The sequence below is a fragment of the Bos mutus genome, chromosome 20 (genome assembly GCF_027580195.1).
Source record: "Bos mutus isolate GX-2022 chromosome 20, NWIPB_WYAK_1.1, whole genome shotgun sequence".
In the NCBI taxonomy this organism is placed as follows: Eukaryota; Metazoa; Chordata; class Mammalia; order Artiodactyla; family Bovidae; genus Bos; species Bos mutus.
In genome coordinates this window covers 30,165,251-30,741,966 of record NC_091636.1, presented here as the reverse complement: position 1 = coordinate 30,741,966, position 576,716 = coordinate 30,165,251, and the positions used below count along the sequence as shown (strand labels likewise).

Here is a 576,716-nt window from a genome sequence, read left to right as displayed (position 1 = left end):
TGTGCACGTGTAACCCTGTGAATTTTTATTCTCCAAGACTTCCCTTGATGGTGTTCATGTTGATGCTTGCTACTAGACTATAAAGCTGATACTAGGTGGAGTTGGGAGGGCAGGTAGTGAGTGGGGGAGAGGTAACAGCCATTAACTCCCTTAGCGATTTCCTTAAAAGAACATATGGATATTGAACAACAACTAGGTTTTCCTCATAAAGCGCACGTTAAGACTGCCTCGTGTCCTTTGTACGTAAAGGTAAGGTAGACAAGTCATCGGGCTTGAGAGCGAACTCATTACCGGGAAACAGACTCTTCAGTTGGAGCGGAAGGTTGTTGGCTCAGTTTTGCATATAGCTGACCCAACTCTTACGTTATTTCAAACGGTGGGAAATTTCCACGTGCTTGTATGTTGAATAACATCAATATGCAAAAATGATGGATTTTTTCCTAGAGGGAACATTATCTCCCAAAATGGTTCATTTATGGTCCTGACTCAAATTTTTTTTTTTTTTAAATCAAGAAATTTGGATAAACTTGGTGATTCGGGAAGCTTGATTACTACACATGACCCAGTTATGCTTAACTAGTTCTTGAACCATGAATGCCTGAACTTGGACTTGTTAGTCGCTCCCTCCATAGTTAATCATGGTGAGGGATGGTATGAGGTCTGAGTAAAGTCCCAGGGCCCCATGCTAATGAGGAGGAAAGGCTTTTACAAGAAGTACTAATTTGTAAGTTAGCCACTGCAGAGCTTTCCACCATTTAGTCTGGGAGATCCACGTGCATCGCACCGTCTGCGCCTTCGAGCTGCACTGTTCCACAGATGCATGTGGGTATTGAGTGCAGAAGTGGAACTCATGCTACCAAAACCTGGAAATTTTAATTTGATTTGACCTTAATAAGTTTAAATTCAAATACCACATGTGGCTAGTGGCTACCATATTGCACAGTGCAAATATAAGAACATTTCCACTCAGCTCTCCAAAGTGGCATTAAAGCCTGCAACTAATCCTTGATGATCTAAAAGTCAAAAATTGCAAATAATTATAACATTCCTGCTGCAAAATCTTTATCAGATTTCTAAAATAGGCAATGAGCTTATCAATCAAGATATTCAGCCTTCAGCCTCTTCAAAACCACAAAAATATTGGGGAAAGAGATAAGCTTAGAGAATTTTTCCTCTATTTTCAAGTGCCTACAATGCTCAGATGTTAGACTGACTTCTTCCAATGACTGGTTTTTAGATCAAAGTGTCTGAAAATGAATATGCAAATACACTGTCAGTGATTTCAATTCCGGATGAAGCTGCGGCAGAATCTCATTACTCTGAATGACACTGAAGAGTCCTTTACACATTGGCCATCACATATCTCCCTCTTTTAGGCTATAAGCGCTGTGAATCCTATTAACAGATTTTCCTTCAGTCGCCCGAATAATCTGTGAGTGACTCACAGTTTGGAACATTTTGCTACTGAACTATTTTGAAGGCGGAAGATGAGACTGTGGCAAGAATGGGCTGAAAATGGGAGGGATAGCTATAACGTGTCTTGTTGCAACTTTTCATTTCAGTAGTTTAAAAAGCAATTAAGGAAAGGAATGAGGGTCCTGACTAGACAGAATTCAATTCACCCCTTTTAATGGATTCAGGGCATGAGGAAGCATAAGGGTAATCCATCATCACATTACTGCTATCACCAGAGTTGTCTGCATTTCAGAGAGCCTTCATTTCCTTCACCAAGAGGACAGACCTCTGTGCGCTGATTTGGGCGTCAAGAACTACCCAAAAAAAGACCAAAAAAAAAAAAAGAATTGGAAACAACTTAACTCTCAGATCAGCATTGAAAAATGTCTGCTCTGGGTCTTTGCTTCTTGTGGGCAGAGACACCTGTCAGGACTGGGAGGCTGCGGGTGGCCCTATTTGCAGGGTTTCCAATCTCATCTGACTCTAGACAAACCCTGGTTCTTTTCAAGGAAGGGCTAGTTCAGGCGTAGGACCGAATAGTGAAAAATTGTTTTCTGACTAATTAATGAGCCAGGGTCCTTTGATGTTATAAGAGTGTAATTGGAACTTAGCATGGCTGTTGTGTGAGGAATGCTGCATCATCAATGGATGTGGCCAACCACTCGGGAACTGCTTACAAAGAGTCGAACCACCCATAATGAGATGGTTTTGTAGTTAAGGTTATGAGCCATTGATGTGGGTGCCAGGTAGAGGCCAATGCTGGGCCTCAGTGACAGAGATACAAAGCGGATGTTTCTGAGCATGGATTTGGGGATAATTCCACAAAATCACAGCAACCATTTATTGAGCACGGGGTGTGCTTTCCCCACATTATCTCTAATCCTCAGCATGACCACTTTTGATGGGACCCATCATTTCCCCCTTTTTCTCAGATGAAGGAATCTAGGCCTAGAGAGAATAAGAACCTCACCCAGGATGACCCAGATAAAAAGTGATGAAGCCAAAATTAGGACTGTGGTCTTTCTGGCCCCAGAGGCTGTGCTTTTTCTGATTACCTAAGGCAGATTTCAGATGGCTGCCTGGCTCAGTTTTGCTTCCCAGTATGATACCTCTAAGGATGAGAGGAAGAGCGTCAAGGGTACATCAGCATTCTTACTTTACAACTGGTACAGAAAGGAAAGGCTACACAAGGCCAAAGCCCGGGCATCTTTGGCTGCAGTGAGTGGCCTGGGTGCCCACCCAATACTTGATTCTTGGAAGGAACTCAGCTGGGGTCTGAGTTACCTGGGTGTGTCCTTGTTGAAACCATGGCATCAAGTACTTAGTGTCTCACTTTGGTCTCATCAAAGTTTCTGCTGAGTATCCACAAAAAATTACAAAGACATCCATTTTTCCTCAGCAATTCTACTTTTAGCAATTTAACCAACAGGTGCAGTTATATGCATGCTAAAGGATGAATGTACAATTTATTCTTATAGCATTTTCTAATATGAAAAATAAGGAATAACCTAAATAGTCAAAGCTATGGTCTTTCTAGGAGCCATGTACAGATGTAAGAATTGGACCATAAAGAAGGCTGAGCACCGAAGAATTGATGCTTTTCAAACTATGGTGCTGGAGAAGACTCTTAAGAGTCCCTTGGACAGCAAGGAGATCAAACCAGTCCATCCTAAAGGAAGTACCCTGAATATTCATTGGAAGGACTGAGGCTGAAGTTGAAGCTCCAATAATTTGGCCACCTGATGCAAAGAGCTAACTCTTTGGAAAAGACACTGAGGCTGGGAAAGATTGAGGGCAGAAGGAGAAGGGAAAGACAGAGGAAGAGATGGTTGATGGCATCACCGACTCAGTGGACGTGAGTTCAAGCAAACATGAGAAGATAATGAAGGGCAGCGGAGCCTGGTGTGCTGCAGTCCACTGCAGTCCAAGAGTCAGGTTTGACTTTGGGACTGAATAACAACAAATTTCCATCAGTAGGGCACTGATTCCATAAATTACAGGACATTTGTATACTGGAAAACAATATAACTGTAAAAGAGGTTGAGGAAGCGCCCTGTAAAATGATACAGAAAGATCTCTAGGACACAGAGTTACTGAAAAAAAGGATTGAACACCATTTTTAATATGCTAACTTTTGTGTTAAAGCAAAAAAGAAAGAAAGAAAATAATGTCATATTTCTCTTAGGACTTAAGGAGACCCTGGCAGAATGTCCTAAAAACTATCACAAACAGAGCTGGGAGGGAAGAACTTGACAGATGAGGGACAGGATGGTAGGGAGAGGTTTATCCCTTTTGGATTTTCATACATATGAAAATGTTAATAGTAATAAAGAAATAAATCAAAAGAAAAAAATGGCATGTCCTAGGCTATAAGATGCACTCTCTCTCAGAACATATAAATGGCAGAGCTGTGCTCTTTTCTCTAATAAAGAGAAATACCAGACTCAGACCAGGCAGATAGCCAGGGCCCAAATGCTGACTTTCTTACTTCCTAGCTGGGTTAAGTTTTTTGAACCTCCATTTTCTCTCTTAAAATTAAAAAAGGAGGAAATAATATCACTGTGTTGAGAGCTGACCAAGATAATGTGTAAAAGTGCAAAGTTCACCCTAAAATGGTCTCAGCACATCGTAGTTTCTGGCCAACCCAAGAATAGCTGTTAACCATTCTAACCCAGTGCACCCTGAGGACCTGAGGCCGGGGCCTTGGTGAGTGTCATGAACCCAAGCTCCAGAGTGCTCCCTTCTCTCCTCTTTGGCTTTGAATTCCACCTTCTCTAAGTTTCACTGGGGCTTCCCTGGAGGCTCAGTTGTAAAGAATCCACCTGCCAATGCAGGAGATATAGGTTCAAACCCTGTTCTGGAAAGATCCCCTGGAGATGGAAATGGCAACCCACTCAAGTATTCTTGCCTGGAGAATCCCACGGACAGAGAAGTCTGATGGGCTACAGTCCATAGGGTCACACATGAGTCGGACATGACTGAGCGACTGAACAAGAAAGAAGTTTCACTAGAATGGACTTGAGACGCTCAGCAGTCCATCTTCTGTACCTCTTATGCTAATGCTGCAGCCAGCCTCATCATCTTACCGCCAGCTTGAACCCAATGTTCCTTGGTGGATGGGTGATGCTGGTAGTAAAGCAAATCCATATCTGATGGAAAGTCCTAGGAGGCCACGTTTTTACCTAACATGGGTTCTTGAACTTATCTTCTGTAAAGATGTTGGTGACAATGGCACATCTTCCAGGACAAACAGCCAGTGGTTGGCAGTTAATGTAATGGATGTAGGTCTTGGCTTTCCTAACCCTGAGATGGTAAATAGAAAAGAACTTCTTCAAGACTGCATTTGATCTAGGAAGCTGTAATTCCCAGGCTCAGTGGCCCACTTTGACTGTCACTTCCAGCCCTCAGGGCCACCTAAGAGCTGTGCCACAGCATCGCTAGGGGGCTATACTCCTGCAGCACAGCCCCCGGGCCCTTCACAGTGCCTTTTCTCCACACATTCCAGGAGGGACTACTGCCTGCCTTTCTAGAGAATTCCTTTCCCTCTCCTGCAGTGCAAGAACAGCCACCACCTCCTGGCAGCTAAAGCTCCCTTCTTTCCTCCCCTTTTTCCTTGCCCTTTCCCTCTTTACTACCAATACTGAGAGGAGATTCCTCTGCTCTGATGATTTGAACAAAATAATACATCAGGCCTGGTCACCACCCCACTGCCCCCCAAATAAAACTGCACCCCAGATTCAAACCTATCCCCTGTCCCTCAAGAAATGAGTGTGAACTGGACCATTTCTCCTTTCCAGCCACCGCTGCTTTGCCTCTTCTATGACTTCTATGTTTCCTCCTCTCCTGTTACATCCCTTCTCTGACCTGAGGCCTGGGACACCCATGTCTCCACCACTCATCCCTTACGGAACTCCTTGATGGTGCTTGTTCACCTTCAAGTCTTCAGTGACACCCCTGAGAACTCTAGCATTGCCTTTTTTAGGCACGTAAGTGCAGCCACTAAAAGAAATGTAGTTTAAAACAATTGATTGTGGAAGAACCTATTTTTCAGCTCTGACAACAAATTTGCACCCCACTTAATTCTTAACAATTGTCTTCCCCAGTTCATACACCTGACAGAGAGCAAATATTTGCTCAATCATTGCTAAAAATTTATTGAATGTCTATTAAGTGTGAAGCACTCTTTGAAGTACAGGCCTCAGGTCAAGTTCCCTAGTGGAGCCTGAGATGGGGATTCCTGGGCCCAACAGGAAGAAGGGTAAGTCTACCCACTCCAGTATTCTGGCCTGGAGAATTCCATGGACTGTATAGCCCGTGGGGGTCACAAAGAGTCAGACACAACTGAGCGACTTTCACTTTCACACTGAATCATGATTTCAACCAAGGTGGTCTGCCCTCGACCCCTGTGCCCAGCCTCCATACAGATCTACTCCTTACATGGGAGGCTGTAAAGCAGCATAAACCGGTAAATCCTTGTCCTTCCACAGTCATTGAGTCACTTAGGTTAGCAGTGTCACCCACTCAGGCAAAAATGGCTACAACATTTCACAAAGAGGTAATAAATAATTTTCATTACTGCAACACATAAAGATTGACTAAGACCAACACTTGGGAAAATAAAAGAAGAAAGAGTTGTTAGCAAGGCTATTGCACCAAAAACACACATCTCCCATGCAATGATATATGTTTTACTCCATTTCTAATTTTAAAGCACGACTCATAATTTAATACCTTCATTTCTCATAATTTTCATCAATATCTTACTCTTAAAGGCCTAAACAAAAACTATAGACAGTAGGAAACAAACTCACATACGAGTTATAACAAAGTTTTAAAAATATGGCTTCAAGCAAAAATTCATATCCCACTTGCAGTGCTTATAATCATATTCAGCTATTTTCTTTCTCCTTACAACTTAAACATGAACAATGAGACCGAGTTACAATTTCCAGTGCTAGGGTTGTGTAAATGGTATGAAACAGAACTGGATGTTCAAGAAAATGTTTGAAGAACAGAGATTAATGTATTTCTCTGAAGGGGTGCAGAACCGGGCTCTGTCACTCAAGCTAATGACACACCCCTAAAAAAATTAGCATGTGGAACAAGGCCAAGGTGAGGATGCCACGCCCTCCAGACAAACAAAAGCGGAACACACTTTTGATAATATCATTTCGCCCAACAGCTCCTGGCTTGTCTCATATAATAATAAAGCCATGATATTAACTGAAAATTATACAAACTCTGAGAAACAGACACAATTCATCTATTTTCTTCTACTAGTAGTTAGAAGTAATTCTCTCCCATAAAATTTTTTAGGAAAAAAAGAGAGCTTTTTAAAATAAAACCTTAAAGCCTTCTAGTGCAGACGGCTTTGTATGCTGTCTGTTGAGTGTTACTCTTCAAGACCTAGACAATCTCTCTGGGAACTCTGGCCCACGTGTTTCCTGCAGCGTCTTGGCTGAGCTCAGCAAAGCCTAGGATTTCACTAGGTGTTAGGTAGTAAGATCTACCGTGACACTGTGGACTTCCCCTCTGGGGATCTATTAGGAGGTCAGAATACCTAGCGAGCCTGCCTAAAAATGGTCCCGGAGGGGCCGAAGAGGTTAACCCAGAGTCAACGTGGCTGAGGGACCAGCTGAAATAAATCAGCTGAAAGCTCCCGGGGGGCCCTTAGTTTAGATAAGCAAAAGCTAGGAAGGGGAGAAGAGAAATGAGGCCTCTGTTCTGACTCTCGGAGGGGAAGGAGGAAGTTGGCTAATTAAATTTAGGAGCCCAGGTGAGGAAAAGGAGTCCATGATTTGGCTAACCCAGGGAGGAAATAAATTTGTTGGAAAATTAGAATACTGAAACTCTCATTTAACCTTTGGTCCTTTCTGAATGCTTGAAAGAGGCGAGGTTAGTCTTGGGAAAAAGCAGACACCTCTGGATTTGAGATTCCCAGGGCTGCGATGGTGTCGCCATGCTGCTTGTTTTAGTAAAAGGAGACTCTTGCCTGGAGCCCATCCAAGGCGGTGTCATTGCCAGAAAACCCAGAGGGCCTTGTTATAAAGTGGTCCTTTGTCCCAGGACTTTCCCTCCCACCTTCTCTTCTCCTCCCAGACCCTGCGGCATCAATCATCTCCTCTTTTCTTACCTCTTTAATCTTTTCCTTTCCACTGTCTCCTTCCACGTGGCCGACACAATTGCTCTGGTTGTCCAGATCCTAAAACTACAACAAAACCTGCCCATGAACCTGTTTCCCTCAAAGTTACTGTCCCATTTTCATCCTGTCACCACTCCACTCCCGCTTGCTCTACTTCCTCACCTTCTGTTTATTCCTCGACTCTCTGCAGCCCAGATCCTACCCCACCTTGGACAGCGCACTCATGACGGTCCCAACCAACTCATCCAAACTCTTCCTCTTGGCTTCACTAGCAGTTAACACCATAAGCCATGCCCTTCTTAAATCTTCTTCACTGTCTTTCAGTGCTTTCATTGACAGCATTCAACCACCTCCCCAATGCCTCCCAGACCAGAATTTGAGTCTTTGCTAGCTCTTCTTCGCCAACCACTTTAGACACGTACGAAGATTCTGTTGCTTACGCCCTTCTCTTCATGTGTTCTCCCTTTATGAGGATCTGCTCTCCCAGTTTCCACAATCTTCTATATGTGATGTCCTCAGATATAAATGTTCAGACCCAGTGTTTCTACTGAACCAGGCTTGCATTGCAAACTCCTGGACAGCTTGCAGGCACTTCACATTCAAAAGTCATTATCTTCCTTGTTAAATGTTTCTTCTTCCTAAAACCTCTGTCTTCTGCTGGCTTTGGTACTCAGGCTCCATTCCTTAGGAGCATCTTTGACTTGTTTGTCTCCCTCATCAGCCACATGCAATTTAATTTGATAGTCCTGATGATATCTCCTCCAATTTGCCTTTCATGGTCAAATCTTTCTATTCCTAGTTTAGGCTTCTAGACGACCTCCTATCACTTACAGAATTTTAACAAGTCAGCCAAGGCCTTCCCTGGTGGCTCAGTGGTGATGAGTCCACCTGCCAATGCAGGAGCCATGGGTTGGATCCCTGATCAGGGAAGATCCCACATGCTTTGGAGCAATGAAGCTTGTGCATCACAACTATTGAGCCTGTGCCCTAGAGCCCAGGTGCCGCAACTACTGAAGCCCACGCCCCCTAGAGCTGGTGCTGCACAAGAGAAGCCACTGCAATGAGAAACCCACACTTTGCAGGGAAGAGTGGTCCCTGCTCCCAGCAACTAGAGAAAGCCCACACAGCAATAAAGAATCTAGCACAGCCAAAAATAAAATAAATAAATAAAATTATTTTTAAAAATCAGTCAGCCAACTGACTTTTCCCATTTCTCATCACTTCCTCTCTTCTCTCACACAGATGGAAAGCATCAGGTCGTTGAGTCGATGACATCATTCCCGTCCTCAAAAACATTTGGCAGCCCCTCTGTTATTCACAGAAGTCCAACCTCCTCAGCCTGAGCACCCAGGTCTTTGAAATCAATGTTCAACATTCTCTCCTATCACCCTTCCCTCCTCAGCACATATACCCTGCTGTTTTCTCAGTGTGTTGAAGGTACTCTGCCTTTCCTCTGGTTTTCTAGTATTTTTTTCTCCATGGAAACACTTCGTCTTCTAGTTGCAGCTTACTGAAGATCTATCCATACCTCTAGGCTTTGCTTCAGTACTACTTCCTCCATGAAGTCATCCCAGATAGCACACCACCCCACCCCACCCCACCCCCAATAACTCATCACTCTTTTCTTCACTATAAACTACTCTGTAACTTTTGACTTCTACTATCACAGTCTCCACAAAGTATCCATGTCACTGGGGACTTGGTTAGAAATGTAAATTCATTGGCCTGATCTACTGAATTAGAATCAGTGGGGTGGAATCCAGGACTTGTTTTAACAAGCTTGCCTGATAATTGTGAGACAGGCTAGTTCAAGTATAACTGTGTTAGAACCTGTGCCCTAGGGCCAATATTATGTGTCTGCACATGTCCCCATATCAACTACGACCTTCCTGAGGACAGAGCTTGTCATAACGCTTGGCCCATCTTATAAGCATAGGAGTTTAATAATGCAAGCTTGTTGAGTAACCACTGGTTGTGTGTGGCCTGGAGTACTGCTTAAGTACAGTGATTTTGTAAAGAATTTTACTGCACTTCAGTAGAAGAATCAACTGTCAAGTTATACTGTGTATATTGTATTTGTCTTTGTTTGCTGGATTTGGTACTGGTGGTGGGAAAAGATGAAACTGTGTCATTTAATATAAATGTTCCAAAAGTGTTTCTTGCCCAACCATCGACTTCACCTTGGCTTCCTACTGAATGTTGAAGAAGAGAGTGCTATCAGACATTTATTTTCTACCAGGCACTATGCTAGTTTGTTTAATCTTCACAACAATCTATGTAATACATACTACAATGATCTCTATTAGGATGACAGCAAATGACGGCTTAGGCAGGTCGTGATCACACAGCTAGGAGGTCTGAGTGAATCCCTGCCTTGGCTTCATGCCTGCTAACTAGGCCTGGGCTTTTCATGGAAGCCACAGGATTCTCTACTGGGTCTCCTGAGATCATTTGATTTCTCAACTCAGTTGTGAAGCCAAGTTTTACTCTGTCTCCCTGTGCCCTGGCTTTGCTTCCACTCTCCTCAAGCACTGAAAACCCCAAGGCTACCACAGCATTTTTCTTGCCAGTTTTTACTAGACTCAAGGTCAAGGCAATTATCACCTGGGCAGAACCTCCCTTCCATCTGCAGATAGCAGTGAGAAGAGATGCTCATGAAACCCATTAAAACCTGCCTGGGAGCACTCTGAGTCACCAGCCCTGTGAGTCACGAAACCTTTTGAGTTGGAGGAGGCAGCAGGGCCGTTGGCTTTTATGGCAATGGACTCGGTACTCCCAGGGTATTTGTAATTAGCTTTTAAGGCTCTGGAAATCTCCAGTTTTGGCATGGGGATGGTTATTCACAATTATCCCCCGGATGGAGAAAAGCTGATTTTGGACAAATCCTGCGGTCTGGAAGGCTCTGCTTGCGGCAGGATATGCCCCAAACACCCAGGACACACCCCTGTCTAGATCTCTGGGTCTGGTTTTATAGACTTGGGACTTGAGAGCTGAGTAAAAAGAAAGGTCAAACTCACAGACCCCCACCTCCCTCCCCCGGGCTTTTCTCAGGCACAGGTTTAAGAATGGGCCAGGGAAAAGATGTGTTTGGAGCTTGGAGCTCAGAATGCTGCCTTGGACCCTGCTCTGAGTTCCTGGGTTACCTTTTATTTCAGGGGAACGGTGGGCAGGGGGATTGACTTGACTTCCACACATACTCCCATTCAGCATCCAAAAAGAAAAGCTTATCTACCTGCTTGGCAAGCCAGCTTGTGAGCACTTTTACCACAGAGTTTGAAGAGAAAGGTGACCAAAAACACCACTGTCTTCATTCTTTATTCATTCATTCACTCAAAAACTATCCCTTTAACACCTCCATTTACATCAGGTCTTATAAGTCAGCTGGGGCTGGAAGAAGACACCACAGCCCCTTCCCTCAGGCAAGTTCCAACCTAACAGGCTACCTGTATTGTGTTTCTAGTGACTCCCTAGTCTCTTGGGGTCATCTCCTGCAGGCAACCCCTTCACTGATAAATCCTGGAAGAAGAAGGAAAGAAAATGCTTCTTAGCCTCAAACTCCACACCCTTCTCCACTTCTCATCCCCCCACCCTCCACCCCTCCTTCCCTCTCCCAAAGAAGGGGGCTAAGTCTCAGACTCACCACCTGGCCCCTCTTGCTCCTTCCCGTGAGCCCTTCGGGCATCCTCTTCCAGGAGCCACAGTGTCACTCAGCTGCTCAGCTCCTCCTGAAGACCTCAGCCAGGAGAATTCTGTGTTTTTCCCTGCCCTCCTGAGCAGCCTGCTCTAAATGCATCAGAACTCCCCTTGTTCTTCCAGATAGCTGTAGGGAAAGATATCCCAAGAAATACAGTTGCCCACTCCAGCTTCCAGCCTCACCCACCAGTTAGAAACTAGAAAGTTCAAAAGTGATAGGGGTCAGCCACGTTCTGACCCTGAAACGCTCTGCAGAAGTACGTCAAGAACCAGAGAGACAAGGAAATCCCATCCACCTATCCCTTACACTGTCATCTCCCAACTGCGGAAAAACCCCAGTGAGAGACCCAAAGAAGAAACGGTGGGTGGGCAGCCAGGGTTGGGGGAGCAGTGGGCCTGGGGCCAAAGAAGGCCTCTGGCACATCCTCTGAGAATGTGCTCCTCTCCCTGCCTCTGGCGACTCCCTGAGGCAGCAGAGGTCAGTGAGAGCATGGTGAGGCGCCCCCCGCTGGCCCCCTCCAGCACTGCAGGCCCCGTGGACCCAGAGGGAACACCCCCTCCAGCCCACCTGCCTTTGCAGACACAACCTGCAGTTTTCTTTCTGTCCCTTTTCAAGATGGGTGTGAGGTTTCAGGCCAAGGAAGGGACCAGTGGATGCCAATGTTATAGACCCTGAGGTCATTAGCAGTGCGTGGCCGCAGAGAGCTAAGCGGTAAGCTCTTCCAAGTCTTCACACTGAAAAGGAGACGCTCTTAGAAATACCTGAGGTGACACCGGAGGTGGTAAGGGAAAGAATGGGGTACCAACAGCTCTGGGGCCAGAGGAGCAAATAAGACTACAGTAGAAACAAGAGTGATGACCTCTCAGCGACAGGGGCCGGTCCCTGGCAGGTGGAGTGGAAATTCCTGCACGCTGCTGCTTTTCTTTCCTCGAATAGAGCAGCTGGTTATGCAGAGTCAGTTTTTCTATCTGCCCTTTCTTTAAGCTAGTTATAAATAGCCTACAGTTTGGTAAGTTTTTCACATCAAATAAGTACAGCATAACTACTTTAAACTACATCGAATTATTACAGATAAAGACGATATCCAGTTATCCCCTCCTCCCGCCCCCACCCCTCCCCTGCCGCAACCCCGGGAATATGACATCATCCAATCTGTTGTGTGGATTTTTCTGTTTAACCTTCCCTCCCCAGATTCATCTCCACCTTTATCCCCCGACTTTGAGCTGGGTTCAGGGGAGCGATCATTGTGTACAGCATCCCTGGGGCCCCACTGCCTCTGGTTTCCAGTAGGAGGGTCAGTGGGAGACTGAGGGCAGGAGAAAGACCAAAGTCTTCCTTCCTGTATTCCTGTTTTCCTCAGCATCATCCTTCTGGTGGTGCTTCCACAATTCCAGAACTAGTGTGCCTGTAGCCCCTCTTCTGGGCTCCAACCCTCCACATGGTTGAGGAGCATGCTTCCTAAGACTTGAAGAATAGGGTTCCTAGGGGCCTCAATTTCCAGTAGCAGCTCCCTTCATTCTGCACATGCTTCTATTAACAGTCCTTACCTCAGTTATCTAAATTTGAAAATCTCAGCTGGGAGTGCCTCCTGGTTCTTGCCACAGTCCTTGCACAGAGTTCCCATATTCTGTGCAAAGGCCCTTCTGCTCCAACACCAGTACCATCCAGTAGTCTGGTTTTTTATTAAGTGTTGGCTAGGGGGTGTAAGAGCTTACATTTGTAAACAAGGAGAATCTGACTAGATCTCTAGTGCAGTATCTTTATTGGCTAATTAGAAAAGAGGCCAGAAAATACAATGGGGAGGGACCAAAAGGTCTTCCATGTAAAAGTAATATGCAGGCTTCCCTTCATACATTTTCTATGAAGGGAAGAAGGCTTCCCTTGTTTCTATGAAGGCTTCATGTGCTCGGCACTGTGCTATGTCCTGGGATGCAAAGATGCCCAAGACACAATCTCTGCCCTCAAGTTGCTCACAGTTTAGTGAGAGAGAAAGAAGCATAAAGAAATAATTATAATGGCATGTGTGAGGCCTGCATCAGAACCGTGCACAGGTCTGAGACAAATACAGAACAGAGCACCTAACCAGTGGATTAGGGAAGGGTTCCAGAGGAGGTGACCTTGGCTCTGAGCCTTTCTAGTGAGTGGAAGTTAGTTAGGAGAGGAATGCATGGAGGGGAAACTTCTAAACAAGGATGTTCCAAGCAGAGCTGGCCAGATTACCACGTGCTTCCACACTCATCCTCACCTTAGGGTTCGGACTCTTACGCTGGAATTGTGCATGATGGAGTCACTTGGGACACATTTACAATTTAATGATGCCTGGGAACCCTTGGATTTACTCGGAAGCAGCAGAGTTAACCTTCAAGGACACTCACTTGCACAGACCACTCTGGAGGTCCCCGGAGTAAAGGGATCCTGCAACGTGTTCACAAGGTCACATTTTTGTAAAATTTGCAAAAGTAAGATACTATTTTGTTCTTCCTCTTGATGGGGACCCTCAAACTATGTGCTGTTCTGGACCCACCAATCTGGACCCGCCCTGTACCGAAGCTCCACCCAACCCAGTTCGATCAGAATCTCTGGCGATGTGACCTGGGCACCTGCATGCTTTAAAGCTCCCCGAGTGAATATAACATTGGGCTAGAATTGAAAGCATTGTATATTTTCAGAACTGGAAGAGATCTTAGAATTCTTGGTAAAATTCCTTTACTTTAAGGCTGAAGTAACCCTAACCCAGGAGAGATTGAAAGTCCTATAGCTGCTCATCACTGAAGAGCAGAATTCAAACCTAATTCCTGAACCCCAGACCCATGCCCTCCTGCTCAGATATCTGGTTATTTCTGGAAACAAGCACCAGGTACCCAAACACATGAGCTGGTCCTCCCTTCCATCAATATCTGGAACCCCGGCTCTGGGTTGGTTGGCATCTCACAGCGCCTGCTGATTCAAGGAGGCCCAGCACCACTGCAGTGGTGGAAGCAGAGAGGGTGGGGGGAGCAGGCCTAGGGGTAGGGAGGTCCCTCAAAGGCTGGGATCCACAGGAAACATCTTTGTCTAATCTGGTTCAAAGTCAGAGTGAAGAGGCTTAAACTGTAGCTGTTCGAGCCAGAATATCTTGCAAGAGGCCTTTCTGGAGCCAGTTTTTATCTAACTCACAGCCTATGCAATGATCACCTGGGCAGAGCCTCCCCTTCTCAAACAATTCCGTATCGTGAAAAATGCAGGAAACCCACTGACGTGTTGCCCAGGGGCCCCACTGAGTCAGGTAGAAGGTTCCCCCTCGGGTCTCTAAGACTATTCATTTCCTACCCAGTGCACGTCCCAAGGTATCCATACTTGGTCTTTAAATAAGACTTCAAGGCATCACTGACTCGATGGACATGGGTTTGAGCGAGCTCCAGGAGTTGGTGATGGACAGGGAAGCTTGGTGTGCTGCAGTCCATGAGGTCACAAAGAGTCGGATGTGCCTGAGCGACTAGACTGAAGATTTCAAAATGTGTCTTCAAAGTACTCTTGTATATTCACAAACGGCCAGGGATATGGGAGAGAGGAAACAATTTGGAGAAACTGGGACAACTGCGTTTTGCTGGGAAGTGTGAGTCCCCCGGGGCATCTTCAACCTGGGGACAAAAGGTGAGATGGAACTCTAGGTCTGTGTGGTGGCACAGGTGGCAAGAGGCTTGACCTTCACAAGGGGGCTGCGCTACAAAAGCCTGTCTATTGAGGCAGGAGGTGAAGCTTCGAGTTGTGACAAAAGAGGCAGAATCTCGTCAGGAGAAAGGAGGAGGAGAAATACACACACCAATACGCACACGATGAAAAACCTTTCCCACCATCCAACCGACATCAGGAAAGCTGCAGGATGTCGGATAGTGTCTCTTGGATGTTAATTTACTCTTTACAAGATTTAGTGGGTATTATTACTATCATGTTAATGAGGCATGGATGTCTAGTAATTACACTCGTAGTGCATGGGACTTCTGCTTCGTCTAACCCACTACTTTTGTGGGCACCCCCTTCCTACCCGTAGCTGATGTATGTAGTGCCCAAGTGCCTGGGTCCAGGCATGGGCAGCTGGTCAGGGCTCCAACCCTGATCTATCAGTTCCCAAAGCTTCAGACCCATAGTCAGTGGGGAGAGATGCTTGCTTGTGTACATGGGGATAGAGAAGAGAAGCTGCCTCCTTGAAGAGACATTTAGAGGGATCTGCTAGGGATCCCTTCCCAGGTGGTGCTAGTGGTAAAGAACCTGCCTGCCAATGCAGGAGACAAGAGATGCAGGCTCAATACCTGGGTCAGAAAGATGCCCTGGAGAAGGAAATGGCAACCCACTCCAGTACTCCTGCCTGGCAAATCCCATGGACAGAGGAGCCTGGTTGGCTACCTGACTGAAGCGGCTTGGCAAGCACACATGCGATCCAGTGAAAAGTTGATTTAAATTTTTAAGAAGAAAGGATCTTGGAGTGCTAGCTGGCCTTCCACCACAGGGGGCTGACTTGGAGGCGTCTGTTTACAGAATTTGCCCATTAGCTGAACACTGGAATTTAAATAGGATGAATCTGAGGGAAAATATTGAGTACCTTAGCCTTAGAAAGTTATGGTCATCAGCGCTCCTTTGGTATGGGATTAAGTCAGTCCCTGATACATCTAAGTCACATTTCCACTGAATCGATTGCTGTATCTTAACTGACGAAATGTCCGGGTACACTTCCATAAGATGATGACGAGTTTCAGGCCATAATAAACATCTGATATAGGCAGGGAGAGAGAGCTTCATGGGGAATAACTTCACGCCAAGAGAATCATGCAGGCAGCGTGCCCCTGAACAAGCCTCCAGGAAGCAGATGAGTTCAGAGAAGAGGAGATTGGTGCTCTTCTTTTCAGGAATTGAAAAAGGAAGAGAATGAGATGAATTTAGGGAAAGCTTGGGATTGCCTTTTCACTTTAAAATTTGTCATTCTGACTTTCTATTTAAGAAAGGCATTTACAAATGCATACATTAACTTCTAGCATATTTCCAAAATTAATCAAGTCATCTTTTATTTCTCTTCCTGCTGTTGTAACATAAGTCAATCAATGTAAACTGTGTCAAGTGGAATTAATATTTATGTTTTTTATTCCATAAGAAGAAAACACAATGTGTCATAACATGTTTTGGGTATACAGTCTCAGCCATTCAATGTAGAACATTCAGATTTTCAAAGCATATGATGTCTTGAATAATGAGTAATGTTTATTAAAAAACTTATTATGTGCCAGGCACTTTAATGAGTATTATCTAAGCTTCAGCATAACTCCACTTTGCTATTGTTGTTCAGCCACTCAGCCATGTCCAACTCTTTGCAACCCCATGGACTGTATGTAGCCTGCCAGGCTCCGTGGGCTCCTCTGCCCATGGAATTCTCCAGGCAAGAATACTGGAGTGGGTTGACAGTCCCTTCTCCAGGGGATCTTCCAGACCCAGGGATCAAACCTGGGTCTCCTGCACTGAGGACAAATTCTTTACTGTCTGAATCACCAAGGAAGCCCATAACTCTGCTAGCTAGGTACTATTATTAGCCTTTACCACAGACACACATATATTACAGAAGAGGAAACTGATTCAGCGAGGCTTAGAAAGCTATCACTGTCAGAGCCAGGTTTTGAACCAAGGCTCTCAGTTCCCAAAGGTGGTAAGATGAACTTTTAAGCCCCTGGTACTTGCAGAGAATCTCTATTCAAGGAGAAACGTGTTGCCCAGCTGGGAGAGTGTAGCCCAGCTGTAGCAAGTCCAGGGGCTGCCTCAATTGCCCTGACTCTCCCCCTCTCCCCTGAGGTCATGTCCTTCCTCGGAAGGCGTATAGACCAGCATTTTGAGCCAATACTGGATGGCCCTGATGGTCACTACTTACCCCAAACTGACCAAGAATTTGTCCGTTCCAATCCCAGAGTGCCCTTTCCCTCTTTCCAGTCCTGCACCCTCCAATTTCCCCCCATCCCACCCACATGTGTTGATCCCTAAAAACATCTGGCTAACACCATGGTAATGTTTGCTCCTGAAGAACTTGCCCTGGGGCAATGCCATTCCCTCCCAAGACTTCCATGTGTGAACAAATACACACACACTCCACAGGCATACATGATGTCCTGCTTCTCAGGTCATAGCTTCCTCACCAATTTCTCCTGAGATTTGAAGCTTTGGGTTCAATTTCTCTGGCTGCTTAGGGGAGGCAGTGGAGCTTAATGGTTAAGAGCATTAATTTGAGGGTTAAACTTGCCTTGAAATCACACCCTCTCCTCAGCTATGAGTGTCAAGTGTGACGACGTACATGAAAGATCTTAACATGGTGCCTTCAACAAATGGCAGCTAATGGGATTTCCCTGGTGGTCTGGTGGTTAAGACACTATGCTTCCAATGCAGGGGGCGAGGGTTCAATCCCTGGTCAGCTAAGATCCCACATGCTGTGATGCTCAGCAAAAAAAAAGGGGCAACCACTTCCTCTCACATTGACGGGATCTCTACTCCCAACTTCTCACTCTCTTCTGATCTACGAGGATTAATTCAACTTCACCCCTCACAAGAAGAAACACAAAGCAACGAAAGAACAACCCTTAGTTCAAACTTGCACGATCATTCCCTTGAACTGTTGCAATAGCTTCCAAATTGGTTCCCCGCCTCTTACTCTATTCTCCTGTTTCCAATCCATTCTCCACTTTGCCCATAGTGATGTTTCTAAAGTGTTGATAATGATCTGCATGAAATTCCTGAATAATTTCCATTTCCTGTGCAGAAAAATATGTAAAATATGTGAGCTACTGAACACAATCCCAGCCTTCCCTCTGACTGCTCTATTGTATTAAGATTCATCAACAACAAAACAACTTGTAGTTTCTTAAACTGGCCTTGCTGAAGATGCTGTTTTAGGGTTCCTTGTCTTTTAATAGTAATCCCTCTGTCTTCACTTTCCACCCTACATTCTCAGACCTCCTGGGAAAATCCCATTTACTCTTCAAATTTTTTTTTTTACAGGCTGAATGTTTGTGCCTCTCCAAAATGTATGTGCTGAGGCCCTAATTTTGAATGTAATGGTATTTGAAGGTGAGGCCTTTGGGAGGTAATTAGGTTTCGATGAGGTCATAAGCATTGATTCTCCTGATGGGATTAGTGCCCTCACATGAAAAGACAAGAGGGAAATTTTGATCTCTAAGTCACGTAAGGATACAGCAAGAAGACAGCCATCTGCAAACCAGAAAGAGGGTCCTTAGCAGAAACCAAATCTGCTGGCACCTTGATCTCAGACTTCCAACCTCCAGAACTGAGAGAAATACATGTTTGTGGTTTAAACCATCCCGTCTATGGTATTTTGTTACAGCAACTTGAACTAAGATACTCATTCAACAAATATCTTCTCAGCGCCCTTCATCCTTCCTTCCTTCATTCATTATACCTCTGCTGAGTAACAAACAAGCAGCAGAGTTTTGCTACATCCTAAGGACACAAAATGGAGAAGGAAATGGCAACCCACTCCAGTATCCTTGCCTGGAGAATCCCATGGACGGAGGAGCCTGGTAGGCTATAGTCCACGGGGGTCGCAAAGAGTCAGACACGACTGAGCTACTTCGCTTTAAGGACACAAAAACCATTTCTACCATCAAGATATATTTAGTCTAGATGGTGAGAGACAAGTGAGTGGAAAATTCCAATAAAACTGCACTGTGCTGTCAGCTCACAGGTGAGGGCCCAGACTAGGGGTTTAGAGAAGGCTCCTCATTGGAGTGACGCTTGAATTCTCTCACTGAAAGACGTATATGACCTTGTACCTGATCTTATTGACACTTTCTTTCTGATTGCACTGTAATTTAATTATATATTTGCCTTCCTCTTAGAACAAAAAGTTAATGACAGTATTCCCAAGGAGTTTAAGTGTCTAATACATGAAAGGTACTCAATTACTGTTTGAGGAATAAATGGACAGGTGGATAGATGAATGGATGCATGGATGAATGCTCAGTGACCAGTTTTAAATATTCAATGTTTGTATTCCTTGAGCTAGAGATAGAATCCTTTAGGTAAATTCACTTGAAATATAAATGACAAAGAAAAACTTAACTTGAATTTCATGTTAAAAATAAAATCTAAATTATTGAAATAAGTCCTTTTATTAAAAACTTCAGAATATATTTAAGTAGGCATTATTTTTTTTAAATAGTATTGGGGATGAAATTTGTCAAAAAACTGATAGCATCTATGAGGACATTGTAATCTCAGGCTGGACTGCTGTACCTTAAGTAAAAAAGTAAAATATTTTTGAGAAACATAATCAATATTTTATCATTTTTCATTAAGGTCTCTCTTACACTTTAATATGTAACTGTTGTTCATTTTCCTTCTTTAGTTGATAATTACTCATACTCTCTCCATTTGCCAATGGCTATGCGTATGTTGGGCCTTCCCAAGTGACTCAGTGGTAAAGAATCCACCTGCCAATGCAGAAGATGTGGGTTCGACCCCTGGGTTGGGAAGATAACTTGGAGAAGGAAATGGCAACCCACTCTAGTATTCTTGCCATGGACGGAGGAGTCTGGCAGGCTACAGTCCATAGCGTTGCAGAAGAGTCAAACACAGCTTAGTGACTAAACAACAACAAATTGTATGCCATGGATATTAGCACAGCACCACTTTCAACAACGTCATCAAATCTAACATCCTTTGTAGGATATTGAGTTTCATGCTGCCTTTTATTTACATTGAATTTTTATTTTGAACAATAGGCAACAAATGACTCAGCAATGATATTGATTCAAAGGCCATGAATGAATTCAATGATTTGTTGGTAAATCTTGAACAACCAGTTCTCAGAAAAACAAAGAGATCTGGTTTATAGTGTTTCCCCGTTGCCTCGTATAGATTCTCCACTGTGGTCTATTCCAAGTGACCAAATGTGATGTCACTGAATGTGGAGTTGGAAAGGCACATGTGCACCATTTCTGAGAGCCTGTATGAGCCGGCTCCAGGAGCGAACTCCTAGAGATCCTGCAAGACAGGGAAGGCTGGTGTGCTGCCATCCCTGGGGTTGCAAAGAGTTGGACATGACTTGAAGACTGAACAACAATAATTAAGTAGAAAGTGAGCCTTGAGTGTTCACTAATGTTTCAGCTGGTTAGTTTTTAGTGGGTATTTCTAGGTTATAATAACTTGTCTTCCTAGTAAACCTTGTATAACCTATAGGATTCAATAATTAAGATTCTCATGTATATCATATAAAGTTCCCTACAGCTGCCCTAAGAAAGTAAATAAAAATCTTAGCAATATTTCATATCATTTCTAGAGCAGACCCTGATTGATTCCCTGGTAGCTCAGCTGGTAAAGAATCCTCCTGTAATGCAGGAGACTCCAGTTCAATTCCTGGGTCAGGAAGATCCACTGGAGAAGGGATAGGCTACCCACTCCAGGATTCTTGGGCTTCCCTGGTGACTCAGCTGGTAAAGAATCTGACTGTAATGCAGGAGACCCCAGTTCGATCCCTGGGTTGGGAAGAACCCCTGGAGAAGCAAACAGTTACCCACTCCAGTATTCTGGCCTGGAGAATTCCATGGACTGTATAGTCCATGGGGTCGCAAATGAGGCCTAAATTCCTCTGTATTTCTTTTACCTCCCCCAAAGCACAGGAACTGAATTTTTGTACCCCTCCCCTACCCAGTCCAATTCATATGTTGAAGTCCCTTCACCCAATGGGACTTTGTTTTGAGATAAGACTTTTATTTTTTTAATATAAATTTATTTATTTTAATTGGAGGCTAATTACTTTAAAATATTGTATTGGTTTTGCCATACATCAACATGAATCCACCATGGGTGTACACGTGTTCCCCATCTTGAACCCCTCCCACCTCCCTCCCCATCCCCTGCTTCTGAGTCATCCCAGTGCACCAGCCCTGAGCACCCTATATCATGCATCGAGCCTGGTCTGGTGATTCGTTTCACATATGATATTACATGTTTCAGTGCCATTCTCCCAAATCATCCCACCCTTGCTCTCTCTCACAGAGTCCAAAAGACTGTTCTATACATCTGTGTCTCTTTTGCTCTCTCACATACAGGGTTATTGTTACCATCTTTCTAAATTCCATATATATACATTAGTATACTGTATTGGTGTTTTTCTTTCTGGCTTACTTCACTCTGTATAATATGCTCCAGTTTCATCCACCTCATTAGAACTGATTCAAATGTATTCTTTTTAATGGCTGAGTAATGCTCCATTGTGTATATGTACCACAGCTTTCTTATCCATTCATCTGCTGATGGACATCTAGGTTGCCTCCATGTCCTGGCTATTATAACAGTGCTGCGATGAACACTGGGGTACACGAGTCTCTTTTAATTCTGGTTTCCTCGGTGCATATGCGCAGCAGTGGGATTGCTGGGTCATATGGCAGTTCTATTTCCAGTTTTTTAAGGAATGAGATAGGGCTTTTAAAGAGGTAATTTTGGTTAAGTGAGGTTGTAAATTTGGGGTCTTAATCCAATATGACTGATGTTCTCTTTAGAAGAGGAAATGACACCAGAGAGGCACACACACAGAGAAGAGGCTATGCAAGGACACAGCAAGAAGGCGGCCATCTGCAAGCTAGGATGAGAGGTCTCTCTAGAAACCCATCCTGCCAGCACCTTCATCTTGCTTGACTTTTAGACTCCAGAATAGTAAGAAAATAAATGTTGTTTGTTTAAGCCACTCAATATGTGGTATCTTGTTATTGCAGCCCTAGCAGTCTAATACACAAATGAATCATTAGAATGACCTTGAACATCATCTAGTTCTTCATGGTAAATGCATATGACCCTGGGATATGTGCAAACATGTTTGTATGCATAAATTGATGTATTACTCTTTTTAATTTGGTACACAGTTTACTGTCATTTAAAGGTGGTTGAGAAGGTTGATCTTGGACAGTCTGTAGGTAATTGAAACTTGATCTACCAGATGACATGTAAATATTTGATTCCAAAAAATTCACTCACTTGGGGAATTACTGTAATTAAAATAAAACGTTCTTGCATATACTTGCTTTAGACCAGTGGAATCAAAGACATGTAGGCTATTAAAAATAACTTTCAAAGTTTGCTGAGCTAAACCTGGAGTTTCAGAAAATCCTTTCTCCCTTAACTTTGTTCTACCTGCTGCCAGAGAAAGATGATAGGCATATCAACCCAACTATGCACTGTTCTTTTCATGAAATGGGCCAAAGAGAAGCAAAACTTTATTGTAAATAGAGAGTTTTATTTAGCTTACATAGATACTACAAACCAGGGGCTAACTAATCACAGCCCATGACCAGCAGAGTTCTATTTGCCAACTCTCAAAGCCCCGCCTCTGCCCCAGCCCCAAGTCATTTCTGCAAGGTTGCCAATAAACCCAGATCTCTAGCTGTCATCTGCAAACACGAAGGAACTGTGAACAGACTATGGATCTTGGAGTTTAATTACACCTCTGCTGCTAATGAAGATCTAGTTAATGTTCTGGGTTAGGTAATGGGCTCTCTCTGGCTTGCAAAGCACCCTGGCCCAGCTTCTCCATCTATTCCACCCCTTCTCTTGTTCCACAGTCTCTCTGTACACAGGGCAACTTTCTGGAACAGGAATCTCAAATGTTTTGTCTCTCTGCCCCTGGTGTTGACTCAGATCCTGTGAGTGGTCCTTGCAACTAATAAAAATAATATAAAGACTAAAGACCATGCCTAGTCAGAGCTTCCTGGGTGGCTCAAGTGCAAAGAATCTGCCTGCCAATGCAGAAAACACAAGAGACGTGGGTTTGATCCCTGGGCCAGGAAGATCCCCTGAAGGAGGAAATGGCAACTCACTCCAGTATTCTTGCCTGGAAAGTCCCATGGACAGAGGAGCCTGGCGGGCTACAGTCCATGGAGTCACAAAGAGTAGGACACGACTGAGCACACATACTCACTCACATGCATAGTCAAACCCACTGGAGAGGAAATGCAAATGACTAATAAAGAAAGAACATTATATTTCAACGGTGATTAAAAGAAGAGCGTGTGACAGCATAATATCTGCCTCTTACCAGCTGACACTGTTTGAATAAAAGGATGGCCATCAAAGATAAATAAACTTGGTTCAACTGTTTTGCCACTTATTGTCTGATGTTACTGGAAAGCAATTTGGCAATATGTATGAAAAACAATCTAAAAATGACCAAAACTAATCTGTAAATGTTAATCTACCTTCTGTTTCCACCAAGATGAAATAAAAGGTACCAGATTTACTCTCCTGCATGAAATTACCAAAGAGAATTAGAAAAATCCAGACAAAATATACTAAACAATGGTTTTCAAGATACTCCCTGAAAGACAGAAAGCAAATGCGATGAGCCCTATAAAATTGCTTCATCTTACTCCCTGGTGAGTTCTAAGACCATGGAGCAGGGAGAACATTCCCTACTGGATCTCAGAATGTTCCCTGAGTTGACGAGAGGGGGCTGAAAATCTGGGAGGACCAAGGCAACCAGAGTTCTCAGAACAAAGGACTGAGGAGGAAAGGGCTGCACAGAGAGTTCTGCCAAGTCTCCCTTGCAGAACCCAGCACGTGCACATGAGGAAATTCCCCATGGATGGGCAAAGACCAGTGAACAGGATTAGAGGCAACAGTGCCCAGCTTTCACACAGGGCTGGATACCGGGCATGTTCCTACAGGCTGACTGGGAAGCTTCACAATTAACTAGGCAGATACACAGAGGGGTCTTGCCTCAGTGGTGGGGAATGAGCTCTAGACTAAGCATGACTCCAGTCTTGCCTAAAAATCTTAAAAACAAGACTAACACTGTTACTAAAAAGGACAAAATTATTTCTGATCAGCTTAACTGCAACCGAGGACAAAGTTCACAAGTGTAAGGATTAAAAAAAATATATACAACAAGATTCGCAATGTCTGAAATACAATAAAAAATTAGCTGTCATGCAAATAAGCAGGAAATCATGACCCATAATGAGGTGAGTAATCAATCAAAGGGCTTCCCTGATGGCTCAGTCAGTAAAAGAATCCACCTGCAATATAGGAGCCCTGGGTTCGATCCCCGGGTTGGGAAGATCCCCTGAAGAATAAAATGGCAACCCATTCCAGTATTCTTGCCTGGAAAATCCCATGGACAGAGGAGTCTGGTGGGCTATAGTCCATCAGGTCACAAGAGTTGGACACGACTTACTGATGAAACCACCACCACCAATCAATCCAAACTGAATGAGAATTGACAGAGATGTTCGCATTATCAGGCAAAGACAAGAAACTTATCACAACTATATTTTATGTGTTCAAAAATTAAGACACTAAAAAAAAATTAAGGCACTAGAGATTTTTTCTTTTTTTCAGCTTTATTCAGGTATTGAAACGTTTTTAAAAGACTTAAACTTTCAAAAACCTGCAGTATGTGAAGTGAAAAATACACTTAATGGTATTAACGACAGATTAGACTTCGCAAAAGAAAAAATAAGTGAATCTGAAGATATAGCAACAGAAACTATTAATACTAAAAGAAAAGGACTTTAAAAAATGAACAAAGCATCAATGAGCTCTAGGACTTCAAGTAACCTGTTAGAAGTATAATCAGAGTCCCTCAAAGGTACAGAGACGGGGGAGTGGAAAAAAAGATTTGAAGAAAGAATGGCCAAAATGTTACCAAAGAATACTATAAACCCTAAATTCCAAGAAGCTTGACAAACAAGCCCAAGAGTTAAAGAAGCACAAGTAATCAAAACTAGTGATAAAGAGAAAAATCTTCAAAGCAGCAAGAGAAAAAGGACAGCAAAAATAACGATGATGTCAGATTTCTCATAGTGAAATAGAACAGTAGGGCAACATCTTTTAAATACTAAAAGAAATAAAACTGTCATCCTTAAATTTTATATTTAAGGATGGAAATATAACTTTGAAAATAACTGGGAAAATAATTTTGAAAAGCCAAATCAAGATACATGGTTTTTCAGACAAATAAGAACTGAAAGAATTCAACACCATCAAATCCCCATTGAAACAAATATTAAAGGATGCCAACCAGAGAAAAGGTAAATGATAAAAGATATGGCACTACACAAAGGAAACAAAAGAACCAGAAGTGGTAAACGCATGGGTAAAAATACAAGATCGTTTTCTTATTGATAAAATATCTTTAAACGATAATTTACAGTTTAGACAGAAATAATAATGAAATGATGAAGTGTGGGGTTGAGGAAGATGTACAAGTAAGTTGTGTGACAGTAACACCAAATAGTTATGAGAAGAGAAATGAGAGTCTTTTGTTGTATGGTTCTCACGCTACATGTGAAGTCACATATTAGCTGAAGTCACATAATGACTTATACTACATATGAAGTCACATAATACCACTACGTTGTCCAGTTGTTAAGTCATGTACAACTCTTTGGGACCCCATGAATTGCAGCACGCCAGGCTTCCCTGTCCTTCACGGTCTCCCAGAGTTTGCTCAAACTCATGTCCATTAAGTCAATGATGCCACCCAACCATCACAACCCTCTGTTGCCCACTTTTCCTCTTGTCTTCAATCTTTCCCAGCATCAGAGTCTTTTCCAATGAGTCAGCAATTCACATCAGGTAGCCAAAGTAATGGAGCTTCACCTTCAGCACCAGTCCTTCCAGTGAATATTTAGGGTTGATTTCCTTTAGGGATTGACTGGTTTGATCTCCTTGCTGTCCAAGGGACTCTCAAGAGTCTTCTCCAGCACCACAGTTCGAAAGCGCGTGACCTTCGATTCTTTGGCCTTCAGCTTTCTTTATAGCCCAAGTCTCACATCCTTACATGACTACTGGAAAAACCACAGCTTTGACTATATGGTCCTTTGTCAGCAAAGTGATATCTCTGCTTTTTAATACACTGTATAGGTTTGTCATAGCTTTTCTTCCAAGGAGCAAGTGTCTTTTATTTCATGGCTGTAGTCACCCATCGCAGTGATTTTGGAGCCCAAGAAAATGAAGTCTGACACTGTTCCCACATTTTCCCCATCTATTTGCCATAAACTGATAGGACTGGATGCCATGATCTTAGTTCTTTGAATGTTGAGTTTTAACCCAGCTTTTTCACTCTCTTCTTTCAACTTCATCAAGAGGCTCTTTAGTTCCTCTTCACTTTCTGCCATTAAAGTTGTATCATCTGCATATCTGAGGTTGTTGATATTTCTTCTGGCAATCTTGAGTTCAGCTTGTTGCTTCATCCAGCCCAGCATTTTGCATGATATACTCTGCATATAAATTAAATAAGCAGGGTAACGATATACAGCCTTGATGTACTCCTTTCCCAATTTTGAACCAGTCCATTGTTCCATGTCCAATTCTGTTGCTTCTTGTCCTGCATACAGGTTTCTCAGGAGGCAGGTAACATAGTCTAGTATTCCCATCTCGATAAGAATATTCCACAGTTTGTTGTGATCTACACAGTCAAAGGCTTTAGCACAGTCAATGAAACAGATGTTTTTTTTTTTTTCAGAATTCCCTTGCTTTTTCTATGATCCAGTCTATGTTGGCAATTTGAACTCTGGTTCCTCTGCCTTTTCTGAATTGACCTTGTACATCTGGAAGTTCTCAGGTCACATACTACTGAAGCCTAGCTTGAAGGATTTTGAGTATTACCTTGCTGGCATGCAAAATGAGTGCAATTGTACAATAATTTGAACATTTCTTGGCATTGCCTTTCTTTGGGATCAGAATGAAAACTGACCTTTTCCAGTCCTGTGGCCATTGCTGAGTTTTCCAAATTTGCTGGCATATTGACTGCAGCACTTTAACAGCATCATCTTTTAGGATTTTAAATAATTCAGCTGAAAATTCCATCACCTCCACTAGCTTTGTTCGTAGTAATGCTTCCTAAGGCCCACTTGACTTCACACTTCAGGATGTCTGGCTCTAGGTGAGTGACCATACTATCATGGTTATCTGGGTCATTAAGAGCTTTTTTGTACAGTTCTTCTGTGTATTCGTGCCACTTTTTCTTAATCTCTTCTGCTTCTGTTAGGTCTACTATATACTATCACCTAGAGTGTGGTTAGTTAAAGAAGACGTGGTACATATAAACAATGGAATATTAGCCATGAAAAAGAATGAAATTGGGTCATGTGTAGTGCTGTGGATGGACTGTGAGTCTGTTATACAGAGTGAAGCAAGTCAGAAAGAGAAAAACAAGTATCATATATTAATGCATATATGTGGAATCTAGGAAAATGGTACAGATGAACCTATTTGTAGGGCAGGAGTGGAGACATACACATGGAGCACAGACATGTGGATGCAGGCTGGGAGGGGGAGCACGGGATGAATGGAGGGGGTGGCGCTGATATATGTGCACTGTGTGTAGAGTGATGGCTGGTGGGAGGCTGCTGTGCAGCACAGGGAGCTCAGCTTGGTGCGCTATGATGACCCAGAGTGGTAGGATAGGGGATGGGAGGGAGGCTCTTGAGGGAGGGAAAGCATGTGTGCATGTGGCTGATTCACTTTGTCACGCAGCAGCAGAGGCTAGTACAGCATGTGGAGCAATGATACTCCAATTTTTTTTTTTTAAAGATGTATCCTATATGCCTTAAAGCAACCACTTAAATAACAAAAGATTTTGCTATTTGGTTAAGCAACCATTTAATAATAAAAAAATTGATAATATAATAAAATTATATTATAAATATAATAAAAGATTACTATTAAATAATAAAACATTTTGTTATTTTGTTAAGCTAGAGGAGCTAAAATACAATCATTAAAAATGTTTGATTCATCCAAAATAAGAAGAAAATGGTAGTAAAAAAGAGGAAAAGGGGAACTTAGAATAGGTGAGACTAATACAAAATATTGCTGAGATAAAGTAAAGATCTAAATAAACAGAGAAAGACATCATGTTCATGAGTCATAAGATTTAATATTAGCCTGCCGATACTCCCCAAATTGATCTTTAGATTCAACACCATCCCAGTCAAAATCCGGACACTATTTTTGAAAAAATTAACAAATTGATTCTTACATTCACAAAGAAACATAAAGGACCTAGAATAGTTTAAACAACCTTGAAAAAGAATCACAAAGTTAGAGGACTACTACTACCCATTTCAAGACTTACTATAAGGTTATACTGATCATGGCAGCGTGGGGTCTGGAGGACATGTGATCAAGGGGGCAGAACAGAGTTGAGAAACAACACCCACGTGATAGATAAGTGATCCTTGACAAAGGTACAAAGGCAGCTCAGTAGAGAAAGGATAGTATTTTCAATAAGTATGATGGAACAATAAGATACCCGTATGCAAAAAGAAACAAATTTTCATGCCTCATACCACATCAATAAATTTGTTCAAAACATCCAAAATTCCACCCAAGTAGATCACAAGGGGAGCTAAAGCCAGCAGGTCTTTAGTCATTCGTTTGCCAGAGCTGGTTTGCACTAACACCGGAGTTGCTGGGGGAAGTGAGTTTTAAGAATACTGGCCTTTCCCAAAGAGATAGGAATGTAGAACCTAAAAAGCCTATGTTGACAGGGAGGGTTTGCACTCCCTTTTGAACAGACCACGTAGAGGCCCAAGGAGGCTACAGCTTCTCTGGACACCATGAACATTTATTCAGGTTCAAGGTCCCAGGAGACACCACACTGGACAAGGAAGCAAGTCTCCACTCACAGAGGCTCCCGAGAGTGACCACGTGTCTCCCTCAAGGCTCTGTGATGAGGGGACATCACGGAGCACAATAGGAGAGGGTGAGTATGTGGGACTCTGAGTTGCCCCAGAAATGAGCAGGAGAGAGATTGGGGCAGCACTGGAGACCCCACAGGCTTAGGCTGGTAAGGAAGAGCAGTAAACGTGCTAACTTTTCAGAGTCTTCATATGAACCCCTGAGTTGGTGAGACATAGAGGTATTTAGGTGAAAATGGTACCATAGAAAAGACTCTAGGAGAAAACAAGTTAATATTATCAGTTATTATCTTTGAATTCTAGAGGTCCTGGTGATTTTCATTTTCTTCTTTATAATTTCTATATAAAGTTGCCTGAAAGTTTTACAGTAAAAATGTATTACTTTTATAGTTATAAAAAAAGCAATAAAGCTATTTATTAAAAATCTCCAAAGAAAAATCCTACTTAAAAAAGGATAGGATGGTATGGGGAGGGAGGAGGGAGGAGGGTTCGGGATGGGAACACATGTATACCTGTGGCGGATTCATTTTGATATTTGGCAAAACTAATACAATTATGTAAAGTTTAAAAATAAAATAAAATTAGAAAAAAAAAATAAAGGCCACTAATTCTGCTTAAAAAAAAAAAAAAAAGGATAGGATGATCCAATTTTAGTAGAATGAAAATTCAATAAAAACATAAAGAAGGATGGATGGCAATATACCAAAATATTAATGGAACAATAATTTGAGTGGTAGAATTGTGAGTATTTTTCTCACTTTGTTCTAACAAGTGTTTGTCGCTTGTAGGATCAGAAAGATTATAAAATGATGATTTTTTTTTTTTATTTAGTGAATAGAAATGAAGACTAACTGGACATGCAACTGTTTATAAGTCTATTCAGCTCTCTGGACTCTCTTTCATCTTATAAAATGAGGAGAGGTTAGACTAGATGGATTTTAAAGCCCTTTTTACTGTAAGAATTAATCTATTTTAAATTTTTAGAGGTTGCATGTGAAGAACTTTGGTACACATGTTGAATCTTAAAAATAAATATAACTAATGGAGGGGTTTTTAGTTTCTCCAAAAGCTTTCCACTCTTCAGATGGTCTCCTGAGCTGGGCATTCTGCCCTAGATTTCTTTCTTTGAAACAGAGTCCCTTATTGCTTCAGATGAGATTAATTCTCATCTGAAGAGTTGAAGTTCAAGATTGCGAAGACTTCATGTTTATTTATAAGCTCCTTATTGAGGCACATAACTCGTACTTGCTCAAAACTGATGTAGCCTTTTCCATGCCATACTCCCCATAAATTACCCAAATACCAAGTTCCCAGACTGACTTTTTTCCTTCCCTCCCCCATTAAATCATCTTATTAATCACTCCAACATTTTCCTTCATTGAGGATGTTGATGAATGGGAAGTAAATTATCTGTCAATTGCATAGTCACCAAAGTATGTAAGATTATTCCAGACTTCTTAAAAAGTAGCTATTCAACACTGCCCACTAGAAATATCAGGAGTCTGATTTCTATTGAGTTACAGCAGCAGATGCACTGGGCTCTCCCTGGAAAGGCTAACACTCAAGGAATCACATTGGTACACATGAATTTGATTTTATTAGTTGCCATTATTATTTATGGTTTGCTGAGGAGCAGTGATGCGTAGCTTATTGTGGGCTCATGTCTTAGATCACTTACCATGGTAACACTGGGCCCGGGGTATATTGTTCCTTTACTAACATCTCTTCCTTAAAGGCATTGCTTCACAAACTCAAGACTGAAGTGAAAACCTAGAGCAACTGAAGTGTAAGATCTGATGTGTCTCCATTCCTCTTACCGCAGATGACCTCCTTCGGAGGGACCTTTATTTATTACCTTTCCAATACTTGTACCCTAGAGACTAGTGGCATGTACCACTCATTGGTGTGGGCAGCACCATGGTTCTAAATGTGAGCTTCAGAGTCACATAGACCTGGATTAAATCCTGTCTCTGTCACTTGTTAGCGATCATCAGCAGAAACTTACTTAAACTCTCAGGGCTTCTCTTCGCTCAGCTATAAAATGGAAGGAATAATAATACCTACCGTGTTGGGTTATTAATGAGGATTAAAAGAGATAAGACGCTATAGACTGCTGCGGAGAGTACATAGCACACAGATAATAGCCAGTGAACTTCAGCAGATATGATTAAAAGATGAAGACCATGGCTGCTACATAGTTTTACACTGAATTGCAATTTTCTTTTATCTCTTCCAGAGAGGTGATCTGACTTTCCCAGGCAGCCACTCCAGTATTTTGTGCCTATTTAGATTCTTTTTTCCCCAAGCAGACTTTTTGTTACCTGCTGTGTTTTCTGCTATTGTTGGGACAAAGATCTCACGTGTTCCTTTGTGTTGTATTCTTACTGCCTGCTTGGTGCTTCTCTGTGTTGGGACCTTCCTGGACACAGGCTGTGGTGGTGAGTGAAAGACAGACTGGTCAGGCTTAACATAATAAACCCTAAAGGCAACTCTCTCACTTCCAAATTTTGTAAGACTACTGTTTAAAAAGGACAGTAAAAGAAAGGAAAAAAATAATCCATTTCACTTGTGTTGAGGGAAAAAAATGTGAGCACCTTCATGGCTAAAAAGAAAACCACAGTGATGACTGCTTGCATTTTTTCTTGCCAAAGTACTTTGCGAAATGTATTTTATTTTTGTGGAAAACCAAGGAGATGGGCAGAGGTACAGTACTTTAAACTTGTTTTATCAACTAGGAGATTAAGGCAAAAAAGGAGGTTGAGCAATATGTTTTCTGCCGCAGCTGGTCAGTAATTTCTAAAGCAGTAGTTCATGGCATCATGAGTCACCTTCTCATTTAATATTCCCCTCTCCTTCGGGGAGACCAGCAGCTTCCATTTGCAGTTTACTAGAGCCACTCAACATCACAGCAACAATAATAATAGTAACGATGGCCAATATTATTGAGTCCTTATTACATAAACACATGGTGTTGAATTTTTTATATGTATTAACTCATTGAATCCTTCAACAGCTCTATGGGATAGGGACAATAATTACTCCCATACTATCATGAGAAAAATGGGGTACTTGTCAGAAGCCACACAACTGGTACGTAGTTAAGCACTGTAGTCAAGCGCCTGGGATTGGCGGAGTTGACCTTGATGAGCAACACTCTGGGCTATTTGCTTCTCTCTTCACACATCCATTTTCCACCCATGTTTCTCTCTGCAATGTGAAATACAAGCATGGCGCTCTTCCAAAGGCAGCCAAGTCTGGGTCCATGAGTTGAGTCTTTCTTAAGTGAGAGATATAAAGAAAGGAAAGTTAGAGGCACTGGCCCAAGCCTCAGTTTCCATTTTTGAACTTCTACTGTTTCTTAGTAAAGTAATGGTCAAAATTCTCCAAGCCAGGCCTCAGCAATACGTGAACTGTGAACTTCCTGATGTTCAGGCTGGTTTTAGAAAAGGCAGAGGAACCAGAGATCAAATTGCCAACATCCACTGGATCATGGAAAAAGCAAGAGAGTTCCAGAAAAACATCTATTTCTGCTTTATTGACTATGCAAAAGCCTTTGACTGTGTGGATCACAAGAAACTGTGGAAAATTCTGAAAGAGATAGGAATACCAGACCACCTGACCTGCCTCTTGAGAAACCTGTATGTAGGTCAGGAAGCAACAGTTAGAACTGGACATGGAACAACAGACTGGTTCCAAATAGGAAAAGGAGTTCGTCAAGGCTGTATATTGTCACCCTGCTTATTTAACTTCTATGCAGAGTGCATCATGAGAAACACTGGGCTGGAAGAAGCACAAGCTGGAATCAAGATTGCCGGGAGAAATATCAATAACCTCAGATATGCAGATGACACCACCCTTATGGCAGAAAGCGAACAGGAACTAAAAAGCCTCTTGATGAGAGTGAAAGAGAAGAGTGAAAAAGTTGGCTTAAAGCTCAACATTCAGAAAACAAAGATCATGGCATCCGGTTCACTTCAAGGGAAATAGATGGGGAAACAGTGGAAACAGTGTCAGACTTTATTTTTTTGGGCTCCAAAATCACTGCAGATGGTGACTGCAGCCATGAAATTAAAAGATGCTTACTCCTTGGAAGGAAAGTTATGACCAACCTAGACAGCATATTCAAAAGCAGAGACATTACTTTGCCAACAAAAATCCATCTAGTCAAGGCTATAGTTTTTCCTGTGGTCATGTATGTATGTGAGAGTTGGACTGTGAAGAAGGCTGAGCGCCGAAGAATTGATGCTTTTGAACTGTGGTGTTGGAGAAGACTCTTGAGAGTCCCTTGGACTGCAAGGAGATCCAACCAGTCCATTCTGAAGGAGATCAGCCCTGGGATTTCTTTGGAAGGAATGGTGCTAACGATGAAACTCCAGTACTTTGGCCACCTCATGCGAAGAGTTGACTCATTGGAAAAGACCCTGATGCTGGGAGGGATTGGGGGCAGGAGGAGAAGGGGACGACAGAGGATGAGATGGCTGGATGGCATCACTGACTTGATGGACATGAGTCTGAGTGAACTCTGGGAATTGGTGAGGGACAGGGAGGCCTGGCGTGCTGCGATTCATGGGGTTGCAAAGAGTCAGACACGACTGAGCGACTGAACTGAACTGACTGTTTCTTATCCTTAGTCATGGGTGATAAGAAACAGCAGCAGTGTGAATAACGCTATGGTTGACCTGAATAATGAAGAAAACAACCTCTGGGTGATTGTCTAGTCAACACCAAACAAACTGCACTTTGAACACCATTCCTCACAAGCTGGACTCTCCTAACTTTTCCAGCCTTAGAATGTCCTCAGTCATCAAACAGACGTGTTGAATGTCTTACAGATGCAGAGAAATCACCTTAAGTCTATGTCCATGCCGTCACTAAGAGGAGGTTGTGATGGCCTATGACCTAAGAGGAGGTCGTGCATGAGTGCATGCTCAGTGGCTCAGTCATGCCCAACTCATTGCCTCCCTGCGGACTGTAGCCCACCAGGCTATGGGATTCTCCAGGCAAGCATACTGGAGTAGGTTGCTATGCCCTCCTCCAGCCTTCAACAAATCCATGCCAAGGTGAAAGCCAGGAGAGACACTGGCTCTTCATTGATAGTCACAGGCTGGAGTGATTAAAATCATGAGTCATCATCAAACCCCACAGCCTGGCATGCATTTATGAAATAAGGCCCCTCTGAGAAGGCCTCCCTTAAACCTCTTGAGGTAGAAAGCATCACGTTCTAACTTGCAAAAATGAAATCTGTAGGTTAAAGATTTGCCTTGGAACAAGTCCTCAACCGAATGATGAATTCACTGGTTCATGCTGGGAGTAGGGAGAGAAAGAAATTGGGAGGCCCCTTTGTCTTCAAGCCAAGAAAAGGGCTCACTGCAACCTCAACTCTTTTTTTTTTTTTTTTTTAAGAAGGAGAAAAATAGATTGATGGCAGGAGGTCCAAGTACATGAGAAGAGCATCACCATTAGGGAGTTGACTGTCCATCCAAATGCCCTGGCCCGAACCACAGACAGCCTCCACCTGAGCCTGTTGCTGTGTAAGCCTCGTGACCCCACACTGGGGTCTGTCTCATGGGGGACATAGAGGTTATGAAAAGAATAAAATGAGGCAAAGAGACTGGCTTCCAAGTTTGCTGAGGATTCGGGGAAGTCATTCAAGCATGTATGCTGGTCTGTCAGAACGGACTGTTTACGCTGCTCCTCTCCCATAAGGATTCTAAATTCATGTTAGGACATGAGGAAGAGAAAACAAATAAAGGGGAAACAATTGGAATACCTAATAAAGTTGTTGGGTATTAGGGTTATCCTACCTCTGCAGAAACAAAATATTTTTCCCTGCAAGAGTCCAGTGCTCCCATCCAGCCCAGAAGACTGATCACTCTGAGAGGTCATGAGGGGGTCAGAGAGGCAGAGCAGCAACCAGCGTCAGGTGGTCACAGCTAGCTCACAGCCAGGCAGAGAGAAGACCCAGGTGTGTGCCTGGCGTCTGGTGGGTCCTCAGTGTCATTCACACATCCCGTATCATCGGCACCACAGTTGTAACATAGCTCCTATGCTCATGGATCATTAGGTATTCTCCTGGCATCTGTTCCTTCCACACATACTAAGATCCTAATGTATATGTGGAAAATTTGTAAAAGAGAAATCACAATTAAATTTTAAAAACTGTAAAATGTCAAGAATCAGAAATTCAAATTAAAACCACAGTGTTTTTCACTTCTAAAATTAGTGAAGATTTTTAAATGGTAATACCCAATTTCAGCAGGAGTGTTACAAAAATAAGCCTCTGCTGCTGCTGATGATCCTGCTAATGGTCAAGCCTGGTAGCTCGCTGGTGCTGAATAAAGAGTTGTTGAATGAATGAGAAGTTCAAAAAATGATGCCTTCCAGTTCATCTTGGGCTGGGCCTGGCCCACCCATGCTTGTAATGGTTTTCGCCTGCAGAACATCAAAGTCACTGCAAAGCCTCCAGCAGACAGCTATTTTATGAGGTCCTATCTGCCCAGAATAGTTTCTTTATCATTCTGACAAACAGCCCCAGGGGTAAACGACCATATCTTCCCTCCCCTCTGAAAATTCTCCTGGGCCCTGGTGGAAAATGTGATGAGTTTTGCAATGGACTCAAGTGTGATTCATGCTCTTTGCAAGTAATTTGTCAAGAGGGCATTCAACAGTATAAACTGTTCTTTCCAAGAAGGCTTGGCTAGTGGTGTGTGTTGGCTTAATGCAAATCTACTTGGTTTTATCCATGCCTAGGTGAGCCACAGAAGTGGTAGTGAGCTACCACAGTTTGTTCATCTTGGGAGGTCTTCAACTGGTGGTGAGCTAACTCTCTCTTAACAGAATCCTCAGAGTATATTTGGGTCAAAAAAAGATAAAGGAAGCACAGGATTCTAGAACCAAACTTGCTTTTATTGTAGATGAGGCTCAGCGAGGTGAAATAAATGCCCAAAGTTAGACAGCCACAACTAGAACCCAAAAAAACTAATTCCCAATCTTGGGCTTTTCCACTTGAACAGTGTGGGTCACAGAATCTTTCACGGAGCTCCAGTTCTAAAAAATTTTCTAGGAGAGAAAGGCAGAAGGAGGTTTTATGATGAGATAAGTTTTTGAAAAAAGCATATGCACTGTACTGTTTCCATCCCCACTGTTGCCTGGAGATTTACAGTACACCTCAGAATTTAAAAGGCTTCGAGAAGCCATGCAGCAAGGAAAGCTTTTAAAGCTGTTTAAAATCATATTTTCCAAGTTTGTATGACCACAGAATTGCCATTACATTCAATGACACTCTGGCAGGAAAGCTTTTAAGATTGTTTAAATCGGTGTTTACAAGTTTGTGTGATCACAGCATCTCTGTTACACTCAATGACAATTCTATAGAACATGTATTTCTCAGAGCAGACTTTCAGAAATGTTCCAGTCTAACTCCCACGAGTCTTGCCTCACCTGAAACTGGCCTCAAAGGGGTGATGAAAATGACTATTGGGCCAAAGACAAGACTCAGAAATAAATATCTGTTGCTCGCCCAGGAAATCTTCTGGTCTAAAACACTGGAAGAGACTAACAGATTTTCCCCTCTGTCTTCATTCCTAAACCCTATTCCTATAGCAATGCTGTGAACTGGCCCATTTCTTGCCCATATGGAATCTAAACTATACCAGCACTGTAGTTACGCCATCTCTAAAGCACCTGATGTGCCTTGCACCCAGCCTGGGTAGAGAGTTTACTCCACAAGTCCAGTCCAGTAGACCCTCTTGCTGCTGCGGCTGCTAAGTCGCTTCAGTCGTGTCCGACTCTGTGTAGACCCTCTTAGTCAAATACAATTTGGTTTTTGTTTTTGTTTTAACCAATGCATCCTCTGCAAATAGAGCAAGACTTTGCATTTTCTGCTTTATGGAACTTTTCCTTAGGTTTAATTATAATCTCTTGTTCATTAAGTCACTTCAGTCATGTCCCACTCTTTGCGACCTCATGGACTGTAAGCCTACCAGACTCCTCTGTCCATGGGATTTTCCTGGCAAGAATACTGGAGTGGGTTGCCTTGCCTCACTCCATAGGATCTTCCCAACCCAGGGATCGAACTCGCGTCTCTTGTCTCCTGCAATTGCAGTCCCATTCTTTACCATTACTGTGACCTGGGAAGCCCTTAACTACGACAGGAATAATGAAATAACTTTCTGAGGTCACGTTATTGGCATTAACTATTGTGGGGGGAGAAAAGTTTAAACTCCCATAACGCTGTCTTCCAATAGCAGAGAATCAGAGAATTTGCAATGGTGACCCATTGCAGAGTTCCAAATGACCTCTCTGAAGTATTGGCCTCTCCTAGACCTTCTCAATTCATTGTTGAGATTCTAGAAAGTGTTTAGCTCTCTGTTTTGTAAAGAAGCACCAGACCAGGTAAGGTTCATTCATTCTTTTGGGCATAATCACTTCCCACGCTGGGAAATGGCCTGATGGGTCTTTCTCAAGCTAGCTTGGAGGTTCTTGCAGCCTGTTACTGCCTCTGCTGTTTGACCACCTTGAACAATTCTGAAAAGGATACCTATTCAGAGCTAAGCATGACCATAAACTAAGCAGCTGAGTTTGTTTAAGAACCTTGTTCCTGCCTCAGAAACACAACCAGGGCAGGGCTGAAACACCTGCAAAGAGAGATGGGATGGCAGCTGGGGCGGGCACAGCTTGCATGTCTGAAAGGGCCCAGAGTGTCTTCTCAGGGAGGCTGAGCAAGACACATGAGCTGAAGCTTAGCTTAGGGACGGGGAGGGGAGGCAGGGGCAGAGAAGGAGTGGGTGGCTTCTGTTCCAAGCACATTTTCCAAAAGTGATTCTCTCTGCCACATATTTTAAGGTAAGGTATAGACACACAGTTCATAAGATGTGAACCTTTGTGAAGTGTATGATTAAATCACCCATGGAGAGGTCTGGGAACAGAGAAATGGAAAAACGTTGGTCCCCTGTCGTGTGTTCTCTCCCCCATCGACCATAGGCACAAAGCCCCACAGACCCCTGCTGCTTCGGGCAGGTTCCTCTGATGTCAAAACCAGAGAAGGCCTTGTGTGGAAAAGCCTAAAGTGTTTTTATGATTTTTGCTTGAGCCCTTGGGCTGGAAATGTCTCTTCTGAGTTCAGTGGGCACCTGAGTCCCATTAGTAGAAGAAAGGCTTAAAACTCCTGAAGCTTTCAGGCCTGCTTCTGATATGGACTAAACTCTGTGGGACCCTGACATAATCTGGGAGTGGATCTAGACGATTCTGTCTCCATTCTGGGCACCTGAGAAACAAGGAAGAGATGATTGATTAGAATGGAAAAGGAAGAGACATCGAGTGATTTATGAGGAAAGATTCAAGCAGTTAAAAAAGATAGTTTGGCCAAGACATGTCCAAGATTAGAGAGCAAGGTTAAAAAGTCCATAAACATTCATATCATAAAAAATTTTCTGTCACACAGGTACACACACACACATACACCCCAACCTCCCACAGATGGAGTTAAATGTCTTTTTCTTAGAGTGTTAAATTAGGCTGGTGTAAAATTTATTGAATACCTGAAAGGGTCAAGGGTTTTCTCTCAAGGAAACTGAGCCAGAAGTTTAGCTTGGGGGAAGCAGAGGGGAGTTAGGGGAGTGATTTCTGTCCAAGCACATTCTCTGAAAGTGGTTTTCTCTTTTGTGGGCAGGTGTAATGGCTAAGGGGCTTCCCAGGTAGTACTAGTGGTAAAGAACCTGCCTACTAATGCAGGAGACATAAGAGATGCGGGTTCAACCCCTGGGTCGAGAAGATCCCCTGGAAGAGGGCAAGCAACTCACTCCAGTATTCTTGCCTGGAGAATCCCATGAATAGAGGAACCTGGCGGGCTACAGTCCATGGGGTCACAAAGAGTTGGACATGACTCAAGTGACTAAACATGCACGCACACACACAAGCACACACACAACGGCTGGGGGCAATCTAGGTGAACTTTATATTGTCCCTCATTCCTGCAATTGGATGCTTTAGGTGCAATAATTCATGACAGAAGAAAAACTTGAGATAATAAATTGTTGTCATTGCTGTGAGCAATGACTGGCTGCCATTTTTGCCGGCCAAGATGAAGCTGGAAGATTTGATTTGCACTTCGTTGTTTCATTTGAGACTTGCCTAAAAGTACAAAAGGGCTTCTTGTAACTTTGTTGTGTGCTTGCAATATGAGACTCATGAACTTCCTGATGTTCAACCTGGTTTTAGAAAAGGCAGAGGAACCAGAGATCAAATTGCAACATCCGCTGGATCATTCAAAAAGCAAGAGAGTTTCAGAAAAACATCTATTTCTGCTTTATTAAGTATGCCAAAGCCTTTGACTGTGTAGATCACAATAAACTGTGGAAAATTCTGGAATGGGAATACCATGGATGGGAATACCTGACCTGCCTCTTGAGAAACCTGTATGCAGGTCAGGAAGCAACAGTTAGAACTGGACATGGAACAACAGACTGGTTCCAAATAGGAAAAGAAGAACGTCAAGGCTGAATATTGTCACCCTGCTTATTTAATTTATATGCAAAGTACATCATGAGAAACACTGAGCTGGATGAAGCACAAGCTGGAATCAAGATTGCTGAGAGACATATCAATAGTCTCAGATGTGCAGATGATACCACCCTTATGGCAGAAAGTGAAGAAGACCTAAAGAGCCTCTTGATGAAAGTGAAAGAGGAGAGTGAAAAAGTTGGCTTAAAGCTCAACATTCAGAAAACTAAGATCATCACATCTGGTCCCATCACTTCCTGGCAAATATACGGGGAAATAGTGGAAACAGTGTCAGACTTTATTTTTTGGGGGCCAAAATCACTGCAGATGGTGACTGCAGCCATGAAATTAAAAGATGCTTACTCCTTAGAAAGGAAGTTATAACCAACCTAGACAGCATATTCAAAAGCAGAGACATTACTTTGTCAACCAAGGTCTGTCTAGTCAAGGCTATGGTTTTTCCAGTGGTCATGTATGGATGTGAGAGTTGGTCTATAAAGAAAGCTGAGTGCTGAAGAATTGATGCTTTTGAACTGTAGTGTTGGAGAAGACTCTTGAGAGTCCCTTGGACTGCAAGGAGATCCAACCAATCCATCCTAAAGGAGATCAGTCCTGGGTGTTCATTGGAAAGACTGGTGTTGAAGCTGAAACTCCAATCCTTTGGCCACCTGATAGAGAAGAGCTGACTCTTTTGAAAAGACCCTGATGCTGGGAAAGATTGAAGGTGGGAGGAGAAGGGGACGACAGAGGATGAGATGGTTGGATGGCATCACCAATTCAATAGATGTGAGTTTGGAAAACTCCGGGAGTTGGTGATGGACAGGGATGCCTGGCGTGCTGCGGTTCACGGGTCACAAAGAGTCTGACATGACTGAGTGACTGAACTGAACTGCCTTAGAATACAGTGACTGGCTGCCATTTTTTCTCACAGTTTTATATTGCTCATAAAATCATGTAGCATTCCAAGTTATTCTCCCAAGGTACATGAACTCTCTAAACACAGAATATTCATAAAAAGACATGAGGCCTGTAAGGTTGTCCAAACAGAAGACATGTTATTCCAACAAAGACTTTGTTGGAAACCTTGACTGGCAGGATGAAACCAGAGATGATCCGCAAAGCCAACAGATTGCAGCTGAGTCAGAGGAAGCACTAAACAAAGCACTGAGACTCCCAGCTCCTTGCTTTGCCACTCATCTTTCTGCAGTGTTGCCCATTAAAAAATAAGGCATTTATTTTACAAGTAATATACATTCACAGCGGAGGAAATTAGAAAACCCATTTCAGTTGTAATAGACGGCATTATAGCTACCACATTTCACCATCGCCTGTACCCATGTTCTTTGCAAAGACTTTGCGGATCCTTCCACTAGAAACAGTCTATTTCCTTCCCCGACTGGCGTAGGCTTGGCCCTGCAGGCAAAACAGACAGAGCACCAACTCCAGACCAAAGGTGAAGAGAGAGTGCGTGTTTCCACTCGCTCCCTTGCCCTTCTGCTCTAGTTGGCCTGCAGTCCAAGGAAGATGAAACACGTAGAGTAGGCCTGGACCCAGGCTGCAGCTTGAAGCAACATCCAACTGAGATGAGCTCCAGGCAGCAGTGAGCGAGGAAAGAGTGATTGTTATCCTAGGCATTGAATTTTGGGGTGATTTGTTACGCAGCAATACTGTGGCTAAGTGCTGCAAGTATAAAAATGACATTTTTTAAAGTACAATTAATCCCACTAACTAGAGGGTCGACTGAGCGACTTTACTTTCGCTTTTCACTTTCATGCATTGGAGCAAGAAATGGCAACCCACTCCAGTGTTCGTGCCTGGAGAATCCCAGGGACGGGGGAGCCTCGTGGGCTGCCGTCTATGGGGTCGCACAGAGTCGGACACAACTGAAGCGACTTAGCAGCAGCAGAAGAGATAATCAATATTTGGTACTTCCCCCCAGTGTTTATTCATGTATATGTATGTTTGTGCTACATGTATGCTAACTTTTATAAAGCTATATATATATATATAAGATTTACTGTTTGAAACTTTACCTCCCACTTAACTGGGAAATTTTTCCAAATCAGCAACTATATTTTACATATTTTGTAACATATTTTAGCATATTTTAATGACCCTATAGTGTTCTGCAATATTGATGTAGTGTATATATTTTCAAATTTTAGTTCCTGAATTTGGGTAGTAGCTGGATATGTTTTCTTTGAAAACAATAATATGTAGACTCAAATGTAAAACTGCCTTTAACACATAACACTTTCCAATAGATATCCCAACACTCTCCAATAGATATCCCTTCACTCCCCAGAAATAATCTGTTAAAATATTGATTTGTCTTCATTTAGATCTTTTGTCCATACATTTAGTGCATGTACCAATATACCCATACACATATAGAATCTTAAAAGTGAATGGCATTATAGTGCTTTTATCATCTGCAGATTTTCTCTTTTACTAAACAGTTTCCTTTAGAGATTATTGCATATCGGTCATATAAGTTTACCTCATGATGTTTAGTTGCTGAAAGTGCATGCAAGCTCAGATGTGTCCAACTCTTTGTGACCCATGGACCGTACATACCCTGCCAGGCTCCTCTGTCCATGGGATTCTCCGGCAAGAATACTGGAGTGGGTTGCCATTTCCTCCTCCAGGGATCTTCCTAACCCAGGGATCAAATTCATGTCTAATGCTTTACAGGCAGATTCTTTACCTGCTGAGCCATCTGGAAGTCACCTTAATTGCTGAATAATGTACCACAATAAGGACATGCCACAATTTACCCCGTCATTAGTAGACACGTGAGTTATATCCAAGTTTTTGGACTGTCCAGTGAACATCCCTCTTCCTGCCTCTTTGAATACATACACAAGTGTTTCTCCAGAATCAGTACCTTGAGGGGAATTCACAGTTTGAACAGTCCCTGCTGAAGTGCTCTCCAAACGGCTGCCTAATTCACTTTCCACCAAGAGTGTGCCAGAGGACCCGTGAGCCCCAACAGCAACCACGACATCTGTACTTATGTTCAACTAACTGTGCAGCTGGCCTCCGAATCTCCACTTCCTAAGCTTCCAAATGGTCATAATCCTTTCCTGGCCGTTGCTAAAGAGAATTATTGAAGGGAAGAACTTCCCACGGTGGACTCTGGCATTGGGCACACCGTACCGTCGCCTGCTGGCCTTTCTCCATGCAGACCTTGACTTCATCAGCCAAGCCCACTCTCTTTCCTGCACTCACTCATTTCCCCTCAGCCTCCCCGTCCTTCATCCCTTTCAAAACCCAAAGTCTTGCTGTCTTTCCAGGTGGATTGCAGGACCCTCCTTCATCACGCGGTTTACTGGCCACTGAACAACCACACGTGTCCTTGCTGTGCCACTTTGCTTTCCTTTTCTTCAAATTACCAGCCACTTCATAATGGTGTTAAAGTGGATGCTATTGGTTCTTAACTCTGTATGAACCATTGTGCCAAATGCTTTTGTAGACGTTATCTCATTTATCATCACTATGCTATTATTATTTTAATCTTACAAAAGACATTCCAGGGGCTCCAAGTGTCTAAACGACTTACTCAAGGCCACTCATAAGTGGTGGAGCCGAGATTCAAGGCCACATCTGCAGGCTGCAAATCCTGCCATCAACCATTGTAAGGTGGTCCCTACCCCTTCATTCTGAAGGCAGGGGCAGAACCTGCCTTTCTTTGCACTGTTTTCACAACATAACACAATGCCCTGCGCTACTCATAAATCGGGTTGATGGGCTGAAGTTTCTCCCCTTCCAGGCCACATTCCAGGCATGAACAATCACTCATTCCTACTGCAGCATATCCCATCACAGAAGTCCTAGGGAGAGAATTAGGATTATGTTAAGTACACGATACACACCCAGCCCTTATGCAAGAGCTGTCTGGGCTACATAAGAAATAGATTACACAGTTCTTTGGCTTGAGGAAATTCTACTCCATCTTGGAAGGATAAGATGCGAACAATTGGAGCAAATTATTAGGAATCAAAATGTCCCAAAACACCTACCTAGGAAAAAAAAAAAAACCTGAGTTAAATCAAGAGTCATATGGCATTGCAGCAAGCCACTGGGAAGAGAAAAATCTCCATCAGGGTTGAGGTCACTTGAACTGGCCTTTGAGAAATGGGTGGAATGAGGTGGGTGGGAGGACATTGCCAAGGTGAGGAACAGTCAGAATGAGGTCGTGGGTCCAGATGTTCAAGTCCTCCTCCTCCTTTCCCATGCCCTGAGCTTCCCTGCTCCCCCATTTCCCTCCCTACAAAGTGTGGGTAATGATATACTACATCACTTGTACTTAAAAAAATAATAAAAATGATCCAATTAAGACCATGCCCATAAAGCACTTTGAACTCTCTTACAGAAGGGAAGTGACTATAAAAATGAAAGTTATTATTAGTATGATTGTAGGATAACCCCTTCTGTAAAAGCCAGAGCAATTCTCCTTTTATAATTAATTTCAGTCCTAGAAAGCAGTGGCATTACAGATTCCTGCACTGAGAAATTTCTCTATCTCCAGGTTTCAGACAAAGCAATTGAAAAGCAATTCCACCTAGAAAATGGAAATAGTCAAAAATGATCAGGCCCCACTGATATCTGACTGGGTCCAAGATTTTATATACAGGGAAAAATTGGAACAAGCCAAGTGATAAAGGGGATTTTGAACTAGGGATTCCATCGGAAGACTGAAACGTGGCCAGTCTAGCCCTGGGCCGAAATGACCAAATCTCATACTTAAGCCCATTAGAACATGTTTGCACAAAACTGTTAAGCAATGCTGGTTGGTTGTGTCCCAAAAAACAGTCCACACAGTAAGTGTATTGTTCCCAGCATAATTCTAAGATCTGACTTCCAAGACTGGAGCATGTTCCCCCAGAAAACAAACTTTGAAAAAGGCCAGAACTGGCAACTACATAAACTATAGGTTCAGGGGGTGCCTCCATCTTGCGGAAAAGGATGTGGGGTGCTCCATGTTGCCAAGATGGTGAGACGGCCATCAATTTGTCAATGTGGTTGGAGGCAGGCAGATTGCAGACTAATCCAGAAAGGACTGTGTAACATTTGGAGCTTGTGAAGAGTGAGTAATACTGACTTCACCTTGAGGTGGTGAGCATCCCAACCATGGAGGTATTCAAATGCCAAGAGAGAGACACTAGACAAGGGATTCCTAAAACAGAGAAAATTGAACTAGAGGACTTCCAGCTGCCTAGTTAAACCTATGATCAGCATGTTTCCTCACAATCCCAGGTGGCTCTGAGTAAAATAAACCTGAGCCCGGGAACGGAGTGGGGGCCAACTGAGAGCCCCTGTGCAAAATGTTCTCCAGCTGCCAATAGTTCAGAATCACCTGTGAGTGCTGAACACAGCCCTAGCTTCAATATTTCTTGAATGAGGAATAGCAGAGGGTTTGGGGACCTTTTTTTCTTTTTTAAAAAAATTTTTAAGAAAATAAATATACCATGATGTGAGGAAAAAAACATAGTGTCCTCTGCTCTGGGTGGCTTTTTCTCCCAGGAGTTTGTTAATCCTGGTGTTATCATGGCCCAAGGAGCTCAAGGTATGAGATCAAAGACTTAAGGAAGCAATAATAATAATACAGCAATAACAACAGTAAAGATAATAATAGCAACACAATGACTACCACTGAGGTCTGAATTCCATCTGAACTAGAATAACTCATTTAATCCCATTTTACAGATAAGCGGAGCCAAGATTTGGAAGTAGACAGTTTGGATCCATGTCCAGGCATGTAACCATTATACTACACTCTTGGCATTTAAGAATTTTTCTTTATCTAAATGTCATCTGTTTTATGTGCTGTGTTTCCAGAACCTTCTCTCCACCCTTTTGGGGGTGTGTGCTCTTGGAGTCATAGCAGTAGGTCTGGAATCAGCAGATCAAGCCCTCCTTGATCCACCTCTCCTCTCTGTCACTTACCAGCTGGGTGACCTACTCCATCTCACCAAGCCTGCTCTCTCATCTCCCTCTCAGATTTCTTATGAGGCTGAAGACTGGACATGTCTGTGCTGCCCAGCATGGTGACTAGCACAGATGGGGCACTCAACACATGGGCTGTATCACAAGGAAACACTCTGCAACTCCTGTCAGGTGCTTCCGGATGTGGCATTTTCCAGAGCATCATGCTGACAATGAAGGTGAATATTCCGGTCTGTAACTACAGGTCACTCGCCAATGTCTGGGCCTTCATGAAACCAGCCCAGGCTGGGCAGGCAGGGCCCACCAGAAACCCGTGGTTTGATTGATTCACCGCTTGAGACATGTCAGAGCAGAGACTAGTCTCCATGGTGTTTACTGAGAAAGCTGCCAAACACGCTCAGTGAGCAGGAATGACAGCCTCCCTCTCCCCACGGCAGGATCCCTGGAGCCCGTGGGAAGTCAGCAACACACAAGATTCCATGAAGCCCAGTCAGGATGCTTGCAGGGGGTGGAGTGCTGCTGAGAGTTATACATTAATTTAGGTAAATTCAGATTTATCTCACATTGCTCACAACTTGATGGGAATCAGAATTACAGGATGCTTCAAAGAACCCTGATAATTTTCAGGTGTCGGGAATTTTTTAATAAAAGCAACAGAAAAAAATATAGGGCCATCAGCGTGTCTTTTCTCATACAACAGGGCCATGGAATACATCCACAGAGCCGGATGGAAGCTTTAGGGACAGTAATGTACCGCGGTGCAAAGCCAAAGGACCACGGAGTGTGAAACCAGGGACATACATTCGTTTTGCTAGAATTCAAATGGAATGGGGTTGTGTGTTTCCATGTAAGAGCCATGTGGTTTTAAAGGGTTGTGTAAAGAGAAGTTTTGCAAACAGATCCCTTTCCCATGGACAGAGATTGTCATTTGAGAACCTTTGTCATTGCTTAATGCTTGTGGTATGTAGGGTGACCAGCAATCTCAGTTTGCCTGGGATGGAGGCATTTCCAGGACATAGGACTTTGTTTTCAAACCAGGACAGTCCGTGGTAAACTGGGAAGAGTGGATCGCTGCTCCACGCCTCCTAACCCTTTAGAGTCTGGCCCTCTCCTCCCTACTCCTGTCCTTTCTCCACCAGTACAGCTCAGTCGTTTCAGTTTGGCTGCACATCAGAGTCAGCTGGGAGCTTTGGAGACTCAGTGCCTGGGCCACACCTCCCATCCATCACAGCACAAGCTCTGGCAGTAGGACCCAGGCTTCAAGCATCAGGGTTTAGAGTCACTGCTCTAAGTGGCACCAAGGGAACAACTAGTGGGGGGAAGATGGGGCTGCTAATGGCCACGCCCATTTAAAGGAAATCCTTCTGTAAATCAGGACTCACATGGTAAGAATAAGTCCATGTTAACTGGGTTGATGAATTTGTACTTCTCTCCCAGCATCTTCTAAAAACAAAGCCCACCAGGAGATGCTTATGTGCAGTGACTCAGTGGTAAAGAATCCACTTGCAATGCAGGAGACTTGGAGATGCGGGTTCAATCTCAGGGTCCAGAAAATACCCTGGAGGAAGACATAGCAACCCACTCTAGTAATCTTGCCCAGAAAATCCTATGGACAAAAGGCCTAGTGGGCTACCATTCATGGGGTTGCAAGAGTCGAACATGACTGAAGGACTAAACAGCAACAACTCAACATTTTCTAAAAACTAAACCCACCAGGAGATGTTTATGTGCAGTGACGTATCTCTAAGTCTTTTGGAAAATAATTGACATTGATAGTTTCTACAACCAAATATGCTCGAAAAATAATTAATTGGACTTGGATATTTACTAAAAGGCTCTCATCACTGAGCATGCTAGCGATCTTCACAGCTCACACAATAATTATCTTAACCCGACCCCTGACTTGTGCTTTAAGACCTGAAGGACCAAGGAAATAAGGGCCCTGAAGACAGACTGACCAGGGTTGGATCTTTCTTCTGCCACTTACTCCCTATGGAAGGGCAAATTATTTTGCCTCCCTGAACCTCAGTGTGCTGATCCATGAAATGGGGATGATAATGGTGTAATGATGACTTTTTCAAAAAATTGCTGGAAGGTAAAATAAGGGAATGAATGTGTTGAGTTTTACCCAGGGCCTGTCACCTGACAGTCACTCAACAAGTAGGAATGTCTTCACCTTCTACAGGGATAATCAAGAAAGTGTGCGTCGACCTGAGAGATGGTTGCTGGGTGTGTGCAAAAATCACTATCTGCAGCTTTGGAGCTGCAGGTTCCCCTCCTGAGCCAACGGAATCCTTCATCCAGAACAACAGGCAGTTGAATTCCTTCCCAGCCTATTTACACAGCATTCCTACCAGCTCTCTGGAAGACAGGGGATTGACATTTGAGCCACAGGCTTTGGTTAGTGCCTCCCTGAGCTGCTGCTTTTGATGTGGGCTTAGGTCACTGGGAATAACGCCCCTTTCATCAGCAGAGGCGAGAAGGAAAGGTGTGCTCAGAACTGAACTCAGTCTGCTCCAGAGAGACAGAGAGGGGAGGGCGAAGGGCATGGGTTGCAGATGAAAGCTCCTAACTGGGTGAGAGGAGCTGCCTGTACTGGGTACAGGGAGCAGCCTGGGGCGGGGCTTCTCTACCTGCTTTAAGGTGGAGCCTCTGATCCAGCTCTGTTCACTCCCAAGTCCTCCCTCACCCCCTCTCCAGTGCGCAGGGAATCCTTCCTGCTCATGATTCTTGGTTTTACAGTATGTAAGGTTCTTTGCCCCAGTAAACAAATGGGGCACGATAGGCTGGCATCCTCCTATAAAAGGAAAATGGGTTTTCTCCAGTCTTCGGGTGTCGTCACCTTGCTGGATGGTGTGTACACACCACTGGTTCCTTTATGTTCGTCTCCTTCATCCCAGGGAACCCTGAGGGGGTCAGATGTTCTGGATGAAGGTGGTGTGCAGCAGTTCACTGTTTACAGGATTAATCTTCATTTATTTAGGTCCTGGGAGAAACAGGGATTTTATTATAGACTAGAGGCCCCCTAATCTGGATGATGATCAGAATCAACCAAGAAGAGTCCAAAAATCCAGATTTCCTGGCTTTACCCAGATCTAACAACTCTGAATCGCTGGGGTATGCGGGAGAGGAACCTCCAGATAGGGCAGGTAAGAGCTTAATTGAGTTTCAGAACACCCAGCTGGTATCTAGGGGAATTGCTTGGTGTGGGGGGAAAATCCCATACATTTGGTGACCGGGAGAGTCCGAGGTGAAGTTTTCCATGTGGGTCATCTGGAGAGACACACAGGAGATGTACGTTTCTACAGTTGCTCTCAGTTGAAAGCTTGGGAAGACTATCTCTGTTTTTCTCCCCCAGTGATATGCCCTTAATGTGAAGGCAATGCTACATGTCCAGCACGCTCTCCTTTAGACTTATGTCTAGCCATTAGAGCACCTGCCTTTCTGCTTGTCCTTCTGACCCCTGCGAAACCTGGCCTTTTGCAAAGTGCCAACTCTTCAGATTTAGCCCACTTTGTGCCCAAATGCTTTTCCCAAGCAGATGAAATCAACTGATTTCTCTAGCACACGCCTAACAGTTTCTTTTGAAATTCCCTTTTGAACTTTGCTTTCTGCTCTATGTAGCATTTAGAACTTTTGAGAGGCTGCAGGAATCTGAAACTAACAATTTTCAGCTCTGGTGGAAGTACTTAACATCCTGTGCGTCTCAGTTGATCATGTGGGATATGTTTTCCTAATAATAGCATGGTCTTTAAGGACCACTGACTAAATTTCCCCCAAAGTCATTCAGAGTCCCTTCTACTGCCTAAAGACAGAAGATGTGCACACCTTAGAAGTCCCTTTTCTGGACACGCCTCTACAACAACATGTGTTCTAATAATGACATGGACAGAGGTACAGGGAACAGAACATGAAGGGAATTCTTAGTTCTGAGATGGGCAGGAGGGGCAGGAACACCCTTGAGGTGGAATCCCAGAGCTGGGCACAAAATCCACATTTCAGTTCAGTTGCTCAGTCATGTCCTACTCTTTGCAACCCCATGAACCGCAGCATGCCAGGCATCCCTGTCCATCACCAACTCTTGGAGTTTACTCAGACTTCATGATGTCCATTGAGTCAATGATGCCATCCAACCATCTCATCCTCTCTGTTGTCCCCCTCTCCTTCTGCCCTCAATCTTTCCCAGCATCAGGATCTTTTCAAAAGAGTCAGCTCTTCACAGCAGGTGGCCAAAGGATTGGAATTTCAGCTTCAACATCAGTCCTTCCAGTGAACACCCAGGACTGATCTCCTTTAGGATGGACTGGTTGGATCTCCTTTCTTCTTCAACACCACACTTCAAAAGCATCAATTCTTCTGTGCTCAGCTTTCTTTATAGTCCAATTCTCACATCCATACATGACCACTGGAAAAACCATAGCCTTGACCTTTGTTGACAAAGTAATGTCTCTGCTTTTTAATATGCTGTCTAGTTTGGTCATAATTTTCCTTCCAAGAAGTAAGCTTCTTTTAATTCCATGGCTGCAATCACCAACTGCAGTGATTTTGGAGCCCCCAAAAATAAAGTCAGCCTCTGTTTCCCCATCTATTTGCCATGAAGTGATGGGACCAGATGCCATGATCTTCGTTTTCTGAGTGTTGAGCTTTAAGCCAACTTTTTCACTCTCCTCTTTCAGTTTCATCAAGAGGCTTTTGAGTTCCTCTTCACTTTCTGCCATAAGGGTGTCATCTGCATATCTGAGGTTATTGATATTTCTCCCAGCAATCTTGATTCCAGCTTGTGCTTCTTCCAGCCCAGTGTTTCACATGATGTACTCTGCATAGAAGTTAAATAAGCAGGGTAACAATATACAGCCTTGACGTACTCCTTTTCCTATTTGGAACCAGTCTGTTGTTCCATGTCCAGTTCTAACTGTTGCTTCCTGACCTGCATACAGGTTTCTCAAGAGGCAGGTCAGGTGGTCTGGTGTTCCCATCTCTTTCAGAATTTTCCACAGTTTATTGTGATCCACACAGTCAAAGACTTTGGCATAATCAGACAAATAAAAAATTAGAAGCCAGTAAATATGGCCTCTAATTTTTTATTTGTCTGATTGTTTTGGTTTTGCTGAATCTCAGTTTCCCTGGAACTGTAGGGGGAGGTAATAACTGTAGGTGAAAATAGGAGCTTATCATGTACTTAGCCCTGCTAGGGCTTTTGGATGGATGCTGTCTCGTTTCATCACTACACAGCCTGTGTAGTCAGCACTATTATACTCCTTCTTCTCCATGTTATAGATGAGAAGGGTGAGGCCAAGAGAAGCAAAATGAACTGTCTGAGGCCGTAGATACCAAAACTGCCTCCAGAGTCTGTGTCCTTTACCCCTCAGTAACACTGTCAACAACTTCCTTAGGCCTGTAGATGTTATGGGGAAGGACCACCTTCATTCGCTAACCCATTCCCAGGTGTCGCTGGCACCTCCACCACATCTGAGAGATGGCACATGGGCTCTAAGGCCAGCACCCAATTATTCCTGAAACTCACCACTGTCTTTCCACACTACCCTGTCCCCAGCAGCAGACATACAGGTGGACTTGACGTCTGGGATCTCCATCTGCTTCCACTGCTCCTCCTCTCCCACGTACCGGAATCCAAAGGTGGGACTCAAATCAGAACTTTCCTTAAAAAGTACTTACACTGAAGCAACCATGTTTTCTCCAGGTTTTGTCCTTATTTTCACAGTTTTGATACAGCAGGAGCACCAGGCACCACTAGTGAGCACTTCACGTGAGTCCTGCACTGAGCTAATGGAATCATTACCTCATTTAATTATTGCAAATACCTTGCAAGGTTGCTGTTCCTATCTATGTCTTAAAAATGAGAAAACAGAATTAAACTACCCCACTCAATAACTAAGCGACGGAGCTGGGAATGGAACCAGGTGCATGCGATTCCGAATTCATTCTGTCAGTTTCTGCCCTTTGAAACTTGTGATGTCAAGATGTCTGTTTCCTCCTCTATGTATTTAATAGGCATCTGCTTTGTATTTGTTCACTTAATGTCTATCTTCTAAAGGCAACCTGGAAAGTAGTTGAAATAGCGTTCTGGAGTGACCTCTGGGCTCCAGGATTAAATTTTATTCTTATCCAAAGGGTCATAATGATAAATCACAAACAAGGTTCGCTACTCATCAACACTGTTTCACTCTGCCCGCAGCTCATCTCTTTTTCCATCTCTCTCTCCTACTCTCTGCCTCCACACTTTGAGAGTCTGTTTCTATGAGAAAAGTGTTATAGCATCTACCGCTGTGAGCTTAAATTATCTCACTTTGTCTTTCAAACAAGGTCAGTTTGATTTGAAAAAGTGAGGAACTGATGCAGAAGCCATCTGAGTGATTTGCTCTGAGTTACAGCAGTGGTCCGTGGCAGAATTTGGTGTGTGTGTGTGAGTCGCTCAGTCGTGTCCCACTCTTTGTGACCTCGTGGTCTGCAGCCCGCCAGGCTCCTCTGTCCATTGAATTTTCCAGGCAAGAATACTGGTGTGGATTGCCATTTCCTTCTCAGGGGATCTTTCTTACCCAGGGATTGAACCTACGTCTCCTGCTTTATCAGGAGGATTCTTTACCGCTGAGCCACCTGGGAAGCCCACCTGGCAGAATTAGGAATCTGCGAAGTCCTTTGATGGCAAATCCATCAGAACAGCAGCCAAGTTAGTCAAAGCCAGTGGGCTCCTCTGCCTGCCCAGGGCCTCTCCCTCTTTTCCCCTCTTCTGGCTTCACCCCTAAGTCAACAGTGTGTGGTGGAAACACTGCAGACTTGGGGACTGAAAGATTTGGGATTTGATTCTTGGTTCAGCTTCTCACTGGCAACTTTTAAGCCTCAATTTCTTTAGCTGCCAGAGAAAGGCAGCACCAGCCTCTGCAGCGTGTCCTGAGGAGTCAGGGACAGAATGGTGAGTGAGGAATGTTGCACATGTGTGATTCGAGGTGCTCACCCGAATGTGTATCTTCCAAGTTCTTTGTCTCCTTCTACACAATGCCCATCTCTAAACAGGAACCCACGGCGCCTGTCTCCTTTTGCACCACTTACGTTGGTATTTCTTGGCTGTCATATCACAGAATGTATGTTGAGAGCTAAGTTGCCAGCAATAAAAGGGGCAAACAGCATAGGAGAGATACTAAGATTGAGGGCTCTGGAGTCCAGATGCTCGAGCTCCATCCTATGGCGAGCTTTGCTCCCAGTCAGCTAAGCAAATAACTCCTAAGCCCCACGCTCTTCCTCTGTAAAAAGGGGTAATAGTACCTTCCTCAGAGGGGTGATGCTGTCATCATACTTGGTAGACTTCCTGGCATATAGTAAATGCACAACACATTTCAGCATCATAATCATTTTTATTAATACTCATTACAAAGGATGAAATTTAGGGATCATTTCAATTTTTAAAAATCAGTTCTGATTCAAACTTACCACTATAATGTCACTTTTTCTTGCATTCTAAGTGGAAGAGAAAGGCGCAGGGCCATAGCCAAGAAATGCTAAGTCCTAAGAATGTCCACAGAGTGTCAGGCACGTGAGTGGCATGTGACATCTGGGATCCAAGCTCAAATAATAACACATGCATAGTGTTTATGATATGCCAGGCATTCTTCTAGGTGCTTTATACTTATTAATTCATTTCCTTCTCACCAGCATTCCATAAAGTACTGTCACCATTTCATAAAAGAAGAACACTGGCAGAAGGGCTAAATGATGTGCCTAAGACCACATAGTATCAGAGTCAGAACTTGAACCCAGGTAGTCCTGCTACAAAGCTTACCCTCTATGCTATACTGTCAAACAAACAAATGTAGAAAACCACTAATTTTAATATCATGTTCTTGATTAAAGAACTTAACATTCCAACAGTTGATTGCCTAATTGAGCTTTCAAACACAACTGGTCTGTAAAATAGGACTCAGTTACACTTTCTGCATTCCATTTGGAGTGCCAGTTGCATATTTATTTAATCAGATACATTTCAAATAAGGCAGAAGCCATTGGGTTTCAGCGCCCTGCCATCTGGGCCTTGGGGAGGAGCAAGAGCAGAAGAGCTTCTTCCCAACCCCACTGTGGTAGGTCAGTCTCAGACGACCGCCAGTGAGCCACACATTCATACAACCCCCGCTCCTTGCGCACAGGTGGTACCTATGACTGGCTTCAGGCCAGTAGAGAATGGCGAAGGTAATGGATGGATGTCACCCTGGAGTTATAGTACAGAGGGAGAGAAGCTGCCATGTTTTGAGAGGGGACCACCACATACAAGGACCCCAGCGACGGCCAGCAAGAAAGTGGGCTCTGCAGCTACTAGGAGCTGAATTGTGCTGACAGCCCAGTGAGCTTGGAAAGGGTCCAGAAAGTACCACATCCCACTGACACCTCAGCCTTGTGAGACCCTGAGAAAAGGACCCAGGCAAATTGCACCCTGAGCCCTGACCCACGGAAACCATGGGATAATAAATACACATTGGCCTAAGCCTCTAAGTTTGTGATCATTTGTTATGTGGCAATAGAAAATGAAGATGCCCTGCTTTTGTCATCATGCAGGTGGAGAAGTTGGACTCAACTAGGTAGTTCCAGAAGGATTAGAAAACAAACCTGCCAACTAATCTAACTTCTTAACTTAGCCCCAAAGGGTGTCTTTCGGGCATCAAGTTAAAAATGAGAAGAAATTCAGACAGATTCTCTACCTAGGATCATCAGTAAACCAACAGAGAGATGTTTCTTCCTTCTGAGTTCATTTTTCCCCAACTGGGAATTTTTCTTGTTCTGCAAGGCTGTAGACTTGAAGAGCAAAGCTCCTCAGGAGTCTATCCCGTTCATCCTCCTGGCTCCAGGAAGGGCCCCATCTAAATCCCATCTAATGAAAGGGTGTCTACTCTTTACTTAAATGTCTCCCTTGACATTCCAGTGACTTACAACCTCCAACCTCAGAAAGTTCTTTCTGTCCACTGGAAGGTCTCCTTCCTAAGCCTGCTTTCCTTTGGCCCCTTCTCAGAGGGGTGGAAGATGGGCTGTCTGCATCGAATGAACAGTTACACTTCATATATTTGAAGGCAGATAAATCCCTCTTAATGCCTGTCTTCCTGAGGCTGAAATCCCCTCACTCCCCCTGCATCTCTGTAGCTCCCTGGCGTCTCTTGCATTGACTTCCTGCTACCTGAATCTCTTACTAGAGTGTGTGGAGACTCAGCCACGTGAAGTCACAATTCTATCAGCTTGGGAGGAATCAGAGCTTCTCTTTGACCACAATGTAACTGAAGAGAGCCCACAGGTTATTTAGAGGTAAAAAGATTAGGAACTAGAAACAGGGAACTATTAAGGAAACGGGAGCTTGTGAAACTTCTTAGGGAATTAAGGAGGTGCTGGCAGATGCAAGTAGGAATTAGTCCAGAAAAAAATGTATCACTGATGTTATAAAGAGAAACAGGAGTTGAAGGAGATGGTTTAATTTTGATCGTGCATGTGTGCGTGCTTAGTTGCTTCAGTCGTGTCCGACTCTTTCTGTCCCCATGGACTGTAGCCCGACAGGCTCCTCTTGTCCATGGGATTTTCCAGGCAAGAATACTGGAGTGGGTTGCCATGCCCTCCTCCAGGGGATCTTCCTAAACTAGGGGTCAAACCCACATCTCCTGTGGCTCCCACATTGCCCGCAAATTCTTTACCACTGAGCGACCAGGGAAGCCAATAGTTTTGATCAGTGGTTCTCAAAGAGTGATTTGGGATGTCTTCGGATTTTCTAGGTCTGCTGAAGTGGATTATCACAAACTGGTGACTTAAAACAACAGAAATTCCTTATCTCATGGTTCCAGAGGCTAGAGGATCAAGATCAAGGTGTAGGCAGGACCATGCTCTTTCTGAAGGCCCTGAGGAAAGACCTGTCCCACACCTCTCTAAGTCTGCGGTGTTGCTCCCAGTCACTGGCCGTCCTTGGCTTGCAGACACATCACTCCAGTCTCTGCCTCTCTTGTCACATGGCCTTCTCCCCTGTGTCTCTGTCTCTCTTCTCCTTTTCTTATAAGGACACCAGTCACATTGGGCTCATGATCCACCCTGTTACAGTACAACCTCATTTTAACTACTTACGTTTGAAATGACCCTATTTCCAAATAAGGTCCTATTCAGAGGTTCTGGAAAGGGCGTGGATTCGGGGTAGAAGGGGAGTCGGTTGGGAACCCTAACTCATTAGTCCTAGAAATCAGTTATAGATGGAAACTGCTGGGCCCCACCCAGTCAGTCAGTTCAGTCCCTCAGTCGTGTCTGACTCTTTGCAACCCCATGAATCACAGCACACCAGGCCTCCCTGTCCATCACCAGCTCCTGGAGTTCACTCAGACTCACGGCCATCGAGTCAGTGATGCCATCCAGCCATCTCATCCTCTGTCGTCCCCTTCTCCTCCTGCCCCAATCCCTCCCAGCATCAGAGTCTTTTCCAATGAGTCAACTCTTCGCATGAGGTGGCCAAAGGACTGGAGTTTCAGCTTTAGCATCAGTCCTTCCAAAGAAATCCCAGGGCTGATCTCCTTCAGAATGGACTGGTTGGATCTCCTTGTAGTCCAAGGGACTCTCAAGAGTCTTCTCCAGAGGAGGAGCCAAGATGGCGGAGGAGTAGGACGGGGAGAACACTTTCTCCCCCACAAATTCATCAAAAGAGCATTTAAATGTCGAGTAAATTCCACAAAACAACTTCTGAATGACGGCAGAGGACATCAGGCACCCAGAAAAGCAACCCAACTCTTCGAAAGGAGGTAGGAAAAAATATTAAAGACAAAAAAAGAGACAAAAGAGGGAGGGACGGAGTTCTGTCCCGGGAAGGGAGTCTTAAAAAGAGAGAAGTTTCCAAACACCAGGAAACCTTCTCACTGCCAAATCTGTGCCGAGCTTTGGAAGCACAGAGGGCAACATAACAGGGAGGAAAAATAAATAAACAATTAAAACTCGCAGATTGCGAGCCCTATGGTAACTCCCCCAGCGGAGAAGCAGTGCAGAGGCCTGCACACGCCATTAGCAAGCGGGGGCTGGGCAGGGAGGCGCGGTGCAGGCTGCATCGCTCAGAGTAAGAATCTGGCCTGAATACCCTGAGCGCTCTCTGAGCAAAATAATTTGGGCTAGCAAACCAGACTGTGGGATATCTACCACGCGAAAAGCCAGCCCTAACCTAAGACACCGCCAGGCCGGCGCACGGAACAAAGGACTGAACAGAGATAGCCGGTGGCAGACCATCCCCCTCCGGTGACAGGCAGCCAGAGCCGGAAGGGGGCAATCGCAGCCCCAGAGAGACATTATCTATAAAACTGTAAGCAGGCTTCTTTGCTAACTAAGACTTCTTGGGGGTCTGGACGGTCAACATCTGCCTGAGAAGGTGCGCCGGTTTTACACCCAGATAACCGAGTGGTGGGGAGGCGATAAGTCGCAGCATTGGCGTTCGCCAAACACCTCATCACCTGAGCTGCTCGGACCTGGGAAGAGCACAAAACGCAGGCCCAACTGAGTCTGCGCCTCTGAGGACTACCCGAGTGCCTGAACCTGAGCGGCTTGGACCTGGGAGGTGCATGCAACCCAGAGCCGGCCTCAGATTGTTCCCGGCGGAACAACCTAGAGCCCGAGCAGTGTGGGCAGGGAGGCTACACGCGCCGTGAGCGGGGGCAGACCCAGGGTGGCTGAGGCATTGCGAGCTCACTCCAGTGTTATTTGTTTGCAGCATCACTCCCTCCTTCCCCACAGCGCGACTGAACAAGTAAGCCTAAAAAAAAAAAAAAAAAAGTGTCCTCTACCGTCCCCTTTGTGTCAGGGCGGAAACCAGGTACTGAAGAGACTAGCAAACGGAAGAAGATATAACAGAGGGAAACGCCTTGGAAGCTACAGGCAATAGATCAAAACCCTGTGGTTACTACGGACTACATAGGAAGGGGCCTATAGATCTTGATAAATATAAGTCAGACCAAGGAACTAGCCAAAAATGAACTGAACCCACAATACCCACAACAAAACCAAGAAAGTCCTAGATATATTTTTATTATTTTTACGATCTTTTTTTTTTTTTTTTTTTAAATTTTAAGTCCTCTATTGTTCCTTTAATTTTCACTTTTATAACCTATTACTTTGCAAAAAAAAAAAAAAAAAGACCCTATTTTTTTTTTTCTTCAGCAAACCTCATATATATGTATTTTATAATTTTTTGACCTTGTTTTTTTTTTTTTTTCTTCTTTTTTTAACATTGTATTTTTGAAATTCCAAACTCTACTCTAGATTTTTAATTTTAGCTTTTTGGTATATGTTATCAATTTTGTACCTATAGTTTTTTTATAATTTCTGTGACTTTTTTTTTTCTTGTTCTCTGTTTCTTTATCTTCTTCTTTTATATAACATTGTATATCTGAAATTCCAAACTCTACTCTAGATTTTTAATTTATGCTTTTTGGTATTTGATATCAATTTTGTACCTGTATTTTCTTTATAACTTTTGCGACATTGTTTGTTTTTGTTTGTTTTCTCTCTTTATTTTTCTTCCTCTTTTTTTTAACATTGTATTTTTGAAATTCCAAACTCTACTCTAGATTTTTAATTTTTGCTTTTTGGTATTAGTTATCAATTTTGTACCTGTACTTACTTTATAATTTTTGCAACCTTGTTTGTTTTTGTTTGTTCGTTTTTTCTCTCTTTCTTTTCCTTCTTTTCTTTAACATCGTATTTTTGAAATTCCAAACTCTACTCTAGATTTATAATTTTTGCTTTTATGTATTTGTTACCAATTTTGTACCTTTAAGAACCCAATCTTCAGGACCCATTTTTCACTAGGGAGCGAGATTACTGGCTTGACTGCTCTCTCTCCCTTTGGACTCTCCTTTTTCTCCATCAGGTCGCCTATGTCTCCTCCCTAACCCCTCTCTACTCTACCCAACTCTGTGAATTTCTGTGTGTTCCAGACAGTGGAGAACACTTAGGGAACTGATTACTGGCTGGATCTGTCTCCCTCCTTTTCATTCCCCCCTTTTATCCTTCTGGCCACCTCTGTCACCTTCCTCCTTCTTCTCTTCTCTGTATAACTCCGTGAACATCTCTGAGTGGTCCAGTTGTGGAGTGCACATAAGGAAGTGACTACCGGCTAGCCCACTCTCTCCACTATTGATTCCACCTCATCTCATTTGGGTCACCTCTAACTCCCTCCTCCCTCTTCTCTTCTCCATGTAACCCTGTGAACCTCTCCGAGTGACCCTCACAGTAGAGAAACTTTTCATCTTTAATGTAGATGTTTTATCAATGGTGCTGTATAGAAGGAGAAGTTTTGAAACTACTGTAAAAATAAGACTGATAACCGGAAGCAGGAGACTTAAGTCCAAACCCTGACTCCAGGGAACTCCTGACTCCAAGGAACATTAATTGACAGGAGCTCATCAAATGCCTCCATACCGACACTGAAACCAAGCACCACACAAGGGCCAATAAGTTCCAGGGCAAGACATACCAAGCAAATTCTCCAGCAACAAAGGAACACAGCCCTGAGCTTCAAGATACAGGCTGCCCAAAGTCACCCCAAAACTATAGACATCTCATAACTCATTACTGGACATTTCATTGCACTCCAGAGAGAAGAAATACAGCTCCACCCACCAGAACACCGACACAAGCTTCCCTAACCAGGAAACCTTGACAAACCACCTGTACAAACCCACACACAGTGAGGAAATGCCACAATAAAGAGAACTCCACAAACTGCCAGAATACAGAAAGGACACCCTAAACTCAGCAATTTAAACAAGATGAAGAGACAGAGGAATACCCAGCAGATAAAGGAACAGGATAAATGCCCACCAAACCAAACAAAAGAGGAAGAGATAGGAATCTACCTGATAAAGAATTCCAAAAAATGATAGTGAAATTGATCCAAAATCTTGAAATTAAAATGGAATCACAGATAAATAGCCTGGAGACAAGGATTGAGAGGATGCAAGAAAGGTTTAACAAGGACCTAGAAGAAATAAAAAAGAGTCAATATATAATGAATAATGCAATAAATGAAATTAAAAACACTCTGGAGGCAACAAATAGTAGAATAACAGAGGCAGAAGATAGGATTAGTGAATTAGAAGATAGAATGGTAGAAATAAATGAATCAGAGAGGATAAAAGAAAAACAAATTAAAAGAAATGAGGACAATCTCAGACCTCCAGGACAATATTAAACGCTACAACATTCGAATCATAGGGGTTCCAGGAGAAGAAGACAAAAAGAAAGACCATGAGAAAATACTTGAGGAGATAATAGTTGAAAACTTCCCTAAAATGGGGAAGGAAATAATCACCCAAGTCCAAGAAATCCAGAGAGTCCCAAACAGGATAAACCCAAGGTGAAACACGCCAAGATACATATTAATCAAATTAACAAAGATCAAACACAAAGAACAAATATTAAAAGCAGCAAGGGAAAAACAACAAATAACACACAAGGGGATTCTCATAAGGATAACAGCTGATCTTTCAATAGAAACTCTTCAAGCCAGGAGGGAATGGCAAGACATACTTAAAGGGATGAAAGAAAATAACTTACAGCCCAGATTATTGTACCCAGCAAGGATCTCATTCAAGTATGAAGGAGAAATCAAAAGCTTTTCAGACAAGCAAAAGCTGAGAGAATTCTGCACCACCAAACCAGCTCTCCAACAAATTCTAAAGGATATTCTCTAGACAGGAAACACAAAAATGGTGTATAAACTCGAACCCAAAACAATAAAGTAAATGGCAACGGGATCATACTTATCAGTAATTACCTTAAATGTAAATGGGTTGAATGCCCGAACCAAAAGACCAAGACTGGCTGAATGGATACAAAAACAAGACCCCTACATATGTTGTCTGAAAGAGACCCACCTCAAAACAGGGGACACATACAGACTGAAAGTGAAGGGCTGGAAAAAGATTTTCCATGCAAATAGGGACCAAAAGAAAGCAGGAGTAGCAATACTCATATCAGATAAAATAGACTTTAAAACAAAGGCTGTGAAAAGAGACAAAGAAGGTCACTACATAATGATCAAAGGATCAATCCAAGAAGAAGATATAACAATTATAAATATATATGCACCCAACACGGGAGCACCACAGTACGTAAGACAAATGCTAACAAGTATGAAAGGAGAAATTAACAATAACACAATAATAGTGGGAGACTTTAATACCCCACTCACACCTATGGATAGATCAACTAAACAGAAAATTAACAAGGAAACACAAACTTTAAACGATACAATAGACCAGTTAGACCTAATTGATATCTATAGGACATTTCATCCCAAAACAATGAATTTCACCTTTTTCTCAAGCGCACATGGAACCTTCTCCAGGATAGATCACATGCTGGGCCATAAAGCTAGCCTTGGTAAATTCAAAAAAATAGAAATCATTCCAAGCATCTTTTCTGACCACGATGCAGTAAGATTAGATCTCAATTACAGGAGAAAAACTATTAAAAATTCCAACATATGGAGGCTGAACATCACGCTGCTGAATAACCAACAAATCACAGAAGAAATCAAAAAAGAAATCAAAAGTTGCATAGAAATGAATGAAAATGAAAACACAACAACCCAAAACCTGTGGGACACGGTAAAAGCAGTCCTAAGGGGAAAGTTCATAGCAATACAGGCACACCTCAAGAAACAAGAAAAAAGTCAAATAAATAACCTAACTGTACACCTAAAGCAACTAGAAAAGGAAGAAATGAAGAACCCCAGGGTTAGTAGAAGGAAAGAAATCTTAAAAATTAGAGCAGAAATAAATGCAAAAGAAACAAAAGAGACCATAGCAAAAATCAACAAAACCAAAAAGCTTGTTCTTTGAAAGGATAAATAAAATTGACAAACCATTAGCCAGACTCGTCAAGAAACAAAGGGAGAAAAATCAAATCAATAAAATTAGAAACAAAAAAGGAGAGATCACAACAGACAACACAGAAATACAAAGGATCATAAGAGACTACTATCAACAATTATATGCCAATAAAATGGACAACGTGGAAGAAATGGACAAATTCTTAGAAAAGTACAACTTTCCAAAACTCGACCAGGAAGAAATAGAAAATCTTAACAGACCCATCACAAGCATGGAAATTGAAACTGTAATCAAAAATCTTCCAGCAAACAAAAGCCCCGGTCCAGATGGCTTCACAGCTGAATTCTACCAAAAATTTAGAGAAGAGCTAACACCTATCCTGCTCAAACTCTTCCAAAATTGCAGAGGAAGGTAAACTTCAAACTCATTCTATGAGGCCACCATCACCCTAATACCAAAACCTGAAAAAGATCCCACAAAAAAAAGAAAACTACAGGCCAATATCACTGATGAACATAGATGCAAAAATCCTTAACAAAATTCTAGCAATCAGAATCCAACAACACATTAAAAGAGATCATACACCATGACCAAGTGGGCTTTATCCCAGGGATGCAAGGATTCTTCAATATCCGCAAATCAATCAATGTAATACACCAATTAACAAATTGAAAATAAAAACCATATGATTATATCAATAGATGCAGAGAAAGCCTTTGACAAAATTCAACATCCATTTATGATAAAAAAACTCTCCAGAAAGCAGGAATAGAAGGAACATACTTCAACATAATAAAAGCTATATATGACAAACCCACAGCAAACATTATCCTCAATGGTGAAAATTGAAAGCATTTCCTCTAAAGTCAGGAACAAGACAAGGGTGCCCACTTTCACCATTACTATTCAACATAGTTTTGGAAGTTTTGGCCACAGCAATCAGAGCAGAAAAAGAAATAAAAGGAATCAAAATTGGAAAAGAAGAAGTAAAACTCTCTATTTGCAGATGACATGATCCTCTACATAGAAAACCCTAAAGACTCCACCAGAAAATTACTAGAAATAATCAATGACTATAGTAAAGTTGCAGGATATAAAATCAACACACAGAAATCCCTTGCATTCCTATACACTAATAATGAGAAAACAGAAGAGAAATTAAGGAAACAATTCCATTCACCATTGCAACGGAAAGAATAAAATACTTAGGAATATATCTACCTAAAGAAACTAAAGACCTATATATAGAAAACTATAAAACACTGGTGAAAGAAATCAAAGAGGACACTAATGGAGAAATATACCATGTTCATGGATTGGAAGAATCAATATAGTGAAAATGAGTATACTACCCAAAGCAATTTATAGATTCAATGCAATCCCTATCAAACTACCAACAGTATTCTTCACAGAGCTAGAACAAATAATTTCACAATTTGTATGGAAATACAAAAAACCTTGAATAGCCAAAGCAATCTTGAGAAAGAAGAATGGAACTGGAGGAATCAACCTACCTGACTTCAGGCTCTACTACAAAGCCACAGTTATCAAGACAGTATGGTACTGGCACAAAGACAGAAATATAGATCAATGAAACAAAATAGAAAGCCCAGAGATAAATCCACACACATATGGACACCTTATCTTTGACAAAGGAGGCAAGAATATACAATGGATTAAAGACAATCTCTTTAACAAGTGGTGCTGGGAAATCTGGTCAACCACGTGTAAAAGAATGAAACTAGACCACTTTCTAACACCATACACAAAAATAAACTCAAAATGGATTAAAGATCTAAACATAAGACCAGAAACTATAAAACTCCTAGAGGAGAACATAGGCAAAACACTCTCTGACATACATCACAGCAGGATCCTCTATGACCCACCTCCCAGAATATTGGAAATAAAAGCAAAAATAAACAAATGGGACCTAATTAACCTTAAAAGCTTCTGCACATCAAAGGAAACTATTAGCAAGGTGAAAAGACAGCCTTCAGAATGGGAGAAAATAATAGCAAATGAAGCAACGGACAAACAACTAATCTCAAAAATATACAAGCAACTCCTACAGCTCAACTCCAGAAAAATAAATGACCCAATCAAAAAATGGGCCAAAGAACTAAATAGACATTTCTCCAAAGAAGACATACAGATGGCTAACAAACACATGAAAAGATGCTCAACATCACTCATTATCAGAGAAATGCACATCAAAACCACTATGAGGTACCATTTCACGCCAGTCAGAATGGCTGCGATCCAAAAGTCTACAAGCAATAAATGCTGGAGAGGGTGTGGAGAAAAGGGAACCCTCTTACACTGTTGGTGGAATGCAAACTAGTACAGCCACTATGGAGAACAGTGTGAGATTCCTTAAAAAACTGGAAATAGAACTGCCTTATGATCCAGCAATCCCACTGCTAGGCATACACACTGAGGAAACCAGAAGGGAAAGAGACACGTGTACCCCAATGTTCATCACAGCACTGTTTATAATAGCCAGGACATGGAAGCAACCTAGATGCCCATCAGCAGATGAATGGATAAGCAAGCTGTGGTACATATACACAATGGAGTATTACTCAGCCATTAAAAAGAATACATTTGAATCAGTTCTAATGAGGTGGATGAAACTGGAGCCTATTATAGAGAGTGAAGTAAGCCAGAAGGAAAAACATCAATACAGTATACTAACGATATATATGGAATTTAGAAAGATGGTAACATAAAAAAGAATATGGTATGACATAGTTCTGTCTTACATATTATGCAAGTGGATGAATACTGAAAATAACTAAAGTACAGAAAAAAAAAAAAAAAAAAAAAAAGATGGTAAATAATAACCCGGTGAGACAGCAAAAGAGACACTGATGTATAGAACAGTCTTATGGACTCTGTGGGAGAGGGAGAGGGTGGGAAGATTTGGGAGAATGACATTGAAACATGTAAAATATCATGTAAGAAAGGAGTTGCCAGTCCAGGTTCGATGCATGATACTGGATGCTTGGGGCTAGTGCACTGGGACGACCCAGAGGGATGGTATGGGGAGGGAGGAGGGAGGAGGGTTCAGGATGGGGAGCACATGTATACCTGTGGCGGATTCATTTCGATATTTGGCAAAACTAATACAATTATGTAAAGTTTAAAAATAAAATTAAAAAAAAAAAAAAAGAGTCTTCTCCAACACCACAGTTCAAAAGCATCAATTCTTCGGCGCTCAGCCTTCTTCACAGTCCAACTCTCACATCCATACATGACCACTGGAAAAACCATAGCCTTGACTAGACGGACCTTTGTTGGCAATGTCTCTGCTTTTGAATATGCTATCTAGGTTGGTCATAACTTTCCTTCCATGGAGAAAGCGTCTTTTAATTTCATGGCTGCAGTCACCATCTGCAGTGATTTTGGAGCCAAAAAAATATAGTCTGACACTGTTTCCACTGTTTCCCCATCTATTTCCCATGAAGTGATGGGACTGGATGCCATGATCTTTGTTTTCTGAATGTTGAACTTTAAGCCAACTTTTTCACTCTCTACCTCCATTTTCATCAAGAAGCTTTTGAGTTCCTCTTCACTTTCTGCCATAAGGGTGGTGTCATCTGCATATCTGAGGTTATTGATATTTCTCCTGGCAATCTTGATTCCAGCTTGTGTTTCTTCCAGTCCAGCGTTTCTCATAATGTACTCTGCATATAAGTTAAATAAGCAGGGTGACAATATACAGCCTTGACGTACTCCTTTTCCTATTTGGAACCAGTCTGTTGTTCCATGTCCAGTTCTAACTGTTGCTTCCTGACCTGCATACAGATTTCTCAAGAGGCGATCAGGTGGTCTGGTATTCCCATCTCCAAGACCTCCTCAATCAGAAGCTCTAGGGGAGGGCTCCACTGAGCTATTTTAACAAGGCCTCCAGGTGAATCTGATGCTTGGACTTTCTGAAAAGCTGATTGTGATACAACTAAAGGCATTTTCCCTGGAAAATCCCATGGATGGAGGAGCCTGGTAGGCTGCGGTCCATGGGGTCGCACAGAGTCAGACACGACTGACCGACTTCACTTTAACTTTTCACTTTCATGCATTGGAGAAGGAAATAGCACCCACTCCAGTGTTCTTGTCTGGAGAATCCCAGGGACGGGGGAACCTGATGGGCTGCCGTCTCTGGGATCGCACAGAGTCAGACACAACTGAAGCAACTTAGCAGCAGCAGCAGAGGCTTTTTCCCAGCTTCCCTGGTGGCTCAGCCATAAAGAATCTGCCTCCAACGCAGGAGACAGGGGTTCAGTCCCTGGGTCAGGAAGATACCCTGGAGGAGGGCATGGCAACCCACTCTAGTATTCTTGCCCGGAGAATCCCATGGACAGAAGAGCCTGGCAGGCTACAGCCCATGGGATTGCAAAGAGTTGGACATGACTGAAGCAACTTAGCAGGCAGCAGGCAGAGGCATTTTTCAAAATACACACCCAAAGTGACCTTGCTTGACTCAGAGTTCAGAATTTACAGACATAGGAGAGAAACCTCAGTGACATGCAAAGTGGGCCATTTCATCTGCAATCATGTCTATGAGTTTGTCTATTTGGTGGGGAAATATTATTTTCTATGAGTACTTTTAGAGGATGCCTTGCATTTACATACCAGGAACCAATACGTGACTGGTTTCTGTCATCATGCACTCAAAGACAGCCCAAGGAAAGCCCTGAGAGGAAAAAGACACTGATCTTAGATCACAGTTCATAAAGAGCCCTTGGCCCCTGCTGAAAGGACTCAGCCTCACTAGTAATAGTACAAAGGATTCTGAAGGAAGTAACCTCCAGGATCCAAACAAAGCTCCAGGAACCAGTCTGAGACCCCAAGTGGCAAAGTCCAGGCTCAAAGCAGCACAGGAGGAAAGCTCAAGGCAGGAAGAGGAGGAAGCATCCCCAAAGGAAGCATTTCCAGCTCCCCCTTTGCTGAATAAACACACCTGCCTGGGATGCTAGAGGCAGGTCCTGAATTTTAGTGCTGTCAGCAGAACTCCCCTGCAGGCTGCAAAGCTTCATGCCGTATCCTTCCAACTTGCTGAGTTTTTATTGCTGAGTGTGGCCTGGAGACTTTGACTGCCTCTCGGGATGAAGTAAATGAAGGGACATGAAAAGAAAGTGAGAAAGCTTCGGGAACGCCCCTCCTGCTGTGTGTAATGGAGAATAATCCCCGCAAAAAGAAATGGTAACACATGCTTTGGGGACTCTGCGTTGCTACTTTGGGCCTGGGTTTCTGTTCTTCTGGAAGGAATTACGTGGTGATGTCGGCTCCTGCACAGGCAGCTGGGCTCAGGTTTCCCAGACAATATCCTGACTTCGGACGCATGTGTCTCGGCAAGATATATGTCCATCGGCGTGGGAGAAGGCAATGGCTGCTTGGTGGCTTGTTAGAAGAGTGAATATAATAAGAGAGGCAGCAGTTTTTACTTTTTAAAATTCAAGGTCTTTTTGACTCAAACATGCCTGAAGGAATAATACTGCTTGTTACCTCAATTTTATGCAGACTTAGTCCTCTTAAAAGCTTCTTAAGAGAGAAATCAGGCTATTTAGAACCCTAAGTTTTGCTCAGACACTGCATCTTTTCTGTAGGTGCTTTGAGATTTGGAGAGTGCTATATCTAAAGAATGTGGATGCCACTGGTTAGCTGCCACATCTGCAAGCATGTTTGGGGTGGGATGGGGCTTGAATGGTACCCACCCTAAGAGGATAGAAGGAGATGAGACAGGAGACCTTATATAGACAGGACCCGTCACACTCTGTGTGTGTCATTTCCCTTGCTGGCCTCCTTCCACACCCCCATTCCATCCCACCCCACCCCATTCATCCACCGCTTTCCCGACCCTTGAACACTTAACCAACCTCCCTCCCCCGCCTCCCACCAGTCTCCAGGAAGGAGTCAGCCAGGGGCCACCATGGCCTTTACACCCCTCCTGCCCTGCCACCACCACTCACAGGCACCACTGGGTGATGCCAGCAGAATCCCTGGTCTCATCTCCAGCAGGTGGGCACCCAAAGGGGCAGAAGGAGAGGCTTGTCTCCCCAGCCCACCCTTAACCCTCACTCCTCACAGGAGGGAAAGGGCACCTAGCGCCCCTGGAACCCAGAAGGAAACCAAGCTCAAGGGGAGTGTTTCTTAAGAAGCAATAAGCCCTTCCAACAAAACTCTGGCTTTACTGCAGCTACACATTCCAGGTGATTACACCCAGCCCAGCCCTTTCCCCAAGTAGCTGTGGGTTAAGATACAGGAAGAGCTTATCCTGTGAGAAACGCTCTCTATCCATGGGTTCTGAAATGCCTGGAGGATCTAGCCATCAATTAAAAAAAGAATGAAATTATGCCGTTTCCAACAACATGGTTGGACCCAGGGACTGTCTGAAGTCAAAGAGAAAAACAAACATATCACTTATATGTGGAATCTAAAAAAACAGTACCCATGGACTTATTTACAAAACAGAAATGGAGTCACAGATGTAGAAGACAGTTACCAAGGGGGAGGCAGGAGGAGGGATAAACTGGGACATTGGGATTGACATATACCACACTGGTATATATAAAACTAGAGAACTACTAAGGACCTACTGTACAGCACAGAGAACTCTACTCAATACTCTGCAATGGCCTATATGAGAAAAAGAATCTGAAAAAGAGTGGATGTATGTATAACCGATTCACTTTGCTGTACAGAAACTAACACAGCATAGTGAATCAACTATACTCCAATTAAAAGAATTATTTTTGAAACAAAAAACCAACGTCAAAACCAAACAAAAAAAAAAGAAAGAAAAAAGTTTCCCCAAATAGAGCTCAGCAGGGGACACACTTCCTCTTCCTTTCAGTGACACCAGCCATGGGAGTATTCAGCAGAATTCGGGGCTGAAGGAGTGGGGGGCAGTGGGTAGTGAGTCTGGAAATGTAGCTGTGTTATGTTGTGCCTGTTTTTTAATCAGCCTCAATAATGAGCAGATTTATTTAGATGCTGCTAAATTATGGTATAACGCAAGTGTTATGCAATCAAAATATGAAGCACCTGAAACCTTTTGGGAAGCATTGACAAAGACTCTCATATAATACTGTCAACAGCATAGCATACAGCATCAGATAGGTCTATGCTATGCTAAGTCACTTCAGTCGTATCCGACTCTGTGTGACCCCATAGACGGCAGCCCACCAGGCTCCCCTGTCCCTGGGATTCTCCAGGCAAGAACACTGGAGTGGGTTGCCATTTCCTTCTCCAATGCATGAAAGTGAAAAGAGAAAGTGAAGTCGCTCAGTCGTGTCCGACTCTTAGCAACACCAAGGACTGCAGCTTACCAGGCTCCTCCGTCCATGGGATTTTCCAGACAAGAGTACTGGAGTGGGGTGCCACTGCCTTCTCCTCAGATAGGTCTAGTAAGGTATAAAAGTAAAGATAAGTGACTCCCCCCAGCCATTATACACAGCCTGATGAATCATTTTAATTAGAAAATGTGAAAAGTAATGTATAACATCCCAAAGAAGTTCCCTCCTGGGACAAATATTATATGTAGACTTTTTAAAGTTCTTTTTCAGTCCGCTGCTGTTTTTTGTTGCTTTGGCACACAATTATTTAACATCTTTTTCATTCCAGTCCTTTTGCAAACTTTTCTTTTTTTAACGGCCTTGTCTCTCTCTCGCATTTCCTGTCATGGAGTAGGAGCTTACATTTTTATTCTGTAATAAGGTTGCTTAAATCACTTCCTCAATCTCTCTCTGGAGAACAGGGTTTCAATAAAAACACTTCAGGGGCTCTCAGAATGTCTTTCCTTTGTTGCTAGCTGCTTAGGAAATGGGGGAAAATGGAAACTCTTGCCATGGATCCGGGCCTGGCACGGAAAGCACAGGTGAGTCTCCAGAGATTAAGTACAAATTGGGAGGGTGGGGGCGGTGCCCACACTTGCAGCAGCAGCCACCCACCCTCCCCTGGGCCAACAGGAAAGGTGAGTGTTCGGTTGCTTCCTACCCTCCCTGCTAGCAGCCCTGCTCCCTCCCCAGGCTCCCGTGTGTGCAGGCAGGCAGCGATGGGATAGCTGCTCTCACCCCCTTGGAAATATTCACGGCTGAACATTGCAAATTGCTCTGGGAAGTCGTCCTATAAATTTCCTTGTGACCTCCACCTCCACGCCTTCCCCCCTGTCTTGAAACTCAAGAGGAATTAATCCTAGAATGAAAAAAGGGAGGGAGAGCTGAAATTTGATATTTCCTTATCTTCCTGGCAACTCAGTCTGCGTGAGCCTCTTGGTTGGCAGGTGATGACCCACTGCCTGGGGAGAAACAATTCCTGGAGGGGGTTTCCATGCCGGAGCTGGAGATGGTTCAGAGGGACTCGGCCCGTTTTGGAGAGATGGACACCTCAATGTGTGGGCCGCTGGCGTGTAAGTCTGTCCGGAAAGAAGGGGTTGCCTTCTCCTCATCTCTGGGGCAAGAAGTGAATGTTTGAAGCTGAAGAGGCCCACAGGGGCTTGGTTGGGATTCAGTGGTGAGACCTCCTTTTATGAGTTTCAGGAGACCCCCTCCCTTCTGACCCATGCTGGGGTATTAAGCTGGGTGAAACATCACGTGGGGCCAAGAAACAAGGGTGGCACTCAGACAGGACTTACCATAAGAGCATCAAGGTCTGAGGGTGCTTGATGAAATGTGCAGGGCTGGCTGAGGGGCCACACGCACCTGCATTTGTCCTCTGGCTCTGCATCACATCAGTTATGTGATTTGGGTTCCCTTCACTTCCTCTGTAAACTAGAAATATTTCTATCAACTTCAGAAGGTAATCATGAGAATGAAACACGACAAGGTCTATCACCTCTTGCGTGACATCAAGCCCCAAGTGAGCCCTAATGCGAAGCCAGTTGTCACTGCCATTGATGTGATGGTGACATTGTGATGGCTTCCCAGGGACTCTGGGCTGGTGGTATCCTCAGTCTCTTCATGGCTGAGGGTCCTTGCTCGCTGCACAGCCTCTTCTGGTGCCTGTCCAGCCCCAAGCATGGGCCGAAAGAAATCCAGACCAACCCAGTGTGTGAAGCACTAAGGTCTCCCTACCAACGCTCTCTCAGAAGTATTGACATCACAGACAAACATCCCTGACATACAAGTAGCACACTGAGCACATAAATATAAGCCTTTTGCCTGGAATCGAGTGACACTTGGTAGTGCTCCGGGATCAGTTGCTACGTGCGGCCTCGTCACGCAGCCAAAGGACGAGTGGCTCACATGCGTGACTGCACTTGGCCTGCCTTGCACACAGCACAGCTGCAGCTTTCATTTCATCTTCTCCTTCTCCTAGTTCTCCCGCACATTGCATCAGTGTTTGTGGCAACAGCGTTCCTGATTCTGGAGAAATTTCAAGAGATGATGAAAGTCAATGCTTTCAGATTTCTGAGACTTATAATCACTCCCCACTATCTCCAAGGCCAATTTGATGGGGTTTCCCAGGTTCAATTCCACACATCTTCTTAGATAGCAAGCGAAATTTCTTCTTTAAAGGCTTCCCTTCAAGTTCATTTTCGAATGACTGCCTACAAAATCTTCCATGAAATAAGAGGGGAGGCTCAACAGAGAGGGGAGATATGTGTGTATATATATATTTAATTATGACTGATCTACATTTATGTATGGCAGAGACCACCAAAACATTGTAAAGCAATTATCCTCCAATTTAAAAAAAGGAGAAATATTAAAAAAAAAAAAAAAAAGCTTTCATATGTGCTGCCAGAAGGGGCCTGCATCCCCCAAGCAGGATCCTGAACATATGTACTCTCCTTCCCTTTGTAATCACCCAGGCCATCCTACCTCACCAGAAAGAACCATGCCTCACTTTTTCCCATGCAACTCAGGGATCTAGAGCATTCTCCAGGGCCAATTGCCTTGACCACCAGGCACCATGGCCAGGATTGCAACATGCTCTGCAGAGCAGCCTTGACCTGTCTTACTTCGCTCCTTCCCCTGATCACGTCTTCGCTCCCTCCGCAGTGGGGAGAGTGTCCTCCACCTCCCTGCTGTCCTAGTGAGTGAACAGACAGGAAAGTCATTAGTTCAGTAACAGAAATACTGGCTCTGCCTGCCACACAAGAACAGAAGTGTATTGGGTACTGTAGGGATCCCATAGGGAAAAGAGAATGGAAACTAGCATCTCAGTCCTTTTGTTCAACTTAAACCCTCAGCCTGCAGGACGCTTGCTTGTTGTAAATAAGTTTAAGTCAATAAATTTCAAGAGTTTTTTTCCCTCAGTTTCCATCACCGCCCATGACGGAAATGAATCTCTTTCTGGGACTCGGTCCTATTTTGAATGGCGTGTGGTCTCTAACACTCTTTCAATGGAACACTGAAAGGCCCTCCTTTCTATTCAAAGCGTCTTGGGCCTGAAGTGAAATTGCTTCTGATCAGAGAACACTACTCATATCATCACTGAAATATGCAATATCTATGTTCCTAGAGAGAGCAATCATCAACTATTGGAAAAGTAATGCTCTTAAGAAGTTGGAACAATCGTTTCCTTTAGCTCAAATAAAATCCCTACCCAGGCTGCACATTGTACTGGGAAACATTCTAACCCATGGATTTCTGTACAACACTGGGATTCTATTAGGAAGAAATAGGTCATAGGATGGATGTTGGGTAGGCAACCAACAGTGTCGACCTTTCATGGGCACCAGAGCACTGATGCTGTCCTTACTTAATCTTCATCACATCCTCATGGAGTGGAAGAAAATAGGGATGGCTGACTCATTCCAAATGGAAAAATATTACATGGAAATGACTTACTATAAATCTCAGGGTAAATTCATAACATAGGACCAGGACACTGCCTTCAACTCCTCACTTCCTACTTTTCCTGAATAAAGCTCCCACTGGATATAAAACTTCACACTGTCCCACTGTCTTTCATAACCTTCCAGTTCTTCTACCTTCTGTCTCACTTTAGAAGGGACTTCATTTCACTGTATCTTTGTCATGCAATTGTTCCTTTACAGAACAGCTTTAGAGATGGAGTTTAAAAGATTGCAAGTAAAAAGGAAAAGCAAGTTGTGTAATGGAAACAGTCTTGTCTCAGCATTACAAGGCTTATTGGCCGAAGAGCCAGAGAACTCAGGTATAAAGGGTCACAACCATTTCTGACTTCTCTGCCACTCATGCCAGTTGCAAAGTGATTATCCTGTCTTATCTCTCTCCACTTAAGAATGACTGAACTGTGATTGGGAATAAGAACTCAACTCAGTTGCCTTATCGGAGACAGCAATAGCACCCCACTCCAGTACTTTTGCCTAGAAAATCCCATGGATGGAGGAGTCTGGTGGGCTGCAGTCCATGGGGTCGCTAAGAGTCGGACACGATTGAGCGACTTCACTTTCACTTTTCACTTTCATGCATTGGAGAAGGAAATGGCAACCCACTCCAGTGTTCTTGCCTGGAGAATCCCAGGGACAGGGGAGCCTGGTGGGCTGCCGTCTATGGGGTCGCACAGAGTCGGACACGACTGAAGCGACTTAGCAGCAGCAGCAGTGCCTCACACTAAAAAAAAAGCTTGATTCACTGATCTAAGTGAAAATGTATGGAGATCAGGGATCAGGTGTGGTTTTTATAATATCTTGGCTTTACACATTGGGTTCTCTTGGCTACAGATAGGCACAGGTAGTCCATAAATTGTTTTAATTTTTGAACTCTTATCAATAGAGCTACCGAAGTTCTGGACCTTATGTTTGTACATGACCACCTCCATCCTAACTTTCCAGGCAAGAGCCTTAGGATTCATCTTGAGTGGATCACTTTGGTCACATGCCTTCATTCTGAATAGATGACAATGAGCAGAAAATGGGATGTGCTTATTGTCTTAATTAATTTAACTAAAAATGACCCCTGGACCATGGACTATTAGGTTGAATAATCTGAAACTGCCAATCATCAATTCATCATTTTGACTTGCAGAAACTGATTTCCTCTGGGTCAAGCTAACAAATGGGATGTATGTGGAGCAGGATGGAAGCCAAAGGAAACCCCACATGATTAAGAAAGTGGGTAGGAAACTGACAAGCCCCAGGTGTGACCATGGCAGGGGTGCTGGCAACATCTCTGACTAGCTTCACTGCGTGTTAGCTACATTGTCAGTTTTTCTATTTCTCTGAGCCTCAGTCTCCACATTCACAAAACGGAGAGCACAACAGAACCATACTTTGAAGGTTGTGTAAGGATTCAGTGAGTTAATACACAAACATTTTAGAATAGTACCTAGCTCTCAGAGACTTTTGTTTAGTCACTCAGTCGTGTCTGACTCTTTGCAACCCCATGGACTGCAGCAAACCAGGCTTCCCTGTCCTTCACCATCTCCCAGAGCTTGCTCAAGCTCATGTCCATTGAGTTGGTGATGCCATCCAACCATCTCATCCTCTGTCACCCACTTCTCCTCCTGCCCTCAATTCTTCCAAACATCAAGATATTTTCGAGTGAGTCAGCTCTTCACATCAAGGGCCCAACTAAGAGATTATAAGCCGTTATTATCTGCTAGGTGAACCGACATGGGTTGTGAAAGAATTCACAGAAGAATGAACAAGGGAAGAAATGAGAGTTTTTAATCACTTTCCAAGGGAGGAAAGGGGCCAAATGCATAGAGTAGTGTTGATCCTGAAGGGTGAGGGTTTGAGTCTTTTACTGAGTTTTAAAGGGCAAGGTAGGGATTCCCTGGTAACTCAGCTGGTAAAGAATCTGCCTGCAATGCAGGAAACCCCAGTTCAATTCCTGAGTCAGGAAGATCCACTGGAAAAGGGATATGCTACCCACTCCAGTATTTGTGGGCTTCCCTGGTGGCTCAGCTGGTAAAGAATATGCCTGCAATGTGAGAGACCTGGGTTCAGAAGATTCCCTGGAGAAGGGAACAGCTACCCACTCAGTATTCTGGCCTGGAGAATTCTATGGACTGTATAGTCCATGAGGTCACAAAGAACTGGGCAGGACTGAGCAGCTTTCACTTTCAAAGGGCAAGGTACAGGAAAGAAGGCATGGGTTCCTACATACTTTGATCCGCAGTTGTATCTGGACTGACTGTGCTTCTACAGGATGTGGGTTTTTTGAGAATAGACCTTCTGTCATCAGTGATTTTCCAGTTGGTTATCTAAAGGAGACTTGATAGTGGTCATTGACAGGAATTGCTCCATTTTGAACCATGTTAGGTGTATTTATATTATCATTGTTTTTGTTATTTCTGGACAAATGCAAAGGGCTTCATTTGCCATCACTATGGTGCCTCTTGATTCATACTTGGGTGATGTGCTATCTTGAATCAGTAACTGCACTCCCAGACCATTAACATTCTGGAGTTTACCAAAAATTAGAGCAATCAGTCAATCACATTTCATCACACTGAGAAAAGCTTGCTTTCATTTCTGCTCTGTCCACAGTGGATCTGGTATCTCTACGCTTTCAAAGCCAGTGGAGTCAGTGAGTTGCCCAGATGACCTAAAGTTAGTGAAATCTTCTGCCCGAATCATCTTCCAGAAAGCACAGAGTGGCTCCATAGGCGAAACTCAATTCCCAGGGAAAGGTCAGGGTTCCCACTCTCCTGACCCTCTTAAAGGAGGTCTGCTTCGTTGTTTGTAAATCCTGGGTCTCAGTATTATCAGCAGCATCCTAGGAAAATCATCTTAGTTCATCCCTGTATCTCTCACCAGAATTTTATTAAAACCATTCCAGACTGAAGTGGGCTTCCACATTACCCCGAGGGAACCACCCGGCCTCTGCAAGAAGCGCCCGCGCTCCCGTGCCCTCTGCTCTGTCCTCAGAGGGAACTTGGGCTGCAGCGAAGGAGGCAGCAGCAGGGGGAATGTTGATGGTGAAGTTTGGGGTGGAGTCTTAGCAGAGGAAGAACTGTTCTGAAAGTTGACAACACAAGCTGATCACTCCTCAGGCTGCTGCCCCTGCCAGCGATCTCTCCTGTGAGTGTTGGAGTGTGAGTGAAGGGGAGCAGATATCCTTTGTAAAGAAAGGTGTTCAGGCTGCACAAGCTTTATAATCACACTCAGCTAACAAGCTTCTAGGACTCAGGGGTTTGGGGCACCTAGTGACACCCCTCCTGATCAGGTCCATTCTAAATTCCCAGGGACACCATCTATTCACACACTTTACTGCAGGACAAACCCTGTGCTGGGCTCCAAAAATACCCAACCACATCACTGCCGGCTTCATACCCACCAAATGGAGTCTTCATCGGAAATGCCTTCACAACACAATCCAGGGAACCATCTAGGCCAAATATGATTTTTAGCTGCCTGAATAATAAGGCCATTGTATCGGAACCAGCTTTAATTCTTTTTTTATTTGTATAATACAGATTAATTGTAATAGTCACAAAGATAATAGCCAGCTTTTAGCATGGCTAAATCTCCATAATAGCAAGGAGATTCTGTATCAGGCAACTAAGCCCTTTGCCTGCTTTGTCTACTTGACCCCTGGCAAACAACCCCTCTAAGGTATGATGTACTAGCCCCATACCACATATGAGGACACAGAGGTCAGGTTCAAAAGACATTAAGTAACATGCCCAAGGTCATCCAGCTGATATATGGCATGAGAAAGGCAGAATTTGAAGTAGGTGTCTGCTTCCATAGTTAATCTCCTTTCTTTTTAAAGTGCTTGTGTTGCAGCCTCCTCACGGACAAATACAGATCACTGTGGGCCTCCATCTCAGCTTCCAGCTCAGAACTTTGCACCTACTAGAACCTCACAGACCTCTTCTGATTCACCTTCCCCCTGCTGAGGTTCACTGATCTTCCGACACCTGCCCTGTCCACCTCTGACTCCACCCCATCTCTCTCTGTTCTTGTCATCATATCATCCATGACTACTGAATACCAAACAAAAGCCAGAACTATTAGTTTTGGAAGCCCTCACAGGTATGAAATGAATTCAGAATATTTGGCTGCCAGCCTGCTGAAACTTGAGGCATCAAGCAAGCACATGTTGTTCAAATTTGGGGATTTTTCTAGAGCTGCATGGCTCCCTTAGCTTTCGTTCCACATTCTTTGGGTGCTTGGCTGGACATTCAACGTACAGCTTTAAATTTAACTTCCCAGCCCTGATAACAACCCAACGCTGTTAAATGGACCAGTGTACCTGGTAATTCATCTTACTTGAAACGTTCACAGCTGGGCGAGCATGCCTTCATTATCATAGAAATCACTTGAATGTTTAACAAACATATCTGACGTATTCTCAGCATTCATGGTTCCCATTTTCACGTAACCTGTCATGATGCGTGCTATATGTACATAACTCAACAATTCTTGCAGAGATGGTTTTTCACTTTGTCTGAGAAAAGACATCCAGGTTTCAGATTCTTTTAGGAGAGAGGCTTCTCATTCTTCAACAGCCTCTGTGTTTTGACTCTGAGTAGCTATTCACCCAGGGTGACAGGTCCTCCTCCTATTCAAAATCTGATTTAAGATTCAAACCCTGCTTGAAGGTTTCCCTGAGTAACAACACATGTGTGCGGTGGTGTAACACTCCCTTTCCAGAGTTGATAGTGTGTGGTTGCTATTTCTCCTGGGTTCCTAGGTCACATGAGCATGGGCCCTTCCTTTAGATTCCCGGGGTTTGCCAGTTCCTATTTCTTTTGTGCGCTTCCCACACACTTTTCTGTTTCTCATAGTGCTGTGCCCTCTGTGAACGCTCTACAGATGGAAGACAATGTAGGGCGACAGGATATTATGTTTCTTTGAAAATATCGCAAAGACCCACCAGAAGCCACAGATCAAGTATCCTTAAACAAGAAAAAAATATATAGCCTGTTCCTTTTTTTTGCAGATGGCCGGCAATTGAGTTGGAGAGAAAAGATTTTACGGATGGCATGATAAACCATGCTAAGTTGGTGTGGTAGATCCTTGGTGTTCTCCAATGTGCAAGTTTAATGAGCTTCCTCATGACAGAAGAGGAATCAGACCAACTGTCCAGGCATACACGTAGAGCTTACCCTACATATTGTTGGCTCAGAGAGTGTTTAAAAATTTAGAAATTAGCTGCCAAGAAATTTATAAAAATAGAACATATCACAAATATATTTCCAGCTTCTCTTTAAAAAGTCAAACAAGTTTCTTTTTTTGGAAAACAGGCAATGCTGAATCCATATTCCCATTCCAAGATCTCTTTGGATGCGGTGTGAGTCCTTTATTTTTCTACACCACTCATCATTTCCTACTTTTGCTTCCAGCAATAAGTCAGAGTTCATCTAACACTTATTTTTTCACTTTTTTAAAATTTTAGTATTTTTCTTTTCAAAAAGCAAGAGAAGTAGACTGAGAGGGCTGCATTTTTTATGTTGTTTTTTTTTTTTTTCCAAAAAGTGTGTTAGAGGTACATTTCTAATGGAGAGGAAAACTATGACAATGTGTTTAACAGGAAAATTTTGTATGAGTGAAATAACACAGTTTAATGTTCCATTATGATGAGAACTATGATCTGGTCAAGAATATATCCAGCTTCAAGTAACAGAATATTCAAACATATTGGCTGAAGTATGAGGGCTAGCAGCTCCATGAAGCTGTCAGAGACACAGGCTCCTGTTTTTGTTTTCCATCTTTTGTGCGGTTTTCATGTCCGTGGTTGAAAAGCACTTTGCATATTTCAGGGAGTGAGAAGGAAAAGAGATATGAGGCAACCTTCCCCAGGCCCTCTGCCTGCGCCCTCTCGCCAGGATTCTGTCACATGTCTATTCCTCATAGCAAGGAAACTGGGTAATCAAGTTTCAGCCCCTAGAAGTGAGACAGAAAAAGAGAAGGGGGCTGAGTGAGCCCTTCAATGCTATCACCACCATCAGCATGTGAAAAGCTGTGTTTGGAACAGGCGGAAATGGAAATACCCTCAGAGTGCATTGATGAACCTGGCTCTCTTCATCCCTGTGCCTGGTCCTGGAGGCTTCTGAGCTTGCGGTCCTTGGTCCCCGATCTCTTGTTATTGTTGCACACGCTAACTTGAATCATTCAAGGTAAGAGCATGGTGTATCCAGGAAATCGTTTTGCCGGATGTCAGAGCCCAGTATAACCCACAGCATCCACCCACCCTGCCACCCCCACCCCCGCTCCCACCCCCTCAGATCTGGGCTCTGCTTCCCTCTGTCAGGGCCCACACAGTAATGTTGGTGCAATAATAAAATTTTATTTCTTTGTAAGAAATGGCCCCAAAATGAAAGTCAACCAGCTTTATAAGTAACTTAAGTCCTGTATTTATAGAGTCATTAAGGGTCTAAAGGAACACTTAAATTTTTCTACCATATTTTATTACATTGTGTGAGGGATATTATTATGTTATAATAATATTTGCAATTCTAGAGATTTGCTAAAGCTTTAGACTGCGTCTCCTGTGAATTCCACCAGGGGTCTATTGTGTGTAATAAATTACTAGCTGTGTGGTAGAGATCAAAGCAAGGCCCTCAGGGAATCAGGAGAGGGATTAGCATGGGTTGGACTGATCAGGAAGACTTGCATCTTCATGGCTGGAGCAAATGGACACACAGACTAAAGTCAAGTAATTGATTCCTTTTCTCCAAGATTATAGCAGCATCTCAATTACCTAGAATTCAGACATCTCGTAATTTCTCCTATCTGGAACACTTCAGAAAAACACTAAAAGAAGCACAAAAGTTTACTAGAATAGCCAAAAGAGAACTCACTAAGTCTATATACTGAAATGTAAATGTTTTATTTCTAAGGAAACCTCACTCAGACTATGAAGCCTTTGGTTTACTTACGAGTTCACTAAGACCAGTTTATCTGGTTTCAGTGTAAAGTAGGAACGGCTGGTCTAAAGGGACCTCATACAGGGCAGGAATAGAGACCCAGACCTCGGGAACAGGCCCGAGGGCACGGCAGGAATGGGGCGGGAAGGGTGGGGTTAGCTGAGAGGGCAGCCCTGGAACACACACACTGCCCTGTGCAAAACAGAGAGCTGACGGGCAGGCGCTGCAGGGAGCTCAACCCAGTGCTCCGTAATGAGGGCCAGGGTGGGAGGAGCGGGAGGGAGGCTCCAGACGGAGCGGTAAATGTATATCTATGGCTGATTCACATTGTTGTACAGCAGAAATCAACACAGCATGTAAAGCAATTGTCTCCCAATCAAAAATAAATTTTTAAAGAGAGAGACATCACAGAAGTAAACTTACTGATAGAGGCAAGATGTTATAGCAGCAGAACAAAAGCAAGGAAGGATACAAGAACTATTCTAAAAATCAGAAATCCAAAGACATTGCTGCCCAGAACCATCTAAAAGAAACCATCTGATGAAGGCCAGTTTTGAACCACTATAAGAAAGGTGGTTTTTAACCCTCATTCTGAGTTATCAAAATGGTTAATTTATATTGAGAGTCACCATTTAGTTAGAGAACTGTGTTTTCTATTTCAAAAAAAAGATTTTCACTTAAATGATTACAATAAATAGGTTTTCGATCTTAAAGGGAATAAGTTTCAGTTGTCTTGAAAATTCCTATTGGGGAGGACTTAATTCACTAATAATGCTAGACAGATGTGACTATATGTGTTATATCTATAGAGTGAAGTTATGTGTATATGTTCAATTTGTAAAAAACATGAGAAAACAATCCATGTTCAAGAGATGACCATCCTTTTCTAATTAGAATCCACTTTGAGTCAAGCTGTAAATATTGCCATACTTGAACACAGAATGAAATAAACATGCTCCAGGATATTTACTGACCCATACTAACTCCTTAAGTCAATGTGACTCCAATACAAATTGCTTCCAAAGCATTCTAACCCCCCGCCTCTCACATACAACACAGGCAGGACTGGACATTACAAGACAGAAAACAGAACAACCAAAGTCGAATGCTTATTAACCACAAGCATATGGAACACTCAAGCATGGTTTAATGACTATGTTCCAACTGAACCACAGTACTGAGACGCATCACTTCCAGTAAATGGACACTAAATATTTTCCATTAAAGAAGTATCAAGTAACAGTCTCAAAACTCAGGTCTTTCTCAATGACTCTTCTGTTCAATAACCCTACTGCCTAAAAGGATATATGTTATATAGTGTTTGACACTTCAACAGGAAGCAATATAGAACTACTTGGCAGTTGGCTCTTTTCATATCTCTTTGATAGAGTGTGCTTTCTTCTCCTACTCAAATGGAAGAAGGGTTGGACTTTATCAAGCACCTCCTCTCGCGTATTCCTAACCTGGTTTGGCAGCACCATTTGCCCCAGAAGTGGGGTAGACAGCAAGAGCAAGAACAGTACTCTGAAGGCCATGTGAAGAAGTAATGAGCATCTTGCCTGCATCGGTGAGTCTAATACAAGGCCCAGCATCTGCAGGAAAACCAAGGATTTAGAGAGCATCCAGAGACTGAAAGGTTAAATAGAGATAAGTAAAGAAGGTTTCTAAGGTTAAAAACTAAAGCATCAGTTTTTGCTATCAACCTTGATTCTCAGGCTAGGAGTCAGCACCACTGTTATCCTCATCATTATGCTTATTATATCAGTATGAATAAAGTTCTATGCCAAACATTTTATATATGCAAACTCTTATTTAATCCTATGAGGTAGCTGTTGCTTTCCCATTTTTATTGCTAAGGGTGTGAAAGAGTAAAGAAAGAGATTTAAGTGGTAGAAAATGGTAGCACTGGGGTTTGAACCCAGGCATCTGACTCCAAAGCTCACACCTTAAATCCTGATCAATGTTCTTATGCTCACTAAAGTAACCGCATCACCTTCCAACCGCTTCCACAGAGTCAGGCTCAAGGAAACTGCCTCAGTTCTGCTTGGAGGAAGTGGCAGCATCAGGATAGGACTGGAGTTCCAACCCTTTGTGGCTCAGATTCTGGTCTTTGTTTCTCTCTGGCCTCCTGTACTTCTAATTACTCTCCTAGCTCATGTTAACCCCTAACATCTTCTTTCACTGTCCTGCCCAAGCTCTACGATTACAATCCACCCATGCAGCTATGTGTCACAGAAGGCAAAAATGATTAAACTGTAGGGAAAGGGCTTCCCTTGTTGAATTTGTCTTTAAACATGTAGAAGATCAATTGCCTAGTTCTATAGCTGCCAGGTATTGAAAACCCCAAGGTAAGTTGACTCAACAGTTTGTGGGTTTCCTATTAGCCACCTCCCCAATCACCTCAAATATATCTACTGAGATCCTTTTTACTTTCCCATAAAGCTGATTGCTTTCTCTCTGCTAGATACTTGTTCCCAAATCTTTAAAAATGTTTATCCCTTTAATTAATTGGCCCATAGAGATGAAGCCAAATGCCTGGGCTGCCCAGGAGGAGGAAATGTTCCATAAGGAAGAGGGGAAAACTGTTGACCTCCCCTTCTATACACCATTCTGTCCCACCCACAGTTGTTGCTTTAGCTTAGAGGAAAGGGAAGATCTAATACATCTTCCTTCTTAGTTAAAACTGTGGGAATCAACTTCCTCCTCCTGCCACCTCTCTTCTTAGGGGCATCACCTGCTTGTTTTCTTTTGCCTGGGTGGTGGCTTTCTCTGAGGACTGTTTTGAAGTAATTTGCATGCTTGGGTAGCCAAAAGAACCTAATTCCTGTCTTCTTCACCCCCCTTCACCATCATACCATTTACCATTGTTTTCTTTTCCCTGGAACTATAGCCACCAGCTTCTCATGGTCTTCGCTAGAGTTTCTCCCTCTCTGCAGAGCTCCTTCCTACTCATGAGAACCAAACAGAGCCAGCTGGCTTTCCCACCTCCTCCACACTTATCACCAACACCTTCAAAGTCTGGCCTGCCCCAGCCCATGTGTTGGGTTGGGGGAAAAGGGAGTTTCAGATCAGCTGAAAGAGAAAAGTGGCTGGTATGGAAAACTGGGAATTAAGGGAACATCAAGGTGAGCCCCAGGGTGAAGAGCTGCCCAGGCTGGGCTGGGCCCAGGAGCCAGAGCCAGAAGCCCCAGAGGGCTCAACTGAGAACAGCAGCACACAGACCCAGAGTGAGTGAGAGGTGGGAACCAGGCAAGGGGATGAGTCACACAGAGCAGCCCAACGCCCAGGGCCAATCCAGAAGAGGGGCCAGGTCAAAGCAAGTCATGACAGGAGAAGCTCAGGATAGAGGTGAATCCAAGGACAGGAATCGAGAGGCAAAAACAGAGCAGAGTTGAAGGGAGGCAGAAGAAATCAAGTGTCAAACAACAAGAAGACAGGGGGTAAGGAGTGTGGTATGCTATCCAAGGGCTGAGTTTAAATTCCACCACCTAAACAACACCCCAACCATATTTGTGTCTGTTCATTCTAGAAGCATATGTAGGTTCATGCACTATAAAGCCACAAGGGGCTTCTAATGGTTTCTTACTCCCTGATCTGAGGCATCGTTTCTAAGAGATGCCAAGGACAGTTAAGTCTGGCTTCCCCCCACAGGCTATTACTCCTTTGCTCATTAGTTGGGTGCAGACCTGGACTCAAGTCCCAGTTTTGCTGGTTAAAGTTGCCCTACCATTTGGTTGGTTTTGGCCACAAAATGACAATGCCGTATGGTTCAACCTAGTATCACAAGAGCTTAGACAGCTTACTTTTCTAAGCCTCAGTTGTCTTTTCTGTAAAATGGGGAGAACACCTCTCATGCTATAGTGATTAAAGTCACAGATTTTAAGGTGTTTGGTATAATGTCTCACACCTGGTAAATGCTTAATGAACACTTATTATCCCTAGATTTTAAGAATAAACATTTGGAATTAAATTTGATAGTAAAACACTAAAAACATACACTGGGCAGGTAGTCCTGAACATACATATAACACTTTTGATACCTGCTAAAGCTGAAACTCCAATACTTTGGCCACCTCATGTGAAGAGTTGACTCATTGGAAAAGACCCTGATGCTGGGAGAGATTGGGGGCAGGAGGAGAAGGGGACGACAGAGGATGAGATGGCTGGATGGCATCACTGACTCCATGGACATGAGTTTGAGTGAACTCTGGGAGTTGGTTATGGACAGGGAGGCCTGGGGTGCTGCAATTCATGGGGTCGCAAAGAGTCAGACACAACTGAGCAACTGAACTGAACTGAAGGGAACTTTTCATGCAAAGATGGACACAATAAAGGACAGAAATGGTATGGACCTAACAGAAGCAGAAGATATTAAGAAGAGGTGGCAAGAATACATAGAACTATACAAAAAAGATCTTCATGACCCAGATAATCACAATGGTGTGATCACTCACCTAGAGCCAGCCATCCTGGAATGTGAAGTCAAGTGGGCCTTAGGAAGCATCACTATGAACAAAGCTGGTGGAGGTGATGGAATTCCAGCTGAACTATTTCAAATCCTAAAAGATGATGCTGTGAAAGTGCTGCACTCAATATGCCAGCAAATTTGGAAAACTCAGCAGTGGCCACAGGACTGGAAAAGGTCAGTTTTCATTCCAATCCCAAAGAAAGGCAATGCCAAAGAATGCTCAAACTACTGCACAATTGCACTCATCTCACACGCTAGCAAACTAATGCTCAAAATTCTTCAAGCCAGGCTTCAACAGTACATGAACCATGAACTTCCAGATGTTCAACCTGGATTTAGAAAAGGCAGAGGAACCAGAGATTAAATTGCCAACATCCACTAGATCATCTGAAAAAGCGGGAGAGTTCCAGAAAAACATCTACTTCTGCTTTATTGACTATGCAAAAGCCTTTGATTGTGTGGATCACAACAAACTGTAGAAAGTTCTTCAACAGATGGGAATACCAGACCACCTGACCTGCCTCCTGAGAAATCTGTATGCAGGTCAAGAAGCAACAGTCAGAACTGACATGGAACAACAGACTGGCTCCAAATCGGGAAAGGAGTACGTCAAGGTTATATATTGTCACCCTGCTTATTTAACTTATATGCAGAGTACATCATGAGAAACGCTGGGCTGGATGAAGCACAAGCTGAAATCAAGATTGCCAGGAGAAATATCAATAACCTTGGATATGCAGATGACACTACCCTCTGGCAGAAAGCAAAGAACTAAAGAGCCTCTTGATGAGAGTGAAAGAGAAGAGTGAAAGAGTTGGCTTCAAACTCAACATTCAGAAAACTAATATCATGGCATCTAGTCCCATCACTTCATGGGAAATAGATGGAGAAACAGTGGAAACAATGGCTGACTTTATTTGGGGGAGCTCCAAAATCACTGCAGATGGTGACTGCAGCCATGAAATTAAAAGACGCTTGCTCCTTGGAAAAAAAGTGATGACCAACCTAGACAGCATATTCAAAAGCAGAGACATTACTTTGCCAACAAAGGTCCATCTAGTCAAAGCTGTGGTTTTTCCAGTAGTTATGTATGGATGTGAGAGTTGGGCTATAAAGAAAGCTGAGTATTGAAGAATTGATGTTTTTGAACTGTTGTGTTGGAGAAGAATCAAGAGTCTCTTGGACAGCAAGGAGATCCAACCAGTCCATCCTAAAGGAAATCAACCCTGAATATTCATTGGAAGAACTGATGCTGAAGCTGAAACTCCAGTACTTTGGCCACCTGATTCAAAAAACTGACTCATTTGAAAAGACCCTGATGCTGGGGAAAATTGAAGCCAGGAGGAGAAGGGGATGACAGAGGATGAGATGGTTGGATGGCATCACCGACTTGATGGACATGAGTTTAGGTAAACTCCAGGAGTTGGTGATGGACAGGGAGGCTTGGCATGCTGCAGTCCATGGGGTCACAAAGAGTTGGACACAACTGAGCGACTGAAATGAAATGAGTATGCAGCCCTGAGGGATCTGTTTTATCTCCATCTAACTCAAGCAGGAGTAGGGCAGCACAGTGTTAATCACTCAGTCCTGTCTGACTTGTGGTGACCCCATGGACTGTAGCCTGCCAGGCTCTTCTGCCCATGGGCATGCTCCAGGCAAGAATACTGGAGTGGGTTGCCATGCCCTCCCTCCAGGGGATCTTCCCAACCCAGGGGTTGAACCCAGGTCTCCTGCATGACAGGCAGATCCTTTACCGTCTGAGCCACCAGGGAAGCCAAGGAGTGGAGATATGTTTAAAACCATAGCAGGCTTTGAAGTCAGCTGGATAGTGGTTGAATGAATCTATCGTTACCACTGGATGACCTTGAACAAATCACTCCACCTTTCTGAATGTCAGCCTACTTACTGGTTCTCTGAGAATAGCAATAGTACCTGCAGAAATACTGCCCATGACATATTAGCACAACACATGACAAATCGTGAAGGATTGATATAGTAGTCCTCACGTGTTGATCAGATCTCAACACTGACTCAGGTCTGCTTACATATTCCAGCTCCCAGCACGAAGCCACAGCAGCTCTTGCATAGGAGGAAAACAATAGATAAGCGCACCTGCCTATCTTCCATCCATTGCCCCATCTCCCACCTAGATTCTAGGACTTGTCTTGCCTGGAGGTCCTGGACTTACTGTGCTGCCGGTCATCAGCTATTTGTTCACGGCAGGTTAATGGCTTGGTCTAGGAACTCTTACTTCGCCTGTGGTTTGGGGATTTCAGAGGTTGAAGGAGAATTTTTGGCAGGTGGAGAATTTCCCATTCAAAATAAAACAGCTTATTTTAATGTAAAAGATCTGTTAGGTTTCTTGGACATCAAATGGCTCTTATGAAGGAGAATATTAATTGGTTTCAGCAAAATGGTCACACTTCTGTGACCAAGCAAAGAGAGAACGTTTCCTTCTACATGCAGATGGATTTCAAAACTCGGTGCAGAGAGCCAGCAAGGATCCATTGATGTACAGCTGAGGCTGAAATGTCTGCAGGCACTGGGCTGAGCCTAGTCCATCTGCTGTTTTTCCCAGTGGAAAGTTGAGCTATACCAACCTCACTGCAGCCAGATTACATGTTGCTACTGGGAGTCATGTTAAGTCATCTTGCACAAAAATCTGCACAAACAAGCCAAGTTTCTTCAGTAAAAATCAAAGGCCCACTCCTCTCTTTCATCTTACTGGCTATATACCTCGCAGGCTCCCACGTTGCCACCTGCTGCTTACTCTTTGCACTAAAATCAGCAGAGTTTATCTACTCAATTTGTGCAGGGTAACCCATGCTGCACAAACAGACCATGGCAGTGAAACAGAAGTAGCTAAGGGAGCTAAGAACACACTACTGAGACATGGGCATGGTGGGCAGAAGTAACAGGGACCATGGGACAATTTCACTTTGGTTAAAAAGAAGGAAACTGGTGGACCCTATAACATCAGGGAATGGTTCTATTGAAATTACTGACTCAAGAAAAAGTATTTGGCTCAGTTAAAGAGTCAATAAAATTTCTGTTGTTGTTGTTTTTTTTTTATAGTATATAACTTACAGATCCTGTAAAGATTGTCTTCTTTACAGAGTGTGTGCATGCTAAGTTGCTTCAGGCATGTCTGACTCATTGTGACCCCCTGAACTGTAGCCCATCAGGCTCCTCTGCCCAGGGGGATGCTCCAGGCAAGAACACTGGAGTGGGTTTCCATGCCCTCCTCCAGGAGATCTTCCTGACCCAGGCATCGAACCCATGTCTCCTAGGTCTCCTGCTTTGGCAGGCAGGTTCTCTACCACTAGCACCACCTGGGAAGCCCTCTTTATAGAGTATGTGGGAACAAATTCAAGTCCAAGATGAACATTGAAATTAGACCCAGTTGGCCTCCAATGCAGCTGAAGAGGTTCAGGGGGTTTTATGTCTTATTCAGCAACACATCATATTGGGCCCAACAAATTGTACCTGAGAATCAACTGGGCCAAGAGACAGAAACAATAGGAATTTCTATGATACCTAAATGTGAGACATCCAGAAACCTCTATCTCTGGAAAATGGCTCATTTCTCTCCATATCTATTCTGAGGTATATTAATCTCAGTTAAGAGAAATGAACTGAAAACAAATTAGTCTTGGGCAAGTGTGTTTAACCACCAGAGTCCCTTCCCTGTTGATTACATGTAATATGCTGAAAGGTCATATTTCTATGGAAATTAGTATCTTGCCTGAGAGGTAGTTTTTACCAAAGCCATGGCACATGCCATTCCCTTTTGCTCTGTGGGTTTTTGTGGCAACTTTGGCAGGAGTTTCTGGGTGGAAACCCAAAAGGTATCAGACTTAAGTATCTCACATGACAGTAGCTTGAGGTCTCGCCATCCCTCTTCCTTTTTATCCTCCCTTCTTGGGAGTGGTAAATGACCATCAGCACTTTCCAGGGGAAATCATGAGCTTGTTCATGAGCCTGATGCCAGAGTGAAAAGAGAGGGATTGTGAAAATCCAGAGAACCAGCCAGTTCATGACCACTTAGGCACATACAGCATCAGTTCCCCATCTTTGACAAAGATGCTATTCGAGGAAACTCTACTCTTTTCCACTGTGGCAAAGTGGCCTATACTTGTTCTCTTCTTGATGATGTTGTGAGAATTAATGAGGAATGCCATCCACTTTTAACTTTTCAAAGAACCTCTATGAATAAAGTCATTTCAAGGGAGTAATGGGGATGGTGAATGCCATGATACAAATGAAGTATTTGAAAGCAAGTTCCAATAAAGGCTATTAATATACTCATTGGACTCTACTAGGGGTTTCCTATGTACAAGGCACTGTTCTAAGAACTGTTTATATAACTGTATATATACTTCAAAATAACCTGATGAGGAACTTCCCCGGTGGTCCAGTGGTTAAGATTCCATCTTCCAATGTAGGGGGCATGGGTTTGATCTCTGGTCAGGGAACTAAGCTCCTAATTGTTGCAGAGTGTGGCCACATATTAAAAAAACAATAATAATAATGTTATGAGGTAGCATGGTTACCCAAACAGACAAATGAAAAACTGAGCCACAGAAAGATTAAGCAATAACTCATTTAAGGTTATACAAGTACTCAGCAGTAGCCCCAGGCTTTGCATTGAGGTAGTCTGACTCTAGAACCCAGGCTTTCTTGCTACTTCGTACTGTGTTTTGTATTCATTTTAGATTTGTTAAGGCCTACTAGTTCTACTGTATTCTATTCAAACTCTCTCTCTGAAATGGATAAAATGATGGGGCTAAATTTCTTTCTGCAAGTCTAGGATTCTCTTTGCCACGTTCCAGCTGATGAATTATCCTCTAATTAGTTTGGAATGCTGTGCTGTGCTCAGTTGTTCTGTGTGTTGGACTCTCCGTAGTCCATGTGCGAGGCTCCTCTGTCCATGGAATTTTCCAGGTAAGAACACTGGAGTGGGTTGCTATTTCCTACTCCAGAGGATCTTCCTGACTCAGGGATCAAATCCATGCCTCTTGCATCTCCTGCGTTGGCAGGAGTGTTCTTTACCACTAGTGTCACCTGGGAAACCTCTAGTTTGGGATGAATTAATTTTTTTTTTCAAATTTATTTAATTGGAGGCTATTTACAATATTGTATTGGTTTTGCCATACATCAACATGAATCCTCCACGGGTGTACACGTGTTCCCCATTCTGAACCCCCCTCCCACCTCCTTCCCCGTACCATCCCTCTGGGTCATCCCAGTGCACCAGCCCCGAGCATCCTGTATCATGCATCAAACTTGGACTGGTGATTCATTTCACATATGATATTATACATGTTTCAATGCCATTCTTCCAAATCATCCCACCCTCTCCCTCTCCCACAGAGTCCAAAAGACTGATCTATACATCAGTGTCTCTTTTGCTGTCTCGCATACAGTGTTATCGTTACCATCATTCTAAATTCCATATATATACGTTAGTATACTGTATTGGTGTTTTTCTTTCTGGCTTACTTCACTCTGTATAATAGGCTCCAGTTTCATCCACCTCATTAGACCTGATTCAAATATATTCTTTTTAATGGCTGAGTAATGCTCCATTGTGTATATGTACCACAGCTTTCTTATCTATTCATCTGCTGATGGACATCTAGGTTGCTTCCATGTCCTGGCTATAATAAGCAGTGCTGCAAGGAACATTGGGGTACACGTGTCTCTTTCAATTCTGGTTTCCTCGGTGTGTATGCCCAGCAGTGGGATTGCTGGGTCATATGGCAGTTCTATTTCCAGTTTTTTAAGGAATCTCCACACTGTTCTCCATAGTGATTGTACTAGTTTGCATTCCCACCAACAGTGTAAGAGGGTTCCCTTTTCTCCACACCCTCTCCAGCACTTATTGCTTGTAGACTTTTGAATTGCAACCATTCTGACTGGCATGAAATGGTACTGCACTGTGGTTTTGATTTGCATTTCTCTGATAATGAGTGATGTTGAGCATCTTTTCATGTGTTTGTTAGCCATCTGTATGTCTTCTTTGGAGAAATGTCTGTTTAGTTCTTTGGCCCATTTTTTTGATTGGGTCATTATTTTTCTGGAATTGAGCTGCAGGAGTTGCTTGTATATTTTTGAGATTAATTGTCAGTTGCTTCATTTGCTATTATTTTTTCCCATTCTGAAGGCTATCTTTTCACCTTGCTTATAGTTTCCTTTGTTGTGCAGAAGCTTTTTAATTTTAATTAGGTCCCATTTGTTTATTTTTGCTTTTATTTCCAATATTCTGGGAGGTGGGTCATAGAGGATTCTGCTGTGATGTATGTCGGAGAGTGTTTTGCCTATGTTCTCCTCTAGGAGTTTTATAGTTTCTGGTCTTATGTTTAGATCTTTAATCCATTTTAAGTTTATTTTTGTGTATGGTGTTAGAAAGTTTTCTAGTTTCATTCTTTTACAAGTGATTGACCAGTTTTCCCAGCACCACTTGTTAAAGAGACTGTCTTTTCTCCATCGTATATTCTTGTGTCCTTTGTCAAAGATAAGGTGTCCATATGTGCGTGGATTTATCTCTGGGCTTTCTATTTTGTTCCATTGATCTATATTTCTGTCTTTGTGCCAGTACCATACCATCTTGATGACTGTGGCTTTGTAGTAGAGCCTGAAGTCAGGCAGGTTGATTCCTCCAGTTCCATTCTTCTTTCTCAAGACTGCTTTCACTATTCAAGGTTTTTTGTATTTCCATACAAATTGTGAAATTATTTGTTCTAGCACTGTGAAAAATAACTGTTGGTAGCTTGATAGGGGTTGCATTGAATCTATAGATTGCTTTGGGTAGTATACTCATTTTCATTATATTGATTCTTCCGATCCATGAACACAGTATATTTCTCCATCTATTAGTGTCCTCTTTGATTTCTTTCACCAGTGTTTTATACTTTTGTATATATAGGTCTTTTGTTTCTTTAGGTAGACATATTCCTACCACACAACCGAGGCCAGGGGCGGTGGCCGGGAGGACCAACCCCACGTCCAAGGAGCCATGGCTGCGCAGGCGCAGGAGGGCCTAGAGGAGCTATCCCACATTGAAGGTCAGGAAGGGCGGCGGTGAGGAGATACCCCTCGTCCAAGGTAGGAGCAATGGCTGCGCTTTGCTGGAGCAGCCATGAAGAGATACCCCACACCCAAGGTAAGAGAAACCCAAGTAAGACGGTAGGTGTTGCAAGAGGGCAGCAGAGGGCAAACACACTGAAACCATACTCACAGAAAACTAGAAATCTAATCACACTAGGACCACAGCCTTGTCTAACTCAATGAAACTAAGCCATGCCCGTGGGGCAACCCAAGATGGGCAGGTCATGGTGGAGAGATTTGACAGAATGTGGTCCACTGGAGAAGGGAATGGCAAACCACTTCAGTATTCTTGCCTTGAGAACCCCATGAACAGTATGAAAAGGCAAAATGATAGGATACTGAAAGAGGAACTCCCCAGGTCAGTAGGTGCCCAATATGCTACTGGAGATCAGTGGAGAAATAACTCCAGAAAGAATGAAGGGATGGAGCCAAAGCAAAAAGAATACCCAGCTGTGGATGTGACTGGTGATAGAAGCAAGGTCCGATGCTGTAAAGAGCAATATTGCATAGGAACCTGGAATGTCAGGTCCATGAATCAAGGCAAATTGGAAGTGGTCAAACAGGAGATGGCAAGAGTGAATGTCAACATTCTAGGAATCAGCGAACTGAAATGGACTGGAATGGGTGAATTTAACTAAGATGACCATTATATCTACTACTGTGGGCAGGAATCCCTCAGAAGAAATGGAGTGGCCATCATGGTCAACAAAAGAATCCAAAATGCAGTACTTGTATGCAAGCTCAAAAATGACAGAATGATCTCTGTTCATTTCCAAGGCAAACCATTCAATATCACAGTAATCCAAGTCTATGCTCTAACCAGTAATGCTGAAGAAGCTGAAATTGAAAGGTTCTATGAAAACCTACAAGACCTTTTAGAACTAACACCAAAAAAAGATCTCCTTTTCATTATAGGGGACTGGAATGCAAAAGTAGGAAGTCAAGAAACACCTAGAGTAACAGGCAAATTTGGCCTTGGAATAAGGAATGAAGCAGGGCAAAGACTAATAGAGTTTTGCCAAGAAAATGCACTGGTCATAACAAACACCCTCTTCCAACAACACAAGAGAAGACTCTATACATGGACATCACCAGATGGTCAACACCGAAATCAGATTGATTATATTCTTTGCAGCCAAAGATGGAGAAGCTCTATACAGTCAGCAAAAACAAGACCAGGAACTGACTGTGGCTCAGACCATGAACTCCTTATTGCCAAATTCAGACTGAAATTGAAGAAAGTAGGGAAAACCACTAGACCATTCAGGTATGACCTAGATCAAATCCCTCATGATTATACAGTGGAAGTAAGAAATAGATTTAAGGGCCTAGATCTGATAGATAGAGTGCCTGATGAACTATGGAATGAGGTTTGTGACATTGTACAGGAGACAGGGATCAAGACTATCCCCATGGAAAAGAAATGCAAAAAAGCAAAATGGCTGTCTGGGGAGGCCTTACAAATAGCTGTGAAAAGAAGAGAAGTGAAAAGCAAAGGAGAAAAGGAAAGATATAAACATCTGAATGCAGAGTTCCAAAGAATAGCAAGAAGAGATAAGAAAGCCTTCTTCAGTGATCAATGCAAAGAAATAGAGGAAAACAACAGAATGGGAAAGACTAGGGATCTCTTCAAGAAAATCAGAGATACCAAAGGAACATTTCATGCAAAGATGAGCTTGATAAAGGACAGAAATGGTATGGACCTAACAGAAGCAGAAGATATTAAGAAGAGATGGCAAGAATACACAGAAGAACTGTACAAAAAAGATCTTCACGACCCAGATAATCACAATGGTGTGATCACTCACCTAGAGCCAGACATCCTGGAATGTGAAGTCAAGTGGGCCTTAGAAAGCATCACTATGAACAAAGCTAGTGGAGGTGATGGAATTCCAGTTGAGCTATTCCAAATCCTGAAAGATGATGCTGTGAAAGTGCTGCACTCAATATGCCAGCAAATTTGGAAAACTCAGCAGTGGCCACAGGACTGGAAAAGGTCAGTTTTCATTCCAATCCCAAAGAAAGGCAATGCCAAAGAATGCTCAAACTACTGCACAATGGCAATCATCTCACACGCTAGTAAAGTAATGCTCAAAATTCTCCAAGCCAGGCTTCAGCAATACGTGAACCATGAACTTCCTGATGTTCAAGCTGGTTTTAGAAAAGGCAGAGGAACCAGAGATCACATTGCCAACATCCACTGGATCATCAAAAAGGCAAGAGAGTTCCAGTAAAACATCTATTTCTGCTTTATTGACTATGCCAAAGCCCTTGATTGTGTGGATCACAATAAACTGTGGAAAATTCTTCAAGAGATGGGAATACCAGACCACCTGACCTGCCTCTTGAGAAATCTGTATGCAGGTCAGGAAGCAACAGTTAGAACTGGACATGGAACAACAGACTGGTTCCAAATAGGAAAAGGAGTACGTCAAGGCTGTATATTGTTACCCTGCTGATTTTTTTCCTGCTCTGATTGCTGTGGCCAAAACTTCCAAAACTGTGTTGAATAGTAGTGGTGAAAGTGGGCACCCTTGTCTTGTTCCTGACTTTAGGGGAAATGCTTTCCATTTTTCACCATTGAGGATAATGTTCTCTGTGGGTTTGTCATATATAGCTTGTATTATATTGAAGTATGTTCCTTCTATTCCTGCTTTCTGGAGAGTTTTTATCATAAATGGGTGTTGAGTTTTGTCAAAAGCTTTCTCTGCATCCATTGAGATAATCATATGGCTTTTATTTTTCAATTTGTTAATGTGGTGTATTATATTGATTGATTTGCAGATATTGAAGAATCCTTGCATCCCTGGGATAAAGCCCACTTGGTCATGGTGTATGATCTTTTTAATGTGTTGTTGGATTCTGATTGCTAGAATTTTGTTAAGGATTTTTGCATCTATGTTCATCAGTGACATTGGCCTATAGTTTTCTTATTTTGCAGCATCTTTGTCAGGTTTTGGTATTAGGGTGATGGTGGCCTCATAGAATGAGTTTGGAAGTTTACCTTCCTCTGCAATTTTCTGGAAGAGTTTGAGTAGGATAGGTGTTAGCTCTTCTCTAAATTTTTGGTAGAATTGAGCTGTGAAGCTGTCTGGACCTGGGCTTTTGTTTGCTGGAAGATTTCTGATTACTGTTTCAATTTCCGTGCTTGTGATAGGTCTGTTAAGATTTTCTATTTCTTCCTGCTTCAGTTTTGGAAAGTTGTACTTCTCTAAGAATTTATCCATTTCTTCCAAGGTGTCCATTTTATTAGCATAGAATTGCTGATAGTAGTCTCTTAAGATCCTTTGTATTTCTGTGTTGTCTGTTGTGATGTCTCCATTTTCATTTCTAACTTTATTGATTTGATTTTTCTCCCTTTGTTTCTTGATGAGTCTGGCTAATGGTTTGTCAATTTTATTTATCCTCTCAAAGAACCAGCTTTTGGCTTTGTTGATTTTTGCTATGGTTTCGTTTCTTTTGCATTTATTTCTGCCCTAATTTTTAAGATTTCTTCCCTTCTACTAACCCTGGGGTTCTTGATTTCTTCCTTTTCTAGTTGCTTTAGGTGTAGAGTTAGGTTATTTGACTTTTTTCTTGTTTCTTGAGGTATGCCTGTATTGCTATGAACCTTCCCCTTAGCACTGCTTTTACAGTGTCCCACAGGTTTTGGGTTGTTATGTTTTCATTTTCATTCGTTTCTATGCATATTTTGATTTCTTTTTTGATTTCTTCTGTGATTTGTTGGTTATTCAGCAGTGTGTTGTTCAGCCTCCATATGTTGGAATTTTTAATAGTTTTTCTCCTGTAATTGAAATCTAATCTTACTGCATTGTGGTCAGAAAAGATGCTTGGAATGATTTCAATTTTTGAATTTATCAAGGCTAGATTTATGGCCCAGGATGTGATCTATCCTGGAGAAGGTTCCGTGTGCGCTTGAGAAAAAGATGAAATTCATTGTTTTGGGGTGAAATGTCCTATAGATATCAGTTAGGGCTAACTGGTCTATTGTATCATTTAAAGTGTGTGTTTCCTTGTTAATTTTGTTTAGTTGATCTATCCATAGGTGTGAGTGGGGTATTAAAGTCTCCCACTATTATTGTGTTATTGTTAATTTCCCCTTTCATACTTGTTAGCATTTGTCTTACATATTGTGGTGCTCCTATGTTGGGTGCATATATATTTATAATTGTTATATCTTCTTGGATTGATCCTTTGATCATTATGTAGCGTCCTTCTTTGGTCTCTTTTCACAGCCTTTGTTTTAAAGTCCATTTTATCTGATATGAGTATTGCTACTCCTGCTTTCTTTTGATCTCTATTTGTGTGGAATATCTTTTTCCAGCCCTTCACTTTCAGTCTGTATGTGTCTCTTGTTTTGAGGTGGGTTTCTTGTAGACAACATATATAGGGGTCTTGTTTTTGTATCCATTCAGCCAGTCTTTGTCTTTTAGTTGGGGCATTCAACCCATTTATGTTTAAAGTAATTATTGATGAGTATGATCCCATTGCTGTTTACTTTATTGTTTCGGGTTCAAGTTTATACACCCTTTTTGTGTTTCCTGTCTAGAGAAGATCCTTTAGCATTTGTTGGAGAGCTGGTTTGGTGGTGCTGAATTCTCTCAGCTTTTGCTTGTCTGAAAAGCTTTTGATTTCTCCTTCATATTTGAATGAGATCCTTGCTAGGTACAGTAATCTGGGCTGTAGGTTATTTTCTTTCATGACTAAGTATGTCCTGCCATTCCCTCCTGGACTGAAGAGTTTCTATTGAAAGATCAGCTGTTATCCTTATGAGAATCCCCTTGTGTGTTATTTGTTGATTTTCTCTTGCTGCTTTTAATATTTTCTTTGTGTTTGATTCTTGTTAATTTGATTAATATGTGTCTTGGGGTGTTTCACCTTGGGTTCATCCTGTTTGGGACTCTCTGGGTTTCTTGGACTTGGGTGATTATTTCCTTCCCCATTTTAGGGAAGTTTTCAACTATTATCAACTCAAGTATTTTCTCATGGTCTTTTTGTCTTCTTCTTCTGGGACTCCTATGATTCGAATGTTGGGGCATTTAACATTGTCCCAGAGGTCTCTGAGATTGTCCTCATTTCTTTTAATTCATTTTTCTTTTTTCCTCTCTGATTCATTTATTTCTACCATTCTATCTTCTACCTCACTAATCCTATCTTCTGCCTCCATTATTCTACACTATTTGTTCCCTCCAGAGTGTTTGTTTTTTGTTTTTTTTTTTTAAGGATTCCCTGGTGGCTCAGAGGTTAAAGCATCTGCCTGCAACGCGGGAGACCTGGGTTAGATCTCTGGGTCGGGATGGTCCCCTGGAGAAGGGAATGGCTACCCACTCCAGTATTCTTGCCTGGAGAATCCCATGGACGGAGGAGCCTGGTGGGCTACAGTCCACAGGGTCGCAAAGAGTCGGACATGAATGAGCGACTTAGCTTTTAGCATGTTTTTGATCTCATTTATTGCATTATTCATTATATATTGACTCTTTTTTACTTCTTCTAGGTCCTTCCTTGATAAACTTTTCTTGCATCTTCTCAATTCTTGTCTCCAGGCTATTTATCTGTGATTCCATTTTGTTTTCAAGATTTTGGATCATTTTCACTATCATTATTTGGAATTCTTTATCAGGTAGATTCCCTATATCTTCCTCTTTTGTTTGGTTTGGTGGGCATTTATCCTGTTCCTTTACCTGTTTGGGTATTGCTCTGTCTCTTCATCTTGTTTATATTGCTGTGTTTGGGGTGGCCTTTCTATATTCTGGCAATTTGTGGAGTTCTCTTTATTGTGGAGTTTCCTCACTGTAGGTGGGGTTGTATGGGTGGCTTGTCAAGGTTTCCTGGTTAGGGAAGCTTGTGTTGGTGTTCTGGTGGGTAGAGCTGGATTTCTTCTCTCTGGAATGCAATGAAGTGTCCAGTAATGAGTTATGAGATGTTAATGGATTTGGAGTGACTTTGGGCAGCCTGTATATTGAAGCTCAGGGCTATGTTCCTGTGTTGCTGGAGAAGTTGCGCGGTATGTCTTGCTCTGGAACTTGTTGGCCCTCGGGTGGTGCTTGGTTTCAGTGTACATATGGAGGCATTTGATGAGCTCCTGTCGATTAATGTTCCCTGGAGTCAGGAGTTCTCTGGTGTCCTCAGGATTTGGACTTAAGCCTCCTGCTTCTGGTTTTCAGTCTTATTTTTACAGTAGCCTCAAGACTTCTCCATCTATACGGCACCATTGATAAAACATCTAAGTTAAGGATGAAAAGTTTCTCCACAGTGAGGGATACCCAGAGAGGTTCACAGAGTTACATGGAGAAGAGAAAAGGGAGGAGGGAGATAGAGGTGACCAGGATGAGATGAGGCGGAATCAAAAGGGGAGAGAGCAAGCTAGCCAGTATTCACTTCCTTATGTGCACTCCACAGTCTGGACCACTCAGATATGTTCATGGAGTCATATAGAGAAGAGAAGAGGGAGGAAGGAGACAGAGGTGGCCAGGAGGATAAAGGGGGGAATAAAAAGGAGTGAGACAGATCCAGCCAGTAATCAGTTCCCTAAGTGTTCTCCACTGTCCAGAACACACACAGAGATTCACAGAGTTGGGTAAAGAAGAGAAGGGGGAGGGAGGAGATAGAGGTGACCTGGTGGAGAAAAAGAGTCCAAAGGAGGAGAGAGCAGTCAAGCCAGTAATCTCGCTCCCAAGTAAAAATGGTACTGAAGATTGGGTTCTCAAAGGTACAAAATTGATAACAAATACCAAAAATCAAAGATTAAAAATCTAGAGTAGAGGTTGGATTTTCAAAAATATTTAAAAAAATTTTTTTAAGTCACAAAAATTATAAAATACATATATATGAAGTTTGCTTTCATTTTTGGATAGTTCCTTGATCCGGCTTATATTTCTCAAGTTCTATAGGCCCCTTCCTGTATAGTCGGTGCTAACTACAGGGTTTTAATCTATTGCACCTGTCACTTTCAAGGCGGTTCCCTGTTTTAGCTTCTTCTGTTTGCTGGTCTCTTCAGTGTCTAATTTCTGCCCTGGCACAAGGGGGCGGTGGTGGACACTTTTTTAGGCTCACTTGTTCAGTCATGCTGTGGGGAGGGAGGAACACTGCAAACAAATAACACTGGTGTGTGTTTGCAGTGTCTGGGCCGCACTGGGTTTGCCCCCCGCTCACAGCATGTGTGCTTTCCCTGTCTACACTGCTTAGGCTCTAGGTTGCTCTGCCAGGAACTGTCTGAGGCCGGCCCTGGGTTGTATGCACTTCCCACACCTAAGCCGCTCAGGTTCAGGTATACGAGTAGTCCTCAGAGGCACAGACTCAGTTGGGCCTGCGTTTTGTGCCCTTTCCAGGTCCGAGCAGCTCAGGTGATGAGGTGTTTGGCGAACATGGTTGCTGCTACTTATCACCTCCCCCATCCCTGCCGATTGGTTTTCTGGGCATACAACTGGCACATCTTCTCAGGCAGATGTTGACCGTCCAGAATCCCAAGAAGTCTTAGTTAGCAACAAAGCCTGCTTGCAGTTTGATAGATGATGCCTCTCTGGGGCTGCGATTGCCCCCTTCCAGCTCTGGCTACCTGTCACTAGAGGGGGATGGTCTACAGCCAGCTAGCTCTGCTCAGTCCTTTGTTATGTGAGCAGGCCTGGCAGTATCTTAGGTTAGGACTTTTAGCATGGTAGCTATCCCACAGTCTGGTTTGCTAGCCCAAGTTAGTTCCCTCAGCATTCAGGCCCACTCCTTACTGTAAGCAACGCAGCCCGCACCTCCCTGCCCAGCCCCCGCTTGCTAGTGGCGGATGCAGGCGACTGCGCTGCTTCTCTGCTGGGGGAGTTACGTTGGGCACGTAATCTGTGGGTTTTAATTATTTATTTATTTGTCCTCCCGATTATGTTGTCCTCTGTGGTTCCAAGGCTCGCCACAGACTTGGCAGTGAGAGTGTTTCCTGGTGTTTGGAAACGTCTCTCTTTTTTAAGACTCCCTTCCCAGCATGGAGCTCCATCCCTACCTCTTTTGTCTCTCTTTTTGTCTTTTATATTTTTTCCTACCTCCTTTCAAAGACAATGGGCTGCTTTTCTGGGTGCCTGATGTCCTCTGCCGGCATTCAGAAGTTGTTTTGTGGAATTTACTCAGCGTTCAAATGTTCTTTTGATGAATTTGTGGGGGAGAAAGTGGTCTCCCCATCCTATTCCTCCGCCATCTTAGGACCGCCTCTCGTGATGAATTAATCTTACTTTGCCTCTGCCCCCCAAAATGTTTCTGTGGCGCTTTCAGACTGCTCCCCCTAGAGGAGTACTTTGGAATTTCAATGTAACAGTTGAATGAATGTATTAGAGGCAAAATGTCTACACCAGCAATGCAACCCTAACAAATGAACAACAACAACAACGAAACTTACTCACTGGATTTATGCCAGCCATTCCCATATGCCCATCTGTAATCTGAGGTTGCCCAGATGAGTCCATCAGCAGGCTTTTCAGTGGAAGTTGTTAGAATTCCATGGTCCTCCAAAGACTTTCTTTCTCTGTAGGGAAGGTTGGAGCAAAGAGTGGAAGACTTGTGACCCTGTGGGCTGCACAAGGCTGCCAGCCAGCATGCAGAGCCTCAAAATTAGCACACAGTTCCTACAGTTCCTTAGCAACGTTGATGGGCTCTTGTCTTTCATTAAGCATCCTGAAAGTCAATCTCTTGATGGATCCCCCAAAAGGAAAAATCAAGGAGGAAAGAGTTTGTTTTCAGATGCAGTTTAATGGCAACCAACTTACAAAGCACATAAAAAATAATTTGCTCCTTGGAGAAATATTTAATTAAGATAAATACCCCAAAAGTTATTTCACATAGATCTGTTTAGAAAATGCCCAATTAGGGTAATATAGACCACATTTCAAGGACCACAGGAGACTGTTTTGCTTCACTTTTTGTCATTGTTGATACTCTAGGTTTCTAAGGGAAATATATATATATATATTTTCATGTTCAGGAGCAGAATATCCTATCTGAGGAAGGACTAGGAGCCATAGTTGGTGGCACAATATCACCCCAATTTGGGGAGCCAATGGCTTAAGAGTCAGAACTAAAGATGATTTAGAGCTATGAATAGGATCTGAGTAAAAGGACAAATCTCATCATCAATCAACTTCTGTGTCTGTTGACATGATTTGTGCGGTATTTTTCTGGGCTCCAAAATCACTACAGATGGTGACTACAGCCATGAAATTAAAAGACGCTTACTTCTTGGAAGGAAAGTTATGACCAACCTAGATAGCATATTCAAAAGCAGAGACATTGCCAACAAAGGTTTGTCTAGTCAAGGCTATGGTTTTTCCTGTGGTCATGTATGGATGTGAGAGTTGGACTGTGAAGAAGGCTGAGTGCCCAAGAATTGATGCTTTTGAACTGTGGTGTTGGAGAAGACTCTTGAGAGTCCCTTGGACTGCAAGGAGATCCAACCAGTCCATTCTGAAGGAGATCAGCCCTGGGATTTCTTTGGAAGGAATGATGCTAAAGCTGAAACTCCAGTCCTTTGGCCACCTCATGTGAAGAGTTGACTCACTGGAAAAGACACTGATGCTGGGAGGGATTGGGGGCAGGAGGAGAAGGGGACGACAGAGGATGAGATGGCTGGATGACATCACTGACTCGATGGACGTGAGTCTGAGTGAACTCCGGGAGTTGGTGAGGGACAGGGAGGCCTGGCGTGCTGCGATTCATGGGGTCACAAAAAGTCAGACACGACTGAGTGACTGATCTGATCTGATCTCTAGTTAGCAAAATGAAATGAGCACCTACTTTTTCTGAATGAAAACTATGGATTCTCTTCTCTTATTAATGTGAATGAGTGGTTTGTGAATAATTTTAATTTATTTTTGGCTGTGCCAGGTCTTCCTGGCTGCCTGGGCTTTTCTCTGGTTGTGGCGAGCGGGGGCTGCTCCAGCTGTGGCGTGCCAGCTCCTCACGGTAGTGGCTTCTCCTGCTGTGGAGCACAGGCTCCAGGCACATGGGCTTCAGTAATTTCAGCACGAGGGCTTTGTTGCTCTGTGGTTTCAGGATCTTCCCAGACCAGGAATCAATCTCATGTCTCCTACACTGGCAAGCAGATTTTTAACCCCTGAAGCAGCAGGGGAAATGTCTTCTCCTGTTAATTTTTACTGGGCTTCCTGTAGGCCTTGGTCAATCTGGCTTCCTGATAAATGTCCCCTAGTGTGGTTTCGTTTCAAAAGGATTTAAAAGTATCTTGGATTGATCCTGAGTTAAAGTCCTTTATGAGTCTCACTCCGTTCATCTTCCGAGAGACAGAAAGCTTTATTAGACCATTTTATGGATGGAGAAAACTGAAGCACGAGAGTTTGGAGGCAACCCAGGGGTGCCTGAGGCCTGCCCGCTACCCCTGCCTCTTCCCCCTCAGCCCTCTGATCATACTACACCTCGGAGCAGCGCGAGGCAGCCCTCTGCCCAAAGCAGAAGACAAGTTTCCAAACACGGGTTGGTTGGTTTAGCTTTCTGACCTGAGCTTTTCAAACCTCCCACATGTGGCGTCGGGTCAAAGCAGGACCAACCCACATACAGTATTAATTTTCACCTGTCTACCTATAAGGCTGGTGTGTCCGGAGCACACTGGAAAATTTTAGATAGAAACCACTAGTGTCTTTGACGCAAGAAATGCCTACCAGGGTCTTTTTCCTGTTTGTTATCAAGATTCATAAGAGAATATGCTCTACTGAGCAGAAGAAAAGCAGTATTTGTATGACTTTTAGTCTCAATGCAATGCAAATTCCTGCAGTGCAAATGCAGAAAGTGCCTCCTCTCCTTTGCTTTTGGCCAGGAATAGATCATTTATTACCCCTCACCATGAGAAGCATGGCAGAGCTCTCATTATCTCATATCCAGTGCTTTCTGAATCCATCAGCTCCCTGCTATACTGCTGGGCTTTTTCATTTAAATGTCAGCTAAAGTGAGAGTGTGTTTTATAAAAATGTCAGAGCTCCGTTAACTTCGGTTCTGGGTTGGTCTTGTCTCTCACTTCGGGGTTGACAACATTAAGGAGATGACTTCTCTAAGGATGCTTGTCCTAAGGTCCCTCTTTGAATCTGCATGATGTGAGCCTTAAAAATCTGAACTCTGGTTGAAACAATCAAGGTGCTCAGAAACCAGTATCTATAAATAGTCACCTTCTCAGCATGTATGAAAGATTTCTAAATGCTTCCCCACTTTGAATTCACATTGTGAATTAGAATATATTCTCAAAAGCTGGCATTCAATCGGTGCTTCTCAGAGGGATTTTGGAGGCAGCTGCTATCCTTACAGACCCATCCCACCTACTGCAGCATCTGAGTGTCCCTGATCCTCCTCTTTGCTAAATGTTAATAACTCTTCCCAGTTATGGTGACAATCAAAAAAACCTTCCACTCATTTCCAAACACCTCCCAAGCTGTGGTTTGCTCTGGTTGAGATGAGACTACATGGAAAATTTCAAACCTCTGACATCAGACAAAAACCAACCAAAATACTCACCAGCCCACGAAGTCTCTCCTCCCACATCCCATCTCAGAACTCTCCCCACTTAACTCCTAGAACTGGGTGCTTGGGCTGTTCATTTATTGCTCTGTGCTGCTGCTTGAACCATATTGTTCTTTTGCTGTAGACAGAGGTCTCTCTGGCTTCATAAATGGTGCCTTCTGGTGGACACATACCTTAGAATAGGCATCTTGTGCCCCTATATCAAGCAGAGTCCTAGGCATGACAGATGTTCACTGACTTTGTTAGATGAATAGTTGGTGGATGGATGACAGAGAGGATTGAAATCCTGGACCGCTGGCCACTGGCCTAGGAACAAATAGAGTTATACACTGCATGCTTCCTGTCTTTCAGGCTTGCCAGGGTTGGGATTGTGTCTGCAGCACGGTGGCAACTGGGTTCTTTTGCCCTCATACTTTTAATTATGTTGGGCTTCCCAGATGGTGCTAGGGGTCAAGAACCCACCTGCCAATGCAGGAGATATGAGACTCCAGTTTGATCCCTGGGTCAGGAAGATCCCCAGGAGGAGGGCATGTCAACCCACTGTAGTACTCTTGCCTGGAGAATCTCCATGGACAGAGGAGCCTGGCCAGCTACAGTCCATAGCGTCACAGAGTCATACACGACTAAGTAACTGAGCACCCATTAATAACACAGGGCAGGAAATGATAGAAGGAAAATAGTTTGTTGCTGGAGCAGCAGGTATATTGAAGTGACACAAATAATGTGTGAGTGCATACACACACTTGCACACATACAGAAAGAATACATATTAACATGTAACAAGAATCAAAAACGTTCTCAAAATTTGACGAGTTAGGGGAAAGGGAGATTTTCCTCAAATTCACTCCCTATAACTGGCTCTATTTTCTTTTGTTTCAAGGTTTTTATTGTTGCTCTTATACTAAAGCACTTAACAGATGTCCCTCCAAAGGCATCAAAATGGTATTGCTTTTTTCTTCTTATCTCTAAGGATAAAATTACCCAGAATATATTTTTCCCTTTACATATATTGGGGAGAAGAAAAAGACAATTATATTTTTAAAGGTCTTTTTTCTCATTAATGACCAGAGATGAAAACAAACCACAGTTGATTCAAAAGGCAAATCCTAATCCATTCTATTTATGTAGCCTCAGTCATGCTTTTTCCCATGACATAAATGGAGATAATCCTCAAATAAGAGGAAAAGTGAGAAAATCACAATAAATTGAACTCTCAAGTTTAAGGGTGAATGAACTATAGGTCACATCTGGAGAGGACAATACAGAGAGGAAGACGGGCACTTATATTTTCCCCTCAGATGGTGATAAATTCACACTGATCCAATTTGTCCCTCTTTTCCTATCTCCATAGCTCCCAACAGCACACAATTGTAAGATGTCTGATTTTCACTTAGATTGAGTGCCACCAGCAGCCTTCACCTCATTAAAAAAAAAAAAAAGAAAGAAAAGAAAGAGAAAGAAGCTCCCCATTTGTAGATTGAACCAGGCAGTCATCAGTGGCATAACAAAATTGGGCAAAGGGTACCACGGGGGTGGAGCATGGGAGCCTGCCTCTTGAGGGGCATACCTCTGTGATCAGACACCTGCCTCACCTTGTCATTCTCTCTCCCTCCCCTCGTTCTCCCTCCCCTCCCTCCCACTCTACCCATCCCTACAGTGCAATTCCCTAGTACATCACCCCATTCTGACTCAACCCCATGGTCTGGGAATGGGAAGAAGTTGAGTTTGGCCACAGACGCTAGGACACTGTCCCCCAGGAAACAAAGTACCTCTGTGTGTGATGCTCCAATTCCCCATTTTCAGACAACACTGCTCCCACAGCTTTGAGATGAAGGAAAAATTATCTTGCTTCAAAAGCTACCAATTCTAGTCAAACTGCTTCCAGTCCAGCAGGAAAATCTTAGGATGAATTTCAACCCATTAACTGCTTCCTGCTGACCAGGAGGAGGCAACATGGGGACACTTCTGGGGCCAGGAAGCAGGATTCTCAAGAAACCTAATTTGCTGAACTTGGATCTCAACCTATGTATCATTCAAGTGAAAATACAAACACAGGGTGGTTTTTTTTTTTTTAAATCAACATTCAGTTCAAACTGAAAAAATCAAATATCCCCAAATTAAACCTGAACTAGATTGATGTTTCATTTACTTTCTCATCTTGAAGGCATTCCCAGGACAATTTCTCCATGGCAGTGGGCAGCCAATCTCTTTCTTGGCTGCCAAGTCACTGATGACAGCACCCCCGGCAGGTTGGACAATTAATATAGCTCCAATCCACACGCTTGGCCTCCCTGCTAGGTAGTTTAAAAACCATTTACATGGTCCAGTTTGATTTTTGAGTGTTCAGACAGATGGGCTGTTTGAACCCACTGATCCAAGAATACAGTTTTGTATATTCCTATGCCTCTTATAAATCAGACCAAAGAAAGGAAGGATGAATGGGCCACTTGTCCATTTCAAGCAATTATTCTGTCTGGCACGGGTGGAGGACATAATAGAGTCAGCGGAGTGATCAGTGGTTAGTTTTACCAGAGGAAATGTTACGTGTCCAGTGCCAAGCACATCTATCTGACCGCTTTGTCTCTATTTTTTTCTCCTTGCTCACGTACACACGTACCCTCTTTAATTACTAGCAGAAAACAGTGCATTCTGCACACTTCACAACATCTGTTCAGGCCTTAATTAATCCAACCCTCATGGTCTCCATAGCAACGATGCTTCCCAGGCTCGGTCCCTGCATGCAGAAATCTTCCTCTGAGTAACGCAAAATACGACCATTACTGAAATGTGTTTACATTAATTCAAGTGTCAGATATGGGAATTTTGCACGGAGGCTGTTTGCATGGAAAGACAAAGTTATGAAATTGTATTCAGCATCACCTTACTAAAATCAACTGCCTCAAATAGGGAGCACAAGTTAATACTAATTTTTCAAGGTATTGCAAAAAAAAAAAAATCCCATTACTGTCTTTATGTTACAAGAAATTTTTGTGCTACAGAAGATTAATGGCCACAGTTACCTTGATGGAGCTTACAGTTATTGTTTGTTGGGCAGTAAGAAGAAACACAAGGGTTATAAAGAAATTCTTGGGGAGGGGGGGGCTTCCTGAGCTTCTGGACCATAATTAAAAGCCTATTGTTCTTTGCGGGCACCTGCCAAACTTCCCCCCCAGTTAGAGCTTGCCAGAAGCAGAGAGGTGCCTTAAGCCTTTCCAAGGAGGCCGTGAAAGCAGCCAAGGGAAACGTCAAGCACATTTCTGAAAAGCCTGTTTCAAGCGCCATGGCCTCTTCAGATGCTCTCCTTGATGCTGGCTGTGTTTGCGTTTCTGTTTGAAGCTATTATGTTAGAGACAGGAAAAAGAAACACTGACAACTACCCAGAAAACCTGCTCAGAGGTCATATGCTGTTGGGGGTGGGTGGTGGTAAGAGAGCACGGACAAAGGAAGACAGGCATTTGCCCCCAAGTGGCATTTCTGTCCATACCAGCTTCTGTCAATAAATATTTAACTTGAGTAACTTAGATGCTCACAAGAGTAAACCATTAGGAGTTGTAACGCCTTTCCCTTCCTGGCTTCCTTCTTTGAATAGGGAAACAACACAAAACCCACTAAGGAGGGAGAAGAAAAGAATTCAGACATACTCCCGGGTAAGTAAAAATGCATTTCAGTAGGCAAATCAGACCCTTTTTATGATATACATTAGGATTCCCAGATGAGCCTCTGAGTATGGAGGGGAACTTCCCAAACCATTCCAAATGACTGGAACTCTATAAGCCTAGAGACATTGGCCCTGGGGATAATGTATCTCCAAATTGAATGAAAGAGGAGTCATTGAGGAAGTGGGGTTCGGGGCTCCCCACAGGCATAAGGGCCAGTTCTCTAATGGAACTGTGATATCTAATGAAATTAGCAAATAAAAGTGTAGTCCTATCTTCTAAATTCATTCTTTGCTGGCAGACAATTGTCTCTGAGTTTTTTGGCTGTTGTAACTAAAACTTCTGCCTTTCCTCTCTTCAAGAGTTTTGTTGGTAGGAGACAACTAGGAGTCAGTTAACGGCATGCAGAAGTTTCTGAGCCATGACGCTTCTACAAAACTACTGAACCATTGTCCCCCATCAAGTTATTTCACCCAAAACAATATTCAATCATCAACTTGAAAGAACTGCTTTGAACTCATGAGCCAGAGGCAAAGAAACGGAATGGAAACAGGATCAAGGTTCTAGCTCCTCTTTGAGCTCAGATTTCCAAAGATTTTCCATTCAGTCAGTAAGTCTCATAACAATCTCAGTCTGGGTGTAGCATCATGGCAGGCTTTGATCATGGACATCTCCCAGGGCAAAGGAGAATGGGCTGTGAAAAACTGAAGCAATGATGCCCCAACTACATCAGATCTTGCACGAGCCCAAGCTTGCCGTCTCTCCATCCCTATCACCAGCCATGGAACCCCTGCTGTCGTTTTCAGAGTGGTTACTGTGCAGCATTTACTGTGCTCGGCTTAACTCAGCTTTCACAACAGCCCTGCAAGATATGGCTATTATTATCCCCATTTCATCTGTAAGCAAACTTAGCTCAGAAGCAAGGTTGCAGGATTATGCAACTCCAAGAGATTCCACTCACCTTGAATTTCCATGAGCAAATTCATACAATGTAAGTGGCGTTGTGCAACCCTGTGGCCCAAGGGAATTGCAGTAAGCAGAGCCCAGGTCTGACTTTTCCCTGTCTTTTTGCTGCTTCTATCACACTTCGGAGTGGGAGATCTGTGCCTGAGAGGCAGTCGGGAAAGAACGTGCTGGGCTCTTGGTGGGAATCACAAGGTCATCACGGAATCTTTATTTCATGTGTCCCCTCTACCCTTGTTTCTTTTCCATTTTCCACGAAGCTCTAAGTGGAAATGAAGATGGAGTGAGGGACAGCATCAGCGTTGATACAGAAAAAAAGCACGAGGTGGTTAAGACAGTGATGTAGGGAGATCCCACCTCCTCTGAACACACTAAATCTATACCTGTGTGTGTAACAATTGTCTCTGAAAAAGATCTAAAAACTAGCTAAACAGTTCCAATACATTGGAAAACAAGATTAAGGGCCACATGGAGGTGAGATGCAGAGGTTGAGATGCGTCTTGCCCTAAGCCCCCAGCGTGGTGACCCACTATCTAAGATGGAACTCACAAACACCTCCCTTAGGAAAAGGTTTATCTCTCACATTAGGCACTCTAAATTTTAATATCAGCTCTTTAGTCCCCGAAACATCTGACTTGAAAACCAATGGAACTTAGATCCCCAAGAGCCACAGGACAAACCAGGGTCTTCTGTCCATGAAATTCTCCAGGCAATAATACTGGAGTGGGTAGCCATTCCCTTCTGCAGGGGATCTTCCCAACCCAGGGATTAAGAACTCTAGTCTACCTGCATTGCAGGCAGATTCTTTACTGTCTCCGCCACCAAGGAAGCCCCAGAAGACTGGCTTTTAAAAGCCTTACCCACAGCCTCCCTCTCCCCAGGGCCTGTTACAGAAGTAGCCCTTTGAAAAGCCCACAGACTTTCTGTGAAAGAGATTCATTTGCTGACCTAAAAGCCTCAGCCTACAGAGCTGAGTCGCATTCTCTTTCTGGATGGGGATGGAGATGCTGACAGGTGTCTCTTACTTGCCCTTCCTCTTCTCCCTCATTATAGTTGCTGCTGCTGCTGCTAAATCGCTTCAGTCATGTCCGACTCTGTGCGACCCCATAGACGGCAGCCCACCAGGCTCCCCCGGCCCTAGGATTCTCTAGGCAAGAACACTGGAGTGGGTTGCCATTTCCTTCTCCAAGGCATGAAAGTGAAAAGTGAAAGTGAAGTCACTCAGTCGTGTCCGACTCTTCGCGACCCCATGGACTGCAGCCTACCAGGCTTCTCCGTCCATGGGATTTTCCAGGCAAGAGTACTGGAGTGGGGTGCCATTGCCTTCTCACTAAAGTTGGTGGGGTGCAATTGCTTTTCTCCCTCCTCCCACCCTCGGCCCCCCTAAACCCACTCCCCCACACCGCGTTCCCCACTGGGTTGCCCCTGGTCTTTGCGGCTGCAGCCCAGGGGAGCAGAGGCAGGAATGCCACGTTTGTGTCCTCCCTCTGCCTGGCTCCAGCTCGCCAGCATCCCCCAGAAAGGAGTTTATACCTTCGTCTGCTGTCCTGGTTTTTACACTGTCGTCCAGCAGACACCTCCAGATCGCCTGGCTCTCTTGGCAAGCTGGGCTTGTGCTTGCATTCCCACAGCACTGTATACATTTCACTGTGAAGTACTGACACACTTTAAAGCTGCTGACTGAGGGTCTGGGTTCCTACCAGCTGAAATCTAGGTGCTGACTAAGGTTCCCTGCCACCCTGGAAGACACTGATAGGTTTCAGCACAATCTCCACCACTGGGAACCACTAAAAACAAACAAGGCTGCTTGGACAATCCCAAAGGTTTGGGAAACAACCCAAAGCTAGGGCAGGTTTGAACAAGAAGGTTCAATCTCCTATGCAAGACCAATGTTTCAAGATCAGGAGAGATGGCTGTTTCATATATTATGCAGAAACCCCACACTCAGGTAAAAGGAAAAAAAAAAAGGAATGTGTTCCAAAGGAAAGAAAAAGATAAAACCTCAAGAAAACCTTACTGAAATGGAGATAAGAAAATAAAGCAGACAAGCAAAGTGAGTCTTTTCCCCTCCCCCAGCTCCTTTTTTTCCTCCACTTAAAACTCTTCGACTCATCTGAGTCTTCAGTTCATCCCACAGAAGAAATTGACATATTTTCTGGGTCCCTCTATTCCTATAAGCATCTTCAGGTAGCCCCCAGTAACCCCTTTACTTTCAGCTTCTTGTGGTTTAGGATCTGTAGGTAGACACCCAAGTAGCCTTTTGACCAGAACCCAGTTGCTCTATGGTGGAGGTGGGTGTGGAAGGGCGAGGTGACAGGGTGCCCTCCTTTTGTCTAGCACTTAGCAAACAAAATCGCTGAGACTCCCAACGTGTGCAGCAGAGAGAGCTTGTTCTTAAGGCAGCCGAGCGAGAAGACTGAGGAGTACATCTCAAGTATGCCTCCCAGAAAAGTGAACTGCTGGGGAGTTGGGGTATTTATGGGATAACAAATAAACATGGGGAGCGTGGGGAAAGGATGGGAAAAGGTGCGGTAATCCTGGTTTTGCTCAGGTGTAACTGAGCTCCAGGGCTCTGCACGTTCTAAAATGGAGGCACTTAACACAAACTGAGGGTGGAGTTTTCAGCCCTTGGCCGACGAAAGGTCACAGAGCAGACACTCACGCATGCCCAGTTGGAGGGTTGTGGGCCTATCCAGTCTTAACCAGCTCAGCTTCAACTAGACACAGCTGACTCCAACTCCTGGAAAACAACTTGTTTGGGCAAATCTCTTCTTGTTTAGGCTCCGTGCCTCTTGGAGGACATGCAGGTTTTTTGTAGATGACCTGGATTAGTGAAGGCAGGTGAAATGGATTTGAATAACGATTTCCCCAGGATTTCAGCAGCCCTCCATCAAGTGGCTTTCTATGGCACCTGATCAAGTACCAAGTTCAGAGAGACATGTCCATGTTTCCCCACAACTTGTACTAGAGTGCTTGAAAGAGGCCAAAATAGATGGATTTTTTTCCTGACTATTTTGATCGCGAGGGGAGGAATTCCTTCTGCAGTGCCTCCAAATATATGTTAGATTTATGTTCTACATGGTCCATGCTAAGTCACTTCAGTCATGCTAGGACTTCTTGTGATCCTATGGCCTGTGGCCTGCCAGGTTCCTCTGTCCATGGGGATTCTCTAAGCAAGAATACTGGGGTGAGTTGCCATGCCCTCCTCCAGGGGATCTTCCCGACCCAGGGATCAAACCTGTGTCTCCTGCAGCTCCTGCTCTGCAGGCAAATTCTTTACCACTGCGCCACCAGGGAAGCCCCTTTCTAAATATTACTGGCCCCCAACATGCCCTTTCTCTGAGCTCCCATAGCAATCTGTGTATCTCTTTTCATGTGTTTGTCTTCAACAGTTTTCAGGCTTGTTCATCTTTGTCTGCTTCTAACAGATTGTTTAGTCTTTAGCAGACAGTCAATAAATGTTTATTGAGCAAGCTGAATGGAAGTTTAGAGATGCAAATAAGTTAAAAGCTAACCTTATGAAGTCTTAGTCCACTCTTATACTGGAAATTTTCAGACTCCTGACCCTTCAGTGTTTCTGGCTACGCAGGTACAATCTGCCTAAGGACTGACCAATTATTAAAGGAGCTTGTGATATGATAATAATAGCCAGAATATGTTGTGATTATTATGCCCCAGGCCTCTGTTACAAACACATTGCATAATCACTTAATTCTCACAATTCCATAAGGTAATCATCCTAGTTTTTTTTTTAATGAGGAAGCTTAAGACCTAGAGAGTTGAAGAGATAGGCCAAGGACACAGCCAGGAAATGGATCGTCCAACTCCAGAATTGATATTCCTCTCTCATTAAGACAGAGATGGTTGAACCTTAATAATTTTAGTTTGATTCCAAGTTTGAACAGTGAGCCCTACCTCGGTCACAGAAAGGAATACCTCCTTTTCATTTTTTTGTAATCCCATGATTTCACCTTGTTCACCTTCTTCATTTCTTATTTTCCTATATACACCACCTCCTCTGCAGCAAGTATTTTTAGTCTTTTCTGAATTGTGAGTGGGCTAGAAAGTGTTACAGGACTCCAACAATTATGCAGTCCTGATGAAGTACAGAGAAGCTTGGACTGCAAATGAGATGCACATGAATTTATGAAGCTTGGAAGGGACAGGGCAGAAATGCTGCTTTCATTCTACAACAAATCTTTAAAGGGATGAATGTTTCCTTTAAGATCTTCAGTTGGTGGGGAATGTTCTTTGAGGGCAACTTATTTATGATGCTGAGAAACAGTGTGGTCTTCTCCTAAGATGAGTGAAACTGTATTGGAGTCACAGGGTGAATTCCACTGTGAACTGAGCTCATTACATAGTGAGGATAAAGTGAAAAGGAAAAACTTATCAAGAAAGCATTGAGAGTTAGAGTCAGTTGACAAGTCATAATATTAAATTTAAAAATTACCAAGAGGAACCAATGAATAGAGATATATCAAATGATGCCAAAGCTTTCCCTGTGTGACTACCCAAAGTCCCATAGTTTGCAGGGCTTGAAAATCAACTGAGCACATGTATTTTTAAAGAACTCTATGGGGATTTGAACATCTTTACCTATTTTCACATATGGTTATTTCCATATCCTCTGTCAGGAAAAAAGGAAAGATATTTATAGTTATTGGAGCAAGGATTTAGACTGAAATATCTATAAGATTTTTATTCAAAGGATAGGAAATTCTGGAATAGACATTATTGGAGAGAGAGGGAAGATAGATTTTTTTCTCTCTAGATGCCTGAGGAATAGAACATGCATCTTGTCATTTAGAAGTTCATCTTGGAGATGAAGTGACTGATTAAAATTTTAATAAGACATATCCATCTGTGAAAATTAGTCTCTGAATGTAATATAATTGTGGCTAAAATGGCCAGAAGCAGTATTGAATGTCTGGGTGAATTTAGTATTTCTCTTTTATTTTCATTTTTAATAAGGGGAGGTTGTGTTTGAGGGTGATGTATATATTTTACAATGGCTCTACACAACTTAAAAATTTCAAAGTGAAAGGCTGAGGTAAAAGATATTTATTGACACTGACAAAAATATATACAAATACTTGTGAAGAACAAACTGAAAACATTTCTTGGTTTATTTTCTCACAAAAGACTCCTATTACCCTGAAGGCAAGATGTGCCAATGTTCCTCTGTGGAAAAGCACATTCCGGCAGCAAGTTTCACCAAGAGGGCAGCTTTTATCTTTGAATCTCTGCAGGGCAGAGGTCCTTCTGGTGAGTGGTTGTCCTTGGTGTTTCCGAAGCTGGTGGAGACAGGGCCAGGTGACGGAAGCAAGGTCATTACTAAAGCCTCGCTGCAGTAATAAAATTTCATTACTGAAGTTTTACATCAAACTGACTTGGGGCTCTGCCTCTGGGCTGTGTTCAAAGAGGATGCTGAACTGTGACTTGAAAGACCACAAGCATTAGGACCTAGAAATTGCACCTGAAAAGGCTCCGGCCCACGTCCTAAGTGTCCAGATTGTGTCCGTAGCAGAGCGGCCAGCTGTTTAGGACAGGTGCCCAGACAGGGACTCCTTGGTTGCATGGTGACTGTTGCAACTCACCACCATGACTGGCTCCTTTGATGTCCCAAGACTAGCCAAGAAAAGATTGTTCCTACATCTTTCTCTGCCTTTGAGGCCCCTGAGGCCACTCTCCCTAACCAGCTTCCATGATTGTGAAAGTCTGCCCATTATATTACTCTTTCCATCCAAAGGGCTTCATCTCGATCTTAAGAGGCATTCCAAAAACCAGATGACCCAGTACAGAACACTCTGCGGGGTTCTACTCTAGGGTTCCAATAACTTTGAAATTTTTCCTGCTTATCTAAAGTCAATTTCTCCTCCAAAAATCAGAAATTAGGTGTGATAAGTTAATGATGATACACAGTTGTTTCAATAATTTAATTATTAGACTCATGCCCCTCAAATAAACCTGCACAAAATATTAAACATTACTCCTAAAGTACTTTGGACAGTCACACACATCAAGAGAGGAAAAAAAAAAGAAATCTCCCCAAAATGCCAGTATGTTGTCTCATTTGGAAAAATAACAACACAATTAGAGGTAAACAATATTTTCTTCTGCTCCATTTCCAGTTTCCCCGTCTTGTCTGGTCACTCTCTGTAGATTTAGCTTTTCTTCTGCTATAAACGTCTGCAGCCGAGAGCCATGTGGATTTGAGTCACGGAGGGGTGGGTATGCAGTCTGAGAGATGTTCACATCTGCAACAGACAGACAGCACAGGTCACAGGAGAGTCAGGTTGAGACCCACAAGGCAGGTGACACTATGAATCAGAGACAGAGCCCTCAAAGGCTGGGCAATACCATGCCCACAGAGCCAGCCATGGAGAGAATGGTGGAGTCCCCCGAGAAAGGAACAAAACAGGTATCTTGTGATTTAATCAAAATCATTAAAATCTTTGGTTGGGTGTACAAACGTCTCCTGAGGCTAAAAAACAACCTTTACAAAATACTCCCAGTAAAATGTGAAACAAATAAAGACTTGTCACCATTTGTAAGCTGATCAAACACCACACCTGCTGAGACAGGGGTCCCAGGTATTTTTGAAAAGGTGTTCAATGTCCTAGAAATACAGTATCTATCTGGCTATGTGCAATAAGCCATATCTGCCTCTGCAAGGATCTTCCCTCACAGTATCTCAAAGTCAAGAACTGACTGGAAGACTCAAATAATGTACCTGGGATTTTCCTGATGTGGGTGAGAGGCAGGGAGAAAGGACAGAGACCCTGCAGCCTCACCAGTATGCAAATCTGTTAACACCCCACGAATCACTTAGCAAGAGCAGCCAGGTTCCTGGGGAAAATCATTTCAATATCAACTCTAACTGGGTTTGTTATTTTCTGGTTACCTAGCAACAGCAGGGCATAATCTATTTTCCCCTTTTCTGATTAAACTCTCTCATACATGGTTTAAAGGGAAGGCAAAGCGGGGGACGGTGGAGGGGGTGATTTGAAAAAAATAAAAGCACAGCTCTTGCTACAAACCATGCTCTGTGGACTGCTCCACTGACCACCCTCCCTGAAGCTTGACTATGTGGCAAAATTACAAATAACCAGTTTCAAGAGGAGCAAAAAGCAGAGTATATATGGAAACCCAGGTGGAGAAAATGCAGAGCCCTGAGGCCCACCTGTTCTTTTTTCAGCCACTAACAAGAGGTCATTATAATCCTTGCCACATTTTACTGAAAGCCTCTATTATTTACATGGATACACATAACTGCCACTATTCTGATGATAAAAATGCTTGTAATTTTTACCCTCCTGACAAGAATCTTTGGTTATTAGAGAAGGCAGGAAGCAAGGCCTGGCTGGAATGAAGAGCTAAAGGTCCTCACAAGGCACCATCTTCAGGGAGGCGGCTTCCTTTGCTACACCTCCTTTTCTCACTTCTAACAGGAGGCAGAGCCAACGGAGAGCGGAAGCCAGGGCCACAGGAAGTAGACACAGGTCACTGGAGCAGCTGACCTTTGCCTCCAGGCCAGCTGAGGAGGATCCTGGGCGGAGGCGGAAGGAGAAGAGGGGAAGGGGAAGGGAAGGGAGGAGGAAGGAAGGAGGGGCAGGGAGGGGTTGGAGAAAGGAGGGGAGACTGTACTCCATAGCTCTGCCCAAAGGTTCAGACCATTCCTGACTCTAGGTATCAATGGGGCACTAAGAAAACGATCCATTACATTGAGGTGACTCGATTCTCCTGACCTTGATTCCAAATCCTGTACCTCAAATACAGGGTATTCATTCACTACTAAAAACATAACTACTGAAAATACCTCTAAATCCACCCTGTGTACAGGGCCTTCTCCAGGTAGGGGAGCTGTTCCAAGCTGTTTACAGTCATTTTCCCCTTAAGCCTCCAAATGTCATCACCCACAATTTACAGATTGGGAAGCTGAGGCTCAGACTAGTTAACTTCTTGTCCACCATGCAGCTAAGGGAAGTAATCCAGAATGGAACTCAGAAGTCCATTGCCACATGTTCATCTGCTCAAGACCCTCAAGGTCCTCATTCCTCGTTGTGCTGGAAATGACCTGACAATTTTGCTGAATTAAGACACCCTGGATGTTTAATGTGTAATCTCCCTAAGGACCACATTTTGAAGAGTCACTTACCAAAAAAAAAAAAAAGAAAGAAAAACACATTCTGAGCTCCTCAAAACTGACATAGTAATTATTATAAAATTAGGGACCTCTCTCATTTAATCAGGTAAACCCCAGGCAATGAATTCACTATCAGGGCAATATAAATCAACCTAGAATGTTTTTCCTCCTATGCCTGTCTGAGGTCATCACACATTTTCACAATTTCAGCTCCTGGTCCCAGCCCTTAAAACCATTTCACCTCTAAAAATAAATATTCCAGTTAAACTACTGATGTTGTACATCATGTGCAACCTAAAAAACAAAAACACACCTCAAAACTTGCACCTAGCAGACGCTGACGGATTGCAGAGCAGTTCACTTAGGCCACAGGCCACAGCAGTGTCTCCTGGCCCACAGAAGGTGCAGCCAGGGCACAAGAGTCACTACGTGGAGGATGAACAAACATCCACTGAACGAGGCTGTTGGGAAGTGATGGCTGACAAATGTGACACAGCAGGGCACAACGGAAGCCCCTAATCCACATACGTTTCCCTCTTGGGTACGAAACATGCAGCAAAGAATCCAAAATACTGGTGAGTCTAGGTATCTGGGAAGTCCCCGTCATGGTTTCAAGAGAAGACTTGTTCAAAAAGAGCCAAAGAACCAAATACATATCAGAAAGAATTCTTTTATCTTAAATTGTAGGCTCCAGTTCAGGAAGACAGAGAACAAAGAATAAACATGGGTGGTGGGAGGGAGATTTTTTTATTTGTGAGTAAAGGGGGTATAGAGGTATTTTTCATCAGAACTTTTTCAAGTAAGAATAAAAATACAGGAAAAAACATCTTCTGGACCCTAAAGTGAATGAATGGCCCACGTTGAAATCCCAGATGTATTAAGGTTATGCTGTATATCACCTGGAGGGGAACTCAATTTCCTTCTTCATGTTCCTTCTTGGTTTCTACCTGAACTATTTAGGCAAGGTCAGACAGTCTGTCTTTGAAATTAGAAACCATGCCATGATTTCTGATTTTATTACTCCATTTCAACCCTGAAAGAATCCTAGCCCAGCAATTGTATATTTCTCAAGGTCAGCCACCTTTTTCCACACGTTCCACCCTAGAGAGTATGATCACCATATAGAACCCTAAACTGAAAAAACATTTGTTAAAGTAAAACCACTCTGATTTAGAAAGCAGGATTCTTGGGGAGTAGAATTAATCATCCAGTTTTATTTGTGATCAAAATGCCTGTAAATTACTGGAAATAGAAATATTACTTCATTTTTTTAAATAAGCAGAGAAATATTAATACAATCATAATTTGGTCAACTAAAAACCAAATGCTATTATGATTAAATAAAATGTCAAACTCTAAAGAACATTTTAATCTATACAACTGTCTCTCTTCGATGACATAAAAGAAATAATTTGATCCTTATCATACCTCTGGAAACTCAACAGAGTGAACATACAGTCAGTTCAGTTCACTCAGTCGTGTACGACTCTTTGCGACCCCATGGGTTGCAGCACGCCAGGCCTCCCTGTCCATCACCAACTCCCGGAGTTTACCCAAACTCATGTCCATTGAGTCGGTGATATCCATCTCATCCTCTGTTGTCCCCTTCTCCCCCTGCTTTCAATCTTGCCCAGCATCAGGGTCTTTTCTAATGAGTCAGTTCTTCTCATCAGGTAGCCAAAGTATTGGAGTTTCAGCTTCAACATCAGTCCTTCCAATGAATATTCAGGACTGATTTTCTTTAAGATGGACTGGCTGGATCTCCTTGCAGTCCAAGGGTCTCTCAAGAGTCTTCTGCAACACCACAATTCAAAAACATCAATTCTTCAGCAATCAGCTTTCTTTATAATCCAACTCTCACATCCATACATGACTACTGGAAAAACCATAGCTTTGACTAGATGGACCTTTGTTGGCAAAGTAATGACTCCGCTTTTTAATATGCTAAGTTGGTCATAGCTTTTCTTCCAAGGAGCAAGTGTCTTTTAATTTCATGGCTGCAGTCACCATCTGCAGTGATTTTGGAGCCCCCAAAATAAAGTCTGTTTCCATTGTTTCCCCATCTATTTGCCATGAAGTGATGGGACCGGATGCCATGATCTTCGTTTTCTGAATGCTGAGTTTTAAGCCAACTTTTTCACTCTCCTCTTTCACTTTCAACAAGAGGCTCTTTAGTTCTTCGCTTTCTGCCATAACGGTGGTGTCTTCTATGTATCTGAGGTTACTGATATTTCTCCCGGCAATCTTGATTCCAGGTTGTGCTTCATCCAGCCTGGCATGTTTGCATGATGTATTCTGCATATAAGTTAAATAAGCAGAGTGACAATATACACCCTTGATGTACTCCTTTCCCAATTTGGAACCAATTCTAACTGTTGCTTCTTGACCTGCCTACAGATTTCTCAAGAGGCAGGAAAGGTGGTCTGGTATTCCCATCTCTTTCAGAATTTTCCACAGTTTGTGGTGATCCACACAAAGTCTTTGGTATAGTCAATAAAGCAGAAGTAGATGTTTTTCTGGAACTCTCTTGCTTTCTTGATGATCCAACTGATGTTGGCAATTTGATCTCTGGTTCCTCTGCCTTTTCTAAATCCAGCTTGAACATCTGGAAGTTCACAGTTCACGTACTGCTGAAGCCTGGCTTGAAGAATTTTGAGCATTACTTTGCTAGCGTGTGAGATGAGTGTAATTGTGCAGTACTTTGAACATTCTTTGGCATTGCCTTTCTTTAAGATTGGAATGAAAACTGACCTTTTCCAGTCCTGTGGCTACTGCTGAGTTTTCCAAACAATGAGTGAACATTATTAACCTTAAAATAAGAACAAATAACCTGAAACACATCAAAGCCTAAACTAAGTGAAGGAGTACAATCTTGGTGTATGGGCTTCCCTGGTAGATCAGCTGGTAAAGAATCTGCCTGCAATGAAGGATACCTGGGTTTGATCCCTGGGTTGGGAAGATCCCCTGGAGGAGGACATGGCAATCCACTCCAGTATTCTTGCCTGGAGAATCCCATGGACAAAGGAGCCTGGTGGGCTACAGTCCATGGGGTTACAAAGAGTCGAAAACGACTCAGCGACTAAGCACACATATGGTTTTTTCCTATGTAGCTGAAATTTTCTTCATAGCCTAAAACTTCATCCTTCACAAGAAATTTCCTTAGACTTCTTGTAGGGTCTATGTCAGTCTTCTCATGAAGTTTCTAAAAATTATAAATGCCCACATTTTGGCAGGTGCTATCCCCTTTGTCTTATGGGTGGGAAGCAGAAAATGCCCAGGCCATTGGGCTGCAAGATGCACTGATACTCAGAGACAGTTCTTCAAATGCCCCCATTTTTAGCCCTTTGTTGCAACCTGTTGGTTGACATTTGAAGTAATCATTTCACTCTGCTCACCTACTATTGGAATTTCAAACTATTAAGGAAGAGAACATGGGGTCTGGGACAACATACAACCTTAGGGATCAGCTCCTGAAAAGCTGACACAAGCCAGAAGGAAAATCAGCCTTCCCTCCAACAGTCCCTCATTATCATTATTCTTTTGAGCCCACAGGATAATCAGTTATTTTTAAGACCAAACAGTAATGTCAAGGTGTAAAATGCAACCATGTCTCACACTGGAAATGAATGAAGTGCTTCCCAAGCTGAGACATGACCTTTTACAGCACAAGGTAAAATGTCACTTCTGCTCTCTGGACTTCAGTTCATGAACGACGCAACCAAAATCATTCAGCCCTCTTAGACTTCTTATATTGTGGGAGAATTTTTTCATCTGTGTTTTGGCTCAGTAATGCACCAAATACTATTCTAGAACTGCAACAAATGGATGCATTTCTCAACTGCTTTTTGCTCAAGGAATACAAATTTATTACCTTAAGTTGCATTTAAAAGAATCTTTTTAGGGTAATTTCCAGACCTATGTCCCATCCTTCTACTTTTAATCTTCCTAACAACATGTATTTGAATTGAGCACAAATAGCCCTCAGAGTACAGTATTAGTGGAAGATAAGGTCCACGGTCAAACTCTACACTTGATCTTCCCTTCTATGAACAGCAAACCTAAGAGTAATTCGTCATAAAGTACAGAGTTGTTTATTGTTGTAAAATATTTAATTCAAGTAGTCTTTGCCTTTTTCTGGATTTTCTGAACAGAAGCGCATTTAAAATCCTGATAATTTTTAAAGACAAGCTTTGTTTCAATTTAAAAGCTCCAGTATAACTTCTGTCATAAACATTAACTCTCTAGGTCTGAATTTAGCTCCCCATTACCTGTCGGCCAGGCAGCCAGCAGCCCAGTGCTACAAAAGCACGTTGAATCGATACTGGGATCATTGGTGATGCCATGTCAGGTTTCTCGTGTCTTATCCCATTCCATTCTCCAACAAGCCTCACAAAACAGAGTTTCATGTCCTCTGGGTCTTGGCTCCATTCTTATTTATTTTAATGAACTGTTCTGACTTATGCTCCTTATTACCGTATCCCTTGTGTGTGTTCCTAAAATCAAAATTCACACTTTTCTAGAATAACACCACTTCAAAAAGAATTGTGATTCATGTTCTAAGTCTGTGAATAAGCTGTATTCCCCATTTAATGACCGATTCATGCTTGTTCTGCAAAACATTTTAAAAATTGTTTCCTGATGGCATTACTGGCAATCACTATTTTTTTCTCATGAGCACTAATGCATAGCATTTTCCTTCTAATGGAAAACACTTATTGTACAAAACTCAAGGTGTCCTCAGAGTGGAAGAAAATTGGTCTCTCTCACTAATTGTGCTCAACTGCATTTCCCATAGCGAGCCACAAACAACATGTAGGCATCTGGCATAAAAACCAATCTGGAGCTGATATCTGAAGGCAAAGACCCAGTGAGTACTATGATTCCCTTTATTACTCCTCAAATACCAATACTGCACCGGAAATAAAATAGCTGAAGTGTGCTCTGGGAAGGGAGTGTGTGCACATGAATGCGTGTGGTGTACACGTGTAAATTTGTAATGTAAGAAAGCAAACGGAAAAAATTTTAAGTTGTGACTGTTAGAGTTGGGCTTTATTTTCTTACCAGTAATTAACATATTAGGAATTCTAAGTTGGTTACGTAGATAACACTGACAAGAAGCACAGAAACTGAAGCAGTCCATGTAATGAAGATAAAACCGTATTAACACAAGACGCATTATGGTATGTCAGTTCTCTGTGTGAACTGTGGCTTGCTCTTAGCCTAGAAGGGTGCCCATGTTACCAAGTCTTGACCTTAACATCAGAAAGCCTCACAGGAGGATGGGACAAGCACCTCCACCTTCCCCTCTTCTTTGAGATGCATTTCAAGGTGTGTTTCTCTAATCAGGACACTAATAGGTATTACTGATAAAAGAATACAGTGATCAAGCAAGTTGATGAAACTCTGGGTTAATCAAGTTTCTTTACTGACAGACTCCTCAGAACTTCAGTAGGCTCACCTGTATTATAAATTTCTAAGAGGGAAAAACTGTATGTGGCAGGCCACAAACTCAGGGAGATTTTGCTCACAGTGTACTTCACAGTGCTGTGTTCTGTGTAGTACACTTGGGGGAATGGTGTACTACAGAGTAATAAGTCTATTATAGACCAAGAAAGGAAAAGACAATAAATGACCAACATGCAAGATAAATCAGGGGTGGGAAGCTGGAAATAGGTGAGATTTTCCAAATTCAGAAACTCTGAACCCTGTACGTAATGTCTGTTTGAGGACTCAATCATCATCAACAGTTCCTAAAAGCATTTGGAAAAGAGCTGATGGGGGATGTTTTAATGGATGGATCAAGCTGGCAGCACCTGAACCCATGCATCAATCTTAATCAGAAAAACAGATATAGCAAGCCTCCTAATAGGATGCAAGAGGAAATAATTCAACATATACAATATAGGAAGTAGACAACTCCAGTTGGGAGAATGGCATTGAAATATGTATAATATCATATATGAAACGAGTCGCCAGTCCAGGTTCGATGCACGATACCGGATGCTTGGGGCTGGTGCACTGGGACGACCCAGAGGGATGGTATGGGGAGGGAGGAGGGAGGAGGGCTCAGGATGGGGAACACGTGTATGCCTGTGGTGGATTCATTTCGATATATGGCAGAACCAATACAATATTGTGAAGTTTAAAAATAAAATAAAATTTAAAAAAATAAATAAATAAAGATTGTATCTAGTCAAGTATCCAATATCTACCCCCAACTACCAGTTTACATACAGGAAATACAGGGACAGAAGATTATGTTAAGTGATATCACAGGGATGCAGTCAGCAAAACCCAGAATGTAACAAGTTCTTCAGAAAATACAACTTTTTCAGAAAAAAAGTCTTTTCAGCAAATATACAACCCAGTCTTTTCAATAAATTCTAAGATTATTTTTTTTTAAGGTGAGGGAACTTTAGATTAAGAGAGACTTGAAAGATATACAAACCAGATGCAATATACGCAATTATTTGGATTCCAAACAAAGAGAAAAATTGAGACAATCAGAGAAATTCAAGTACTCAGAGTATGATTTTAAGTTTTTACTTAAATTACTTTTTTAATGTTAAATTTTTTAAGGTGTAATAATGATACTGCAGTGACATTTAAAAAGAGAAAGAAAGAGCATATATCTTCTGGAGAAAGATACTGAAGTATTTTTAGATGAAATGATAGGAAGTCCTGGATTTGCTTAAGATAACCTAATATGAGAGGACAGAGAAAAGTTCATCAATGAACCAGACTGGCTATTGGTAATTATTAATTCATTAAATGATTCTCTCTACTTTTGTATTTGTTTCATGATCAATTTTTTAAAAGTCCATAGTCTTTCATGAAAATGTTAGTTGCTCAGTCATGTCTGAGTCTTTGCCACCGCATGGACTGTAGCCCACCAGGCTCCTCTGTCCATGGAATTCTCTAGGCAAGAATATTGGAGTGGGTATCCATTCCCTTCTCCAGGAGATCTTCCTGACTCAGCCATCAAACCAGGGTCTCCTGTATTGCAGGCAGATTCTTTACTGGCTAAGCCACCAGGGAAGCCCATATACTTGGATTTTAAAGGGGCTCTGTTATTCTAATAGCATAGCTTCATATATCTGATATAAACAGAATACTATGATAATAAATTAGATGCCTCTTTCTGGATGTGAAATATGTCTAGATCAATTTTATTACAACTGTATGACAAGTCATTGGCAAGTGCTGTGTAGGGGTTTATATCTATTTAGAAAGATAAACAATTTCTATGTACATGTTCCATAAAATAGATGAGGTTCATTTGTGTTTAACAGCTCGCTATAAAAAATAATACAGATTCAGATACGGTCTTCACTCCTGTCTAGAAAATCTAACATCTCCTAGTGAAATATAATTCAGAAAAGATTTCATTTTATATCCTTGGTCCATTTGTCCATGGCAATAATTGATAAGGTTCATTTGGAATTTGGATTTCTATTCTTTAGCCTTCTAAAAATTAAAAAGCTTGATTAAAAAAAATTTTTTAATTTAAGAGTTAAAAATTAAAAAGCAATATTTTTTTAAGAAATAGGAACTAAAAGTTATACATCCAGTCCAACAATATCAAAGTTAATTGCAGTTCCTAATGATAGTAGATGTCAATATATATTGTCAAATGAATAAATGAATTAGTGAATACCTTATTCAAAAATTCTGTCTACTCTAATTAGATTTGTGGGAATCACCAATTTGGAATTCTTATATTTAGAAAATACCTTACAATTTCATTTATTCTAATCCTCATCTTCTCAGCAGAAATCAAGTTGAAAATGGAATCAAGATAGAACTGCATAATAGAACTTCTCTCTTTAAGCCACTAACATTATTTGACTTTGAGTCAAACATTCAATGCAATTCAAAACTTCACACCAATCCAAAATGGTAGGTATGCTATGGAATATGGAAAAGAGAGCCTAAAACAGAGGCAAACCTAACTTGAAAACAAAACACAACTCAGGAACACAAGAAGCTGAACACAAGAAAGCATCCAAGCACCACAATAAACAATCTTTAAAAATGTATTTTAAAAATATTTCAGCCACCAAGTAAGTTTCCATAAAATAGGAACTATAACAGAACAAGAAAAAACTATCCTAGAAATTAAAAATTTGCTAGCTGAATTTTTTTTTTTTAATCAATGAAATATTAGAAGGTTAAAGGCAAGAAAATCTCCCAGGAAGTAGAACAAGAACATGAAGAAATGGAAATGAATAGAAAAAAACAAAACAGAAAAATCAGAGGCTCTAAGAGATTTAATTTATAACCAGAAAGAGTTCCAGTAAGCTGAAGACTAGCCCAGTTTTTTAAGGAAGAAAATGTCACAGATTCAAAGGAAATAACAGTATATTTCTCAACGGAAAGAACCTAATGAGTAACTAGTAAAAATGATTTTAATAAAAGACTATACTAAGGCATATTATAAAATTCCCCAGGAATGAATAAAGTGATCATTCTAGAGACTCCCAAAGCACAAGCGGGTTACAAATAAAGGATTAGGAATCAGAAAGGCATTAGACTTTTCAACAGCACTGCTGAGAAGTGGAAGAATCAAATCCTTCAGAATTCTGAAGGAAAATGATTTCGATCTAGAATTCTAAGCCCAGATATATTATAAAAACCAAGTGTAAAAGTAGCAAAAATAAATAAATGAAATGAAAGATACATTTTATGCTTTTATTTAGTTGGTTCATTTCATGCGATGGTAAGTGAATTATCACTTAGTAACAGATATCAGCAAAAGAATAGGAAACATACACCCATTTGAATGCAGAGTTCCAAAAAATAGCGAGGAGAGATAAGAAAGCCTTCCTCAGGGATCAGTGCAAAGAAATAGAGGAAAACAATAGAATGGGAAAGACTAGAGATCTCTTCAAGAAAATTAGAGATACCAAAGGAACATTTCATGCAAACATGGGCTCAATAAAGGACAGAAATGGTATGGACCTAACAAAAGCAGAAGATATTAAGAAGAGGTGGCAAGAATACACAGATGAACTATATAAAAAAGATCTTTACGACCCAGGTAATCCCGATGGTATGATCACTCACCTAGAGCCAGACATCCTGGAATGTGAAGTCAAGTGGGCCTTAGGAAGCATCACTATGAGCAAAGCTAGTGGAGGTGATGGAATTCCAGTTGAGCTATTTCAAATCCTAAAAGATGATGCTGTGAAAGTGCTGTACTCAATATGCCAGCAAATTTGGAAAACTCAGCAGTGGCCACAGGACTGGAAAAGGGCAGTTTTCATTCTAATCCCTAAGAAAGGCAATACCAAAGAATGCTCAAACTACCGCACAATTGCATTCATCTCACATGCTAGTAAAGTAATGCTCAAAATTCTCCAAGCCAGGCTTCAGCAATATGTGAACCATGAACTTTCCGATGTTCAAGCTGGTTTTAGAAAAGGCAGAGGAACCAGAGATCAAACTGCCAACATCCGCTGGATCATTGAAAAAGCAAGAGAGTTCCAGAAAAACATCTACTTCTGCTTTATTGACTATGCCAAAGCCTTTGACTGTGTGGATCACCACAAACTGTGGAAAATTCTTCAAAGAGATGGGAATACCAGACCACCTTCCCTGCCTCTTGAGAAATCTGTATGCAGGTCAGGAAGCAAAGGTTAGAACTGGATGTGGAACAACAGACTGGAAAAGGAGTAGGTCAAGGCTGTATAACATCACCCTGCTTATTTAACTTATATGCAGAGTACAACATGAGAAATGCTGGGCTGGAAGAAACACAAGCTGGAATCAAGATTGCTGGGAGAAGTATCAATAACCTCAGATATGCAGATGACACTACCCTTATGGCAGAAAGTGAAGAAGAACTGAAGAGCCTCTTGATGAAAGTGAGAGAGAGTGAAAAAGTTCGCTTAAAGCTCAACATTTGCCAAGGTCCAGCCCCGGTGGATCCAGGGAATTCGAAGCGGGGACGGCGTCGGTGAGGGTCAGGAAATAACTGCTTAATTAAACGTTAATTAAGGATATAAAGAGTGGTGAAATAAGGATAGCTCAGTGAGGAAATTCAGTGGAGAAAAGAGGCTGAAATAAGGATAGCTCAGTGAGGAAATTCAGTGGAGAAAAGAGGCTGAATAATTCAGCCAGAAGGTGAGAGAAAGAACGACATGGGGAGACCAAGTTTCGGTGAACAAGGCCCACACTTTATTTTCCAAAGTAGTTTTTGTACCTTAAGTTATGCATAGAGGATAATGGGGGAAGGGGTAGAGTCATGCAGTAAGCCAGGCTTTCTTCCTGCAAACTTATCATATGCAAAAGCTTAGGTGATTTCCATCATCTTCTGGCCCAGAGGCCTGTTAACATTTTAAGAAACTTATTTTTCTCTAAAGGTGATTATTCTAAAGTTAGGTGCCACCCTCCAAAAGCATTAGATAAAGTTGCATTCCTACAGGGCAAAGGTGTGGTGGGCTATAACAAGAAAAAGAATTAACTCAAGGGTCCAAGATTACAAACATTAAAGCTACTACTTACACCAATAATATTAATCAATACACTGCCAGGGACACAGCAGGTAAGGGATATGGAGACTTAGCAGCAAACATTGGCCCAACAAGTGAAAAACCCTTCACCAATACAATTTCTAATTAATCTTTTAACTGCTCAGAGGAATCTGTATTTAGACAGTTTAGAACATCTCATGCCTCTCACAGTTGGGAGGCTCTGAGCAATCACATGTGGCCGGAAAAAACTATTTAGGCAGGCTAGAGGACTTCCAAAGGAGTTTGTAAGTTGAAACACTATCACACCCAGGAACTTTATTAACTGGAGCTGTAAGTTAATTCTTTTTTTTCAGAGAGAGGTAGTGGGGGACAGCCCCCCGTAAAGTCAGAGATGTAGCTGAGAGCACAAAGCAGAAAGTAGGCAGACTCTGGTTTTGGGGGTAGATGCTCGAGAATTTCCAGGGGGACTCCTGAGGCTCGATCCCGCCTTTGCGTATGCCCAGCCTCCTTCCTCATGACCTTTGCCAGGGGCGGAGCTCCTGCTCCCGGCAAACATTCAGAAAACTAAGATCATGGCATCCGGTCCCATCACTTCATGGCAAATAGATGGGGAAACAGTGGAAACAGTGGCAGACTTTATTTTGGGGGGGCTCCAAAATCACTGCAGATGGTGACTGCAGCCATGAGATTATAAGACATTTACTCCTTGGAAGAAAAGCTATGACCAACCTAGACAGCATATTAAAAAGCAGAGACATTACTTTGCCAACAAAGGTCCATCTAGAGAAGGCTATGATTTTTCCAGTAGTCATGTATTGATGTGTGATTTGGACTATAAAGAAAGCTGAGTGGTGAAGAATTCATGCTTTTGAACTGTGGTGTTGCAGAAGACTCTTGAGAGTCCCTTGGACTGCAAGGAGATCCAACCAGTCCATCCTAAAGGAAATCAGTCCTGAATCTTCATTGGAAGGACTGTTGTTGAAGCTGAAACTCCAATACTTTGGCCACCTGATGTGAAGAGCTGACTCATTTAAAAAGACCCCGATGCTGGGAAAGACTGAAAGTGGGAGGAGAAGGGATGATAGGGGATGAGATGGATGGCATCATCAACTTAATGGACGAGTTTGAGTAAATGCTGGGAGTTGGTGATGGACAGGGAGGCCTGGCGTGCTGCAGTCCGTGGGGTTGCAAAGAGTCAGACATGACTGAGCGACTGAACTGAAGTTTATGATAATCCATTTCAGCAGACCTAGAAAATACTAAGACGCTCCAAATCACACTTTGTGAACCATTGATCAAAATTACCAGCTTCCTGGGTGGCTCAGCAGTGAAGAATCCCCCTGCAATGCAGGAACCGCAGGAGATGCGGGTTTGACCCCTAGGTCAGGACGATCCCCTGGAGGAGGGCACAACAACTTTCTAGTATTCTTTCAACCTACTTCTCCTGGATCTCCTGCACTGGCAGGAGGGTTACCATTTACCACCAGGGCTACCTGGGAAACCCAAGAAAGGGGATACCTATTCTATACTCATGACATCAGCCAATATTTAGAAACCTACCAATACTAAGTGTTGGGGAAAATCTGGAGAAACTGGACCTCTCCTATTTTGCTGCTACATACAACTTTAGAGAGAAATCAGTAACACCCAGCAAAATCAAAGACATCCCTACCACTTACAGGTGTTCATAATCTAAATAAACTCTCACTCGTGTGCACAAGGAGACATGCATATAAGGATGTTTGCTGCTGCTACTGCTGCTAAGTCACTTCAGTCGTGTCCAACTCTGTGCGACCCCATAGACAGCAGCCCACCAGGCTCTGCCGTCCCTGGGATTCTCCAGGCAAGAACACAGGAGTGGGTTGCCATTTCCTTCTCCAATGCATGAAAGTGAAAAGTGAAAGTGAAGTCACTCAGTTGTGCCTGACTCTTATTGACCCCATGGACTGGAGCCTACCAGGCTCCTCCGTCCATGGGATTTTCCAGGCAAGAGTACTGGAGTGGGGTGTCATTGCCTTCTCCGATAAGCATGTTTACTGAGAATCATTTGTAATTTAGAAAAATTGGAAATATCCTAATGGCTCATTAGCTGGGTAATGAATAGGGCTTCCCAGAAGATCCTCTGGAGTAGGAAATGGCAACCCACTCCAGTATTCTAGCCTGGAAAATTCCATGGACAGAGGAGCTTCAGCCCATGGGGAGCAGAGTCAGATACAACTGAGCAACTGAACACAAAAGCACAGGGTAATGAATATGTGGGTGTTTATCCACATAACAGAATAGCATACAATATTTTAACATTAACTCTTTGTGCTACCTGTATGAAGATGCACTGAAAGAAAAAAGTAAGTTGTAAATAGACATACATACACATACACATGAGGGGAGAGGGTGAAGATGGAGAACAGGCTCTTTTTATACCATCACTACATATATATGTATCCATAAACAAGATATATATTTTTATTTTCTAAGCTGAAACTCCAATACTTTGGTCACCTGATACGAAGAGCTGACTCATTTGAAAAGACCCTGATGCTGGGAGGGATTGGGGGCAGGAGGACAAAGGGATGACAGAGGATGAGATGGCTGGATGGCATCACCGACTCAATGGATGTGAGTTTGAGTGAACTCCGGGAGTTGGTGATGGACAGGGAGGCCTGGTGTGCTGCAGTTCATGGGGTCGCAAAGAGTCGGACACGACTGAGCAACTGAACTGAACTGAACATATATATGTATCCATAGACAATAAACAATATATCATATTTTTTCTTTGTTAAAACAAAATAAAAATACATGTTTATAAATATATATACACAATAAATATCATTTTTTGTTTTATTTTAACAAAAATATGACATGTTTATGGATACCTACATATAGAATAAACAATATATTTTTTGTTAAAACAAAACAAAGGATATATAATTATGGATACATATACATGTTTCTGGCATAAAAATATACTATGTAAATGATATACACCAATTGCAGGATATTAGTCAATGCTGAAGAGAAAAAAAATAAGGGGAAGGGATTTCATATCTAATATTTCTTTCAAAAATGGGGGGCAGGGCAAAGAGATGTCTGAAGCAAATATAGTGTAAGGTTAACATTTGTTAAATGCATGCCTGATACATATTTTCTATACTTTAAGTTTGAAGTTTTCAAAATTAAAACTTTTAGGTTAAAAAGTGCATTAAAATACACAGCAACCAATTGTAACACGTGGTCTTTATTTGCATACTGAGTCCAAAAAATAAGCGGGAAAAAGGACACACGCACTACATTTATAAAACAATTGGAAATTTAAACAGACTGTATGTTGATATTATGGAATTTGGGATAATTTTTCCCAGGTGTGATAACAGTTTAAAAAAAGAGAGCCTTATCTTTTAGAGATATATACTGAAATGTTATGTATCAGTAAATGTTTACAGATGATGTTTAGAATTTGCTTCAAAATAGTACAAGGTGTGTGTGGTTGGAGGGTGGGGTTGGTGGGCAGGAATCTAGATAAAACACGACTGGCCCATATGTTTCTAATTTTTTGAAGTCAGGTGATGGTACATGAGTATCTCTGCTTAATTTTGTACACGTTTGAAATCATCCATATGTTCAGGTGGACAAGAAATATGTCAAGCTCAAATTTTAAATCAAAACAAATTAAGTTGTCCCAACCTCAGAGTCCATGTTAAGAAGCAGGGACAGCTTTTTAAGACTGTGCTAAATTAAACATGTAGGTCTCTAGCTACCCGGACAGGGCAGTATTTTCATGGCACTGAATTCCTCTTAAGGATGTAGAGACCAGGGACTCCTAAGTACCATGGCAATAAAACTGGAAACTGCTTCAGGACCCTACTCACACTGAAAGACTTATGCCTCTCATTTTGCTGAAAGAAGACTGAATTCATTTCTCTGCCAGGTGAATAATGCAGGAAATCAACCTAGGAATTTTAAAGCTGCATTTACTTCTTACTGGTTCAGTAGAGGGAAAAGCAGCTGTTAAAATGCTTAAGCAAACAAGATCCAGTGTTCTTCTTTAAACCAGAAGGCAAGCAGGTAGAGCAAACACACCCAAGCTAATTAGTTCTACTTAGTTCTTAATAATTATGTTATTACCAGACTTTTAAAAAATGGCACCCAATTCTTTAAAGATATACAAACGAGTGTATTTTTCTCTTGATCAACCACAAAATTATGCGATGTCAAAGAACTTACATGCCTTTTCGTGTTCTAAGAAATTGGTATTTACAGTTTTCAGAGCAACATAAAATTTTTTTCTTTTTAAAATTGAAAAACACTTCATAATTCTTATCTGTTTGAAACATTTGCTGAGAAACCAAACCCTGAAATATCTTTTCCAACTGCAGCCTTGAATTAATGTCACTCAAAATGATTATAATTTTAAAAGTATTACATAATATATAGGAAATGTTTTGTTCAATGTAAATTTTCACATTAGCATTCTTTTCATATTTAATGTTTGCAATCTGAGCAAAGACTGCTATATTACATTTCTGGAAATTAAATACTTTTAGAAATTGTACCATTAGTGAAGTAGATGATAGTCTGAAGGCAAAGGCAGGCAAAAAAAAGAGGCAAAATCAGGACTTTACTAAAACAGGAATCAAATGAGAAGATACATCACTAGATAAAACCACTTTACCCCCTGGAGCCATCTCTTCCTAGAGGAGACGATCTTATATATTATCTTATGATACAATATCACGTGGAGCTATTCTAGATGTTAATACTTGCGCTTCCCGAAACATGACCTGTGACTCACACTGGAGCCTAGAAACTCATTTCCTTTTATACTGAAGTGGCTTGCCATTTCCTACTCCAAGGTATCTTCCGGACCCAGGGATAGAACCCATGTCTGTCTCCTGCACTGGCAGGCGGGTTCTGTACCACTAGTGCCACCTGGAAAGCCCTGATCATCTACCAGGTGACACAAATTCCCAAGTTTGCACTCTATCCTCTCCTTTTAGACAGAGCTCTTTCTTCTGTAAACAACTCTTTCAAAGGAGGAGTCACAGAATTAACATGTCATTTAATGTCTCTTCAGTAGAATCAGCCACCAACAGCAAAGAGCAAGCAGCCTCAGTGATGCCATGGCCAATGGCCCCAGCTCCTTCCAGACCAGTAAGGGTCACTGGGCACACTGCCCTCAGAAAGCCTATTACTTCACAGAGAACTACGAAAGAGGCTAATGAACACTCTCCACAGGCAAACACCACTTCAGAGACCTTCCCAAGAGAGCACTTTCAGGTGGGTGGCCAGGACAGGCATTGGAGCAAAGACAGAACTGGAACTGAGCCTCGCTGCTGAGAATGTCAAGAGGAAGGGGTGGCCTCAGGTGGAGGTATTCCAGGTAGAGCTCTCTCCTATTGCAAAGGAAATGCTGGATGCTATTAAAAAAAGAGAGAGAGGGCTGTTTGGTCTGGTGGTATTGTGAGTTTGTGCAGGTAAATCAAAGAGGTGGGCTGGGCTGGAAGAGTAGGTTGTGAAAGGTTTTGAATGGGAGTGCTGGGAGTTTTAACTTTGGGAGGTAATTTGGCAGCTGCTGGTGATGAGCATCCTTCTATGGTCCCGTGTCCATATGTGGCCTCACCTGCACATGTAGGTCTACGGCAGGGTCAAAGAGAGCTGTTATTCCCCATTTTTTGTCTGCTTGGAATAAGCCCACAGTTAGCCAGTTTCCGTCTCTCTGATGGACAAAGCATTAATTTTCTTTTCCCGTTAGTAGAGGGTGTGCCAGGCAGCAAACTGTTTTGAGCTTCTTGTCCACTCACCCTTCAATCAACACCGAGCGCCTAATCTGTGCCCTGCACTGGGTCCAACAGCAGCGAAACCAAGTTGAACACGACTTTGTCTCAGCACCCGAGAAGTTTATAGTCCATTCAGTCACTTTGAAAACTGTTTCAGTTTCTTAAGAGCTAAAGAGGCACTATTCTAGGAGGAATTCTACTCATTCCAAGAGAAATGAAAACATAATTCACAAAAAGCCTTGTACAAGACTATTTACCGCAGCTTTATTCATAAGTGCCAAAAACTAGAAATAAGCCAGGTATCCATCCACAGAAGACTGGATAAGTAATTGTGATACAATCATCTAAGCAAGATTCCTCAGTAATACAAAGGAACCAACTATGGACTCAGGCAACGGCACGGATGCATCTCAAAAACAGTATGTTGAGTAAAAAAAAAACTAGACACATAAAGGTACATAGTATTTGATTCCATTTCATTCTAGAATAAGCAAAGTTAACCTGCATTTGATGGAAAGCAGATGAGTAGCTGCTTCTGGGAGGGAGGGTTGGTTGGTAAGAAGAATAAGGGAGCTTTCTAGAATGATGGCAGTATTCTGTGCCTTGACATTCTTTCCACAAAAATGAATAATAGAGTTAATGCCAGAGCATTTGATGTAAGTAAATGTCTCAAACAAACAACATACAGCAACTTAGGGAACTTTCCAAAGGGAAAACACGTGACACAATGTGGTGGAAAGTAATACAAGGATCTACTGGACACTACAGAATCGCAAGGTGCACTCCTAACCCAGAAGGGGAAGGTCTGGGTAGACATTTGGAAAAAGTGCCCCTGGAGCTGGGTGTTGAAAGATGAACAAGAGTTTACCAGGTTGGGAATAAAGGGTGGAGGAGAGGATATTCCTGACAGAGGAAAGATATACAAAAGCAGGGGGGTCTTTCACATAAGTGGAGGAACTTCCTACGGCTGGACCACAGAGAGGAGGGACAGAGCAGCATGCGATGAGACAGAGAGTTCAGAGTCAGAGCAGGCCTTCAGGCCCAAACACGTAACCTCCTGGGCTTCATCAGCGATGACTAATTTCAGCACATGGTATATTTGAATAAGTCCAAGAAATGTGACCCAAAAAAGACCTAAGTACTGGACACAAGCCCTTATTCGCAGGCCCAAATGCTTGCCTCGGGGCTAAACAAAGCTACATCTTATATTCATTGTGCTGAATTGGGTATTCAAAAGACAGCCCACGTGGTAAATCATGTCGGGATATGTTGTTTGGATTTCAATTGTTCCTAAGGGGGGAAAAAAATGAAGGGTGTGCTATGTACATTGAATTTATTTCAACACCCACTTACATCACTGTTATTTTTTTTTTCCCCCTAGTGTATTTTAAGAAATAGTAGCCCTGCAAGATTCTGGGCTGGAGAAGAGGATGTTGTGGTTAAATAGGTTTGGGAAGTGCCACTTTTGGAGATTCACAGTACATATAAGCACAATGAAAGTTTTGAAGAAGTTGTTTAGTCTCCAAACCACCACTTCCCAGTATCATCTGATTATGGGAACTTTCTATGGAACATTTTTTGAGAAGTGTCTGTTTAGATAAGACTCAAACGAGACATAATATGTCCTTCCGGTCCCCAGAGCAGCTATTTTGGAAGTAACCTAGTGGCTGAAATGACTGATCGCTCTTCCTAATGATTTATTCTTCCTTTAAGCTAAAAGATAACAGTGACAATAACTATGTCTACTGAAAATACCTTTTCTCTACTGAGAACTTCCAAAGTGCTCAGAATTCTACATGTTTGGTCTTATAAAATCCTCCTACAAAGCAGATAGTATCAAAAGTCCAATTTAATAGATGAGGACACTGAAACAGACCAAGTTTAAACACTTGCTTAGGTTTTCACAGGTGGTAAATGACAGAGCTGGAATCTAACCCAGGCCTGCTATCTTCACTCTGCCACTCAGCTCCATTGTTCAATATTAATCAAGTTTATTCCTTCATGCATTCACTTGTTAATCATTCATTTATTCATTCATTCAAACCCCTCATTTAACAGTGAAGTACCAGAAACCGTACCTTAAGTTCATTACATTGGAAGAGTATCATTTTAGTCTAGTTTTTGCTGAAACTCGGTTTAGGAAGTGGGAGAAGGAAGATTCTTTATCTTTTCATCTCTGATGATAGACAACTACACATCACCTACTCTCCTGATATGAATGTATGTCTCGTCTTGATCGTTGTGGTCAAAAATGATATTGCTAGACAGGTTTCCACCCTAGTATTTTTTTTCTGGGTCTAGGTTACATCAGTCATTTAATTAAGCCCTTCATGAAATACATTTTCTGAAATTTTCCTGAACACATTCTCAAAGTTAGCCAATAATCTAAAACAATCATCATCATCATCTCTAAAAACTATCCACTATTTCTATGTATTAATATCTCTATCTCTTATCTGAAGAGGAAATATTTTAATCTGAAGATGAAATAGTTTATCTCACTGGCAGTAGTATGTGCAAAAACTCCTCCATAGTCTTATTAGGAGCAACGCTAACTTCTTTGAGTAGGATCATTTTAACATGATTTTTCCCAGTACTTCACTTACACAGTTCAGATTTAAGCTTTTCTCCCATGTCCATACCCAGCTCAGAGCACAGGGAGCTCATTAAAGACAAATGCAGTATCTGATCTTTCACAATGCTTTACCTCGGGCTGCTTGTTCAGCATAAAATAACTAAATTAAAAAAAAAATCTTTGCAGGTAGTTGAGTGGAGCACCCTAAAAGGCAGCCAGACACGCCTTCTCCCTTGCAGTCCTGCTGCGTTCTCCTTTCAAGAGGGATGGGGTTCAGTTCACAATCCTCGGGGACACACCAGTGTGTGACCGTACTTCCTCACACTGGAGCCCAGATGCAGGACAGGGCCTCATGACTACACACTGACTAACAGACCATCACATTTTGGCCCAAACGATCCTTATGCTTTCTCCTTCCAATTTATGTGCCAGTGAAAAGTAGTCTGCACATGCAAAACTTTGTGGGTATATTTTAGAGCTCATGCTAAACAGAAGCATCAAGCACCTAAAAATACAATATGAGCTCTGCTTTGTGTATAATCTATCACGCCAATCTGGATACATTTACAAGTAATCAAAAATAGGATGACTTTTTTTGGTAGGAATAAATTCACCAAGAGTCAGAAGTTGAATGTACTCACTGGAAGTGATATAGCTCTAAAAGGCTTTAGCTTCTTAAAAGAAGGTCCCATTTTAATCAGATGGAATATACATTAAGAATTACACAATTCCATATTCTTGTTATAAGAACATCCCCAAAACAAAGCCATATGGAAACAAGTCAAGAAAACACAACCTATATCTATCCAAGAGTTTAGGCTTATATAATTTTAAGAATATTTAATGGCTCCATATTTACTATGCTAAAATAAGAAAAAAGATTCAGCATAGCCCAACTTCACGGGTGCGTCTGAAATGACAAGAATACAAGCCTAAGATACTAAACACCCAGATTCCAGAAGTTTTTGGCAAAGCCAAGTATGTAAAGTCTCTTTCTCCGTGACTTCTAATATCTCACCATCCCATCTTCTGCCATCTGCCTCTAGCAAATGTCAGTGTATCCCCAGGATGAAAACATGCTTCCTTTCTGAATCATCCCCTATAATACTCTGAAAAATACAACCTATTACAATTGAGCACGATTGCCCAGAATTCAGGGAAAATAACCAAACCCATAGTTTTTTCCAGCAATCCAGAAGAACTAATATTGTAGAGCAATTGTCCTGCAATAATTGTGTTTTTTCTATTAAAAAAAAAAGAATCCCACCCATCTAAATGACTGGTCTAAACTGAACCCTTACAGACTCCTAAACCGACACCCCAAACCGTCTTTGAGAGACAGCAATCAAAATTCAGAACCTACAAGGGAGTACTGAGGCTTCTGAGGACATGTTAGAAAACAGAGCATTAAAATCACCTCCTGATTTGGAGTTTCGCGTGGAGAGGGCTTTGAGCATAGAGTTCCTCTTTTTGTTGCTGGCGGATTTATGAGACTCTTACAGCGCAAGGCCCTTACTGCAGTGTTACAACATCCTGTGTGATTAATTGATTGCAAATCACTGCACAGGGTGCCAAGATCACTGGTAGGAAGCAGGTCATTAAATAAAATTAAAGCTCTGCCAATGTTTTGCTTGTAAATGCTTCTTCCAATGCCTTACAGCAACAGTCCTTACAAAAGGACCTCAATACACCTGAGCAGTAGAGTCTCCTGTATTTTTTGGCAGATGATTCAAATATTCTATAATTAATCCCAACATTCAGCATGTTATGTTTTAGGAAGAAAAAGCTGTAGTGTATAATGGAATTTGCACAAAGAGAACTATGGAAAAGACAGCGATGGAAGAGTCACCATGAAAATAATTAAATTTGCACAGTCTCACTGTGAAAGTATTTAGCAAAAAGGCTCAGAGTCCTATCCTACAGAACTGGGAACCTCTGCAAGACCACAGTTTTCCTTAGGTAAGCCTTCAAACCAAGCATTAACATTTCAAACTAAATTGAATTAATATCTCGCTTAGGATGAGAACGGGTACCCCGGCCCCTTCTCTAAACAAACTCTACAGTGATTTACCATGGCAAATCAGCATCGCCACAGATTAAAACCCAGCCTTGGCTTATTTATCATCTGGCTCAAAGTCTGAGCAGAACAACAGGACAAGACTTCACCCCCTCAGCCAGCTGTTTCTGGAAACTGACTATCTGAGAACACATAGGTGCCTTTCTATGTGTTCTCAGTCTGTCTGGGGCACAGCAAATGGATATATTTCTTAAGATGTGATCATATTTAATTTTAAGATTACTACAACATTCAGAAAATGAAGATCATGGCATCTGGTCCCACCACTTCATGGGAAATAGATGGGGAAACAGTGGAAACAGTGTCAGACTTTATTTTTCTGGGCTCCAAAATCATTACAGATGGTGACTGCAGCCATGAAATTAAAAGACGCTTACTCCTTGGAAGGAAAGTTATGACCAACCTAGATAGCATATTCAAAAGCAGAGACATTACTTTGCCAACAAAGGTTCATCTAGTCAAGGCTATGGTTTTTCCTGTGGTCATGTATGGATGTGAGAGTTGGACTGTGAAGAAGGCTGAGCGCCGAAGAATTGATGCTTTTGAACTGTGGTGTTGGAGAAGACTCTTGAAAGTCCCTTGGACTGCAAGGAGATCCAACCAGTCCATTCTGAAGGAGATCAGCCCTGGGATATCTTTGGAAGAAATGATGCTGAAGCTTAAACTCCAGTCCTTTGGCCACCTCATGCGAAGAGTTGACTCATTGGAAAAGACTCTGATGCTGGGAGGGATGGGGAGCAAGAGGAGAAGGGGACGACAGAGGATGAGATGGCTGGATGGTATCACCGACTCAATGGACGTGAGTTTGAGTGAACTCCAGGAGTTGGTGATGGACAGGGAGGCCTGGCGTGCTGCAATTCATGGGGTTGCAAAGAGTCGGACACGACTGAGCGACTGTCCTGATCTGATAATAAATATGTGATCTTTCAGGCAATATTTTAAAGCTGATGAGCAGAAGGTGGTGGTAGGGAAACTGGTTCACATTCTAGGAGTGTACTTAATGAAATAAACACTAATGGCTTTGCCTGGGGAGATACACTGGACTGTTAAACAGGATTTAGCAGAAGGAAAAAGGTTTAAGAAAGTGTTTCACTGATGCTGAGCTAGCTGCCCATGTTTAATTTACTGGTGTTCGAGCTACTTTATGGTTAAAAAGAAATACCCCAGTGAACAGATAGGCTGACTAATTGTTACTGACATAACAATTCAATGCAAAATTGTTTACATGCCGTCTTTCTAAAATGACAGGGATGAATTCAGTTCCACTTGTTTAGAATAAATTAAGGCATTTATGGAGAAGATGTTTTAACTTTTTGAGCTTTCATTTGCTACACATATTCATCTGGGGCTATACGTACAATATTCTAAAAGGAAAAAGGAAAAGATGTTCTCCAGAGTTGAACAAAGAGTACCTATATCAAACTCAAAAGTGAGACTATACATTCGAAGACAAATTTATTTCAACATTAATGAAGGAAAAAAGTTGTTCAGTAGCTCAGTTGTGTCCAAATCTTTGCAACTCCATGGACTGCACCTAGCCAGGCTTCGCTGTCCTTCACCATGTCCCAGACTTGGTATTAGTTCAAGTGTGCTACTTAGCATCCAGAAAAGTATTTAAGGCAAGCAATCATATAGTTATCCTGACATTTTAAAAATGCCATCTTACATACACCCACCTGACAAAAGTTTTCAAACTCACTCAATCCAGGCAGCTATCCTGAAGCACTTGTCTAGTCCGTCTGTATTAACTACCATCACACCTCACACGTCTGCTGTCTTTCCTCAACATCTCTCAATGCCTCAGTCAAGCCAAACGTTGCTTTCATTTCTGCTAAAGAGTGTGGATCTTGACTCCTTCATTCACGTCATGCCAAACAGTGTGCTTGGTGCCTGTGATGGAGCAATTAACAAAGAAGGTACATGGAGTTCCCCGCGCCCTTGAAGCTTCTACAGTGAGGCAGGCAGTCCTTACATAAATGATTACTGCTGCTGCTGCTAAGTCGACTCTGTGCGACCCCATAGTCGGCAGCCCACCAGGCTCCCCCGTCCCTGGGATTCTCCAGGCAAGAACACTGGAGTGGGCTGCCGTCTCCTTCTCCAATGCATGAAAGTGAAAAGAGAAAGTGAAGTCGCTCAGTCGTGTCCAACTCTTAGAGACCCCGTGGACTGCAGCCCACCAGGCTCCTCCGTCCATGGGATTCTCCAGACAAGAGTACTGCAGTGGGGTGCCATTGCCTTTCTCTAATAAATGATTACACATGTCTTTGATTCAAATTATGAGAAGTGCTAATAAGGGGTGCTTCCTGGTGATTATGAGCCTTGATTTTTCTCAGTTTATCCAGGACTAACAACAACAAATCAATTCAGGATAACTGAACTCAAAAAGAAATTAAGGTCATAAACCAGAACACAATTTTTAAATTTAAAAGGGAAAATGATTTAAACCATAATATTCCTATTGGGCATTCTTAACATTTTCTTTCTGGGCGGAAAGCCTATTCAGGGAACTCAATTATTACTATAAGTTCTCCTGGGGATATATTGATGTAATGCAACCATTTATATAATGCAGCCAGTGAGGGTTGGGTGTTCTGTAGATATGGAAGCTCTGCATCCCAAATTGAGATGTTCAGTCTTGTTGCCAAATGTCTCTTACATTTGGTTTTGAAAACATGGCTGACTGATGTAACTTCTTTCTCTACAGAGAGGAACAAAGGGAAACAAAATGCTGTGACTTTTCCCTAAGATAGTTCTGGTAATAAACTAACAAACACTTCTTCTTAGGCCAATATGGAAGAGGAGCTAACCCTTTATAGCCTATTATATTTCCATTCTGAGTAAAAACTTCCCCAATTTACATTTTAAAAAATTGTATTTGAAACTACTGGCTTCCTACTGTCATTCAGGAAAGTAAAGTGTTAGTTGCTCAGCTGTGTCCAACTCTTTGTGACCGCATGGACTGTAGCCTGCCAGGCTCCTCTGTCCATGGAGTTCTGCAGGCAAGAATACTGGAGTTGGTAGCCATTCCCTCCTTCCAGGGATCTTCCTGATCCAAGGATTGAACCCAGGTCTCCTGTATTGCAAGCAGATCCTTTACATCTGAGCCACCAAGAGACATTTTCATTTCTATCAGCAGCCACCTCTGAACCACAATTACAATGAATTATTTCTGCCAGGTGGGGATAAAGCTGAAGTTCAGTGGACCCAGAACATGCTTGGCACTTTTTTTTAAGTTCTGCTAACACTTCTCTTTTGTACAAATGAGGAATTAAGGCTTAGGAATCACCCCAGCAGGCATAGGAGCCTGAGTTAACATTTGAACTGGGGTTCTTTAACATCAAGCCCAGCACTGAGGTTGGCAGTTCAGGGAAAGCTAACAGGATGGCTGCTTCGGAACCACCTAAGAAGAACATTAGAAATACAGATTTGCAGGCCCATTCAAGTCCGACCAAATCAGAATGTCTGAGCAGAGGAATGGATTCCTCTGTTTTATTGCTCTCTTGCAGAAACTGTTAGAACCATGGTTCTAGCAGCCAACCCCACCCATGGCATCTCATTTCTCATAAGCCTCATAGTTAGAGGGGGCTCTCCTCAACACCATCACAGGATTTAAGTAGTTGGAGTTGGGGGAAAAGTCTCCCTGGGTTTCAATCCATTGGCCTTAATTCCATCCAGTACACTTAACCCCATTTTTCCAAATTCATCTGCTCACAGGGACTGAATGAATAGAAAGTGAAAAGGAAAAGTTGTCTTTGAAAAACAGAGACAGCAACCACCAACACACAAGGTTTTTGTAAAGGACATATGAGATCATGAATTCAACTGCGTTTTAAATGCCATGAAGTGCCATGTAAGATTATACTACTAATTTCAACGGACTAATTTCAAGCCAGGAGGAATATAACCTCCTCAATTTAAGTGAAAACGATAAAACAAGTTAGACTATCTATTTTTTACAAATAAAATTTTACTAGAACACAGTTTATCTCATTCTTAATGTATTTTCTATGACTGATTTTGAGCTACAGAGGCAGAGTTGACTATATGCAACAAAAACCAATGGCCTGAAAAAGACCCAAGCATTCACTATGTGGTCCTGTAAGGCAAAGTCCGCCACCCACACTGAACCAGATGGTCACATTTTTCTTGGGTAAACACGAAACATCAGTCCTTAGTGGAACACCCAACATCTTAAGTAAGCCCTAAAAATGAAATTTTCATGGTTGGATGGATAGGGATGAGGGAGTAGACAGTCCCCAGATTGGGATTTGTGAAAAGTGTGATGCTTTTCTTTGCCCAGTTTGGATCACTGTCCCAGGAGTCACAGAGACAGACAGGAGCAGGCCTTATCCTACAGGCCAGTTTGGTACAAAATTGATTACAAACTTTCCTTCCAAACCCAACCCTTAATCACTTTGAGAATAAAGCCACACTGTACTACAGAGGTCAAATATGCAAGCCATAGACCACAAACTTGTGTCTGCACATAAATGTATGTACGTAGATGCATGTGGGGTGTTCTTTTATTTCAGCTAAGGATGACCCAAGGTCAGGCCTAACCCCTGGAATCCTTCACACAGAGTAGGCTCCCACTTCAGCAGCTTGTTCAAACCAGCCTGGAACCTCAGCGGGGAAGAACAGACAGCCCCACGGCTGGCTGGCTGCCTGGGAACCCACCCACCTGCTGGTTTCGATCTCCTGCTGTGTGCTGGGCTCTGCTCACTGCAGCGGGATGGCCCTGGCCCAGATGGCTCACGCAGCCAACTTGCCCCCAGAGAACTATGCAATCAGGAAGCTGGCAGCCAGCACCCACGGCTCACCAGGCTCTACAAGCAAATGGCATGTTTCCCATTCCTGGTACAAAATCCGCAGAAGGCGAAAGTCAATCACCTCCACCCATCAGTGAGGAAGATTAAAATTAAGCCTTTGAGCCCAGCTGTTTATACTCTTGTCATGACACGGATGACCGAGAGCAAGCAGTATTATGGTTTCCCTTAAAATGTTAACCAAAGTGATAGCCAAGATTCTAGAAAAAAAGATAAAGAGTTGATCAATAATTTCCCAGTTTTGACCTCTACGAACTCTCATAGATATAGATATAATAATTTCATGCCATACGAATATTCTCAACCCTTCAGATTTGGTTTTATTTAAGCAATTCAAAATAAAGGCATCTGATTCTCTCCCAATCATAGAGAGAGTTCAAAATTCCCAAAGCTATTTAATTAAGGTCTAGGTTTGGAAAAATATCCTAATGAATTTATAGACATCTTTTGCCCTAATTTCTGTGTTGAAGGAAATGGCAACCCACTCCAGTACTCTTGCCTGGAGAATCCCATGGACAGAGGAGTCTGGTGGGCTACAGTCCATGGGGTTGCAAAGAGTGAGACAGGACTGAGCAACACTTTCACCTTCACTGTGTTGACAGAGGCTTGATAGCACATACCTATATCTATAAAGAATATAGATATTTATCACAATTTTATTATTTTGCATTTTTAAAAATTTCTCTTTTTTTTAAGTTCATACTGTAGTTAAATTACAATCCAACTTTGGTTTTTTTTTTTTTTTAATTAAAGCTTCATGGCGCCTAAAAATAGCAAAGAGAAAATAATAATTTATCCTGTGTTAAGGGCAGAATTGTAACCCCCTCCACAAATTCAGATATTGAAGTCCTAACCCCCAATGCCTCAAAATGCATTTGAAGATAGAGCCTTCAAAGAAGTAAATGAGTCAGGTCACTAACGTATGCCCTGATCCAACATGGCTGATGTCCTTTAAGATGAAATTTGAACACAGATTTGTACAGAGGGAAGACTATGTGAAGGCAGGGAGAAGACAACCCTCTTATAAGCCAAGAGAGGCCTTGGAAAAACAAATCCTGCCAACATCTTGATCTTGGACTTCCAGCCTCCAGAAGTGCAAGCAAAGAAACTTCTCTTTGAGCTACCCAATCTGTGGTGCTTTATTCTGTCAGCTGCTGCTGCTGCTGCTGCTGCTAAGTCGCTTCAGTCGTGTCCGACTCTGTGCGATCCCCATAGACGGCAGCCCACCAGGCTCCCCCGTCCCTGGGATTCTCCAGGCAAGAACACTGGAGTGGGTTGCCATTTCCTTCTCCAGTGCAGGAAAGTGAAAAGTGAAAGTGAAGTCGCTCAGTCGTGTCCGACTCTTCGCGACCCCACGGACTGCAGCCCATCAGGCTCCTCCATCCATGGGATTTTCCAGGCAAGAATACTGGAGTGGGGTGCCATCGCCTTCTCCATTATTCTGTCAGCTCTAGCGAACTAATACACCCACCTTTTCAAATACCTCTTTGTCACTGAAGTTTATACTATCTAGTGCCAGGTTCAGGCTGATGGGAAATCGCCTGTAGGTCTTTGGCAAAAGCTTCTTTTCACACAGAATACACAAATAAGGTACCCATTTCTGAATTACAGAATATTTTTTAAATGTTAGAAATTATCACCTACTCACTTCTTAAAGACTATTAAATACTAACTACAGCATAGCTTTTATTTGGAAATTTTCTATTATATTTCCATATGTCAGAAAAAAAAAGTCACTGAAAGCTTAACACAGCTGTGTTTAAAAAATATGACAACACTGCCAAGACGAAATATTCTGAATACAATGCTTTGAATCTGAAAATATTTTGATGGGCACTAAATTCTAACATGTAGTAAAGGGAAACACTCTTCTGGAATTCAAACTTAATAAAGTTATTCTTTTTCCAAAGTCAACTATGTGACTAATGCCTGAAATCTGGTTCTCAATTTAAGTTTTATCATATACATTATAGAAAAATTATGATTTGCTGAAAAGGAATTTTTCGGTAACCTGCAAATATTGAGGTACAGATAAAAATATAACTGAAAGGGGAGACTAAGAATATTTCAGATTAATTATCATACCATATTTTCTCTGTTGATTAATGGAAAAGGCAAATATAAACTATGGGCTTTCCAGGTGGCTCAATGGTAAAGAATCTGCCTGCCAATGCAGGTGCAGCAGGAGACGTGGGTTTGATCCCTGGGTCAGGAAGAGCCCCTGGAGGAGGAAATGGCAACCCACTCCAGTATTCTTGCTTGGGAAATCTCATGGAGAGAGGAGCCTGGTGGCTACAGTCCACTGGGTTGCAAAGAGTGGGAACAACTTAGTGACTAAACAACAACTATAAACTAACAGAGACGCTGAGTAAATAGTTTTGGAATTCTAAAACTGGAAAAAAAACGGCACAGAAAGAAGGTGGGTTTTGCTGATTTTTGCCTTTAAGAAGAGTAATACAGTTAAGCATTTCATGGGGCCATTTATATAGCAATTGCCCTATAGGGACTACACTGTTTAAAGAAATTCAAATTTTCTGGAGTCTTGCCTAGTGTCCCTCAGAAGAGTGCGGATTACGTTCATAAGCCAAGCATCTCTTCGACTATAAATAAAATCAAATACCAATTTGAATTTAATGTTAAAACATCAAGAATTTTGTTCATGAGACAACTTCCAAAACTGAAAAGTAACACTCTTTATAAAGTATTACCTTAAAAAATGTTTACCAGTAACACAGGGCTATTGTTAGGGAACACTGGAGACACAAACGATCCTTAAGAAAATGTGTCCGATAGGGAACAATGTGAAGCTAAAGGGTATTCATGAAATCTGAAAATCCGCAGAACTCATGCAAGCATTGACCACCACAATCCAAATGATTTAGAAATATTTTCCAAATGGTAATATTAAAAAAAAGAAGGAAGGAACAAAAGCAATGACAACCACAAAGAACTAGGCCTTCAGCATTAATATCCTGCCAAGACATTACAACAGGATTTATTCTAGTTCTACTCCAGCTTCTTTTAAAAGGAGAATTTAAAACAGCACTCCAGACATTAACAACATACAATGTAGCAGCTCAGTGCGTGCGCTCTAGAACCCGTCTTCCCAGTGCATCTCCAACTCTGCTATTTACCAGCTACTGGCCTTGGACAGATCACTGAGCCTCTCTTGCCTCCATTTCCCCCTCAAATGGAGACAATAACAGAGTCATCTCAGGGGGTGGTTGCTAGTACTAAGTGGATTTCTCCACACAAAACCTTAGCACAGGGCTTCAGATTGGGTTAAGTGTCCTGTAACTGTCACCGGTGGAAGTAATGATGAAGACACCGAAAAATCAGTGGCAAGCAGAACACAAAGAGCACAGGAAAACGTCTGATGAGGTCGGCTTGAGCGACCAAAATGAAAATTCCAATCTGGGCCACAGCTAAACGTGTTCAGGAGTTTTATTTACACCCATTGTTCTTCCACTACGTTTACTGTTCCCCAAATTCACAAATTCGCGTTTCCACTGACCTGAGCTGCTCTCAGGCACCCAACACAAGATCAGACAAAAGAGCAAATGATTCTTTAGGGAGTTGCCTGAAAATAGCCCACTGATGACATCAAACCACAGTTAAATGCACGTTTAACACAAACACCAGCCAAGAACATGAGAGGCAAATTCCGTCAGTGAGAGCAGTGGTCCCTGATGGCCACTCACCCCACGATAGAGCAGCAAGTGTGAAAGCGGGGGACGCCGACACAGCACTGTCCTGGATCCCAGCATGTGGACTGGCCCCTCTCCACCAGCACAGCCTGGACTGATTTCTTCCAGCTTCCCCCCGCCCCGCTTCCCCCTTCCTGCCCCCTCCAAAGGCATGCAAGGAAAGCCCAGAAAAAGTCCAGTGAAGACCACCATCAGCGGCTTATTTTGAGCTACTTTCGATTCTGAGAACCGTGAAAGCTCTGGAATGGCTCGAACAATTTTATCTGGCCCTGACAACCCTCTTAAGAGTATCTATCCAATTTTCATTCCACTTGCCTATCACCTCCTCCTAATCTCTGACTTTATTCTCTATCCTCCAGAAACTGCTTATCATGCTTAAGTAAACCAACATAAATAGAGTTTTTTGACTAGTTGCAAAACTCCAATGCTTAACAGCCCACACTGCATTTCTGATCTAATCCTTCCTGCACACACCAGGATGCTCCCGAGAGAGGAAGGCCAGAGTTGATTTTGCTCTATCAATGTTCTGACTGTCCTTGGCCTATACTGGACACAATATCTGAAGCAGAAGCGCATTTTCTCAGCATTTTCCTTGGCTATATTTAATTCCTTACATGTGGAGACACTGGGTTTTGTATATAATCACTGTTTATTTCCTTAGTACATGTTCTATCTCCTGCAAGCAGGCAGCCAAATGTTTAAAAGCTTTCTACTTTAAAGCACAACTCAACAGAAAAAGATGGGAGATACAGAAAAAGTAGGAATACATATTTCAAACAAAAGCAGAATGTGGTTTAACTCAAACTGAGTTTCTGAATTATCCCAAAGCTGGCATGCAAAACCACACTGACAACACAGAAAGCGCTGCAGATAGCAACTTAATGAATGCACACAGCAAAGCAACCGCACCAGGAGAAGGCATTCTGCAGCATGGTCTCTACAACATTAGAGCTGCAAGATAGTATATTCGAGGGGTTATATTTTCTACATTTGGCCCCTGTTTTAGATCTCAATTCACTATTCCATTTTTTTCCCTTTTGTTTAAAGAATATTTGAAATGATAAAAAAACTACTTCATTCTCTTATATGTTGACAAGAAACGTTACAGCAGTGACCGAATAATGTAAAGAATTATCCACTGCGAAGAATTAATACAATTTGGGTTAGTAATAGACATACCTCCGGACAGTGTCAGAATTATTACTCCCTAATTCCAAGAAGCTGGACACATTCAAACCTTTTTGCTGCTGACAAATTACTCTCCAGACAAGCTGAGCACATCTATGAAGCATGGAAACCGATCTCTATCCAATTCTGAGGGTCCCTGTACCACTGCTTGTTCCACGTTTCTGAAACATTTTGCTGTCGGTGATTTATTTCCCATCCATGTGGCCAGCCATTTGTTTATTCTATTGCATGCCATCTGTTTTTCGGTAGAGAGGTTTCAAGTTCTTCTCATTCCCTACCTCATATCCCACGGAAAACAATTTATAATAGACATAGATTTAAATCATTTGGATTCACATGGAGCTGGTAACTCGAGCTGCCTTTCATTTATATGTGACAAATGTTTCAATGGGATTAGCAAATTGTGTTATTATGAAGTACTTAAGGAGACACAACACCTTTAAAAAAAAAATGACAGATGATGTGAACGGTTTCATTTGGGGTGTTTAACAGCAGTACAGAAGACTTTACTAAAGTTGTAGGAAATTGCCCCAAGAGACAATAAAGCCCTACCACAAACCCTGTCCCTGTCTTTTATTTCTGAGAGTCAACAAGGATATGTATCAGGATGTGGTCAGGTCTACAGTGAAGAATAAATATCACGTTGCTTCACTTTTCAGGGGAAAGTTATCATTTAACCCACAGATATGATAACCCTGTCTGCTTCTCACATTTCGGTGACATCCTCTAAGCCCTCCACCCATGCTCTAGCTTGTCTCGATTCTCACAAGCGATGGAAGCCAGACTTCCCCAAAGAAAAGTGTATGCCGCAAACTCCCGCTCAGCAGCACCAATGTATTTCCATTCCAGGGCCCACTTCGATCTGCTCTAAAGAAGAGCCAACCACTCAGAGAAACAGCTTCCTGTGGAAACTACACAGATGACATGTAAAGTATTAATTACCATTTTTACAAGAATCCTTGCTGCTTTGGTGGAGAGGGGGTATCTGATGACAGGCCCCAGCCGCTATCCACAGTTCATGGTTGATATCTGAGGGTTGAGAAACGTCCGTCTTGAGGTCTACTTGATTTTCAGTAGTCCTTACCAAATCAGAATGAGGTATGCCTGGGGGGTAAGCGGCATCCTGATGGATACCTGGTGGCGGCGGTTTGTTCAAAGGGTTGAGTGACATTTGCACTAAAGCTTCATTGATGAAGAATGAATTTTCATGACGTAAAGTCTCAGATCGATTAAGTTCCATTACCTGTGCAAGAAAAAACACAATAATTTCTTCAGCAATTTGCACCAGTTTTATAAAGTATTTGTTCCTAACAGAATTTAGCAATCAAGACTTTAATGAGTATGGTAGAGGATATTACCCTTGACTCCCTCCTCCCATCCTCTTTTAATAAGCCAGTACCAAAAACTTCAATTAACAAAACATAGCATATCTTAAAAGAAATACAAATCAAATGAAAAAACACGTGCAGTAGTGTTCACTGTCATTAAAATGTTTCTACTTTGAGGGAATAGCATTCTCACTTTTGCTAAATAAAAGTCGAAAACATTCATGTATAGTAAGGTATTTGCAACAAATATAATTTAGCCAACTAGAAAGGAAAATAACACAGATCATTCTTATAAGCTGATCAACTTCTACAACTTTATATCCTATCATTAAAAAGTATCTATGGGCACACAGTACAGAAAAGTAAACTCCTGGGACAAATGAAATTGTCAGGAGTGGCTCAAGAGGGTGCAAAATGAAACACGGAACTTTTCCAAAGGTTTTATTCTGACTAAACGTTAAACTACTCATGTTAACGGCCACTGGTGAAAAATGGATTTTGAATTTACTAGGTCCTTGTGGCTCAACTGGTAAAGAATCCACCTGCAATGCAGGAGACCTGGGTTTGATCCCTGGGTTGGGAAGATTCCCTGGAGAAGGGAAAGGCTACCCCCTCCAGTATTCTGGCCTGGAGAATTTCCAAGGATTACAGTCCAAGGAGTCGGACACAACTGAGAGGCTTTCACTTTCATTTTAGGTCAAAGTTACAAAAAAGAGAATAAGCTTGGAATAATAGGTAGTATACTTGTTAAATTCAGTACCTGTGCACGTTCTTAGCTAATGATCCACCGAAAGGTAAATCTCTACAGAACTCTGAAGACCAGAGCACATCCGTCTTCAGACGTGAAACACACTCGCTCAGGGAGACTCCAGGACAAAACTCGCCTAACTGGGACAACGCAATTCTGTATTGCTTCCCTTGGTATCGAGGGCATCTATCATGAGTACCATGAACCCATGATCCAGAAGTACCCAGACTTTTCAAATGTGCATATGTCAAGATGCATGGGTATTGTCTCTGGAAGTTCCCAGCTCTTGCTCCCTACACATCGAGTAACTCTTGCGAGCTCTTACATGAGCAGCAAAAAGACAGATGTGTGTTCAAAGGCTCCAAAACCACCATGACTGAAGCCGTCTTACTCTCTGCTTCTGCGAGCACAAGAGTCCCGTACCTCCAGGGCTCCTGGAGAAAACGCGGCGGGAAGGCTGCTCTGCCGCCCGTGCTTCCAGTGGCGCAGCAGGCTCTGCTGGGCCTGCATCCTCTCCCGCTCCCTCTCCACCAGGCGCTGGCCCTCGCGCAGCCGCTCCAGGCTCTGCTGGTAGTCTTGGAGCTGCTGGTCCAGCTCGCCCCGGCTCCTGAGCAGCAGCTCCTCCTGCGCCCGGCACTCCCTCTCGCGCTCCTGCAGCCGGCTGGCCCGGGCCTCCTGCTCGCGCTGCTGCTGGTCGCACCTGCGGAGCCAGCGGTGCTGGTCTTGCTGGAACTGGAGCTGCAGCTTGTGGGTGTCGGCCAGCTCCTCCCGCTGCTTCTCCAGGCTGCGGGACTTCTCCTGGTCCTGAAAGGGGCTGCCTCGGAACGCGGGGCCCGGGGCCAGGCTCTCCCGCTGTTGGAGAACCAGCCTGTGGATCTCAATGTGGCTATCCTGAATGGTCAAAGCGGCCTGTCAAAGCAGAGGGCAAGAAAGCAAAGGCGTCCGTATTGTCCACACAGTGAGCTAGCAGCACCTCTACACATGAAAGTATGATCGAATGATTCTCTCTGAACACTGCCCCTTGCTCTAAGTTACCTCCCGAGACTGGCCTTGGCACTTCAGACAGGCTTGTCTGCATTTCCTTACTGGTACAGTCTGAGATGTATACACAAAAGAAATAAAGCCCAAAAGGAATATTCTCTCCCTCCTTTGGAAATGTGGTTTGTTGATGCTGTTGGATAATATTTAAGCAAGTGTTCTGAGTAAGAATTCAGTCCATAAATTCACAAGACTGCCTTTCTGTGCTGTGCCACATTATCCTTCTGAGGTCTTGATAGTCAATAATTCAGGAGAACTTAAGAATCTATATAAATCTGGTAGTACCTTTTGAGTCTCCAACCAGAAATTACTTAAGCTATATGACATATGTGAAGATACAAAAGTCAACCATTTGGAAGCTTTGCTAAGTAATCTTTTTTATCATAGCAGTTAATATCATATTTAGGAGTCTCATTACTGTTGTTTCTTTGTATTATAGCAGGAAGGTCACGCACAAAACACTAAGCTGAAATTCATCTGTTCGACAGAATGGTAAAAGGAGGCTGGAATGATTACAGAGACATAGATACTCTAAAACTCAGAGGAAATTACCAACCAAATTAAAAAAAAAAATTGTCTTTGAGTTATGGTATCTACCTATTAAAAGTTTGGCAGTATCACAGGAAGTAACTGCCAACTTTTAGAAGGATTCCACAAAATAAAACAAAACAAAAAAATGTGAGTGCCCTTGGAAGCTTTTATTTTCACAAGTTCCCATTGAAAGCACAAAGAAACAGAGAAGGAACAAATTGAAAATAGCCACAGACTGGGTATGTGTGTGTCCTGTGACTTGTTATGAGAAATTATTACCATCCAAGGGATAAATTCTCATTTTCCTTTCCTAAAAATTTAAAAAGCTATCCATGTAACAGGTGCTGAGAAGGTGGGGATTTGACCATCAGTTCTTTAAGTCAGCAGTTTCCTATACTCTTGCAGATTAAAGAATTAAAGTATACTTTAAATTAGTATTTGTTTTGGAACAAGACTCAAAAATGTATCCATCTTTTGAAATGAAATGTTTCTAAATGTGAAAATCAATTAAAAATTGAAATTCACATGAGTATTTGATTAATGTCTTTCAGTGGTTATTATAAAGAAAACAGTGATACCATTGAAAATAGGTCCTAATAACTTGGGTCTTTAAATATGAAATAATAAGCCATTCAGGACTCTGCTGACCTGGCTAAAGCAAACTGTAGACTGTATATCACCAGCTAATTCTAACAATTCCTAAGGGCATCAGCAGAGTAAAACAAACCAACCAACAAATCCAATATTCTATATGCCAAAACTTCCGGCAATGGTAACTCTCAGGTAACGATTACAATTAGACTAATTAAACACTAACATGAAGTATTTTTCATCTACTTAACATTTGGGATAAAACAACTCTCTTCTGTAGCATAGGGGTGAAATCTGAAGATTGGATATTCATCTGCATATTTAAAGTTTATGTCTACATGTAAGACAGAGAACAGCACTTACTTTTCAAGCTTAGGAAAATTCCCAGTTCACTCTCTTTCTCTTTTTTTAAATTATACTGAACTATAGTTGTTTTACAATGTTGTATTAGTTTCTGCTGTACAGCAGAGTAATTTAGTTGTACACATATACTGTCTCTCTCAACTTTTCTCTGCTGAAGTGTGTCTTTTCCTTTGTCTTGCCTGTACCTCATCTCTAACTCTATTCTTCTAACATAGGGATCAAATTTCATTTTCATCTGATTCAAAAATGCTATGTAAAAAACTTTAATCATGCAGAAGAGATTCAGCTTCAAAGGAGATGACTGTGCCATGAACAGAAATCTTTCAGAGCACATACCCTTAAGCCAGCTCAAAAGCTTTGGTTAAGAGGACACACTATAGAGTTTGCTATTTGCTTCAACCTAATGTTGCAAAAACTAGGTCATTTAGGTCACCCAGCTTTTCTGAACCTTGAATCCACAGAGGGCTGCACTTAGACAGACAGAACCTTGTGAGTTGTTTCCACCGGGCAAACCAGCTGGGACACTCAGGGTTTTCATCTCCCAAAAGTTAACGAACTGCACTCACGCTGTGTTCCTTCTCAGTTAAAATGTACAAGAAAGAATGTTTGTTTTATATGAGAAATTAATCTCTAAGAACATCTACCCGAGACCAACATATCTAATGTAAGACATTAAAGGTAGTCCCACTAAATCTTGAATAAGACAAGGGTGGCCACTATTATTTACTATTTAATATTACTATGGCCACTATTAAGACATTTCAGAATTTCTAACCAGAGGAGGAAGTCAAGAAAATAAAATTAATTTAATTATTTAAGAGTAGCCGTAATACCATTACTTTCAATTTTTTACTTTCTACTTTGAATACTCCAAAGAGTCAAAAAAAAAAAAACCCTGCTAAAATAAAAATTCAATGAGTTGGCCTATTAAAAAAAAAAAAATTCAATACTTGTATTTATACCAGCAACCGATATTGGGGAAACATAATGAAAAAAAGAATATTCTGTTCACAATAGGAACAGAGACAAATATCCAGGAATAAATTTAGCAGAAAAAAAGTACCTACATCAAGACAATTACAGAGATTTCCAACAGAACATAAAATAACATATTCTCAGTCAAGAGAACCAATTATTGCCAAAGTGCCAATTTTCCCCAACTTAATTCATAAATATAGTAATATTTTAATTAAACTCTCTCAGTATAAGTTTAAGAAATTTGCCAGAGTGATTTAAAAGCTTTTATGAAAGAACATTCAGATATTTGAAAGAGTGGTACTTATCTTAATAATCTTAATAGATAAGATAATGGTACTAGATCAAGAATAGGCAGATGATCAATAGAACATCAAAGACATCTTGATGCAGCCAAAGTATTGACTCAATAACAAAACAGCAATGTAGGATGACTATCTTTTCTGATGAAAACTTAGTATCAGACTTAATTTTCTTTTAATAGTCAACAGATTTAAGATATGAAATCTGAATGACAATAAACCAGTGTGGGGGGGAGTTTAATTTCAGTAGTAACCAAAAAATGCAAATTAAGGTCATGAGCTACCTTGACTTATTTTAAATTGAGGAGAAGTAGAGAGGGGTGCTAATTATTTTGACAATGTCTTTCAAAAACCTCAAAAACTGATTTCAGTAATTCATCCTAAGGACACACTCAGATATGTTCAAAGAGGTCAGTGCACAAAGACGTGCTCTCTGGTATTATTAACAGGAAAGTATAAACTGTGTGTGTGTGTTAGTCACTCAGTGGCATCTGACTCTGTGACCCCTTGAACTGTAGCTTGCCAGGCTCCTCTGTCCATGGGATTCTTCAGGCAAGAATACTAGAGTGGGTCGCCATTCCCTTCTCCAGGGGATCTTCCTGGCCCAGGGATCGAACATGGATCTCCTGCATCGCAGGCAGATTCTTTGCCATCTGAGCCACCAGGGAAGCCATAAACTATGAGAAATGGATTAATCCCATAGACCTGAATATTATACAACCATTAACAATTGTGCTATAGAGACAACTGATGACAGAGAGAGGTACAGGCTCCGAGGGTACACATAAAATGATTTTTAAAAACCGGAGGGATACATACCCCCAGACAACAGTAATTCTCTCCACAGAATCACAAGTCATTTTATTTACATGTATCAAGATCTTTCTATAAATTTGTCTATAAACATTGCTTTCACATCATTTTAAAATATTTTTCAACTCACAAATTAAGCAGTTGGATGTATTCGCCTCTCTTATGCAGGACTCAGGGGATCATCCAGCCCCCGAGCCCTCATTTTTAGGATGCCTGTCTTTCCTGGACAGACAGGGAGCCATCTGATGGTAGACTCTGTGGACCACTTGCCCTTTTGTGCTCAGTCTTCATCACAGTGCCTGGCTCGGGGAGGGTACTCAATAAATGTGAGGTGGATGAGCCAAGCAAACACTGGAGGAGCATGTGAATTACTGACTGCCCCAAAGGCCTAAGGCCACATGTGGGAGTGAAAAGAGTTTAGGTGTGAATTTAAGTTTTCACCAGAAAATGTGAAGTCATACTACACTCACTTAAGAGTTTCATTGCAAACTTCCAGCCAGATCATATTCATCAATATTTTTTAAAGATATGAACTGTTTTATGGTTTCAGAGAAGAATGGTATATAAACTACAGTAATGGTGATGCCTCGTGATTACAAAACCAGGTGAAGCTCAAACCATCAGCAGAGTTACACTTGGGGTAGAGGTGGAGGGTTGGTGTTCTTTTAAGATCATTCATTACCTCTCAAATGTTCTAAATTTTAAAGTCTGGGACTCATCAAATAAAGTGAATTGCATGAGGGAAAACATTCACAGGGTCAGAGCATAGTTACCTGAAGGCTATATAAGAGACGAGTTAAATTCTGTATTGCTTGTATAATCTGAAAAATAAGATTGTGAGTGTCAAATTTTTGAAAAAGCATTCATTATGCACAAACAAAGAAAGGATGATGACATATTTAAGGTATGCAGAGCTCACCTCTGACTGCAAAGAACCTGGGAAACTTCTATATTCCACCTAAAATACATAAAAACATAAAGAAAATGAACACTCACTCCACTCTTAAAAGGCTGCACTGCATTGTTCCACAGTCTATGACCTCAGGGAAATCACTGCTCTCGCTCTAAAACTCTTCCATAGTGACTGTTTCCTCCCAGAAAGCCAAGTGTATAGAATTCAACCACCACCAGATGAGAGAGAGTCCCCCCTGGACAGCCTTGGTATCTGAGCTGCACGGCCACTTCCTTCCAGATGCACTCAGCCCTCCCTTAAGACAGACACCCAGGGAAGATGCTCGGGGAGCGCTGCAGGCTCAAAGTGACCACATGTACCTCATGCACACCATGTTGTAAATGGTGCTCTCTGCACCCAGGCTAGTCTCTCGGGCCAGGCTTGTATCCTGGAGGCCAGGCTTGGAAACTACAGGTCATCAATGCCCAGTCTCTAACTCACTTCGAGATTTGGGAAGTCATAACTGCCGCTGGCTGGGAGGAGAAACCAGACCCAGAGGCAGTGCAAAGAACAGCACTCAGCCGGCTGGCATCCTCCCGCTGAGCGCGCCTGGGGCCCAGGTATGGGCACCTAGGAGAAGCCCTGGCAGCAGAGGCTGTGAACAAGGCCACAGGAGACCATGTGCTCCTTGGGGGGGTGGAGGGTGGATCTCTACCTGACTCCCTGCGTCTCCACTGCACACATTGAGAGCACATGTGCACAGTGAGGGCTTCCAGTTTTCAGAATGCAACATCTGTCTGTTTGTTCACTGTCTCTTTTCTCTCGTTAGGATGCAAGCCAAGGAGTAGCAAGATTTCATCTGTGTATTCAGTGCTGTGTCTGCAAACCTAAGAGGGCTGCTTGGAGTGTAATGGACACGCACATGCCATACTATAGATAAAGAGTGAGCAGCCACTGTGTCCTCCACACATCACACTGCGGGGATCCTCAGAGTTGCTGCCTCCCAAGGGCCTGCAGCCGCCTACACACCACCTGTGGTCTTGTCTGAGCAGCTTTAAATCAAACCTCAAGGAACAGTTCTCAGGTAACATGAAACTTGTTACATTCAATTAGTTCAGGCTGATGAGGCCACTGTGATGAGCTAGCCCGCCTTTTCTCCCTACCCCCTCACTCCTCACCCCACACTGCCCATGAAAGCTTTCACTACCAAGCAGCATCTTGAACAGGGGAAGGACAAATGATGGGAAAGGAGATGCAGCTTATTCATTAGAGCTGTGCCCCACCCTCGGGAAGGTAACAAGAGCCGAGAACTCCCCGTTCCATAGTGAATTCTGGAGTTCTCTCCACTCTTCTGGTTTTGTCCCTGCTCTACACTCCACTGCGTTTGTAAGAAGATTGTATGGGACATAATTTTTATACTCTATAAAAATTAGAAACACAGAAATTAGTTGGATTATGCCACATGAAGTCACCTATTCCCAAGACCCACTAAGCTTGATAGGAGACAGGAATTTTGAATTGTCATCTTTTTAATGGAGTTGGCCCGCCACCTTGTGGGCAATGTGCCTAGCTGCATTTAGGTGCTTTACACATGGGATATTTTGACATTTGGGTTACAAATCTGAAATTTTGAAAAATTTTTTCAGAAATGCTTCTTTTAAAACCTTACCATATTAAGAAAGATAATTACAAAACAGCCATCATATACTTCTTTAAAGTGTGATTTCAAATGATTCTGCTCTATAGGTCAATTCATTTCTCAAAATGTCTTATTAATGGCAAAATTTTCCAGGTAGGTTCATCCAGAGAGGAACCTGGACACCTCCTCTCTTACCTGGGACTGAATCATGGAAGGGGAGGACTTTAGGGGTGGAAGCCACCTCAGCTTTCCATTCAAAACTAATCAGCCCTTCCCCTACTTCCCTCCTCTAATAACAAAAAAAGCAGCTGGAAACTAGACTTGAAAGTCAAGTTTGCCCTGAAAACAGCAGAAGAGCAGGAATGTTTTAAGATGAAAGAACTTAGAGAGCTTACAGTCAGAACAAGTGGAGTGAAATCTAATGACTATATTCATTTTGAAGTTTGAAAAAACACTAAATCACAGCCATCTTTTCTATGGCTCTTACAATATCTTTGATTTCTCAGTCATATGTAATATACACAAAAATATCTATGAAATACAAAATGTTACATAATTTACATAAAGATCTGACAGATGTCATTTTCCCACATTAACACACTGTGGTATCTGTAATGTACCTAATTCAATTTTAGATACAGTAACTCTTGGGCCCAGATAACCCTGGGAAGGCCCACTAGCCACCTCCCAGAATCATGTTCTTATTCCCCATCTCTCTCCGACATCTCAGTTTCATTTGATGTTAATAGGAAATTTCATTTTAAAAGACTGTGTTGTAACCTATGTGTATAGTACGTACTAAGGAAAGGTGATGTCACGAAGCAAAAACTGATTAGGGTAACTACAAGACTATCCAAAAGGCAGGCGACAGTAAGAGTGGTGAGAGGAAAACAATCAGAAAGGAGAGGAAGGCAAAAGGAAGTGAAGACGCCAGGACGTTTCAAAGTCAAAATTATTTCTGCCACTTTGGCGTCACCCGGTTGCATAAGGGCCTGCAAGCCCAGGACCACCTCTCAGCCAAGAGGTACTCAATGTCTTGGGTGAAAAGCTGGAGGTTTGCAGGGCGGAAAGTGAGACCAGAAGCAAGAGCGCAGACACACAAATAAACATTTGAGTTTTCAATCTTTTTAATAACTTTTCATTTGTTTCTTGGTTTACACCTACACGATATCGGAAAAGCAAGAACATTTTAAGAAAAAAGGTAGGAAGTTTAAGTACGAATACTGAAATGGAGAACAATGCAGAAAACACTTGCAGACTATTCACTGCCGAGGACAGACCAGGAGCTGAGGTTGTTTTATTACACAAAGTTACCGGTGCCATTTACTAACAAGTCAGTTCACAATACCTTCTCCCCCGCATCAGAAACCGCCAGGTCGGTTCCCACACCCTGGGTCCCGGCATCCACATCCCAACAGCCTCTTCCTCCTGTCCCTTCTGTGACTAGTGCTGGAAGCACATCGTTGAGACAGAAACAAAAAGGACATCATCAAACATCAGCCAGAGGAGCGGGTCCTTGGCACACAGCTGACACATATTCCAAGGTAAGAAACATCACAACATCACATGTATCGAACATTCTTCTACGAGGTGCTAAAACAGAGCAGAGTAAAGTGCAGAGTCCCTGCCCCCAGGGAGCTTACACACTAGCAGGTGCCAATCTGACCCATGGCATCCAGCGTTTTTACTTTTCTTTCTTTCTGGCAGAGAGATGTCTGTGTGATGTCTGTGGTACCAAGACGGTAGGATTCTGCATCTCACATTCACTTAATGGGAAAAGAGGCCTGGGGAGGGTCAAATAAAAACAGGCACAGCAGAAGAAAAGCCAGGGCTGGCAGACCAGCTCTAAGGAGACAGGTCTGGGAAGCCTCCTTCAGGGCTGGTACAAGAGCAGCAGGCCATAAACAAGGGAGGGAGGCGTCCAACAGGAGGAATGAAATGTCTTTCTAAGCAGGTAAAGATGGCGAAAACTGCATGAGCTCAGAGTCATGAAACTGAGAAGCTGTCCTTATCTGCAAATAACTTACTAGTAATATTTTCAATACTTTCCAAGTGTGTTTTTTCCCTTACAATTCTTGCTTATGCTCTAAATTCACAAACACTGTAATTACTATATACTTAATGTATGAAAACGCAGAAATATTTTTAGCCCAGAAATATGTTTAAGTACCAAAGAGATTTCACTCCATCCATTAAATCTCCAATGGTAGGATTTTATTTATTTATCCACCCATGTGAATTCAGTTAAAATTTATACCATGTTCATCTTGCACAGATTAAAACTAGACTTTCCAGAGCCCTTTCCCACATAGAATTTCACTGGAACTCTGCCCAATCAGGACCTCATGAAATAAATATTCATTTGTGACACTATTTATAATTTTTTTCCTTGGTACTATCTTGGAACTTTATTTCTGAAGAAGGAAATACTTTTTTATTTAAATTAATTAAAAAATACTTGGATCTCTGGAAAATGAGAGCCCTCTCTGATTCCCAAGGCCTCTTTTATTATGAAAAAGCTTTTGTTTATGCAGAAACTGCTTCAAATTATATCAGCTAAAATTTAAGTTCATTTTGCCCAAGCTGGTCAATGCTTCCTCTATAGTGAAGGGACACATTGTAGAGCTTTTTCTGGCACTCAAAAATGGTTCAACCCTTGGATACTATTCCTAACTCTCAGAGAGATGCCCAAAGAATTAGCCATTCTCTCTCTTGTCCCCCTCATAGACATGAGGACCACCAGATAGGGAAAGAAGCTGACGGTGAGCCAGATGAAGGCAAGAAGAGTGGAACGGATCAGGTCCTTCTGCTCCTGTATTCTCTTTCAGAACAGACAAGAGGGTCTTCATAATTTCACAGGAAGTAGATTTACCTGTCTACCTGATTAGGTATATTGAGAACTGAAAACAGAGGGTCTTTCTTGGTCTGTAATCTCAGACTGACATGGGCCTGACTTAGAAGGACCCAGTCCTTGAAGCCTGTCATGGGACTAACCCATCCAGTTACAGACTTTTTGTTTAGGAAAGTGTTTTTCACCCTTATCAACCCTATAAGGAGCATCAAACTCCGGTAGCATTGTGTTCCAGTCCAGCCCCAGCACTGAACACCAACCTGCCCCTCCTCTACAGGAACCCTGACATCAGGCCGCTGGGAACGGGCTCTGGATGGTTCTAGTAGATGTCAGGGGAGATGACGGCCCGGTCTGATGGAGGTGGGTGCGGCCTGTGCTCGAGCAGCTGCCGGAGCTGAGCGGAGCCTCTCCAGCTGTCCCTGGGCTGAGGCTGAGAGCGGCAGATCCCTACTCGTATTTTTAGCTAGAACTTCCTCAATGGCATACTGAGGTTCTTCTTTAAAAAGGAAATCACCCGGGGCAGTACAACTCCCCGGACGAATCTGGGCTGTGTTGAAATGAAAAACATATGTGCACATTCTGAAAATAGAAACCCAGGATTAGATAAAGTAGAACCCAAGAGAGGAAAGTAATTATTGGTGCTAGTTTTAAAAAATGTATAAAATTTTAAAACTGGACTGCTTCCATTCATCTCTTAATTAACCAAAGGATGCTGTTAAAGAAATTCTAAGGCAATTTAATCCGCCAATCTCTAGCTACTAAAAGACATCTTATCTTGAGCATAGAAGACCTGGTGGAAGTAAGGTTTTTAGTCACCAGGATATAATGAAAACCATGTGCTTCTATCTCAAAAACCTCTGGAGACCTAAATATTTCGCTTACAACTACACATATGATTAGGTTTTGAGAAATTACTGAAATCAACTTACTACATTCTATTTTTCTGTATTTAAAGTCTTCTGAAACACTGTTTAATAAATGAATCCCGACCTCAAAATGTATAGCAACATTGATCAAGAATCTTTTGGCGCTTCTACATTTCATGTGTGTGTATATGTGGGTGTGTGTGTACGTGTGTCTTGCATGTGTGCATGCACGCATTAGATTCTAGTTTTCTGAGTTTGGTTTTCTCAGTTGGCCACATGAGATGAAGGTAAAGGACTTACTTTTTAATGAACTGCAGGGACCCTTTTCCAAAAAAAACCCAAAACTGCAAAAGCTCTTGCAAGACTGCATTCAGTTAAGTCACAGCCAACACAAGGCAGGGCAGGGTCTGGGGAAGGTCACTGCCTGCCTGAGTAACCTACAGCTAGGCAGCACCACCTACAGCCACTCTCTAAGTCCTGGTCCTCGGAACACCAGCGTCGTTATTTTAGGTAAAGCAGGCCTGCGTATTTATTCTCAGATTTTTTCCTAAAGAATACACTCAGAACCCTCCAAATCAGGGCACAGTTGCTGCCTTCATCTTATGTGCCCACTCTGTGCTCCAGGTCTGTGCCCAGGCTCACCGCGAAGGCCACACGCTCACTTACAAGCAGTAGACGATCCTGGTGCGTCCTGAGAATGGAGCACGTCCAGCAAAGCAGGTTCTCCACAACCTTCCTCGGGGGACTGGCATGCATCGCTCATCTGGGAAGCCTTCACTGCCACCTGCAGACTCTCAGCTAAGGAGGAGGAGGAAAACAAAAGCCAATTTAAAAGACACACACACACACTTTTTATTTAGTTCAGGGCTTAGCAAACTGTATTTTATCTGTGTCTGTTTTTATATGGCCCAGGAGCTAAAAATGACTTTTACCTTTTTTACAGTTGTATTAAAATATACATCCATGCACAAAGAAGATTGTGTTCCCAAAAACCTGTACATGGCCTGCAGAGCCTAAAATATTTACTATCTGGCCCTTTACAGAAAAAGTTTACCCACCTGAAATTTAGACCAATACTTTCTGTATCATTTTATGATATAGGATTAATTCAATTTTTTTTTTTAAACTCACAGTATAAAAATAATTCAAATGTAACTTTCAGTAAAATAGTATGCTTTAAAAAAACTTCCTGAAACTCAGTTAATTTAAATATAATATCAGGCATTAGGATTTTCAAACTGACTACTCAGAAATACTAGTTATTCTTCAAAAGAGAATTTCCCCAAACATGCCTTAAATAAAATACAGGTTCCCAATCCTTACCCTCGACCTACTGGATCAGATTATCCAGAGAAGAAAACAGAGGAGTTAAATTTTAAAGAGCACCAAAGGCTCCTCTTGAGATCTGGTAAGACTGGGAAACACCACACTGAGAAAGGCAAGTTTTTAATGACAAGGAAAAGTCTGCAATTAGCATGGAGAATAGTATAATTCTGAGGATTCTACAAATATTTCTAAAACACTCTGTCCAGTGATTCAATTTAGTAACTAGTCATTGAGCACCTACTCTGGGGGCCACTGGGCATCTGCTAACTAATAAGGTGAGTTTGCAGAGGAGGAAAGAGACATATACAACTAAGTCTACTGCAGGGCAATGCACATCAGCGCCAAGTTCTGCCAGCCAGGTATCAGAGCACTACAGAACGCCCAGCAGCACAGGCTAAAATTGCGAGCATGTAACTTATGTGATAAAGACATCATCAAGGATAATGAGAGGGCCCCTGGCTCATGTCAATCCAGCCTTTGGGCTTTATTTCTAAAAACTCTCTCGTCTCTACCCTCTTCTCCCTACTTGCATTGCCAACAGTCCTGGTCTAGACCAAGGCCCCAGCCTCTCTCATTGTAACCGCTTCTTAACAGTCTCCAGGCAAACTATTCTCCTTCTGATCTTGTTTTCCGTTCATCAACCCTCATTCTTTTCAAGACATAAATAAGATCATGCTACACCCATGATTAAAAGCTTCCAACAACTAACTTTCCATTGGTTTTGGAATAAAATCTCTCTCTCCCTCTCTCTTTAACCACAGTCTAGAAATATCTGGTCCCTGCCCACCCATAGCACAGTCTCCTCTGCCTCCTGCCACCTGGCCTTCCTTCTTTCATTGAACATGCCAAGCTCATTCCCGATGCAGGGGCTACAAACTCACATTCTCTCAGCCCAGGAATTGTCTTCCCCTAGGTCTCCAGACAGTTGGCTTCTCATCAGTCAATTCTCACCTCAAAACATAACCTCAGAGCGTCTTCCCTGACCTCTCTACAGTAAAGCCTTCCCCTCATCCAATCCCATTATCTTATTGGCTTTCTGAAATTACCTTGTTTCTTTGTGTATTGTTTCCTAGAGATTTTTATGAAAGCATTACTCTTTCCTTAGTTGGCACCAACAATAGTGCACATGGTTCAGTTCAGTTCAGCTGCTCAGTCGAGTCTGACTCTCTGCAATCCCATGGACTGCAGCACGCCAGACTTCCCTGTCCATCACCAACTCCCAGAGCTTGTTCAAACTCATGTCCATCGAGTCGGTGATGCCATCCAACCATCTCATCCTCTATCTTCCCCTCTCCTCCTGCCTTCAATCTTTCCCAGCATCAGGGTCTTTTCAAATGAGTCAGCTCTTTGCATCAGGGGGCCAAAGTATTGGAGTTTCAGCTTCAGCATCAGTCCTTCCAACGAATATTCAAGACTGATTTCCTTTAGGACTGACTGGTTTGATCTCCCTACAGTCCGAGGGACTCTCAAGAGTCTTCTCCAACACGACAGTTCAAAAGCATCAATTCTTTGGTGCTTAGCTCTCTTTATAGTCCAACCCTAACATCCATACATGATTACTGGAAAAACCATAACTTTGACTAGACAGACCTTTGTTGGAAAAGTAATGTCTCTGCTTTTTAATATGCTGTCTAGGTTGGTCGTAACTCTTCTTCCAAGGAGCAAGTGTCTTTTAATTTCATGGCTGCAGTCACTATCTGCAGTGATTTTGGAGCCAAAAAAAAAAATAGTCTGTTACTGTTTCCATTGTTTTCCCATCTATTTGCCATGAAGTGATGGGACCAGATGCCATGATCTTAGTTTTCTGAATGCTGAGTTTTAAGCCAGCTTTTCACTCTCCTCTTTCACTTTCATCAAGAGGCTCTTTAGCTCTTCACTTTCTGCCATAAGGGTGATGTCATCTGCATGTCTGAGGTTATTGATATTTCTCCTGGCAATCTTGATTCCAGCTTGTGCTTCATACAGCCCAGCATATCGCATGATGTATTCTGCATATAAGTTACACAAGCAGGGTGACAATATACAGCCTTGATGTACTCCTTTCCCAATTGGGAACCAGTCTGTTGTTCCATGTCCAGTTCTAACTGTTGCTTCTTGACCTGCATATAGATTTCTCAGGAGCCAGGTAAGGTGATCTGGTATGCACATGGTAGGTAGATGCTTAAAGCATATCTGATGAATAAATGAGTGAGAGATTCTCCATCAGTGGACTCAGCCATGAAATTAAAAGACGCTTACTCCTTGGAAGAAAAGTTATGACCAACCTAGATAGCATATTGAAAAGCAGAGACATTACTTTGCCAACAAAGGTCCATCTAGTCAAGGCTATGGTTTTTCCAGTGGTCATGTATGGATGCGAGAGTTGGACTATGAAGAAAGCTGAGTGCCAGAGAATTGATGCTTTTGAACTGTGGTGTTGGAGAAGACTCTTGAGAGTCCCTTGGACTGCAAGGAGATCCAACCAGTCCATTCTGAAGGAGATCAGCCCTGGGATTTCTTTGGAAGGAATGATGCTAAAGCTGAAACTCCAGTACTTTGGCCACCTCATGCGAAGAGTTGACTCAATGGAAAAGACTCTGATGTTGGGAGGGATTGGGGGCAGGAAGAAAAGGGGATGACAGGGGATGAGATGGCTGGATGGCATCACCGATTCAATGGACGCGAGTTTGAGTGAACTCCGGGAGATGAAGATGGACAGGGAGGCCTGGCATGCTGCGATTCATGGGGTCGCAAAGAGTCGGACACAACTGAGTGACTGAACTGAACTGAACTGATGCCCTCCTCAGGCTTTCCAGGTAGCTCAGCTGGTAAAGAATCCATCTGCAATGCAGGAGATCCTAGTTTGATTCCTCAGTCGGGAAGTTCCCCTGGAGAATGGATAGGCTACCCACTGCAATATTCTTGGGCTTTCCTGGTGGTTCAGACACTACAGAATCCACCTGCAATGCAGGAGACCTGGGTTCAATCCCTGGGTTGGGAAGACACCCTGGAAAAGGGCATGGCTAGCCACTCCAGTATTCCTTTTTTTTTCTCCCACTCCAGCATTCTTGCCTAGAGAATCCCCATAGACAGAGGAGCCTGGTGGGCTACAGTTCATGGGGTTGTAAAGAGTCAGAGATGACCGAGCGACTGAGCACACATGCCCTCCTTAAGAGCTCAGTTTCCTCAACTGTGAAACAGATGCAACAGATTCCATGATTTCTAAATCCTCTTCCAGAGGTAGTGTGCTGAGATTTCTAAGACAGAACTTACCAAATGTTTTCCGCAAACAACCAGAGAGTAAATATTTTAGGCTTTGTGGGCCTACTGCAACTATTCAGTTGCCTGTTGCAACTATTCATCTTTGCCATTGTAGCCAGAGAGCAGCCATAGACGAGAGGAAACACATGGGTGTGCCTGTGATCCAACAGAACTATCGCTATAAGAACACGTGGTGGGAGGTGGGACGCATTTAGTCCACGGTCTGTAATTTATCAACCCGTGTGCTGAATGACCGCATCCCCTGCCACTCTCAGGGGGTGGCTTTTTTATCTCCCAAGCCCTCCATCCCTACTGTCACTTCCAGTCTATTAGCCCTATTTCCTCCCTAACCCTGTTTTTCCTTTGAATTTTATGCCACCAGATTTATACCACTTACTGGCCCTCCTGGTTGTCATTCATCTACAGACTCTCAAACAACACGGCACCTGGCATAAGTCCTCTCCCCTCCCCCAGTGCTACTCTTGTCAAAATTCTCTGTCATCGCAACTCTATGAACACGGTCCTCCAACACCCTGGCCTCTCATCTCCCTAACTTTTTCCCCTTCACTGACCTCGTCCTCCACCTACCTCAGCCAGCAACTCCCGCGGTTATGCCCTAGACTCTGTTATTCTCCCACACTGTGCTCATAGGGCTCCTTTAAAAACACAAACCAAGACATTCCTCTACTCAAAACTGTACTGCTTCCCATGTCACTCACAATGAAATTCAAAGTACTTATCTTGGTCTCATCTATGTACCCACGGCCTAGGCGCTGTAACTCCTCCCGCCACTCTCCCCCTATTTCCCTCCACCTGCACTGTCCCCTGTGCTGTTCCTCAAACGAGCTGGGTGCTCGCCTGCCTCAGGGCCTTTGCACCTGCACTTCTCCAATCTGGAACATTCTTTCTCCAGTTGTCTACTCTGCTTTCTCACTTCCTTCTTGTCTGCTCACATATCACCATATCAAAGAGCACTTCCCTGGTCATCCTAACAAAATTAGAACCTCCCCAACCCCATCTGGAGAAGGCGATGGCACCCCACTCCAGTACTCTTGCCTGGAAAATCCCATGGACGGAGGAGCCTGGTAGGCTGCAGTCCATGGGGTCGCTAAGAGTCAGACACGACTGAGCGACTTCACTTTCACGCATTGGAGAAGGAAATGGCAACCCACTCCAGTGTTCTTGCCTGGAGAATCCCAGGGACGGGGGAGCCTGGTGGGCTGCTGTCGATGGGGTCGCACAGAGTCGGACACGACTGAAGTGACTTAGCAGCAGCAGCAGCCAACCCCATCACTCTCTATTCCCCTTATCCTTATTTTCCTTCATAGCACTTGAACCAAACTGACATTTTTTTAAAAAATATATTTTGCTGTTTCTGGAATCAGTAAGGACTCTGTCTCTGAATAATAAGGATTTATTCTGCTGTATCTTCAGCTCCAAGACCACAACACATGGCACATAGTAGCTGCTTAATAAACATTTTGGGAGTCTGTTGAGAAAAATCCTTTTGGAAGCAACTTACCCTCTTTCAGTGCTGCGGCCAGTAATGAGGCTGCCTGGGGAGGCTCTCCGGGGTCTGGTTGAATGAGGAGGTGGGGCTCTAGATGGACATCCTGAAATCCACTTAGTTCTCCAAGTTTCGTAGAGATATGCAGTTTCTCTTCCAAATATGTGCAAATTTGTTGATCTTGGTTACTGAGTATTTCTAAGAAATAGTATTTATCATTGAAAATTGTCACATGAATATAACAAATGAAAACCCAGGCTCTAAGACAAAAATGTTGCTAATTAGCAAGCAGGACGGTTGAACAGGTCAAGTACAAGTCAGTGGGTGGGACAAACAGATTCAAATCCTAACTTTCTATTTGGTGACTGTAGCTTCCAGCAGATGATTAAACATCTTCCACTGTCTCTTCTATAAATTTGTTGTACTCAATAAACGTTCGTTTCCCTTCCAATTCCCTAATTCCAGAAAACCTTGCAAAGCCAATCTTTGTTTATTCAGGCTGTTTTCTATTAAGACTAAACATGAAGCTCAGGAATGAAAATTGAGGCGGCGCTGTCCCTGATGAGCGCTTCCCGCAAGGGAAAACAACGCCAGGGCTGGAACGCTCGGCCTTCAGCCAGTCCTGGTCAAAACCAAACATACCGGTTTACGTTTTTGGTTTCTCAACATCCAATTTCTTTAACCATCTTTGCATGCATCGTCTTCCTCTAATTTCAGCATGTCACAGAATTCTTAGAGCTTAAAGGGACCCCAACCAGCAGCGAATCCAGGGCTTCTCAGTCTGCCTCAGAATCATCAGAGGGGAGTTTAAAATACTGGCGTGTACAGCCCATCGCCCTCAAATTCTGGGTGAGTTGGCTGAGGGTGAAATCCAGGCATCAGAATTTTTAAAGACCTCTGCAAGTGATTCTAATGCCCAGTGAGAGGTGAGAATCACTGAGCTCATTTAATTTCCTTATTTCACAGATTTGGAAACCAAGGACCAGAGTTCCGATGATCCTTGTCCAAAGTCAGTCACCTGTGGCCTAATAGTGCTGGGATCTAAAATCAAAACACTAGACAACGGGGTTTCCCTCGTGGCTCAGTGGTGAAGAATCCACCTACCAACGCAGGAGACAAGGGTTCGATCCCTGGTCCAGGAAGAGCCCACGTGCCATGGAGCAACTAAATCCACGTGCCACAACCCCTGAGCTTGCACTCGAGAGCCCGTGCTCTGCAACCAGAGAAGCCCCTGCAACGGCTTCTCTCCACCCAGGAATCTGTACGTGAGATTAAAACCCAAACACCACAACCAGAGAGCAGCCGCCACTCACCACAGCTAGAGAAAAGCCTGTGCGGCAACACAGGCCCAGCGCAGCCAAGAATAAATTAATCTTTAAAAACGCTAGACAGCCGCTCCCGTGCCTACCTGCGCCACACTGCCGTAATTACTGTCATGTTATACGCAGGATTTTAAACATGTGTATTTTAATCACTAAGGAGGAAGAGGTAGGGAGTCATTTTATTTGAGCACTTCTAGTGTCAATATATATTAATATATATACATTTTTTGAGAGCAGCCAGGGTGGGCCGTGGGTGCATGCACAAAATTAATTATTCAGTCCTGAACTCCTATTCACGCCACCTGGGCCTTCCCAGTCTCCCAGGAGAACCGCGTGAGCGGGACGCAGGGGCGTCTGCTCTGTACCTTGGCATTGCTGAATCTTCGCCACTCTGGCTTCAGCTTTCCTCCTCTCTTCATCAGACTCACTTGTCCTTCCCCCTTCTTCTTCTGGGCAACTTTAAAAGACAACAGCCAAGAGAGACAACTGAAACCAAACCCAGGTCTCTTTAGGTTCATTAGAAAGACATGGGAACTTGGCAGAAGAATTATTCAGAAAAGAAAAATTTAGCATAAAGAGAATTCATCATGCCCCCTGGCCAAGAGATTTGGTTTTCTTGAGTATATAATGGAGCTTGCATAATGTAAGAGAGCTTTCAAAGTGAGCAGTTTAGGATGACTCAAATATTCCAACAAACACACACATACACAAACATATACACACACAATACCAATGCCAGGAGTAGGTACAATTAAAAGAATACTTTTTGCTTTCTACTGCATTTGGGTATTTCCATTCTCAATGAGGGTAAGAGTAGAGAGACTAGAGGCGGATGGAGGTAGGGTGCCAGGCTGGGTGGAGTGCAGTGGAAGTGGAGGAGTTTTATACATCTTTCAAGATCTAATCAAATTACCATTAAGAACGATCACCCTCACACCCCCATTTATAAAAACTGTCATGGCACCAGCAATGAGGGGTCAGCTGATACAGATCCACTGGTCTAAAACTGTTTATTGAATGATTCTTCCGAATTATGGACACAGAAAAACAGAAGGCATGGTCCCTGCCCTCGAGGAGCTTCCAATCTAACAACCAAACATATATACATAAATAAAATAATAGCTACAAGGTGGTAGCAGATATCAAGCATCAAATAAATGCTTTGGGAGCAGGTATTAAGGGATTTCAGGTTAGGAAGAGACCAGTGGAACTGCGGAGGTCTTCATGAAGATGCTGGGTCACAGATGTACCAAGACGGGCGGGAGTCACACAGGCAGAAGGAGACGGGGCGTTACATGCAGGGAGGCGTGGAGAACAAAGATGCAGATGAGGGGTTATGGCAGGCGGGAGCAGGGGGCAGGGAGCAGACCCTTCTAGCTGAGGCTGAGCTTTCATGCAGGGGAGACATGGTTAGATTATTTTCCCCAACAGAACAAGTCCATTCCCGCAATAGTGGACAGAAGGAAGTGCTACCTTTCTACTGCCTGTTGGATCCGTCTCATCCAGGTATTTCTTTCCTCCTTGGAGTTGGTATGGATTTCATACATCTCGGGACCAGCAGATGAAGCGCTGATCAAAAACATTCCTCTCTCCTCATTCGCAACTTCCCTAGCAATGAGCTTCTGAAGGGAAATAACTGATGGCTTCTGATCCTACATAAAACAGGATGAGCTGCAGATGAAACAGTGTCCTACTTAAAGGAAGGGTCTCTCAAAACACAATAGCTAAGGAAAGCAACGTATTAGGCAAATATCCCACTGCAACCTTTCCGGAAGGGCTGTGGAAGTGGGTAAGATCTCCAATGAAAAGGATATGGTGAAGCGCGGATGGAAAAAGAGGATGCAAGAGAATGTCCTTAGGAATTGATGATTTAAAAAGATATCATTTAAAAAGAACAATCAGAGCAATAGGAAAAAATATCCAAAAAGGCAGTAGTGAGGGATAGAGAGACTTCTCTCAAAGGGCATGGAAACAGAGTATCAAATATTATGAATAGATTAAGAGGGTTGGAAGACCTAAAGTGACCCTTGGATTTGGCACTTAACAGCAACAGTGTTTTCACAAGGTGATGTGTACAGAACCCCAAGCAACAAAGAGAAATCTATTAAAATGAAAGGTAAGCAAAGAGAGGCAAGACCCCAGATTCTCCAGGACCAGTGTCTCCTGCTACCACAGTACCAAGCACAGAGGCTCACTCCCACGTGCAAATGCCTCTTGTTCTCACCAACTGATAGGTGAGCTCTTGGTGAGCAGAAGTGGGTCTAATTCATCTTCATATACCTAACACATTGTTTTGAATAAAGTAGGGAACTCAGTAAATGTTCACAGAACTCTATTTGGCATAATCCCATCAGACGGAAATAGGAACAAAGTCTAAAATTTGGCTGATTAAATCACTTTTCCTATCAACATTTATTGTGATCCTTCAGGGCCTCCTTCTAAGCATTGGGGATTCAAAGATGAATAAAAAAACATGGATAATGCTAATTTTGGTAGGTAGCGATAGTTGAACAAATGGCCAAAAGAATGCCTACATAATGAATACTCTGGGGGCTAAATATGAAGAATCTTCTTTGGTTTGTGGCTTCTACCACTGTTTACAGAGCTGGCTGCAGCACGCAGCTTTGCTTCTGCCCCAGGAACCAAGAGATGCCTTTATCCAGAACATGCCGCTCCAGCCCTCCCTGCTGACTCCTTAGTGCTGGCCTATTTTCCCAGCATCACCCAGCTTCACCACATCTGAAGTTGTGTGCAAGGGTATGACCAGAGGATCACTTCACTCTATCTTCATCCAATTCTTCAGGGAAGCAAACACAAAAAACCAACCCACCATGGGACAAACCATTGGTCTACTCAGTCTTGGGTGCTGCCTCTGCTCGTGGAAGTCAAAGCTGCTTTGTGCCAAAGCTTTTGGAATGCTGTGCTTTCTAATTAGGCAGCACCTGTGAGCACATTTAATATACCTTACTCGATTATGGGTTTACTATATAAGACCTTATCTACCTTCCTTCTTGCAATGCTGTTTCACCTTCAGCTTACAAGGTCAGCAGCCTCTGTACATAAAGAGGCAGAGGCAGAATAGGTTTGAATATATATAAACACACAGACACATAATTTGAACTAGTAGTTTAGTGTTGCAGGAGAGGAGGTGGTGGGGTCAGATATTTTAAAAATGAAAAACAGGTCAGTGGATAGAAAGTAGCTTACATTTAACCACCATAGACCAGGAGGCATCAGGGGCAGGACCATGATTACGCGTATGAACCACACAGGGACCCTAGGGACGATCAAAGAATTCAAGTTGAACCTCTAGGAATGGAGGAAACCTGGCTGCTTTGGAGACAGATGTCAAAAACCAGTGATGCAAAGGCCTAGGTCAGCTTGCAGAGAGCTTTTTAGAAATAATTTTCCAGTCTCTAAAAACCGAGCATTTCACTGTTTTAAAATAAAAACACTAGATTTCTGGGTTTTGAGGGAAAGCAGAAGATTAGCAACCCTGGGCCCATGCCCTCATTTAAAACACAGGCAATGGCTGAGTCATCCTGCCCTCTGCAGGAAAGGGCATGGATTCACCGGTTCACTGCAGTCTCTACCACTACCAGTTCCTTGACAGCAAGAGTCCAGGCTGGTTTACTCATTTATTAATATATTTCCTGCCCAATCCCTGAAGACACTGGAGTTGACAACCCCTGCCCAAGGGAAAGAGGTAAAGCAACTTCTACGTTCAGCCTCATTGTTACATCACATCCACTGGTGATTCCATAAAGTGGCCGATTCTGTTTAGTAATTCATTCCATATCAATCAATGGATGACAAATACCAACATTGCAGACAGCTTCCATTATGCTGCTCACATTGGTACCGCATCTTAGATTCTTCCCTATAACAGGGCCTGATGCTCCACAATGCTGATAAGGGGTTAACTGACAGCATCTTCCATCTTTAACTGAGTCACTGTGGGCCACAAGATGCTGCATAAGACATGCTATAAAATATTGGTTTTACTGCTATTCTATGCCTCACTCTGTGCTGGCAATGAGATTAAATAACACAGTACAAAGATAAGTATTACATGAACAGCCTTATTATCTAATAGCCACTATGGGAGAATGAAGAAAGAAGCCTCTTTACACTTCAGATACCAGGATGGTATTCTCATGTTTGGCAGAAGGGACAGCACGAATGGAGTTAGCAACTGGTACAGCAGGCACTGCCCAGCAGGGATAAAGAGCGTGAGGTACCAGAAAGAAAGAAAGAAAGTGAAGTCGCTCAGTTGTGTCTGACTCTTTGCAACCCCGTGGACTGTAGCCTACCAGGCTTCTCCGTCCATGGGATTCTCCAGGCAAGAATACTGGAGTGGGTTACCATTTCTTTCTCCAGGGGATCTTCCTGACCCAGGAATCGAACCCGGGTCTCCCACATTGGAGGCAGACACTTTAACCTCTGAGCCACCAGGGAAGCAGCATTAATATCTCAGTTGCTGGGAAGTCAGGAATGGGAGGGGAGGGGGTTTCTGAAGGGAAGACCAAGATAGTCAAGCAGCAGAGGGTCCCCTGGTGGCTCAGTCGGTAAAGAATCTGCCTGCAATGCAGGAGACCTGGGTTCGATGCCTGGGTTGGGAAGATCCCCTGAAGGAGGGCATGGCAGCCCACTCCAGTATTCTTGCCCAGAGAATCCCCATGGATAGAGGAGCCTGGCGGGCTGCAGTCCATGAGGTTGCAAAGAGTTGGAGACTACTGAGCGACTAAGCACACATTCACCAACTAGTATCAAAATACTTCAGTATTTTCACAATTGATCAAATTGCTGCATCAACTGACTACCAGTCCTGGTTATGATAAATCAACTCACATCATGCTTGGAAAACCAACTGGATGCTTGTTACTGAACACTGTAATCACTGATAATGGGAATATACCACAGGCATGATCTTGTCGATGATCTTGTTAATTTCACTATGCATTTCAGGCATTTTCCAAGAAGATGTGGGATTAAAGTAATTGAAATACTCATCACATGGCTGAATACTTACAACAGCTGCAAAGATGTATTTCTGGTCTTTTTCTTGTAAAAAGAGCAGCACATCAGTTAGAAGTAGAGCTAGGATATCTTCAAAGGAAAAAAATTACTAGTATTAATGAAGCAAACCACAATTCAAATGCCCTTATTAAAATTATCATTTCCTGTTTAATTTAAACAAACTAAATATTAAAAAGCTAAGATTTAGTCTAATTATAAAACTTTTATTAAAATGCCTATATTATGATAGCTAAAGGCTTACTTTAGAGATAACATAGTAAGTAAGTGGCATTTAAGTGCATGCTTGTGCCTGTCATTGTCGGTACAGCTAAATCTCCAGCAAAATTTAATGTTGTAGTTTTCAAAAATGGAAGGAAAATATTCAGTGAAAACCAAGGTCCTATTAAGTCCAGTGGCCAGTGTTGACAAAGCCTCAGGCAAGGTGCTAGCTATAGAATCATTCCTTAAGGATCAGAATAAACTGTCTTAAACTCTGACCAGATTAACAGATGTCTGCTCAGTAGCGAACACCCCCAATGTCAACATGTATATTCATGCATTATGTCACTCCATACCAAAGATGTTTAGAGTTTATTTCTCTCCTCAGTGGTCTGAGTCCTGGGCTGGCTTGGTACACAATAGACTCTGGGTGTGTAGGCATATTTTCCAGAATAATATTTCCATGCCACCAATTAGGATTCTCAGTGCCTTTGATTCAGACTTGATCGCAAACTTGAAAACCCATGCAACACTTAGGAAGCCTTTTGCTTGGGGGCAGCAAACTCTCCCCAAAGGTGTGCAGGGTGGGCCACCTCTGTCTGTTGAGGTTTCCAACTCAACCCTGCAGCAGTCTTTCCACTGACCCACAGTTTGTGTGTGTGCCTGCATTGCTGAACCATTTTTCCTTGGAAAATCTGTCCTCTATTAAATGAATAATGCGCATTAGAAACAGAAACTGGCCTGTTAGAGCCGCAGTACCTTTGAAACGACCTGTAGCAGTTTTCCAATAGACAAGGCCATCGTATAACAGGGTCCTCTCTTTACTCATCAGTGCCTGTTTCCTAAACACATGGCCATTTTTGAGCTTGGTGTATGTTTTGTTTTCGATCTTATTTAGGATCTCAAGCCATTTTTGTTTTTTCTCGTATTCGCTGACTTTTAAATCCACAGCTGCAATCATGTCTTTAATTAAGCAAAGAGCTTTGCATAAGTCTCTCTGTTCTTCAGTGCTCTCTGCATGGGAAAAAGAAAGAACAGACACCAAGCAATAAGCCGGAGTGCTCAGGGAGACACTTTTTCTTTAATGTTAAAAAAAAGTTAAATACATCATCTAAAGAGCAGAAATCCCATAGCAAAAATGTTGGACTAACTTCAAATATTAGGGAGTTTGGGACTGACATATACACACTGGTATATTTAAAACGGACAACCAACAAGAACCTACTGTACAGTACATGCAACTCTGCTGGATATTATGTAACAATCTAGACAGGAACATGTGTAACTGAACCACTTTATTGTATACCTGAAACTACCACAACATTGTTAATCAACTAAACGCCAATATTTAAAAAAGAGGGAAAAAATATTCTATCATCACTCCTGCATCCCTCCTGCCCAAAAGGATGGTTAAAATGTGTCCTTACGAAGATTTCCTTATCAGATACTTCAGCAGAACACTGTGACTGCATGATGTCTGAGTTCTAGAGACTGGTCTGACCTTCTTCCCAGAGCCGTGAGACTGGTCTGACCTTCTTCCCAGAGCCGTGACTATCATATCCCAAGTTCAGCCTTCCTTCCACCTGCCCAGATATGAGTAATCAAGCAGTCCCCATACCAAGCTCCTCAGAACTTCATTGAGCTACAAGCCCAACCTGGAATCCTTTCCCAAAAGGAGGCTGCAGTGTGACTTGAATGGACACCAGACTCATTTGCCTTCCTGGATCCCTTGCTCCATAAAAAGTAACATTCAAAATTATAGTTTACAACTGCATTAGCATAAAGATAAATATACTAATAATATGTATTAAAACATCTTTTCAGCCTCAAAAATTGGGACCAAGGCACTGTGCTGCGTGGCTACATCAGCTATGCCAACAGAGTAGATAATCATCAGCCCAACTACGATTCTTTGAAATTCAGGCCAAATCTCTTATCTCTAGACTCTCTGAAGAAAAACTTCTAGAGGAGTTTCTGCAACAGCTTCCTGGAGCTTCTGATGAAATAAATTTAACTATTTTCTAAATTTGGTGTTTAAAAAACTAACTGATGTTTATTGAGGTGAATGGAACTGAAAGGGAAAGTTTCAGGAAGTCAGAAACCGCTAGAAGGAGAGAAGAAAAGAAAGTCAACAGAGAAAATAAAAGATTCTCTAGAGCCTAGAGCACCAGAAGTAAATACACAGAAAGAGCAGTGAAATGGAATAAGGACTTGTCCTCCAAAGGATCTAAATGTTCCAGGCTCTAAATGCCTTAAACGGGTACATGAAGGCTTAGTCAGTCAACCAAGGAACAGATCAGACACGGTGGTTAACAAGGGAGATTTTCTCGTTGCCCACGATAGAGCCTACTGCCTTTACTTTGCAACCTTACTACCCGTCACTCACCTAAGCTGCAGTCCCCACCACCAAAAATAAAGATTCTTCTTTATAAAGAGTGTATTTCAAATATAAGAAAGCTGAGTAGAGAAAATCAAAGTTGAATTACAAAGTGACTTAAAATAAGGCAAGAAAAGGCTCCAAGTCTTCGGATCTTCAGGGATAAGTCACTGTCTTTTAACAGCCTGCAACTCAAAAGTGCAGGAATGTGCGTGCCACCCAGAAGTCTCGTCAGGAATGCTTGCCTTGGGTTCCACCTCAGTCCTATTGAAGCAGACTCTGCTTGTAAACAAGATCTCCAGGTGAAGGGTATTCTAATCACAGTCCAAAAGCACAGCCCTAGTAGAGTCACAGGATCTCGTGTGCCCAGAAGCCAGAGAAAGAACTGGGGGAGAGGTCTGACTTAACTAAGGAGGCAGTGTTCACTCAGTCACTATGACAGCTGCACCTGAGGAGCCAGAATTCACACTTCTCATTTCTGACACACCAAGTTGCAATCACTGTCTCCCATTCTACCTGGAATTTGACATGGACGATTCTTGGAGCAGCAGTAGCTGACCTCACACAATCTGATAGCTCTTAGACGTACATTAAAATTAAGAAAGAAAATATAACCATGATACAAACTGAAAGTCTTGATTTCGTTTTCATTCTTTCACCAAGAACAAAATTATGAAGCATGTCTCTTTGTATTGTGCTTATATTTTCTTGTATATTAATTATAGGAAGCTATAAAAAATGGGACATAAGGAATGGGTGCTACCATTCCTGACTGAACTCACATTCTGCTGCTGCTGCTAAGTCACTTCAGTCGTGTCCAACTCTGTGACCCCACAGACAGCCTCCTACCAGGCTCCCCCATCCCTGGGATTCTCCAGGCAAGAATACTGGAGTGGGTTGCCATTTCTTCCTCCAATGCGTGAAAGTGAAGCCGCTCAGTCGTGTCCGACTCTTAGCGACCCCATGGACTGCAGCCTACCAGGCTCCTCTGTCCATGGGATTCTCCAGGCAAGAGTACTGGAGTGGGGTGCCATTGCCTTCTCTGGAACTCACATTCTAATGTGACTAAAAAAATGGAAAGACTAAATCATGTGTTTCTACTCACCGAGACCCCTACCAATGAAAGGATGTTAAAAGCTGACTTTTTAGAGTGGGCATTATCATTTTCATGGTCTTCAAGATAACTGATCATAATACAAATAATAAAAATAGCTCCCACTCATCAAGCACCTTATTTATATTAGGCTGTATACTGAGCACTTTCTGAGACCATCTTATTTAAGCCTCACACCAATTCCATAAGATAAGGACTAGTATTCTCATTTGGTAGTGGAGAACACTGAGGCTCATTTCATTAACTTGCCCAACTAATGAGTGGCACAGCCAAGTATCTGCAGTGGCCACGCAAATTTACACAAGGTCAAACCAAAGCCCTTGTTAACATAATACACTACCATCCTAATAATTCACTCATGATCAATAAGCCTGATCCTTGAGGAACAGGCACTTTTACCTATCCATTCACTGCACTGTTCTATTATTGATAACCTATTTGTACCAACCACAGGACTACCTATTGAACTAATAACTCCTCAAGGAGCTTACAGAACAGCCATGTGGATTAACAGTGTCTCAGAGGATTCCCAGATATTAGTCTTTGATGAGTTGACAGGGTCAAAAATAGCTCCTTCATAAATCATCCTCAATCTAACAAATCACTGCTGGGAGGGTAATAGGAAGATGAAGAAGAAGAAGTATTAAGGTTCGGATATGGGGGAAATAGAGATGGGAAAGGCAGGGTCAGAGTATGAGGAAGCCTACTTGCTTTGGGCTGCTTGGAGGCATTCAGACTATTGGCCAAGTCACATTACGAAAGAGAACTTTTCAAACTGGATCCAAATCCTAAGGCTTTACAGTTTTTCTATAATGAACACTCTTTATGAATCAGATGCCACAAACATTCGTAGCTGTTTACAACACCTCGGCTATGTTTAAACCTAACGCAAGAGGCAAATGTTGACCCCAGGAGTCATCACTCACCCTTTGTGTACTGCAATATCCTTTCCACCAAGACAGGGTATTTTGTGATGCGCTGAGTGACCAGCAGGATGCATTCTGGAATTCCTCGGCGTCGAGCCAGAAGGTTACTATTTCGGAGCTTAAAATATATATGCGTACATATTTTAATATACACAAACACTACCTGTATTTTCTTTTTAGGTAGGAATTTAACAATACAAAGAATCTGCAATGGTATCATTCTATTCAGACATAACGTGCATGATCATTAATTAAAAACATTATTTTCATTAAACTGTATACTTTGAAATTAATATCAACAACCCAAATCTCCAAGATTAATAAGTTTCAAGTTACTCTGATACAGTTAATTCCAAAATGAGCAAGTTTTAATACATATAAGTGCTAAGATTCATGAATAGCAAAAGTTTTGAAAAGCAGTCAGAAATCAGTTATATTTTGAACAGGAGTTTGCAATTAACTATTTGTTTTCCCAACAGGTTTTCCTCTACGTATGTTGTTCTTTAGAATAGTCCTTAAAGTTTCCTCTAATCAGGGCAACTTTTTTTCTAAAAACCTCAGTCAAGTTCTTAATACCCATGTATTTTTTTAAAAGAGAGAATCTGGAAGCATTCCTAAAAAGGTAGATAAAAAATTAGAGTCTGTGAAACTCTAAGGGACAAATTCCTTCAATAAGTTGGACACCAAAAAATGGGATGGGGCACATTCAATTTAAAGGTGATTTAAAAGACATAAGCCCTGCATACAATATCTAAACCTTGGTCAGATCCTAATTTAAGCAATCCAATTTTATGAGATAATCAGGGAACTTTGAACACTGGCCAACTCTTTAAAGATATTAAAGAATTATTGTTTATTTAAGTGCAATAACGCCACTGTAATTTTTAAAATATATATTGTTCAGAGATACAAGTTATATATGAAATGAGGTGCGTCACAGATTTGGTTGCAATTAATCCAGTGGGGCTGAAGTGGATTCTTTATCTTTACTGTGACTCTTCTGACTTATTACTTGTCACAGCATGAAGTAGCTTCATAAGATACGACAAAGGTGCTCAGAAGTATGGAGAACATGTCTTCACAAATATAAATACAAAAGTAAATGATTTGGGAGAAATATTTTACTAACACAGAAAAAGCAGTCTTCTATCTTTGCCACACACATATCACTTCCTTCTTCCCTGAAAAACAGTATCTAGATGTGAACCTTGCTTAGATCATGTAAAAAACAAGCATGAACTTTACATTGGCTTACCATTTTGTAAGAGTTTTAAAATACTTGCCTTAATAAAATTCTGAAACTTTTTATTCTGCTGGAGTTCTTTAAAGAGGCTAACAGCCTCTTTGTGATGGCTACAGAATTCCCCATATATTTTCTTCATTTTATTTGCATTTTCTTCTGAAAACTGAGAAAAATAACATTTCAATGATGGTTTGAAAATTTAGTCAGTTCTAAGTGGCTCAGAGGGTAAAGTGTCTGCCTGCAATGCGGGAGACCTGGGTTCAATCCCTGGGTCGGGAAGATCCTCTGGAGAAGGAAGTGGCAACCCACTCCAGTACTCTTGCCTGGAAAATCCCATGGACGGAGGATCCTGGTAGGCTACAGTCCATGGGGAGTTGGACACAACTGAGCAACTTCACTTTCACCTTTTAAACACTAAAAAGAACATGCAATTTTCATATAGTTCAATGCATTCTTTGCAAATAAAGAATAAATTCCTGGGATTTCTGACCATAATCAGTTCTCTTCCACAGATACCTTTTAAAGAAAGAGTAAGTAATCAATAGGTAAGAGGAAGACATCAACATAATGTGATTATATTATATTGAACTAACTCAATTATCAATAGCCAAATGAAAAACATTTGCTATCTTCTATGTTCTGGGTGTTTACACAACTTTATAATTTCGATTTGCAGTTTTAATACTTTTATAGATTGAAGGAAGGGTATGGGGCATATTCAGGGATCCTCAGGAAAACTGACATTCACATTGGCTAACTGACCATGTCCACAAACTCAGTGCTCAGGTAGGAGCTTGATTTGTCATCACAAATGGATCAAGAGGCAGGTTATTATTAACCAAGATGACAGAGAAAGATGAGTAACCAGAAGGCCAATTCATTAACTGATGGTCACAAGTAGAATCAGGGACTGAGGATTTCAAAAACCTATATATTGTCACTCTGCTTATTTAACTTATATGCAGAGTACATCATGAGAAACGCTGGGCTGGAAGAAGCACAAGCTGGAATCAAGATTGCCAGGAGAAATATCCATAACCTCAGATATGCAGATGACACCACCCTGATGGCAGAAAGTGAAGAGGAACTAAAAAGCCTCTTGATGAATGTGAAAGAGGAGAGTGAAAAAGTTGGCCTAAAGCTCAACATTCAGAAAATGAAGATCATGGCATCTGGTCCCATCACTTCATGGCAAATAGATGGGGAAACAGTGGAAACAGTGTCAGATTTTATTTTGGGGGGCTCCAAAATCACTGCAGATGATGACTGCAGCCATGAAATTAAAAGACGCTTACTCCTTGGAAGGAAAGTTATGACCAACCTAGATAGCATGTTGAAAAGCAGAGACATTACTTTGCAAACAAAGGTCTGTCTAGTCAAGGCTATGGTTTTTCCAGTGGTCATGTATGGCTGTGAGAGTTGGACTGTGAAGAAAGCTGAGCACCGAAGAATTGATGCTTTTGAACTGTGGTGTTGGAGAAGATTCTTGAGAGTCCCTTGGACTGCAAGGAGATCCAACCAGTCCATTCTAAAGGAGATCAATCCTGTGTGTTCATTGGAGGGACTGATGCTAAAGCTGAAACTCCAATAATTTGGCCACCTCATGTGAAGAGTTGACTCACTGGAAAAGAACCTGATGCTGGGAGGAACTGGGGGCAGGAAGAGAAGGGGACGACAAGGAAGTCCCCTTCTCAAGGAAGTTCTCAAGGAAGGAAGAGAAGGATAAGATGGCTGGATGGCATCACCGACTCAATGTACATGAGTTTAAGTAAACTCCAGGAATTGGTGATGGACAGGGAGGCCTGGCATGCTGCGATTCATGGGGTTGCAAAGAGTCAGACACGACTGAGCGACTGAACTGAACTGAACCTGTAGAAAAATCTCTGTTGAAAAATCTACAAAGAAACCCACTTAGAATCATAAGCTGGTATGCAGAGAATCTGCTGAGCAATGTGAATGCCAGTCTTTCAGACTCTGATGACCCCACACATACACATCCATGTTGAAGATCACTGCAACAGAAACCAAAATACACCTACACCCCCTTAGAAAGTTTATCACTATTTCTGGACTTTTCAACTTTGCTCACAGTTTTATCTGTTTGGGGCAAATACATCTCAGGAAATGATTCTTAAACCACCAACAAGAATACACAGGTACAAATCTAACAAAACATACAGAGACCTTGTGTGCTAAAAACTACACAATGCTGACAAAAGAAATCAAAGAAGATTTAAATAAACACCACGTTCATAGATTAGAAGATTCAATACACTAAAAATGTCACTTCTCCTCAAAAGGTTTAATGCAATTCTTAATAAACCTAGTAAGTTTTTAGAGATCTAGACAAGATTATTCTAGAATTTATACCAAAGATAAAGGAACCAAAATAGCTTAAAAAATCTTGAAAAATAATAAAGTGAAAGAGCTGTCTACTCAATATCAAGATTTATTATAGAACTTACTATTAGATCTATTATTACGTAACAAGATTTACCATATACGGTCATAACTATCACTATGGAATGATACACACACATCAACGGAACAAAATAGGAACCCAAAACACCCAACAGATTTGGACAGAGAGCAAAGCAATTTATTGGAAGATGGACAGCCCCGTTCAACAGACAATATTACAGCAGATGAACATCCACAGATGAAAATAAAAAAGATTCTTGACCAAAGTCTCGTATTTTATACAAAAATTAACTCCAAATGGATCACAGCCTTACATGTAAAACATAAACCTATAAAACTTAAAAATGTAAAACTAGAAAAAGACACATAGGAGAAAATCTTTGGAATCTCATGCTAGATAAAGAGTTCTTAGACTTGAAACCAAGAGCCTGAAACCTGACATATTGAACTTTACCAAAATTACAGAAGTTACAGATTTAGAGAAAATATTCACAAACTACCCATCTGCCTGAAGGTTAGTCTCTGGAATAGATAAAAAATAACAATATTCAACAGTAAGAAAACAACCCAAGTAGAAAATGGGCAAAAGACAAGGACAGACATTTCACCGGAGAGGACATGCACATACACGCCAGTAAGCACGTGACAGACGTCCAGTATCATAAGCCACTGGGGACATGTGATTTAAACCGCAACGAGACACTACTACACACCGCTCAGAATAGTTAAATAAAATACAGTGACGATTCCAAATGCTGGTGAGGGCGTGGTGAAACTGGCTTACCAGTACACTGTTGATAGGAATGTAAAATGTTACATCCACTCTGAGAAACAGTTGGCAGTTTCTTATAAAATTAAACATGCAACTACCAACCATACAACCCACAAACTGTACTCCCAGGCACTGATCCCAGAGAAATGATACTTTAAATATGCATACAAATCTGCATGTGACTGCTCATGTGCTCACGTGTGCATGGATTCCCAGAAGGTTCAGTTGTAAAGAATCTGCTGGCCAATGCAGGAGACGTGGGTTCAATCTCTGGATCAAGAAGATCCTCTGGAGGAGGAAATGGCAAGCCACTCCAGTATTCTTGCCTGGGAAATCCCATGGACAGAGGAGCCTGGTGGGCTACAGTCCCCAGGGTCACAAACAGTTGGACGCGACTGAGCAACTGAGCACACCAGCAATAACCAGGTGCTCTTGAATAAGTGAACGATTAAAGAAACTGTGGCATATCCACACCACAGCATACAACTGACACACACAGCCATCTGAATGATGGAGAGAATTGTGCTGAGTGAAAAGCAGTCAATCCAAAAGGGACATACAGTGTATATAATCTGTACAACGTATATATGACACATATGTCATGATTGAAATGACAGAGAACAGATTAGTGATGGCCAGCAGTTGGAGACAGGAGAGAAGGAAGTGCGGCTATAAAGTGGCCAGAGGAGGAATCTTCATGATGACAGCAACGTTCTGTAATTTTGTTGTATCTCTATCAGCACCTCAGCCGATACATAATGAGATTATTATTGGTGGGAAATAATTTTAAAATGCCAAACCCCAGACCCAGTGCTATCAAACAACACTCTAGGTAGGGAGTGGGTACATAGGATATCTCATTCTTAAGCTTTAAGAGACGTCTATGTACCTGAAATTGGAAAACCATTGCTATATACCCACCATGCTCCACATGTTCAGAATTCCTCACCAACACAAGTTCCCACTGACTAAATTACCATCACATTCCAGTCAGCCTCCTGAGGTCTGGAGCCTAAGACTGGAATGTGGGATTTCCCCAGACCCGCTCACACGCCCTTCAGCAGCTTGCTGGCCCTCTGTTCCCACAGAGCCACTCCCACAGCCGCTGGCTGAGGACTTTGCTTCTATATTGTTCAGGAGACAATTTTATTTACACAGAACTGGAAGGAAGCCCGCCACACCGACTAAGCGTGTCCGCGAACAGGAACACAAAAGCAGACTTAATCCTTTCTCTGAATACCAAGGATTTCCCCCCAGTTGGAGAAGTGTGTGCTTTATCCCAAAGACTGCCAGGCTTTACCCTGTGCTAACAGTCAGCTTCCCAAACCTTGTCCTCAATTTCCACACAAATTAAATTAAAAACTGGTAGAAATGTGAAACTTCTGTCAACTATGAAAGCGATGAAAGAACAAAAAACTATTTTAAGTGATTAGAATTAAAAGTCATGATTGTATCAAAGGAAGAAAGATAGATGGAAATACTTTCAAATGATAAAATAATTTTGCACTTCATTTTTGGAAGCCCTCAGATTCAAGTTCACAAAGACACAATTAGACATTTTAATTCAAACTGTCTTGCAAAGTACTTTATTGTCTCTTAATCTGGCACTGTATATGTTTGGGGTGAATTATGACGACAGAACAGGTCAAGGACTTTAAAGATAAGATGCAAAACATTAAGCACTTTGATTAGGAACTTAACACTAGTGTGGATTTTTACACAGTGAGACATGAGGGAAAAGATCTGGGGCAATTGTCAGGATTTTTTTTTTTTTTGTGTATTACAAATATTTGTATTCAAGTATATTTAAATGTTTAGTCTATAGACCAACAACTAAACTCCTTTGGTGTCTGTGACAGGGCGAAACTGATATAAAATTAAATTCTGAACGTGACATTTTGGCATCTACTTAGAGAAAGCCAAACTAAAGTAACTAGTGAGAGATATCCATGCCCTTCCTCAAAAAGCTTTAAGCAACTACAAAATATAGCCCTGGAGTGAATACCTGGTGTGTTTGCGGTGGTGGTTTCGTTGCTAAATTGTATCCGACTCTTGCAACCCCATGGGCCGTAGCCTGCCAGGCTCCTCTGTCCATGGGATTGTCCAGGCAAGAATACTGGAGTGGGCTGCCATTTCCTTCTCCAGGGGATCTTCCCGACCCAGGAATTGAACCCGGGTCTCCTGCACTGCAGGCCCATTCATTCTATAAATATTTATAGTACCCAGCACTGTTCTAGGTATTGAAATAGAGTAGTAACCAAACAGATGAGACTCCCTACCTTACTGGGACTTAAAAGACTAGTGATGGTAGCAAGCTTGCCCAGCATGTTCCCATGGTATCTCAAAATAACATATTCTTAACTCAAACCCCAACTATGCCATTTAACAAGATGTGTGAACTTGGGAAAGTCATTACTTCTCCATACTTCAGTTTTAGGGAAAATAATATTTACCTCACTGTATAGTGAAGATTTGGAGAAGGCAATGGCGACCCACTCCAGTACTCTTGCCTGGAAAACCCCATGGACGGAGGAGCCTGGTAGGCTGCAGTCCATGGGGTGAGGTAATATAAGTACCTTAAAAGTCCCAGCCATTTTAAGGCTGCTGGATGCATGTTATTTAATTTCTGCATTAGCATGTTCTGGGGCTTCCCCAGTGGCTCAGCAGTAAAGAATCTACCTGCAATGCAGGAGGCAGAGGAGATGCAGGTTTGATCCCTGGGTGGAAAAGGTTCCCTGGAAGAGGAAATGGCAACCCACTGCAGTATTCTTGCCTGGAAAATTCCACGGACAGAGGAGCCTGGCGGGCTACAGTCCATAGGGTCACAAAGAGTTATATACGACTGAGAACGCATGCACGCATTAGCATGTTTTAAATGGACAGCTTCTTTCAGAGAGATGGGGCCAATACAAATTGTCAACAATACATTATTTTTTTACAGATGAGTGGCACAGCCTATTCTCATTGATGCCTCAAACATCCCAAGCACCTAAAAAGTGCCTCCTTCTAATGAAACTTGCTTATCTCTCAGGCATGAACTCCAGGGCTCTCGTGATAAGATCTGCCTCACTCCTAAAATTAGGCAGTGCTTATTTTGCAACTACTGATGAGACCATCAAGGGCCAATGGGGGAGGCATGTTTTTAGACAGCTCATCACATCAAGAAAAGGGAACCCTCTTACACTGTTGGTAGGAATGCAAACTAGTACAACCACTATGGAGAACAGTGTGGAGATTCCTTAAAAAACTGGAAATAGAACTGCCTTATGACCCAGCAATCCCACTGCTGGGCATACACACCGAGAAAACCAGAATTGAAAGAGACACGTGTACCCCAATGTTCATCGCAGCACTGTTTATAATAGCCAGGACATGGAAGCAACCTAGATGTCCATCAGCAGATAAATGGATAAGAAAGCTGTGGTACATATACACAATGGAGTATTACTCAGCCATTAAAAAGAATACATTTGATGGATTAAAGACAATCTCTTTAACAAGTGGTGCTGGGAAAACTGGTCAACCACTTGTAAAAGAATGAAACTAGAACACTTTCAAACACCATACACAAAAATAAACTCAAAATGGATTAAAGATCTAAATGTAAGACCAGAAACTATAGACCTCCTAGAGGAGAACATAGGCAAAACACTCTCCGACATACATCACAGCAGGATCCTCTATGACCCACCTCCCAGAATATTGGAAATAAAAGCAAAAATAAACAAATGGGACCTTATTAAACTTAAAAGATTCTGCACAACAAAGGAAACCATTAGCAAGGTGAAAAGGCATCCTTCAGAATGGGAGAAAATAATAGCAAATGAAGCAACGGACAAACAACTAATCTCAAAAATATACAAGCAACTCCTACAGCTCAACTCCAGAAAAATAAATGACCCAATCAAAAAATGGGCCAAAGAACTAAATAGACATTTCTCCAAAGAAGACATACAGATGGCTAACAAACACATGAAAAGATGCTCAACATCACTCATTATCAGAGAAATGCACATCAAAACCACTATGAGGTACCATTTCACGCCAGTCAGAATGGCTGCGATCCAAAAGTCTACAAGCAATAAATGCTGGAGAGGGTGTGGAGAAAAGGGAACCCTCTTACACTGTTGGTGGGAATGCAAACTAGTACAGCCACTATGGAGAACAGTGTGGAGATTCCTTAAAAAACTGGAAATAGAACTGCCTTATGATCCAGCAATCCCACTGCTGGGCATACACACTGAGGAAACCAGAAGGGAAAGAGATACATGTACCCCAATGTTCATCACAGCACTGTTTATAATAGCCAGGACATGGAAGCAACCTAGATGCCCATCAGCAGAGGAATGGATAAGAAAGCTGTGGTACATATACACAATGGAGTATTACTCAGCCATTAAAAAGAATACATTTGAATCAGTTCTAATGAGGTGGATGAAACTGGAACCTATTATACAGAGTGAAGTAAGCCAGAAAGAAAAACACCAATACAGTATACTAACGCATATATATGAAATTTAGAAAGATGGTAACAATAACCCTGTGTATGAGACAGCAAAAGAGACACTGATGTATAGATCAGTCTTATGGACTCTGTGGGAGAGGGAGAGGGTGGGGAGATTTGGGAGAATGGCATTGAAACATGTATAATATCATGTATGAAACGAGTCACCAGTCCAGGTTCAATGCATGATACTGGAAGCTTGGGGCTGGTGCACTGGGACGACCCAGAGGGAGGATATGGGGAGGGAGGAGGGAGGAGGGTTCAGGATGGGGAACACAGGTATACCTGTGGCGGATTCATTTCGATATTTGGCAAAACTAATACAATATTGTAAAGCTTAAAAATAAAATAAAATTAAAAAAAAAAAAAAAAATACATTTGAATCAGTTCTAATGAGGTGGATGAAACTGGAGCCTATTATACAGAGTGAAGTAAGCCAGAAAGAAAAACACCAATACAATATACTAATGCATATATATGGAATTTCGAAAGATGGTAACGATAACCCTATATGCAAGACAGCAAAAGAGACACAGATATATAGAACAGTCTTTTGGACTCTGTGGGAGAGGGAGAGGGTGGGATGATTTGGGAGAATGGCACTGAAACATGTATAATATCATATATGAAATGAATCGCCAGTCCAGGTTTGATGCATGAGACAGGATGCTCGGGGCTGGTACACTGAGACAACCCAAAGGGATGGTACGGGGAGGGAGGAGGGAGGGGGTTCAGGATGGGGAACACATGTACACCCGTGGTAGATTCATGTTGATGTATGGCAAAACCAATACAATATTGTAACCTCCAATTAAAATAAATAAATACAACACAATAAATAAACAAAATAAATAAATACAATACAAATAAACCAATACAATAGTAACCTCCAATTAAAATAAATAAATTTATATTAAAAAAAAGAAGTGAATTTTCATAAGGAATTCATCTGTGGCTGCGCCTCCTTCTGGAGACAGTGATAGACAGATGGATGAGCCAGGCATCCTGCAACACAGAAGAGCCATTCACTGGCTGTTAAAAGCTTTCAGATATCGGTCTCACATACCAGCATCAAACAAAAGAAAACCAACTGTCAATAATCGTAATGAAATCAATTTCAGTTCCCTGCAGGCTTTGAACACTAGAGAGCCTGTACCTTTAAGCTTTGAGATTTTAAGACTTTCAAACCTTTCTCACCTGTTGTACTAGAATGTCTCCAATTCGGCCGATGATGAAATTCCTGTCATTGCCAACACAGGATTCCTGCCTTCGCTCCTTCATACTACAGAAGAAATGCTTGTGGATTTCAAGTAACTCGTCCAGACAGGGGAAGATTTTGTCCACAGTGCTGTGGTCCAGCTGCAGCTCCTCTTTCATCCCTTTCCTGAAGATCTCAGACATGATGAACAGGGTCTGGATGTGATGCAGTTCTGTCTGCATTAGCTCTGGAACAGGTGAGCAGAAACAAGCTTTAAAACAAGTATCCCTGAAGGTTAACTAGATTTACTGTGCTGATCGTTTTGCAATATATATACAAATACCATTAAGTTATCATGAAACTAACATAATGTCATTTGTCGGTCAGACCTCAGTTTTTTTCAAAAGTATCCCTATCGACCTAAATTTATAGCTAAACACTATATGTTATATAAATAAAAGAGGAAAGGTTTAAGAATAACAATACTCTTCTACTATTAAATCAGCACTGACTAAATCTTTAATGTAAGCTCAAAATTATTCTCTTCTTCCCAGATATTATAAGAGGATATGTAAAAGTTAAGTCCAATATATACAGAATCCAATGTATCAAACTTTCATAATATAACCAGCTAACATCTTTAGGTACCTTCAGTTGGGAACCAGGTTTTATTTTGTCCTGAATACTCCATAAAATATAACTTAGTTTACCTCTTTTCTTTTTTTTTTGCATTGAGTAGGAGCAAAATTTGAAAAGATCCTGATGCTGGGAAAGATTGAAGGCGGGAGGAGAAGGGGACGACAGGATGAGATGGTTGGATGGCATCACTGACTCAATGGACATAAGTTTGAGTAAATTCCAAGAGCTGGTGATGGACAGGGAGGCCTGGCATGCTGCAGTCCATGAGGTCGCAAAGAGTCGGACACAACTGAGTGACTGAACTGAACTGAACTGAGGAGCACAATTAGCTTGGTGAATTACATTGAATTAAATACAATAAAGTTCCTCAATGCATACAACAGTAGGTCCTTTCCATTACTGGATCTGTCTCCAAAGTTCTACTTTCTCCAAGAGAAACCAATGTGTTATGATCAAGGGACATCATCAAGAAAGTGAAAACAACAATCCACGTAACAGGAGAAAATATTTGCAAATCATGTATTTGATAAGGGACCCGAGTCCAGAATTTATAAAGAACTCTTATAACTCAACAACAAAAAACACAACAGTTCAAAATAGGCAAAAGATTTGAATAGATATTTCTCTAAAGAGATATACTAACAGCCAATGAGCAAATGAAAAGACAAGCAACAACATTAGCCATCAAGGAAACATAAAATCAAAACTACCATGAGACCCCACATTATATATACTACAATAATTGTGATTTAAAGGATGAACAATAAAGAAGCCTTGGTAAGGACATGGAGAAATCAAAACCCTCATACATCACTGGTGTGAATGTAAAATGTTATCGATGCTTTGGAAAACAGTTCTTCAAAAGGCTCAACATAAAGTTACCATGTGACCCCCAAACTGGAAACAACCCAAAACAACCCTCAAGTCATGACTGGAAGAACAAAGTGTGGTATATCTGTACAATGAACTATCACTCAACCACAAAAAGGAGCAGAGTGCTGAATTATATCATAGCATGGATGGACCTTGAAAACAGTATGCTAAGTGAAAGCTGCCAGGCCCCAAACCTAAATATTGCATAATACACACCATATGTCCAGAATAGACAAATTCATAGGGACAGAAAATAATGAGTGGTTTCCAGGTGCTGTGGGAGGGGGCCCAGGGGAATGCCTGCTACTGGGCACAGCGTTTCTCTCTGGAGTATGGAACTGCTCTGGAATTAGACAGTGGTGGATGGTTGCACAACTTTATAAATATACTAAAACATTACAAATATACTATAATATAGATTTGTACACTGTAAAGGGGTGAACTTTAGATCTCAATTTTTGTGATATATCAATTTTAAAAATACACCATGAGAGAAAACAATAATTCACCATTACCAAGAGCATCAGAAGTGTCGGTTCTAGACTAACGAGTATTTCCAAACCCACATACAGGTTTTAAAAAAGAATACAAAATATCAGCCATGGAGGGGAAACAAATCAAAATGTGGCTTTGTTTATTATTTTATCATAAACAAAACTCTCTACCCACTAATTTATTGTTATTATTGTATCCTACCACATTTTTAACACCTACTCTGTACTAAGTATCTACCATGTCACTTCATTTAATCCATTAATCCATTATGATCCCAAATATACGAATGATTTTCTTATCTTTAAAAGCCAATGAAGAAAAGAGGGTAAACGATTTTCCCTGAAACATAAGACCTTCTGGCCCAAAGGCCCATGCTCTGAACCACACTACATTATAATTCACCCCAAATGGGTTAGACTATTTTTAATAATATATGAAATCAAGAAATAAAAGAAGAAAATTACAATATAACAAACTGCATGGGAAATACTAAAGGGGACAGAACCACCCTTTCCAAAGAAATTCCCTCCTACACAGCTTTAGACTGATTTCACAGCATGCACACACATCGGCTCATCTGACCTGCATAACCATCTCACACAGGGGAGAAGGGGCCCTAGTCACCACCGGACTTTGTAGTGCTTTGCACACACAGGATTAGTGAAAACTAAGGGCTAGGCTCATATTTAAAGTTAAGGTGCCTTCTTGGAACCACTTTCCAACATCTACTTTATACTTGAAAAATTTTTAAGCTTCATTTTTTCCTAACAACTCTATCATCTAACCTTCCCTAATTCAGACTGCCTTCACCCCAGGTAGCATGAAATCGTAAAACCTCCCACAACTGAACCCCATCCTCAACACTGCCACCCACAATCACACGTGATACCAGTCCAGGTGCTGTCGGTCCCACTGCATCTCGTGAGTGACCGTCCCTGGTGTGTGCAGGCAAACTACAAGGCCGTAAATGCAGCAGCCTTGACTACCCACCTTAAAAATGCGAACATTCTCTGTGATTCTTACAACAGAAGAGGCAAACGAGTAGAGATCAGGCCTAATTCAACTTGAAAAGGGTAGAAGAAATCAAATCTGCTTTGTACCAAGCATGTACAAGGCCTCCTTCAAGCCTCACAACATTTTGATCCTGAGCCTCATTATCCCCATTTTACAAAAGGAAAAACTGAGTTTCAGGTGAGTTATTATTATATCTGAGACTAAGTGACCAGGAAATGGTAGAACCAGAATTTGAACTCCAGCTTGAATCCATGGTCTTGCCTCTGCACCACACCGCTGCAACCCAGAGACCATGATTGTAATGCTTACCAAAAATGACATCCTGTCTTTGGATGACATCCTTCTCCTGCAGACTACAAAATGAAGGGTCCACCACCAGACTCCAAGATTCCGCTTCAAACTCCTGGGCATCGCCGCTGAGGTCACTCCACAGAGAAGAATCCACGACATCTAACATCCATTAAGAAAAGAAAAGCTAAAGTGGGTGAACACGTGTAACACAAACAGACCTTCTCAAGTGCCTACGTTTATAGATTCATCACCCTAAAGAAACCCGCTATGAACATAGAAACAACGAAGCCAAAATACTGCGATACAGAATTGAAACAACTGAAACCAAACTAGTGAAATGGTCCAGATTACGCATGAAAAGCAAAGCAGAATCAGGTATTAACAGCTTCTGTGTGTATACGCAAAAAAAAAAAAAAAAAGATTCTTTCATTTGTTTGGCTTGTTCTATTTGAGTTTTATTTTTGGTCATCCGCAGAGTCCACACGTGCTCACACAGCCTTGAACTCACTGATTTTTCGCCCCACGTTACTCTGCACTGTTCGCTCAACACTGAATCTTGTACGTGTCCACTTGGTTTGCTCTTCACTTGCCTTGCTATCCTCAATATAAACATGAAGCAGGGTACGAGGCTGTGAGTCACATGTGAGTACAGATTTTTCTGAGAGAATCTGACAACACACACATACCCCCTTCAGGAAAACTAAATTCTACTTGTCCGAACAGCACCCCTCAGAGAGAATCCAGCTCAGAGAAGTACAAACGTGATGACAATGGACTTAGAATAAGCAGATGTATGGGGAAGAGTCTACCCCTTTCTCTCACCACTCCTCTCCTTTCATTGGGTTTTCCTCTGCCTATTAATACAGCTTGGATACAGCAAGCAATTCCCCAGATTGTCCTCTCCACAAACATGTTTTTAAAAAATGCTTTTATTCCCCCAGAAGTAGGAGGCAACACAAGGGGATAAATATCTTAGAGATCCAGACAAGTCCAGTCTTAAGTAACTGAAATATATATATAAAGTATGATCCTATTCCAATTCATCAACAGCTGTAAAAAAATTTTAAAGAACATCTTTCTCTTCATGATGTTTATGACATTCTTTGGAGAGTATGTCCCTTTAAAAAATACATCATGTTCCCTTGGCTACTATCTGGGAGTCTCTTCTGGGGCTCAGTGTTCATTGTTTTTATCAGAAGAACCTGCACCAAAGAGACACCATGAAACAGAACTCTCTTAAACAGAATAAAAGAAAAATGCTTCCATCTTATGTCCTTCGGAAAACATCCCTTTCAGCAAATGCTCACAGAAACCCATGTCAGCACAAAGGCATCTTCTCCTCACCTTCCGTTAAGAAGGAGTCCGTGGAGGGGGACGAGCCCATGGGCTGGAACAGCTCGTCAGAGTGAGACCTGCTTCTCCAGGTGCTGCCATCATTCTCGGACTCCAAGGATGCCCCCGGCCTCCTGAAGCTGGAGGGGCAGGGAGGACAGTCAGCCCAGGCTGCCACGCTGAGAACGCAAGGCGTCACACCACAGCAAGCCTTACCTTTCCAAGGTGGTGCCTGGGACACTTCTGGACAAGGGATGCACTTGCCCTGCCATCTCCTTCCTCCCGGTTGGCAACCCGATAGGCATGGAGGAGGAAGGGTGCAGAGAGAGCCCAGGCGATGGGACGTCTCGAAACGAAGAATCTGGAAATCAGAACGGACACTTCATGATGTTTCCAAAGAGGGCAACGAGTAAAGGTCGTCACTTAAAAGCCAGAAAGCTGAACACTCCAACGGCGGCTTCTAACGTGTTGCAAGCCCAGCCTTGAAACCAGTTTCCTGGCCACATCCCAACACCTGCTGGAAACGTCCCTTCCAGCTCACACCCTCCTGGAACCAGGCTTCAGGCCTGCTTCAGCATACCCACGTGGAGAAACTGGGGGCAGCTGGGATTCCACAAACAAACCAGAAGATGGAATGGGGAAACACGGGGGCAGCTTGCCCATAAAATCCTGCTGCACTCCTCAGAGCCAGCTGTAAACAGATACAAGGTGCTATTAGCACTGTCACGAGAATGCGCACTGCGTATATAAACAAGCACACACACACACAGAGCACATCAGTGGCTTGGAATGATGCTGGGGAGTCTGTTCTTTACGCTGTAAGAATGGCAGGCAGATGAAACCTGCAAGCCAAGCGGGGCTCTTCTCTCTCACTTATCAAAAAATGAAACGATGCTTCAGTACCTTTCTGGTCAGTTTAAAATGGGATGGGCATCTAAACATTTGCATTTGATGTGTATTAAAAGTGACTCTCCGAAAATATTTCAATCCTGTATGATCGCTTAGCACATGCCTTTCTCAAGTAAAGGGGGAAAAAGACTTATATGGAAACCTAAGACATTACAAAGGATTCTACACGTGTATGATTTAATTTTATTCTCACGACTCCTAAGTCAAGAGAAGGAACAGATGGTATTCTATCAAGTCTAAAATGCTTTTTAGTTATTTTCATGTTTCACCTTACGAATTTGAGGAGTGTCTTCCAGCTGAGGTCAAAGGGACTTCTGGTGAAGAAGCAGGGGTGTGACCAATGTCACACTTGCCTGCACTAATTTTCCCTTGGGTAACATCACATGCAGTCACACGTTGCCATCAATTTGCATACTCCCCTAACAACCCTGATTCAAATGGCTTCTAAAACACGGATCACACTGTTGCAGCACTGAAGTGAAAAGTGACCACAAACGTAAAGTGCCCGCCACAGGGCAAGCTATGTAATATGTGAAGCAGAAGAAACTGTGAGATCTCTCACGTCAAATCAAAGGATTTTCAAACGCAGGACAATGGTCTGTCTGGTTCTTGCATGCAATGTAAAGACTGTCAAAGGCTGACAATTACTTCAATTTCAACCATGTATAATTCAAGAAAAAACAGAATCACTGAGTTTAACCACATGCAAACAAAACACAGGTCTACCCTGAAATTTCAACTGTCATTCTAATGGAGCTGATGCAATCACAGCCTCAGGCTGGCTACTAAAAGGTACCAGGTTGCTCTGATAATGAATAACAGAGACTGATAAGAATCTATAGATTCTCAATTTGAGGACTTTATCCTAATCTTGTGATTCTTAAGAAGCATATCTTCTGTATTGGTCAAGATAAATATGTGCTGTTGCTAGGAAAACATAAAATTATGTACATTTAATGTAGTGATCGGGCTTCCCTGGTAGCTCAGCTGGGAAAGAATCCACCTGCAAGGCAGGAGGCCCTGGTTCAGTTTCTGGGTTAGGAAGATCCACTGGAAAAGAGACAGGCTACCTACTCCAGTTTTCTTGGGCTTCCCTGGTGGCTCAGCTGATAGAGAATCTGCCTGCAATGTGGGAGACCTGGGTTCAGTCCCTGGGTTGGGAAGATCCCCTGGAGAAGGGAACGGCTACCCACTCCAATATTCTGGCTTGGAGAATTCCATGGACGTGGGGTTGCAAAGAGTCAGATGCAACTGAGCAACTTTCACTTCACTTCAATATGGTGTTTATCTTTCCCCCAAGAGGCTGTTATCAATAGTGCCTATTACACTAATGTGCATCTTAAAATTGAGGCAACATCATAATACGACCTCCATTCAGCCTTCCCTAATCTAAAGGATCATAAAGCACATGTAGCACAAAGGCTACTACGTTGCCAGAGCTTCTGCCATTCTTGCTTTCTTTGTCAAGAAAAATGATGCCAATTTTGCCCAGCATGAGGCTTCCCTGGTGGCTCAGAATAAAGAACCTACCTGCCAGGGCAGGAGACTCAAGTTCAATCCCTGGGTTGGGAAGATGCCCTGGAGAAGGAAATGGCAACCTACTCCAGTATTGTTGCCTGGAAAATCCCATGGACAGAGGATCCTAGCAGGCTACAGTCCATGGGGTCACAAGAGAGTCGAACACAACTTAGTGACTAAACAAGAAAACATGCCCAGCATATGCCATGAAAGGAGGAATTACTGGGCCAATCGGAGAACTGAAAGAGACGGGGAACGTGTGGTATGTATGAAATGGAGAAAAGTTCTTGTCGTTTTTCATATTACTTACTTCCAAGGATGGTCTGTGGTTTGTTCTTATTATATTTCTCTTGGAATTTCTGTAAAGAACATGAGAAACACAAAAAGAAAGATCAAAGCACCACTCGACTACAAGAACGTCCACAGTTAAACAGAACAGGCTTCTTATCTTTGCCATTTTCATGTTCTTTTATTTCACACAAAGAGGAATTCAAAGCAAAAGACATAAAACGCAACCAAGAGAAAAGTGTTATGACAATGAGATGTACTTGTTGTAAGGGAGGTGTGCCTCCAGAACAGGTCTCAGCAAGAGCCCGGCTTTGGTAAAAGCCTGAGGGGACCGCAAATCTCCAGCTCCTATTCCAACCCAGGCTCAGAGAGGAGTCACGGCAGCGCTATCTCCTTCCTACTTGTTCTTTCTGTTCCAGGCTATTCCTCCCAGCTACAGGACACGGCGACCTTGAGCACTGAAATGTTACCCTCGACTTTGTGACCCGACAAAACATGTGTTTCAAATAACACAGGGTTGGAGACCGCACACTTCCCTCTGAAGGGGCCTCGTGCTCACTCACATGCACTCCTGGCCTGGGTTTCCAGTGGGAGACAAAGGACCGTGACGATAAACCCCTCCATCTGCTCAAGCCCACCCCCAGATACTGCGAACGCTCCTCAGTGTTTGGTCCGGCACACCTCACAGCGTGGTCTGAGGACCAGTAGCGTCACCTGGGGACACGTCAGAGAGGCACATTCTCAGAACCCCCCCAGACCTCCTGCATCAGGAATTCTGGGAGAGGGGCCCAGAAATCTGTGTTTTAACAAGCCCTCCAGGCAACTCTGATGTGGGCTGGTATTTGAGAGTTAGTGCTCTAAACTTCATTTCCATACTCACAAGGTTTGCAATGGTAAACCAAGTAGGTCCTGACAGAAAGTCTAACCCACCCATATCATGTAATAAAAACAGAACGTTCCCTCTATTTCTACAAGTGCATAGTTAAGTGAATAAGTATACACTTTGAGCATGTGTTATCATTACAATGACCATTTTAAAAATAAATTGAGACAGTAATAGTAGATCTAAAAATATAAACAGATAACATTGAAGCAGCGAGCTACACACAAGCATGTAGTATCCACACGGGCTGACACGTTACCTTGGTACACGGAGGGGCAGCATCTTTACAGACTTTATGTACGTTTCCATTACAGTCTGGAGAAGAGAGAAAAGTGTCCATCTTACTTAAATTAATCTGCAAAGTGAAATGCATAAGGCTACATCATGCCTTTAAGGATCATTATAAAAGTAACAATCCTTGGAGATCAAGGAGATCAAACCAGTCAATCCTAAAGAAAATCAACCCTGAATATTCACTGGAAGGACTGATACTGAAGGTGAAGCTCCAATACTTTGGCCACCTGATATAAAGAGCCAACTCACTGGAAAAGACCCTGATGCTGGGAAAGACTGAGAGCAGGAGGAGAAGGGGGCGACAGAGGATGAGATGGTTGGATGGCATCACCGACTCAATGGACATGAGTTTGAGCGAGCTCCAGGAGATGGCAAAGGACAGGGAAGCCTGGTGTGCTGTAGTCCATGGGATCACAAAGAGTCAGACATGACTTAGTGACTGAACAACAACAATAAAGATAACACGTAAACATTAAAACTACTTAGAAAATTTAAAAAGGAAAGAAAACATGTTTAAACCACATTCTTGTCCCACCACTGGAGCAGAACACACTGTTAATATTTTAATTTCCTTGGAGATATTTTCCCCCTTCTGCACAGGGTCTTACTGATTACGTCAGCTGAAACTACGCGTGACACACACTTCCGTTTCTGCCTGAGAACTCATGCAGTTCTCCACACCCTTTACTCATCAGGGACCTCTTACATCTGGCAACTGCCCACTCACACACTGAGGGAAATGCCTATCAGGACGGAAAGAAAGGAAAACGCACTACAATCCTAGAAAAAAAAATGCACTGTCGGGCTCTGAGAGAATTCCTACTAATCAGAGGAAACCAAATTAAAGAGAACAGTTAGCAGCTTGCCTACGTTTTATTTCATGAAACAATGTGGCCTCACCTCACTGAAAGGCGGAAGGGAACACTTCTCCTGCCCACAGGCTAGGCTCAGAGACCTCCCTGCATGGGGACAGCTTGCTGCCAGACTGATGTCTTCCTGCCCTCTCCCCCCTCCCACTCCACCTGGCCCACCGAGACGCCCTCATCCCATCCACCCCCACCCCTACACGCTGTGTACAGACGGAGGAGCCTGTGGTTTATCAGAAACTCCACGAGACAAATCCTTCTGGAAGGGGAGACGTTCTCACTGAATTCCGTCTAAGCCACACTGGACAGCAGCTGCGGCCCCTTGAGAACTGAGCAGGACACTCAGCCCACACTCTTCCTCCCCCTGCAGGTCTTCCGAGGCATCTAGTCAACACCTCAGTGGCCAATGAGCAGAAGCCAAGCTGTCCACGAACTGGCCCTGCAGGCAATCACTGAAATGGGATACTTCCTCCTCACCCCAGAACAAGAGAATGAGACAGGAAAAACGAGAAGCTAGGAGAGACCACCAAACCAAGTTATACTGAAAATTCACAGCAAGAGGGAGCCACTGAATATTCCAAAATCCAGAAAAAAGAAGAAAAATGCAGATATGTGCCCTCCCTGAGATACACAAAACAGACCAAAGGTCATGTAGGGAATACAGGATTTGACCACAGGCCAACAGGATGAGAGGCAAACGGAACTTTGTGGGACAAGAAAGCTCTTCAAGGAAGAAAAAGAGCAAGAGTGGAACTTAAGCTAAATTGAGAAGAATCGATGTGACAAAGCATCAAAGCAGTACTATGAAATTAAACTTGAAAGATTCTCTCCAGAACGTGGAGAAAATGCAGCATATAATTATCAAACAAAAGATTTCATACAAAGATGCCAGATAACAGATCACATTTCTCCAAGGAAGAAATCAAAAAGATGAGACCAGAAGTGACAACTGACAGCTACAACTGACAAAAACTTTTATAAGGCTTAAAAAGAACCCAAAAAAGGCAAATAAAAAAGTCTTACTGTTTTCTAGGAAAAAACCATTAAATGGCACCTATTCTAATAGACACATTCTAACAATATCTGTATGATTAAAAAATTAAAAGTCCTCTTAAAGAAGTTAAAAGTTCTCAGTATAATACTAACTGCCTAGGTATAAGGGACCAGTATTGGTAAATCTGCAGAGGAAAAGGTTTGGTTGAAGAATTTATCTAGCCAGATAAAACTGGCTACTGTGTGAAACAAAGATATCACCTTAGATACACAAGATTTCAGAAAACAGGTTATTCCAATAAACTTCTTGGGAAAAAAATTATCTGAAATCCTACTGCCTATTAAAAATAGAATCGAAATTAGGAGTTTTTACTGAAGGAAAAATACAGCAAAAGTGAGCACTGACACCAAACCAGAGTACCGCATCTTCAAAGTTACCATAAGTAGAGACACAGAACTGAATACAAATAGCTAATTATTACTGAAACATAAAATTATTCCTAAAAGATGAAACACATTATAAAAATGACAATAATTAATTCAGTATACTCATAGAGGCTGGGGTGGGGAAAGAGTAACTATAAGAGAAATAAGAGTATTAAGTTATAAGCCTTCCACAGCTCCTTATTAATACTTATTATCAGTAAATATTAAAAAAGTCTACCTTGCCAAATACCTGGAGAAGATAAAAGCCAACACTATATGGTCTAAACCAGACATCAAGGAAAACAGCAAAGAACCATGAAAGATAGTGGACGTTGTAAAATTAAATGTAAATAAGGAAAAAATGCTTAATATAAAGCAAGTTCTCTCAGTTACATTATAATTACCTATAGCTAAATTAAAGACACACACCTCAAATTAACAACACAGAAATAGTTAAGAGGAATACAAACAAAAAGAAAGTCAAGAGAATATCAATTTTAGACAATGTAAAATTCTTATAAAAGGCATTTAACTGCCTTAGGGTAATTTTAAGTTTATGAAAGCTAAATTTGCAGTGAAGCTGTGATTAGTAAACTTCTGTGCATCAAATCATGTAACATCAAAATGTAAGTAGTGAAGTCTATTTATAAACAAGGAGAATTTTATAGAAATATTTGTGGAAAACTAGCAACTCAGGCTTTAATAAAGAAGAATACAGACACCACAAGATTTTGAATATTTATATTATTTGTTTTATATCATATTGTGTTTTCAAGATTAGATATAGTAATATTCACAGGCAGAACCGAATACACATCTGAAGAACCTCAGCTTAGTCCAATCAAACAGAAAAACACAGAAGTCCTCAAGTGCACATGAGTGGATGGAAGCAGCACTTCATTAAGACGAAGGTGGCGAGAGTGCCCACGATAAACCGCGAAAGCAACTGGAGAGAGGGGAAGCGAGCACAGTTTGCTCTCAAGAGCCCAGAAGCGCTGATGAGAAGCCACCAGAGCAGGAACCATGAGAAAGGAAATGGAAGAGGGACCGCATGGACTAGGAGGACAGAAAGAGGAGGAGCTAAGACTAACATGCCCAAGTTTCTAGCTGGCATCACAAACCCAGCAGGAAGAACAGCCTTCTGCAGGTGGACTGTGAGGTCGGTTTCAGACACCTTGGTCTGGGAGACAAGAAAATCTCTAGACGAAGCCCACAGATGGGATGCAATGGGGACAGTATTGTTTTATACGGTAGCTCTGCCATAATTCTCAAGCAGGGCCACAAGTTACATGGGGGCTCAGCCTCCCTAGGCAACTGGAAATATGGAAGTAGCAAGTGAGGTATAACGATGTTCATCTGGGAAGAACAGGTCTAAATACCATATTTTAGAATAAAATATGGGTGACTATACTTAGAAACAATAAAGAGAAAAGAACGAGTGCCTGAGAACCAAGTTTGGAGGGCACACAAAGTTAGGGCAAAGGAGACCATCCAGGGGATGGACAGAAGAGCAGTGTGCTCTGGAAAAGGGGACATCCTTCTGCATGGAGGGACAATAGACACGGAAACAGGAGAGAGAGCAGGGAGTCTGAGAACAGTAGCGAGGCAAGATGCTCAGAACTGACTAGAAAGTGACTCCGTGTTTCCATCCAGAAGAGGACTTCTGTTAAGCAGTAGGGACAGAGGTCAAAATCCGATCATTGAGGAAGACGTGGCAGGAACGGACACCAGAGCAGTGGGTGGAGGCAGCCCAACTTGAGGAGTTCATCTAAAAATGAGGAGAAGGCTTCCCTGGTGGTCCAGTGGTTAAGAATCACCTGCCGATGCAGGGGACGTGGGTTCGATTCCCGGTTGGGGAAGATCCCACATGCTGTGGAGCAACTAAGTCTCTGAGTCACAACCACTGAACCAGCACTCTGGAGCCCGCAAGGCGCAACTGCTGAAGCCTGCTCACCCTAGAGCCTGTGCTCAGCAACAAGAGAAGTCACCACAAAAAGCAGCCTGTGCACCACAGGGAAGGGTGGCTCCCACTCATCGCAACGGGAGAAAGCCCACACCAGCAATGAAGACCCAGTGCAGCCAAATACAAATAGATCAATCAATTTTAATTTTCTTAATTAGTAAAAAAAAATAAAAATGAGAGGACAAAAAGGTCAGAGATGTGGCTGGGGGTCAGATGAAGGGATCTGACCCTGTGAAGAAGAAAGGAGTCGCAACTGATGAAGCATGTGCCATCACGCCAGTAAACTGGCTGCTGACACGCAAGTGTGGTGAAGCGAAGTCGCTCGGTCGTGTCTGACTCTTTGCGACCCCATGGACTGTAGCCTGCCAGGCTCCTCCATCCAAGGGATTTTCCAAGCAAGAATACTGCAGTGGGTTGCTGTTTCCTTCTCCAGGAGATCTTCCCAACCCAGGGATTGAACCCGGGTCTCCTGCATTGTAGGCAGACGCTTTACCATCTAAGCCACCAGGGAAGTCATGGAGGCAAGCCATTAACAATCCACAAACAATCCTTTCCACAAACTTCTAAAAATTTAGCAAAGTAAATCACAGCTAGACTGCTTGGTGCTATTTTTTAAATGAACACACTTTATTTTTCAGAGTAGTTTTATTCTTTTTGCTTGATGCTACATCAGGTCCCATAAAAGAAAGAAATCAAGTCCCCAAGGAAAGCAACATTCAAACATGCAATGAAACTGGCATGTTAAAGACAATGTGAATGGCTACATTCACATTTTTAATCATTTTCTGGGAATTTATTGAAGAACTTTACATATAATCTTCCCCTGCTCTTCGCCTCCCTGTGTACTCCCATGCCACTTCCAAAATGTCTCCTGAATTCTGGCCACCAACAAGTACCACAAAATGTATTTCATCTGCCTGGGCCTGAATTCTCTTGCACTGAGTTATTCTTTCATTCCACAAATATTTACTAAGCCCCTACTATGCAAGGGAAATAGATGGGGAAACAATGGAAACAGTGTCAGACTTTATTTTTTTGAGCTCCAAAATCACTGCAGATGGTGACTGCACCCATGAAATTAAAAGACGCTTACTCCTTGGAAGGAAAGTGATGACCAACCTAGATAGCATATTCAAAAGCAGAGACATTACTTTGCCAACAAAGGTCCGGCTAGTCAAGGCTATGGTTTTTCCAGTGGTCATGTATGGATGTGAGAGTTGGACTGTGAAGAAGGCTGAGCGCCGAAGAATTGATGCTTTTGAACTGTGGTGTTGGAGAAGACTCTTGAGAGTCCCTTGGACTACAAGGAGATCCAACCAGTCCATTCTAAAGGAGATCAGCCCTGGGTGTTCTTTGGAAGGAATGATGCTAAAGCTGAAACTCCAGTACTTTGGCCACCTCATACGAAGAGTTGACTCACTGAAAAGACTCTGATGCTGGGAGGGATTGGGGGCAGGAGGAGAAGGGGACGACAGAGGATGAGATGGCTGGATGGCATCACTGACTCGATGGACGTGAGTCTGAGTGAACTCTGGGAGTTGGTGATGGACAGGGAGGCCTGGCGTGCTGCGATTCATGGGGTCGCAAAGAGTCAGACACGACTGAGCGACTGAACTGAACTGAACTGAACTATGCAAGCATTATTCCAGGCACTACAGACATAGCAGAGGACAAAATCAACAGACAAAAACCCATCCCTTGTAGAATTTATAATCTGGTGAAGGAGACAGATAATAAAATTGATACAGAGAACAGACAGCAAGTTAGATGATGTGAAATGCTATAGTGGGATAAGAAAGAGGAAAGGGGGACAGGAAGTAAGCCAAGCAAAGGGTGGTCAGGAAAGGCCTAACTAAGGGGTGCCATCTGAGCAGACCTGAAGGAGGTGAGGGGGCAAACCATCGGCTGACTGTGGCAAGACTTCTGCAGGCAGGGGGATATGCAGGAGAGCCCACAGGCAGGAGTGCGCCTGGAGCCTGGCATGCTGGAAGAACAGCAAAGATGCCAGAGGGACTGAACCGGAGGAGTCGGGGAGGGGCCGGGAGGAGAGAGACCATGGGGGCCTGGGAGCCATTGTCAGGGCTCTGGCTGTCCCAGGGGATGACAGGAAGTGTCAAGAGAATCTGGAACATGGGGATAATGCCTTGACAAACGCACTCAGACTGATGTTTTGAGAACTATACTTTCTGCAGTAAATGCACAAGGGAACCAGTTGCAAAGCCATTGAGATGGCAGATTTAGACCAAGCTGCTAACAGTGGCAGGTGTGAGAAGTGGTTGGCTCTAAATATTAATATATTTTGAAGCTAGAGCCAAGAGTAACGTTCAAGGCTTGGATGTAGGAATAATTTTGGCACAAGCATTTGGCTGGAAGGATGGGACTGCCATTAACTGAGAGGGTCAGCTTGTAGGTGGGCACAGAGGGAAGTGAGAGGAGCCCCAGGGGGACACGTAACATTTGTGACACTGCTCAGACTTCCAAGTGGAGACATCAGTAGGCAGTGAGGTATGCAAGCCTGTTTGGGGAGAGACTATCACATGTGGATGAAAAGTATGGAGTCAGCCATTACAGGTCGCTGCTTGCTAATGAAACCACATGGAGGCACAGAAACAGACGTCTGTGTGAGCGCACTGAGTGATGGCACTACCCTCAGGATGCTTATTCTCGCGGGAGGCGAAGCGGGAAGACAGCCCACGTGGGGCCCAAGAACTTACTGGAGCACTGGAATGACTCTTTCCCCAGGAGCGTTTTATCACAAACCAAACACTGCAGAACCCCAGAGAAAGTTCCAGGGACAAACTGATGTCGAGTCAGTTTCTCTTTGTCTTTGGCATCCTTGCCTTTTGTCTTCAGGTATGGCAGCAGCAGCAACGTGGAGAAAAAAAAAAGAAGAGAAAAATGCTCAGAGCCAGCCAACGTACAGAAATCATACAAAGTCTTTATGTGTCCTATCAGGAGAGGAGGGCTGCACACCAAGGGATACGATAACGCCAAAATGAAACCTCTACCAGGATGACGTGGTCTCTGTACTTCCAATGACTTGGAAAATGCCCCACATGAAATACAGAGATGTTTAAACGTGTGTGTATAAAATCTGTGGTAAGTGAATTTAAAGGGAAAGTGCAAACTATACTAATTGCTCAGAAACTGAGCCATTCATGCTTTATGGACAGTAGGCATAAAACCTTAATTACCTTTGATTTATTCCGAGGGCTGGTCATCCTATTCATGAGGAAGCTAAAAGTTCGGCTCACTTTGTATTTTTCAGATTCTGATTTGGCAGGTATGATGTATTTATCCCATTCTTCTTCCTGAATTCTACAAAAAAGAACCTGTTATCACAGCTTATAAAACTTATCAGAGGGAGCAAAAAAACCAGGAGTCATACATACATATGTGTGTGTATAGACAAATACACAGATGTATTTTACACATATATTTTTGTGTATATATATTACACATATATTTAAACATATATATTTTTTCAGCCTTTAATGGTTATTCTAAAGATAAGAATAGAAACTTTCAAAAATACATCTTATATTTACTTGAACAGGTATGTGATAAAGCAACTACCTCACAATGAATGCTAACAATTACAGAATCTAGGTGGTGGAAATAGGTATTCTAGTATATAATTCTTTCAGCTTTTCTGAATACTTTAAAAAGAATATATTAAAATATTGGAGAAATAAAGGAAATCCTAGAATCACAACTTTATTCTGAAAACATTCATCTCCCTGTTTACCATGCTAATAGAATTTTTCTAGTACCCAGAAGCCAAATAACTAATGACATGAAACTGGGACTTTATTTATTTTTGGAACAGAGATAATACTCAGAAGACACACATTTCTTTGTCCGTATAGCCTGAGAAACAGATCATCTGCCTCAGGGTTCCGTCTCTCCCACTCAGTCACGTTTTCTGCAACCTGAGATTCTCTCTGTTGGAAAGGAGAGAAGACTACAGAAACTCCCTCAAAATAAGAGGTAAGCTAAAGGTAACTGTACCCAATCTTTGAACACACCGAATATCATTTATTTTCCACTAGTCCATGGACTCACTCTTTAGGAGGAAAAAAATGGTCCCAGCTATGAAAATAAAATTTCCCTGGAACTTTATTTTCCCAGAACTGTGTCTGATCTTCTGATATTTCTAATCTTATCACAGAGAGAGAAAGCATGAATATATTAAAGATCAAGCAGATAACATTTCTGCAGACTATTTCCATAATAAACATTTCATAACCAATGTCTCTCTATCCCCCTCAGACTTCCCATTTGTCAGTGTTGGTGGCTAATACATTCATCTCTGGGAAATACTTCTCAAAAGCAAGCATGCTATAGATATGCATGAAATGTAAAATGACAACTTTCTAGGACTTTAACTTTTCCTATCTAATCAAAGACTAAATTATTTCTAAGGTTCTTTCTCACACTTAAATATAACATGTAATTACCTGGTACACATTAAAGAAAACTAAGTTATTTGACCTTTCTATTAGACTTGAGAATTCATATCTATGAATGCATTTAAAATAAATAAGGAATACTTCAGAGCTACCTCTCGGTCCTGCAGGACAGTGTATGTCCTGCCATCGAAATCCTGCAGTTAGTGAAACTGGGTTTGCTACTTACAGAAAATAGTTTAAAAGATAAACAGAAATGAAAGTGTCTTACAACTACTCAGAATAACACGAGGAACCCAGGCCCTCTTTTTTTCCTTCTACTTTCACAGCCACCCTCTCAGATAACCCACTGCTTAATATATCCATAAATTTCTATACCCCTTGTGTTTTAAGCATTCTGCTTTGCAAAACTCTTGGAATAACATGGAATGGAGAAAAAAGTACATTTGAAAGCTGAAAAGAAATCCTCTCTGGAACACCTTTTGGGACACCATCAAGAGCCATCCAGTATCTAAGAGAAGAACAATATGGGAGGAGATCTAACTCTTGGAACTAAAGAATGATAGGTCAGCTCAGTTCAGTTGCTCAGTCGTCTCCAACTCTTTGCGACCCCATGAATCGCAGCACGCCAGCCTCCCTGTCCATCACCAACTCCTGGAGTTCACTCAGACTCACGTCCATCGAGTCAGTGATGCCATCCAGCCATCTCATCCTCTGTCGTCCCCTTCTCCTCCTGCCCCCAATCCCTCCCAGCATCAGAGTCTTTTCCAATGAATCAACTCTTCGCATGAGGTGGCCAAAGTATTAGAGTTCCAGCTTTAGCATCATTCCTTCCAAAGAACACCCAGAGCTGATCTCCTTTAGAATGGACTGGTTGGATCTCCTTGCAGTCCAAGGGACTCTCAAGAGTCTTCTCCAACACTACAGTTCAAAAGCATCAATTCTTTGGCACTCAGCTTTCTTCACAGTCCAACTCTCACATCCATACATGACCACAGGAAAAACCATAGCCTTGACTAGACGGACCTTTGTTGGCAAAGTAATGTCTCTGCTTTTAAATATGCTATCTAGGTTGGTCATAACTTTCCTTCCAAGGAGTAAGTGTCTTTTAATTTCATGGCTGCAGTCACCATCTGCAGTGATTTTGGAGCCTAGAAAAATAAAGTCTGACACTGTTTCCACTGTTTCCCCATCTATTTCCCATGAAGTGATGGGACCAGATGCTATGATCTTCGTTTTCTGAATGTTGAGCTTTAAGCCAACTTTTTCACTCTCCTCTTTCACTTTCATCAAGAGGCTTTTTAATTCCTCTTCACTTTCTGCCATAAGGGTGGTGTCATCTGCATATCTGAGGTTATTGATATTTCTCCCAGCAGTCTTGATTCCAGCTTGTGCTTCATCCAGCCCAGCATTTCTCATGATGTACTCTGCATATAAGTTAAATATGCAGGGTGACAATATACAGCCTTGACGTACTCCTTTTCCTATTTGGAACCAGTCTGTTGTTCCATGTCCAGTTCTAACTGTTGCTTCCTGACCTGCATACAGATTTCTCAAGAGGCAGGTCAGGTGGTCTGGTATTCCCATCTCTTTCAGAATTTTCCACAGTTTATTGTGATCCACACAGTCAAAGGCTTTGGCGTAGTCAATATGCTAACCTATTTGTTTTTTTCAGAACCTGGCATCTAAGTGTTTAAAAAGCTCCAGTTTTCCAAATTGAAAATTGACAGAGTTGAGACTTCAACTTTGAACACTCAGATCAGTTTTTTTTTTTAAATAAAAGGTAGTAGATCCATCAGATTTAAGATGGATGGTGGCAATAAAATAACTGAGTCATACCACATAATCCTAAGGACTTGGGATAGATGAAGTGTCTGCTCCTACAGGAATGAGCCTGCAAGGTCCAAAATGAGCCCCCGCCCCGGCTCCTTTTACCTGGCTGAACTCTTTTCCAGAAACTAAGTGATCAAAATAAATAAGGCAAATAAATAAGGCAAACCCTCAAGTAAATATCTATAACATGACCAAAGCAAAGCATTAGGGTCTAGGCAGGTATCATACTGGCGTAACCAACAAGCTATCAGGAATACAGTGGGTGAGGTGAAAGATTGACTCTACTGGATACACCAGGGGATAGGGCTAAGAAAGGTGGATGCTTTCGGGATGTAGACCAGAGACAGACCAAAGAATGGGGGGCGGGGACCAGGAATGAGGAATATGAGAGAAAGAGATGATCCCTATACATTCCATCCAAGCTAACACTTTTTGTTGTTGTTCAAGCCCTTTTACTTTTTATTTTTAAATTCTAAATTCATTTATTTTTTAATTGGAGGATAATTGCCTTACAGAATTGTGTTGGTCTCTGCCAAATATCAACATGAATCAGCCATAGGTATACATGTGTCCCCTCTGTCTTGAACCTCCCTCCCCATCCCACCCCTCTAGGTTGTTAACAGAACTCTGATTTGAGTTCCCTGAGTCATACAGCAAATTCCCATTGGCAATCTATTTTACATACGATTATGTAAGTTTCCATGTTACTCTCTCCATACATCCCACCTTCTCCTTCCTCCCTACTGCCCCATGTCCATGAGTCTGTTCTCTGCCTGTGTCTCCATTCAAGCTAACACATTTTATAAGTCAGTACTTAACTGATTCTGACATTGGCTCACTCAGTCTTAAATTCCTCTCCTGATGGAAAATATTTTTGATTTAAAAATAAATCTTTACAATCAGTCAAATAACCCCAGCCTACTTCTTCAATTGTTAAAAAGATGGCAAGGAGAAGACTGCTAATCAAAATGATGACCAGGATGATGAACAAATTCCAGAAGTAGTCAGTAAATAATTTAAGTAAGTCATAAATGTAAAGCATCTAAAATGGTGCCAGGCACATGAAAACACCCAACAACAGTCATTGCTCTCTACTGTCATCACTGTCATTGTCCTGATGCCATCCTCGTTGGCCTATGCTTAAGTGGCATTCTAAGTCTGTCTCTGTTTCAAAATTTCTATTCTGGTTTCCAAAAAATAGAAAGGAACAAAAGGAGATTTCTTTTTCTTCTTCATACTTACAGTCCAAGATGTAAAGCAAAATAGTCCATTCTGATCTATATAGTAAAAGATCTCAGAGTTTGAGCATTAATAGCACCCAAATTAAAACGATTTTCTTCCTTCTCATATGGTCTCTCAAAGTCAAACATTTGTGCCATGTCTGACATAACCCCAAGGCTGTTTCACAGTGTGACTCCTAACAGTTAGTTTCTCAAGACCCACAGAACACAGTGGTCCAGTTTGCTGGCTCATTGGCTGCCCAAGGTTAACTCCAAGGACAGTTTTACCTTCTAGAGGAAAGAGCAGCTTAGGGCGTACAGCTTTCAAATCTGCATATTAATCACAAAGTTGATAATGTTCAAAGCGTTTTCTGTATCATTTATTCTTTGTTTCAAACATAACACTTCTAAACAAGACTCCATGATGACAGCAGCAGGGATGTTAGACCCTTTCTGTAGCTGGCACCAGGGCCTGTTATCACGCAGCAGTCTTCCTGTTGTGGAGGACAGACCTTGTGAGAACCTGATGCCTTTCTAAAGCAGGTGGTCTCACACTGCTCCCCACTGTCCTGTGCTTGGAAGTGTTTGGCTTTGAAAATAACCCCAGCCTACTCTGTCCCCAGTCCTGAGCCCTGCTCATCCAGGGACTGAACGGAGCAGCGGGCACACGTACACCCACGCAGATCACAAAGGGAGCAAAGCCTCAAGCATGCTCTTTATGCAAAACCTCTCACAAACTACTGAACAGGTACCGAAAACAATGGCTAAACATTTCCAAAGATGGATCAAACAGTGCCTCAGGAATCTGAAAGAGTTAAAATACCTTTGTTCTCTCGGTGGCTCCGGAAAGCTGTAAGCTCTTTGCTCTACAAGACACAGAACAATAAAATGAAAACGAAGGCAGACGAATGAGCAGTCATGTGTTAGTCTGAAGTGCACACAATGTACTCAACTCTACGTTATCATTATACATACCACCAGTTAACAAATAACAAGAAAACAAGTTATTCTGTGTAACTAGGGCACTGCTCCAGATATCTTTATCACTTTCCCTAATTTGGAGAAAATGGAGAGGAGGCCAAAACATGGCAACATTTAATGATTTTATGAACTAAGTTAAGGCACTGGCACCCCACTCCAGTACTCTTGCCTGGAAAATCCCATGGATGGAGGAGCCTGGTGGGCTGCAGCCCTTGGGGTCGCTCAGAGTCGGACACAACTGAGCGACTTCACTTTCACTTTTCACTTTCATGCATTGGAGAAGGAAATGGCAACCCACTCCAGTGTTCTTGCCTGGAGAATCCCAGGGATGGGGGAGCCTGGTGGGCTGCCGTCTATGGGGTCGCACAGAGTCGGACACGACTGAAGTGACTTAGCAGCAGCAGCAGCAGCAAGGGGCAGCAGACATTTTCAGAAGGGTGGAAAACCAGTTCGACCTTTCTCAGTATCTCTCACTAGGGCTTCATCTCCTATTCTTTTTTTTAACTTTTTATTTTATATTGGAACACACCAATTAACAATGTTGTGATAGTTCAGGTAGACAGCCATGGGACTCAGCCATACACATACATATCCATTCTCCCCCAGATTTCCCTCCTATCCCTTCATTCCTTATTCTTACCACTCGTTTCCCAACATAATACAGAATCAATAAATATCTTAGTGGCTTTTTTGCAAAGCTTAGAAGAGTCTTGCAAGCTAGCCTAGGGAGAGTCCGTTTTAATACACCTGTAATGCCTTCACAGAGCAGTCAGTTTGGAGATGTGCTTTGCAGCTTATGGCAAGGGGAGAGTCCCTCCCCCACTGGGCTTGGGGGTGGGAGAGTAGAAAGGGGGGATTCCTGCAAGCAGCTTAGCACCAGCTTGTTTGCCCAGCTGGAGTATCTACTACAGGGATGGAGCAGAGACACGGACATATACAGAGAGAGAGACTGAAGGAGGGGCAGCCGCTGTGGAGCGCAACATTCACACAGCAGGGACAGGCCCTTTACTGTCACAGTCCAGGAGAGTGAAGAGGCACAGCGAGGTTGCAAAGGGAAATGGACCAGATGGACATGGAGGAAAACTAAGAAAAACATGTCCTCTGAAATGTGGAATTTCAATGCTGAACCCAAGACTATCTTGTAGGTAGTAGAAAACCCACTATGAAGAATCTGAAGACTTTTTTATTTTCTTCCCATTAAATATTCTGCAAATTATGTCATGGGCAGAAAGCATTATTATTATTGTACACAGACTGAGATGTCAGGAGAATAAGCCATTTAGCCAAAATAATCAAGCTAATAAAGTAACAGAATCAGACCCAGGCAACTGGACAAAGTCTAACAGGATTCCATCCATCAGAGCACAACAATGTTCAAAAGTACATTCACTTCACTCCACAGATTCTTAAATGTAGAGCGCTGGGATGCTGTAATCGTCATTTCAACATGGAGAACATTCCTTTTGACCTAAACCCATGAACTACCAAAGGGAATTATAGTGAATTTTCTTTCATGTATAAAGCATTACATAGTAAAGTTGCCACCATTGCACTCTGGGCTCAAAAAAACAGAACCAAAAAAAAGCACGAGAAATTATCATAAGTAACCCTTTGGAAATGATAAGGAAGACAGAACATTACAAATAAGTATAAAAAAGACTGAAAGACCATCCTATCTTTGTGTATCTATATTACAGCTCATGTACAGGAGTTTTCCACTGAGGAAAAAGAAACTTGGACTCTGCTCAAATAGAAAAAAATTCAGAGGGACTCAGAACTCATTGACGGAGGATGTATAAGAACACACATGTCAATTTACCCCTGATTAAGCAGGCAACAGCACCCCACTCCAGTGCTCTCGCCTGGAAAATCCCATGGACGGGGGCGAGAGTCAGACACGACTGAGCGACTTCACTTTCTCTTTTCACTTTCATACATTGGAGAAGGAAATGGCAACCCACTCCAGTGTTCTTGCCTGGAGAATCCCAGGGATGGGGGAGCCTGGTGGGCTGCCGTCTATGGGGTCACACAGAGTCAGACACGACTGAAGCGACTTAGCAGCAGCAGCAAGCAGACTGAACAATGAAACATTAGAACACATCTTTGAAGCAGTCAAGCTTTCACACATGTGCTGTGATCATACACACACACACACACACACACGTTAAAATTATTTCTTTTTCCTTAAGAGTTAATTTACTCTTCGCAGTCCTATGATTTTGACTGACCTAAATGTTATCAACCCAAATGTTTGCTACCATAGAAGAATATTCATTGGAATCTTTGTACATTTAGTGTGTAACCTCAACCTAAATTGCCTGTTTGTAATTCTTACCTCTGGAGAGTATCAAACTTCATTCAACTGCCCTATTTTTAAATATACTGTCTAAAGACAAGCTTTTATTCACAGAAAAAAAACAGGGAATTAATTTCAGTTTCTTATTCTTTCTAATTCAAATGCAAAGATTTACGGAATGTATGTAAAGCAAAAATACCCTTCCTTATTCATTAAAGAACTCATAAATCAGGGCTCTTTCCCTTACAAACTTCAATTTTTCCCTCAGTCATCTGAGATTTCAAACATCATAACTGTCAGAATTTAACAATCAGAGATACTAGAGACAAAAAGCCAAAGGTACCATTTTGCACACTGCACAGAAAACTTAAGTGTTTTCCAAATAGTTATAGCACAAAGTTAATTCGCCATCTCTAAGACTATTAGTGAAAAGGTATCCAAGCTGCCATTAAAAGGAATCCCAACCTAAGCTAAGGTCAGGGGGACCTGGAGATCCTAGACAGACTTATGGTATTAAAAAAAAAAAAATCCAGGGCAAATTCAATCCATCGTCTACTCCTGTCCCCTCAAGGTAGTTGTATCCTTGTTTTTCTTAGTCCTTTCTCTCCATCTTTCATTCTAAAAATCAAAACTGACATTTGTATCAGTGTTGTTTTCTCTTCTTCCAAAAAGACATCCCAGGAGGAAAAAGGGAAAAAATGCCTTGCAGAACTTGTTTTGTGATTTATGCATTTTGTCCAGTATATTCATTCAGCAAATACTGACTGAAGCCATTCATGAGTCACTGTTTTAGAATGGCAAGTCCAAGCACAAGGATTATGCTTTCAACATTGCTCCACACAGCATAAAAATGCAAAATAATGGCAATATAACAAAGCAAGAATAAGAAAAAAGGAAAGAAAAAAGGAGTAAAATATGTTCTATTTTAAATATTCCAAATATTGAGAATACTTAAGTACATCTCTTGCTTTCTGAGTCCTCTAAGACTCTTAAGGATAGATAATAGACCAAAAAAAGGCATTATCTGATACACTGACAAAAAATTTGTAATAATACTATATACTACAGACTGACATTAATACTTCCCAATAACACCTTTAAATGTAATTATTACGTAATACACTATGAACAGAAAGTATTAAATAATCACACTCCAGAATTCAGCTAACAATTGGGATAGTAGCTAAGAGAGACTATAAGGGCAGCTCTGAGTTGCCCACAACTATTCTACTTATTTATCTGAATTCACTTTTGAAAATTCATCAAACTACATGCTTATAATATGTACTTCTTTCTGTAGGTATCAGTTCAGTTCAGTTCAGTTCAGTCACTCAGTCATGGCTGACTTTTTGCAACCCCATGGACTGCAGCACGCCAGGCCTCCCTGTCTATCACCAGCTCCCAGAGTTTGATCAAACTCATGTCCATCAAGTCGGTGATGCCATCCAACCATCTCATCCTCTGTCATCCCCTTCTCCTCCCACCTTCAATCTTTCCCAGCATCAGGGTCTTTTCCAGTGACTCAGTTCTTCACATCAGGTGGCCAAAGTATTGGAGTTTCAGCTTCAGGATCAGTCCTTCCAATTGAATATTAAGGACTGATTTCCTTTAGGATTGACTGGTTTGATCTCCTTTCAGTCCAAGGGACTCTCAAGAGTCTTCTCCAACACCACAGTTCAAAAGCATCAATTCTCTGTGCTGCTAAGTCACTTCAGTCGTGTCCGACTCTGTGTGACCCCATAGACGGCAGCCCACCAGGATGCCCCGTCCCTGGGATTCTCCAGGCAAGAACACTGAAGTGGATTGCCATTTCCTTCTCCAAGGCATGAAAGTGAAAAGTGAAAGGGAAGTCATTCAGTTGTGTCCGACTCTTCGAGACCCCATGGACTGCAGCCCACCAGGCTCCTCCGTCCATGGGATTTGCCAGGCAAGAGTACTGGAGTGGGGTGCCATTGCCTTCTCCAACAATTCTCTGTAGGTATGCTGTATTCTAATTAAAATTTGATTGTATAAAAGTTTATCTATTATTGTTTACATGGGTCACAAAAAATACTGTTTGAGATATACCTATTTGTGTTTCAAGTATGTTCTTTTAACTTGCTAAAGTTCCTTATTAAATAAAGAAATGAAGATAATCTATTTTGCAATGCTTTGCCTCTGGGGAGTTGGGTTATTTCATCACTAATTTACTTAAATAAAATTCTCTAAAGTTCTCACAATAAGGAACCTAGAATAAATTCTAGTTTACACTGCCCTTGAGGAAAACATTTTATTAAAAAAAATAAGGCAGCAGAGAGGTGTGTACATATTTGTGATTTCATCAAAATAAAATTTATGCTTTATGTGATATCCAGTGAGCTGAGGGTTTTGCTAAGAGTAGAAAACTCAATAGTGAAAATGAAATTTAGAATACTTGCCTGCTCCTCTTATATGTTTTATGTACTTTTACTAACTGAAAATCCACTCTGGAAAAGAATGCTTTCACAGCCAAATGGTAAATAATGCTTACCTTCAATTGAATTACACACTGTAAAATCACGCATCAATCGAGTTTTTCCTAAAGAAATTTTGGGTGATGAGCAGGAATACGAACGTGAACGGATTCCAGAAAACAATGATTCCTAAAAGAAATCATAACAAAGCTTTTAAAAAATTTCACAGAAGATTTGAAAGTATGCACTCATTATCAACGTTACTAAATCAGGACCTTTACAAAAACGATTCAACTTGAATATTTCTGATGTAATCTTATTAATGATTTGTTTCTGTTTGTCTCTCACTCACAACTCTAAAACATGCTATTGTTTTTTGAATGCTCAAATAAACTTGAGCTCCGGGAATAGTTCCTATATACTTTATACAAGTATATAGGATATACTTAGGATACAAGTATAACATTCTAACCATGTTGGTTAAAAGTGAAAAATTAAGTCACATAATTTTCTCTGCATATTCAACAAGTCTGACTTTTTTTGACCTGAGTTGTCATTTATTTTTATAATTTTAAACTGTAGCCTTTAAGCAAAATTCCGTATGAACTAAGATCTATATACATAACAATTATTAGAAGGTAAAGAAACAGTCACCTAAAATTATGTTCTTAAAAGTTCCTAATGGCTATTTCCTGAGGGTGTCCCTGGTAGCTCATATGGCAAAGAATCTGCCTACAATTCAGGAAACCAGGGTTTGATCCCTGGGTTGGGAAGATCCCCTGGAGAAGAGAATGGCTGCCCACTCCAGTATTCTTGCCTGGAGAATTCCACAGACAGAGGAGCCTGGTGGGCTACAGTCCATGAGATCACAGAGTCGGGCATGACTGAGTGACTGACACACAAAGGCTATTTGTAATATTAGCTGCAGCCTCCAAAAAAGAATGCATCAGAGCATTATACAAATCCTTCTAGTCTTTGCTCATCTTTCAACAGATCTTCCATCCAGTACTTCCTGGGATTTTGTTTGAATTATCACTGGTTTATATAGTTTAACTTTATCCCTTTAAGTGACCTGCTGTTTTCTTCCTGTGTGCCCAACCACCTATTATTTCTATCATTATATCGGCAACATATGTGAAAGTGTAAGAAGGCAAGATAATAAAAACATGTTTTTCTTACATGTTCTAGAAATCTTACATGAATGTGCAACAGAATGTCACTAAAGCCATTTACGGCACCCAAACCCATCCAACAGAGGCCATGTAGACTTAGGACTGATGCCCACCTCCCATTAAGATACCACTTAAGGTCAGAGGTAAAAGAAAGTGCTGCAAAATGTGTTACTAAAACAAGGCATCAGCAACAGCCCTTTAGAAGCACTATTTTCTTTTGTTCTCCATAAGTAAAAGCACATGGTTGCCTTAGGCTTGTGCTTTAGTTGAAGAGCCTGGAGGAAAGTTGAAAATAGAAGCCTGACCTTGCTTTGAATGGCCTTGAGCCATGGCAACCATGACTTTCTTATTGGGAAAGACCCAGTGGGCCTGGCAGTCCAAAAGGCCAACCTAAGTTATACCCTAACAGTGAGTTGGTCACAAAGGGCCCTAGCCAAGTGCCATCCTCTGCATTGAAGTCATGCATGGTAATCATTTTTCCTAACAATAGCAATTTGAAAATTATCCAGAATTCCTTGGCAAAAAATTATACAGGGTAATTACAAAGGCAAGGCAAGCCATAATTTATAGGATAGATTCTTCTTAAAAGTGAACAGTACAGAACTATTTCATAGAGCATTACTTTTCCTTCTAAGTAATGATGAGTTTTTCATGCTGCTGCTGCTGCTAAGTCACAGCAGTCGTGTCCAACTCTGTGCGACCCCATAGACGGCAGCCCAACAGGCTCCCCCGTCCCTGGGATTCTCCAGGCAAGAACACTGGAGTGGGTTGCCATTTCCTTCTCCAATGCATGACAGTGAAAAGTGAAAGTGAAGTCGCTCAGTCGTGTCCAACTCTTAGCGACCCCATGGACTATAGCCAACCAGGCTCCTCCATCCATGGGATTTTCCAGGCAAGAGTACTGGAGTGGGGTGCCATTGCCTTCTCTGGAGTTTTTCATAGTTCCATTCAAATTACAAGTCTGAGAACTAGCTACATGAATAACCATATCTAATTTTTATTATCCAAAAATATCACATGATCTTTAGTTTCAGAAGATGATGACAGCTGTACAGACCTCAGAGCTGAGGGTAGAGGATTCAGGTTCTAGGGTCAGAAGGCCTAGATCTGAGTTCTGACTCTATCACCAAGCTTTGGGCAATGTGGACGTCTAATCTTTGCAGAACTTTAACAGATCAAAAATTAAAATAAAAATACCACTTTATATCCTAGGTGAGTTATGAGAAAAGTATGTGTTTTGTACATACATGAAGCATGTTTTGCATATTGTAGAGCATACTATAAAAATAAAACATAATCATAACCACCATGTTTGAGATAAGAGATGTTAAAGCACAGTACGTATCATTTTATAGTGTTTTACTCAAACACGTTGCATTTACAGTAGTAAACTCAATTTAAAAAGAAAACAAGTGGACAATAGAAATAAAACAGAAAACATAGGTCCAAACAGAAAAGGGCTTCCCTGTAAGACTGGAAAAGTTTAGTCATTTCAAGAAACCACAATGAAATGAAACTCCAATGTGAAAAAAGACACAAAAGCTGTCTCCTGTGGAAAAACTAACAGAGTCTATGGTATTCCAGATGAGTTCATGCAGCTCAACAAATGTTACCTCTGCCTTGGCAATATTATTTACCTCATCACCAGCACCAAGTAAAATTTTATGTGTGCAAAACAAGCTTGATCCTTTAAACTCACTTCATACTACCAGCCTTTCTCCCATTGCTTAAGGGATGATGGCAGAAAACACTACAAAATGGTAGCATTTTCCAAAAACATATAAGATGATTTTCATTGGTGGGGAATCATGAAAACAAATCAGCCATTCTACGTAGGGACTATACACATTAGAATGTGAGAGTGTGAAAAGACAGACTCGTGAAGTTCATGGGTCTTCAATTAAAAAAACATTCACAGGTGTTACCATAAACATAATTTGTCTTTCAGAGATGAGCAGATTTAGACAACATACTTTCCAGGCTTTTAATAAACCAAATGAATACTAATAAGAATACCTTCAGCTGCAGGCTACTTGATAAAGAAAATGATTCCGTCCTGGAGATATTAAAATCTGGTTCAGTGTTGGTCTCAAAAGAGTCCAATTCATCCCCGCTAGCAATGCCAGTTCTCGAGGAACTCTGACACACGGGAGTGTAGCAATTGTGCGACTGCTCCGAATGGCCCTCTCCTTCACTGTCAGCATCCAAGGCATCAAGGCTGGAACTGCAGCAAAAAGCAAACAAACAGCTAAGTCATCAACTAAGACAGCCATGGCTCTCTACCTCCCTGAATTCAGAGTCTCTATTGGTGTCAGCTACAAGGGGCTCTCATTCACTACCTAACAAAATTCATACTTAAGTGATTTCTATCATTTTTTCCTCTCCCCTCATCCTGAATAGATCTTCTTAAACAAGATTTTATGGTTCCCCTGAATCAACATTTCAACCTAGCAAAAGTCATTTCAAATTACTACTATCTTCATTATTTCTGTTTTGTAAATATAATTATTGGCTTTCCCTGGTGGCTCAGCTGGTAAAGAATCTGCCTGCACTGCAGGAGATCTGGGTTTGAATTTTACAAGGCCCAAATAGTTACCTTTCAAATATTAAAAACACAGACAAAACAGAGCCACTGAGCTGTTTAGTGGAGAGGGGGCAGGCTCTGGAGCAATTTACATGTGAAAAATGCAGCATGGCTTTCTTTCCTTTGCCCCTGGACAAGTCAGGAGGGCAGAAGCACACTAAGACAAGGAGAGGTGTGAAGATCTCATTCCAGAGCTGGTGACAAGAAATGGGTCAGGCATGAGTCAAGTGAGGTTCCAAACATGTCCTGTTCAATTATCAATTTTAGAGATTTAAAAAAATGATTCCTATGACAACTCCACTTCAGAAGCAGGTGGTGATGCTGCTAACCTACTGCTTTTCTTTCCTCATTTAACTTTGATAACCATAAAATTAAAAGGCAAGAATTTGACCTTGCACCGTTCCAGCTCCTTCCATTTCCATCTACATTTTAAACCACTCAAGTTTTGAGGCTGAGAACTTCCACAGGCATGTTAATATATAATGTACTTTTTAAATGTAGTTTTTCTTTGAGTGTTATACTTCTGGAGCTAAAATTTTAATAACAACACAATAAATCATCTTGATTTTGAAATACAGAGAACCAGAAACAGACTTCAAATTTGGTTATTTTCCTTGTCTCTTATATCAAAGCAGAGCCCAAAATGTCCCATCAGTTTAATTTGCAGCCATGACCACACAAGCATCTTTAAAACTATAACTCACACAATAAAAATCTAGAGAAGATCTTTTATTATCTATCCACTAGACATCACTCTTGGTACCGTTACCTGTTAAAGGTTTCTAACCTCCAGCTGTTGTTTATCAGTGCAACCCAGGGATCAGCACCCAGTGACTTATGCTTACCCTTCCTTTTACTCCTTTCTGATTAAGTTTCTGTCGAATATTCATTCAGGTACATATTTATATATACTCATATGTGTGTTCATTTTATTGTTATTTTGATTCATAATCTTATGTGTAAAACAGGACATATAATCAGAGGTCCAAGGCTCACAAACATTGCCCACACCACTGTTTTATTCGTTCCCTACAATGCCCACTCAATGTAACAATTATCTTAAATTTGGGCATTTTTCTCTTCTTCATTCTCATTTGTCACTCTCATGAAGAATCCTCTTTGTTCTCACTACCTAAGGAAAGTCAATGCGTGCTTAGTCGCTCAGTTGTGTCCAACTCTGCAACCCTATGGATTGTAGCCCGCCAGGCTCCTCTCCAGGGGATCTTCCCAACCCAGGGCTCGAAACCAGGTCTCCCACATTGCAGGCAGATTCTTTACCATCTGAGCCACCCGGGAAGCCCTAGGATAAAATGAAATCAGTAAAAATGGGCCTATTCCCTAAAGAAAATAGACTAAAGGATGAATGGATAAGAAGTGAAGACAAAGACACAGGGTCTCACACATATGCACACACACATAGAAATATGTACAATCATACACAATAAAATGATTGTTCTAAGGACATTTTTACATATACAAGAAATTATATGGAAGGTAACTATAAGTTACAGAGGATAAAAATAAAACAAACACCTCAATTTGCTGCTCTTTGATGACCTAGATGGGTAGGATGGTGGGGAAGTGGAGGGAGGTCCAAGAGGGAGGGGATATGTGTACACATAACTGATTCACGTTGTGGTACAGCAGAAACTAACAACATTGCAGAAACAATTATACACCAATAAAAAATTTAAAATAGAATAAACACCCATCAACCCACTCAACTTGAAACAAACATTGGCCACACTGTTGTTTTATCCTTTCCCTACAATGCCCACTCAATGTAACAAGTATCTTAAATTTGGGGATTTTTATCCTCTTCATTCTCATTTGTTTTTCCTTATTGCTTAAGCACATTATACATGCCCTACAGTAACAGATTGTTTTTGCATTTTATAAATGTGAGATCTAACTGAAGTATTTTGTGGCTCCTTTTTTTGTTCTACTTCATGTTTCTAAGTTGCACGTGATTATGCAAGTAGACATAGTCATAGTTAATTCACTTTTACTACCGCACAGTATCCCATTATGTAACTAGAGTGTAATTTATCTTTTCATCCCCTACCATTTGGGTTATTTCCTACTGCAATAAATAGTCTTATGCATGTCTTTTAGGACACAGAAGAAACACTGCTGGGTCATAATATATATGCACATCCAACTTTACAAGAAAATGCCAAAATATTTTCCAAAGTTATTATACAACTTTCACTCATATCAACTGTATATAGGAGTTTCTATCATATGCATTTTCACCAAAATATGGTATTATTACACTTTATAAAATTTTTGCATATCTAGTAAGTATTAAATGGTATCTCATTGTGGTTTTCTTTTATTATATTTTTGTCAGCTTTCTTATGTATCTTACTTTCAAGTCATGAAATATAAGAACCTAAATGGAGGCAAATTTTGATGTAGAAATAAAAATGGTGGGGGCAATAACAATAAGAAAATAGAATTTTCCAAGTCCAGCTACAAAGTTCTTTGATTTTCTACATTTTCTCTCTAGAATGTAGTACTTTACCTTCTTTTCTTTAGACGACTTTGCTCCTTTTCAAATCCACGAAGACCAAAAGAAAGACTCAAATTGGAAGCATATGAACTAGATGATATGAAAGATGATTGGGCTTCCGTGTGTGACGTCACTTCTGGGCTCTTATTTGGTGGGTATGTGCCAGCACTGGCTTCAGTAGGAAGGCTGGATTTGCTGCTCTCAGGCCCCAGAGAAGAATCCATAGATTCAAGACAGGTATTTGCAGGGATTTCCTCTATATTAATATAGTTAATGTCCAAATCACCAACCTGGTAGTTGAAAGAAAAATATTTGCTGAGCAAAACCAGGAAAGATTGGCAGAACAAAGAATACAGTTTTCACAATTTAAAGACCCTCCAACTTATTTATCTTTTCTGGTTTTTGTTGTTGTTGTTCTTGTTTTTCTTTATGTAAGCAAAGGAATTCTTACATGATATATTTTTGTTTACTTCCTGCTCTCCCATAATACACAAAAGGAAGACGACCAAGTGTTTTATAAACTGTATTACAAAACCAGAAACTGACTATGATTTCAACATTTTATGAACCACTGACTCAAAATGAGGAGAAATGTTTTCAATACTTGAGACAAAAACTAAAGAGTAGGCATTTTAGCTTACAAAATAGTTTATAGGAACCTGGGAAACAAGTCATTGGCAGTCACATAAATCTGAGTCTCCCAAACAAAAGATCAAATAAAGCTACATAAGATGTATGGGTTTAGCATAACTAGAAGACAGAAAATACCCCAAACTTTAAATTACCTGTAAATTCTAAACAAGAGAGTACCAGAAAAACATCAATTTCTGCTTTATTGACTATGCCAAAGCCTTTGACTGTGTGGATCACAATAAACGGTGGAAAATTCTGAAAGAGATGGGAATACCAGACCACCTGACCTGCCTCTTGAGAAACCTGTATACAGGTCAGGAAGCAACTGTTAGAACTGGACAGGGAACAACTGACTGGTTCCAAATAGGAAAAGGAGTATGTCAATGCTGTATATTGTCACCCTGATTATTTAACTTCGATGCAGAGTACATCATGAGAAACACTGGGCTGGAGGAAGCACAAGTTGGAATCAAGATTGCCAGGAGAAATATCAATAACCTCAGATATGCAGATGACACCACCCTTATGGCAGAAAGTGAAGAGGAGCTAAAGAGCCTCTTGATGAAAGTGAAAAAAGAGAGTGAAAAAGTTGGCTTAAAGCTCAACATTCAGAAAATGAAGATTATGGCATCTGGTCCCATCACTTCATGGCAAATAGGTGGGGAGACAGTGGAAACAATGGCTGACTTTATTTTTCTGGGCTCCAAAATCACTGAGGATGGTGATTGCAGTCATGAAATTTAAAAGATGCTTGCTCCTTGGAAGAAAAGTTATGACCAACCTAGACAGCATATTAAAAAGAAGAGACATTACTTTGCCAACAAAGGTCCGGCTAGTCAAGGCTATGGTTTTTCCAGTGGTCATGTATGGATGTGAGAGTTGGACTGTGAAGAAAGCTGAGCACCGAAGAATTGATGCTTTTGAACTGTGGTGCTGGAGAAGACTCTTGAGAGTCCCTTGGACTGCAAGGAGATCCAACCAGTCCATCCTAAAGGAGATCAGTCCTGGATGTTCATTGGAGGGACTGATGCTGAAGCTGAAACTCCAATACTTTGGCCACCTGATGCAGAGAGCTGACTCATTTGAAAAGACCCTGATGCTGGGAAAGATTGAGGGCAGGAGAGGAAGGGGACAACCGAGGATGAGATGCTTGGATGGCATCACTGACACAATGGACATGGTTTTGGGTGGACTCGGGGAGTTGGTGATGGACAGGGAGACGTGGCATACTGTGGTTTATGGGGTACAAAGAGTCAGACATGACTGAGCGACTGAACTGAACTGAAATACTAAACATGAAATCTCAGCCAGCAACCTGTCATACTCTTGCCATGAGACTTTGCAGTAGGGTAAGGGCAGTCTGGAAAAATCTGCATGGGAGGGAGTCAGCAAAGGGCCAAAGACTGATCTAAAATCTGCATCAGGAAGAGAAAGTACCACCTCCACTGGATGGTGTGAAAAAACAGTCCCACTTGGGGACCTCCCTGGTGATTCAGCGGTTATGACTCCAATGCAGGGGAACACAGGTTTGATCCCCGGTCAGGAAGCTAAGATCCCACATGCTGCTGAGCAACTGAGCCCATGCCCTGCAACTACAGTAGCCCACGTCACAACTAGAGACTCTGTGCGCCACAATGGGAGATCTCACTTGATCCAACTAAGACCCAAGGCAGACAAATAAATAATCTTTTTTTTTTAAGTCCCAGTGGATCAAAACACTTGCCCTAAGGAAGTGCTCAAAATTCTCCAAGCCAGGCTTCAGCAATACGTGAACCGTGAACTTCCAGAGGTTCAAGCTGGTTTTAGAAAAGGCAGAGGAACCAGAGATCAAATTGCCAACATCCGCTGGATCATCAAAAAAGCAAGACAGTTCCAGAAAAACATCTATTTCTGCTTTATTGACTATGCCAAAGCCTTTGACTGTGTGGATCACAATAAACGGTGGAAAATTCTAAAAGAGATGGGAATACCAGACCACCTGACCTGCCTCTTGAGAAACCTGTATGCAGGTCAGGAAGCAACAGTTAGAACTGGACAGGGAACAACAGACTGGTTCCAAATAGGAAAAGGAGTATGTCAAGGCTGTATATTGTCACCCTGATTATTTAACTTCTATGCAGAGTACATCATGAGAAACGTCGGGCTGGAAGAAGCACAAGCTGGAATCAAGATTGCCGGGAGAAATATCAATAACCTCAGATATGCAGATGACACCACCCTTATGGCAGAAAGTGAAGAGGAACTAAAAAGCCTCTTGATGAAAGTGAAAGTGGAGAGTGAAAAAGTTGGCTTAAAGTTCAACATTCAGAAAACGAAGACCATGGCATCTGGTCCCATCACTTCATGGGAAATAGATGGAGAAACAGTGGAAACAGTGTCAGACTTTATTTTTTTGGGCCCCAAAATCACTACAGATGGTGACTGCAGCCATGAAATTAAAAGATGCTTACTCCTTGAAAGAAAAGTTATGACCAACCTAGATAGCATATTCAAAAGCAGAGATATTACTTTGCCAGCAAAGGTCCATCTAGTCAAGGCTATGGTTTTTCCAGTGGTCATGTATGGATGAGAGAATTGGACTGTGAAGAAGGCTGAGCGCCAAAGAATTGATGCTTTTGAACTGTGGTGTTGGAGAAGACTCTTGAGAGTCCCTTGGACTGCAAGGAGATCCAACCAGTCCGTTCTAAAGGAGATCAGCCCTGGGATTTCTTTGGAAGGAATGACGCTAAAGCTGAAACTCCAGTACTTTGGCTACCTCATGCGAAGTGTTGACTCATTGGAAAAGACTCTGATGCTGGGAGGGATTGGGGGCAGGAGGAGAAGGGGACGACAGAGGATGAGATGGCTGGATGGCATCACTGACTCGAAGGACGTGAGTCTGAATGAACTCCGGGAGTTGGTGATGGACAGGGAGGCCTGGTGTGCTGCGATTCATGGGGTCACAAAGAGTCGGACACGACTGAGCGACTGAACTGAACTGAACTGAACTGAAGGAAGTACTGGTGATCTGAAGTGGTGGTCATCAAAAGGCATCACTTTTGAGCAAGAAAACAGTAAAAACAAAGAGAGCAGCTCCAAAAACAACCTGGAATATATTCTTCAAAATTATTGTAAAAGACAAACACTAAGTAACTGTCCCAGATTAAAGAAGACTAAAAGAGAGACAACTAAATGCAAGACATGCTATTTAATTTTCTTTTGCTACAAAGAACATTACTGGAACAATTGGCTAAAATTGAATAATGTCTATAAACGGCTAATAGTGTGTGGATGATGATTTCCTGATTTTGGTAACTATATGGCTTAAGTAAGAGAATATCTATGCTTTTAGGAAAATACACTATGAAAGATTGAGGAGTAAAAGGGCATCATATTTTCAATTTACTCTCAAACAAGTTAATATTTGTATACATATCTTAAGCATTTACAAGTACACATATACAAATACATACTCAGAATAATGAAGTAAAATATGGTAAAATTTGGAGATTTTTTTATTAAGAGTATACAAGAATTCTTTGTACTGAATTATACAGGCTTGAAATAATGTCCAAATAAATTTTTTTCAAAGTAGTTTATATGATAATTTTCAAAGTAGTTTATATCACATGAGCTTCCTCATCAGGTAGCTTGATAACCTTGAAAACTCATAGGAAACAGTATGTAAATAAGCTAGCCGTTTTTTCAGGTTTCCATGCCAGATTGAGAGAGATGAAGAAAATTAGATTCTTTCCAGATATTGCTAGAAACTATTTTCAGTATGCAGAATCTGGACTCCTTATGTTGTCCTTGCTATTCAAATGGACATAGGAACAGTAAAACAAATGATGTAATTATACTACAAACGACACCACACCGATATAAGAAACTCTGTGACTTGTAGCCAGATTTTGATTTTTGTTTCACTGCACAAATTCAGCAATCTTCTACTTCATTTCAGTTTACCAATCAGGCTGTTTGAGTTCTCTTTGGATGTATGTTTCACATTATTAAAGCAAAACTTCTCTCAAAGTACTTCCAAACAGAAGTTATTTTCCTATCCTTAATTTGGCTTCCAAAGTTTTCCATTTTTAATGTATCTTACAACATACAAAGACACAGTTTGCCCCCACAAATGTTGGGTCAAGTACAATTTTAGCTTCTGGGGGTAAATGGAAGTACTGCAATATTCACTGGGGAACAGAATGAAAAAATAATGACAAATGTATTTAAACACTGAGAAAATGTGGCAACAGAATAAAGCCATTAAAATCGGAATGTTGCTAGAGCACAGTAAGTCCAATCACCTTGCATCTTAAAAGAATGTCCCCAGAACTCCCACTTTGTCCTAAACTCTGTGTCTCATCCTAGATTTCTATAACTAGGGCTGACATTCAGTGCTTCACACCTAAAGAAATGCACTCGTTCTTGAGAGCTGATGTCCATTCTGATTTTTTGGTTTTTCTGTCATTTTGAATATCACTCCAATCTATCCCATTTATACTATGCACTTAATGTAACAATTTCTCATAACCAAAGGAAAGAGACATTCAACCAATGGGCAGAAATTAGCATTCACTAGACAGAAAAAAAAAAAGTTTACATCATAAAAAATATCTATAAGTAACAGATACAATAGGGTAAAATATATGTATACTAACAATATAGTATACAATATACGTATACTAACAACAACAACCCAAAAAGAACAAAATAGATCACTGTTCAATGAGCATATACAAAATAACTCTTATGTGGAGATCAGGTTTTAAAACCAGGAAATAAGGCAGAAATTATGTGCTATCAAAATTACTCTTGAGAATCCCTTAAACCTCCCATAAATTAGGGCATGCAGAAATTTTCAGATCTATAACTATAATTTTAAAAATATTAACATGTGAGGATCACCAAGCTACAGGAAAGAACAAAGAATAAATCCCTACGTAGATACACATCCAAGCCATCTGTCTCTCTGAGTTTTAACTCACAAATCTCTATCAGGGAATGGGTGGAGAATTCTAAAAGGTTCCAGCCTCCCTGCAACATCTCACCATTCTGTTTTAATACTAAAGCTCTATATCCTAATCACACACTAATAGGTGTGTTGTGAGGATTAAGCAAGTAATTTATGTGACAGTCTCACATGGGGCTGGCATTAAGCTCTCGCTCATTAGTGTCTGCTGGATTTGAATACAAATATTACATAATCAGGTCAGAGAAGAAACTGGCCTCCCAAATGTCATTTCCTATTTTGGCCCCATGGATAAGTTCCCATATTATTCTTGCCGGTGTCCTAAGACCCCTCCCATGGTGCTTCTCGGTGGAAGTTAAGGTGTGCTGGGTTCCCAAGAAAGGACCTACGTCAAGAGATCGTATGATGAGATTCCACAGCAACATCACCTGGCTGCTCTTAGGCTGGAATTTTCCGAGGATACAACAATGCACAATGGAATTCTGAGATGCGCACATTTTTAAAAGAGGACAGATCCCCCTAGCGACGGCACTCATACCTCACCTGATCTATCACCATGCAGTTAGCGTAGACGTCATCACCACCATTCAGCATGTCAGAGAGCTGGCCAGCAGCAAGCAATGTTGAGGGGTGCTTGGATTTTTTGAGGGCATCAAAGGAACGATCTAGAGGAAAAATGAAAACAGGGCAAATAAATAGAAGGAATTTATTTTACAGTCGAGCTTTACTGTCTTAACCAAACCACAAGAAAAAAATCAAGATGGCATTTCGCTGTCTTCACATAACAAGATCAACAATGCAAGCATTTTCTCTTCTACATCCAAACCCTCTGTTAGCTAAAACATTTGTAAAGAATGTATCATTTCAGATAAAGAAATATGTGCCCATTTCAAGTACTATTTTTCCAACCATGAAAGATTTTTGTAAGAATCAACTGGGTTTTTGGTCTTCAATTCTTAACACTAAACTAAAACTCATTTCACTTTATATAGCACAGAAGCATTAGTGACCATACTCGAAGCCTCGGATTCCACTGAAGTAGTCAGGCTCCAGACCTTTTCCGAAAGGACCCTGGATAGGACGCAGTCTGGCCATTCATTGCCTGCTGAATATGTATAATCTCATACAGAGAGAGTTTTGTTTCTATGTTTACTACAGAAATGTTTTCGCTTGCTTTCCATGTTCTCAGGTTTGTTCCAGGCAGGCAAAGTTGCTCAAAGTTGAGTCCCAGAGAGTTGAGATGTTACTGTATTTGTGAGGAATATAAAAAGAATGAAAGTTGCTCAGTCGTGTCCAACTGTTTGTGACCCCATGGACTATATAGTCCATGGAATTCTCCAGGCCAGAATACTGGAGTGGGTAGCCTTTCTGTTCTCCAGGGAAGGAGACCCAGGGATCAAACTGGTGTTTCCTGCATTTCAGGTGGATTCTTTACCAACTGAGCTATGAGGGGAGCCCTATATGAGGAAGATAAAGTTGAGGATAATAAAACATTGTCAAGTCAGAATGCCTCATTTTTTGTGACTCTGGTTAACTTACTTGATCTCCAAAAACATTTATAAAGTATCCTCATCCATAAAGAAGCAGATAATTATGGTGCTTTCTTCATAGTGTGGTTATAAGGATTAAATGAGTTCAGACATGAGAAGCACTTAACACATGCCTGGCACTTAGCAATTGCTCAATAAATATTGTCACTGTTATATTTGATGTTTTGTTATTATTAATGGTGATTTTACCATGTTCAGTGTGAGGTACAAGGTTATTAATATTAATCATACTGTATTATCCTAACAGTAGATTCTTAATACCTGTAAATTACTTTAATAAGTTACAGCCACAGCAAATGCCATCCTCACTGACATCCCAGTAACGTTTCTTGAGTGGGTGCAAAAGGGTTAGTGCTGCCTCTGCTCCATCAGAAGTGGCCCTAATCCTACCACCTGTCTTATTTATGTCATGACTTAAAATCCAGGTAAGCCCATGGGAGTGAGTTGAGAAATGAAAAAACATTAATAACTGTTGCACTAATGTACCAGAAGTTAAAAAAAAAAAACAACTCTATTCTTCATGGAAAATCCTGGACAACAATATAAAATTCAAATATAAATATGTATGAGCCAAATGGCCCTGGGCTCAGATTCTACATCTAAGTATACCTCTTCCCTACAGAACAGTGAAGTGAAATTTAATTAAGCTTCTTGAGGAAATATACAATGTAAAAGCAAAACTTCATGTCTACAGTGTCTTGTTTTATCAAATTATTTAAATAGATGGAATATAACATACAAAACCCATAAATACTTCTTAAGTATAATTTTTATGATCAATTACTATACATTTTTATGCTAATTACAAAAAAAAATAAAAGCATGTTCTAAAGGGTATAAATCAAGAATCTGACAAATCTCAATGTGTTCTGAAGAAAATACTTGCTCATTTATCATTTTCCAGAATGTTTGAAAAACAATCATAAATAACATGACCCTCTGAGCTGTAATTAATCCAGCTTAACTGCTCTACAATGTCTTAAGTTCACAGACTATAAAATAGCTGGCTGGGGAGTCTGGTCATGCCCCTTTTTAAATATTTTGATCATGGCTAAATTAAGACTTCATTGATAACTAGACTATCTAAGAACTAACATTACACTCAACTAAACAGTTGCAAACAATTGATGGATTTTCTATCTTAAAGACACAGAACCAAATGAAATATTCCCCCAAATTGTCTGGCGCCAGTGAATGCATTGCCATTTAGCCAATATCCAAGTTCATAATTACCAAGAGAGCAAGTCCTATGTTCAAAACTGACCCTCACATCTCAAGGCTGAGCAGGACCAAGAACTACTTCCATGTTCATATACACAGGTATAAAGTCACTTGGATTCAGTGTTTCTTCCACAAACACATCTACCTGGCCCAATATAGCAGATCAGAATGTATACAGAGGTGATACACAGCAGTAAAATAAACTTTAAGATAGCAGAGCTACTTGGACCAAGTTGGTGTATAATTTGTTTTCCACATGATTAATTTAATCAGTATTTTAGAAAATGATGTAATTTGTTTACAAAGACAGATCTATAATCTCTTATCTGTGATTCTGAAATCTAGAAATCTCTGAAAATCAAAACTTTTTTTCTTATATTTGGTTCAAAAACATATTTCGTGACCTGAGCTGAACCACATGGGGTCATGTATTTATCTTTATTTATCCCACTGTACATTCATATATTTTCTTGCAGAAATACTGCAGTACTTGATGATGGCACTGCCTCAGTATCTCCTATGCAAGTCATATCATATATAACAGCTCTCTGCCAATAAGACCTGAACATTTTGAATTCCAAAACAAATACAGAAGAGACCGTAGATCTTTATACAATTAACCATAGCAAAGGTTGTTTTTCTTTAGTCACCAAGTCCTGTCTGTCTCTTTTGCGACCCCATGGACTATAGCCCGCCAAGCTCCTCTGTCCATGGTATTTCCCAGGCAAGAATGCTAGAGTGGGTTGCCACTTCCTTTTCCAGGAGATCTTCCCAACCCAGAAATCAAACCCACATCTCCTGCATTGGCAGGTGGATTCTTTACCACTGAGCCACCAGGGAAGCCCTTAGCAGATATCAGACCAATATTTCCCATAATTTTGCCATTCCTCTATGAAATTCACTGTTTTGCCATGTCTACATATCACCTACATTATTATATACTCTAGTTCTTGTTTTTAGATTAACTCATCATTTTCCTTTGATTAAAACTAATTTTCATAGAAAAACCTTATCCTCACTATAAACAGAAAACCAGTATTTCCTGTTGAAAGTAGAACAGAATTACACATACTAAAACAAGGAAACACAGAACAATGAAACTACATTCTGACCAAACACAGTTGCCTATCAAAGTTGGGGATCTTCAGAGCCTGCTCTCTGTCATAAAGGGAGATCCTGATAGATTTCAGTTCAGTTGCTCAGTCGCTCAGTCATGTCCAACTCTTTGTGACCCCATGAATCGCAGCACGCCAGGCCTCCCTGTCCATCACCAACTCCCGGAGTTCATTCAGACTCACGTCCATCGAGTCAGTGACGCCATCCAGCCACCTCATCCTTTCTTGTCCCCTTCTCCTCCTGCCCTGAATCCCTCCCAGCATCAGAGTCTTTTCCAATGAGTCAACTCTTCGCATGAGGTGGCCAAAGGACTGGAGTTTCAGCTTTAGCATCATTTCTTCCAAAGAAATCCCAGGGCTGATCTCCTTCAGAATGGACTGGTTGGATCTCCTTGCAGTCCAAGGGACTCTCAAGAGTCTTCTCCAACACCACAGTTCAAAAGCATCAATTCTTTGGCACTCAGCTTTCTTCACAGTCCAACTCTCACATCCATACATGACCACTGGAAAAACCATAGCCTTGACTAGACAGACATTTGTTGGCAAAGTAATGTCTCTGCTTTTCAATATGCTATCTAGGTTGGTCATGACTTTTCTTCCAAGCAGTAAGCGTCTTTTAATTTCATGGCTGCAGTCACCATCTGCAGTGATTTTGGGGCCCCAAAAAATAAAGTCTGACACTGTTTCCACTGTTTCCCCATCTATTTCCCATGAAGTGATGGGACCGGATACCATGATCTTCGTTTTCTGAATGTTGAGCTTTAAGCCAACTTTTTCACTCTCTTCTTTCACCTTCATCAAGAAGCTTTTTAGTTCCTCTTCACTTTCTGCCATAAGGGTGGTGTCATCTGCATATATGAGGTTATTGGTATTTCTCCCGGCAAACTTGATTCCAGCTTGTGCTTCTTCCAGTCCAGTGTTTCTCATGATGTACTCTGCATATAAGTTAAATAAGCAGGGTGACAATATACAGCCTTGACATACTCCTTTTCCTATTTGGAACCAGTCTGTTGTTCCCTGTCCAGTTCTAACTGTTGCTTCCGGACCTGCATACAGATTTCTCAAGAGGCAGGTCAGGTGGTCTGGTATTCCCATCTCTTGAAGAATTTTCTACCGTTTATTGTGATCCACACAGTCAAAGGCTTTGGCATAGTCAATAAAGCAGAAATAGATGTTTTTCTGGAACCCTCTTGCTTTTTCGATGATCCAGTGGATGTTGGCAATGTGATCTCTGGTTCCTCTGCCTTTTCTAAAACCAGCTTGAACATCAGGAAGTTCACGGTTCACGTATTGCTGAAGCCTGGCTTGGAGAATTTTGAGCATTACTTTACTAGCGTGTGAGATGAGTGCAATTGTGCAGTAGTTTGAGCATTCTTTGGCATTGCCTTTCTTTGGGATTGGAATGAAAACTGACCTTTTCCAGTCCTGTGGCCACTGCTGAGTTTTCCAAATTTGCTGGCATATTGAGTGCAGCACTTTCACGGCATCATCTTTCAGGATTTGAAAGAGCTCAACTGGAATTCCATCACCTCCACTAGCTTTGTTCGTAGTGATGCTTTCTAAGGCCCACTTGACTTCATATTCCAGGATGTCTGGCTCTAGGTCAGTGATCACATCATTGTGATTATCTGGGTCATGAAGATCTTTTTTGTACAATTCTTCTGTGTATTCTTGCCATCTCTTCTTAATATCTTCTGCTTCGTTAGGTCCATACCATTTCTGTCCTTTATCGAGCCCATCTTTGCATGAAATGTTCCCTTGGTATCTCTAATTTTCTTGAAGAGATCTCTAGTCTTTCCCATTCTGTTGTTTTCCTCTATTTCTTTGCACTGATCGCTGAGGAAGGCTTTCTTATCTCTCCTTGCTATTCTTTGGAACTCTGCATTCAGTTGTTTATATCTTTCCTTTTCTCCTTTGCTTTTCGCTTCTCTTCTTTTCACAGCTATTTGTAAGGCCTCCTCAGACAGCCATTTTGCTTTTTTGCATTTCTTTTCCATGGGGATGGTCTTGATCCCTGTCTCCTGTACAATGTCATGAACCTCTGTCCATAGTTCATCAGGCACTCTATCAGATCTAGGCCCTTAAATCTATTTCTCACTTCCACTGTATAATCATAAGGGATTTGATTTAGGTCATACCTGAATGGTCTAGTGGTTTTCCCTACTTTCTTCAATTTCAGTCTGAATTTGGCAATAAGGAGTTCATGATCTGAGCCACAGTCAGCTCCTGGTCTTGTTTTTTGTTGACTGTATAGAGCTTCTCCATCTTTGGCTGCAAAGAACATAATCAATCTGATTTCGGTGTTGACCATCTGGTGATGTCCATGTGTAGAGTCTTCTCTTGTGTTGTTGGAAGAGGGTGTTTGCTATGAACAGTGCATTTTCTTGGCAAAACTCTATCAGTATTTGCCCTGTTTCATTCCGTATTCCAAGGCCAAATTTGCCTGTTACTCCAGGTGTTTCTTGACTTCCTACTTTTGCATCCAGTCCCCTATAATGAAAAGGGCATCTTTTTTGGGTGTTAGTTCTAAAAGGTCTTGTAGGTCTTCATAGAACCGTTCAACTTCATCTTCTTCAGTGTTACTGGTTGGGGCATAGACTTGGATTACTGTGATATTGAATGGTTTGCCTTGGAAACAAATAGAGATCATTCTGTCGTTTTTGAGATTGTATCCAAGTACTGCATTCTGGACTCTTTTGTTGACCATGATGGCTACTCCATTTCTTCTGAGGGACTCCTGTCCGCAGTAGTAGATATAATGGTCATCTGAGTTAAATTCACCCATTCCAGTCCATTTCAGTTTGCTGATTCCTAGAAAGTCGACGTTCACTCTTGCCATCTCCTGTTTGACCACTTCCAATTTGCCTTGATTCATGGACCTGACATTCCAGGTTCCTATGCAATATTGCTCTTTACAGCATCGGACCTTGCTTCTATCTCCAGTCGCATCCACAGCTGGGTATTGTTTTTGCTTTGGCTCCATCCCTTCATTCTTTCTGGAGTTATTTCTCCACTGCTCTCCAGTAGCATACTGGGCACCTACTGACCTGGGGAGTTCCTCTTTAGTATCCTATCACTTTGCCTTTTCACACTGTTCATGGGAACAGTATGAAAGGTCTGGGAGATGTTACAAGGGCAATGGTGCCAACTGACTTCCTCCTTGAATCAGAGTTAGAAGAAAACAGAAAAGGAAATACCTGCCTTACTAGGTGACTCAGAGTCATCTCGTGTTAGGCTGGGACACCATATCAAAGATCAACAGTGGCCAGAGGACTTACCCTACACTTTGGACAACTGGCCTAGACCATGTCTTCATCCTGTCCCTTAGGAAATGATAGTAAGCCTTGTTGATGGAGGGCATGGCTATACAAAATCTTAAAAGAGTAGCAAGAAAGGAAAATCCCCTCTCTCCATCTGTCATCCAAAACCTGCCATGTAGATTTTTCTGGGTCACACACTGCAACTGTTTATAAAACTGGCCCCCAAATCCTTTGCAGTGTAACTCCCTGAAGCATCCATAGCCTCCACTTGCCAGGATATATCAAAAGATAACAGGACCTAGAAGTGAATACAGACTAATAACCCAAAAGAGGACACAGACTTACTAGACTTCCACTCTTTTACTAACTTCAATACCAGTTACTACAAATAAGGAGCTGCAGACCAGCAGAAATAAGATTTATTGTGGAAAGAAAAGAGTCGTATACAGTATCTTCAAATAAACATCAGTTACATACATTCATATTAAAGTGATTAATGCTCTATTGCTAGTTTCAGTTCAAAGAAAAACCTACAAGTTTCATAAAAAAAATCTTATCAAGATTTTCAAGATATATGATTTAATTACTTCCATATGTAACCACTTTAGTAGTGAATTAAGGGAAAAATTATTGCTCCCCCTGCAAAAAAAAATATATCCTTCAGGTCTTTCTTCAATGAACATACAGAAATAATTTACAATAAAAAAAAATCAACTCTTTGTCCTAAATGAATGCTGATTTGTAAACAGTTTTTCTTAGCAAAAAAATTAATTGTAGAGTTTTGCTGATAGTATTAATTTTTAGTATTTGGTAAACTCATATTTCAGAGATGGTTTAAAAGTAACAAAAACTCAATTCCCATCCAATAGCTGCCCATTTTAAATGAGTAAAGAGCAGTGCTCTGCAGTCATTAAGAACAAGGGTCTTGGAATGCTTGGATTCAAAGTTCTACTCCACCATCTATTAGCTGTGTGACGCTGGGCAAGTTACTTAACCTCTTCATATCTCCACTACCTGATCTATAAAATAGGGATGATAATACATCTCTCTCATCGAATTGCTGTATGTATTAAATAGTTCAAACTTTAAGTGATTAGAACACAATCTGAAACAAAGGATTTTAACCTGACACAAACTAATGCTTGCTATTATTAGAAAAGTAAACGAGGTTATATAATTTTAATTCTCTCATGGAGTTTTGAGAGTCCCTTGGACTGCAAGGAGATCCAACCAGTCCATTCTGAAGGAGATCAGTCCTGGGTGTTCTTTGGAAGGAACGATGCTAAAGCTGAAACTCCAGTCCTTTGGCCACCTGATGCAAAGAGGTGACTCGTTGGAAAAGAGTCTGATGCTGGGAGGGATTGGGGGCAGGAGGAGAAGGGGACGACAGAGGATGAGATGGCTGGATGGCATCACCAACTCGATGGACATGAGTCTGAGTGAACTCCCGGAGTTGGTGATGGACAGGGAGGCCTGGCATGCTGCGATTCATGGGGTCGCAAAGAGTCGGACACGACTGAGCGACTGAACTGAACTGAACTGAACTGATGTAGTTTTGCTTCTTAAAAAAAACAATTTCAACTTTGGTTATAACTTGACACATATAAAACCAATCCAAGGCAACTGGAATTGCACAAAACATTCTGTTTACTACATGAAGAGCTCCTAAACTGTTTTAACTCTTATTTCCAGATTCAGTTCACATTAAAAAACTTTGCCAAGTTCATCCTGAACACAGTAACCAAAACAACAAACCCAACCTGCCGGTAAAATTTACCTCCAGCAATTTAAGGATGAGATCTTACGCAATGGGAGAGATTATAAGAGCAGGACGAACAAAGCATCCAGTCAGACAATCAGAGACAGCGTTTCTCAAGAACAAAGGGAAGATTTCAGAAACTACGATGTTCTAACATGATGAAGTGGACTCGGGCCAGGTTCTCCCTGCAGAATGCCTGGAGGATAAACAGTAACTCCAAGGGGATCTCCAGCTCTCTCTGCCCCGCACCCGCCTGCCCTTTATTCTCCCTGCTCTGTAATGTGATCTGTGGGACGTCTCCCTGCAGCAGCAGTTTTCAGCAGCACTCCTCGCTATACTAGACACGCTAGTGAGGTGACGCACAAGAGACATTCACCTGGAGCGGGAAGGGGAATCCAGCGGATAGTGAGGCCGGAAAGGTGGGGGCATGCCTGTTCTCTGACACCAAATCTGTCCCCGCCCTGGCAGGAAACAGTTAAGAGCATTGACCGCTCTACAGCCTCTGCAACCTGACTTCTAATGAAATCCAATTCTGCCTCAAGAAGCCAAGGGCCTAGTAGGCAGTAAGGGAAAGCGTGGCCTATTTGCCTGGTTACATAAGAGACCCACACCCAGACATAAACAAACCTGACTACGGCAGCTTCTGCAAACCTGCTGCTGACCTGGGTTGACTCACTCTGGGTACCAAGCTCTCGCTGCTAAAGGCAGAACAGGGCCTCTGAGTTCACCTCTCCTGTGTGCGTGTGTGTTTCTCTCTTTCACTCATTCATTCATTCAGTTTTTTTTAGACCTAGAAGCTTATGAACACAGCAAAAGAGTTTATTGAGAATGACTAACCATCACAAAAAAAAGCAGGTAAAGCTGACTTTTAAGGTCAGTGCCCAGCACTGCACCTAACCCATGCCCTTCCAGTTACAGAATCTGGAGGTCAGCTCTCCTGTGACCTACAGCAGCCTCTGGTGCAGATGACTGCCTTTTTGCCCCCTTCTCTCTCTCTCCCCCAGGCCTTTCCTTCTCAGTCTCCCTCATCTTCTAGATTTGGCAAGTTGCAGTGCTGCAGGGCCAATCCTCAAACCTCTTTTCTTTCTCTCTGCACTCATTCTCCAGGTCCTCTGACAGTACGGCATTACGTACCACGATAAGATGACAACTCCCAAATTTTCACCCCCATCCCAGCTCTCTCCCCTGAATACAACTGTCTCCTTGGTATTGCCACTGAGTTGTACAGCAGCCATGTCAAACACAACAGGTGTGAAACACAACTCACCATTTTCCCTCCTACACCGACTCCTCCCAGGAGATAGCAACCCTTGCACTGTTCTCTTTCACAACCTATAGACCCAGAACCTGACCTTTCCTCATCACTCCACTACTACCCACGGCACCACCGCCACCTTCTTGTCAAGACTACCACAAGGTATCATCTCCGCACTGGCCACCTTCCATCCGCTTCTCTGTCCTTCACAGCAGAGGCAGTGCACTTCTTTCACAGACGAAATCAAATCATGCTCTGCCTCCGCAGAATTTTCCAGTGGCTTCCGACCTCATTCTGAGTTAGAGCCAAACTTTACCACAACCTACAGAGTCTCACCAAACTGGCCTGGGGCCCCATTCCCATGCTGAGGGTGGAGAGGCTCCCACACACTCAAGCGATTCTTGGACACAAGCTGACTGTCCTACAGCTCAACTCAACTCTGACACTGCCTACCAGAAGACAGCGTCAGATTCCAAAGGCTGAGCGTTCAATCCTACAAACTGCCACCCCGATAAATTTCAGACGCCAAGTGCAAGCTCAGGTTGTTACCTGTACTTATGATCAACTGGCTATAAATCCAAAGTTCCCAGAATTTCTTCCCGGGGCTTGATCAACTTGCTAGAGTGACTCATGGTCCTCAAATACACATTTTACTTACCAGATCACCAGCTTATCATAAAAGGATATAACGCAGGAGTAGCCAGAGGGAAGGGATATACAGGGCAAGATATAGGGAAGGGGTATGGTGCTTTTGCGTCCTCTCCTATCAGACCAGTCACCTGATACTTCCATGTGTTCACCAACTGAAGCTTCCCAAACCCTTCTGGGGTTTTGTGGAGGCTTCACTAAACAGACATGATTGATTAAATCTCTGGCCATTGTTGATTACTCAATCTTCAGCCCCCATACTTAGATCCAAAGTCATCTCATCAAACACAACAAAAGCACCTGTATCATTCTCAGCACTTGGAACCTTCCAAGGGTTTTAGCTGCTCTGTGACCCCCCCCCCAAAAAAAAGCAGCTAAAGACCAAATATTATTTCTTATTATAAACAAAATATCACAATTACATAATCTCCCCCTCCTCCACCCTAAACCAAACTCTCTGAAGTCTGCCCCTTGGTCTACCATCCATGCTGGCCCTGCTGTTCTGTGCCCCAGGCCATTTTCACCTGCTGTTCTATCAGAAGTTCTTTTCTCCTGGATACACAGAAGACTTGCTCCTTCCCTTACTTTCTTCCACTCTCTACGCAAACGTTATCACAGAAGCTGACCCTTACATGTATCAAATAGCAACCCCCTACGCTCTTGTCTTATTTTCTCCTACACCACGTAACATCACCTAGCATATCATGTATTTATCATGTATTGTCTGTTTCCTTCTACTAGAATGTAAGCTCCAGAGAAGGGCGACTTTGAATGCTTTGTTCACTCCCCCAGTGCCCAGAACCACATCAGATACATAGTACATTCTCGGTAATATATTCTCCAAAGGAGTGAATACTTTCTTATTGAGAAAAGGACAGAACCCCTGCACCCAGTACAACAAAACACCACTCTCTTATGGTCTGGCAAGGTTTTCTCTGATTCTGAGGGGTTTCCTGTTGCCTAGCTGTTCTTGTACTACTCCAGGTGGTGATGGGAGTGTCACTTTCGTATTCCTCTCATTCATCCACCCATTTACTCATTCATTCTTTTTCAGCACTTACTGAGTGTCTACTGACTACTGGTCCCCACGCTCCCTGGCCTCCGGCCTCCAGCCTCCGCCTCTGATGTCCCCAAAGCACAGTCACTATGGACGACCCCCAGGAGGTCCCCGCACAAGACTCAAGAGTCACGAGGCTGTCCTCCTCCTCGGGGCACTTCCTGCCTGCTTCCTCTGTGTTTTGTTCTGTGTCGTCTACCACACTGCAGTGATGACAGTCTCATTTTGCCCCTCCTGTTAGGATAAGTAACTGTTCTGGTTGGTGTCTGAGCTGAAAACAGACACCCCATTGTGCAGACCATCACAGATGTTAAGGGTTTCCTGTGTGACTCTATCGATGTGCCCTCTCTAGCAATAGCCCAGAAATATTACTCTTTAATCTCTCATTTAAAATATCAGGTAGGTTATTTTTAAAGGAATAATGGGACTTCCCAGGTGGCACTAGTGGTAAAAAAAAAAAAAAAAAAACCCACCTGCCAATGCAGGTGATATAAGAGATGTTGAGTTCAATCCCTGGGTCAGGAAGATCCCCTGGAGGAGGGCATGGCAACCCACTCCAGTATTCTTGCCTGGAGAATCCCATGGACAGAGGAGCCTGGTGGGCTACAGTCCATGGGGTTGCAAAGAATTGAACTGGACTGAAGTGACTGAGCATGCATACACAGGTAGGTTTGCAAAGTAAAGGTACTTGAAGAAGATGATCGGGGCTGGGGGAGGGGGGAACATTAAAAGGGAGACAGTAGAAGCCAACAATTAGATACTTGAGGAGTAAGCATCTACTGGACACCTGTGCCATACTGGATACTTACACGGGTTAATGTCACTATTTTAGCTATCACAGATAGAGCTCTGAACCAAGCACCATACAATTTTTATATATTAACTTGTTTGATTCCCAAAGCCACCCATTAAAAGCCACGCTATTTGTTATTTTTGCAGATTAGGAAACTGTGGTGCTATTTAATGACCTTACCAAGGTCCCACAACCAGGAAACAGCAACTCTAGAGAGGCAGGTATTCTCCCAGGTAGGTCAAAGTACTTTATCTAATAATTGGAATTACTCAGTGTCCTACTTTACAAAACCAAAGACATTGGTATTTGAGCAATGTCTGGTATTTTCCATTAGGAAGTTTCATTAATAGGTTACAGTATGACTTGTACCCCAGTGATTTCTTCACTTCCTGCCCCTGGAGACCTACTGCCAGAATACAATGTGATCTGTGCTGAGAAAACACTCATGCAATAGTAAAGACATGATTTCATTTGGTTTACCCACAGAATCACATGCAAGGTAACCAGGAGAAAAAACTGAGACGATACACGGATGCTAATTTCTATTTCTAGGTGACGGACGAAGCACAGGTGGTTTTCCACTTTCAACACTTTCCTGTCTGTAATTTCTAGATTTCTGATAACCATTTTTACAACTAAAATAAGGGGGGAAAACTAAGTCATGGTTTAAAAACTTGCCTCCTGTTATGAAAGGACAGCTGTGGGATCTCATGCAAAATAGATTATCAGTAAATCAAGTGTATCGGGTAATAGGCATGTAAATGTGTTCACTGGAAAAGTTGTACCCAAGCATCCACAGTATTGTTTTAAATACCTGCTAACCCCACTCTCCCTAACCACAGGAGGTATTACCACGTTCATTTTGGAGACAAGGAGGTCTACAAAGGACAGCGGTCACCTCGAGACATTAAACGGTAGACGCAAATGCAAACACAGTGCTGACAGAAACGTCCTTTCTCACTGCAGTTCACTACCTCCCAAGTTCAAAGGGAGCTCTGCCAAATCCTAAAGCATACAGATAGTCTTTTCTACCCATGGTCCTAGTGTGTTGCAGAGGAAAGAACAAAGCTGCCCTCACAAATGCGCATGAATATTGTTGAGGTACATTCAACCTTTCTCTTCTTGCCTAGTCTTTCTCTAATCCCTCTTGGGATTTTCCTGATATTGGGTTGGCTGAAAAGTTCGTTCAAGTTTTTCTGTATGACTTCATGGAAAAATCCAAACGAACCTGTTGGCTAACCCAACTTTAGTCCTGACCTGGAACATCTCTTGGCCTCACTCTTCTGAGTTGGACTTTAGGTTACAAAGGGAAACCATCCAAACTCCAAGATGAGCCTCAGCCCAGGAATTTCCTGTGGGTCACAGACAAGCTAACATTACTCAGAAGACTAGTTCACACCAAGATGAGTCTGGGAGAACCCAGGGAACGTTTATCTACCAAACTGATGCTAAGTCACTTCAGTCGTGTCTGACTCTGCGACCCCATAGACGGCAGCCCACCAGGCTCCCCCGTCCCTGGGATTCTCCAGGCAAGAACACTGGAGTGGGTTGCCATTTCCTTCTCCAATGCATGAAAGTGAAAAGTAAAAGTGAAGTCACTCAGTCATGTCCGACTCTTAGCGACCCCATGGACTGCAGCCTACCAGGCTCCTCTGTCCCTGGGATTTTCCAGGCAAGAGTACTGGAGTGGGTTGCCATTGCCTTCTCCCAGTCTACCAAACTACAGTGGCTCAAACATGGTTCCAAATGTCCAATTCACCCTCAGAACTCACCTCATACTCCTGGGATCCTGTGAAAAAAGAAACGTGAGCCCTGACATGAGATCAGGCCTCTCAACCAGCCCTATCTGCAGCTATAACAGCTGATAACCGAAGTGAACAGATCTAGAGGTACTGGGGGTGAACCTTGTTTCTCCAGCCCTGGGCCTTGGAACCACTGCTGAAAACTCCTTCACAACAACAAGTTACAACTTGGCGCTCTAAAATCAGATCCTGAAAGCAGCCCTTTCTGCTGCTTTGAGAGGCCTAATTATCAAAATTATTGAGGAATAAAACTAACCTTTTCCCTCATAATACACTGGAGGCACCAAGGGAGGTAGGGAAAAAGAAGGAAGAGAGGAAAAGAAAACAGAGGCTCAGAGACGCTACAGCTTTTTCCCCACCCTTTCCAGGTCTTCATTCCTAATTGTAGTAGTGCAAAGTAGCCCTCAAGAGAACACATGTTTATGTTTGAAAAAGGACGACTCAAAGATGAAAATAACTTCCCCCAAGCTATCAAGGAGATGTTCAGTCATGTGTGGTGTGCAGGCTTTGGTGTGATTAGATTTAATCAGCAATTCCTGTCCTTCTTGAGGCAGTTCTCCAAAGCCTGCAGCCAATTTGTCAAAAGACAGAAAAAACAGGCAAGCTGAGAGGAAAGAAACTAACAGGTTATACAAACTACAGGACAGAAGTGAAAGACCTCACAGAAAGTGGCAGAACATGGACAGGACCCCTTCAGGTGACTGTCGATTAAAACATACGGACAAACTGATAAGGCAGATGCTCCTGTATGTTATCATCACAAGAAACCCGATGAATGGTTCAAATCTTGCATAATCTTATGGAAAGATACAGGCATGTGAATATGATTGTGCCTACTTCAAAAGTCACCAGGAGCTCCAATTCTCCAGGACCTAGCCCTAGAACCATGGGTTTTTGCTCTACTTATTCCCCAAAGTAACTGAGCTCTACTACAGACAAGGAACTCCATTAGCAAAATAAAGACTTCACTGAAATGCAAATTAGTTCCGTTTTTATTTTTTGAGGTATGATTTACATATAACATTAGTTTCAGGTGTTCAACATAATGGTTTCTTATTTGTATATGTTGCAAAGTGATCGCAGTAAGCCTGGTTTAACATCCATCGCCACATGCAGCTACAAAAATTTTCTTACGATGAGAATTTCTAAAATCTGCTCTCTCAGCAACTTGCAAACACTTTTGTTTATTTGGGGTCTTTAGCAAGCACCTTTTGAATTAGTGAACACATAAATAATGGAAGCCAAGCGCTGCCTGGCATGCCTCCAACCTGTTCTACGTGTCTCCTGGTTGGGAAACTACTTGCTTCCTGAATCCTGTTCCATTATCCTGAGCAACTTCGGGCAGGTTAGCCTGAATGACCACTGGATAGGAGATTTATTGCAATTCATAACGAGGGCTTTCCACTGGCATGGGCAACAGAGATCTAAGGCAGAAGACCCACCGGTTCTCTGCCTGCAGAGAACAATGTGAATTGGGCTGGGGGCTGCTCTGAGGGTGGGTGGGTGTTTCTCCACTCCAACAGGGGTTCTGCATGTGATTGCCTTGCAGGCTGCCCCACCCCATCAGAGGACCACCACCACCAAGCCCCCTCGCAGTCAAGCAGGAGGGTCAGGGCCGGCTTTCCTGGGCTGTTCCCAGGTGCCCGAGGCTGAGCAAGGCTCCTCAAGACCCCACAGGTATCTGAGAGACGCAGGAAGTGGCTGCAGTGAGTTCTCATGGCCTGCCACAGGCCCATCATGGGGCAAAGGAAGGGCCCCTGTGCCAGATCTTTTTAGGGATACATGTGAGCCAGCAGCCAGGGGCAGAGATTCCCAGGTCTCTATAGTATAAAGAGCCAGGGCAAGGACAAGACAGGAAGGAGAGCCACAGGGTCCTGATCAATACCATGGAGAAGATCCAGCTGAAGGACTGTGGTCACAGATGCCAGAACACCTAATACAACAAGCGTGCCTCAGAGAAGAGCCTAAGACAGGAAATCCATAGCAGAAATCCATAGCAGAGCCCAGGAGGACCCAGAGAGCAGTCAAAGATGGAGCCTCTTCCTCCCCCATATTACCATACTCCCCACACCCTCACCAGGAAATCAGAGTCAACATCAGCTTGGCAAGAAAGGGAGAAGAGAAGGAAGAAATCTGAGAGACTAGATATTTTACTTAAAGAGACCGAGCAGTTATCAAAAATGACTATTTTCATTATTGCATCAGACCAAGTTTTCTGTTAGACTAAAATATATCCTTTCCCCTCCCCACTGCCTAGGGTAGGACTTCATCAGATCAGATCTCTTGTGGACAAAATAAAGAAATAAAGGCAAGAGGGGAAGCATGGTAGGAAGGGATAGTTAGGGAGTTTGGTACGGACATTTACACACTGCTATATTTAAAATGGAGAACCAACGAGGACCTGCTGTAGGCACAGGAAACACGGCTCAGTGTTATGTGGCAGCCTGGATGGGACAGGGGCCTGGGGGAGAACGTGCGTGCTGTGTCTTGGTCGCTCAGTCATGTCTGACTCTTTGCGACCTCTTGGACTGTAGCCCACCAAGGCTCCTCTGTTAATGGGATTCTCCAGGCAAGAATACTGGAGTGGGTTGCCATTCCCTTCTCCAGGGGATCTTCCCAACCCTGGGATCGAACCCAGGTCTCCTGCATTGCAGGCAGATTCTTTCCTGTCTGAGCCACCAGGGAAGCCCTACCTGGGGGAGAACGGAGACATGTATATGTATGCCTGAGTCGGTTCGATCACAATATTGTTAATTGGCTATACTTCAATATAAAATAAGAAGTTTAAAGGCAAAATTAAACCTGAGTGTAGTGTAGTAAAACCATACACAATACTCTTTCATATTTACTGCTGACTTTCTGTGATCCAGCCACCGGAAATGTGAAAATACGTCAGCCAGGCTCCACCTTCAAGGAATTCAGTGTCTTCTGGGTTAAGGGACAGTAATGATAGCTGTAATACAGCAATGTGATGCCTGTTATACAACTGTACACAAGTCACAGTGGCACAAAGGACAGAACAATGAAACTGAGGGAATTCAGGGGCGGCTTCCAGAATAAAGGACCCTCAGGCAGCATCTTGAAGGACAAGTTAGAGACTTCAAGTTGGAAGTGGGATAAACAGTGACCTGAATTTGCTAAACAAAAAGTAAAAGGGGGAGGGGAGAGATGTACTGAAGCATGTGAGGGAAGCTCCAGAAACGAAGGAATCTAATACGCAAGCTTTGGCGGGGTGGGGGGCGAGAATCATGGCAGCAACAGACCCCCAGAGACTAGAATGCACGTCTGGACTTCAGCGGGACCCACCTCAAGACTGCTTATCCTTACGTGTGTGCAGTATTTCCTCCTACTACAGACTGGTTTCTCCCAGCTGACAGCTTTCATTTCCACCCTTCCAGCACTGCTACCCAAGAAGGAAGACAAGGCCTTCCAAATTCCAGTTTGAAGAACACCAAGGAAACACTCTGATTGGCCAACTTGGGGTCATGTGCCCACCCTGGGCCAACAGTTGTGACCAGACAGGAGGAGGGTTGTGACTGGCCCACCTGAATGGGATGCCTATCTCACTGCATCCCAGAAGACAAGGCCACATAAGAAGGTGGCAGCATCATCTGGACCCATGCCCAGAGCAGTGGAGGGGCCCCCTATTAAAGAATGAGAGTGCTGTGCAGTGAAGGGCAGGAGAATACTAGAACCAGCCGTCCAGGCCAGTTTAACACTTGGCATCTCTCTCTGTTTTGTGCTCCATAAATAAACAGCACACAAAGATGGGCCACTGTCCATCACTTTGATACACTCTGTATATATCTGACTCTGTCCACTTGCTTGGAAGGACAGTCTGTTAAAATTTCATTTCAGACTTCTCTGGTAGTCCACTGGCTAAGAATCCACCTACCAATCCAAGGGCCATGGGTTTGATCCCTAGTCCAGGAGATTCCACAATCAAGCCCACATGCCTAGAGAAGCCACCTCAATGAGAAACCGATGCACCGCAATGAAGACCCAGAGCAGTCATAAAAAACAAACACAAAGAAAACAACCCCACCACCTGACCACAGGCTACTGAATCGCCATCCCTTTCATGATACCCTCAACTTGAACTAGTCTCTTCACCTTGAACTTCAACAGTAATTTGTCCTGAACTCTCCTATAGGACTTATCACATTTTCCCTTAGTTCTCCCTTAATTAATGCCTCTGAATAAACAACCCATTGGTCCTTCCCCAAAACTGGAATGATTGGGACGAAGCTCTTGAACATGGGGTAATAAATTAAAATAATGTCTCCTTTCCACTGACGGGGATTAACGCAGACATGTACCTTGCCTAAGAATTTGAACTAACTCAAAATAAAGGAAACAAATCAGTTTCAAATAGTTGGCAAAGTATTTGTTTAACTAAAGGGAGCCATGAGGGGTATGTAGCTATGTGGTTTGGCAACGGCCTTCTTCTCTCGGGCTGACAAAGGCAGGCCTCTGGGCAGCGTCTGAAATTGAAACTGCTCTGCATGAGGTTCAATACTATCTTCATTGTGAGCCAACAAAATCTTAGCAGGTTATGTCACCTTTAGGAAAATGTTTCTCTTCCTTAATAAGAGTTTCTGTAGTGACTTTTTCCTCCTATGGTATTCAGGCATCCTTTAGGGAATTTCTAGATGAAATACACATATGCCCATGAAAGTGTGTGTATTCAATAAAACTTCTTGAAAGAAAGGAAGGAAGGGAGGGCAGGAAAGAGGAAGAAGGCAAGTAAGCCCCTGAGACAAGAGTACCTCATGTCTCAAAATTATCATTAAATCTTCTGAAATACCATCATACCTTTCATATGCACTGGGTCAGGGATTAATTTTCACACTGAGTACCTGCTCTCCAAACACTAAATGAGCTCATGAGACACGCCAAGACAGTGGTCTCCTGATTCTTATCTCCATTCCCAGCATCCTCACTCTCTCTGACTTCAGCTTTCTCTGAGACAAACCTAGGAGTCTTCCAAGACGCACTGGAAGCTCTCCTCTCCCATCCTTTTCTCAGCTCCTCCTGCCTGTCCTGTTCCTCACCCGACTGTCCAGTGGGGCGGTCATCTACCAGCTCTTCTCTCAAACGAGGGGTGTGTGTCAGCACTAGATACACGTGTGTGAAGATGTGTCAAGACAGTGGAAACTGTGCTCCCCGAGTGTTCCCCAGAGTTTCTACTGCCACCTCTACTTCTCGTCCAAGATACATAAGACAGGGAGAAGCTAGGATTGTGAGACACAGTGGCACCCAATGAATATAAGAAAGCTACTCACTGAATTCACCATCTTTTATCTCTACTGAGAGCTGGTAAAATATACTAGGAAGAACAAAACCTCTGAAATCAAGGGCTATGATCTGTCATAGGTCTGGTTCTGCATTTATTAGTCTAATCTTGGGCAACTCATTTTATCTCTCTGAGCCTCAGCAGGCATGCATGCTAAGTTGCTTCAGTTGTGCCCGACTCTGCAACCCTATGGACTGTAGCCCCGCCCAGGATCCTCTGTCCATGGGATTCTCCAGGCAAGAACGCTGGAGTGGGTAGCCATTCCCTTCTCTGGGGGATCTTCCCAATCTAGGGATTGAACCTGGGTCTCCTGCACTGCAGGCAGAATCTTTACCATCTGAGACACCGGGGAAGCCCCTGAGCCTCAGAGCCCCCAACTAATAAATGAAGATGATGACCATATCTGACATACAGGTCTTTTACAAGATAACACATGTGCAAACCACCTTATAAACACAATGAATGAATGCCATTCATTCTTTCCTTTCCTTATTTTTACCATGTAACTGTTATCTGCATTTCTCGGTATGGAAATAACTTTAAAAACTCTTTAAGCCTCAGTTTCCTCAAATGTTAAACAGATACAATATCTCTCAGAGAATTATTTTGAGAATCAGATGTTTAAGTGTCAAGTACCCATCACAGCTTAGTAAACAGTGGTTATTATGATTAATAAAGTAGTACAATGTATGAAACGAGATGCCAGTCCAGGTTCAATGCACGACGCTGGATGCTTGGGGCTGGTGCACTGGGACGACCCAGAGGGATGGTATGGGGAGGGAGGAGGGAGGAGGGAGGAGGGTTCAGGATGGGGAACACATGAGAAATAAAGGAATAAAAATTTAAAAACAAAACAAAAAAAAATAAATAAAGTAGTACACACATACTAGTTATTTTGACTATGACTACAGAAAGTCTGGTGCTATCTAAGCTCTCCAAGGTCATTCAGTTTTCATACAGGCATTGCCTCTTGCACCAGCAAAAAAAGGGAAAAAAAAAGAGCAGTCGTTCACACTTTGTGCCACTGTACGTGTGTGCCTAGTCGCTCAGTCATGCCCGACTCTTGCGACCCCACAGACTGTAGCCCGCCAGACTCCTCTATCTATGGGACTCTCCAGGCAAGGATACTAGAGTGGGTTGCCATTTCCTGCTCCAGAGGATCTTCCCGATCAAGGCATCAAACCCGGGTCTCCTGCATTGCAGGCAGTCTATGAAGGACAGGAGCTGGAAAAGGAGCGAGCGAGACACAGGGCATGAGCGAATGAAAGGCAGAAAGAGAAGAGCAGCTCACTGGAAAGACTGAAGAATCACCGGGAACAGGCAAAAGCCAATCCTTACAGTTTCAAATTTCTCATGAATAAATATTGTTTATTGGTTGAATCTCCTACTGAAATCAACAAAATAAAAATCCAGGCATTCCTGGACTCTTGAAGCAAACAATCATGGATTCTGACCCACTCCAACTATTAACCAGTAGGTCCCCAGGACGGCCTGTCCTGGGCTGCCCACAATATGCCAAAGGCAACTTTGAGAACCCCAGGAATAGCTGTGGGGCAGTTGGTTTCCACTGCTTTCGCCCCCTGCTTACATCCCATCACCATCTAGACATCAGTCCCTTCCAGAGGCCCTACTTCCAAGTTAGACCCTCTTCTCTCTCCTTATGAGGACATGAAGACAAGTACTAGTTGCAGTTTTAAGTTAATACATAAGCATTGATGGATTTCTGCCAATCCAACTTTCCTCTTATTACTACACCCTCTAAACTTTCACATCTCTCTAAACAGGCCAGTAATGTGTGCACGTATCTATCAGAGAACAGTGATAAGGGCAGCAGGGGACATTAAAAGACAGAGAATACTAACAAGGAGGATCAGCACAGAAAAAGGAGAGGGAATAAAAAATATTTCTAACCAAATATGAAAGGTTTGCTTATAAGCCAGAAATTCTAAGCTCTCAATACCTTCCTCATGATTTCCTAGGAGACCAGAACCTACATCCGGAGAATGATGTTGGTGATGATTAGAAGGAAGGAAAGAATAAGGAAGAAACTCAAGACATCTTAAAGCCTGGAGAAATAATTAGATCATTTTCTAAGGGATAAAAGACCATAGATCATCACAATCTAGCCACGGGGCTGAAAAAATCAGGTTTCTCAGTGTTTCTTCTACTGCCAGGAGAGATGATCCATTCCCAATGCTAAGATCCTTGTAAGCAGAGACAGGATCTATCTGGTTCACTACTTCATCCACCCTCTAGGAAGTGTCTGGCACTCTGGACGTGCTTGTTGAGCACTCAAACAATTCCCTAACACTTCACTTCGTTGGATCTCATCATTCTCATCTATAAAATGAGGTGGTTGGGCCCGGGGATCTCTAAGGCCCTTTTGGTTCTGGGATTCCACTCAGCTGACAATAGAAACAGTGTGACCAAAGCCATCCCTCGCAACCAGCTCATCATCGTTTAATGAAGAAGGAAGCCTGGGATACTGACAGCCCTGCTCTCTGCTACCCACCTGAGCTTCACTTGTCCTTTGTTTACTAGCAGCAAATAGTTAATCATTTTCATATCTCAGGTACCTGCTTTCACTTGAATCGAGTTTAATTTATACATAACTATGTTATGACTTTCTGCTGGAGTTCAAACTGGCTGTGCTCCAACTTTGGATTTCAAAGGAGAATGTGATTAATGCATTCCCTACAACTCCACTGGACTCTGAGGGTTCTCCATCGGCCTCCTAATCATTAATCTCACAACTCTTCAGGTTGTTAGACTACCCAGGCCCCCCACAACATTGGCATCCTGCCCGCCAGCCAGGCAATACATTTAAATACAAAACTACATAAAACAGATTATTCCCCAAATTTGAGTGAGAATTAGCACAAAGATTAAGGAGTCTTACAGAACTGCTACCTGCCCTCAAGAAGTTCTCCATGCACCAGAACTAGTAATATTCATTCTAAAGAATTAAGGACTTGGTGTAGCTCCTGTCCCAGAAGTCATTTAAAAGTTTTAAACAAATTATTTGGAAATAATTTCAAACTTACAGAAAAGCTGAATGAATAACATAAAGAACACTAATACTTGCCCTTTCCCCAGACCTACTTATCGCTAACATTTTACTCCATTTTCCATTGGCATCTGAGCTTGCTTTCACATGCACATGCTTTTGTTCTTCATAGATTCTTCCCCCTACCCCCGAACTATTTAATAGTAAGTCACATTTGAATCATGGCTCTTTACCCCAAAAGCAGCAGCAATTAAATTTTAAAACAGGAGAACAGAATGTTGTACAAATGGTTTAAGTCCCCAGCGACGGAATTTCAAGGATGGCAACGAACAGTGTGGGAGGTCTGTTGAGGGTGAGGCTTTCTAGGACTCCTATAGAGTCAGCTCATCTTATTCCTGGGGTTGGGAGCCTTGATTTCAGCCCAAGAGCACATACACACACACACACACCTCTTTTTATTTTAGAAGGAAAAATCCTTGAAGAAAATCAGGTACGTGGACAACTGCCAGCCCCCATTTTTCTCCAGGAGAAGCAGAGGGCAATGTAGCAGGTCATTCTGTTCTCAGATGATTCTGCCCTCCCCGCCCCCACCCCCGCCACCCAGGATAAAGCCACAACAGCAGCCCACTTTCAGAAACACCTTTTCTGCTTGCAAGCTCACAAAAGTGTTTCTTTCTCTTTGAATTAAAAACATAACCACACAAAATTCGTCCACAAGACAAGAAAGGGTTGCTCACTACCTTTGTAGCTTTGATCAGCCTGAGAAGGCAACAGTCCTCACCTGCCAGGGGTGGTGTACCAGATACTCAGGCCACCTCCGCTATTCCCTAAGACCATCTTATCTCCTGGTTTCCAGGACCTGCACCATGAGAGTGGGTTGCAGGTGAAGGGGAATAAGCAGTGTGAAGCCACGCCATCATTAATCATACTGCAAATAATAGCTCTTCTTCCTTAGGCAGTAAAGCATTTTGCATACTGGTAATTATTATTAATAAACTTCTTAATATATGACTGCATCCCCTGGAGAAATTTCTTAAAATCCTCCTTAGAGCATCTACAAAATCAAGAAAGTAGTACAGAAAAGAGAGAACTTTCTCAGGTATTAACGAAAAAAAAACTTTTTTTAATTGGCACACACTTGAAAACTAAAACACAAACACAGCAGAAACTGGGTACTGAATGCACACACAGTTCTCTGTAAATCCCACAAAGACCAGACACTTTTAAATCAACAAGACTCCTTACTGGCAAGGTAACGCCAAGGTAACTCTGAGCAAATGATTCCAAAACATTTACCTTGTACTAAGCTCCCTGTTTATTTATTTTTTTAAAGGGAGTAGCATATGCACGATACAGCACAAAGGTAAATTTAAAGTGAAAGGAACACAAGAAGGGTGAGTAGGTTTACTTCAGAGGTCTACTGTAAAACACATATTGTGAGAGTTTTACAAAGACACGTATAAACACGCACTTCATCAGAAGGAGTTCTGCAAAGCAATGAGGAAAAGAAAGGTAAGAAGAGGAAGAAGCCTGCCTCGGCTCCAGGAGAAGTAAAAGATCCCATGAGCTACCTTGTTTGGACGCCCTCCGTCGAATCTTCATTTTGGGGAAGGAAGGCCACGAGTAGTTAAAAGGTGAGTCCGAGTCAGAATCCATCTTTTTGTCTTGATGAAATCAAACAGGCTCGACAGCAGAGACTCGGGAAGAACTGGGGCGTCCCCAGCCAGGAGGCGAGTCTCCCGTGTGATGTAAAAGGAAGGGATGGGGCTGGGTGAAAGCTGCGAACACCGAACACTGGGGCGGGAGAGGCAATAAATGTTTTGCTTCCTTCAGGCGTTCAGGCATGTAGACCAAGGAGGAGGCTGTAAATATTCAAGCCAAACTGAGAAAGTACAAGGAGGTAAGCACGGCCCCTCAGAGTGGCACGGGTACACCGCAGTCCAGTTATTCAAAAGGTCACTGGGAGCAAATGAATCATTAACTCTTCTCCTTGCTGGAAATGGAAGTAAAGAAAAAAGGTAACTGGGAACTTAGAGCCGCCTGGAACTCAAGAAAAGCTTCCCAAGGCAGGCGCCTGTTTTGGTGGGGAGCTAGGGGATGCTTTCTCAGAAAAGCCATCCTGTGCAGCATGAGATAAAGGTTGAGGTTTATGTGTGTGGACAACCAGAAAGCTCCGGTACATAGGCAAATAAAGGCCGTCATACACAGGGCAGGGGTTTTTCCGGAGCGGTCTATTCTTTCTTACGATTGGCAGGTTTGGCAGCTTTTCAGATCTAAGAGCCAAAACAGCTCTGATAATTCATTTAACAATCCAGTCTCCCCATCCTTTTAATCCTCAAGGGGTTGGAAGCTTTAACTTCCATCCAGAATTGTAGTTATCTCATTAAATTCATGCAGAGTCACCTACTTTACGCTTTAACGCAACTGGGGCATTTTTTTCCCTCAAATTGTCACCGGGTTTGGTCGTCAGTCATAAGGCGTTGGGTGCCTTTGGGACTCTGATGCACACTTTCATTCCATCTCAATAGAGCTAGTGACTAATTTACACAGCCTCCCTGAAAAACTCTTTGGTAATTAGCATTCAGTAGAAGCCCGTTACTGCCTCCCCATAAATCGTGACACTGCTCAAACTTACTTCTCTAAATCCCAACCAGCAGGCACACAGATATACTGGCCTCGAATAAGCTCAAGTACAGCAGCCAAGGTCAGGGGCAGGAAAAAAGTGCACCCTAAGTCTCATCCAGGAGTCTCTTTCAAGCATAGAAGTATTGTGCTCCATTTTGAGGTCATCTGACAGCCAAATAAACTTTAAAGGCAAGTGGAAACAAGATGGGGATCTTTTCAGCTCTGCAGATCTGGAAATGCCACGATGTGTCTTAATGAACACCCATCTCTTTATTTCAATTAGTTCCTAAACTGTTGACACTCTCATGCCATGCAGTGTGAGAAAGTAAGATGCATAACCTGCTCTCTAATAGTTAATCCTGTCTGATTGGGTAGCATTTGGGTGAGGGGTACAGCTAGATGTAAAAAAAGGGGAGAAATCCCTTACTTTCAAATTCAAATCAGAGTTACATAAGCCACCTCTGTGTTTTCATATTGTTTGCTTTGTAAACATAGCATACAAGTAGATAAAAATACAACTAGAAGGTAATTGCTAGCATTACAACTAAGTGAAAACACACAATATATTCTCTACTTCGTGTCCTTTTATTTGAAAAGTATATATTTTTCTTACTCAGCTGGGTGCAACTGTATGGAAAAAGTACTCTCAACTCTAATACTAGATAAGGTTTTAGTACACATGCATCTTTCTATAAGAAAATAGACAAAATTTTGTGAATGGATTTCCATTTCTTCTATTTTAGAACTGAGAACATCGTAGGCAGCTGTGAAATGACTGAATGATGTGCACAGTTAAGTCCTAACCTGTAGATAAAGAATCTTTATATGAGAGCTGCAATATTTTTAGTATCTGATGGGTGACTAAATGTGTGCATCTGGACCAAAAAAGCTATGTGAACTCCAGTAAAATGTTTAAACATATATTTGCATTTTATTCATCATGGCAAGAACAACAGTATTGGGTAGAAAAGACCCTTTGTTCTCTAAGGCTCCAGACAATACTTGGGGTGTGCACAGGACTCCTGGCTGCCTGAGAGATGTCCAGAGACCCAGGAAAGCGAACCTCCTCCAGTGGAGATAATCACCATTTGAAAGTACTAGGTCAGGAGATACTGTTGTCTTTCTCATTATCACAGTTTTAGAACCACTTAACCAGGATAAATCCCAGGTCAACAAACTACTGCAACAGGCTGCTCCTCTACTGACCATCAGAGACAGGTCAGAAGACCTTCAGGTCAATGCAAAGACATAAAGGAACTTTGCAAAATGCAGATCTGGGAGCTGTCAGGTAGAGCCGTCTAAATCTAATTTTCCCCAAAGTACAGTCCTGGTTGACCAATTCCATGTTGACTTATTGTTGATATCAAAATTATTCCAGCAATAAAACTACTAGTACTACCCAACTGGTACATGTGAGAAGCCCAGAAAGAGACTTTCCATCCTCATTTGCTTTATTATTTATCAACCTTGTTTAAAGAATGAATTAAGTGTGCTGACCGGCAGCGCATAGTTAACATAAAAAGTGGAGTATTGTGTTGACACAGTCCTTTTTTTAGGCCAGCTCATTTTCCTACCAAAGAATTTCTCCTAAATATGGGTCATTTATCCTCCTTACTATCTATGGTAATTGAGTTCTACCCCCCCACCACCATTGGGTCAATGTGATTGCATTTAAATTAATTCAAGATGTTATTTACATCTCATTCATATTCAACAGCTTAATTTCTTTGCTTTCTCTGACTGGCTGATTACAATTGCAGCTGGCAGAATTCAACGATATATCCCCAAGGCCACTTTCTCACTAGTTATCATACAACCACGACAACATAAGAATGTAAATGATTTCATCAGCCTTACTGTGCCTCCTTTAATTAAAAATCCTTTACTTAAAAAATAAAGTCACAATTATCCAGGACACATACTGTCACCTACTTTTCAATCTTGATAAAACTGAACCTCCCTGGAACAGTATTCATACTTTGATTTAAATTACAGCATTTGTACGGTTTTCTCATCCTCCAGTGGGATCCAAAATTCCTTGAGGGCAAGAACTGTGTTTTATATTCATATTTTTAAAGAACCACACGCTGAAAAGAAAAAGCATGGGGTTTTGGAGACAAATACAGATGGTCCCCAGCTTATGATGGTTCAACTTTACCAATGGAGCAGAAGCATTCAGTAGAAACCAGATTTGAAAATTCGAATTTTGATCTTCCAGACTAGTGATATGCCCTATAATAGTCTGTCATGATGCTGGGCAGTGGCAGTGAGTGCAGCTCCCCGTCAGCCACGTGATCGTGAGGTTAAACAACCTGTACGCTTACAGCCATTCTGCACCTGTACAACCATTCGTTTTTTTCACCAGCTTCCCCTGTGGCCAAGCAGTAGAGAATTCACCTGCAATGCAGGAGCCATAGGAGACACAGGTTCAATCCTGGATCCAAAAGATGCCCTGGAGGAGGGCATGGCAACCCATTCCACTATTCTTGCCTGGAGAATCCCATGACAGAGGAGCCTGGTGGCTACAGTCCATGATTTGCAAAGAGTTGGACATGACTGAAGCAACTTAGCACACATTTAATAAATTATATGATATTTAACACTTTATTTTATTTTTTGAAAGCATTTATTTTTTACTGTGATTTATTTTATTTTATTTATTTTAAAATAGGCTTTGTGTTAGATGATATTGCCCAACTCTAGGCTAATGTACATGTTCTGAGCACACTGAAGACAGGGACAGGCTAGGCTAAGCTAGGATCTTCAGCAGGTTAGACTTATTAAATGCATTTTGACTGATGATATTTTCAACTTACAATGATTTTATTGGGGCATGACCTCATGAGAAGTCAAGGAAGATCTGTATATCTGGGCTCTGCCACTTATTTACTTAGTGGCCCTAACCAAGTCACTCACACTTTCTGATCCTCAGTTGTCTCCTATAAAATGATATAACATCTATACTTCAAAGAGTTGTGAAGATCAAATGAGATTATGACAGTAGAGAACATAAGCTGTTGCTAAATTTCAGCTTACGTGTTAAATGTTAGTAAAGTTTTCCCTTTGATTATATTTCTCTTCTAAATTGTAGACACTGAAGGATGCTTATCTTCACCTCAAGAGTAATAGCTTGATTTTCAAAACAGAGATATGGCAACGTAGAAAGAAGTTCTAAGGACGTCATACCCAAACAGAAAAAGGAGGAGGATTTGTTTTGCTTCTCTGCTCCATTGTTTGACCACCAGAGACAACAGTTTTTAACACCGTTAAACACATTCTTGGGGAAAAGTAAAAAAAAAAAAAAATACAGACAAGAGGCAGCAGGAGCCAAGATGCAAGGACAAGCCTATCTTGGATAACTTAGCCACACACAGTGGTAATTTCAAGCCTCAAGTTCCAGCATTAGGTGAAAGTTTCAGAGATGATCAAAGTCTTCCTCCAAAACCTCTAGAAGGCACCATGGCATCGCTCCAAGTGCAACAGAAGCAGTTCTTTGCTGGAGAACACCGTTACCTTGCTTGGGTACCAGGTGCAATGGTTGGCTTTCCCTGAGAGGCCATGTTTTACAGAAAACAAGGATCTTTACAACCACAGCTGGGGACTTCCCTGGTGGTCCAGAGGTTAGAACTTTGCCTTCCAATGTGGGGGTGGTGGTGGTACAGGTTTGAACCCTAGTTGGGGAGCTAAGATCCGACAAACCCTGGGGCCAAAATACCAAAATATAAAACAGAAACAATACCGTAACAAAATATTAAAGACTTTAAAAATAGTCCACATCCAAAAAATCTTTTTAAAAAGCAGGGCTCACGTCCACATGTAAGATGTGCTCACTGTGAGCCGGGGCAGGAAGCACACATTCACATCCCCAGGGTCATGCTCTCTCAGGGCCATTAAACTCACTTGAGTCTAGAACCACCCGAGGTTCACATTATTTTCTCCCTATCTCCTCTCCCTATTTAATTTTTAAAATAGAGCCTAGAAAGTTAAATTCACATAAAGCAGACACGAAGTAGGAGCGTGGTAGAGATGCGAGTTTGATCCCTGGGTCAGGAAGATCCCCTGGTAAAGGAAATGACAATCCAATCCAGTATTCTTGCTTGGGAAAATTCCATGGACAAAGGAGCCTGGTGGGTGACCGTCCTGGGGTCACAAAGACTTGGACACGACTGAGCGCGCACACACGTGTGCACACACACACACACAAAGGAGTATGATACAATGGTGGTCATAAATTGGATGATGCCATTCATAATACCACCTTACTTTAAAAATAATTTTTTTTAAATTTCTTACCCACCATAACTACCTTAATTTACCTGAACAAAAACTCCGCATGCCCCTTCACAAGTTCTGTATGTCCCCTTATGTCATCCTACTATCTAAGGGGGAAAAATGGACACAACCTAGAAAGCCAACAAATGAAATTAGTTGTATTATGATAAATGCACGTGTAATATAAGAGAAGAAAATACTCAAAAACACTTTAAGATAGAAAAATAATGGATTTTCTGACCAAAGTAACATATTAATGAATTATTTTGTCAAAGCTTCCACGAGCGTTTAGTATTGCCAGCAGGTGGAGGTTCTACTTAGATGATTCTCTAAGAAAAGAGAGATCCTTAGTGGACCTCTTTTGTTCTCAGGCATAACTTGAAAGAATTAGGATAAATTTATTAAATATTCCTGAATGATACATTATGAAGAATTTTTAATTTGCCCTGAAGAGGCAGCTGTGGATAATAGATGTGAGGGACCTTTGGGGCAGAAGAAGCAAGAATATGGGCCATGAGTCTGCAGAGAGAAAGGAGGGCAAGGAGGAAAGTATTAACATCTTGTTACAATCTAAGAAGAAAAAAAAATTCTACATAGTAGGAAGAGCCAAGGTATTTAGGGAAGCAACATTTATGATTACATCTGAATTTATTCTCATCAGTTCAGTCACTCAGTCATCTCCACCCCTTTGTGAACCCACGGACTGCAACATGCCAGGCTTCCCTGGCCATCACCAATTCCAGAAGCTTGCTCAAACTCATGTCCATCCAACCATCTCATCCTCTGTCATCCCCTTCTCCTCCTGCCTTCAATTTTGCCCAGCATCAGGGTCTTTTCTAATGAGCCAGTCCTTCACATCAGGTGGCCAAGGTATTGGAGTTTCAGCTTCCTCATTAGTCCTTCCAATGAATATTCAGGACTGATTTCCTTTACAATGGACTAGTTGGATCTCCTTGCAGTCCAAGGGACTCTCAAGAGTCTTCTCCAACACCACAGTTCAAAAACATCAGTTCTTTGGCACTCAGCTTTCTTTATAGTCGAACTCTCATACCCATACATGACTACTGGAAAAACCATAGCTTTGACCAGATGGACCTTTGTTGGCAAGGTAATGTCTCTGCTTTTTAACAAGCTGTCTAAGTTGGTCATAACTTTTCTTCCAAGGAGCAAGCGTCTTTTAATTTCATGGCTTCAGTCACCAACTGCAGTGATTCTGGAGCCCCCAAAATAAAGTTTCTCACTATTTCCACCATTTCCCCATCTATTTGCCATGAAGTTATGGGACCAGATGCTATGATCTTAGTTTTCTGAATGTTGAGCTTTAAGCCAACTTTTTCACTCTCCTCTTTCATTTTCATCAAGAGGCTCTTTAGTTCTCCTTCAATTTCTGCCTTAAGTATGGTGTCATCTGCATATCTGAGGTTATTGATATTTCTCCCGGCAATCTTGATTCTACCTTGTGCTTCATCCAGTCCAGCATTTCACATGATGTTTTCTGTATATAAGTTAAATAAGCACAGTGACAATAAACAACCTTGATATATTCCTTTTCCAATTTGGAACCAGTCCATTGTTCCATGTCTGTTTATAATTGTTGCTTCTTGACCTGCATACAGATCTCTCAGGATGCAGGTAAAGTGGTCTGGTATTCCCATCTCTTGAAGAATTTTCCACAGATTGTTGTGATCCACACAGTCAAAGGCTTTGGTGTAGTCAATAAAGCAGAAGTAGATGTTTTTTTGGAACTCTCTTACTTTTTCTATGATTTAATGGATGTTGGCAATTTGATCTCTGGTTCCTCTGCCTTTTCTAAATCCAGCTTGAACATCTGCAGGTTCATGGTTCACATACTGTTGAAGCCTGGCTTGGAGAATTTTGAGCATTACTTTACTAGCGTGTGAGATGAGTGCAATTGTGTGGTAGTTTGAACATTCTTTGGCATTGCCCTCTCTGGGATTGAAATGAAAACTGACCTTTTCCAGTCCTGTGGCCACTGCTGAGTTTTGCAGATTTGCTGGCATATTGAGTGCAGCACTTTCACAGCATCATCTCTTAGGATTGGAAAAAGCTCAACTGGAATTCCATCACCTCCACTAGCTTTGTTTATAGTAATATTTCCTAAGGCCTACTTCACTTCACATTCCAGGATATCTGGTTCTAGGTGAGTGATCATATCTTTGTGGTTATCTGGGTCATGAAGATCTTTTTTGTATAGTTCTTCTGTGTATTCTTGCCACCTCTTAATATATTCTGCTTCTGTTAGGTCCATACCACTTCTGTCCTTTATTGTGCCCATCTTTGCATGAAATGTCCCCTTGCTATCTCTAATTTTCTTAAAGAGATCTCTAGTCTTTCCCATTCCATTGTCTTCCTCTATTTCTTTGCACTGATCACTGAGGAAGGCTTTCTTATCTCTCCTTGCTATTCTTTGGAAATCTGATTTCAAATAGGTATATCTTTCCTTTTCTCCTTTGTCTTTAGCTTCTCTTCTTTTCTCAGCTATTTGGAAGGCCTCCTCAGACAACCATTTGGCTTTTTGCATTTCTTTTTCTTGGGGATGGTCTTGATCACTGCCTCCTATACAATGTCATGAACCTCCATCCATAATTCTCCAGGCACTCTATCAAATCTAATCCCTTGAATCTATTTCTCACTTGCACTGAAATCGTAAGTGATTTGATTTAGGTCATACCTGAATGGCCTAGTGGTTTTCCCTACTTTCTTCAATTTAAGTCTGAATTTGGCAATAAGGAGTTCATGATCTGAGCCACAGTCAGCTCCTGGTCTTGTTTGCTGACTGTATACAGCTTCTCCATTTCTGGCTGCAAAGAATATAATCAATCTGATTTCAGTGTTGAGCATCTGGTGATGTCAATGTGTAGAGTCTTCTCCTGTGTTGTTGGAAGGTGTCTGTCATGACCAGTGTGTTCTCTTGGCAAAACTCTGTTAGCCTTTGCCCTGCTTCATTTTGTACTCCGAGGCCAAATTTGCCTGTTACTCCAAGTATCTCTTGACTTCCTACTTTTGCATTCCAGTCCCCTATGAGGAAAAGGACATCTTTTTTGGGTGTTAGTTCTAGAAGGTCTTGTAGGCCTTCAGAGAACTAATCAACTTCAGCTTCTTCAGCATTTCTGGTTGGGGCACAGACTTGGATTACTGTGATATTGAATGGTTTGCCTTCTAAACAAAGAGATCATTCTGTCATTTTTGAGATTGTACCCAAGTACTGCATTTCGGAGTCTTTTGTTGACTACGAGGGCTACTCTATTTCTTCTAAGGGATTCTTGCCAACAGTAGTAGATATAATGGCCATCTGAATTAAATTCACCCATTCCAGTCCATTTTAGTTCACTGATTCCTAAAATATCAATGTTCACTCTTGCCATCTGCTGCTTGACCACTTCTAATTTACCACTTGATTCATGGACCTAACATTCCAGGTTCTTAAGAATATTGCTCTTTACAGCATCAGACTTTACTTCCATCACCAGTCATATCCACAACTGGGCATTCTTTTCACTTTGGCTCCATCTCTTCATTCTTTCTGCAGTTATTTCTCCACTCTTCTCCAGTAGCATATTGGGCACCTATCGACCTGGGGAGTTTATCTTTCAGTGTCATATCTTTTTGCCTTTTCATACTGTTCATGGGGTTCCCAAGGCAAGAATACTAAAGTGGTTTGCCATTCCCTTTTCCAGTGGACCATGTTCGTTATTCTCATAATGTTCCAATTTTAATTTTCAATTTCCCCAAACTTTTTGAAAAAGTTTCTTGCATGACATAGACTTGTTCAGAAACTTTTTTTAGAATCAATTTTAACATCAATTGTTTATAGACTTTTATATGGTCATTCATATGTAAACAAGTTAAAAGAGAAAGAATGTAAATAGTTTTAATATAAACATTATCAATAAAGTTTTGAAGCTGAAATTCACAGAAAACATGATGGATAATCCAGTTTGTTTGTTTTTAGTATTTAATGCTGTGGACTCATCTTGTATATGCTACTTGAATATTGATCCTTTGGGGCCTCTAACTGACAGAGCAAGGCAACATGTGTGTCCTAACCCAACTGTGAGCTTCCCTAGTGGTTCAGTTAGTAAAGAATCTGCCTGGAATGCAGAAGACCTGGGTTGGATCCCTGGGACGGAAGATCCCCTGGAGTAGGAAATGGCAACTCACTCCAGTATTCTTGCCTGAAGAATTCCATGGACAAAGGAACTTGGTGGGCTACAGTCCATGGGGTTGCAAAAAGTTGGACACAATTGAGAGGCTAACATTAAACCTAGGTATACACCCATACCTACAAATATTTCCACAGACAACCATGTGTATTTATTTTAACTAATCATGAGTACATACTGATGTCGACATCTCTAATTCATTACCACATGGATCATTCTGGCCTCCTCCCCTTGCTTGTTTATAAACTCCCACTTCAATTGTAGAAAACCTGACACCTACTCTCCATAATCCATTGACTTACTTATTTCCAGTATATATTTATAGTAGTATCAGAAATGTTAACCTACATTCTGTTGTTTAACCCCTACGGGAAATAACTTTATAACCAAGAAGAGAGAGCTTATGTACAGTTTCCTTTGCCTTTATTCTTACAAACTACTCATTTCCAAAGTGACTGAGGTCTGCATCCCACTCCCATCGTCTGTAGTAAGGACATTCCCAAAATTTTTAATAAAATTAGACTGTTTTGCTACATTCTATATTCCATCACAGGAATCCTCCAACCTCCTAATTTTTAAATTTGTATCCACTGAAGCTTACTCTGGATGCCATAAATTTCTACGGGCTTTGACAAATATAGTGTTACGTATCCACCATTATAGTATCATAAAGAATATGTTCAACACCATAAAAGCAAAAACAAAAAATGACAGGAATGTGTAGAAAGCACACAGAAGTCAACTGAGAGAGTCCCTCGTTGCCAAAGCTGAAACACTCTGAACAGTGTAGCACGAGGTCACTACCCCAAATTTAAAATAAAGATCCATGAATTCACACTGACATAAATGCTTGAATAAATAAGCAAAAGGATTCACATCTCCCATGGAGAAGAACTTCAAATAGTACAGGTGGGTACTCCGCCCACAGGGAAGCATACAGAGAAGTCCTCACTCCTGTACATCATGACTTCCTTCCAAAGAACACACTACGGAAAGAGGAGTAGGGAAGAGCAGCTTTACAGTGGAGAAACCTGACAAATACTAGCTCCACCAGGTAATCAAGGTCACCATCAGCAATGACAGGTCTGTGACTGTTGATATTCTATACCCCTGATACAATGTGATGGAAATGGCACTTTACCTCGGTGGTTTTCCTCCCCAAATCCATGACTCCAGTTAAATGATAGGGATCACCAACTGAGGGACATTTTATAGAATACCTGACCAGTATACCTCAAAACTGTCAAGATCATCAAAAACAAGTCTGAGAAACTCTCACAGCCAAAGGGAACCTAAGGAAACACAACAACTAAATGTAATATGATATCTTGGGGCAGCAAAATGGAAACTAAGATAAAAACTGCTGCTGCTGCTGCTAAGTCACTTCAGTCGTGTCCGACTCTGTGCGACCCCATGGATGGCAGCCCACCAGGCTCCCCTGTCCCTGGGATTCTCCAGGCAAGAACACTGGAGTGCGTTGCCATTTCCTTCTCCGATGCATGAAAGTGAAAAGTGAAAGTGAAGTCGCTCAGTTGTGTAAGATCTAAATAAAGGATGGACTTTAGTCAGTAATTATGTATCAACGTTGGCTCATTAATTCTAAAAAATTTATCATGATAATAACATATGATGTTTAATAATAAGGGAGAGTGGGGGATCTCACTGGGAAAGACCTTGACCTTGATGCTGGGAAAGACTGAAGGCAAAAGGAGAAGAGGGCAGCAGAGGGATGTGATGGTTAGATAGCATCACTGACTCAATGGACGTGAACCTGAGCAAAATCTAGGAAATAGTGGGGGACAGGGTAGCCTGGTGTGCTGCAGTCCATCGGGTCGCAAAGAGCAGACCCAACTTAATGACTGAACAACAACAATTAGGTGGTCTAGAGGGCTGGGGATATGGGAACTCTCTGAACTACCTTTGCAACTTTACCATAAATCTAAAACTGTTCTATGGAACAAAATGTAAAAATGTTTTAAACAATGGGGGCAAAAAGTACAGAATCTATGTTCATTAAATATTTGTGGAATGTATGCTCAAAGCAAGTCTGCATTGCTTATTCAGATACACAGAATAAAACTCTATTTCCCTTTACTTAAGTTCTTACATGACGTTACCATGTAACTCTGAGGAAACGAATTAGACATTAAAAGATTATCTGTGGAAAATAATTTTAACTTCTCAGAAACAGTGTGATTTTGGGGGTTAATATGCTCCCCAGAGTTAGCCCCAGTGGGAAGCCCTTACTGGGCACTGGTGGGGCAGGTAAGGCTACCTCACTGAGATCAGCAGAAACCTAACGGCACCTAAATCTCAAGAACCTGGATGAAGCCCAGCTTGCTTACTCAACACTTGCTTTAAAATTCTAGACACCTTTAATTTCATTCTTTATTCTGTTTTTCTGCTTGTTATTTTAAATATTATGAAGGAACAACAGACTATTTTCCACTGGATCTCCTATTCGACAGCTGATTGCTTCACTTCTTCCCTCTACACATATTCTTCAGCAGAATCTCCTATGGTGAAGAACAACATAAAAATGTCTTCCAAATTAGGCACACTGAAAGTTACAGCAAATTGTCCCAAAAAACTGTTAGAGCTTGTACTGCTGGCAATGAAAGTTAGTGAGTGAGTGAAGTCGCTCAGTCATGTCCGACTCTTTGCAACCCCATGGACTGTAGCCTACAAAGCTCCTCTGTCCATGGAATTTTCCAGGCAAGAGTACTGGAGTGGATTGCCATTTCCTTCTCCAGGGGATCTTCCCGACCGAGGGATCGAACCCGGGTCTCCTGCATTGCAGGCAGACGCTTTACTGTCTCAGTCATCGGGGAAGTCTAGAATCTTAATCGCCCTTAAGTACCTTCCTTAATTGCTCTTAAGGCATTAACCACTGGGTATTCAGCAAGCCTGGGGGCTTTCCTGGTGGCAACAGTGGTAAAGAACTCATCTGCTGATGAGGGAGATGTAGGTTCAATCCCTGGGCAGGAAGATCCCCTGGAGGAGGGCATGGCAACCCATGCCAGTATTCTTGCCTGGAGCATCCCATGGACATTGGAGCCTGTCGGGCTATAGACTATAGGGTCGCACAGAGTTGGACATGACTGAAATGACTCAGCATGCACACACACACACTCAGAAAGCCTAAACTCACGCAAACACACTGACACCGCCATCAAGCCCAAAACTCAAGGATTTCTCTGTATGGACAATTCTTTCATAAAGTGTCTGTACACACAGGTATTCTAAAGTGTTTCAACCAAAGAAAAGGAGACAAAATCCCTAAGTAGAAACTTAACTTCCCATACAAAGCATTTACAAATACCACTTCCAAAATATATTCCATATCTTTCATTTGTTCCATGTTTTATAAAGTAGGTATAGTTCCCTTAAGATTTTATGCTTATTTGAAATTTATAATTGTTTGATTTAATCAAAATAGCATCTTTAGGGATAGAAGCTATGGAATTGTTCACTAAGCTGGTTTACTTAGAGTTGAGGATCCTATTCTGGAGAATTAAAAAATTTAGGTTTCAGAGAAAGAACTGCCATTTTTTCCTCTCCTTGATTACATTTCAGAAATTAAGTTAGTTTGTGAGATGAAAGAAAAAGGCCATTTAGAATACACTACAACTGGGTTTCCCTGATGGCTCAGTGGTGAAGAATCCACCTGCCAATGCCTTCCAATGCAGGAGATGTGGGTTCGATTCCTGAGTTGGGAAGATCCCCTGGAGAAGGAAATGACAACCCACTGCAGTATTCTTGCCTGGAAAATCCCATGGACAGAGGAGCCTGGCGGGCTACAGTTCATGGGGTCGCGAAGAGTCAGACATGACAGCAACTAAACAACAGCGACAGCAGCTAGGTTGGTACCACTGTCAAACATCAGGGCTCCTTGCAATGCCCTCTCGACATCAGCGGACACAGCCACCCACTCCCTTCATTCCAATCTGTACACCTCTAAGTCCAATAAGTGAACATGACAGCAAATACAATCGCTTGATTTCTTCCTAATGTTTAAAAAGAATCTTTAAAGGCTTAATCATTTCATTTCGGTTCAACTAGTTAGGTAACTTTTTCAATGTATTTTTTATTTTTCACCTTTCCCTTAGATCTACAATGATATTGATGGTGATAATCATTCAAAGCCTGAAAACCTAAAAGAAATGGGCTCCCATTAATTGTTTTTGTAAATAATTGAAATCAAAGTAGAACCACACTTCTCTGATTTCAAAAATACTGAAAATCCAGTAAGTCAGGAGTGATTTCAGCAGAGCAGGGCTCCCTTAAGGAGCTTTGTCATGGTTCTCAATCTCGGCTGTATCTGAGAATCAGCTAGGGGAGCTTTTAGAACTCCTGAAACACAGGTTTGCACTTCAGGCCAATTAAGTCTGACCTCTCTGCAGGCGGGACCAGGGCTCCAGGATTATTTGTTAAAGCCTCAAGGTAATTCCAGTGCGCAGAGAGAGTTCAGATAAGACAGAGCTTAGATTAACTAGCAATGCCTAATCTTAACTCACTTTCATTTTGCTTTATGTTTTTAAACACATAGTTATGAGCAAAAAATAGGCAGAACATTAGACCTATCGTTGGACCAGACAGCTTCCTAGACTCTGCACTTATTAAAAAAAAAAAAGCAACTATGCAACTATGATAAATTATAAGACCATCACATGAAGACATTACACCTACTGTAAGGCTTTAGTTCCTTCACACTTCCTACTCTGTAGTATTAATTAACTTGATAATCCCAAAGTTCTCTTTTAACTTATGGGATAAAAGTCTGTCAATAAATATTCCCATTGTCTAATTTAAAGAAAAGTGCTTTATTTGCATTCCACAAGGAGAATTTTATTCAAACAATGAAACCACAGGTAGAGAAGGCAGAACACTCGTGATAAGAGAGCCAACCTCAGCTTATAGCACTCAGCACAATTCCAATAAGTCGGCAATTTCTTCTACCAAAACCAATTTTTAAAACCTCAACAACTGCAAGAAGAAATTTTCATTGAAGTGAACAAAAGGAATAAAATTCGAATCCAAACTTTTACAAATAACTTTGTATTCCAGTGGTCATCTCGAGATTTCTCCAGTCCCAGCTCCTTTATTTCAAAACCAAAACACTGGTAAGCTTTGGTTTGTGGTAGAAAGATGATGCCCGCCCCCCACGCAAAAAGAAATGAAAAGAATTAAATGAAGAAAACAAGGAATCTACCCAAAATTCTTATAGCCTGGGGTATAGAAACCTGCAAGAAATTAGGCTTAAAACTATTTTTCAGAAGGCTAACAGCTTTGCTAAGGTTACCCCCTCTCCCTTTTTTCCTTTTTCTTCCACATTTCATGCAACAGTTTTGAGATCTCAACATAGGTACATGTGTTACTAAATAATAATAGCTAAAAGACAGTGACAGATTTTATTTTCTTGGGCTCCAAAATTACTGTGAATGGTGACTGCAGCCATGAAATTAAAAAGATGCTGCTCCTTGGAAGAGAAGCTATGATAGACCCAGACAGTGTATTAAAAAGCAGAGACATCATTTTGCCGACAAAGCAAAGCTGTGGTTTTCCAGTAGTCATGGATGTGAGAGTTGGACCATAAAGAAGGCTGAGCACTAAGAATTCATGTTTTCAAACTGTGGTGCTGGAAAAGGCTCTTGAGAGTCTCTTGGACAGCAAGGAGATCAAACCAGTCTATCCTAAAGGACTGAATATTCACTGGAAGGATGGATGCTGAAGTCCACTGACTCAACTGACATTAGTTTGAGCAAACTCGGGGAGACAGTGAAGGACAGGGAACTTGGCGTGCTGCAGTCCTTGAGGTCGCAAAAAGTCGGACACAACTGAGCAACAGCTACGAGAGAGGGCCGGCTTCCAGTGACATGAGTCCTAGATCTTAAGATTCCACATTTTAGATCTCGTTTCTGAAGATAAAAGTTTTGAGATGTTTCCAAACAATTTTAAATTGCTCTTTATAAGCTTTTATAGCTTCAGTTCAGTCGCTCAGTCATGTCCGACTCTTTGCAACCCCATGAATCGCAGCACGCCAGGCCTCCCTGTCCATCACCAGCTCCCGGAGTTCACTCAAACTCATGTCCACCGAGTCGGTGATGCCATCCAGCCATCTCATCCTCTGTCGTCCCCTTCTCCTCCTGCCCCCAATCCCTCCCAGCATCAGTGTCTTTTCCAATGAGTCAACTCTTCGCATGAGGTGGCCAAAGTATTTATAGCTTAGTAGCTTCAATTCCATTTACAAACTTTCACTTAGTATAAGAAGAAAAGACTAACCTAATTAGTCCTACTGATTAGTGATTTGCCAGACGAGTACTACTGACTGCGCTGTCTCCACCCAGCTCACCACCCAAATCCATGGGCCTTGGACTCTCCCAGATATATCCACAAATGCAGGTCTCAGATAAAGAGTCTGCACAGCCCCTGACATTTTGTTCTACAGGGACTATTCTTTGCATCTTCCAATCATTTTCTCCCAGTTACTCTTTGGTGATGTTTTCCTAAGCTTTTTGTGCAGGTGCTCCATCTTCCTCCGTCTAGTCTGCGTTGGCTGGGTTGCGCACACTGAAACACCTCATTTCCTATCGTTTGTTTCTGCTTGTGCCTCCTCGTCCCAATTCATCTGGATAAGGTTTTTTTGGCATCATGTTAGGCTTCCTTCCACATTCAGCTCTGGTTCATCTTCTGCCAGTGCCCACCTTGCCAGTCCCAACACGCACTGAGAGGTTTTCTCATTACACATAAGATTCCCTGGTGGCTCGACAGTAAAGAATCTGCTTGCAATGCAGAAGACCTGGGTTCACTCCCTGGGTCGGGAGATCCCCTGGAGAAGGAAATGACAACCCACTCAGTATTCTTGCCTGGAAAATTCCATGGACAGAGGAGCCTGGTGAGCTACAGTCCATGGGTTTGCAAAAGAGTTAGACACAACTGAGCAACTAACACTTTCACTTCATTTCAACAAACAATAACAGCAATGAAGTGACCCAGGGTATTAATAAATAACTGGGACTTGAGCCTCCAGCATGTACTGACAATTGGGCCACTCTGTAAAATCAACAATTATATTATAAAAGGGAGGGTCTGAGGTTTCTTTTTTCTTAGCCAATAAACATTTATGGTGGCTCAGATAGTAAAGAATCTGTTTTCAGTGCAAAAGACCCAGCTACAGTCCCTAGGTTGGGAAGATCCCCCAGAGAAACGAATGGCTACCCACTCCAGTATTCCTGCCTGGAGAATTCCATGGACAGAGGAGCCTGGCAGGTACAATCCATGGGTTTGCAAGAGAGTCAGACACGACTGGGCAACTAACACTTTCAAACACTTACAGGGAGAATCTATGACATCTTCTCTTTTTAAAAAAGTAATTCACATTTTTAGTAGAAAAAATGTACAGCATTATTTTCAGCTACCTTCTAACATGTAGCTTTCCATATGGCATATAATCTAACGTGAAAAAACAGGACACACAATCCTATTGTTTACATGATCACAACTATGTAAAAAAAACATCAGTTCAGTTCAGTCGCTCAGTCGTGTCCGACGCTTTGTGACCCCATGAATCGCAGCACGCCAGGCCTCCTGTCCATCACCAACTCCCGGAGTTCACCCAGACTCATGTCCATCGAGTCGGTGATGTCATCCAGCCATCTCATCCTCTGTCGTCCCCTTCTCCTCCTGCCCCCAATCCCTCCCAGCATCAGCCTTTTCCAATGAGTCAACTCTTCACATGAGGTGGCCAAAGTACTGGAGTTTCAGCTTTAGCATCAGTCCTTCCAAAGAAATCCCAGGGCTGATCTCCTTCAGAATGGACTGGTTGGATCTCCTTGCAGTCCAAGGGACTCTCAAGAGTCTTCTCCAACACCACAGTTCAAAAGCATCAATTCTTCGGTGCTCAGCCTTCTTCACAGTCCAACTCTCACATCCATACATGACCACAGGAAAAACCATAGCCTTGACTAGACGGACCTTTGTTGGCAAAGTAATGTCTCTGCTTTTGAATATGCTATCTAGGTTGGTCATAACTTTCCTTCCAAGGAGTGTCTTTTAATTTCATGGCTGCAGTCACCATCTGCAGTGATTCTGGAGCCCAGAAAAATAAAGTCTGACACTGTTTCCCCATCTACTTCCCATGAAGTGATGGGACCTGATGCCATGATCTTCATTTTCTGAATGTTGAGCTTTAAGCCAACTTTTTCACTCTCCACTTTTACTTTCATCAAGAGGCTTTTTAGTTCCTCTTCACTTTCTGCCATAAGGGTGGTGTCATCTGCATATATGAGGTTATTGATATTTCTCCTGGCAATCTTGATTCCAGCTTGTGTTTCTTCCAGTCCAGTGTTTCTCATAATGTACTCTGCATATAAGTTAAATATGCAGGGTGACAATATACAGCCTTGACGTACTCCTTTTCCTATTTGGAACCAGTCTGTTGTTCCATGTCCAGTTCTAACTCTTGCTTCCTGACCTGCATACAAATTTCTCAAGAGGCAGGTCAGGTGGTCTGGTATTCCCATCTCTTTCAGAATTTTCCACAGTTTATTGTGATCCACACAGTCAAAGGCTTTGGCATAGTCAATAAAGCAGAAATAGATGTTTTTCTGGAACTCTCTTGCTTTTTCCATGATCCAGCGGATGTTGGCAATTTGATCTCTGGTTCCTCTGCCTTTTCTAAAACCAGCTTGAACATCAGGAAGTTCACGGTTCACATATTGCTAAAGCCTGGCTTGGAGAATTTTGAGCATTACTTTACTAGCATGTGAGATGAGTGCAATTGTGCGGTAGTTTGAGCATTCTTTGGCATTGCCTTTCTTTGGGATTGGAATGAAAACTGATCTTTTCCAGTCCTGTGGCCACTGCTGAGTTTTCCAGATTTGCTGGCATATCGAGTGCAGCACTTTCACAGCATCATCTTTCAGGACTTGAAATAGCTCAACTGGAATTCCATCACCTCCACTAGCTTTGTTCGTAGTGATGCTTTCCAAGGCCCACTTGACTTCACATTCGAGGATGTCTGGCTCTAGGTCAGTGATCACACCATCATGATTATCTGGGTTGTGAAGATCTTTTTTGTATAGTTCTTCTGTGTATTCTTGCCACCTCTTCTTAATATCATCTGCTTCTGTTAGGTCCATACCATTTCTGTCCTTTATCGAGCCCATCTTTGCATGAAATGAAGACTTCATGCAAAAACACAGATGCACAGGGACAATAATAGTAGTACACATACCCAAATCTAGCAGCAGCTGCTTTGGGGGTGGCAGAGCTATAGGAGTGATTTCTTGTTTTCTATTCTTTCTGAAACTTCAGAGTTTTCTACTGTGAGAAGTCATTACTTCTGTATACAAAAGACAAAGTTATTTCTTCTGAAAGGCTTATTTAGCACAATGTGTGTATTAGTCACTCAGTCGTGTCCAATTCTTTGTAATCCCATGGACTGTAGCCCATCAAGCTCCATGGAATTTTCCAGTCAAGGATACTGAAGTGGGTAGCCATTCTCTTCTCTAGGGGATCTTTCCGACCCAGGGATCAAACCACCTAGGTCTCCCACATTGCTGACAGATTCTTTACCGTCTGAGCCATCAAGAAAGCTCCATTTAGCACAATATCATGCTTAAAATCCCAAGCATTTGCATCAGGCTCCCATGGACGGAGGAGCCTGGTAGGTTGCAGTCCATGGGGTCGCTAAGAGTTGGGCACGACTGAGCGACTTCACTTTCACTTTTCACTTTCATGCATTGGAGAAGGAAATGGCAACCCACTCCAGTGTTCTTGCCTGGAGAGTCCCAGGGACGGGGGAGCCTGATGGGCTGCCGTCTATGGGGTCGCATAGAGTTGAACACACTGAAGCAACTTAGCAGCAGCAGCAGCACTCTCCACTTGCCGGACAGTAGATAAGGAACTGCTTCACACCCAGAGCTTCAGGTACCAGGACTCCCCAGGCAAAAAGATGACACCGGTCAATTCCATCACCACGTCCCCTAGTGACCCTGCCTCCCTATGACCTGCCCCTGTAGGGAAAGTTAAGCATGCTCATAGAGCTCTTGTCTTAACATGTCAGTCTTACCAAGCCTTCATTTTTTTCCATCCAAATGTTCATATAACTTACAGCTTTAGTAAACTTCAACAAATTATCTTTAGTCCAATGCAAACAGATTGAAGGCAGGAGGAGAAGGGGACAACAGAGGATGAGATGGTTGGATGGCCTCACCAACTCGATGGACATGAGTTTGCGCAAGCTCCGGGAGTTGGTGATGGACAGGGAAGCCTGGCGTGCTGCAGTCCATGGGGTCGCAAATGGTCAGACGCAATGAACTGAATGTAAACAATAGCTGATAAATGACTGCAGGAAAATCAGTTTCAAATCTGGGCTGTCATATACAAGCTCACTCACACTGAAGTATCACTTGCTGAGAGGGGCATGTCACCTCCCGGGGCTTCCATAATCCACCTAAGACACTGGCGTTCTTGCTTCACAGTACTCAGTCGTGAACTTAACTTTCAACCAGAAATCTTAGTTTCTTACCAGGCACATGTTTTTATTTTTTGATTCAACCTTTCAAAAGTAAAGTTTGCTTTTAAACTACAATAAACAACTAAGCAAGTCGTTTCCAGCTTTGCCAATCCAGAGCTGGTCTAACGCGTCTTTGTTGGTAGCTGGGTTTCCAACAAGCAGCGGACATTCACCCTCCCTGCTGTACTTCCCAAGGAGGGCCATGCTTCCTGCTCCACGTTCGCATCCCGTCTCCTTGCATAACACTCACAGCAGCCCACTGTTAAGCTTCGATTTCTTAATCACATTTAGCCCTGTATCCTCAAGCCAAACAGACCCCTTCTTCCTTTTTAATTTCCATATGGACCCATTTCATCTACCTTCTCTCTTTCTTTTGCTCCAAATGCTTTGCCCTCTACTGCATCCCACCTGCCCAGAGTGTGAAGGCGCCATACGCCAAAGAGTCCTACTCTTCACGACGGCAGCATAACAGTCAGACCCCGGCCCTCAACTCACACTCTCCCCTCTGAGCAAAAGGTCAAGACTGCACAATATCCACAGAGAGTGGGGCCTTCGCTTCTGGACTCACCATAAATGTAACGTCAGTATCATGACTCACTGCTGACGCACCTCAGAGGCACTGGCTTGGATGGGGTTACCACCTACTACCCACCGGAGACATTATTCCTCCCATGAGCAGTCATCTTCAGCGTATAAACTAACGTCGAGGTGGTTGTCCATGCTCTGATGCACCAACAACAGTACAGAGGAAACCTCCTCTGGATCTTCCCTGTCCAGTGCAAGAGCTGTAGTTCCAAGGCAGTTCCTCAGTCACACTGCTCACACATCACACGCTATACTGACATACGTGGCCACTGGCTGGATCTGAACACTGCAAATACAGAACACGTCCATCGTCACAGAAATTTCCACTGGAACAGCACTGACATCATTGACGAGATCACACTAAACTCACGTCACACTGCTTTGAATACTACAAGGCAGCCAAGAAATGCACCTCAACCCCACAGCAATCCCCACCGCCTCAGAGAATAAGCACAAGATCAGCTTCACATACGAAGTAAAGCAGTTTGGAAGCGGCCCCGGGAAAAAGCCGTTTCTGGTTCCAGACAGCAGCTTACCACCTGACTCTTGCTCACTGCTTGCTGCCCTCTTCTGTCTCAAAGGTTCTTTTACTTTTTTTTTTTTTTTACTTTTTTAAATTTTATATTGAAGTATAGATGATTAACAGTGTTGTGATAGTTTCCGGTGGACAGCAGAGTGACTCAGCCAAACATATACACGTATCCATTCTTCCCCAAACTCCCTTCCCATCCAGGCTGCCACATAACATTGAGCAGAGTTCTCTTGTGCTATATGCTAGGTCCTTGTTCGTTACCCATTTTAAATAGAGTGGTGTGTTCATGTTGATCTCCAACTCCCTAACTACCCCTTCCTCCCAACCTTCCCCGCCTCCCACCCCTGCAGTAACCGTAAGTTCATTCTCTAAGTCTGTGAGTCTGTTCAGAAGGTTCTTTTAAAAGGTATTACATTCTTCACATAAGGTAATTTTTTTAACCCACCAAGTTTCGATGAACAACAAAGCAAGAGACAATCTGCACAATGGACAACCACTCACAGACCTCCTCGTAAATGACCGAGATTAAAGGCATACAGGCTCATCTCTCTCAAACTCGTCATCACACCCCTCCTCAGACACAATGATGCTACTGACAAAAACTTCCATTCGATCAGGTTACTAGTTTCCGTAACATGCACCTTCTTACCCAGTACGGATACCCATTTGAGAAGAGAGTGAATGTTTAGAGCCTAAAATTAAAATAATCCTGCTACTCAATCCTTTTACCAGCCAACATTCCTCCCCCCACCAGCAATTTGTCTTGGTAAACATTCTTCAAAGCGAACATTCCTGGAAGCATGATGCAATCTGGAGAGGAGACATCCTGCACGCATGAGCAGCGGCCGGACCCTGGGCTTCGGTGGCCCACGACAGTCATCTACGTGGACATGCCTGTTTTCCCTTCTCCTTCCTCTCCCTCTCTTCTGGAAGTAAAGTACTCCTCTTATCCTCTTACCTTACGTAGCTTCCCAGGCAGCACTAGGGGTAAAGAACCCGCATGCCAATGCAGTAGACACAAGAGACACGGGTTCGATCCCTGGGTTGGGAAGATGCCCTGGAGGAGGGCATGGCAACTCACTCCAGTATTCTTGCCGAGAGAAACCCCATGAACAGAGGAGCCAGGCGGGCTACCATCCACAGGGTGACAAAGAGTCAGACACGACGGAAACAGCTTAGCACACGCACACCTTACATAGCGTAAACAGTAAAGAGTGCACAGCGCTGGGGATGGTCTAGTTTCTATCCAAATTTCAGTGGCACCTCACGCAAGGAGATCCAGAAACCACCTCTGCCTGTGGCACAGCCAAGTGGCATGCGGGGTGCTTCCCCCTTGCCCTGCTTTATTCCCCTGATTTCCTAATTGCTCTGCTCTGTGCCTGCCAGGCGAGAAAACACTGCCCAGGGAGCCCTCTGCACCCTCCACTCGGCACACCCACCCACCTTGGTTCTCACCCAGGGAGGTGTCCTGCTTTCCCCGATCCCCACCCCGCTGCAGCTCCCAAGGCTGCTCTGCCCCGGCACTCTCCAGGCGTCCGAGCAGTCTGAGCCTAAAGAAATTGACTGAGAAACTTCTCGATCCTCTGCTTCCCACTTCTCAGGTGCCCAAATGAGGCATCAGCTGACGGCCCCGCCTGTGCATATCCTCAAACCCCCAACAGCTTCATCAGGCTCTGACTCAAAAGGTAAGAATGGAGCCCTGATGAGCCCTGAACAATCAGCAAAGGCTCGAGGAAGAGATGTGGGGAGATATCCCTCGCAGAGTGCTGAGTTATGATGCCTGTGAGCGGATGGGAATTCCCAGGGCCACAGGAAGAAATACCTTCCTCTTGCCAAGAGAATGTCTGCTTCCTTTGAAATGACACCCACGTCAGATCCATGCCCCAGGGTCAGCATCTGGTCTTTTTCTGAGGCCGGGGGAAAGATCCCACAGACTCAGTTCCAAGGGGTCCTCACCAGGTATCAAAGGGGGACAGAGGTAAACGTGGGAATTCTGAGGCCCGGTGGATGAAGCTATGAGTCTCGAGTCCTCCATTTACTCTCCACAGTGGCCCCGGTCATATCACCTACACACAGAAGCTAGTAGTGCCTGGCTCATAGGGATAACAGGGTAACATACGACCAGCTCCAAGCCAGCACGTGCTCAGAGTAAAACCGTCCAGGAAAAGCTTGGATTCCTTCCTTTGTTTTGATTTGTTTTTTAGATTGTAAATGGAGACTCAAATGCATTTCAAGAAACAGACGCGGCTCCCAGGAAGGAATATTTTATTTCTAAATAGATTTTCTTCTTGTCCCCTGCATACCTGTGTTTGTGATACCCCACATGAATGCCAGAGGAAGCCATATGTTGGAACATACCCAAATCTAGCCTCTCCTGGTCCTCATGTTCATTCAGTGGAACCACCGGGCTTTTCACACGCTGAAAAAGATGAAGTCAGGTCGGTTTTTTACAAGTTACTTACTTGCTAACACTAATGTTTATTTTTGTAAATGAAAAAGCAAGCTAAGAAAACATTAGGAAAGACATGTTATACATGTCACCATATGTAAACAGAAAAAACAAGTCTTAGTATTTGTACTAAGTTAGTATTAAGTACTAACAAGTACTTAGTATTAAGAGCCAGAAGTAAGCAAAGGATCTGTACCAAGCTGAAGCATGCCTAAAAGCCATCCATAGACTATATTATATTCAGGGAATATCTCCCAGGTTCATTTCTGAAGATGCATTGTTGGGAAACATCTATAGATACCATCTTCAGGTACAAAGTTTTAGAAAATGTATTCAAGTATCTTGCATAGACAAGACACATATACAACCCAGAAAGACCGCCAGGTGTAGTCATCAAGGGTAGAGATCGAAAATTCAATAGAGGTAATAATTCAAGTTATTCGCAACATGTCTCGGGACATATCCCTGAGTTTTTCTTGCTTTGGGTTTTTCCTGTGTGTATTAGCACCAGATCTTCACTTCCACTTCAACTCAGAGAAGAACAAAGAGGAAAACAGGCAGAGAACCATTACCTTTACACCCTCCTTCCCGGGTGATGATCTGCTGCACCCCGAATTCTTAATCTCTGCAAAAAGAATAATTCTCATCAGAATCCACTGATAGGAACATGCTTTAAATTAAAAAAAAAAAAAAAAAAGGAAGAAGAAGAAAAAAGGCGGAGGGAAGAGAAACTAGATGACAAATATAAATGATTTGCTCAGAGCTGTCTGTGTGGAACTCGGTTCTAGATTTGGCTCTTAAAACACTCCGCAGAGCGGCATATGACTGACAGCCCACGCTCTGCTATTATCTTGGTGTGGACCAAGATGTAAACAAGCCAGCCCAGGAGCTCTCACAGGAAATCCTGAGGAAGACGATGACCATTAAACAAACAAACCCCCCAACCCAGAAGGAAGGCCGCGTGCTGACCGAAGCTTCTCCATACAGCACCTGTTCTAAGGATGTGACTCGTACCCACCTGAGGAAACCCCGCACTTCTCTTTGCTCCAGTACCACTGACTTCACGTTTCAAAAGAGCCTAGCTCGTTCTAGACGAGGTTCAGCCTTTCCTTGCCCATGGTTTAGAGTCAAGAACAGCCTTAACAGCCTTAAACATCAGCCCAGCCCTTGGGCTGGGACCTCAGACAGTGCCCGGCTCCACCTCACCAGCCCCAGGCACCCGGGGGGGCCCACGCTCTGCATAAAGGCTTTCCCGGAAGCATCAGTGCTCATGATGTTCTGGGATGAACAGGAAGGCCCACTTAAGGTGTATTTTTCTCTGTCTTGACTGATTGGTTCTCTTCCCAAATACTCAGTTGCCCATAAACAAGAGCCACTGTGGTTGAAGCAAGCACCGAGAGCAGGTTTGGGCCTGAGAACAGAAGAGACGGCACTGCTAACAAGAGCGGTGGGATGGAGATCTTCAACCAGGATTTGTGTTCGCATAATAACACCTTGGGCCCAGGCCCTCCTCTGCTTCTCTGCCCCCCGGGCTCTGCAGGATGCCAGTTCTGGGGAGCCCCTAGTTTTCCCGGCAGGTGCATTAACTAGGCATTCCCTCCTCTACTGCCACTCCTGTTACTGTTAGGCACAGAGGTCTCACACCTCTGAGTAGATTCATTCAGGCTCTTCTTCCTGCCTAGCAACAAGGCTGGTTCTCTCTTTCCACATTTCTGCTTAGAAAAAGTCTAAGGTCTTCATTAGGATGGAGCAGAGAAGTCAACAAACACAAAGTCATTATGTGTTTTTTTAAATCTGCATAACAATAACTTTGAACCTGCTTTACATTAAGCAAGTTCAAAAGATATTTGCACTCCACCACAGTATATTGGGGTTTCCCCAGTATCTCAGCTGGTAAAGAAGCTGCCTGCAATGCAGGAGACCTGGGTTCGATTCCTAGGTTGAGAAGATCCCCTGGAGAAGAGAAAGGCTACCAACTCCAGTATTCTGGCCTGGAGAATTTCATGGACTGTATAGTCCATGGGGTCACAAAGAGTCGGACACAACTGAGCAACTTTCACTTTCACTTTTCAGCGTATACTGGGGCTTCCCTGGAAGTTCAGCTGGTAAAGAATTTGCCTGCAATGCAGGAGACCCTGGTTTGATTCCTGTATCAGGAAGATTCCCTGGAGAAGGGATAGGCTACCTACACCAGTATTCTTGGGCTTCCTTGGTGGCTCAGATGGTAAAGAATCCACCTGCAATGCAGGAGACCTGGGTTTGATCCCTGGGTTGGGAAGATGCCCTGAAGGAGGGCATGGAAACCCACTTCAGTATTCTTGACTGGAGAATCCCCATGGATAGAGGAGCCTGGTGGGCTACAGTCTATGGGATTACAAAGAGTCAGACACAACTGAGCGACCAGCACACACACACACACACAGAATATATTGCTCTTGAACTCATACTGTATATTAGCCTCTGTGATGAAAAATGAAAAGGACAATAGCTTCAATTTCATGTAGTCATGACCACTGACCTCAACAGGGAGTAAGGACAAGACAGTAACTGATGCCCAGCCTTTTGTCATCCAGCTTTTGTTGTCCAGCATCCCAGCCCACCTTTACATGGACATCCCAAGTAAGGCCTCCAGGTGGCAGCAGAGTACCATCTGCAGAACAACAGGGCCGCTGATGGAAATGTCAAAATAAGACAACTTCACCCTTCAAAAGCCTGCTGTTTAAGCACCAAAGTCCAAAACACTGTGTTAGGAGAAAGTTTCCGTCCTACTGCACAGATGCAGAAAACTGATGTGAAGCTCCTACTATAGTGTTTACCATATGAGAGCACAGCAAGTCTTCTGTTGTGAAATATATATAGTCAAACTAAAAAATTCAGTGACCCACCAACATGTTAAAAATAGAAAAAAAAAAAAAAGAGAAAACTAGAACTAAAGTTTCAACAGACACATCTGCACTGACAGCAAGAGAGCCACAGACATTTTTATTGCCCATCACTGGATATTACTTTAGAGCCATTTTAGACCACATACTCTTAAATGATACGAATTCTGCATCTCAAAAGAATTCTGCACCCATAGCGCTGATTCAGAAGAAGAATACACATTTTTTTCAGGGTTGCTGATGAAGAAATCTCTGTCAGGTAATCCACCTGCAGCAACAAAGGGTGTGTTCACCCGTAATCTGTTCAGAGTCCACCCCTGTGGGGTGTTTGGATTCCATCTCCCTGCCCCTCTCAAAAGGCTAATCTTCATATACAGCCAGCCTACATTTTCCTTCCAGTCTAAACCAATTCTGTTCAATATTCAAGCAAATAGTGCAAACTATGTTAAAACAGATGTCTTCATAGAATGTGTACTTTATCATTTTAAGAACTTTCAAAGCTATAAAGCCTTTATCTCAAAATCATTAAAAATACTTGTGACAATAATGTATCTTTAATTAATTTAGAATGATACAGAACTACATCTTAGAGGTTTTAAAGAATTTGGCACTCCTTCCACTGGAGTTTAATTGCTCCAGCAGAGTTTCTGCTAAATGCCTAGGATCCTTTTACACTCAGCCATTGCACCACCAATTGCAGAGTGCAATCAAACTACTCATTGCTATAGCAACCTTCAGCGGATAATGGTATCAGTAAACCCAAGCTATTCTGTTTTAAAGGCCTATTAACCCTGGTGGCTCAGACAGTAAAGCGTCTGTTTACAATGAGAGAGACCCAGGTTCAATCCCTGGGTTGGGAAGATCCCCTGGAGAAGGAAATGGCAATCCACTCTAGTATGATTGCCTGGAAAATCCCATGGACAGAGGAGTCTGGTAGGCTACAGTCCATGGGGTCGCAAAGAGTCGGATACGACTGAGCGACTTTACTTACTTACTGAATCTTGCCTTCAAGGCCCACCCAGAAGTAAAGATCACCCCCTCCTAAATCAGACTTACCAAACATCATAAACATGTTCTTTATTGCCAAACTATAATAGAACAAGAAGTAATCTCTAATATTCATGTTCACCAGGGACACTGCACCAGCAAACAGGGTTTTCAACACAGGATGGAGTAGCTGTAAGATTAATATCAATGTCTTGTTAAGAAACAGATTAGCCTAACAGATCTCAATTCTGTGCACAAACCATACTGTCTCCTTTTGAGAAATGGGACCACAGAGGTTAGACTTAAGCAATGAGAAAGCTACATCAAAAATACGGGCTGCTCAGTATTCTTCAACTACAATTTGCTGTGCCGGCTGACCCCTACCCCAGGAAGAAGCAAAAAGAACCTGGATCAGAGGCAGCCAGACAACTACTGCAGCTTCCCTCCTACCTCAGGCTCAACTCTCTACAATCAAGTCCCCAGCTGGGTTAGACATGAAGGGCGGCACCAAAAGCACAAAGGAAAAAAGAGTCATGCTCTCAGCTTGCTCTCCTGCCCCACCAATGCCCAAAAAAGGTCTCACAGGGTAGTTCACAGTCTTGGAATGAATCCTCTTCTCCCAAAAGACTACAGGCACTGGGAAGGTTGGGTCCAATCAATTTAAGTCCATCACTTGCATCTCCAGGACCAAGCAGGGTGCCTTCCATACTACAGGTGCTGAACAAATGCTTCTTTCCTTGATTAGGATCCAATGGCCCAAAGTAACTGATGAGATAGAGTAGATCATTAGGGACAAGGGAAAGTTGGTCACTTTTTAAAATTACTAATCCAAACACTTTCAATACAAGCATTATTTCGTCACAACTTCTGAACTGCCAGGTTGATGAGACAGATAATGCCTTTCCCCTGGCTTCCCCCAACTCCTCCAGCTCCGCAAGCCCCAAGCCACCCTTTCCTCTCCAGTTACACACTGGAGTTTCACTAATAACTTCACTTCCATGAATCACCTTAATGTTTTATCCATGTGTGCATGTGCATGTCTGATTCACAACTACTAGAGAATTACAATGGCAACAGGAAAAAATTTGAAAATATCTGTGACGTCTACCACTCTCAGTTCAGAGGTAATCATAACTCTGATCTTTTGTTTCAGTATCTCCATTATACCTTTTTCACTGAAGGAATTATAACTTTTTTTTCTTATTAGGAATACTAGCAAGAACTATCATTTGGCCTTCCCAGTATAAATGTAGACTAGAAGAAACAATGAGAGACTTATCCACAGCAATGTCAGCATGAGCCCAGTTGGTCCATGCGCTCCAACAGTCCTGCCAGTGCACCAAGCTCAACCTCAACCAGGTTCCCACTGTGGCCCAGGACAAGCAGTCAGGGAGAGGGCATCAGGAGAGAAGACCTCAAACAACTCTGAAACATCATCTTTTATGATATAATTTTTCTCTTTCTACTCTGCATTCTTTCAGAAAGAAATTAAAACACCTTTTTTTAAAAAAAAATACATACTGGGTTTTTTAATTTAAATGATTCATAACACTTTTTTGAGCCACAAAAGTAATTAAGAAAACTTGAAAGGGACTAAGAAAAACAATCTCTAAAACCACCACTAATGGCTTAGTATAGTCTCTTCACACATACACATATATATTTGTAACTGTATATTTGTATTTGTGTGTGTATATATGTGTGCATGTGTGTGTGTATATATATATATGTGTGTGTGTGTGCGTGTGTATATGTAACAGCTTTAAGGTATAATTCAATACCATACTACTCATCCATTTAAAGTATACAATTCAATGATTTTTAACATACTCAGAGTTGTGCAATCCTCACCACAACCAGTTTTAGAACATTTTCATCACCCCAACAAGAAACACCATATCCATTAACTCTCGCTACTCATTTCTCCCCAACCACCACCACTTCCGCCCGAGCCCTCAGTAACCACTAACTACTTTCTGTCTTAATGGATGTCATTTTGGATATTTCACATAATGGAATCGTACAATATATGGTCTTTTGTAACTGGCTTCTTTCACCAAGCTTGTTATCAAGGTCCATACACGTCACAATCGTCAGGACCTCACCACTTTTACCACCAAATACCATCTATCTCCATTGTATAGATAGATCGCATTTTTGTGTCTCCATTTCTCAGCTGAGGGACTTTTTGGATTGTTTCCACTTTTTTGGCAGTTATCAATAATGCCACTTTGAACATTTGTGTACAAGTTTAAGTAGATCTATGTTTTCATTTCTCTTGAGCATATATCTAGGAGTGTCATCACTGGGTCATATGACAGCTCTATGTTTAATATTTTTTATTTTATATATATATATATTTACATCTCCAGTGTGTACTCTCTCCCACCCCCAGCCCCATAAAATCTCAATCAGTCAAAAATTAATTCATGAGGTTAAAAAAAAAAAAAAAAAAGGTATCCTCAGCCCCCAAATTTGGTTGCAACTATCAACTAAGCGGAAGCTCTAAGTCATTGTATTTCAAATTGAGGTTAGGACATAATTTTCTTGATTTACTCAACTGCTTGAATAAAATGAGGCAAAGTCATCTTTCAACAACATAAACAGGATTCAATTTTCTCTTAGGAATACTGTCATGTCCCTAAGATTTCACACTTGGATTATATTTCAATTCAGAAAAAATAAATAAATAAAAACTCCTTAATTATACCTTCAACTTGAGCTTATTTCAACCATATCAGACTCCTCAGTTAATATGCTTAGTAAATGCTTGTCCTTCCCCGACTCCTGCTAATCTGACCTAGCTAGAGCAGAATGAGGCAAAATTGGCTGTACTCAGATGAGTTCTGAGAAATCCAAGATTCTTTCCAGCTCAAATTAGGATTCTTTAATTCTATGATGAACTGGGAGAGGTAAGATGGAGAATTTTTATGTGTCTGAGAAAATACTGAAAGTGAAAGTGAAGTCTCTCAGTCGTGTCTGACTCTTTGCAACCCTATGGACTGTAGCCTACCAGGCTCCTCCATCCATGGGATTTTCCAGGCAAGAATACTGGAGTGGGTTGCCATTTCCTTCTCCAGGGGATCTTCCCAAACCAGGGATCAAACCCAGGTCTCCTGCATTCCAGGCAGATTCTTTACCAGCTGAGCCACAAGGGAAGCCCGAGAAAATGCTAATACAAGCTGGAATCAAGATTGCCGGGAGAAATATCAATAACCTCAGATATGCAGATGACACCACCCTTATGGCAGAAAGTGAAGAGGAACTAAAAAGCCTCTTGGTGAAAGTGAAAGTGGAGAGTGAAAAAGTTGGCTTAAAGCTCAACATTCAGAAAACGAAGATTATGGCATCTGGTCCTATCACTTCATGGGAAATAGATGGGGAACAGTGGAAACAGTGTCAGACTTTATTTTTCTAGGCTCCAAAATCACTGCAGATGGTGACTGCAGCCATGAAATTAAAAGACACTTACTCCTTGGAAGGAAAGTTATGACCAACCTAGATAGCATATTCAAAAGCAGAGACATTACTTTGCCAACAAAGGTCCATCTAGTGACGGCTATGGTTTTTCCTGTGGTCATGTATGGATGTGACAGTTGGACTGTAAAGAAGGCTGAGTGCCGAAGAATTGATGCTTTTGAACTGTGGTGTTGGAGAAGACTCTTGAGAGTCCCTTGGACTGCAAGGAGATCCAACCAGTCCATTCTGAAGGAGATCAGCCCTGGGATTTCTTTGGAAGGAATGATGCTAAAGCTGAAACTCCAGTCCTTTGGCCACCTCATGTGAAGAGTTGACTCATTGGAAAAGACTCTGATGCTGGGAGGGATTGGGGGCAAGAGGAGAAGGGGATGACAGAGGATGAGATGGCTGGATGGCATCACTGACTCAATTGACGTGAGTCTGGGTGAACTCTGGGAGTTAGTGATGGACAGGCAGGCCTGGTGTGCTGCGATTCATGGGGTTGCAAAGAGTCGGACACGACTGAGTGACTGATCTGATCTGATTGTAATAATACACAAAATGGACATTATATCAGCTTGGTATCTTATTTTAACCCTTGGACTTCTAATGATGAAACTGATTCTTTTCTGGGGACAGGTGGGAAAAAGTGGACTGGCAAAGTCAGATACTAAAAGAAACAGAGAGAAGGCTGAACTCCCTGTCAAATGAAAGAAACACAGATGACTTCCTGGGGTTACGAAGTACATTCTCTGGGTGTGATTGGTAATTGTCTTGCAAATGCCCAAGTACCTGACTTCAAGGTAAACAACGCTGACCAAGCCCTTGGATGGACATTTCACAATGGGGTTAAAATAAGAGCTGTGTTCCCAGATGAGTAATCACCCCTGCAGAACAGCCTTTGCAAGGGCTATCCTAAATCCCCAACGCCTCAGGCCCCAGCTATCCTAGATAAAGGATCTGCATCTTGACAAGACACTGGAACCATATTCAACAGTTCCAAAAAGATACACAAAGCCACAGTATTTAAAACGAAAAAATCTTGGAAAGGAAAGTCTGCATGGATAAAACAACTCTTGGTTTTCCCAATAATATTTCACAGAAGAGGTTCAAATAAGGAGAATCGATCAAATGATTTGGCTCCTGTGTGAAATACAAAAGAAAAAAGTTGGTACAAATGAATCTATCTACAAAACGGAAATACAGTTACAGATAAAACAGACTTATGGGTACCAGGGGGAAGAAGGGGAGGGATAAGCTGGAAGACTGGGATTTACATAAACATACTACTGGATATAAAACAGATAACTAGTAAGAACATACTGTATAGCGCAGTACTCTACTCAATGCTCTGTAATGGCCTGTATGCGAAAGACTCCATGATAGAGTGGATGTATGTACACGTGTAACTGATTCACTTGACTGTCTGCCTGAAACAAACACAACATTGTGAATCAACTATACTTTAATAAAACCTCTTGTACATGTATAACTAATTCATTTGACTGTCCACCTGAAACAAACACATTATAAATCAACTATACTTTAATAAAACCTTTTTAGAAAAAAGGAGAACCCACCACACAACAACCTCTTCCCGCATCACTCAGAGCACACAGAGAAGAGCTGCACCCCCGTCTAAAGAACGCTCAAGCGAAAGATCTGCTCACCCGGTCACTGCGACATGAAGAGCTATGCCCTGATATCATGACGCACATGATCACCACCAAGTCCAGCCGCATGCTGTAACTCACACTCATCTCGAGACAGCGTTGGCTAAGCATCCCTGGTTAGATACTGGTCAAGGTGCCCCACCTGTATTTTCTCATTTAAACCTTATTTTGAAGGAAGTATGAAATGACACTCCCACTCCATTTTCCACAAAAGGAAACACAGCGGAGTCCCTTGCATCCTGTTGAGCAGTCAGCTCATGGCAGAGCTGAGGTTTTGAGCAGAGGCTGCTTGTTGCTGGTGTGTCATCAAGACATGTCTCTGCATGTGGGTCACAACCTCTCATCATAGCAGACAGGTCAGTCATGTGGAAAACAGCTCACTTCTAGGCAAGGACTCCAGTTTTGCACTTTTCCATCGTACAAAAGCTGGAGAGGACTCCAGAGCAGCAGTCCAAAGTCTAAGCATACAAATGTTCTGTGACAGAAGGGTGGCGGGTATCTACAGCATGGTGGGTAAGACCGTACCCACCTGAGTCCTGACTGCCTGAGCAAGCTGTCACCTCACACAAGTTACGTGACCCCTCTCTGCTACCACCTCCTTGTGGCCCCAATGTGACTCCTGACTCCCAAAAGTGTCCCTCTCCAGCGCCACGGGGAGGTGTGCTCTGCGAGTGTGCAAACTTAGCTCGGCTCCCAGCAGCACACCCAGCACCTCGAGCAGTGCCTGTCCCTCCACAGAGACGCGAGAGGAAGTCAGAGCAAGCACACTCCTTGAGATGAAGGGTTTTTCTTCCTCTTGGTCCTTTTGGGGACTGCTTCCTGACCAGTAAGGAGCACAGTGCCTGGCAGAGTGCAGCACTCATCAGAGGCTCACTGAGCAGTAAGTCAGTGGGTGTGCAGGGTGCCTGCCTGCTGCCTAGATCGGCTCTTGCATGTGGACCCCCGGCCCCTCCGCCTTCCGCACGAGACAGCGAGCGGGAAGCCCCTCTGAGCTGGCTGAAACTGCCACCCCGGCCCTGAAGGACACAATTCCTCCCTCTCCCTTGGTGTCTGGCATTCAGGTTCCAAGCCCAACTCCCTATTTCCTTGTTAAAGAGAATGTGCAAGATAATTTGTGGTAAGAAGGCAACAATGTAAAAGACCAGTCGCGTAAAATTTGAGACAATTACACAGGGCTTTTTAAAACGGCAAAATAATAGAAGCAAATGGATTCACATAGTGGTCAGTAGTGTTGCAATGGCTGTATTTTATAGCCCCATACAATCTAGGCAGGTAACAGCCTCCCAAACAACATTAAAAAGTACAGTGGGCTGTGTGAGCTCAGCATTCAAGATGACCATGAGTACAGTTTTAAAAATGCCTTCCAATCCCCTTCTCGGTGTGAGAATTATATACTAAGATATGGACAGAATCCACATGATGGACAAAAGAGAGGACATAATAAGCTTGAGAAAGGGCAGAATCAGGAGAGATGAAGAGTAACATTCCCAAAGCACCTTCCACAGATCATTTTCATAAGATGTTGAAAATGAAGAAAAAGGGAATTCTCCCATGATCACGTCAGAGAACTCCTGGGTTAAAGAAGAAACACAGGTTTCTTGACTACAAGACTTACTAGAACCTACAAAACATTAAATGTATTCTTGATTTGCAAAGTCGCAAAGAGTCGGACACAGCTGAGCAACTGACACACAATTTCCAACAGAGGGGTTTCATGTGCAGCATCTCTACTTATTTGGACAAAGAATTCTTATTCTTCAGAGCATTTTCCAAGGTTGGTATTCTATACAATGCTCCTTAGGAACTACTAGAATAGGAGATCAAATGAGGACAAAGATGGCAAGAGACAAAATGGAGTCAGTTGGTGGATCAATACACACTAATAATTAGCTTATTCCTCCAAGCATAGTGAAAATGAGTGACCTTTTGGCCATTTATTTCATTTGCAATAACATCTCATCATTCTGGGAGAACAATTACAATCATGAAATTATGGAAACATAATCGATTCAGAGACAATAATAAAAACATTTATCACAGTAATAGGGAAAAGTATATTTCTAAGTTAAAGCTATTATTGTCTTTTAATCAATGGTAGCTATAGATACACACTTAAAACATCCCCCTATACCCCAGGAGGAGTAGAAAAACATGATCTATTAAGAATCTTCTATGATATCTCAAAGGGAAGGTTTACTTTGGGGCTTAAAGGCGGGGAAAAAATCAAGCTCTTACACTCAAAAGGTTTTGTTCTTCCAGCTGAGTTGCCTGCAGGCTTTTGAATGAACAAAAACAAATTGGAGGTTTTCATTTTAGCTAAATACTGCCCTCTGCCGGAATGTACACACAGCTTCTAACATGTTTATAACAAGGGTATAAACATCCAAGCACTGTCTATAAGGTCTGTAAAATACACACATTAATTACTTGGCATTAGAGAACTTGTGTTTGTATCCAAATTCTTTTGCTTATTGATTGAGTGATTTCGGTCCAGCTGGCAGCCAGGTATATTAATATGGCTGACCCTGGGGCCCACCAAATTCAACCTCTATAAAACTGAGTATATTTTGACATGATCCTGCTTCTTATAAGGCCTATCCTACTCGGCGACACACCAGGGATGGAAGAATCACCCTTCTCCCTCACCACTGACACCCTACACCTTCAGGACAGTCCCCCTCCATCCCTCCATCTCCAATCTCCTCCCACTGCTCTGGCGCAGACCCTCTTCCGCATCCCGTGTGGCAGCCCCTGGCCCGTCTAACCCATTCTCCACAGTCTCGAAGAGTGCGCTTCCTAAATAACAACCTGAACTAATTTGCTTAAAACAGTTTCCAGAGCTGTCAGGGTGGAGTTCCGATTCCTTGCCTTGTGTACAAGCCCTGCAGATCTGCCACCCTTGCAGGTCTATGTTCCTGGCATCTCTCTCTCTCTCTCTCTCTCTCTCACACACACACACACACACACACACACACACACACACACACACCCCTATACTCCAGGGCCAAAAAGCGGCCTGCATTTTCCCCAGTGCATTATCTGACTCAGGACTCTGTACTGTACATATTCCTATTGTCTAGAATTCCCTTCCCTCTCTTAGATCACAGCACTGGGGTCACCTCCACCAAGCAGCTTTCCCTGGCCACTCCACCATCACACGCCACAAAGTTCTCTCAGTGTTATTTGCCCATGACTCCTGAAGCACTTGTAATGTGCCAGGACAGCTTGTTTTACTGTGCCAGTTCCAAATTGTCAACTCCATCTTTTACTATTTTTTTTTAAATACTGAAAGTATAATATTTTTAAATAGTAAAAATATAAAATAGCAAAAACATCTTCTATTATTGTGATTATGTAACTATTACATGATATCATTGTATCATGATTGGTCAACAGAAAATAATAGAATTCTATATCACTAAAACTACCATTTAATACAGAAACCTGTAATCACTTTTTAAAATCAGACGCATAATAGAATTACCTTGGAATTTCTTGAAAAATACAAATGCCTAAGTACTGCTACTTTTCCCCAAAGCTCCAGATGTCTTTCTGATGAGCAGCCATGTTTAAAAACAACTGGACAATATGATGATCATTTACTTTTATCTAGTTTGCTTCTCTTGTTCTGTTTCACATTCAGTGCTCCCATTTCATTACGTTTCCCAATTTCTGTCTCTTTTTGTTGTTGTTGTTGTTGTTCTTTCTCAAGCCTTTTTCAAAAGTAGTAGAAAAGCTTTCGGATACATGTGTGTATACAGTATGTATAATATAATGCATATTTTAGAAAATTTATGAATTTTTGCCTAGCTAGAAAAATTATGACATTTTGATTCCACTTGTTTGACTTAGTATGAATAGAATGTTAGATTTCTAATTTATTTTCACTGAAAACTTTGATATAGTTCCATGTATTTGGCATCTGGTATTACTGCTAAAAGTCTAGAAAATTTATTATCTTAGTGATTTTTTAAAAGTTTGAATAAGGCTTGAAACTTCTAATCCAATTCTAAGAATATAAAAAAGTACTACACTGTTAAAAAAAAAAAAAAAAAGGAAGTTAACGAGTGATATAGTATTAATAAGTAAAGTACAAATATTTTTCAAATTTCACAAAATTTTATGCTGCTGCTGCTGCTAAGTCGCTTCAGTCGTGTCCGACTCTGTGCGACCCCACAGACGGCAGCCCACCAGGCTCCACCGTCCCTGGGATTCTCCAGAAAAGAACACTGGAGTGGGTTGCCATTTCCTTCTCCAATGCATGAAAGTGAAAAGTGAAAGTGAAGTCGCTCAGTCGTGTCCGACTCTTAGCGACCCCATGGACTGCAGCCCATAGTGTCTACTATTTGTTTTCATATGTTATTCAAGTATTTAACTGTATTGAGCAGCTTCAGCTGCATGCAACAAATTCTGATAAATTCTCTTTTCATTTTTATTCTATTACAAATATTTTCCAATGTTCCCTGTTACGGCTTCTTAGATACACTCATCATTTAAAAGTGGACATTTAATTTCCAAATACAGGGGATTTTCTTTAAAGTATCTTTAATATTAATTTCTCTTTTGGTACTAATTTCTCATTTAAATGCTTTCTCTGCAATCACTTTCTGTGTTTTTCTCATTCTAACTTTATTGAGTCTTTCAATGGCTAAGTCAAAGATCTCTTTTCGTAAATGTCATACTGCACTTGAAACTATGTGGATTATTTTCAGATATCTTTTGATGTTGATTTCCAATATAATTCCATGGTGATAAGAGAAGAGACTCTGTATTATTTCAATACCTCTAGACCATGAAATTTTTTCACCTTGTTTTATGTCCCTGGATATGTTCCAGTGTCTCTGAGTTTACAGTCTCCAGGAATTTGAACAGAATTTGTATCCTACTATTGTGTGAAAATTGTATAAATCTTAATCATGTTGAGTTGGTTTATAGTGCTTTTCAGGTCTACTATATCCTACTTCTCTGTATAGTCATTCTATTAATTTTTGAGAGCTTGATATTGAAACTCCAACTAAAAATCTTAATTTATCTACTTAAAAAACAATTGTAATATATAATGGAACCATATATAACCGTATTCTGTTTGTTCCAAGTCTCCTGTAAATGGGTTATCATACTTTCATAACTTAAAAAAGAGATTTTTTTTTTAAACTGGACTTGTCACTAGGACTTGCCAACAGATCAGATCTACTTGTGTGTGTTGAAGGGGAAAGAACCTAAACTGAAGTAGAGATCACATGCCCTAATAAGGTGCCAAGTTGGAGAAAACAAGAAAGTATCATATTCTACAAATAAGCTGGATGTTACATGCAAGTGTGCCATCAACACGACTCCTCGTTATGATGTGGAACAGGGTATTGAGGATGCATTTTCAAACACACACCTCTTGCTATGGACACCCACCTCGAGCAGATTCAGACATTCAGCCTCTGAAGCGTCATCCGCGACGTGAACCACTGTGGAGGACAGCCTGGGTTGGGTGGGGCCGCCTGGACCCTGAAGACACTCAGCACCCCTCACCACTCACCTCTGCACAGCGGCGGAGCTCCCCGGACCCCACGACAATCAGGACACCCTCACAACCTCCATCCTCTAGGACCCACTTGCCCAGCACAGAGCAGAGGCTCCACAGAGGTGGAAAGAGCTGGAGAACGGGAGAGTGAAGGAGGACTGAATGGAACAGACTGACCTTGGTAATGAGGGGAACGCCCTCTGAATGTCAGGAGAGGCCCCCCAAGCACTGTGGGAGGAAACCAGTAAATGTGACTGAGTAAAAAGTGGAAACGCACAGTACCTTTGGTCAGTGCTGCTGAAGGAACTCTGGGCCCTGCGGCCCCAGAGCAACCTACTCTTGCCTCCGAGTCCATCGGCTCCTGCTCTCCTTCTCCACACACTTCAACTCGCAATTGACTAGAGAATGCTGAGCACTTTCTGAGTTCCCCAGGTGGGGAAGGAGCATGCATACCTTCTTCAGTTTCTGCAGCGCTGGAGGGCATATCTGGTTTCTCCTCTGACGTGCCTTCTTGCTCTTCAAGAGCCTAAGAAAGGCAGGGAAAAAAAAAATCACTGAAAGCTGTTTGAGGCTTCAGATATGCAGCAAGAGATGCAGATCACAATCAAGGATCTGAGAGGTGAAACAGCCAGAGGCAAAGCCAGGGGAGGTGGGGGCAGATGGGGTGTCGGGGAACATGAAACAGCAGCCTGCATGACGTAAGAGATGGTGGAAGGAACCCGAGACAAGGGCCAAAACTGTCTCCGCTAGTGGTTCTCACTGCTTCCCGGATCACACCACCAGAAGGTTCTCAGGAGCATGAGACATGAACCAAAAGGGGGACAGAGAAGAGCAAAGCTTGAAATCAGTACAAAGGGCTGCTGCTTTATGCATCTGCCTGCCTAGACTCCCATCCACACCCTAAGACACAGGGATCAGGGGCCTGGAGAGTAGGGGGAAACACTAATACAGAGAGGACCACTGATACATGTAGGACCCAGGATGAGCATAAGCCAAGGGTTGCATGTTGGCACAGGCAGGATCAGGCTGCTCCTGGCCAAGACTGGGTCATGAGCTGTAGACAGAATGAGGCTACCCTTACAGCCCTCTGTACTTCCTTTTCAAATGGATTCCACACAGTCAATGAAAATGTGAAGAGACAGAATTATGTGTTGATGTGTCAAAAACTATCCAAGCCTGCAACAGCACATGTTCCAAAACAAATACACGGGCAAACTGGGGCGGGCAACCCTCCAACCGACAGAGACCCCTAAACCATCTCCCCACCCTCCGCCCTGGGCACGCTTTTCAGCTCAGCGCATCAAGTGCTTATTCATGACGATGTCAGAGCATCTTTTTGAGGCCAGAGCAAAAAGAACAGGAAAATATACATAATTGACCAAATCACAAAGAGGCAGGGAACAAGCAGTCCCCAGTCACCCAGCCTCTGTGGCTATTACCTGTCCCTAGCCTGACTCCCAGGACACCGTACTCACTCTTAGGGCCCATGATGGAATCAATGGATGGACCAGAGCAGGTATGTCTGGGGAGGTACTAAGGAAACGACAGGATGAGGGAAAGCGTTAGTTGCAAAATTGTGTCCTGCTGTTTGCAACCCCATGGAATGTAGCCCGCCAGGCTCCTCTGTCCATAGGATTATCCAGGCACAAGTACTGGAGTGGATAGCCATTCCCTCCTTCAGGGGATCCTCCCAGCTGAACTCAGGTCTCCCTCATTGCAGGCAGATTCCTTACCATCTGGGTCACCAGGGGAGCCTCACAGGGTGAGTACCTGGGGTTAAAGAGGACTGACCACACAGGCTCAAGGCCGAAGATGGCCCCTGACTCCACGTGTTTACCTGGGGGTCAGCCTTAACCCCCAAACCCTAGTCTCAAAGGCAACTGGCAAGTCTATGCAAAATGACATCAGGCAATGATGGTTTCTTATTACAAAATAAGGAAATACTTCTTTTTTAAATGGGGTGAAAGTTATGACCAACCTAGATGGCATATTCCAGAGAAGGCAATGGCACCCCATTCCAATACTCTTGCCTGGAAAATCCCATGGACGGAGGAGCCTGAGAGGCTGCAGTCCATGGAGTTGCTAAGAGTCAGATATGACAGAGAGACTTCACTTTTACTTTTCACTTTCATGCATTGGAGAAGGAAATGGCAACCTACTCCAGTGTTCTTGCCTGGAGAATCCCAGGGACGGGGGAGCCTGGTGGGCCACCGTGCATGGGGTCGCACAGAGTCAGACACGACTGAAGCGACTTAGCAGCAGCAGATAGCATATTCAAAAGCAGAGACATTACTTTGCCAACAAAGGTTCGTCTAGTCAAGGCTATAGTTTTTCCTGTGGTCATGTATGGATGTGAGAGTTGGACTGTGAAGGAAGCTGAGTGCCGGAGAATTGATGCTTTTGAACTGTGGTGTTGGAGAAGACTCTTTAGAGTCCCTTGGACTGCAAGGAGATCCAACCAGTCCATTCTGAAGATCAGCCCTGGGATTTCTTTGGAAGGAATGATGCTAGAGCTGAAACTCCAGTACTTTGGCCACCTCATGAGAAGAGTTGACTCATTGGAAAAGACTCTGATGCTGGGAGGGGTTGGGGGCAAGAGGAAAAGGGGACGACAGAGGATGAGATGGCTGGATGGCATCACTGACTCAATGGACGTGAGTTTGAGTGAACTCCGGGAGTTGGTGATGGACAGGGAGGCCTGGCGTGCTGTGATTCATGGGGTCGCAAAGAGTCGGACACGACTGAGCGACTGATCTGATCTGATCTGATTAAAACTTAATTTTTATTCCCGTAATTTTGGATACAACTTCAGAACACTTATATTTCCCAGCCATCTTATACATTAATTTTAGCCAAGTTCTAAAACTAAATTATCAGTATTCGATTAACATAAAAAGCTTTGTTATGCAGAAAGAACAAAAACATGATTAAAGATATTGCTAATATTTTGCCTACTGCTTAATTTCCTAATAACTACATTTACACTTTGGATATTTAACACAAACCTGTCATTTTCAGCATTTAATATTTATTACAAATGATCAGTCTACCAGTGTCAGCTATAATATCACGTAATAACATGAATCTGTTACAACTCAGAACAAGGATTGCTTCTGAATGGGATCACCATCACCTGCACAGGTCTTCTATCCTGTAGCACAAACTCCAGTTTCTGCAGCAGGTTTTACTGTCGTCACACTAGAAGGCTGCAGGTAACTGAGCAATGCCTGAACCCAGACCCGGAAGCTGCCTCGAGAACAAGTGAGTCTCTCAAAGCAAAGTCACTGTCTATAGCTATTACATAAAAATAGACTTTTAGACGTCTAAGATTTAATAAATAAATATTTCATTACACTATATATAATTTTACATGTTAACCTAAACTGTAAAACTTTAGTGTGGACAGCCTATATGATGATCACTACCTGCTTACATTTACCTGGACTCATCCAACTGGCTATAAATGAGATGTTCCCACAACCCCCTCCTTGTGTTAAATTAATTCACTAGAGCAGCTCACAGACATAGAAACATTTTACTTACTAGCTTCCAGGTTTATTATCAGCTCAGTTCAGTTCAGTCACTCAGTCGTGTCCAACTCTTTGAGACCCCATTAACTGCAGCACACCAGGCCTCCCTGTCCATCACCAACTCCTGGAGTCCACCCAAACCCATGTCCATTGAGTCGGTGATGCCATCCAACCATCTCATCCTCTGTTGTCCCCTTCTTCTCCTGCCCTCAGTCTTTCCCAGCATCAAGATCTTTTCAAATGAGTCAGCTCTTCGCATCAGGTGGCCAAAGGATTGGACTTTCAGCTTCAACATCAGTCCTTCCAGTGAACACCCAGGACTGATCTCCTTTAGGATGGACTGGTTGGACCTCCTTGCAGTCCAAGGGACTCTCAAGAGTCTCCTCCAACACCACAGTTCAAAAGCATCATTTCTCCGGCACTCAGCTTTCTTTATAGTCCAACTCTCACATCCATACATGACCACTGGAAAAACCACAGCCTTGACTAGACAGTCCTTTGTTGACAAAGTAATGTCTGTGCTTTTTAATATGCTGTCTAGGTTGGTCATAAATTTCCTTCCAAGGACCAAGCGTCTTTTAATTTCATGGCTGCAGTCACCATCTACAGTGATTCTGGAGCCCAGAAAAATAAAGTCAGCCACTGTTTCCCCATCTATCTGCCATGAAGTGATAGGACTGGATGCCATGATCTTAGTTTTCTGAATGTTGAGCTTTAAGCCAACTTTTTCACTCTCCTCTTTCACTTTCATCAAGAGACTCTTTAGTTCTTCACTTTCTGCCATAAGGGTGGTGTCGTCTGCATATCTGAGGTTATTGATAAATACATGGTAACTCTAATAATATAGCTATATATATAAGAGAATATAACTCAGGAATAACCAGATGGAAGAGATGTACAGGGCAGGGTCTGAGGAAAGGGCACAGAGCTTCTGTGCCGCTCCAAGCAGGCCAGTCACCCAGCACTTCCAACCAGTTCCCCAACTGGAAAGATCTCCGAATCCAGTCCTCTGGGGTTTTAATGAAGGCTTGCTTTATTAAGAAGGCATGCTGCTGCTGCTGCTGCTATGTCACTTCAGTCGTGTCTGACTCTGTGCGACCCCATAGACGGCAGCCCACCAGGCTCCCCGCTAGACGAAGTCTTTGTCTTTGGGTGATGAAACTATACCTTCAGGTCCTCTCCCCTCCCTGAAGGTCGAGGAGGTAGGACTGAAAGTGGGTGGGTCTCCTGGTAACTAGCCCCTATCCTTAAGTGCTTTCTTAAAGTTGCCAGATTGACATAACAACAACAACAAAAAAAAAAAAACCACACACATTTATCTGCTCAACATTTAGGAAATCCCAAAGGTCTGGAGAGCTATGAGCCAAGAACCATGGACTGAGACCAAATATATTTCTTACTGTAAGTTATGACATCACAATTTCTGGAAGAACCTCAGCCTCATCCCCTTCCCAGTCTCCCTATGCACCACCCAACCAACAGGGCAGGGCAGGAAGGATTAAAAAAAGGGATGCTGATACTTGGAACACAAGGCCATCCCACTGCAATGGATTCTTCTTTTACCAAGTGTTTTTCATAAATGAAAATCTCTGATACACTAGAAAGTAACCTCCAGTTGGTCTTTGTTATAGCATAATTCACTACAATCAATTATTAAAGCATCTAAATTTACTCATCCTAAATCTCCCAAAATCATCAGTAAAAAATAATCTCAAATAGGTTATAAGAAATTACAAATCTGACTTGAGAAGTTGGAGGTTTTTATAATGAAGGAAATGTTCCGAATTCCAGCTTTCCGTGGAGCACGCCCTCACCTTTGCAGGAGCTTGGTGGTCCTGCTGCTGTTTGAGTGCCCCCTCTAAGGACACACATATTGTTAAGCTCTGCCCCTATGACGGGGGAGCCCGTTGGGCTGCCGTCTATGGGGTCGCACAAAGTTGGACACAACTGAAGCGACTTAGCAGCAGCAGCAGCAGCAGCCCCTGTGAAGCTGCAGGGAGAGGCGCTCACCTTGAGCAAGGCTGCCGGGCCAGGCCCAGCCTCTGTCCGGATAGAACATCCACCCCTGGGGCCTGGGTAAGAAGCCACGGGAATGGCTGAGGGCTTCTGCATCTTTAAAAGTACCCTTAAGCACAATGAGGAAATACCGTAGGCCAGAAAATTACACACTAAACTCCTTGGAAGGAAAGTTATGACCAACCTAGACAGCATATTAAAAAGCAGAGACATTACTTTGTCAACAAAGGTCCGTCTAATCAAGGCTATGGTTTTTCCAGTGGTCATGTATGGATATGAGAGTTGGACTATAAAGAAAGCTGAGCGCCGAAGAATTGATGCTTTTGAACTGTGGTGTTGGAGAAGACTCTTGAGAGTCCCTTGGACTGCAAGGGGATCCAACCAGTCCATCCTAAAGAAAATCAGTCCTGGGTGTTCATTGGAAGGACTGATGTAGAAGCTGAAACTCCAATCCTTTGGCCACCTGATGTGAAGAGCTGATTCATTGGAAAAGACCCTGATGTTGGGAAAGATTGAAGGCAGGAGGAGAAGGGGATGACAGAGCATGAGATGGTTAGATGGCATCACTGACTCAATGCACAGGAGTTTGAGTAAACTCTGGGAGTTGGCGATAGACAGGGAGGCCTGGTGTGCTGCAGTTCATGGGGTCTCAAAGAGTTGGACACGACTGAACAACTGAACTGAACTGAAACTCCCTAAAGCCAGCAAACAAAGGTAGTTCATACTCTGAAGAGCATGTTTCATTTTTAACTGTTTAAAAAAAAAAACCTATACAGAGAAAGCAATAATCTTTGCTATAGAATATTTATGGTTAAATCTTTTGGGCTTTCCAGGTAGCTCAGTGGTAAAGAATCCGCCTGCCAATGTAGGGGCCACAAGAGCCACAGGAGATGCAGGTTTGATCCCTGCATTGGGAAGATCGCCTGGAGGAGGAAATGGCAACCCACTCCAGTATTCTTGCCTGGAGAATTCCATGGATAGAGAAGCCTGGCAAGCTACAGTCCATGGGGTCACAGAGAGTCAGATGCACCTGAGCATGAATTAAAAAAAAAAAAAAGAAACTCCCTAAACTCAACAAACAGAGGTAATTTATACTCTGAAGAGTATGTTTCATTTTAATCGTTTAATAAAACCCTATATGGAGTAAGTTATAAGCTTTGTTATATAATATTTATGGCTAAAATCTTTCATTTAGTAATATAAAGCAAACATTTTACAAGTCAAAACTGATAATAGTGTCAGTTTTCTAAACTGACTGTTCACTTTGTAAAGCCTAAACTGGTGATGAAACTGGTGCTTTTTTTCGGTGGTACTTATTAATGGATGTGCTTGAAAAGACTGGGGGTTGGGAGGTTGCAGGGGGTGTCACACAATCTGGTGAGTAAATCTGTTATACCTGTGAGCATTAGCAACTAAACTGACTGAAGCCCTTTTACTCAAAAGAACATTCTGCTTGATAATAAATAAAATATATAAATCTGCTTTCTAGTGTTTGAGATTTGACCAAAAAAATAATAATAATGAAGATAAAACATTTTAAACCTAAGGTGGGCATGCTGTAACAACACTCAAAGCTGATGTTTGGGTGATGGTGGGAGGGGAAAATATCTTTGAAAAAGTACTAGTCTCAAGTGGCCGGCCCCATTGAAGAAGTTGTACACTGAAACAAAGGCTCAACTATGTGTAAGTTCCTAAGAAATCCCAGAAGAAGGTATTATTCATGTAAAATAACCCTAAAGGCAACTGCTTTAGATAAGAATTATAATACAATCAGTAAATTCATAGCAAATATCCAACATTAGAATACTAAAATTCAACATCAGTGATGCTGGCTCATGAAAAGTAAAGGGAACAATATTATAAAATGACTACTGCCAAAATATTATATAATAATCTTCATTCTACTGGTGTAACAGTTTCCAATGCCATGTCCCTCCAAGTCTCATTAGAAAAAAACAAAGTGCTACCTCTCAAAAAAAAAAAAAAATACTGTTCCCCAGATAACGAGTTTGCTGTTTGAACTCTCAAAAAGCATGAGTTATTATACCTTATACCATAATAAAGGGCACAAACCTTGATGAGAAAGGCTCTATCCCAAAAGTATTTTCTGAAGAGTTTAATATCCGCCTCCAGCAAATGCTCGGCTGTGTGGTTAAGCGTCAGGGTCAGAGTTTCTGACGAGTGAATATACCGCAGAGAGGCATCTTCGCTGAGCTGCACGCAGGAGAAACCTGGGGAACGCCTGCCCTGGAAGCTGAAACACCAAAAGTCAAAACCCACAATCCCAGTGCCCTGATTTTATCCCATCAGCCCTGATATTATTACAAGCCCACTGGCTGAACAATTGCTTCCTACTGAAGACAGGTACATAAGACTGTATAAACACATCCCAATAAAGCCATCTTTGTTTTCCCAGCTAGAGAAGTCATCAGTTGAAAAGCTGTTCACATATATTATATACTTAAAAGAGTTACATAATTAATGCAACAGTATTGACTTGTAAACATAGTGCTTTACCTCAATATTTCACTCTCCTTTTAATCTGAAAAGATGCCTCTGGCCTTAATGGCACCACATGTAGTAGAACAAATTGGCTGGCAGCTGACGGTTTATTAGGTGATTACAGTGGAAAACAGATATGATCTCTAGGGAGCATGGTGAGGTTTGGATGTTACAAACAAGCGAGATATTCATAACACACTGGTCCACTGCGGTGAATCATTTCCTCATGCAAATGAAAACATACGTAAATTTGATCATGTTGATTTCTTGAAATCACTCATGGGCAAAGGAACAATATCCTCAAACTAAATTCTGAGTATCAGCTTATTTTCTGTGTGTCAGAGAACAACTGCACGTTCATTATTATTAGCTCTATGTAGGCTTCTCGGTTAGTGTCACAATATTCTGGATGGTCTATAGGTCGATAAACAGGGGTCAGGAGAGAGATGCCAGGGCTCCCAGGTAACAGCCCACCTCAGCATGTTGCCACAGCCCACAGGAGCTCCCAAATTCTTCCGTTCACAGAACTAGCTCTACGCCTCTCCCCTCCTCTTCCAGTACATCACTTTGTTAATGAACATTTGCATATTTGCAAAATTACAGTATACTTCCAACCACATCAACGTTGTCTCCATCACATGGAATGACAGATCCATTAAGAACACTCATACTCTAAGGTTTGGGGCACCTCCCCACACTCCTGACATAATTACCGGCAGGGACTTTAGAATCTTCTAGAAAACAACTCCCCATGTTAACAGCAAGCCACTGAAGTGAATAATTCAGCCTAAACCATAAGAGTCTTGTAATTAATTTAGAAAATGGAAGCTCCTTCACATAATCAGAATTTAGCTTACAGTCTACTTCTAATCCCATCATGAATGAATTTATTAGATGAGTAAACATTTAATTTTAATTTTATTGACATATAGCTGATTTTCAACGTTGTGTTAGTTTCACATATATAGCAAAGTGATCCAGTTATACATGTATTCATTCTTTTTTAGATTCTTTTCTCTTATAGGTTATCACGGAACATATTGTGCTATATAGTAGGTCCTCTTTGGTCATTTATCTTATATATAATAGTATGCATACATTGACCCCAAGCTCTTGCTCACCACAACGTTTCCCCTTCGATAAACATAAATTTGCTTTCAGTATCTGTAAATCTGTTTCTGCTTTGTAAATAAGTTCATTTGTATCATTTTTAATTAGATTCCACATATGGATGATATGATATTTGTCTTTGTCTGATTTAATTCACTTAGGATGATAACCTCTAGGTCCATCCACGTTGTGGCAAAAGGCATCATTTCATTCTTTTTTATGTTAGAGTAATATTCCATTGTGTGTGGGGGGGGTATACACACATTTATACACACACACACACACATATGTATAATATACGCCATACGTTCTTTGTCCATTCTTCTGGCAGCGGATATTTATGTTGCTTCCGTATCTTGGCTACTGTACACAGTGCTGCTATGAACACTCAGGTGCATATATTTTTTAGCTTATGTTTTTCTCTGGATATGTGCCCAGGAATAGAATTGCTAGATCATACGCTAACTCTATTTTTAGTTTTTTAAGGAAGCTCCACGCTGTTCTCCATAGCAGTCGTACCAGTTTACATTCCCACCAACAGTGTAGAAGGGTCCTTTTTCTCGACACCCTACCCAGCATTGTTTGTGGACATGTGATAATAGCCATTCTGACCAGTATGAAGTGATACCTCATTGGACATTTTCCTTGCATTTCTCTGATAATTACTGATGTTGAGCATCTTTTCATGTACTCTTTGGACATCTTTATGTTTTCTTTGGAGAAATGTCTTTAAATCTTCTGCCCATTTTTTAATCAGGTTGTTTGCTTTTATTGACATGACGATGTGTAAACCTTTAAATACCATATCATCTTCTCGTCTTGGACACAACAGAAAGATACAAAGCTACCAAACATAAAGAAGTGGCTCTCCAGGTCCTCAGTGTAACCCTGAACTATCCACAGTGACAAAGTCAAGGGAGTGGTCCCGCCTAGCCCTTTCCAGGTAAAGAAAGTGTGGTCACAGTAGAGCAAAGACAAGGACAATTCCATTAGGATGGGCTCTTTCCTTACTTGGTGTTCATTTGACCAAGTGAGAACAAAAATAGAAAGTTGTGACTTCAACATCTACTCGGGTGGCATACAACCATAAATTAATTACAATGGATTCCATGGGCCAAATGAAAAGAATCAGTCCATGAAGACAAACCATGTAATAACACTGATAATATTTAATATTTATGTAATACTTTGCAATGCTCATTGCTGCTTCCCACTTATTACCACATGCTAAGTCAAGGAAATCATCGTATAGGATTCCTCTAATCATAAGTAAACACTAATAAAAATGACCAATCTGAACCATTCCAAGTAACAGACACTGAAAGTGTCGGTATCATCTTCAACATAGATAACTTTACATTTGACAAATTATTTCACTTCCATTATTTCCAGATCCTACTAACCAGCCCATTGGCTACATAGTATCTTAGGGTTTGTTATTCATTGATTCAACAAAAACTCACTGTCTTTCAATGAATGTATATGCTGAACACAGCAGGTAAAATAGAAATAAGTTTCAGTCCCCAAATGATTTAGAATGGAAACATATATGAAATAATTGATTATATATAAAATCACAAATTATGATATATAGTATAAATTAATGATAATTATAGTCACAATTAACACTTTAATCATAATCATAAAAGATAAGAATGTAGAAGGCCTCTCTGAAGAAGTGACATTTAAACTAATGAAAGCTAAGTCAGGGTTAGGCTAGTGTTTCCCAACATTTTTTTTCTTATAGTAGCCACCTCCCCCACCATGGAGCCTTTTAAGAGGCTTTTCCTGACTCCCTCTCCCCCATGAAGTGTGAACACCAGCTATCATGCTGTATCTGTTTATATATGATATGTATATCTATACTTTATAAATGGAAACTGATGGTAAACTATAAACCGAATGTTAGCCTGTGGTTTGGTCATCTTTAATTTTTCCATAATGCTTGGAAGACTTTATAAAAGTAGACTGAGAGAGAATCTATCAAGCAGCCAAACTCACTTTGTGATGTCTTCAACCAGCTTGGAATGTCCACCATGTAAAGCCAAGTCTAATGGCGTGGCACCCTCCTCGTTGGGTAAAGTCAGGGCCTGGGCTCCCCCAGGGAGACACAGGAGGAGCTGGGAAAGCTTAGCAAGGCCCCATCTCATAGCCAGGTGCAGAAGAGACTCCCTATGCAGAGAAACTGAAAAGGAAAAATATGCGACATTGTTAATAGTTCCTCCATTTAAAAAGTTTATCTTACGTATTTTCTCCAAGAGATTGTCAGAGTAAGAACAGTAATAGTAAGCATGGAAGAGCTGGCAGGAATGATCAAAAACATCTGATCCAAACACCTCGTTTTGCAGATGTGGAAAGGTCAGTGACTTGTGCCAGGTCAGGCGGCACTGGAGCCAGCTTGCTCATCACTGGTACAACGATGTTCTACCCACCATGGTGCACTCATGTCAGTGAAGTCATCTGGGGAAAACAGTGCTAGGAGAGCACCATCTTTTGGAAATAGACATCACCGATTTCCTAAGGTGTTCTCTAAGGAGATGCTGCTGCCCTAGCAGGACAGGCTAACAGGGGCCATGAGTGTCAAGGAGCCTTCATTTCCACCCTTTGTCCTCAGAGGTGCTCCTCCCCACTCAGCAGCTGAGGCAGAATGGAATCTAAGTCCATGGCCTCTCTCAGACTTCACGGAGGTACTTTTACCCACCTATTAGATTCTTGGGATTACTTCCGTGTTGCCAAAGCTACATATACCTGTGTGTGTGTTTGTGTGTGTATGTGTGTGTGCACTCAGGTGTGCTCAATAGTGTCTGATTCTGAGACCCCATGGACTGTAGCCCACGGCTCTTTTGTCCACCAGCACTTTCTTTAAAAAGCTTGACTCGTGCCTCTTCACATGCCCCTTGACATGGGGGTTCTGGCCTGGTCTATGTCTGGGTTTTCACTATTGGTGTTTGCCAGTGTGTCTTATGGTGTTTCCTGACTGTGTCCTCCTATAGGCTGAGGGGATCCTGGAAGTTTTTATTGCTAACACTTAGCATAGTATATGGGCTTCCAAGGTGGCTCAGTTCAGTTCAGTCGCTCAGTCGTGTCAGACTCTTTGCGAACCCATGAACCGCAGCACACCAGGCCTCCCTGTCCATCCCCAACTCCTGGAGTTTACTCAAACTCATGTCCATCGAGTCAGTGATGCCATCCACCCATCTCATCCTCTGTCGTCTCCTTCTCCTCCTGCCCTCAATCTTTCCCAGCATCAGGGTCTTTTCAAATGAGTCAGCTCTTCATATCAGGTGGCCAAAGTATTGGACTTCCACCTTCAATACCAGTCCTTCCAATGAACACCCAGGACTGATCTCCTTTAGGATGGACTGGTTGGATCTCCTTGCAGTCCAAGGGACTCTCAAGAGTCTTCTCCAACACCACAGTTCAAAAGCATCAATTCTTTGGCGCTCAGCTTTCTTTATAGTCCAACTCTCACATACATGACTACTGGAAAAACCACAGCCTTGACTAGACAGACTTTTGTTGGCAAAGTAATGTCTCTGCTTTTGAATATGCTGTCTAGGTTGGTCATAACTTTTTTTCCAAGGAGTAAGCATCTTTTAATTTCATGGCTGCAGTCACCATCTGCAGTAATTTTAGAGCCCCAAAAATAAAGTTTCTCACTATTTCCACTGTTTCCCCATCTATTTGCCATGAAGTGATGGGACTGGATGCCATGATCTTAGTTTCCTGAATGTTGAGCTTTAAGCCAACTTTTTCTCTCTCCTCTTTCACTTTCATCAAGAGGCTCTTTAGTTCTTCTTTGCTTTCTGCCATAAGGGCAGTAATGTTTTTAAGTAATGCTCAAAATTCTCCAAGCCAGGTTTCAACAATACATGAACTGTGAACTTCCAGATGCTCAAGCTGGTTTTAGAAAAGGCAGAGGAACCAGAGATCAAATTGCCAACATCCGTTGGATCATCAAAAAAGCAAGAGAGGTCCAGAAAAACATCTATTTCTGCTTTATTGACTATGCCAAAGCCTTTGACTGTGTCAATCACCACAAACTGTGGAAAATTCTTCAAGAGATGGGAATACCAGACCACCTGACCTGCCTCTTGAGAAACCTATATGCAGGTCTGGAAGCAACAGTTAGAACTGGACATGGAACAACAGACTGGTTCCAAATAGGGAAAGGAGTACGTCAAAGCTGTATATTGCCACCCTGTTTATTTAACTTATATGCAGAGTACATCCTGAAAATGCTGGGCTGGATGAAGCACAAGCTGGAATCAAGATTGCTGGGAGAAATATCAATAACCTCAGATATGCAGATAATACCACCCTTATGGCAAAAACCGAAGAACTAAAGAATGATTAAAAAAAAAAATCCTCCTGCAATGCAGGAGACCAGGGTTCAATCCCTGAGCCAGGAAGATCCCCTATAGAAGGAAATGGCAATCCACTCCAATACTCTTGCCTGAAAAATCTCATGGACAGAGGAGCCTGCTGAAGTCATTCAGTATTTATTGAGTTGAATGACAAGTGACTGTTAAAAATCTCAATCATTTGTGTATGTTTAAATCATCTAATTTGTATAGAGTTTGTACACCGTATTTCTACTACAACTCAGTACCTGGAACACAGCTAGCCCATGATAAACATTACACTGGAAACATGTAAAAGAATATACTTGCTTATATTTAGAAAAGCTAAGCCTATGAACTCCATAGGCATCAAGACACACCTTAAAACAAACTGAACACAAAAATGCTAACATTCAAGATCTGTCAGAATAAGTACGCAGTAAGGATCTGAGTTGCACATACCCTCCAGTTAAGTAATATTACTGACTGTTTGTAATCTGAAAGAGATCCAGAGGATGCTGCCTCACCCTGGAGTGGAAAGTTCCAGAGGACAGGACCTTATCTCTCTTTAATCCTAGCACAGTGCCTGGCGAGTTATATGCTCTATAAATATTTGCTTGTTGAATGAATAAATGACCAATGGCTCTTTCCCTAATGAGTACCCATGACAGTCAGCTTTTAATACACGGCTACACATGCTCTGTGAAGCATCTATCATTCTTAGTTCTTCCTCTGATATCAATACCTCTTGACTAAAATCTATGAACCCAAACTACATACTCCCACACAGCTGGGACACTGAACAGAAAACCTACAGATTTTTCCACCCAGCTTACTGACTACACCAACATGATTTTGCTACTCCATTGTCTTCATTAGCCTAACTTCACTAGTCCTGAAAGACTCCCGCTTAGGCAAAGATTGAATATTCATCATACAACCTTCCTTCAAGGCATGTCAATGCTTTATTAGAAAGCATTGACAGTTTAAGCCCTAAAACCAATATTTAACCACTCTACCATGATCTTGATCTAATCCTAATCAAACTCCCTTCCCTGCCACCCACCACCACGCCCCTCCCCCGCCATCACTCCTCCTCTGCACTTGAAAACCCTCATTAAAGCAAACTTCCAGTTCTCAGTAAATTCCAACCATGTCTTCCCTCTTCAGGTTGATGCTAAGGCCCACTGGGTGGGGCGGGGGCGTCTGCCTCCTTGGGCCCTAAACCCAGCCTGGCCTTACCAGCAGGCTGTGCTGCTGGGTCAGCATCCAACAAGACTCTAATGTGAAACAATCAGAAGGGAATACTCCATTGCACATGGCTGCAAAAGAAAACAGTTTAGCTTCCACTTTTAATTGGTTTACACTATTTCTACATGTAGATCAGTGAGCATAAAGCCTTAGAGTTCCAATGTGCCAACATCACAGACTTCACTGTATGTGTATCTGTGTGACGCAGCACAGACCCTCCCTCCCACTCCAAGTAAAATGAGATCTGAAACATCCGTAAACAGACAAAGCAGTGCACCCCCACCAGCCAAGCTTAATATACTTGCTATCTTTCAAAGATTACCAGAGAACTTATCTTTATTTTATCCTTTAACTTTTTGACTTTTAAACCCACTTAATTAGAAAGTAAGGTTTCTTTACTCTTAACTGATTCCCAACAAGGCACGTTTGGTAACATTGACACTTTTTTTCCTTCTTAAATAATAATCAGGAAGAGACGTGTCAGGATCAGGTGACAACACACACACATACACACACACACACACACACCAGTACACTGCCCAGGGTGCCAGTCAGCATGCAGCGATAGCCAGCCACACTCGGACGGGATCGCTCAGTCACAGCTCTCGGTCTGAACCTGGTGAGAAATGCCCATGCTTATATGGGATACAATTTTTTTTTTTCCAAGAAAAATATGACCAAAAGGGAACATCTAAAATATTCGTGTTCCCTGTTAAAATCGTAGCATTGATAAAGGCAGTGTGGTGTCAACCATTTAAATGGTGCTGCCTGTAGTGCCTGGAGCAAGGCCCTAAAATACCCTCAAATCTGCCTGTACTTCACTGTACCCAACCTGACTGAGGTGTGAGTGTGGAGAGAACCTGCTTCCTCCACCAGCAGAATCTGCCAGGCCTGTTCACTAGACCAGCCCCCTGTTCTCTCCTTTCCAGCTCTATCTGTTACCAGCCAGAGCTCCTGGCCTCCCCCAATCAATAGAAATTGACTAAAAGTCAGACAAGAAATTCAGGCAAGGCTTTTCTGGGGCCCCTGCTGCAGCAGAGGGGAGCGAGAATAAACAACAGGTTCCCTTGCTTGCTCCTTTCCTGAGTGGGGTAGACCTTGTTCCTTATACAGGGCGAGGGTGGGGATGTGTTCAGAGGATGGCCGGATGGGTGGCTTAGGCCTCAGCCGGCGTTGAGTGCAGGAGGCAGGCGCAGTATTCTGCTTTTGCTCCAGCCTCTTCAAAGTGGCAGTTGGGTTTTTTGGTCTCTGTATCTTTTGTCCAGAAACTGTCCCAAATGCGCGCACACCCAAGTAACGTTTAGTCCCAGACAGTTTCTCTGCATGTTGTTGCTCGAGGAGAGGTGTGTGCAGGTGTAAGCATTGCAGCAAAGGGTCCCAGGACGTCTCACTCCCGCACGCTGTGCTCAGCAGATCTGCGGGATTGGGTGCTCACTGTAGCCACTGTCTCCCTCTGGATCCACCTGCTTCCTGGGAAAGCAGGAAGGCAGGGGGAGAGAAGCACTTCTGATGTTTGAAGGAAACCAAACGCTGCCCAAAATGTGTTCAGAACAAGCTTTCGCAGTGAATATAGATGTTCAGAGCCCAGAATCAAGCAAAGAGCTTGAAATAGGAAACATAATGACATATATAAATAATTCTGCTTGTTACAGAGTTTCAGATTCTTAACAGGGGTCAGGAAAACAAGCTGTGGAAAGAGGTTCTGCAATTTGGCAGACATGGGAGAGTTTAATTAAAATGAAGGGCTGTTTTTTTTTTTTTTTAACCAGATAAATTTGTCTTTTCCTGTTTAGTTGGTGCCCAGAGTTATTTGATCTAATATAACTAAAGCAGAATTACTAATAATTGCTCTAATGGAAAACATTAAAAGATGTGACCTGTAACATCCTGGGAGCAAGATCACTCAGACACAAAATGAACAGCAGGCTGTGACATTCAATCAACAGTCCCATCACGGCATAAAGGGGGGCACATCTGCCCTAAACAAGGCGAGAGGCACGAAGCCACCCTTGCCTCTCTGCCACACCTCAGTTTCTCCTCCTGGCAAATGAGCCTCTCACATCAAAGACCCAAGGTCCTAGGAAGATTCATCCTTGCTTTGGCTTTTTGGAGATCAGAGATCTATGAAATACAGCACAGATTACAGATAACAGATCTGCAACACAGATCACACACCAGAGCACCCGAGGCACAAGAGCACAGGTGACCAGTTTGCTTGTTACTAAAGGACGGTGCTTTTGTAGACTGTTCACTCCAAACTCGGGACCATGATCACACGAGGTCTGACTGTGCTTCTAAGGTAGCAGGAAATTCAGGTTGGAAGAATGAAAAATAAATTATCATGTGCTTAGGAACTCACGTGCACTGCTAGAGGAAATGTGAATTGGCACACCCACTTTGGGAAACACAGTGGCATAATCTAATAAATTTGAAGACACTAATATCATATGGCTAAGTGATTCCACTCCTATGTTTAAACCCCAGTGAGGACTGTGCTTTGCATGCACCAGGAAGCATGCATAAAAATGTAAATGATCAGAAATAGAAATGATCTTAATGTCCATCCATAATAGGATAAGTTACAGTATGCTGCTGCTGCTAAGTCACTTCAGTCCTGTCTGACTCTGTGCGACCCCATAGACGACAGCCCACCAGGCTCCCCCATCCCTGGGATTCTCCAGGCAAGAACACTGGAGCGGGTTGCCATTTCCTTCTCCAATGTATGAAAGTAAAAAGTGAAAGTGAAGTCACTCAGTCGTTACAGTATAATCAAACACTAATATTCTAACAATAAAAATGAATTGCATGCTAATAGAGAAGAAACTAAGAAATATAATGCTGAGGGGGGAAGTCACAAAAGAATACACAAATAAGTTTTAATTAATATGAAGTTTTTAAAAAAGTGAAAACTAAACCTTATATTATATACCAATACGTGGGTGGTAAAACTATGAGAAAAAATAAGATAACGGCTACCTAATAACACCTCTGAGGGTAAAGAGATGAATGTGGCTAGGACGGAATGAGGAGGACTGGTATTACCGGGGTTCAGTGATGTCTGTAGGTCTCTTCCTCTCTCTCCCCATTCACCCACATAGCTGTGTTCAAGACCTTCCTCAGAACAATTAAAATTCTGGGGCTGAGCTCAAGCAGCCATCTCTTCTAAAGATTCCAAAGGGATCCTATAACCATTCAAAGCCAGAGCTGAGATCTGCTACTTTAAATAAATATCTGGTAAACAAAATCCAGATCTATGTCTCCTGTTTATTCCACTGTCTTCCCAATCATCTCTGGGAAGGAAATCCAAAAAAGAGGGGATATATGCATACATATGGCTGATTCACTTTGCTGTACAGCAGAAAATAACATAACATTGTAAAGCAACTATACTCCAATAAAAAAATTTTTTTAAAGAGGTCATTAACTAAAAAATTTCACCAATGAATGAGACCGAAAAATACTTCTGACTTTTACAAGCTATTTTTAACCTACATCACTTGCTGCTACACCAAGACACAGCCTTACACATTAAGCAAAATATTAAACCTGTGGTGGCGACAATAATCTAGGGGCAAATATCTTTAAACAAGTCCTTCTACTGTGTAGGGTTCAGAAGTCTTTCTCTTTTCTAGAGTTTACCAATGTTTTGTAATTCCTGAGTAGAGCCACTAAAATGTATTCAATCCTAAAAGCTTATGAACAAAATATATTTTTTATTTCACATAAATCCTATCAATTAAAATAAGTTCTACTCTGGTTTCCAAAGCCACATATATATTCACAGAGGTTTCAATTTGTGCATCTAAGTCACGGAGCAGACAAACGCTGAAGCAAAAGACTACCACACGCCAGGACCCATGGACAAAGCAGAAGCAGCGCCAGCCCATTTTAGTTTGCAATAAAATAAATATCCTGCCCATGAAATCCTATCCGGTAACTACAGCTCTAGGAAAGTGTGAACAGAAATAAGTAAACTGTCTGACCTACAAAGTTAATTACAGGTTAATCAACCTACATCATGTATCACGATTTGAAAATTTATAGATGTTTATAAAATGATAAGCATAAAAAGAATAAAAAACGATTAGCAAAAATTACACAGAGAGCACCACACACAATCTCTGATATTTTTCAGGATTCTCAATGAGAAAGGGAGGAGAGATTGCATATTATGGCATCTTCCACTTGGGGAGTCTAATCAGGGCTTTGGTGTGTGTATAAACAAATCCACCTTCCACACAGAAGACTGGAGCTTACTGAGTCTAGGATAGGAACTGCAAATATAAACACACTCCTGGGAAAGATATGGAAACACGACGTCCCATGGAGCACAAGACCAACATGGCAGGCATGGTGGGATCATAAAGCTAAAAGGTAGAAGAGGACTGAAAAAGCATAATGGCAGGTTTTAGCTTCCTAAGGGAGAAGGCAGTGGCACCCACTCCAGGACTCTTGCCTGGAAAATCCCACGGACAGAGGAGCCTGGTGGGCTGCAGTCCATGGGGTCGCTAAGAGTTGGACACGACTGAGCGACTTCACTTTCACTTTTCACTTTCCTGCACTGGAGAAGGAAATGGCAACCCACTCCAGTGTTCTTGCCTGGAGAATCCCAGGGACGGGGGAGCCTGGTGGGCTGCCATCTATGGGGTCGCACAGAGTCGGACACGACTGAAGCGACTTAGCAGCAGCAGCAGCTTCCTAAAACATCTGCTCTGTATCAGACACATTTGAGATACTCAGATCATAACAACCCCTGACTGAAAATCTGGGAAAACACCAACTACACACATAATCATTCCAGAAAATTCACATTTTGATACACAGTCCTGGAATGCACTTCATAGATTTTGTATCTCATAGAGGTTGACTATATTTACGTTGTGGGACTAGTACTAAATCAGCTGGAACACTAAAACATCCTTATCAGAACTCAACAATGGCAATCCCATCTCTGGCTTTCACAATCTGGGGACATTCCCAGACTGACTTGTACAATATGGGCACCGACACAAGATATGAAGACCAGACACAACCCTGTCTAGTGCAAAGGGATCGGATTAAAGAGGTCAGAGACCTAGAATTGAACACCTACAGTGATGCAGCTCTGGGAAGACCACTGAATTCTCAAATCTTAAGTTGCTTCATCTGTAAAAGGAAAGAAGTATCTGCTCAGCCTAGTATCCAAGATTGTCAGGGGCCTGTAACGAAAATAAGATATGAGACAGGGTTCTCTAGAACTAAGAAAGCCTATATTGGGGGACTTACCAGGCATACATATTTGTCTGGTCTTTTTAATACAAAAATATAATAAACACTCGCTAAATAGATCTATGTATATTCGAAAGCAGTCTCCCTCTGGTTATAATTAAACATCATAATTTAAGGGAACTAGTTATCTGCTTAAGAGGCACTATAATTGCATCAGTGTAAGACACCAGATGTGCCATTAAGACAAATGTGCGTCAATCCCACGGCTTGGGCAGCAGGCGGTCATCAGGTGCCATAAGCAGTAATTATGTCATACTTGCTTTTCCAGCCTGTGCAACAGACTTTTTACATCTGTTAATATTTCTTCAAGGCTCTGATTTCCATCTACCACTCATTCATTCAGTTGATATTTGTTGACAGCCTACGATACATTGGGCATTCTTCTGCTCTCCCCTCACACCACAGCGGAGCCTCTGGAATTCCCAGGCACCCTTCCAAGTGACCCTCCAGGAACCCTGTTCTGTTTGGAAGACAAATGAAAATATACCACAATCTAATTCTATTATTGACAAGAAGGAAAAGCATAGACTCATCATATCTTGGAAATGGCCTTTTGAAGTTTGCATTGAGAATCTGAATTTAAGCACAACCAGGAAACTGGCCACACATCTGCCTTGCCCTGGAAGCCACAGATCCAAGCCTGCATGGAGAAATATTCAACTTGGTAGCTATGAGCTGCAACTTTAGTGGGAGATCTTATCCCCTCCTTCAGAACAGGGGCACACTTAGGAAGGGATATTCTGGTGAGAGAAGGAGAAGATAAATGGGGTAACCAAACAGAATACCAATATATAAAATGAAGTCCACCTGGGATGAGAGTGAGGATGGAAATTCAGAAAAAGTTAATTAGAAGTCCAGATGGCAGCTGTTAGGCATGAATGAGAATCAGTCACCACGTCTACTTTTATCTCATCCTTGCTAGGTGCCAGTGACTACAAGGACTTTACACTTCTTGTTTCCCTCTAACATTTGCTATACTTCATCTCATCCATTCCTGACTAGCACTGCACAAGGTAGGGGCAGAAACAGAAGCGTGACACAATTATGCAACTGCCCAAACTCACTCAGGTAGTAAATGGAGCATCAAGAATCTGAACCCAGATTCTTCTACTTCTAAAACTCAAGTTCCTAACTATTACGCTTCCCACTGTTGCAGTTCAGACGCGCAGTCCTGTCCAACTCTTTGCGACCCCATGCACTGCAGCATGCCATGCTTCTCTGACCTCCAGTATCTCCCAGAGTTTACTCAAACTCACGTTCATTGAGTCAGTGATGCCATCCAATCATCTCATCCTCTGTCTCCCACTTCTCCTCCTGCCCTCAGTCTTTCCCAGAATCAGGGTCTTTTCCAATGAGTTGGCTCTTCGGCAAAGATAACGAGATAAAAGAAGACAAACCCAAGACAAGAAGAGCGGAAAGACAGAACTTGGATACATCAACAGATTGAGAGTGGGGAAGAGCAAGCGGCAGGAAACTAAGCCTCACCAACCCTAAGAGCTCAGGCGTGCACCCCACTCTCCAGAAGGCCGTCTGTCTCCACACACAAGTGCGTGTGCACACACTCACTCTCTCATGACAAATCTGCAAAACAAAAGCTGCTACAGCTCCAGGTATGGGGAAGAGAAAGTGGGCGTGTAAGAATCACTATGAGACAAAACCTGGGGTAGAAAGACAGAAGACCTGAGGGCTATACAGACTTGTGCCCACATCATGACCCATATTTGAAAGAATCAAGACAAGGCCTTGTAAAGTTCACCGGGGCCCACCAAAGGGGCCGCTGTTCCAGGACACCCGTTTGACCACTTCCCTAAGAGCGCCCCACCACTTCCAGCTTGCTGCCCGCCCCCATGCCAGGCCTCACCCACCCATCTTCAACCATCAGCCTTTTTAAGCTCCAAGCATTTGGAAGTTTTTAACCAATATTTGATTTAATTTTTAAATAAAGCAGTACATGGAAAGTTAAAAGTGAAAGTATTAGTCGCTCAGTCGTGTCCAACTCTTTGTGACTCCTTGGACTGTAGCCCGCCAGGCTCTTCTTCCCATGGGATTCTCCAGACAAGAATACTGGAGTGGGTAGCCATTCCCTTCTCCAGGGGGTCTTCCTGACCCAGGGATCAAACCAGGGTCTCCTGCATTGCAGGCAGATTCTTTAATGTCTAAGCCAAAAAGTTGCCAGTATTCAAATTCTATTAAAGAAATCTATGAAAACAGTAAAAAAGTTTAACTTTTTTTACTCAAGATAAGCATTAAGAGAATACTTGGCTACAGTCATTTTCAAATCCAGTCTCAGTCTCCCGTGTACAACCCCAGACTGCCCCACACATTTGCAGGCTTCCCAAAAGAGAAAAGCCAGGAATGAAACACTGCCACCCAGAGATGAATTTCAGAACCTTCCACTGCCTTGAATTCTTCGGGAAGCACAGTAGGGATGGGCGTTTGAAAATAAAAGCTTCCACTCACATTGTTTTTTCCTTGAAAATTTTGAGAGTAGGAGAAAATGACCAGAAAATAACCTGAAGAGAACCCTACTCTCTATTTCTCAGGAGTGAGAATAAATATATCATCCTCTACCCTAGTCTCAGGGCCACTGGTGTCCTGTAGGAAGCTTAATTTTTAAGGAAAAGTTTAAGCTGCTTTTTCTTCTTTAAAATACAGTGTCTTAAACACTGTGCTTAATAAGAGTTGTGCTTAGTAAGTGCTTAATAAGAATTTGCTTAATAAGAGTTGACTGACTCAACTGCAGGAAAAGTCCAAGTGACTCAAAGCGGGAGCAGGGCCTTTCTTTAAGAGGTCAATTCTGTGTTAAATTCTTTACCACCAAAAAAATGTATTCTTTAAAAATGACAAGGTAAAAAAAAAGAGAGATGAAAGGCAGAGAAACCAGTTTTAGGTTAAGGGTTTTAAAACTTCACAAAACATACACATTTGTGTGCATGTACATGGCTAAGTATTATGAAACAATTTTACCCATTTACACCGGGACCTCTCTTAAAGATCATTCTCTCCACCACTGGCAGTTATCCAGTGTGTTACCTCAGCAACTGAAGGAATATAATACCAGATTTAAATGTCAGAAGAGAAAGTGTGGAGATATCTGTTCCACCAGGTACTATCAGAAATGCCAGAAGGCTAGAAAGTAATACTGAGTTGAAAAATGTCAAGATTTCCGGGAAAAACATATATCCCAGAATTAGTCAACACCCATGATGCATTAATTTTAAAGTCCTTCCAAATTTTTTTTTAAACCTATAAACTTGTATTTTGTGATAAATCTGTCTTTTATAGGCTTCCTGCCCACTGGTAGGACATCAGCTGATGTTATCTCAAACTTTCTGTCCAGGACAGAGCTTTTAGGGCAGAGAGACAAAGCTGACATTTCACAACGTCTGTGGGACAGCAAGCAAGTCTTGTAATTCATCCCCTTTACTAATAAAACCTGGTACCCAGGTGGCAGCCCACCAACAGGGCCTTGCTCCTAAGCCTCACTTTATTTTCTTTCAATTTCTAGAGCTGGCAGACTGTATTCAAACGCTAAACAAGCTCTGTTTTAAGTGTTAAACAAGCCTTGCCTCTTACAGGTTACAGATCTCTTTCGTCTATTCAAGGAGAGATAAACAGATATCTCCCTCTGTCAAACACCGCTGGCCCTCAAATTCCCTTCTCTTGTTGCCTAGAAAGAGGGGATGTTCCGGGTATGTGGCTTGAAGCAAGATGTAGGTATCACAGAAAAATTGGCAATTCCCACTGAGTCTTTCATAATGAACTGCTAATCCTCACTTAACAGCATTTCCTGCAGATAAGCAATATTATATGATGGTTCTTTAAACTCCTTAAAGAACACTAAACAATTAAGACATGTGTGACAGTGGTAAAGAACCCGCCCACCAATGCAGGAGATGGGGGTTCTATTCCTGGGTCAGGAAGATCCCCTGGAGAAGGAAATGGCAACCCACTCCAGTATTCTTGTGTGGGAAATTCCATGGACAGAAGGAGCCTCGTGGGCTACAGTCCATGAGGTTGCAAAAGAGTCAGACATGACTGAGCAGCTAAAAAACAATGGTTGCTGAATAACCCCTACTCTATTATAAACCTTCTTCCTAAGCCCTTCTGGTTGTCTGCATTTCTTCTCCTTTTATCCCCCATTAAGTTGTAAAATAGAGAAAACAAACATTCTCCTTCAAAGGGAATTTATAAAGACACTATTAATAAGGTAGAGCATCATGCTAACCACTCTTAGGAACAGCAGTACCTCATCATTAAACTTGTGGCCCCATTGAGGCTTCTATTTCTCCTTTAAGTCACCATTCATTACAGTATGACTTGTTTCCACACAGACAGATACTATTAGGTTGGCCAAAAAGTTCACTTGTAAACTTACAGGAAATACCCAAATGAATTTTTAGCCAACCCAATACTTGGCCTGGCCCTTGCAACATGTATTCTGAAACCAGTGTACCATTTCTCTAACTTCTAGATTTAAGTCTGTTCTGTTTACTATAACTCCACTGATGGTGTAACTCCACTTGCAAGGAAAGGTACATAGTGTTGATCTGATCTTTGGAATTAATCATTAAAATACTAGTCTTTGGAATTATTACTAAAGCAAAACAATTCCCTAAGCCATTGTCAGCGGGTCCTACCCATTTCATCCATTGCTTCTCTTTGGAGACAGCTCTCCAGCCAACCATAAAACTACAGAATGAGAAACCAGCTCTCAAAATACATTGGCTATGTTTATACCCAAGACAGCCATGCAAAAAAAGCTGCAAAAGCGCAATCAGCTCACCCTGAAAACTTCTTCCACTTATAGAATCAGCTGTGAAAAAAGACAAAGTTTAACCCTTTAAACTTAATAAAGCAGTCTGACATATTTTCTTTGCTTCATTAAAAATTTTAATGTATATGTCCTACAGATTCAATTCAGGGTGCCACCCTTCTTAAATGTTCTTACCACAGGAAAAAAAGAGAAATGGTAATTACACAATGAGAAGTACGTGTTAATGCTATAGTGGTAATCACGTGCACTATATCAATGCATCTAATCAACATGTGTACACATGCACTATATCAATGCATCTAATCAACATGTGTACACAAACATATCTAACAATATACATCAATTATATCCCAATAAAGCTGAAAAAACAGGTTGCTATGTTTTCACAATTGGTATAATTGATGAAGAGTTCTCATCCACAGCAAAGAACTTCTGCCTATAAGGAGATCTTTGAACAAATGAAGTACTTTTACCTAGAGACCTGAAGAAAAGTCCAAACTCATTTTTCACAACAACAATTTACTTTGGCAACAAATGTCTTGAATCTGAAAACTGTTACTACAAATTGATTTGTAAATGTCTACATATGCTGTGAGAGGGAGTTTTATATGACTTTTTAAAAGTAAACGGGCTTGTCCTTCCTTAAATCGGAAGGCACAGGGGACTTTCCTGGTGGTCCAGTGGCTAAGACTCGGCACTCCCCATGCAGGGGGCCCAGGTGCCATCCCTGGTCAGGGAACGAGACCCTACATGCCACAACTGAAGATCCCACGTGCTGCAACGAAAGCCTGGTGCAGCCAAATAAAAAGAAAAAAATGCATACCCAAGACAGGCTCTACCTACCTCCATAGATCAGGAGAGGCGCTATGTTCCCAGAAGCAAGGCTGTCAAGTCCTCTGAGACGGCATCTACAGTCCCTTTGGGATCTTTACTCAAATGGCAGCCTTCCCACTGCTGCCAAGGTTGGTGATGGCAAGTTTGGTATTTGCAGCCATGTCAGGCTGCTGGAGAAGGCAATGGCACCCCACTCCAGTACTCTTGCCTAGAAAATCCCATGGATGGAGGAGCCTGGTGGGCTGCAGTCCATGGGGTTGCTAGGAGTCGGACACGACTGAGCGACTTCACTTTCACTTTTCACTTTCATGCATTGGAGAAGGAAACGGCACCCCACTCCAGTGTTCTTGCCTGGAGAACCCCAGGGACGGGGGAGCCTGGTGGGCTGCCGTCTGTGGAGTTGCACAGAGTCGGACACGACTGAAGCGACTTAGCAGCAGCAGCAGGCTGCTGGACAGACAAGTGAAAAGAAGTAATTTGAGCAGAAAGGGAAGCCTGCAACTCAAGTTATCTGAGCACCAGCAGAATTAAAAAAAAAAAAAAAAAAGTATTTCAAGCCAGTTAACCTAATTGTCAAAATTATGCCAATCTCTGAAAAAAGATTTCTGTCCAAAAAACAATTTAAAAATCCAGAACAAAAAAAAAGTAAATGTGAAGTTTTATTGGTTATTATAGTACTAAAGTTTTACTATAAATGTGAGGTCCTGAGACCCTGCAGAAGCTTTAATCACAAAAGCTATTTCTCAGAAAGAATGGGTTTAATTTTATGAGACAGAAATCCAATTTTATTTATGGCACCAAATTCAATAAAACACAGGCTATTTCCTTTCCTTGGAGAATAACTGAGTTGCATGATGAGTAATGACGGGTAACATGCAGGGCTAAGGAAAGGCTCTGCCTCGCTTTATAAGACACAATAACTCAGACTCTGGCCCTCCTATAGGTTCTCGGGTCTCTCTAATAACTCTTATTTACTGTTTGAAAAGAGAAAAATAATAGATTTATAACAAAATGTGAGGCAATACAGTCGTGCTGCACGGTAAGGCTTGCATCAGGCTCATCCATGACAAAATCATTACAGAAATCAATTTTAGTCATTCCTTAACATCCTCTGTGAGTGAGTGCCAAGTCACTTCAGTCGTGCCTGACTCTTTGAGACCCCACCGGGCTCCTCTGTCCATGGGATTCTCCGGGCAAGAATACTGAAGTGCGTTGTCATGCCTCCTCCAGGGGACCTCCCTGACCCAGGGATCGAAACCATGTCTCTGAAGTCTCCTGCACTGGCAGATGGGTTCTTCACCACTAGCACCACTTGGGAAGCCCAACATCCTCTGTACCCCCCTAAAAAGCATAAATACATACAAAGAATTTTAAATAAATGTTAACAGTACAGTACCAAATAGCTTTTGGGTAGGTCATAGGGGAAATAGTTACTAGAGGAAGAAACCTGTTTTCCATTCATGATGCCCCTATCATTAACACATGGTTAAACTTCAGCGTGCTACATGCCACAGTTTACTCCTTACTTTGCTAATGTAATTTATCTGTCTCAAAGACAAGCAACACTAATAAAACATGTATGCTAAAAAAGCTGTATTGGCTTTGCTGAAAATACTAGACAGTATCAAGTACTAATATTTTAATTCTACAATAACTAAAAGAAAATAATTCTTACAATAAAGTACATTTGATCTGCAGACTCTCTGTAATTGTAATATAAAGTCATTCTATTTTCAACACTTTTTGAGAAATTAATGGCCTTAATGTGAGTAAATCAATGAAAAATAAAAAATAAATTTAAATCATTCTGCTTACAGAGAAAGAAAAGAGAAGCACTGATCACGTAAGATATTCTAAACATCTTGGATCATAACTCTACTACACTGAAGAAGGATCAGAAATGTGACTCAGCAGACTCCTGAACCACCCTCCTCCCATGGAAATGGACAGCTACACACAGAGCAATTCCTACTGAGAGAAATCCAGTAACTACCCCAGTGCCTCCTACACATAAGGCGAAAGAGAAAATACACTGAGATGGGCAGGAAAGGCTGAGACAAACTCTTGCCACTAACCCCAGCCCAGCACAGCCCCATACAGTCAGAAGGGAACACCCAACTTCCAACTTCTCCCTGAGGATTCAAGGGTTTTCACTGTACATATAACACTCCAACTTTTAAGGCTCCCACCTGAGGGATGGGCCCCCAAAATACCTATCTCTGAAGGCTTATACGACTTACATTCATGAATCTCACAGGACCGTAGCAATTAAAGCAACAGCTCTAAGATGGGCACAGAAGCATGCACCATGGCTGTCCCCCAGGGATCACTGTACAATGAGCAGGCAAGAACACCCAGTCTTTCCCAGGAAGAGATTTGACTGTATATTTTATAAGCTGCTGCCCAATGGTCTAGCTTCTCATTAGTATGTATTGAGGGGCTGGCTGTGATTCTCCCTGGACCCCAAGGAAGCCAGTTGGCAATTCCTTTATTCCTTTGCTCCAGTCCCACTCCAACAGTAAAGCCAGGTCACCAGCGTCTCTCTGAAAGGAACTGCTTTTATGGCTATGACTCAAGCAACAGGTCCCAGATCACCAGGCACTGACAGGCAATGGGGCTTGCATTCACAAGTCCCACAGGATTGTAGTGGATAAAGCAGCAGTTGTTAATGGGTGTGCACATAATCACTTGCTGCAACAATCCCCCTAGGGTTCTTTACAGAAGAGCAAGCTAAAAACACTCATCTTCCAGTCTTTCCCTGGAAGGGATTTGATTGCATGCTTTCCCAGCTCATGCCTTCTAGTCGCCCTGCGTCTAGGTGCTGACTGAGATCCTCCCTTTAGGGCACTGACAGGTCTTGGCACATGCTCAACTACTGGGAACTACCAAGAACAAAACAGTAACTTGGACTATCACAAAGATTTAAGAGGCAACCAGGAGCTTAGGCTGGGATGATTGATTAGGCTCATCTACACAAGAGCAGTCTGTCAAGACTGGGAGAGGTGGCTGTTTTATCTGATGCACACAAAACAAAACAGAGTCAAGGGAAATGAAGAAACATGGTAATAACATCAAAAAAAAAAAAAAAAGATAAATCTCCAAAAAGTAATCTTAATGAAATGGAAATAAGTGATTTATCTGTGAGAGAGTTCAAAATAACAAAGATGCTCAGCGAGGTCAGGACAGTAATGCATGTACAAAATGAGAGTTCCAAAAAAAAAAAATGTTTAAAAGTACCAAACAAAAATAACAGAGCTGAAGAATACAACTGACATTTAAAAATTCAAGAGTTCAACAGTAAACTAAACCAAGTGGAAGAAAGGATCTGCAAACTAGAAAACAAGAGCGTGGAACTCATTTAATCAGAGGACCAAAAAGAAAAACACTGATGTTGTAGAGAAGTTCTCTTACAAGTCTCTAGGCTGCAGGCAAGGTTACCTCAACTACTATAAACTGTTCTTAGAGAAAGTCTAGAAACTTACTAGATGTCAAGGAATTGTTTACAGCACCAAGATTTTATCTTTTGCCTACAGCTCCATTTGTCCAGACCAACTGCAATTTCTTTTTCACATATGTACATACAACCTACTCTCTATACATGGAAATCTGTTCACAAACACACATGAAAGTCAACTTTTACTGAGAATTTAATATGTTCAGACGTTGTTGTAGAAGCCTTATCATACACTATCTAATTCAACCATGGCAACAAGCCAGTGAGTTTGGGGACTACCATGTCTCATTTAAGAAATTAAAACTGTGGCATCAGAACAAAAATAACGTGCCCAGAAGATATTATAGCCAGGAAGCAAATGGGCCAGGACTTGGTATTTAATCTTAATGACTGTTACACTAGAAATGTTTTCCAATAAAATACAATATCTTGCCACGTGAAGCAACTGCTCCAGTTTTTTTCATGAAAAAAAATATAACAATATACACAATATGTACTTACATATCTTGGTGACGTAAGAGCATGGTAACTAGTGAGAAGTTATGAAAGATTTATGTGTTTGTCAAAATGAGTCTGCCTTGCAAAACGTAAACTACCCTCCAATATCATTGATAAAATTTGTTTTAAAAGCCAAGAGGCTTAAGAAAATGAAGCCCCTTATCCAGAAAACATATATATGCATATGTATAAATGTATATATACACATATGAATGAATATATGTATCTACATATATATGCATAAATGAATATATGAATATATATGTGTGTATATACATGTGAATAAAGTTACTTAGCCAGAAAACATTTTTCCCTTTCCTATGTACAGGAGAGTTACAAAAGTGATATCTAGGAGGTGTGACTCCTTAAAGTCTCAGGATATACCCCTCATTCATTCAAGCATTTTTTGAGTGCCCGCTATATGCCAAGCCCTTTGCTAGATCTGGTGAGCAGAACAGACACCACCAATGCCATCGGGAAGCCCACCCCTTCATTCATATCAGTCAGATACCACACTAAGTGCAGCACATGGGAGTCCGGCGTTGCTCAGTGATGAACTAGGCTTGCTGCTGCTGCTGCTGCTGCTGCTGCTGCTGCTAAGTTGCTTCAGTCGTGTCCAACTCTGTGCGACCCCATCGACAGCAGCCCACCAGGCTCCCCCGTCCTTGGGATTCTCCAGGCAAGAACACTGGAGTGGGTTGCCATTGCCTTCTCCAAAGCATGAAAGTGAAAAGTGAAAGTGAAGTCGCTCAGTCGTGTCCGACTCCTAGCAACCCCATGGACTGCAGCCCACCAGGCTCCTCCATCCATGGGATTTTCCAGGCAAGAGTAATGGAGTGGGGTGCCATTGCCTTCTCTGGAACTAGGCTTGTGAATTCTTTAATCCAAGGTCTTAAGAAATAAGGAACACCCTTAAGTGCCCAGGAAAGTTTAAGTACAACCCTGATAAAGATAAATGCAGATTTTCTCTGATTGTGGCATATGGCCTTATGATTCATCTTTAAAAAATCATATCCCTTTTACCTAGAGTAGGGGCTTCCCGTAGCTCAGCTGGTAAAGAATCCACCTGCAATGCAGGAGACCCTGATTCGATTCCTGGGTCAGGAAGATCCGCTGGAGAAGGGACAGGCTACCCACTTCAGTATTCCTGGGCTTTCCTGGTGGCTCAGCTGGTAAAGAACTGCCTGCAACGCAGGAGACCTGGGTTTGATCCCTGGGTTGGGAAGAGCCCCTGGAGAAGGAAATTGCTTCCCATTCCAGTATTCTGGCCTGGACAATTCCATGGACTGTATAGTCCATGGAGTCACAAAGAGTTGGACACGACTGAGCGACTTTCACTTTACCTAGAGTAGTGCATTTAATCTATCCATGACTGATTTTAAACCAACCTATAACCTGTAACCATCTGGAAGCAGAAATTCTTAAAAACAGCTTTATCCAACCACAAAGCTAAAGGCATGGGGAGAACACAGAAAAAATATCAATAGTATATGTTTTGTTGAATAAATACAGAGTGATATTTCTATCTCCAATAAAATGTCATCTGTAATCGCCGTACGTATTAACTACTAAACAGTGTAGCCTTATGCATGGTACAGGCTTATAATACATCTATATCTCTGTTCACATTAGCTCCACATGGTTTTAAGAGTCTATTTAATGATATTAAGACTCTACGTAGTCTCTCAGAAAAGAAGGGACGTCCAGAAGTAATTCCAAAAGTTAAGATAAATATAGTAAATATAAATGTTCTCAGTGACACTGACATATTTGAAGATGTCAATGCATTAGCTAATTTCCGGCATGGCCACATTTCTCAGTGTTCCACAAGTAGGCTGCATGTTCTTCCTTGCTCAATGACTCTTCCTGTTTGAAAGAGGGCACCAATATCCTCTTGTTACCGCAAGAAAACATGCCAAGGGAAGTGGAAGCATGGCCCAAACCTGCCACAGAGAAACAGCCTTCCCCTCCTTGAGGCAAAGTTCTTCACCTCCTAGAATACAGTGGCCTCACCAGCCCAGAGACGAGCGGCTCAGGACATCAGAGACCCCAACTTGACCAGGGAAAGGCTTGGATCAAAAGTAGGCAGGAAAACCCATCCAGATCAACAGAAAACAGATCGCAGAGCACCTTTTGAACTTCACATAGAGAGAAGACACCTGAATTTTCTGGTAAGGACTCACCTTCCAGTGAAGAATTCCCCAAGACGGTCCACCCCAGAGGCAACTCCAGATGAGTCAGGGCCAGCACGAGCTCCTCGTCCAGAGCAGGCAATGCCCCCGCCGTCAGGGCAAACGGGGTCAGCAAGGTCTGGTGGCTGCTGGCGGTGAGGCGATCGGCCTGGGTGACCAGCAGACGGGCCAGCCTGCAGGCCATGTTGTCCACGTAGGTCACGGAGTCAGAGCCCATGGTCACTGGGGAGTAACCTTCCGAGCACAGGCACACAGACACGGTGACCGTCTCCTGAAGCCCGTGGCCTGGACAACAAGACAGTGAACAGTTCACCCTGAGGCCGCCGAAGACGCACTCCCAGTGTCCAAAGCGAGAGGCCGAGCATACACACCACACGCTCAGAAGAGTAAGGCAGACAGGAAATGCAGCCAGTCAGCTTTAAACGCTGCCCAGCCGGCGGGTCCAAATGAACACTGACCCCATCTTCTTCCAGGGACTCCAGTTCCAAGCTAACTTTTATGAGCTCTGACCATTTTAGTACCTGTTCTCTTGTCATTATTTCCCTGGTAGCTCAGTTGGTAAAGAATCTGCCTGCAGTGCAGGAGATCCAGGTTCAATCCCTGGGTGGGGAAGATCCCTGGAGAAGGAAATGGCAAACCATTCCAGAATCCTTGCCTGGAAAATCCTATAGACAAAGGAGCCTGGTGGGCTGCAGTTCATGGGGTTGCAAAGAGTTGGGCACGACTGAGTGACTAACACCAACACTCCTATCATTACCACTGCTGTTTGGCACAACTTCACCACGTACTTCTGCCCAATCGTCAAATTCAAGCTTGTTGTCTTAAAGACCTTTGTCCTTTTCTGTTCTGGCATTTCCTTCTGAGTCACAGGTTTTTTATATATTTATTTAGGTGATCATTTTCTAAGGCAGCACCATAAAGCTACACAAGTTTACCCTAATTCCTAAGCGTCCTTTTGAACATTGAGTAGGATGGGTAAACGCTAATCCACAGAAACATTAAAAATAATGTTCACTGCCCAGGCCACTTCTGAGAGCAGCGTCTCTGTTCTGTAGCTATTCTTAATGCCTCTGCTATTGGGCAGCCACCTAACCTTGCTGCTTCTCCCTCCTCCTCACACTCTTCCTTCATTTTACCAAGGTTGGGAACTTCGCCCCAGGTATGTTTTTGTGTTGTCCTTGGCAGAATCTCACACTTCTCTGACTATGATCGTCATAGCTGGACAGAGAAGGGTTAACACTCGGCCACCACTGACCCCCAAGCAAACGACTACCGGGCACAGATCATCCTTGTTCTGCCTTATATTCTCCAGAGCCTTTCCCTAGGAGCTCTGCTGCCAGGCTTCAAGGAACAAGAGCATCCTGGGCTTACCAGGCAGGAACTATTGTTGCCATTTTTTCTCATCATTGTTGCCATTTTCTCATCATCGTCTCTTTAAAGTGGCCCAGCAGTACAAACACAGAACGCAGCTCTGCCACCAGACTAAATGTGTCTAGCATATACTATAGAAATCTGTTGTCCATACTTCAGAAAGGTACCCTTGCAAAGCTATATCCAGGAAAATTTAAGATTCAGAAACAGAAACTGTCCTTTGCCTGCAAGGAATTTGTTAAATTCAAGGTATGAACGCTCCCTTCTAAGCAGGCCACAGTATACTCAAACAGATGTTCTTCAACACACAAGGAGTGGGGAGAATATTCACCCCGACATGCAAGTAAAGAAAAAGATAAAAATGTTGATGTTAGGAGTAGCACTTCTGTTATTATTTTTATTCTCTCTCTACATAGAAGCTTGATTAAAAAGGAGAAAAACCAAGAAAAGAGGGCCAAGCCAAATGCAGCAAAAGCAACACAAATGCCCAAGCAAAAGAGGAGAGGCAAAGGAGACTGACAGCCAGTATAATTTCTGCCTTTAATGTGGTTTGACTTCTTTTTTTTTTTATGAGGATGGGAGTTCCTGGGCCCAAGATAGGAGAGCTTAAAATTGCCCAAAGTCCCAGAAGTAGGACAGTAGATTGATTCGGCGATCAAACCCAAGGAGGTCTGCAAGGTGTCTGTAGGTCACTACCATTCTCACTATTCCTGTGTTTGCATATGTACTGTCTTCCTTCTTCCCACATGCAACAGATATCCTACAGAAGCACTTAAAACATTTTGTTTTAAAAAAAAATGAAGCTAGTCTTACCTATTAAAAAAATTGAGGAGTCCCTAGATGATATAATTTAAAGGGATCTTAAAGACCCACAGTTGAAATCAACCAATCCACAAACAAGAAAAACAACAAAAACCCCCCTTTCCTACAGGTAAAGGATGCCTTAATTCACCTTTAGATTAGAGCTTGCTGTCGGATGCACAACCCACACCCACTGAAAATACAAAAGGACTGTCCCTAAGGAATGCTGTTGGCTCATAACTTGTCATCTGTCACTGTGATACTTGAAGACATTTGGGAGAACTACAGGTTTCAGAATGTGAATGGTGGTGGGATGAGAAAGTTCTAGAGCCTGAGATCCAACAATGAAACATCTGGATGGACAGGATGCTGAGTAAGGAACCCCAGCCACCCAAGGGAGCAAAGCAGAGACAGGCCGCTAGACCAACCACAGGAGAATGAGGCAGAGAGAACTAAGATGGATGTCAGGTATCTCAGGCCTCTCTGAGCTGTCCCTGGCCACGGGTCCCAGGACAACAGGAGGCAATATTAAGACAGATTGCATCCAGAGCCCCGCTCCCCAGTCTGGAGGGTAAGTCTAAGTTGTGGCTGCTTGGGGACCTGCAGACACAGCTGGAAGAGCCTCAGACATGAGATAACCCAGCGTTGAGTACACACACACACACAGACACACACACGCCTCACCTGGAATGCTGGACTGGAGAACATTATCTTCTGTGCGCTCTGCAATCACGATGTGTCTCTGATGAGATCCATTATAAATAAAGTAAAACTCAGCATCTTTAGGAAGATAAACATTTTTGCCAAACTTCGCGCAGACCGTCATCTGCCCCTGAAAAATGAACAAGTCGAGGCATCATCACACTTCCTTGTCCTGGCTCTAAGAAACCAAATAACAAGGGCCCCAGGCCAAAACAGGGTCCTTTGTTATGTTCGCTTCACGTGGGCGAGCCCAAATATCATGAATCCTTCTTCCCAACAACAACATTTTGGACCTCAGGGAGATGCTTTCTGATCTATTTATGTATGCATGTCAGAGCTGGTTTGTTCTGCTTTCAAAAGTGAAGAAGTTAGGGCATACAAAAGAATATTTTTATTTATTAGATGATACTTTGTTCTTTACTTTCTTTGAATTCCTACCTGATGAATATATTGCTTGTATTTATGTTTTCCTGCACCTGAGATACTTCAAAATAATTATTCTTAGCTGGGGCCTATGTACTAGACCAAAGCAGCTTATAAGAACTTTGCGTTTCCTCAAGCACTGCCAGATAAACAGCCCTATGCAACCCAACAGTTGGCATGCCCTTTCTCACCACTGTTTGTCTTCTCTGAGGGACTGCCAGGTCCACTTTCTCACCCAGCCTGGCCTCACACCTTCTATAGAAAAGCTTCCGGCTGGCACCAATCCCTGCTAAACACCCAGGGTCCCACCGTGGGTCACTGAGGCACACTTGGAGGGAGGGAGGGAGGGAGGGAGGGAAGGAAGGAGGGAGGGAGGGAGGGAGGGAGGAAGGAAGGACAGAACTCATGTCAGAAGGAAGGACAGAACTCATGTCAGAAGCAGCAGCAGGCTAGCACCCCCCAGTATATTAGCATCCAGGGGTGGTGTGGGGCGGCCAGTCAGTCTACAGCCCAAATACCAGTGATGGATGAGCCTTCCGGATCTCCAAGGATTCAGGACACTCCCTCTTCTCAAATACAAAAAGGCAGTACAAAGGGGGCCTCCAGGGAGCAGGCACACACCCCCAGCTTGTAGGGGTGGCTGGGAAATAGAAACCAAGAGGTAGAGGGCTCCAGGGCTCAGTCCAGGGTGGAGAAGGATGTGGGCTTTTGTGCGCCTGCCCAACAAAAACAAAACTACCCTTCCAGAGTTCCTCATCCTGTGACAGGAGAAAAAGTGAAGACAGAAAGGCCCCCCGAGTCTCCTTCACATCTGTTAGCCTCTGATGGATATCAGCATGATATTCCATAGGATATAAAGAGGTAGACCAATCAGGATCAAAAACAAAATCAGCGTGGACCTCCTCTTTCCAGTAACTACATGGTTATTCTTGCTAAAATTTTTAAATAAACAGACTATGTCTTCCCAGTGGTTTGCAATGCACCATACACACAAAACATCATCTTAAATCATAAATAAGAATAAATACAAACTGTGGAGTTCAGGGAAAAAAAAACACTAGTTTCCTATTTTGAATTATCCTTAATCTGCCTGTGAGCAGGCGCATTAGCAGGCATGTAAGCACATGCTCACATGCGCACACACACATATATACACAATCAATAGAAAATAACATGCCAAGAAAAATCTACCATACAATAGTTTCCAGAAAAAAAAGTTCAGGAAGAGGATCAGAAAGGCAAAAAACAATAACAACTGTCTGACATGACAGACAGAGGAAACTGAGATGAAATTCCATTTCCTAAAAAAGGAAGACCAGTTTGCTTTAGTCATGCTCCTGGTTTCTAAAGAGACTGCTAACTACCCATAGACAAAATCTAAACTGATGTGTTGGTGACTTTTTTTTTTAATGTTGGAAAATAAACTGTACCAACAGGTCAAAGTTTTTCACAGATCAAAAGCATATCTAATCTATATCTGTTCAAAACAACGATCATAGTACATTTTATTTGGCTAGGTGAACCAGGACTATGCCTTATGAAAGTTTAACTGCAATCCTTTTCAATGCAATACAGCCCCAAACAGTAGAGCTTTACAATTCAATTATGCCTCCCTTTCAAGACCATACTATGCTTTACATTGGTCAAAGATAAGCAACAGGTGAGAAATAAGATGCAGCCATTACAGAGATGTCCAGAAGTCCTAGCATTAAGAAAAAATTCAACAAGAAAAAGAGTCTCTCGTTTGCTAATCACAAAGAAATCAGAAAGATGTGGTGAAGAATATTAGGGAGGGAGGAAATGATACAGAAACCATCAGAGACCCAGTGAGACAGAAGGGGGTGGCAGGAGAGGAAGACAGGGAGAGAAAATAGGAAGGGACGAGAACATTCCACCCAAAAAAGTCAGATAAAGTTGAAAAGAGATTTCGATAAAGCTACAAAGGAGACCAGCAGGAGGAAAGAGACTCTGAAAATGTGCTGAGGAACAAGTAAGCGTCACCAATCAGCCACAGGTGACAGTCCATGCCTGAGAGTGAGGACATCCTAACCACTGTGGCCATTCAAAGCTACTTTTCCCAAAAGGCCATTTTATTAATGGCAAACATAAATTCCAATGTATAGATTTCCAGTGTGTCTCCATCACTTCCCCATCTGGACTCAGTTGCATACTTTCTTTCAGGCAATTGAAAACTAGAAACTTTTGTAAGTGAATGCTGGCATCAATATCAGAATCATTCTGCTTTTACACAGAAAAAAGACAAATGTTATCACCTGTTAATTCACTCTATCCCAAATAAAATTTTAAAAACTCAGCTATTTCACCAAAACTTCTGGAAACACCAGGAGGCTTAAGAGGCAAAATTATTTTCCCAATTTAATCTATAGATTTAATACACTCCAACTAAAACCAAAACTAAATTTGTCAAATGAAAATCAACAAACTTACTCTCAAGTTCATGTGGAAGAATAAATACACAAGACTGGAAACAAAAGTTTTGAGAAAGAGAATATGGTTTGAGCTGGGATGAGGGGATCAGAACTTGCCCCTGCCATGGAAATTATGTAACAATGAAGGAAGGTGGCATTTCAAATCAGTGGGGAAAGAATGCACTACTCAGTAAACCATTCTGAAACAGTAACTATCTATTAGGGGCAAAAACATTCTTCACATCAAATAGTTAAATTCCCAATTAATTCAACATAATCCATAAGTGCATAAAATTAGAAAACTGTCTTAAATTTTTCATTTTTGAACAAAATAACAAAGATATATAAATTTCATCTATACTAACACCACCCTAATTTATCAAACTTTAAAAATTTTTCCTATTTCCTTCCAGTCTTTGTTCAACACACAGTTAATTATTACATAGTTATACTCATGGCATAAATACACATATGGTTGTACTTTTCTCCTATCCAAAGCATTTTTCCATGTTGTTACAATTTTGGCACCATTTTCAACTGCATTCCATCGAGTTGTTTGCTGTTCCCTAATTTCCTTAATCATTCCTCTATTGTACATTAAGGGTATTTCCAGCTTGTTAACATTATAAAAAAAAAAAACATTAAGTACTTTCATGCCTATTGTTTTTATTCTTTAAATTACTTTTTAGAGTAGAATCCCAGAAATGAGGCCAAGAATGGACACAATTGTCACAATGTGTGTGATTGCTTTCCAAAAATGTATCAGCTTTTGAATCAATACATGTATATGTGTGGCTGAGTCCCTTCCCTGTTCACCTGAAACTATCACATTGTTAATCAGCTATATCCCAATACAAAACAAAAGCTAAAAAACACAACTCTCGTCATCACCTGTACTGGTCAAGAGTATTATTTTTATTCCAACTTTCCCAAAAGTTTTATTATTCCCTAAGTTAACAGATAATAAACAGCTTCTCACTTATTTCATATTTTTTCCACTGCTGCTGAAATTTATTGGCCACTTTTATCAAAGCCAATATTGATAGTTGCCTGATTAAATCCTGATTTAAAGAATTTTAGTCTTCTCTCTATTTATCTAAGGTCACCTCTGCCTTGAAAGAAAGTGAAATTGCTCAGTCATATCCAACTCTTTGAGACCCCATGGACTGTATGTAGCCTGCCAAGCTCCTCTGTCCATGGAATTCTCCAGGCAAGAATACTGGAGTGGGTAGCCATTCCCTTCTCCAGGGGATCTTCCCAACCCAGTGAACAAACCCAGGTCTCCCACATTGAAGGCAGATTCTTTACCCTCTGAGCCACCAGGAAAGCTAATGAAAACGGGAGTGGGTAGCCTATCCCTTCTCCGGGAGACCTTCCTGACCCAGGGATCAAACTGGGGTCTCCGGCATTGCAGGCAGATTCTTTACCAGCTGAGCTACCAGGGAAGCCCCTACCTTTGCCTTAATCAGGTCAAAATTTTCACTTTTGCAAATGAACCAGTTGAAAGCAACATCACATCCCCTCCTACCTTCTCATGCCCAAATCAAAAGCACTAGAGTACTCCCGTAAAACCACTAAAGGTCAGGTCATATGGAAAACAGGAGTAATAAAAGTAAGGCAGAAAACCTTAACTAAGTATAATCACACTAAATATCTCTCAGTATAAGCACAGACCCAAAAAATTAACTAATTAAACCAACACTTTTTTTTTTTTAACCATCAAGCATCCCCCTGGAGAAATTCTACTTGTAAAACTCATCAGTAATGTCCACGATCAAATCTTCTGCTGAAATGCTGTGACATCTATGTATTTCTTCTCAGAGGAACCAAAGAGGTAGAAAATGTATTTGCCATCTTAAAGTATTTCTTCCAACTCTCTTAACTCATCTTCCAATGGCATTTAAGAAGAAAATGGACAGTGACATTGATGTGCATATTCTAAATATTTTTCATTAATCTATAATGGCCTCTAAGTCAAGTTCTCTAATACCCTCAACAACTTGGTGGCTATATTATCTTAATCTGAGTATTAGGTATTCTTGTATGAATGTTCTCCCTCCCTCTCTCCCTTTCCTTTCTCACGCTCTATAGACAAGACACCTGTACATACTTTGTTAATAAGTGTCACCTGCTGGACAACAACCTTAACTATCCACTTTCTAAACCACCTGGCCCAACAGGGAATAGGCAAATAGTATAGTTTCAAATGATGACAACAAGAACGAAGTGTGCAAGCACACACCTTTTTACAGTGAGGTTTCTTTAATCCGGGTCTACAGGAAGAGTCCATCTGGGTTTCCGGTGGTCTGGGAAACTAAAAATTATTAGCAAAACTGTTTATGCACATGTGTGTGCAATTTTCTAGGGGTTCCCAGGTGGTGCTAGTGGTAAAGAATCCGCCTGCCAGTGCATGAGTCTTAAGAGCATGAGTTTGATCCCTGGGGCAGGAAGATCCCCTGGAGGAGGGCATGGCACCCATTCCAGTATTCTTGCCTGGAGAATCCCCATAGACAGAAGAGTCTGGTGGGCTGTAGTCCATAAGGTTGTAAAGAGTCAGACACCACTGAAGCAACTTAGCACTGAGTCCAGTTTTCTAAGGAATGGTTTATAGTTTTCATCACATTCTCAAAGGCATTCAAAGATTCCAAAAAATGTTAAGAACTCTAGCTTTTATAGTAACGAACAAAAATGGGAATTTAACAAATGCTTTTTATTGATAATTGTCACCTTTTAATATGACAGTAAGACTGTTTGGTTTTCTAAGGTGTTCTAGTATTCTGCATAGACTTTATATGGGATAATTTCTAATAGAAGCACAATGAGGGTGTTAACTGACATGTCAAATATCACAATGAATGTTTCCTAATACATGCCATTAAAACCATAATCATAATGTAAATAACACATTCTATCAAATTTGATTGTTTTTAATATTTGAAACTTGTCCTTTTTACAGTAACAACAACAAAAAAATAGTCATTTTCCCCAGAGACTTCTCTGCAGAGGAAAGTGTGTTAAATGTTGTAAGAGCCTTAAAAAAATACACTTTAAAGAGATACATTGTCCCATGCCATAGGTAAAAGAGAATAAAAGTACAGGTATTAGTTAGAATCAACACTAATAGGATTTCAGAGCCAGATTAACAGTATTGGATTTCTTCTTTTCTGCCTCACCCCAAGTTACATTATCTTTACATTCCTTAAGAAAAATTCCAAAGAAAGTGCTATGGGCAAAAAGTCTTATTCCTAATTACTGTATTCAGCTGAAGTACTTCTTTCAACAAAGTTTGAAAAGGAAAATTGATTTCCTATATACTGTGTGTACATATTATATATAAATGCATATTTATACACGTACATTTATTCTTTTTTATGTGAACAGTATTCCTCAATTTATTAAGTGATTTCTTGTGTATTTTCTCATCTCATTCCCACAAGAATGTCTGGGAAGGGTTACCATGATCTTTATTTTATAGATGAGAACACTGATACCATCAGGCCCAGCATATGGCAAAGCCACAATCAAATCTGGATCTTCCTGTTTCAGGCCCAGCACACCTTCCTTCCCAACATGTCCCTGTACAAACAGCAAGTGCTCAAGTATTAACTGACTTATCTACACCTTTACACTTAACATTTATTTTATACTGAATATAATGATTCTCATCCTGAAACCCACGGGTAGACATGGTGTGGAGAGAGAATGGGAGGTAGGAGAAACATTCCTTAATTCCCATGAAGAACACGCTTCATACAGTTTTAAGCATTCACCTGGGGACAGTAGACGTCGGTCTTTTAACCAGAGAGTCCTCGGAAGGTACAAGGAGCTTATGATTCCAAAAGGTTAAGAACCACTGATTTAAAGCATGTTTGAAGTGACTTCCCTGGTGCTCCAGTGGTTGAGACCTCTGTCTTTTCAATGCAGGAGGTATGCGTTTGATTCCTGGTTGGGGAATTAAATCCCTCATGACTTGTGATATGGCCAAAAAATTAAGCATGCAGGGAACCCAAAGCTGGTGCTCTGTGACAACCTAGAGGGGCGGGATGGGGAGGGAGGTGGGAGGGAGGTTTAAGAGGGAGGGGACATGTGTATGCCTGTGACCGATTCATGTTGATGTATGATAGAAACCATCACCATATTGTAAAGTAATTATCCTCCAATTAAAAATGAAACTAAATTTTAAAAATAAGTAAAACATGCTTAAAGCATCTTTTTCTAATTTACTTTTTAATTGAAGCATAATTGCTTTAAAGAATTGTGTTGGTCTCTGCCAAACATCAACATGAATCGGCCATAGGTACACATGTGTCCCCTCCCTCTTGACCCTTCCTCCCACCTCCCGCCCCATCCCATCCCTATAGGTTGTCACAGAGCCCTGATTTGACTTGCCTGAGTCATACAGCTAATTCCCATTGGCTGTCTATTTTACATACGATACTGTGAGTTTCTATTACTCTCTCCACACTACCCCCTTTCCTTTCTCCACACTCCCCGCCCCCACCCCGTGTCCATATGTCTGTTTCCTAGGCCTGTGTCTCCATTGCTGCCCTGCAAATAATTTCATCAGGACCATCTTTCTAAATTCCATATATATGCATTAGTATATGACATTTGTTTTTCTTTCTGACTGACTGCACTCTGTAAAGCATCTTTTGCATAGTGTAAAAATATCAAGATCACTAAAATTTATCATCCAAACCAAATCTAAGTCAACAAAATCCACTTGAATATGAATTGAACTGGTTAAGTCCAGGAGGAAATATCAGAATGTCATTTTCTTAAGACAGATTAAACCAATATGAGCTAAAAGACTCACAAGACGTTTCTTCAGAATTGGCTTTTGGGGTAGAAATGGCTTTTTTCCCCCCGACAGGATGAAATAGAGCAGGACAGGCTAACATTCTTACTGGTAACAAGAAAACAAAGATGGAAAAATTAAAAGTAATATTCTTAAAAGCATCAGAAAACTCTGGAAATGTGAATAAAATATAATTAAAACTGTGGAAAGGGCAGAACCATTCTGAGAAGGTATAGAAGCTAGAAGAGAATGGAATGACATCTTTAAAGTAATAAAAGAAATTGATGACCTAAAATTCCATACCTAACAAAAACATTCTTAAAACTGAAGTTGAAATTAACTGTTTAAGACAAATACTGAAGGAATTCCCTGTTAGCACTAAAAGAATTACTAAAACAACATATTCAAGCAAAAGTTAAATGAACTCAAACAATGAGGTATAATGATGTGAGTAAATATAATTAATACCTAATGTACAAAATAATAATTATAAAGTCGTGGAGTTTTAAATATTTGTATAACTACAATATCTGACTACAGTAACATAAAAGGGAATTAGAGCATCTAAGAATTAGAGCATCTAAGAGTTTTGGGAAAGCATTAAAAGCAATAACTTACTATATAATGTGTCAAATCTACTACTAACAGAATGGGAAAAGAAGGTATAGTTAACAAGTTATAGAGTAAAAATGAAATAGAAAATAATCAAAAACATAAGATAGGAGAAATTAAGAATGTAAAACATGTCAAATAGAGGGTTATATGATAGATATAAATCCAACTGTATCAGCAATTTTAATATAAACAGACTAACTGATCCCAATACAATGCTGAGGCAGTTAAGTATGGGTTTTCAAGAACAAGAACAATTCAAGAACAATAACAATAACTATATGCTGCTTACAAGAGATACACTTTAAAAATAAAGCAGAAAGTTTTAAAGTAAAGTAAAAAGATACACTATGCAACACAAACCAAAAGAAAGCTAATATAGCCAAAGCAATATCAAAGTAGTTTTTAAATCAAGACATATTACTAGAGAAAGAGGACCCTTTCATCATAAAGTGTAAGCTAAACAAGCTGATACAGTACTAAATCCATATGCATCTAATAAATAGCTTCAATATATATAAAAGAAAAAATAACAAATCCAAAAAGGAGAAATTGAAAAATCCACAATCCCAATGGGAAACTTTAACATGCCTTTCTCAACAGTGACAGAACACAAGTGACAAGGAAATAAACCTGTGAACACACAATTAGCAGATTACTAATCAAAAGGAATAACTGCCATAAGCTAAATGTATATAGCAGTATTTATTTTAAAAGGCACCCATTATCCAAACCTCTGCATTATACTCAGTTAGACATAAACACAAACATAAAAAATTCTTGATGATTTTCCCACTGGATGAAATGATTCACCACTATAGAATTAAAATAGCCTTTGTTCCTGTAACACAGCTGACTTGAGTGAAAAACAATTCACGATGATGGTCAGAAGATGACTCCAGGTTTCTCACAAGGCCAGAAGCAGGCTTTAAAAAGTTGCTCAGCTTACTTCCTTTTAACATCACTAACTTATTCACAGATTCCATAAAAACACAGAACTAGAAATTGAAAACAAATAACTGATACTTCAAGTAGATCACAGTAGGAAAGATACCAGGTTGGATATAAGAATACTTAAAGTATAATCGCTACCCTTCCATTATCAACATTTCTTGAGGACTAAATGTCCTGCCCTTGGTTCCAAAATAATCAACTGAAAAAAATTAAGAATGAAACAAAATGTTTAATAATTGGATATCAGAGGGGGTTTTAGTCAATAATCAACTAAGCATGAGCTATCACTGAGACAGCCACCCGATGCTAATTCTGCCCAACTCTGCATTGAGGAAAATCTAGAATGTTCCTTAAGAATGATATCGTCCAGCTCTTCTCTGTACCTATCAGACATACCTGGGCCATGAAATACTTGAAAACATACAGACCAAACTGACAACATGAGTAGAGGAAAATGACAAGGATGCTGCAGGGACACAGAGGCCGAGCTGTCGTACGGCAGAACAATTGAAGGAACTGGGGCTGTTTTGCCAAAGGAGAAAAGACTCATGAGTAAACGGTCACCGTCACAAATACCAGGATCTGCCATGCAGACAAGAGGCTAGACATGTTCTGCAGGCCCCAGGGGAAAAGCATGAAACAATGGAGGGAAAGACAGGGCATCGAGTTCAGCTCTCCAGTGAGAGCCTTCTAAGGATTGGAGATGTCCAAAGATGACATGAATGACTTCATCTTAAGAGGAATAAGCACTAGCGGAAGGAGGAGGCTTTGATTTTTGTTTTTCCTTTGCTTATTTGTTTATTCTAAGAGAATGAGGCTATTTAGGCTTCAAAGTCCAAAATTGATAATACCTTGAATAATACCTCTACGTTACTAGCTTCAATATGAAAAAAAATGGGAGGTCTACATAAGTGGTGATTGGAATTTGCTTATTTAATTTCTCCCATATTCTTTCGCTTTGGTTTATTTCTTAGCTTCTTGGATTGATGTTTAGTTTATTTTTCATTCTCTGAATTGGTGGTTTTCAAACTGACATTAGGGGGACCACAGATTTTAACAGAGGAAGGTTGCAACTTTGCGAACATTCCTTTTAAATTTCATTTTGGAAACTATTTTTCAGTTACATTTATATCTAAAAATATTTAATTCACTTAAATGTATTATTTACCAAATTTTGATACACTGGAGAAGCTTTGCACTCCTAGGCTAAGTCATTGTTCTCATTGAATTAACGAACATAATAAATTCAAAGAAAACATTTATAATAAAGTTTGTATCAAGTTTATACATTCTCCATAATACTTTGTGTGGGGAAAAAAAGATTCCTCCTTCAGAAAAAAAGTTTCAACCCCATCTATTTAGAGTCTCTAAGGAAATGGCAACCCACTCCAGTGTTCTTGCCTGGAGAATCCCAGGGACAGGGGAGCCTGGTGGGCTGCCGTCTATGAGGTTGCACAGAGTCGGACACGACTGAAGAGACTTAGCAGCAGCAGCAAGGCCCCTCTGACTCTAGCACACCCTCTGTTATCTAGTCTGTGTTGGAAAATAAAGTCCTATTAGCTCATTTTACATTTCAGAGCTCAAGCTTTATATTCACAACACAATAAACACTGCTGCTGCTGCTAAGTCACTTCAGTCGTGTCCAACTCTGTGCAACCCCATAGACGGCAGCCCACCAGGCTCCCCCGTCCCTGGGATTCTCCAGGCAAGAACACTGGAGTGGGTTGCCATTTCCTTCTCCGGTGCATGAAAGTGAAAAGTGAAAGCGAAGTCGCTCAGTCGTGTCCGACTCTTCGCGACCCCATGGACTGCAGCCCACCAGGCTCCTCCATCCATGGGAGTTTCCAGGCAAGAGTACTGGAGTAGGGTGCCATCGCCTTCTCCACAATAAACACTATGACTCATCAAATTCAAACTCAGGTTGAACCTATGCAGACAGTAAGCTCACATGGTTATTTCTAACATTTGAAGTCTATAGATTTATGTCAAACCAAGTGATGTCTGAAAGTCAGTGTAGGTCTGCTAACAGTACTGAACACACCACTCCAAAGACTACCAGGAATACAAGGAAACATAAGTCTGTAAATTGATCTCTCCTAGACAAAGAACTGAACCACACCGTCTGTATTCTTATTTCAGGGTAGGCCACGGAGCTCCTGCACTCCACAGGAAATTCCTCTCATGAGGGCACACGGGAAAGGAGCCCTGCACCCCTCTCCTCTGGCCAGCTATGCCAAGACCCCTCTCCCAATGCACACAGGCACACACTCATGCACACACTCATGCACACACACACACAGGCCCTTCTTAAATAAGAACACAGAAGATCCTGCCAAGTAAAAAGATCCTGTGCAAAATAAAAGAATCAGAATCCTCACTAGGAGAAGCATAGATTCTGAAACTTGCAAAATATACAGCTGAAAGAAACTTATCTGCAAGAAACTTACCTGGATCAAAACCCTGCCTTTACCAGTGACGTGAGGAAACTGAAGGCCCACCACGATAAGTGACCTGTTTTGGGTCCCATCACATAGCAGACCCAGGGCTAGAGCCCACGTCTTCACTCTGCTTCTAATCCTCTTCTCACTGCCCCAAGCTACCACTGCCAAGCCCTAAGTCAATCCTACTCCTTCCCCAAAGGACTGGGAAGAATCTCTATGGAAACAAATTAGAATCAGAAGCAAACTCCCCCAAAGTTCCCCAGTCCCCAAACCATCCATATCCTTCCACCCTCTCATCTCTGCTCTCCTAGACCTCCATTACCTCTGCTCAACCTCAGAGTGCTCTCAGGGCCCATGGCTCTTCTTCTGACCCTTTTCCTTCCCAAATAAGAACCAATGCAGGTAAAAGCCAGCTCAGTCACAGGATGGGAAACATGATGCCACAGAAACCAGAGAAGCAGGACAATGAGGAAAGAGCATCCAGAAATCAAGATCAGCCTCAGCTCCCAAAGAATGTATGGGAGGCAAGAGAAAGACTGAAAATGAGGGCTCAGTGGGGAGAGAAAGGATAAAACGGCAGCAGCAGAGGGCTGAGGCGTGATAACAATGGCAAAAGGACAGCTAGAAAAACAAAGCACCATGGAATGTAACTGAAACAGGAACAGGGCCAGAAAGATGGAAAACAGATAAATCAAAATGAGCAGATGAGACACAAATGTCCACCCTCCCAGGAACTACAATGTGGAAACACTTTTGTAAAAAGAAGGGGGTAGGGGAGAGGACCTGAATTTCGATGCCTGCAGAGAATATCTCATCTGATCAAAATCAAGAACTAAAGGCAGGGACTTCCCTGAAGGTCCAGTAGTTAAGAGTCTGCACTCCCACTGCAGGGGCACAGGTTCAATCCTTGGTTGGAAACTAAGATCCCACATCCCACATGGCACATAGCACACACGAAAAAGAGAGACTAATAAATATCATTTTAAAAAACAACTGAAGGCAAAAGAAACAGTACAGAATGTGCACGTTTGTGACACATCATAAAGGCAGGAGGGCGCGTCTTCAAACTCCTCACATCCAGCTACCTGCCACAACCCCAGAGTAGTAATTCTCTTTCCTGTGTCATGAGCAATAGTGCAGGAAGAAGGGGCGGACGCCCCAAGACAGTCCTTTCTCATTCTCCCTTTAGAATTGACAATGGCTTTGGAATTCAGGAGCCCCTTTTTCTGGCCTTGTCCTTTTTTGCCCCTTAAGATTCCCTTTGAATCTTCAGGTCAACTTCTCAGGCTTCTTAACCAGTGAAAAACAGGACCTAGATCCAGGACTTCCAGATGGTGGCTTCATAAGAGGTACCATTCAGTCAAAAGTCAGCTGGAGTCTGCTCCCTGTTCCTAACTTGGCACAAAGTGCAGCAAGACGAGGGCCACATTTGGGGCCAGCACACAGAGAACCAACCCAAAACGGCCGAGCATGCGCTAACCTTGTGAATAATACTTTCCACCTCCTTAGTGCTTCACCACTCACAAAGTGTTTGTGCACGCTGTCCCACCTGAACCTCGCGATCTCCAGGGACACAGGCACATCAGAGACTGGCCCATGGATCCCCAGGTAGCCAAAACCAGCCCCTATGTCTCCCCACATATCCATGCTTCATTCAGGTAGGTACTGAGTGTCTACTAAGTCCTGTGGCTAAACCGAACCATCTACCCCATAATTCTAGTCTGGAGACAGACACAATGATCAAATAATTAAGCCTCTGATATGTGAGTGATTCAGAGCTTCCCTGGTGGCTCAGAGGTCAAAGCATCTGCCTGCAATGCGGGAGACCTGGGTTCAATCCCTGGGTTAGGAAGATCCCCTGGAGAAGGAAATGGCAACCCACTCCAGTATTCTTGCCTGAAGAATCCCATGGACAGAGGAGCCTGGTAGGCTGCAGTCCATGGGGTCGCTAAGAGTCGGACACGACTGAGCGACTTCACTTTCACTTTTCACTTTCATGCATTGGAGAAGGAAATGGCAACCCACTCCAGTGTTCTTGCCTGGAGAATCCCAGGAACGGGGGAACCTGGTGGGCTGCCATCTATGGGGTCACGCAGAGTCGGACACGACTGAAGTGACTTAGCAGCAGCAGCAGCATGTGAGTGATTTAGGGCTTCCCTGGTGGCAGTCCACAGGGTCGCAGAGAGTCAGACATGACTGAGCAACTTCACTTTCTTTCTATGTGAGTGATTCAGAAGACCTGATAAAAATAAGGTGGGGGTAAAGAGATGTTTTACATAGATCAGTAGGACAAACTCTCTAATGAGATGATGTTCTAATAGAGACCTATTGTAAGAGAGTGAGCCCCATGGATGTGAAAGACCATGTGAGGTTGACCAGCAAGTGCCCCAGAATGTCTGGAAAACAGCAAGGAAACCCACTGGCTGAAGCAGCAGAGAAGGCAAATGGGAGGCAAGGTCAGGGGTAAGGAAAGGCCACCGTAAGGACTTGGGTGTTAACTCTGCAGAGGGAAGCCATTGCACTGTTTTGGGTAAAAAGGTGACGAGATCTGAATTTTATGTTAAGAGGATCCCTCTGGCAGCTATGTTGGGACTAGTCCGTGATGGGACAAGGGTGGAATCAGGGGGGCCCACTGCAGGAACCCAGGCAAGAAGTGATGAGCGGTTCTCGCCCTACCATGGAGGCTCTGCCAAGAGGAGGCCCATGCACCAGCCTCCCAGGAGACCACATCTTTATTCAGCTCTGCTTCTCACCGACTGCAGAAGGCCCCATAGCTGGTACCACGAGGAAGACAGGGCCACAGGGTATAAACGGACACTTTCCAGGCGTGGGGAAGTAGGCAGGTGTTCTAGGGCCCTTGTGAAGATGTTTTGAGGAAACCCCGGCCATTCCTTCCATTTCTTATAGGGACATGGAGGGATGATGGACGGATGGAAGGAAGGAAGAGCTTCCATTTACCCCTCTGCTGGCATTTCTCAGTCAGCAGTTTACAAATTCAGATGATCAAAGAGTGAAAGTAAAAGTCACTCAGTCATGTCCGACTCTTTGCAACCCCATGGACTAAACAGTCCATGGAATTCTACAGGCCAGAATGCTGGAGTGGGTTGCTGGTCCCTTCTCTAGGGATTTTCCCAATCCAGGGATCGAACCCAGGTCTCCCGCATTGCAGGCGGATTCTTAACCACCTGAGCCACAAGGGAAGCCTGATCAAATAGTACTATGGTCAAATGTCTTTTCAATCTGAACATGAAACAGCTCTGACCATCCTCTAATTCTAACCCAAACCTCTGTGGTATATAAACTTCTGGTTCTTCATAGGATCAACCATAGACATTCAATAGACAAATACAATCTAATATGCTTTATAAACCTTATTGTGACAGATGCCTATTTTCAGATACTTTCAGTTCAGTCCAGTCCCTCAGTCGTGTCTGACTCTTTGCGACCCCATGAATCGCAGCACTCCAGGCCTCCCTGTCCATCACCGACTCCCGGAGTTCACCCAGATTCACGTCCATCGAGTCAGTGATGCCATCCAGCCATCTCATCCTCTGTCGTCCCCTTCTCCTCCTGCCCCCAATCCCTCCCAGCATCAGAGTCTTTGCCAATGAGTCAACTCTTCGCATGAGGTGACCAAAGGACTGGAGTTTCAGCTTTAGCATCATTCCTTCCAAAGAAATCCCAAGGCTGATCTCCTTCAGAATGGACTGGTTGGATCTCCTTGCAGTCCAAGGGACTTTCAAGAGTCTTCTCCAACACCACAGTTCAAAAGCATCAATTCTCCGGCGCTCAGCCTTCTTCACAGTCCAGCTCTCACATCCATACATGACCACTGGAAAAACCATAGCCTTGACTAGACGGACCTTTGTTGGCAAAGTAGTGTCTCTGCTTTCGAATACGCTATCTAGGTTGGTCATAACTTTCCTTCCAAGGAGTAAGCGTCTTTTAATTTCACGGCTGCAGTCACCATCTGCAGTGATTTTGGAGCCCAGAAAAATAAAGTCTGACACTGTTTCCACTGTTTCCCCATCTATTTCCCATGGAGTGATGGGACCATATGCCATGATCTTCATTTTCTGAATGTTGAGCTTTAAGCCAACTTTTTCACTCTCCTCTTTCACTTTCATCAAGAGGCTTTTTAGTTCCTCTTCACTTTCTGCCATAAGGGTGGTGTCATCTGCATATCTGAGGTTATTGATATTTCTCCTGGCAATCTTGATTCCAGCTTGTGCTTCTTCCAGTCCAGCATTTCTCATGATGTACTCTGCATAGAAGTTAAATATGCAGGGTGACAATATACAGCCTTGACGTACTCTTTTTCCTATTTGGAACCAGTCTGTTGTTCCATGTTCAGTTCTAACTGTTGCTTCCTGATCTGCATACAGATTTCTCAAAAGGCAGATCAGGTGGTCTGGTATTCCCATCTCTTTCAGAATTTTCCACCGTTTATTGTGATCCACACAGTCAAAGGCTTTGGCATAGTCAATAAAGCAGAAATAGATGTTTTTCTGGAACTCTCTTGCTTTTTCAATGATCCAACGGATGTTGGCAATTTGATCTCTGGTTCCTCTGCCTTTTCTAAAACCAGCTTGAACGTCAGGAAGTTCACGGTTCACGTATTGCTGAAGCCTGGCTTGGAGAATTTTGAGCATTACTTTACTAGCATGTGAGATGAGTGCAATTGTGCGGTAGTTTGAGCATTCTTTGGCATTGCCTTTCTTTGGGATTGGAATGAAAACTGACCTTTTCCAGTCCTGTGGCCACTGCTGAGTTTTCCAAATTTGCTGGCATATCCAGTGCAGCACTTCCACAGCATCATCTTTCAGGATTTGAAATAGCTCAACTGGAATTTCATTACCTCCACTAGCTTTGTTCGTAGTGATGCTTTCTAAGGCCCACTTGACTTCACATTCCAGGATGTCTGGCTCTAGGTCAGTGATTACACCATCGTGATTATCTGGGTCGTGAAGATCTTTTTTGTACAGTTCTTCTGTGTATTCTTGCCACCTCTTCTTAATATCTTCTGCTTCTGTTAGGTCCATACCATTTCTGTCCTTTATCGAGCCCATCTTTGCATGAAATGTTCCTTTGGTATCTCTAATTTTCTTGAAGAGATCTCTAGTCCTTCCCATTCTGTTGTTTTCCTCTGTTTCTTTGCATTGATCACTGAAGAAGGCTTTCTTATCTCTTCTTGCTATTCTTTGGAACTCTGCATTCAGATGCTTCTATCTTTCCTTTGCTCCTTTGCTTTTCGCTTCTCTTCTTTTCACAGCTATTTGTAAGGCCTCCCCAGACAGCCATTTTACTTTTTTGCATTTCTTTTCCATGGGAATGGTCTTGATCCCTGTCTCCTGTACAATGTCATGAACCTCATTCCATAGCTCATCAGGCACTCTATCTATCAGATCTAGGCCCTTAAATCTATTTCTCACTTCCACTGTATAATCATAAGGGATTTGATTTAGGTCATACATACATGAATGGTCTAGTGGTTTTCCCTACTTTCTTCAATTTCAGTCTGAATTTGGCAATAAGGAGTTCATGATCTGAGCCACAGTCAGCTCCTGGTCTTGTTTTTGCTGACTGTATAGAGCTTCTCCATCTTTGGCTGCAAAGATATTTTGCAGATACTTTACCACTGTCAAACTCCCCACCATAAAGATGTTACCAAAGTCATCTCAGGAAAGAGAGATTTCATTATAAATCACAATGAATATGAAATTTCTCACTTCTGGACATGAAAATTCAATGTGAAAATAAGACTATTTATCAATTTATTCACTGAGGTTCTTAAGAAACCGTAAGGATAAAAATGGCCATCATAGGATCTTTTGTGTCTTAATTTATAGTAGCATGCATTTGAATGCACCAGGCAGCATCTTATGCAAATTATTTCATGATGTCCTTACAACCATTCTTTGAGGCAGAAGCCATCAGTCCCATTTCACAGATGAGTAAACTGAGGCTCTCCAAGGTAAAACACTTTGACCACAGGGATCTGGAGGTTCAGGGACAGTACCAGGAATCAAACCCATCTCTGCTACCCTCCTAACTCCCGGCACATCCTGCCTCCATGCTCAGCACTACATCACCTGGAAGCAGCCCCTGGCCCACCGCACTGACAGTCTCCCCAGACTGACAGCTCCGCGGGGCCTCACGTTACATGGGAATGCATTTTGAGTGTCTGCTTAGAGGAAAAGACTCTTGTCCAAAGAACATGAATATTGTGACCACTTTTGAATCATTTTATTCTCTCTTCTCCTTTCATTCAACAAATAGCTGATGTGTGCCAGGCACAGATGGTAGGAAGAAGACAAAACCCATCCTGACCTTCACCAAGCTCACAGCCTGCTAGGGAGAGAAAAGCTCAAACACACACACTTTAGTGCAGGGCCCCCACACAGAATGGGGGCAGGAGGAACCAGTTCCATCTGCAACACCGGGAAAGACCTCCCAGAGGATGAAAGGGACTTTGTCAAAGGAAGGGAATTCTGAGTATAAAGATGGGGTGTGGAACAGTTCTTGGGGAATGATGGTTTGCTGTGGCCAGGTGGTAACAGCGGAGGTGGGGAAGAGGGCCAGGGGAAGCTGGACATGGAGGCAGAGGCCAGCTCATGGACAACCTGGGGCACAGGGACTCACTGGAGGGATTCTGAGCAGGGGAGGGACGCAATCGGAGCTGCCACTTGACCTAGAGGACAGAGTCACACCAGAAAGGGCACTGTGGAGGCTGGCCTTTCTTGGAGTACGGCCTCTTTCACAGTACCCTACTGCTCCATCATTTCTACAGAGTGCTTAAGATAACCCTAGAAGCTAGAAAAGCATGGGCTTGGAGCAACAGGACTGACCATGTGACGAGACGCGCTGGTCTGGATCTCCGTGCACATCCTGCTGCTGTAGACCAGCGGTCCCCACACCAGGGACTGGCTCTGTGGAGACAACTTTCCATGGACGAGGGGGAGTGGGGATGGTCTGGGGAGGATTCGAGCGCATCATATTTACTGTGCACTTTACGTCTATTATTGTTAAACCAGCTCCACCTCAGATCATCAGGCATCGGATCCCGGAGGCTGGGGACCCCTGCTCTAGAGTAAAGAAGGCAAAGGTCGACTGTGAGGCCTCTAGGCTTAGAGCAGACCTGGGTTTCGACCTCAGCTGCCTCCGCTACTTAAACCGTGAAATGGGGATACACACAGAACCGACCTACCACATGTGACAGTCAGGACTAAGTGAAGTCACATATGTTGATACATGTCCGCCAGCTAACACTTAAGTGCTTAATAAATAAATTGTTCATACTGTGCTTAGTTGCTCAGTCATGTCTGACTCTTTGCGACCCCATAGACTGTAGCCCGCCAGGCTCCTCTGTCCATGGAATTCTCTAGGCGAGAATACTGGAGTGGGTTGCCATGCCCTCCTCCAGGGGATCTTCCTGACCCAGGGATCGAACTTGTATCTCTTACATCTCCTGTATTGGCAAGTGGGTTCTTTACCACTGTGCCACCTGGGAAGCCCAATAAATAAACTGGCTATTAATATAATAGTACCAAAAACATTATCTGTTAGTATTCTTTGTTATTGAGGAAACATTTCTTGAACACCTACTGTGTGCCAAGCACTTTCCCCCATCTAGGGGTACAGTGTCCTCATTTTTGCAGATTAGGATATTATGCCCAAAAGGCTGAAGTATTCAACCAAACTTAGTATGACTCTCTCAAATTTTGCTCAGAGCCAGCAACAGGAGCTACAGAAATAAATGTAGAGAGGTAAAATAAGCACTATACACCCATTAAAACGACTTTACATTTTAGAATTGAAGATTCTCTCTACTTCAAAATAGCCTTCCCTCTAAACTGCAAGGGGAAAAAACTAGAGGTATTTTAATCCAGAAGATAATTTGCTCCAACAGTTTGGCCAAGTTGCATCAGTGATCGAATTCTTCTGGACCTGGTTGTTACTTCCGTCTGTCTGCGCTCAGCTTCCCCTGTGGCTCAGTGGTAAAGAATCCTGCAGTGCAGGACTGTCTGTTTACAGATAAACAAACAGAGCACTCACTTTCAAGGTCTGTAACCAAATACGTCACAAACTCTGGGTCCCATGGGACCTAGATTTACCTTTGTCACTGACTATCCTTTTTTGTCCAAGTCTAGGCAATATCTTAATGCACAGATACTGTGCAGACCTGTAAAGCAGAAGAGTCATTTCTTACTGTTTGTTGTTTCCATTTTGATCTTTCATATACCACTTTCTTCCTAATCCAAAGTAAGATAGTTTCATACTTCATTCACCAAGTATTAAGCCCTTATTTGAATACATTCCACCCTGTTCTAGGAACAAGGGAGGCAGCAGTGAAGTGAGCAATTCCCTGATCTCATGGTTTAGAGTTTTCTGCGGGGAAGACACAATCAATAAGAAAATATCATCAGATAATGCTGAGTGCCACTCAGAAAATTTAAAACAGAATGATAGCAAGGACCTAGAGAGTTTTTTTTTTTTTTTTTTTTTTTTTTTTTTTTTTATTTTTTTATTTTTTTATTTATTTATTTTTTTATTCTTCCAATTTTATTTTATTTTTAAACTTTACATAATTGTATTAGTTTTGGCAAATATCAAAATGAATCCGCCACAGGTATACATGTGTTCCCCATCCCGAACCCTCCTCCCTCCTCCCCCCCCATACCATCCCACTGGGCCGTCCCAGTGCACCAGCCCCAAGCATCCAGCATCATGCATGGAACCTGGACTGGCAACTCGTTTCCTACATGATATTTTACATGTTTCATTGCCATTCTCCCAAATCTTCCCACCCTCTCCCTCTCCCACAGAGTCCATAAGACTGTTCTATACATCAGTGTCTCTTTTGCTGTCTCGTACACCGGGTTATTGTTACCATCTTTCTAAATTCCATATATATGCGTTAGTATACTGTATTTATGTTTTTCCTTCTGGCTTACTTCACTCTGTATAATAGGCTCCAGTTTCATCCACCTCATTAGAACTGATTCAAATGTATTCTTTTTAATGGCTGAGTAATACTCCATTGTGTATATGTACCACAGCTTTCTTATCCATTCATCTGCTGATGGACATCTAGGTTGCTTCCATGTCTTGGCTATTATAAACAAAGACAGAAATATTGATCAATGGAATAAAATAGAAAGCCCAGAGATAAATCCACGCACATATAGACACCTTATCTTCGACAAAGGAGGCAAGAATATACAATGGATTAAAGACAATCTCTTTAACAAGTGGTGCTGGGAAATCTGGTCAACCACTTGTAAAAGAATGAAACTGGACCACTTTCTAACACCATACACAAAAATAAACTCAAAATGGATTAAAGATCTAAACGTAAGACCAGAAACTATAAAACTCCTAGAGGAGAACATAGGCAAAACACTCTCCGACATACATCACAGCAGGATCCTCTATGACCCACCTCCCAGAATATTTGAAATAAAAGCAAAAATAAACAAATGGGACCTAATTAACCTTAAAAGCTTCTGCACATCAAAGGAAACTATTAGCAAGGTGAAAAGACAGCCTTCAGAATGGGAGAAAATAATAGCAAATGAAGCAACTGACAAACAACTAATCTCAAAATATACAAGCAACTCCTACAGCTCAACTCCAGAAAAATAAACGACCCAATCAAAAAATGGGCCAAAGAACTAAATAGACATTTCTCCAAAAAAGACATACAGATGGCTAACAAACACATGAAAAGATGCTCAACATCACTCATTATCACAGAAATGCAAATCAAAACCACTATGAGGTACCATTTCACACCAGTCAGAATGGCTGCGATCCAAAAGTCTACAAATAATAAATGCTGGAGAGGGTGTGGAGAAAAGGGAACCCTCCTACACTGTTGGTGGGAATGCAAACTAGTACAGCCACTATGGAGAACAGTGTGGAGATTCCTTAAAAAACTGGAAATAGAACTGCCTTATGATCCAGCAACCCCACTGCTAGGCATACACACTGAGGAAACCAGAAGGGAAAGAGACAGTGTACCCCAATGTTCATCGCAGCACTGTTTATAATAGAGAGTTATTTTAGATCAGACAGTCAAGGAGACCTTTGAGAGGCAGGGCATGGAAGCTGAGATTTGAATCGCAAGATTTACAGGGCGTTTTTAATGAAAGAGGAGAAAGCAATGAGAATGGAGGAAAAGGGAAGGAAACAAAAAAGGTCAATGAAAAAAGCCAATCTGCTGGAAACAGTCAACGAGGGCTCTGTCTGAGGCTCAAACACAGGTCTGAAAAGACAGGGAGCTGCTCCAGTGCCTTACTCTAGTGACAGGTAAGTCGAAAGTAAAGCTGGCCCCTGGAAGCTAGCTGGTGTAACACAATGAAAGTGCATTTCCTGCTCACATAACAGCCTCATGCAGACTGCTGCCTAGGTGGCTCTCCTCCAGGCAGCTTTCCAGGGACCCAGGCTCCTGCCACCTTGCGGCTCTGCCACCTGCAACACTTGGCTACAAAGCGACCCTGCTCCATCCCAGCTGGAAGGAGAAAAGAATGTGGGCCACCACAGCTGTCCAGGCCTGAGCCTGGTGCCCATCTCCTGCCCCATTGCACTGGCAAGGCCTCAGCTACTAAGTGCAACTAGAAAACATTGTATAGTTGTGTGTCCAAGGGAAGGCTTGGTTATTGGCTTAATCTCTGCCACAGGCTCTGGCATGATGAGTGACTCCCAGAGGATATCTAAGAGCTAGGAGTGTCACTAAATCCCAAGCTCAGTTTAATGAAAATTGAATAATACTACCCTTCAAAAAAAAAAATCTAAGAGTTAGGGATTAGGACTTCCCTAGGGTCCAACAGTTAAGAATCCACCTTGCAATGCAAAGGATGTGAGGTTGATCCCTGGTTGGAAAACTAAGATCCCACATGACTTGGAGTATAAGTCCATGAGCCACAACTACTGATCCCATGCGCCGAAACTACAGACGCCCAGGCATTCTGGAGCTCACAGGCCACAACTCCTGAACCCACAGACCACAACAACAGAGTCTGAGTGGCTACTTTCAAAAGCATATTCTGCATGCCCAGACTGTCTGCCTGAGTGTCTTTCTCTCTCTTTCTTTCTCTCACTCTCACACACACACACACATATTTTCTGTCAACAATTTTACCCCAAACGCAGTGCCAAAAGTTATACTTCTGCAAGTGTCCCTTAATTCAGGGGGAAAAAAAAACCTGGGAGAGAACAGCTTCATCAGTAAAGAACTGTTTACATAATAAAGGAAAACTGCACTGTTTTAAATGTTGTTCCAAGTGATAAAGAGAGATTTCTGACACCGAACAGTAAATCACGCCACTTGGTATTGTCCCAAAAGTAGAGCAAGCTCAACTAAAGGCTGCTGAAAGCTTCCCAGAGGCACACAGCTTTATAATTTACCTGTCAGAGAGGTCCAGCACTAACTCTCTCCCTTTAAAAACAGCAGCTCAGAGAGAAGTCAGCTGGCCACGTGGTGACCGGGGGCTGCCCTGACGCGTGGCCACACAGAAGCCTGCTGGCCGCTCTGCTGATGTGCCGGTGTCCTCGCCGCTTCCGCAATATTCCGTGAGATCCTTTCTCAAAAAAATCCTTCAACAGGGCTTCCCTTGTGGCTCAGAGATTAAAGCATCTGCCTCCAATGCGGGAGACCTGGGTTTGATCCCTGGGTCAGGAAGACCCCTGGAGAAGGAAATGGTAACCCACTCCAGTATTCTTGCCTGGAGAATCCCATGGACAGAGGAGCCTGGCAGGCTACAGTCCCACGGGGTCGCAAAGAGTTGGACACGACTGAGCGACTTCACTTCACTTCAGCAAAGGAGTTAGATAGACAATTGCAGATCCACTCAGACTAACTCTGATAAGCCACTGACCAACTTGGTTTCCCCCCAAAAAAAAAAAAAAATCCTTCAACAGCCAAGCAAAAGCATCCCCCCAAGACGTATGATGGTTTGTGTTTTTAAAGACACCTGTCTAACTGAAGAAATCCTTCAATTACAGCAAGCCCTGAAGTTATCCCATTCCTAACAGGATAGACAGACTGTATTTTTGGTTTTCTTTAAAGTTGGTAACTCTTAACCCCCATGAACCTGACGCCCCTCCCCTACCCCACCTCCACTGGTAAACACTTAAGTTTGTTCTCTTTATACATGGACGGACTCTGTTTTTAAATGGTTATACCCTCCTTCCAAATTACACATCTCCAAAACTTTCTGACCATATAAGGAAGGCACACGTAACTCTCCCTCAGTAAACATGTTCCCAACAGCCACAGACATTAAAGCATTCCCACTGAAACTCGATTTGCTAAATTTTGAGCCTATGGAGCACACAGTTGCTAAAAATGGATTATTCTCATCACAGAGAACATCAAGATAAGAGATGGATAAGAGATTAGAGATGTTCTGTTTTAAAGCGTTAAGGCAAAGAAGAGGGGAAAATTAAGAGTTTCAACCCATTATTACAATAAGAACAGCCCAGTCCAATCACACAGACTACTTCAAAGACATCTAAGATGTTGGTCTTCAACTGTTTGATCAAAGACTCAGTACCACCAATACAGTATATTAATGCATATATATGGAATTTAGAAAGATGGTAATAATGACCCTATATGCAAGACAGCAAAAGAGACCCAGATGTAAGGAACAGACTTTGGGACTCTGTGGGAGAGGGCAAGGGTGGGATGATTTAGGAGAATAGCACTGAAACATGTATATTATCATATATGAAACAGATCGCCAGTCCAGGTTTAATGCATGAGACAGGGTGCTCAGGGCTGGTGCACTGGGATTACCCTGGGGGATGGGATGGGGAGGGAGGTGGGAGGGGGTTCAGGATGGCGAACAAATGTATACCCATGGCTGATTCATGTCAATGTATGTCCAAAACCACAATATTGTAAAGTAATTAGCCTTCAATTAAAATAAAATTTAAAAAAAGACAATACAGACTAAAAGACCAAGAGATTCTAAGCAGGTGATTAATTTTTAGGGTAACCTCAAGAATCAATTTTTTCTTTATAATATCTAAAGTTTTAAAACACTTTAGATAAACACTGAAAACATCCATCTTTTAAGATATTCCTCTTCATACCAGATATTTTAACCTGTACTAATTGGGGTAGCATCCATCATAAAGTCAGTACTGGAATGTATGTATATAAATATGTGAATATTTATATGTAGAATTTATATATATAAATATATTCATAAATATATATATTCATGTCATTATATATAACATATATATTAAACATATAATGTATAATTTATATACAGACAAGTATATGTATGTATATATAAATGTGTGAATATAAATCTATTAGAATGTGCGTTCTGATAAAAAATATTTTCATTTTCTTCATTATGCCTAAAAGGTACTTACGGATGCCAGGCAACACTGGAATCCGGCATGGTGAGCAGGATGTACCCTGTACACCACTGTTAGGAAACACATTTAATCCTTACAATAACATTGCAAGGTAGGTTTTGGAAGTCCCCATCTTATAAATGAAGGAGGCGAGAGGACAAGTTACAAGGTCACAGCTGGGATCTGAGTTCACGTCTACCAACTGCTCGCTACCATTTCAAGATCAAAACAACTGTTATTACGTGGATGGCTCACAGGTATTCACATACCCTTAAAAAGACAGGCCCCGCAACTTATGAAGTTCCTCTTTGAAACTACAAAAAAAAAAGAATCAGTCCACACGATTTGGGTGAGACTGGCTGCTTACTGCCACGTGGCTCACCTTACTGAGGAAAGGAAAGTGCCTGGCTCCGTGTCAGAGAGCAGCCGCTCACTGACATGCGACCAGCAACCAGGCAGACGAGAAACGGAACACATGCTGGCTGTGTGCTGAAATAAGCCATGAGCCTATAACGAAGGGTACCACTCAAAGGATGATAATCTACATGGCTTTTAGGAACAGAAAACCTAGAGAATGAAAATTTTCCAACAGTCACTCAGACAAGAAGATCCAGCCAGCTACTCTGAATGTTTAGATCTCTTTGATAGCAGAGAGCGAGCGTGAATGTGGAAGCTCCTTAAAGCGGCATCTGTGGACGGTCCTCCTTTACCCCCGGGGATCAGCACTGTGCACGCTCATCCTCATCATTAGAGCATCATGTACCACCACCCCCACTCATCTGCCAACCCTGGTTCTAACTTCTTTCAACACGTCAAAGCCTTCGAGGTAGGGGTTCTAGCAGGATCCCAATTTGACAAATGAGGAGACTGAGCAGGAGTCCTTAGATAACTTACCCGAGGCCACACAGCTAGTGAGGAGGCTGAGCCAGGCAGTCTCTTAACCTCACGGCCAAGTCCTCAAACAGACGCTGTTCTGCAGGCTGGCAACCCCTACCTGCTCCTCCCCTGAGGCCAAGACACGCCTCTAGGGGCACATAATTGCGGGTCAATCCCACCAGGTTGCAGTGATACTTATGAAGCCCTATCTGATGTTCAGGGCTTTCTGCTATTTCCTAATTTTCTGCTCATCTTTTCTTCTCTGACTATACCTTGAACTGCTATAAAACTCACATTTTAACACAAAGCACTATACTCTTCTTTGGTTTCTGGGAGCAAATTGACACACCTCTGGGCAACCATCCTGTAACAAACTGTTCCTTTAAAACACAAGTAAAACGGTAGAAAGAATAGCCATAGAAAACAAGATTTGCAGAACACACTTAACCCAGAGTCATTTGGCAGCTCCCTCCCTGACTGGTATCAGGACTTCCCAGTGGGAACCTTCCCCCCAGGATACAACTCTCAGGGCCCTGCATTCAGCGTAGGGCTGTCACTAGACTCTGTGGCTAGGAATACTCCTTAGCATGGGCTTCCATAGTCGCTCAGTCAGTACAGAGATTGCCTGAATGCAGGAGACCCAGGTTCAACCCCAGGGTCAGAAGATCCCCTGCAGGACAGCACAGCAACCCCCTCTAGTATTCTCGCCTGGGAAATCCCATGGGCAGAGGAGCCTCATGGGCTACAGTCCATGGGATCGCGGAGTCAGACATGATTGAGTGACTAACACCGTCACTTTTTCCACTGAAGTAGCTCAGCTGGTAAAGATCTGCCTGCAGTGTGGGAGACCTGGGTTCGATCCCTGGGTTGGGAAGATTCCCTAGGGAAAGGAACAGCTACGCACTCCAGTATTCTCTCCTGGAGAAATCCATGGACTGTATAGTCCACGGGGAGGCAAACAGTTGGGCACCACTGAGCGACTTTCACTTTCCCTTTTAAGAAGGGGAAATACTAACCTGTCCACTTGTCTTACCTCTACATGATAAGTAAAAAGAAGGCTTTGTAGTATATTGTACACTGTACTTTTTTCAATTTTTCATAATTTAAAACTATTTATAGCTCTCAGTAATGGATTTATATATCACATCTGACTTGAAAGAAAAATTGAACTTTCAGACTTGCAAAGTAAGGAGCTGATCCAAGATCTGTAGAGACACCACAAAGAGAAGCCACCAATTGTGAGCCATGATTCAACAGCAACTGGTCCAACCGTTTCTTTACTACATTGAGACAAAACAAGGAAATAACTGTTTTAAGAACAAGAAGCCTTTCCCAAAACCAAGCCAGGCTCTATCCTGTTCTACAAGTTTACTAATGACTTCAGTGAAGGCACACATGTCCCTATCAAATTTACAAATGGCAGGAGCAAAGTTGGGAGGGTCAGTTATTACAAGTGAAGATTCAGAAGGAGTAGGGCCAACACTAACAAGAGGAGCTTACCGACTATCAATGAACGTATTATACTTAGAGAAAACTCCGCAGCACAGTGGAGGAGGACCAGAGAAACACCATGGTGTGTACAGGATCTAGAAATTTCAGACGGCAGCACTCTCGGGAGGGTGAACAGTGTGACACGCTGCCCGAGAAAGCTAAGACGACGTAAGGCTGCAGGACACTGTCCCAACAAGGAAGGTAATAGTACCATTGTCCTCTGCATGAGCAGCCGCCCACGCTTTCTGTTTACCGAGAAGCCCCACGTTCTAACTCAATGGTGAGCGCAGCCAAAGTAATGACAGGTCCCAAACTCACATCATGTCAGGAACAGCTGTTGAAGTCCGGGGTACACTCTGGCAAAGAGAACACCTAGTGGGGAGGCATGAAAGCCATTCTTAAACTTCTGAAAGTGTGTAAGGACAGAGTTTGGGGCGGTGGGGAGGGGGGCGCGTTTCCTGGTAGTCCAATGGGTAAGACCCCAAGCTCCCAATGCAGGGGGCTCGGGTTTTATCCCTGGTTGGGGAAGGAGATCCTACATGCAGTAACTAACACCTGGCCCAGACAAATAAACAAATAAAAACACACAGAGTGGCTGCATACTGAGCCATTAAAAAAAAAAATCTAAAATAAGGAAGAACAAAGTTCATATACACGTATACAATGGCTCAGGGGCAAAACTAAAACCAATGAAGAGAACTACCGGAGATAGATTTTAAACCATAGTTTAAAATAATTTACAATAATTTAAAACTGTCCAAATGTAGACTCTCTTCCATGTGGGGTAAAGAAGTTTCTCTCCACCATCAGAAGTGTTTAAAGAGGATAATGGGTCATCTATTCCTCTTGGCACAAAGAATTCCTACACCTAAGATTCCATAGTGAAAATGGTTCAAACTTGCACTGGGCTTTTTCCCTTTTCTGATACTCAGAGAATCGCAAAAGCACAGAGTAGAAGTGGTCACAAAAGATTCCATCCACTCCCTCCTAATTCTAAGGAGAGAGACAAGTCAAACTGCAGCACAAATAGAACTTAATTGTTTTCCCTTTGTATGTCACCAAGAAGAGATTTCCCTATATTCTTAGTATTCCCATAGTTCTAGCTTTTTAGGAAGTTCTTCATGGCGTCTAACTTGAATCTCTCCTGCTCCAGTTATACTAGTTCAAATGGATAGTAAACTGGTCTCTGTAAAGATCATGGCAGGAAAACATTTGACATAAGAACATATAAATTAATTTTAAAAAATACTTTGCAAAGGAAAAATATTAAGCAATGGATTTTAAAATGTTCCTAATCGCTAAATGCCAAATGCCATTCAGAACATTTCTAGAAACCATTACAAGATCAGTTGACATACTTTCATTTCTAAGTGCAAACACTGACCTCCTTGTGTAAGAGCTCTGCTATTCTTTTCAGACCCAGCTCTCTATCTCTAAGCAGAGAGAACAAGACTGAAACCTAATGTGTTCAGATTAAAATCACTCAAAACTAAGGAGAAACTACAGTTGGGCAGCAGGAATACGGGACAACCTTCAAAGGTGAGTGACAACATTAAGTCCTTAGAAATGCCTAGTTCACTTAAAAGGTACTAAAAATCCAAATTAAATGAAATGTGTCATTCTCGTCTCTCTTTAGGAACTAGATAAGCTGCCCGAAAACAAAGCCACCTTGCAACACTGCTTAGCATAGGATTCCGGTTGGCCTTATTCCTAGCTACTTACACTGTGCTTAGTAAATTGATCACACACTGGGCTGATACACTCCTCCACCAAATTAATTTGCCTACTAGTGAGTCAACCAATTTCCCAATGCTTTATTTCCCAATTAGCTAGAAGGCATGTATTCTAAACTCTCTTTGATTGCTTCTCTAACAAAGATAAAACCAAAGCCAAGCTCTATACCAACTCTTTATAAAAGAAAATTATTGTTTCTACTATAGCTGGGCTTCAGATAATACGTCCACAAGCAAAATAACAGATGAATATCTATACAGCTTGAATTTTGTTTAGAGGTTGGCTGGCCATACACAGCAGACTGGGAGCTCAGCCAGGGGGTCTCTGTTCAGGCCTGGCAGTGCGTCGCTTACTCCATGGGGAGACATGCTGGCACCCACACATCTCCCCTGGTTAAAAGTGTGAAGGATTTGGTCTCTCCAATCAAGCTCATTCCAATGGAAGAATAACTCACATTATCCAAGTCAGTCACCTTGATTACTAGAGTAACAACTGACTCGAATTTAGTGCTGTCTTAATCAAGAGACAGGTATTCTGAAGTTGGGAGCTTCCCTGGTAGGTCAGATAGTAAAGAATCCACCTGCAATGCAGGAGACCTGCGTTCGATCCCTGGGTCAGGAAGATCCCCCAGAGAAGGAGATGGCAACCCACTCCAGTATCCTTGCCTGGAGAATCCCATGACCAGAAGAACCAGGTGGGCTACAGTCCATGGGGTTGCAAAGAGTTGGACATGACTGAGCGAGGCTTGGCAGAAGAAAGGGTGGATGCTTAAGAAAGGGTTGCCAGATAGGAATGAATAAAGACGACGCAGTACCTAAATATAATGGAATATTACTCAGCCATAAGAAGGAACAAAACTGTGTCATTTGCAGAGATGTGGATGGACCTAGAGACTGTCATACAGAGTGAAGTAGGTCAGAAATAAAAACACAAATAAATATTAATGCATATATGTGACTTCCCTGGTGGCTCAGACAGTAAAGCATCTGCCTACAATGTGGGAGACCTGGGTTCCATCCCTGGGTAGGGAAGATCCTCTGGAGAAGGAAATGGTTACACACTCCAGTACTCTTGCCTGGAAAATCCCTTGGACGGAGGAGCCTGGTAGGCTACAGTCCATGGGGTCGCAAAGTGTCAGACATGACTAAGTAACTTCACTAACTAACCTAATGTGGTATCTAGAAAAATGGTATAGATGATGTTATTCGCAAAACAGAAATACAGACAAACTAACAGAAAACAAACATATGGACACCAAGGGGGAAGGTGGATGAATTGAGAGGTTGGGATGGACATGTGTGCACCACTGATGCGTGTGTGTGTGTGTGTGCGCGTGCGCTCAGTCACGCCTGACTCTCTGCAACCCCATGGACTGCAGCCCTCCAGGCTCCTCTGTCCATGGAGTTTTCCAGGCAAAAATATGGAGTGGGCTGCCATTTCCTACTCCAGGCGACCCTGACCCAGGGATCGGACCCGTGTCTCTTGTGCGTCTCCTGCACTGGCACGCAGATTCTTTACCACTGGGCCACCTGGGAAGCCATTAATGATACTATACATAAAACAGATAACTAAAGAGAAACTATTATAGCACAGGGAACTCTATTCGGTGCTCTATGGTGACCTAAATGGGAAGGAAATCCAAAAAAGAGGGGATATATGTAAACATGCGGCTGACGACACAGCAGTATACAGCAACTGTACTCCAACAGACAAAAAGAAACGCTTGCCAGGTATCCAAAATGGAAAGCCAATCTTTTAAATTCTTCTCACATCCTTTTTCTTCATTACCCAGACAAATGTTGTCATCCTACTCTTCAGAGAACCACAAAAATACACCTGACAAGCCTAGGTCTTTGCAAATCAGGCACGCGAATGAATGGACTTCTCCCCCACCAAACACACCCATCCTTCCCAGAGAGCAAACCCACTGATTGTCTCAGTTCAGATCTCAGAGAGCTCACCTGAATGCAAGCAGTATTCAGGCAGTACTCTAAAAAAGAGCTCTTTTGTTACCAACTGGTTATTTACTGTATGATCATCTCTAGCCTTAATTTCACTTAAGAAAAATATTGCAAATTCTTATATGAAAGTGAAAAATGATAATATGATTATGGTCAGTAGTTAAAACATTGTTAATACCTACTGAGTTTACACAAGGGGAAAAATAAAGCAGAGTGAATCAAAACTTGATTCATATCCATATGCCTCAAACCTAAAAGGTGTATCTACAGAGGCAATTGGCCATATTAGTTTCTATTAATAACTGTTCTTAAAGAAATCCACATGAAATAGGGCTGTGCAGATATTATGAGGCCTGTGCAAACAGCTACAACTGAGGAATTCTAAGTTCCTCTGTACCAAAATATCTCCTATATCAGTCTGCCATGATTTATGATACTCCTATCTTCAAATTTACTTCTAGGATATTATTGTGTTTAGTCGTTCAGTCGTATCCAACTCTCTGCAGCCCCATGGACTGTAGACCACCAGGCTCCTCTGTCCATGGAATTTTCCAGGCAAGAATACTGGAGTGGGTCACCATTTCCTGGGCTTCCCTGATAGCTCAGTTGGTGAAGAATCTGCTGCAATGCAGGAGACCCCAGTTCTATTCCCGGGTCAGGAAAATCCCCTGGAGAAGGGACAGGCTCCCCACTCCAGTATTCTTGGGCTTCCCTTGTGGTTCAGCTGGCAAAGAATCCACTTGCAATGTGGGAGACCTGGGTTTGATCCCTGGGTTGAGAAGATCCCCTGGAGAAGGGATCCTACTCCAGTCGAATAGTATTAAGTCATTAAAAATTATGATAAATAATATTTAATGATATAAAAATATTTGTGAGTTGAAAAACAGGTCACAAAACAATAGGTAAATAACCATTTTTGTTAAAATAAATTATGCACATACCCAGATGAAAAGGAAAGATATATGGGATAAGGATTTTTTTAGCCTTCTTGTCCCATACTTTTCTACATTCTTCAAAATTTCTATAATAAACATGTATCACTTTTATAATTAGAAGAAAAATTATAAAATGTAAAGTAAATTTAACAATAACATTTGATAAAGATAAACTAAACCATGCCACCCAGCAATCCATTCCTAGGTATTTATCTAAGTACTGTGTGAACTTAACATTCATATAAAGCCTGTGCACGCATGTTCTAGCAGCTCTAAGCGTAATCACTGAAATTTGGAAACACCTCATATATCCCTCCATAGATGAACAGATGAATGTCAGGACCTTCACACAACAGACTATCACTCAGGAACACAAAGAAACGAACTATTGAGACATGTTACAAATGGATGAATCTCAAATGCATTACGCTGAATGGCAAAAGCCAGACCCAAACGGCTACCTGATGTATGAATCCACTTTGCATGACATTCTGCAAAAGGTAAAACTGTAGGGAGGGGAGTGGATCAACAGTTGTCAGAGCTAAGGGAGGAATTAACATCAAAGGGGCAGCACAGGAAATCTGGGGGTAATGGGAATGTTCTATCTGGGTTCCTGTGCTGGTTAAAGAACTGTATGCATTTGTCAAAACGTAGAACTGTTTACTGAATTTTACTGTATGCATATTATACCTTAATAAACTTGCCTTAAAAAAAAGAAAACAACCAAAAGCCTATTCAATTTCAGATTACGTTGTACTCTTTGTAATTCTTTCTCTAAAATGTGTCTATCTTTTTTTTAAGCAATTTCTTTTAGGATTACATATAGTAAGTACAGAACATAATCATCATATAGTAAGCACAGAATGCTAAAGGAACAGGGCCTTGAAAAGAGAATTTTTAAGAGAGTAGATTAAGTAAGATTCAGGACACTCAGGCCAGTGATGCCCCCACAGACCCTGGCATGGGCACCTCTGTGGGCCACCTGACAACCACAAAGGATTCCAGAGTTGAGAGAAGGTATTTATTTATTTATTTATTTTTTTAAATTTTATTTTATTTTTAAACTTTACATAATTGTATTAGTTTTGCCAAATATCAAAATGAATCCACCACAGGCATACATGTGTTCCCCATCCTGAACCCTCCTCCCTCCTCCCTCCCCACACCATCCCTCTGGGTTGTCCCAGTGCACCAGCCCCAAGCATCCAGTATCGCGCATCGAACCTGGACTGGGAACTCGTTTCTTACATGATATTCTACATGTTTCAATGTCACTCTCCCAAATCTTCCCACCCTCTCCCTCTCCCACAGAGTCCGTAAGACTGGAGAGAAGGTATTTAAAAGGGACTGGGGACAGAAGATATAATACTGTTTTCCTGCCTAATACTTTCAGAAGGTGGCCAAATGCAAACACTGGAAGCCCCTCCAGAGAGCCAGGGCTTTGGCTGGAGTTGAGCACTTCTAATTTTCCTCATGCCCACATCAGAAACATTTCTACATCGATGAATGCATGACTAAGCAGTCACCAGATTAATTTGGTTTATTCAATTTACAGCTTAAAATGCCTGCCACACCTCAGTGATATTAGAAAAGTGCTTCTGAGAGGTGTCAGAGGAGATTTAGAAAGACTTCTCTTCCTACAGATTTCAATTTTTTCCCGAGCCTAGTGAGGGAACTGGGTTTTGTCTTGGAAGAGCACACAACTAAGCCTTAAACTGATCTTTGTTACAAGTCTCAAAGGGTATAATTACCCAGAGATGTGCAAACAGGTTTTCATAAAGCAGGAAACTGTTTTCCCTAAGAAACAGTCTTTCTATCCAAGGGGAAGAGCAACACCCACTGTTCTTGTCCATGGAAAAGACAAGGGGGGACAGTGGCCTGGGACAGGTTCAGGAATAATAATTGCATTCATCTCTTTCCTCAGTTCAGTTGCTCAGTCGTGTTCAACTCTTTGCGACCCCATGGACTACAGCACGCCAGGCCTCCCTGTCCATCACCAACTCCCAGGGTTTACTCAAACTCATGTCCACTGAGTCTGTGATGCCATCCAACCATCTCATCCTCTGTCGTCCCCTCCTCCTCCTGCCTTCAATCTTTCCCAGCATCAGGGTCTTTTCCAACAAGTCAGTTCTTCACATCAGGTGGCCAAAGTGTTGGAGTTTCAGCTTCAGCATCAGTCCTTCCAATGAATATTCAGGACTGATTTCCTTTAGGATGGACTGGTTGGATCTCCTTGCTGTCCAAGGGACTCTTAAGAGTCTTCTCCAACACCACAGTTCAAGAGCATCAATTCTTCGGCACTCAGCTTTCTTTATAGTCCAACTGTCACATCCATACATGACTACTGGAAAAATCATAGCTTTGACTAGACAGACCTTTGTTGGCAAAGTAATGTCTCCACTTTTTAATAAGCTAGGTTGGCCATAACTTTTCTTCCAAGGAGCAAGCGTCTTTTAATTTCATGGCTGCAGTCACCATCTGCAGTGATTTTAGAGCCCAGAAAATAAAGTCCGTCCCTGTTTCCATTGCTTCCCCATCTATTTGCCATGAAGTGACGGGACCGGATGCCATGATCTTGGTTTTCTGAATGTTGAGTTTTAAGCCAACTTTTTCACTCTCCTCTTTCACTTTCATCAAGAGGCTTCTTGATGAAAGTTCTTCTTCACTTTCTGCCATAAGTGTGGTGTCATCTGTGTATCTGAGGTTATTGATATTTCTCCCGGCAATCTTGATCTCTTTCCTAGACACTTTGAAAATAAGTAAAACTTTCTTAAATTAGAATATGGACTGAAATACATCTTCATATTTTCATATAAGAAATGATGACTAGCAAACTAATGTCCATTAGCTGATTACGAGATTAAATTATTTTTAAAAACTCAAAGTACTATTGACACTTTATAAAGAATTATCCTAATCTGTTCATTAAACCAGACCACCAAAGAAAAGCTACTTTAAAACTCGATTAGCCTTTTTAATATATATACACCCACATACATATACACACATGCACATAAATAAGTACATATATAACATAAACATGAAATTACATAAAAATAAGTTGTGTGTGTGTCTGTATGTTTGTAACATATCAATAAAGCTGGTCATTCTGCTCTAGTCATCAATCCCACAAACTCCTTTTTTTTTTTTTTTTTTTTTTTTAAATCCCACAAACTCCTATTGAGTCCTTCCAGTCTGACACTCCCAGGGTATCCATTAAATAGCTATGGAACTCCAGATCCATTATTTATCATCTCTGAGCCTTGGAGAGGGGAAAACCATACTGAGCACACTGGGTAAGTCATGGGAGTTAGAAAAAGGTTTACACAACTGCACACTGTCTGCCATGTGGTGGATATTCAAAAATTTTAATTCTCCCATTTTCTCTTTCCCTTCCTTCTGAAAAGCTTGAGTTCACATATAGTTCCTATATTCACAGTCTTTCTATTTAGTCTACTAAACAGTTTTAGCATAGCAGCAACCTTTTCTGTCTCTGAGTCCCCATATGTCAGATATATTTGTGCGCAGCTTAATTATTTTTCAATTAGCAGTCAACAGCAACAAAAGACCAGAACTGACAGGCTCCCAGATGCGATAACTGGACACTGAGTGAGCATCTGCTTGGGTGGATTCTTCAGGATCTTTTTTAACTTCATTCTGGATTCTCTGTCTCAATAAACAGGTTCACCAACTATTCCAATAAAAATACACTTTATTATAAGTATGTAAACAGGCCATCCTTATAATAAAGTATATTATAAGTAAATAGATGGAGAAACAATGGAAACAGTGACAGACTGTATTTTATTGGACTCCAAAATCACTGTGGACAGTTAAAAGACACTTGTTCCTTGGAAGAAAGGCTATGGCAAACCTAGACAGTATATTAAAAAGCAGAGACATTACTTTGCCAACAAAGGTCTATCTAGTCAAAGCTATGGTTTTTCCAGTGGTCATGTATGGATGTGAGAGCTAGACTATAAAGAAAACTGAGTGTCAAAGAATTGATGCTTTTGAACTGTGGTGTTGGAGAAGACTCTTGAGAGAGTCCCTTGGACTGCAAGAAGACAGAATCAATCAATCCTAAAGGAAATCAGTCCTGAATATTCATTGGAAGGACTGATGCTAAAGCTGAAACAGCAGTACTCTGGCCACCTGATGTGAAGAACTAACTCATTGGAAAAGATCTTGATGCTGGGAAAGATTGAAGGCAGGAGGAAAAGGGGATGACAGAGGATGAGATGGTTGGATGGCATCACTGACTCCATGGACATGAGTTTGAGCAGGCTCCGGGAGCTGGTGATGGACACGGAGGCCTAGCATGCTGCAGTCCATGGGGTCACAAAGAGTCGGACACAACTGAGCGACTAAACTGAACTGAAGGGCAAGTGAATCAAATTCAGACTGCTTTTCATTCTAAAATAAGCCTGTAGTTTAAATCAGAGGAGATTATCTTCCTCCTCCTTTGTAATAAATGAAGGTGGTAACACCTCAGCTTTATTTCCCTGGGCTCTGGTAGTAGACACCATACAAGCATGGGAAGCGGGAACTCTGATTAGCACGTGTCACCAGTCAGTCTTAGCACAGGGTGAGGCACCGCTGCACTGTCAGCACATTTTGTGAAACAGATTCACAAAATCATGCCTAGACAACTTGATGTGCCTACACAAGGTACAAACTGTTAATGGCTCCCTAAGAAAATGACTAGCATGTTGAGATAGCAGTGCCCTGGCCAGAAGGTCCATGCAACCTGCACCCCAGCACATCATTATACCTGGGTGTTCTACTGGGACCTATGTTACTGTTCAGTTTTGCTACATAGTGTCCAACTCTTTGTGACCCCATGGACTGCAGCACGCCAGGCCTCCCTGTCCCTCACTATCTCCCTGAGTTTACCCAAGTTCCCGTCCATTGAATTGGTGATGCCATCCGACCACCTCATCCCCTGCTGCCCCTATTCTCCTTTTGCCTTCAATCTTTCCCAGGATCAGGGTCTCTTCCAAAGGTCTTTCTGTGACCTAGAGATAAAATCTATTTTTACAGCCAATACTGACCTAAAAATAACATGAGAAATAACAGCAACTTTAAGGTGTTGTGACATTTCACCTTTTGGATATTTTGTTTATTTTCTTTTTTGTCTGAACAGCATCCAAAGCTCTTCCTATTTTTAGCAAGTCACCCATTGTGTGAGTCTCGGTGGCAGGCAAGACCCTACCTCACAATACGGAAATGGATATTTCCTCTGCTGCTCGTTGGCCATCATATGACCTACACTTAGCTCATCAAGTCCCGTTCAGGCTCTGAAATTGGAGTGACATTAAAAACCCAGAGTTTGAAGAGGTGATTCAGAGCAGCAGCAGGGGCGACTGCCACTCTGCCCAGCAGTGATAACAGCACCAAAGCTGGACTCCACCAGGGGCAAGACAAGCCTCCAACTGCGGGCCCTATCTCTTTACCAAGCATGGGTTTCCAGTCATCTTCCAGTGACTTTATATTTAGCCTAAAGCAGTACTGAAGGTTGCAACTAAAAGTTCTAACTCACACAGTGGGAGAGATTTTTTTCTATGAATGATGGGAAATGAGTTAAACTCAGGAATTCCCTGGTGGTTCAGTGGTTGGGACTTCCCCTGTAATGGGCAAGAGTTCAATCCCTGGTTGAGGAACTAAGATCCCACATGCCATGCAGCACAGGGAGAAGAAAGAAAAGGAAAAATGACTTGAGTTAATCTCATGAATTAGTATTTACTTTCTATAAGAAGTGATAATGAATTAATTGCTGGTAAAGAGACTATAACCAAGATTTCACTTTTCTATCTCAACATATTTATGTCTTGCTGAAGCTGTATTTCTTCAATACTAATATGTTAGGAAGAAAAACATTCAGTTAGGATCTCTTACTATAGAAGTACAGTGTTCACCTTTGGAAAGAATAATGGATAATAACTGGGAGGGAGCACAGGGTGTGCTACAAAAATTCTCTGTCTCTATCTGGGTGATGATGACAGGAGTATATATTTTTTTAAATGTACCACATGTACTTTTAATATTTATGCACACGATTAAATTTAAGTTTACCTAAATCACACACATACACACAGACATACGGACGAATGCCTAGAAGCTGTGTTGATACTGATGTCATCATATTGATAACGAAGCAAACACAAAGAATGTCTTCAAATAAACTTTGTACATACTATCCCCTTTGATCCTGGACTTTCCTGGGCATTCTATTCTGCAGACAGAATTACCACTGGACATATTTGAATGTCCAATGGTATTCTTCAGTGCCTCCTAAGTATGGGCAAGTCCAGTTCTGGTTTCATTCCTCATCACACCTTCAAACATTTGCAACAAAACTCTCAGGGTTCTAGCTGAGAGCTGAAATCCTGCATTCCCTGCTTCACTGCACCTCAACTGTACTGACACCTCACTGCATCTCAGTCCCCAAACCTAGAGACTGATGTGTTCTTCTGCAAGGCCTGCCCTCATGCTTCCTCTTATCAAGTGACCCTGACCACTATCTGCTCCCAGAGATGATGGTGACGACTCTGGGCCAGTCGCTGGGTGCCAGTACTTCACATGGCCAAGTACTATTATTCTCCTCATATAAGGACCCGAGACACATGGAGGTTAGTAACTTCCCTGAAGTTAAAGTGCTATCATAAGAGGACCAGCTCGACCTGCCTCTCCCACCTCTTCCTTAGACCCAAAATCCAGCACAGGCTCAGCCTCTTTCTTTCCTTCATTTGCTCTGGTGAGGAACTAATAATTTCTCTTTAAAGATATCCATTTGCCATTTCAAATTCTGCATACATGTATTAATACACATGTGCTAAAGGCAAGACAAAACGCGCAGTTAAAGAGGAAAAGATAGTTCAACCTGGGAGCCGTTACATAATTACTCAGTATTCCCTCCTTCAAGATGAGAACAAAAATATTTAACTCATCATGAAAATTTCTTTTCATGTTTTTCCCTAGTTACAAAAGTCCATCTCATAAACATAACACATATTCGAATGATTAACAGCTGATCCGCCCCTTCCTCCAAACATACCATCATATTTCCCTTCCTCCAGACTTCTGAGTGGTGGTTAATGTTCACAAACATGTCAAGATTACACCTCAAATAGTTCTGCCAGAAACTTCTATTTATTCAGAATTGAAGTCAACAAGGCCTGGAAAGTTCTAGTCCTTCTGTGCCCTTACCCTACCACTCCCTGCCCCTGGGTCAGTCCTCACCCATTCCAAGAGGCAAAGTAAGTTGTATCAGCTAGAAAACTACAGCATCTGGGATTTGACACCTAGCCCTGGACGCCCAAAACCAGGCCAGCAACAGAGAGGACAGAGAGGAGAGGGGAAAGGAGCGATGAAAGGCAGAGGGCTAAGGGGAGCTGGGGACAGAAGGGGAAAGTGGGGAGGAGAAAGAGAGAAGGGAGAGGCGAAAGAGGGGGGACACAGTGAATGAAAATGAAGAATTTTACAAAGCAATTATGGAAGAAAGCAAAAGAGAGATCCTAGAAGAACTGCTAGAAGCATTTGAGAATATACAGTGGAACTAGTCCCCAGGATATACTTGGGCAATAGGTTTCATGAACCTGGCAACTGGGAAACAGGTGTTCCACATTAACAAATAAAGCCAATGCGGGGAGGTTAAGAATTTCTCACAATAATAACTGCTTCATCAAATAGTGCATTTCCATAAAAAGTTGGTTTTCATATAGTGTTATTTTCTTAGGGCTGTTGGCTTAAGTGTAAAAGGCTGTTACACTTTTACTGGAAGTAAAAGTGAAAGGAAATATAATTACATGTGGGGAAACCACAACATACAGTAATTTTTAAAAAATATTCTCAGCAAATGCTCATTATGTTTAAATAATTATACTCTGTAGATCAATAAACAAAGAAGTGATCTCCAATCCCAGAAAAAAATTTATATCATTGCACAACTCACTTGTTTCCCTCCATTTCTCCTCCAAAAGGCATTGAGAGAAGGGCAATTCATGAACGAGGGTAGGAGTCGCAGATGACATGATCCTCTACATAGAAAACCCTAAAGACTCCACCAGAAAATTACTAGAGCTAATCAATGAATATAGTAAAGTTGCAGGATATAAAATCAACACACAGAAATCCCTTGCATTCCTATACACTAATAATGAGAAAATAGAAAGAGAAATAAAGGAAACAATTCCATTCACCATTGCAACGAAAAGAATAAAATACTTAGGAATATATCTACTTAAACTAAAGACCTATATATAGAAAACTATAAAACACTAGTGAAAGAAATCAAAGAGGACACTAACAGATGGAGAAATATACCATGTTCACGGATCAGAAGAATCAATATAGTGAAAATGAGTATACTACCCAAAGCAATCTATAGATTCAATGCAATACCTATCAAGCTACCAATGATATTTTTCACAGAGCTAGAACAAATAATTTCACAATTTGTATGGAAATACAAAAAACCTCGAATAGCCAAAGCAATCTTGAGAAAGAAGAATGGAACTGGAGGAATCAACCTGCCTGACTTCAGGCTCTACTACAAAACCACAGTCATCAAGACAGTATGGTACTGGCACAAAGAAATATAGATCAATGGAACAAAATAGAAAGCCCAGAGATAAACCCACGCACCTATGGACACCTTATCTTTGACAAAGGAGGCAAGAATATACAATGGAGAAAAGACAATCTCTTTAACAAATGGTGCTGGGAAAACTGGCCAACCACTTGTAAAAGAATGAAACTAGAACACTTTCTAACACCATACACAAAAATAAACTCAAAATGGATTAAAGATCTAAACATAAGACCAGAAACTATAAAACTCTTAGAGGAGAACATAGGCAAAACACTCTCCGACATAAATCACATCAGGATCTTCTATGACCCACCTCCCAGAATATTGGAAATAAAAGCAAAAATAAACAAATGGGACCTAATTAAAATTAAAAACTTCTGCACAACAAAAGAAACTATAAGCAAGGTGAAAAGACAGCCTTCAGAATGGGAGAAAATAATAGCAAATGAAGCAACTGACAAACAACTAATCTCAAAAATATACAAGCAACTCCTGCAGCTCAATTCCAGAAAAATAAACAAACCAATCAAAAAATGGGCCAAAGAACTAAATAGACATTTCTCCAAAGAAGACATACAGATGGCTAACAAACACATGAAAAGATGCTCAACATCACTCATGCTCAGAGAAATGCAAATCAAAACCACAATGAGGTACCATTTCACGCCAGTCAGAATGGCTGCGATCCAAAAGTCTACAAGCAATAAATGCTGGAGAGGGTGTGGAGAAAAGGGAACCCTCTTACACTGTTGGTGGGAATGCAAACTAGTACAGCCACTATGGAGAACAGTGTGGAGATTCCTTAAAAAACTGGAAATAGAACTGTCATACGACCCAGCAATCCCACTGCTGGGCATACACACTGAGGAAAGCAGAATTGAAAGAGACACGTGTACCCCACTGTTCATCGCAGCACTGTTTATAATAGCCAGGACATGGAAACAACCTAGATGTCCATCAGCAGACGAATGGATGAGAAAGCTATGGTACATATACACAATGGAGTATTACTCAGCCACTAAAAAGAATACATTTGAATCAGTTCTAATGAGGTGGATGAAACTGGAGCCTATTATACAGAGTGAAGTAAGCCAGAAAGAAAAACACCAATACAGTATACTAACGCATATATATGGAATTTAGAAAGACGGTAACAATAACCCTGTAAGCGAGACAGCAAAAGAGACACAGATGTATAGAAGTCTTTTGGACTCTGTGGGAGAGGGAGGCGGGGGATGATTTGGGAGAATGGCATTGAAACATGTATAATATCATATAAGAAATGAATCGCCAGTCCAGGTTCGATGCAGGATACAGGAAGCTTGGGGCTGGTACACTGCGACGACTCAGAGGGATGGTATGGGGAGAGAGGTGGGAGGGGGCTTCAGGATTGGGAACACGTGTACACCCGTGGCGGATTCATGTTGATGTATGGCAAAACCAATACAATATTGTAAAGTAATTAGCTTCTAATTAAAATAAATAAATTTAAATTAAAAAAAAAAGAGCCTGGAATGCAAGTACTAGGAATATGTCTCTGTTCTGCTAGTTTAATGAGGACTTTTCCATTGTTCTGTGTATAATGGAAGCATGCTAATAATTTCAAGGGGGAAGTTCACTGAACTTTATGTTTGTTCCAAATACTTATTTCCCATTTCTCCCCACTGCTTAACATGCATGCAAAATTCTATGCAAATTGAGCCCAGGCTGGCTAGAACTTCAGGCACTGCCCTTTGGAGAAGCCTGGCACAGTGTTAGTAACAAGATACACAGCTGCACTGGCCCTGGGGTGCACTTAGATACCAAAAAGAAAGCATCCATCTCACCAGTAAGGAGAGAGGTAAACAGAAATCGAGAGATCTAACACTTTCACTGTCAAAAAGTAGACTACTTGTAGAATCATAGCATTAATATTACTAACCATTGTATTTCCTCATATTTTATATGAACAAAGAAAGAATTCTTTGTATATGGGGAATCTTCAAATGAAAGTGGAATTACACTAGCACCCCAACCTGACAAAGACAGTATAAAAGAAGAAAACTACAGACCAGTGTTCTTCATGAACATAGAAATAAACTCAACAAAATGTTTGGAAATTCAATTCAATAATACATAAAAAGAATAATACATCACAACAAAGTGGGGTTCATCTCAAGAATCAAAGACTGGCTCAACATTCAAATACCAATGTAATTCACCATGTTAAGAGACTAAAGAAGAAAAACCACATCATCTCAATAAATGCAGAAAAAGTATTTAACAAAACTCAACATCCACTGATAACAAAACTACCCAGGATAAAGAACAAACTACGTTGGACATAAGCACTATACTCTAGTTGGTAAATATATGGTTTCACAGGAGTTCAGGTTACCAATAACCAGTGTATGAAGTTTAAACCGATAAGTAAATACATGTAGTTAACAAAAGCCAAGTTTCTCACAGTCAAAAGAATTATAAGCAAAGGCTGAATACTAGAGTAAGCTTTTGGTGCTGGACCAAAGACTGAGTATGAACTTGATGTTTATGTTAATATATAGGTTGTACACCCATGGGTTAGTGTACATACAGACATTTTTAGGCTCTGTCCACTGAGAGGGCCTCGAAGCAGTGACACTCCAGTGGCAATGAGCATACATGGTACTCAGATCTTGGTGTCAACACACCATTCTCCAATAGAAAGGAACCAAGGCTCTTTGGAGAAACAGCTGAGTCACAGAAAATACAAGATCAGCCTGGAACATCTAACGGTGCCAAAAACTACAGAATTCCCAACAACAACACAGACAGGTGACAGTATTTCAGAGAGCCAAACTGAAAGAGCTCCTAATATCCAGAGCTGGAAAAACTTGAGCAAGTAAATAATAACAAGAATATCTGGTTATAACCCAAAGAAGAAAATAAATATCGTGAGTCTATACTGATATGAATTTCCTTGCAGAAGAACTCAAATTAATAACTATAGGAAAAATGAGGGAAATAAAAGTTGCCAATAAAAAATCACAATAATAACTGCTGTAGGAAGGTATGCAAATGAATGCTAAAATCAGTGGGCAGATTTTTAAGGAAAGACAGGATGCTGAATAACCTCAGGGCTGGTTTTATGGGTACACAGCCTGTGACTGTCCAGGGTCCCAGTCTGTCTGCTGCTCCAATCTTGAGATTTTCAATAATCCTGAACTCGGGGTCCCTATATTTTCATTTTGTTCCAGGCCCTACAAACTATGTGCCCAGAAAAAAATGAAATTATGTTTGAGTTGGCCAAAAAGTTCATCTGATTTTTTCCATAAGATGGCTCCAGTAGTGCGTAGTTGTCTTTAACTTCATTTGAAACAATTTTGTTAGACTGTATTGTGACAGCTGTCATATCAGCATGCATTTTTTTTAAATGATGAATTTTTGTGTAGACATTTTAACATTGAAGATGGAAGCAAAAAGCAACATTTGGGTATGTTATGCTTTATTATTTCCAGAAAGGTAAAATCACAACTAAAACACACACACACAAAAAAAAAGAAAGAGATTTGTGCAGTGTATGGAGAAGGTGCTGTGACTGATTGAATGGGTCAAAAATGACTTGTGAAGTTTCTTGCTGGAGGTTTCTTGCTGGATGATGCTCCTCAGTCAGGTAGACCAGTTGAAGTTGACAGAAACCAAATTGAGACATTAACTGAGAACAATCAATGTCATACCATGCAGGAGATAGCTGGCATACTCAAATTATCCAAATCAAGCCCTGAAAATCATTTGTACCAGTTTGGTTATGTTAATCACTTTAATGTTTGGGTTCCACATAAGTTAAGCCAAAAAAACCTTTTGGACCCTATTTCTGCCTGCGATTCTCCACTGAAACATAATGAAAGCATTTCATTTTAAAAATAAATTGTGATGAGTCATGAAAAGTAGATACTGTACAATAATGTGGCATGGAAGAGATTGTGGGGCAAGAGAAATGAACCACCACCAAGCACACCAAGGGCCAGTTTTCATCCAAAGAAGGTGGTATTACATATATGGTGGGATTGGAAGGAAGTCCTCTATTATGATCTCCTTCTAGAAAACCAAACAATTAATTCCAACAAGTAATGCTCCCAATTAGACCAACTAAAAGCTCAAGGAAAAGTGTCTGGAATTAGTCAACATAAAATCCATTATCTTCCAACAGGATAAGCGCAAGACCTAATGTTTCTTTGATGATCAGGCAAAAACTGTTACAGCTTGGCTGGGAAGTTCTGATTCACGTGCCATATCCACCAGACATTGCCCCTTCAAATTTCCATTTACTTTGGTCTTTAGAAAATTCTCTCAAGGAAAAAAATGTCCAAGCCCTGGAAGATTGTAAAAGGCACTTGAACAGTTCTTTGCTCGAAAAGATAAAAAGTTTTGGGACGATGGAATTATGAAGTTGCCTGAAAATGGCAGTGAGTAGTGGAGCAAAATGGTGAATATGTTGTTCAATAAAGTTCTTGATGAAAATGAAAAATGCGTTTTTTATTTTTACTTAAAAACAAAAGGAACTTTTTGGCCAACCCAACAGTTGCTCCTATAATCACCTGAAATTCTCTCCCACAAAATAGTAGTGACTTTAACATATGTCCATAAATTCTGAGCTTTATTCCTCCTCCCTTGAGTTAAGGATTAAAGTCACACATTACTTATATATATTCTCAGATAATCATATTTGCTGATGTTAAAGCAGGAGCAAGAAGGGAAGGGAAAGGAAAAGGAGAGGAATGAAGAGAACTCCTATCCAGGAAGCTGTTTACCCCTGGTACACCTTGACTTCCCATAAGTAACCACAACTTGTCTCATCCAAGGCCTTTATCCAAATGTCTCCTCCTCCTAAACAGAGTATCACACACTGGGATTGTTCTCTCCAACCTTCTTAGTTCACCTAGAATTTCTTTACAAGGCAGGATCTGTAAGTGTCAGCACCATTTACCTTTATATGTTTCATTCATTCAGTCAATGTCTACTGAGCACCTTCTCTGTACCAGGCATGGTACCCAGGACTCAGCAATGAAAGGCCAAGTCCTTCTTCTTACAACTCAGAGTCCAGTGAGAAAACAGACAAATTATAATACATGAATTTTGATGTGAAGTGAAGTGAAAGTCACTCAGTCATGTCTGACTCTTTGCGACCCCATGGACTCCAGGCCAGAATACTGGAGTGGGTAGCCTATCCCTTCTCCAGCAGATCTTCCTGACCCAGGAATCAAACTGGGGTCTCCTGCATTGCAGATGGATTCTTTACCAACTGAGCTATCATGGAAGCCCCCAAAATGGAGAACATGTAATTCTCTAGGCCAGAACACTAGAGTGGGTAGCCTTTCCCTTCTCCAGGGGATCTTCCCAACTCAAGGATCGAACCAGGTCTCCCATATTGCAGGCGGATTCTTTACCAGTTGAGTCACAGGGAAGCCTGTATGAACTTGAACAGAATCTATTTTAAGATGTTGTATGTTTCCCAGAGGCTTCCCTCAGGACTCAGTGGTCAAGAATCTGCCTGCCAATGCAGGAGACTCGGGTTCAATCCCTGGGTCCAGAAGATCCCCTGGAGGAGGAAATGGCAACCCACTCCAGTATTCTTGCCTGGGAAATCCCATGGGGTCACAAAGAGCCAGACACAACTGAGCGACTCAACAATACCAATTCATTTTCCCACAGTTCATTTACCTTGTGACACACAGAAATCAAAATCACTTTCAGTGCTCTTTTGTTGGTTGGTTGGTTGATTTTTAATGATCTTCACTTGAATGGCCTACCTCAGAGGCTAAAACAACACATTGGATTTCATCTGCATCCTATCTGAGCTATTTCTGCCCCTTTCACCAAAGAGCCCTTCTGCAGCAGCCTGGCCAGATGGTGTGCAAACACACAGACCCTTGGCTTCCTCAGACCCACTCAGGGCTCTGACAGCTGCTGGACCTACCTAAGCATCCTGGGATAAACATTTTATTCTACCTGAGTGGAATTCACCACCACAAAAAGCCGTGGTCCTGAGAACACAGCCACACATCTCAGCTCTCCCGAAGGCTGCAGACAGGCACTCACCGGGATGTACTCACACGCCTAGCAGAAAGCCATTCTATTCACTGCCACCATCACTCCTGTCATTGGAGGTCGGCACCTGAGACGACAACACGGTCTCTAAACTCCTCTTTCCAACTTCAGAAATGCTCTTGGAAATCACCATCCCCAGAAACACTGGCCAGAAACAGTAGTTCTCCTGGTGCACAGCAGGGACTTTAAGATGAGGTCTCCTCCAGTGGGCTCCTCTGCTCCCTGCTCCCTCTCTCATGCCCTAAAATCAATACCTAAAGTCAAATGTCCACCTCTTCTTCCAGAGGCATGCACACTCAAGATGTGGAGAGAAGGGGCTAACCTAGCTGGGGCAATGGGCACCTGGTGGCTTTTATTTATAGAAAAATTGGGAAGGATTGGCTGATCACAGTGTTTACGACGAGTCCAGGCCATAAATATTGACCGAGGGCTTACTCTGCAAGTGCACAAGCTGCTTAACATTCACTCAAAGATCACACAGTTAACCCAAATCTGGAAGGAGAGGGCGTTGAGTAGGAAGTGTGAAGCTAGTACAGTCAACACAGAAGGTGGAAGCATTGGCTGAGTAACACGGGTTGTTAACAGCTAGAACAGAGCGGGGAGGGATATAACTCAAAGTAGGAGGGGCAAGGAAGGGTGTATCTTTAAAGTTATTTTTAATAAGGACACAGTTGCTTCTGTCCACACATGTCAATGGCTTTCAATATATAAAACATCTTCTGCTTGTATAAAATGTTTTATGAAGACCAAGTAATTCATAGATTTAAATGTCACCTAAGAAAAGAGGTCACAGGCCACAAGTACAGAAACATCACAGTTCTAAACTGTTTTAAGTATCTCAGTTCCCAAAACATTAAATCTTTCAACATACTCAAAGGTGCTCCACCTACCCAACCCAAATTATGTATACGAACCTCCTATCTTCTCCCCCTGCGTCTACCAAATATTAACCAACAGCAGAGCAGGAACCCCAGGATGCCATGATGCACGAGATGACATCCCAGTAAACCAGCTGTCCTAACATGCTGGAGCCTCCTGGCTCATCTGGGAGTTCTGCCAGGCAGTGACACTGTGGTGGTCACTGAACCTGCTGGCCAATCACAAATACAAACCCGAGCGATTTAACAGCTTTAGGATGAACTGATGGGCCTTCCTGGGGACATAAAGGAGTCTTCACTTTGGGGTGTCAAACTCTAATGGCATACTTACTGAGCAAGTCAGAAAAGAACAAAGAAATACGCTGAGGAAAAAGGAAATCAAAATGCCTCCTGCCTAAATCAGGCCAAAAAAAAAAAAATCTGGCAAATAAAGGTGATCACGTGGCCAAGATAAAAGGCTACACCCTACTTACAGGAAAACAGAGAGCTGAAGCAAAAATGAAAAAGTAAAAATCACTTTGTTTAGAATTAAGCAAAGATCATGAGCCAAAGCCAACTCTGGAAGAAGTTAAGGTCAACATGTAGAATGTCCTTCAACAGAATCCTCCCTCCTCTCAGAACTCAGAGCCATCTTTACCCTGCATAAATCGTTGCTTGAAAATGACCTGGAGTTTGTTTTCCTAACTACCAGGAGCTCTTAAAGGGGCTAAGCTCTAGTAATCCCGTGCGGTTGCTGGCTGTCAGCAAGCGAAGTCAGTTATACTATGATCATGTTTCAAGTTTCCTCCTCTAGTTTCTAAGTTACTTTTGTATGCAATTTTTCATTTTACAAGCCTTTAAAAAAAATACTAATAATTCTCAGTTGGTTCCTAGCCTGGCTTACTAACTCCAGGCTGACTGGATTTGCGTTTGGAAAGGCCATCTTGTTTTTTCATAAGGCAACCTCCAAAGAGAAAGAGAGGCTTCTCTGGTGGTGGTAAAGAATCTGCCTGCCAATGCAGGAGAGGCAGATTCAATCCCTGGGTCAGGAAGATCCCCTGAGGAGGAAATGGCACCCCACTCTAGTATCCTTGCCTGGGAATTCCCATGGACAAAGGAGCCTGGCGGGCTACAGTTCATGGGGTGTCAAGAGTCGGACACAACTGAGCAGCTAAACAACAATAAAAGAGAAAGAGACTGAACCAGTTCCCTTCTAATGGGTAAATGGTGGGATTTTTTGTTTCTTTTTTGTTTTCTTATTTTGTTTTTAGATACTTTCAAAAGATTCACTATCTATCCTGGGTCAATGGATGGATACCTCCCCAGTCAGGGCCTTTAACACGCGGCCAACACAGCAACACTCATCACTCTAGTGGGGAGAAGCACGGATCTCCCAGAAATCTACCTCAGTCCAGGCAGGAAATGCCCTAAATGCCTTCTCCCATTCCTTCCTGTCTTAGTCCATTCAGGCTACTATAATAAAATACCGTAAACTGGGTTACTTATAAACAGCAGACATTTATTCCTCTTAGTTCTGGAGGCTGAGGAGTCCAAGATCAAGTCACCAGCGTGATCAGTGCCTGGTGAGGGCATGCTTCTCCAATCATGGCCATCCTCTCACTGTAACCTCAATGGCAGAAGAGGCAAGAGAGCTCAGTGGGGTCTTTTTTATATAAAGACACTGATCTCATCTATGAGGGCTCCACTCTCATGACCTAAAGCACATCCCAAAGGCCCCACCCACTAATGCCACCTCACTGGGCATTAGGATTTCGGCATATGAATTTTAAGGGACACAACATTCAGACCCCAACACCTTCCCATTCTTCTGCACCTCCCCCCCCTCAACACACACATACACCCATGTTAAGTCACTTTTTTTTTTTTTTTGATTTTTTAAATTAATTAATTTAATTGGAGGTTAATTACTTTATAATATTGTAGTTGTTTTTGCCATACCTTGACATGAATCAGCCATGGGTGTACATATATACATGATTTTTTTTTTTAAAGCAAAATGGTTTCTTAATTGGTTTTACTAAAGTTTTACTATTAAGCACATTATTCACATCTGCTTTACTTTTGAGTCATTAAAGGGGGGAATCTAAAACTTATGGTATTTTCATACATTATGATGTATGACTATGTGTTTTATCAGATTTTGGTTCTTGTTAAACACTTATTGAGCCACCACAACTTGTCATGCATGCATATTTACCCTCACTCCTTACTAAAGTGAATAATAAGAAAAGAAAAAAGCCACCAGGTAGATGTCAGAAGTATAGGATGGGGAGGCCACTTTCTCCCCCACAAATACACCAAAAGATCATCTGCACGAGAAGCCACTTCCACAAGAAAACTTCTAAATGCCGGCGGAGGAACCAATTCTCTTTTAAACAAAGATGACGATGGAAAGTGAATATGCAGTTTACATATACAGGTAATATTCACAATACACACACATACACTTTTGGCAGAGGATAGGTAAAAAAATTAAGATTTCCCAGTTACTACCCTAAACTGTGAAAGGAAAAGAGACAAGGTCCATAACCCAACTTTCACCAATCCTTGGAAGGTAGCAGGTAAGCCCAATAGACATTTGTTCAAGCAATGACCACCGTGAGTCCCCTGCCCTCCCTGACCTCCCTGGGGCTTCCGGGCTGACCCAGGCCAGAGGCCTGAGAGCCTTCCTAAGTGCCGTCCCTCAGGAGACCTGTTTCCACAGGAAGCCCCCAAAAGGGGCCAGAGTCTCTATTTCTTCCTATCTTCTAGGAATCAAAGAATCAATAAAGTGAGTTTCAGAAAACCCCAAACCCAAAAAGATTCTGGGTTTGAATTTGCAAGGCACTATAGAAAGTTATTCTCTTTAAACATCATTCAGGCAATCTGACCTAAAGTCACCAATTTAACCATAAAGCATGTAGTTACATAAATTGGTTGAGCTTTCCCTGCAATGTTGTCCATGACAAATGACTTTAAAATAATCTCCACTCTCTAAACTCCCACTGTCTCTTCTGGCTTTTTAGTCAGATTTACATAACTTTTTAGATTAAAATATTGCTATCTGAACTCTCACCTTTCCCTACTCAAAAGGATTTAGCTAGAGTATTCTTCGCTATACAAACTTACCACATTAACTCTTGTTATCTGAATTCAAGATCCAAATATATTCAGATAGTGAGAAATAGCTACAATTTCAGAGGGATGTGTAAATTAACTTTAATCTCCTCCTAAACATTTCAAATCTCTTTATCAAAATCTGTACCAGACCACTCTACATACATGAGGATGGTTACTATCAAAAATAAAAAAGTTTCGGCAAAGACATGGAGAACTTAGAAACCCCAGTGCCATATACTGCTGACAGGAATGCACATGGCACAGTCACTGTGTAAAGTAGTTGTGTGGTTCCTCAAAAATTAAACATAGAATTACCATGTGATCCAGGCTTCCCAGGCAGCTCTAGTGGTAAAGAACCAGCCTGCCACTGCAGTAGAAGCAAGAGACTTGGGTTCAATCCCTGGGTCAGGAAGATCCCCTAGAGGAGGAAATGGCAACCCACTCCAGTATTCTTGCCTGGAGAACCCCATGGACAGAGGAATCTAGCGGGCTACAGTCCATGGGGTGGAAAAGAGTCAGACACAACTGAGCAACCAAAACACACACACACCACGTGATCCAGCAATTCTACTTCTCTACTTCTAGATATCTGCACAAAAGAAGTGAAACCAGAGACTTAGAAACTTGTACACAAAAGTGCATAGCATCATCATTCACAACAGCAAAAGGTGGAGACCACTCAATGTCCAACAAATGAATGGATAAATGAAGTCTAGTGTACATATGCAGTGGAATATTACTTAGCCTTAAAAAAGAATACAATTCTGAGATGTGCAACGTAGGCAGACCTTGAAAACATTATATTAAATGAAAGAAGGCAGAAGCAAAATGACAACATGGTCGGCTTCCACTTGTGAGGCGCCTACAGTGGCCAAACTCAGATTCAGAAAGCAGAACGGTGATTGCCAGGGAGGGGGAAGGAGGACTGGGGAGTCATTGTTTCATGGGTGCAGAGTTTCCATTTGAGAAAATGAAAAAGTTCTAGAGGTTGATCATGGTAATGGTTATACAACAATATAAATGTACTTAATGTCACTGAACTGTATACTTATATACAGTTATAGTGTTAAAATGAGCTATACATATTTTACCAGAATAAAGGGGGAAAAATCTGTAGCAGAGACTATAAAAAGCTATCACTACACACCTTTGAGAACAGCTAAAAATAAAAATATTGACAATGTTAAATGCAGATAAGAAGTTAGATCTCTCATATATTATAGGCATGAATGTAATAAGCTACAGCCACTCCAGAAAAGAACTTAGCACTTCCTTTAAAAACAAAACAATACAATAACCAAACCTACAACTTCATTCCTGTACATCTATCCCAGAGAAATGACAATTATACCTACACAATTGTTCACAGCAGCTTTACTTATAGTAAGTAACATGAAGCAACCAAAATGTCCTAAGACAATAGGTGAACAGTTGAACTATGATACGCCCATACCATGGAATCTGCTCATCAATGAAAAAGAATAAATTACTGATACAACAATTTGGATGGACCTTAAAGACATTATACTGAGTGAGCAAACCTCAAAAGATCACATGCTGTATGACTTCATTTGCATAACATTTTCAAGATGACAAAATTCTAGAGACAGGAAATGGATTAGTGATTGCCAGGGGTTAGCAAGGGTGGAGAAGGAGGGTGATGAGTACGTTAACGTACCATAAGTTTATCTACGTGTCTGTGGAAGTTGAAGGTACTTCTATTTTCCACTATCAAAAAATGCTTCAAAAGTTCTGACAGTTTATCAAGAGCAGAGCTACATACAATTTAATGGCTCAATATCCCTCCCAGCGACCTCAAGTTCCACTGAAGCACAATGGCAGCCACCCACAGAAATTCCACCAACAAACTGCCACATTCTAACTTATGCCCACCGCATCTTGGCCTATTTTCTTTCCTGTTTTGCCTGAGAGGGGGAGCTGACTATTGAATTCAGTCAGTGGTTTTGACAAATATCATCTATTTTCATGTTTAAGCTTTACCACTCATGTACAAAAGTCTTTTTAAAATTCAAGAACGCACAAAGATGTATAGGGTGCTTCCAGTTCAAACAAACCTAGTTTACAAAAATCTGAAATCAAACATACAACTGGTGGGATTATCAAGAGTATTCACTATTGGGTTTTATTCAAATAGGGTACTCTCTGGCTAAAACATTATCGGTGTGCAACTTTTCCAAAATACCTTTATTTAACAAGGGTACAAGGAAGGTAATAAAGAACCAGATAGTCACCATTCAAAATAAAGCAGACAACTGATTAGAAAAGTCAGTCTTGGACTTCGTCTTGGACTTCACGCACATAGCCATTCAACTCCTGTTTGCACCGCTAATCCTTTACATTCCATTCTACACAAAGTGTTTTCAATTTCTTACCAAAATATGCACTGCAACATTTTATGATGATTTTAAATGGCAAGATGTGTGATTCCTACTTGACCTACAAATTTATGGGTGGCCAAGTACCTTTAAGCGGATTGATGCTTTAATGATCCAACTTTATTAAACCATGTGCTGAAAATATCAGCTGAAAATGAATACTTCAGTAACCATTTCATTTTTCCTGTGGGTTTTTTTATTATCTGTTCTCAAGGAAATAAAAGAAGCTATATTTCCAATTTCTGGAAAGTCACTTTTAATAACTATGACCAAATACTAAACAATAAACAATTATGTCAGATTCTTAAGCATATTCGGTTTTAGCGACCTAGATTTTCAAATTCCCCACCACGGTCACCACTGCCCACAGCCCAGATCAACCGCAGAGACCAGCCCTCATCTGTGTGCTGCTCCACAGCCTGGGCATTTCAAATTACAAGTTGGCACAGAAGTGCATACTTCCGTGTGGAATTCCATAGACGATAAAGTCTTTGACATGATCTAGACCAGCAACTGCTTCTAAACTGCTTCTTGAGTTTCCCCCTAAATTTCCCTCTCTAGTGGATCCTCTTGATCTTCACAAACAGAGGAAGGCTTAAATGAGACAAGTTCCTGGGGAAACATGGAATCTTGACAGCCATGCACCCACAAAGGGTTCCCACGTGAATGCCAGTACTGTCACTGTTTCAGGAGTACAACTCTCACTGTTACTCAGGAACTGTCCCCCACCCCCTCTCTGACTCAAACTGCTGATTCTGCCCTCCACAGTTCTGCTATCTGTCAGAAAAGGCTGAATGACGGTCTCCTCTATGTTTAGGAGGGAAAGAGTTTGCAAAGTTAAGTATGAGAACCCAGAGAATGCATGGATCATCATATACTGTAGTAGAGCAGAGTCTGAAGACCTGGGTTTCAATGCCCGCTTTGCCCCCATCTGAATATCGATCTCATAGCATCTTCCTCCCCAGGCTGACCTCAACCCTCCCCTCCAGAGGGCTCTCACCGGGGCATGCACCCTCCCACTCAGCACCCTCTATCTGGGCTGCGCTTTACCCTGACACTCACCCTTCTCAACCCAGGACGTTTCTCTGAAAAGTGTCCCCCACGCCCCTCTGGGTTTCAGGAGCATCCTCAGCTTGTCTTCATCGAGCCACTCATCACAGGACCACTAAGTGCTTTCGGTGAAGGTGCGGTGGCCTCTCCACTAGCAAACTGAGGGCAGGGCAGCCCTCTTTCCCCAGGTTTGTACACATGCATGCACACAAACGCCCATGTGAAGCTTAAGCTTAGGGCTCCCGGTTCACAAGGCCTCTTCCAAGGCCCTAGAAGAGCCTAAACACCACGTTCACACAGTCAGTTTTGTCTGATCTACAGTAAGGTAATCTTGAAAGTGGATAGAGTCTGATCTGTACAAGCCCGGGGTGGTCACCATGACCAGAGGAAGACAACAACAGGGACTACTGGGAAATCTGGCTGAGATCTCGTGTTCACCCAAAGTATGTTGGCTGAATTTTACAGGAAAAATAATTAATAAAATTATTCTGTATTTCATGCCAGAGTTGGGGGTGGGGGAGACACTTTAACTGCCTCAGTGAAGCGTGCCCTCTCTTTTCATTTGAGTTCCCCCAGACACACTCCCCATCCTGCTAGGTTATACTGGAGCATCTGGCTAAGAGGAATATTGGGACTATTTTTTATATTTATGGGACTTGTCAATTTTTTCCAATTTTGTAATTTCTCATCATTCTTACTTTCAATCTAATTTTATACTTGTAGTCTTATATTCCTTTTCTGAAAGAGAAAAACTGCAGAAGTTTCAGGCCCCATAAAACCTGGATTTGTCCCAGCCTGGACCTCATATAGCCCTTGGCCCCAAAAATTTGTCATGGGAATGACTGCATGTAGGGATGAGCTCAGGGCAAGGCACTTAACATCTCTGGGTCCACCTCCTCTGCTAAACAGTCACGTGTGGTGATAGTGAAATGGATCACGTGCGAAAACGTCCGATAGGGACCTACAAGGCGCTCAACAACTACAGCAGCAGTGCCATGACCTTTTCCCCCGCAAAGACATGGAACATAATAACTGAATATTGGGTGGTTATCAGTAAAGATGCCAAACGGAGGTGCAGTTCAGGCGACATGGTTCATAGATCATCCTTCCCAAGTTCGGGGACTCATCAGGTATCCTCTGTTAGAAAAGGCAAGCTTTTCACTCCGTACTACTTTATCAGAACTTCCCCACTCTTAAATTCTAATTCTCAGCTGGGAATTTTCTACCTCACAAAGACTTCCTTAATTTAATGCATAATTATGATACAGTCCATAAAGTACGTTCCAAATTTAGTTAGGATTCAAACTTCAGGACAATTTCCTCCCAAACCTCCCAGTTTCTTGACCATCATGATGACAGCTCCCCCTCCTGCTTGGCCGTCTTTCTGACTCTCATGCACCTGGAGAAGAGAAAGCTAGCATGGCTGCCCCCAGCCCAAAACAGGGACGGTCACATACCTGCTGGGGAAAGGCACATAACCATCCAGAAACAAGCAAACAAAACTAAAGCATGCGCCAAGATGAACACAGAATGTTGTTCTTTTTTTCTTTTCATTTTGTATTGTGGTATAGCAGATTAACAATGTCATGATAGTTTCAGGTAAACAGCAAGAAAGGAATGTATCCATTCTCCCCCAGACTCCCCTCCCATCCAGGCTGCCACGTAACCCTGAGCAGAGCACCAATGCTGTACAGTAAGTCCTTGCTGGTTATCCATTTTAAATACAGCAGTGTGTACAGGTCCAACACAAACTCCCTAACTATTCCTCCCTCCCATCCTTCCCCCACCAAGCAACTGTAAGTTCATAGAACATTGTTTATTGAAGGCAACTAAATTAAAATCAAGTATTCATCCAATAAATATTTTTTGAACATGGCATTGAACAGGTACTGGAAAAGTCAGTGGACAGAAAGTTTAAAATCTCTGCTGTCCTGGTGTTTACAAGCTAAAAAGAAGATACATTAAACAAAACAATAAGCAAAATCTCCTCAAAAATGTAAAATGTCGAGAGTGTCTAGAGGACTTTGAGGGTATTATTTGAGTTGAAACCTGCACAGTGATAATTCTACACAGCGGGAAGGGGCACGAGCATGCCACATGGGGAACAGCACATACAAACGTCCGGGGGTAGGAAGATGCATGAGACTCAGGGGGAACTAAGAGCAGAGTCTGGCTGGAGTTCACAGTACAAGGGATCTGTTCAATCTCACAGATGGACCAAGCGCCATCTTTAATTATCAGTCTATTTGTCAACTGGACCCACTCCCCAGTGACCACAGCCATTGTCTAGAATGTTCCTGTTAAGAGTCAGAGATCAATCTTATCTCCATCCTCAGTGCTTCTCTAGAAAAGCAATCAGCAAACCCGTCTGCCAACTCTCCCATACACTGGACACTGCACTTGGTATTTCGATGTAAACAAAGGGCAAAAGTCTGTGTTCAAGGGACGGTTTACTATAATTGAGAACATCCTGGAGTGAGAGTCAGAAGACCCTGGGTTCAAATGCAAGTTCCAGCAGAATTCAGCTGGGTTGCCAGCCTTGACTCAGTTCAGTGAGAACCTCAGATACTGGCCCAGATGAAAGAACATCACCTTGCTTCCCTGAACCTAAATTCTCTTATCTATAGATGGAGATAATCCCTATCCCACAGAGTTTTTGTAAAATTAATGAGAAATCATTAAAGAACATACTGTACACTGTTGAGCACATAACAAGTTTATTAGAAATGTTTGGTTTTTAAGCTATTTCATTGGAGCCAAATGTTTCCTTTGCCCCAAATGATTTGTCCTACTTAAGTGTGAATCTAGTATTATTTAGTGGCAATTTAAATTTCCTAGTTCATTCCTTTTAAGCAAAAAGCTGTAGTTCTCTTTGAATTTTAGCCTCACCTTTGGAAAGCCCAGCCCTTTAGGCCACAGGCTATGCCCAAGGTACTTTGGGGTAACAATACATCCTGATCACTGCCAACATACCCAGGAGATAAGAAACAGCTTCCAAAATGGTAACTTAACCCATAAAGTGAAACCAAGCCTTAGGAAACTGCCAAAAAGATACCCATTGTACAGATGTCTAGCATTGTAACCTAAATACCACACTGTAACCCATTCCTGCTGCTGCTGCTGCTAAGTCGCTTCAGTCGTGTCCGACTCTGTGCGATCCCACAGACGGCAGCCCACCAGGCTCCCCCGTCCCTGGGATTCTCCAGGCAAGAACACTGGAGTGGGTTGCCATTTCCTTCTCCAATGCATGAAAGTGAAAAGTGAAAGTGAAGTTGCTCAGTCGTGTCTGACTCCGAGACCCCATGGACTGCAGCCTTCACTCAGCTTAGTGGTCCTTAATTTTGGCTTTAAACCTTAAACAGTTGTTTTGCCAAGATAACCAGCCCAAAGACCTCACTGAGTAAATTTACAAGTAGTTCTCATCCACATTGACCCCTACAGCTACTACTTACTAACTTCATGCTAAATCCAAATGTTTCTGCCACAATAATTTAGTGGTTTAAGTCTCCAAACTTCAAAATGAAGGTTCCCATCTATTCCCAAACTAACAGTGAAATTAGCCCCCAACCTGAGGCTATTCCTGGTTATGGAACTGGACCAGTTTGAACAAAGTTCTGCAAATAAGAGAATAAAGAAAGCCCACCAAGGTAGAAAGGGGACTTGTCTCAGAGGACCTGTCTCAAAACAGACAAGAGTACAAAGCAAGAGATGAACACAAGATGATAACCAACATCTGAAAGAGAGAAGAAAGTGTCCAAAGTCTAAGAAACAGGCAGCTCTGCAGAGGGTAAAGGCACCAATCCAAAGATGAATGAGAATCACAGCAGATAAGAGAAAAGAGACAGTCATGACAATTAGCACGTCTTGATGGCTGATCAAATACAGAAGACAGTAACAGAGGAATAAGGAAAACTCGGATTTAAAGCCAGGATGCCTGGGAGAATGGTGGTAGAGTAACACAAATCAGGAGGTTATAAAGGGGATTGGTTTGGAAACTTGAAAAAGTTTTTAAAAATATAACAGTCTGGATTTGAAGCCAAAGCTGAAAACTTGAGTGGAAAGAGCCAACAGGCCAGCTGGAAACAGAAGATGTAGCAGGGGCAGAGTTCAGGAGGAGGGCCTGCGTGTGGGAGTCTTCGAGGAGAAATTGTGGTTGAAAAACCAAGGAGAAATGAGCTGCCAGAGAAAGCAGGGGGCTGGGGGAACCCCCACGTAAGCAGGGGAGAAGAAAGTGCAACAGACAAAGAGCACAGGCTGAAAGAGGATCAACAGAGTTTGAGACCACTGGGAACACACATCTAAAGTACAAACCAGAGCGGGCAATCTCCCCACCAAGACTCCCACATTGACTTCTCACTTCATCACCCTGGCCACAAAGCTCTCCATGAGGGGCCTCGCCCACCTCTCCAACCCATCTCCTCTCCCCCACCACACACCAGCCGCACGGGCCTTTGACGATCCCACGGGTACATGGGTACAGGAGGCCCAACTTCAGGGCCTCAGAGCTTCTACCAGAAGGCTATCGAGGGACTCTGGTTTCTAATCAATCAAACCTCACTCACACACATACTCTTCTCTACCATACCATACCACGGTCTGGTCCTAACGCACATCACAAGTGGAAATTGTTCTGTCTTTGTTTACCTACTGACTGTCTGCCTCTCCACTCACAGTGGACTCTGACAGAGTAAGGTCCTAGGATCTTTTCTCTTTCCCTCTCGACTACATCCTTACTGACTGGAAAAACTCACTGCACTTCATGGGGACTTAAGAAAAACCCTAGACTGAGCAAGAGCCAAATAGTGCCCTTCAGGAATCTAGTTTGGAAAAGAAAGACAAACAAAAGAACAAGGTTAAAGCCAAACTGGATCAAGTTATAGAGAGGAAAAAGAGTCAGGAGTTTGAGATAACAGTTTTCAAACCATATAGCACATGCCCTCAGGGGTGCAGGACAGGAATTGTTGAGAATGTAGAATCACTATGTAGCAAATAAAACATTTTTACTGCTTCACATCTCACTTCTTCTACTGCAGGTTCTCCCAAAGAAAAATCTGACCCACACCCATCATGCCTAAAATTCTTGCTTAAGGTGGCAATACATCTTTTAAAAATCAAATAGAACAAAAATGTCAATTATTACAAGTTCTATATTAAAAGACACAAGCCTGCATGTAACCCAAAACTGTGGAGGCTGCCACTGAAACACAGGAAATGCGACAAGAACACTTGTAGAACGCTTGGTACTTATGTACCCACAGCCCCCAGCCCACACCAGCAAAGACATTCCTCCAAAGATGCTGTGTGCTGGAGTGAATTCTTCCAGCAGCTTCCTGCACTTGTACATTTTACCTTCAGGTCTTTTCTCAGAAGCCTGCATCTCAAGATAACAGTAGAAGGGGGCACCATCAAGCGCCAATGTGCTGAGGGCAAAGAGTAGTGTTTCTTTAAGAACCTGGACAGGGAGGAAACTAAGGGAGGATTTATGTAGCATCTCTAGGTTGAAGATTTTGCTAGAGTTTGAGAAGTGGTTTTTTCCCCCTCTACACCTGCCAGAACCATCAGAGAACCTCCTGGAGCAGCTAAGGCGCTCAGGACTTCACAGGAACTGACATCATGTGACTGCTGGCAGGGCTGGGCAGTTACCATGGTTCTCCTGCTCTGCAGTGAGAACAACATACTGCTTTGGAGTTGGTCTGCCCCTTCCTTAGGGAAAGCAGGAGAGAAGGCCAAAAGGTAAAAGCAGGATCAAGCAGAGAAAGACCAGGCAGAAAAAGGTCAAGCTAAGTTGGTAGAAAGCAAGAGCCATAGAAGGAGCGCTGGCTTCAGCCAGTCCAGCTCAAGCAACAATGGAGGAAGCCACCCAACAGGTAGCGATTAGTTGAGATGCTCATGCCGTCCTGTTTAAGTCAGAACAGGTAAACTTAGGATAATTTCCTAAAAACAAATTTGCACAAAGTAAACATGTGATCAGTAAGTTCATCTCAGGCAAATGCCCCGCCTGGTCCCATTCTCAAAGCCAGAATTAGCTAAATGGACATGTGCTAAGAGACACCCTCACCAGGGCCCTGACACCGGAACTAGCGACATTACTATTAAGCGGAGCTTGAGAGCTTGATGGCACCAAGGATCATCAATTCCCAGGCCCTGATTTTTGTGAGCAAATGAGCTTTAGGGGGTCAGGGGTTGCCTAGTGACAAGCAGCATCCTTTAGCAGGATAAAAAAAAAATGTGAGGGGAAAAAAGAGATACTTTAATTGAAAGTCCAAGAAGTTACATCATTCTTCAATGTCCTAAAGCTCAAAGAGAGACCTCAGGGTGGTGAAGGACAAAATGAGGACCTGGCCAATGGGGACATGAAGTTGTAGTAACAGTGCAGTGGCGAGGTCATTTTGATTAGCTAGTGAAGATGCAAAACTCCCAGGCTTATTGTGGATCTGCCACCAACAAACTTTCTGAGCAAAAAAAAAAAAAAAAACGTTATGGCTTCCAATACATCATTTACAGATCCTGAGTGTCAAACCAGCTGAGTTAACATAGTCAAATAAGTGATTCTCCCTCTCAGAGCCTGGATTTCCTCATCTGCAAAGTTCGAGTGGCTAAGGCAAAGATCTCAAAGGTGCCTTCACATACCAAGATTCCAAGCTGATGGTCAAGAGGGACTGATCACAGGAGGCCCATCGGGGGAGCTACAGGCAGAGAGGGGGCAGCATCTGGAGGACAGGATTTCCTTCGACAGGAACCAGAAGCCAGAAGGAATCTGTGGGAGTCAGGAAGGAGGTGTCCACCAGGTGAGCACAGAACAAAGCGACCAAGTCACTTACAGCCTCCTTAGGAAATGGCCTCCCTGGGCCCTGTCCTGGGGTCCCACTCCAGAAGGCTGGGGCCTGGGAGAGTGTGCTCAGCTAAGGAATTCAAGGACACTTCACCAAGCCCCAGAGATAGAAGAGGTTGAATGGAGGAGGTTCAGCTCAGCTACTTACAGCACTGATTAGATCACCAAACACCAGATTACACCTTCAATTACACACAGTGGGCCCAACAGCAACCAACATACTTGGGACCTAATTCAGCAGGATACTGAGACTCAAAATAAAAGAATAACGACCATAAAAGGCTAAGGGAAGAGGGAAGCCACTTAGATCCAACTGGCAACAATCTCCTGAAGCTAAAACTCTGTTGTCCAAATGGTTGTATAATCTGCAGCAGCAGGAGAAAAAAAATGATTACTCTCCTCAGTCAATTGCTACCATTAACACATCTAAAAGGTGGAAGAGAGCAAGAGCCCACACACAAAGTTCCACAGACACACCCTTTGCAGATGTTATAAAAGTCTCCATGGATTAGATGTTCATATTAGCCAGAATCTGAGAAACAGCAGAAACGAAGCACCATGCCTCTCCCTAAAACAAAGATTAAAACAAGGGAACTTCTTTGAACTTTTACAAAATGTAACATGCTACCCTTCTTTGCACAGTGAAAATGAATTTATAACCCCCAACTTCATAATTACCACAATTGTTAGGGCTAAAGAACTAGATATTAAGTATATCTGAAAGTTGCTAAATAAAATGTGAACTCTTACACCTCATTTGCAAAGAAATAATTGAAGTATGTAATATTCTTCATTCAACAATTCCACTTCTGGGAATCTATCCCATAAAAATGAAAGTATGCATAAATAAGGACTATGGACAATGATGTCTAGTAAATACTGATCCACAGAGAAAGGGCCTAACCCAAACAAACATTTATTAAACAGAATGAATTAGAGCTACACCTGATGACTTGCAAAGATTTCCACAAAGTAATGCTGGCTTAGAACAGATATAGAAGTTTATATAAATATGATCCAGATTCTTTTTTGGGCCATTTATCACTCAGCTTGTAGGATCTCAGCTCCCCAACCAGGAATTGAACCTGCATCTTCTGCATTGAAAGAACAGGGTCTTAACCACTGGACCATCAGAGAATTCCCTGATTCAGACTTGTTAAATGATTTTACTAAAACCTGTGTCTATATTTACGGACGTGTAGGGTTGTATGAGCACAGAGAAATGTAGAAATGAACACACTAAGTCAATGATTCTCAAACATTAGCAGACATCAGAATCACCTGAAGGTGATAGCTAGGCCCCCACACCCAGAGTGTCTAATTCAGTAGGTTTGCAGTAAGGTCTCAGAACTTGTATTTCCAACAAGTTTCCCAAGGAGGCTAATGCTGTTGAGAATGACTGCAATAGGTTTCAATAAGAGTTACCTGTGAGACTGAAGTGGAGGTATGGAAACGGGGAGAGAATAATGGGGATCTGTGCAAGATAACATAAACAGCTTTTTACATGATTTCTTTCATCCACTGTGTGTGTGTATGTGCATGCCCACAAATTTCTGAAAGGACTGTCATCAAAATACTAATGAAAATTCATCCAAAGGTGGAATTTGAAGTGATCTCTATTTTCTTCTTGGTAATTTCTTATTCTTTTTTTATAATAAGCAAGTGTGATTTAAATAATCCTTGAAATAAAGCCATTTTATTGAGAAAAAAACCTTTGGAAATCAATTTCTCAAGGAAAAGCTCTTCTATTTTGTTTACAGCACTGAACTGATATTTTTGTAAAGATGAATGCTAATTACACTTTATTTAAAATAAAAATGTAATTAATGTGGAAAAGGAAGTTCTTGGATGAAGTGCATAACAACATGTACTTTATGCTGCTGCTGTTCAGTTGCTAAGTTGTGTCTGACTTTCTGAGACCCCATGGACTGCAGCCCACCAAGCTCCTCTGTCCATGAGATTTCCCAGGCAAGAATACTGGAGTGGTTTGCCATTTCCTTGTCCAGGGTATCCTCCTGACCCAGGGATCGAACCCACAACTCCTGCATTAGCAGATGGATTCTTTACCATTGAGTCACCAGGGAAGCCATATGTGTATTTTATAACCTTTCTTAATCAACAAAAATTTAGAGAAAACTCAATTTTTAAAGTAATCAAAAATAACCTACAATGGAATATAATCTGTAAAAAAAAAAAAAAAAAAATCACTATGCTGCACATGTAAAACTAACACACATTGCAAATCAACTATACAATTTTTTTTTAAATTCAGCAAAAACATACAATCTTTCTTGTGAATGTACAAACATTTTCTCTTTCAAAATTCAATCTGATACTCAGCAAAATCTCTTTTTAAGCTGTACTTGCAGCAGTTCCTCTTTTTACATACAGACTAGAAAATAAACAAAAACCAACTAAAAATAAAAAATAACTTTATGACTTCAAATATAGAATGTAAGTTCCCAAGTGGTGTCCATTAAATAGCATTAAGCTAGAAAATAAGTATCTCAGATCAGTTATAATCATTGTAATTTACACTTTTCCAGGCTTTCCCATTTCTCATTAGTTTCTTCACTACAGCTCTTTGCTAGCTTAAAACATCTCCTCCTAAAACCATGTTACCATTCTATCTGAAAATTAAGCCTGGACTTCAAACCAGATGGCATGCCTCTGCTTTTCCACGGGGAACAAACGCCTGGCCTTTCAGAACTGCTTCCTTTAGTTCCCCTCAAAATACAGATGCAGGAAGCTGCTAGAGGCTGAAAATTGGATTTGTAATGCTTATATCCCTAAGGTTTGCAAATCAATATTATAAACTCTTGGCTATCAGTCCTGCCAACTCCATCTTCTTCTGTAATCTTATTATGCTGCAGTGTTTCTCTGTTCCTGCAATAACAACTCAACGGACCTCCATGGTTCATTTAAAAATTAGGGTAAGTCTAAGGCTGAGTTCAGGAATATTTCTGCATTCCCAGTACTGAGACTGTCCCATTCCTAAAGATAAGCAAACACAAATGCTTGCCAAGGAGAAAAAAGTTTGACCCCCCAAAAATAAAGGAAAACATTTAAAGCACATGATCAGATAAACACATAATCAGAGACTATACTTCCTCCCTCTGAAACAGATTCCTGGAAGATAGAGAAAAGAAGATTAAGTTCTTGCTTTGTGCTCACAATAAAACTAGGTGGGTATAGAAGAAATATACCATGCCAAGATACGAAAATACTGCATAGAAACTGAAAACAAAGTAATGGCCCAAAACTGTTCTGGCAAGCAGGAAATAAACTTATTAGTACAGAACACTAAAGTAAAATAGAAAAGAAACCATGCTGGCAGAAATCAGACTAAAAGAAAAATTTTTAAAGGATAGAAGAGTTAGAACAGTCCAACCTTAGAATATCAGCTGTTCTAGAAGGTGAAGACAATGCTGAAAGACCAAAGGATAAAACCTTAAAAAGAAGTTGAAAGTTTTCATGGATTCAAACAAAATGTATGGGGCAGGGGGCAGGGAAAGACTTACATCCATAGATTTTTTTTTTTTTTTTTTCTATAGGTATAAAGAATCTACCATCTTTAGGAAGGATTCTCTATGGTGACCCAAAAATAAAAATGGAAAAACATTTTAACTATAAAAGTTTTGTAAGAAATAAATCAAAACAGGTTATAATCAAAGGAACCAAAAAGAAATCACTTATAGGACCCACTTGAATGAAGAATCCTTTTGTGAAGGATGGACAGAATTTGGGGAATAATTGCTATTTTTTTTTCTCCATGATTATTGCCCCATTATGTGATTTAATTCTTCTTGAGGTAAATCTCACAATTTATGTTTCTAAAGCCTGTCTTAAATGATTTTTCCAGTGTATTAGCGTACAATTATGCTTAATATTTTTTATAATCAAGATCAAGAAACAACAGTTAGAACCAGACATAGAATGGACTGGTTCAAAATTGGGAAAGGAGTATGTCAAAGCTATATATTGTCACGCTACTTATTTAACTCACATGCAGAGTACATCATGTGTAATGCCGGGCTGGATGAAGCAGAAACTGAAATCAAGATTGCCAGGAGAAATATCAATAACCTCAGATATGCAGATAATACCATTCTAATGGCAGAAAGCAAAGAGGAATTAAAGAGCCTCTTGATGAAGGTGAAAGAGGAGGGTGAAAAACCTGGCTTAAAACTCAACAGTCAAAAAACGAAGATCATGGTATCCGGTCCCATCACTTCATGGCAAATAGATGGGGAAACAATGGAAACAGTGGCAGCTTTATTTTCTTAGGCTCCAAAATCACTGCAGATGGTGACGGCAGCCATGAAATTAAAAGACAATCACTTCCTGAAGAAAAGCTATGACCAACCTAGACAGCATATTAAAAAGCAGAGACATTACTTTGCCAACAAAAGTCCGTCTAGTCAAAGCTATGATTTTTCCAGTAGTCATGTATGGATGTGAGAGCTGGACCATAAAGAAGGCTGAGCACCAAAGAATTGATGCTTTTGAACTGTGGTGTTGGAGAAGACTCTTGAGAGTCCCTTGGACTGCAAGGAGATCCAACCAGCCTATCCTAAAGGAAATCAGTCCTGAATATTTATTGGAAGGACTGATGTTGAAGCTCCAATACTTTGGTCACCTGATGCAAAGAGACAACTCATTGGAAAAGACCCTGATGCTGGGAAAGACTGAAGGCAGGAGGAGAAGGGGATGACAGAGGATGAGATGGTTGGATGGCATCACTGACTCAATGGACATGATTTTGAGCCAACTCCGGGTGATGGTGAAGGACCTGGAAGCATGGTGTGCTGCAGTCCGTGGGGTCTCAAAGAGTCGGACACAGCTGAGGGACTGAACGACAACAGCAAATCATCTCAATAGGTTAAGGACTCTTCATGATTTCTAGTTTTGTTTGGGTTCTCTCTTAACCACACTTAGAGTTATCTTGTTTTTCCAAAAGAACTAGTCATGACAACTAGACAGAATCACTGGGAATACACTGGAAAGAATCAAAATTCCAAGATTCAGTGTATCAGTCACATGAGAAAACACATCATGTAAATAAATGCCAAAAGAACCTTCAATAAAATTCAACACAAATTTATAGATAAAACTCGGGAAAAAATACACCAAAATTTCAACATCATTATACATAACAGGACTAAAAATGGTGTTGATTTTTGCGCAGTATTTTAAAATAAATATATATAACATAATAAATATGAATAAAATATTATGGGTTTATAACCAGATTGCCGTAAACTAGGAGAAAACAGAAGTGAATATTTACGAAACATCTGAAGACAGAAGGTCACAGAGGAAGCCTGCCCCAAGATACAAAAACAAATAATAGCCTAGCTTGTGTCTGCTTTGCCTATGTGTTACTCATCTGATGAAATTTGATTTAAAACGTGTTTTCATTATAATACTTCCCCACTGACTGCTTACTGCATGAGGTCAAACGGGAAGATTGGTTTAGGTCAATCCACAAAGATACTGACACAAAACATCAAGTGGAAAGGCACGTTTCAGTTATGCTAAATACAGTGTATTTCATCTGAGATACCAGTTATAATATGCATTTTATATTCCACTAGGAGAAAAACTGCCAAGTTTTTGTGAGTTTTATACTTTTAAAAGAGCTCATCGAAATTTATAGACTTTACCACATTATCATGTTGCTCTTTCCATGTCTTTCTATACACACAGTAACTTTGACTTTTTAATGCCAAATCACAGTGAAATCATTTTGAAAGCAATTAATTCATATAGAACCAGAAAGGCACATATGTAATTTAAAATGACAACAGTGTGAACCATTGTGACCAAGGTCACACATGCGCAGGTATTGACAGCTCCATCATGACACCCGCCAGGATAAACACTGAAGGGAGAGTCTCTCAGTTTCAGAGATGTAAAATGAGAAAATTACACGTTTAAACTGATCAATAACAATAACGTTTCGGGTCACACATGAGCAGGTATTGACAGCTCCATCATGACACCCGCCAGGATAAACACTGAAGGGAGAGTCTCTCAATTTCAGAGATGTAAAATGAGAAAATTACACGTTTAAACTGATAAATAACAATAACGTTTCACACCATCAGTCCCCAGCCATTTTGGTACTGGGAATGGTTTCATGAAGAACAAGTTTTCCCTGGACTGGGGGTGCAGAATGGTTTCGGGAGGATTCAAGTGCCTCCACTCCGCCTCAGGTCATCAGACTTTAGACTCTCATCAGGAGCACACAACCTACATCTCTCATATGTACAGCTTACAGTAGGGTTCGCACCCCTATAAGAATCTAATATCACCAATGATCTGGCACGAGGTGGGGCAGGTGACAACGCAAGCTATGGGGAGCAGCTGTAAATACAGATGAAGCTTTGCTTGCTCACCCGCCACTCACCTCCTGCTGTATGGCCCAGTTTCTAACAGGCCACAGACCAGTACCAGTCTGTGGCCCAGGGGCTGGGGATCCCTGTTTTAAACCATCTATAGAGGATGAGATTATGAGTGGCTTATTTTCTGAACACTTTCTGTATTTTTTTGTTTTTTTCTAATTAGTTTATATTATTTGATAATTAAAAAACTTTTTTGCTCTCCGTTGGTCTGTTTAAGTGTCTTCTCTCCTTAAGCAATGCATACTGACTCTTCCCAAATCTGGTCTTAATCTGGTAGTCTAGGTTCGAAATATACCAAAATGTTGATCAACTACGAGGTTTTGAAAGCTGGAGGCATAATCCTCCCAGACATCAGACAATAATACAAAGCTCCAGTAAACAGAGCAGTCGGTACTGGCACACACCAAAAAAGACATCTGGATCAATGGGACGGAACAGAGAAATAAACTTACACACTCACAGTCAACCAGCAACAAAGGGGGCAAGAATATACAATAAGGAAGAGACAGTCTCCTCAGCTAGTGGTGCCGGGAATGCAGCTATCCAGGACAGCTGCATATAAATCAATGAAGGTAGAACAATCCCTCACACTAGACACAAAAATAAACTCAAAATGGCTTAAGGACTTAAATACAAGATGTGACACTGTAAAACTCCTAGGAGAGAACACAGACAAAACACTCTCTGACATAAATCACAGCAATGTTCTCATAGCTCAGTCTCCCAAGGCAATAGAAATAAAAGCAAAAATAAACAAATGAGATCTGATCAAACTTCAAATGTTTTTCATAGCAAAAGAAACCATAAACAAAACAAAAAGACAACCTACTGAGTGGGAGAAAATATTTTCAAATGATGCAACTGACAAGGGCTTAATTTTCAAAATATACAAACAGCTCATACAACTCAATAACAAACAAACAAAAAAAAGCCCAATGAAAAATGGGCAGAAGACCAAAATAGACATTTCTTTGAAGATGACATACAGATGGCCAATAGGCACATGAAAAAATGCTTAACATTATTAATTATTACAGAAATACAAATCAAAACTACAGTGAGGTACCACCTTACACTGGTCAGAATGGCCATCATCAAAAAGTCTACAAACAGCAAATGCTGGGGAGGCTGGGGTTGGGGTCAGGGTGGGTGGCGGGTGCAGAGAAAAGGGAACCTTCCTACACTGCTGGTGAGAATGTAAACTGATGCAGCCCCTAGAAAACACACTATGGAGGTTCCTTAAAAAAATAAAAATAGACTTGCCATATTATCCAGTAATCCCACTCCTGGGCATTTATCTGGAGAAAACTCTAATTCAAGTAGATACAATGCACCCCTATGTTCATAGCAGCACTGTTTACAATAGCTAAGACATGGGAGTACCCTAAATGTCCACCGACAGATAAATGGATAAAGAAGATGTGGGGTGTGTGTGTATGGAATGGAATATTACTCGGCCACAAAAAAAGGATGAAATAATGCCATTTGCAGCAACATGAATGGACCTAGAAATTGTTGTACTACATAAAGTCAGAAAGAAAACAAAACATGCCATATGATAGCACTTATATATAGAGTCTAAAATATGACACAAATGTACTTATTTATGAAACAGAAACAGACTCACAGACATAGAAAACAAACTTACATCTACCAAAGGGAAAAGGGTGTGGAACAGGGATACACTAGGAGTTTGGGATTAGCAGACTCTTGCTGTTGCTTAGTCACTTAGTCACTAAATCGAGTCCAACTCTGTCGCGACCCCATGGACTGCAGCCCACCAGGTTCCTTTGCCATGGGATTTCCCAGGCAAGCATACTGGAGTGGGTTGCCATTCCCTTCTCCAGGGGATCTTCCCCACCCAGGGACCAAACCCATGACTCCTGCATTAGCAGCTGAATTCTTTACCACTGAGCCAGCTGGGATACAAGCTACTTTACATAAAATAGATGAATAACAAGGTCCCGCTGTACAGCACAGGGAACTATATTCAGTGTCCTATAATAAACCATAACGGAAAAGAGTATAAAAAAGAAAAAACTATATATATAGTTATGTGTGTGTGTGTGTATAACTGAATCACTGCTGTACGGCAGAAACTAATCCAACACTGTCAGTCAAACATACTTCAATTTTTTAAAAAGCTACAAAGTTTTATATGATGATTGGATTTTAGATCTGTTTGGTTTGAGGTAGGGGAGCAGAGTGGAAAGAATAAAGCTAAAGAGGATTAAGTTACCAAAAAAATTAAAAACTTGGGACTAAATTGGTCTAATGTAGCCTTGAACCAATCTCTTTTCTTAATCTTAATTATGGCTAGGCCAAGTCTAACCATCTATAAATCATTTTATGACCTCCAAATCACAACCTAGAGAGAACACTCTAGACACTGGGTAACCCAGAAGGCAGCTTTTTCATTATTCAGTTATCTTATCATTTTGTTTTTCTCCAGAGAATAGAGTGGAATGTGTAAGGGGGAGGGGAGGACGCAGCAAGGGAGGAGGAGGAGGAGAGAGGGAGGGCCACCTGGGGAGTGATGTGTGTGTAAGGAGAAACGAATGACTATATTTTAATTGATTTAAGATTCTATTTAAATTTGTTCCAGTTCCTTGATATTTTGTCTATTGGGGATATATATAAATTGAGATCATACTAGATCATTCTAGATTTAATATTCTTGGTGTATTTCATGAGTGGATGATGCAAAGGCTACCTGAAAGCCCAGTTCCAATGCATACAACCCACGCCCACCCGCCACCAACACAGGTTCCAAGAAGACGTTATGCCTAAAATAAGGAAGGTAGAGAAATCATCTGTCATTTTCTATGTGGGGAGACAACTGGTTCACTTCTGTTACACCTAGTAACTGCCTTCAGGAACAGAATCCTCTGTCAGCCCAGAAGGTGCATCTGATCAGGAACCTCACCGGCTTCTCTGCCCACACAACCCCCACCACCACCTATATATGTATGTCCCAGTACTTTTGCCTTTGAATTCCTATTTCATGATTTTACCTTACTATCATGTTACCAACTATCATTGAACCCCTCTCCTCCAAAGATACACACAGAAAGCATTCTTGGTTATTATCAGCATATCATATAATAATGTGTTCAAAAATCATCCACAGAGATAAACTGAATATTTTTGAGTCCAGAAGTTAATACAGTTAAGCATTGGTTGTATAGTGGTGAGCAGAGCTGCCTTCCAGAAGTTATACAGTTAAAAGTTACTCAGGAAAATACCATTAAAACCTAGACTTTGGAACCAGGAGTCAACCAGTTTTAAAAGTTTCCATGCAAAAACTTGAACTAGACAGTAATGCTGTGTGCGACTTTTTTAAAACTCCCAACTCAACAGTAACCAAGACATTTCTTCCCACTTTGGTCCCATGGCTTTCAAGTCCAGGAATGAGCCACTTAGGCCTGCAGCCCAGGGCTTAGGCACTTACATACAGAGGTACTTCGCTGCAGTTCAGCTCCATGGTTTCCGCATCTGCAATGAAAATAACAAACAAGAGAGTTATTGGAGGAGTCCCCGTGTGACCAACCAGTAGAGCTGTATCCTGCCTTTCAGCTAACATCATGGAGGGAAGAGATACCCACTAGATAGGAAAACTGCAGAGTCAAAACTAAGAACAAAGGAATAAGATGCTCTCCGTATAAAATAACTTCCCCCCTTTCTTCTTTCACATGAATATCTACAATAAGGAAAATCTATCACCCCCAACATTATCCCACTGACTGCTCCCAAACAGAAATTGTCAATATATTTCAGAAAGCCAAGAAAGGCCAACACAAGCATGTGGCAAGTTTTGCTTTAGTTAATCACTTAGGCTACTCTGAGGTCAGAATCCACTCCTGGCTGGACGGGGCAGGAGGCTATGGGTGACAAGACAGATCTCGGACCTGCTACTCAGGACCTGAAAGCTTTCTCCGGAGGGAGGCAGCCCACTGTCAGGCTAACCAGCCTCTCCACTAGCTGTAGACACCCCATCTGCACCCAGAAACCAGCTAGCAGCTTAGACAAAAGGAGCATCATTTAAATGAGGTTCACTGAACACCTTCAATGGGCTCAGCATTGCACAAAGATGACCAGGAAACGATCCACTCCTCACAGAGCTCACAGCTGAACGGACACCTAAAGATGGGAAGAAAGTGAAGAGTGGGCTGCATGTGAACTCTGAGGAGGGCCGACAAGGAGACTCATGGCCCCCATCACCTCTCCTCTCTCCCCCCACCCACCTGCGTCCTCTGGGACACAGTTCTGCTCACCAGGCCAAGCCTGGCTCTGGTCCCCAGGCCACCACCAGCTGCAGTACTTTGGGGATGTCTCTTAAGAAGGCAGACACGGAGCACCTGAACTGTGATTTTGAGTACAGTAATCCCCAGAGGACACACGTGACCCAGAGGACAAATACAAAGATTTCTATTTTATTTCTTTATAAAATCATTTAGCTCACATTTTACTAATAGTTCATAAACATGCTGGCGCTGGCCACCTTCCTGGGTCACAAGTTACCTTCCATGACTCATCTGGAGAGAAGACAGAGGGCATCGCAAGGCCGAGGGGTTGAGAGCTGGGCCCCGCCTTGGTCCTCGTTTTCAACACTTTGGGCCCCGTGGCAGTTCATGTGGACACACTTAAATGGGCTTACAGGCTATCGTTAACAATTTTTAATGAAACTAACCTCATAAATTGGATGAATGGTTTAAGGAGTCCAGAAGAAAGTTCAAATTAAAAATAAAAATAACCACAAAAATAACAAAACTGAGACTCCCAATCCCAAAAGGAATTGTTCATCAGCTACACTATAAAATAAAAATAATGACCAACCTGAGAGCATTGACAAGTACATGCCCCCAAGATTCAAAATGATCAAGAAGGCATTTAAAATATGAATGTAGGACCTCCCTGGTGGTACGGTGGATGGGAATCCGCCTGACAGCGCAGGGAGGGGTTGATCCCTGGGCCAAGAAGATTCCACATGCTGAGCAGCAACTAAGACCCTGTGCCACAACTGCTGAGCCTGTGCTCTAGGGTCCAAGGGCCACAACTACTGAAGCCCGTGTGACTAGAGCTGTGCTCCACAAGAGAAACCACCATAATGAGAAGCTCGCACAACGCAACTAGAGAAAGCCCACAGTCAGCAACAAAGACCCAGTGCAACCAAAAATAAATAAATAAAATTTAAAACATGCAGGGCTTCCCTGGGAGGCTCAGCTGGTAAAGAATACGCCTGCACTGTGGGAGACCTGGGTTCGGTCCCTGGGTTGGGAAGATCCCCTGGAGAAGGGAAAGGCTACCCACTCCAGTATTCTGGTCTACAGAATTCCATGTACCATATAGTCCATGGGATCACAAAGAGTCGGACACGACTGAGCGACTTTCACTTTCAAATGAACGTATATCCACAGCACATGTACCATGACTCTCACACTAAATGTATGCTGTGTCTCAAAATACTAGTCCTCTTTCACCTGTTAACAGTCATGCCATACACAATTCCAATCTTTTATAAAACTTTACTGAACTTGATAATAAAATCAGAAGATTCTTTGAAGATTTCTACTTAATAGTAAAAGAAATGAATGCACTCTATGGTAAGCACAGTGCTAAGAAAAAATGGCTGAAACACAGAGTCAAAAAACACAAAGTTAAAAACTAAAGCACGTTCCTTTAGGAGCGAAACTTTTAAAACAGAATGTTCTAAGAAACCCATTAGGACAAATTAAGCTGTGTGGAAGACTTGCCATAGAGTTAGAGAAAAGTACAGATGGTATTAGATTTTGTCTGATAAAATACATTTAAAAAGTCACTTTGGGTGAGAATATGAAGATTTTCTGAAGAGTGAATTACTGCTTCAGTAAATAATGTTCAAAATACCACCCTGATGGGGCAACTTCTCAGATAGGAAGTTTAAAAAGCACAAATGCAAAATCCATTCACTGTGTCATTCACGGGTGAGATATCGTAACAAAGAACCTGAAGCCAAAAGCACACAGTTTGCCAGGATGTCAGTGTGGTTAATTTTATAGAAATAAGACCTTTAAACACGGTCAAATCTTTACAGCCGCTGCTGCAACAAGACGGAAATGACCATAAAAATCTTTACCACATTAAAGGGTGTTGGTTATATCGCAACAAAGTACTTTAAAAAGTTGCCAACCGTGTACCACCTAATCTTCTAACAAAAATAGAAGTGTTCTAAACTTTTGCTGGGTTTTCTAAGATTAAAACTGGCTGTTTACAGCAGATTTTTCTTAAAATATTTTTCAAATAAATATCCTATCCCTTCTAGAAAGGGGTGATATTTAATAAGTGAAAAAGAAAAGGCATCTCAAAAGAAACAGGTTATAGACAGTATACACCATCATAAAAACATGCTGAAAAAGTATTTGTATGTTTTTATTTTGTGATTTTGATGCAAAAATTATTTAAAGTTTGCCATCTACTAAAGCCCTCATACACACATGCTTTAAATTTTGGGGAAAGGCTTTCTAATATACTTTTTTAACCTTGCCAAATGTTTCATGGGTTTTTTTTCCTTTTTAATGCAACAACTTCTGATTAATTTGCAGGAAGAATGATTAACATCAGGAAAAATGGGAATTTACTAGCTACATTTAAACAAACTCTTATATAATTGTTGGATGGGATTAAAATATAAATCCCTTTATTTATAAGTACACCCAGCACTCACTTCTTCAATTAGAGTCTTTTTTACCATAGTATGGTATCCTTTCCAGCTATGACACTTCAAAACCAATTTCAAAATAAACAGTACTTGGAACCAGACATTCAAGCCAAAGTACTACACAGCATTAAAATTACTAAGCATAGATTTTCAAAACAGTGGCACATTATCACTATATTACTCTGCCATGTATTACATGTCAATGCTTTTAGTGAGAACAAAAGGGGCTATTAAAATTTTTTTTTTACTACAATGTTTAACCTTTACAGCTTTTTAGATTTGAGGTATGTTTTAGAATATACACTGTTACAGTAGTTATTGTCGTTCGGTCACTAAGTCATGTCTGAGTCTTTGCAACCCATGGACTGCAGCACGCCAGGCTCCCCTGTCCTTCACTATCTCCCGGAGTTTGCTCAAATTCATGTCCGTGCTACAGTAGCATGTTTTATTAATAAGTACATTAAGTAAGGGATACACGCTAACATTTCATACTTAAGGGTACAGGACAACATTTTGAAGCTCAGCTCTATAAAGTAAGCAAGCCTTCCCCACAATGGTTAGGCTGCTTTGCCCAAGTCCTCCTCCTCTGTGTTCAGTAGACTAAGGCACGACCTGTGGAGTGCAGGGCGCTCACCAGAGCCTCTAGAGTTGTGTGTTTATCCAGTGAAAAGGCCCACGTGGGCTGAAGTGCAGTCCAGAATCCAACCTGGCACAGCTCTGTGAAGGATCCAGGGTCTGCAGTCAGTACAAGGCCCACTTCATCAAACGCCTGCCTCAGCTTTGGACTATAATTATCTCAGACGAAAAGCAAAACATCAAGGGCTAAACAACATATTTACATTTCACCTGATATTTAACAACTCATATTTTATTATGTTTACCTTTTGCCTGTTTTCAGTGAAGACAGTTAAGAACCATTTTGAGCAGCAGTTTTCTTGTTTTCCAGAGAAACTATATTTCACTGCTTGAAAAAATAAACTAAAACCAAAACCCCCACAGTTCTCAGCCTCAATTCCAACACTTATAAAACCTCTATTAGGATCACCTACTTAAGCTGTAAATAAAAAAGTTCAAAGCAAATATATCCTCAAATAAAACTTCAAACCAAATCAGATATTAAAAACTATATCCTCACTTTTCTGAAATTAATTCCTCTGTTATAGCTAAAAGCAGTAACCTCTGTGTTCACTTGCAGAGCTGCATGGTGAAATGAGGCCACACCTCCTTTTACATCAAGTTTAATGATAAAAAATTTGTATTTGCTAAACAAGTCACAATTGCCTAAGTTCTTCACATGCTGTAGCTTTGCAGTATGTAAGTCAAGTGTCATGCGCTGTGCTTCATTTTCTAACGCTTGAGTTCTCCACCTGTGATTTCAAAAATTGAGACTCAAGTACTTTTATATCGTACTGCACTTTTTTTTTAATATTTGAGAAACTGAAGAGCCAATACAGTTCTAGTCTTGCTGGCAGACACCATGGACTAATTGGCCACAACTTTTAATTTTACTCCCCAAAGAGGAAACAATCTTGTGAAAAGATCATCAAGATACAAAAAATTCAATATTTTAGATATTTTTTGAAAAATATATACTATTCCAGTATCTTTGATTGCTAGTTAACTCTAAAGAAAAATATTAGACTGTTTTCAACAGGTGAAAAGAACATTTTAATGTTTAAAAATAACATTTAACTAATACAGAAAAAAATCAATTCTTTGAAGTTCTGGGTTTCCCAAGTTTTTGCATCTAAATGAAATATTCTAAGACTGAGTCAATATAAAACCATGGCTAATTTTGTCTTCAACATGCTAAAAACTGGTGTGTATGCCTCTCACACAACCTATTAACAGATAAAGATCAAATATTTATCAATACTATAAACAACTACATTTAGAAGGATAATGGTACGTGAAGTACTGCATTAAGTATTTTACCAACATCATCTTAGAGAATCCTCATGGCTGCAGTTGTTCAATCGCTAAGTCATGTCTGACTCTTTGTGACCCCGTGGACTGCGGTACTCCAGGCTTCCCTGTTCTTCGCTAATTCCTGGAGTTTGCTCAAACTCATGTCCACTGATTCAGTATCATTGAGAAAATGCTACTTAGTTACCTAAACCTTCATTTACAAGCCCCTCCAGTTACAATGTTAACTGCAAAGCAAGTTACCTAAACAAAAATATTTAAATAAACAGACCACTTACAGAATTACAAGCAACAGCCTCCCTGTTCATTCTTCCCCCCACCAGCATCTACCCTCTAGCAATTTTATCCTGTACACCAAAACTTCTTCTATAGCTGTATGCTTTGGAAAGCAAATAATGCTGAAAATAATGCTGGAAATCTTTTTTTAAGCATGAAATAAGGTTAAATAAAATTGAGAAGAGAGTTTGAGTACTGGAGAACTTCAAGTCACATACAAAACTATGAATGAGAACGTGACAGAGATCCATCAACAAGTAAAAAGAAATAATCATAATAAGATAAAAGCTTAAAGACAGTAATTTCAACAGTAAAGGAATACAAGTACCTTCTTCCCACCTAGGAGAAAATAGAAGACAATCTTGGGTGTTTCTAACAAAAATGACCCTCATAATAATGCTTTGCAATCAAATAAGACAACACCAATGTCCGACTGTATAAGTTGTGCCAAAAAAAAAAGTCACAACCTCCTTCAATTAATCTCTCACACACACATGATTCACCTTATGTTCCTTCTAAGAGTCAACAGAGCTGAAAACTAACTGTGTAATAGGTCACCCTGAACAAGGCTAGGCTGGTATTTAAGCAGCCACTCCAGAACGGTAAGCTCTAGCCATGATGCTCTGCTGCCTTTCAGCCAAAGGAATAAAATATAAATTTTATAAATATTTTCAGAATTTCATTTTCAAAAACTAGAACCCCAGGCAAATCTCTTCTCCACCACTGTTACCTCTGAATTGTGGTCCCCATTTTAAGGAGCTTCACTTTAAAGGGCCTTCCTGATACCTGCCCTCTTCAGCTAGAAGGGCCTCCCGCACCCCTGTCTCCACTTCACACGGGCAAAGAAAAGCTCAGCAAAGTTGTGCCACGTGACTGAGAATGAAGCCAAGAGGCTAACTGTGGCCAAGGCATGTGGATCCAGCCTGTCTGACCCCAGAGCCCATGCTCTCCTTGGCCTCAGCACAGTCCTTTTGTAACATTACTACAATCTGAAAGACAGAAATTCATTTGGCTAAAAAGCTGTAAGAACCTCATAGCAAGGAATATAGGCTCAGAAACAGACTGTGTTTGAACACCAGTTCTACCCTATTCTGTGTGACTCTGGGCCTGTTACTTACCTCCCTTCCCTAGGCCATGTGTCAAGTAGAAACAGTAACAGTACCTACCTCTTAAGACTGTTGGGATGATCAAGAGATTTGATAGAGTAAAAAGAGAAAACACTTAATGGGCACGCAATAAATCCTAGCTGTAACTATCATTTATCATCATTGCATATTACAATGCATACATGCTCAGTCGTGTCCAACTCTCTGCGACCCCATGGACAGTAGCCCGCCAGGTTTCTCTGCCCATGGGATTCCCCAGGCAAGAACAGTGGGGTGGGTTGCCATTTCCTTCTCCACGGGATCTTCCCGACTCAGGGATCAAACTGGTGTCTCTCCCATCTCCTGCAGAGGCAGGGGGATTCTTCACCACTAGTGCCGCCTGGGAAGTCCAGTCATTGCATGTGAAGCATACACAAAGGCTTTTTTAAGCATTTGAATCTTTATTTCAAATAAAATCATTCAGAACCTCTACATATTAGACTGATCAAAATGATTTGGCAGTAATTGGGGTGAAAGGGTAAGAACGAGGTCTATTCAGCTCAGCCTCATTCTGGCGGCCCCAAAGAATTCCCAGGTATCAGGAATTCTGAAGAGCACTGTACCACATCACTATAATACTGTCAACCTCCACAGGATTTTTCATTAATTTTTTTATTTGGCTGCGTTGGGTCTTGGTTACAGGATGTGTGATCTTTAGTTGTGGCACGTGGGATCTTTCACCGAGGTGCACGCACACTCCAGCTGTGGTGTGTGGGCTCAGCAGTTGTGGCATGCAGGCTCCAGGGTACATGGGCTTCGTTGCTCTGCGCCATGTGGGATCTTAGTTCCCCAACCAGGAATGAACCTATGTCCCCCTGCACTGCAAGGCAGATTCTTTACCACTGGACCACCAGGGTAGTCCTAATTCCACAGAATTTTATCTGATTTTACAGAACCAAATATTCCCCCTCCACTTTGAAACTTCAAAGAGCAGAGAGCAATTACTATTGGGGTAATTCTATTGCTACCTTAGTTTGAAACCTGTGGCACTGGAGACGGAAATCTTGATTCACTGCTCCTTCAGTGAACCTTGGAGTGTAGAATTTTAATTGTATTTCACAACTGTTATACTAACAGGAGGAGAGAAGATCAGTTAAACTGGAGGTAAGTCTAAGTAAAAACCTTCCATGCCAACACAATGGATGGGCAGGAAAAAAGCATTTTAGAATAAACCTACTGCTGAATACACAGCAGTGTCTACAGACCTGCTTCAGACTGGAGTTATCTACCTGATTTGTGCAGGTCTAAGCAGCTTTATGTGAAAGAGTAGAATTACTTGGTGAACTCAGTCTGGGGAAATGTCTGAAGATTAGAAAGCAGGCAACACAATAACCATTCAAAAGGATCTCATTAATTCCAACGACTGGGGGTGGGGAGGAAGAAGGGGAGCCAGTCAGTCTGAAATGGGACAGCCTAAATTAGAGGACGTTTGTAAAGTACAAAGAGGAGCAGGAGCTAGCTGCTAGCAAAATGTTCCGCCAAACCAGTCACACTTGCTTGTATTTCACAGGATGTATCTGCACACAGAGTGATTAAGCCCTCAAAAAGCTTTTTTATACATCAATGGAACATTCCCTTTACTGGCTCACTTTTGCTATTAATCTGTTTAGTGTATCCTTCATAGTCAATGCAAAGCTCAATCACTCAAGCATCGCGGGCAAGTTCCATCTCATCAGGGCATCAATGTCCTTATTAGCAACACAGCTCTAAAGCTCCTCTCTCATGTCAAAGTCAATTCACTGCACAACACTATGCAGGCTGTCATGGGAGGGATAATAAAATACATAAAGTATATATATATATAAAATACTGTCCCTAGCATGGATGAGCTTACAACCTGGCCAGGATAAGATCTATAGCCATGAAAAGTTAAGGGTAAAGGAGTAACACCCCTGAGCTGGCAGAACACGATAGTATAGGACGAGCATGAAGCGATAAATGAGTTACATACACAGAACGAGAGAAAGGAGGATTCAGCATGAAGACAGACCTGGATACATGATATTTTTATGAAACACTGAGGAGTTAGATAAATTAGAGTAACAGGTCTAGAAACCAGAGGGAGTAAAGGTCACTGGCCTCTTATGTTAACACACAATTCATCCCCAAAACAACACATACTAAATCTGCAACAAGGACTTCCCTGGTGGTCCAGTGGTTAAGAACATGCCTGCCAGTGCAAGGGACGTGGGTTCAATTCCTGGTCCAGCAAGATTCAACGTGCTGCAGGGCAACTGAGCCCACATGCCCTAGAGCCCGCGCTCTGCAACAAAAGAAGCCACGGTCATGAGAAGCCTGCATCTCTGCAACTAGAGGGTAGCCCCACTCACCACAACTAGAGAAAAGCCCACGCAGCAACAGCAGACCCAGCGCAGCCAAAATTTTAAATAAATAAATAAAAATCTGCAACAAAAGTGAACAACAGACTTCCAAGGGGCGAGACTCCTTTGCCAAAGACCTAACAACATTCCTAATTTCATGTTTGCTTTGAGTCAGAATGTAAACAAAATACACTCCAGTTTTTCCGACAATGAGCTTTTTACTTTTCCATCTTAATGGAATGCATGATCAAGTTTAATACAACTAACTGATGCTGACAGTTCTCTGCTTGGGCACAGATCATGATCATATCAAATTTATCAACCCTTGCTTCACCACCAGCATCTCATTTCTATTTTCTTATTGTGCACTCATCTTTATAAAACAAGGAAATGGAGCAAGAAAAATAAGTCACGTACTGTAAAGAGCCATGCTACTAAAACTGACCTGGCAGGTGTGAAATGCCCACAAGTTCACTCATTTGCTGATGCCTTAAAGCTCAAATTCAATACAAGAAAGACTGTTTTCTTGGCAGAGCTGTTCAGCCCAAGAAGTTTAAAGCAGCAATCTGGCAATGTATCCCAGAGTAGTCAAGAAAAATATTGCTGAGAAAGAGGCATTTGAGTTAGGTCCTCAACAGAATAAAGCCTGGCTAATATAGCTTTCTCTTATTTTGTAAAGTATAGAGTTTCTCCACTTTTTACTTCAACAAAAGAAAAATAACTCTCCCCAGAGTCTTCTGCAGGATTACTGCAAATTAAGTGGATTCATATGACTTATAGTTCATTGATGAACTTTATAGAGTCTGTGAACACCAAAAATTTAGGTATGAAATTTTGTGTGATGTGCATTTTTCTGACAAGAGTTTATAGCTTTCAGATTCTCAAGGGACTACTGGACATTAAAGACTAAGACCTCTTTTTTTTCCATCATGCTAGACATCAAAATTAAAAAGTGTTCCTCTGTGAAAGCCCAAGTGAGGGAGATCAAAAGGCATGCTGCAGACTGGGAGAAAATACCCAACAAAGGACTAGGATCTAGAATATATTAAGAACGCTCAAACAATCCAGTTGGAAAATGGACGAAAGACATGGACGTTTCACCAAGAGGATATTTGCATGGCAAATAAGGTCATGGGAAGACGTTCAACATCATTAACCACTTTAGAGATGCAAATTAAAACCACCATGGATATTAACTGGATTTACTGTGGTGATCAATTCACAATACAATCAGTCTCCCATATCCGCAGATGTGGAACCTGAAGATACAAAGGGCTGACTGCACTACACCATTTCATGCAAGGGACTCGAACATCCACAGATCTGAGTGTCCACCAGTGGGCCTGGAACCAGTCCTCCACGAATACCAAGGGATACCTGTATATACATATAAGGAATGATTGTGTTTTATACCTGAGACAAATACTATGTTCTAGGTCAATTAATTCAAAAAGAGAACTTTGGTTCATGTATTGGAATGCTACACAGCTGTTATATCTACTATAGAAAGAAATACTTAATGCCTTGGAAAGATGTTCATTCCAAGTTAAATTTAAAATGAAAGTTATTTAAAACATATAGTGTAATCCCATTTTTGCAAATAATATATGTACACAATATGTATACAAAAGACATGAGAAGGCTATAAATGTGAAAAAAAATCAAAAACCACACACACATAATGAAATATCAATATAGCATTCAAATGGCTATAACAAAACACAGTGCATAACCAAATCTTGGAAAGGATGTAGAGATACTAATCACTTACACATTGCTGGTAAGAGTGCAAAATAATATAGCCATTCTGGAAAACAGTTGGGCAGTCTCTTAAAAACTAAATACACGTTGCCACCAGTAATTCCACTAATGGGTATTTCCTCCACCCCCAGAGAAATAGAACTTTATGTTCACAGAAAAACCTGTATGCAGCAGCATTGGTAATAGCCTTATCTATAACAGCCAAAAACTAGAATCAGCCCAGATGTCTTCAACAGTTGAACGTTGAAGACAGCACAGTCTGCTGTCTGTATGCACACTTATGTGTGTACATGCCTAAGTCAGCAATATATACTACTCAGAAATTAAAAGGAACTGACTATTTACACGCCATGGATCAATCTTTAGGAAATTATGCTGATCGATAGGAGCCGATCCCAAAAGGTCACAGACCATAATCCCACATATATAATAACATTTTTAAATGAGAAAAATTAATGGACAACAGATTAGTAGTGGCCAGAGGCAGAATACAGTATTGGGAGGGGTAAGGAGGGAAGGTGGTCATGATTATAAAAGGGTTCAGAACCATTCAGTATCTTGTCTGTGGCGGTGAATGCGTGAACTTACACAGGTGATAAAAAAGGATGCTGAAATTTAAGATCACAGAGACTAGTAAATATAAGTAAAACTGGGAAACCTGAATAAGATGAGTACATTGTATCATTGTCAATATCAACTGATCTTAGTAGTAGTAGCAGTTAGAGGCTCCACTCTTTGCAACCCCACAGACTGTAGCTCACCAGGCTGCTCTGTCCATGGGATTTTCCAAGCAAGAATACTGGAGTGGATTACCATCTCCTCCTCCAGCGGATCTTCCCAAGTCAGGGATTGAACCCGGGTCTCCTGCATTGCAGGCAGCTTCATTACCATTTGAGCTGTAGGGCAATTGAGCTTATTATAGTTTTATAAAATATTACCATTGGGCAGAGAGTATAAAGGTTTTCTACAGTGTTTCTAGGGCACTCAGCAGTAAAGAATCTGCCTGCAATGCAGGAGACGTGGGTTAGATTCCTGACTGAGGAAGATCCCCTCAAGAAGGAAATGGCAACCCACTCCAATATTCTTGCCTGGGAAATCCCATGGACAGAAGAGTCTGGTGGGCTACAGTCCATGGAGTTGCAAAGAGTCGCACACAACTTAGCAACCAACCAACAACTAATAGTATTTCTTATAACTGAATGCGACTGTACAATTAGCTCAATAAAACTGTCAATTTGAAAAGTCATGTTAGAATTTATGTATCCTAATCGATTTTCTCTTTTGCAGTGGCTACCATAGGTGGTCCACAGCCCCTCACCTCTCACCGTCATTTTCCAATGATATTGCTACTGCTTAAAATATTTTTAGGATTCTTTCTCAACCTGTGACATGTTTTGATTATTCTGTGTGACAGCTTTAAGAATAAGTTTCAAATTTTAAAATGTCAAAAGAAATTCAGAACTATGTTAGAGAAGAAACAAAGTGAACAAAGAAGTGAACAAAGTAGGAAATACTATTTATGGGCAAGAAACAAAGTAACTAAGTCATGAAAGTGGTTCTCTTTTGTGGAGTCACCGGCTTAGTTTAAGCTTGTGAGATCCAAGATTAAAAAACCACATACTTCTGATTGAAAATCCCTTCTAGAGGCAATGTGAAGCCAAAGAAGTATTTGAAGTGAGGCAGTAACTTACCTAAGGTCGTCTTGTCACAAGGTTGACCCAAAGACTATAGAGACAAAAGAAAGTAGCTGGGGGAATAGGCGCATGGAAAATTCTCCTGATAACTTAGGAGCATGGCTACTGAGATGTTAACAAATCCAACCACAGGTGGAAGGCCCCACCTCCCCCATGGCTTTCATCTGCATTTCAGACAGCAAACTGTGGCTTTACACCACCCCCATCCACCTCCCCATTCCCAACTAGGTTTTATACGGTCTCTGCAGGAACATAAAGGTACTCTCCACCTACTAACCACAAAAATTACATTCTTAAACCAGAATAGCTAGATTACTGCACCCAATTCTAAACTATAAGACTAGTGGACAAATGAGTAAAGCCTGGAAAAATTCTCAAATGATGCTTTCACATTTAGAAATATGACCTTAATGATTAAAAGCAATGAAGCTTAACCTCAGAGAAACAGCTAGTTTCTAAATGTTTCATTTAGTTTAGCACATTTACTCCAAACTTCCTATATATGCTTAGTACTCATAAAAAAAAAAAAAATATAAATGTCTCCCTTCAAATGTCTATCAAATCTATTTGAAAAGAAAGGGTATACTGATATGAAACAGGCAAATAAGCTAGAGGAACAGGTAACTGTATACCAAGGAAAACACAACCATTCACTTTCTCTATAAATACTGTTAGGTAGTTAGAATAGGGAAAGTGAAGTTGCTCAGTTGTGTCCGACTCGTTGCAACCCCATGGACAGAGGCGCCTGGTAGGGATTTTCCAGGCAAGAATACTGGAGTGGGCTGCCATTTACTTCTCCAGGGGATCTTCCCAACCCAGGGATCGAACCCAGGTCTCCTGCATTGCATGCAGACGCTTTACCGTCTGAGCCACCAGGGAAAAGGAGTTCAAAATGGTGGTGGCTAAAAGATAAGGAAGAGAAAAGCCCACGAAAATAGAACAAAGGAAGGCCCGAGGACCGGAGTGAGGACCTCAGGTAGAACAAACAGCACTCCTGGCTAACCCAATTTACACAGGGCAGGGCCGGGGGAGGGAAACATATAAAAAAAGGAGCCAAAGGGCTGGGGCTCTCTCTCTCTCCTCCCCCCGACCCACACATGCTGGGGCACTCTTCTCTTCGCGTCTTTGGGTCCACACGCCCTCACACATCAGGGATGGATTTTCCTGTTATTATCTAAATAAAATAGAGCTGTAACACGGAGCTGTAACACTGATTTGTCTAAGAGCTATAACACGGTCTAAGACCCGAGAGCTGTGACACGCCAAGGGCTTTAAGGTCCGTCACTCCAAATCTTTGTTGTGACGAGACAGAATCGAGGAGCATACACTCGCCTGACAATACTTTTATTGAGTGTCTATTATATCCTAGGTACTGGGGATGGAGGGATGAGTTCTTCCTAGAGAAACTGCCAGCCCAGCGAGAAAACGGAAAACAATGAGAATATAAAATGTGTGGGATTCTGCGAATCCAGGGAGATAGAAATGCTCAAATCACTCAGCAGCTGAGGTATCAGGCATGGTTCCCCAAGGAGATGAGGCCTAAGCTAAGTCTTAAAGAATACATACAACTGCTTGTTACTAAGGGCATTCCTACTTAGAAAAGCATTTGGAAATGAGGGCAGAGCATGTCTGGTTCTTATGTGACTGAGTTGGTGGGGCAGGGGAGGAGCAGAAGAGGGAAGGGAACTGCTTCTGGCATTCAGCATTGGGAACCGTGCATGCTGAGCATTCAATAATACTGGACTGATTGTGCTCAAAGAACTGTCCCACCCAAATGCCAATAGCGACCCTTGTTGAAAATCACTGACGTTCACCAGGTAGACGGTGAAATGGGAGGACATTTCAAGTAGAAGAAACAGGAGTAACTACACAGAAGCATTCAAGAAAGGGTTATTCATGGAGCTACAAACACCTCCAGGACTACTGAAAGTATGCATAGGGCAGTGGTGGGAGAGAAAGATGGAAAATTTTTCCAGGCCCCAATGTTACATCATACTAAGTAACATGAACTTAAAGCCAATTAGTGGCTTTAGGCAACAGAGGCAAGCAACCCAAATTGCGTGTTAGAGAGATCTCTGTGACGCAGGGCTAAGATGAACTGAAAAGAGAGAGACCAAAGTCAGGGAAGTCAAGCAAGAGACCATTGCTATTGTTCAGGTGAAAGACAGTGAGAGCCTGATTCAAAGCAATGTTTTAGGGAGGACAAAGAAATGTGAGAGATTAAAGAACAAAATGAAAAGGCCTTGGTGCTTAACTAGATGTAGGGCATAAGGACCAGGAGGAATGAATCTATGGGAACTCCTTGGTTCCTGGCTTAGACAATGGGAAGACGGTGCCACTGACCAAGAAGGGGAAAGTGAAAGGGGAGGCAGATAGATGACTTGGAGAAAGAAATAAAAATGAGTTCTGGCCGTTAAGAGCTTGAGATGTGATGACTGGTGTCCAAGACAGGTCAAAAGCAGGGACCTGGAGTTCAAGAAAGACGTCTGGGCTGGAGAGAAAGATTTTGATAATACAGTAACAGTAATTAAAGTCATTTGGGAGTAAATGAGATGGAGTAAGGAAGTGGATACACACAAACTCAAAAAGGGCTTAGAACAGAAACTTGGAGAACTCCAAGAGAAACGGAGAGGAAGGAGAGCTCACAAAAGGCACTGAGGAACAGAGAAATAGGGCTGACATTTACGGAGCTGTACTAGACAATTTTCATCCAGTCCTCACAAACATATGGAGTACCTTCCGCTATTGTCCCCATTTTACAGATGGGAAAAGTAAGGCACAGAGAGGTTAAACACTTTGCTCAAAGGCACACAACTAAATGGTAGAATGGAAATTTAAAACCAAGCAGTCTTGTTCCAGATTCCACACTCCCAACCATCTATTACCATGTTAGAAATTTAGAAGGGGACAAATGTGACAAAATCCAAGAGAAATGAACAAGGGAGCAAAAGCTGTAAAGCAAAGTAAGATAAGAACTGAGAAGGAACACTTGAAGCCGAGATTGGAGAGGTCGCTGGTCTGCCTGGCCACACCCATGCTGGAAGGAGCAGCCTAATGAGAGCAGTGCAGCAGTAACCAGGAGGCGAGGAGTGGAGAAAGTAATGTTAAACAGCAAATGCTTTAAGAGTTTAGGAAAATGAGAGAGCTTTGCAGTTGAAGTTGTTAGAAAAGACTCTGCCTGGTGTGTCTCTCAAGCTGTGTCTCAGAAAGGAGGAACAGACTGAGAACTGGGGTTCAAATGTTTTCAAAAGCCACGTCAAAAACTGTTTTGTTACTGTGACTAAGATCCATCTATACCCCTGGGCTCCTGTGATCTGAACAAACGTGACCCACCTATGATAAGAATAATAACTACTGAGTACGCACTAGTTTCTTTTCTATGTTGGCCGTCTGCGGCGGCTTCTGAGGATTCTATGTACTTCCTTTTTTCCTCCCCCCCGAGATGTCGTGGTAACTTTATGGTCCCACTCCAAACCGAGATGCAACTGAACTATCTTTAGTAACTCTCCTTCCAATGACATATTAGACAAAGTCTTGTAGCGACTTCCTGCTGACCCCGGCCCCTTTGATTCCCGTCTTGGAGGTTCTCTCACCCATGACCTTTGCCAGTCATAAGACTTGTGGAATGGAAAGTATAATGTTTTTTGGTTTGGGGATTTTTAAAAATTATGATTATTCTGATATTGTATACTTTTTGTACATTTACTTACTCTGGCCAGGGCTTGTGGCTAGCGGGATGTTAGTTCCCTGACCAGGCATCCAACCCCATGCCCTTGGCTGTGAAAATTCAAGAGTTCTAATCACTGAACTACTGGGGAATTGCTGCAACACTTAGACTTTAAAGGGCAGTAGTTTTGCTTTTAGGCAGCATGCGTTCAATGTCTGTCCCTGCAGCTCCCTAACTTGGGTAATTTAATCTTGGCCTCAGTTTCTGTCATTTGTAGAATGGAGAAAAGAAGAATGCCATTGTAATAACTTGCTGAGAGATGGAATTAAGACACACAGATTGCCTGGCACCATAGTCGGATGACTGATGAGCACATCAGGACCACTACGGACCTCCACCAGAGTTTCCTCCGGCTTTGCCCTGCCCAGAATAGTTCACCATCTTTCTGGTCCTAACGTGTGTGCTCATGCACAGGAAAATCCGAAGATGGAGCCGGGCAGGCAGAGCAGGACTCAAGACAGGGATCAGCTTTTGGCCATCACTGGGGTCTCCTGCACCAGCCTCTCTCATGCCAGCGCCACAAGCCTCATGTCTCAGGGAATCAGCCTGTCCTCGCTGTGCAGCAGGTAGAGGACGAGGGACCTGTGCAATCGCCATCCCCGGGTGAGCTTCAGGCACTGTCACCAGTGTCTCCACTGAGTCCCGAGCCCCCAGGAGCTCCGGTTCCCCAGCCTCTGCAGCCCGGGTGCCTCCTCTCACCCCCTGACAGTGAGGCTTACTAAGGAGAGACAGACAGTGATGCTGACAGCCCAGCCACCCAGGAAAAGCCCCGCCGACCCCACCACTGAGGCCCCACAAGGCCCACCCCTCCAGGAGCCCTACTGGATGAGGTCTACCTGTCTGACAGCCCTGCAGAGCCGGCACCTGCTGTCCTTGGCCCTCCCAGCCAGGTTGACAGTCGTGTGAGCTCCCCATCTTGGGAGGATAGGACAACTCTTCAGCCACCCCCTGCTGAGGCCCTGCTGTTGCCCCATGGCCCCCTCCGGCCTGGCCCTCATCTCATCCCTATGGTGGGGCCTGTTCCCCACCCAGTGGCAGAAGATCTGACCACCACCTATACCCAGAAGGCCAAACAAGCCAAGCTACAAAGGGCAGAGAGCCTCCAAGAGCGGAGTGTGAAGGAGGCCAAGACCAAATGCCAGACGATTGCATCCTGCTCACCGCAGCCCCTAACCCCCACTCCAAGGGGGTACTGATGTTTAAGAAACGTCAGCAGAGAGACAAGAAGTACACCCTAGTGAGCTTTGGGGCTGCCGTGGGGACCGGCGCTGAGGAGGAGGACGGCTTGCCTCCAACCAGTGAGTCCGAGCTGGAGGAAGAGGCTTTCTCCGAGGCCCGCAGCCTCAACAACCAGTCCGACTGGGACAGCCCCTACCTAGACATGGAGCTAGCCAGACCGAGCTCAGGCACAGCAGAGGGCCGGAGGCTGGGAGGGCAGTCGAGTGAGGCCTCCAGGCGAGGGGCCCAACTCTTTGAACAGCAGTGCCAGCGCACAGCCTCCATCACCCAGCAGCTGGCCCAGGAAGGTCCAGCGGCCACGCTCAAGGGGCAGGGCCTGCAGTCTCCACCTCGGCCACAAAACGCTCCGCCAGAGGCGGCTCTACTCCCATCCAGCCCTTTGCCAGCCCCTGTAGTCAGCCCTAGACCTTTCCTCCCCGGCTGTGGAACCTCTACCTCAGCTCCAAGGATCTTTAACCGTTCAGCTAGCACTCCCGGCTTACAAGGGCAGCGGTCAGGTACCACCTTGCTTATTTTCCGGCCCCTAGCTCCCAAGAGGGCAAATGAGAGCCTGGGAGGCCTCAGCACCGCCCCGCCGCCTTTCCTATCTCCTCCGCAGGGTACCTTTCCTGTGCCCAGCTTCACTTAAGGGGTTCCAAGCCACGTGCCAGTCCCCACTTCCCCCAGCACCCCACGCTCCTCCGGCCCCATGACAGCCACCAGCTCCCTATACATCCCAGCCCCTAATCATCCTGTTACACCAGGCGGAGCCCCAGAGCCTCCGGCCCCCGCTAGCGGAGCTGCCATGACCTCCACCACTTCTATCTTCCTGTCATCGCCTCTGCGACCTGCTGCGTGCCCAGAAGCGCCTGCCCCTCTAGCTCTGCGGCCCCTGAGCCCCACAGCGCCCAGGAGCAATGCATCTCCGTGCCAGCTGCTCGCACGGGCATCCTCCAGGAGGCCCGGCGTCGGGGAACCCAAAAGCAGATGTTCTGGTCGGGAAATAAGGAGACGAATAACTCGCCCAACCCCGAGCTGCTATCGTTGGTGCAAAACCTGGATGAAAAACCCCGGGCTGGGGGAGCAGAATCTGGTCAAGAGGAGCATGCTCTGAGCCTCAGGGCTGAAGCCTGCAACTTCATGCAGCCACCAGGGGGCAGGAGTTACAAGACGTTGCCTCACGTGACAGCTAAAACCCCACCTCCAATGGCTCTCAACACCCCACCCCCTACAACTCCTAAGACTCCACCCCCAGTGGCTCCTAAGCCCCCTTCTCGAGGATTCCTCCATGGGTTAGTGAACAGGGTAGCCCCTTCGGCTGGAATCCCTGAAACACCAAGGCTTCAGGGGGGGGAGGGGAGCTGTTTGCCAAACGTCAGAGCCGAGCGGACAGGTATGTGGTGGAAGCTCCACCTGGTCCTGGCCTTGGCCCTCGGCCCAGAAGCCCTTCTCCTACCCCTTCACTGCCTTCTTCCTGGAAATATTCACCCAATATACGTGCTCCACCTCCTATTGCTTACAACCCACGGCTCTAACCCTTTTCCCCCCCAAGCTGCCCAAACTCTCCATAGTAAGACCCAATCCCAAGGGCCTCGGGCAGCCGCTAAGCAGGGCATTAAGGCTCTGGATTTCATGCGGCACCAGCCCTGCCAACTTAAAACTGCCATGTTCTGTTTTGATGAGGTTCCCCCGACTCTTGGACCCACCTCCTCAGGGCCTCCCCAAACTGCCTGAGTCCAGGAGATCCGCCGATTTTCAACTCAAGCGCCCCAGCCCACTGCGGAACCCCTGGCCCCCACTGTGCTTGCCCCCAGAGCAGCCACTACATTGGATGAGACCATCTGGAGGACAGAGCTGGCCTCAGTCCCTGTCCTTAGCCCACCCCCTCCTCCAGAGTCTCCCAGGGGTCTTGGGACCTCCCCCAGCTCCTGTAGCCAGGCCAGTTCTCCTGTTCCAAGTAGCCAGGCCCCGGTTCTCAGCTACCAGAACAGGATTACAGGTTCATGTGTGGAGGTCTGGGGCGGGCCACCACTGAACAGGGCACAGCTCCCAGGCCCAAGGGGAGGTGGAACATCCAGTTCCTACAATTGCTTCTCCTTCCCAGCGCTCTCCCTGCCCTGCCCCCGCCCCCAAGCAGGCTAAATTTCCCATGCCAGAAATAGTTTTGGGGTTGGTGTCCTGTTCCCCAGTTTCCTCCTGGCTCCCAACCTCCCTGCTGCTTTCTAACCTACTCTCTCTGCTTTGGTGTCTGTGCTTCTCTTTGTAGTTCCTTGCCTGGATCTCTGTCTTTAGATCTCTCTCTTCACCTACACTCCTCTGCTGGTCTCTATTTCTCTACATTTGTGCCTTTTTCTGTGGGCCTTGTTTTAACACTCAATGAGAAACACACAGGGAAGTTACTACTAAGCCCTCAGGTGAGAAGCTCACCACCAGACAGGCAGCAAAGGGGCTGAACTGACCCCTATTTGCATTAAGTCACTCAGTGTTCCTCACTCTTCTTTCCCAGCTTGGCTGGTATACTCCTAGGCATGTGTATGTCTGTGAATGTGTGTGTATGTGTAAGTGTGTGCATGAACACAGATGTGCTCTTCTGTCTGAGGCAAGACTAAGACTAGAGGTCTAAATAAAGACCCAATCTGGGTCTCACCTTTGCCCTGATTAAGAAAAAAAAAAGAACTACAAATTTCTATCACATATATAATTAGGATGTAAAATCAGCAGTGGGGATTCAAGATTAAAACAGAAAAGAACTTTCCTACAGATTAAATATTAAAACAGTCCAATGAGTTACCAAAAAAATCTTCAACTAACAAATTAAATATTAAATACATTGTCCTAAATATTACTAAAGGCAAAGAGAAATATAAGATCCCGCCCTCAAGACATTTATAGAGAGACAAGTTCAAACACATGAGGAGTTCAGCAGCAATTTAAGAGCTTAAACAATAATTCAATAATAATACATAATTGTGGGCTTCCCTGGTGTTTCAGTGGTAAAAAAGAAAAATCCACCTGCCAATGCGGATTCGATTGGACCAGAGACATGGGTTCAATCCCTGGTCCAGGAAGATCCCACAAGCCACAGAGCAACTAACCACATGGGCCATTAACGACTGAGCCCGTACTCTGGAGCTTGGGAGCCAGGACTACTGAGACCACACGCTGCAACTACCGAAGCCCACACGCCCTAGAGCCCAAGCTCTGCAACAAGAGAAGCCACCACAATGAGCAGCCAGTGCTCAGCAACTAGAGCGTAGCCGCTGCTCACTGCAGCTAGAGAAAAGCACTCACAGCAACGAAGAATCAGCACAGAGCCAAAAATACAGAATTTTAAATAATAATAGTACATAATTGTGCAGAGCTCATGAGGGACTACAGTGAGGTCAGGGAGAATGAGGACTCAGAAGGGGCCATGGTCTTTGGAAATTAGAAAATTATGGGGAATCACTTCTAGTGCAGTGAAGAGGAAGATGAAGGGGCTTTTGTTCGATATTTTGGTCTTTTTATGTTGGTGGGGACCTGTGCATACTTACAAGGAGAAGGCAAAGGGGAGAATGTTCGAAGTGCTGACGAGAATAGACCTTGGCACTTGGCACCCAGTGACCAAGGATGTGAAATGTCCCAAAACGGGAACAGTCCTGCATCCTGAAGAACTGTGCCATGTTGTTCTTAGAAATCTGGACAGATTTCCATTCTGCTCCTGATGGCTCGGGTGTGCCTTTTCTTCAAAAGAGAGCCTAGCCAACTTCAAGTCTCCCCATAAAGGGGCCCTCCTCATGGGAGAGTTCCTACATTCTAGAAAGTCATACCAGTTAACTACATAATACTGTCCTTTATACAATCCCCCAGGAAATTAGCACATAATTTCTTTTCAGATCTACCGTTAAAATTCCTAATATTTTCATTTAAATTATCATTTAATTACCCAACTCATAAATTATATATTAATGTTGATTTTCAGTTAAAAATGAAAACAGAGGAGTAAGCTCGTGTGTGGTGGCGGAGTCGGCATCGGCTGCAGGGGGAGACTTTGGCGCGATGTCTCACACCACCTTGCTGGTATAGCCTACCAAGAGGCCAGAAGGCAGAACTTATGCTATGAATCTGTGAATGAGCGTATGGAAGGTGTTTGTAAAATGTATGAAGAACATCTGAAGAGAATGAATCCCAACAGCCCCTCTATCACATATGATATCAGTCAGCTGTTTGATTTTATTGATGACCTGGAAGACCTCAGATGACTTGTTTACCAAGCTGATACCCAGACATACCAGCCTTATAACAAAGATTGGATTAAAGAGAAGATCTACGTGCTCCTTCATAGACAGGCCCAACAGGCTGGGAAATAGTTGAGTTTGGAAGCATTAGGGGGACAGGTGGGACACAGGTGTGTGCAGTGTGCTGTAGTGGAAGTTTTGTTTTATAGTTATCCTGTTTCCATTTTGGTATACCCTAGCCAGAATTGAATGTATTAGATAAAATGTGATGATCTTGTTCAATCTGAAAACCCCTTTGCGCCCTCCCCCCCCCTTTTTTTTACTTAAACATTTTTATGATGATTCAGATGAAGTTGGTTTTTGTCAGTTAATATTGGTTCCAGTCCCTCAAACTGTTCATACCTGCTTTATAACATCCACTGTACTAATCCTCCTTCAAATTGGGGTGGGGAGTGGTGGCGCAGTTTAGTTACGTCATCAAGATAAAGTCTTGGTGAAAAACTTCTATTGGAGTGAATGGTTCTATTTCACGGCATATAAGTTCCTTGTTGATAGTCCTCACCAAGGGAGACCAAAGAATAAGGCTCTGTCTTTCTGTCAACCTGAACTTGGACAAGCGGGTGGCTCTCAGGATTGGATGTGCTCCAAAAACTGCAATGCCTGCCGTGAGGCAGGTAGAATTTGGCCCTTTCTCTCTGACTATTTACTCAAGTCCTCAGGAAAATTAGAAGTCCCCTTTTCAGATCATGTTTTCTATGGCTCTCACATAACAATGTGTTCCCTAAAGCAACACTGAGCCCATTATTCTGAAAAATGCACTATTAGAAAGGAACTAGGAACTAAAGGCCACACTTTGCAGAACCTGAAGCAAAAAAGTAAACAGCACATCAAGGCAGATCTGCACATGCCATGAACTGAACCACTCTCTACCTACTCTCGGGGTGGAAATGCAGTCTAGAAAACATTTGCATCAACAGAATACACAGGTGTGGTGAGTGCAGGCCTGAGTGTGTCTCCCCCACAAACTCGTATACTAAAAATTTTACCCCAAAGATGATGGGGTTAGGAGATGGGGCCTTGAAGAGGTTCTTAGGTGGTGAGCGTGGAGGCCCCATGAATGGAATGAGTGCCCATTCCCCAGCCCCTCCTGCCAGGTGAGGACACAATGAGAAGTCTGTGATCCAGAAGAGGACTCTCATCCAACCATGCTAGCACCTGAACTTGGACCTCTAGCCTCAGAACTGTAAGAAATAAATGTTTAATAATATGAAGGCCAAATACATGGTCACGCTTAATCACTGTTTCTCATCATGTTGCTGCTGCTGCTGCTGCTGCTAAGTCACTTCAGTCGTGTCCGACTCTGTGCAACCCCATAGATGGCAGCCCACCAGGCTACACCATCCCTGGGAAACTCCAGGCAAGAACATTGGAGTGGGTTGCCATTTCCTTCTCCAGTGCATGAAAGGGAAAAGTGAAAGTGAAGTCGCTCAGTCGTGTCCAACTCTAGCGACCCCATGGACTGCAGCCCACCAGGCTCCTCCGTCCATGGGATTCTCCAGGCAAGAGTACTGGAGTGGGGTGCCATTGCCTTCTCCATCTCATCATGTTAGGATTTCTCATAAGGCCACTAAATTTAGTTCATCTTAACCCCACTCCCAACGTATACACAAACACACATGCGTATTTACCTTTCATCTCCTAGTTCTTTACATTCCTGTCTTCCAGTAGGTGAAAGCTAACTAATGGAGTGATACAATCCAGGTTAATATGGTAATGATAATTGTGGATATAAAGCCTTGATCTTCCCTACCAACAAATCATGCCTTGATTCAGAAACACTGACTCAAAGACACAAATACAGGAAGAAAGGCAGGGCACAGAGTTTGGAGCAAGCAGGTCTATTAGCCAAATTACAGAAAATATGCCGGCCCTGATTCAGTGCATGCGTATGTGCCCATGTTTTATTACAGATCTGTCTAGGTGTGTGGCCTATACATTTATATTACATATTTGTGGGGAAAACCTCATTTTAGATGAGAGCTGACAAAGCATTTAGTAAAACACCGATATACAAAATATCCCAGGTGTGGAAGGTACCCAGTAAACTTAATCACAGCAAATGAGTGATTTATTGAAGGACAGTCTATAATATCAGCTCCAGACCACATCCATTGCCCATCTCTGAAATGAGCTCATGCAAGTTATGCTCTACCAATTCATTTCCCTTTTCTAACTACATTAAACTATTGGAAAGAATGACTATGGTTCTTTCCTTTTATTACCCCATCCTTAAGATATCACGACATTCTGAACAAAGACTTCATTCCCTATTTTGAAACCAACATTTCATAACATCAACTGGTCACATATCAGGCCTTCAGAGCTCTGTCTTTCTGGTTCTGCCTCCAATTCCCTCATCCAACTCTCCTCCTGTATTCTGGGTCCCATTTGTTCCCAACAGTCAAGGGACTTTTCACCCACAGAAGTTCAGGGTCCTTGCCCTTGGAAACTCCTGCTCTATTGTAGGAAGTATACAATGAAAGTGTCATGTAATTAACGTTAGAGCAAAGAGATGAACTGATTGCTAACAGAGAACAAAAGAAAGGCACCAATCCTACCAGAAATGGGCTGGCTACCTTTGTAAGATCAGTTGACAAGCACTTGTTCATTTAAGTGTTTAAGAAAACAGACTTCCTTTCTGCCAATATGATGAGTTAAACAACCTGAGAACACTACTGCTCAAAGCATTTGCTGTTTATCATTCAGTTGCTCAGTCGTGTCCGATTCTTTGCAACCCCATGGACTGCAGCACACCAGGCTTCCCAGTACTTCACCATCTCCGGCAGTTTGCTCAAACTCATGCGCATTGAATTGGTGATGCCATCCAATGATCTCATCCTCTGCCATCCCCTTTTCCTCCTGCTCTCAATCTTTCCCAGCATCAGGGTCTTTTCCAATGAGTCAGCTCTTTGCATCAGGGGGCCAAAGTATTGGAGCTTCAGCTTCAGCATCAGTCCTTCTAATAAATATTCAGGGTTGATTTCCTTTAGCATTGACTGATTTGATCTCCTTGAAGTCCAAGGGGCTCTCAAGAGTCTTCTCCAGCATCACAGTTTGAAAGCATCAATTATTCAGCCCCAGCCTTTTTTATGGTACAACTGTCAGATCCATACATGACTACTGGAAAAACCATCAGTTCAGTTGAGTTCAGTCACTCAGTCGTGTCTGACTCTTCTCAACCCCATGAACTGCAGCACGCCAGGCCTCCCTGTCTGTCACCAATTCCCAGAGTTCACTCAAGCTCACATCCATCGAGTCGGTGATGCCATCCAGCCATCTCATCCTCTGTTGTCCCTTCTCCTCCTGCCCCCAGTCCCTCCCAGCATCAGAGTCTTTTCCAATGAGTCAACTCGTCGAATGAGGTGGCCAAAGTACTGGAGTTTCAGCTTTAGCATCATTCCTTCCAAAGAACACCCAGGACTGATCTCCTTTAGAATGGACTGGTTGGATCTCCTTGCAGTCCAAGGGACTCTCAAGAGTCTTCTCCAACACCACAGTTCAAAAGCATCAATTCTTCGGTGCTCAGCTTTCTTCACAGTCCAACTCTCACATCCATACATGACTACTGGAAAAACCATAGCCTTGACTAGACGGACCTTTGTTGGCAAAGTAATGTCTCTGCTTTTGAATATGCTATCTAGATTGGTCATAACTTTCCTTCCAAGGAGTAAACGTCTTTTAATTTCATGGCTGCAGTCACCATCTGCAGTGCTTTTGGAGCCCAAAAAAATAAAGTCAGCCACTGTTTCCACTGTTTCCCCATCTATTTCCCATGAAGTGATGGGACCAGATGCCATGATCTAGCTTTGACTAAATGGATCATTGTTAGCAAAGTGATGTCTCTGCTTTTTAATATGCTATCTAGGTTTGTCATAGCTTTTCTTCCAAGGAGCAAGAGTCTTTTAATTTCATGACTGCAGTCATCATTTGCAGTGATTTTGGAGCCCAAGAGAATAAAGTCTGTCACTGTTTCCATTTTTTCCTCATCTATTTGCCATGAAGCACGATATTCGAAGGGAGCCTATTTAAGAATCACTGCAAATGCCTATTTCTTGAGAACTCTCCCAAGAAAATAAGAAAGCTCTCCAAAAGTCACCAAATTAAGACTCACCAAAAAATATAGCAATAAACTGTGTTTTCACAACAAACTGTGGAAAATTCTTAAAGAGATGGGAATACCAGACCACCTTACCTGTCTCCTGAGAAATCTGTATGCAGGTCAAGAACCAACAGTTAGAACCAGACATAGAACAACACACACAATTGGGAAAGGAGTACGTCAAGGCTATATATTCTCACTCTGCTTATTTAACTTACATGCAGAGTACATCATGTGAAACGCTGGGCTGGATGAAGCACAAGCTGGAATGAAGATTGCCAGGAGAAATATCAATAACCTCAGATATGCAGAGGATACCACCCTTAAGGCAGGAAGCGAAGAGGAAATGAAAAGCCTCTTGATGAAAGTGAAAGAGGAGAGTGAAAAAGCTGGCTTAAAACTCAACAGTCAAAAAATGAAGATCATGGCATCACCTCATGGCAAATAGATGGGGAAACAATGGAAACTTTATTTTCCTGGGCTCCAAAATCACTGCAAATGGTGACTGCAGCCATGAAATTAAAAGATGTTTGCTTCTTGGAAGAAAAGCTATGCAACCTAGAGAGCGTATTAAAAAGCTGAGACATTACTTTGCTGACAAAGGTCCATCTAGTCAAAGCTGTGGCTTTTCCAGTAGTTATGTATGGATTTGAGAGCTGGACCATAAAAAAAGTTGAGATCCGAAGAATTGATGCTTTTGAACTGTGGTGCTGGAGAAGATTCTTGAGAGTTCCTTGGACTTCAAGGAGATCAAACCAGTCAATCCAAAAGGAAATCAGTCCTGAATATTCATTGGAATGACTGATGCTGAAGCTGAAACCCCAATACTTTGGCCACCTGATGGGAAGAACAGATTCACTGGGAAAGACCCTGATGCTGGGCAAGATTGAAGGCAGGAGGAGAAGGGGACAACAGAGGATGAGATCATTGGATGGCATCACCAAGTCAATGGACATGAGTTGAGCAAGCTCCGGGAGTTGGTGATGGACAGGGAAGCCAGGCGTGCTGCAGTACATGGGGTTGCAAAGAATCAGACACAACTGAACTGAACTGAAAAATATAGAGATGACATAATAAGAATCTTTGCCCTAAAGAGTTTGACTTGTCTCAGCTCTGAAGATTGAGTTTAAATGGCCTTTGAACATAATCAGTAAACTAGAATTTGAATCTTAAGGGGTTATAAAGAATATATAGTATAGCAAAAAGCTAGAGGAGAAAGATACGAAAGATGTTAAGAAACACGAAATATATGATGAAAAGGTTCAACATACTTTTTATAGGAATTTCAGACCGAGATAAAAGAATATTTGAAGAGATGGTTTTGAAGAACTCTTATTACTAGGGTAGTACTGACACTCACTGCTGCTGCTGCTGCTAAGTCGCTTCAGTCGTGTCCGACTCTGTGCGACCCCACAGACGGCAGCCCACCAGACTCTGCCATCCCTGGGATTCTCCAGGCAAGAACACTGGAGTGGGTTGCCATTTCCTTCTCCAATGCATGAAAGTGAAAAGTGAAAGTGAAGCCGCTCAGTAAGTGTCCGACTCTTCGTGACTAGGTACTCAGTAAACTGCAGGGTCCTCCCTCCCCTCATATGCCCAATGACTGCCCCTATACAATCTAACAATTATATCTCAGCACTTGTTGCTCACTGTTCCATGTGCTTATTTCCCCAGCTAAATTATTCTCTTGCGTCCTCTGCTGTGTTCCGTTGTTGTTACTGTTGTTTGGTCGCTAAATCATGTCCAGCTCTTTTGCGACCCCCTGAACTGTAGCCCACAAGGCTCCTCTGTCCATGGGATTCTCCAGGCAAGAATACTGGGGTGGGTTGCCGTTTTCTACTCCAGGGGATCTTTCCAACCCAGGAATCAGACCCACGTCTCCTGCATTGGCAGGTGGATTCTTTACCACTGAGCCACCTGGGAAGCATTTTTCCTATAAATAAATGTATCCCTAATGTAAAATTCCCTGATAGATCAGTTAGTAAAGAATCCACCTGCAATGCAGGAGACCCCAGTTTGATTCCTGGGTTGGAAAAATCTGCTGGAGAAGGAATAGGCTAGCCACTCCAGTATTCTTGGACTTCCCTTGTGGCTTAGCTGGTAAAGAATCGGCCTGCACTGAGAGGGACCTGGGTTCCACCCCTGGGTTGGGAAGATCCCTGGAGAAAGGAAAGGCTACCAATTCCAGCATTCTGGTCTGGAGAATTCCATGGGCTGTATAGTCCATGGGGTTGCAAAGAGTTGGACATGACTGAGTGACTTTCACTAATGTAAAATTTGGCTGACCACGAGAGAGTTACAAATTTTACAAAAATATTTTTAGCTTCTTTCTGAAGGATTAGTTCAGTAAAATCCATATCCTTTCAAAAACAGGAGGAAAAGATACATTATAATTTTAAAAGAATATTACAATTAAATACATTGTCTTTTAATGATTGGAGTCCCTACTGAGACTTAATGAGAAGTATCTTCATATACATAAAAGTTCCTGAACTAAATAAGACTACATATTTCATTACATACAATTATGGACGGGTTCACACATACATGAAACATCCACCATCTGTGTTCTGAAACACACTGACATTCATACATGAGTCCTACAGATGAAAGGACTCTTCACGTGTATTTAATGATGTCACATTATTCAATTTATTTGTGCTTTTTAAAAAGCTTCATATTCCTAGATATTTGTAGGTTGCTTTAAAAGAAAAACAACCTTGTAATCAGATTTCTGCAACATGACTTCTAATATAAATGTCTCCCTCAGTACAGATTCACTGAGAATTTTTATTAAAAAGCTTTCACGTATTTCAAATATTTTTTAAAGGTTCTACACTTTATATCATTAATCTGACATTCACCAAAACATCACTTCTGGATAAAGCCTTCCACATATGTTGCAGTCTTCGTGATCATCCCCTTTCAGAGTGTGCTCATATGAGTCCAACTGCTGCTCAGAATACTGAGAGGAATCTCTGATTTATGATGGTTACCCTGAGAGAAATTTCCTGATGCTCATTTTACTTACAGGATTTCTCCCATATGGTTTCTGTCGTACAACAAAGTATGACTCCTGAAAGAGAGGCTTAATTTGTCATGTTTCTATCACCTGTGTTGCCTGATATTTAGTAAAAGTCTAATATATAGTAAAAACTTCATGCAACCAAAACAAATAAATTTTTTTACAAAAAGAATCTTCAAGAAACCCACCAGTAGAGTTGTACCAATTACCATTACGTATTGAGAAATTTTCCAAACCTGCCTCAACCATCACATGTGCTGAAACAATCACAGAAGCCTCACCACCTCCCAGAAGAGATAGGAGACCCAGAGCTGCACCACCAACTTCAAGAGCTACACCCCTTCCTAGACTCACTGCATCACCCACAACTAAATATTTAGAGACTCCTGTATCCTCTGAACCTTCAATATCCCCTGGGGCAGTGAAAAAAAAAATACTGAAAACTGCTTAAGTCTTCTGCAGGAAAAGGAAAGCGAAGTCACTCATTCGTGTCTGACTTTGCAACCCCATAGACTGTAGCCTACCAGGCTCCTCTATCCATGGGATTTTCCAGGCAAGAATACTCAAGTGGGTTGCCGTTTCCTTCTCCAGGGCATCTTCCCGACCCAGGGATCAAACCCAGGTCTCCCACATTGCAGGCAGATGCTTTACCAGCTGAGCCACCAGGGAAGCCCAAGTCTTCTGCCGCCTCCTGAAACTTTACCTTGAGCAGGTTATCGCTCTGCCGACAGAAGGCTGGAGCTTCCTAAGAAGGATATCTTTATAACTACATTTAAGAGCCTGTGAGCAAGTCGTGTCTGTATTTTTATTGCACAAAACTTGTAGTAAAGTCATACACATGCACTTAAAAAGGGGGGGGAGAGAAAAACGGAAGGCCTGATCACATAAGACTTTACACGTAAAGTCACGTGTGGGCTTTGGTTTCTCAGAGTATGAACAGATTCATTTGAGGATTCCATGCTCAGAAGTGACATGATCTGATATATACACTAAAAGTATCATTCTAACTACTATTGTGCAGGTCAACAAAGGGACCAACAGCAGGGCAGGAGACTTTTTTGGAGGCCATTGCAATAATCCAGGCAAGAGATGATGGGGGCAAGAACAGGGTGGTGGCAAGGGAGGCGATGAGCAGTCCCTGGATTCTGAACACATTCTGAAGATTAAGCCAATAGGATCTCCTGTCAAGTTGAAAGTGAGATATAAGATAAAGAAGGTGTCTCCAAAGTTGGAAGAATGAGCTGAGGATGCACTTGCCATTAACAGAGATGGGGAGTGTTGTAAATAGTGCGGATTTGGGAAAGGAAACCAGGAATTCAGGTTTGTACATAAGTGTGAGATGCCCGCACAGACACTGAGACACACAGAATGCAGTTTATTCTGCCCACCAAGTCCTTTTACTGATTTACTCTCATCAAAGCACTAGTGAGAAGATAAAAGATTAACGGGAGGAAGAGTGGGGAGTAGTTCCCTCCCCTTGAGAAGGTAGAAATCTAAAAAAGGGTGGCCTTTTCTGCCACCTATGGCAGAGCCTAGGCTGAAACGGCAAATAGCGTCTTGTTTTTCTAACCCTTGGAAAGGCATCAAAGGAATGAGATGAGTATATCCAAAGAGTGGTTTCAGACACAAAAACACACCACCATGCTGACCATCTGGGTTGCAGCTACAACCAACGCCGGCGATACGAGAAAATGAAACCACATCAACCATTTTGCGATAAATCGCCCCCAAGTCTTCCCTTTCACAGTTCCGTTCTTCAGATAGTGTGGCCGACAGGGCTATTTTCCTTGGAAATCATAATTATTTTCCAAAGGAAAATGAGTTCGGGTTTTCTAATGGTCAAGCAAGAAGATGACACTGAGACCAGGGCAGCCCTGGTGCCCCTCCACAGGCCCCGCCTCGCCTCTGCCTCCTGACTCAGTTTCTCAATGTGTAAATACGCAGCAGGGAAAATATTTTCCACCATCTACACACAGGACTTCTGTGATGATTAATGAATTAATGTGTATAAAACACTATGAGCTACTCAAATACAAGGACAATGGAACTCTATTTGTAAGCTGTTGAGGTCAAGACAGAGCAATCTTAACTCTTTTCTTACAAACCCCACTGAAAAGCACACTAAGATATCAGAAGTTATCCTGCATGGACAGGAAGAGACAAAATGAGATAAGATCTGAAAGCTCTTTGTGACATTCAACGCCAATGTTAGGATTTCCAGCAAAGATCCCTTAAGATAGAAATGCAATATTAAACAGGTTAAGAATGGTAACCAGTCAACAAAAAGTTGTGGTTCTAGTAAAGCTCCCTACGGGGGTTAAATGTGTTGGCCTAAGAGGCCGTATTCTGAGTTGCTGCTGGAAGCATGACAAGACCCGGGAAAAAAATATGGACTTTTGTCTAAGAGCCGTAGAACTGAGCACGTCGTAAGAGCCATCCATGAAAAGAGCTTTGTTGAAAGCCTTTTCCCTTATTTTCCAGACACTGTCCAAGTTCACTTAAATGGTCACGATTAACATTGAAGTGAATAGGCCACTGTATGGAGTCTGCCCCTAATCCAGAGAGATGGTTTTCTCTGCAGGCTGTGATTTTACACCAGCATTCAATCAACCTCTCCCGTTGTCTCATTCCTGGCCCAGACTGTGCCAGAGAGCAGATGAATGCACAGTCTGAGGTAAAATCTTTTCCCCACAAAGCAGGCAGGTGCCTGGATTACTGTGAACATTGAGTTTTCTCGCACCTCAACTTTTTATCTCAGAAAAAGAAGTGCTAATGGTGGCTAGAAAAGTATCCAAAACAAGCTCAAAATGACACCATGATTAACCTGAATTGGGACCAAAAATGTTGATGAGTTCATCCTGACCAAGTTTCCCCGAGCTGGCTGGCACAGTCACCCTGCCATGGACACCTGAGGCAGGAAGGGCTGACGCGCCCAAGGTCAGTGCGTTCTAATCCCTGAGTTGCTCATGACTCACGGAAAATTCCAGACTTCAGTTCTGTGTTTACTGCACATGGACACTAATCTCCCATCTGGTTTCCCTGCTTTTAGCCCCAGCTCCCTCCAGTCCATGTGGCCGGTGAGCAAAAGAGTCCACTTATTCAAATACTGCTCAGCTCCCCTAACCTACTCTGAGCCTCCCTGTGGCTCCCCACTGCCGAGAGAGGCAAGGTCCCCCTTCTGCACCTGCCGAAGGAAACGGCAACCCACTCCAGTATTCTTGCCTGGAGAATCCCACGGACGGAAGAGCCTGGCGGGCTACGGTCCATGGGCTTGCAAAGAGCTGGACACAACTGAGCACACACACACACACGCATGCGCGCACACACGCACACACACACACACATGCAAGGGTAGGTACGTGGCTAGAGAATTTATGCAAAGGAATGCCGGAGGGTCAGTTAGGATCATGTTTAGGCAGCAAAGGCTGCTTCTGTTATCACCAAGATCTATGGCGGAGGCACTCTCCAGCTATTTCCTATAACTTCCCATCACCAGCTGGCTATTCTATGAGGGCAGCCAATGCATGGCCCCACCTCTCCCAACCCAAACACCACAGGTACGCTTCCCAACCCCCAACCCAAACACCACAGGTACAATTCCGCCCCTATGCTATCTTTCTGGAAAATCCGGGCAGGGGTGCCTGACCAGGGCAAGCACAGGGCAGGGACATCAAACCCAGTCCAGGAGCTGGGCATGCTGAGTCTTGAAGGTGAATGCGAGTGAAGTAGACAAGAAGGACAGGGGGCTGGGGAGGAAACCATTCCAGCACGTGTACTGAGGACAGGGAGCAAGTTGATCTGTGCCGGACCTGATGTCCCTTCTTTAGAGCTGTGTGCGTGACAAGAGGACAAGAGCTGAGACCAGAGACGCAAGCAGAGCTCTCCTCACTCGGTACCTGATGACTGTGGAGTCTCCACTCTGAAACCCAAGGGGTGGCCTACAAGAAGTGTAAGAATAAATCCCTAAAAGCCAAAAAGAGACCAAAATTGTTTCTCCCAATTAACTTCCCAAAATTCCTAACATTTACTCCAACTATATGCACTTACCTCCATAAAACACAACAGTTTCGAATCAAGACACCTGCTTCAGTTAAACTCATTCCAAAATCATTTAGTTTTGTACACATAGAACCTGAAGAAAAAAAAAAAAATCAACCCTATCACATTCCTGAACAAAGCAGGAAACAGAAGCAACTGCAGTGTGTCCAAGTGTCAGGTTGCAGGAAGGGCCAAGGCAGAAGAGAGACACATACGCCTGGATTAGAGTCCCCAGTCCGTCTCTACCTAGACGCGCAACTGGGGGCATGCTACTCAATTCAACCTCAACTGCCTTATCTGTAAGAGGTAGCTAATGAAGCCAACAGTTAGCAGACTGTCAGTGTGATGAAATTGAATATACCGAAAGCACTTGGTTCACATCAGTCATGCACTGACTCCGTCTCCTTCTTTCCAAGGATCAGTTTGCCCTTCAAAGACCTCAGTTTCTAGAAGGCATGTCCCGCACACCCTGAGGCAATCACTGGAAAACCAGTGGGCCAGGAGGGTTCCAACCACTGCCATCTCCAACCATGTGACTGGGAGAGGTCAACTTGGGAGCTCCATTTCCCTATCTGCAGGAGGAGGACATCACTGCCCAGTCCTGGCCATGCAAGGGTGAAGGGAGAGTCGCTGAGGCTTCTATGGACTCCAGGTACATAAACCACCATCACCGAGTATTTGTGTTCTTCTAAGTGACCTGCCCTGAGACACAGTTCCGACACCACCTTGGAATTTCCAGTTCAACCACTTTCCTCATGCCACTCATGAACCTACAAAGACTCTTTATTGCTCGCTAGGTCTCTTAAATTCTGTTTGATTTCCGACTCTCCTTAATGTGGCCCCACCCCACCTGGCTATTGAATGCTCTTTCCTCCTGTACCCCCAGATTTGCACACTCTCCTACTCATGGTCCACACTCAGCCCCGCCCCTGAGCTGACCCCTCCTGCCTAAAGCACCCATCCCTAACCTCTCGACTGATCTAGAATCTGTCTAGATTAGATCTGACTGATCTAAAATCTAACCCAACTAATTCTATCTGCTCCATTACACCACTGATCCCTCCAGCAATAAGGATTCTCTTCTAGTTCTAGTTTTCTTCTCCTCGCCAGACTCTCAGTTGATGTTTTACTCAATTCCCTAATTTCTCTTCTCTGTTACTGTTCTCTTCAATTAAATGACAAGCATCTTGCATGAAGAGAGCATATCATTTTTATGCCCATTCCCTAAAAAAGTTCAAAATAGTGCAACAGCATAAAACATGGACAAGAGTTTCTCACCTCTCTCTGTGCACAAAAATTTCCATCTTCCATTCATTTCGACAAATTTTTAACAAACACCTACTCTGTGCTGCTGGTAAGGAAACCAAGGTGAGCAGGGTAAGTTTCCAGGTCTCAGAGGCTCATGCCAACAGGTCAATGGCAGACTTCAGTACAGTGGAACATGGGAAGTCGTGGCCCGCAAGAGTTATCGCACTAGATTCTAATACTGATTTTCAGTCTATCGCCATGGTTGAAACATAAAACTGCCTCTTCTCTTGTAGGAATTGAGCCATAAATTCTGATGCACTTCACGCATTATGAACAAAATATTGGGAATAACCTAAAAGTCCCACATTGAGAATAATATAAGAGAATTTTATGCAGTCACTGAAAAAGGTAAATTTTGAAGGATATCCAACATATTAACAATATCAAAAGTAAAAAATGAAGAATGGCTCATGTACATGTTACGGTGAAACAAGCTGTGCTTGAACACAAGTTTGCTATCCACCAAACTCCACTTCGAGCACTTTACACAATGACCACAACAAGGCCAGCCTGGGTGAGAACTTCCACATCCCCCATGACCTCCACCAGCATTCCCCAAATAACACAACCTAATTAAAACACTGTGGTTTCAAGACAAGCCCCCTTCTTCTAGTACAACTACTTTCCCTTCATTCTTTTTTTTTTTTAGTTAACATTTTTTTTTTTTTTATTTTATTTTATTTTTAAACTTTACATAATTGTATTAGTTTTGCTAAATATCAAAATGAATCCGCCACAGGTATACATGTGTTCCCTATCCTGAACCCTCCTCCCACCTCCCTCCCCACACCATCCCTCTGGGTCGTCCCAGTGCACCAGCCCCAAGCATCCAGTATCGCGCATCGAACCTGGACTGGCAACTCGTTTCTTACATGATATTCTACATGTTTCAATGTCACTCTCCCAAATCTTCCCACCCTCTCCCTCTCCCACAGAGTCCATAAGACTGTTCCATACATCAGTGTCTCTTTTGCTGTCTCGTACACCAGGTTATTGTTACCATCTTTCTAAATTCCATATATATGCGTTAGTATACTGTATTTATGTTTTTCCTTCTGGCTTACTTCACTCTGTATAATAGGTTCCAGTTTCATCTATCTCATTAGAACTGATTCAAATGTATTCTTTTTAATGGCTGAGTAATACTCCATTGTGTATATGTACCACAGCTTTCTTATCCATTCATCTGCTGATGGACATCTAGGTTGCTTCCATGTCCTGGCTATTATAAACAGTGCTGTGATGAACATTGGGGTACACGTGTCTCTTTCCCTTCTGGTTTCCTCAGTGTGTATGCCCAGCAGTGGGATTGCTGGATCATAAGGCAGGTCTATTTCCAGTTTTTTAAGGAATCTCCACACTGTTCTCCATAGTGGCTGTACTAGTTTGCATTCCCACCAACAGTGTAAGAATTCCCTTCATTCTTATACAGAAGAAAGCTGGAGTCACCTCTTAACATTTGTTCATCATTTACTCTGCACCACCGTCCATAAAGTGTTGCTACTCTCATTTCACGGATGAGAAAACAGCTTGAAGGCTCAAAGTCACCAGCTAAACAATGGTAGAGCCGGGAGTTACAGCCGTGCATATCTCATCCTGAGTTCACTATCTGGACCACCACAGCACTGTCCATCCTCCTCTTAGGGCCAACCCAACTCAGCAGACTGTCCAAGGCCCACGTGTGTGGTTAGGACAGGGCTGAGCTTCCAGCTAAATCCTCTCTAATTCTCCTAAACATAGGAGGCCTAATTGTAGTGTCTGTCTTTCAAAACTGTTGTGGTCTCCCTGAGTTGCAGAGGTTCAGAGTGCCTAGTAATTCCTCCACACATTAATTATCAAGTAACCTTTACACAGACAAGCTTTTCATTTGGACAGATCAGAAACTTTCATACACAGGTAATTTCAATTAGTACAGGTTATGAATGGGCCAGATTACAACACTTGTAAATGGGCTATCTGCAGCTCCTGCATGCCAAGGGGGTTAAACATCCAGATCAGCCCACAAGAGCCTTTTTATTAATACCTCCAATACTAATCTGTGAGTATTGTCCTAAGCATCATGTACACCCATGTTTCTATGGGACAATCAAAGTTCCCATTTACGATTCCAAAAACGTACTTCCTCCCGCTATAATCCTAGTGATGGGATTAGACCCTTCTCCCCCCACCATAGTCACGGAGCCAGGGAAGCCAGGACATTCCCAACTCCTGTGAGATACAGAACCTGTGTGGGGGCTACAGCAGGGACCCACACCTGTGTCTGGGCCCCTCTCCTTTTCTGCAGGGGGATGGAAGGGGCTGACCCACGGTCCCCTTGCCTACCACTACCCACCCCATGTGACAAACACCAAGGTGTCTAACAGAAACAGATTCCGTCCCAATTTCTTCATTACCCTATTATTCTCCAAGCAAGCACACACTCTCTTCTGATACTGAAACATACAACAGAAATAACAAACAAGAGTTGGTTACTAGAGTCACCCTGCTGCACATTACATGCCCAGGATTTATTTATTTTATACCCGGAGTTTGTACCTTTTGACCCCCCTTCATCCATGTGCCCCACTAACCTCCCTCCCTCCCACTGCCTCATCACCCCCAAGTTGCTAGGAAAGTAAATCTGAAGAGTTCTCAAATAAAATTGTAACTACCTGTGGTGATCAATGTTAACCAGACTTATGGTAGTGATCATCCCACAGTACATACAAATGCTGAATCATTATGCTGCATATCTGAAACTAATGCTATATGTCATTTATATCTCAATAAAAAATTATAACAACAAAAAAAAGAGTTGGTTACAAAATATTACTGAAATTCACTCAGAAGAGCAGGTTCAAGTATGCAGACCACACCGTATTTTACTCACTAGGAGCATGCCCCCGGGCAAGCAGTTTCAAGTCTCTGAGCTCCAGTTTCCTGATCAATAAAACAAGAGGGTTGAACTGCCTGACAACACAGCTCCCCAGTCATAAAGAGGGTCGCAGAGAAAGTGCTTCCAACACACAGAGTGTGAGTCTGATATTTCTGGCTCTTCTTTGCTCTACCAGCCAAATCATCCTTGTTCTGAAAAGCCTCATCCAAACCCCTCTCAACCCCTTCAATTCCAGGTCAGGTACTCCTGGGCCCCACTCCCTCTCCAGACCTCTCACCAGCCCCATCACCACCAAGAACATATCATCTATCAAACAGGAAAAAAGCTATGGAAGTGATATTTTGGAGGCAGGGCCATATAATGGTTAAAAGCCCAAAATTTAGATTCAAATATGAGTGTCAATCCAGTTGAGCAATTTATTAGCTTGTAACCCCAGGCAAGTTACTTAGTCTAAGCCTCTGTTTCCCCATCTATAAAATGGGGATCATAACAATGCCTATTTCATAAGACAGAAGTAACACACATAAAGCCCTTAGAAGCCTGGCACACGCATGCACCATAAAACCATCATTGTGGTGGTGGTGGTGATTATTGCTGCTACAAATATTATTTTCCTGTAGGATGATTAACAGCCTGATTGAAATGAGATTCTTCCCCCAAAGGATAACTAACTTATAAAACTCCACCCAAGAGCCACTCCTGAGATGGGGAGGAGAAGCTTCTGTTTGCAGGGGGAATAGAAAGATGGGGTGAGGGACAACGGAAGCTGTTGATGAAAAATGAGAGGGGAGATGTGGTCCCGTCCATTTATCCTTGCTCCCATTACCCTCCATTCTCCAAGGAGAAGGGCCCTGACATCAAGGATTAGCCCAGGAAAGGCAATCCTGCAGCTCCCTGACTCTGAGGGATGCAAGACAGGCCTGTGCAAGAGGAGAACAGCCTTTCACATGTAGAATTGAAAGAGTTTAGGGAACATTCAGTCCCCTACTTCATTTAATGAGAAGCTACATTCATGTTTCATTTAAAATTCTAGGAATCGCTGGTAGGTTTGGATGGCTTGTTGACTTCTGGTAATACTGTGTCTCATATGTAAAATATCTGTCTTCTAGCTGCAATAGATTTTTAATAGGATTTCCTGGAAATGGTCTATCTCCCCAAAGACTGAACAGGAACTCTCAATGTACGGGTTTCCATGCAAACAGTTCCATCTGGTTAACAGTACAGAGGAACCTCACTATTTCAGGGAAAACAGGAGTTTTCCAGACACAATTTTCTAAAACATCATTCATGGAACCAGAGAACCTGCCACATTATCAGCATGTGGACCTCAACCTAAAGCATCACTGGATGTGTATTCACAGCAAATTTGTCAGATAAAATCAAGGTAAATTCACCTCCCTGAGGAAATATAACTTTTGATGCACAAGCAAGAGAACCACCCACATGAATGAGGATAATAATAAAGACAATCGAAAAATTTAATGAAATCCCCCATCACTTCATTGGTTCACTGAACTAACATTTACTGGATAATTTAAATGTGCCAAATACTAAGATCTAGAGAAAAGATGATTCGATCTTTGCCCTTAAAATGCTCAATGCAATGAGAATGATAGACTGAAAGAGATGACATGCCTAATACGCCACAGGCAGTACCAAGCAGCAGGACCAAATCAGGACAGAAGAGCAGAGACTGCTTAGGAGAGAGGTGACAGACCGCCCGACCCCAAAAATCCACCCTCCCCTTTATTTTAGTGGTGAGATCCTTTCACTTTTTGAAACATGCTGCTGCTGCTGCTAAGTCGCTTCAGTCGTGTCCGACTCTGTGCGACCCCATAGACGGCAGCCCACCGGCTCTGCCGTCCCTGGGATTCTCCAGGCAAGAACACTGGAGTGGGTTGCCATTGCCTTCTCCATTGTGTGAAAGTGAAGTCGCTCAGTCGCGTCCAACTTGTAGCGACCCCATGGACTGCAGCCTACCAGGCTCCTCCATCCATGGGATTTTCTAGGCAAGAGTACTGGAGTGGCTTGCCATTGCCTTCTCCGTTTTGAAACATGAATGCAGCTTTATTCAAGCTGAAACTGCACTACGTTAGCCACCTGATGAGAAGAACTGACTCACTGGAAAAGACCCTGATGCTGGAAAAGGTTGAAGGCAGGAGGAGAGGGGACAACAGAGGATGAGATAGTTGGATGGCATCACCAACTCGATGGACATGAGTTTGAGCAAGCTCCAGGAACTGGTGATGGACAGGGAAGCCTGGCGTGCTGTAGTCCACGGAGTCACAGAGTCGGACATGACTGAGCGACTAAACTGAGATCCTTCCATTTTAGCTGTGCACATGGCCAACAAGCTAAAGCTATATGGCACAATATGGTAGCCACTACTACACACGGCTATTAAATACTTGAAATGTGGCTGATTCTACACGTTGAAATGATACCTTAAATATACTGGCTTAAATAACTGGGTTAGTTTCATTTGCTTTCTATTGTTCAATATGGTTATTAGAAAATTTTAAGTTACATGTGTGGCTCCCATTATCCTTTTCAGTACTGAGCCAAGAATTCTGTTACCCAGCCTCCCCTGAAGTTCAGTGTGGGCATATGATGAAGTTCTTACTGGCAGGATATGAACAGGAGTACTGTATACGGCGACTGAGTCAGGCTCTTCAAAGGAAGGAGTGGGGCCTCCACACCCTCTTGCCCTGTTCTTGCCGGCTGGATGCAGGTGTGTGGAGGTGAGCCAACTACACTCAGGCCAATAAAGATAATGTCCTATGGTTGGGGGAGCAACAGGAAAGAAGGAACACAGTCCCTGGATAGCTTCCTAGAGTGAGACTTTTACATATGTAAGAGAAACTCCTGTCTTGTTTAAGTCTCTCTAAAGTCACCTCAACTATGTTCTAGCTAATAGAGAAGGGTATAAAAGGTTTCCTAAAGGAGATCGTACCTTTAAAGACATCTTCAAGAGTATTAGTTAGCCAGGCAAAGGAGAGGGGTACATTGGCCATGAGGGCCAGTTGCAAGAAGTTGGGGCAGAGATGACAGAGCCAAGGCTGAAAGGCAAGGGTCAGTAGGATGTGTTCAGCAAGCTTTCAGACAGGAGCACAAGCTTGGAGACCAGGAGCTTTGGAAGATGGAGCGGCAGCACCCAAGGATGAGGCTGCAGAGGCTGCTCTAGTGCCTGAAAGCCTTGAACGGTGGACTGAGAACCTTGAACTTTTTTCACATAAGAATGGAGAACTACTGAAGATCCTGCCTAAGGAGGAAACAACCATTCTGGTGCTCACTCATGACGGGGATGTTCAGGAGGCCAAATCAAAGGCAGGAAGTGAGGGAGTAACCCAGATCAGTGTGATCAGTTTCTGACCAGCAGCGATGGCAACATGGAGAAGATGGGACAGAATTAAGGCCTGTTCAAAAGGTCCAGTCACCCTAGGGGGCAAAGGAGGAGGAGAAGTAAAACAAACTCTCAGACTTCTGGGGTAAAGGAGGGGACTGACAACTAAGGCAGATGTGCAGGGACGTGGATGGACCTAGAGGCTGTCATCCTGAGTGAAGTCAGACAGAGAAGGAGAAATATCGTGTGACATCTCTTATATGAGGAATCTAAAAATAAATGATACAAATAAACTTATTTACAAAATAGAAACAGACTCACAGACAGAGAATGAAGTTATGGTTGCCAGAGGAAGGATGGGGGAAGGGCTAGTTAGGGAGTTTGAGAAGGTCATGCACACACTGCTATATTTAAAATGAATAACCAACAAGGACCTGCTGAAGAGCACAGGGAACTCTGTTCAATGTTATGTGGATAGGAGGGGACTTTGGAGGAGAATGGATCCATGGATATGCATGGCTGAGCCCCCTGGCTGTCTACCTGAAACCATCACAACATTGTTAGCCAGTTATACTTCAATACAAAACTAAAAGTTTAAAGAACTAATGACTAAGGCAGGAGCAGGAGCCATTTGGGGTAGAATAAGGAAGTAACAGGCTCAGTTTCAGACACACTGAGAGAGATGCCTCCGTTTGTTGCAAAGCTCATCATGAACAGCTGTCCTTGACTAGAACCTAAAGAGGGTACCAGGAACAAGGATGCAGATGTGGGGAGGGGGCACGTTTCTGTAGACACCCAGTTTCCATAGACAGCAACCGTACAACAGGGGACAGTAAATGCCAGGAGCTAGGAGAGGAAGGGGAAAGGGAGGGGAAAATTAATCAAAATCACAGAAATGTAAACAGTACTGAGACTCTCCAGGCTCATATCAGGAAAAAAAAAAAAAAAAGTGGAGAAACAAATGTGCACAAGACTTTTTAGGGGGAAATGGTGGATAAAAAGGAGTTGAAACTATTACAAAAACAAAGTAAAACTTTTGTCTAAAAAGGCTCTCTTAACCTGTACATTAAATTTTATCAGGGATAAAACCATATCCCAAATGACTTAGAATACTTTATATTCTTGAATTCATTACCATACTTTTTAAGGAAAAATTACACAAAGATACTACAATCCCATTCTAAGTTTTATAAAATTAGTCAAATGAGATTAAAATTTCATAGTGAATCATTTCTTTTCAAGATTCTAAATCACTGGCTCTGCTCTTTCTGCAGAACTTGTGAATTCACTTTGCCTATTTTTTAGGAAACAACCTGAGAAGAAACTCCATCACTTCTAAACTGTGAAAATCCTACCATGATTGGGAACCCTAGAAATCTAGTTACATAAATACCTTTAAAAAACATGACCGTGAGCAAGTTGCCATCTGAGCTCCAGTTTCCTTGTCTTTAAAATGAAAATCTGACCCACCTTCCTACCTCCTAGAATTGTTGAGGGTTAAGTGAGATGTTAATAGGAGCCCTCTATTCTAAACTACAGAAAGATGCACAAATTTTATTTTCTTATACACAAGAAACTCCATGAGACTACTAAAATTTCTTTTGTGGGTGCAGTGGCAAACTAGTGGATAGAGAGAAGGCAATAGCAATAATTAATCATGATTTTCATAAAAAACTTCCCAGGGGAAAAAAAAGTAATCTATACCAATGGAGTTTAATACAGATTCCCAGGTACCACCTGCCAGAGATTCTAATTCAAGTGGCCTCAGTGCCCAAGAAATTATATATCAAGGCTCATCCCACCCCACGTGGTTCTAATGACCAGATAGGTTGGAGACTCAAAGCTAGAAAACGCCTCAGATCACAGACCCTTTTGTATAAACTGTAACCCAGCTGGCTGGATTCTGTGCCTGGGTAGATTAGGTCTATCTACTCATGCAGTATTTATTGCGAGCACCCAGTCTGCACCAGATACAGAGCTAGGTGCCTGGAGCCTATGGTCCAGCAGGGAAAATTACAGACATATACACCAGTGATGACAACAGTGAGCAGGAAGTACTATGACAGAGTGGATGCGGGTCCTTAGAGTGCACACAGGACCCGGATAACTGACCCAGAAGCCAAGAAGAACAGGAGGTATGCAGGTTTTTGCAGGGAGCAAAGATGTGCAGAGAAAAGGAAATGGTGAGCGGACGAAGAAGTGCAAAGGCAGAAAACCAAGGTGTGTTCAGGGAGCTGCCTGGGACTGTCAGGCAAGAGGAAGGCCAGAGAGGAACATGGGAGCCAGACCATGAAAGGTCGTAGAAATGATGCGGAGCCAGTGAAGGATTCTAAACAGAAAGTGACATGCTCAAGTCTGTATTTTAGCAACTTCCCCTTGAGAGCAGTGGGAGATGGTGGGTGAGCTGGGAGGATGGCCACAGGTAAAGAGAGCCTAGAAACAGGGACTGCAGTTAGAAAACTATCATAGTAATCTAGAGAAAAGGTGCTGGAACCACAGGGCAAGAAGTAGAGATCACAGGACAAGTTCCACAAAAGTTAACTCAGGGTCTGCTAGTTAAAAGCTTCTCTATAACCTCGATTCTCAATTTAGCAGATAATGTAAGATGGGAAGGTATCAGAGCAACATCTAGGGTGATCCTAGCAGTGGTATACCTAGTGAATTTGATTCCTAAAGCAGGTCATTTAATATGCCCCTCCACAGCACCTCCCTGGTGGTCCCGTGGCTGGGACTTTGCACTTCCACTGCAGGGGGCCCAGGCCCAGGTCCAGTTCCTGGTTGGGGAACTAAGATCCTGCATGCCAGATGGCACAACCAAAAAAAACGCCCTCCCATACACAACAAAATTTTCCGTAATAGTTTTTTAAATGCATGATAATGGCAGGAAATGCAGTGAAAATATTACCTTATTGAACTACAAATACATCATCATTCCAGGGAAAAGAAAGTGCTAACAGCAATAAAATTCTTAAATATCTTCCAAGGACACAAAGATGGCAGCTACAAAACCGTGCCAGTAATAACTTTTCTTCACTTGTGTTTTAGTTCTGAGACAAATTTCAATTTGAAAGATATTCAAATGCAATAAAATATTTCAAATATAAAATTTTCACTTATGAAACAATATTAAGATTCATAACACTCACTCTGCTTCACTCCTTTACATTTTAAACACAAGAACTCCAAGTAGTCACACAGAGTGACAGAATTAAAGTAACCTAAGTTTTGATTCTTGGTGTTTGGTCATTGTTTTTTTTTTTTTTACCCCTCTCCTATCATTGCTGATTCCAAATCAACTGTTTAAATGAGCTATTAAATAGTACTACAGAGATTGGACACACAAACTGGACCCAAGATAAGCTTGAACAGTGCCAAATCCTTGATTTTACTCTCAGAACCAACTTGCGTACTATGTGCTGGGGACCAACTATATAACTGGGAGTTGTCGGAATTAAACTCCATGTTGAATCCAATGTTTATTAAAAAGTCATTAAAATGCACTAATTTGAAGCTTTCATGGGTATTATTAAAATGCCACAGTGACTGCAAGAATTTTTTAGACAAAGTGAAGGATTTTGTGGAGGAGAAGCAACATTAACAGATATCGTTTATAATTGCCAGTGCATGACGACAGTAAAACCAGACTGACTCAAGTCAATTTCTGAAAGAAAACAACTTCTTTCTTGTCAGTTCCCTGGCCAAGTGGCCAGCGAGGAGGTGGGCATGACCCCTGCCCACCCTGACGACGCCTAGGAAACTAAAAAGACCCAAGAGGAGAGAATCAAGGCCAACAGGGGACAAATACAGAGTGGCAGAGTTGAACAGAAGCAAACATAAATCCTTGGGAGTGACGAAAGCAGAAGTCACCTTCAAGTTCAAATCACAACGCATTTAAAACACCAAAAGGCTGCCGGAATGCACAAAAATTCTGGGAAGAGAGCACAGGTAACGAGAGGTCAGAACTCTGGTTGAGAATACTGTGCCTAGTCTAGAGCCTTCCCTCTAAGAAACTGCCATGAACTGAAGAGCTCATAATTGACCCACCAGATAGCATACTACATTCTACGAGAAAAAGTGTATGAACTTCTATTTTTCATCAACTTCTATTTTTCAAGCTATGTAAATCAGATCCTCTGCTCCAGACAAGTGTCTTTCCTGAATTGTGACAAGTGAAAAAGACGAGCTACTCAGTTTCACTAAGAAGACAAACCTGAAAATGTCGCGGCAGTGAACACTTGCTGGATCAGCTGAAGACAGCAGAAGCGCTCCTGGTCTCTTTGACATGTGGACAGGCTGCCTTCTCCCCTAAGCCTCCTGAGAGACATCATGCAAAAGTGGGGAGACAGAGGAGTCCCACAGGCTAGGAGGGATCAATAAACAAACTGCTGGACCTAGCGCAGGTTGTTTAACCTCCCATATCTGCTTAATTTCCTTATCTGTAAAACAGAGGAGGTTGTTGAAGGAACTAAAGATAATGCACACAGGGCTCCAAGCAGAGCGCTGAACAAAGGGGAAGCAGTTACCACCTGGGTATCAGCATCGTCACTATCAAACTTCAAAGCAAATGACACAAAGAGGTCTTTCTACAGCTGATGAAAATCTCAGCCCATTCTCCCTGTAACAGGGCCCTCATATAGGGACAGCTTGGATGGTTGGATAAGCTTCATAAGCGTCATTTCCCCCACTGTACAAAGCCATACATACACACAGCAGCTCTACCTATGGATTATGGCAATCACATACTTAACTAAGTATTAAGCAAATCTTTATTAATTAATTCATCTTTCACAGTAGGAACATTATGTACCCTATCCTCACTCCGCATCCCAAGATCCAGAAGTGAGGGGGTTTTCCCAATTGTGTTACATAGCCAGTTCCTCCCACGCCATCTCAAGACTCTAGGATAACCACTGTACACTTAGCCCAAATCATCTCCAGGATGGAGACTCGGTTGACAGTAACAACACAATTTTACAGCTGAACATGACTCCAAAAACCAGATGAGACAAGCAAAAAAAAAAAAAAGTCTTTACCCCGTGGTTGCCTTTTTATGACAATCACCAACTGAAGAGAGAAGAGTTTTTCTGTCATTGACTTTGAAGAATTAGAAGAGACTAACGCTTGGGACCCCTGAAAAGTTCTTAGCGCGAGAGTGAGGAAGACATTTACAAATCACTTAGTGTACATAGCCCCACCGATATATAAAAGAGGTACTCACAGTTCCTCTCCTGGTGGTAATTTATTTTTTCGGAATGGGAGATTGTGGTCTCATAAAATGCCTCACTAATGCTTCTGCTCAAGTGGTTTTACACTCTGGCTAAACAATAGAAGAAAAGAAAAACACTGGTCTTTGAGGGCGGTTGTGTTTTATTTTTGGCAACCTCCAGTACAGAACCAGGGATTCCTACTCGAACATGTCCCTCACGGCCTCTTTTCTTACACAACAGGCCTCATTGAGACTTCCCCCCCCTAATTTGAACTGGCTCCACATTTTCCTCTCACGTCACTGAATACAGAACTGCGTTAACAAAAAGACACAGGACTGGTGTATTACCTACTGATCACGTCCACTGCTTTTCCACATGTATATTCACAGAGTTATGCCACGGTAACTTCTCACAGAGCTATCATGCTTTAGGCTTTGATTTTATATCAATATATTACTTATCTTTTCCAAAGAGTTTCCATCTGCAATTTCACTTGATTAGCAGACCACTCAGTTTTATCTGGGGCGTCACTGGTGGCTCAGATGGTAAAGAATCTGCCCGCAATGCAGGAGACCCAGGTTCCCTGGGTTGGGAAGATCCCCTGGAGAAGGAATGGCAACCACTCCAGTATTCTTGCCTGGAGAATTTCATGGACAGAGAAGCCTTGTGGGCTACAGTCCATGGGGTTGCAGAGAGTTAGATACAAGAGCAACTAACACTTAACACTTTCAGTTTTATCTAGACAGCTGGCATCATGCCCATTCAGAGAGGGAACACAGATGTGCAAAACGCTCTACTGAAGTTCAACGAGGTCTGCACGGCCAACCTCAAGTTTAATTTTGAGACTGAGAACACCTGCATTTTACCCAAAAGTGGCCTGTTAATAAATTCTTAACTAGCTGACAGAATAATTCTTTTAAGCTTTTTTCTAATGTTAGCAGTGCAGAAGAAAGCTCCGCTTTGACCTCTGCTGGCTGAAGTTTTCTTTGGCACAGTACATATCAAAGCAATGCCAAACTGATAGGTAAATGGCACTCTGACCCAAGCCATGTAAAATATACTTAATAAGGCTGTTTAACTTTCTTAAGGGGTTTTCATATTGTACATGCAACTGTTTATATGTTGCTCAGAGAGTCACAGAAGGGAGCAGATGAGGGAATTGAGGATGGGGATATGGGTCTTGCTTATGGGTTTGTTGCGAGGTTCCTGCCTGATCCCTGCCAGAGGAATGCAGAGAAGAATGCAAGGAGGAGTCCCAGCCCAGCTCACCTCACTCCCATCACTCTGCATAACGTAGAGCTAGTGTCCAAGCAAAATGTCCAACATTTTCAAGAATGCTATTCACCATACGTGCACCTGGCCTTAATCATATAGTGGTTTTGACACCTGTATTAATGCATTACAAAAATCGGACATTCATTGTTAACATTTCTGAAATGGACTGGTCTGCCAATAAATGCTTTTCTTTTTCTACACAAATTTGTTATTCCGAAATAGAAGGGTACAGATGTGAAAAATTAACCTTCCTAGCATAGCTAAAAGCTTATACTATACTAATGTGTCATAAGAACCATCTGTGATCGTGTAAGTGATAACCTCAACAGGCATGCCTTCTTCAGATCTACTTACAGTCTTCAATGTTACATGGGATACACTATGAATTTCCATGCTTTTAATGTCTAGTGACATAAGACACTATCTATACCATGTAATCCCACACCACAAGAAAGGGAAAATTTCTGGTGGAAGAAACCACTGTTTTTAGAAGTTACCTACTGCATACGTAAAATGCAATAATTCTGTATCCAAGAAAGAAAAATAAGGGATTTAAACCATAAAATTATCCTACCAAAGAAGCAAGCAGTAAATCACAAAAATCACACACAAAAAATATAAAGCATGCTATAAAATAGAATGCTGTGACTGATAACTCACTGATAAAAATACAATTTACAAGTGTTTTTATTAGGTAATAAAGCGTACATGAGTTTAGTTATGATGCTACCTATACATTTTTACTAGTCAAAAATCCCCTGACCCAAATATCCCAAGGCAAACACATGAATGTCCAACAGCTGCACGTTACTGACAAACATTCTGCTTTGCCCACATCCGCATAATTTCTTAATTTAGAAAAAGGAGATTTCTGCACCTACTTCCACCGGAAGATGCTACAAGCCAAGAAGGTCTGCTTCCCTTGGCGGGCTTGTCCTCCCAGCCGCAGCCCTGCCCTGAGCACCTCGGGGTCCTAAGCCCACACCTCCCCGAGAGCACTGCGCACAGCGCCCTGTAAGCGTGGCCGGCACGACGCACCTCACTGCACAGCACCTTGCTTAAAACAGAGCCCCGGATCTTATTTTCCTAACTTGTTTTATTTCAGGGTAGCTCAGGTTTGATGTAAAAAAAAAAAAAAAGCATTCAATTGCATATATACATAGGAAATAAGAATTCCCTCTAATCTTTGCACAGATGACTGAACAACATTTCACGCTCATCTGGCCCCAGACCCGGTCTGTCAACAGGCACGTCTTAACACCTCCTTGACAAAATTTTACACGCTGGAGCCAAGAAGATTCACTCACCAGACAGAGGCATCCTGGCTGAATCCTAGTCTCCAAAAGGGCTTCTCATTCTCTCTTCCCTGTAATAAGCCTTGAATTCAATATGAACAGAAGTGCAGCAGCTACTCTAAAGAAGGGGAAAAAGGAACTATAAAAGTATCAGTAGGGAAATCAACTACATATTTGGAATTCTATGGGAATAAGTTAACAAGAAGAAAGCAGGCACCTGGCAGGAAAAAATGTTAAGGAAATTATTGAGACATGATACACTTCCTGTCAAAACAACACACGAGGCGGTGATTCATTTGGTCAGTATCTTTTAAGCGCTATGTGACTTTAAATGCTCTGTAAGTTTAGTGATATTGAATTGTGGCCACGAAGGCATTTATTTTTTAATTTTAAGTACTGAACTGTTCAAACAATGCTGTGCTCCAAAATAAAAGCCAGCATGTACTCAGGGTATCCACAGCAGTATTCTTTAATGTCACTACTATCAGTATTAGTATTAGTCACTCAGTCATGTCCGACTTTTTGCGACCCCATGGACTGTAGCCCTCCAGGCTCCTCTGTCCATGGGATTCTCTAGGCAAAACTACTGGAGTGGGTTGCCATTTCCTCCTCCAGGGGACCTTCCCAGCTGTACATAAAGGAGACTTCATTAATGTGCATTAGAGAATACCCCAGGTTAACTGTCATAGAAAACTGCCTCTTGAGCCTTTAAATTCTATACCAATTCTACACCTCTGGTTGGCCGACTGTTTGTTTCTTTACTTAGATTTTAAGGTGAATGACCTGGGGCTATTTGTTTCCATCAACCTGATTGCGAATCTAAAGGCACAGTTGAAATGTCTATTTTTCTTGCCATCAGGAAAGATAAAGAACTACCATTTGCCTCCCCTAGTTTAAAACTGGTGCGCACGATGTAATTCAAGTTGTGGAGAGCTTAGTCCTGCAGAGCTGTCGCCCAACAACAGAAACATTAGAATCAATTCCCCCCTTGATCCAACGTTGAGAAATCTATAAAATTGCTTCCATTCTCAAGTGTCTGTAGTTAGGGAAAAAAGTGTTTGTGTGTATGTGTGCGTATGTGTGTGTGTATAGAGCTAGGTTTTTCCATACAAATTTAAAATATAAAGTCATTATAAGCATATTGCCAAAACAAATGTAAATAAATACAAAATAGGACTTTTAGTTTGATAATAACCAATTTCTCCCCTGCCCCTTACCAAACAGTTACTGTAAATGTTTGATAACAAACAATTTGAAAAGTTTAGTTAGCAACAATTACATAAGTTTAATAAGAGTTTCAAAGTAAGTGCTGAGTTATGACATCTAAAAGATACTCCAATTATATTTATGAACTAAGTATACAGATTTTCATTAAAATGTCTATTTCTTAAATTCACTTCTGTTTTTATAACATCACTGAGGCAGATACATATTTACAATACAGATGATGTTTAGGAAACTATAACAACAAAACAAAGACCGGGCAACACTTTGATTCCCATTATACCAGGCACATCTCCCGGGCAGCTGAGAGCACCCTGCCCCTGCCATCTCCACATCACAACACACTCACTTTCTTTCATGGCTGCTGATCTGACAGCACTGAGAGCTCCTCAAAAGCTATTAATATTTCCAAGCCTCTTCTCTCTAAGCCCCCAGCACCCATATAAGCCTGCCTCATAGTAATTACTAGCCAAGCTCAACTCAGTGAAAGTTCAAAACTCTAGCAGAGAATTCCAGCTTCTGGTTCAAGATGGTGGCGTAGAAGGACATGGGCTTAGCTCCTCCTGCACGAACACCAAAGCTGCAACTAGCTGTTGAATAACTACCAACAGGAGGATGCTAGAACCCACCAAAAAAGAAACCCCACATCCAAAGACAAAGAAGAAGCTTCAGCGAGATGGCAGGAGGGGTGCAATCCCGACAAAATCAAATCCCATACCCACCAGGTGAGTGACCCACAAACTGGAGAACAACAACAATACCAAAGAAGTTCTCCCACTGTTGTGAAGGTTCTGAACCCCACGCCAGGCTTCCCAGCTTGGGGATCCAACAAAGGGACTGGGTATCCCCAGGAATCTGACCTTGAAGGCCAGCAAGTCTGATTATAGAACTTCCACAGGACGAGGGGAAACAGATTTCATTCTTGGAGGGAGGACACAAACAAAATCTTTCACACACCAAGACCCAGAGGAAAGGAAGAGCAACCCCACAGGAGACCGAACCAAAACTCCCTGCTAGTGCTGGAGGGTCTGCTGTGGAGGCGTGGGTCGGCAGGGGCTCACCACAGGGACGGGGCACTGGCAGCAGCAGTCTGGGAAGGTCGCCCTTGGCGTAAACCCTCTTGGAGGGCACCATTAACCCTACCATAGAGTCCAAGGCTAGGTTACTTCAGGCCAAAAAACTACCAGGGAGGGAGCCCATCAGCACCCATCAGCAGATAATTGGATTAAAGCTTTACTAAGCAGGGCACTGCCCAACAGAGCAAGACCCAGTTTTTCCCACCACCAGTTTCTCCCATAAGGAAGCTTACACAAGCCTCTTAGCCTCCTCCATCAGAGGGCAGACAGAAGAAGGAAGAAGAACCACAGTCCCCACAACAGCTAAAACAAAAACATTACAGAAAGTTAAGCCAGGATGAAAAAGCAGAAAGTTATGTCCCAGACAGAGGGACAAGACAAAACCCCAGAAAAAAAAACTCAATGAAGTGGAGACAAGCAACCTTCCAGAAAAAGAATTCAGAATAATAATAGTGAAGATGAACCAGGATCTCAGAAAAACAATAGAAAAGATGCAAGAATTGTGTACCAAAGACCTGGAAGAACTAAAGAACAAACAAACAGAGATGACTATAACACTAGAAGGAATCAATAGCTGAATAACTGAGGCAGAAGAATGGATAAATGACCTGGAGGACAGAATGGTGGAAATCACTACTGCAGAACAGAATAGAGAGAAAAGAATGAAGGCAGTCTAAGAGACTTCTGGAACAACATTAAACACGCTAGCATTTGCATTACAGGGGTCCCAGGAGGAGAATAGAGAGAGAAAGGACCTGAGAAAATATTTGAAGAGATAATAGCTGAAAATTTCCAAAACATGGGAAAGGAAATAGTCAACCAAGTCCAGGACACACAGATAATCCCAAGCAGGATAAACCCAAGGAGGAACATACCAAGATACATAGTAATCAAACTGACAAAAACTAAAGAGGAAGATTAAATATTAAAAGTGACAAGGGAAAAACAACAAACAACATCCAAGGGGACTCCCATCAGGCTCTCAGCTGATTTCTCAACAGAAACTCTACAAAGAAGGGAATGGCGTGATATATATAAAGTGATGAAAGGGAAAAACCTACAACCAAGATTACTCTACCCAGCAAGACTCTCCTTCAGATTTGATGGAGAAATCAAAAGCTTGCCAGACAAGCAAGAGTTAAGAGAAATCAGCACCACCAAACCAGCTTTACAACATGTGCTAAAGGAAAATCTCTAGGTGGGAAACAAAAGGGAAGGAAAAGACCTACAGAAAATAAACCCAAAACAATTTTTTAAAAATGGTGTTAGGATCATAAATATCGATAATTACTTTAAATGTAAATGCATTAAATGCACCAACCAAAAGAGCAAGACTGGCTGAGCAGATGAAAACATGTACATGCACGCACTTCCACTTACCACGTCACTCTGCTTGACCGCCTAAATTGTACGTTATTATTTTATATTGTTAGGTTAATCATGTTCCCATTATGGCTTGCAATTGTAATTATCTTTTATTTTTCATCTGGCTATTGATTGTGAAAGCAGATAAACATCTTTTACTATTGTGATTATGTAACTATTACTCACTTAATACCATTGTTTCATGATTGGTCAACAGAAAAATAACAGAACTCTCTACCAGCAAAACTAGGATTTAATAGGAAAAAAAAAAAAAAAAAACAACTCTAACAGAACTCTTAAACTCCCTGAGGTAGAAAAGCTTTGGAAAGAACTCCTGGATAAATGTTTAGAGTCCCCACATCCAGTAAGTAAAATCCCAAACAGAAAAATGCCCAGTGTCCACATCACAAGTACAATAAGATATCTTTATCTTGAAGTGCCATGCCTTAAAATGGCACCTTTTCATGAGTACAATTTTGCTTTCTTTAATATCACTAATCAGGAGCTACATTAAATACCAGAGGTTTTATAAATTTGCTATACCTTTTGAAAAAAAAAGAAGGGATTTCACTTACTTGATTTTACAAGTTTAAAACAAAGTGGAGGGAAGTGGGGAAGCAGAGGAGGAGAAAGAAAGAGCCATTATAAGTGTTATTGTAGCTAAAAATTGGCATTTTTCAAAAATTTTTTCAAAAAATGATTATCAGTGCCTATTCTCCACCTATCCTAAATGGAGTTAGGGACATTAACTCCTTCTGCTAAAATGAAATTAATACCCATTTTCAGTCATGTGTGGATTCAATTAAAAATAATTACGACATTATTACTGGCTGATTCCACCTCACTGCTCATGAAGTATTCAGATAACAACAACATGAGCTGCCACCACAGGGAAATCTCAGGCTGTGAGCAACCATTTCTCCCTGTAAAGATGCAACCCTGAAGTGGCTTCTTCAAACCCAGTTTCCCGAACAATTCAGATGTTGCCACTCAAGTGTCTGAAAGCGCTCTAGGAACCAAGCAGTCGGCCAGTAATCTAAGGGAGGCTTAAAACACCATCCTTACCTCCAGAGAAGCACAGAACTGAAGAGACAGGATGTGCCACAGAAAAGGGGTTGGCCCAACTCCTCAGGTTTCAAATGAGGTCACTAGAGCCAGGAGAGGTGGCACAACTCCCCCAGTAGGTCGGTGGCGGTGCTAAGATTTCAACAGAAATTCTGCTTCTGCTTCAGCCTTTGCTATCCCCAGACTATGTTTTTAAAATGTTTCTTTTACAGAGAATCTACCATCATTTTTAAATAAAAGGCACAAAACACCAGCAATCATGTCCCACTCCCACTAAAAAAAATTCTTAAATTGAAATCCAGACATCTTGTCTATGTCTATTAATTTCTGCAGCTACTTGTACATAAAGATGCCATACTGACAATAAACATAAAGTTTCCTACTATGAAGGTGAAAGAAAAAAGAAATGCTTATTCTATTTTTAATTTTAAGAAAAACCAACAAACCAGTATCTAAATTCTACTTGGCGTTTCTTTCAAAATGAACGTTTTCCATGGTAATTTTGAATTTTCCCTAGCTCAGCCCCCTTTTTGTAAGTAAACCAAGTGAAAAGCTAATTTGGGACTTTCTACAGATATGAAAGTAATCTACAGTGTTCATTTTTATTGCAAAACAACCTAATTTAACTATATGTGAAATCTATTTCACCCCAACTTAAAAGTTTTTATTAAAAGGCCCAAAATCAAAAGCCATGAGACCTTTGCCTCATAGTTTCTGTCCCATAGAATCTTTCTAAGTAAAGAACAAAGAACAACTCGAATTCCCATGACCGATTTTAAAGATTTTTGACATTGTGTTTTACATTCAATTATTAGGCTATCAACATTTCTGGTTATTAAATGGGAAAAGAAAAATACATATGTATTTTATATAACAACTTTGACATGAATGATACCATTTAAGAGAAATGCTTCTATTTTATTCCCCCTAAGAATACATCCATTTAAAACTTAATAAAGCGCTGACAATAGGTTTTGTGTGTTGCCCCTTACAGCCAAGAATAGTGAGTGGCCCGCAGGAAACTGGCTAAGTCTTTAAGGGCTGGGAGAGCGGGTATAAAAACAACTTCCAGAAATTCATCCCTGAGAACTTCTGACAAGTTGCAGAGCTGGTGATTTCATAAAAGGTAACAATGAAGAGTTAAATGAGCCATTTCTTATACACGAATTTATATGCTGATACACAGTAGGATCGAACCCACAGCTCCTACACAATGCATCTCCTGCATAGCAGGCAGATGCTTTACAGCTGAGCTACCAGGGAAGCCCATCCAAATGTTATTATCAATCAGTGAAATCACTACCTAAAGAAATCACCATGGTTCAAAGAAGTAACCCAAGACCTCCCATTTGCAGACGATATGGATTCAGTGGCGATATAGAGAGATCATTATGTTCAAGGAGCTCAAGACTAAAGCCAGGCCTCCCAATTCCCAGCATTGTGCTGTTTTCCATTCAGATGATAAAAATAATTGCTTTGCTTTTATCCTCCTCCCTGCCTCTTTTCCAGCACAGATAATGAAGACAGCATGCTCTTAAGAGCTGTGTCAGACAGACCAAAGGCCCAAATAACATGAGGTTGCCAAAAAAACTAAAGATAATGAGATTTTTACTTCAATTTATTTAAGGCAGAACATCAAGGAAGGAATAGATAGATCTTCTTAGGACTGGTGATATAGTGTAGATGGATGATAAGGAGAACTCCTCCACAGCGACTGAGACTTTGTCTACTCTTGGAGGAAGAAAACCTTCCACTTGAAGAGGACAGAAAGAACTTCTGTAAGTGGGAAAGTCGATCCTAAGAGGACACCTCTGGACAGGGTCAAGATGGGAAAGAGCCCAATGAGATTTTCCAGTCATAATCTACCAAGAACTGTGGACAACGACAGGATTCAAACATAGGAGACAGCCAATTTTCAAAAAAGCCAATCCTAATGAGCCTATGTGGGAAAAGAATCTAAAAGACAGTGGACATACATATAACAGATTCACTCTACTGCATACCTGAAACTAACACAACATTGTAAGTCAACTATATTCCAATAAAGATTTTTTAAAAAAACAAAAACTAGAGACAGAAGAGCTTCAAACTCATCACAAGCAAGATTCTAGAGTAGACTAAAAAGCTGGTGTCTGAGTACCTCAGAGGAAGCAGTAGCTACCTGGAGCCAGGGTAAGTTCTGTAAGAATAAGTCACATGAGACTAACCCCACTCCACCATGTGGTCACCAAATTGGTAATTCCATATAGCAGATGTACAGTAGATTTGGTTGATATAGCATATATCCTTATGACAGGATGGCGAATTAAGAATCAGATGCTAGTGCAAACAGGAATAAGTCTATGAACAACTTTACCTAAAACTGATAAACATTAATCTGAAGTAAAGTCTGTATGTGCGAGTGTGCTCAGTCCTGTCCAACTCTTTGCGACCCTATTGATTGTAGCCCACCAGGCTCCTCTTGTCCATGGGATTCTCCAGGCAATCCTGGAGTGGGTTGCCATTTCCTCCTCCAGGGGATCTTCCCAACCCAGGGACTGAACACAAGTCTCCTGAATTGCAGGCAGATTCTTTACCACTGAGTCACAAGGGAAGCCCTGTGTACGGAAACATTAAATTGTTCTGCCCTTGAGCTCAGCCTAGGCAACAATTTTATTCCTTAAAACACTGAAGAAACGCATAATCTGTGGATAACTTGGAATAAAAAACGGTTGTGAATGATTAATGTACAGATAAACAATCTAAAAGACTTTGAAAGGCTAGAACAGATGGTCATATACAGGAAATTTAGATAAATATTAAGTTTTATTCATGGGACTAAGAAGCCAATTGTACACATCCGTGAATGAAGAGATGTGACTCAGCAGCAACATGTGTAAAAACAAACTTAGTTATTTCGAGATGACTGACCATCAAGAGTCAGCAATCTTGTTTTAGAAGGACTACAGTTGGAAAGCCATTGTTAAGAGAAATTATTCTATCTATCCCAGGTTCTGTGCTAAGCATTTTTAACAACTCTATTTAAGAGAGATAGGTAAAAACAGACTAAAAGTCCAGATAACTTACCCAACACAAGGCAGAAAGTAACAGCTAAAGAGTCTCCCTACTTTGGTAATCTGCAGCTGGCAATCTTAACCTTGAGGCTTCAGTGCTTACTGGGGCAGGGAGGGATGTTGGGGAGGAAAGGGGGATCTCAGCAAGGGTTAGAATGGTTCTACTTACCATCAGTCAGCGTATAAGAAGAACATAGCAAATTGGTATATGTTCAGTATTCAAGGTAGTGAGATGATTCAATATCATGTCACTTAACAAGGGTTGAAAGATTTACCAACTTAAATAGGCTTCAAGGTAGGGTATGTAATTAGTTTTCAAAAATGTAAGATAGCCCACCTACAAACCATTCAAAAATGTAAGGTTTCCAAAGATGGCCCACCTACAAACCAATGAACACAGTCCTGGGAAAGCTCTAGGCTACACAGCAGCAGCAGAAACCCTGTGGAGCTCAAAAACAGAGGATGACAGCATAGAAAAGCCTAGGAAGCATTTGTCATCACTCCATCCCTCAGTCCAGAGCAGCTTGGTGCCAAGAAGGATCCCCTTGGAGGGATTTCACTCCATAAATAAAAGAACAGTAGGAGAACCCTGGTAGGCCTCCTCATCAACTCACAAAGGATGACAGTTAGAGAGGAAAAACAAAAGAACTATGAAACGATCAGAAAGCAATTAACAAAATGTCAATAGCGTGTCCTTTGCTATCAATAACTAAATTACTCTAAATGTAAATGGTTTAAATTCAAAGATAAAGAGTAGTTGAATGGACAAAAACTCAAGACCCAAGTATATGCTTCCTACAAGAAACTCACTTAAACTTTAAGGACTCTCATAGGCTAAAAGTGAAAGGATAGGAAAAGACATCCATGCAAATAGAAACTAAAAGAAAGGGGTACCTATACTTATGAGACAAAATAAACTTTAAGAGAAAAGCTGTAACAAGGGACAAATAAGGTCATTATATAATAATGAGGTCAGTTCATCAAGAGGATATACAATTATAATTATATGCATGCTGGTGGCTCAGATGGTAAAGAATCTGCCCGCAATGCGGGAGACCGAGTTCAGTCCCTGGATCGGGAAGATTCCCCTGGAGAAGAGAATGGCAACCCACTCCAGTATCCTTGCCTGGAGAATCCCATGGACAGAGGAGCCTGGAGGGCTACAGCCCACGTGGTCGCAAAGAGTCGGACACAACTGAAGTGACTTAACACACACAACAAATCTGAAGGCAGAAACAGCAATGCAAGCGTAGAGGACTTCACAATAGACAGATTATCCAGATAGAAAATCAAGAAGGAAATAAAGAACCTAAACAATACTTTCGGTCAAATGTACCTAACATACAAAACATTCCATTCAACAGCAGAAGAATACACATTCTTCTTACGCACACACATATCCTCCAGGAGAGTATTTTGGGTCACAAAATTAGTCTTAACAAATTTTAAGAAGATGAAAGCCATATAAAATATCTTTTTCAACCACAATGATTAAAGCTAGGAGTCAATAACAGGAAGAATGTCAGAATAAAAATCAGATGTGTGGAAATTAAATTACACTTCTAAAAAACCAACTGGTCAAAGAAGAACTCAAATAATCCAAAAATCTTGAGATTAAAAATAGAAACACAACATACAAAAACTTTTGGGATGTAACAAAGACAGTTCTAAGAGGGAAGTTTATAGTGATTAACACTTAAATTAATGAAAAAAGAAACATACATAAATCAATAAATGTGTTAACAAATGAAGAAAAAGCATTTAACAAAAGTTCAACATCCTTTAATAAGAATTCAACAAATTGGGTATAGAAGAAACATACCTCAACATAATAAAGGCCATATATAACAAACTCACAGATAATACCATACTCAACAGTGAAAAGATAGAAAGCTTTCCATGATCAGGAATAAGACAGGATGTCCTCTCTTATCATTTCCAGTCAACACAGTACAGAAGTTCTAGTCACAGCAATTAGACAAGAAGAATTAAAAGGCAGTCCACTGGGAAAGGAAGAAATAAAAATGTTTCTTTGAAGATGACATGATCTTACATAGAAAATCCTCAGTACTCCAACAAAAAAACTGTTAGATCTAATAAATGAAGTCAGTAAAGTCACAAAACACAAAATCAACGTACAAAAATCTGTACACTAATTAACCATCTTGAGAATAAAGAAAATAATGCCATTTACAATAGCATCAAAAAACAGTAAGATACTTAGGAATAAATTTAACAAATTTAACTATACATCAAAAACTGTAAGACACCGAAGATACTGAAGACAAATGGAAAGATACTCGTGTTCATGAATCAGAGGAGTTAATACTGTTTAAATGCCCATACTGCCCAAAGCCATCTACAGATTCAACGTAATCCCTGTCAAAACTGCAATTATTTTTCAGGAAAATAGAAAACAATTGTCCTAAAATGTGTATGGAGCAATAAAAGCCTGAATGGACAATGCAGTCTTAAGAAGAACAAGGATGGGGGCATCACACTTCCTGATTGCATATTATATCACAAAGCTATCAATATAGTATGGTACTGACATAAAAACAGACACAGAGATCAATGAAACAGAACTGAAAGCCCAGAAATAAGTCTATGCCTGTATGGTCAATATTTAACAATGAAACCAAAAATACTCAATGGGAAAAAGTCTCTTCAATAAATGATGCTGGGGAAACCAGACATACATATGCAAAAGAATAAAATTGGACCACTATCCTATACCACTCACAAAAATTAACTTGAAGTGGATTAAAGACTTGTAAGACCTGAAATCATAAGACTCCTAGAAGAAAATATGGCAGGGGAGCTCCTTAATGTCAGTCTTGGCAACGATTTTTGGATATGACACCGAAAGAACAAGGAACAAATGCAAAAAATCAACAAGCGTGACTGAAGTGAAAGTGAAGTCGCTCAGTCGTGTCCGACTCTTTGCGACCCCACGGACTGTAGCCTCCAGGCTTCTCAGTCCATGGGATTTTCCAGGCAATAGCAATGGGAGTGGATTGCCATTTCCTTCTCCAGGGGATCTTCCCAACCCAGGGATCAAACCCGGGTCTCCCACATTGTAGACAGATGCTTAACCGTCTGAGCCACCACTAAAGCTTCTGCACAACAAAAGAAACCATCAACAAAATGAAAAGGCAACCTACAGAATGGGAGAAAATATATGTAAACCATATATCTAACAAGAGGTTAATATCCAAAATATATAAGGGACCTCATACAACTCAGTAGCAGAACAAAATCTCATTTTTCAAATGGGTAGGGACTTCCCTGGTGGTCCAGTGGTTAATATTCCAAAGCAGGGGGCACATGTTCAATCCCTGGTCAGGGAATTAAGATCCCACATGACACACCATGCAGTCAAATGATTGAATAAAACAAAACAAACAAAATGGGCAGAGAACCTACACAGATATTTTAACAAAGACAACATACAGCATCAGTGGCTATAGTTAAAAAAATATGATATTGCATACCGGAAAGTTGCTGAGAGTAGATCTTGAGTGTTCTCATCACAGGAAAAGTTAACTATGTGAGGGGATGAATGTGTTGATCATCTTGATCCTGGTAATTGCTCCACAATGTACATGTATATCAAATCATGTTGCACAATTTGACAAGTAATTGTATCTAAAGTTGAGGGAAGAAAACAAAGACAGACTGGGGTATCTCTGGTTATTAATCCCCCATTACTGAAAGTATTCAAGGACAATAATCAAATGGTCAACCATTTGGAGGTATGCTATACATGGGGATTGTTCACTTGCTAGAAACTAGAGAAAAACCTTTCGAGTTTCCTTCAGTCTTAAGACTATAACTCTGAACAAGAATTTCATTCATTTCCCCAGATAGAATGTACTGCTGCTGCTAAGTCACTTCAGTCGTGTCCAACTCTGTGCGACCCCATAGACAGCAGCCCACCAGGCTCCTCCATCCCTGGGATTCTCCAGGCAAGAACTCTGGAGTGGGTTGCCATTTCCTTCTCCAATGCATGAAAGTGAAAAGTGAAAGTGAAGTCGGTCAGTCATGTCCGACTCTTCGTGACCCCATGGACTGCAGCCCACCAGGCTCCCCCGTCCCTGGGATTTTCCAGGCAAGAGTACTGGAGTGGGGTGCCATTGCCTTCTCTGAGACAGAATGTACAGTTACCTAAAGAGGCCTGGGTAGCCTCTCATTTATATCTGAGAAGGACCAGCCATCTAACTTCTTGAGCAACATTCTCCTTCCCTCCCATGTATCTCAATATTTTCCAATGCAATCCACACCTGATACAAAGGAAAACATCACCATTAGCATCTGTGGGGATGCTGTAAATTAGGACTTGATGTAACAGTGGAATTACTAACAACCATCCAATATATGTATATTCTGCTTGGACACCCTACAAAGTAGCCTAAATCGGCGTTCTAGCCATAAATGGGCTTACGCTCAAGTTGGAAAATTGAGAATTCAGTCAACAGTTTCAGAGATGGTGGCTTATGCTTGCTTTGAGGACTGCGAGAGACTTCAGCTAGAAAGAAAAGGGGAACAAAGGAACAACGTCAAAGAAGTTAGGAAATACAGGGCTTGTTCCACAGGCAGTTACTAGTCCTGGCTAATGGGAGCAGAAGGTCCATGAGACCAGGCAATAGGAGACATGTGACTTGCCGACCATTTAAAAGGAATGCCATGAAAATCACCCTTTCCTGGATTCTTTCAGCTGCAGAAAGCCAGAAACACTAAAGATTACGAAAGTAGCTAGCAAACCCTTTTATAAGTAACTAGTGTCACCTTTTTGAAAGATGATGCTGGCCCCAAGTTAAACGATTCTGAACCCAGGTGATTCCAACAAACAGCCAGGCTTCGAATCCTGGGCTAGAGACTCAACTAACCCATAATCTCATTAATCACTGAGCACCCCATACTTTTTTAAACTAACACCTGGCCACACAGCAAACCAGGAGTCTGGTGGAGCAAGAAAAAGGACCAGGCACAGACAATAAACAACAGTCATTAGTGGGGAAGAGACAAATTTGCCCCAGAAGGACTTGCCTGAACCATTCAGCCCAACGAAAACTTCCTCGATAGTTAGAAGTCCTTAAGAGACTGCCTTTTCTCCAAACCCTTCTAGTTTACAGCATCCCTGCAAAGGCCATTGGTGACATTTTCCCTTGTATCAGGTGTGAAAATGTTTTAATCATGAAATTCAGAAACAATCAGCCCACTTGTTTTTCACCTTCTCAGCTCTACCCCGCCCTCTTCCACAAGGAGCGGGGTTTTCCACAGAAGAAAGGGAGCAGGATGGTCTATGACCCACAGGCGTGGGCTCCAGACTTTCATGTCTGAAGTCCCTCTGGACTAAGTCCAGAAAGATAACTCAGTCATTTCAACCTGATGACTGTCTGGTGATCAAGGTGAGGTAAGTTAATAGTATTATTTCATAATCCTTCAAATGTTTCCGACCACCCGCTGCAGGTGCAGGACTGACCCTGTCGACAGTACATCCTGGCCATGCTGCCCAAGACAGCAAAAGCTGAATTGACATTCACCCTCCTCACCTTCAAATTTCAGGGCTGTATCGAACATTCGAAGCAGCAGGTCCTTAGAGACCATCAAGTCTACTCGTTCCTCTGTGACCAGATGAGGAAGCTGAGACCCACAGAGGGGTTATACCTGCCCCAGGTTACACAGCTGAGAGGCCAGAGGCGAGTCTCCATTCCTGCCCTGGACTCCCAGCCGAGGGCGCTGCCCCCTGAGATCACACAGACACCTCACTGCGTTCTGAAACCTGGAGAACCTGCTCAAGCTCCCTTTTCAATGGCTATTTTCCATTTGTTATCAATCTAACCATCACTTTCTGACACTTACTCTCTGCCAGGCACTACTAGAAGTGCTCTCTGCAAATTAACTCACTCAATTCCTCCAGCAACCCTAGAGGGCAGGTTACAGGGATTATCCCCATTTCACAGATGTGAAACCTGAGGTAGAGGGAGGCGACAGAGTCAGGTCCATCTCATGAGACGGACTGGCCCCAGAGTCCCCACTCTTAACCACTTGGTGATAATTTATAAAGGATAAATGCTTTAAATTATAAAATAACGGAAGAAGAGGCGCAAGCCTTGAAAAGGGCACGATCGCTAGTGTATGATAATGAATCTAAGAGCTAAACCATACATTTTGTTGATATATGCAATATATTTCATGCTTTTTTTAAGGGATTTTGTGTCTGAGAGAAACATAGAAAGCATATTAACATTTTAAGCATTTTTAAAGGTAAAATGATCATGTACACAACAGTCAAAGTCTGCCACTTGAAACAGGCAGTGTATCTGAGTGCTGGTTCTACTCATGCTATTATGTAAAGCGAAGGTGTCGCCCGTCTTCTCCTATGCTGGCCTTCATTCTCGGCTAGGAGGCACTCCTTTTACATCAACCCTCTCCAGAAATCAAACCTCAAAATACCAAATTGAGGATTAAAATAAGAGACTGTACCTCTGAAGATTACTTTTTTTTTATAAAAATGTCCAAAATCAAGATCACTGGAACAAATGCCCAATATTCAATTATGTTTCACTCTCCTTCATACTAAAAATGTCAAATCTCATTACCTTGGTTATCCAGGAGAAAAAGTCCAGGAGCAATCATGGTAGAAATAAGAAAATTACAATTGTGCCCAAGATCAAATTTCAAGAGATAAATTGCAGTCAAGCTAAGAAGATGCACTGTCACAGAAAAAAGTTACCTGACATTTTATCAGCCAAAAGTCTTAGTGTTGAGTGTGGAGAGGCCCACTCAAAATGCAACAGATCCTAAAAATTCTAAAATCAGCAAAGTATTGCCTTAGATATGAACCCCACAGTACAGAGAATCAAAGCAGAGAGCAGAGCCAGGCATACAATAGGTCCTCAAATATTTGTCAAATACATATAAGAAAATGTTCATCAAAAGAGAGAAACATGATAGAGACTGCCAGAATGCAAAATAGCAAGTGACGCTGCTTAGAGGTTTTAAGAACTTTTAAATACCAAGATGATAGCACAAGAACTAAGGATTATATAGACTGGACAAAAATGGCAGAGTACCATCCAATCAGGGCAAAATGCTCTGTGATCTAGTACCTGACCTGTACTTCTTAAGAAAAATAACTCTTAAGCCCAGCCTGGCCTAAGGGAGGGATCTGGACCCAAGCCCTACAACGTGGCATAATATTTGCAGTACAACTCTAACATGGCAGAATTCCCTGAATTTGGTGCACTTCCATTATAACACTGTTTTTAATTTAGAACTCTCAACAGGAGTTGCTGGGCTTGACCCATCTCTTCATAACAAATTCAAGGTCCCGCTAAAGCAACATAAATACAGATGCAATTAAACAAAAACCACATAAATCAGGTCTGCCATATCTGATCAGTAAATTAAAGCATAATAAAATTACAGTTGGCCTGGCAGTTTGAGAGTAATCTGGACTCTATGCAGTACCATTCTAGCTATATTCCAATTGCAAGGGGTTTTCCGACATTTATACCATAAATCTTTTTTCTGGGGAGTCACACTTGGTCATAAACTCTGGCTGAATGTGAAGTTAGAGCTTTAAGTACCAGTATAGGGGCTACCAATTCTGTACAGAATCCTTAATATAGAAGTAATATTATAGTCCTTTATGTTTTAATACCTCTTTAGAACACATTTCCTTTTCTCATATACCAAAGGAGGTCACGTAACAGAGCTCACCTGAAATTCCTGCGAAATTTAAGTCTGAGCCCCAAGAGTAGTTTCTTATAAAAGCACAATGAGAAAATATTCCAGACTCTTCTGCAGTACTCACATGATTAAGCAAACAAACAAAAAAAAGGTGTGAAACACAAGTGAGGAACCTGATGAAATTTCACAGAGCCTTAGTTACCAACTACTGTTTTCCTCTCTACCTTTAAGTGTTTCTAAACTGCTTAAGGGACAGGAGAGGTGCTTCAAAGGAAAGTCTAAGGACACACCTGTTACATAACCTGTTCTTGGTTGACCAGGTTATGTGGCTTTGATAAGGAAGAAAACATAATCAGAAGCAGGACAAACACTAATTCTCTGTTCTGCCTTCTCACATTAGCCAGGGCATTCACCTGAGTCACATGCCCAATAGCTAGCTCTGTGCCTCAGTTTCTCTAGTCACTAACCATGAGGTCTGCTGCTATCCAAATTCCTACTGGATCAAAGTCAATGAGCACAACACTCATACAGAAAGTCCACAAAGGAATATTAAACTGAAATGCTATGTGGTGTAAGAAAAAAGCCAAAGGTTTTTGCAGTAGTCATTTGTTTTCCTCCAAATAACTCCATAGGAGTCAGCTTGGCCATAAATCAGGATAAGGTAAATACCTATGTGCTTTAAGAATGCACATATAAAAACTCAAGACAGATAAATTTAAAAGCTTCCCAGGTAAAGCTGTCACTGCTTGGACTATCCTGTTCAAAGATCAACCCACAGAACCCAAGAGAACAGGTCTTTGATTTTTTGTTGTGAAAAAAAGGACTTCAATTCCCCTGACATCTTCAAGGCCTAGAACACAAGATGGCAAAGCTTTAGAAAACCTGGGGCCCCATGGGACCCCAAATGATCAATTCTGTCTAAACATCTTACATTTTCTTATTTTTTATCTATTGGTGGGGGTCTGCTGATAAAACCTCTTTAACTCTGGATCTGCAGAGGTCTATCGCTACCCAGGCAGGGGTCAAGAAGGGAGACGCTGCGCAAACACAGATGTTGCTGCCAGCTGAAACCAAGGAGAGGGACAGGGGCTGCAATGGGTTCCTAGGGAGGCAGATGGATTCTCTCCTGGAAATCTAACTGGTGTCTGGGAAACGAGAGCTGGGTTTCCAAGGCGGCCTGAGCACCCAGCTTCTACAGAGCCCTTCATAGGCGAGGAAGCCTCCTTGGCGCCAGCACAGGACGTCATCATGCCCCACCGTGGAAAACTCCCAGCACTGGAACGTTAGGGGACCACCACGCACACCCCAGGTTCCCAGTGGAAAAGAGACCCACAAAATAATCCTGTGGAAGTCCAAAGGAATTCTGGCCGCGTCTCCTAACCAGGATAACTATAGATACCTTTTAAAGCACACTTACGTTTCCACGCGAAAGAAACGTTGGCGCTTATGTCCTGAGCGGAATTTCGCTCGCTCTGCTGCTCTCCGGGGACCCGCCGCGCACCCCTCACCCCGGAGCCAGGCACTGATGGGAGGGGCGATCCCAGCTTTCGAGGCTCTCTCTTCTCCACCGCAGGAAGACCGCTGATTTCCCCGGCACCCGAACGACAGAGACCCAGCTTCCACCCACCCATCCCCGGTCCCCGGAGCGGGGCCGGCAGGGGGCGAGAGGGGCCGCGCGGCCGGGGAACCCCGCGCTCCGCTGCCGCCGCCGCGCCGCCTCTGCACTTGTTGCAGTCCCCGAGGGGCCGGGAGGCGGCGGCGGCCATCCTTCGCGCCGCTGAGCCCGCGGCAGCACCTCCTCCCACCCCCTGGAGACCCTGGACCCTGGAGAAAGTAGCTCCGCGACGGCGAACTCAGGTGAGGCGGGCAAACTTTTCCGCCCCGAGGGGCCGGGGGACGCGAGGATGGAGCCCCCAAAGAGCACTTACCCAGAGCTGCAGCCCCACAGCCTCCGGCGCCCGAGCGAGGCGCTGCCCCACGCCCAGCCCGCGGGCGCCCGGAACGCGCCGCCCGAGCCTGGGAGGCTCTCCCCAAGCGGCCCACGCCCGGCGGCTGCGGCGCGGCCCGGCCGGCGCGAGGGGGCGGAGCCGAAGCCGCGCTCCGGGGCCGGGCTGGCTGCGCCCGCCGCTGAGGACGCCCCGCTCTCTCCGCGCCTGCCGGCTGCCGCTGGATCCGGCATCACATGGCCCGGCCTGCCCGCCGCCGCGCCCGACACGGGCTCCAGGAGGAAACCTGAAGCTGCCGTACCGCGCGGGCTCCGCCGGCCCCCTCCCGCCGCCGGCGGCCGCTCGCCTGGGCCTCCCTCCCCCGGCCCCCAGCACCAAGACCGGGAGAGGCTGCGGGACCGCGGGCGCGAGGTTGCGCCCGGATGGCGGCGCCCGCGCGCCCCGGATCCCACTGGAGTCAGGGGCCGGCTGCCCGCGCCTGAAAGGAGATGTGCAGGGCCCGAGGAAGGCCCAGCCTGCCCTCGGCCAAAAGCCACCACCGTTGTGACTGAACGTGCTCCAGTTCTTACCTAAACATCAGTAGACGCCTCTTGTTTCTCGAGGCTCACGATCCTCCAGCCCAGAGCTTCACCAGCTGTGTGATTCTCTGCGTGTTCACGCCCGCAAGGGGCTCATTAGAAGTCATCATAATTCTGACCAGTGCAAATTCGATGAGTGAAACAGGGCACCCAAAGCTGGTGCTTTGGGACAACCCAGAAGGATGGGTTGGGGAGGGAGTTGGGAGGGGGGTTCAGGATAGGGGGACACATGTACACCCGTGGCTGATTCATGTCGATGTATGGCAAAAACCACCACAATATTGTAAAGTAATTAGTCTCCAAATAAAATAAAAATTAACTTTTTAAAAAAGAATCAACAAAAAATAAAATTAAAATCAGAATTTTTAAAAAAAGTCATCATAATTCAAAAACATAAAAATCCTGTTACTTACCATTAACAGCAATATGAGAGGGAATCCCTTACCATCCACGGCGCTTTTCTGGTTAGAACTGATCACAACCCCAAGCAGAGAAGCCTCTCCATCAACCAGGCCTTCCTAAAAGTGATTTCAGATAATGATAGCAGTTTTAAAGACAAAAGTACCCATTTGATCTTTCTCATAATTAGATAGTGAAGGACAGGGAAGCCCGGCATGCTGCAATCCATGGGGTCGAAAAGAGTCTAACTAGACTTACCAAGTAAACAACAACCCATTTGATTTTTCTCATAATTACCTTGAGTCTTTGTTTTGGTTTTCCTATAAAGACCTGTCAGAACCAGACAGAACAGGACAGGGGAGTAGGCCAAAGGAACTGTATACCAAGACACCCCTTCACCAGCTGTCACCAACACCCCTCCCAGGCGGTGGTCAATTTCGCCTCCCTGTCCGTCCTCACCTTGCCCAGGCCACCTTGCAGACAGGGCAGCCAGAGCAAGAGGGCAAAGCTGAAGAGGAGAGCAAGAAAACCCTGCCTTGTGTCCAAAGTCACAAAGGTCCAGCCTTTTGCCTTGATAAAGGGGCCCCAGCCTGTCATTGCACACTAGACCTCATGCTACAATCCCACCTCCTATTTCACAGATCTGGGACCCCAAGGCCTGGCCTCAGGCATAGCCTTTTAAAGACAAGTAAGTTCCTGCCCATTGCCAGGTCTTCAAAGTACTGGACAAAAAATAAAAACAATAATATTGTTTTCAAAACTAAAACATACTTCCAACCATAAATGTCTGCTGGAGTTGAGATGAACCAACACACTGGACAAAAATGGTTTCCAATCCATGGTGAGCAAAAGCTTGGATGGATTAGTGGCCTTAGTTGTTATGCTCCTTTTTGCTTCTGCTAAGTTGCTTCAGTCATGTCCGACTCTGTGCGACACCATAGACGGCAGCCCACCAGGCTTCCCCGTCCCTGGGATTCTCCAGGCAAGAACACTGGAGTGGGTTGCCATTTCCTTCTCCAATGCATGAAAGTGAAAAGTGAAAGTGAAGTCTCTCAGTCGTATCCAACTCTTAGCAACCCCATGGACTGCAGCCTACCAGACTCCTCCATTCATGGGACTTTCCAGGCAAGAGTACTGGAGTGGGGTGCCATTGCCTTCTCCATATGCTCCTTTCTACATCACCTCAGTTCAGTTCAGTCACTCAGTCGTGTCCGACTCTTTGCAACCCCATGAACCACAGCACGCCAGGCCTCCCTGTCCATCACTAACTCCTGGAGTGTACCTAAACTCATGTCCATTGAGTCAGTGGTGCCATCCAACCATCTCATCCTCTGTCCTCCCCTTCTCCTGCCCTCAATCTTTCCCAGCATCAGGGTCTTTTCAAATGAGTCAGGCTCTTCGCATCAGGTAGCCAAAGGATTGGAGTTTCAGCTTCAACATCAGTCCTTCCAATGAACACCCAGGACTGATCTCCTTTAGGATGGACTGGTTGGATCTCCTTGCAGTCCAAGGGACTCTCGAGAGTCTTCTCCAACACCACAGTTCAAAAGCATCAATTCTTTGGCACTCAGCTTTCTTTATAGTACAACTCTCACATCCATACATGACTACTGGAAAAATCATAGCCTTGACTAGACGGACCTTTGTTGACAAGGTAAAGTCTCTGCTTTTTAATATGCTGTCTGCTGCTACTGCTAAGTCGCTTCAGTCGTGTCCGACTCTGTGCGACCCCATAGACGGCAGCCCACCAGGCTCCGCTGTCCCTGGGATTCTCCAGGCAAATGTGCTATCTAGGTTGGTCATAACTTTCCTTCCAAGGAGTAAGCATCTTAATTTCATGGCTGCAATCACCATCTGCAGTGATTTTGGAACCCAAAAAAATAAAGTCAGCCACTGTTTCTACTGTTTCCCCATCTATTTGCCAGGAAGTGATGGGACTGGATGCGATGATCTTAGTTTTCTGAATGCTGAGCTTTAAGCTAACTTTTTCACTCTCCTCTTTCACTTTCATCAAGAGGTTTGTTAGGTCTTCTTCACTTTCTGCCCTAAGGGTGGTGTCATCTGCATATCTGAGGTTATTGATATTTCTCCCAGCCCAGTGTTTCTCATGATGTACTCTGCATATAAGTTAAATAAGTAGGGTGACAATATACAGCCTTGACGTACTCCCTTTCCTATTTGGAACCAGTCTGTTGTTCCATGTCCAGTTCTAATTGTTGCTTCCTGACCTGCATATAGGTTTCTCAAGAGGCAGTTCAGTGGTCTGGTATTCCCATCTCTTTCAGAATTTTCCACAGTTTATTGTGATCCACACAGTCAAAGGCTTTGGCATAGTCAATAAAGCAGAAATAGATGTTTTTCTGGAACTCTCTTGCTTTTTCCATGATCCAGAGGATGTTGGCAATTTGATCTCTGGTTCCTCTGCCTTTCCTAAAACCAGCTTGAACATCTGGAACTTCATGGTTCACGTATTGCTGAAGCCTGGCTTGGAGAATTTTGAGCATTACTTTGCTAGCATGTGCTGCTGCTGCTGCTAAGTCGCTTCAGTCGTATCTGACTCTGTGTGACCCCATAGACGGCAGCCCACCAGGCTCCCCCATCCCTGGGATTCTCCAGGCAAGAACACTGGAGTGAGTTGCCATTTCCTTCTCCAATGCATGAAAGTGAAAAGTGAAAGTGAAGTCGCTCAGTCATGTCCAACTCTTAGCGACCCTATGGACTGCAGCCTACCAGGCTCTTCCAACCATGGGATTTTCCAGGCAAGAGTACTGGAGTGGATTGCCATTGCCTTCTCTGACTAGCGTGTGAGATGAGTACAATTATGCAGTAGTTTGAGCATTCTTTGGCTTTGCCTTTTTTAGGGATTGGAATGAAAACTGACCTTTTCCAGTCCTGTGGTCACTGCAGAGTTTTCCAAATTTGCTGACATATTGAGTGCAGCACTTTCACAGCATCATCTTTTAGGATTTGAAATAGCTCAACTGGAATTCCATCACCTCCACTAACTTTGTTTGTAGTGATGCTTCCTAAGGCCCACTTGACTTCACATTCCAGAATGTCTGGCTCAAGGTGAATGATCACACCATCGTGATTATCTGGAGAGTGAACATTTTTTTTGTACAGTTCTTCTGTGTATTCTTGACACCTCTTCTATGTCACTAGTACTGTGCATTTTCTGCTTTCTTTCTCCCCTCTCCTTTTTTTCAGTACTTCTGTCAGACAAGAAAATAAGAAAATGTGGGAGGAGGACCAACTATTATTAGACGTTACCCCCAAACCCCTTCTCCACTAAAATGAAACAAACAAGCAAAACTAGTGTTGTGGAACCCTCAGCACCTGAGGACATATAATCATGCTATCTGCAGTTTTCTTGTCTTCTCTTAAGCTCTGAGCTTGATCAATATTTAAATAAGTACCTGGCTTCAACTTCTGCTGGTTCAAATATTAAGCAAAGTGTACTCTAGCACCTTAAAAGAAGCCTGTGAATGTATGGAGCAGGAAACTATCAATTGTATAAATAGTCCCTGTGTCTGATTGATTTTGTTGCTCCAGATATAGGTCACTCAGGACACTGAGACAGTGCTAAGCTTGGCTGGGATGGCATTTGTTTAGAATTCAAAGACTATTCTCTGGCCCCAGAGAAGGGTCATTCAGCCAACAAGAAAACAGGTTGGTAATTCAGTTGGGAAAATTCTTGCTGGGACAGTGAGTATTAGGCCAGTGTCCCAGCTCATCTCTGTCTTTTCTAGTTATTCAGTCTCCATTCGTCCTTACAGACTTCAGTCAGAGCTCGTCCATAAATCCTTTCTTCGTTGTCCGGTTTCTGCCAGCCTCTGAACTTTGGCAAAGCTTAATGATCTTACCACGCAGTTTAGCACCTGATTCTATTCTCTGTCATGTGTTGGACTATTACAGTTACTTATCCTCTTCGCTTGTCATTTCAAGGGCAAAGACTGTCTCTTACCCTAGTAATCTCCAAAGTCCTAACACAGGCACCTCTGGAGTATTTAATATTTGTTTTTTTAAAGTGCACTATCATATCAGTTATTCAGATTGGAAAAATATATATCATAATTTTCAAACTTTTCTTTAATGGAATATAACCACTCCAAATTCTATTAGCTACTTAATTCTTTCCTGCTCTTCATTCTATTTCCTTTGCCAGTAATTCTCAAAGATTGAATAACATTGTAAATCTAATGTTTGGACATAGCAGTTGGGAAATTTTCAATGTTTCCTAAATAAAAGCATGATACTAGAAGACTATAGATTTGGGGTTGGGGGGACAAGTTTTGGAACTAGAAATAAGATGAGCTTGGGAAGAGCCAACCTTTCTAAGTCTCCATTTCCTCAACTGTTAAATGAGCATAAGAATAGTATTTATTATCATTGTGAAGATTAAATGACTGAAGGTGATTATGGGACATTTAATAAGGATGCAGGAAATGGTGGCAATTAATATTTCAGGGTATGGATATATTAGGAGAACACTTCAGAGCTTTGAGAATTAATAGAGCATGTCAGACTCTGAGGTAAGAAACTAGTTCTGGATTATACACTTGATTGCTCAGACTGAGAAGGTTTTGGGAAACACAGAGAAAAGAAGCCAAAATGATCAAAACCAGAGGAAAAAATCTTGTGGGGAATGTCTCACAGTTCTCATACTGGCTACACATTAGCATCACCTTAGAAGCTTTAAAAGTAAGACCTTGATTCCCACAATCCTACCCTACACCAATTATTTCAGAATCTCTAGAGGATGAGGCCCACACATTGAGATTTTGGGCGCTTTTGTTTGGGTTGTATTTTTTTTTTTTAAGCTCTCTCCAGGTGATTCCAATGATCTGCCAAAGTTGGAAACAGCTGGACTGAAAAACTGAATTAATTACCCCTGGAGAAGGGTAAGAGCTAGCCCGCGATTATACGAGGTTAAGGGAATCAACTCTTTCATTTCTACTAATAATGAACCATCCTGTTTAAATTGCAGGCCCGTGGTGCTTCAGGGTAACGTGCATGTGAATTACCTGCAGATTTGTCAGAATGCAGATTCTGACTCAGTGTCAGATGGAGGCTGATACTCTGCATTTCTGACCAGCTCCAGGCGGTGCCACTGCTGCTGGCCTGTGGACCATACTCCGAGCAGCCAAATGAGAGATCCAAAGTGTCCCGTTAGGAACAAAAAGAGAGAAATATTCATATTGTTAGAAGTCTTGACATTTCTGAATATTTTCAATCAATGAATATTTATTGTACACCAATGGAGGCTAAAGCTCCACTGCTTTGGCCACCTGATGCAAAGAGCCAAATCACAGGAAAAGCCCCTGATGCTGGGAAGATTGAGGGCAAGAGAAGGGGGCAACAGAGGATGCGATGGTTGGATGGTAGCACCGACTCAATGGACATGAGTTTGAGCAAGCTCCAGGAGATAGTGAAGGACAGAGAAGCCTGGCGTGCTACAGTCCGTGGGATCACAAGGAGTCGGGCAAAATGACTGAACAACAACCACTATGTATAAAATATATTTTGCAATCTTTTAAGAAAAGATAATTTCCAGCCAGTTTTGAGTGTGAAGACTTCCCTAAAGTGAAGGTACAACCTCTCAAACAGAGCCAATGTCTCCACCAGGTAGAGCAGTTTCAGCGCCCAAGCCCACTACACTATTAGAAGCCAGCAAGCTGTTTTAATTTATTTTATAAGAGAAGAAAAAAGATGAACTTTCAGGTCAAAGAAAATGTTCTAACATATTAGTATATTTGACTTTGTGACAGTGGAGTCTTAAACTGTAATTATTTTACTTCATTTTTTATGGAGGAAGTGACCTGTGAAGGCAAAAGTGCCTAGGGCCCACGAAAGTCCACAGCCATAACGTGGCTATGCTCTGTTTCAGTCCCAGGTAGTTTTAGGAAAGCACACCAAGCCTGTTGTGGTTGATATTTGCATACTGATATTTACATGAACAGGAAAATGGGGAAGACATAAATTGCCCCTTGACTGGAGTCAGCCCGAACACCCTACAGAGTTCATCACTTCCCATGTGCGTCATTTGAGGAACTGCAGGGATGCTCCATGGACAAAACACTGTTCCTCATCAGCTGGTTTCTACCATTGGAGACTTTTTCCACCTCCAGAGCCACTCTATAGCAGCTCACACTATCTAGAGACCCTTCCTTTGTAACACTGACCTTCTTTCAACTCCAGTTCTTTTTGCCTTCCAGATCTAGGACCCCATCTCAGGAACTCATCAGGGGGATTTTCTTCAAAAAGAAAAAAACGTAATGATGAGATTCCATTTTATAAGAAACATCAATTCTAATCAGTTCCTAAAAGTGTAAATGTAGCCATTTATGGCTAAACAATATCACCTTCATCACTATTATTCAATACATTAACCTCAACAAAAATTACTGATTGTTTTACTGTCCATTACTATAGCCATAAGTCACATGATACTACTTAATTAAAATGAAATAAAATCTAAAAATCAGTTCCTCATTGCACGAGCCATGTTTTGAGTGCTCAGTAGCCACATGTACCCATTGGACAACACTGATACAGAACATTTCCATCATTGCAGAAAGTTCCATTAGATAGTGATGTTTCAAGGATTTCAAGTAAAGAGGGGCCCACCCTTCCTGGACCCTCTGAAATGCAAGGCCAGTTGAGGACGTATGCAGACTCTAGCCCAGGCACATTTTTTGATTCCTATTTGTGAGCTAGTTTCCAGCTGCCCAGATCAACAGTTTCTTTCCTCTTTTCTAAACCACCCATGCCAGGCTTTCTAGAAAATGAACATTTTGTTGAAATTCCCTTGCCCTTCAAGAAATCTAGCCTTTTTTGACTTGAGAAGTGCATTAAATTCTATTCTTGATCCATCTAAGGAACGGCAAAGATTTTTCCCAGGATCTCTAACAGTTTTTATCCTAAAAAGTGATTGTTTATTTGCATCACTGGTTTGTTTAGGTTTTATTCTTGTAAAATGACTCTACTCTAGCTGTCCTCAAGTTGTTGTTGACTTCTTAACTTTTAAACTAACTCCAAGGCCCCTTTTTGATCTCCCAGGCAGTCCCGTGTAAGGCAGGCCAGCTGGATAATGCCCCAAATGCATGTGTCTGTAAATCTCCCATCATCAGCAATTTTGCTTCCAAGAGCACTGCTGGAGAGCTCAGGTATGAGGTACGGGGCAGAACAACTCACTATCCAATATTTCTCCAATCCCCTAACACCTGCTGAGTACTCACATGAAAATATTAAATCCCAAGTCTTCACAGTTATATAACATAAGCCCTGAAAAAACAGAGTTGATAACTGAGATTCTAACACCATTTTAATTAGGTAGAGAGGAGGTAATACAGGTGGGAAATAATGTGTGTGCAGCTGTCACATGGGCTGTAATTATGTTTAAGGCTTCTGGTGACATGACAGATGGTGAGAACGCAGCTTCAGTGTTCTGCACATGATGTCATTTGGAAGCCTTAAAAAGCACGTATAGCTTTGGGCAGCTATTACTCATTAAAGAGGATTGAGATCCTGTTTTTCCATTTACAAAGGGCAGGCAGAGGAAGGGAAAAGACAGGAAAATCTATAAATAAAATTAGTATGAATCAGTCCCCCCCATAAAAAAATTTTTTATAAATATATTTTAACTCAGTTTTTTCATTCAGACGCATTTGATTGCTCCTAAAATATAACCCAACAACTAAGTTTGGAATCTTGCCACTAAAGAATCCAAGAATTGCTTAACAGCCTAAGTTCAATGTCCTGAAATTTCTGAATCCAACTCAAAAGACAAAGATAGTTAATGCTAAGTGTAATTCACAAGAACTGTTGTGCTATTTTCCATTCTGCAAATACTCCATCCCCATTCAGCCCTGAAGTTGTATATTTTGGCAGAGCTTTTCCTTTGGACTTTAAGGGGGCGGGTAGGGCAAGTAAGCTTATGCAGGTCCTGAGACTCCAACTCAGATAAACAGACTTAAGAATCATCCATAATGTACCAAGGAAAATTGAAAGACTTGGGAAAAAATAGAGTCCAAAAATAACACGCCTTTAACTCTTTTTGTTTTGCAATAATATAGTGTCCTATCCAGAGCCCTGCCATAAAAGGATGTTGTTCTATCAAAGTAAATGTCTTAAATGACCACTCGCTGACATTATTGCATAGTGTAAATAATTCATTTTTAATTTTGAAAAATCATTTCAGCCATAGATGACATGGAAAGCAACCACGACAGAAGTGATGGACAAGCTCAGGGCTTACAAGATGGCCTCGGCCTTCTTCTAGACCAGGGCCCAGCAAACTTCCTCTAAAAGGGCCAAATAATAAATATTTTAGGCTTTGTGGACTGTATGGTCTCTGTCAAAACTACTCTGCTACTGTAGTACAAAAATAGTGAGCCACAATATGGAAACAAATGAACTTGTCTGGGTTCCAGAAATCTGTGTTTACAAAAGCAAAGTGGGCCAGATTTGCCCCACAGGCTGTAGTCTGCCTGCCCGCTGCTGTAGACCACTGGAATATCACGGGGAGCTTTAAAAACCACTGAAGCCTGCATATTGTCTCAAATATGGACAATTATATTTCTATAAGAAAAGCCACACTATGACAAAGAGTCCAAAATTTAACTATAGAATTAAACTAAAGAAATTAAAATTTAAGCTATAGGGAAGAAAAATAAAACAGACACAGTGCAAGGAAGAAAACAGAACTTTCCATCAGTTTAGTTCAGTTGCTCAGTCATGTCCAACTCTTTGCAACCCCATAGACTGCAGCAAGCCAGGCTTCCGTGTCCATCACCAACTCCTAGAGCTTGCTCAAAATCATGTCCATCAAGGTGGTGATGCCATCCATCTCATCCTCTGTTGTCCCCTTCTTCTCCTGCCTTCAATCTTTCCCAGCATCGGGGTCTTTTCAAATGAGTCAGCCCTTTGCATCAGGTGGCCAAAGTGTTGGAGTTTCAGCTTCAGCATCAGTCCTTCCAATGAATATTCAGGTTTTATTTCCTTTAGGATTGATTGGTTTGATCTCCTTGCAGTCTAAGGAACTTTCAAGAGTCTTTTCCAACAACACAGTTCAAAAGCATCAATTCTTCAGCACTCAGCTTTCTTTATGGTCCAACTCTCACATCCATACACGACTACAGGAAAAACAATAGCTTTGACTAGACGGACCTTTGTTGGCAAAGTAATGTCTCTGCTTTTTAATATGCTGTCTAGGTTGGTCATAGCTTTTCTTCCAAGGAGCAACTGTCCTTTAATTTCATGGGTGCGATCACCATCTGCAGTGATTTTGGAGCCCAAAAAAATAAAGTCTCCCAATGTTTCTATTGTTTCCCCGTCTATTTGCCATGAAGTGATGGGACCAGATGCCATGATCTTCATTTTTTGAATGTTGAGTTTTAGCCAGCTTTTTCACTCTCCTCTCTTACTTTCATCAAGAGGCTCTTTAGTTCCATAAATTTCTATAAATTCTCATTAGTACATTCCAGAGGTATAAAATGAAATAATGTGTCTATCAAATAAGAACAGGAAGCTATGAAAAGGGGACAGAGGACAAAAAAGTATATTTAGACATGAAAAAATAAGGTAGTAAAGTTTAAAAACTTCAACACAAGGTTGAAGACAACGTTGAGAAAATATTCCAGAAAGTTTAAGAAAAGGCAAATGCTAGAGAAAAGGGAACCCTCCTACCTTGCTGGTGGGAATGTAAACTGGTACAGCCGCTAAGGAAAACAGTATGGAGGTTCCTTAAAAAGCTAAAAATAGAGTTAATGTGTTATACAGCAGTCCTCAACATTCAGAAAACTAGGATTATGGCATCCGGTCCAATCACTTCATGGCAAATAGATGGGGAAACAGTGGAAACAGTGGCTGACTTTATTTTTCTGGGCTCCAAAATCACTGCAGATGGTGATTGCACCCATGAAACTAAAAGATGCTGACTCCTTGGAAGGAAAGTTATGACCAACCTAAACAGCATATTAAAAAGAAGAGACATTACTCTGCCAACAAAGGTCCATCTAGTCAAGGCTATGGTTTTTCCAGTGGTCATGTATGGATGTGAGAGCTGGACTATAAAGAAAGCTGAGTGCCAAAGAATTGATGCTTAAACTGTGGTGTTGGAGAAGACTCTTGAGAGTCCCTTGGACTGCAAGGAGATCCAACCAGTCCATCCTAAAGGAGATCAGTCCTGGGTGTTCATTGGAAGGACTGATGTTGAAGCTGAAACTCCAATACTTTGGCCACCTGATGCAAAGAGCTGACTCATTTGAAAAGACCCTGATGCTGGGAAAGATTGAGGGCAGGAGGAGAAGGGGACGACAGAGGGTGAGATAGCTGGATGGCATCACCAACTCAATGGCCATGGGTTTGGGTGGACTCCAGGAGTTGGTGATAGACAGGGAGGCCTGGTGTGCTGTGGTTCATGGGGTCGCAAAGAGTCGGACACAACTGAGCAACTGAACTGAACTGAACTGAACAGCAGTCCCACACCCGGACATACATCTGGAAAAGACCAAGACTCTAATTCAAAAAGATGCATGCAACTCAATGTCCACAGCAGCGCTATTTACAATAGTCAAAATATGGAAGCAGCCTAAGTGTCCATCAACAGATGAATGCATAAAGATGTGGTATATATCTACAATGAAATAATACTTAATAATTAAAAAAGAATGAATTATCACCATTTGCAGCAGTATGGATGAACCTGGAGAATATCATACTAAGTGAAGTCAGACAAAGATAGATATTATATGACATCACTTAAATGTGGAATCTTAAAAAATGATACAAATGAATCATATATAATATATATACAAAACTGAATCACTTTGCTGTAAATCCAAAACTAACACAACACTGTTAATCAACTATACTTCAATTTTTTTCATAAAGGCAAATGCACAGAAAATGTGAAGTAAAAAATAAAAGTTTTTAAGGATTAAGCTCACATATTCAACATACTACTAAAAAAAGCTACAAGAGAAGAAAGAAAGGAGAGTGAAAGAAAGTATCAAAGATACATTTTTTTCAGCTCTGAATTCAGAGAAATATGTCTGCTCTAAAAATGTGTCCTAAAGGCATATGACTCAGATGAGGCCCACAAGCACCAACAGGCACTGCCAGGCCCTTCAGGAGCAGTGGCCAGGACTTCAGTGGCATCGCCGCCTGGAACTGTGCAGAGTGTCAAAGCCTGGGAGCTTAGAGGACAGAGACCAATGAAGACCGGAGCAGTCAAAGATGCTTCATGGAGGAAGTAAGCCTTGAAGGATGATAAAGGCAGAAAGGAGAACAGTATAAGCCAAACAGCTAGTAAGAGAGAAGACATGGATCCTAATGAGCATGCAGCATTGAGGCAAAGGTGAGGACAGGGGTCCATCTACCGTCTAGACGGACTAGACATCTAGATTAGAGATACCATGTTAGTTAAGATTAGGTTTGGCTGCATACAACACAAAACTCACACAACAGTGGTTTAAATAAGAGAGAGGTTTAATTTTCTTTCATGTCAAGGGAGCTCAGAGATATATTGTCCTCATCAGCTTCATCATCATCATCAGGGCCTCAGACCCCTTCCTTCTTGCTTTACCATCTTTACACTGCTTCCAGTCTTCAAGGTAGCCTCATAATTGCAACATGGCTACTATAGCACCAGCCATCATATCTATGTTCCACATAGCAGGAAGAAGGAAGGAGCAAGGGAAAGGGGCATACCTCCCAGATCAACCAGCCTCTTTTGAAGCTTCCTGGAATCTATACCCAACAACCTCCACTTATATATCATTAGGTACCACTGGCAATTACAGGAGGCTGGAAATGTGTAGGCTTTTTAAGCTGGGCACACTGGTGTTCCTATTAATATAAGATTTCTAGAAGAAAAGAAGAAAGACTGTTAACCATCTTGCTAAGTGATTAGGTTAAACTGTAAAGGTTTTTGAAAACAAGGCAGACAAAAGAATTTATATTTGAAAAGGGGAGAAGAAATTAGCAAGTTACCTATCACTCATAAAAAGTAGTTTTAAAATTGAACGACCTTAGAGTTTTAAAAGTATAGAAGAAATAAAACTGAAAAATAAATGAGAAACACACTGCTGCTGCTGCTGCTGCTAAGTCGCTTCAGTTGTGTCCGACTCTGTGCGACCCCATAGACGGCAGCCCACCAGGCTCCCCCGTCCCTGGGATTCTCCAGGCAAGAACACTGGAGTGGGTTGCCATTTCCTTCTCCAATGCATGAAAGGGAAAAGTGAAAGTGAAGTCGCTCAGTTGTGTCCAACCCTCAGCGACCCCATGGACTGCAGCCTTCCAGGCTCCTCCATCCATGGGATTTTCCAGGCAAGAGTACTGGAGTGGGGTGCCATTGCCTTCTCCAGAGATACACACTAACAGATACTTATTTTTGAGAGTAGATAAAATATTAGTTACACAATTAAATGAATATACTTAATATTATTGAACTATATACCTAAAATGGTTAAGATAGTAAATATGTTAGGTCTGTTTTACTACAATTAAAATTTTTAAAAATTTTAAGTAGCTAATTTCTAATTTTGTAGTTACATATCTGAACTTACAAAAATGTGTGGCACAGCTCCATTAAGAAACTTTGACATTTCTCCAATTTTCTAAATAGGTATAGTAACACTTAACCATGTACCCCTTATACTACCCGTACAGGGTAGACTTCTGGTCTGCATGTGACGACAGAAGTCAGCCTTTGTCCCTTCTCACCCATATACTCACGGTGCCTTGAAGATACCACTGTAACAATAGCTACCACACTATGCTTTAATTGATTGCTAATCATGTTGCTGGTTAAGAGACAGTGTTGAGTAGAAAGAGCAGCCTTTGTCATCAGACAGACCTAACTTTCCCCTTGCTAACTATTTTCCTCTAGCAAGTTAACTTTCAAGATGTGCTTCAGTTACCCTCAATGTGAAGAACATAACATGAACCTTACGTGCATTTTTGAGACTCTGGTGAGGACTGGAGCTCGTACTCAGCCAGAACTTGGTGAAATGGTAGACTTCATTATTGTTTATGTCTTCCTTTCTGGATTCAAAGGTCTTCTAAAGGACTTACTTATCTCTTTGTGAACCCCTAGTGTCAACACAATACTGGAAGCCTTGACAATAGCCATTTCAGCAAACAGAATTGTCAACTGTGGCTCAGAGGTTAAAGCGTCTACCCGCAATGCAGGAGACCGGGGTTCAATCCCTGGATCCAGAAGATCCCCTGGAGAAGGAAATGGCAATCCACTCCAGTATTCTTGCCTGGAGAATCCCATGGACAGAGGAGCCTGGTAGGCTACAGTCCACAGGGTCGCAAAGAGTCGGACACGACTGAGTGACTTCACATACACAGACATTCATGAAAGTTCTAAAGCCAGCAGCACACAGACCAGCCCACAGCAGTGCAGTGAACGTCACTGGCGCATGGCAGTACCCCAGAGTCAGGAGGGAAGCTACGGGGACTAAACTTCTCCAGGGACAGCAAGCGACATTGTGGAATTCTCCTTGTGGGACATTTGAAATTCTGAGATTCTAGACAGCTAACAATTGTTGCTTATTTTCCTTTTTTATGCGTCATAGTTTATAAATATGTTTTACATTAACGATGTTTCCTTTAGGTGCACTGAGGCAAGGTATTCACTTTAGACTGCTTCCTGAGAAACACCCACAGACAGCCCCTTGTGGGACACAGAGATGCATTCAAGCCTGACCAGTCCCATCTGTGTTCCCTCCTTTGGAGACTCCACCTACATCAACATCTTCTATGTATGTTTGTGAAGTAAGAAGCACAAAGCCTCTGCACAAGCTCCCCAGACCCTCCCTTGTTTAATATAAGTCAAATTTCTAAAGCACAGAGCACCACACCCTAATCCCTTCGGTTGCAAAGCTCTTCTGTTGCTCTTGTCCTTTTATCTTTGGCCTCACCCCATCTCTTGACATTTGCACATGGGAGCATCAAATTGCAGGGCGGAAAGGGAAACGATCTGATTTCTTCTGTGTATTCAGGAAAACGACCCAGCAGCAGGGTGTGCCTGGCATGCTCTTCCCTCAATGTATTCCCTGTTGGGTTGTGGTCCCACGGTTAGGCAGAGCCAGCCATGCTCTTCAGGCCAGAGGTCTGAGCAGACATATCACCTGAAAGCCTTTTCCCCATCACTGATGCCTGGCCCCTATACCTGGAGGTACTGAGTCAGCAGAGCTGGGAACATCCTGAACATGCGTAGTTTGCAAATGCTCCCCAGGTGATTCTGTTAGGTTCTTCTCCAGCTCTGTCCTGGGGAAACACCAGCGTTCCCCATGCTTCCCTTCTGAAGAACTACTGTTGACACTGCTGCCTAAAATGCCGTTTCCTCATCAGCCACTGGTCTTATTCACCAGTGCTGTAAGGAATTTCACTATGGACCACGGCCTCAGAACCAAGACTATCACCGATGCTTAGTACACACCAGGGCTCTTATACTAACTTATTTAACCCTTACAACAACACTCCAAAATACTCGTTTTACCAAGAAAGAAACTCAGCCCGTATTCATAACCGATACCCTGCATGGCCTCTTGCAGTGAGTTTCAAAAGCCCTCAGGGGTCATAGACTTCCTTATGGTCAAACTAACCCCAGTCACCATGCTGACCATTCCTACCTTGGTGCATCTGGCTCTCTCACCAGCCCCAGGCTTCCCATCTCTTTGGTCTGCTCAGCTGTATAAATTCTAAAAACAATATTTAAGATCTCGGTGTTTTCCTACTGATCTCCGGTCTTAGCTCAGGCTCTGCTTCCAGAAAATGTTCCTCCATGCCAAGATCGATTAGGTACCTTATCTACACTTCCCTCTTGTTCTGTGCATTTCTGGATCACTAAGCTTATTACGCAGCGTCGTGACAGTCTGTGACTGCTTCCATCTCCCTCGGCTGGGAGTTCACTAGGGTCAGGAGTACGTTTTAATCATCTTTGGTTCTCTGACATCTAGTACAAAATCTGGCAGAAGCAACAGATCACTATTTGTTGAATAAACATTGGCTTCAGTGTTACCTCCACCCCTCACCTTACAGAAAGAGGTGTCCATTCTACTCTGGAGTCTGGGCAAGAATGAACATCTTCCAACAGCCCCTTATTAAGACTTCATCTCTAGAGACGACAGACATATTCTTTGCGTCTTTTTCTATTTTCCCTTTCAAACCCTCACCCCAGTACACATATATTCCTTGTTTATGCCTAAAGTGCCAGGGACACAAAAGTCTTGCTTAATATGCAAAAGATAAGCTCCCATTCAACCTCCAACTTTTCTAACAGACAAGTCCCCTTTATCATCCCTAAATCTCTCTTTCCCACCCTACCTAGACTTGTTGGTAGGGGAACTTACTGCAACAGGTGAAAATGGGGCCTTAGGGCTTCTGGATGGAGGCTCCAAAATGTAGATGTGTGACAAATGGAAACATTTCATAGCATCTGCAACCTCAAGGTTGTAGATACAAACTCTCTTGTCTTTCTCTTTTAAAATGTGAGGTCTTTGGAATTAGTTGCTGTTTGTGAAGTAGTGGGAGCTGAGCAGGAACCGCCTGGAACCACCCAGGGGTCAAGGAGCTCAATAAGCCAAGGAAGAAGGAGCAAAGAATGGCAGGTGCTTTTCACAACTTCTCTGCAAAACTTTTCATCTGGTTTTATAGATGACAAATATTTTTTATGATTTCTACTAACAATTTTATAAATAATTTCTATTGATCCCTAGAATGCTCATGATATACCAGGTTACTAAACATACTATCAACAAATCTCATTGTTCATCACTTTCTCCCAGCTCCCCTGCCCCCATCATATGCATGTAGCTCAGGATCTATTTGTTCTGCCAGTCACTTCAGCACTGTTAAAATGTACCACAGGTGGCTCAGACAGTAAAGAATCTGCCTGCAATGCGGGAGACCTGGGTTCAGTCCTTGGGTGGAGAAGATCCCCTGGAGAAGGGAACAGCAACCCACTCCAGTATTCTTGCCTGGAGAATTCCATGGACAGAGGAGCCTGGCGAGCTACAGTCCTTGAGGTTGCAAAGAGTCAGGCACGACTGAGCAACTAACACTATAACACACAAAATGGCTTTGATGACAAATACAAAATACCATCCTTCAAACATTCCTTAGTAGAAAACACTGCATTCTTCCTTCACACAACATGAGCTGTCTTAAGAAACAGGTGAAGAGCCCTTGAGAGAAGGATGGATACAGTGTTCCACAAAACCTTTAACATGCTGCTGGGCGACTTACACCTTTGACACTGACTGCGTGATGAACTGTATAAACCACAATAAGCAAACACTACAAGATTAAAGCCTCAGTGGGAAAGTGTATCATTAATCACACCAAACACGTATTTGCTTTTTTTGTTGGCATCAAAATGTAATTGTTTCTCTATAAGTTAAACATACCTCATGGTGCAATGCTGAGCCAAATCTGTGTAGCTGGCAACATAAAAGGAAAGCTTATCGTCTTTCATCCATTGTATAAATGTGTTTTCCTCCAACCAAAATGATCAACTTGGACTAAAGTTTATTCTGTCCTCCTCTATCTGTGTTGCCAAACCCAGTGCTTCAGGTCTGAGTAAGTACAAAAGAATGATCTATGTTTGTCCACTCGGCCGATTAAAGAAACGGCTTCTTTAATCAGGAGGTAGAGGGAACAAGGTCACAGACACATTTGAGAATTGGGGGAAAAGCTCATATTTTCAAAACCTAAAATAATACACATTTGCTCATATTCACCCAATTGTGAATTTACTTTTCAGGAGGTTCTTAACCCTACCAAAGTCCTATTCATGGTCCACAGGTTAAGAACTCATACATTTGAACAAAAACTTCATAGAGTACAGAAATTAAATCATTTGCATTTCTTGGCAGCAATCCTATTACCTAAGATTAAATATGATAACATTTTGAAGTAGGATTTAGTAATAAACCAGTTTTTAGAAAGGCGCTTTGAGGATCCTTCCCCTTTTAACCCCTCACAAAGAGCTTGTCCATAAATATCAACAAAGCACCCATCTGATAAGGGGGTATTACAGAAAAATATATAAGGAACTCATACAACTCAACAGCAGAAAAAGAATAATCCAATGAAAAATGGATCCAAATAACATGTGGATAGATATTTTCCCAAAGAAGTCATCCAAATGGCCAACAGGTACATGAAAAGGTCCTCAACATCACTAATTATCAGGGAAATGAAACCAAAACCACAGTTAGTGGGTGACACTGGGAAAGCTTAAGCTGAATCAACTCTTAATATTCATGGGAAGGACTGAAGCTGAAGCTGAAGCTCCAATACTTTGTCCACCTGGGGCAAAGAAAGAGCCGACTCATGGAAAAGTCCCTGATGCTGAGAAAGATTGAGCGCAAGAGGAGAAGGGGGAGACAGAGAATGAGATGGTTAAATGGCATCACTGACTCAATGAACATAAGTTTGAGCAAACTCCAGGAAACAGGGAAGGACAGGGAAGCCTGGCACGCTGCCATTCATGGGGTTGCAAACGGTTGGACACGACTGAGTGACTGAATAACAATGACAAAAGCTGAAAATAGGATATCTGCATAATCTCAAAGTATCTCTCCTAAATATTTCTCAATTACAAAGGCAAAAATAATAACCTAATCGTAGAGAAACCTGGACTGCAATGCTTTAATTAACTAAGCGATCAAAGCTAAAGTCACCAGTAATAAGACATACAGACGTCATGAACACCTGACCTGACACTCTGAGAAAGACACAAGGTCATTTGTGTGATATTCTTGCTCAAAACCCGTAACCTGAAACTAATCATGAGAAAACATCAGACAATCTCATATTGAGGCTCATTCTGCAAAATAACTGGCCAGTCTGAAGCTTCAAGGTCATGAAAAACAAGGAAGTGAAAGTCGCTCAGCTGTGTCTGACTCTGCAGCCTCATGGACTATACAGTTCATGGAATTCTCCAGGCCAGAATACTGGAGTGGGTAGCCTTTCTCTTCTCCGGGGTATCTTCTCAGTCCAGGAATCGAACCCAGGTCTCCCGCATTGCAAGTGGATTCTTTACCAGCTGAGCCACCACGGAAACCCAAGAATCCTGGAGTGGGTAGCCTATCCCTTCTCCAGCGGATCTTTCCCGAGCCAGGAATTGAACTGGGTTCTCCTGCATTACAGGTGGATTCTTTACCAGCTGAGCTACCAGGGAAGCAAGACTGAGGCATCATCACAGACTGGAGGAGACTGAGGAGACACAACAACTAAATGCAATGCAGGATGCTGAATTGGACCCTAGGACCGAAAAGGGATATCAGGGAGAAAACTGGAGGCCCTGGCATGTTCTCATTAACAGCCTTGCACCAATGTTCATTTCCTGGTTTTGATTGTTGTTAACTTTGGGGAAAGCTGAGAGAAGCTGCACTATTCCTAGAGCTTTTCTGTAAAACTAAAATGACTTCACAATAAAAACATAATAAAGTAAAAATCCTAGGATTTTGAAGCCTTATGTCCTTGAAGCTTCCATTTTTATTTAGTTCTCAGGAGAGAGCTAGAAAACTCATTCTTTGTTTAGCCCTGAGGGAACCAGCCACCTTCCACTCTAGTAGCCCAACTCACCTCCATCTCAAGTCTGACATTTGCCTCTGAGGATTCAGCGTTCAAGCAGCAAATATTTATTAGTATCTCCTTTCTGCCAGACCCTATACTTAAGGCAGGTATGGCCCTGTCTTCTCACAGCTTACTTCTTCTCTTATCCATTCAACATTTAGTCAATTACTATTTAAGTCAGTCACCACTCAGATTTTAAATATTGTACTTATCCCTGTCTTTCCAGGATGGATCCAGGAGATTCATATTTTTATCTCCTATACTGCTGAGAAAGAAACCCAGAGGAGAACTAATCCATGTTACTATTTGGACTATTAATGTAACAGTTTATATTGGTTGAGCTGAACATTAAGCATGAGTGTTCCTCTATCAAGTGACACTCGTGTCCTGTTTTCTAAGAAAATCTATCATTGATCACACAGCTTTCTTATAGCAACAGCAGAGACAATGTTTTATTTACAATAACCACCAGTTACCTGAGGTTCTTTGCAAGAGCTTGATGTGTTCACCTTTTAATGACTTAGATTCACCACATCTGTGGTTAATTCTTTTTTTAAGCGGCTTGTTCTTTTGTTCCCCTCAGCTTTACTGAGGTATAATTGACAAATAAAGAGTGTATATGTTTAAGTTCTACAGTGTGATGACTTGATATACATATACAGTGATTACTACAACCAAACTACATAACATATCCATCACCTCACACAGCTATGACCTTGTTTCTAATTGTGTTTTATTTGCATTAATTTAACACATTTACTGCAAAAACAGTACTTTTGATAGAGTAATAGTACCAACTCCAAAGTTGTGAAAATTAATTAGTATATGTACATTGGTGAGAACAATGTCTTAGTAAGCATATTATTAGTATTAACCGTTATTATCTTTCTTGTCCATCATTTTCCAGTTTTGATCACTCTTATTGTTAAAGCAGAATCAAACATGGTCTTCTTTACAAATTGAGTAGAGAGATGGAAGGTGGGAGGAGAAGGGGACGACAGAGGATGAGATGGTTGGATGGCATCACCGATGCGATGGACATGAGTTTGAGCAAGCTCCGGGAGTTGGTGATGGACAGGGAAGCCTGGCGTGCTGCAGTCCATGGGGTCGCAAAGAGTTGGACATGACTGAGTGACTGAATTGAACTGAACTGAGAGAGTTTCCTACCACTAATGATGCACTGTCTCACGCTATCTTAAATAACCTGTACTCACAAGATAAGTAAATAAAACCACTAGGTTATGTGGATGTTTATGGTAATAATGTTGTGGTAGAAAATCATGTGTATGACCTCGCAGTATTCTCCTAGAAATTATAGAAAAATAAAGTTCAGATATGTTACTATCAACAAATTTCATGCAATTGTCTATTTTCAGTTCTTTCTCCTCACGTGGATCTTTTCCCATTGAAAGATAAGAATGGGTTAGACAGGTGAGCCTCAAAATCTTTTTTCCTAAGGGGAAAAAAGTAAAAGAAAAAAATCTGACCACTGCTTTCCACTTGCTTCCTGTGAGGAAACTGCTTTTGACTCGAACCTTCTGTGTTTTTTATTGGGAACACTTTGTCAAGAATCTATCTTAGTACACCTGAAACTAACATAACTTCAATTATATCTCAGTTAAGAAAAACCTTATGTGAGTGCAGTGTTTTAGAGTAGCGTTTATTAAAAAATTGTCAACCCTCATTAACAGAATTCTAAATTAAAACCCTTTTAGTCAATATAGCCATCACACAGTCATAGCTAGTATAGTAAATTTGCATAAAGAAAAGTCTGCATTAATATATATGTTTAAAGACACAATTCTGCTTTAAATTTCTTCTATAACACTAATAATCCAATGGGAACTCACATCTTACTTTCATGAATAGGGGTCTTATTTGTACATACTGCAAATCATACCATTTGCTTTCAAAATCAGAGACTTGTAAGCAGTCTCTCTCAAATCAGTTCAACCCCTTATTTTATAGTGTATGCAACTAATTTATTTTAAAAACATCCTTTATACTAGAAAGCTTCAGCCTAACCATTAAGTGATACAAATGATGTTAATAATCAGAGAAATTAAGAAAAAGCTCCAAAGAGGTTCAGGGCAAGCATACTTTTCATAATCACAAACGTGAATAACACAGTAAAGCACCTAACGCACTCTGGCATGTCATCGCATTTATCTTCACAACAATCCTATAAAGGAAGTGACATTAACTCCATGTGACAGATATGGAAGCTGAGGCCCGGGGACTTACCCGGGACCACGTAGCTCATGTTCTTTCCATTATTCTACATTGTTGAAAAGTTCCATCTTTAATTAAAAATGGGTGTTGGTTAGGTTTTGTTTCCACATTTCTGGCTAGCATCTAATAATTATTGATGACTTCTGAACCCACTGTGTCAACATTACAATAACCAAATATCTTCATTGTTTCCTGAGAGAACTCACCTTACGACTCAGCACCACAAACTTGATTGAGAGAAAAGGCTACGGAAAAAGCAGGTTTCTCATGGTTTTCAAAGTAATACTGCCACCTCGTGGACTACTAGTGAGCTAGTGGTTCTGATGCATGGTTTAAGTTCCACCTGATTAAAATTCTCAATGGGCAATAAGGCCAATTTTCAGAAACATTTTACATTGCAGGTCTCAGAAAATGCAACCATTTCATCTTGTTCACAGTAACCACATTGCTGTTTTCAAGTGTACTGCCCGAACTGGATCCAATAAGCATTCCTTCACTCCATTCAGTTATTCAGCACATTTACTAAGCACCAACTAGGAATCGTGGATAAAGTCGAGAATACAAAGATGAATAAAGATATGTTCCATGTTTCTAGAATATTCCTGCAGTGGATGAGACTAGGTACTCTTCAACCAGACTAAGTTCAAATCCCAGATCTGGCACAAACCAACTGTGTGATTTTAGACGTCACCTAAACTTCCTGTGTCACTTCAGTGTCACCATATGCAGAGTGGGAATATGAGTAGCCCTTGCCCCTAATAAGGTTAAAGTATCTTATTAACCCTAAGGGGCTTCCCTGGTGGCTTAGAAGGTAAAGAATCTTCCTACAATGCAGGAGACCCCGCTTTGATCCCTGGGTCGGGAAGATCCCCTGAAGGAAATGGCAACCCACTCCAGTATTCTTGCCTGAAGAATTCCATGGACAAGAGGAGCCTGGTGGGCTATTGTCCACAGGAGTCAGACACGACTGAGTGACTTTTACTCACCCTCACTCAACCTATGGAACACAAAGTACCTGGAAGAAGAGGTCTTTAAGAACACATTTTGCGAGTGATTCTGGTGGGTGCAGCTTGACTGAAAGCTGGGTAGCACCTCCTTAGATAAAGATGAGCAGCAGGGATGAAATGTTACTTTGGGGTGGAAAGACAAAGACTTACACTCTAGGATTAGGATAATTCACGTCAATTTATCCCAGTATATATATCTCAAAATGCACAAAAACTTATGTAAAAGCTTATTCAATGCATAACTGCAAGAATGGAAAGAGTCTGGTTAAACTGATTATGGCACATCTTGTTCAGTGAGATAGGGCAGGATTAAAAAAAAGATGAAGCAGAGCTCTATGTACTAAGTTGGCAGATTCTCTGATGCACAGTAAGTGGAAGGTGAAATGCACAACAGCAAGTATAGTGTACTCCCATTTGTTTAGAGTTGAGGGTGTATGTGTGTGTGTGTTACTCAATCGTGTCCGACTCTTTGTCACCCATTTACTATAGCCCGCCAGGTTCTTCTGTCCATGGGATTCTCCAGACAAGAATACTGGAGTGGGTTGTCATTCCCTTCTCCAGGGGGGCTTCCTGACTCAGGGATCGAGCCCAGGTCACTTACATCGAAGATAGATTCTTTACCATCTGAGCCAACAGGGAAGCCCAGATGTGTAGACTATTTTGAGGCTATGTATGCTCTTATATTTGGAGAAGGCAATGGCACCCCACTCCAGTACTCTTGCTTGGAAAATCCCGTGGACGGAGGAGCCTGGAAGTCTGCAGTCCATGGGGTCGCTGAGGGTTGGACACGACTGAGCAACTTCACTTTCACTCTTCACTTTCATGCATTGGAGAAGGAAATGGCAACCCACTCCAGTGTTCTTGCCTGGAGAATCCCAGGGACGGGGGAGCCTGGTGGGCTGCCGTCTATGGGGTCGCACAGAGTCAGACACGACTGAAGTGACTTAGCAGCAGCAGCAGCAGCAATCAGATATATTCACACAAGATTTGGAAAGCAGGAGGCAGGGGGGACCTGCTTCCTGTGTCCCTGCTAGCCAGCTTCCTCTGCGGTCCTCCCGAGTGCTGCTAATGTTGTCCCCACACCCCTCAAACAGCTGTCCTAACAGGTAGGGCAGGTGAGCCTCAATGCTTCTGGACCACTCTGCCCCATTCCTTCCCAAGAAAACCTCTCCTTAAATTTTAACGTCATTTGACTACATATGTAATACTCCACTTTATTGTTCATCAATAAGGGCCACTCTGTATTGATTCTTTTAAAAAAAAAAAAAATTATTTTTGGCCGCACTGGGTCTTCATGGCTGCACATGGGCTTTCTCAAGTTGTGGCGAGCAGGGGCGGGCGGGGACGACTCCTCGTTGCGATGGCTTCTCTTGTCGCAGAGCCCCAGGGTGCGCGGGCTTCAGCAGTTGTGGTACACAGGCTTATGTCCCCTGCACTGGCAGGATTTCCAACCACTGGACCACCAGGGAAGTCTTCCCCATAGAATTTTCAACACTGTTGCTCCTCGCTTGCTGTCACTCTCTCCGACGTTACTCTTGGCTTCATTCAGTCATAATCTTGGCTTGTTCACCAGCACATTTCATGTCTCCAGCTCACTACCTTTAATACCCAAACTGTAACTCCTCAACTCCACACATACCAACAGTCCGTCAACCCAGTCATTCTCAGTCCCTCATGATCTCATTGCCTTACTTACCCAGCTTTGATTCCATGGTGCATTATGCATTTCATGTCTCAGCAATGTCCTTGTCCCTTTCTTAATTACTGTGCACTCACTGATGAAACCTCTGCTGTTGATTAAGTCCACACCTCAGCCTACCCGACATCTGCATCCTCAGAGCCAAACATGACTAGAGAACAGCACAGTCATACTGACTGGTCTTGCTCCTGTAACACTTCTTCACACGTGGGCCTGAGCTCTGCTGGTAATGCTGCTTCCCTCTCTAGCACTTTCATTCCCCCGACAGTAACCACAGCAAACAACAGAAATAGTCTAGGTATTTTATAGGCATTAACTCCCTTAATTCTCACAGCCACTCTCTGTGGCTGTGCCTAATTAACAGATGAGGAAAATGAAATAGAAAGTGGTAAAATAACTTGCCCGAAGTTACACAGTCACACTGCCAGCGAGTGGCTGAGCCAAGGTTCAAACTCAGCAGACAGGCTCCAAAGTATGAGCTCTTGGCCTCTCTCATACCTACTCCGTGTTCTCTTTTCAAATGATCAACATGTCTGATCTCCAATTTCTCCAGGCTGTTTCACTTGCTTGTTTTTTTCAATAAAGGAACTCAGTAAAGAACTTCTACAAACCACCATCGTCACTACTACACACTTAACTGCATCTGTGTCACATCTCTGGCTTCCTTCCCGAGCAATGCCCAAACTATTCATACACTGTCTAAGCCAACCTTTGGGCACGCAGACCCCTACCTCCTCCCAGGGATACTGATCCAGCCACCGGCACGCCTCTCCCATAATCATCAGTTTCCCCTTCTCTACAAAGGAATTATCCCCACGAGCATTCACGGTCATTCCATTCAGAAAATTACTATATTTTAACAATCATTTTAAATGAGGCTTTTAATTAATGTTTGATAGAGCTGATTCAAGTTGAACAGACCAAATTTCTTTAAACAAACTTATACTCCAGAGTCCTTTAAACAACTTAGTAGCATTTATACATTGAAGGTATTTGATTTTCTTGTAAATAGCACTTCAAATCAACGAGCATTTGAAGCAACAAGCATTTGACCCAACAAGCAAAACTTTCCACAGTTTGTAACTTTTATAAATAAAATAAATTAAATGTACAGTGAATAAGTTCTCTGAAATACTTCAATATTTCTGCAGGTTTAGTAACATCTTAAAAATACATTTCAACTAAAATTCACAAATCTAAAAACCTGTTAGGCATTTTTAGGCATTTTAAGTTGGAAATGAAGGCCAATGTTACATTGTAATATGCCAATTACAAATAGTACTTCAAGTAACAAATACTACAGTTTGTCCCAAACTTTAAAAACTATTCATGAACTCAGCACTGAACTATTGATGGCTATGAGAACTGTTTCCTAGCCTTTTTGAAAATTTATTATTACATATCTCATCTAAAAAATGGCAGCACTCTGGTGAAGTTGTGTTAAAGGGAATGAGTGGTTTTGGCCCCAGCAAGCAGGCCAGTTCACAGTGCTGGGATGAGGAACTCAAGCTTGGGGAATTCAAGGGTGAATTCAATGATAAATGAGAATACCAACCCTGGATGCCAAAAATTCATCTTCCAAAAAACTAGCTCTTTTGGAAGAACCTCAACCTTTCAGCTTTACTAGTACCCCACTTATCAGTGCATTTATGAAATTTTAAAAAAAACTTGTAAATTAACCCTTCTTAACATAAAGACAGAGCTTCTGATCTTGACTAATCTCATAATTACTCAAGGAAGCAAATTCTTGGTTTCTTATAAGCCACTGGGCTTCACAACGGCTTAAATCAATTCATGAAGGGAAAACCTGACTCTCTGTTTGAGCATACATCCTTATCAGAACATGGGAATACTTCTTTCTGCTTTAAAAATACACATATAAATTGACAGAACTGGAAGTGAATTTAAGAGGAGACTGCAATTACACATTTTACTTTAATTAAGGACTCTTCTAGCCTAAGACATATTTCCTTATAGATAGTTAACTACTTCAGGAACTGGGGGAAGGTGGAAAAGGGACCAAGTGTAAAATCAGTGTGCTAGAAATGAATAGTCAGTGACTATCCATCAGGAATTGATACATCCCAGGAAATCAAGAAGAAAATAAGAGTCTCTTTATAAAAAATGTGATTTATGTTGAACTTAAAAAAAAAATAAAAAATACAAGGGGTTCTGAAACACAAAATGATGTTAAGAATAGAGGAGGGAAAAATAACCTAAATACAGGCCAAAGAAAACGGTTTTCAGAGGTAGGTAGCGGCAAGATAAGCTCCAAATATAGGTATAAAAAGGCTGAAAGGCTATTGGTCACTAGAGAAATGGCAAATTTTATCATTCCCCTGACCTGAAACAAGCTGAAAAGCTGGTAGAAAGGCTGCATACTGAGGGGAAGAGGATAAATATGGTTCCGAAGGCTTACCTGCAGGCCCTGTCCTGAGCAGCACAGTCAAGATTACGGGAAGAAAAAGAAAACACAGGCTGGTGAGCACAATTTCTAGCTATCAAATCTGCCTCATCACACTCTCTGAATACATGTCAAACTCGTGTCAGCACTCGGAGTTGGCCACTAAGTTGCCACATGGGGAACAGATAGAGCCCAATTACCAGCTGAGGTGGAACTCGTGACTTGGGACAAATGATGACAGCAAGGAAAGGGGGCACGTTCAGCTGGAGCCTGGCGACCCCAAGTGCACTGACTGGAGAAAGTACTGGTTGTTGCCATTTGTTTTCTTGTTTTTCCACGATAGGAAAAAATAAAGCCCTGTTCCTCTGGCAGGATTCTTAAGTCGAAACCCTCTCCAGAGTTCTGAGTGTTTACTCAAACGGTGAAACAGAACTCAGCTATATTAAAATTAATGTCGACCTGTCCAAGATGGACATACACTATGACCAAAACTGAGATCTCTTCCAGCTGAAGATGCCATGAAATAATTCAAAATAGAACATGGAAAACCATGTTTAAAAAGTTTCTTATTTTCCAAGCATAGTTATTCCAGTCTCTTCTATAAAATTGCTTCTGCAAATAGATTTTTTTAATGTATCAAAGAGATTCTCTTCCCAATAGTTAATAGCATCAAATCTATTCCATGTTAGGAGTTCTTATGTTTCCTGTTAAGCAGACACTATGATTCAATCTTATTGTTCTCTAGAAATCCATCAGATGTATTATGCTGCAACACAGAAGTGCTTTCTTTCCTTGTCATGGTAGCAAAAAGCATATCCATCATGCCCAAGGTTTCCAGTAGTTCTCGTTGGTAATCAATCTCTTTTTCTACAAGTCCTTGAAGTATCAAAAACTTTTTATCAACTACAGGTGATTGACCAATCACAGGTAGATATATATCTAGAAAGAGAGGAAACATTAACTATAAACATCTTTCTAAACAAAATATGAACAGCAGAATTTAGAAAAAGTACAAAAATATGAAATATAAAAGACACCAAAATATCTGTACTTGTACAATTTATGTTTTACATAAATAATCCATCTGAATATATGTATTTCAGAGAGAAATAATTAATTCCGACTTATTTTTCGTTTTCTCATTAAAAATTAGTCATGGTCATTGTAGGTATTTAAAGAAAAAAACTTTTTAAATTATAATAACCCTAGTGCTAGCAATTGAAAGCCAATCCATTGTATACATTTTACTGTACTTTAAAATGCACTGACTTACTATTATTGTTTTCTCCATGAAATCTTTACTGGAGACTTGATAAAGACAAGGTATTTCAATCTATTTGATTTCATTATCTGACACCTCTACTTCTTCAAGCATGCTAGAATTTTAGCAACTACTTACCAATAATTATTTCAGCAGCATTAATCAAAACAGGGGCAAATCTTGGCTGAGACAGATTCCTACAAAGCAAAAATTCTGTTTACTGAAACCTGCAAACTTTAAAAAAATCCTTAAAACAGATTTACTAAACTGTTCTGTCAGTTCTCTACAAAGCTCAAACTAAAAGTAAATTTGGAGATAAAATTTCAGATGCAAAATACATGCATTTCAGAGACAGAAAACATACCTTATCAAAAAATTAAGAACACGACTGATTTCCTTTTCATCTCGACCTGCAAGGGCATTTGCAAGGACTCCTCTTCGATTTAGCTCCTTTATGATGGAAACTGTAACCTCAGGCGTCTTTATTGTACAAGTAGGCTAGAAAATTTTTCAGAGTCAACATGAGCAGCAGAAGAAAAGAATCAGTCTTAGTACTCACTAATAATTACCAAATTTAAACAGGTTTTTTTCCTTCCCAGTTTTGAGTCATGGCAAGAAACAAAATAATTCTTTTAAAAATAAACTCAATGTTATAGGGCAGCCTGGATGGGAGGGGAGCTTGGGAAAGAATGGATACATTTATAGCTGGATAGATACATTTACAGCTGAATGAATACATGAACAGTCAAGTCCCTTCACTGTCTACCTGAAACTATTACAACACTGTTAACTGGCTATACCCCAATACAACATAAAAAGTTTAAAATAAAAAAAAAAATTCTTTGAGGTCCAGAATTCCCTGGTGGCCCAGTGGCTAAGAATTTGCCTGCCAGTGCAGGAAAGCCGTATTCAATCCCTGTTCTGGGATGATCTCACATGCCACAGGGCAACTAAGCCCATGCGCTGCAACTACTGAAGCCCGGCACTTTCGAGTTCATCAGTGCAGTTGCTCAGTTGTGTCCAACTTTTTGCAACCCCACGGACTGTAGCACACTAGGCTTCCCTGTCCATCACCAACTCCAGGAGCTTGCTCAGACTCATGTCCATTGAATATGTGATGCCATCCAACCATCTCATCCTCTGTCATCCCCTTCTCCTCCCGCCTTCAATCTTTCCCAGCATCAGGGTTTTTTTAAATGACTTAGTTCTTCGCATCAGGTGGCCAAAGGATTGGAGAGTTTCAACTTCAGCATCAGTCCTTCCAGTGAATATTCAGGACTGATTTCCTTTAGGACTGACTGGTTGGATCTCCTTGCAGTCCAAGGGACCCTCAAGAGTCTTCTCCAACACCACAATTCAAAAGCATCAGTTCTTTGGTGCTCAGCTTTCTTTATAGTCCAACTCTCATATCCATACATGACTACTGGAAAAACCATAGCTTTGACTAGACGGACCTTTGTCTGCAAAGTAATGTCTCTGCTTTTTAATATGCTGTCTAGGTTGGTCATAGCTTTTCTTCCAAGAAGCAAGTGTCTTTTTCATTTCATGGTTGCAATCACCATCTGCAGTGATTTTGGACCCCAAGAAAATAAAGTCTGTCACTGTTTCCATTGTTTCCCCACCTATTTGCCACAAAGTGGTCCAACTGGTTGCAGACAAAAGTACATCAAGGCTAGAGTCATGCTCCGTAACAAAAGCCACCAGGAGACTCCCGTGAACCGTAACTAGAGAGAAGACCTCACTTGTCACAACTAAAGAAACCCTACATAGCAACGAAGACCCAGTGCAGCTAAAATAATTATAAAAGTTAAAAATAATGTCCTGTGGGTTCATCAGTTCCAACAAATGCACCCCACAGGCTCTGCATGTGCAGGGCAGATGGCAGATGGGAAAGCTCTGTACCTTCCCCTCAATCATGCTCTGAACCTAAAACTGCTCTAAAAAAACGTTTTTACAAAAAGAAAAATCACACACACTTTACTCACTCACCTCAAGGACTCTGTCAAGTGCCTTAGAGATCCGGAAGTTTTTCAGATCCCTGTCATACAATTCTAGATGTTTCTTTGATGGTCTGTTGATCAAAATGTCATCCTGCATTGAAAAGCAAATTTACAAAGAAAAATCAATATCCAAATAGTTTCATTCGAAATAATCATAGTTCCACAGTGTCCTCGAAGTCTATCGTAAAGAAGGGTTATAAGCCCATGAAGTCAATCAAATGAAAACGGTACAATGTGCCACATCACCATGTTCTTAGTGTCCTGTGATTTTAACTTGGGATCCACACACAACATCTCCATCCTGGGCAGACACTGCTCACTGCAACTCTCTTTACATAGCAAGCAGTGACTGAGTAGAAAGAGAAAACAAGAATCTGAGCAACCACCTAGTACCAGTAGAGAAATCCTGGATCAATCAGAACTTCTTTGTATCTCCATCTTCTCAGATGTCAAATGGAGATATTATTGGCTCTACTCTTTTTCAGGGTTATTTAGAAGATCAAACCAGACAGTGTGTGAAAGACACTGTTCTGAGCATAGTAATGTTGCCAAGATTCAGGGCATTAAGAAGTGTCATTAGACAGTTTCTTCAACAAATGGTTTTGGGAAAACTGGACAGTTACATCCCCATTACTTATTAATTTAATGTCCCCAATCTAGCAATCTGGAGATAAATATGAAGTAGAGAAAAGTAAAATCAAGTTAAAAAATGAAGCTAACTGCCAGGTGAACTACACTTTTTCAGTAATGTGCAGGGATGAAGCTGGCTATTCTAACAACTTTCATCCATAAAAAATATATATGAAATATACAAATACCTGTTGTTTCATATAATTTTTTCCCTTAATAAAAGTTCGATATGCAGGCCTTCTTCTCCTGGGCACCGAATCCTTCTTTGCTTCAGATTTCCGATGTTTAACACTCAGTATTCCATTGGTCATTCCTACAACTATTGTCTCATCTTCATGCTAAGAGCAATTAGAAAAGTAAGTTAGTGTATTAGGAACTCATAATTCACCTTGCTTTTTCTTCCAAATACCATTTATAATGTGCTTGCTACTTGTCCGTACTTTCATCAAGAGCTCCATTAGGATACTGATTCTCTGCCTAACAGTGACTGACCTATGTGAAAAGTTAAAGTAAAATCATTTTTATTCCTCTAAGATACTACTGTTTGACAGGATCTGCTGGAGAACGGATAGGCTACCCACTCCAGTATTCTCGGGCTTCCCTTTGTGGCTCAGCTGGTTAAGAATCCACCTGCAATGAGGGAGACCTGGGTTCTATCCCTGGGTTGGGAAGATCCCCTGGAGAAGGGAAAGGCTACCACTGCAGTAATCTGGCCTGGGGTGGCAAAGAGTCAGACACCGCTGAGAAATTTTCATTTTTAATTATACTTGGAAATTATCACTGCCAGTTGGTATAATAATACACAGTTAATAACATCTTGGGAAATATTTCTAAAATAATTTCTCCCCATACTCTCCTCCTAGAAAAAGACTGATGTGGTAGCATGCGTGTGTGGACCCATGCTAATTGCTTTAGTCGTGTCCAACTCTTTTGTGACCCTTTGGACTATAGCCCACCAGGTTCCTCTGTCCACAGGATCCTCCTGGCAAGAAAACTGGAGTGGGCTGCCATGCCCTCCTCCAGGGGACCTTCCCGACCCAGGGGGTGAACCCGCGTCTCCTGCGTCTCCTGCGCTAGCAGGCGTATTCTTTCCCACCAGCGCCACCAGGGAGCCCCAGAGGCGGCACGACTTTCCAACATCTTGTCAAGAAAACGTTGCATAACTTCTTTTCCACTCCCAGTTCAGATTTCTATATAAGGTGTTCAAACCTATTCCTCCTCCTCAATAGCTCATGAAACTGGACACTAAACACCCCAGAAAGAGCAGTTAACAAAGAAAAGGAGACATTCCATTTTGTTGCCCCTTTGTCTCCCCCACCCCCTGCCCGCCCTTTTGTTTTTTGGCTTAGAGAGCCAACCTGACTTTTTGGAGTATTTAACCCTTGCGTTAAATGTGCTGAAGAGAGATTTATCTACTTTCCAGGTCCTGCCCTTAGTGTTAACAATGCCTATACAACACTACAGTTAGTTTGAGTTGTGCAATGAGTAGGACCTAAATCTGAATTCATGCTTAGTTATTGAGACAACTCATATATTCCAGCCATTGTCTTAACCCAATTATCTAATGTGATAAGAAGAAACTAATACTTATTCAAATGCGAAGATAAACCTTAATACTTCACGTTAGTTTCATTTAACAGGCAAGGTTAGTCAAAGTTTAAAAAAAAAAGCTAAAAGTACTTACTGCAAGTGCAAGACTCAAAATTGAAGCTGTATAATCAAAACTGTGGACTACTTTGTAGGAAGTTGTGCTATATACTTTCACCTTCCTAACAAAAAAAGAAAAAAAAGAGCTTTGTCACAAAGCATCTTAGAAATGAGTATAAAAAGTTAGTTTTTAAAAATTCAATATATGAATATTAAAACATACAACAATGAAGAAAAATGATTAGTAACATTAGTTACAAAGTAATTTATCACTGAATCTCTTTTAAAAACAAACTCTTTTTTATTGTTTGCATAAACACTTCAACCAGCCACCAGAAGGATAGACCACTGTCTCCTGAAGATGAAACTCGAAACTAAAGAAACAGCATCAAAGTCCATTGACGTCAAAGAGCAGGGTTTCTCAGCTTCACTCATCGTTACTGACACTGTGGGCAGGATAATTCTTTGTAATGGTGGCTGTCCTGTGTACTGCAGGATCTTCAGTGGCATTTGTGACCTCTTCTCCCTACATACCAAGAACACTCTACCCCCAGGTTGTGACAACAACTGAAAATGTCCACAGAGAGTGCGAACAGCCCCTGAGGGACAAAAGGCACTCTGGGTTGAGAACTACTATGAACAGAGCTAACTTACCAGGAGCTTTTGAAGGGACACATCTAAAAATCAAGTCCCAAACTGTCTACTAATACCACTGCAGGGAATTTGCTTTATATTTACATGGTAAGTTCCTCTGTATCAGAAGTATTTTCTAGCTTTTAAAATATGTATACTTTTTAATAAATATGATGAAAAACCAAGGCTTTACATAACAGTGAAAAAAGAAATATGGAAATAAAAGGAGCAACAACAGATAAATGAAAGTAAACTCTAGAACTGGGTCATCGCTCTAGCCACATATGGCTCATGAGCACTTAAAATGTGGGCAGTGAAAAAGAAGTGAATTTATTTTACTTAATTTTAAAATTGAGGCAGTATAAAAATATTTTTCTATTAAATACAACTATATTTCACTTAAATCATAAAGTATCATTGGGCATGTATATGAGGCTGAACTTGTTTCCCGGTCTATCATTAATAATTTTATGCTGATTACATACTAAAATAATATTTTAGAGTAAATATATTATTAATTTTACCTTTTAAACATGGCTGGCAAAACTGAAAATTACATATGTAACTCAGACTGTGTTTCTGTTGTACAGCACTGTTCTAGAACATTAACTGGTGAAACACCAATGCTTACTGAATACAGTAATATTTAGAAATATGTAATTTCCAGACAATTAACACACAGAAATTTTTATACGAAGTTTTAAATTTTAAAGAATATAAGCTATATATACACATACTCATAAGTATTTCAAAATATACAATAATGATTTTAAAAGAAAACTACAGAATAACCAATTATTTTAAAAGAATATTCAAATGATTCAATAAATTCCTGAAGTATATAAATTAAAGCAAAAAATTACATCAAGGGAGAAAATAAGTTTGCTCTGTATAAATGAAAGGTCAAAACTATTTTCAACTCAACAGATTTTTTTCAGGGAAATCATTTGGCAGCATATTAATGCTATCACAAGTTGTGCAGAAATAACATTTCTTCCAGCAGTAAACATATGCACACTAAGAATGATTAAGAAAGAAAATTAAAATGCTAACCTATCCAGTGAGCCAGAGAGTAACCTCTGTCCAGAGCTGCTGAGACATAAACATGTCACAGTTTTATGATGATTTTTCAAAGACACTAGCAACTGTCCTCCTTTTAGCATGTCCCAGACTTTAACATACCGACCTCCTATAAAAAGAAATAATCATTAGTTTAATTTGGAAAACAACTGAAAAGCACCATAAAATCATTCTTCAAAGGAATTTTGGACAAAAATGGGAAAGAATAATGAAGATATCGTTTCCTAAAAATTCTGTGAATGCCAACAAAACTGAAAAACTTCTCTATAACTTTTACTCTAAGAACTGGAAGCATTCTTAAAAGCAATTTAATCCAATGGTTTAAAAAGAAATTTTTTAATATGGCATCTTTTCTTTCAGATAAGTATTAAGCAAAAGTCTAGCAGGTAAAACAGAAAAAGAGGCTGGAGAGCTAGGGGTGGGAGGGGACAAGGAAGCTGGGGTTGGTGGGGACATAGGTCTTACCCATCCTGACTGTGAAAAAGGGCCTAGACCCCAATTCTCAGTCCCTGTCTCCCCACGGGCAGCAGCTCATGAAAGAGACCACAGTTTGAAACCACTGACCTCGCCCAGTGGTCAGATAGACCTCTCATCTTCAAGGTCTATCTATATTGGTTGAGGGATGGCCCAAGGTCACACAGTTCATCAGCAACAGACGGAGATCGGCATAAAGACACCCATTCTCCCTGTTCAACTTGTACGTACTTCCATTTCTCAAAATAACAGCAAGAAAAATAGAAACTCTGACAATATTATCAACTTATTTTGAAATCAAATAGGTATGAGGAAAAAAGTATAAAACGGGATAACTTCTATTTGGATTTTAGAATTAAGCAAAAAAACAAAGCAAAGCTATACACTACCTATGTATTCTTCTAATGCCAACACACGAATTTTGACTTAACAAATGAAAAAAGCCAATTTACTACTTCCATTATAAATCTGAAAATGCACTATGAACAATAATGAAAAAAATACCTCACTTTCAACTTGACGAAAAATACACTGAGGCCACTCTGAGTCCACGTTATCTCCTCCTCCAGCACTATCAGCTCTTTGCTGAGTAAGGCCATTTCAATCAAGAGTCACATAAAAAGAGAGAAGCCTAATTCTAGATCTGAAAGAACTTGTGTTTTCAAAAGCAGCTACAGATCTCGTATGTAGGAACAACAGCAGGAGTCCGACCTGGATTTCTGGGTAAGTACACAACACAGGCTCTCAAATTCTGAGATTGCCGATTTGCTACTTACCACTTTTTCTTGGACAAATTACTTAAAACTTTGTCTTTATTTTGTAAAACAGAGAAAACTATCTTTTAAGCACATCTAGGGGACTGGAGAGAATAAAAGCACAGTGCCTGGCTCACAGTAGGTACTCAGTAAATAAAAACTGCTCACCTATCCCACTTGTCAACTGTCTAAGCAAAAAAACTAAATGTGCGATTCAAGTGCACACTGACAAAGAAATACCTGACTCGAGACAAACAATACTGGTGAAACAATTTTTAAAGGAAATACCTGCTGATACCAGAAGACCTCCAGAGGGAAAAAGCAGGACACTCTCCACTGGCTGTCCATGCTCAACAGAGATAACACTCTGGTTTGTTCGTGCATCAAACATCTTCACAGTATGATCATACGACCCTAAAACAAAAACGTGTGTGTGTGCATATTCAAACAAAACTTTACCAGGAGAAAAGGCTTAGATGAAATTTTAAAAAGACATATGTATACTCAAGATACAGTACTTCTAAACCCTCTGTTACCACTGTCTGTTTCTGAAACACTAACCTACATGGAACCTTAAACTACTCCTGCCTTCAGACGACTGAGTCATCTGGGAGCCTGACACAGACACCCATGAGGACTGGACTGCATCACCTCTGCTTCCCGACCACTGGGGGAGCTCTGAAAACCAGAGCACGATGCTTCAAATCACATGTGGAGGACAATTAAGAACAATCCCCCAAAGAAGAAAAAGAAAAGAAAACAACAGGATAAACACATACATATTTCTTTGAAAAAGAATCCCAAAGCAACATCCAAGTATATCAATAAACTTAACAACTTCAAGAGGGAAGAAAAAGATTTCACTAACCTGTGACAAAGAGATCTGTGTTCAGTTTGCTAGCACATCCACACCTCACATAATCTGAATGTTCTTTGAATGTCAGAATTTCTTTGGAGTTTGGAATATCCCATAATTTAACTGTATAATCATCAGCCCCAGAAACCACATGATATTTGTCAGCTGTAAAATCTACTGAATGAACTGCTCTGAAAAATCAAGAATCAATATATCAAAAAACAAGAAAAAATTATTTCTGGTATCGTCTAACATCCTAAATAACAAGAAAAGCAGCTCATTTTCAGTAAGTAATTGTAGAGAGAAATCATGAGAGAAAAATAAAATCTTAAAAATCTTTAAACAGATGTTTATCCTCAAGCCAATTTAAAATGTATATATCCCTGGTACTATGAAGTTAATAAAAATACTGAACAATGGCCTTAAAATTATATTTTCTGATATGTTAACATTTCTACTTTGCTGCTCAGTGGAAAGTTAAATGTTCTAAATGTTGGCACAAAGTTACTTTAATTTAAAAAATTTAAAAATGGGTAGATTTTAAAAAATTCTAAGGAGACTTGCCACTAAGCAGAATCATGTTCCATGAATCTACTATATTTAAAACATTTCACTGATGAACTAAGACTATCCTGATAATATACTATAAAAAACACTTTTTGAGACTTAAAATCAACAGTAAATTTCAGCAATGACATTGGTAATCCTGAAACAAAGTTATAAAACTGCCTTTGGCTGTTTAATTTTTAAGAAGCAAAATACCAAATACAAGTAGAAAAAAAAAATCCCACCTTCCAACTTGATTTCAAAAAAACAAACTCTATTTGTTTATATTAAATCCAGGCCTCTTGAGTTCTCCATAACAGTTGTGAGGTTGCCTTTAGAACCTCAATGGGGTCACAAAACTCACTGAGAAGTTAACGAAAGCTATAGGACGTCTACATAGAGAAACTCACATTTCCTAAAATGTTGCAAAAAATTCTAGGGAATTCATGAGCCCCATCAAAATGGACCACAGGACTGAACCAAGTTATGCACGCTGTCTTAGAACAATCAGGAAATAAAGTCAATAATGGTACATAATCGTCACAGAACTCTTTCTTTCAAAGCCTGTAAAACCAACAGAACTTACAACAAATGTACAGAAAGACAACTATCTGTAACTGTATGGTGACAGATATTAACCGGTTTATTGTGACAATCATTACACAATATACACAAATACTGTACACCTGAAAGTAACAGAATGTATGCTAATTATACTTCAATAAAAAAATAAAACAAAACAACTGTCTCTTACTTAGTATGGCCTTCAAACTGCCTGAGGGGAGCCCTCCCGCTTATATCAAAAAGCTGAACCCCACCATCTTCACTGCCAGCCACAAGGAGTCTACCATCCTGTCGAAAAGTAGCACAGTATGCTGTGTCTTTAAATCGGGAAAAGGTTTTTATAGGTTCTTGGGAGTATCGGCCATAAATGTGAATCTACAACAAGATAAAAAACACAGCATTTTACTAGATGGCTCAAGAACAGCAGTAAATATAAACTACGTGAAAGAAAAATATTATATTTACCCTTGAAGAAGCTGTGACTGCATAGTTATACGGAGGCTGGGGAGAAAAGTCCACTTTTGACACTGCACCAAACTCCTTGATCTGAACAGGTGTCTTAATGAAAAATAATAGAGAGTATTAACACAGTTACAACCATGCAGGCTACTTTGTACCCTGCCTTTTTTTCACTAACATATCTTAGCTAACTTTTCATGTGAGCAATAGCTTTACCATCCATTATAAGATATATCATAACTTACTTTACCAGTCCACTACTAACAAACAGGTTTTTCTGAGATTTCTAATATTATAAATAATACTTCAATGAGCATCTTTACACATAAGGATAACATACACAAATTTTGGAGAGTATATTCACTGGTGAAGTTCCAAGCTGTGTAATTTACAAGACCACAAGTTATTTTTATCGTAAGAGATAATGCCAGAATTGCCCTCTGAAAAGTTTGCACCAATTTTCCCTACCTCAAGCAGAAATGATGATCAAAATTTTTCATTTGCGCCAACATTATACATGAAAAGGTATCTAAATTATTACTCAATAATTATCTAATTATTGTTTTAATTTGCACTTATTCAATTATGAGTGAAGTTGGAGCTCTTTTAACATATTTATTGGCTACTTAAATTTCCTTTCCTATAAACTTTCCAATCCAAACATCTTTCCATTTTTCTATTAAGTCAATCATCTTTTTTATAAAGAAAAATCATTTAATTAGCCTTTTCAGACAGCAAAGAATTCATTTTACATCTCTTCCTCCTGAGATTAAGAAAAAAAAGTTTTTTTAAAACCTTCTTTCATATGAGATTCAAGTTCTAAAATTTAATTCACTTGCATTGATTAATCATCTATTGTGTGTTAGATACCTGTATTATTAAACTGATTAAGGAATATGGATTTTTATATAATTCCAAGAAAAAAAAATCAGACATCCAATTTTCTACCCAAACTATAAGCTGCTGACAGATTATTTTTAGTTATTAACTCTTTACTAGCATATCCAAAGTCTTACAAATGCTGGAGAAATTGGCATTAAATGCAAAACAGCACCCCCTTAATTTTGTCTACACTTACCTTATAGTTGTTCCAGTACAGTGTATCTTGGGTGATTTTTTCACCAAGTACAGGATATGTCTGGATTGATACAGGCTTATAACCAGCCATACTTTCATATAATTGCACTGTTATCCAAGGGTAACTAGTTTGAAACTGGTGTAATTAAAGTGACTGTCTTATGTCTGAAAAAAAAATATTTTATATACACATTACTACTATTCATAAACCTATATATAGTTATGATTCTTACTCTGTGTCTTTTCCAAAGGTTGTGCGGTAGCTTATAGATCAGTGATCATAACCATTTAACCTTAATACAGAAGAGACAATCTAAAGGAAACAAGAAGAAAACAGGGCTACCATAGTGTACTATCTGCTCAGTTATACGCAGAGACTACACACAAATGTTCCCGCACCTAACTGACCAATTTACAACACTTGGGAATAAATCTGGCTCAGCCATCCAGTTGCCAAAGCAGAGCGAAACACACTGGCTTGGAACATTCATTTATTAACAACAGAAAATATTAACATGAAACTGCAAATACAAATGCTTCCTAAAATTAAACTTAAAACAACATTTAATCTATAAAAACAGTCTAAGGACCTGGGGCTTCCCTGATGGCTCAGAGGGTAAAGCGTCTGCCCACAATGCAGGAGACCCGGGTTCGATTCCTGGTTCAGGAAGATCCCATGGAGAAGGAAATGGCACCCCACTCCAGTACTCTTGCCTAGAAAATCCCATGGATGGAGAAGCCTGGTAGGCTACAGTCCATGGGGTCACAAAGAGTTGGACACGACTGAGCGACTTCACTTCACTAGGGACCTGACTTCCTGAAAGCCTAAAACTGCCAAGAAGAAAGCAGAGCTGATATTTTAATGTAGACGAATAAAATTAAATTTAAAAGCTTCTGATGTAGAAGATTAAAATTAAGTTAGTTGATTTTAAAAGGCTTAAACTTAAGAAAGAAAACACGAATAAAACAATTCTGAAATGAAATTCTAGGAAGAAATATCAATAACCTCAGATATGCAGATGACACCACCCTTATGGCAGAAAGTGAAGAGGAACTAAAAAGCCTCTTGATGAAAGCGAAGAGGAGAGTGAAAAAGTTGGCTTAAAGCTCAACATTCAGAAAACGAAGATCATGGCATCTGGTCCCATCACTGCCTGGGAAATAGAGACGCTTACTCCTTGGAAGGAAAGTTATGACCAACCTAGATAGCATATTCAAAAGCAGAGACACTACTTTGCGAAAAAAGGTCCGTCTAGTCAAGGCTATGGTTTTTCCAGTGGTCATGTATGGATGCGAGAGCTGGGCTGTGAAGAAAGCTGAGCACCGAAGAATTGATGCTTTTGAACTGTGGTGCTGGAGAAGACTCTTGAGAGTCCCTTGGACTGCAAGGAGATCCAACCAGTCCATTCTAAAGGAGATCAGCCCTGGGTGCTCTTTGGAAGGACTGATGCTAAAGCTGAAACTCCAGTACTTTAGCCACCTCATGCAACGAGTTGACTCATTGGAAAAGACTCTGATGCTGGGAGGGATTGGGGGCAGGAGGAGAAGGGGACGACAGAGGATGAGATGGCTGGATGGCATCACTGACTCGATGGACGTGAGTTTGAGTGAACTCCGGGAGATGGTGATGGACGGGGAGGCCTGGCGTGCTGCGATTCATGGGGTCGCAAAGAGTCGGACATGACTGAGCAACTGAACTGAACTGAAAGCTTTTATAATTCCACATTTGTTTTATTAAATCTAAGGTTTAAAAAATAACTTTTCACAACATGAAGAGTGTTTCTTTGCATAAACTTCTTCACATACCATAGGATCTTTACAATACCTTTACCTAAATGTTTTACAATGTTGTGCTGGTTTCTGCCATACAACAACTAATTAAAACTTTTAACTAACATGTAATTAAGCTGAAATGTCTTTCCAGAACCATTTATTTGCAACAGGGGAATAATTCAGTGGAGCAACTCATCTATTCTCAAAAGTCTGAAAACACTGTAACACCAAAATACACAGGTGCAACATATTTTAAAGGCTTTGATGAAACATGGCAATTCATGATTTAAAAAAGGGAAACTATTCTGTTCACTGAAGTACTTACAAAGTAACACACTGTTCTGGGCACTGTGGCACAATGCTGAGTGAAACAGACATGGTCAGTGCCTTCATATACTCTGAGACTCTTCATTTCAGCTGGTAATTGGCACCAGCTGGGAATCTTGAATCAGTCCTAACTTGTCGTTCCTTCTCACTTCTAACATATAATATTTAGCAAGAGCTGCTGCTTTTACCTTCCAAATCTTTCTAAACTCCATAATGTCCACACCACCTAGTTAGACTGCTCTAATTCACATCTTCTCAACTACTGAAATAGTGCAATATAAGGTCTCCCTGACTCTGTCTGTCTTCCAAATAGCCGTCAGTTACCGAACTACCATGCAAATCTAGCTTTTGCTACAAAGCCCAAAACTGCCCAGAAAAGAAGGTGCAAGCTCCTTCAAACAGAATTAAGGCCCTCTGTAATCTTGCCCTTGCTTATCTTTCCAGCTTCACTTCTTTTTACTCACTTAACACACCATGCTCTTCCTTGTCTCAGTATCTGTCTTCATCTGTCCTCTCTGGCAAGAATGATCTCTTTCTACCTACCTCTTATTTATCACTTAATATTTGAGAATCACATCCTCCAGGAAACCTCTGACTTCCTTAGCTAGGTTACAGGCTTGTCTTTTATAAATCTACTTGACTGTATTTCTGTCAATTCATATAAACATATGGCATCATAATGATCCTTTTTCCCCATTAGTCAAAGCAATGGTTTTTCCAGTAGTCATGTCTGGATGTGAGAGCTGGGCCATAAAGAAAGCTGAGCGCCAAAGAATTGATGCTTTTGAACTGTGGTGTTGGAAAAGACTCTTGAGAATCCCTTGGACTGCAAGGAGGTCAAACCAGTCAGTCCTAAAGGAAATCAGTTCTGAATATTCATTGAAAGGACTGATGCTGAAACTGAAACTCCAATACTTTGGCCACCTGATGGGAAGAACTGACACACTGGAAAAGAGCCTGATGCTGCAAAAGATTGAAGGCAGGAGAAGGGTATGACAGAGGATGAGATGGTTGGATGGCATCACTGACTCGATGGACATCAGTCTGAGCAGGCTCCAGAAGTTGTTGATAGACAGGGGCTTGGCATGCTGCAGTCCATGGGGTGGCAAAGAGTCGGACATGACTGAGGGGCCGAACTGAAACTGAACATTTTATGTCTGGAAGACTAAAAACAACTGCCCGATGGGGGCTTCCCTGGCTCAGACAGTGAAGAATCTGCCTGTAATGCAAGAGATGTGGGTTCAATTCCTCGGCTGGGAAGATCCCCTGGAGAAGGGAATGACTATACCCACTCCAGCGTCCCTGCCTGGAGAATCCCACGGACAGAGAAGCCTCGTGGGCTACGGTCCATGGAATCACAAAAAGTCAGATGTGACTGAGCGACTAACACTTGAGTTTCAAATAAATATTCGTGAAAGGAACAAAAGGAAGCATTGTGCTGGGTTATATGGGAAACAAAATTAAAACCATGAGTGGTGTGAACACTGCTATAAAGCACAAGTCCACAGAGTTTTTCTGTAAAAGGCCAAAGAATAAATATTTTAGGCTTTGTAGGCCAGCAGGCAAAATGGAGGATATTATGTAGTTACTTACATACCAAGAAAGAAAAAATTCCAAATTTTTTACTAACAAGCTACCCCCAAATAACTGTAAGTATGATATTCTGTTTATGAATGAAAGAGACTCTTTGGAGAAGGGGGAGAAAGTTACATGGACTTTGAATGATGTGTCCTGTCATCAAATAGGGCTTCCCCGGTGGCAAAGTGGTAAAGAACCTGCCTGTCAATTCAGGAGATGCAGGAGACTCAGGTTCGATCCCTGGGTCGGGAAGATCCCCTAGAGGAGGGCATGGCAGCCCACTCCAGTCTTCCTGCCTGGAGAATCCCCATGGACAGACGAGCCTGGGGAGCCAAGGTCCATAGGGCGACAGAGAGTGAGACACAACTGAAGCCACTTAGCACATACCCATCATCAAACAAATCACAAATGTTCATCTATAAAAAACATACGTGGCTCACTAACGACCCCAGAACAGACAGTGGGCCAGATCTAGCCTGTCTGTGGGCCTTAGCCCCTCACTAGAGCACGACTGACCCTTGAACAGCAGTTTTGAATTGTGTGGGTCTGCTTAGAGCAGATTTTTTTTCAACAGTAAATACCACAGTACTACAGAATTACGGCTTGTTGAAAGCACAAGTGGAGCCCAGGATGTGGAGGAATCCCATACACGGAGAGTCCACTGTAAGTTATCCCTCCGAAGAAGGTAAGGGCCCCTAAAGCTACCTCACCGCAGTGTTCGAGAGTCAACTATATAGGCCATGGAGAACATAACTGCCTTGAAAGAAGTACTTTACAGTGGTTTGCCAGATTAAAGTGACGAACAGCATCAGAGGCAGGAGAGGGGAAGCAAGACGGTGTAAAAGCACGGATGCAAGAAGTGACGTGAAAATGAACAGGAAGAAAACAATCAGAGAGTGGTAACAGGCTGAAAAAACCGGGCCTGAATGAAAACTAGGTACTACTACATCACAAGGCAGAACACCAAAAGTATGCTATAAGTAATATACAGAAAACAAAACGCTCAGACGAGACTTTAACTGGGAGGCTACCAGAAACATTCAAAGTGTGCATTTCAGTTGGGCCTTTAGAATAATATTGAAACCAATTAACCACTTAATAAGAGCGGGCACTGCAAACTGAGAGAACCACATAAGCAAAGACAGAGATGGAAATCTGCCTACTACTTTGAAAGGGTGTGGATGACTCCAGGGACTAATAATGGTGGACAGTAGAAGTGGAGAGTGACCGTAGAGGAGGAAAATCTAGGTCGAAAGTAAATTGCGAGGATCCTGAGAGGTTGCTTAAGGAGTTTAGCCACTCCGCGGAGACCGGGAAGCCCCAGGGAAACATGCTAGATAGCAAGGAAGGCCTGATGTGAGTCTGGGGTACCTTCATTAGGAGCCCCCTTTACCTCGGTAAGCCCGGACGGTCCGCCGAGACTCCAGCGTCAAGAATTTCTTGGACTCCGCCAGTCCCCTTCCTGACTATGCAGGAGAACATGCAGAAGATCACGTGGATACTGTAAGAAACCCCTGAAACACGCCGCGAACAGACGAGCCCGTCGGGTCGCACGAAGGTGACGTCAGGGCGCAGGCTCCCGAGACGCACGCAGCCTGGGTGACGCAGGGGAGGGTCCGGTGGGCGGGGCTATGGTGGAGGAGGAGGCGTGGCCAGAGCGCGAGGCCAAGGCCAGGCGATAGACCCAGAACCATGGCTGAAATGACGCTATCTCTGTAGTTACTGGGATCGTAAAGATCGCGCAGCACAGCGGCGGGAAAATACCTGGAAGTCCTCTCGGCTGCAACGACGCCGAACGCTTTTTGGCCGGAAACCGAAAGCAGAAATCGGAAGTGACGTCGCGATCACAACAAGCCGGGGCTTGGCTGGGGTCTTGCAGTGACTCTGGCCGCAGATGGAGAGGCCCGACTCGCTGTGGACTGTCGAGAGTGGTTGCCAGGCCCTGCGCCCCGACCCGGGCAGCCTCCGGTCCCTGTTGCCGGGGCCGGCCCGCCGCGGTTGAGCCAGAGTTTCCGCCCGCCGTGCCGGAGCCGCGCTGGGAGTTTTTTCGGGCAGAGCTGGCGGGTGGCGACAGAACGAGACTTCCCTCCCTGCCACAGTCTCCCCTCCAGCGGGTTCCTGTCCTGGGACGCCGGGACACCTGTCGCCTGTGAGGCATCATTCTCATAGCGCCTTCCTTTCCTCGTAGGGCAACTCCAGGACGAAGAACGGTGGGCGGGGGGTTCCTGTTATTAGCACCCACTGGGGAATAACCCAGTTGCCCATTTTATTTCGTTAGGGCCGCTCTCCCCTTCTCCCTGCGCTCTGACTGGTTGAGGTGATTCTAGCTTTACCTCTTTTTTCTCACCGCCTCCTTTTCTGGATCGTCACCCCCACCCCCCCGCCCCTTCTTTTCTTATACTTCAAAATTATGGCTTACCCGGTCAATTTTGCTTCTCCTCCTCTCTAGACTGGTGCCAAGATAAGCATTCTATTTCCACTTGGTTTAGAAAGAATTGGTTTCTTTTGCTTTAGTGCTGCTTTTTATTTTAATGAACGGAGTGATGGGAGTCATGAGCTCCCTGTTCTCTGCGGTGGACATCGATTATGATTACCTACCCTGACTACTCAAAGGATTGTTATAAAAATTAAATAAAAACATAAAAAGGATTGTTATAAAAATCTCGGAAGATGTTTTAAAACTGTAAACAGGGGCTATCTGTAAAATGTATGATTTGCCAACTTTTACTTCACTGTGATCCTCTTTTAGTTCCAATTAATTACAACTTTAAAACACCTTGCACACTCAAAATTTCTAAGAGGCAGTAAGCCTTAACGTGATAAAATTGTTTTGTTTCGTCCCTAAGTCCTGTCCCACTCTTTTTGCGACTCCGTGGACCGCAGCCTGGCAGGCGCCTCTGTCCATGGGGTTTCTCAAGCGAGAATACTGGAATGGGTTGCCATTTCCTTTTTCCCGACACAGGGATTGAACCCACATCTCCTGCATTGGCAGGCGAATTTTTTACAACTGAGCCACTGGAAAGATTATGAAAAAATTAACTGGATGCTATTTATTTTCTTCCTGTCTCAGTGACTATATATCTATGACAATTATATATCTTGGAGTTATTTTTTTAGAAGCAAATTTAGGTACAAAAATGAAATTTCTCTTCAGATTATATATATTGAGGTCCATAGGAAAGTGCCAGTGATTACCTTACTGAAAACTCATTTAAAACAGTGGTAAATGATTCAGTAACAGATGTGCTTATAACCTGTATTTTGAGAATTCACATTTTTTGAGTTTATGTCTTGACAATATTTGGATAAAAATCATTAATCCTTATTTCTTAATACTTATTACAAAGATTGGGGCCCAAAATTATACTTAAATCTTAATATCCTAGAGATGCTAAAGCAAAGGAAACCAATTCATAATCTATTTTTTATTTTTCATAAAAATGAAAATTGTCATTTTTCATATTAATAAAAGCCTGTATTAAGTTGCTAACACTTGATCTGAACAAAAACTGATTAATAAATATGTCTTCAGTTATCATAACCAAGACTTTGTAAAGCCTTTCACTACTCAGGAACCAAGGATACTGTAGTTGCTGATCTATTTGTGTACAAATGGATTCTACCTTTTCTTAAATTCAAACTGAGAGCAAGTTATAAACAGCATGTTGAAAAATGAACCTCAGATTAGAGGTTAATATTTTTTAACATGAAAAGTTTATTTTTGTTGTTAGCCTGATTTTTAAAAAATCCAGTTAGCAGTGTTCAGGAATAGGAAAGGGAAGGGAAGGGTAAGTACAGTTTGTTGGGACCTAGTAATGGAGGTGAAAATGTTACTGTATTTCATCTGATCTTTGCCAAGATCCTGTGAGATTATTGGTATATCCCCATTTTACAAGTGAGACTGAGGCCTAGAGAGGTTGAGGAACTTATACAGATTCACATCAACTAATAAATGGTGAAACTTGGATTCAGACCCAGGTTTTTCTACCTTTGAACACTATGCTTTTTATTATCTATCGATGCTTCTAAGAGCACTGTTTGCATATGTGATTGAAAATGATTATTTTCTGTACATTAAGTTGATATACTTTTTTTTTCTTTCAGATGTTTTAATACCCAAATTCAAAGAGTATATAGTATACCATTCTTCTAAAACCAAGAGGAAATCATGAAGAAATGTTTTAACTGTTGAAACCCAGTTGAAATCATGGCCACATCAGCAAATCTGGATATTGGAGCGCAGCTGATAGTGGAAGAGTGTCCAAGCAGTTACAGTCTCAGTGGCATGCCAGACATTAAAATAGAACACCCGCCGGACTCCAGTGCAGAAGAAGGATCAGCCCAGGGTGTTGCCATGGGAATGAAGTTCATACTGCCTAACCGATTTGATATGAATGTCTGTTCTCGGTTTGTGAAGTCCTTAAATGAAGAGGATAGTAAAAATATTCAAGATCAAGTTAACTCAGACCTGGAGGTGGCATCTGTCCTATTTAAAGGTTGAAAGTTATGGTATAAATACCTGCATTTGTTTTGTTTTTGTTTGTTTGTTTTTTCCTTTCTGTTCATGAAATTTTCGTTTGGGAAGAGAGTTTGGAAGTCACCTTTTAATATGGTTTTCTAGAATCTTACAGAAACCAGAATTAAATAATTTCATGTTATATAATGTCCATAAGTACATGTTGATTTTTTTTATTTCTTGCTTGATCTTTGTTTACTTACAAATTCTCTACTAAAGTTTCTTATTGTACCTTTTAAAGTTATAGGAGAAAAAAATTATATGTGCCTTTTATAAATGAATTAATTCCATGAATATGTGATTGGCATTAGCTTCTTGTGCTTTAATGCAGTGAAATCTGTCATCACACTGTAGATTTACTTTTATAACCATCTATTGAGTAAAATAAACCTCTCTGGATAATATTGCTCAAGCTTAATATTGATTTTTTTTCTGGAACTTTTACTAGTACAAATTTTTTATGGCAAAAAATAATGTCACTTGAGAACCAGTTGAAGATATTATACGTATTATATTTTTTAATGTAAACATTGACGTAGAACTTGGAAATGCTTTGTTGTTAAAATATTGTTTTAATGTGTTTAAATTAATTTTACTTAGCTGAATGCAATATCCATACATCTCCTTCTCCGGGAATTCAAGTAAGGCATGTCTACACTCCGTCTACAACAAAGCACTTCTCACCCATAAAGCAGTCAACTACTTTAACCAACAAACACAGAGGAAATGAGGTCTCAACCACACCTCTGTTAGCAAATTGTAAGTATTTCCCACTGCTGTATGAAAATATTGTTATTGCTAATGTAATAGTTTCAAGAGTTTGGCTTTGAAACATTATTTTCATTAAATGCATATCCTGTTTTGGAAAGCATAAGTGATATCCTGATAGTTTTAGTAATTTAAAGCTTTCACATATTATCACATATTCAAATATATCATGTTTTATGTTTCTCTGTTGAGAATGGATTGAAACTTTAATTCTTAAAACCTTCATAGTTTTACTATAAAAACTATAGTAAAAAGTTAAATAAAAAACTATAGTAAAAAATGAATTATGAAACTATAAAAAATGAGTTATTCTGAACTTTGGGCAAAGCAAGACATTGTCTTTTTGTGTTCTTGGAGTGGGTTTTACTTGTACACTAGATCACTATCAACAAATGATTTGTAGTAAAAACTGAGTGATCTCTAATATAATTTTTAATCAAAATATAATATGAATATGAAACCACCTCTTAAAAACTTTGAATTTACAATTTTTAAAATGTAGAATTATTCTAAAAGAAATAAAATGAAGATTTTCTGTATAAGTTAGAAAATACTCTATATAGTTCAGATTTCTTAATGAGAGAAAACCAGTCAGCAGTTTGATGTTAGGAACTGTATTTGAGAATATAAGGTAAATGTATCTATATTCTAAAGCATGGTGAAATATATGTCTTTATTTCGGAAACATTCTATCCTTCCAGATTTTGAATCATATCCTGTGACAGGTAAGCTAGAAAGAGTTCATGGACTTTTAACTCCACCTCAGGGCGATTTTTGTTTTTTTGACATTTATGTAAATTTGCATATGGCTCCCAATTGCTTTCCTTTCTGTATTAAGGCCACCCAGTCATATCACCTGAAGTCAAGGATTGAGTGATACTGATTTTAAAGTGAGCTATGATATAACTGTGCCTGTTTGGCTTTGTTTTAAAATAAAGAGATTACCTTAAAATATTCCAGCTATAGTTGTTTTTTTAACCATACTGAGAGGCTTAAGGGATCCTAGTTCCCCAACCAGGAATCAAACCCAGGCCCCTGCAGTTAGAGCACTGAGTCCTAACCACTGGACCACCAGGGAATTCCCCAAAACCATAGCGTTTTTGAGTTTAAAAAAAAAACAGCTGGAGATCATGTGGTTCACAGCCCTCATGATACAGACGAAAATGTTTAATCAGCTCTCCAGGCTCCCACAGCTAATTAGCCAGAGCTAGGTCTGCACTCAAGAATTTACTCTCAAGGCTAGTTTTTCATTTATTTCCTCAGTTCTTCTAAAGTTAAGAAATACCCATTATTTCAAGAAATAATATTTGGGACTTAAAGGAATTCAGTCAATTAAAACACAAGAGTCTTTTAAACCCAAGTTCCTTATAAGCTTGGACAAAGAGAGATTTTAAACTTTTTATTTATTTATTATTTTTATTTGTCTGTGCCAGGTCTTAGTTGGGGCAGGATCTAGTCCCTGACTAGGGATTGGACCCGGGCCCCCTGCATTGGGAGCACAGAATCTTAGACACTGGACCACCAGGAAAGTTCCAAGAGAGATTTTAAAAATTAAGTACCTAAACCATTTCTTTAATTGATAAGATCAGTAACAATTTGAATTGTTAATAATTGTCAATTTGCATATTCATTGACAATAACACTTTGCAGCTGTCAGAATTGCCTTAAACATATATGAGTCAATTCTCAGACTCTTATATGTTTAAGATAATGCTGACATTTGCAAATGTTAGGCTATATTTTTAGTTGAAAAGTGAAAGTGTTACTCACTCAGTGGTATCTGACTCTTTGCGACCGCGTGGACCCAGGCTCCTCTGTCCATGTAATTCTCCAGGCAAGAATACTGCCGTGGATAGCCATTCCCTTCTCCAGGGGATCTTCCCAACCCAGGGATTGTGTTTTGGAGAAGAAAATTGCTACATGAACATAAACAATGAGATGATGGTAGTGTACCCTACAGATACATGTGAAACTTTTTTATGGTATTGTTTCAGCTTTATCTGTTCACCAGCTGGCTGCCCAGGGAGAGATGCTCTACCTGGCTACTCGAATCGAACAAGGTACTAGCCTGTTTTTAAGAATGTATTTAAAACAAATTTAATAGGATTTGTCAGATTTGTTATTTTATTTTTATACAAGAAAGTATAAAAACAAAAAAGAAATGGTTGCATAATCTCACCAGGCAGATAACCCAATAGATTATTTAAAAAGTAATAATCTAAAAAATTATAAAAAGATTATTTAAATAATAATAATAGATTATTTTAAAAATAGTAATGTCATGTATAGCAGTTACAGCTTCACTTACCACCCTAGCCTTTCCTCCAAATGCACGCACTGTAAGTTTCTTACATTTTCAGAAGACTTTTCTGGAGAATATTTCTATTTATACTTGGGGCTATATGTGAGAATATGTATGTGCTTTTTTGGAAAAAAAAATATACACAGTGCATTACACTTTTTTTCACCCATGTAAACACACAAAGATCTGTTTCATTCCTTTTTAATAGGTCTGTGGTTTTGCACTGTATTGCATGTGTACATGTTATGTCTTTATTTTTTAATGAGTCCCCCTGGTAGTAGTTGATTCCAGTTTGTTTTTATTTTAACAATATTGTTGGCATTGTTTTGAAGTATATCCATAGGGTAAATTCCTATAAGTATATTTACTGAGTCAAAAGGTGCATGAATTTTTATATATATATATATATATATGTAAACCAGATGCTTGCCCTATCCTCACACCAGAGTTAGAGTTTCTGCTTCCCCATAACTCCACTGACATGGAATACTATCAGATTTAAATCTTTGCTAATCTCATGGGTGAAAAATGGTATTTCATGCTGGTTTTGTTTGCCTTTTTTAAATTATGGTCTATTTGAATTTCTTTTTGTGTGAACTGCCTGTTTTATATTGATTTATATGAGCTCCTACCTAAATTAAAGAAGTTCACTTTTTGCTTATGTTGCATATCATTTTTCCCCAGTTTCCCATTTTTCCTTTGACTTTATATTTTCAAACAAAAGCTTAACATTTTTAAGTGGTAAACTTTTATCCTTGTGATGTCTGAGTTTTATATCTTGCTTAGAGACGATTTCCTACTCCAAGTTTATAAATAAATTCACTCATGCCTTATTCTAGAATTTCTGTGGTTTCCTTTTTTACATTTCTTTAACCTACGTGGAACATGTTTTGGTGCAATGAGGTAAAGATGGAGTTTTACTCTTGTTTTCATTTTTCGAAACACTAGCCAATTGTCCCAATATTATCAGTTGAACACAGGGCATATGATTAAAGAGTGGTTTTTTTACTCATGTCATTCTTTTATAAGAAAGGCTCATTTCATCATTTAGAATCATGTCATTCTTTTATAAGAAAGACTTATTTTATCTTTTGTTTGTTTATAAGTATATGAAGATCTTATTCTCAATATACTAAATAAATTTAGGGACGAAACTGTGGACCCAGTAGACTGAGTCTAGGGAGCAAAATTGGTTTTGAGGTAGAATTGCGTAAAACTGTTTTTCAAGTGATTGAGTTTTCATTCACATTATGATACCAAAAATTTGAGAAAATTCAAAGGCAGCAATGTTAACTGGTGAGTAAAAATAGCTTTAATAAGATCTTGGCTGTGATGGATTCATTTTGATATTTGGCAAAACTGATAGAATTATGTAAAGTTTAAAAATAAAATAAAATTAAAAAAAAAAAGATCTTGGACTTTCTATAATATGTATTTATATAATGCTAAGGGCTATCATTAACCTAATTTTTATTGTGATCCTCCCAGTTTTACATTGAGATGAGCAAGGTCTTATTCTGGATGTTAAAGAAATTAAATGATATGCCGGAAAGCGACAGTCAGCATTCAAACTCTGATCTCCTGATTCTGAGTCCGGTGTTCTATGGACTGTCCTGTACCTAGCATTATGTTGTATCCAGTAGTTTATAGTTTTAATAATGTACTGTTTGAACTCAGCTATGTACATTGAACCATATTTTAATACATTCAGACTGAAAATTGCAAAAACACAGTAGTTCAGTGAACCCGAATCAGCACAGTATGAACCTCATTGAGTAACAGTCACCTTTTTAGAATGCCAGTGTTTTCATAGCAATATTAATATGTGGTTGTTAAATTAGATCACAAAAATTGCTTTTCTTTTAAATAGAAAATGTTATCAACCACACGGACGAAGAAGGATTTACCCCTCTGATGTGGGCTGCAGCACACGGGCAAATAGCTGTGGTAGAGTTTCTACTTCAGAATGTAAGGAAAACCCCGCAGACAATGTATATGTACAGTTATTCAAGTTCAGTTAAGTATATAGTAGTTTTTGTATCTCCAGCCAGCTAGATGTAATGGCAGAGGATCAAAAACAAGAAAGTTTACATGTTCTTCTTCATATTCTTGTGGAACTCAGATCTAGTTAAATAGGCAAGTGTAGTCATTCATGAAGCAGTGAGAGAGAAGTGAATGCCCAGCGCAATGGGGAAAAAGTCTGTAAGAGAAGCTTCTTGGAGAAGATATAATTTGGCTCCAAGTGGCAAGACAGTTAGGATCCAGGTAGAGGGAGAAAGGAAGACCTTCAGATGACCTTGATAACGGAGCATCCAGGAGTAGACGTTTGTGTTAGTACTGTGTTAACCCCAGAACGTTACCTGACCTATAATTATTATTGACGAAAGTAACAATATTCTTATTTTCAAAAAACTGAGACGTCTTTTCTCTCCATTTCCCACTCCAGGGCGCTGATCCTCAGCTTTTAGGAAAAGGTCGAGAAAGTGCTCTGTCATTGGCCTGTAGCAAGGGCTACACAGATATTGTCAAAATGCTGCTGGATTGTGGAGTTGATGTAAATGAATATGATTGGGTGAGTCTATAATACTGATTTTTGGGTTTTGGAAAACTATATTTTATTAAACACTTAGAAGAATACCTTTAGTTAATGAAACACCTAGAAGAAAAAGTTACTGTCCTAATTCTGATTTAAGTATTCCTCACAAAATTTTTAAATTAGCTTAAACTACTTTTACATGCCCAATTCTTAGTAAAGCTTCACACAGCAGCACTAAATAATTTGAATCTTATCCTTGAAAAGCTAAATCACCTGTTTTTTTCCCCCAGAATGGAGGGACACCTTTGCTTTACGCTGTACACGGAAATCATGTGAAATGTGTAAAAATGCTCTTAGGTAAGCAGGCAAAGTGGAAACATTGAGAAAATGCCACATGAAGATGTGGTTTTTTACAAGCTGCCTCACGAGAATCGTGAGCTGCCCCTGCCATATTATGCACCCTGGAGCACCCCTTCCCTGAGGCTCTCATGTAGCCCCAGCCCCAGCACACCGCACGCCTGCAGTCACAGCGTCTGTTCTTGCTGCTTTGCTTTCAGAGCTCACATGTGAACCCGTGGCTTTTTTCTCTTTTCTCTACCTACAGTGTCTTTAAGCCGAAGTTCTATCGGTGGTTGTGTATTAGTTTCAGTTGCTCTAGAGGATGCCTGTATGTTTAAAGTGTCTTCCCTCTGACCCACCAGAGTGAATTCTGTGCCCTTCCTGTACTCTGTCAGACCATCCAGAAAATACCCTCCAAATTTGCAAAAAAGCTGTCCCGCTATTTGCACATGAGCCACCATAGACAGACACATCCACGTGTTCATTTTGTTTATGTAGATGTTTCTATTTTGGTATAGAAAATGGAGCTGACCCAACAATTGAAACTGACTCTGGGTATAATTCTATGGATCTAGCTGTAGCCCTGGGCTATAGAAGTGGTAAGTGTTTTAGAATTCTCAGGTTCCATTTTAGTAAAGTTCTGTGATAATAGAAGCCAGTGGTCCAGACTGTTCTCACCACTTGCAGTCATGGAACACGTATGTTATCCTAACTCCTGACATATACTTTTAATTGTGGGTAAAATCAACTGATTCCTACAAAGTCTAGAAATGAGTTTGTTACTGTTACTTTTCACCCACCCAAACAATAGTTGCTGGGGATAAGTGCACACCTATTTACAGATCTGTTTAATATTTCCTAGCACACTGTTTAAACAATGCTTGATAGTTGCCCTGTCTCTGTTCCTTAGAACAGAGAAATATAAGAACAGCCTTATATTCTGGACTCTTCTTCAGTTCCAAAATTTAGAAACCCAAAACAGAAAAATCCAATAACTTGAACAACTGTTAAAGCCAGTGATAGACTAAGTTTTATGTATTGCATTGTAATCTTATCTCCCTTGAACTATGAGTATATCCTAATTAGAAATTATTTTAGGAAAAAGTTGGTGAGGTTAAGTTGAATTTGATAGTTTTTAAAATTTTGTAATGAGCGTGCTGTAGTCTTGATCACCTGTCTGTTTTAGTTCAACAGGTTATTGAGTCCCATTTATTGAAACTGCTTCAGAACATCAAGGAGTAGACAGAGTCGTCAGAAAGTGTCATCTGCCCTTCGGTTTACCTTTGGCCCTTATAAATGATAGTTTTGTTTACTTATAAATTTTTACCTCAGTTGCAATATTTACTGATTTTTAGTAAGTTTTAATAAGTATTCCTCTGAGTCACTGGTTTATAAAAAAGTTAATGTTGATGGTTTTTTTTTTAATAAATGTGTTTTACTGCATATTTAAAATTATAAGTGAGTGTTTTGTGGCATGTAAATTTTTATGGTACAGATGGTTATCTGTCTTTGTATCAAGTGCTGTAATTTAACGTTTTTGGAAATTATTCCTCCCTATTCATCTTCACTCTTGTCTTAACTCATTGACTTTATATAGGGTTTGCTATAAATCCATAGAAAAAAATTTGTTATTATTGAATTTCAAAATGCACAGTGTGATTGTTTACAAAATGATGTTATAAATGAATAAAGTCCTTTTTTGCTGTTTGCCTGCAGCTTTTTCTTTAAAATTACATAAGATTATTAATGGAATTCGGAGAAGGCAATGGCATCCTACTCCAGTACTTTTGCCTAGAAAATCCCATGGACGGAGGAGCCTGGTAGGCTGCAGTCCATGGGGTCGCTAGAGTTGGACACGACTGAGCGACTTCACTTTCACTTTTCACTTTCCTGCATTGGAGAAGGAAATGGCAACCCACTCCGGTGTTCTTGCCTGGAGAATCCCAGGGACAGGAAGCCTGGTGGGCTGCCGTCTATGGGGTCGCACAGAGTCAGACACGACTGAAGCAACTCAGCTGCAGCAGCAGCATTAAGGGACTTAGTTAGGATTTTCAGCTTAGCCCTTCTGTCCTGCCAGGGTGCTCCAGTAGAGCAAACGATACAGTTAAAATAAATTCAACCTAAGTTAATCAACATAGACTTATTACTATTTCTAGAAGTATATTGAGAATATTTTTCTCCCGTGAATAAGCTTTTTGGTAGGAAAAGTCGTCTGGGAAAGAGAAGTCATTTCTTCGATAAAAGTCAGATGTTCTTTACTTCCACTCCAGGAGCACTATAAACTCACGCTGCACCAACATCTGGAAGAGAGAGCAGCAGCTCGCAGTTGGTGTGACCACGAGTTGGGACTTAGGTTAAATCACTTCATCTGGAAAACAGGTGTGACATCAGTTACTACAGTGGGTTGCAAGCCACATAAACTTGATCTAGCTAATTTAAGCAAATGGGAATTAATGGAAGGAAAAGCTGAAGAAGTAGGCAGTCCCAAAGGTTGAAACTAGACCAGCTATCTCAATCAGGAAGTCATGGCCAGCCATGTGGGGTGCCTCTTTGGTAATGCTTAAATCCCTTCATTCATCATTGGGCTCAGGATTAAATTTTCCAGGAGGCAGAAATCCATTTCCCCTGGATATAAATGCACCACTGTATGGAGTTGAGGGGAGAAAGGGGATGACTGTTTAACAACCCACCCTTGCCCCCAGACCACCTAGAAGGCAGGAGGCACAGTCTGCCTAAGGAAAACCACAGGGAGAAAAAAATGATAGATGTTCGCTCCAAAGGCAAGCTCAGTCATATGTGAAAATAGTACTCCTGCTTCCCCCATGTCAGGCATATGCTTTAAACTGATTTTACCTAACACCATTCACCCCTCCATTTGGTTCTTTTTCTTACTAATAGCCCGTATCCATGAAGTGTTAGTTCCTATTCATATTGCATGTGTGTGTCTATGTGGGTATATGCACTCAGTCACTTTGTGATCTGACTCTTTGTGATTCCATAGACTGTAGCTCACCAGGCTCTGTCCATGGAATTTTCCAGGCATGAATACTGGAGCGGGTTCCCATTTCCTCTTTCAAGGGATCTTCCCAACCCCAGGATAGAACCAACATCTCTTGCATCTCCTGCATTGCAGGCCAGTGCGTTACTGCTGAACCATAAAGTAACAAAATCCAGTGATCCATTTGGGCATACCACTCTTGAGTATTGTTTGCAAGTGCTCTCTACAACAGAACAGGCACCAAAAAACATATGCTAGGATTGACTCTAAAATAACCACTTCTCTCCTGGTCTGACTCAGGTTGACAACCAACAGATCTCAGAGAATATCCTGAACAAAATTCCCCTTTCCAATGCTGTGCCTTTTAGACCCAGGGTCCCTGATAATAAGCCCCAGAAAACTCCTTTAAGAAATAGACAGTTAATTAAAACAACAGGAATGATAATTAGGGCCAGTTATAAAATTCCTCTTTTAAAAATTAAATACCTTTTAGGTAGTGTTTGTTGATTGCATAAAAATTTATTTAGAGCTCATGTACCAGACACTGCTTGATGTGAGGGTTAAATATTGAGCAAAACTGGTCCTGCCGTCAAGGTGCTCGCTGCCTAGTACAGGACTAGGGCTCATTACTGCCACAGAGTGAAATACATTAGCAAAATATTTCAAAGGACTTCCTGGCCATCCAGTGGTTAAGAATTCATGCTTCCCACTGGGAATTTGCTCTATGACTCAGGGAACTCAACCGGGGCACTGCAGTGACCTAAAGGGGTGGAATGGGGAGGGAGGTTCAAGAGAGAAGGGGACATATACCTATGGCTGATTCATGTTGGTGTTTGGCAGAAACCAACACAATACTGTAAAGCAATTATCCTTCAATTAAAAATAAATTTAAAAAAATAGCAGATCAATCATCAAGTATTAAAGTAGAAAAGCATACTACAACTGTTATCTCTACAGAGCAAAATATTGACAATAAACATTTTGACTAGAAAAAAAAGGAATCCTTGCTTCCACTGCAGGGGTGTGGGTTTGTTCCCTGGTCGGAGAATTAAAATCCCACATGCTGCATGGAAAGATCAAAAATTAAAAAAAAAAAAAAAAAACTCCAATTTTCAAAAAGTTTAAAGCTTTTATGCTTATGTAAGTTTAAGTTGAACATCTGTCAAAGATTTCATTCAGCTAATTAACTGGTAAGAAAACCAGTAAGATGTTACAACTAATTTCAGGAACTAGGTATTTTAGGCAATATTAGTAAAAGATTGCTGAGTGAGACACAAATCTGATTAATGTCCAACAAGGCCATAAACCCTAACCTTTAATGATAAACCATAATCTTTTCCACAGGATAGAAATTACTGGCATCTCTAAGGACAGAAATCTGTAAGCTAACATGTGACTTCACTAAAACTGGTACTTTCAATCAACAATAAACAGTTTTACCTCTTGATGAAGGTGAAAGAGGAGAATGAAAAAACTGGCTTAAAACTCAACATTCAAAAAATGAAGATCATGGCATCTGGTCCCATCACTTCATGAGAAATAGATGGGGAAACAATGGAAACAGTAACAGACTTTATTTTCTTGGGCTCCAAAATCACTACAGATGGTGACTGCAGCCATGAAATTAAAAGACTCTTGTTCCTTGGAAGAAAAGTTATGACAAATCTAGACAGCATATTAAAAGGCAGAGACATTACTTTGCAGACAAAGATCTGTCTAGTCAAAGCTATGGTTTTTCCAGTAGTATGGATGTAAGAGTTGGGTCATAAAGAAAGCTAAACACCTAAGAATTGATGCTTTTGAACTGTGGTGTTGGAGAAGACTTGAGAGTCCCTTGGACTGCAAGGCAATCCAACCAGTCCATCCTAAAGGAAATCAGTCCTGAATATTCATTAGAAGGACTGATGCTGAAACTCCAATACTGTAGCCACCTGATGCAAAGAACTGACTCCTTGGAAAAGACCATGACACTGGGAAAGATTGAAGGCAGGAGGAGAAGGGAACGACAGAGGACGAGATGGTTGGATGGCATCACTGACTCGATGGATATGAATTTGAGCAAGCTCCTGGAGATAGTGAAGGACAGGGAAGCCTGGCATGCTGCAGTCGATGGGGTCGTAAAGAGTTGGACATGACTGAGAGGTTGAACAACAACAGTGAGTTGAACTAAGCAGTTTCCCCTGGATTAATCAATTAGTTCTCAAATTTTAGTGTATATCAGAACCATCTGTTCAGTTCAGTTCAGCCTCTCAGTCATGTCCGACTCTTTGCAACGCCATGGACTGCAGCACGCCAGGCTTCCTTGTCCATCACCAGCTCCCAGAGCTTGCTCAAACTCATGTCCATCGAGTCGATGATGCCATCCAACCATCTCATCCTCTGTCATCCCCTTCTCCTGCCTTCAATCTTTCCCAGCATCAGGGTCTTTTCCAAGGAGTCAGTTCTTTGCATCAGGTGGCTACAGTATTGGAGTTTCAGCTTCAGCATCAGTCCTTCCAATGAATATTCAGTACTGATTTCCTTTAGGATGGACTGATCTCAGGAGTCTTCTCAACACCACAGTCCAAAAGCATCAATTCTTCAGCGCTCAGCTTTCTTTATAGTCCAACTCTCACATCCATACATGACTACTGGAAAAACCATAGCTTTGACTAGACAGACCTTTGTTGGCAAAGTAATGTCTCTGTTTTTCAATATGCTGTCTAGGTTGGTCATAGCTTTTCTCCCAAGGAACTAGCATCTTTTAATTTCATGGCTTCAGTGACCATCTGCAATGATTTTGGAGCCCCAAAAAATATAGTTTCTCACTGTTCCCACTGTTTGCCCATCTATTTCCTATGAAGTGACAGGACCAGATGCCATGATCTTAGTTTTCTGAATGTTGAGTTTTTCATTAATGTTAAGCCAACTTTTTCACTCTCCTCTTTCACTTTCATCAAGAGGCTCTTTAGTTCCTCTTCACTTTCTGCCATAAGGGTGGTGTATCTGAGGTTATTGATATTTCTCCCAGCAATCTTGATTCCAGCTTGTGCTTCTTCCAGCCCAGCGTTTCTCATGATGTACTCTACATATAAGTTAAATAAGCAGGGTGACAATATACACCCTTGACATACCCCTTTCCTGATTTGGAGCCAGTCTGTTGTTCCATGTCCAGTTCTAACTGTTGATTCTTGACCTGCATACAGATTTCTCAGGAGGCAAGTCAGGTGGTCTGGTATTCCCATCTCTTGAAGAATTTCCCACAATTTGTTGTGATCCACATAGTCAAAGGCTTTGGCATAGTCAATAAAGCAGATTTTTTTTTGGAATTCTCTTGTCCTTTTGATTATCCAATAGATGTTGGCAATTTGATCTCTGGTTCCTCTGTCTTTTCTAAATCCAGTTTGAACATCTGGAATTTCATGGTTCACATGCTGTTGAGGCCTGGCTTGGAGAATTTTGAGCATTATTTTGCTAGCATGTGAGATGAGTGCAATTGTGAGGTAGTTTGAAGAAGGTAGTTTGGAGAAGGGAATGGCAAACCAGTGTTCTTGCCTTGAGAACCCCATGAACAGTATGAAAAGAACCATTTAAAGGCTTGTTAAAATACATATTTTGGGTCCCACCCACAGAGTTTCTGATTCAGTCAGTCTGGGTTGGGACTCAAGAATTTCAAGTTGTAGCAAGATTCCAGGTCGTGCTGGAAATGGACTCGTTACGTAAACCAGAATCCTTAAAATGTTTCCAAGCTAGCAATTTCTGTAAGAAAAATATTTTTCTTAAAATTCTAGCATACAAAATACCAGAGGAAGTTCAGATTCTTTGTCTTCTGGGTTTTGAAGGAAGATTTGACTCATATAAGTGACTATGTTTAAAAACTGATCATAACAGTGCTCCTTTAAGAGACATCATAATCTCGCTTTTTAATAGCCTCTAGTGTTAGGAAAATATTTCTATTACACAATGAGAGGTGAAGGCCTTTCTTAATTATATTTTTAAATTTATTTTTGTTTAATTTATCCATTATAGACATGCAGACACACAGAGGGAAAACTTCTATCTTTGCACATTAGCTACAGATTAGAAGTGAACCAGAAACACAAAAACTTAGGGTGACTTTTCTTAGTGAGCACGTAAGTCTTAATTGATTTTAAGGTTGCAAGTAGACAAACAGATTTGTTTAAAAGCAAAAACAAGGAAGAAGACTACTAACTGGATTCTCTGTCATCTCTCACCCAACAGAGAACAGGTCTTCATTAGAGATCACCAAGTAGTCAGACCATAATAGCAAACACCCATCATTGCTGCTCTCTGTTCAGACTGACTTACTGAAGGTGTACAAGCCAGACATAAAAACAAGTACATAATCTCAGTAGAAAAAGAAAAAAATAACTAGAGAGTTGTGTTGTCACCCAGGATTCACTTCAAAAGCCAAGAAAACATGTGCCTGCAAATAGATTGTCTCCATCGGGTTAATCCTCTCAGCCAGCTCAGTGGATGACCTTCAAAACGGATCAAATACAACTTTCAAAAGGTCACATGACTCTCTAATGTGAATGAAATGAACATGTGACAAAGACTTAATTCAACTTATTAACTGATGATGTAAGGCGTCCAGCTGTTTGCCAGTCAAAAGCCAATAAAGAGGTAAGGTTGGAGGAAAGGAAAGTGTGCCTCATTCTGGATGCTGGCAACTGGTGGGTGGGGTGGGGAACACCTGTCCAAAGGCCATCTCCCCCTCCTACAACCAGTGGGCAACTGGGCAAGAGCTTTAATAGGCAGATGGAGGGAGCTATAGGTAACAGCAGTACAGTCAGCTCTGACAGTCATCTTGAAATTGGTCCTGAGTGGTCTGACCAGCATCATATTGGTTGTTTTAAGTACAATTAATCTTCAGTACCAAGGCCAGTTTGTTCCCAATTTCTTGAGGCAAATTCTCAGAATTGTGGCAGATTATGTCATGGCTATCGTCTGGTCATCCTGTAGTTAACTTCTTCCACTTTGTGGGAGTTCCAGTATCTAAGACAGCCCATAGGATATGGCTCAGGATATTATCTATAGACCTTGATAAGGAACTAAAGGTCCTTGACTATGTTTAATGACTATTATTTGGTTTCCTGGTATTGGTATTATTGGTGTTCTTGGACTGTTTTCCTTTGTTTCTGCATTTTCTTACTTCTCTGATTAAACTTATTCTTTGGCTAAAGTTTCCCCACAGACAAAAGGCAGGCAGAGGACATGAGGGACAAGGATCATAGGGTCCTGCTCTGTTTCAATGAGGAAACCAGTAAGATATGAAAACTGACTCCAAGAGATTTGAGAAGCCAGGCATTTGTAACAACGCTAAGAGAAGATTGCTGGGTTATATACAAATCTGACAGTTATTCAACAGGGACAGGAATTGTCATCTGGGGGATCTTTTCCCAAATGACAGAAGAAATTGCTTCTTTATCAGACAGAAATACCCAAATTAACGTGTAACTTCACTAAGTCTGGGACCTTGAATAAACAGTATATGGTGAATCAAACCACATTTCTCTAGGCAATCCTCAGGTGGCCTTCATCTCATGTGGCCCTGAGGAAGGCCATGTGGCCAGACCCTTCTTAGTACCTCAGTGAAAGCCAGCCTGGCGTTAAGCTCATCACCCACTCTTCCGTCGTCAGCTGAGAGGTGAACTAACGTAAGCGTGCTGGTGTTGGTGACAACGCCCCTCTCACATCCTCCTCCTGACTCGATCACTAATTCACTCCACGGTGAAAGAAGCTGTGAACCAGAGAACTCAGTGAAAAAGGTTAGTCATGTTAATATTCTTGAACTTTTCAAAAAATATTGCCGATAGCTTGAAAAATGGTTGTTTTTATGGAAGATGTAATGGGGGTGTTAACCGTTAAACTATAAAGATTTTTAAAGTTTGTAGCTTAGAATTTTCTCCTAAAATGCCAATTAGTGACTGATATAAAAGAAAACTATAATTTCATTATCATTTCATGTTTCTTTATCCATACCAAAAGTTAAAACTTATAATATATTTTGGTAGAACAAACTGGTTGCATATGAATCTGCTATCTTTTTACATGTTTCACATGCTTCCTGCAATATCACTATTTATATTTCCAGTCGGTGGCATTGAGTGCATTTCTATCCATTAGGTGATTTTCTGTGTGATAAATAGTTTCCAAATCTGATAGTTGCAAAGAGAATAAATAGAATGAAGGGTAGGCCAAACTCTGGCTATTATAAAATCCTTAAGTGTCCTTTCTCTTTAATATTCAAATGTTCTCTGTGACAGTGCTTCTCAGGTTTATACGCCTAATAAGAGCTTCAAAAGTTTACCGCCTTACTCCTTGTAGTGGATACTACTGATAAAACCCAGGATGGCAAGAGTAACTGTTTACATTTTTTGTTGCCTAGAAATGTTTACAATATGTATAGGTTGGTTTTAAAATAGCAATAAAGATATGGAATGGGATTGTAACGTGATTGAAAGTTTTTTAGGTATGCCTTTAGACAGGAGATGCAGTCACTTCAGAGGAGTGCAAACCACAGATATTCGTGTGAGTGTTTTCTGATGAAAGTAAACGTCACGGGTTTATGGTCTGTTGTGTAGATTTTCCTGTTGAGACAGGGAAGCCTTTTCTGGGCTGTATAATAGGAGCTGGTAAACACAGTCATGCTCAACCTGCATCACCATCATGTCAGTGACAGGAAGCATGAAACAGTGGTGAGCTTATGCTCTGGGGTTGAACTCTGGCTGGATATGTAATTATTACACTGAGACTAGACCATCCCAAACTCATTGCCTGCTGAGTTTTCCTCTCTGTGAAACAGAGTACAGAGCACTATATGGTACGTCTGCCCTGTGTTTCCTTGTTTATTCATAAACTCAGTGAAATTGTTCTCCACTCAAATTTGTTCATGTTACTTTATGAACCTGGGAAGTGCCTTAAACTTGTAGGTGTTTCTGTTATATTCCTTCTTCACATTCCCTGAGAATAGTCAGATGTATTCATATCCCAGAATCAATTTATGAAAAGTATCTTAAATAGTGTCTTGGTGCTCAGTGATTTTTTATGTTCACCATCTCTCTTCCAAAAGGTTTAATGTTTGAAACAAGAAATGTCCCCCTGAAACAGCCATTCAATCCCCCTCAACACACGTATCGAACCCACGCTCTGTGCTGACTTGGGCTGGGCCCAAGGATGCAGTGGAGACCAGCATAGACCCAGGGCCCTGCCCTGCCCTGCAGATCTTACGCAGTGACTCTGCATAGCAGGCGAGTATGGCTTTGCTGAAACTCATCTCCCCTCATTCCACACAAGTTCAAAATGTCATGTACTCAGGTGAATGGTTAAAGAAGATGTGGTACATATAGACAGTGGGACACTACTCAGAAAAAAATAATGAAATAATGCTATTTGCAGCAACATGGATGCAACTAGAGACTATCACAGTGAAGTAATTCAGAAAGAGAACAAAATACCGTATTATATCACTTATATGTGGAATCTGAAATATGACCCAAATGAACCTACCTATGAAACAGACTCAGGAACATAGAGATCAGACTTGTGCTTGCCAAGGGGGAGGGAGCTGGGGGAGGGAAGGATTGGGAGGTTGGGGTTAGCAGATGCAAACTATTATATACAGGACGGATAAACAGCAGGCCCTACTGTATAGCACAGAAAATTATATTCAGTATCCTATGACGAGGCTTCCCAGATGGTGCTGGTGGTAAACAGCCTGCCTGCCAATGCAGGAGGATATGAGAGACGCTTGGAGAAGAATATAGAAAAGAATGTATATATGTATAACTGAATCACTTTGATGTACAGCAGAAATTAATACAACATTGTACATCAGCTATGCCTCAATGAAAAAATGTCATGTACTAACTGAGGTGTGTTCAAGGCTTGTTGTTGCTTTTGAGTCACTACATCGTGTCCAACTCTTTGTGACCCCACAGAGTGCAGCACGCCAGGCTTCCCTGTCCTTCACTATCTCCTGGAGTTTGCTCAAACTCATATCCATTGAGTTGGTGATGCTATCCAACCATCTCGTCCTCTCATCCCACCAGGGAAGCCCCTCGAGTCTTGAATATGTCTATTACTGAGTTTCCCATATGCCACTTGTTCCGCTATGTCAAAGCATCAGTGCTGCTACTGACGCCACAGAAACTCCTACATCCTGAGAGGAAGCAGAGAGCCCAGAAACTTAGAGTGATGGCAGAAAGTTCCATTCCAAGGGCAGCTGGTTCTCAATTCCCATGATGAATCATCTAGAGAGGTCTAGAAAACACTGAGGACTGCCCCACTCCAAACCCCAGAGAGTCTGATTTTTCAGTCTAGGATGCCTTATGGGGACATATAGCTTTCCAGGTGATTCTAATGTACAGTCAAAGCTGAGAACCACTGTTCTAAGGGAGATTAGCTCCTGGCTGGTGGAACCAGTATATTTCAAACCACATCCTAACATTTGCCTCTCACATTGCCATCTTTGTCTATAAAGAAACCTAGCTTATCCTTTCTGGCCTGTTGGTACCTGCTCTGATCTTTTGGTAAAGATTAACATTGTTCCCTTTTAAACCTGTGTGACAAAATAAAGAAATTTTGAAACCCTAATCTTACCTTTTGTGAGTGATTCACCTTGTCATTCAGCAAGTTATTAGTTACTACGACTCAACATTATTTGTTAACCTGCATTTCTGAAAGACAGAGCCCACATCTGATGCCTCGTAACTGTTTACTTATCTTGCTTACCTTTTGGATAAAAAGGAGTCCTGAACACCCAGGACAGAAGTTGGCATCCAGAAATACCAAAGAGCTTATCTTGTTATTTTTGTGTTCTAGGATTTCCCTGGAGACACAGGCATTGACTGAAGCGCTGGCCTCCTAAGCCCATGCCAACTCACAGGGTTCATCTACAGGGCCAGGTAACCCCTCCTCCCTGACGCATGCCTGTATGAAAACTCTCTCTTCTTACTTGCTGCTATGGTGTTTGCTCCTCTTCCGAGGAGGCTGTCAATAAGAAGTAAGTCAATTGCATGCACCTCTGCTTCAGTGAGTCCCTTTCTCAGAGGCCTCCTCATCTGTGTCAGGAACAGGGTGTCAGCATTTTTCTTTTAAAGATTTTTTTGATGTGGACCATTTTTAAAGTCTTTATTGAATTTGTTACAATATTGCTTCTGTTTTATGTTTTGGGTTTTTGTCTGTAAGAAGTGGGATCTTAGCTCCCTGACCTGGGAGGGACACACCCCCTGCATTGGTAGGTGGAGTCTTAACCACTGAAGCACCAGGGAAGTTCCCAGAGTTTCTGTATTTAAAGAAGAGCCCATCTACCCAACCGAGCCAGAGTTTGGCCTGACCACCCTCTTCAGAAAATAAACCACTGTGCTGTTGCATGGTTCTTCTTTTAGAGATAATGCTGCCCTGCCTACGTTGATGAGATGTTACGGGGCCCTCTCCAAGAGAGCACAGTGTCCTTGGTCAGCTTTCATGTAGCCTCCTGCTGCTGCTAAGTCGCTTCAGTTGTGTCCGACTCTGTGCGACCCCATAGGCGGCAGCCCACCAGGCTCCGCGGTCCCTGGGATTCTCCAGGCAAGAACACTGGAGTGGGTTGCCATTTTCTTCTCCCACATAGCCTCCTACTTGGGGACAAATCAAATAGATCAACCACTGTTGTCTTACAGCTTAGCACAAATGTCAAGCTTTGTGCTGACTGCTGGGGTCACGGTTACAGTGCCTCATGGCTGTCAATGTTATGCAGATTAACCAACCACAAACCACTATGATATAGTAGCTAACAAAACCCATTGTCTAGCAGGAATGAACTGGGGGAAGAAAATTCTTTCTATGGCTTTAGGAAGCAAATGTCAGGTCTCTAGTACTTAGACATTTTAAAACCTTGACCTTTATTATTTTTCTGAATATAAAAGTAATGTATACTTCTTGTGTCTGTTATTAGGATGCTTTTAGCTGTAAAATAAGACAACACTATTGATACTATGTATAAAACCAGTAACTAGTGAGACTGTGGGCTTCCCAGGTAGCTCAGTGGGTAAAGAATCCACCTTCAATGCAACAGACTTGAGTTTGATCTCTGGGTCGGGAAGATCCCCTGGAGAAGGAAATGGCAACCCACTCCAGTACTCTTCCCTGGAGAATCCCACGGACAGAGGAGCCTGGCGGGCTACAGTCCATGGGGTCACAAAGAGTCAGACACAACTGAGGCGACTGAGCACACAGCACAGTGAGAGTATACTCTAGAGCACAGAGAGTATTTATTCTCACAATGAGAATATACTCTTAATGCCCTATGGCGACCTCAGTGGGAAGAAAGTCCCAAAGGGAGAGGATATGTGCCTGTGTGTGGCTGATTCACTGTGCTGTATAGTAGAAACTAACACAACATCGTAAAGCAACTGTACTCCGATAGAAGTTAATTTAAAAAAGAAAGATCCACCTGTTGCTGCTGCTAAGTCGCTTCAGTCGTGTCCGACTCTGTGCGACCCCATAGACGGCAGCCCACCAGGCTCCCCCGTCCCTGGGATTCTCCAGGCAAGAACACTGGAGTGGGTTGCCATTTCCTTGTAAGATGGCTCAAATAAACAAGTGAGTGTGTTTGTTCACATGGGAGGAAGTCCAGAGTTAGGCGCACTGCAAGGTTGGTTTAGAGCAGCTCAGCAGTGTGTCAAGTAAGACCCAGATTTCTTCAGACTCTGCACTCTGCTGGCTGCAGTCCAGCTTTATCCTCTGTCTGGCTGCCCTAAGTCTCACAGTGTGACTTCCAGTAACAGGGACTATGTGCTTCCTGGTTTCCATTGGGAGAAAGAGGTGTCCCATACCCCTTTCCAACCGAGTGAAGAAGCTTCCAGGAAACCTCTCCTCTAGCCTCATTCATTGCAGTTAGGTCACATGCTTATTTCTGCACTGGTCAGGGAGACTGAGCTTACCCTAGTACCCACCAGTCATACCCATTTACCTGAGAGTCAGCATCTTGTGGAGCGCCTGGGCTGAATGGGGAGAAGCACTGGCTTCTCCAGGAGAAAGAGGAACAAATACAATATATACGAAATTCACTTTGACGAGGCTTGACCAGTAGATAAGCAAAAGAATAATACAGAACTGAAAAGCTAACAGAGAAGATAAAGTGGAATGATAATTTTAAAAATACACTTGATTGGTTCAAAAAGGGCAGGAAATGCAAAATATGGGAACAAAGAATAGGTGGGACAAATAGAAAACAAACAGCAAAATGGTAGACTTAAATTCAATCTTCAATGTACAATTCTAAACATTCTGGTTGAGAGACTGGACTAAAGAAACCAACAAGAATCACTTATGACTATTTTAAAGAAACACACTTTGATTAATCTCAGCATATGGAAATGGATGGTCAAAACTTGAAGAACAATGTAGAAGAATTAAATTACCCAATCTCAAGACTTACTGTAAAGGTACAATGATTAAGACAGGTATTGACAAAGCAAATAAACCCATGGAACAGAATAGAGAATCTAGAAACAGATGTGTACATATGTGTCAATTAATTTACACAAAGACACCACTGAGACTCAGTGGAGCAAACATTTTTTTTCAATAGACAGCCCTGGGTCATTAACTATCACTGTGAGAAAAAATTAAATTTCAGCTCTCACATCTTACTGAAAAGTTACCTAGAGATGGATTATAGATCTAGACCTAAACGTAGGAGAATACCTTCATGATCTTTGAGTAGGTGAAGACTGTTCATCATCCCCCCAGGGTTTCTAGCTTTTTAATCTTCATCCTAATGATTTAAAATGGTAGCTCGTTCCCACTTTAATTTACAATTCTTTAATTGCAAGCAAGATCGTACAACTTTTAACAAGCCAAGCCATTGGTATTTAAGTGTTCACTTGTCCTACTTTTCTGTTAGGTTATTGTCCTTTTTTTTACATAAAAAGTTCTTTATGTACTAAGGAAATGTATATACCAAGGAATATTTCTTAATGTTTTAAAAAAAATAATTTTTGGTTGTACTGGCTCTTTGCTTTGTGCAGGCTTTGCGCAGAGAGTAGAGGTACTCTTCATTGCGGGGCCCAGGCCTCTCACTGTGGTGGCTTCTCTTGCTGTGGGGCACAGGCTCCGGGGCTCGTGGGCCCGGCAGCCGGGACTCACAGGCTCTAAAGCGTGGGCCGGTAGTCGTGGCGCACGGGCTTAGTTGCTCCACAGCATGTGGGATCTTCCTGGACCAGGAACTGAAATTGTGTCCCCTGCACTGGCAGGCAGATTCTTATCCACTGTGCCACCAGGAAAGTCCCTGCTTTTTAATTTTTAAGAACTTAAGTTTTTAGGGCAGTTTTAGGCTGACAGCAAAAATAAGCGAAGATACAGAGATTTCCCATATGTCATTGTTCCCTCACATGCACCCTTATCAATATCCCCGCCACAGTGGAACCCTTGCTACAAATGATGATTAAAATATGAGGCATATTTTAATCCCTCAAAGTCCATGGTTCACATTAGGGTTCACCTTTGGTGTTATACGCTCTCTGGGTTCAGACAAGTGTGTAATGGCGCGTATCCATGTCATTCAAACAAATGATATTTGTTAAAAAACAAATATTCTTAGAACTTTTTCTTTCTTTTCTCTTCTTTTGTACATAAAGGTAAGTAAATAGATAACTGGTTGATTCATCTTAAAACAAATTTATTCTGACAATCAGTTTGTCATTATCTTTGGCTTTATGCTAACTTTTCCAGACCAGGCACATTTTATTTCCTGTGTAAATTCACCCATTCCCTGGTGCTCCTAAAGTCATTCAGTTGCTCAGTCATGTCCAACTCTTTGCAACCCCATGGACTACAGCACGCCAGGCTTCCCTGTTCATCACTAACTCCTGGAGCTTGCTCAAACTCATGTCCATTGAGTCAGTGATGCCATCCAACCATCTCATCCTCTGTCATCTCCTTCTCCTCCTGCCTTCAATCTTTCCCAGTATCAGGATCTTTTCTAAGGAGTCAGTTCTTCGCATCAGGTGGCCAAAGTATTGGAGTTTCAGCATCAGTCCTTCTAATGAACATTCAGGACTGATTTCCTTTAGGATTGACTGGTTGCATCTCCTTGCTGTCCACAGGACTCTCAAGAGTCTTCTCCAACACCACAGTTCAAAAGCACCAATTCTTCAGCATTCAGCTTTCTTTATAGTCCAACTCTCACATCCATACATGACTACTGGAAAAACCATAGCTTTGACTAGACAGACTTTTGTTGGTAAAGTAACGTCTTTAGTTTTTAATATGCTGTCTAGGTTGGTCATAGCTTTTCTTCCAAGGAGCAAGCGTCTTTTAATTTCATGGCTGCAGTCACCATCTGCAGTGATTTTGGAGCCCAAAAAAATATAGTCTGTCACTGTTTCCATTGTCTCCCCATCTATTTGCCATGACGGGATGGGACCAGATGCCATGATCTTAGTTTTCTGAATGCTGAGTTTTAAGCCAGGTTTTTCACTCTCTCACTTTCATTAAGAGGCTCTTCATTTCCTGTTCACTTTCTGCCATAAGGGTGGTATCATCTGCATATCTTGGGTTATTGATATTTCTCCCAGCAATCTTGATTCCAGCTTGTGCTTCATCCAGCCTGGTATTTCACATGATGTACTCTGCATATAAGTTAAATAAGCAGGGTGACAATATACAGCCTCGACATACTCCTTTCCCAATTTGGAACCAGTCTGTTGTTCCATGTCTGGTTCTAACTGTTGCTTCTTGATCTGCATATAGATTTCTCAGGAGGCAGGTAGAGTGGCCTGGTACTCCCATCTCTTGAAGAATTTTCCAGTTTGTTGTGGTCTACACAGTCACTCACTCATTCCCACAGTCAAAGGCTTTGCATAATCAATAAAGCAGAAGTAGGTGCGCTCCTAAAACAATGTCTTAAATCACCTCCCTTTAAAGAAGCCAGAAAGCCCAGCTACTCCTTTACCCAGCCTCCGTTGCAGCTAAAATGCAAGTATGTGATGAAGGTTTAACCAACCGGATGCTCCCACTCCAGATTTTTTATTTGGTGTCTGTTGACACAAAGCACTAAGAACAGTGGAGTCCATAGCAGCGGCAGCAGTGAGCACAGCAATGTCCAGTTTCTGGGAGAAGCAGATACTGTACAAAGTATCACAGCCATTTCCTCACTGGCAAGACAGCGCTATGGGCCTGTAGATGCCTGGTCTCCCTTATCCCAGCCTTCCGCTGGCCTTCCTTTCAAGCTTCCTGGTATTTCTGTGAAATGATGGCTTTTCAGTCCATTCCTTTTCTGTTTAACCACAGTTGATTTTTGATGCTAAACTTTTTAACAGGTGTAAGGAAACAAGGAGAAAATCCCTCTCCCAGACTCTGTCCCACTTTGCCACATGAACGCTAAAAACTTTTCACAAAAACAGCTCCTTATATACCAACAACATGCAAACAGCTTATACAGCTCAATTAAAAAAAAAAACAACAAACACCTCAGTCTAGAAAACATACAAAGAAGACAGACAGACAGCCAATAGGCACATGAAAAGGCACAATTGCTAATTATTAGAAAGTGGAAAGTGAAAATTGAAAGTCACTCAGTTATGTCAACCCTTTGCCACTCCCATGGACAAATTCTTCAGGCCAGAATACTGGAGTGGATAGCCATTCCCTTCTCCAGTGGATCTTCCCGACCCAGGATTTGAACCAGGATCTCCGGCATTGCAGGCAGATTCTTTACCAGCTGAGCTACCAGGGAAGCCCAATTATTAGAAAAATGCAAATCAAAACCATGATAACCCTAACTTCATAACAGTCAGAAGAGCCATGATGAAAAAGTTTACACATAACCAGTGCTGGAGAGGGTATGGAGAAAAGAGAACCTTCCTATACTGTTGATGGGAATGTAAATTGGTGCAGCCTCCTGTGGAGAAAGTATGGAGGTTCATTAAAAAACTAAAAAATAGAGCTACCATATGATCCAGCAATCCAACTCCTGGGCATCTTATCCAGATAAGATGAGAACTCTAACTCAAAACATACGTGTACCCCATGTTCATAGCAGCACTATTTATGGTGACTAAGACATGGAAGCAACCTAAATGTCCATCCACAGATGAATGGAGAAAGAAGATGCAATTGATATATATACAATATAATATTTCTCAGTCATTTAAAAAAATGGAATAATGCCATTTGAGGCAACATGGATGGGCTTAGAGATTATCGTATTAAGTGAAGTAAGTAAAAAAGAGACAAATATCATATGATATCACTTATATGCAGAATCTAAAAAGTAATGCAAATTAATCTATATACAAAACTAAAATAGACAGACATAGAAAACAAACTTATGGTTACCAGAGAGGGTAGCGGGGTAGGGATAAATTAGAAGTTTGGGATTAACAGATACAAACTACTATATATAAAATAATAACAAGGACTTACTATACAGCATGGGGAACTATATTCAACATCCTGTGTAATAACTTACAATGGAAAAAAATCTGAAGAAGAATATACATAGATGTATAACTGAATCACTCAGCTGTATACCTGAAACTAAAACATTGTAAATCAACTATACTTCAATTTAAAAAACTCAAACCCAGCTCCTTTAGTCCTGGTTGCATTTGCTCACCTTCCCCACCCCTCCCCTCTCTCTAAGACTTGGGTATGATTTCAGATTTCAGAGGACCAGCCCAGGAGCCAGGATCAGGCACATTCAGCCTGCTCTCTCTCCATCCCTCGCTGTCTGAACCTCCTCCACTAACCTTCCCAGAGAAGAGCCTCCACCCCGAACAACATGGCTCCTATAATTCATCCATCTGTCCAGACAAGTCTAACTGCCTGGAGAGGACACAATTTGTGCTTGGCTTAGAACTCCTACATATTGAGAAACAGGATACTTTCCCCAAAAAGATCCTTCTAGATTATCTTTAGTAGGACTAAATGATTCTTGTTGAACCTGACACCTGCTTCCTAAAAGCTTGGACCCTGCCAATTTCCTCCTTTCCTCCTTCCCTCCCCCTCCCTCTCTTTCACCAGCATTCACAGAGCAGCCTTTAATGAGGCAAGATGGCAGAGCCTCAGCTCAGCCATTCCTCAGAGAACTCTCGCTTCACTCCAGTATGTTCTGTAACCCCAAGTAATTACTGTGCATCAGAATAGTCAAGCCTGTTCCTTCTCTTACAGGTGACAGAAGTCTCTCCTTTCTCCACTGCAAAGGAAATGCCTTCAGATCTGAGTCGTAAAAAAGATGACATTTCTAATTTTTTGAAAAATAAATAAAATGGCTCTGCAAAGCAAGAACATTTGGGTCACATCCCAGAGCCACCCAATGATACCTTCTCTGTGTTTCAGCCAATGGCTTCAAGGCACCTAAAGTATCAGTAGGGGTTTTCCAAACTCTGGCTCCTGGACAGCTTTACCTGGAGGGCAGCTGCAGGTAAATCCTGAATAGCCAAGCTGGTGGGTGTTAAATCAGCTGCCTGGGTCATACTTAGGTCCTTGGGGTTCCCAGAGACTGAAGATTCTGCACAAGAATGGCTCAGGTACATTCATTGCCAGTCACTTCCAATAATCAGAACTTCCCATAAATGTCGATATGCTTATACTGATGTATGAACATGACACACACTCATATATACACACATTATATAACAGTTTCATTATAAAGACATTTTAATAAAGTTAACTATATACATAAGCACATATCATCTCCAATAAAGTTTTGCCCTAAAATTGGTAAATAGGCTAACCTAGTTACCAAGTAACAGAAAGCAGCCATGATTTTCATTGCTGCTAAAAATGACTTTCCATGATCATGACTGAAGGAGATTTTTTGCAGCCCACAGGTCCTGGAGGTCAGATTTTCTACATCACCCAGTGCCAGGGTCACACAATCCTTATAATCCTTCTGTCAGACAAATAGTCTGGACCTGGGGAGGATTATTCCAATATGGGGCCATCAAGAGGAGAGGGAGAGAGGAATCCCCAAGTGAGGAAGCCCCAGAAGAGTTCTCCTGCTTTGAGGGGCCCCAAGTCTGCTCCCCACTGGGCTCCTGAGTCACAAGCTTCCCACAGCCTCAAGGGCTCATTTTGGAGACCACGAGGGCTCTGAAGTTTGGCTGCCTGAAGAGAGGGGTTTATGCTCAGGGAGTCCCCACGTGCCTGCCACGGAAGCGTGCACCAGGGAGAAAGTTGAGGCTGCTCTTGGGTGGGCTTCCCGCAACCTGTGCTCTGCCCACTGAGCAGGACTGGAATGCCACTGCAGTGGGCCGATGGCCAGCCCTTAAGATAAGTTTGTCATCTTTTTTTTTCACCAGTCATTGTTTATTGGATGTTAATTCTCCATCAGGATATGAAAGGATTCAGGGGTGCCGGGCAAAGGTGATGATCAGGAATGCAGAGTTCGCCCTCTTCAGTGGTACCTGCGTAGCCGCTCGTGTTTGAGCTTGTAAGAACGGCAGAAGCTGAAAACCGCGTAGGCCGCCAGCACCAGAGAGAGCCCCTCGATGCTGCCTCTCTTCTGGTTCACGCACTTGGTGTAACGTCTTTGAAATGCTCCAGCGATGCCTGAAGGGGTGAAATCCCGCATGCGTATCCAGCTTGGCAGCTCCCCTAGTTCGACTTCCAGGAGCTTCTTCAGTGGTACGACTGACGCCATCTTGGAGTCCTCTGTCATCATTTTTAAACCTGAAAGTTGGCCAAATTCTTTACCACACACAGACTTAGATCCAACCCTTGGATTTTGTTCCAAAATTATTTTAAAAGTCAAAAAAAATTAAATTGAGAAGTTTTGTTTCTACCACCTCAGGCACTTGCCAAAACACTCTCCAAGAATTTTTTCAGTCATTTTCATTATACATTTGCAGAAAGCTTTTAATAGATACCAAAATGCATCTGCACATCGCCTCATTGGCTTCACGTAGGAGTCCCTCAGAGCTGGGAGGACAGGTGAGTGTATCCATCAGACGGTCAAGGAAACGGACACCCAGGGAAGTGCAAGACTCACACAGCTAGTAATCAGTAGGGGAACCAGACCTCCGGTAGGAGTCGGCCTGTGTGTATGTTCACAGTAGAAATGCACTGAGGGCTGTCCCTTGGCACACCGAGGGGCCAAAAGCACCCACAACTATCTTATGAGGTCTGCTATTAACTTTTTTATTTGAAAGAGAAGTTGACTGTGAATAACCTTCTATCTACATTTTCTGAAAGGAAAGAGAGAGAGAGAAAAGGAAGATGATCAGGACTAAATTATATAGTGACATCACTATATAATGTCAGAGCCTTTTCTCTCAACAGGTGAAAGGCACCCGCTCCGGTATTCTTCCCTGGAGAATCCCAGGGAAGGGGGAGCCTGGTGGGCTGCTGTCTATGGGGTCGCACAGAGTCGGACACGCCTGAAGTGACCTAGCCCGGCAGCAGCAGCAATAAGCACAGCTTCTGCGAGGCTGTACTGGCAGCTGTCACCTCCTTTGTGCAGTAGTGACATTTCATCAACACTGTGCATCTACTGGGGTTTAATAAACCAAGCCATATTTTTAAAAACCAGAGTCATTATTTAAGGATCTAATATGAAAATTTTATGTAAAAAATAGTCACTAATATGTTCTATGCAAATATATCCTGTTTCAACAATTTTAAAGTACACTCTTCCCCCCACCCCCTCATTTTTACCTCTAAAATTAGCATCCATCTGGGAAAACAGGAGGCAGCCAATGTGTCATACAACAACTGTCCGCCAGGTGGCAGTCACGATGTAAAGAAAGAAAGTGAAGTCACTCAGTTGTGTCGGGCTTTGCGACCCCATGGACTGCAGCCCGCCAGGCTCCACCGTCCATGGGATTTTCCTGGCAAGAGTACTGGATTGGGTTGCCATTTCCTTCTCCATGATGTCACGATGTAGTTACAAGAAATTTTTCATTGACTGCATTCCAGCAGGATGGAGAAACCATCAATCTCAAAAGCACTTTAGGCTAGATTTGATGAAATGGGTAATGGCTTCTTTGAAGCAAGAGACAACTACTAGTGTTCATTTAAAATAATACCACTTGTCGCTAAAATAATAAATACCACGCTAAATTGTGTCCGACTGTTCTTCGACCTCATGGACCCACCAGGCTCCTCTGTCCATGGGATTTTCCAGGTAAGAATACTGGAGTGGGCTGCCATTTCCTCCTCCAGGGGATCGTCCCAACCCAGGGATCAAACCTGCATCTCCTACATTGGCAGGTGGATTCTTTACCACTGAGCCACCAGGGAAGCCCTAAATAATACTAAGAACTAGGTTATATTCTCACACTAACTTTGGAATTCAGCAATAAAATGAAGCTGTGAAACCCTAGGCACTCCGCCTTCCAGCCCAGTAAAGCCCTGGGTTTCGCTGCCCCACACCCAACCCCACTGTGTGACCCCAGGTGTGCCCTATACCCTCCAGGACTTCTGAATCATAAAACTTGTGTTTTCAAAGTTCCCCAATGCAATCAGTTGCTGCTGAGGTACAATTTGCAACTATAAAAGGGCAGGGCCATTCCACACCCAACAACATCGGTTGGGGAAATGTCTATGGGGTCTCGCAAGAAGTAAGAGCTGCCAGGGTGAGCACCCCCAGGCATTTTTCATGAGAACATCACTATCCATAGGCTGAGACCAGACACAAAACAACTGTGTTCTCCTAAATAGCTCACACCATTATTTCGTGACCTTTTATAGTTGGCAGCTTACACAGAACATTTCAAGTACACATTTTACACTAGGCAGATAATTATTTCCTTCTTCTCCACTCCAGCCTCCTATGAATCTGTCCTCACTATACATTTCATAAGCACACCAATCAGTATGATTAAAATGTCCCTAAAAAGGCAGCCAACCTTCAAAGAAGCCAAGAAGACATGACCCATTTCATCAAAAGAAAGAAAGAAAAAAGTTGGTTCGAAAACAGCTGAAATGTCAACATGGTTGAAAGAAACCAATCAGTAATACAGATATAAAGATGCTATGCTTGTAATTAGCTTGATTAACAAAATAACAAAATAATAATGCCAATTAGAAAAATATTAATAAAACATTCTGGTGATGAAAGCTTATCTCTGATGAGTTGGAAAAGCAAAGAAAAATAATCCAAAGCTATTCCCTAGTTTAGAAAGATTTTGTTTATCCTGCTGTGTTAGAGTTGGAGCCAACCATTCTGATGGTTTGGATTAGCTGTTAATATTTCCAGCCATTTGAGTATTCCATCAACAGTGCATTTCTGGGAACAGACGACATCACCACGGATGGCAGGCTGTGGCACGACGCTTCTCCACACTTAAGTCACAAGTCTTCTTCTCCTTTCACCACCTTGATCAGTGGCCTTTAGTGGAAACTGGGCAAAGCCAAGTTAGTGACCCCGGGATATCAATACGGCCACACCTGCGTGGTGGCCATCGGACCTCCTCCATCCCCAGGGTTTCCGTGCGCTAAGCTGCCCACCAAGAATCCAGGCTTGCGGCCAGTTGATCCTCCCTGTTGTGCATCTTAATCACTTATTTTTTTTTTTAATTATGGAAGGTAAGGCAGTGAAACAGTGATGGAGAGGGGCAGTCCGTGTGGATAAGAGGCTCATACAGTTCTCGAGATTTGAGAGAGATGAGTCCTTTTATCAGGAAACCTATTTTAGACTTGAATAGAATTCATGTGTTCACTTATTCATTCACTTTACAAATCCATTATCTCTTCAAATGACTATATGTATAAGTTTCATACTATAGTGGAAATAATTGGAGTTTTAGAATCATTCTGACCTGGATTCAGCTCCTGATTTGAACAACGTTTTTTCTGAGCCTGTTCCATCATCACCTGTAAATTTAGAATAATCACATCATCTTTGAGGGTTTTTCTAAAGATTTCCAAAAATGTGTGTAACATTACTGGCACATAGTAAACAATCAATCAGAGCTATAGCTAGTACTATTTTATTATTATCAACTACTTCTGCTAAGCAATACAAGCCCCTGGTTCAGTCCTTCATATTCACCTGAGGATGAGTCTTCCTCTTAGCCAGCTGCTTCAGCCTGACAGAAATTCAGACTCCCACTGGGTTTTGTTAACTTAGCTCAGCCTGGCCATGCTCAGCCTCTAACAGACTTCTTTCCTGACAAACCCTAATCAGCTCCTCCTGTAACTGAGCGCGAGCTCACTTCCCGATGCATGTAGAAGCCGTGGCATTCGCTTTTGAGAAAAGGTTTTATTTCAAGGTCAGTTGACAAGGAGGCAAGGAACCCAGCTCAAATCTGTGCCTCTGAGCCAGCGTTCAGGCAAAATGTAAGGGTTAGGGGAATTTCAAACTTGGAAAGCTGATTGGTTAGTCTGATATCTGTCCTTATATGCTACCGGTGCTTCTGGAAGCCAGATTTTCTCTATTGGAGGACTTCTCACTTTGTAAAGGGCTCTGGTAGAAGCATTTCTATTCTTTGAGTTCCATAGTCTGAAGATTCTTGGTTCTGGGTTCATCCTGGAGACCTGGGTTCTCATCCAGCACGTATGTAGTGCTGTCTCAAAAATAACTCAAGGTTTGATGAATCAATCAACCTATTTCAGGAGCAAAGTCAGTTTAAGCTGGTCAGTATTTTACCCTCTGATTTACTCTCAGCCCTCTTCTTGACTTGACCCTGGCCTGTGCCCTTGACCTTGGGCCCAGTCTTGGCACAGTTCCTCCTAAGCCAGTTTAGTGAGAATCTCCCACTCTTGATAGGTAATCGCCTTGGCCTTCTTTAGCAAGAATCCAGTTTATCAAGAGTCTCTCTACCCTTGATCAAATTCCTCCTAGTAACATTTCATCCACTGACCCCCTCATTCTGCTTGTTGGCCATAAATCCCCAGTTGCCATTGCTGTATCTGGAGTTTAGTTTCTCTCTTCTCTTGAAATATTCTCAAAATAAGTCTTCTCTATTGTTCTAATTGGCCTAGTAGTTAAAAAATCCACCTACTGGTGCAGGAGACACAAGAGACATGGGTTCAGTCCCTGGGTCGGGGAGATCCCCTAGAATAGCAAATGGCAGCCCACTCCAGTATTCTTGCCTGGAGAATCCCATGGACAGAGTAGCCTGATGGGCTGCAGTCCATGGGGTCACCAAGAGTCAGACACGACTGAACACACACGCACGCAGAGTTCTAACAAGTGTCAGAATAACTTTTCTTTTACACCCTTCATCTCTGCGTGTCTGTTTCTGACTAGATGGTGCCACTGCCCATTAAGACAGAAAATGGCACTCAGCCTCCTGTAGGGCCAGGATTACTCCCTGGGGGAAACTCAGCCGGTTCCTCTGAAGCAGGACCACCTCTCATCCACGGGCCATACTGGACATTCATCTTCTGAAACAGAACCACAGAGCTAGCTGAGCTCAGATCCATGAAAGAAGTGATACGGCTCCACTCCAGGCCCAGACCTCCCCAACGTGTCAAATCCCAAACCACCACACTGCTGCCCCCCACAGCTGCCTCTGTCTCTCCATGAAGGCCTGCCCTTGTCCTCTCTTGGTTAGTTCCTCTTATTGAAACTCACCCATCCTGTTTCCCCAGTCCCTTAGAGCCTTGCTGAGTGACTCACTGAAGTACTACTAGGAGCGAACTGCTGATGCTGATTCCAGGTTCTTCCTCTCAGAGCCATGCTCGCAGTGCATCTGGGGCTTTTTGATGACTCAGAACTGACCAGCCAGCAGAGGCCCCAGTGCTCAGCAAGCCCTGTGTTTTCCTGATGATAGCAATGAGCTGAGGCCCTTGTTAAATGCAATAGGCATCTTCCCCTAGATATTCCAAACCTGGGTTTGGAATGTAGGTTTTTAAGAAACACTCCAAGGGATTTTTATCTTCAGGGAATATTGGGAGACCCTGAAATTCTATCAAAACCCTGAATATTTTTACAGAAGTGGAAGCTGAGGCCAAATCCAAGTCCAGGGTCAGGTTGCTGATTCCTAGTGCAGTCACTGTGCCCTATAGTCTTGGCTCAGAGAAGCAGGCGTCTCAGGCTGGGAGTTTGTGCATCCCACTGGCCAGTGGCCTGCCTGCGGGCGAGTTCACCTCTCAACTGAGACAGGAAACGAGCAGGCAGCGCAATGGCTGCTGCGCCCCATCCTCTTTCTGTGGATCTGTTCCCTGTGCTGAGTGTCAGGAGACCATCTACAGTCTCGAGTGACCTTGAACTAGAGCCATTTTATCCATTGAGGCCCCAGTTTTTTCATGTATAAAATGAGGTAATTGAACTAGATTAATATTTCAATTTTTTTCCCAAGAAGAGGAGTCCCCCTGTTGGGTCCAGGAGCTCAGTATAGAATTACAGTAAGACTTGGGGCTGATGTTAGGGAAGAAGAAAGAGGAAGAATGGAATCTGTGGGCCCTGCTCAGAGATGAGCCATCCTGGAGTGGGAAGGGAATAAGAGAGCTTTCTCAGGTGTAAGTTCCTCAAACCAGGTAATGAACGGAACCCTTCGCATTCTTGGGAAATTATTACAGACCCAAGCTATTATTTTAATTTTTAATATAATGTTATTTCTATATGTACAGCCCTAAAAAGTATAAACTCCATGTTTATAGGTTAATATATAAATTGCAGAGCAAAATTGAAATTGAATATCATAAAGCTAATGAAATTCAAATTGATATTAATTTAATGTGATAGATGAGTAGATGACATTGTCTTACAGAAACTAAATTGCCAATTTGCAGCTAATAATAGGAAAATGTTGGCTCAGATCTGGCAATATATTTGGACTTCCCAGGTGGCACCAGTGGTAAAAGAACCTGCCTGCCAGTGCAGGAGACGTAAGAGACATGGGTTCAATCCCTGGGTCGGGAAGATCCCTGGAGAGGGAAACGGCAACCTACTCCAGTCTTCTTGCCTGAAGAATCCCACGGACAGAGAGGCCTGGCAGGCTCCTGTCCACAGGGTTGCAAAGAGTCAGACACAGCTGAAGCGAATGAGCATGCATACACAGTCATATATTTAGTCTTTTCCTATAATGTAAGTTTGAAAATATAACTCCCAAGAACATCTGTTTGCACATAAAACAGCAGTTTTAATACATGCCAGCCTTTGTTTGTAATTCAGGAGCAGGAAAACTACCACTTAACCAACACTGTAAGTGAGCAATGCAGATGTCACTTGATAACTCTGAAAAGTCTTCTCTTTGATTTGAAGATATTCATCTGCCTTTAATGGACAACTAATCCAATTATTGCTTTACTCCAGAACAGAGCCATTCTTCAAGGCACACTGACTACCAACATTATTGTTAATTGAATCATTGGAAATTGATATTTTCAAAGATGGAGACCACAGTGCACGCCTACTGGAAATATAAACACGAACATTAGGAGGCAAACTACTTTTGAGTCTGACGCCTGTATTTTGTGTGTCCTGAGATGATTCAGTTCTCCCACATTTCCGTGTTCAGCCTGTGGCAAGAAATCTCAGTGACAGAGTATACCAAGAAGTCAGTTGGATTTCACTTGATATAAGCTCAAAGAGAAACAAATCAAAACAGAAACACAAGCATTCTGATGGTACATATCACTACTCAAGTGTAGTCATCCGGAGGAGTCAGAATCTGTTTATAACAGCTGTGACAGATTATCATCACTATGAAAACAAAAATTCAAATTCCTCATAGAGAATCTACAGGTCTTTGAGAAACTGACCAACGCTGAGAAAGGAGAATTTAGCAGGAAAAGTTAAACTCTGCTTTTAGGAGGCTGAGGTCCAAGTCCGACTCTGTCACTAACTGGCTCTGGAAGGTTGGGCAAGTGTTCACATCTTTAGGCATCTGTTTCCTCATCTGTGAAACAGTGCTACAACCCCCTTACCTCACAGGATCACTCTGATGGTGGATGAGACAGCTTACGTGAAGGTGCTTAAACTATCCACTTCCTGCTTTCTAATGGAAAACAATCACCATGGCAGGGCCAAGTGGCTAGAGGTTGACTTCCAAACACTTTGAAATGTCCTGGCCAGTTATCCTTGAGTAGCCGGGGACAGATGTGAATATCTTGTGGTCCTTCCCGTCCTTCCTGTCCAGGCCTCCCCTGAGGGAGTAAGGGTGATGGTAGTTGATGAAGCTTTCTGAAAGCATCGAAGGCCCATTCCTTGCTCTCTGCTGCCCTCTCCAGTACGGAAGCTGCCATTGCATCAGGCAGGTTCACAGCAAGTCAGGAAGTACGGTGCGGGCCCAGGCCTTATTGTCCTCTGGGCGCCTCAGTCAGCCCCAGCCTTACTCAGGATCCGCAGCTACAGCCTGGCCTCAATTCACTGCAGGCTTCAGACCCCCAAGCCTTGAGCAAGCTCCTCTGTTCATTTATCAGTCTGCACACTTCCTTCTCCCATTTTCTTGGTTGTTAGGACTTAGTTAAGATGACTTTAGTGCCCAGAGACCCCATAAAGTTTCCTCATGTCTGCTGACCTGCAATGAAATGATTTCCAATTACATGTTAGCCACTGAGGAAATAGAGACATGCTTTGTTCTAATTCCATTTTAATGTTTGAGGTCTATTTGAATACCTAATTCTGTTTTAATGATTAGCATTTGCATTAGCCTTTTAAACACCCTTGAGGCTGTGGTACTAAATAAGCAAGGACTTCTTAAAAGTAGCTTTTTTGTTTGCCATTCACAGCCTCATTATTCTTTTGAATAGAAAAGTAATTTCTAAATGAACCACATGGGACTTACTAGAGGCTCCAGCAGGTTCAGGGAAGAAAATATTAGGACTTTTATTTTTATATAGTATATTTAATTTTAGTCTTCTAAACTTTCAGTCTCAGACAATATTTTACAACATACATAATATAGTAGCAGACAGTACAGGCATAGAATTTACACATAAATTTGAGAATTTTTTTAATTGAAGTATAGTTGATTTACAATGTTGTGTTAGTGTCTGCTGTACAGTAAAGTGATTCAGTTATATTAATTATATTATGTATATATATATATATATATATACACATATTCTTTTTTATATATTCTTTTCCATTACAGTTTATCACAGGATATTGAATATAGGTCCCTGTGCTGTACAGTAGGACCTTGTTGAGTATATACATAAATGTTTATATATTTTATAGGAATGCTAGTTTCATTTAATTTGTTTTGTTCCTGAAGGGATATATTATACAATGATAAAAGATTAGAGACCTCTTTTCTAGAAGAGTATTCTCCTATCTGGGTTTCAGAGTAACAAAGTGGAAGTGAAAGCCGCTCGGTCGTGCCCGACTCTTTGCAACCCCATGGACTGTACAGTCCATGGAATTCTCTAGGCCATACTACTAGAGTGGGTAGCCCTTCCCTTCTCCAGGGGGTCTTCCCAACCCAGGGATCGAACCCAGGGCTCCTGCATTGCAGGTGGATTCTTCACCAGCTGAGCCACCAGGGAAGCCAGAGTAACAAAGGGAGCTTTCAAAAAAAAGTATATTATGCTCTAAACCCATCCCAGACAGAAAACCACCATCTTCAGAGTGAAGTTTGTGATATATGAATTTTTTAAAAAGCACACCCTGGTGATTCTGACACAAACCCCTCTGCTAAAAATCACATCGTTTAGACTGTCAGCTCCCTGAGGGCAGACGACAGCAGTCTTGTTCATCGTTTATCTGAGTAGCCTAACACACTGCCTGACACAGATGTTCTGTAAATATTTGCTGAAGGAATGAATGATGAACAAATGAGTCACCATCTGGAAACGGCCACTGCTACCACCCCAGCCTTTGTTTTCATGTTTTATGTTCCTCTATGATTATTTTGCACAGTTGAGAACCAACTACATATAAAAGTGAGTAGCTTATTTGATCACTTTTAGTAAACAGATGTTCAATATTAAAAATGACTGAAGTATTTCAGCATTGTTTACCATTTGCCATCGCCTATTACACAAGGTAAGAAAATCTTTTTACATAGAACTGTCTTCTATATACCTAATTGTAGGCTGAGGATAGAGTCCCAGAGTGGGATTTTCAAAGAATGAGAACATTTTAAAGGCAGTAGCTGCTGTGGGAAGGATGAAGGAACACGGACCCCAGGAGCAGGAGACTGTGGTTTCAGGAGCAAGAACTGTGGTGTTTGTGATCTAGCAGAGGGAGGGTCTTCAGTGGAGCTCTGCGGGGCAGCAAGAAACCGTGGTGCATCTCACTGTGTCTGAGCCCTGCTTCCACCACTCCCTGGCTGTGACCCTCAGATTCTTTAAGCCGAAGTTTCTCCACCAATAATGTGACTATTCACAGCCACATGACAGGACAGTTGACTCTGAAGCTCTTCTAGGTGTTAGAAATAAAATAATGTTTATACTTGTTAGAGGGACAGAAAAAGCCTTGGAGTCCGGGAGTGGTTTCCATGAAAAGATGCCATTCTGCCTCTCTCAATACACTGCTGACCCACCAGGTGGGGGTGACTGCAGACCCAGGCCCCCGAAGAAGGTGCAGAGATGCTAGGAATTCTGGCCAATGGGTCGCCTCAGAAACATCAAGGGTGTGTCTCCCTGCTTGCACAGGCAGTGCTGCTGAGCTCTGAGAGATCAAGAGCAGTCTGAGCACTGTTTTTCTCTTCATGGTGTGCCTGTAAAACCAGCCAGGCAGCTTGCCTCTCCTGCTCTCCCAGGCCTGCTCAGGCCAGAAGCCAGCAAGCAATGTCCTTTGGAATGCTTGAAACCAAAATCAAGGTTTGCATTTCGTCTTTGGCACAGGGTTGTACCAAACTTTGGTGTGTTTTAAGAGTGACCTGATGTGCTCCAAAAATATACAGACCCCCTGTCCCACCCTCTGGAGATCCTATAGGCCTCAGGCGGAGGGAGCCTAGGAATCTGCATTGCCTTCCGTGATTCTCAGGTAGGTAGCCTGAAGGCCTGTTTTGGGAAAAAACACTGGCCCAGCCCTGGGTGGGGAACCAGAAGACCTGAGTGTGAAATTAGGTAGTTCCCCTGACCTCAGCATAAGCCTCAGAAGTCACTCCACCTCACTGGCCCTGTTGCTTCACCTTAAAGCTTCATTTTTACAATCCAGGGAGCAACACCCATTCATCAAAAGCCTGTTGCTCAGAGATTGAATTAGATGCTGTAGACAGGAAAAGCACCACTACAACTCAGAGCACACGCTGAAGGTCCTAAATGCTGTCTCCCGCCTTTCACACTGAGGCAAACACGGTCCACGGCTGGCTGATTTACGCCACGCCCCAACCCGAGACTCTACCCCAGGATGAAGACCTGTCTCCCCTGTTTGTGTGTGTGCTTTGCTGTGGCAGAGCAATGCTGGCCTCCCACCAAGCAGCATCTCTGCATTTCCTGCCTGGCATTCCGCATGCTCGGAGCGCTGGCTGCTGCCATCAGTCCTGGGATCACCGTCGGGATACCTGGAAAACCTGCGAGTAAGACTCCCCGCGAGGTGATGGAGCTGTCAATAATCCACACAACCAGCCAGAGCAGATTTATCCCTCATGTATTTCCAGAATGCGTGAGTCTCCTGATGTGGCTAATAAGGAGTGAGTCCACGTGCTGCACGCCAACCATGGCTCTGGACACCCAGCACAATATTTCATTCCTGTCAACCATCTTGCAAGGTGGTTGCTGTTATAACCATGAACAACAGAGACTTGGGGGAAGTTAGGAGACTGGCCCAAGATTATACAGCTTGGTAAACCGACAAGCCAGGGTTCCAATCCAGGTCTGACCAACGCTGAAGCTTCCGCAGATGTGGTTTCTCTCTTCAAGGAGTTTCTGCCACATTTAGGGACACGAGGATACCGTGGTGAACATTTTACCCAGTGTTAAATGAGGTTGGGTGGGCTGACAAATATCGTTAGCAATTCAAGTGAGACTAGCCACAGTCACAGTGCCAAGCATCTCATGGATTAAGGGATACACACACAGTGGTGTTACCTGCCTCTTAATTATTAACCTAGTCCAACTGTAAAACTTTCAAAAAGCAAAATACAGAGAGCCTGAAGTTCACAGTCACAGATGCATACTTTAACACCCAGTACTTGTCCCATAAATCCTCCAGACTTGTCACATTGACAGTGTCAAACAGCTTCACAGGGCCGGGCTTCTTATGTGGGGACCTCACTACTTGCTTGCCCCCCTCCCTGCTCCGTGATGGCTAGCTGGACTGCAGTGCATAGACCAAGGCAAATTAAAAAGCAGTCACCAGCAACTCCTATCTAAAGTACAGAATTACAATTAAAACATTATCAATGAATGAATGCTTCTATTAGAAATAACGCCATTGTCTACATAGGCCAAATGCCCAGCAGTCTCCCACAAAACTGAATATTCATGTTCCCCAATCAGAAGACTTGGACATACATGGACGAGGTGTGTGACACAAGAAACGACTGTGGGGATTGTTCAGATGAATCAGGTAAAGATGGAAACATGTAATTAATGTTTTAACGGGTTCTTAGAGTTGCTATCCTTACATTTCAGTCCTATAAATTGACTCACACTTAGAAATCTTCTTAAGGATGTTCACATTCACAATTAAGTTATTCTATCATTTCCAGTAGTTTGTATACTTAAACTAGGTGAGTTCTCTAGCTAAGAAGCAAATAAAGCCAGATTTGCCAAGATTAACAAAGGGAAAAATCTTGATGAACAATCCTTGCATTTCTTTGGAAATCTGGTAAGATCAAAGAAAATTCTGAATGCTTTGACTTTCAAAGATTTTTGTTTGTTTATTTAACCTTTGGCATTTCCTTGCCAGCCGTCCACCACTCTCCTCTCGAGACGCCTTCCACAGTGTTTTCCTACGATGATTTAACACTGTGCAGTACCCTGATCACTTTACAATCTGGTAAAGTGGATTACTCTAAAACCATGGTGGTAGATACAAGATATATTGCTGGCCCCAATGTAAAAGACTTATCGGAAATAGAATACACTAAACAGACCACACTTTGCCTTTTGTATAGTCCTCATGGAAGGTAGAAATGGAAGTGCTTCCTAGGAGTTGGATGTTATCTAACGAGGTGTTGGCAACAGAAGACTAACAGTATAAACAGATCTTTGCTGCCAGCTGCCCAATTACCAAATATCGGTTTTGTTCCTCATCTATTAAATGTATAAGCTCATACGGATCCTCCTTGTTTATGCAGTGTGTCGGTATGAGGTAGTACTCTTTTCAAAATACAAATTCTCTCGCCCGAATATGTAGAATCTTTAACAAACGACTGCCATATTCCCCTTGGACAGTTTTTCTTAATATTTTAAAAATCCAAATGGCTGTGTTTTTTTTTTCCCCAACATGACATTTTAACAGTTATGCTTTTAAAAATAATAAGATTGTGTAGTTTTACAGTGCCCAAAGTGTTCAGGCTGGAGATGTGATACTGTTTTCTTTGCCGACTGTGCCTGCATTCCCAGAACTCGCTGCAAAGATGGCATTCAAGACTGTGCTGACTGGAGTGATGAAAATTTATGTGAATAGAAGCTTTTTTAAACTATTATTTTGGAAAGACTAAAAACAGTTATTAATTCTGTTTAGACTTTTCTCCCCATAATATGACATATGTATCTTAAAGGTGTGTGTAGAGGGGGTGGTATGGAGGGAGTTACTAAAGCACAAATCGAGTGTTATGTAATAGAGAACAAAATGATGGATAGAAATCAGACCCAACCTTTAGTGACCTTTGGCCTGTTTTTAAACTTTAAATTTGTTTCCAATTTTTAGAATGTAGCTTTCTGTCCTTTAGTGACCTTTGGCCTGTTTTTAAACTTCAAATTTGTTTCCGATTTTTAGAATGTAGCTTTCTGTCCTTACACACAGGGTTATGATGATACAAATGTACTCTAGTTCAGTTATTTCAACAAGGTTTTAATCCTGGGACTTCCCTGGTGGTCCCGTGGCTAAGACTCCACACTTTCAACGCAGGGGGCCCAGGTTCCATCCCTGGTCAGGGAACTAGATCCCATATGCCACAACCAAGAGTTTGTATGCCATAACTAAAAAAGAGAGAGATCTCACATGCTGCAACTAAAACCTGAGGCAGCCAAATAAAAAAATAAAACTAAAAAAAAAAGAATATTAATCCTAAGAATCCTCAGTTCATAATTGAGGTCTCTTTATTAGTGTAACCCTGGTTTAGAGCCAACTGAAAGTAAGTTTGATTCAAAAGCAGTGGATGGCAGCCAGCAAATAGGGATAAGAGCCAAAAGATCAACCAGATCAGAATCATCTGCCCTCCAGCCTGCCAGGACCTGAAATTCTTTATGGTAGGTACTAAGGTCAAAAAAGCAGACCTGGGTTTGAGTCTCACCCTACTACTTATGAGCTTCCCTGGTGGCTCAGATGGTAAAGTATCTGCCTGCAATGCAGGAGACCTGGGTTCAGTCCCTAGGTTGGGAAGATCCCCTGGAGGAGGGCATGGCAACCCACTCCAATACACTTGCCTGGAGAATCCCCACGGACAGAGGAACTTGGTGGGCTACAGTCCATGGGATCACAAAGATTCAGACACGACTGAGTGACTAAGCACACACACACACATTACTCCTCAAGGGGTATGTTTTAAGGGCTCTCTTATCTGAATAATGTGACTCTTTACAGACTTTTATAACAATCGGTAATCACAACCTAAAATCAAAATTGCTAGGAGGAATATCAACAACCTCAGATATGCAGATGACACTCTAATGGCAAAAAGTGAAGAACTAAAGAGCCTCTTAATGAGGGTGAAAGGGGAGAGTGGAAAAGCTGGCTTAAAATTCAGCATTCAAAAAACTAAGATCATGGCATCCGGTCCCATCACTTCCTAGCAAACAGATGGGATGGGGGAAAAGTGGCAAATTTTTTCTTGGGCTCCAAAATCACTGTGGGTGGTGACTGCAGCCATGAAATTAGAAGATGCTTGGTCCTTAGAAGAAAAGCTATGACAAACCTAAAGGTTGGATGACATCACCAACTCAGTAGACCTGAGTTTGAGCAAACTCCGGGAGATAGTGAAGGACAGGGAAGTCTGGCATGCTGCAGTCCATGGGGTTGGAGAGTTGGACACCACTTGGTGACTCAACAAGATGGTATGCGTTGTACAGTGCTTAAGGTACTAATAGCCACAGGAATTGTGGGCAACTAAAGAAAAATTGTAAGGATATGGTGGACTCTATTAGCTGAAAAAAAAATCTGCTCTCCTTTTGTGGGGGAGGATTATACTTCCCCAATCCTCATGGCTACCAGACTATGTACCCGCCTTGTCTGGCTGCCAACATTTGTTAATGACGTGTATCACTTTCCAACCTAAGTTTGAAGAGCCAGCCGGTTGTTTGCAATCTTTTTCCTGTCCTGAGACTGGTAATGCTGATTCAAGGCTGTTTTTTGGAGTAAAGTGGGGCCCAGCCACAGGCAAACCACAAACATCAAGTGATACTGAAAATGTTACAAGAAAAACCTTACTTGTCCATAGCCACCAACACACCACCAGATCCTTTAAATAATGAACTGAACAAGTAACATTTTGAGATTGTTAGGGAAAAATTCTCTGAGCATAGGCAAAACAGAGGTAACCTTAGCCAGCATCTACTTCAAGCAGTAAGTGGCCCTGGGATAAGCCTCGCCTGGAAATCTATTGCAAATCTCTATTTAGACCCTCTCCTGTACAGATCAAAGGCAAGTAACTGAAAGAGTGTTCAGATAGTGGCCTTTTCACATGCTCAAGCCAGCCTATCACTGCAATCTCTTGGGGTGAGCGGAGAACATTTCTAAATGTGCTAGTGAAGAAAGCATCCTCAGCTCATGAGAAACGCAAATCCTTGGGCCCTACTCCAAGTCTTCTCAATCCTCTGCCCTCCAAGCAAGCCACTGCACTTGCTTTAGCCAGTTACATACAAGAAGTGATAGTGCAACAGCTTTAAGAGCCAGCACATGACCCATCATCATCCTCACTCTGCCAGATGGAGGCTGCTTCATCAGTCTGGGACCGGGAGTACATAGCATAGCCCACCTGACCCACAAGTCTGGAGACGCGTACTTATGTTTTGTAATTTTGTAAACCACTGAGGCTTTAGTCCTAGCTACTGGAGCAGCACATCTTAATAGAAATATAGTTAAGATATGCACACACTTTTCTCATAGCATCTCATTTTTGTGAGTTAAATAATAGTGACTTTTAGATACAGTTGTATAACTTCAACAGGTACTTTTAAATTGGTATGGAAATTTAAAATGAATTCTTTTTGTTGCAAGCAGAAACTAAGGTATGATTGCTAATACAGTTTTTAAAAAGTAGCCCTATACTGCAAGAGTTTTCTGGGGTAATCGTAACTGTTTAGTATCCTGTGGTGGCAGTCACATCACATATTAACATTCTTACAACTGTCACTTTTACTCTATGTTAATTTTAAAAGTAAAAAAAGTTTAAGGAAAACAGTGCTCATTTAAAGTGTTATCACTTAAGGTGACACTTCTTTTTTTCAGGCATCTTAGAGAATTATTACCTAGAAGGGAGCGAAGAAATTAACTGTTTTTTTTAAGTAAACCCAATCCCAGGGACAGAGGAACCTGGTAGGAGGCCGTCTACCGGGTTGCACAGAGTCGGACACGACTGAAGTGACTTAGCAGCAGCAGCAGTTGTTATCTCGGAGCAGGCAATCGCACCCCACTCCAGTACTCTTGCCTGGAAAATCCCATGGACAGAGGAGCCTGGTGGGCTGCAGTCCATGGGGTCGCTAAGTGTCGGACACAACTGAGCAACTTCACTTTCACTTTTCACTTTCATGCATTGGAGAAGGAAATGGCAACCCACTCCAGTGTTCTTGCCTGGAGAATCCCAGGGATGGGGAGCCTGGTGAGCTGCTTTCTATGGGGTTGCACAGAGTCAGACACGACTGAAGCGACTTAGCAGCAGCAGCAGTTATATCTACAAAATGGAGCTAATAGTCCCTACTTCATAGATTGAGGATTAAATGAAAGAAAACTATTATATATAAGACACTTAGTATCTTTACAATACAGACAATATGAAGAGGAAACACTCCACTCACCCACCAGAGAATATTTTCTTATAATTACACCCATCACAAACCACGGAAGCCCAAGACCCACTGGAGAAAACGTTTTCCAACATAAGAATTTTATACCACCACTGTTACTTATACGGTCATTTAAATCTTTAATCAGATTCCATCCATGATTAGCAGTCATATTACATGCCATGATTAGCTGTCTATAAACAATTTTGCCTTCTGTGTACAAATTGGTATCAATGAAATAAAAAATAAAACCATATACTAGGCAAAGAATTTTATTTATCTTTGTCTCAAACTTTATTCTTAGGCTTCTTCAGCTTCATTAGCTGCAAAGAATGAATTGTATATAAGCAAAAACTGAAAAGAGCTGCAGTGTCCAGGGGCTTAGGCTTAAAAATATTAGAGATCTAGATTTTATCAGATCCATAAACAAAATTTTAAAAAGCAGTCATAATATAAAATAGCAGCTCCCAGTAACTTCTTCAAGATTTATCTTCTTCAGAAGTTAACTCAATTCAGTTTGCTTCATTCTTGGAAGCCTCATCAAAATTCTCCACAAGATCTAGGAAAAGGAAAAGAAAAAAGAGAAACTCAGAAAAAAAACCAAGTTTACAAAAATAATCATCAGTTGTTAAAAAGGAGATAGGAAAATGCTCTCAAAATATATCCTACAGTTAAAATTAGGATATATATTAAGACATTTTTTATTTCCAATGAGGCCACTAACCATTCGATATATTTTGAAGTGTATAATTTGACATATAAATAACACAAGGAAAAGAGGGAGATATTAATTTTCAATGACACAACTACTATGCTTAAAGAATATATATGCCCCCTCCCTTCCCACTCCATTCTAAGAATTACAGTTTAGCAATGTAATATATTAGTCATGTTAGGGCAGAAACAAAGAATACCACGACACAATTTGAAGTTTTCCTTGACACCTCAGGACACCTGTCTATGCAAAGTAGTATTTCTGAGTCTAGGCAGTCTACTGTCCAATATTTGTTTCACAACAAAATAAATTATCCAGTGACAGCCAGGATAGAAAAATGCCTCACTATTGCCAAACAGGTTTTTCTGCTGATTTTAGAGTGATTATATACCAAGATATTTCTACAACTTCTTCATGCCGTCTCATACATCTATGGATCTCATACATCAGTGGGAAACAGGTGATTTGTGATCTACAAGTAGCTATTATACTGAGGTTACAACATACATACCTATTAACTCAATATTTAAGGTTAGATACCTTCCTAGGATTCCAAACAGAAAAACCAAGCCTAGAAACCTGACTTCCAACTGAATAACACTGTGATTTTTCCCCTTCTCCCTCTGCTCCACTTTACCCTATGACCCGCCTCCCCAGGTAATCTTTCCTATGGTGCAAAGATTCTTCATTCTCCCTTGCTAAGATTCTCTAGTTTAACCACAAGTGAAGGTTCCTACCTGGAACTTCATCATCATCCTCCTCTCCAGTGGCAAGTGGTGCTTTTCCATCCACAGCTGTGAAAGAAAACGTGAGTGTTCAACAAACATTAACCAAGAGAACAACAGATCAAAAGCCAAATGCTGTTACGACTCAGGTTTATGGTGACATGTGGGATTTCATCTATAATACTAGCAGTAACATGATAATCTCATGTCCACAAATAAGCAAGAATACTAGTACCAGCCAACACGCCAAATTCCAAACCCATCCTTTCAATCCCACTGACCTACAACAGGGTAAAGGTAAATTCACATACCAAAAAACCTTTACTGAAGTGAAAATAAAAAACCAAAAAACTAAAGATGCCTTTGACTGATAAGCCTGCACTTTCCTTTTACTACACAAGCGAGAGCGAACTACACTTGAAAGGTGAGACCTCACAGTACTAGCCGTGTATAATTTTCCGTGGCATCCTTCAAAAGCCTACCTCAGCTATGAAAGCAGGCTTTTCAGCAAGAAAAAACAAGCAAACACACACATAGACATACAAATTGATTAAAGCAGAGTGAGCAAATGTCAAGAAAAACATGGATGACTAAATAGCAGGTCATATAATAAATCTTGATTCATTCATTATTTCCACTGCTCAAAATTTTAATCAGAGGCCTTCAGCATAAAGTAGCTATCCCCCTTATGTACAACCTATTCAACCACACAACCAACCTTCTGCTCTAAACAGAATCCTCATTACACCATAATCCAGAGTAGTGGCAAGCCAATTCTTGAAGACTATTGGCAATACCAGTTGAATTTGTAAAACTAAAGAATATAATTTTAATATATTTTAATCTAAACTGCCATTCATTTTTAAAAAGTCCTCATTTCTAACTAAAAAAGGTAAAATTTTTAGTCTCTGATCTAAAAGAGAAAGCTAGTAGAAAAACATTTCATTTAATCAAGTATAATGATCATAGCATACCAGATAAACTACTGAACACACTAAGAACACGGGCTTAAAATCAATATAAAAATTTATATTCTTTAGAGGAAAGTTTACATTTCCAAATTTAAAGATATTCGTATCTATTTGCATCATACATTTCAGAACTCTACTGGTAAGTCAGTCACCCTGAGCAAAACCGCTACTAGCAAACTCACATTGTTTGGGCAGAGCTTCAGCCAGTCTCCTTAAACTGGTCAGACTGTCGGCACCAAGCTGGTTTAAGATGCTGGGGAGCATTTCTGTCAGTTGCTTTGTCTCAGCGTGGCCCGTAATGGTGAAAGTGTTTGCTGCCAGAGATGCCTGAACTTTAGGGTTGTTAAAGTGGATCACTGTTCCTTGATTTGTGAACATATTCACCTAAAAAGAAAAAAAAAAGTTAAACTAGCAACACCCATCAAAATCTCTTTAAAACTGAACATTTTTATTAAGCAGAAGCAGAAGTCTAAGCAACCTGTATTTCACTGTACTGCAGAAGCAAAATTCTGCCTGAAATGGAAAGTACGACCTAATCGCTTTACCCTTAGTAATCTCCCTGATATTAATTGAGTACAAACAAATATTTTAGAGATGAAATTCTCTGCTGGAAGTAGAGTCAAAAATCATAAATGCATGAACAATAGTTTTTAGCCAAATCTTAATTTTGTGAAGAAATAAAATTTGACACTTACCTCTTCAATACCAGAGATATTGTTTACCCCTAACTTCTTTAAAGAGAACTGAAGTTTTTTGTCATCTGCTGTTGCTGTTCTATGAACCACCTTCTTCTTTCTGCGAGCAGTTCCCTATTGGAGGGAGAAAAAGAAAGAATACAGCACATGTTTATGCCACAAGAGGCATTTTCAAATGGACAGTTTCTAATTCCTTTCTGGCTTCTCAATCTGTGTTAAGAAAATTACAATAACCACAACCTTTTATGCAGTGAGTAGGCATATTAAGGCACTGATGAAAGCCAAAAGAGGGGAATGAAGAAAATTGCATACAAATCCTTCATAACTTCTACACTTCTAGTTTCGTCAGATATAAAGGAGTGATCTTTCCCAACTTTTACTTTTTAACATTATCTGCTCTAGAAATTATCTGAGGTAGCATGTGCCAACCTTAGTTAAGCCTCATTTAGAAACTCCATGTCAATAACCATTATTTAACCTTCTGTTTTTATATTAAAGAAAAACCAACCTTCATTAATATTCACAGGCAAGATCCTAAAAGACACAAGTCTATACACAGACTTCTACAGCACCTAAGAGTAAAACCCGAATTTCTTACCTTACCAGGCCCCTACACAATCTGCCCTGCCCCTATTATGCCACTCTTGACACTACTACACACACATTTACCTTCAGCCAAGTAAACCTTCTTGCTATTCCTTAAATAGGCCAAATATGCAGACAGGAGTCTCTGCATGTACTGCTCCCTCTTGTAACATTTGCACGACTCCCTACCTCACTTCAGATTTCTGCTCTTATGTCACCAAACCTGAGTGGCCTTTCCCAACCAACCAGTGAAAAACAGAAATTCCCACTCTATCTATCCAGGTTTTTCTTCAATCTAGTAGAGTACAGTATCTATACTCACTGAAGGCATACAACTTGATGAATGAATAAAATACAGTCTTCAGGAAGACTTGCCTCCTGTGCACTTACACCCAATCTCCACATACCCATCTTCCCAAAGCTCAAGCCACCATCTGTCTGTGCCTCCCCCAAACTGCAGTTAACACCCAATCACCACGACCTCTGCGTGTTGAAAATGCTTCCATTTCACTATGTATACTACACTATGAAAAGTTTCCTACTTTTTTAAAGATGCCTATCCCTCCTACTAGGACTAAAAGTCCCTCTCTAACGACTTTCAACTTCTTAAATTTTATACTCTCAGGATTGAGCAATAGTAAAGCCTTAAACAAATCATAGTGTACCTGAAGAAAACATCAATAGCTACAAAAAATATGGGTTATGAAACCCCTCAAAAACCTTTAAGAATAAACATTATCTTGAAGTGGTCATGCAGATACCCTGGTTTCCAAAGAATTCTCTCTAAAATACATCCCAAAGAATTACATAAGATTCTAAAAACAAAACCAGTCTGCATTCTTTATGTTTCACATTCTTGACATTCAATTTTTACTGAAATAATTTATTATCAATGCTCTGACCAGATATTGAAAAAAAGGGCCTTCACAGCATTTACCTAAAAATACCTAATGCTTGTAGATACCTCTAAAGCAACACTAACTCATCTAATTTCATATACCACAGTAAGTAGGTTTCTTAAAAGGTGAAGAAAATGTTCCCACATTACAATGATGACAGAAAGACTACCTACATTAACAATTAAAATTTAATCCTACACGGGCCTTAAGAATCTTCAACTTCCCTGTACTCTAGAATCTCTTTTACAAGTTAAAGGCTAATGATGAGATTAACAACAACAACAGGCACACAAGCACATTATTCACCTGACTCCTCTGAAACCTGCACTGAAAGGAATGATGATTAACAACCTACAGGAGCACCCAAACATCGACCCACAAGGAATGAGTCTTCTTGGCACCTGAAGGGCACATCTAGCTTGTAACAATTGCTAAAAAAGAAGAAACACCTACTACTGTTAATGGGTAGGTGCTGATCTGAAAACCAGCTTTGGGAGACGACGGGAGGGGAGGATTGGATCCTTTCACTACTGGCAAAATCAGTACTTAACAGACTCAACTTGAAGTCAAATGCTTAAAGTGGGAAAAACTAATAGACAATAAACTTGTAGCATGGAAGCTTTATACAAGTTTTACCAAGTAAAGACATGTTCTGTTTCAACAGGCTACCACACCTTGTTAAGCACTAGGAACGTACTAACACAATGCAAAATAACATTCGGTAGACCTCTGGTAGAGTGGATTTTTTTATTTAAGCAAATTAGAGAATCTAAATCTTATCAAGTTCAAAAAAGAATCCCCTTGAAGGGGACCAGCAGCCACCAGAAAAAATCAATTAACCAAAACCTGATCATTTAAAAACCTGCCACTCATCACTCTCATTTTCTCAGTTTTAGTGTAATTAAAAGTAAAAATGGAAAGATACCTACACAGGTAGTATTTCCAAACCCAGTCATTGCTCTTGCATCCCTATGCAAAGTACCTATAAGAATGACATCTTCAAATACCCCGGAAAATATACAACTACTCTAGACTGCATTTAGCTAAGAAAAGATTACAGAAACGTCTTAATTTACAAGTGACCTGAACTTCCAACTATTAAGTACAATTACCCAGAGCCATTTGAAAAGATAGGTGAAACTTAAATTCAGTTTTAGTTGTTTATTTAAAAGAAAAAAAATCAAGCACCGACTTTACACAACTTAGGTTATAAAGTCAATGACAAAACAAGCCAAGGGTTTTAAGGGCCACGTGATGACCTAACTGAAATGATACACAGACTACACTGTATATCTAATTTAATTCCTGCCATTCCCTTCACACGATTTGCTAGTTCGGTGAAATGCCCTCTCGAAACAAAGTGACAAGTCAGTTATATTAGAAATCAAAGGAGAAAAAACCTAAACCACAAAGCTTCAAAACAAAAACCCCCAACTATTTAAACTTACTTTCCCACCAATGCGCACTTGTGCCTGCAGTTTGGCGAGTTTCTCCTGGTTCATGATAGTTTCTTTCATCTAAAAAAACAGGAAACCCTCAGCGAGGAAAGCTCTAGTTCACTCCAGCATTCCACGCTCGTTATTTCCCAAGACACCAGCAGAATACATGTCCTACACAGGCGAAGGCCTGGATCCCAAACCCACCCCGCCAAGCTCCCGAATTTCAATTTTCGAGGGAGCCCAAAGAGCACCCGCTTTCCCATCCCACTCCCACAACTCCCCAGCTCTTTACAAGCCCAGAGAAAGGGCTCTAATCCACGCCGGATCGCCCCCACCCCCACCAACCCCCACCCCCACCCCCCGGCCCCGGCCTGGCCTCGGCCTAGCCAGGGCCTGCCCTGCCCAGCCACTCTCCGCAAGCCTCGCGGTACCTGAGGCTCCTGTCCTCGGGTTCCGCCGGGAGGTGGAGGAAGAGATGCCGCCGCCTCGCCCCCAGGGCAGCCGCCCCTGGCCCGACCTCGACCCCGAGAGTCAGCCTGAGTGGGTGCGCCTGTCCGTCGCATCGCCTTCCTCTCCTCAGCCCTGTCCCTCCCTGTCTCGCTCCTTCCGGGAACTTCCCGCCCCCGTTCCCGTCCGCCTCCCACGCCGGCGTCCAGAGCCTTTTTGTACCTTGTTGGAGCGGAAATGGGGCCGCGCGGGGGACTAGGGTTGGCGCTCAGGTGGTCTCGGGCAGACCAGCTGAGGTTAGGCGCACACACGCGGGGACGCAAGATGGCAGCTAGAGGGAGGCCGGAAGTGACGCAACGCCACTTCCTCCAAAAGTCAGGAAACGGACTTCTGCGAGCGCTCAGTGCCTGGCTGCGCACGCGCGGCCTCACGGGGCCGCGTTTGTGACGGTTCCGTGTGCCCTCCTTCCCTCGTCCAGCAATGGCAGGGTTGAGACCGCAGGAGAGACTGGGCTGGCAGCACCGCGAGTGGCCCTGGGAAGGCTGTGGAGGGGCCAGAGAACACGGTTCTTTGCATAGTTAGGGTTGAGTAAGTCGCACTGTCTCAGGGCCCCATCCCCAAGTTCTAAAGGCTCAGAAGAGAGCGCCTGTTAACGTTTGCGGAAATAAGTGGGGCAACTAGAGTGTGCTCACCTATTTAGCCAACTCTCCACTCGCTGGGAGGTGTAGATTGGAGCAATCATCGGAATGCTTTAGAATTTCCCCTTCCGCCCGATTTAATCTTTACTAAGAGCTTTTGTTTAAAAAAAAAAAAAAAAAAAAAAGGCTAATTTAGCTTTCCAAAGTTAGGTTGGTTGCCGGACCATGGTTCAGAATTTCTGGGAAGCGTGTTCAGAAAGCAGACCTGAGTCCTATCTCTCAGCGATTCATTCCGACTGAGGATAGGAGGAAGTAATCTGCAATTCAGCAGGTGGCTAACCACTTTAGATCCGTGAACTTACTTACCTTACTTCTTATGAGTCTTAGATAAAAAGTTGACTACTTGATACCAGTTGACATGGATTTGACTATTAGCGATTCACAGTTGAGAATTAATGAACTAGGGTCTTAATAACAATTTTCCACTGGGTTAATGCTGTGTTGGCTCTTTGTTGAATCCTCACAGAAAGCTTATGAGATAGGTACTCTACATATTCATGGCGTGGGAACTGAGGCTTAGGGAATTAAAGGTGTGAAAATAGACATACACAGCCCCATCTTACCTCCACCAAGTCTATCCATCTATATGTATCTGAACGTGTTTGTTGTCTTCCCTCCTGTTACACATGAAAGAAATAGTCCCTCTGCTTGTTTCACTCAGGTCCTTGATTCTTCTGTTACTGCTTCCCTCTTATATCTGTTTTCTCCCTTTCAACTAGATCATTCTGCCAGTACACTGAATATGCCTTAGAATCAGGTATCTTAACAGAAAACAAAATTTTGACTTCTCTTCACCTCCAATCGAGCTTCGCTGGTGGCTCAGCTGGTAAAGAATCCGTCTGCAATGCAGGAGACTGGGATTTGATCCCTGGGCTGGGGCGATTTCCTGAAGATGGGAAAGGCTACCCACTCCAGCATTCTGGCCTGGAGAATTCCGTGGATTGTATAGACCATGGGGTCGCAAAGAGTCGGACACGACTGAGTGACTTTCACTTCCCCTCCAGTCACTGCTTAATTTTTGTGTTCCTTTTTATAGCAAAATTTCTCCCCAAATTGTCTAAACCTCCATCTTGAAAAATGCAGAGGCAAATTCTCAGTTCTCATTTTAGGCAGTATTTGACTCACTTCGCCCTTCTACATTTTCAAACATTTTCTTCTCTAAGCTTCCAGAACATCTCACCTGGTTTCCTTTTACTTTATTGGCATCTCTTCAGTCTGCTTTATTTTCTTCCTCTGACTTCTAAATATTAGAGATGCTCACATCTTAGTCCTATGTTCTTTTCTGTCTATATTCTCCCTAAATGGTTTCATCCCATGGTTATAAATATCTTCATTTTGGTAAGTCCTAAAATTATAATTCCAATTTTTTGACTATCAGACTGAACATTCTTTTTGCATTATTATGGAAAACTTCAGGCACATGAAATTAAAAATAATATAATGAACCTCCATAAGTTCATCACCCAATCATCAACCATTATTAAACTAACACATAGACTCATTGTTCTTTTTTTAACTGATTTTTTTCACTCACACACACTCACATTAGTATTTTAGCAGCAGGCAGGATGTTTCCCCAACCAGGGATCAAACCCCGACCTCTGTAGTGAAAGCACTGAATCCTAGCCACAAGGCCACCAGGAAACTCATTATTCTTAATATGGTAGGGTGATTACTTATTTTTCATTTTTGAAGTTGACATATTTGCAGACCTCTGTTCCATATATATTTTAGGTTTTGTTCAATTATTTGAATTTTTTTCCCCTGGGGATTGATTGTGTAGATTTGGGAAGCGTTTTAAATCTTTATTCATTAGTGTATGAGTCTGCATTCAATTGCAGGAAATATATCTGACTATTTTAAATGTATACCGATTTAACATGGGGAATTGGTGTTTAGAATATTGTTTAAAGGGTTGGAGGAGCAGGCTTTCTGAAATGAGTCCCAGGATAATACTGCCAAACTGGGCTGTCAAGGAAACTACTACGCTGTCCCCTGGATGATGGAGAACCAGGACTCCACAACTGAACTTTTTGATGTTAAGAATACACTGCTGTAGCTACAATTCAAAAATTTAGAAGATATTGTAACAGTAAGTACTCAAAGCAAATGACTAGGCTTTGGAAAGCTGCTGCAGAAAATACCAGGATCTTAACCATGCTCACCAGCCAAAACACAAAGTAGCAAAAAAATTTTTGCTACTTCCCAAATTTTACTTAAATGTATCCAGTTGACAGAAATCACTTACCTCTAGAACTCTAACTGCCTGCAGAATTGTAGTGTTTAAAATTTCAAGATTTATAGGACAAGAAAGGAAGCTTGAAAGAACTTTGAATGCTGATTCTTCACATTCACAACCACCATAATGCATCTGTTTTTCAAATATTTTATGCACTTCAATAGACATAACTTTTTGAAGATCTTATTCAGTCTTTGTTAGCTGGATTCCCAGGCATAAAATAGTCTTTTTTTTTTTTTAGATATTGCAAATATCTTCTCGTGGTCTGTTACATTTGTAGTACCCTTGTTGAACAAAATCATTACTTTTTAACCTCAAGGTGATGCATCAATTTACAGAATATATGAGCAACAGAAAAAAATGAATTATTCCACAGAAGGCAGTCAACAAAATTCAGGTTCCAGGAAATCACAGGACAGTTAATCTGGTTATTTCAACAAATAAAATTTAAAGTAAAAAAGCGGGAAAAGGAGGATAGAGGGGGTTCCTTAGCTAAAAAGAAACCTAAGAGAAATATCTTCTCCCCACCCCCCATAAAAAAGAAAAGAAAGTCCAGGCAAAGCTAGAGTGTTTAGGGATGCATGATAAAAATGAAAAAAAGATGGTCAGAAACATTAGGATAGTAGCTATTCTTGAAGAAGAAGGGTTGTAATTGGAAGGAGACAATGTGGAAGGTTGCTAGGGTGGTGAGCAAGTGTCTCTCTATTGACCTGTTGCTGCTGCTGCTAAGTCGCTTTAGTCGTGTCTGACTCTCTGCGACCCCATGGACGGCAGCCCACCAGGCTCCCCCGTCCCTGGGATTCTCCAGGCAAGAACACTGGAGTGGGTTGCCATTTCCTTCTCCAATGCATGAAAGTGAAAAGTGAAAGTGAAGTCGCTCAGTCGTGTCCAACTCTTAGCGACCCCATGGACTGCAGCCCACCAGGCTCCTTCATCCATGGGATTTTCTAGGCAAGAGTGCTGGAGTGGGGTGCCACTGCCTTCTCCATTGACCTGTTAGTGGTATGCAATTTTCTGTATTTGCTATACTTAACCATAAAAGTTTTTTAAAAGGATGAAAAGCAATATATATAAAATACAAAGTTATGTGCATATTTAAGGTCATATTTCAATGTTAGAATGGTGTGGTATAAACAGAAATATATATTTGGACTTTGTCCCAGGTTTCTGGGCCACAGCTCCTAACACCCTTGGAGTGGTAAGAGTGTCTTTCGTATACTAACAAGATGATAAGCGTGTTGGAGCCCTTGCATAGCTTCCGGTTGGGTCAGGTTGCCACATAAGATGAAAGCAGGACTGGGGGATTGAGGGTTATAACTTTCAGGCCCATCCCTCACCCACCGCCCTCCAGGGAGGAGAGAAGGCATAGAGGTTGAGTTTAATCATCAGTGGCCAATATTTTAATCAATCATGCCTATAAAATGAAATCTCTATGAAAAACCCCTAAACAAGAGGGTTTGGAAAGCTTCAAGGCTAGTGGTGACCACATCAAGGTGCTGGGAGGGTAACAGAGGCCAGAGAGGGCAATGGACATATGCAGCAACATAGATGGGCTTAGCGTCATGCTGAGTGGAGTAAGGCAGACAGAAGAAGTATCGCATGACGTCCCTTACATGTGGAATCCAAAAAGAAATGATACAAATGAACTTACAAAACAGAAAGAGACTCACAGACTTAGAAAACTAACTTATAGTTGCCAGGGGGAAGGGATAGTTAGGGAATGTACACACTGCTATATTTAAAGTGGATAGACAACAAGGACCTATTGTATAGCACGTGGAACTCTGCTCGATGTTATGTTCCAACCTGGATGGGAGCGGGGTTTGGGAGAGAATGGCTACCTGTGTATGTACGGCTGAGTCCCTTCACTGTTCATCTGAAACTACCATAACATTGTTACCTGGCTATACCCCAATACAAAATAAAACGTTTAAAGTTTGGAAAGCTAAAAATAAGTAAAGTTTCAGATAAAGACACTTAAAAAAAAAAAAGAGGGGGCATGAAGATTCCAGAAATTCGTCTCCCGCACACCAGTCCTTATTCATCTCTTACGTTTGGCTGTTCCTTAGTAATGTCCTTTATAATAAGCCAGCAATCATAGGTAGAGTTTCCTGAATTGTGTGAGCCACTCCAGCGAATGTCTGAACTTGAGGAGGTCATGGAAACTCCTGGTTTACAGTCAGTTGGTCAGAAATAAGGGTGGCTGAGGGCTTGGAACTGGCATCTCAAGTGGGGGCAGTCTTGTGGGACTGATCCCCCCTCCTTTTTAGACAAGATGTATGTATGTATTGACTGTGGTTCGTTGTTCTTTGTTGCTGCACGCAGGCTTTCTCTAGTTGCAGCTTGTGGGGCTAGAGTGCTGGCTCAGTAGCTGTGGGTGCACCGGCTCAGCTGCTCTGAGGAAAGTAGGATGTTTCAGGACCATGGATTAAACCAGTGTCCCTTGTATTGCAAGGCCAGTTCTTAAGCACTGGACTATCAGGGAAGCCCAGACCGACACCCTTTAATTCCAGGTGTGTGCTCAGTCACTTCAGTCGTGTCCAACTCTTCGCAACCCCGTGGACTGTAGCCCACCAGGCTCCTCTGTCCATGGGATTCTCCAGGCAAGAATACTGGAGTGGGTTGCCATGCCCTCCTCCAGGGCATCTTCCTGACCCAGGGATTGAACCCACATCTCCTGTATTGCAGGCACATTCTTTACCACTGAGCCACCAGGGAAGCCTTTAACTCCAAGTAGATAGTGTCTTCATCAAAGTGAATTATTGGACTCCCAATTAGTATCCAGAGAATCAGAAAAGTGTTTAGAGGGAGGAGAATAGGAGTGAAGGTCAGAAAAGAAGAAAAAATGAGAATGCCTGGCGTGGACTGAAGATGACTGTGCTGAACATGGCTAATGTCTGTGTAGGTTTTACACTAGACATCATTCTTAGTGCTTTATGTATTAATATTAACCCACTGGAGCCTATGAAGTAGGTACTATTACTCTCATTTTATAGAAACAAAAAATTGAGACACAAAAAAGATAAAGTAATTTATCTAAAGCTACAGTGTGCCAGTAAGAAGCAAAGGTGAAATATGAATGCAGGCAGGTAACTCCATAGTCTGGGCCTATAACTGTTACACCATGATACTGAGTGCTAGAGAATATGATTTTCTCAACTCTGTACCTGGTACCCAACAAAAGTTTATTCAACTGCTCACTCATTATCTCTATCTAGATGACTAACAGATATCTCAAATATACCACATCTAAAGCAGAGCAATATTTCCCATCCACTATTAAATCAACACTGAGTCAACTCTGTTCTTTTTTCCTATAGCCTCCCATATCAAATCCATCAGCAAATGTTATCCATTCTACCTTCAGAATACACCCCAACTTTGGCCACAGATCATATTTACTGATTCCACCCTAGTCCAGACCACCATCACTCACCTGGGCTGCTACTGTGACAGCCTCCTGACTTACCTCCCTGTCCCCACTTTGTCCCTGCATTCATGCTCCACACAGTAGACGGTTTTTTTTTTTTACAAAGCAGATATTACTCTCCTGTTTATAGCATCCCAGTGACTTCCCATTGCATTTAGAATAAGATCTAGATGCTTTACTATGACCTTCAGAACCACACATAAGATGCACTAACTATTTCTCAGATTTTATCTCCTATCACTGTTCTAGTTCTTAAGCATCTTTCACATTTGGGCTACACAGAATACACCATAAGAGCAAGAAGTTTCCTTGACCCTCACTTTTATTTTGAAAAATAAAATTAGGTTCAAAATATTAGGAATGATGAGTTTATTTCAGTCTCAGGGAAGCAGTCATGGTATGGTAAGTAACATTTGAACTGACCACTCCCCAATCTCAGTTCATCAACTTCCTTAGGTCATAAATTGGCCTAGAGAGCAACCATCAAAGTCACTGAAGAACTGAAGGATGCCATTCAGTTTCAGAGAGCGAATATGACAGGGAGCAAAACAAGGAAGACTGTTAGAAGGAAGGAAAGGTGGGCAGAGAGGGTACGCCACCAACTGCTTCACACTGGGGAACAGTTTGAATGGATTCAGCAAATACCCATTCCCTCTTCCTTCAACCATGGGCAGAGGATATGTCTTTGCCCATTTTGGGGGGTTGCTTAGATTCCTGGGTTGGGAAGATCCACTGGAGAAGGGATGGGCTACCCACTCCAGTATTCTTGGGCTTCCCTTGTGGCTCAGCTGGTAAAGAATGCGCCTGCAATGTGGGAAACCTGGGTTCTATCCCTGGGTTGGAAAGATCCCCTGGAGAAGGGAAAGGCTACCCACTCCAGTATTCTGGCCTGGAGAGTTCCATGGACTACAGTCCATGGGGTTGCAAAGAGTCGGACACGACTGAGCGACTTTCACTTTCACTTTAGTCAAGACTTGTTTTCATCAATGAAATATTAGCCAGATATGAGATAAGCAGAGACCTTAAATGTGTTTGTATGGTTTCTTTTGGCTCTTCTTTGGAGATCACCATGAAAAGAACATGCCTTAGGGAGCCACCATCCCTCGAGTTTGGCCCAGAATGAACACAAGTGGGGCAGTCCTGAAGCCTACGTACAACCTGCAGTAAGGCCATCTGGCCAAGCCCATACAGCTGACCTACAGGCTTATGAGCATGGAGATAAATTGTTATAAGTCACGAAGTTTGAGGTAGTTTGTTATATAGTATTATTGTGGCGCTAGTTGACAAATATACTGGTAACAATTAGTGCTATATGCTGTCATAATATTGTGGTTTATAATACATGTAAATTTAGCACAGAGTGCCTAAAACCCTTGGATTTTCCTAAGTGAAAAGAGCAATTAGGGCATCTTGATTTTCATAACAAATCCCTTTCAACCATACCTGAGTTTATTTTAAAGAGATAACTTTTGGAAGAAGTTGGTTGGGATGGTTATTGCCAGGGGAACCACTTTGATTAGAGGGTTGTAATTTAGCCCCACCCTCTAAGAAGGGGAGGAGCTGCAGTTTGAGTTCAATCACCAGTGGCCAACGATTTAACCAAACATGCCTATGTAATAAAGCCTCTATAAAAAAACGCAAAATGACAGAGTTTGGAGAGCTTCCCAGTTGGTGTATAACCCAGTTGGAGGTTAGGGAGAGTGGTACACTCAGAGAGGACTTGGATCCTCCACGCCCCTTCCCACATGCCTTGCCCTGTACACCTCTTCCACCTGGCTGTTCCTGTTTACGTGTCCTTTATAATAAACCAATGATCTGGTAAGTAAATTATCTAGTAAGGAAACTCACTGAGTTCTGTGAGTTACTCTAGCAAATTAATCAAACCCAGTAGCCTCCAAACAATAATCAGTTGCTCAGAAGAGCAGGTATCAACCTGACCTTGTGATCGGCATCTAAAGTGGGTGGGCAGTCTTAACTGAGTCCCTAACCTCTGGCATGTGACAACAGTGTCAGAATTGAGTTCTACTGCAAGACATTTTTGGAGTTAATAATATTTTATAAAAGCATTGTCCAACAAAAATATAATGTGAGCCACAAATGCAAACCAAATATGTAATTTTAAATTTCTAGTTTCTACATTACAAAAGTAAAGAAACAAGTGAAATTCATTTTAATATAGGACACCTAGTCAGTGTGGATACCTGGTGTCCACTGAGAATTGAGAAATTGCTTGGTGGTGATGGGAAACACGCACTGGAATTGTCTGTCTTATTCCCTTACCAGTAGCTCTCAATGGCCCTATAATTATTCTCTTTGAGCATAATCAAAATAGTTTAATTAATTAAAATTGTACATATTCTGCAAAGCATTAAAGTATTATACAATGAAGAATAGCATATACAAAATGCTTCCTTTTTGTAAGAGGAAAGTTGGAATATGTATGTTATTTTTACAAAAAAAAGTAAACAATAGAATAAGAAACCAGAACATATATATAACACACATATATGAAATATATGTGAAATTTATATACATGATGTGAGCAGAAACAAAATGGAGCAATGGAGGGGATAGGTATGGAAGCAAGACTTCTCAGAGTGTACCTTTTCAGTTAGTTTTGACTTGAACTTCTTATGTATTTAAAAGTGTAATTAATCTGAAAAGAAAAACACAAACCCTAAAGTTGAACAAATGGAAACAAAGGGCCCCAATCAAACAGTACAAGTTGCCATATAGAGAAAAGAGTTACTTCAAATGACTTTTGAACACAGTATGAAAATTGTCCAATTTTATTGGCACATGTTTAAAGGAAAAAAGAATCGGAAAAATGTAAACCTCACTCACTAGTCTCATTATTTGTAAAATTGGCATTGTAAGCTAGAAGATATTTTCTGTATAAGATAAAGCCAATGAGTAAATTATCTTTTATTTTCTAAAATTTTATTGAAGTATCATTGATTTACAATGCTGTGTTAATTTCTGCTGGACAGTGAGCTGATCCAGTTATACATATAAACAATCTTTTCCCTGTTCTTTTCCACTATGGTTTATCACAGGATATTGAATGTAGTTCCCTTTGCTATAAGTAGGATCTTGTTTAACCGTTCTGTATTTAATAGTTTGCATCTGCTAATCCCAAACTCCCATTCAGTCCAATGAATAAATATTTTAAGTTTATAGAAACTGAGAATTTTGGTTTAAGAGGAATGGAGTCATGAATGCCCTACCTACCACTTTATTACTACAAAGTGTTAAAGAAATTAAAAAGTGTATTATTAGAAATAATATTATTAAAATAGTAAATTTTGTATTTGAAAATTATTTTTAAACTTATGGTTAGTACTATTTTTTCCCTAAGAATTTTATTCACTCCATACTCCTTTTTTCCTGAGGTTTCTGTTTTCACAGTTGGCTCTGTGAACCACCTCTAATATTTGGTTATGATGTAAAGCAGAGATCAAGGTTGGGGCTGGGAATTTTTTGGTCTGTGTCTGTGTTTCTCCTCACATGGATTCTAGAAAGATCCTTAGTAAAAGACCAGAAAGAAAAGTTTTGAATTGGACTCTGGGCCTAGCTCAGCACAAACAAGTAGTTGAGGTCTCTCTGGATACAGATAATATAATGTAAATTAGTAATATAAAGTGGATCATTACATTTTAGAAAATTCTACTAAACCTGACACAATGATATTAAAATGGTAGGTGGAGCATTCATACTTATTTGGGCTTTTCTATGTCCTCTACTATCACAGGACTTTATTCGGATTCATTTGTCAAAATAGCATCATGAAATCAAAATCTAAAATACCACGAATGCCGCCTAACGCACTGCTCTAGGGGGGAAAAGCACCTGTGGAATGATATGTATATATTATTCTATAAATTGTAGCTCAGGTGGTAGAGAGTAATAGTTTTCAGTCTCCTGTAGTTTTACAGAATTCAAAATTTAAATGTTATACTCCCTATTATTCTCTTTCAGCATACAGTCTGTTTTGAGCTCAAATCCACTAAACACTTGAGGAAAATGACATTCACATTAAAGCATAGTTAAATTGTAACCATCAATATCATGGCTGATTTTTGGACTTGATCCTTCACTGTTGATTCAAACAAATGAGGAGTAGGTGGGTATAAGTATTTATTCTACTGACAAACGTAGAACCATGGCTTCATAGTTCCATTATAAGCAGTCTTTTTATCTGCATTTTAAAGTCTAAAATAAAAACCTTCACAAACGATGGTGAGTTATCCCATTTTTCACTTCCACTTCAGTCCCTGGACAAATAAATTGATCTCTCTGAATCTGTTTTTTTTTACCTGAACAGATTCTCCGTCTTGGTGTGTGTCATATTCACCTGGAGAGCTAATACAGCAGGTAGACTCCCAAGCCTACTCGAGTAGGAGGGGGCTGGGGTCTAATTCTCTGTGTTTTTTCCAAGTGCCCCCCAGTAATTATGATTACACACCAAAATTTGAAAACTGTTGTCTAAGTATACTTCTATGGATTGACTGAGTCATGCATTTGTTTGTTTGTTTATGCATGTGTATAGAAATAAGCATGTATGTGTCACTCAGTTACACACTGCTGAAGTCTCAGAAATGAAACACCTAGCCCTGCTCTAAGAAGTTTTCAGTGTAGTGGAGGAAACACAAAACTAATTACAGCAGTATTATGTGCTCTGAAACAGGCAGACAAGATGCTGAGGAAGGGCATCCCAGATCGCCTAGAATTGCTCACCAGGACAGAGTTCCAGAAAACTAAGATCATGGCATCTGGTCCCATCACTTCATGGCAAATAGATGGGGAAACAGTGGAAACAGTGGCTGACTTTACTTTTTTTGGGCTCCAAAATCACTGCAGATGGTGACTGTAGCCATGAGATTAAAAGATGCTTGCTCCTTGGAAGGAAAGTTATGACCAACCTAGACAGCATATTAAAGAGCAGAGACATTACTTTGCCAACAAAGGCTAGTCAAGGCTATGGTTTTTCCAGTGGTCATGTATGGATATGAGAGTTGGACTGTGAAGAAAGCTGAGCGCCAAAGAATTGATGCTTTTGAACTGAACTTCAAGAGAAGACTCTTGAGAGTCCCTTGGACTGCAAGGAGATCCAACCAGTCCATCCTAAAGGAGACCAGTCCTGAGTGTTCATTGGAAGGACTGATGTTGAAGCTGAAACTCCAATACTTTGGCCACCTCATGCGAGGAGCTGACTCATTTGAAAAGACCTTGATGCTGGGAAAGATTGAAAGCAGGAGGAGAAGGGGATGATAGAGGATAAGATGGTTGGATGGCATCACCGACTCGATGGACATGAGTCTGAGTGAACTCCGGGAGCTGGTGATGGACAGGGAGGCCTGGCGTGCTGCGGTCCCTGGGGTCGCAAAGAGTAGGACACGACTGAGCGACTGAACTGAACTGAACTGAACTGAATTGAAAGAGTTCCCTGCATCTTGAAGGGGCTAGAGGAATCAACTGGGTGACAATTAGCAGTTTAGGCACAGAAGAATAAGGAGGCTTGGAAAGTATAAGCAGTTTGAAAAGTTAGTATTTCTCAAAGACTGAGACACATCACACCTAATGTTCAGATTTTAGGAGGTTCAAGGTCAGGTAAGTCATTACTTAGTGGTAGAATTTTACTCTACAATTCTTTCTCCACATTTTCTTTCTAGAATGAAACACCTTTGTAACATTTGCTAATCTCCTTTTAAAGAGTAGGCTTGAACTCAGAGCTTCAGACAGCAGCAGCATCTAGGTAGATTAAACAACACATCTTCACTCCTAGCAACTGAAACTTAACTTGCTATTTTTGTAGAGATATACAAAGTTTTCTCTTTTAAAATCACCTATTCAAGTAATTGATCTATTTTAAAAATATTGAGTAACTAGTTCATTTGGTATTGGGATGTGCCACAAACTGTGAAGATGGTGTATGAATGAATTTTTGAAGTCTTGCACGGAAATATGTGTCAGAAGTTAAGGCTGCAAAGACAAAGGACCAATTATGAGGGACCCTGGAAGCAATGTTAAGGACTTTTAAGTTTTGCTATAAGGTGACTGGAGGACTCCTTGAAGAATGTCCAACAAGAGAATGTTAACCTTGGAAAGAGTGACAAAAAATAATGCCAGAATGAAGTGGAGAAGCTGGTGTGAGGTAGGGTGGGTAGAAAGAATTTTCAAAGAGGTTTGGCTTTAGACTATACAAAGTTGTTCTTGGTGGGCTTGGTCTATTCATCACATCGATGGAGACTTCAGAAGTGGGTGGAGTAAATCACTTTAAGAGCCTTCAGTCCCATTTAGCTGATAGCTATAACTTAGATATGAACAAAATAACTAGTTTAGTAATATAAAGCATGACAGCTCTGCAGATTACTAGCTATATGGAGTAATATTCCATGCTAAACATAAGACATTTGGAATATAACAAAATTACAGCTTTTCTATGATAACAGGTACAAAAAAAATATGTACTCTTAAAACCAAAACCAAACAAACCCTTGTACTATGTAATTTGGGTGAAACACTTCATACCACTCTCCACTTCCCCCAAATCTGGATGCACAACTGCTGTCAAGTCATTATTCCCCCCACAGAGATCGGGCCAGGCGTGACTGCCAGCTGCTCTAACCAGTGACCAAACTTGGTCACAGAACCAGATGCCAGACATCTGTCTTCTATCAACTACAGTCAAAATGGAGCCCTAACCACTAGATGACTTAACATATAACATATAACCTAAAGAAAAACTGCCCTGTCGCCTGTTTAGCAAAATCTCGATTATAAGACTTTTTTTCCCACTTTCTCAACAGCTGTTGTGGAGAAGGCAATGGCAACCCACTGCTACATTAGGCTGCAGTCCATGGGGTCGCTAAGAGTCATACACAACTTAGCAACTAAACAACAGCAATAAGCTGTGGCATCATCTCTCATTAGCTGGTCTGCTGTTCCATGATTTGTGTCATGCACAGTTAACTGAGAATGCACCCGAGCATTTTAAATCTTTTAAAAAAAAAATTATTTAGTTGGGCTGTGCTGGGTCTTTATTGCTGCACCGGCTTTTTTCTCTAGTTGTGGTGAGTGGGGGCTACTCTCTAATTGCACTTCGCCAGCTTCATTGCAGTGGCTTCTCATTGCAGAGCACAGACTCTAGGGCTCACGGGCTTCAGGAGTTGCAGCATGTGGGCTCAGTGGTGGCAGCTCCCAGGCTTTAGAGCACAAGCTCAATAGTTGTGGCGCATGGGCCTTGGTGCTCTGTGGCATGTGGGATCTTCCTGACTGAAACGTGTCTCCATCAACAGGCGGATTCTTTACCACTGAGCTACCCTGTACCACTGAAGGTTTAGGAAACCCAAAACCATCTTTTGTTAGTATCTTTGGCTAATGAATTTCAATGTATTTATTTTTAAAATTAAAAAAAAATTTTTTTGAGAGGAAAGCATTCAGGAGTAAGGTTGTTGAAAATCAAGAATTCACTGGAATTCAGCTTATTGAGAACAGAATTATTAAATGGAATACTCCTGAGGAATACTGAATAGCTTTAGCACTAGTGAGTGCACTGATTAGAACCTTACTAGCAAATTCCACAGAGAATGCTATGGCACCCCACTCCAGTACTCTTGCCTGGAAAATCCCATGGAGGAGCTTGGTAGGCTGCAGTCCATGGGGTCGCTAAGAGTCGGACACGACTGAGCAACTTCACTTTGACTTTTCACTTTCATGCATTGGAGGAGGAAGTGGCAACCCACTCCAGTGTTCTTGCCTGGAGAATCCCAGGGACTGGGGAGCCTGGTGGGCTGCCATCTATGGGGTGGCACAGAGTCGGACACGACTGAAGCGACTTAGCAGTAGCAGCAGCAGCAAATTCCATGGAGAGAGCGATGGCACCCTACTCCAGTACTCTTGCCTGGAAAATCCCATGGATGAAGGAGCCTGGTGGGCTGCAGTCCATGGGGTCACGAAGAGTCAGACACGACTGAGCGACTTCATTTTCACTTTTTACTTTCATGCATTGGAGAAGGAAGTGGCAACCCACTCCAGTGTTCTTGCCTGGAGAATCCCAGGGATGGGGGAGCCTGGTGGGCTGCCGTCTATGGGGTCGCACACAGTCGGACATGACTGAAGTGACTTAGCAGCAGCAGCAGCAGCAAGTTCCAAAATATATTAGCCAGTATATACTGTATTTCATTCTTTGGTATTGCCTTTCTTTGGGATTGGAATGAAAATTGACCTTTTCCAGTCCTGTGGCCACTGCTGAGTTTTCCAAATTTGCTGGCATATTGAGTGCAGCACTTTCACAGCATCATCTTTCCGGATTTGGAATTGCTCAACTGGAATTCCATCACCTCCACTAGCTTTGTTCGTCATGATGCTTTCTAAGGCCCACTTGACTTCATATTCCAGGATGTCTGGCTCTAGGTCAGTGATCACACCATCGTGATTATCTGGGTCATGAAGATCCTTTTTGTACAGTTCTTCTGTGTATTCTTGCCCTCTCTTCTTAATATCTTCTGCTTCTGTTAGGTCCATACCATTTCTGTCCTTTATCGAGCTCTTCTTTGCATGAAATGTTCCTTTGGTATCTCTGATTTTCTTGAAGAGATCCCTAGTCTTTCCCATTCTGTTGTTTTCCTCTATTTCTTTGCATTGATCGCTGAAGAAGGCTTTCTTATCTCTTCTTGCTATTCTTTGGAACTCTGCATTCAGATGTTTATATCTCTCCTTTTCTCCTTTGCTTTTCACTTCTCTTCTTTTCACAGCTATTTGTAAGGCCTCCCCAGACAGCCATTTTGCTTTTTTGCATTTCTTTTCTATGGGAATGGTCTTGATCCCTGTCTCCTGTACAATGTCATGAACCTCATTCCATAGTTCATCAGGCACTCTATCTATCAGATCTAGGCCCTTAAATCTATTTCTCACTTCCACTGTATAATCATAAGGAATTTGATTTAGGTCATACCTGAATGGTCTAGTGGTTTTCCCTACTTTCTTCAATTTAAGTCTGAATTTGGCAATAAGGAGTTCGTGGTCTGAGCCACAGTCAGCTCCTGGTCTTGTTTTTGCTGACTGTATAGAGCTTCTCCATCTTTGGCTGCAAAGAATATAATCAGTCTGATTTCGTGTTGACCATCTGGTGATATGCACGTATAGAGTCTTCTCTTGTGTTGTTGGAAGAGGGTGTTTGTTGTGACCAGTGCATTTTCTTGGCAAAACTCTATTAGTCTTTGCCCTGCTTCATTCCGTATTCCAAGGCCAAATTTGCCTGTTACTCCAGGTGTTTCTTGATTTCCTACTTTTGCATTCCAGTCCCCTATAATGAAAAGGACATCTTTTTTGGATGTTAGTTCTAAAAGGTCTTGTAGGTCTTCACAGAACCGTTCAACTTCAGCTTCTTCAGCATTACTGGTTGGGGCATAGACTTGGATTACTGTGATACTGAATGGTTTGCCTTGGAAATGAACAGAGATCATTCTGTCATTTTTGAGATTACATCCAAGTACTACATTTTGGACTCTTTTGTTGACCATGATGGCCACTCCATTTCTTCTGAGGGATTCCTGCCCGCAGTAGTAGATATAATGGTCATCTGAGTTAAATTCACCCATTCCAGTCCATTTCAGTTCACTGATTCCTAGAATGTCGACATTCACTCTTGCCATCTCGTTTGACCACTTCCAATTTGCCTTGATTCATGGACCTGACATTCCAGGTTCCTATGCAATATTGCTCTTTACAGCATCAGACCTTGCTTCTATCACCAGTCACATCCACAGCTGGGTATTGTTTTTGCTTTGGCTCCATCCCTTCATTCTTTCTGGAGTTATTTCTCCACTGATCTCCAGTAGCATATTGGGCACCTACTGACCTGGGGAGTTTCTCTTTCAGTATCCTATCATTTTGCCTTTTCATACTGTTCATGGGGTTCTTAAGGCAAGAATACTGAAGTGGTTTGCCATTCCCTTCTCCAGTGGACCACATTCTGTCAAATCTCTCTGCCTGTCTTGGGTTGCCCCACGGGCATGGCTTAGTTTCATTGAGTTAGACAAGGCTGTGGTCCCAATGTGATTAGATTGACTAGTTTTCTGTGAGTATGGTTTCAGTGTGTTTGCCCTCTGATGCCTTCTTGCAACACCTACCTTCTTACTTGGGTTTCTCTTACCTTGGTCGTGGGGTATCTCTTCACGGCTGCTCCAGCAAAGCACAGCCATTGCTCCTTACCTTGGACGAGGGATATCTCCTCACCGCTGCCCTTCCTGACTTTCAATCTGGGATAGCTCCTCTAGGCCCTCCTGCGCCCGCGTAGCCACAGCTCCTTGGACGTGGGGTTGGTCCTCCCGGCCACCACCTCTGGCCTCGGTCGTGCGGTTGCTCCTCCCCGCCGCTGCCCTTGGCCTCGGGCGTAGGGGTGTGGGGTATCTCCTCCCGGCCACCCCCCTGACCTCGGATGCGGGGTAACTCCTCTTGGCTGCCGCCCTTCGGGCATGGGGTCCTCCCAGCTTCTGCCCCTGACTTCGGACGTGGGGTGGCTCCTCTGGGCCGCGCTATGGCGGTCCGTCGCAGCCGCCTGAATTCTCCAAGCCAGGCTTCAGCAATATGTGAACCGTGAACTTCCTGATGTTCAAGCTGGTTTTAGAAAAGGCAGAGGAACCAGAGATCAAATTGCCAACATCCGCTGGATCATCGAAAAAGAAAGAGAGTTCCAGAAAAACATCTATTTCTGCTTTATTGACTATGCCAAAGCCTTTGACTGTGTGGATCACAATAAACTGTGGAAAATTCTGAAAGAGATGGGAATACCAGACCACCTGATCTGCCTCTTGAGAAATTTGTATGCAGGTCAGGAAGCAACAGTTAGAACTGGACATAGAACAACAGACTGGTTCCAAATAGGAAAAGGAGTTCGTCAAGGCTGTATATTGTCACCCTGTTTATTTAACTTCTATGCAGAGTACATCATGAGAAACGCTGGACTGGAAGAAACACAAGCTGGAATCAAGATTGCCGGGAGAAATATCAATAACCTCAGATATGCAGATGACACCACCCTTATGGCAGAGTGAAGAGGAACTCAAAGGCCTCTTGATGAAAGTGAAAGTGGAGAGTGAAAAAGTTGGCTTAAAGCTCAACATTCAGAAAACGAAGATCGTGGCATCCGGTCCCACCACTTCATGGGAAATAGATGGGGAAACAGTGGAAACAGTGTCAGACTTCATTTTCTGGGCTCCAAAATCACTACAGATGGTGACTGCAGCCATTAAATTAAAAGACACTTACTCCTTGGAAGGAAAGTTATGACTAACCTAGACAGCATGTTCAAAAGCAGAGACATTACTTTGCCAACAAAGGTTCGTCTAGTCAAGGCTATGGTTTTTCCTGTGGTCATGTATGGATGTGAGAGTTGGACTGTGAAGAAGGCTGAGCACCGAAGAATTGATGCTTTTGAACTGTGGTGTTGGAGAAGACTCTTGAGAGTCCCTTGGACTGCAAGGAGATCCAACCAGTCCATTCTGAAGGAGATCAGCCCTGGGATTTCTTTGGAAGGAATGATGCTAAAGCTGAAACTCCAGTACTTTGGCCACCTCATGCGAAGAGTTGACTCACTGGAAAAGACTCTGATGCTGGGAGGGATTGGGGGCAGGAGGAGAAGGGGACAACAGAAGATGAGATGGCTGGATGGCATCACTGACTCGATGGACGTGAGTCTGGGTGAACTCCGGGAGTTGGTGATGGACAGGGAGGCCTGGCATGCTGCGATTCATGGGGTCGCAAAGAGTCGGACATGACTGAGCGACTGATCTGATCTGATCTGACTGTAGTTCAATTAAAATTATTTGTATTTGCATACTTCATTAAAAAATGTCAAAATAATTTTCACTTTACTTTCTGTTTATCTGTCATAAATTAAAAATAGACGATTGTCATGGAGGGTCAGCGTAGTATCTCACAAGTATAGATTCAAGTCTATTGCTTTTCAGTGTGCAGCACCTTCATGATACATAGTTAATCATCCATGAGTTGTTGACGATAGAATGCACCTAATTAATTTATGTATATTTACACATATGGCAAACACTGTGCTGCTGCTGCTGCTGCTAAGTCGCTTCAGTCGTGTCCGACTCTGTGTGACCCCATAGACGGAAGCTCACCAGGCTCCCCTGTCCCTGGGATTCTCCAGGCAAGAACACTGGAGTGGGTTGCCATTTCCTTCTCCAATGCATGAAAGTGAAAAGTGAAAGTGAAGCCTCTCAGTCGTCTCTGACTCTTAGCGACCCCATGGACTGCAGCCCACCAGGCTCCTCCATCCTTGGGATTTTCCAGGCAAGAGTACTGGAGTGGGGTGCCATTGCCTTCTCCAAAACACTGTGAAGGTGTCAGTAAAAAGGAAATAGAATACATACTTTCAGATAAATAGTAATTCACAATTTAACCAAGTGGCACCAGCAATACTGCTTCAGGATTAGTGTCTGAGACTCACAACAGCACCCAGCAAGAATTGTAACAGTTTCTCTGAGAGTGGAGTTGAGAAGAAATAGGTGATGGGGTCAAGTCTCCATGTGGGGAGAGCAGATTTGGATGAGGAAAGGAAGAGGTTTTCCCAGGCTCTGGACAGTCATGGAGTAAGGGAATGGGGCAGAGCTGGGTTAGGAAGTGAAAAATAACCCTTCTGATTGCTAGTGACAAAGGCTTGACTCCAGCTGGTCTAAGTCACAAAGGACACCAGAAAGTCCAGGGGCTCAGATAGCTCCAGGCATGACTGGATTCGCTTCCCAGTCATTCTCCAGCTCTGCTTTCTATGGGGTGGGTTCTATTCTCAGCTAGGCTTTCCTGAGGTTATGGCAAAGAGAGATCCTGGCAGCTCTGAGCTCACAACCTGACGAATGTAACCCCGACAGAAAAACAGCTCCTGAGTGCAAGCAAAAGTCCCAGAATTAATACTGACTGGCCTGGCTCAAGTGACAAGTTCACTGCTGGCCAGGCGTGGGTCATCTCCCAGCATGGAAGCCAGTGAATGGGATTATATATGGCTCCAAAAGGAAGAGAGTGATTCTATTTTTAAAACAGGTAACTTGGGGTGGGAAAAAGAAACAGAGGGGACACGAGGACAAGACGAGACTGAATAAACCCATTCTTATTTTCCAACTTCCGCTGCAATTCGTCCTCGCAAACCAAGAGTGAAATGTTTTCATGCCAAAATGCTTAGAAGGCTTTAATTCAGAGTTTCTCAACTTCTAAAAAATTATCATTCATTAAAGACCTTTAAAGACATTGTTTTGCCGAATTGTTCCTTATGAAATTCTAATATCTGTGTTATATTAGATATACAGATATACAGTTCATGCAGTATATGTATATCTGGGCTTCCCACATGGTGCTAGTGGGAAAGAATCCACCTGCCAATACAGGAGACCTAGAGCTAAGGGTTCAATCCATGGGTGAGGGAAGCTCTTCTGGAGGAGGGCATGGCAACCCTCTCCAGTATTCTTGCCTGGAGGGTCCCATGGACAGAGGACCCTGGTGGGCTACAGTCCATAGGGTCGTGAAGAGTTGGACATGACTGAGCGTAGCTTGCAAGCAAGCACATGCTTTATACATAGGACAGTGTTAGTCACTCAGTCCTATCTGACTCTTTGTGACCCCATGGACTGACTGTATGTAGCCCACCAAGCTCTTCTATCCATGGAACTCTCCAGGCAAGAATACTGGAGTGGGTTGCCATTTCCTTCTCCATACATAGAAAGAGTAAGCATAAACCTCTTCCTTTTATCTAATGCAGAGTTATGAATGACAAAATTTTAAGGTACATTTTAAATTCAAAATCAAAGCTATTAACCTTTATAACTTTGCTGTTTAACTTCTAATATAGTTTTATTTGTTTCTGTACTGTAATGTATCAAATTATATATAGATACTGGCAATTTTTAGAACTACATGTTAATAATAACAGTGTAATCAATTTAAAAACAAATCATTCAAAAGGGTTATTTTTTTCAGTGATAGAAAAACAATTTAAAAAAATTAAATTTCCTAAACATTAAATTTTAACTTCTGTTTGATATGAGAAAATGGCTTTTAACCTAACTAGATGTTAGATACTTATTCAGTTATTGTTGACAGTTTTTCTTGTCAACAGTTGATGTAGTTAATTTGTTGGCTAACTTTTCTAGAATTAAATAGTAAGTATAAATCATTTTTATTTACTTCTCAAAGTTCAAATCCTATAGAAAGCAGTGAGCATCACACACAGACAATAGCCTCAAGGCTGTCTGTGGAACGTGCAGGCCACCCCTTCTAATGTGACTTTGAGATTGAGTCCTCAGTCTCTATCAGTCAAGACAAACTCTCCAATCACAGCCATCTAGTCGCCATAGATGTAGTACAGATTTTTGCAATAGTGATCTAGCAGACATTTATGTACCTTTCATGACTGTGGCAATGCTGCTTATATGACACCAAGAAAGGTCGACAAGAGAAATTAATATTAAGGAATACAAATATTCCAACCCTGAGAAAGGTTGACTTTTGAAGGGTCAGAAATCACTGTGATGTTACTTTTTGCTCACCCCCACCCTGCCTCGAATCAGTTTTCACCCCCTTGAGGGCACTATCACTCCCTTTGAGGATGGATGTACTTGCTGTTGTTATTTAGTCGTTAAGTTGTGACCGATTCTTATTCGACCCCATGGACAGTAGCCCGCCAGGCTCCCCTCTCCATGGGATTTTCCAGGTAAGAATACTGGAGTGGGTTGCCATTTCCTCTTCCAGGGGATCTTCCCAAACCAGGGATTGAACCTGAGTCTCCTGGATTGGTGGGCGGATTCTTTACCACTGCAGCACCTGGGAAGCCCTTGTCTTCTAGTAAAGTTCACTTATTGATTCAGATTTTCCCATACCAACAGTGTTTATCTTTCCCATGAGAGATTCTCAAGTATTTGGAAACAGATGTTATATTCCCATACTGAAAGTCTCCTCTAAATATTTCCTTTTTAAGGCTTAACTCAACCACAGTTTCCTTGAACTGGCACCCATTTGACTCAGTTCCCCTGTTGCACTGGGTGTCCTTTGGGGACAGACGCCATGCCTTGTTTACCAGGCTGCTTGCTCTGTTGGGATCCACTCCAACTTGTTCTTAAAGTGAAGTATCTATGAGTCCAAGTGGAGCGAGAGAGCTGAGTGGTTGTGTGATTGCGTCCCAGAGACCTGTAGCGCTTGCAGCATGGCTGACCAACTGACTGAAGAGCAGATTGCAGAATTCCAAGAAGCTTTTTCACTATTTGACAAGGATGGTGATGGAACTATAACAACAAAGGAATTGGGAACTGTAATGAGGTCTCTTGGGCAGAATCCCACAGAAGCAGAGTTACAGGACATGATTAATGAAGTGGATGCTGATGGTAATGGCACAATTGACTTCCCGGAATTTCTGACAATGATGGCAAGAAAAATGAAAGATACAGACAGTGAAGAAGAAATTAGAGAAGCATTTCGTGTGTTTGATAAGGATGGTAATGGCTATATTAGTGGAGCAGAGCTCCGCCATGTGATGACAAACCTTGGAGAGAAGTTAACAGATGAAGAGGTTGATGAAATGATCAGGGAAGCAGATATTGATGGTGATGGTCAAGTAAACTATGAAGAGTTTGTACATATGATGACAGCAAAGTGAAGACATTGTACAGAATGTGTTAAATTCCTTGTACAAAATTGTTTATTTGCCTTTTCTTTGTTTGTAACTTATCTGTAAAAGGTTTCCCCCTACTGTCAAAAAAAAAATATGCATGTATAGTAATTAGGACTTCATTCCTCCATGTTTTCTTCCCTTATCTTACTGTCATTGTCCTGAAACCTTATTTTAGAAAATCAATCAAGTAACATGTTGCATGTGGCTTACTCTGGATATATCTAAGCCCTTCTGCACATCTAAACTTAGATGGAGTTGGTCAAATGAGGGAACATCTGGGTTATGCCTTTTTTTTTTTTTTTTTTTTTGAGTAGTTTTCTTTAGGAACTGTCAGCATGTTGTTGTTGAAGTGTGGAGTTGTAACTCTGCGTGGACTACGGACAGTCAACAATATGTACTTAAAAGTTGCACTATTTCAAAACGGGTGTTTTATCCAGGTACTCGTACACTATTTTTTTGTACTGCTGGTCCTATACAAGAAACATTTTCTTTTATTGTTAACTTGCTTTTTAAACTTTGTTTTAGCCACTTAAAGAAAATCTGCTTATGGCACAATTTGCCTCAAATCCATTCCAAGTTGTATATTTGTTTTCCAATAAAAAAATTACAATTTACCCAAAAAAAAAAAAAGTGAAGTATCTATATCTGAACATAGTATCTGACACAGAGTCAAGGAAGGCAATCTTCCCTTGTTTGGGATGGTACTCCTTTATTAGCAGAGTCAAAGATGACACCAGGGCTGCCTGGATGGCTTGCTGATGCCTATTCAGTCATGACTGAGACCCTAAAGCCTTTCTTCACAGACACGCTGACATGCTGATTTCCTCCTCCCTTTAGTTCCGGTTTTCTGAGATCTGTGTGTGCTTTGCATTCACACTTATGCATTTATGTTAGACTCTTCCCAATACTCCCTTATGTTGAGACATTTGAAGATTCCAATTTGGTTATCCAACTCATTTGGTCATTCATCAGTTATACTTGCTTTTCTAAACAGTTTGTTTTTTTTTTTTTCCATAAAAGTTAATAAGAATGGAACATCAGTATGAGGAAAAAAAGAAGCACATTTTCCATCCCTAGAGCTACGGTAAGTGCTGAGCCTGGGTTCATGAAGTTTGCATCTAGGCTTCTTTCTGCAGGGGAGGTTTGCATCCTCCTCCATGCATCTCCCATTCCACAAAGGGAAAGGATCTAAAAGGGTCATCGAGGGACTTACCCAGTGGTCCAGGAGCTAAGACTCCGTGCTCCCAATGCAGGGGGCCTGAGTTTAATCCCTGGTCAGGGAACTAGATGCTACATGCCACAACCAAGAGTTTGCATGCCACAGCTAAAATATACCTCATGCCATAACTAAAGACCCCGTGCAGTCAAATAAATATGGATTAAAAATTTTCAAATTGTTTATATAAATGAAAGATCCATCTCAGGAGTTTCCCCAAACTGAC

At 42.0% G+C, this 576,716-nt stretch overlaps 6 protein-coding genes, 1 non-coding gene and 2 pseudogenes across 16 annotated transcripts; 4 read left to right on the top strand and 5 right to left on the bottom strand.

Moving 5' to 3' along the window:
• Positions 1-111,738: 111,738 nt before the first annotated feature.
• ARHGEF28 (Rho guanine nucleotide exchange factor 28) lies at positions 111,739-457,536 on the bottom strand. Of its 8 annotated transcripts, none has more exons than XM_070357593.1 (36): positions 456,758-457,536; positions 391,293-391,336; positions 320,472-320,619; positions 317,607-317,900; positions 297,000-297,183; positions 293,460-293,640; positions 286,294-286,366; positions 271,897-271,949; positions 271,234-271,294; positions 223,939-224,060; positions 217,824-218,101; positions 214,729-214,936; positions 211,618-211,729; positions 206,655-206,697; positions 201,564-201,687; positions 201,084-201,216; positions 194,087-194,142; positions 192,967-193,015; positions 190,446-190,590; positions 190,242-190,369; positions 188,916-189,056; positions 185,585-185,832; positions 176,731-176,853; positions 175,448-175,565; positions 171,790-172,044; positions 170,825-170,901; positions 167,266-167,444; positions 166,158-166,249; positions 164,486-164,668; positions 159,064-159,195; positions 156,029-156,129; positions 153,069-153,107; positions 152,923-152,970; positions 147,960-148,445; positions 146,403-146,703; positions 111,739-112,949 (listed from the first exon to the last, which is right to left on the bottom strand). In XM_070357593.1, the coding sequence occupies exons 2-36, from the start codon at positions 391,323-391,325 to the stop codon at positions 112,786-112,788; spliced, it is 5,112 nt and encodes a 1,703-aa protein (XP_070213694.1). In that variant the 5' UTR covers positions 391,326-391,336; positions 456,758-457,536; the 3' UTR covers positions 111,739-112,785. The 8 variants fall into 8 exon arrangements, with proteins under 8 accessions (XP_070213694.1, XP_070213688.1, XP_070213692.1 ...); XM_070357587.1 differs by lacking the exon at positions 456,758-457,536 and adding an exon at positions 456,247-456,733; XM_070357591.1 differs by lacking the exon at positions 456,758-457,536 and adding an exon at positions 450,626-450,677.
• TRNAC-ACA (transfer RNA cysteine (anticodon ACA)) lies at positions 198,809-198,880 on the bottom strand. The gene has a single exon. It is a non-coding gene; the product is annotated as a tRNA-Cys (tRNA).
• LOC102265661 (synaptopodin 2-like protein pseudogene) lies at positions 407,860-410,765 on the top strand (annotated as a pseudogene).
• Positions 412,645-413,100, top strand: LOC102278575 (enhancer of rudimentary homolog pseudogene; annotated as a pseudogene).
• A 24,300-nt stretch (positions 457,537-481,836) lies between the features above and the next one.
• On the bottom strand, positions 481,837-500,909 carry UTP15 (UTP15 small subunit processome component). The gene is made up of 13 exons (XM_005889320.3): positions 500,745-500,909; positions 495,675-495,838; positions 494,603-494,695; positions 494,328-494,512; positions 493,040-493,218; positions 492,460-492,585; positions 490,916-491,051; positions 489,267-489,351; positions 487,771-487,920; positions 486,942-487,043; positions 485,317-485,450; positions 485,091-485,149; positions 481,837-484,630 (listed from the first exon to the last, which is right to left on the bottom strand). Exons 2-13 carry the CDS (start codon positions 495,762-495,764, stop codon positions 484,410-484,412), a joined length of 1,560 nt encoding a protein of 519 aa, XP_005889382.1. The 5' UTR covers positions 495,765-495,838; positions 500,745-500,909; the 3' UTR covers positions 481,837-484,409.
• Positions 500,910-501,042: 133 nt separating this feature from the next.
• On the top strand, positions 501,043-511,519 carry ANKRA2 (ankyrin repeat family A member 2). The gene is made up of 9 exons (XM_005889322.3): positions 501,043-501,500; positions 503,456-503,847; positions 504,468-504,626; positions 506,630-506,695; positions 508,808-508,905; positions 509,384-509,509; positions 509,764-509,830; positions 510,331-510,411; positions 510,999-511,519. Exons 2-9 carry the CDS (start codon positions 503,559-503,561, stop codon positions 511,052-511,054), a joined length of 942 nt encoding a protein of 313 aa, XP_005889384.1. The 5' UTR covers positions 501,043-501,500; positions 503,456-503,558; the 3' UTR covers positions 511,055-511,519.
• Positions 511,520-530,199: 18,680 nt separating this feature from the next.
• LOC102279614 (ATP synthase subunit f, mitochondrial) lies at positions 530,200-530,445 on the bottom strand. Its single transcript, XM_005889323.2, has one exon. It carries the CDS (start codon positions 530,443-530,445, stop codon positions 530,200-530,202), a length of 246 nt encoding a protein of 81 aa, XP_005889385.2.
• Positions 530,446-547,011: 16,566 nt separating this feature from the next.
• Positions 547,012-553,608, bottom strand: BTF3 (basic transcription factor 3). 3 transcript variants are annotated; one of them, XM_005889325.3, is made up of 6 exons: positions 553,454-553,608; positions 552,794-552,862; positions 549,862-549,975; positions 549,349-549,550; positions 548,208-548,264; positions 547,012-547,314 (listed from the first exon to the last, which is right to left on the bottom strand). In XM_005889325.3, exons 2-6 carry the CDS (start codon positions 552,860-552,862, stop codon positions 547,268-547,270), a joined length of 489 nt encoding a protein of 162 aa, XP_005889387.1. In that variant the 5' UTR covers positions 553,454-553,608; the 3' UTR covers positions 547,012-547,267. The 3 variants fall into 3 exon arrangements, with proteins under 3 accessions (XP_005889387.1, XP_070213686.1, XP_014331751.1); XM_070357585.1 differs by lacking the exon at positions 553,454-553,608 and adding an exon at positions 553,216-553,440; XM_014476265.2 differs by lacking the exon at positions 552,794-552,862 and having other exon boundaries at positions 553,454-553,472.
• Positions 553,609-574,733: 21,125 nt separating this feature from the next.
• LOC102280361 (calmodulin-1) lies at positions 574,734-575,904 on the top strand. Its single transcript, XM_014476261.2, has one exon. The coding sequence runs from the start codon at positions 574,810-574,812 to the stop codon at positions 575,257-575,259; it is 450 nt and encodes a 149-aa protein (XP_014331747.2). The 5' UTR covers positions 574,734-574,809; the 3' UTR covers positions 575,260-575,904.
• The last annotated feature ends 812 nt before the right edge of the window (positions 575,905-576,716 follow it).

What these genes read in the sequence shown, in the direction of transcription:
- ARHGEF28 (XM_070357587.1), bottom strand. Translation starts at nt 456,595, where the DNA reads ATGGCCGCCGCCGCCTCCCGGCCCCTCGGGGACTGCAACAAGTGCAGA. An exon ending in CCGGGAAGGAGGGTGTAAAG is followed by an intron (nt 271,295 to 271,896) that starts GTAATGGTTCTC and finishes CATCTTTTTCAG; the next exon opens with CGTGTGAAAAGCCCGGTGGT. An exon ending in GAGCCACCGAGAGAACAAAG is followed by an intron (nt 201,688 to 206,654) that starts GTATTTTAACTC and finishes TCTTTTTTGTAG; the next exon opens with AATTCAGGAAGAAGAATGGG.
- UTP15 (XM_005889320.3), bottom strand. Translation starts at nt 495,764, where the DNA reads ATGGCTGGTTATAAGCCTGTATCAATCCAGACATATCCTGTACTTGGT. An exon ending in CACAGATCTCTTTGTCACAG is followed by an intron (nt 492,586 to 493,039) that starts GTTAGTGAAATC and finishes TTTTTGTTTTAG; the next exon opens with GGTCGTATGATCATACTGTG. An exon ending in TTTTGAGTCTTGCACTTGCA is followed by an intron (nt 487,921 to 489,266) that starts GTAAGTACTTTT and finishes AATTGCTCTTAG; the next exon opens with CATGAAGATGAGACAATAGT.
- ANKRA2 (XM_005889322.3), top strand. Translation starts at nt 503,559, where the DNA reads ATGGCCACATCAGCAAATCTGGATATTGGAGCGCAGCTGATAGTGGAA. An exon ending in GGCTACTCGAATCGAACAAG is followed by an intron (nt 506,696 to 508,807) that starts GTACTAGCCTGT and finishes TCTTTTAAATAG; the next exon opens with AAAATGTTATCAACCACACG. An exon ending in AGCCCTGGGCTATAGAAGTG is followed by an intron (nt 510,412 to 510,998) that starts GTAAGTGTTTTA and finishes TGTCTGTTTTAG; the next exon opens with TTCAACAGGTTATTGAGTCC.
- LOC102279614 (XM_005889323.2), bottom strand. Translation starts at nt 530,445, where the DNA reads ATGGCGTCAGTCGTACCACTGAAGAAGCTCCTGGAAGTCGAACTAGGG.
- BTF3 (XM_070357585.1), bottom strand. Translation starts at nt 553,347, where the DNA reads ATGCGACGGACAGGCGCACCCACTCAGGCTGACTCTCGGGGTCGAGGT. An exon ending in ATATCTCTGGTATTGAAGAG is followed by an intron (nt 549,551 to 549,861) that starts GTAAGTGTCAAA and finishes TTTTCTTTTTAG; the next exon opens with GTGAATATGTTCACAAATCA. An exon ending in GGATGATGATGAAGTTCCAG is followed by an intron (nt 547,315 to 548,207) that starts GTAGGAACCTTC and finishes TCCTTTTCCTAG; the next exon opens with ATCTTGTGGAGAATTTTGAT.
- LOC102280361 (XM_014476261.2), top strand. Translation starts at nt 574,810, where the DNA reads ATGGCTGACCAACTGACTGAAGAGCAGATTGCAGAATTCCAAGAAGCT.